Source organism: Apodemus sylvaticus, chromosome 12 (genome assembly GCF_947179515.1).
Source record: "Apodemus sylvaticus chromosome 12, mApoSyl1.1, whole genome shotgun sequence".
Classification (NCBI taxonomy): Eukaryota; Metazoa; Chordata; class Mammalia; order Rodentia; family Muridae; genus Apodemus; species Apodemus sylvaticus.
Genome location: NC_067483.1, coordinates 92,451,180 through 92,973,783, shown reverse-complemented (window position 1 = coordinate 92,973,783; position 522,604 = coordinate 92,451,180). Strand labels below are relative to the sequence as shown.

The 522,604-nt window shown below is 43.8% G+C and overlaps 6 protein-coding genes, 1 non-coding gene and 2 pseudogenes across 10 annotated transcripts in view; 3 read left to right on the top strand and 6 right to left on the bottom strand.

Annotated features, from left to right (window-relative positions):
- Positions 1-40,436: 40,436 nt before the first annotated feature.
- On the bottom strand, positions 40,437-75,189 carry Slc30a10 (solute carrier family 30 member 10). 2 transcript variants are annotated; one of them, XM_052200548.1, is made up of 4 exons: positions 74,076-75,189; positions 50,920-50,997; positions 46,156-46,395; positions 40,437-45,031 (listed from the first exon to the last, which is right to left on the bottom strand). In XM_052200548.1, exons 1-4 carry the CDS (start codon positions 74,524-74,526, stop codon positions 44,547-44,549), a joined length of 1,254 nt encoding a protein of 417 aa, XP_052056508.1. In that variant the 5' UTR covers positions 74,527-75,189; the 3' UTR covers positions 40,437-44,546. The 2 variants fall into 2 exon arrangements, with proteins under 2 accessions (XP_052056508.1, XP_052056507.1); XM_052200547.1 differs by lacking the exon at positions 74,076-75,189 and adding an exon at positions 51,718-52,660.
- A 3,674-nt stretch (positions 75,190-78,863) lies between these two features.
- Eprs1 (glutamyl-prolyl-tRNA synthetase 1) lies at positions 78,864-144,292 on the bottom strand. Its single transcript, XM_052199948.1, has 32 exons — positions 144,089-144,292; positions 139,396-139,480; positions 137,266-137,365; positions 135,791-135,947; positions 134,198-134,337; positions 131,957-132,051; positions 126,720-126,846; positions 125,853-126,045; positions 123,391-123,562; positions 121,680-121,913; positions 120,080-120,164; positions 119,252-119,311; positions 114,469-114,579; positions 112,873-113,009; positions 111,561-111,768; positions 110,545-110,657; positions 109,689-109,806; positions 105,125-105,484; positions 100,136-100,369; positions 99,665-99,927; positions 96,979-97,030; positions 95,599-95,808; positions 95,218-95,290; positions 93,750-93,829; positions 93,455-93,556; positions 92,646-92,801; positions 91,225-91,422; positions 88,716-88,889; positions 86,828-86,988; positions 82,961-83,039; positions 79,295-79,359; positions 78,864-79,212 (listed from the first exon to the last, which is right to left on the bottom strand). Exons 1-32 carry the CDS (start codon positions 144,132-144,134, stop codon positions 79,062-79,064), a joined length of 4,539 nt encoding a protein of 1,512 aa, XP_052055908.1. The 5' UTR covers positions 144,135-144,292; the 3' UTR covers positions 78,864-79,061.
- Positions 144,293-149,776: 5,484 nt separating this feature from the next.
- On the top strand, positions 149,777-150,343 carry LOC127697593 (60S ribosomal protein L30-like; annotated as a pseudogene).
- A 3,392-nt stretch (positions 150,344-153,735) lies between these two features.
- Positions 153,736-179,278, bottom strand: Bpnt1 (3'(2'), 5'-bisphosphate nucleotidase 1). 2 transcript variants are annotated; one of them, XM_052200534.1, is made up of 10 exons: positions 179,169-179,278; positions 173,339-173,465; positions 170,191-170,295; positions 165,494-165,601; positions 164,085-164,133; positions 162,525-162,616; positions 161,463-161,507; positions 158,914-159,111; positions 157,212-157,317; positions 153,736-154,360 (listed from the first exon to the last, which is right to left on the bottom strand). In XM_052200534.1, exons 2-10 carry the CDS (start codon positions 173,456-173,458, stop codon positions 154,212-154,214), a joined length of 972 nt encoding a protein of 323 aa, XP_052056494.1. In that variant the 5' UTR covers positions 173,459-173,465; positions 179,169-179,278; the 3' UTR covers positions 153,736-154,211. The 2 variants fall into 2 exon arrangements, with proteins under 2 accessions (XP_052056494.1, XP_052056495.1); XM_052200535.1 differs by lacking the exon at positions 161,463-161,507 and having other exon boundaries at positions 153,737-154,360.
- Positions 179,279-181,886: 2,608 nt separating this feature from the next.
- On the top strand, positions 181,887-222,819 carry Iars2 (isoleucyl-tRNA synthetase 2, mitochondrial). Its single transcript, XM_052201135.1, has 23 exons — positions 181,887-182,269; positions 183,530-183,652; positions 185,642-185,801; positions 187,850-187,998; positions 188,361-188,410; positions 188,671-188,780; positions 188,862-188,952; positions 189,232-189,347; positions 190,700-190,869; positions 193,937-194,027; positions 194,612-194,763; positions 196,294-196,454; positions 205,482-205,584; positions 206,203-206,296; positions 209,499-209,607; positions 210,846-210,948; positions 211,704-211,829; positions 212,486-212,617; positions 216,353-216,459; positions 217,111-217,256; positions 219,369-219,559; positions 221,444-221,588; positions 222,306-222,819. The coding sequence occupies exons 1-23, from the start codon at positions 182,003-182,005 to the stop codon at positions 222,446-222,448; spliced, it is 3,039 nt and encodes a 1,012-aa protein (XP_052057095.1). The 5' UTR covers positions 181,887-182,002; the 3' UTR covers positions 222,449-222,819.
- Positions 222,760-301,800, bottom strand: Rab3gap2 (RAB3 GTPase activating non-catalytic protein subunit 2). Of its 2 annotated transcripts, none has more exons than XM_052201133.1 (35): positions 301,545-301,800; positions 286,355-286,419; positions 274,398-274,521; positions 273,260-273,341; positions 272,156-272,203; positions 272,005-272,080; positions 271,461-271,562; positions 268,994-269,093; positions 267,209-267,307; positions 260,408-260,556; positions 258,764-258,843; positions 258,580-258,669; positions 256,855-256,994; positions 255,689-255,905; positions 255,017-255,160; positions 254,692-254,774; positions 254,336-254,400; positions 251,059-251,149; positions 247,907-248,034; positions 246,991-247,204; positions 245,972-246,069; positions 245,018-245,123; positions 243,070-243,230; positions 242,077-242,296; positions 239,162-239,335; positions 238,957-239,063; positions 236,472-236,538; positions 235,208-235,278; positions 231,965-232,000; positions 230,545-230,619; positions 229,938-230,156; positions 227,539-227,628; positions 226,823-227,035; positions 225,812-225,970; positions 222,760-225,652 (listed from the first exon to the last, which is right to left on the bottom strand). In XM_052201133.1, exons 1-35 carry the CDS (start codon positions 301,654-301,656, stop codon positions 225,503-225,505), a joined length of 4,155 nt encoding a protein of 1,384 aa, XP_052057093.1. In that variant the 5' UTR covers positions 301,657-301,800; the 3' UTR covers positions 222,760-225,502. The 2 variants fall into 2 exon arrangements, with proteins under 2 accessions (XP_052057093.1, XP_052057094.1); XM_052201134.1 differs by having other exon boundaries at positions 239,222-239,335.
- LOC127697942 (small nucleolar RNA SNORA36 family) lies at positions 264,720-264,848 on the bottom strand. The gene has a single exon (XR_007980610.1). It is a non-coding gene; the product is annotated as a small nucleolar RNA SNORA36 family (small nucleolar RNA).
- Positions 301,801-371,689: 69,889 nt separating the features above from the next.
- LOC127697520 (40S ribosomal protein S15-like) lies at positions 371,690-372,125 on the bottom strand (annotated as a pseudogene).
- Positions 372,126-500,614: 128,489 nt separating this feature from the next.
- Mark1 (microtubule affinity regulating kinase 1) overlaps positions 500,615-522,604 on the top strand; it is a 105,946-nt gene continuing 83,956 nt past the window's right edge. The window contains exon 1 of the mRNA XM_052200707.1: positions 500,615-500,923. Within this exon, the coding sequence (XP_052056667.1) occupies positions 500,873-500,923 (51 nt within the window). The 5' untranslated portion in view covers positions 500,615-500,872. The remainder of the gene's footprint in view (positions 500,924-522,604) is intronic.

Here is a 522,604-nt window from a genome sequence, read left to right as displayed (position 1 = left end):
CTACACTCACAGGAAGGAGCTGCTTGGTTCCCAGGGAAGAGAAACAAAGACCCTCCTTATTCTCAAAAGAATAGACTTTAAAAAAAAAAAATCACCATCCTTTGCCAGAGCCAAGTCCACTGGCCACAAAGTGTGCACGGCTCTGACGCTACAGTGGAGAGATTCCTGGATCAGCCTATACACTGCTCAGAATGTGCATAGTGCTGTCCCTTTCTGTAAACAGTTGTAAAGCCCTGGGATTCCAGAATCAGCCGGCCTTTGCTCAAGACCCTAGGCCACCACTTCCTAAGTTTTTAGTCTATAACCACAGGCAAGGTGTTTATCTCCGTTCCTCAGTTTTCACTTCTATAAAATGGTCACAATAGCAACACCTAATTTTTCTAGGGTTCTTGGAGTTAGGTGTGAGGTATCTGTTAGACAGTAAGCACTAAACAAACATGAATGATTGCCTTTCATTATCTGGAACCTAAATAGTGTTTCTAAATCATATCCTTCAGCTAGTTTGCACAAAAGATAATGATGGTGCTGGTTGTGATGGCACAAGCCAGTAAGCAAATGCCAAAGAGGATAAGGCAGGAGTATTAAGTTCGAGACCACTATTGAGCTACATCTGAAGAGAAAGATTAGGAAAAAGAAGAGAAGGGGAGGAGGAAAAGGTAGCAGTGGTATTTTTTAAAGGCTGCTTCTGAGGAAGCTCCATTCCACCAAATTCATTCAATTCTCCACTCAGGTCTGGCCGAGTGCCCCTGCAATAATCGCTAACCCTGGCCCAATTCAGAACTGTGGACTTTGACTTTCTTACAGACCTAGACAACTATCTCAAGGGAGATGGCAAGAGAGCTGCTCTTCCCTGCAGTACTCTGCCTCTCTCTGTGATTCCTGCACCTCTTTCTTCAGTTCCTGCTCAGCTCACATACTCTTCACAGTGCTAGAAATGGACATCATAGAACAAAAACCCGGAACATCCTCTGAAAACCCACTCCACTTCCAAAATCAATTCACCCAGATAACTCCAACCTATGGCTTCACTGCCAAGATATGCATTAAACACTGACCTCTACCCTCACCCAGGATGAAAAGGACCTGATCTGGAAGGCAGCCTGGGGCCATGCTGATAAACTCCATCAGCATGACACCATCCCCTCACAGGAGGACATAGTTCCCTTAAGGGACCTAATTCTAATTACCAGTATGCTGGCACTGAGCAGAAAGACCTACAGTTAATGGCAACTTTCTTACCTTACCGCATGCAACAAAGTGTGTACTCCAGAGTCAACATGCAACAAAATGTGTATCCAGAGTCAACATGGATAAACTGGAAAAGGTCAATCAGGGTCCATTGAAAACCCTGCTCTTGTTGGGCAGTGGTGGCGCACACCTTTAATCCCACACTTCGGAGGCAGAGGCAGGTGGATTTCTGAGTTCAAGGCAAGCATGGTCTACAGAGTGAGTTCCAGGACAGCCAGGGCTACACAGAGAAACCCTGTCTCAGAAAAAAAACAAAAAACAACAACAACAACAACAAAACACAACTGCTCTTTACTTACCTCACCTTACTGAGGCAGTAACAAGGTGCACACAGCATGTGGACACATTAACTCTCCTGGGTAACTTTGCTATTCCATGCCTTGTTTCTTGGATCAGTCTGACGCAGATATTAGACATAAGCTCCAAAGACTAGAAAAGAGACCCAAAGGTCTCACGGTGAGCCTCTAAACATGGCCTTCAGGGTTTTCAACAACAGAGAGGGTGGGGCCGAAAAGGAAAAGACCAAGATTGAGGAGAGGAGAGGAGAGGAGAGGAGAGGAGAGAATTCCATGCCAGCTTCCACCCAACCTGTCTCTCACTGTCCCAAGAGGCAGAGCCATTCCCAACCCCCTGTCCTTGCCTTTAATACAATCAAATTAGCCTTTGGGCTAAGGAGAGCTCTAGCCCACAACCACCCTCCAAGATTTGTCCAAGTTGCAAACAATGGGACCCTGGTGCCCTCAACAACACCTCCATTGATTGTCCTTTTTATAAAACACAACACATCACAACTTCCACTGTCCCTGTCTCAGAGTCCCCTGTCCTGTCCCAGCATAGAGCTTTGAAATCACACTGACCCTGTCCCACCCTTTTCCCCTACCTGATACCCTCTTCCCTAATCTCTAAAAAGGGGGCACAATATGCATCTCAGATCCATCTCATTGGTAACACCTAACTGGCAGGACCCCCACAAAGTCATCTTACTCCACACTGCTACAAAATTAAATAAAATTAACTCTTCACTCCACACCTTTAGGGCCCACCAAGCCTCAAAATACCCAAGGATCTTCTTTTCAGATCCTACCAATCACTGAGGAGCAATCACCAACCTCTTTGTATCCCTCCCTTCCAGATACCCCAGATTCCCCTTAATCCCAATTTCTGCTCTTCCTGGATATGAGGAAGGCCTGTAGTTGGTCCCAGACCCTATAGGATCTTGACATTCCTAGAAACTCTTGATATCCTTTGGATATAAGGAACGTTTCAGTCCTTTACCCTGGACCAGATGGGCATATTCTCTGTAACACTATGCAGCCTGCTTACCTGCCTCACAGGCCCAGATCCTTCCCCAGTGCCAGAAAACCTGCTGGCCCACCTGGTCTAGACACTTCCACTTCTTTCCTCTTCTGACCAGATTAACCTGGACAGCCTTACTCTCCTGTGGGCCACCCAGATCTTGGGCCCCTACCAGTAACCCTAACTGACCTTACGGAGATCCCTGTAAAATTTCATTATGGTGACATTGGGACATTAGACAAGGGTCCTGCCTCCTACCTGCAACAAGCCCATGTTGTGATAACACCCCACAACATGGACTCCAATATTACTTCGGGGCCAGAAGAGACCCACACAAAGTGGTAACCTGTAGACACGCCTGATGAAACCATCACAATGGATGTGAGGCACCGACTGGGCCTTCCTCAAACACTGGACTTGTATTGATTTTGTTAGCCCAGGGACACTCACAAAGTGACAAGGAGTCGAGATCCTTAAAGGACAAGGGGGAAGGGGATATCAGGGTGGCATAATTTGGCAGGTGACCATAAAATCACCCTCCATATGAGGTACCCACAACGTTGGGCTGGGGTTATACATCTCTGGGGCAAAGGGCTCTTTCCAAAGTTTATGATTGTCTCTAGGAACAAAAACCATTTATGTTTCCGTGAGTTAAGCAACCCAGACCTCTGGGCACCTCACAGTGCTGACCCATCACTGGGTCAGGATACCATGGCAATGATAGTCACCTGCTCTTTAATCGCAACGCCCCTCTCATAAAAATGCTACAGCTTGCAAATTCCAGCCATGCCATAGCTGGCCCAGAGCTGGGGAGGGATTTTCCTGAGGGCCAGATGAATGCCATGTACACCGTAAATGTATAGCCTTACACAAAGCAACCAGGAAGACGGGACCAGAAGGAAGGTTTACTCTCCTATAATGCTTTCTGTGTATCTCATGACTTTTTTATGTCACATAATAATAAATGGTCAACTGGCTAGGAAGATAAAATAATTACAAAATATATATCTACCTGACATCACACAACCTAAATATACAGTTGACAGGAGAGAGGGAGACAGTGACACAATAATCATCAGAGACTCAAATCTCAATGGATGAAATATTGAGGCAGAAAAATAACAAGGAAATAATGGTCTTGAGAAAGAATATGGGCAAAATGGTCCTAACAGACAAATAAAAGACAAATTTAAGAAAATTAAAATAGCATCTTGTCTTTTCCAGCTACAATGGAATGAAGCTTAAAAAAATAGCAGAAAGAATTCTGGTAAACTCAGAAGTATGTGGGAATTCACAGCAATCATTCTAAATAAGCAATCGGTCAAAACCTCCCGAGGAAACCAGAATATCTTCAAACAAATGAAAACAAAACCCTGCACAGCTGACTAGATGCAGCAAAGGCAACAGGAAGAGAAGGAAGCTTAAAGCCTCCAACGCCTACATCATTAGAGGAGGATGTCAAAGCCAGAGCTGGCTGACCACTCAGAAAACCAGAAAAAGAACAAGTCCGAAACAGCAGAAGGAAAAAAACAGTAACAGTAACAGTAACAGTAACAGAGGTGTGAACAAAAATAGATGAGAGACTGGAGGACAGCCCGGTACAACTGAGGTTTTGGAAAAGAATAAAGTTGATGAACTTTTGTCTAACTAGAAGAAAGACAAAGTAACGAATGCCCCTCAGTTTGCAGGGATCATAAGGAGCCTGCAAGATAAAAAGCAAAAAAGTCAGATCCCCTGGAGAGCGAGCCCAGGATCTCTGCAAGAGCAGCGCACGCTCTTAACCACCAAGTCATCCGTCTCCAGACCACTGCTCCATTTTTTTTAGAAAACAATCCTTCAATTAAAATGTAAATTACAGGGGTTGAAGAGGGTAACTGCTCTTCTGAAGGTCCTGAGTTCAAATCCCAGCACCTACATGGTGGCTCACAACCATCTGTAAAGAGATCTGACATCCTCTTCTGGTGTCTGAAGACAGCTATAGTGTACTTACATATAATAAATAAATAAATCTTTCAAAAATATAAATTACAAGTAATAAGACATGGGCCACTGAGAAATCAGGATAGGGAGAGCTACTTTTTACAATGCAAACCCCTGATGCAAATATCTACTAAGTCAGGAGACTACTTATTTCTAACTTGGGAACTTTTCTTAAAAGAAAGGAATTTTGAGGGGGCTGGAGAGATTGTTCTGTCGTTACACGGGCAGTTAGTGCCCTTGCAGAGGACCCAGAGGTCTAGCCTCCTCTTCCAGCTTCACAGGCAGACACTCACATAGATGCATAATGATAAATAAATTAAATAAATATAAGCAAATAAAATAAAATATTTTTAAAAAGAAAGAAATTGATGCTCATACTATAAGTATGTTTCATTTTCTTAAATTGTTTAAATTACATATTTGGGAGCCAAATTCTAGGGCGTGGGACTAGAGTTTCAAGTTAAATACCCTGAGAGCCTCCTGAAACTTTGAAGAAAATTCGTATATAAGAGGCCAGGTTGGAAACAAAGAATATAGAAAATTAAAAATTTTTAAAAATTAAAAAAAAAAGTCCAGGTTGGGAGCATTCCATGTACCTTACAAGGAAATCCAGAGGCTCCAGGTAGTCAAAGAAAAAAAACCTTTAACCCCAAATATAAAATTCATAGACACAGTTCTCAGAAACAAACAAAGGCTTCCTTTCATGAAGTCATAAGAACAACATTCAACATAAGTTCAAATATCTAATAAAGTGTTACACTAAAACCACAGGCTTTTTTTTTTGTTGTTGACTTGTCCCATGTAAAATTTCACCTGGTAATAAAATTGGCAAGGAAGGAAAATCAAAGTATTCTAAATACTTGGAAAGCAGAGAGAACACCTGTTCTAAGGGGGGGGGGGGGAAGTCCTTTATTATATACCATTTGTGTATGTATGTTGTCAAAGGATTCACTAGTTCAGTTACTCAATAGTTGTCTGAGCACCTCCATTTGTGTCCCGGTTTTTCTTAAAAATAAATAAATAAAAAGAATATTTTCTGAGCAAAGTTCATCTCTCTGGCCTCTGTTTTCTCAACCAGTGTTGGAGGAGGAAGTAACAAGAGTATCAACTTCATAAGCAGTGACCAGTGATATTCTCATAATGCTCTTGGAACAGGAATGCTCATTAAGTTATCAAAACCAGGGCTGGAGAGATGGCTCAAGGGTTAAGAGCAAACACTGATCTTTTGGAGAACCAGGGTTCAGCTCTCTGCACCCCCATGGCAGCTCACAAACATCTATAAGTCCAATCACACACACACACACACACACAAATGAATAAATAAATAAATAAATAAATAAGCAAATCTAAACAAAATATCCAATTATCAATGTTACCATAAGCATCCCAAAGAAGAAGAGAAAGTCTCACTAAGACCAGCATAAAACAGAACTTCAGAGCAGAAGCCTGGCTATGAGACCCTCCCAAGTGAGTTCAACATCCAGCCTGCAGCTAAAGCAAGGTGGCCACACATGGACACGCACACGGGTCTGCACACACAGGGCCTACGAGGATTCCTAAAGAAAGCCCGTGTCAGCCAGGAAGTCTCACCAACTTCCTTCACGCTGCAGTGCGTAGGTGGAAGTAAGCAAGCCCTGACAGGCACAGAGACCTCGTCAGAAGATGTGCCAAGCAGTCCTGGAAGGGGGGTTTATAGGAAGGGGAGAGCAGAGAGCCCCTTCCAATGACACAAGAGATGGAAGAGAACTGTGATAAGAACTTTTACTATAGAAAGAAAAGGTGTAGAGTGATGACCTGAATTATATAACCTTGAACCTGGACCCTCTCCTGCAGGCAGGAGGAACCACTTGAAGAGTTCTACCTAGTGTGGTCAAGGCTTTGCGGAGGTGACTATGGGAACTTTGAAACAGAGATGCAAGAAGCAGTGGGGTGCTCCTCACTGACGTCACCTTTTAGTAGTCCCTGTTCCTGTCTAATGCAGGACTCCCGTTCATTTCTCTTCCCTAGAACTTTTAAAAAGATTCTGCTATAACTTCAGCACACTATTGTTATTTTTGATATTCCTTTATTTAGGGGAGGCAGCATGCCCTCGTGCCTCAGGAGCACGGGGAGACTGGAGGACAACCTGTAGGAGACATTTAACTCTTTCCTCCCGCCATTGTGAGTTCTAGAGATTGAACTCAAGCATTCAGGCTTCAGGTTTGGAAGGGGCTTCTCCACTGAGACATCTCGTTAATCCTCATCATCATTTAGCTTGCCATGATCTTAAAACATTACACTGCCCAAGTGTATGACCGTCCCTTAGCCCATACGCTAGTTCCTGGGTTCCAACGACACTCTCCTCTATTCCACTGCACCCACCCACTTATCACCAACAACCCTTTCACCTCATGACCCCACCTATCACAAAGAACCCTTTCACCCCTGTGACCCCACCTATCGCCAAGAACCCTTTCACCTCATGACCCCACCTATCGCCGAGAACCCTTTCACCTCCACGGTCCTAAACTTTGATTTCCTACTCTCGGGCGTTCTTTCCTCATTCCAGCCCCCACATCTGCTCTCTGACCTCATTCCGTCTCCCCTCCCAGCTGGCTTCCCTCCCCACAAGCTTTTGGTTTTCAACACACCTCTAGTTTCATCTGGATCTACCTCCTGATTGGAAATGTGTTTACTTCTTGGTGAGATAGAGACCATTAGCTGAAGCCTCTCAACCTGCCTTCCTTAGCTACCAACTCACTCGCCCATCTACTGCTGTTACTCACACCTCTGGTTAAAGATGCTTCTCCTACTGAACAAATGGATACTCTCACCCATTTTTGCACAGTAGGAAGACTGAAATAAAGCTACATTTGTTCTCCAGGTTGCTACAACTAATCTATTGGTGCCAAATCTGATTCTGCTCAGCCAGGGATAAGGAAAACTGGGACCAAAATAGAAAGCCCTAGTTCTCGGGTTCTTCTAAGCTTTGAGAAGCAAAACCAAGTGAAGCAGCATGGGGGGCCTGAGATCACGAGTTTGCGTTACTTTAGAGGAAGGCTGGTGGTGCTCTCTGTCTCCTGGTTCCCCAGTTGGACACCCACAAGGAACCCGGCCACTGACATTTAAATTCTTCATATGGTACCCTGATTAGCTCTCACTCTCAAGCGGACACAGACTAGAGTCACGTGAGGAATGCCTATATTGAGGGATTGCCTACATCAGATTGGCCTGTGGGCATGTCTGGGGGGGGGGGGGGTAGCTTGTCAGCTGATGGGGCGGGGCATTGCTCAGGCTGCATCCCCTAGCCAGGTAGGCCTGGGCTCATGAGACTGGGAGTGATCAACCCAGAAGCATTCCTCCATGATTTCTTCTTCAAGCACCTGCTTTAGTTCCTGCCTTGGTGTCCTCAATGATGGGCTGGAAGATGAAATAAACTCTTTACTCCCCTAAGTCACCTTTCATCAGGGCAATAAATTATCGCAGAAATAGAAAAGATACCAGAACATACAGGCAGAACAGGGACTGAACAAATGATGCTTCCTGAGGAAACGGCTGTGCTTGCTGATGCAGTAAGTAGCGGGGAAGAGGGAGAGAAAGTCACTGGTGCAAACACCACGTTCACACCATCGGTTTCTCAGAAGTTACGTAGGTTCACTGGAACTCCTCGTCGTCGTGTTCAGAAAACCTTCTAAATGTGGTAGAATTAAAGTGATGTTACTGGAGTCACCAGTTGGGTCATTTGCAATATTTGGTGAGTTGGTGCTGTCTATCCATTTAAGCTCTCTCTCACACAGAGAGATGTTTCTTTATTAAATCCACTGCATAATCACCTATGCACCATTTGTTCTGCCTGTGCATATACCATATCCGCATGTGCATATACCATATCGGCATGTTCTCTGACCCAGTTCAGCTCTGAAGTGGTTGGCCTTTGTTTTTTCAGTTATGCTTCCTTTCAGAATCAAATGTAAGCTCCTGCTTCCTTCTGCAGAAATCACACACACACACACACACACAGGAGAGAGAGAGAGAGACAGAGAACGCTAAAACTCCACTGAATATCGGAAAACACACAGTGGGAAAACTGTTGACATAATGGGCAGAGCCGAGGAGAAAGTTCCTAACAACATCACGGATGGCTCCTTGGTTCTTCACTCTGTGCTTTCTATAGGACTTCCACAGGTGAAGGAGGTTCATCCTGTGTTTGGGAGTCAAAAGATTTAAGCAAAGACATTGTCCTTCAGTAACCAAGGAGGCTTCCGCTGCCCCAGAACCAGCTCCTGCAGCATTTTAAAGTTAAGCTTTATAGAGAAGCTAAGTAAAGCCTCATGACACTTAGAAGGATCCTGGTGTCCACTTAGGAGGTGTGGACAATAGGGATACCATGTGTCCTGACACGGCTCAGCTCTCAAAACAGTGACACACATTACCTCATAAGACAACCCACCCTAATGTGTGAGGCAGGCAGGAGGTTCTCATTATATTCATTTATTGATGAGACTCTTGAGTCCTACCTGAGTGTGTTCACGGTGGTCTCAAGTGGGAGCACAGACTGGGGCATGAGGGGCCAGCTTTGTCCTCAGCTCCACTCTTCCCCGCAATGCCAAAGAAATGAAGGGAAACATGGGAGGGCCTTTTCAGTCCGGCAGTACATCTGTGAACAAGGTTATAAAAAGCCCCTTCAGTCAAGATGTACAAAATCTCATCTTCACTCACTACACCAAAGTACATGGCTGTTTCCAAAATCCCTAGTAAGTCAATACTTTTCTCTAAAGGGCAATTGCCTCTGTGTCAGCCTAGGCTGTTTAATAATTTGTGGAGAATGAAATGGCCCTATCTTTACCAGACCTCGCTGCAATCACTTGGGTAAACAGTCCACAGCCATTTGTGTTATTCCTTGTGGGATAATGGGTTCAAAGTTATAAAATCTGGAAATATTTTACTAGAATGCTGTTATAGGCATTTCTCATTTTGAATCTCAGTTGTCTCCACCCACTACCATGTTTTGCAGGGGAAGAACATTTTATGACAACCCATGAAGTGAACAAGCCAACTATTTGCATCGCTAGAACATAAATGATCCTGTGGGCTCATTTCTCTACCCCACTTCCTGCTCGCTTAATGAAATACAACCACCTTCCCCTTAGCCTGACTACATTCACACAAAATAAGCCCTTCCTGTCTGAGACCACCCTCAACTGTGTGAGGGAGGCTGACAGTAACAGGCTGATCATGGGTTGGTCAGTGGAGAACAAGAAGGAGAAACCTTTCTTTGAGGCAGATGCAGATCTTCTGAGGCTAAGGCTACGAAAGACTGAAAATAGAATCCAAGCGCATACACTTGCATATATAGGTGTCTATGTGTACAAATGTGTGTATGTAGATGTGCATATATATTCATGTAGAGGTCAGAGGTCAACCTTCAGAGTTAATTGCTCTTCCTTTGACTTAATTTTTTTTTTTAAAGATGGGATCTAACTATGTAGTCCCGGTTATCCTGAAACTAAGTAGACCAGGCTGGCCTCAAACTCAGAGATCTTCCTGCTTCTGTCTCCCAAGGGCTGGGATTAATGGGGTGTGCCACCACACCCAGAAACACCTCATTTTTTGAGACAGGGTCTCTCACTGAGTCTAAGACTGCTAATTCAGAAAGCCTGGCTACCCAGCAAGGCCTAGAAATGCCCTCCCATCTCTGTCTCCCCAGTGTTGGGATTACAGACTGTCTTAGGCTAGCCCTCAGGCTACAGCCCACATGCTCACTCTTATGTGGCTGGCACATTATTGAGTAATATCCCCATTTTTAATGTGTGTGAGTGTTTGCCTGTATGTATATGCACCATATGTGTGCCTGATATACAGGGAGGCCAGACGAGGGTTTCAGACCCCTTGGATATGAAGTTTTAGGTGTTTATGAGCCACCATGTGGGTTTTAGGAACCAAACTCAGGCTTTCTGTAAGAACAGCATGTGCTTCTAACCATTGAGCCCACTCTCCGGGACCTCCCCTGCCTGCCCTGTGCCAACGATTTTGTTTGTTTGTTTGTCTGTCCCTTTTTTTAATGTGTACTGAGTGCTTTGCCTGGATGTATGTTGGTGCACTGTGCACAGGCCTGGTGGATGAGGTAAGAGGAGGGCACCAGATCCCCTGGAAGCGGGAGTTACAGGCAGTTGTGAGCTGCTGGGCGATTCCTGCATCCCCTGGAAGAGCAGCCGATGCTCTTGACTGCTGAGCCAGCTCTCCAGTCCAGCGTGCACTTTCGTAGCATCCTACCATGCACTGTGCACATTGGTGGCCGTTGTAAGTCACCAACCCTGAGAATAACAGAGAGGGCGAGAAACTCACAGGCGCTAAAACCAAGAGGGAGTCCTTTGTATTTTGTCTGTAATTTGAACTTAACTAATATCCAAAAAAATCCCTCATAACTCAACAGATCTGAGTGTCCGAGATTTGTCTCCAAATCTACATGTCTCCCACTTCTCAAGCTCCTCCTGGGATTCAGTCATTTAAATGCTACCCCCTGTGCCAGTCTCTATGGACAGAGAATGCTTGAGTGGACAGCACATATTTCTGAAGCCAACCTATTAATTTAATCTTGCCCCTCTGGATTCATCTTTGGGAAACCCACTGGACTTACACGCCTACTTCTGACTGCTTAAAACGCATGTGTGAAATGTTCATAGCTCTCACGGTTTTGAGAATGAGTCAAGTTGATGTATGCAAAACACCACAGGAAATGCTCCACATTAACTAACATAATAAATCTGTGGAGGGTTGGGGGCTGGGGAGATGGCTCAGCGTGCAAGCCTGAGGTAGAATCCAAGTGCAAAGCAAGACACAGGAGTGTCCATTTATGAGCGATACATGGGCAAAGGCAGCGAGGGGACAGCTGAGACCCCCCAGGAATGGTTCTTTAACTCCTACACACAGACTCTGGTGCTTGCTACCATACACGCAGGGGAAAACTTTTAAAACATCTGTTTTCACTGAAGCTTTTTTTTTCTATGTAAGTAAATGTGCTAAACGCAGAGGGTTCAGAGAGCACAACTGTGAATACACACCTTTGAGATATCGCATATATTTGAATGGACATTAAGGTAAAGGGCACAGAGCCAGTGACATGGCTGCGTGGAGAATGTGCCTGTCAGTAAGCATGACAATCCGTGTTCAATCCACCAGACCCACACGGTAGAAGAAAGAACCAACTCCTGTATGTGTCCTCTGACCCCCACATGCGCACTGTGGCACCTCTGCACCCCACCCCACCACACACACACACACACACACACACACACACACACACACGTTTACGATAGCGGGGAATTCCCAGTGTCAGCCTCTAGCCTCTATTTGTGCACCAGCAGCCGCAGGCAGATCCAGGTTTTTGCCAGGAGACAGGTGGGATCCTTAAGAAGCCCCAAGTGTGACAGGTTTGTGACTCCATTGCTCAGACAACTGAGAGAAGAGGACCTTAAATCCAAGCCCAGCCCTGGAAACATCAAAAACCTGTTTTTAGTCAAAAAATAAATAAATAAAAAATAAAAAGACACCAGTGATCTTTAGAACAGACCATAACACTCCCAGTGCAAAAGATGAAGGAGAAACAAACAGAGAGAAGCTACAGGGAATACAGTTGTAAGAATAGAACCAAAAGCTCTCCACAAGCCACAGCTGTACAAACAGAGGCCACGGGGCAGAGAAACACAAAATAGTCAAGGAGAAAAAGACCAAGAAATGCTCTGTACAGATCCCTAGGAGGGAAGGAAAGAGGGGGAGGAAAGGAGGGAGGGAAGGAAAGAGGGAAGAGAGTACAGCAGGAGGCTAGGAGCATAATTCTGTGGTAGACATCTTCCCTCAAATGCACAAGGTCCTGGGTTCAATCTTCAGCTCTAAAAAGAAATTAAACCCAGAGTAATTGCAGTTCAAGGTCAACCTGAGTTATATGACAGGGCCCCATCTCTCTCTCTCTCTCTCTCTCTCTCTCTCTCTCTCTCTCTCACACACACACACACACACACACACACACAGGGGTAAGGTGGGGGGAGACTACAGACTGAGAGAGATATTAAATGGGCAAAATAAATCTAGGGCTTTTCACTTGTTAAAGGATTATAAAAGGGCTGGAGAGATGGCTCAGTGGTTAAGAACACTGACTGCTCTTCTGAAGGTCCTGAGTTCAAATCCCAACAACCACATGGTGGCTCACAACCATCTATACTGAGATCTGATGCCCTCTTCTGGGCTCTCTGAAGACAGCTACAGTGTACTTACATATAATAAATGAATAAATAAAATCTTTTTAAAAAAGATTATAGAAACACATGAACATCCTCATAGAATGCTCATTTTCTACTATCCTAATGTCGATATGTTGTAGAATTTTATGTAAAAGTTCATATCTGAGTCCAGTTTTTCCTATAAAATGCCACTCTTGCCTGCCTCCTGGTGTCAGAGTTTGAAATGAGTCCCTGCCTTCTCCCTCCCACCAACTCTCACAAAAATTACATTTGCTCATTCTCATGTGATTGTATATGGAACATATATGAATACCAGCTGGAACACTGAGACTGTTGAAAATGTCACTTGAAAAGGCATGAAGAATAGAAGACAAGCCAAAATAATGCCCTCCCCACGGTCAGTATCAGTTGTTATGATTCCATAAACAGGCTACTGTTTGTCAATGAAGAAGAAAAATCAGAACTCCTTGGACAATTAGAAACTGCTTTGGCTTCAAATAACTTAAAACATTCCTAGAGATATCTTTAAAATAACACAGTCTGACTTGTAGTTTTAAAAATCTAGCTGCCAACCCTCAAGGAAGAGTTAGCTTTGTCATCTTTCTGTTGGTAACAAAATAACGGAACCATTTAAGTCATCGCAGGAGAAGGCTGGCTTTAACTTCACACTCTGAAGTTCCAGGAGAGACAGAGAGACCACATGGCGTTGGGTCTTTGGCATACGACATGAGAGTGACAGAAAACCGAGTGCACCTCATAAGCCAGGGATCAGAAAGAGGAAGAGACCAGGTCCCCTCAAGGGCAGTCTCCCAAGACCTCACATTAGGCTTCTGCACTTGAAGTTCCCATCGAGTCTCTGTAAGATCTCCATGAAGACTGATCTGCAGACGCTGGAGCCCACCTTCTACCACAGCTGAAGCCTGATGAGGTCAAGGCTTGCAGACCGACGTAGGGCTCTTTTATTTATTTATCACAAGATGGCTGTCACAGCCAATGTGCATCAAAGTGAGAAGGGGAGAAAGGAGAAACCTCCTTCCCTCCTGCCTCGCTCGGGCACATGTGTAGAGGATTGGTCTGGTTCCATTTGTATTCAGATGTTAAACTCTGTACCCCAAGAGCTAGCTGCTCTAAGACAGGGATATCATCACATACCCCAGCTTTTGTTGTGTAAACCTTGCCCCAAAGTTATCCCTGATAGGTTAATAAAGATGCCTACATCCTGGGCTGGGCGGAAGAGAGGGAGCCGAGTGAAGGTTCCTGGCTTAGAGTCTGAGGTGGGATCACGAGGAGAGCAGAGGAGGATTGAGGAAGAAGTCACCCTGAGGCAGGTGGACGTGAACACGTGGCCATGAGGCTGGTCTGTTGGAGTAGGAGCAGCCCAGGCAGAACATGGCGAGTGATATCGCGGGGTTACTGGCAGAGAAGTTGACAAAATAGCACAGAGGGTTATCTGCCCAGCTCTAGTGCTATAAGGCTTGTTATAAATATAAAGATTTTTACATATATTTTATTTGGGAACTATATGGTCTAAGTGGGAAGAAAACCCAAAATAACATCTACCACAACATTTTGGTGAACCAACATGGGGCAAGAATTTACTTATAACCCAAATTGAAATTTCAGATTCCCGGATAAAAGACGCACCACCCCTTTAAGATAGAAGCCATGATAATGGCTAGGAAGGCAGGAAAAATGATTCCTTAATAATTTTTTCCAAGCTTTGCCAAGTTCGGGTAGGGTCAGAGCACACCCTAGTTTGGCATTCATGATTCCAAAAGGGTCAGAGCTCAAAGTAAGTACAGCTGTGCCCATCCACATGCCAAACCTTACTACTTTTCCACCCAGAGGTGGCAAACACAAAACCTGTAAGACAGGTAAGGTCATGGAGACTGCCACTAGGAAAACAGGTTGCGCGCCTCCCAAAGCTAAAATTACAGAGAGTTAACATAAGGCAAGATATGCTATTCTGCTAAAATTACAGAGAGTTAACATAAGGTAAGATATGCCAACCAGTCTCCTTAGTTGTGGGGCTCCCACAGGAGAACTGATAACAGCTCAGCCTAGCACATGATCCACAAGCCAGGACGAGACCTGTGAACAAGTACAATGTGCTTAAAGTCTGCTCCTGCACAGAGGGAAAGGCGTTTAAATAAAGTTGGATACAGAGGAAGATATTAAGTTAAGAGAGAAAAGAGAAGGATAAAGAAATCCACATAGATAGCAATCTCCAAAGAAGGGAGAAAGATAAATATTGATATGCTTTCAAGGGTACATAGATACTAAGTAAATAAACCTATGCCTTTGATCCCAATACTTGGGAGACAAAAGCAGAGATAGATTGGTTCCATGTGAGTTCGAGGCCAGTCTAATCTGTAGAGCAAATCTAAACCAGCCTGGGCTACACAGAGAAACTCTGTCTCAAATAATAACAATAATAATAATAATAATAATAACAATAACAATAATATCACTGTAAAATAGAGGATATTTGAACTTTGTACAATCTTGTTTCAATTTATAAAGATGGAAATGATGGTATGTTCAGTGATAATGATTATATTGTACATCTTCTTTAAGGTCAAAATGGAGCAGACCTGGAGAAAAATGGGGTTGCTAGATTGGCTCAGTCTATACTTGCAATAAATTCAAACAGCTGGACAAAAGGTACGTAATGCTGGGAGAGATGCTCTGTATTTATTTCAACAGGAAAAGAGAAAAGGCTTTGGATTCAACCCAAAATAATAAGGATCAGATTTGATGGAGGGAGGCCTCCTGAAGATCTTGGCTGTAGAAAGGAAGAAAAAAAACAAAAAGAATCTTCTACCCTTTCCTCTGCTGCCACCTGCCCCATTCGTTCTGCCGTGGTAGACCCCTGCCAGTTCTGCTACAGGGAAGACCCCATCTCCTGATACTTTCTAAAGAACCAGCAGCACACAGGGCATTCGGTAAGAACCACCCACACCTCTGGAGGCCCAGAGCCGCTGGCTGGGACTCACTACCCAGCAACCACCAAAACTCTGCCCTCCCTCTAGAATTCCACTCCCCTTCCACTCCTTCTACCCCTCTTCCATGGCCACCTGCCCCTTCCCAGTTCGTTCTGCTGTGGTAGACCCCTGCCAATTCTGCCACAGGAAAAACCCCATCTCTTGATACTTTCTAGAGAACTAGCAGCATGCAGGACATTCGACCCTTACCAGGTCTGCCACAGGAAGACCCCCATCTCCTGGTACTTCCTGGAGAACCAGCTGTATGCAGGGCATTTGAAAGAAGGGGAATCCCAGGAGTACAGATACACAGGCTTGCAGGACATAGAAGCTACAGTCAGAGACAGCAAGACCAGCTAACACCAGAGATAACTAGATAGCCAAAGGCAAATGCAAGATCATTACCAAAAGAAACCAGGACAACATGTCACCATCAGAACCCATTTCTCCCACAACAGCAAATACTGAATACCCCATCACATTGGAAAAGCAAGATCTGGATTTAAAATCACATCTTATGATGCTGAAAGAGGACTTCAAGCAGGACATAAATGGCTCCCTTAAAGAAATGCAGGAGAACATAGATCAACAGGTAGAAGCCCTTAAAGACGAAACACAAAAATCCCTTAAAGAAATATGGGAGGACATGGGTCAATAGGTAGAAGCTCGTAAAGGGGCAACACCAAAATCCCTTAAAGAATTACAGGAAAACACAAACAAATAAGTGAAGGAACTGAACAAAACTATCCAGGATCTAAAAATGGAAGTAAAAACAATAAAGAATATGCAAAGTAAGACATCCCTAGAGATAGAAAACCTTGGAAAGGATTCAGGAGTCATAGATGCAAGCATCAACAACAGAATACAAGAGATAGAAAAAAGACTCTCAGATGTTGAAGATTCCATAGAAAACATTGACTTAACAGTCAAAGAAAATGCAAAATGCAAAAAACTTGTAACCCAAAATATCTAGGAAATCCAGGACACAATGAGAAAACCAAACCTAAGGGTTATAGGTGTAGAAGAAAATGAGGATTTACATCTTAAAGGGCCAGTAAATATCTTCAGCAAAATTATAGAAGAAAACTTCCCTAACCTAAAGAGAGAGATGCCCATGAACATACAAGAAACCTACAGAACTCCAAACAGACTGGACCAGAACAGAAATTCTTCCCATCACATAATAATCAAAACACCAAATGCACTAAACAAAGAAAGAATATTAAAAGCAGTAAGGGGAAAGGTCAAGTAACTTATAAAGGCAGACCTATCAGAATTACACCAGACTTCTCACCAGAAACTATGAATGCTAGAAAATCCTGGGCAGATGTCATACAGACCCTAAGAGAACATAAGTGTCAGCCCAGACTACTATACCCAGCAAAACTCTCAATTACCATAGATGGAGAAAACAAGACATTCCATGACAAAAGCAAATTTACACAATATCTTTCCACAAATCCAGCTCTACAAAGGATAATGGGTAGAAAATACCAACACAAGGCAGAAAACCAGACCCTAGAAAAAGCAATAAAATAATCTTCTTTCAACAAACCCAAAAGAAGATAGCCACACAAACAGAATTTCACCTTTAACAAAAAAGATAACAGTAAGAAACAATCACAGTTCCTTTTTTTTTTTTTTACTTTTTTTTAAAATATTTTTATTTTCTATATTCTTTGTTTACATTCCAAATGATTTCCCCTTTCCCGGATCCCCCCTCCCCATATGTCCCATAAACAATCACATTTCCTTAATATCTCTTAACATCAATGGACTCAATTCCTCAATATAAAAACATAGACTAACAGACTGGATACATAAACAGGACCCAACATTTTGCTGCATACAAGAAACTCACCTCAGTGACAAAACCAGTCACTACATTAGAGTCAAAGGTTGAAAAACAATTTTCCAAGCAAATGGTTCCAAGAAACAAGCTGGAGTGACCATTCTTATATCGGATAAAATTGACTTTCAACCAAAAGTTGTCAAATAAGATAAGGAGGGACACTTCATTCTGGTCAAAGGAAATGTCTACCAAGATGAACTCCCAATTCTGAACATTTATACTCCAAATGCAAGGACACCCACATTCATAAAAGAAACCTTACTAAAGCTCAAAGCATGCATTGCACCCCACACAATAATAGTGTGAGACTTCAACACCCCACTCTCAACTATGGACAAATTATGGAAACAGAAACAAAACAAAGACACAGCGAACTAACTGAAGTTATGGACCAGGTGGATCTAACAGATATTTATAGAATATTCCATCCTAAAGCAAAAGAATATACCTTTTTCTCAGCACCTCATGGTATCTTCTCCGAAATTGATCATATAATTGCTCACAAAACAGGCTTCAATGGATATAGAAAGAATGAAATTATTTCATGCACCTTATCAGAGCACCATGACTTAAGGCTGTTCTTTTTTTTTTTGCGTTTATTTTTTTTAATTCAATATATTTTTATTTACATTTCAAATGATTTCCCCTTTTCTGGTCCTCCACTCTCCAAAAGTCACATAAGCCTCCTTACCTCCCCCGTTCTCCCACCCACCCCTTCCCACTTCCCTTTTCTGGTTTTGCCCTATACTGCTACACTGAGTCTTTCCAGAACAAGGGGCCACTCCTCCGTTCTTCTTGTACCTCATTTGATGTGTGGATTATGTTTTGGGTATTCCAGGTTTCTAGGTTAATATCCACCTATTAGTGAGTGCATACCATGATTGATCTTTTGAGACTGGGTTACCTCACTTAGTATGATGTTTTCTAGCTCCATCCATTTGCCTAAGAATTTCATGAATTCATTGTTTCTAATGGCTGAATAGTACTCCATTGTGTATATATACCACAGTTTTTGCATCCACTCTTCTGTTGAGGGATAACTGGGTTCTTTCCAGCTTCTGGCTATTATAAATAAGGCTGCTATGAACATAGTGGAGCATGTATCCTTATTACATGCTGGGGAATCCTCTGGGTATATGCCCAGGAGTAGTATAGCAGGATCTTCTGGAAGTGAAGTGCCCAGTTTTCTGAGGAACCGCCAGACTGATTTCCAAAGTGGTTGTACCAATTTGCAACCCCACCAGCAGTGGAGGAGTGTTCCTCTTTCTCCACATCCTCGCCAACACCTGCTGTCTCCTGAATTTTCAATCTTAGCCATTCTGACTGGTGTAAGGTAAAATCTCAGGGTTGTTTTGATTTGCATTTCCCTGATGACTAATGAAGTTGAGCATTTTTTAAGATGCTTCTCCGCCATCCGAAGTTCTTCAGGTGAAAATTCTTTGTTTAACTCTGTACCCCATTTTTAATAGGGTTATTTGGTTTTCTGGGGTCTAACCTCTTGAGTTCTTTGTATATATTGGATATTAGCCCTCTATCTAATGTAGGGTTGGTGAAGATCTTTTCCCAATTTGCTGGTTGCCGATTTGTCCTTGTGATGGTATCCTTTGCCTTACAGAAAATTTGTAATTTTATGAGTCCCATTTGTCAATTCTTGATTTTAGAGCATATGCTATTGGTGATCCCCTGTACCAATGTCCTCAAGGGTCTTCCCCAGTTTCTTTTCTATTAGCTGCAGTGTCTGGCTTTATGTGTAGGTCCTTGATCCATTTGGAGTTGAACTTAGTACAAGGAGACAAGGATGGATCAATTTGCATTCTTCTGCATGCTGACCTCCAGTTGAACCAGCACCATTTGTTGAAAAGGCTATCTTTTTTCCATTGGATGTTTTCAGCCCCTTTGTCAAGGATCAAGTTGCCATATGTGTGTGGGTTCATTTCTGGATCTTCAATCCTGTTCCATTGATCCACCTGCCTGTCACTGTACCAATACTATGCAGTTTTTAACACTATTGCTCTGTAGTATTGCTTGAGGTCAGGGATACTGATTTCCCCAGAATTTCTTTTGTTGTTGAGAATAGTTTTAGCTATCCTGGATTTTTGTTATTCCAGATGAATTTGAGAACTGCTCTTTCTAACTCTATGAAGAATTGAGTTGGGATTTTGGTGGGTATTGCGTTGAATCTGTATATTGCTTTTGGCAAAATGGCCATTTTAACTATATTAATCCTGCCGATCCATGAGCATGGGAGTTTTCTCCATTTTTTTGAGGTCTTCTTCCATTTCCTTCTTCAGAATCTTGAAGTTCTTGTCATACAGATCTTTCACTTGTTTGGTAAGAGTCACCCCAAGGTACTTTATACTGTTTGTGGCTATTGTGAAGGGTGTCATTTCCCTGATTTCTTTCTCAGCCTGCTTATCCTTTGAGTATAGGAAGGCTACTGATTTGCTTGAGTTGATTTTATAACCTGCCACTTTGCTGAAGTTGTTCATCAGCTGTAGGAGTTCTCTAGTGGAGTTTTTTTGGGGGGGTCACTTAGGTAGACTATCATGTCATCTGCAAATAATGATAGTTTGACTTCTTCCTTTCCAATTTGTATCCCTTTGACCTCCTTATGTTGTCTAATTGCCCGAGCTAGTACCTCTAGTACAATATTGAAAAGATAAGGAGAAAGGGGGCAGCCCTGTCTAGTCCCTGATTTTAGTGGGATTGCTCCAAGTTTCTCTCCATTTAGTTTGATGCTGGCTACCAGTTTGCTGTATATTGCTTTTACTATGTTTAGGTATGAGCCTTGAATTCCTGTTCTTTCCAAGACTTTAACCATGAAAGGATGCTAAATTTTGTCAAATGCTTTTTCAGCATCCAATGAAATGACCATGTCGTTTTATTCTTTGAGTTTGTTTATGTAGTGGATTGCATTGATGGATTTCCATATATTGAACCAACCCTGCATCCCTGGGATGAAGCCTACTTGATCATGGTGGATGATCATTTTGATGTGTTCTTGGATTCGGTTGGCAAGACTTTTATTGAGTATTTTCACATTGATGTTCATAAGGGAAATTAGCCTGAAGTTCTCTTTCTTTGTTGGATCTTTGTGTGGTTTTGGTATCAGCGTAATTGTGGCCTCGTAGAAGGAATTGGGTAGTGTTCCTTCTGTTTCTATTTTGTGGAATAGTTTGAAGAATATTGGTGTTAGGTCTTCTTTGAAGGTCTGATAGAATTCTGCACTGAAACCATCTGGTCCTGTGCTTTTTTTGGTTGGAAGACTTTCTATGACCCCTTCTATTTCTTTAGGGGTTATGGGACTGTTTAGAAGATCTATTTGGTTCTGATTTAATTTTGGCATTTGGTATCTGTCTAGGAAATTGTCCATTTCCTCCAGATTCTCCAGTTGTGTTGATTATAGGCTTTTGTAGTAGGATCTGATGTTTTTTGGATTTCCTCAGTTTCTGTTGCTATATCCCCCTTTTCATTTCTAATTTTGATAATTTGGATACTTTCTCTGTGCCCTTTGGTCAGTCTGGCTAAGGGTTTATCTATCTTGTTGATTTTCTCAAAGAACCAGCTCCTGGACTCGTTGATTCTTTGTATGGTTCTCTTTGTTTCCACTTGATTGATTTCAGCCCTGAGTTTGATAATTTCCTGTCTTCTACTCTTCCTGGGTGAATTGGCTTCTTTTTGTTCCAGGGCTTAAGGTGTGTCCTTAAGCTGCTAGTGTATGCTCTCTCCATTTTCTTTTTGGAGGCACTCAGGGCTATGAGTTTTCCTCTTAGCACTGCTTTCATTGTGTCCCAAAGATTTGGGTATGCTGTGCCTTCATTTTCATTAAATTCTAAAAAGTCTCTGATTTCTTTCTTTATTTCTTCTTTGGCCAAGGTGTCATTGAGTAGAGTATTGTTCATGTGTATGTGGGCTTTCTGTTGTTTTTGTTGCTATTGAAAACCACTCTTACTCCATAGTGATCTGATAGGAGGCATGGGATTAGTTCGATCTTCTTATATTTGTTGAGGTCTGTCTTGTGACCAATTATATAGTCAATTTTGAAGAAGGTACCATGAGGTGCTGAGAAAAAGGTATATTCTTTTGCTTTAGGGTGAAATGTTCTATAAATATCAGTCAAATCCAATTGGTCCAAGGCTTCAATTAGTTTTACTCTGTCCCTGTTTAGTTTCTGTTTTCCTGATCGGTCCATTGAGGAGAGTGGAGTGTTGAAGTCACCCACAATTATTGTGTTAGATGCAATGTGTGCTTTGAGCTTTAGTAAAATTTCTTTTAAGAATGAGGGTGCCCTTGCATTTGGTGCATAGATGTTCAGAATTGAAAGTTCTTCTTGGTGGATTTTTCCTTTGACCAGCAAGAAGTGTCCTTCTGTGTCTCTTTTGATGACTTTAGGTTGAAAGTCAATTTTATCTGATATTAGAATGGCTACTCTGGCTCGTTTCCCAAGACTGTTGGCTTATAAAATTGTCTTCAAGCCTTTTACTCTAAGGTAAAGCACATATACACATGGACTTTGAACAATGCTCTTCTCAATGATAGCTTGGTCAAGGAAGAAATAAAGAAATTAAAGACTTTTTAAAATTTAACGAAAATGAAGCTACATCATACCAAAACTTATGGGACACAATGAAAACAGTTCTAAGAGGAAAACTGATAGCTCTAAGTGCCTCCAAAAAGAAAAGTAGAGAAAGCTTACACTAGCAGCTTGACAGTGCACCTGAAAGCTCTAGAACAAAAAGAAGCAAATATACCCAGGAGGAGTAGAAGACAGGAAATCATCAAACTCAGGGCTGAAATCAATCAAGCAAAACAAAGAGAACCATACAAAGAATCAACAAAACCAGGAGCTGTTTCTTTGAGAAAATCAACAAGATAGAGAAACCCTTAGCCAGACTAACCATAGAACACAAAGACAGTATCCAAATTAATAAAATCAAAAATGAAAAGGGAGATCTAACAATAGAAACTGTGGAAATTCAAAAAATTATTAGATCCTACTACAACAGCTTATACTCACCAAAATTTGAAAATCTGGACAAAATGGAAAACTTTCTAGATACATAGCAGGTGCCAAAGTTAAAATGGGATCAGAAAAACCATCTAAATAGTCCCATAAGTCCTGAGGAAAGAGAAGCAGTTGTTAATAGTCTCCCATCAAAAAAAAAAAAAGCCCAGGACTTAGTAGAGAATTATATCAGATCTTCAAAGAAGAGCTAATACTGATACTCTTCAAACTGTTCAATGAAATAGAAACTCAAGGAACACTACCCAACTCATTCTATGAAGCCACGATAACACTTATACCTAAACCAAAGAAAGACCAAACAAAGAAAGAGAAATTCAGACCAATTTCCCTTTTGAACACTGATGCAAAAATACTCAACAAAATTCAGGTGAACCAAATCCAAGAATGCATCAAAACAATAATTCAACACAATCAAGTAGGCTTCATCCCAGGGATGCAGGGATGGTTCAATATAATCCACTCACTCAATCAATGTAATCCACTACATAAACAAACTCATGGGAAAAAACCACATGGTCATTTCATTAGATGCTGAAAAGACCTTGGACAAAATCCAGCATCCCTTCATGATAAAAGTCTTAGAGAGATCAGGAATCCAAGGCCCATTCCTAAACATAGTGAAAGCAATATACTGCAAACCAGTAGCCAATATCAAACTAAATGGAGAGAAACTTGAAGCAATCCCACTAAAATTGGGACCAGACAAGGCTACCTACTCTCTATATATCTATTCAATATAGTACTTGAAGTTCTAGACAGAGCAATTAGACAACAAAGGAGGTCAAAGAGATACAAATTGGAATGTTAGAAGTCAAAATATCACTATTTGCAGATGATATGATCGTATACTTAAGTGACCCCAAAACTTCCACCAGAGAACTCCTAAAGCTGATAAAGAACTTCAGCAAAGTGGCTGGATATAAAATTAACTCAAGCAAATCAGTAGCCTTCCTATACTTAAAGGATAAACAAGCTGAAAAAGGAATTAGGGAAATGACATGCTTCACAATAGTCACAAATAATATTACATACCTTGGTGTGACTCTAACCAAGTGAGTGAAAGATCTGTATGACAAGAACTTCAAGCCTCTGAAGAAAGAAATCGAAGAAGATCTTGGAAGATGGAGAGATCTCCCATGCTCATGGATTGGCAGGATTAATACAGTAAAAATGGCCATGTTGCCAAAAGCAATCTACAGATTCAATGCAATCCCCATCAAAATTCCAAATCAATTATTCATAGATCTAGAAAGAGCAATTCTCAAATTCATGTGGAATAACAAAAAACCCAGGATAGCAAAAACTATTCTCCACAACAAAAGATCTACTGGGGGAATCACCATCCCTGACCTCAAGCTCTACTACAGAGCAATAGTGATAAAAAACTGTTTGGTATTGTACAGAAACAGGCAGGAAAATCAGTGGAATAGAATTGAAGACCCAGAAAAGAATCTGCACACGTACAATCACTTGATATTTGACAAAGGAGTGAAAACCATCCAGTGGAAAAAAAGACAGCATTTTTAACAAATGGTGCTGGATCAACTGGAGGTCAGCATCCAGAAAAATGCAAATCAACCCATTCTTATCTCCTTGTACAAAGCTCAAGTCTAAGTGGATCAAGGACCTACATATAAAACCAGACACACTGAAACTTATAGAGGAGAAAGTGGGTAAGAATCTAGAACACATGGGCACAGGGGGAAAGTTCCTGAATAGAACACCAATGGCTTATGCTCCAAGAACAAGAATCAACAAATGGGACCTCATAAAACTGCAAAGCTTCTATAAGACAAAGGACACTGTCAAGAAGACAAAATGGCAACCAACAAATTGGGAAAAGATCTTTACTAATCCTACATATGCTAGAGGGCTAACATCGGATGTATACAAAGAACTCAAGAAGTTAGACTCCAGAAAGTCAAATAACCCTATTAAAAATGGGGTACAGAGCTAGACAGGGAATTCTCAACTGAGGAAACTTGAATGGCTCTGAAGCACCTAAAGAAATGTTGAGCATCCTTAGTTATCAGGGAAATGCAAATCAAAAAAACACTGAGATTCCACCTCACACCAGTCAGAATGGCTAAGAGCAAAAACTCAGGGGACAGCAGATGCTGGAGAGGATGTGGGGGTAAAGGAGCATTTCTCCATTGTTGGTGGGATTGCAAGCTGGTAAAACCACCATGGAAATCAGTTTGGTGGTTCTTCAGAAAATAAGACATAGTACTACCTGAGGACCCAGCTATACCACACCTGGGCATATACCCAAAGATGTTCCAACATGTAATAAGGACACATGCTCCACTATGTTCATAATGGCCTTATTTATAATAGCCAGAAGCTGGAAAGAACCCAGATGTCTGTCCTTCAGTGGAGGAGTGGATACAGAAATTGTGGTATAGGCTGGGCAGTGGTGGCACACACCTTTAATCCCAGCACTTGAGAGGCACAGGCAGGTGGATTGCTGAGTTCAAGGACAGCCTGGTCTACAGAGTGAGTTCCAGGACAGCAAGGGATATACAGAGAAATCCTGTCTCAAAAAAATGTGTCAAAAAAAAGAAATTGTGAGATATATATATATATATATATATATATATATATATATATCCCAATGGAGTACTATTCAGCTATTAAAAACAATGAATTCATGAAATTCTTAGGCCAATGGATGGAACTAGAAAGTGTCATCCTGAGTGAGGTAACCCAATCACAAAAGAACACACATGGTATGCACTCACTGATAAGTGCATGTTAGCCCAGAAGTTCAAAATAAACAAGTTACAATTCACAGACCACAGGAAGCTCAAGAAGAAGGAGGACTGAAGTGGGGGTGCTTTGGTTCCTCTGAGAAAGGGAACAAAATACGCACAGGAGCAATAATGGAGACAAAGAGTGGAGCAGAGACTGAAGGAAAGGCCACCCAGAGACTGCCCTAGCTGGGGATTCATCCTATAAACAGTCACCAAACCCTGACAATATATTATGGACAACAAGAAGTGCATACCAAAAGGAGACTGTTATGGTTGTCTCCAGAGGGGCACTGCCAGAGCCTTACAGATACAGAAGCAGATACTAGCAGACACCCATTGGACTGAGGGTAGGGTCACCAGTAGAGGAGTTGGAGGGTAGACTGGAGGAGCTGAAGGGGTTTGCAGCCCCATGGGAAGAACAATGATGTTGGCCACCCAGATGCCCTAGGACTCCCAGGGACTAAACCATCAACCAAGGGGTACACATGGTTCCAGCCAAAAGTGTGGCAGAGTAATGCCTTGTCAGGCATTAGTGGGAAGAGAGGTCCTTGGTCCTGTGAGGGCTCAATAGATGCCCAAACGAAGGGAAATTGAGGGAGGAGGGAGGTAGGAGTGGGTTGGGTGGAGGCAGGGCATGGGAGGAGGGGTTGGAAGTTTTCGGGAGGGGGAAGGCAGGGAAAGCATTTTAGCATTTGAAATGTAAATGAATATTATAGTCAATAAAAATTATCTTTGAAAAAAACAAAAAAAACTAAAAGACCAGCTGAAATAGATAATGTATAGTGCTAAACTCTCTATTGAAACAACTCTGAAATTGTCTGGGTCATGTCTATGTCCAGCCAGAACTTCATCTACTCATAGCCAATAGATCCTGTTGTCTACAGAGTCCTTGGGCTCATCATGGCATCCTTCCCTATAATGTGGATGGAGACCTCCCTGAAGCCTTTCTGGACGTAAGTCTCTGGTGGAAACAGCATTGAGGCAGTCTGAGGCAGGAGCAGGCATCCCAGCATCCTCAAGGGTGGACCCTGTTAAGGCTGCTTCCTTAGCTGTCATTTTCTGTGAACATATAAGCTCTAGTAAGTAATGTACAGTTTTGTACCAACAGTCTTTTGGAATGTGTGAGGTGTACAACTCAGTTAAAGAAGATGTTTTGTTCTTTGAACAGGTAAAAGACATCTGTCTTTCTTAAGCCAGTTTGTAACCAAATGTTACAATGTTTTAGAAATATTTGTGGACTGTCCAGGTGGTCATCTGTCAGTCATTTCTCTAATTTTGGAAGTGCTTGCCTGCACTTCCTGAATACTCAGGTAGTATTTATTTCCTTATCAAGTCTCTGATGGGATCTAGATATCATATATATCTAGATAGTCATATAGTCTTACAACTAAACTTAAATTATAAGGATCTAAGAAAAAGTTTTAGGGTCTAAGGAAATGTTTTAAGGTTGGTAACTGTAGTTATAAAGGTTGAAGAAAATTGTAAATGTATCTTTTAAGGTTGGTAACTAGTTATGAAAACTAGAGAATGTAGATGCTTAAGATGTAATGAGAAAATTATTTAGATACAGAACTCTGAACAGGATAGATGGTAGACTACTTTATCCAAAGTTGCCAAATACAGATGGACTGGACTTTATTAATGTAACTCTCACCTAATAGTTTTCTTGATTGTTTTATAATTATTCCCACTGTATGCTGTTTATCATTAGAAGAGAAAAAGCCTTTTTATTAGACAAAAAAGGGAGAAATGTTAGGGGTTGGTCTGGTGCTGCTTGTATTTGAATGCTAAATTATGTACCCCAAGATCTAGTTGTTCCAAATGGAAGAGATCCTCACATACACCAGTTTTTGTTGTGTAAACCTTCCTTGCTCCCCAAGTAATCCCTGATTGGTTAATAAAGATGCCTACAGCCTGTGCTCACAGGAGAGGGAGAAGAGTGAAGGTTCCCTGGCTTAGAGTCTGAGTCAGGGACAATGAGGAAAAGGCAGGAGGAAGGAGGAGCATCATGGTTGACGGAGAGCACATGGCCATGAGGGCTGGTCTGTTGGAGTAGAAGCCGCCGAGGCAGAACATGGCAAGAGATATCTCAGGGTTATTGACAGGGAGGTAGACAAAATGGTATAGAGGGTTGATATCTGCCCAGCTCTAGTGCTATAAGGTTTGTTATAAGGACAAAGGTTTCTAGGTATATTTTATTTGAGAACTATATGGTCTATGTGGGTAAAAGAATATTTATCACAACACACACATGCAAGTGTATGTGTATGTGTACATGCGTGTGTGTGTGTGTGTGTGTGTGTGTACGTGTGTGTGGTGTGTGATCTGAATGTGTCTGTTTGTGTCAGTCTGTCTGTCTGCCTGTGTAAACAAAAGCCTTCCCCAAACTTCCTCTCCCAACCTAGAAAATTCCCAAGTGCTGCTGGAAAAGCCAGCATCTGTGTTTCCCACGGGAGCCAGGTTTGAAGAGGCGTCTGGGGGCAATCTGTGGTTAGCCCGACAGCAAATATTAATGCAGCTCCTATTTCTGCTATTCTCCTTTTCATTTAGCCAAGAGCTGTCCTTTTAAACACATTTTAAAATTAGGTTCACGTGGTAAATGTCATAATTGTGTTTATTCTGTAGAAGCACATTCCATTTTTCATCTTTTTTTTTTATGTTGTTCATTCATAAAACAGTTGCTCTCCCCAAATTCTAGAGTTGGATTTCTAAAAGCTCCTACTTACAACTTCATGGTGGAGGGAGAGGTCTTAAAAATCTTACTTATAAAATCTGAGTTGGGACAGGCAGGTGATTGCTGCCAACAGTGATAGCAGGAGTAAACACACACACACACACACACACATACATACATGCATGCACACAAAATAATAATAAATTTAATAATTTTAACTAAAATTTTTACCTACATTTAAGGAGAGGTAAGACAGAAAGTACCTGACTAATATCATATATCACCTAAATAAACCTGAAGGCAAAGTGCAGACAGCCGTAAGAAGAGCCAAGGTTGACCCCACGTCCTGAAGGTGCCAGTGCTCAGCACAGGATGCCATGGCACCCCAGCTGGCAAATGTCCCTCCCAGGCTTCTGCAAGCATGTTCTCCTCTCCATGCTCCCTTCCCCCTTCCCCTGATACAAACATGGTTTTCCCACATTACAATTTTGGAGAGGGTCCAATTGTAATGGCACAAGCTTGTCCTCCCAACAGTTGGGACGCTGAGGCAGGAGGATTTTACCTTCGTGACCACCCTGGGCTACACAAGAAGATTATCTAAAAAACAGACTTGAAGTATTTAGTATTGACTGAGTGTCACCCCAGCTGTCTCCTCTGACTCTGCCCTAGAGCCTTCAGCGTGGCTCCTGTCAGGTCAACCAGCATTCACAAAGTCCCAAGGACAGAGGACAACTAAATTCCCTCATTGCTTTCTTTTCCCAAAGTTGGCCTTGCAAAAGTCCTGGCCTGTTTTGACCTCCTCTGTGTGTAATACCTGGGCTCCTTTCCATATCACACTGGGGCGCTGGGGGACTCTCATGCAATAGCACATTCAAAAATCTAAAGTCTCCCGAGTATCAATAAGTCAATCTTTTAAAGATTATACTGTATGAACTTGCAGTTCAGGACAGATTGACAAACTGACAGATGTCCAAATGCTTAGAGATGCTAGCAGGAAGAAGAAAGATGCTGTCTCTTCCCCAGCCATGCCCTATAGCACATCTCACTTGCCAAAATCAGGCTGAAGTTACCCCAAAATGCCTTTCTTTCCTTAAGGAATAGATTGCTCTGTGTCTTTTAAAGTCATGGGGGTTTGCTTGCCTGGCAGTTCACAATGCAAGACCTCATTTATGACAGGCAATTATGGATTCTAATGAACACTATTTTGATAAGGATAATTAATAGCCTCTCATACTTAAATACCAATTACCGACCCATGGTTCTGCAAAGTCATTCTCTCTGATTTCCTGAGCTTTAGCCTTTGTCTTCTAGCTTAACATTTCCACGTCACAAGCCTCTTCACATTTCCCGGTTCATACATAAACACAACTCTCGTATCTAAGAAAATAAAAAGGAGTTTATTCTGAAGCCAAAAATAAGTGACCCATGGCCCCAGAATGTGGGATTCAGGTGTGCTGGCTGGTATTCTGTCAGTTTCACACAAGCTAGCTAGAGCCACCTAGGAAGAGGGACTTTCAATTAAGAAAATGTTCCCACCAGATTGGCCTATGGGCAAACCTGTGATGTATTGTCTTGATTGATGATTAATGTATGTGGGCCCAAACAATTGTAGGTATGCCATCCATGGGCTAGTGGTCCTGGGTTCTATTAGAAAACAGGCTGGGCAATCCAGCATGCAAGGACATATCCAGCATAAGGACACATGCTCCACTATGTTCATAGCAGCCCTATCTATAATAGCCAGAAGCTGGAAAGAACTCAGATGTCCTTTAACAGAGGAATGGATACAGAAAGTGTGGTATATATACACAATTCATCTATTAAAAACAATGAATTCATGAAATTCTTAGGCGAATGGATGGAACTAGAAAGTGTCATTCTGAGTGAGGTAACCCAATCACAGAAGAACACACATGGTATATACTCACTAATAAGCGGATGTTAGCCCAGAAGCTTGGAATAACCAAGATACAATTCACATATTAAATGATGTCCAAGAAGAAGGAAGGAGATGCCCTTGGTCCTAGAAAGGCTTGATGCAGCAGTGTAGGGGAATACCAGGACAGGGAAATAGGAAGGGATTGATTGGGGAACAAGGGGGGGGGGAGAGGGCTTATGGACTTCACGGAGGGGGGAGCCAGGAAAGGGGAAATCATTTGAAATGTAAATAAAGAATATATCTAATAAAAAAGAAAGAAAGCAGGCTGACTTCCAGTTTTCGTCTCCAGCTTGGCACTATCCTCTGTCACAGCAAGCCATATTCAAGTGGCACAGGGAGGTAGCTAAGCACCCATGAGCGCAGAGAGGCCAGACCACACAGGTAGAACCACCCCTGCTGCTCAGAGGAAGCAACCAGAAACCCTGAGGACACAAGAGCCTAGGAGCAGCCTGGGACAGGAGTCTCCTGATTTCTGTCTGCACCCAGGGCTGATTGGGGCCACAGAGCTACATACTCAAATACAACCACTAGAGAGCTGGTCTCACAGGAGTGCTTGCATACCTGTGTACACAGAAAGGGCCTCCCAGGAGCCCAGATACAGAAGCTTACAGTACAGGTAAGCCACAGTCAGAGACAGCAACACCAGCTAACACCAGAGATAACCAGATGGCAAAAGGCAAACGCAACAACATTGCCAACAGAAACCAAGGCAGCATGGCACCATTTGAACCAAGTTGTCCCACAACAGCAAGTCCTGGATACCCCAACACACTGGAAAAGCAAGATATGAATTTAAAATCACATTTTGTGATGCTAATAGAGGACTTCAAAAAGGACATAAATAACTCCCTTAAAGAAATACAGGAGAACATGAGTCAACAGGTAGAAGCCCTTAAAGTGGGAACACAAAAATCCCTTAAAGAATTACAGGAAAACACAAACAAAGTCAAAGAAAATGCAAAATGCAAAAAGCTTGTAACCCAAAATATCCAGGAAATCCAGGACACAATGAGAAAACCAAACCTAAGGATTATAGGTATAGAAGAGAGTGAAGATTTCCAACTTAAAGGGCCAGTAAATATCTTCAACAAAAGTATAGAAGAAAATGTCCCTAAAATTAAAGAGTTCTGATATCAGAAATATTTTCCACATAAATCTTCAATTCTATCATAAAATGTTTCAACTTCCTTTTTCAATTAATTTAGCAATGTTTTTATGTCTACCATTTTACTCTTTAATTTTCTATGAAAATTTTCAATTTTAACGTGTTTTTCTATATATTTCTTCAATTTTGTCAGAAATATTTTCCATATAAATCTTTGATTTTATCATAAAATGTTTTTACTTCCTTTTTCAGTAAAAAAAAAAATGGGAAAAAAAGAAAATGCTGACCCTCAAAAAGAAAGAAAGAAAGAAAGAATTGAAAATGGGACCTCATAAAATTGCAAAGTTTCTGTAAGACAAAGGACACTGTAAAGAGGACAAAATGGCAACCAGCAAATTAGGAAAAGATCTTTACCAACCCTATATCCGACAGAGGACTAATATCCAATATATATAAAGAATTCAAGATGTTAGGTTCCAGAGAACCAAATAACCCTATTTAAAAATGGGATAGAGAGGCCAGGCAGTGGTGGTGCATGCCTTTAATCCCAGCACTTTGGGAGGCAGAGGCAGGCGGATTTCTGAGTTTGAGGCCAGCCTGGTCTACAAAGTGAGTTCCAGGACAGCCAGGGCTACACAGAGAAACCCTGTCTAGAAAAACAACAACAAAAAACCCAAAAACAAAAAAATGGGGGCCAGAGCTAAACAAAGAATTTTCAACTGAGGAATATCAAATAGTGGAGAAGCACCTAAAGAAATGTTCGACATCCTTAGTCTTCAGTGAAATGCAAATCAAACCAACCCTGAGATTCCACCTCACACCAGTCAGAATGGCTAAGATCAAAAACTCAGGAGACAGCAGGTGATGGCAAGGATGTGGAGAAAGGAACACTCTTCCACTGCTGGTGGGATTGCAAGCTGGTACAACTTCAAATCAGTTTGAAGGTTTCTCAGAAAATTGGGTATAATACTACCGGAGGACTCTGCTATTCCACTCCTGGGCATATACCTAGAAGATTCCCTGGCATGCAATAAGGACACATGCTTCACTATGTTCATAGCAGCCCTATTTATAATAACCAGAAGCTGGAAAGAACCCAGATGTCCCTCAACAGAGGAATTGATACAGAAAATGTGGTGTATTTATGCAATGGAATACTACTCAGCTATTAAAAACAATGAATTCATGAAATTCTTAGGCAAATGGGTGGAACTGGAAAATATCCTGATTGAGGTACCCCAATCACAAAAGAACACATGTGGTATGCATTCACTGATAAGTGGATATTAACCCAGAAGCTTGGAATACCCAAGTCACAATTCACAGATCAAATGAAGCTCAAGAAGAAGGAAGAACTATGTTTGATACTCTCGTCCTTCTTAGAAGTGGGAACAAAATACCCACAGATGGAGATACAGAGACAAAGTGCAGAGCAGAATCTAAAGGAAAAACCATCCAGAGACTGCCCCACCTAGGGATCCATCCCATATACAGTTACAAAACCCAGACACTATTGTGGATGCCCACAAGTGCTTGCTGACCAGAGCCTGATATAGCTAGTTGTCACCTGAGAGTTTCTGCTAGTGTACAACAAACACAGAGGGGGATACTCTCAGCCAGCCATTGAACTGAGCACAGGGTCCCCAATGGAGGAGCTAGAGAAAGGACCCAAGGAGATGAAGGGGTTTACAGAGCCATAGGAGAAACAACAATATGAGCCCTACCCCAGTACCCCCCAGAGCTCCCAGGGACTAAACCACCAACCAAAGAGTACACATGGAGGGACCCATGGCTCCAGGCACATAGGCAGCAGAGGATGGCCTTGATGGACATCAAAAGAAGGAGAGACCCTTGGTCCTGGGAAGGCTCAGTTCCACAGTGTGGGGGAACACCAGGACAGGGAAGCGGGAGTGGCTTGATTGGGGAACGGGGGAGAGGAGATGGGTTATGGGATTTTCGGGGGGAAACCAGGAAAGGGGACAACATTTAAAATGTAAATAAAGAATATATCTAATAAAAAATTTTTAAAAAGAGAGAAAGCAGGCTGAGCGAGCGTGAGGAACAAGCCGATAAGCAGCACCCTCCATGGCCTCTGCATCAGCTCCTGCCTGCAAGTTTCTGCCCTGAGTTCCCTCAGTGATGGAGAGTTATCTGGAAGGGTAAGAGAGAATAAACACATTTCTCCTCAAGGTTCTTCTGGTCACAGTATTTTTATTATAGCAATATGTGGGACCGTGAAAGGCAGCCTGGTTTCTGATTGAGCTAGGTTTGAAACCCCAGTGACCCTGCAGGTGACCCTGCAAGGGAAGTTAGGCTTTTTGCCACGCTCCTGGACACCAGGCCTCTAACACTAACACAAGGTAGCAGCAGTTCTCCATATCTCTGTGGCCATCAGTCACATAAGGGCAACGCCCCAAGCCCCTCCAGAGGTAGAAAAACTTGACCACAGGTCTCCATTTTAATGAGGTGCCTAAAGGTCTAAAGGGCTTAGCCAATAAACTCCCCTTCCCAGACACTCCTCCCTGTATAAGGTATTTAACCCCTGCACACACACACACACACACACACACACACACACACGAGAAGTGGGGTACAGTTTCACTCATCACAACTCTCCGCCATGACAATAAATGCTTTAAAACCATGGACTCTCTTCACTGGAATCCGCCATGGGGAACAATGGAGCAGGCCTTCGTCTATAGAGTTGTGTCTAGACTTTCACAGAAGGCCGCTCAGCGCTCCCAACCATGGCCTCCACCAAGCCTGCCAGACAAGCCAAGAGTCTCCACCCCGCAGGACCCAGCCGGAGCTCCCCTCTTTTCCTCTTTGGCCCCAGGCAAGATCCAGCCCGTGGGCCCCCACTCCATTCTCCACTCTTCCACAGCATCCAGAGGCATCTGGGGTGTCCAGGAGTCTGAGAATCTGACGGCCCCAGCCTCTATGCATGCGCACAGGCCTGGGGACCCCCCAAGCCGGCTCTGGCGTTCCCCAGGGCCTCAGACTGGGCTCCACCACCTCTGGAGCAGTGTCTATCCGCTTCACATAGCCTAACATGCGACCAGCGCGCCATACTGGGGTAAGCGCAGTCAAAATTCCTGCTTCCTGCCTCCCCAGAGGCCAGAGCCCTAAGACTCACACACACCCAAAGACAACTGGTTACCCCCAAATACCACGGCCATTGTGGGAACAGTTTGATGCCATTCTCAGAGTGACAGGAGGAAAAAAGTTGCAAAGGCAACTGTGCTTTCTAGCACAGTGGTAAAGGCAGCCGTGATTTCAAGCTCAGTGGTAAAGGCGGTGTGGTTTCAAGCACACTGGTAGACTCAGCAGGTACATGTGTTACAACGGAACAAGAACCTCTCCCCTATATGAGCCTCAGATGCTCTGATGGGCTGGTAGAAGCTAGGAGACCCATTTGCAAATTCCAAAAAATGTTTTACGTCAGGGTCATGAGGATGTTAGAGGAAGCAGGTGCTCAATCGATGGCTCTTTTTTTTTTTTAATTAGATATATCCTTTATTTACATTTCAAATGATTTCCCCTTTCCTGCCCCCTCCCCGAAAATCTAAAATGCTTCGAAGATGCCTGCTTTATTTTGTTCTATTGCCATTTAGTTAAGGTATAAAAATGTTGTTGGTGGTGGTGTTATTGTTATTATTATTATGTAATATTTGTGCTCAAAACATGCTGCCTACCTGAAGAGATAAAATAGCCCAGTGGCCCAGGTGGAGCAGTCAGCGCCCTCGGCATGGAAACAAGGGAAGTGGAGGATGAGCACTGTTGCTATTAACTTTTTCTGAGCTCACATACAAGCACAGACTTGAATTTAGAAACAAAGGGAGGAAAGAGCATAAAGAAAAGAATACTTCAGTGGGCATTAAAAAAAATCCACAATGCACAACAGCCACAGGTAAGCCAGGACATTTAAAATCCACATAACCGCTAAAGGAGATAAACTACCTCAACAGAAGGGCAGACACTCAATTTGATATTTCTGGAAAGTGGAATATTATGTAGGTGTCAACAAAGACCCAGAATGCACTGCTAATTTTTTTTTTTTTGAAAGCTTAAAAACAACAAACACATCCATGATGATTTTGGTAAGATGTTTCCCTCTGCTGTTTAGAAATTTCTGAAATGCTTCGCAGATGCCTGCTTTATTTTGTTCTATTGACATTTAGTTAAGACATAAAAAATGTTTTAAGAAAGGTTCTGAAAAGAACACTAAAAAGAATGAAGTGCGGAAAGACAGCAGGAAATAGCACCGGCCTCCACAAAACAAAGGAGCTCTTATCAAGTGAGCACCAAACAGGGAGGGGGGGAACATCTGCTTCAAATTTGCTGCCTTGAAATGGATGGGGGTGTGGCAGCACGTGCCCAGAGCAGTGCACAGAGGAGATAGGACGCTTAATCCCCGACACACTTAGTCCCCGGCACACTGTTGACTCGAGGGAGCCTCAGATATCTCACTGGTCCTTCTCTCCATTAGAGTGTGGAGCATGACTCGGGAGGTAAATGGGACCCCCTTATGCATGACCATGTCAAAAGACAAAATATCAGCATGATGCAGTCTGCGCCCATGCTATCTATGATCAGTGTGTGGACACCGGGGTCCCTGAGTGTTGAGTGAGTCTGGCTTCTCACAAGCTGTGTGCCTGTGTGCACCTCCACAGTGAGGGGCCCAGTGTTGACTTTCTCTGGCTTCCCCTATCTCACATAGCCAGGATGCTGACAGCAAGGAAGCCTGGGGCCCCAGGATAGGTGAGAACAAAGGAAAAAGTAACTGTTGGAGTCTGCAGGTTACAAGGTCAAAGCCCTCTTTGAGGTTTTGTTTTGGTGTTTGAAACAAGGTCTCACTCTGTAGCCCAGGCTGTCCCAAAACTCTACATCCTCCTGTCTCAGACTTATAAGTACTGGGTTTTTAATTATCCACTCCTGTGCATGACTTTGAAATTTTTTTTAATAGTTCCATAGAAGACAGAACAGGAGCATGCATTTGCCGTAAGTCTTAAAAATCAGACCACTAAAGGCAGAACCCTACAGAAGTACTCAGCAAACGCACAACACTGACCCAGCTCTGACACAGCCAGGTGTGTGCTATATCGCACTCAGTATCCTGCCAACTCACTCTTCTGGTATAGTGGACACTGACATGCCCAGGTCACAAGCTTCTAAGTGGTCTTTGATCCTAGATTTAAAAGTCCATCAATTGCTTCACTAAAATATATCATTGTAAGCTGGACATTCCACCCTCTCTGAGAGTTTGGGGCCAGCCGTCCTCGTGCAGTGGGCATAAACAGTCTACCCCCTTTCTGAGACCCTGAGAACAAACTGAGGTGTTTTTTGCCAATCTTCCTACAGGCGACTAATGAGTAGTTACTGGGCTTCCTTACAGAGGTTACTTACAGGAGCATGGGGCGCCATCGAAAAGGATGAATTTGAAAGTCCTCACTGGGCAGAGTGATGGCATTCCCTCTTTCCCATAGCAGCAGAGAAGCCCCCTCCCCTAGTCAGCACCCACCCACGTCTCTAGCCCCTCCCCAAGGCTCCCGAGGAGAGCATGTGCAATTAGGGTAGAACTGCATACAGCTGGGTGTCAGAGTGGCCGGATACTCAGGTGCAGGTTCCAAGGCCCTCTCTCGAGCTCCTTCTATGACGCAAGCAGTCCACAGGTCCAGCCATGATGACCCTAACCCAGCAGAACTCCTGAAGATGAAGTCAGTTTGACTCTGAAGATCCTCCCCTACAGTAGCCTGATCTGCATAGAGTTCCAGGCCAGCCAGGGGCACATAGTGAGACTGTGTCTAAAATATACAGACAGACAAACACATGCATTCGTAACTACCACGGAAGATAGAACAGTGACCATGACAACTTAAGGCAAGAAGCAAGTTCAGAGTACAGTCCTGTGGAAACACAGAGAGCATCAGAGCCCACGTAACCACAGGACCACAGACCCAATCCTGAATAACCCGAGTCGCCACCACCTACAGCTGAGGCTGAAGCCTTTCCTTTGCCACCCCACCCCACCCCAACCCCGAGCTTTTCAGATTTATTGATGCCCAGCCATCCAAATGGTCCCACTTGCTGACAGCATCCAAGCCAGAGCTGCTATCAAGAATCCTAGCTCCCACTGCCTGGCAGTAGCCTGAACCTCGACATTTATCCTTTGGGCACCCCTTCTTATCAAGCTGCCACACAGTAAGGGTTGAACTCTCAACCCCACTGGTTTAACCCAGGCATGTTCCTCGAGGTGTCTGGATGTAGGGACTTGTCAGAGTGGAGTTCTGACCAGGTTCAGATGAAGTATTTGGTGCCTCTGACTTGGAAGCCTGGGCTCAGTAACTCTGCATCAGAAAACAGAATGTTCAAGGTGCCCTGTGTCTTCCTGGAACGGAAGGGCAGCTGAGCTTGAGCCCCGGTGTCTCCTGGAAGCCCTCAGCACAGGAAGGGCTTTGATTTCTTAGCATTAGGCTCCCTTGAGTGTCTTTGAATACATTCTGCCTCCAGGGAATTTAAACTCCAATTGCAGGCCTGGTGTGTAACACAGCCCATGCCTGTAAATCCCAGCACTCGGTGAGCAGAGGCAGGAGGATCAGGAATTTAAGGTCATTTGGGACTCCATATGAGTTTGAAGTCAGCCTAAGACACTTGAGATTTGTCTCCTAAATAGATAAATAAATAAACACATGAACAGACAAATATCTAATCGAACACTGGTCTATGCTAAACACGTTGGCAGTGCCACAGTAAGATGTGCATTTAAAACAGGAATCATTATGTCTGCAATGTAGCTCACTAACGTTAGCCCAGGGCTCCACAAACGTGTTCTCCCTCCATGGCCTTTTTCAGTCACGTGCTCCCTGGGGAAGGGTGATGCTTTTCTCCATTACACAGAAGGCACAAGTGAGGCCTGCAACTTTTATATGTTCTCTGATGATGTCCTTCTGATGCTCAGAGAACTAGCCTGCCAGCCCTGGGATTTGAACCTGGATGGAATGCCCACGCCCTCTACTTCATAGCATATCCTTCAAGAGTACATGTTAATTGTTTCAATATTACTTCTTCTACATGGTCTTTTACAAGCCAAGTTCAGAGGCCAGTCAGGCCTCCCCGCCTAAGTCATACTAGTGAGTGCAAATTTCCATGCTAAAAGCAAAAGCCACACCACAATTATTAAATAAGTATCACTCCTCCCAAAAACTTGGTGCCACTTTCTTCCTGAATGACTTCGACGATGCTATTACTGTGGTCATGAGCTCGCAACCCTGCGATAGCACTGGCTACGAGCCAGTTTTCTGACAGCGATAAGAGACTTGCTTGTTATCATGACCCTCACCAGCCTGTACTGAGGCCCCACTCTGAAGGTCCTCGCCTCCCAGCTCCAGCTCCCTCTCTAGAAAGACGGCAAAAGATTCTGAGTCCCATGCAAATTTACTTTTTGTAGAGCCAATGCAAGGTGTGAAGTCTTTTGGCTCTAAGTTGGTGATCCTTCCTCTGCCCCTGCCACATGTGACTTTGTGGAGGAAACAGAAGAAGAGAAGGATCTCTCTTCTTGCCTCACACCAGACAAGATATGGCTTGGCTCTGCTTCCACACACAGAGCAGGGCAGGGCAGGATCTGATTAGACTCTAAGGCAGGAGTGTTAGGGGTGAAGTCTGTAGTCCACAGCAGAGCCAAGGTAACAGCTGACACAGAAAAGAAAGAGATGGACAAAAGGGAAATGCAGAGAGCAAACGACACGGGGAATGGAACTGGGGTGTTATTTTTACTGGGCGTGTGTTTGCCTGCATGTATGCACAGCACCATGCTTGTGCAGTGCATGTGGAGGCCAGAGGAATGTGTCAGGTCTCTAGAACTGGAGTTACAGGAAGTGCTGAGTCTCCTCATGGGTGCTGGCAACCAAACCCTGGTATGTCTTCGAGAGCAGCAGCAAGTGATCTTAGCTGCTGAGTTGTCTCTCCAGCCCTGGTAAACGTAACTGTAAAGGTGAAAGGTCTTTTTGGCATGTAGGCAGCAGGTCACAGTCTCTACTCCCTAACCTGCCTTCCACTCCCCGTTAAACACACTCCTAACTAGTCACCGTCCCACTTGACGGAGCTCTTTGCGTGTCCCTGTGTGATGCTTATCAGCTGAAGGGAAAGAGGAGGCTCAGCACTGAGAAAGGAAAGCCAAATTTGTGTGTGTGTGTGTGTGTGTGTGTGTGTGTGAGTGTGTGTGTGTGTGAGTGTGTGAGTGTGTGTGAATGTGTGAGTGTGTGTGTGTGTGAGTGTGTATGTGTGTGTGAGTGTGTGTGAGTGTGTATGTGTGAGTGTGTGTGTGTATGTGTGAATGTGTGTGAGTGTGTGTGTATGAGTGTGTGTGTGTGTGAGTGTATGTGTGTGTCAGTGTGTGTGTATGTGTGTGTGAGTGTGTATGTGTGAATATGTGTGTGAGTATGTGTGTATGAGTGTGTGTGAGTGTGTGTGAGTGTATGTGTATGTCAGTGTGTGTGTATGTGTGAGTGTGTGTGAGTGCGTGTGTGAGTGTGTGAGTGTGAGTGTGTGAGTGTGTGTGTGAATGTATGTGAGTGTGTGTATGTGTTTGTGTGTGTGTGTGTGTGTGATGGGGTGGGGAGGGAGATGCATAGTGGCTTCAGAGTGACTTTGCCCTCTGGGAGCAACTGAAGGGCAGTCCTCAGTCACCTTGAACTCAAAGTATCAGGAATGTGCAGGGTTGGTTCATATCAGGCAAGAAGAATGCAGACCTTTGTGTATTCAAGTACCTGTTTGAGGAGAGAGAGAGAGAGAGAGAGAGAGAGAGAGAGAGAGAGAGAGAGAGAGAGAGATCAGTCGGTGTCAAGGTTCCTCAATAATTCTCAGTTGAGACATAGTCTCCCACTTGGGAGAATGCCCCCCCCCGCCCCCACCAAGCCCACATGTCAATGCATAGCCTGGTACCAACTGGAAGGTGCTAGAAATATCAAGAGGTGGGACCTACATGGAGACCTCCCAGCTCTGGGGTAAGAGTGAAGAAAGTGAGAGCAGGGCTCTCTCCCCTTCTTTTTCACTTCCCAGCTATGAGGCGAGAAGTTGCTTGGCTCCATCACAGGCTCCTGCTGTGATACACTACCTCATGCACAGGCTCTCAGACAACAGGGCTGATGGGTCATGGTCTAGAACCTCCAAAACTCTGAGCAGAGATGAGAGCCGAGGTCTAGAAGTTGGTTTTCTCAGGTACTAGTCACTAACAGATGAGGCCCGTGATATTGCAGGAGGTGGCAGAGAGTTACAATGTCAATCACCCTGTGAGGCAGAGATTATGAAAGGCAGAACCAGATGGTTTTAAGTAACAAAGTAGCCACAAATGACAGAGTCCAGGAATCCATCTGTTTTGAGCTGTCTGTTTAATTTCCACAAACATCTGATTGGCACATCTAGTTTTCAAAACATTTCATTTACAGCACCATTGAATGCTCTTCACCCGAGAAGGTTTGTGTGTACACATCCACTGTGGGGGGTTCCCACGCAATTAGCAAGAAGTTATTGAAACGCTAAAGTTTTAACAACCCCCTGGCCCCCAAATGCGATGCTATACTTTGGCAATCTTGCCCTTGAGAAGAGAAGGATTTTTAAGCAACAAAACTCCACAATACTGTAACATAACTTCAAGCCTCCAGGAAGGGATGGCTCTCCACTGTCAGTCCTTTCTGGAAGGTGCTCACTCCAATTCAGAGTCTCTGGCCTGAAGGAGCCAGTCCCACCTAGCTAAGAAAAGCCCATGTAAATAAGAAAAGTCTTGAGCTAGGGTAGGGTAGTTAGAAAGACAGGAAATGCCAGAAAATAACATATTTTCCAAATTCTAAGAACATTTTACACACTGAAGATTTGGATCTGATACAGGTTCTGCTTAACTGTTTTCCTGGTTTGACCACCTTGTTCCCACTCACGGTCACTTGAGTGGAAATAAACTCAGAAGCACAAAAGGGGAAAGAACATAAGGCAATGACAGAGCCATAGGGGAGGTACACTGTCAGTGATTACTAACCAGATTCAAAATCCATATAAAAAGCATAACCTAGCTCAAGTCTCACGTAGAAAGGCTAGTCTCACGGACCCACTGTGTGGTCAACAGCTGCCTCAGGCTACTAAGAGCTTCACTCCAAGTGCGTGTCCGTGTAGCAAGGGTGGCTCTAAGCCTCAGTGCAACAAATGAAAGACCTTTCAAAATACTGCCTGTAAACAGTAAATCCTGATCTAAGTGTGGAGGCAGATGCCTATAAACCTTAAATGCAGGAGGTCAGTCTGGGAGAGGAAGGATATGAATCCTGCAGAATAGAGGACACTTGCGGGGTGAGGGAGGGGGGTGTCTATCAATAATGTTTAAACATGGTTATAGCTAATGGTTTAGAAGTAGAAAGGGGTACCAAACATCCCCCCAGGGAATACATGACAATGTCTAGAGGAACTTTTGGTTGTCGTAGTTTGGGGAGATGATTTGTGATTAGAAGCCAATAATGCTACTAAATAATACATAATATAACCTAGACATACCCAGTTTAGAATGCCAACATGTCAAGCTGGAAACTCCCTGACTAACACCCATTCCATTTACTCTGTGTGTGTGTGTGTGTGTGTGTGTGTGTGTGTGTATACAATGGTTCAAAGGAGATTGGTATCCCTGTCTGTGTTCACAATAACCAAATGTCAAGAAATACCCCAAGTTTCAAAACTAAGACTAGAAGACATGAGGGAAGGGAAGGGAAGTAATCCTTTCCAATAACTGGTGCTGATACTCTAGAAGGAAGTGCTGTGTTCCACAAAGAAACAAATACGGGAAGGCATGAAAAACCCTAGCAGGGTGGAGACCAAGTCATCACGCAGGACACCCAATACTGGCCTGTCCCATAGAGGGTGTGATGCATGCTACAAAAAAAAAAATAGTCTTTGGGGTTGGGGATTGTACCTCACCAGAAGAACATATGCCTCACAGTCTTGAAGGCCCTGGGCTTGAGCACCAGCCCTTCCGGGGCAATCAGGAAGGTAAGCAGGAAGGAGGAAGGCAGGAGGGGCTCTAGAATGAACCTAAGCATAAGGACATGAACTGAGGGTCAGTGTCTACCCGGGATCAAAGATACTATGTTGTCTTGTCCACCGGGTGCACAGCTGATTCAGGGAGGAGAAAACATCATGCTCTTCCTTCAGAGAAATAAAAAAAGAGAGAAAAAAACAAGACAAGCAATGATCCAGGAAAGCCCAAACAAAAACATTAGACAGCCAGTGCTGGAGGTATCAAAACCAACCCTGTAGCAAAAGCATCTCTCCCTTTCAACTTGTCTGTACATTAGTAAATGCACACTGCAAAAAAGCCAGATTTCATTCTGTCCCCTGTCTATAATTTGCTATGCAAGTGTCAATTAAGATGGTTTTCTAAGGTTTCTGAATGTTACTTACATGCAAACTAAAATACATTTCTTTAGCTAGTAGGAGAAAACTGTAAAATTATAATTTTTTTCTTTAAGAATAAGGCACAGTAATTTGAATTGAGATTTGAACATTACAGACAAATTTCTACTTTGGCTTCAACTAAGGCATGAAACAGGGTTGGTGTGGCAGAGTGCACACACATCGCCATGTTGGGCCTCCTGGGGAATCCTCTGGTCTCCGGGAGTCTACTTCATGCCCAAAGTAGGAACTGGGTCTTTGTTCCTCCCCCAGTTTATAAAGTGCAAACATAATCCAATACAATAAATTTCTGTGAATTAGAGAGGCTTTTGGATATTCTTCTTTTCACTTATGGATGGTTGGTTTAGATCTAACCAACTTCTAAGGAACAAAGATTTTCCAATATTCCCAATCACAGCTGCCCATCAGCCTCCAAATTTAAGACTAATATTAACAAAGCAAAACAAAACACACCCTGAATCTCACTATTTTTCCTGGGCTAGTTTTGAACTCCTAGGCCCTGGTGACTCTTCTCTCTCAGCCTGCTGTGCAGCTGAGACTATGGGCATGTGACACCACGCCCAATAAAGGCATTTTCTTTAAAAACGATGCTTGCATTGACAAATGTGGCTGCCTTTTCTGTGACCATCCACCACTTCTGATGAATCCTGTGTAGTTTCTCAGTACAATCGAAGTCTAGGGCAAGACCACTTTCAGTGTGCCTTGAAACTTGTCTAGCAAGATGCTGGCTCTGTCAGGCACCCCCATGTCATACCTCTGAGGATTTGATTTAAACATGGATGCCCAAACAAGGTATAAAAACACGTGACAGACATTTCTGCACTTTCTTCTACCAATACAGTTCAGTTATGTGCCTGAATCAGATCTTAATTCATTTGAACTTCATAAATGGGTCACAGACATAAAACTCTAAGAGCCTCCAGACACATTAAAGTCAGCAACCAAATCATATTTCACTTCTCACTTGGATATCAACTCTTCCACCCAGTTACTAGTTGGCAACTGCAATAAATGCTTTAAAATATGCCCAATTAAAGCAAAGGCAGGCTAGCTTGTTTGTTTAACAAGAAAGAGTATTCTCCTGTGCCCAGAAGATTCATCTCCCCCTGGTCAATGCTACATAGATCAATGTGATCATCAAAGAAGGCTGTGAGGAATTCTCGACAAGAAAATCATGATCAGAACTAGATGTGGCAACAGTCCCACCTGGAAACTTGCAGAGATGATAAAAAGGTGAATAAGAAAAGGAGAGGGAACACGCCACAGCTACAGTTTAGTTCCAGCAGGAAGTAAAAGATTAGCCACCTCACAAAACAAAGAGACAGTCCAGAGCCCACCTTTCCCTCCACCCCAGCCAAGCCTACACCATCTAACGTTTTGAGAGTACTTCCTGCCTTAAGAGACAGTCTGTATTTCCGTCTTAATAACTATGCATTTTGCATTTATTAGGTGTCTACTTCTCATGGTCCAAGAATGGACTTAAGAACATATACTTCTACAGTGCCATAAATGGCTGGCGTCCATCTTTGATGATCTTTGAGGGGAAGAGAGGAAAACATAATTAAGGTGCTTAGCTTCTTTTCTACCCACTTAAGCTTTGAGCTCACTTGTGAGTCAGCTAGAAGTTCTGATGGGTTTAAAAGCAAAGGCTACAGGGCTCATCTCGGTAACAGAGCAGTTTCTTAGCATGCACAAGCCCTGTATGCAATTCCCCAGCACCACAAGGCAGACAAGACCGACTTCGAATCCCATGTCATAGTTACTGAGTCCTTCAACACTCCTGATACATTCACTAGGGCAGTCTGCTTTAGGAAATTCATGTCCATACAAAGACTGTCACAGAGAACCATGAGATACCCAAGGTACCGGGAAGGGGTTCATCCACCACATGAAAATCAGCAGCTTGTTCCGCTAACATCTCAAACGGCTGACCCCTACTGACAGGATATACCCGCAAAGCTCTTCCCACAAGCAGAGCTGGTGACACCAAAGTGTCTGTTCAGACAGTTTGATTTGTGTGGGAACCCACTAAAAATGAGTACTGTTTTCATAGTGCTGTCTCTCTTGAGTCTTGCTGAGAGTCTGTCCCTGCTCCCTTGGACAGCCATCCAAAGTCATATCAATGGCCACTTCTGGAGCTTCTATGCTTCGGTAAGACTCCAGAGGGGGCCCACCGTTGTGCTCTGCACAACCATTGACGAGAGCCAGAGGCAATGTCCCCGGGGGACAGCACAGCTTCTTAGCACAACTCTGGGAGATGCAGGGGGCACTGCAGGTCAGCAAGAAGTCCTTCTGCTCCAGGGTTTCCTTCAAGTCCAACGTTTCGAACTGAATGGTCACGTTGTGGATTCCAGCACGGTGGAAGATCTCTCGGATTTTTCTACTGGCATCCTGATAGTCTGTGCCCTTCTGATGCTTGATGTGCAAGGTGGCAATGATCTTCCCACTTATCAGTTCCCAGATGTGTACTTCATGCACACTGCTAATCCCAGGCACGGTAGACAGCTGGTTCACTACAACAGACAGGAATAAACAACAGCCAATAGTGAGTGCTGGAATAGAAACTTGGAACTAAGCAGCAAGGGGGGAGGGAGAGACCCTGTGTCTAGTCATGTCCCCCAAGGCTGAGTGTTTACCAAGGCCAACAGGAAGAAGAGCTGTTCCTCAAGACTCCATATTCCCATAACTAGCCTTCCCTCTGATTTCCTAGCCTACATGGTGTTAGCCTAAAACAAGTAACTCAATAGCCTGAGGAAAAAAGATTACAAGTTCAAGACCAGTTCAAGAAACTTCTAAATAAGCATAGACTACAGATGGACAGTCAGTTCCAGACCGGCCTGCTCTACTTAGAGAGGTTCATGCCAGTCAGGACAAGATGGGGAGAGCCAATCTCAGAGGGTGGGGGATGAAGGGAGAGGGAGAGGGGGAGAGAGAGGGAGGGGGAGAGAGAGAGATGATCAATAGATGATAGGGAAATAGATGGATGATTTATAAATCAATAGATAAAAAGATGGATGAAAGACACAGACATGACGGGCTAATTTAGCAACGTGGATCAAAAGCACTTACCAGAAACGCTACTTCTAGGGATCTATTCAAAGTCTCTAAGATGCTTAGCCTCTAAGGCACAGAACTAAGGTGAGAATTGAGCCTTCCTATGAGCAAAGCAAACTAGAAGGAGTCTCTCCAGATAGGGCAGGAGCCATTTAACCCTGCCTTTCTACAGTTACCTAGTAACTTTCTGGCTCATGAATTTCAACTAACTAGAAGGCATTATCTAGACCTAGACCGCAAATGAGTGACTTATCTTTATAGGGAGGAAAAGGGATTTTAGAATTCAAGGTCTCGCAGAGCGGCCTCAGGAAAACTAAAACACATCTTTGTCGTGAGGTCACACAGCCCCAAAGTGGGTTTTGCCCAAGCTTCACACTCTCAAAGTTATTCAAATGAGTTAGAGAACTGACCCATAAAGGACCTTGGGTCTTGGAGCTGGGAATTATCATGCTAGAAGCTTGCCTGCATCTCGTGGTACTCTAGGGTGCTCAGGGGAACACCCACTCAAATGACGCTCTGTGATCCCAACCCTCTGAGCAATGTACAAGCATCAGTAGTCCTTGTCCATACTCGGGCCACTTACTCAGGTCTTCCATGTTAACTCCCTTCGGGACCATCTGCAGCAGGATGACAGCGGTCTCCTTGATCAGTGGGAAAGCTGACGATAAGATAATGACGACCATGACAACAGTCAAACTGGGGTCAATGTAGCATTGCCAGTTACACGGGTCTTCACTTCTCAGGGGCCGAACATAGAATATGATGGCCGTGATGACCACAACCACGGACCCCAAGGCATCTCCCATCACATGCAAAAGAACACCTGCCGGGAAGAAAGACAGACAGTCAACCTCAGAGCTGAGTGTCAGAGCCACACAAGGACTGGGGATCCGGACTTCCAAGGTCATAAATGTTCTCTGCTGCTTTCTGTTAGAAAACTGAGTAGGTCAGAATTTTTAAACACAAGCCCAGGATGTATGTGATGTATACCTATAACCTCAGCATTTGAGAGGCTGAGACGCGAGGACATGGTGAGACCATCTTAAAACAGACAAAATAACAATAGCAACTGCTCAGAAAACAAAATCTCAGATGACAGCAATTTGGTGGCTCAAATGGGAGCACCTATCGTCAAACCCAGGTGGATTCTCAGAGCCCACATGATACAGGAAAATAACTGCCTCCTGCTATGTGGCCTCTCTCCTCTACCTTCCACATGCATACCCATGCATACACACACACACACACACCTGCTAGCACACACACACACACAGACACAGACACATATTAAACCAAAATGTAATGTAAACTGTATCAATAATTATATTTTACTTCCAATTTTTTAACTGAAAAGAAGGAAAGGAAAAAACTTAAACAAAACCCCAGGTCAGCAACCCAGGACCTAGAGAGCCCAGGAAGAGGAATGGTCTAGAAAGACCGGGGCTGGTTGTCACCTGCCATGTCACCGTCTGACACTGATGCATCACTATCACCATCAAAGGGCATCATGGGAAACAGAGCTGAGCAAATGACACGTTACTCTTTCAGACTAGCATCTGTACATTACATTATTTTAAACTTTTGCTTCATTTTGTGTGTATATAGTCTAGGCTGGCTTCAAACTCCAAATCTTGCAGCTTCAGCTGTGCTGGGGGTTCAGACAGTGCACCACCACACCTGGCTTCAAAGTTTGTGTCTTTATTATACTTCATGAGTCAGGTGTGGGGTGGGTCTCCCCTTCAGAGTTCCTGATTGGCTCAGCATAATGGAGCCCCCTTCATCTTTTATTGCTATTTTTAGGGTTGCAGTACCAGGGGAGGAGCCCAGCATCTCACGCATGCCAAGCAAGCATTCTGCCGCTGCCACAGCGTCAGACAGGATGTGGTTCTTCCGGTTCTCCACTCCCCCTTTCCCTTTTCCATATCTATTTCTCAATGGCCTGCCATTATTTCTGAGACAATATCAGAAGGCCTGAAGAGCAGGGATAATGGTGAAGTCTCCTCTGCAGAAAAAACCATTTGCCACAATCCTATAAAATTAAAAATCTACATGAAAGGATTAACACTGTAGGTCCTAAAGGTCTGAGTCAATTAACTGCAGAAAATTGCAAAGATCTGGGTGCTGGGCTATAGGTGTACATTACATTAGAATTTAGTAAATTCAGTGAAATCTGGTCAGAAGTATTAAAAATGTAGACACAAGGTATTTGCATTTCAGAAAGGAATACCAGAATCTTGCTCCTTAGAACCAGAGCAGTGCAGCAGCAGCAGCAGCAGCAGCAACAGTAACAGCAGCCTCAGCAACAGTAACATCAGCCTCAGTAACAGTAACATCAGCCTCAGTAACAGCAACACAGCATCACTAACTGCATCATCAGTAACAACAACAGCAACAGAAGCAACAGAATCAACAACAGCAACAGAATCTGCAGCAGCAGCAACAACAACACTTCTTAGAAACTGTCTCACACTCATGTGGGTCCTGTCTTGATCTGACCCAGCACACCTCATAAAATCACACCAGTCAAGAGGCTAAAGTCATCAGGTTTACGTTAAGGATGCCTGTCAACAGCCTTTGGTGATGGTTCAGAAGCAAAGGCCCATAACTGCCTAGCCTGATGACTGGAGATTGATCCCCAAATCTCCTGTGGTAGAAAGAAGTAAAGACCTGACTCCTGCAAGCTGCCCTCTGATTTTATACATGCACACATGCACATGCAATAAGTAAATATGTTTTTAAAATGATTTCCTATGACTGGCCATGGTGGTAGCCACCTACAATCCAACTACTCAGAAGGCTGAGTGAATAGAAAACTCAGGGTTAGACTGGGTCACATGGAGATTTTCAGGCCAGCCTGGGATAGAGACTTCTAGGCCTCCTTTGGCTGGATACTGTCTCAGGAAAACAGAACAGAACAAAACAAAATACCCAGAAACACAAACAAGCAAAAATTTTAAAAACTATGAAACCATAAAGTCTGAGTACCCAAAAAGCCACCCAGGGAAGAAGTAGTGGGTGGCATCCCAGCAGGACAGTGTTGGAGGCAGACGGCGTGTCAAGCCAAACTCTGGTGCTGGGCACAGGGTATTTGACCCCAAAGTAGTGTACAATGGAGCATGCCTTCAATTCCAGCAATTTGGAGGCAGAGGCAGAGAGAGCTCTGTGAGTTATAGGCCATCCAGGGTTTCATAATAATAAGACCTAGTCTTAAACAAAATACAATAATGGAGTGTTGGGTTTCTGTTACGTGGGCTTAGAAATTCGAAGAGCAAAAGCAATCAACAATGCCACAGAAAGCCAGAAAGCCTGGCTGAGGGCGAGCCTTTGATGGGGACTCTGGTCAGGAAGCAGGAATCTCCAGAGCTCATGGTGGGATTAAGTCACACTCAAGCACACCCACTCCATCTCCACCTCCAGCAGCTGCACGTTCTAGAGGCAGGCCATGGAGGCTCAAAGACCCGGCTAGAGGGAAAGCCAGAGCAGTGGCTTGGGCCTATAATCCCCACACTTGGGAGTCTAAGGGCCTCGGCTAGCTACAGGCTAACCTGGGCTACATAGTGCGAGCCTCTTGGGTACAACAGCCCAGTGTTAGAGGAGGATGGATGCTAGGTCTGAACAGAGTGCCATTGCATCCTGCCCTACAGAAGCTCCTGCTCCCACCTCAGGCTTCCCAAACGTGATCCCTAAGAATCCCACAGAATAACGGTCATCACAACTTCTGTTTCCCATGGTGTACACTAAAATATAGTACAGACTTGTACTATATAGTAGAGAGGAGAGAGGGAAGGAAGGAGAAAGGGAGGAAGGAAGGGAAAGAGGGAGGGAGGGAGGGAGAGAGGGAGGGAAAGAGAGGGGGGAAAAGGTGAGCAGGCAGGTAGCAGGCTCTGTGAGTGATTAGCTGTATGTTATATTGCTTGGATCTAAGTCTTATCCAAGAATTCTCCTAAATCATACAAAGGTAAAAGTTCACTTCATCTTTGTCAAACCTCTCAAAGTCAAGATTAGGGATTATCTGGGCAGAGTGGCCCACACCTGTAACCCCAGCCCCTGGGAGGCTCAGAAGAGAAAGCTACAAATTCAAGACCAGAATACATAAAGAGCAAGACACTGTTCATTGTTTATCCCCCAACACACACATACACACACACACACACATGCATACACACACACAAAATTTTCATAAAATAGATACATTGTATGTTAGTAATATTCAAGAAAGTAGACAGCTAAGAGTAGCAGTACCGGACACTACTAAATGGAGATCAGATCAAGCTGGCACTGAGTTGGAGAATTCATGAGAACACGACACAGATGTGTGGGAGTCAGGAGAACATGATATATACATGTGTGAATATGAGGATAGCATGACATATATATGTGGAGATCAGGAGAACATGACACAGATGTATGGGAGTCAGGAGAACATAATACATATGAATATGAGGATAACATGACACATATATGTGGAGATCATGAGAACATGATACACATGTGTGGGATTCAGAAGAACATGATAGATACATGTGTGAATATGAAGATAACATGACACATATATGTCAGAAGAACATGACACTAAGGTGTGGAGACAGACAAACCTAGCACTGATATGTAGAGTTCATGAGAACCTGATACATAAGTGAATTGAGGAGAATATGACACATATGTGGAGGTCAGGGGAACATGGTACTGATATGTAGGGATCGGGAGAACATGGCATTCATATGTGTAGCTCAAGAAAACATTTCACTAATAATGTGGTGGCCAGGAGAATATGACACTGATATGTGGCCTTCAGGAGGACATGACACATCTGTGGATAAGAGAATAACGTGACACACATGTAGGAGTCAGGAAAACATGGCAGTGATATGTGGGGTTCTGGGGAACATGATACATATGTGGAGATGAGAACATGGCACATGTGGAGGTCAGGAGAACATGGCATTATTATTTGGTACTCAGTGGAATGCAACATGTAGTGGAATTTAGAACATGACAGGGACATCTAGGGATCAGTGGGATATGATACACATGTAGCAATCAAGGGATTATGGCACTGAAATGTGAAGCTCAGGAGAAAATGACACGTGTGTAACTCAGAGAACATGGTGTTGATCTGTTCAGCCCAGGAACAGGCAGCTGTAGTGTGGCTTAATTAGAGCAAAGATAAATCATTAGCAACCAGCTTCTCCCTCAGAATCAATGCAATGATTAGGCAAGAGGGTCATAGTCTGCAGGTAACTGACCCACTTCCCAGCACACTGTTGCTCTCCTAAAAGCAGAAGTACTCAGGCACAGACCTGTGAGTCAGGGAAAGGAGACAAGGCTAGCCCACAGACAAGCCTACCTCTGATATTCAATGCTTCAGACTTCTTCTCTTTTTTCGTCATCTCTTCTGGTTCATTCTGGGTGTTCAGGGAATCACCTGCATTCAAAGAAGAAACCTTGTGTTGTGTATGAGTTCTACAAACAAAAAAAACCAATGAACTCAAAATGCGGTTTTGTTATTTTCAATTCCTCTTAGTATACAGGAGTCCCCGCCTCTCCTACACTCAGCCCAATAGGTACCTTTTAACCCAAAGGAAGCCCGAGGTGCACCCTTGGACTTTATACACACAGCTTTCAAATTTAAAACGGGACAAGGATAAGCCTACAAATATCTTCCAGATCCTCAATACCCAAGGGTCAGGGGACAGCCCTGACACACACACAATATCTGTCAGGGGAGGAAACACATCCAGATAGCACCAGAGAAGGGGTAGGATAGGAAATGCTCTGTTGCCCAATAGTTAAGAATTGATTTCCAAGATCAATACTGCCACAGGAGAGGGGAGGATAAGGACTGCAGGGTCACGGAGGAAAAGAGGGAAGGGAAATGGAGAGGGGAAGGGAGGGAGAGAGAGAAGGCAGGCAAGGAAGGAGAATGAGGAAGGAGGAAAAGATGGAGAATTAAGTTAGAAGAGAAGCAGAACAGGCTGAAAAGGGGCTTTTTGATAAATCAGTCAGGAAAGCAGGCCAAAAACGAGGCAGAGGATGAATAAAGGGATCCAGATGCCAGGAGGAGGGAGGAGGGAGGAGAGAGGAGGGAGGAGAATTGAGGAAGAACAAAGTGGTCCCAGTCCGGAAGGATGCAACCGAAAGGCACCTGCTACATTCGAGAACACGGTCGCGCCCTCCTGCTGCTTTCTTCCGGCCGAGGCCCCCCGGAGAGTCACTGCTGTGCCCGAGCCGGGAGCTGTGGCTGTCGCAGCATCTTGTGGACACCCCAAAGCGCCACAAGGATCCCCCTGGAGAGGCGGCTGCGAAGGGCGGGTCTGGCGCTGCCGCGTGCAGCGGGAGAAGCAGGCGCCGCAGTCCTGGAAGATGAGCAGCCCCACCACGTTGACGGCCAGCCCTAAGGCGCCCACGATGAGCACCAGCTCCGGGTCGTCGATGCGCTCGGGCCGCGCGAGGCGCAACACGGCCTCCACGAAGATGGTGAAGCAGAGAGCGGTGAGGAAGACCGCGTTGCTGAGCGCGCCCACCACCTCGGCTCGCACGTAGCCGTAGGTCGCGCCGGAGCCGCGGGAACCGCGCCGCGCGATGTAGCCGGAGCCCAAGCCCACGCACAGCGAGATCAGGTCGGACAGCATGTTGAACGAGTCTGAGAGCAGCGCGATGGAGTTGCCCAGGTAACCCGACACCAGCTCAGCCACGAAGAAGGCCGCGGTGAGCACCAGCATGAACAGCAGCCTGCACGTCTTGCCGGAGTAACGGCCCATCTCTACAGCCCGCCGCGGCCCGCAACAGGTTGGGGGGTTCTGGAGCCCACCTCCCACCGCAGGCCCGCCCCTACCCACCGAGGCCTTTTATGCCTCCAGCTTGCGCTCGCGGGACCAGAGTCTGCAGGAGTGGCCCCAGAGTCGCAAAGGCCACCTCCTGGGTCCCCTGCCCCTCCTCCCTCGCCGCCCAAGCTTGATTTGGCTGGTAGCCACCAGCCTGTGTCTCCTTCTAGGTCTGGGCTGAAGACTGGAGCTGCTGGGAGGAGGGGCGCACCGGAATGTCAATCTTCTTAAGTCCCCACCTCCTCCACCCTCTTGGAGAAAGAGAGATGCACTGGATGGTCCCGCTCCTACAACTCCACCCCACCCCCAACCCCACCCCAGGGCTACTACAGATCTGTGTATGCCGCTGATAAGGACCTGGGCTGTAGTGGGTGTGCGCACCGCTGCCTACGTGCCCAGATTCGAGTTGCAGGGCAGATTCCATATGAGCTGGTGGAGTCTAGTGCCCTTAAAGGTGGTGCCTGCTTTTCCATTGGTTGAATAGTATCTCATTCCTCACTTTAACCCCTATCCCCGAACCCACAGTCAAAAGCCTTTTATCCTCTCTTGCTCACATTAGTCGCTTATAGCACATTATCACTATCTCCCTTTTGGGGGTCTCTGAGTGGAGCTGTCTACAGAGGAGAGGAAGGCAGGCAGCCCAGGGTGCATATGCATGGCTGTCACACCGCTGCCACGCTGCTGTCAGCATTAGTGTGGAGCACAGGTACAGCACCCCAAGGCTGGGATTCTTTGTGTCCCTTGGCCATGAAGAAGCCAGGTTTGGTCTCCTTTCCTACTCTGTCGGAAAGAATTTCTACTGCCCCATAGGTGACCCTGTACTCAGTTCAACTGACCCAAATCGTTTTTTTTTTTCCCAAATAGGCCCAATTCCAAGTGACAGTCACTGAAAGGGAACAGTGTAGACTCAAGACAGTCTACACTGCAGCTCCTTCAGAAACAGAAGTTGGTACCATTGACTTGGGTATGGATGCGATAGGCCTGACCACGCTTTGGTTTGGAAGAATGTGGATTTGGGGACTTTGGATTTGGAAATCCATGGATGCTTTAAGTGGGCTTAATCGGCTATCCTAGTAGGGATACGGAAGACTTTGTTGCTGAGGGTGATTTGAACTGTGGAAGTCTGGCTCTAGAGATTTCAGAGAAGAAGAATTTTATTATGTGGTGACCTTGGGGCAAGAACCCACCCAGCTAAGTTTAGGTCCAGGCATGGTAGTACATGCCTTTAATCCCAGCAAGCAAAGCCAAGCAGATCTCTGAGTTCACTCAGTCTACAGAGCAAGTTCCAGGACAGCCAAGCTTAGGCAGTGAAGGAGTTGGAAAACAGAAAGCTGGTGGTAATGTAACAGAACAAGGGAGCCGTGTTCCAGCCCCACAAGCAGCAGAACTCGGCCATTTCCCCCATGTGGCTCTGGCTTTAGAGTCAAGAACAAAAGGGACTACTGGGACAATGACACTGGTTGGCTGGAGCTAAGAAATTAGCGGTTATTAAAAAGAGAGCAGCATCACTGAGGGGAAATCTGGGAAGTGTTTTCTGAGAGCACAAAGAAGCTGAGTTCCAGAGATAGCTAAGGTTGTCTATGAGTCACGTTGGTCATGGTGTCTGTTCATAGCAGTAAAACGCTAAGACAAGTGGGGTGGGGATGGGGACGCCCTGTGCCTCACTCATTTTATGAAGGGTCTGAAGGCAAAGCACAGTAACCTCTATTTATATCTCCCCACAAGATTTAACCGCCCGCATGGAGAAAACGCATGGGTTTAGAGCTTGGAAACACATTCAACACCTTCCTCAAAAGAAAGCCACCAGCAAAGCACAGTGCTGCAGGCATTTACTCTCAAGTGATCTAGAGGATTAGCTTGAGACTGGGATCCATTAACAAAACATGCAGTCTAAAAAATAATAATAATAATAATTTGGATTGAATTTATTCTTGCCATCCCCACACATGCATATAATGTTTTGGGCTTATTTGAAGTCCCCACCCTCTGTCTACATCTTATGCCCCTAGAAGCTCCCTCTCCCTTCCAAGTCTTCTCCAGAACACATGTTCATTTGTTCAGTCTCTATCACATCTTAGTTATCGTGTGTGTGTCAGGGAAGAGGGTGTGCTATGTGTGTTCACGGCATGCTCTCGAAGGCTTATGAGAGGTCAGAGGTCAACTCTGGGGAGTTGATTCTCTTGTTCCAACATGACAATCTCTGGGATTGGATTCTGGTCATCAGGCTTGGTGCCAAACACTTTTATCTGTTGACCCACCTTTCCAAACCACCCGCCCCTTTTTGGTTTTATTTTGTGGCCTACTGTGTTTGACCAGGGTAGCCTGTGTAACCGTCTACCTTCTAGCCCCATCCTTGTCTGAATCTTGAAGCATGCCTCCATTTTTTCATAGCCTATGAAAGTCCTCAGAAACAGTATTAAAATATCCCTAATCAAAAGGTCCTATCTTGTTATTAGATAAATCCCCAAATGCAAGGAACTTAATAATACTCCTCTTTCAGCCAGGATGATAACTCATGACTGTAATCCCAAACCCATTGGCTGGCCTACAGATAGAGACAGCTTGTCTTAAACAAACAAACAAACAAACAAACAAATAAATAAATATTTCCAGGAGAAATATCCATACACTGAGAACCTGAGGAAATTCTTCTTAAAAACTAAAAAATTATAAATGATATAGAAGAACTATTAAGATAAAGATGATGGCCGTTGTAAGCTACAGAGGTTTGGACAAGTCCCTTACTTGTCTGGAATTGTCCAGGGGGATTGATGACCAGTAATAGTAAGGATTAAACACAATGTGTAAAGTGCTTCAAACAGTACTTAGTATACAGTAAGCACTCAATAAATGCTGTAGTTATGGTGTGATTAGCAATAGTCCAGCACACATGTAGTAGAATCACTACTAGTTAGCAGAGAAATGCTAATATACACTAGAGATGTATCAAGTACCCTTCTCAGGATATAGCTTATTTCATCTTCAAACATGGAACCTCTAAAAAATGTGACATATGACAGCAATAGTGGGGCCGAGAGTGTAGCTCAGTCGCCTATCACATGCAGGGACCTGGGACATCCAGACACTGCAAGAAAGGAAAAAAAAAACTAACAGAGCTAAAACGTTCCTTCCCTACTAATTGTATTTCTCAGTCATTCACAGCTGGAAAAAAAAAAGAAAGAAAGAAAGAAAGAAACCCAGAAATCAGCAGAAACCTATCACCTGTGCCTCCTGCTTAGTCATTCTCCCAGCCAAGAGCAGATAAGAATTGGATCACTGGTCCAGGAGCAAGACAGTAAGAACCAGAAAGCCAGAGACTGAGGACCAGGAGTTGTCACAGGTGTCTGATGCCCCTGTCCTCAGCCAGTTCCTGAGCGTAAAGAAAGGTAAGTGTTCCAGACATTGCCAATAAAATGCACTGTAGAAAAGTGGGGTGGGATGTGTATGTGGCTGTGTGTATGTGTGTGTGTGTGTGTGATGTATGTGCATGTAACATTTGTACAGATGTGGGTGCACATGTACACTCATGTAGTTAAGACTGTCTTCCTCAATCAGTCCTGTTTTAGGGGTTGGGGGGCTGTGGGTAGGAAGAGAGCACGGTAAGTGCCTCACTGAACCCGAAACATCATGATTAGCTAAGTTGGCAGGCCAGGAGCTGCAGAGAGCCACCTGTCTACAGCTCTCCAACGCTGAGATCACAGGGGAGAACCTGCTGAGCTTTTCACGCAACTTCTGGGGATCGAACTCAGGCCCTCAGCCTTGCACAGCAAGCACATTACTGCCCGGGTCATCACCGCAGCCCCACACACATGATTTGGTTAATTTACACTATGTGGCCCATTGAGCTACTTGACGGACACACAGGCCGTCTTTGCAGTTCTATTCCCACAGCTTTATGTTTACTGAGCTCCTACTTGGAGCCCTGGATGGAGCACTCACAGGCATTGTTAGCTCATTTCACCTCCCAGCATCTTCCTGCAGTATTCCGAACTTGTTAAATATTGTTTTATTATAAGCTACTTTATTGCTGAAGTTGAAGCCTGCAGATCTTAACCCACCAAGGCAAGATCATACAATCTGAAAACAGCCGGTGTGAGCCCTGACCTGGACGTAGAATGCACGAAGCTGGTTTTCTTCACTTATACCAGATTGATATTTTTTTTAAATACTTGTGTTCCAAACAAGCAGCATTTCATTCATTTGTTTTGGCTCTGAGATAGGGTCTTGCTGTGTGGCCCAGGCTGGCTTCAAACTCAATCTTCCTGTCTTAACCTCCCAGTGCTTGATTATAAATTCCCATTTTAATGGCCCAAAATTTGATGTAGTGCAGATCATAAAATCAGGGATTATTATACTCAAGATTCTCTCTAAATTGATATTTTGTTTTTATATGTCAGTTTTTAAAATGTGTCTTTAAAAGTAAGTCAGCTAATAGAGTTCAGCAGGTACAGGAACTTGGCACCAAGCCTGATGACCTGAGTTCAATCCTGGAAACCTACAAGGTGAAAGGAGAGAACTGACTCCCATAAGCTGCCCTCTGACCTCCCCTGAACACCAAAGCCTACACCCATTCGTGTACACAGGCAGACACACTTGATACACACACACACACACACACCACATACACAGATACACAGACACATAGAGAAACAAACACACACCACACACATACACACAGAGACATAGACACACACACACCGCACACACATATACACAGAGGCATAGACACACAGACACACACACAGAGATACATAGACACACAGAGACACAGACATACACACATCACACACAGATACACAGACACAAAGAGACACAGACACACTATACACACAGATACACAGACACACAGAGACATAGACACACAGACACACACACACAGATACACAGACACACAGAGACACAGACCTCCCACACACAGAGAGACACACAGAGACACAGACCCACACACAGAGACATAGATACACACACAGAGAGATACACAGATACACAGACACACAGAAACAGACATACGCACACATACACACCACACATACAGAAAGAGACACACACAGATACACAGACACACATACTTGATACACACACACACACACACACACAGAGACACAGACACACACATCACGCACACATACAGAAATAGACACACAGATACACAGACACACACTTGATACACACACAGAGAGACACAGACACACAGAGACACACCACACATGCACATACAGAAATAGACACACAGACATAAATATGCACACGCATAAATAAATAAATAAATAAATAAATAAATAAATAAATGTGAAAATTAAATTAAAAACTAAGTCACCCAACCATGGTCTTCGAAGTTGGGCTGACTTGGAACTAAATCTGAGCTCTGCTATTCGTTACAAGTCATGTGACCTGGGCAGGGTCCTCACAGCTTCTTCCTGTTAGAGCTACACAGTAACAGCATCTAACCCATAGGCTGTCGTGAGACTCACATAGGGCAATGCTGACCCATAAAGAAGACTCAGTGAGTGTGTACAGGTGACTCCTCCTGAGTTCTGCAGTCCAGTGGGGGAGGAGGTGACAGTTCTTTCATCAAAGGACTCAGAGCTTTGATCTGTCTGATGCACTTGAGGGCTGTCTGATGCACTCAGCCTGAGGGCTGAGAGGCCAAGCTAGCTGGGATCCTCTGTGTTACAAACATTGTAACTCTGGTCTGTGGTGACTTCTAGAGAAACTTTAAAGATTTGCTAAGAGCTTCGTTTAAGAAGCAGAGACATTTATATAAACATTAAGTAAACAATGTCAGGACTGGTGGGGTGGCTCAGCAGGTAAAGGCTCTCCACAAGCAAGAGTGGGGACCTGAGCTAAATCTTTGGAGCAAAGGTAAGTATGGATGGAAAGAGATGATTCCAGCAAACTGTCCTCTGACAGCCACATGCATATACACACTTGCACACAGACACACACACACATGCATGCACACACAGACACACACAAACATAGACAGACATAGACATACAGACACACACACACAAATAAGACGTTTTGAAATTCCTGCAACTCTAGGGAACAAGTCATTGAAATGACAATACTTCCACAGATACAAAACATGGAGGCCCCAGTCATTGGCTGTTTAGAGTCCTTTCTTTTCTCCCTCCCCCCACCTTTCTTGGTTTTTGAATATATGATTGTTTTGTGTAGCCCTGCTTGTCCTAGACATCACTTCATAGACCAGACCAGACTGGTCTTGAACTCAGAGACTTGACTGCCTCTGCCTTCTGAGTTCTGGGATTAAAGTCATTCACCACCACTGCTGAGCTGAGGTGCTTGTTTTTTGGGCTTTGTTGTTGGTGTTGTTGGTTTTTTTTGGTTTGGTTTGGTTACAGATTTGTACAGAGCTCTGAGGACAATGAAGGTTTTCCCTCAGAGTGTTTCAGAACACACCACGTCTGAGAGCTTCTTGAGTTGATGTGATGACTCCTTTTTTTTATGACAGCTGTGTGAGAAGGGAACAGCATGAAGCCAGCCAGCAGCTGATGTCACTTTGAACAGGGCAGTGATAAAGTTGAATGAGTCCTTCCGAGAGCAGAGGCCATCTGGAACTCACCTGTGGTTGTGGACACTGACTTTGGACTGCAGGTCTCGCCCCTTCTCCAAGTAACAAGGGCAGCCCAGAGAGCCATTAGGATAGTGACTGTTGCTTGTGAACTCAGAAGGATCTAGAATCACTTAGGAAACATGAGAAAGGATCTAGATGGAGTTAGCTGCAGTGGGAAGTTAGGCAGCACTATTCCACCATCTGGGGTCCCTGGCTGTTTGAAAAGGAGAACAGGGGTTGAGCAGGGCGTGGTGTTCTCAGCAATTCCTGAGGGCTCAGAAACAAGTTACCTTGCTTCCTGCTCCATGACTTCTGCACTGGGATACACTGCATCCTCAAAGTCTCAGCTCAAACCAACCCTTCCTTCCCTAAATGGCGTGTGTCAGGTGTTCCTCACAGCAACGAGAAGAAAAACTAATAGGGGAACTCTTGTGCTCAAGGCCTGTGGAGGTATGGGCATGATTTGTGACTGGGGGAAGAAGAGGAGAGCATTAGAGGCCAAACCAGGAAGTGAGGAAGCACTTCCCATTCAGAGTTCAACACTACATACTGCTGTCATGTGAAGTCTGATGGGCGCTGGGGAGGTAGTCAGCTGTGAGACTTCTGATTCAAAGAAAGGAGAAAGAATCCTCAAAGTTTAAAAGAAAATAGAAAATACTGCCTTGGTGTTTATTCAAAACCATAGTCTTAATGGCAAGTAAAATTCTGTATTGTTTCATAATTTACAAAAAGATTGTATGTGCTATTAGAGGACATCAGAAATAACTCAGACAAGCAGCTTTCTCCACTGCTGGACTTACCTTAAACTTTAGACTACATGAAAATGAAAATGTCCATTGCCCAAGAAATTACGAGAAATAGCTGTTCTAATAATCCCTGTTGGCTGAGTGTGGCGGTGAATGCCTGTACACCCCAGCACCCAGGAGGCAAAGATAGAAGGGCTACAAGCTCCAGGTCAGCCTATGCTACATGGAGAGGCAACATGGGGAAATGCTGTTTCAAAAACTGTAGTTAGCTAAAACCTCCTGACAAATGCCTTCACATACCCAATGCACTGGTTACATATCCGTGGGAATGCACAGGGACACGTGTGAAGATCTCAGATCCAGTTCCAGCTCTGTCAGATGTGAACCCGTCACCTGTATCCCCATTATGAGCTTGACATAGGGTATCATCCTCTTCCATGGGAATCAAATAAAATAGCACGTGTGCTCAGCTGACAGGCCTCCGCAGATAAATTACAGGCACCCCCTCCCCATTAGCATCTCACCACCAACCTACCCCAGAACTCGACTTCCATCAACTAAGTAGCACAGTAGAGTGTCTTTGAGAGGTATTTAGAATGTTACATTTTTCATAAAATTGTCTACTTTCCCTTGGCCCAATTAATCTAATTAGTTTAATTGGCTTAGAACTAACTAGTTCCTGGTTAGAGGAGTATTTTATAAAACTAAACATATTTAAAGGGTTAGGGAATGTAGCTTGGTGGTGTAGGGCCTGCCTGGCATATGTAAGACCCTATGTTCAATTCCTGAACCACCACTGCAGACACTATCAACAGCAACAATAGCAATAGCAACAACATCAAAAGCAGAAGGTTGACTGACGTTGGAAAGATAGTTCAGTGAAGACCATGCACTGCTCTTGAAGAAGATCTTAGCACCCATATGAGAAAGCTTGTGATTTAGTTATAAGTAACCATATTGGGTAGCTCTAGGCAATTGGATGCCTTATCCTGGGCTCTGAGGGCAACAGTGCCCAAAGGTAAACACATCCAGATACCCATATGTATAGTGTATTCGCTAAAACATGAATTTAAAATAAACGTGTTACAAATCTTCACTCTAACTTTCTCAGTTACGACTGCTGGTCTTTGTGTATCTTTGTCACCTGTTGGTCAATCATCATGAGAGAAAATGCAGAGGGGGAGACAAGACTCCCTGGGATCACAAACCTGCTTAATTTTCAGATGAGGTCTGGAGACGAATGTGATCCTTACTCTCTGACACAAAGATGCTATACAGCCCAGGAAAGCCCCAGATTCCCGAGCCTTGGCTTTCTAATCCATAAAATACAAATAAAAACCTTGTTCCACTTTCTCTACGTGGTTGCTCCAAACATCGGGTAATGAAAGTACAAAGAAACAGACGTGTGAAAGGCTCTGCTGCAGGCGTAGTCATTAAACCACAGACCCTTCGCCCACACTGCTGTAGAAAGGAAGCCCTGCACTTTAAATGGATCGGTGAAGAGTTCAGGTTGTATAGAAAGTCCTCCCTGCCTCCTCATGGGAATATCCTGTCACCTTGGACAAAGAGACCAATACTGTAGTTATACACAGTATTCCCCAAACCCCACTGGGTCTTAGGAGATGAAAGACACCAGAGCCTTTCTCTTTTTGGGTCCCTGATGTCATATGCTAAGCCACTACAGAGGCAAAGCCATGGGGCCCAGCAAGCGTGGACTGATACTTTTGAAATCATGAGGCAAAAGCAAACCTTTTCCACCTTGTACAATGCTGATCTCTGGTAACAGAAAATTAACATGGCCACGTAAACCACAGTGAGCTAATCAGGCTTCTTGACCCCAGGCCACAGGGCTTCGTTAAGGGTTGGGCACATAATTCCAGACAGACAGTTCTTCCCTGTAGAGGTCACTCAGGGCCAAGGCCCTTCTAAACGAATTTGGAGAATGAGGAGCTCCTGTACTTGTCTGGAGAAAGTAAAGATGTGACCAGGAGTTCCTGGTAAGCAGGCCTTCCCATCATCCTTCAGGTCACGGTGGGAAAGGAAGCAGGGTGGCAAATGACTAGAGAACGGCAACGTGGAATTCAGTCATGTGTTAGGATGGAGCCTCCCAGAGTGCTATCTTTTTTCTCCTCCTCTTTCTCTGTTTCTCCCTCTTCGCTGTTCTTCTAACGCTCACCCCCACTCCGTTGTGATTCAGGTGAATTTCCAGATAAGTCTCCCGGAGCTGGCCCTTGTCAGGTCCCAAACCTCACACTTCTGCCTATTTCCTCGTGGCTCTTCAACACAGATTGCAGAGATAGCCTCTTGTCTGTGCAGCACCCGGCACCAGCGTCACTCCAGAGGACCCCAGTTTGATTCCCAGCACCCACGTGGCAGCTCACAACCATTTGTGACTCCAGTTCAAGGGGATCTGATGCCCTCTTCTTGCCTCCACAGGCACCAAACACACACGTGGTACACATTTGTACAGACAGGCAAAACACTCATGCACATTAAGTAAAATTATAATAAGTTTTTAAAAAACTAGAAATGCATTCAGTGGGCTCCTTGAGGTAGAGCCTTGCAGTAGAGCATCTGTCTAGCACGTAAAGCCCTGGGTTATAGTGAATGAAAAGGAGATGGGGAGAGAAGAGAGAAGGAAGGAAAAGAGGAATGAGAAAGACATAATTTTATTCATGACTTTGCTGCCTGGGTGGATTCCATTTAACCAGTATTTGTGGAAGCCTGTCTTCTGTGCTCTGCATTAGATTATTTATAGACTTTTTGAAAGGAAGATAATTCTACTCAGCTTATTGTTTCATTGTGTTCCTAAAACATTTGAATGATATTGTATATAAGTACATGTATGCCTGTGCACCACGGGAGTGCTTAGTGCCCATAAAGTCAGAAGAGAGAATAGGATCCCTTGGAATTGGAGTTGCAGATAAGTTGTGAGCTGGTATGTGGGTACTGGGAATTGAACTCATGTCCTCTGGAAGAGCAGTGGTCAATGCACTTGACCACTGAGCCATGTCAATCCTCTGGGTTTATTTTTGAGGCATGGTTTCTCTGTGCAGTCCAGGCTAGCTTCCAACATCAGTCTTCCTGCCTTTACCTCCTTAGTACTGGGATTACTGGCATGTAGCATAACATCCAGCAGGCTGTTTTCTCTAATACTTTAATAACTAAGACATGAAAATGAGGGTACATATGTTGGGATGTGTATGATGATTATGAGGAAGTGTGGCCTTGCTGGAGGAAGTATGTCACTGTGGGGGTGGATTTTGAGGGTCCTGTGCTCAGACTTTGCCCAATGTGGAAGAGAGTGTCTTTCAGATCAAGTTGTAGAACTCTCAACTCTACCAGCACCATATCTGCCTGCACGCTGCCATGCTTCCCACCGTGATGATAATGGACTGAACCTCTGAAACTGTAAGCCAGCCCCAGTTAAATTTTATAAGAGCTCCTTGGTCATGGTGTCTCTTCACCACAGTGAGACCCTAACTAAGACAGCCCTAAGGATATGGATGCTATCTAAATAAATACAACTGGGACATGGCTCCAGTATCCTGTGCCTGTTGCCCCTCACTTCTCGGATGCTTGTGTGTATAGAAGGCAGTCTGTTTGCTCCTTTAGTTCAGAGATCTTCCAGACATAGGAAAACACTTAAGGAGTCTAAATCTGTGGAATCTGCATCCCAGGGTCATTTAGGACTTGGAGCTTTTGAGGCGTCCAAAGGGCTTTCAGGAATCTGTAGGAGAGGCGAGTGCCTTGTGCACACGGGCACGATGTACACTGTGTGCAGAGGGCAGGCTGTGCACGAGGGTTCTGAAGATGTCCTCCTTTCCCCTTTGCTTCCACAGTGACTTTCATGTTCCTTCCCCCCAGATGTGGGGTCTGGAGATGCAACACTCCTTTTGTTTTGTCACCACAGTCTCAGAGTTGAGGAGACAACGATGCTTCAGTGTTGATTGTCTAAGCACTCGCTCGTGCTTGGGATCCTGTGACTCTCCCAGCTGTGTCCTGAGGCTGCTCGAGCATGAGGAAGCCACACAGAGAGGCTGTCTATGGTAGGCTGGTCAGCTGTCCTGAACATTGGGACCTACCAGACCAGATGCCTGATGTAAAGTGACTATACCTCCAGGCACAAAGTATCTATTATCCACCAGCACCCCCAGGGGAGACCTCAGACACGGGGTCCAGGGCAGGCTGTTCACACTGTGTTCTTTCTGGACCCCAAGCTGCAGAATGCCTGCATGTAAATCTGAGGTGTTTTGTTAGACAGTAACTGGGAGTCATGTATCCACCCAACAGGATCATCTAAACAAGACAAACGTAGCAAACTAAACAAGAGGACTATTGGAACACATACAGGAAATACTGATTAGGATTCAGAAAGGACAATGATCATTTGAATTGAGCCTAGGAGATATTATAGGTTTAACCAGAAAATAGATGCCTTCTGAGTGAGAATATGCAGCTCAGGGGTGAGAGCTGACAGGATTTGTTTGGACAGCAGTTGCTTTTGGCCGACCCGTAAGACATCGGCTTCATTCCTCCCCTGTGATTAGAAAACAAAACAAAACAAATCTATGCTTGAAAACAAACGTCTGACCCAGAAAACAACAAAGAAGAGAGATAGTCCAATCAAAGCACCAGCCTTCCATATGGTGGGGCAGGAAGGAGGCCAAGTGCAGAGCTTAATTAAACCGTTGAACCACTAGTACCCAGCTGAGCCTTTGCGGGAGCACGGAGCAGAACACTGGAGGCCTGTCTCCAGCCTCAGAACTGACTCGATGCAGCACTGAAGCTATGGAGAGGCAGCCTGGAGAAGCATGCAACCAAGGTGACCAAGGTTCCAGACAGCTTTGCTCTTGAACTGATGCTGAGTCTAACACTCAAAACAAATGTGTGTATAGGTGTGGGGGGAGTGTATAGAAGGAGAGGAAGAGAGAGAGAGAGAGAGAGAGAGAGAGAGAGAGAGAGAGAGAGAGAGAGAGAGAGAGAGAGATGCATATAAATAGAGGTCAGGGAAGATGACATTTTCCTGACCTTATTCCCCTGAGACAAGGCTTCTCTGAATCTGGGGCTAGGCTAGCAGCCAACACCCCAGTGTTCCCCCAGTGTTCTCCCAGTGGTCCCCGTCTCTACCCATCCCCACAGGTCTGAGGTAACAGGTGCTGGTCTTTTCCTACAATTGTTGGAGATTCTAAGGTCTTCCTGCCTCCACTCTCTACGTCCCTTAGAAGTATTCCTGAGTCGTCTGACATTGCCAAGTTTCTAAAATGATCCTTGTCAGAGGCCATGGGCATCCAGATCGCAGGAAATGCTGAGTTGTGAGAAATTAAATTTACCTGTAATAAATGGTCTCCCTTTAGGTCGTTTTGTCAAATCTTTGACCTCATTTAAAAAAAAAATGTGGGGGGAAATCAATCAAGCAAGCAAACAACAACAGAATCCCTCTGAAGCCAGGACTGGTGAGATGCTTCAGTGGTTAAGAGCACCTGCTGCTCTTGCAGAGAACCCAGGGTTAATTCCCAACATTCACAAGGTGACTCTGAACCATCTATAACTCCAATTCAGTGGGACCCAATGCCCTCTTCTAGTTTTGGAGGGTACCAGGCAAGCACACAATGCAGACATACATGCAAAACACCCATATACATAATAAAAATTGAAAAGCCAAGACCAGAAATCTAAAATGGTAAGCTGATGCTAGAGTCTGATGTCAAAACACCTGTATATCAGTCCAATAAAGACAAACACCTCACCTCTTAGTTTTGACAGCTACATGAGTGTGTGCAGCTTAAAAGATTGAATATTGCTGGGGGGAAGGGGGAGACTTGCTAGATCCCTCAGTGGGACATTCAAACTTAAACACAACAATTAAATACAGAGAACTCCACTTTTCCAATGGGCACAGCAAGGAGATTTGTATATATTATTAGCCTTGGTTGTTGGCAGAGAGAAATACCTCTGCACGGGAGGTGAAGGTGCTATGAGACTGTGGACAAAATCTCTACTGGCCTACAAAATGTTAAGAAGCAATATTGGGAAAATAGTCTTCAAATGTAGGCAAGCTACACTTTTTTTTCTTTTTGTTATTTTGGGATCAAACCTAAGGCTTCACATGTGCAAGATTTTTTTCTTTCTAATAAGCACATATATTTTATACCTGGCTCCTGGAAGTCTCAGCACCTTTGATTCTTTCTGATGTATTGTGATGTACCAAAGAGCCTGTGGATTTTTGGTCTAGGTTTTTTGAAGCAGGGTCTCCCTACATGGCCTGGAACTTGCTACATAGACCAGGCTGTCTCTGTCTCTGTCTCTGTCTCTGCCTCTGCCTCCCAAGTGCTAGGACTAAATGTGTGTTTGGAAACATCCCCACATAGATCTGGAGAGATGGCTCAGCAGTTAAAGGGAGCGGGCTGTTCTCTCACAGGACCCCAGTTCAATTCCCATCGCAACAGAGCCTCACACAAGTGTCTGTAATTCCAGTCCCAACCAATCTAATGCTTTCTTCTAGCCTCTGTGAACACTAGACATGCAAGTGGGTACAGATACACACACAGGCAAAACCTTTATGTGTAATTTTTAAAAATCAAGTAAAAATATGTAAAAGCTTTTAAAAATTGTTTAAGAATATGCTTATATTCTACACTTCAACAAAAACAAAGTCTCAGGGAAGAACTTCATTGACCATTAATTCACAGTGAAAACAAATTACAAAGCGCACAAGCCGCCTGTGCTGGCACACACCTCTAGTTCTCTCAGAAAGCACAGAAAGGAAGGTCACAAGTTCAAAGTCAACCTGGGCTGCATCGGCAAACACTGCCTCAAAAACAGAAAGTCAGAAAACAAGGCATTTAGAGAGAAACAGCAAACTCAGTGAACAGCACATCAGGTATTTAAGAATCAAAGGTGCTGAGACTTCCAGGAGCCAGGTATAAAATATATGTGCATATTAGAAAGAAAAAAAAAATCTTGCATATGTGAAGCCTTAGGTTTGATCCCAAAATAACAAAAATAAAGAAGAAAAGATTAAAAATTAAATGGTTAAGACTTGGGGGAGGGCAGAAATTGAGATGCAAAGTAAATAAATAAATTAAAAAAAAAAAAAAAAAAAAAGACTGACGCTACTCCCAGCCAGGTGTCAGTGCTGCGGCCCTAGTGAGGGGCTGGAACCACGCCTGCCCTGGACTCAGAAGCCCAGGGACAACCTTGGACTTCTGCCACCAACTGGCGGCAGCAAGCATTACAGTCACCTGCCTCTTCGGGAAGACAGCCAGATTCACTGTTCCTCGATGTCCAGGATCCACCAGAAAAATCTTTCTTCCCACTCAACACTGGGAAAATGGCAACTTCAGTGTAAATGACGCTAGCTCTGAAGAGGCAGACATGTCAGAATTATCTGGTAAGGAAGGATGTTTAGAGTTGTCAGTCAGTCAGCCAGCAATGTGTTGGCAGATAATTATGGACTTGCTTGAAATAAATGAAAGAAAAAATCCTCAGCAAAAAAAAAAAAAGAAGGTATAAAAAGAAGCAGAGGCCAAAGAGGGCTTTCCTAACAAGCACGGGGACTGGGGGTCATCTGCAGATCCCATGTAAACAGTCAGATGTGCTGGAACACTTGGATTCCAGAGCTGGGGAAGCAGGGACAGGAGTCCTGGGCTGTCTGCCGGGGCAGACGACTTGGTGAACTCCAGGCCAGTGAGAGAGCCTGACTCAAACACGAGATGGAGAAAGCCTGGCAAACAACACTGGAGGCTGACCCCTGCCAGCACACACACGTGTGTGAGCACACACAGCACACATACAAATTAAAACAAAACCAAAAACCAGAAACCTTAGCACAGACTCCAAACCAAAACAACAGCAAAGACCAAATAACAGCTCAATGGATGGGATCAACACAAGAATTTAGAGTGAGGAATCACTGGATTTGAAGATAAAATAATAGAAAGTATTCTAGCTGAGCAATGGAAATAGAAATAGAAGAGGGAGGGAAGGAGGGAGGAAGAAGGGAGGCAGAGAGTAAACTAAAGATGCTTTTAGCTTCACCCACGTGGGAAGTTTACAGTAATTTAGCCAGGTCCACAGTGGCACTTACAGCGACTACTGGCAGGACCGCATACCAAGGTGTCCTCGAAAGTACAACACAAAACTAAAGAACAAAACTCTGAAAGCATTCAAGAAAAGTAAAAAAGGAAAATAGAGAAAAACAATTTAAAAGCCCAGAGAGGAAATGGAGAACAGCCGACGAGAGCCCTCGCCTCTAACAACCGTGTGAAATATAAGCGGTTTAATACACTGTGAAAACTATCTGAGGCCGGGCGATGGCGGCCCACACCTATAATCCCAGCACTCTGGGAGGAAGAGGCAGGCGGATTTCTGAGTTCGAGGCCAGCCTGGTCTACAGAGTGAGTTCCAGGACAGCCAGGGCTATATAGAGAAACCCTGTCTCGGAAAAAAAAAAAAAAAGAAAGAAAAGAAAGAAGAAAAAGAAGAAAACTAGCTGAGAGGCTCAGCCGGGGCTTATGCAGAGGACAGCAGCCACTGAGGTACGATGGATCTTACATACAGCATTGTCCTGAACGAGGACAGCCACTTCCGTAGGTTCTGAGGAATACCTAGAGGGTTAATACAGCGTGCACAGATTTATGCTGTCCATGGCACAGAGGTGGGAGTGTTGGGTGTGACTGCAGAACAGCAGCAGGAGGCTGTCGGGGGCTGTAACAGTCCCAAACCTTGGCTTGGGTGGTCAATACAGGTCCACATGTGATATGTTCACGAAATGTACAAATGTTGGTTTCTTTGCTTTGATTCTGTGCTTTGGTTTCACTGGTGCAGACTAGACAAAATGTCTGTGAAGACTCTTGGTATTGTATTTGCAATTTTCTAATCTTGGAAAGATAGTAGTTTTCGTTTACTCTTTGAGATTTTCATACATAATAATATATTCGCCCCCACCTCTCCCTTCAACTCCCGCCCTCACAGCACATTCCTTCCCAACTTCATGTCCTCAATCTAAAAATCTAGTGAGTCCAAGCTCATGCTGTTCTTATAGCAACATGGAACTCTGACTCTAAAGTCCTTTGATCTAAAGGGCAAGTTAATAATACAGGGGGAGGAGGGGGGAGGGAGAGAGACAGGGAGGGAAAGATGGGGAGGGAGAGAGAGGGAGGGGGAAGGAAAGAGGGAGGGAGAAAGGGAGAGAGAGGGAAAGGGAAAGGGAGAGGGAGAGGGAGAGGGAGAGAGAAAGGGAGAAAGGAAGAGGGAAAGGGAGAGAGGGAGAGGGAAAGGGAGAGGGAGAAAGAGGGGGCGGGAGGGGGGAGGAAGAGAGAGGGGGAGGGAGAGAGGGAAAGGGAAAGGGGGAGAGAGAGAGAGAGGGAGAGGGAGAGGAATCTGAAGACTGATTAAGAGGGTCACAGTTTTACCACTGCTTTTAAAAGACCCAGTGTGCTGCCCAGGCTATCCTCAGCTTCAGGCTGAAATGATACTCCTACTACCTTAACCCACTGTGACAGATATGCGTGCTCCCATGCCAAGCTCACAAAAGCATTTTGCAAAGGGGAATTATCTGTAGTTTAAGCTGTTAAAGATCTCTCTCTGTCTCTTTGTCTCTCTCTCTGATACACACACACTTTCTGTCTCTGTCTCTCTCATAGACACAAACACTCACACACTGTCCCATACACATAACACACACACACACACACAGAGAGAGAGAGAGAGAGAGAGAGAGAGAGTAGGATGGCTTGGTGGGTAAGGCACTTTCTACCAAGCCAGTCTACCTGAGTTTACCCTGTAGCCCCCTTTACTGAGCGCTCTATAAATGTTTTGCTGAGCACTTTGCCTCTGTAATACAGCTCGTCTTTGCAGCATCCATGAGGTGGGGATTTCCCGCCTTATACATGAAAGAATTGAGATCTAAAGAACTCTCAGGCGGACACTCAGCTTGGACCTAGGATCCGATTCACCGGCGTTCCCCGTGACCATCACACATAGCTTTGCATGTCACAGTTCTTTTCCTTTGTTTCGGCTTTTCCTTTGAACCCTGCATGAAAAATGAGAATAGGAACTGTCCTCTCTGGCTAATTATGTTGTGGAACCCAGATTTCTCCAGCTGTGCATATCTGAGCTGTCAGTACATTCTCACACTGTCAGCAGACACTAACCCTGCATTAACAGTTCACTCAGGTAGCAGTCAGGGAACGGCCCACACACTAGGCTAGAATGTCTGAGAATGTGGAGCCCAACTCTTGTTTCCTCCTCTGGAATCTGATTAACATTTGAAGGGGCTCCAACTTCCCAATCTTTCCTAAGTCTTTCCCAGTCACTCCCGGAACTGCTCCAGAACCCTCTAATGGGCAGAAGAGATGATAGGTTAGCCAAGCATCACAAACATAGAGAAAGGGATGCCGGAATCTCACCAGCATCCAGAATGAGAGAAGGAGGGAGCTACAGCATGTGCTCACACCTGCTGCTTCTCCAAACGTGTGAACATAAGCAGGCAAGCAAGAGCAGCTGCCTCTGGGGCCTTACACTGCATGTCCCCTAAAATGGCCGTGAACGCCCAGCACAGCTGCCTGTGAGTCTGCCCATTTCCAGTTTGAAGTACCAGGTTCTACTAGTATGCACTTTTTTCTCTTCCCTTTCATTTTTTTTTTTGTTTCTGTTTTTTATGTTTATAACATAGCTCAGGGTGGCCTTGAAACCATGATCCTCCTGCCTCAGCTTTCCAAGGGCTGGGGTACAGGGTGACCCACCGCATGTAGCTGGTAAAGGTTCTTACATGTAACTCACTCCATAGTATTCACCACAAGGGAAAAGCAACACGTTCTTCCTTGCCTCTCTTAAACCCAGAGCCTGACCTCCTTCTCGAGAAAGGACTCCTGTTTGCTTCCACCATGCACAGCACTGCCTGTGAGAAAGTCATGGGGTTCATCTACAAGGTGTACAGAGCCGCATTCGAACCTCCTGCCAAGACCAAGACCACCTGTAGTGTAACCACATTACATGTTATATATAAGTTATATATAAGTTATTTTAGGTGTAAGTAATTTAGTGTGGGGTATACACCTGTACCACAGCCTCTGGGGGACATGGAAGCAGAGCAGCTGAGAGGTACAGGCCAGCTTGAGCTGCAGAGCAAGGTCCCCTGAAGAGGAAAGAAGAGGTGAAGGGAGCAGACCGGAAGGAGAAGAAAGGAGATGGAGGCTTGGGAAGCTTTGGCCAAGAAGGCATCACTTGAGGCCAGGGCTGACATAAACCAGCATGGTGGGGGTGGATAGAGAGTATTTTTAGCTAAAATGAAAGGCAGAGTGAAAATACAAACCTAAGGGAAAGACTAAGAAAATAATCTTAGAGCCCAAAATGTTGATGGGTTTATGGGTGAGGGTGGTTGGGAACAGATCAAAGGGTAAAGAGGTGGAAACAGACCCAAGGGGACTCAGAGTCACCAGCCAGTCCCCTCCTCGTTTCTCCCTCCTTCTCCACCTCCCCCCTTCTCTTTTCCTTCCCCACTTCCCTTTCTTCTTCTCACACGGGGATTATAGCTGTGTGCCACTATTCCTGGTTTGCAAGTTGCCTTTTTAAAGAATTAAATTTTAAGTATGAATTTATTCATCATTGTCTCTGGGCCAGGATTTCCCACTGAGGCGTGGGCTTTGCACATTTAATATTGCCACCTCATCCTCTTGAATGTGTGGGATCCTCAGCCTCACAGTTCTCATCCCTGAGTTTTCTGCTGAAAGGTGTACCTGCTGAAGCTCTCTGTGCCCTTGACTGGGACTGACCATGTGGCGCTGGTACATGTGGGGCAGGGCTTACTTTTCAGTACCAGGATCATGCTTCATTCTACATCCTTTTTAGGACAGGTCAGACTGGCCACTCGGGTGCCCTATGTAGTCTAAGATATCCTGAAACCTATGCAACTTAGGCTCGTCTCCAAAGTTATTATCCTCCTGTCTCCACGTCCCACCTCCTGCTGTGTTTGCAGGCATGTACTTCCAGATATTATTCTTTAAAAAAAAAATGTTTTCTCCCAGGTTAAAAATAATTGGTGCCTGTTTACAGCAGATTGTCCAGCACAAATTTCTCCTCAAATCCAGGGATGTGTGTGATTTTAACAAATTATCTGATAGCATGTCATTTAACTTAAAGGTACTGGTCCTCTTGTTTTTCCCTTTTCTGTTATCTCAAACATCAAGTATATCTGGCATCAGTGTCTAAACTAGTCAAAGAAACAAGAGGCTTGCTAAGTAAAAACTCTCACTGGCTTCAGACTCCACAAAGTGATGGATTCCTGGATTCTGTTCAAGTTTGTCTTTTCATTTCAGAAGCACCTCTAAAGCACATCTAAAGTAAATTACATCTGAAAATCCAAACTTGAGGAGGATCACAAGTTCAAGGCTAACCTGGGTTATATACCAAATTCCTATCTAAAACACAAATGAAAGACGTTTTCCCCTTAGTTTATAACTCTTGTTTTGTTAATATGTAAGAATTAATCATAGATCTTCTTAAAATATGAGTCAACTGATAATGGGCTAATGTTAGTTTATAAAATTTAATTTATATAAATATTTATTCTTTAAATTCATTGGTAATAAGGGCATCAAAATGTGGCTTCAAAACACTGATAAATGCAAATTTTAGTATGTCAGTGGTGATAAACCCAGTAGCTACCCTAAAGCAAACTGGAAGGTTCAAACACTGAAACTTATAATAGAAGATTAAGTAACACCAAAAGCTAATAGAATAAGAATGATCACAATGTCTACAGACCTTCTACCAGCACCGGGCTTATGTTTTAGCATAGCATATGGTCAAAAGACAAGACACCAGGGAACTAAGGCCACAGAAACTCCAGGTGAAGTACCGTGTTAAGCCTCTGACTAGTACCTTATGTCAAACATAACACACTGAAACCATTTCCCAAGTGAGAGCTAAGAGTTAATTAAAAACAGTTGTTAGTAAAGTAGAACTGCATCTCTGTGTTTTCATGTATGTCTGAATCTCCTGAGTGCTTCTGCTATGTTGTATTCCAGAATAAAAGCAAACTTAGAATTTCAAGGAGCACCTGAAGACATACGTGTAAGGTTAAGTAAGCCCTTGCCTGCCAACACTAGTGTCTTCGAGCTTTACATGACAATTACATGTACACACTAGACCCTCAAGCGTCAGCTTCCATTTGATATTTAAGCCAAGACATAAGGTCTCGAGTTCACAAATAACTGTCCTTTAAAAGAGATGGGCCCCGACTAATTTTAAACATTAAGCTGAATACAGATCAAGATTATGTGTTCACCTCTACAGTTAGCAACGACACAGGTGCTCTCAAACAGGTCCTCTGCCAGCAGAGATGGTGGAGGACTTGGCAGCTCTAGTTAGCAAAGACAGTAAGATTTCAATGAAGAATGCAGTTACACAGAGAGGCTCCAGATAAACTCCCAGTGAGAAGGAAGCCAGCCAGCATTAAAGAAGTCTCTTACACAGCAACTGATACTAGATTCCATGTTGTGATTAAAAAGTAAAATTAGCCTTTATTAAGTTTCTGCCCAATGCTAAAACAAGTAATGTTTTATGTGGAACCTACTATCTCCATATGGCAGGTGGAGAAAGAGGCAGTGAAGACTCTTCCCACTGCCCTGTGCTTATGGCCGTGGTTGGACTCTGCTGATCCGCTCTGCTCACAATACAGAACTCCAAGAACAATCACTAGATATTTCTCTAAAAGTCTGTCTCATACACATATGTCTACACACATACACACCCTCTCATGGGAATAAAAAACAAACAAACATGGTTCCACTTTACTAAAGAAGCACTTGTTCTCTTGGTTCCAAGATTCAGTTTGATCTTCTAACAGGTAACCCAGTTAACTTGTTTCTCAAGATTTCAAAGTATTTTCCAAGAACAAATGCTCATAACCACACATGAATGTTTCTACCCATAAATGAGATTTTCTACATCATCCTACTCCCCTCCTCACTTTTTGTGGCATCCCCCTAACATACTCCTGCTAGCTGTCTGATACACTGGTTTCTCTGAGTGGCTTGGTAACCCAGGATTTTTTAAACATGTTTTATGGAGACATGACATTCAAACCTAGCCATGACACAGCTAGATAAACCAAAGTGAGCCACATAGGGAGACTTTCAGTTGTTCTGTAGTCCCTCTCCACCAGTCTAAACACACTTTTATTCACAAAGAACTTCAGACTGAAAGCAATCTTACTGTAAAGTCACGGGAACAAGAAGCCTACATAAAGAACATATCCACTGCTAATAGAACCTTTGGAGGCCCCTCAAATGGGAAGAGCACCTGCCAGACTCAACAAATTTGCCACTGCCCCCTGGAGGGAGGTATTTACCTGCTTCCGTGTCTGTCTGGGGCCTGGGCCCTGAGCAGTAACAGCATTCTAAGAAGATGACATAGTTAAGAACATTGAAAAACAGTCCGATGACTCCAGCACTGAGAACCAGGAGGGGCTCTTCTGTCTTCTGGGGACTGATGTACCTTTTGATGGCTTCTACCAGGATGCTGAACATCAGGGCCACAGCAAACACGGAATTGCCAAATGCTCCTAGGACATCTGCCCGGAGAAAGCCGTATGTGCTCTTCCTGTGCTGCCTGACATTGCTGGCCCTGACGCCAAACAGTCCGATGATCATGGACAACAAGTGGGAGAGGACAGCGAAGGCATCGGAGGCCAGGGAGAGGGAGTTGCCTATGTGTGCCACCGCTAGCTCCAGCACAAAGAGGACCACGCTGACTACGCACATGAGGATCAGACGGAAGCTTCGGCCTGAGTATCGCCCCATAGCTGTGGCAGCTCCTCTTTCTCAGGAAGGCAAGAACTCCTAGCAGACTTAGAGATTACAACTCCTGGATAACTCTCCCGTTCAGCTCTTCAGCGCCTGTCATATTTGAAAATCACCTTTTATAGGCTGCTATAAAGCCATAAAGCAGTTTAAAGGGCAATTAAGCAAGACATGTCACGTGAGCCTGGGTTTGTGGAAATGGAAGTCACTGGCTTCAGGTGTAGACTTGAGAATTGTTTGGATGTTTAATTACAGGGCTTCATGGCTTTCTTCCTGTAGGAGCTTACCCATAGGCAGAGCCCTTCCAGCTTCTGACAGTGTGCAGTAATGGCTCTGATAAAGCAAGCTGTTTGGCATCAATGGCCAAGTCTTGTCCCCTAGGTGTGTAGTTTTGAATGCAATCTGTGTGAGATAAACGTCCTAGAGTTACCAAGGCAGAGCTGTACCAAGCGTACAGCCATTCTGTTTTGCCCGCTGACTCTAAGCTGGGACAAATGGTTGAGGTGCCTACTTAACACATTGAAGTGGACCTGGCTGCCAGGTTCTCCCCGCACCCCTCAGTCCCTACCTGTGATGGGGTCCTCCTGGCTGGCATACCCTGCCCACTACCCTCAACTCTCCAGTTTAGGGGCCTGGGCTCCTCTTCACTACATAATGCAGCCATTTTGGCTAACTGCTCTTTTCTGTACCTGTGGGCCTCCTGGCTGGTGCACCTGGCTCCTTCTCTCCCGTCTACACATGGTCCAGCTCTGTCTGAATGTCCACTCTGGACTCTGTCTCCCAGATGTCTCTGCCTCTGGCTATGCTCTCCTACATATCTACAAGTAATCTTCTCCACCATACCTAGAACAGTCAGTCATCTTTCCTTTTACTTTTCATTCAGCCCCCAGTAAGCTACCCCACTTTCAGTCTTAAGAAAGGCAAGAAAATCATCCCCAATGGTCAGAAAAGGTTCACTCCTTCAAACTGGAGAAGCTAGTGACACAATATTTTAGAAAGAAAGCCAGATAATGACTTAACTGATGGAACAAATTTGGATTCTACTTCAAAAAAAACAAAAAACAAAAACAAAAACAAAAAAAAAAAAAACCCCACCTTATCCTGTAGGCACTTACAGCTTTTAAAGCTTAGTAGCTGTCAAGTGGCCTACATTGTTTGGAATTGCCACCTACTAACTTTCCTGAATTAAAAAGGTTTTAATTACATTTACTGAATGGAGGTTAGCATGCATCACCTGGTCTGTTGGAGGTCAGAGAATACTTGAAGTCTGTTCTCTCCTGTTACTGAGTGGGTTCTGGTGATAATCTTCTACATAGTAGGAGTGACAAGCTACGAGCAAAGGCTGTCAGGAGCAAAGGCTGTCAGGAGCAAAGGCTGTCAGTAGCAGTGTCTCCCTAGTCGTTCTCGAACAAGCTACTATGCTGGGTACTATGTGACAGATAACTAATAACTATAATAGGGGTGATTCTTTTCACAGGTGATCAAAATACCTTCTCTTTGGTTATTTTACGAAACACTCTGCACTCAATTCAAGACTCAGAGCTGTGCAACTAGCAGCCCAATGAATTGCTCTTGCTGTCTAATTCCTATGAAGCTTTCCTGTATGTGATCTACTAGCATAAAGAAATTATTTTAAAGTTCTTTCATGAGGGACTAGAAATTGCTAAGGTGTATAACACAGGTGCCCTAGTGGACTTGGACCGGAGCCAACAACATATCTGCCTTGTTGTCTTTTGCAGCAGTGAGCACTGAGTAAGTAACCACTTTTGTGACTCATGTAGACTGCCTCTAAATTTATGGGTTGCACATCTGAAGATTTGACTGACTTTAGGTTAAAAACTACTGAAAGCTGGGTAGTGGTGGCACACACCTTTAATCCCAGAACGCAGGAGGCAGAGGCAGACGCAGAGGCAGATGGATCTCTGTAAATTTGAGGACAGCCTGGTCTACAAAGCTAGCTAGTTCCAGGACAACCAGTGTTACACAGAGAAACCCTGTCTCAACAAAAACAACAACAAACAAACAAAGATTGGAAATTGTATTTGTACTTACATGGAAACTTAAACAGCGTAGCAACCATTTACATAGCACTGGATGTTGTAGATGACCTGAGGATAATTTTAAAGTGCATGCTGGGAGTTTAGACTACATGAGAATACTCTACCATCTATTTCTGTGGTAGGGTCCTAGACTACAACCTCCATAGATCCCCAAAGATGTTTGGCTTCTGGCTGTCAATTTAAAGCAAATAGTTCCTGTTCCCTCTTAAAAAGCACCCACACTTCTCACATTGGTCAGTTCATGATAGGATCACAATATAAAATGTGTGATCTGTGTTTTATGATTTAGCCATGAATTAGAAAAACAAATCAAAATAAACAATTTCATCTCTTTAGTTTCTACTAGTTTTCTCCAAGCCAACATATATACTTTTTAGAGGACAAACTTCACTGACTAAAGCCACATATCAACAACGACTTCCAGTTGGCCCTGTGAAGTGAAGTCAACTATGTACGATGTGCTAGGTAGGCGCTGTTCTAATGATCTCATTGTACAAGTAGAGGAACCTGAAGTAGGTATTTGACTTTTCCCCATGTTCCAAAAACCAGTTTCCATTGGTCTAAGGATGGAGAGTAAGACAGAACAGTCATAGCAGTAAGAAACAGATTCAGAGCACAAACATGTGGCTCAGGTCTGCACTGTGCTTCCTGCCTTCCAGTGAGTGTGCAGGCCAGAGTCAACACCAGGTATCTTTCTTTAGTGTTGTTTTAGAGACCGACAGACAGGGTCACACTGACACCGCAGCTTACTAATGAGCTACATTAGTGACCCAGTGAATTCTAGGATCTTCCTTTCTCTGCCTTCAAAGCTGGGATTACAGGAATGCCAGCGGGGTCTGAGACTCAGGTCTGCAAATTTGCCCTAGAAGAACTTTACTTCCCGAGATGCCTGCTCAGGTAGTGATGCATTTAATCTGTAGCTTCCTGGGACACTTCTGTTGCTACAGGAAGTATAGCCTGCTTTTATATCACATTCCTTCCCTCCTCTGTTAATACTGAAATCATACTCACTCTTCAAATCAATGCACAGAATTCTAATCTCTTTAAAAGGCTTTTTTGTTCTGACCTGAAAGGGAAGTGCTGAAACAAGGATTTACCGAGCTGTTGGAGGAGGATGGGGGGAAGATCAGCCTGGCTACACAGTGAGGCAATCTCAGCAGACAGGCGCATGCTACATAGCCTGTCTCAATCCCCACAACCCACTCTGCAGAGATAACCAAAACTCCATCAAATTATCCTCTGACCTCCACATGTGCCACGGCGAGCACATACTCCCCCTACCAAGTAAATAAATAAATGTTTAAAGAACAAAAAAAGAAGTTACTAAGTAGGCTCCAAATGAGGTACAAAATGTATTTGCAGGCAAACAGTCAGACAGGAAACACAGTTTGCAAGAAAAATGCAGAGGTCTTCATTACACTAAAGAACATGAACAGATAGTGAGTCAGATTAGGCTAGAGTTTTCACAATTTAGCCCATAAATGGTGAGAACTATAAAGTGATTTCAGGGGGAAGAAAAACTGTCTTAATAAACTGTATACTGGGGAAACCAAACTGCCCTTGAAATCATGGAGTTCACACACATATGAGGGTCTAAGACTGAAAGACAATCAAAGAGACAGCAAGCTACTTTGCCAGCCTAACAGTCTGAATAGCAAGCACTGTGCTTGCAGGCGGAGGCTGCCTGGGATAACTCAAATTCTGGGTTAGTGACAGAGCATATTTTATCAGGATTAATCTTCCAAGTAGGAGAAAATAGGCTAGGGATGGAGGGGTGAAATATTTGGGGGACATACTGATGGAACACAAATCACAGGAGAGCTTCGAGCTACTAATAAAATGGGACTCATTAGTCTCTCAATGCTTCTGATACTGTGGGAAGAGCAGACAAGACATTGTGAGGAGGCCAAGAATGGACATTTGACACACTGATGCCTAAGGAGGTAGCCAGGAAGAAAAAAACCAATGAAAGGCATTACTAAGAAAAGGGTTAGGGTGGGGTATACAGCAGGCAGAGGTCCTTAGCATCAGTGTGGCACGACGACGACGACACAGCATGAGATGTGCACGCTGGGCTTGCAGCTGGTCCTTTGTGACCTCTGAGAGAGGTGTCATAGTGGGGCAGATGGGAAAGGGAAACATGAAGAGGATAGCACTCTTTCTGAGGTGAGGACGGCTTCTTGAGAATCACATAGCTTACCCTGCATTTAGTAGACTTCCGAAGACCATCCTTGTTTGTATAATTCTGCTATTGCAGGATGAACCAAATACATAAAATATAATTAGTTCATGGTTTTTATTACCCTGGCTGTTTACAGAAAAGTATTTTCCACTGTTAATTTAGGCATAAGAATAGCTGTTTATCTTGTGACCTTTTTAGAAGTTTTAAAAAATGAAAAAGAAAAACTGCATCTGAGAAGATCCTGGTACCACTGGTTTTAAAAACGGACGGGAGAGAGGCTTCGGTCTCATCCATCAGTAACTCCGACCAAACAAGGTATAGAACTTGGCGGGATTCTTGCCACAGATACACATGGCTCCTGGCTTCAGCTCACACAGGGGGTTGAAAGGAATGCAAAGACTCTTGGCTCCCATGGACGGAGCACCAGGTTCCACATCCTGATCCCTGGAATTAAAGAGACAGAAGTAAGTTCGCTCCTGCTGTGCACTGCGCCGTTCTCTGTGCAGGGAATCAGGGTTACACTTACCTGGCAGTCGTCTTTTTGATCCAGTCCTCACAGTCAATTTCCCCACAGAATGGAATCTGTGCAACCTAGTAAGAAAAGGAAAAGCATTCTGCCGTTATAGCTCCTGGAGAAGTACCTCAGTTCTCTTTTCACCTTTCAAGAAAAAGGGCTGGGTGTCCCAGGGTTTTGGGGGGGGGGGGGGCAAGGTACCTTTACAAACACACTGGGAACTTGGCTCAGAAGTACACAAAAGAGCAAAGAATGGTATTTTACACCATCCAAAATCTACATTCATAAAACTAGACACAGGTCATGTGCAACACACTAAAGTGTCTGGGTAACTGGCTGTGGCATGGTGTGTACTGCTGTAGTCCCCACAGGTCTACAGGCCTGGCTGTGAGGAGGAGGAAAGGAATAATTAAGAGTTAAGTGATTTCAAGGTAATGTACCCACAACAGCTAACAGACAGGGAAGCCACAGTTGATTCCACATGCTTCTACCATGGCAGGAGTAAGTGAATAACTTTTAAAGTATAAAGGCTTATTAAAAGACAAAAATCATTTTTAATCAGGAAAAACCAACCTTTCAATTTTCCTTGGACTGGTTAATAATGGACAGAATCAAGTCTTGGTATTTTTACTTGAATTCTGAAATTCACTTCCTATTTGAAAATGGGTTGTCCTATAATCCCAGCGACTTAAGGCAGAGGCATAAGGATGGTGAGTTCAAAGTCTGACAAGGTCTATACAAAGGAAGTACAAGCGTGCCTATCTCTAAATAAAATAAAATAAAAGTTAAACACAAAGGAACAGGATATGAGTTCAGTGGTAGAGTGTTTACCCAGCATGCACACAGACACTGCTCAGTCCACAGTAGGCCCCAGAAAGGAGGGTGAGAAGAAGAAAGGGACAGAGGGAGAAAAGCCCTAGCCTGATGTTTAACAGGCCAGCTATTCTTCATATCCAAACGAGAACTGCTTACAACAGCAATTATGTGGTCTCTAGAGGCACTGCTAATGCCAATGCTGGGAAGACACCTAGACAAGGAACAGAGAAGACAGAGAAGAGCAGAGGGATGGAGACCTGGCCTCCAGGGGAGAGCGTCTGCCACCGAGCCAGACAATGTAAGTTCAATCTTACATTGTCTGAGGAGAGGAGAACACAGTGGGTGGAGGGAAGGCACTGTTGCCAGGCTGTTCTTTGCCCTCTGTGTCTCTGGCATGCATGCTCACATGCAATAGACGTGACAGGGAAGGGCAGGCTTGTGAGAGCAGAGGCAGCAGCACTGCTGCTCATCGACTTTTCATGAATTATCAGTGTTCTACATTCTGAAAATGAAGAGCTCGCCTGCAATAAAGAGTTCTAAGTCCTGAGCTATACAGTGGTGTCTCAAAGACAAAATAACAAGTTCCTCTGCGAAGCCTTCCCATGAACCTGGGACCTAGTAAACATGATCAAGTCTCTCATGCTTACTCAGTGACTGCGCTAGTCTAACTTCTGAAATGTATCAATGGCTATTCTGATCAACTGCCTCTAAGACTACAGAAGTAATACATTTCTAGGTGTGTCCTGAAGGCCTGGGAACAGATGGAAAGGGCAGAGGTCAGGGGCGTATATATACATACTAGCTCTAATATAAACATTCTTTGTGCCATGAAAATGAAGACAAAAGTCCCAAGACCTAAGCTAAAGAAGCAGTCACTTCCCTGTATGGGAGCTGCAAGCCTTTACTGTTATTAAACAAAACGTAGAAGAAAGTACATTTATAAAATTGTGTAATATATAAAATGATACTTACTTGTAGTACATGAAACAAACTGATATTCTAGCAAAGCCTGGTGGTATAGGGAGATAATTCTAGCAACTTAGGGGCTGAGGCAAGAACATCCAGAGTTCAAAGACAGCCTAGCCCACCAGTGACCTCAAGCCTAGCCTGTCTCTTTACTGTGAATACCAAGTAGTTCAAGTGGTAAGGCTCTTGCTTAGCACGCCTGAAACCCGAGATTCAGCCCCCAGCACCATAATCCCAGCAAGTAAACTAAAGTCAAAGTAGGAAGAGCGTGCTTGAAAGTCAGTGAGCTGACTAGCCTCGCTAACCCTTTACCATGCAGAGAGGAAGCAAGCGGAGTTTTACCTAACTTGAACTTCCTAAGATCCTTTCAAAGGTTGTTTGATGGTCAGTCAGCACACCTGAGATAATCCTAATGGAGCAAGGGAAGAGAAGGCACTGACTGCTGAATATAACAGTCTATTTATTGTCCGGTGTATTCTTTAAACATGAAACTACAATACCCCTGCTCCACTTTAAAATGTGAAATCCCCACAGTAATTTATCTAATATTAGAATAAAGAAATCCCCACTAATACCTTGTTATATTATCTTGTTTGTTTATATATCATATATATGGTACATTAATGCCTACGTAATTTCTCTAATAAACTGTTCTACAAAAGTGACTGATTCTACCATTATAATAAATGGAACTTGTAATTTGAATATTAATGGAGGCTGGTGGCATCAGGCTGTTGCCCAAGCTCTTCAGGAGAGAGAAGCAGGAAGATTACAAGTTCAAGGGCTGCCTGGGCTATACAGTGGGTTCAAGGGTCACCCTAGGCAATTTACGGAGACCTTTACTCAAAATAAAAAGAATGCGCTGGAGCGACAGCTTAGTAATAAACTGCCTGCCCAGCATTATCATGCCAAAGCCTTAGATCCAACCCTCAATGTTCACGGAAAACTCGAGAAAGCAAAGAGAAAGCAATGCATAAACACCCTGCACAGGAGGAGAGGAAATGGCATGCGGCCTCTCGTCTTCTATTACAAGCATGCAGCATGACTCAAGGGAACATTATAGAATACAGAAAGGAAAAAGGTCAGAAAAACATAAACCAAAGCCAAAGGCTGAAGAGGTAGGGATCAGATAGGATTTCTGAGATCATCTATTTAATGTTTATTTTCAAAGCAGCAGAGTGAGAGGGATCATCTCCTCAGCACCCGGAACAAGGTATATTCTAGGTTATCACTGTAAAAATCTCCGTCTTTTACTCTCAACAAGAAATCTTTAAAAATCTGAAGAGGAAGTACATTAAGCTGTGTTAGAGAAGTCTAACTTCTAGCTCTAATTCTATGGGCTAATTTATTTAGACTCTGGCCCGTGGTTTTCTCATTTGTAATCTGTATATTTAACACGTATACCAGAATACTAAAGTCCATAAGTGATTCACTCTAATAATATATGAAGCTGAATAATGTACAATTGTTTGAATTGACTGGCTTAAGAGATTAATACTGCCGGGCGGTGGTGGTGTAAGCCTTTAATCCCAGCACTTGGGAGGCAGAGGCAGAGGCAGAGGCAGAGGCAGAGGCAGAGGCAGAGGCAGGCGGATTTCTGAGTTCGAGGCCAGCCTGGACTATAGAGTGAGTTCCAGGACAGCCAGGGCTACACAGAGAAACCCTGTCTTGAAAACAAACAAACAAACAAACAAACAAACAAAAAAAAAAACAAAAAAAAGGAGAGATTACTACAGAGTGTGAGTCCAGAGAGTTCTCAGATAGGACTTACTAGAGTAGGAGAAGCATACTCATACAATGGTGCAGCACTGCCAACACGGGTCAGACCCTAGGGGTCAATCCCTAACCCCGAAGAAAACAGACAAAACCAAGAAAACTTTTTTGGAAGTCTCTTACCTTTCCAGAATCTAGTGCCTTCTGAAAGTCTTCCAATGTATTAGATACAACCATGTGAGTTTTAAGGTCTTCAGAAGCCCTAACAAAATAAATCACAAAATATGTAACTTTTCTTATAAATATGACAGTTTCTTTTAAATCTCAAGATAAACAAGATTTAATGAAACAGTAACTGAAAATTACTTCCTTACTAGCAGCAGCCACAGATAAGCCAGCGCCTTTTGCAGCACACTTGAGCCTGGAGTGAGGGAAGCTTGTCACGTATACAACATGACTCCCCTTGCACCACCTGAAGAAGTTTGTTATTTTCCAAACCCTTCTCATCTACTTTTCCCTACTACAAAATTGGATAGATAGTAACACTGTAGCAGTGATATAGAAACATGAAGGTATGAATATATCACAACAAAGAAAAGCACAGAAACACATGCAGACACACAGACACAAATTAAAAGATATTTTTACACCATTCAACACTCCTGTCACCTCAGGTCTTACTATGTAGCCCAGGTTGGCCTGAACATAGTCCTCTTGCTTCAGCTAGTATTACTGGGTGTAAATTGCCATGCCTGGCTCCAATTAAGAGTCTCAGATATTTGTTAAGATTTCCATCTACATCAAAAATCACACATGTAGTAATGAAGGAAAAAAAGACAGTTGTTCTTTTCTGAATCTCAGGTCTAAGACCCTGTGAACTCTTAGTGATGGCTAGCTGTCAGTCAAACCTGTTTCCTCTTTGCCCCGTTCTGTCATATTTTTGTAGGAAAAAAATTCCCGCCCTAAGCTTGAAGACAGTATTCATGTTCCTGCATCCTCACCCACCAGCACTGCCTTGACATGGCTGTGATCTGGTCTGTCCTAAGTTTCAGGTGACGACAGAACCAATAAAATGAATTGATATAAGTTCCTGAAAAGTACAGCACTAGACTTGTAGGCCAACTTCAGTTTCATGTAAGAACAGGCAAGCTGTTCACAGGCCTGTGTCTTTTCTTGGCCATAACAGGTTAGTCTACTTCATATAGGACTTCTTTAACTACAGATGATATTAAGGAAGCTGGGATGTACCACAGTGCAAGGAACATCATGAACCCTAACACAGAATCTAGCAAATAACCAGGAGGATTCATGTCTTTCAGTCTAGGCTACACAGGAGCGCCTGTGCTGTGGAAGGAGGGAAAACCTCAAGAATACAAATCTACACTGCTATGTCCTCAATTCAGTAAAATTAATCAGTGTATTATTTTCTTTATGCTTGGTACAATAAAGCATCAAATGTGAACCAGTGTGCATTGCTATTTTATTTTTAACAATGAGTTGTTATCCTAGTCCAGCTTTTCCTTAGTAATATTATATATAGAATTGAGACTTATTCAAAGGCCCTATATTTATAAGCAAGTATTATAATGCATATTGAAAATTGTACAAGACAAAAATGAAACCAAAAGTGAAATATATGCATACTGACCATTACAATCTTAATTCACACAACCAGAATGAGTCATATTCCCATATTCATATAGAAAAATTAAAAAAAAAACCCACACAGAATATTCCTGGTAGTTCTACCTGGATATGGCTTCCACAAGAAATTTTGCTCTCATATGTCCCATTTTTATAATGAGCATGCACATCAGTGAAAAATTATAGAAACAAAGCCAAAAACATTGTCAAGAAAAAAATAAGTATGGATTATTCAATATGGACCTTATGTGCAAAATTGAGAGAAAGCAAATGAAAAAGTTGCTGACTGAACTTTTCTGCTAAGTCAGGAGTGATAGTGCTAGGGAGGCTAAAGCTGGGGAATCAGGAATCCAAGGCCAGCCTGAAGTTTGAAGCCAATCCAAACTACAGGAGACCCTATCTCCTACAAAACAAAATACACAACAATAATTTACAAAATTATCCCTGTGGAGCTTGGAGAGATAGGTCAGTCCCTTTCTAAGCATGAGGACCTGGTCAGCTCATAGAACCTATAACAAAACCAGCCTCATGTATGGTACATGCTGTATCCCAGGATGCCTGGGACTTGCTAGGCTCCAATCCAGTGAGAGACCTCAGCCCCAAGAAATATAAAGTGGATGGCACCTCAAGAAAGGTATTGAAGGTGGACCCCTGGCCTCCATGTGAATAACATGCACCCACGTGAACACACACACACACACAGTCACCTTTTACTTCAAGTCTTCTATCAAGTATATACTATGTACTTCTATGCCTATAATGCCTCTGATTCTATTACTACAGATGACCAATCGGAGGGGAAGAAAAATAAACAAAACAAAACAAAAACAAGAGAAAACTGCTTTTCTGTCACTAATGATGCTGGTTTTCCAACCTGAGGCACGACATGAATCACAGGAGAGAAACCTCAGTCAAACGGAAATTTATCTTAAAACTACATAGTCAGGATTTCTAGGTATGAAGTTCAGCAGTCTCTGCACCTCAAATTCCAGGAGCCTGATCACAGAGAGCTACCGGAGAGCAGCGAGGGCAGGCAGCTTTCCAACACCTCACTCACAACACTCCCATTCCCAGTGCAGAGACTTTAAACATATCCTGCTATCTAGACCAAGCAAATCCTAAAGTAATTAACTGTTCAAGACACTTTTATAAATAAGTCCAGAGAAAGCAGCAAACTGCTGCATAGAAACATTCAATCAAGCAAATGTACTGCTAAAATAAGTTTATTCTCTCCCAGTCAGATTTACTGAGACCCATGTGGCCAGGAATGGGGGTGTATGCCTTTAGTCCCAGTCCTCAGGCAGCAGAGACAACAGGTGGATCTCTATGAATTTGAGATCCTAGCCTGGTCTACATAGTGAGACCCTGTCTCAATAAATAAACCCACTATGTATTAGGCACAGAGTAGTATAAAGCAAAGAACAAACATAACATGGGCTACCTTCCCCAACTTTAGAGCAAGCTTCTATCCCTAGTGATAGTAGCCTTCCTCTCACTGTTTCAGGTAGGCAGAGGGGGGAAAATCCTCTTGTAAGTTAGGCCAGCCCAATGTCTCAACTATCTCATTCTCCCAAAACAACCCAGAGCTGCTGCTAGCTTTGGCTACTCATATCCCCGGAGGAGCTTTACTTTTTTCTTTTTGATTGATTTTTACTTTTGTGCATTTGTGAATGGCTGATTGCTCTGTGTCTGGTTCCTACAGAGGCTGTAAGAAGAAATCAGATTCCCTGGAACTGGTGTCGCAGGCAGTTGTGAGGCCTCTGACACAGGATGTGGGTAAGTGCTCTTAGCTGTCTGAGGCATCAATCCCACTTATTTTATTTTTATGATGTGTGTGTGTGTGTGTGTGTGTGTGTGTGTGTATGTGTATGTCCAAGAGGTCCAGAAGCATCTTTGGATTTCCTTGGAGCTGGAAGTTACAGCAAGCTGTGAGTTGCCTGTTGTGGCTGCTGGAACCACACTCAGGTCCTCTGCAGGAACAGTACCCACTGAGCCCTGAACCAGGGAGTCAGCTCTCCCACCATCTCAAGGAGCTTGTCACTATGGCTGCTGGCTTCTCTGTAGACCACTGTAAGTAGTATCTCAGGGAAAGTGCTGCTGTTTACTAAAGCTTCCTGGGTTCCATCAATCTGTACCGGCACTTAGGAACCAATGACTTAAACCCTCATTTATGCTACAAAAGCCTGGGTTTGGAGTAAACCCATTGGTCCACAGACAGCATAGCTTCTCAGGGAACACACACTTAGGGAAGCCTGCTGCAGTGCAGCGCACAGATGGAATAAGACATTAAGTGGCCCGGGAACTGGAGGCAGGGCTACTTTCAGTTGTAGTAATTCCCAGACCCACTGTGTCTCAAACATTGGATGAAAACTGAGGAAAGGAGACACAGTGAACCTACAGAGCTACCTTGTGAAAAGGTTAAGTTGGATGTCTTCCAAAACCTCTTTCAGTTTAGCCTCGGCCTCCTTTTCAGCAATTGTCAGCTTCTCTCCAGTATCTCGTCTGACTGCTACAAATTGACAGCTCTTCATATCACGTGGCCCTACCTCAAGTCTGACTGGAACTCCCTGTAAAACAAAACAAACAGTTAAAATTGCACGTGTGTATCTCAAGTTGCATACAGACTATATCATGGCTTCATCTACTATAAATCCCACTTCCTCACAAATGACACATAGTACATGGAGCAGTAGAGCCATGTTGAAACCAAAGACATGCCACAGACACTGAGGGGCTTCATCACTGGTACATCCCAGACTCATTCCTAGTAAACCTGTACTCTGGCTGGAACTATAGAATGCATCAGAATCACTTGCAGGGCTTGGTAAAGCCCTGCTTACCAGGCCTCACCTCAGATTCTTGTTACTGTAGGTTAAGGATAGCTGACAGAGTTACTAAGTGCTGCTTAGATTGCTGGCTTTGGGATAAAGTTTGAGATTTCCATCAGGGAACTTAAGAAATAGCTACATGACAGTGTAAGACTCCTACATATTCAAGTCTTACGCACTTTGATCTATCTCTGAGGGGGTCCAAGGAGACCTTGCATTTGTAGATTTGTAGGGTCTGGAACCCTATCTGAAAACAGTAGGTCTTAAACTTGAAAGAACCTTTAAAACTACTTAAGGACTCTGACACTGCAAATCAAGGGAGGTGTGTGTGTGTGTGTGTGTGTGTGTGTGTGTGTCTATTTTACAGCTGCTCAGCAGTACTCAAGTCAAAGCCAAAGGAAAACTGAGGAGAATGCTAGCAAGCCTACTTGACTCTCACAGAACAGAAGAGAAGAAAAAAGGAAAGGGAAGTGGGGGGATTCAGAAATAGATGACATTTTAAATTAATTTTGATTATGCTAACAGCAACAGTTTCTCCTTTAACATTCTGTAACCACACATAAACTGGCTTAAAGAAGTAGCTGCTGGTTCTTTCCTGAAGGTACGGGAACATGTGAAGAAGGATGACACACAAGAGAAACAGGGTCAGCACTGGGACTAACTCCAGCACAGGGTGACCTTAGTAGCCATTTTAGAGTAAGATGATAAACACTGGTGCTTGGTAATGTGAGATGGTTGATTATGAAAACCCCAACAAATCAAGCACCCACTCTTAAGATCCCAGCGACCATCTGAGGGCATGGCCCACACTGCTCCTATAATGTAAGCTGGTATACATTTATTTGACTCCTAACTTCCAGACTGAGGTAAAAGCCCTATCATAGCCATTGGGGGAAAAAAAAAGGTAAATGTTAAAGGTTTATAAAATGAAACTAAGGGTATATATTACCTAATAATGAAGCTATGCAGTAAGTGAAAATATATCAAAAACATGAAGCCAGAATTCTATAGGCTTTGTCTGCAGAGGTGAAAACGAGTGGATGTGCGCCCAGGTGGACTAGACACTGAGGACTCCATCCTCACAGACACCTCACTCCACCAATGACTGAACTCCAGACAAGCACTGCAACATGCCCACATGAGGCTTACTTACTATAAACACACACCTCAAGATCATTTTATTCTAACATAAGAACCAGTTTCCACAAAACTTTAGGGAGACAAGGCACAGTGCTGTGTATCAAAGACAGGCCAAGCACACACTAGGTATTCTCCCACCAGGCTATTCTCTGTGAACCACTACAGAAATTAGTTTAACAAACACAGACTCTAGAAACCTGTTACACAGTATGAACTGTATTCAGACTTAGTTTAAGTGAAGAACTTATAACTATAAATAAGGGAAGGCAACAAATATTGCTTACATTTGCAGAAATCTAGATTTATCCAACAGGATTCCGGCATACCTTGAGTTCCCAGTGATTGAACTTCCAGCCTGGGGAGTAGTTGTCTCGTAGATCGACTCGGACTCGGATGTTAGCGCCAAGCAGCCTCCTTCTGTACTCATTGCATTTTGCCATCAATGCCTCTCTGTCTTCTTCAGACAGGGCATTTGTGATTCCACAGGGAATGACTACCACCTAGAGTCCAGCCAAAGACACACCACATACACATAATGACATCGACAATAATGAATCATCTAGATCCTACAATAATGAACCTTACTTAAGTTAAATCTGCAATGATCTTTTAAATACATGTGGTTTTACTACAATTAAAAACATGGTACTGGAGAGATGGCTCAGTAGTTAAGAACATTTATTGCTCTTGCAGTAACTGGCTTGGTTCCCAGGACCCACACTGTGGCTTACAACCCTAAGTTAATAACTCCAGGGGTGTGAAGGGGGAATGTCCAACTCCTCTTCTGACCTTAGAGTGTTCCAATATACATGTGATGCATGGACATACACTTAGGCATGCATGTACGCACACACATTTAGTTATATAAATAAATCTTTAAATAGAACAGAACAAAACAAAACAAAATTCTACAAGAGGTGGCATCCTAAATATATCCAAAGCATTCTACCAACAGGAATTCCTAAAGAGTTTACTGCTGGGACACTATATTAAAAACAAAACTATGCCAACAAAAGCTATTAAATATTAAATAATATCCAACATCAAAGGGCTTAAAAAATCTAACTGTACCTAGTAACTTCTTGAAATGCTACACCGTATGTTGTTGTTTTTGTTTTGTTTTTTGAGATAGGGTTTCTCTGTATAGTCCTGGCTGTCCTGGAACTCACTCTGTAGACCAGGCTGGCCTCGAACTCAGAAATTCAGAAATCCGCCTGCCCCTGCCTCCCAAGTGCTGGGATTACAGGCGTGCGACACCACCGCCCAGCCCTTATGTTGTTTTAAAAGCACTTTTTCTACAAAGACTTTCATGAGCTGTGTGGAAACCTGCAGTATTATAGTGATATCAGTGTTGAGCTGCACATTAATGTCGTACTTGCAGTACAATTGCCTGAGTGCACAGTATAAGACAGTCATATTTCCTCTCCACTTCCATCCTCTTTCTTATCATCCTCCTCTGGCCCACTCTTCCAAGTCTGTGGCCTACTAGGCCCTTCTTAATCTCCCAGTGTGCAGTAAGTCACGCCCTTCCTTCTCCTTTAGGGTAGCTGCTTTCTGTCACTGTTTGTTTGTGATGACAGCTGAGGTCACCTGACCTGGTGTTTTGTGCACCTCCAGTGGCGTCTGAGAAGCACTGGAATCTCCTTACTCTTCTTTTTATCACCCCTGGGAAGACTAGTTCTTCATCTCTCTGTCATTTTGGCTACATCTCCAAATTTCTACTTTCCTTTGAAACATGGTCTTCCATCTCTCCACATATTTCTTGGTAAAAAGAGTTTAGGTATTTAAGTCTATATTAAGAGAACAAGGGCATATTTTCCTATAGCTTACTAGGGTCTCTCTCTCTGAGACAGAATCTCACTATGCAGCCTTGACTGGTCTCTCAAAACTCAGCATATAGACCAGGCTGGCCTAGAATTCAGAGATCTTCCTGCCCCTACTCTAATGTTTTAGAATTAAAGATGTGTCTACCATATACCATGTACTCAGTGTGGCTAAAAGCACTGGACCGCCCCTGAAGCTAGCATCAAAGGAGGCTATAAACTGCGGGATGTGGGCACAGAAAACCACACCTGGGTCCTCTGTGAGAGCAGTAGTAGCTATCTTACTCACTGAGCCATCTCTCCAGCCCCAGATCTTTTACTGGTGACCACAGAAAGCTGGTACTAACAGCTTTCCAGTCTGGTTTAGAGGTTTGTTGCAGACATTTCCTTCTCAGGGATCCTGCACAAACTGTTTTATTGCTAACACATTCCTCAGTCTGCTTTTCAATAACTGAATCTTATCACAAATAAATCTATGTGAATTTTTCTGTCTCCAACATGTATTAAATAGTTAAATATCACTTATTAATACTTTTAACTTTTACTTTTAACTTTCCTTTAACAAAACTTTTAATGTTTTGTTTAAGGAATTCTAAATAATATCCAAAAATTATTTCTAAAAAAAGTTTTAGTGCTAGAGAGATGGTTCTGCAATTAAGAACATCTGCATGGTAGTTCACAACCATGTCTAACTCCAGTTCTATGGGATTCAACACCCTCTGATGCATGTGGTCCTTAGACATACAAGCAGACAAAACACTCACACAGAAAATAAAATGAATAAATCTAATGAAAAATTTAAAAGTTTTCAACGAAGTAATTTTTAAAAAATTCTTCAGGCAATTTTTCAGAGAATAAATGCGTACAAATGTACACATATTTTCACAATTTAGTTGCCTAGGCTAAATTTTCTATTATTTCAGTATCAGAGAACTCTACCCGTTCAAGCTTCCTTTGTAAACGTGGTCTATAACCTTACAGAAGAAAGAAAGAGCAGGAACCCTTCCCTTACCTGGACAGACGCTACGCGGGGTGGCAGCACTAGGCCCATATTGTCCCCGTGGACCATGACCATCACGCCGATCGTCCGAGTTGTCAGGCCCCAGGAGCACTGATATGCAAACTGCTTTTCTCCTGGTGTCTTGGGATCTTCAAAAACTATTTCACACATTTTGGAGAAATTCTGGCCTAAATGATGTGATGTTGCTCCCTAAAATAAAGAAACACGGACTTTAATTTTAAACTATTATGCCTTTGAAGATAATTACTACAAGAACACATACTTTAGAATGTCACTACATGTACTGTTTTACCTAGTTTTCTGACATTAATGCTTAAAATACAAGTAGGACTGACATGACAAGAGAGCAGGAATAGTTAAAAACCAACACACGGTTTTGCCCCAGGAACTCAAAAGCCAGCCGCTGATGTCCCAGAGGACACGCATACTGCTCTCCTCCGCTGCTGTCTTCTCTCCTCCTCCCTTCCCCGGGGTTTGGGGAAGGCCTCAGAGTCATACGGATGCAGAGCTCACTATGGAGCTGAGAGGAGCCTCAAATACTTGATCCTCTTGCCTGCACTTGTGAGTTACACGTACCACCATGATGCCCAGTTTAATGGAGTATTGGTGATTAAACCTAGGGCTCCATGCACACTAGAAAAGCACTGTACTGCATCCCCAGAAATTATTTTTTTATTCCCTTTAAAGTCAACATAATGAGGCAACACACACATTTTATAATGTTTAAATCAGGTTAACTTATCTCAAGAATCCTTCATTTCTTTCTGTTAAAAAAAAAAAAACCTTCAAAATCCTTTCTTTGACCATTTTGAAAAACACACACTGCATTACTCTTGATAGTTACCCTCCTGTACACCAACAGGGCAGATGCCCCCAATCCCCAAAAGGCAGTGTTCTTACTATGTAGCTCCCACTGGCTACAGTGTCAAGATCCTCAGAGAGCTGGGATTGCAGGTGTCTGCCAGGACATTAGCCAGAGTAACACTCTGCTTCCATGGAACTGAAACGTAATGCCTACTGGGCAACTCACAGCTCTCCAACATCTAACTAAACACAAGTCTATTATCACGTTATATACAGTCACTTGCATAGAGTTAATATACAATTAGAATCATGCAACAGTACCTGGTTTATTTCACCTAACACAAGCATTTCTAATTTCATCTATGGTTCTGCAAATGACAAAATTAATTCCTTTTATGGCTAAATATTCTGTGGATTGTGGATTGATTTTTACCAAGTGATGTCGCCACTGGGAGAGGCATTACTAGATCACACACTGGTGATTTTATTTTTAAAACCTTAGTACTGTTTTCTATATTGGTTGGCCAAATACTAATAAAGTGGCAGAACTGCTATAACTGCTGTAACTGCCATGGGCTGTGCTCACAGTCACCATGTAGCCAGAGTACCTGGATAGCACGTCCGCTGGCGGATATGAAGGCTTCTAGTGTGGTTGTATAGTCTCCTCCTGCAAACTTCTCCTTTTCAGTCTTTCTTCCTCTCACAACAGGGATGGCCAAGAGCTCTTCATATACTCGAGCATATAATTCAAGGATCTGTAAAACCTACAACAACATTTACAGCATGTTTATTCATGTAGGCTTGCCAATCTATACTATCTCAAATTGTATGTGAAAAAGTACTTCAAACAATAACCTTATGGGAAGGCTAAAGAAGCCAATGTGAGACTTAAGAAAAATATTCAACAAAAAAGTAATCAGCTGAGTAACATTTAAGTGTATATAAATTTGGAATGTAGAAAAAAATTCTTGAGCAATATACAGTAATCAGAATAAAAAACATTAGAAAATAATCATATAACTATAATTTTGCTACAAACTAAAGTCTTAACTGTTTATCATACAAAAATTTGAAATACTAAATTTACTAGTAAAATTTCAATAAGCAGTTTTTTGTTGGTATTTTTGTTTGTCTGGTTTGGGTTGTTTTGTTTTTTGAGCCAGGGTTTCTCAGTGTAACAAGCCCTGACCGTCCTGGATTTGTAGGCCACACTGTAGAACTCAAAGAGATCCTCCTGCCTCTACCTCCTTAGTGCTAGGATTAAATGAGTGCACCATCACACCTGGCCCAATAAACACCTTTTTAAATTTGTTTACTCTTGAATTAGCTTTCTATTTCCAAACAGGTTTTACACAGCATAAGCCACACAATAAAAAGCTGGGCCTAAAACAGGAGCATAGTAGAGGACCGTTCCTACCTCGTCAGCTGCCTCCTCAAAGGTGGCAAAGGCACTGTGCCCCTCCTGCCACAGGAACTCCCGAGTGCGAAGGAAAGGCTGTGGGTGTTTGAACTCCCAGCGCTGCAAGATGAGCGGACAAAGCTGGTCAGCACAGGAAATACAGTGATTTTTATTAGCAACTTTACATGATATATAATCGAAACTAATTATTGTGATCCAAAATACTTTCTTTCACGTTCAAAGGAAAGAAAGTGTGTTCTACAAAGCCACAGAACCTGAGAAACAATGGCAAACCAAAGCACTGTGCACCTACCACCACATTGCACCACTGGTTGAGCCTGATGGGCAGGTCTCTGTGGGACTGCACCCATTTTGCATATGCAGGATACATTACTGAAATTGAAGAAAATAGAGACATCTATGACTTGATTTCCTGAAGGCTGATAAGAGTTAAATTCACAATGTAATTAATATGGATTAAAGTGTGTCTGATCCATTATCTGTGATGGCTCACTGAATAACATTGCTTACTTCATAAATCACATAACCCTGAAGATACACAAATCTACCTAATGTGATCATACTTGGTGTGTTTCACCTATTTGTATGCAAGTGTTGATTGATTACCTCCACAATCTATCTGGGTGAATACTAGTAATGCTGTGGTCTATGTAAAACCATTTTCATTCTTCATACTGTTTAATTCTCTCTTGTGACTCACAAATATCATATTGAAAGATGTTATTACTGAATTCAGCTATGTATCAGAATCAGAATTTTAGTTAGATCCATCCAACTATATATGACTTGTCTACAATGTATAATCAATCAGTAAAACAAAATTGCTAATTTGGTATAAGAAAAAAACAACAACAAAACTAGAGTCAAAAAAAAACCAAAACCAGCAGAAGTATGAGCAAAGAAGCACACTAACCAAAGTGGGTCACACCACCAAATTTAAAGCCTCAGACCCCAGAGACACTCCATCTGACAGCTGTCCCACAGCAGGAGATAACACAACAGATTCCTAGGAAAGCGCTTTGAAAACCCCAGGGAAGCTGCGAGTGCTGGTGTACACCTTTAATCCTAGTACTTGGGAATCAGACATCTGTGAGTTCAAGGTTAGCCTGATCTAAATACCTAGTTCCAGTCAGCTAGAGTTGGATGTGAGATCCTGCCTCAAAAACAACACTCTACAATTACAACTCTGTAACTCAAAAACAAAGCAACCAAAAAAAAAAAAAAAAAAACTACAGACATATAAAGCTAAATGATCAACAACATTATTTGCAATTTTATAATCAATCCCAATAGTAATTTCAATACATTTCCCTCTGAAAAGTTATAACACTGAACAAAAACAGATGTTTAAAACAGAAAAACCCCCTTTAGCCATGACAGCCATCTTCTAGTAATTTGTCAAAATGGCAAAGTCACAGAGAAAGAGGAGAGGAACTCTGTGAGCTCGCTTTAGGAAACAGCATTGTCCCTTTGGCCACAGACATTCGAAGCTGGAGCCCAATCCCTATGAACTCATGGCTTAATGTATAAAAAGAAATAAACCTAAAATATAAGGTTCCTTTAAAAAGACAGACAGACTTACATCCTACTGATAACTCTGTGATGGCACAGCTTAACATACAACATATCTATGATGGAGCCTTCATTCTATCTTCACCATCCTTCAGTAAATTCTGTTTTGCCAGAAAGGAATCAGAAAGAGACTCAACTCTACCTAAAAGCCGGGTGAGCTCTCTCCTGAGTTCCAGGCCTGCTCTCACCTGTTTCACTAGTAGGACGAATGGCAATGGGCTCTGCCAACTCTGTTTTTCCAGATCTTGTAACCCAAGCAACCTAGAAAGTTAAAACCATTGTGACACAGTTTTAATGTTGTTTTTGAAGTGTGTAAGTACGTATCAACTTTTAGGTTTTTCTCAGTATCAACTGAAGAAAGTTCCAATTCTTGTTGCTGTTACTATAAGGAAATGGGCAAGTCATCCAGTCAGAGGACATGAATAGCAACCAAACTTACTATAAGGGTAGGAGAAATAGGACTTTCTTTTAAGGAAAAAAAAAAAAAGGAATACCCTTGCATTTCTCTTAGTTGGTTGTTAAACTACTGAATTATACTTTTGAGTTTGTAAGAGAGAACTGCAATTTACCTCAGGAGCAAAGTCATCGATGTGATTCTTCTCTTTTTCTAATGCACCCTGAGACACAAATATGGGGAAGTAGCAGTTCTCAACACCAAGCTTCTTGATCTCAGCATCAAAGAAGTCCTTAATGTATTCCCAGATGGAGTATGACCAGGGACGAAGAATGTAGCAGCCACTCACATCATAGTATTCAATCATCTCGGACTTTGTGATGACCTTTTAAAGATAAAGGTTTGTATACTCAACCCGTACTCTAGTGCAAAGGCAAGAGCATGTGGTAATCAAATTCCTATCTAGAAATGGCACACACCTCACTTATTTGTTTGCTTGTTTGGGTCTTTCTCTGGTGGCCCTGGTTGTCCCGGAACTCACTCTTAGACTAGGATAGTGTCTTACAGGCTACATCATTATGCTCAGCTTGGAAACACTCTCCTTAATGTGGAAGGAAACCAGACTTTCTACATGGACAGACAACACATAACAGGACTCTGAGTCTTTAGACTTATCACTGAGCTACAACCTCAGCCTATTTTTATTTTTATATTTTAAGACAGTTTCACAGGCTGGAGAGATGGCTCAGTGGTCAAGAGCACTGACTGCTTTTCTGTCCCAAGTTCAAATCCCAGTAACCACATGGTGGTTTACAACCATCCATAAAGAGATCTGACACCCTCTCCTCTTCTGGTGCATCGGAGAACAGCTACAGTGTACTTAGATATAATAATAAATAAAAATCTTAAAAAAGAAAGAAAGAAAGAAAGAAAGAAAGAAAGAAAGAAAGAAAGAAAGAAAGAAAGAAAGAAAGACAGTTTCACTATGTAGGCCAGCTAATCTGGAACTCAAATTCTCTTGCCATCATCTTCTAAGTGTTGGGGTTATATGAGTGTGCCACCACACCTGATAAATGATAGTTATTATAATAGTATCATAGGAGATGCACAGGAATAGTTATTATAATAGTATCATAGGAGATGCACAGGAACAGATAAAGTCTGTTTTGCACACGTGAAGATTGAGACCCCTAAAATGTCAGGCGTGGTGGAGAGGTGCACTTGTGCTTTCAAGACTGGGGAAGGAGGAAGAGCAGGGACAAAAGGGTCTCTGGGGTACACAGGCCAGATGGCCTAGCCTGCTTGGTGAGCCCAGGCCAAAGACAGATATGTTTTTAAGGAGGTGAATGGCTTTTCTGAAGGTAACCCACGGCTGTCTTCAGCCTCCACATGTGCACATACACACATAAATGCATATTCTTGAACACAAACACACAGGCTCAGGAGGGATCACATAGTCAATGAATCTTTTTCCCTAGACTTTAGAATCTAAACACAAAGCCAAACCTGAGAATTGAAAAATGCTAACATAAAAGTCAACTGAAGGTATACTCACTTGGGAGTACCATTCGGCAAGATTTTCTTCTTTTTTTGCTTCTAGTCCCAATCTGCAGACATGAAAAAGGAAACATGAATCCTTTATTTGGCAATTGCTTTTATGCTGTGTCTTAGTCTGTTTTCTACTTTCATAAAATACTGAGACCAAGTAATCTGAAGAACAGAACTTATTTATTTGGTCTTGGTGCTGCCTGGAGCTAGCATCAGTCCTGTGGGGAGGGAGCGCCCTCTAGAGGCGTATCTTGGGTTGGGCATGACAGAACACAGCAAGACACTAAGAAGCTACTAATGGTGACTGTTCTAAAGCCATTAACACCATCACAAAATCCCATTCTTTCAACTTTAGCTTACTTAATTCCTCACTGAAAGGTTCTGCCATCAGATGCTATTATCTCTAGGAACTGGGGGACCAAGTTCCTAGCATATGGACTTTAGGGATACATTCCAAACCACAGTAGGCTGAACTGAAAATAAGACTGTAAGCTCAAAATAGGAGAGTTTTCTTAATTTTTAGTCATTTATTTGCATATTTTATATTTAATTCCATAATAATGTTTTTAATCTAGAAACAAATTAATCTTTCTTTTTTAACACAAGGAGGGTTTCACTATTTAGTTACTGCTTGGCTATAACTTGATGTGCACATCAGACTGGCCCAAACTTGTAGCAGTCTTCCTGCCTCTGTCTCAGAAGTACTGAGATCATGGGCCTGTGTGAGCATTAAAAGAGCTCTTCAGAAGTTGGTCAGATGTTGTCCATGAAAACTGCCAAGGCCAACCTGTTTAGAACTATGATTTTTAAAGAAGGCTTTCATTTATTTATTTATTTTTAAAGCAAATTCTATTTCAGTTAAAATATATTTGGTAAAGACAAAGTCTATTCATGTATATTCGCTATGAAAAAACTTTTGCCAATCTTAACACAGGTGATACTAGCAGCTAAAAAGATCAGTGTCTCACTGAAATTAAATGTAAAAAGTTATAAGAACAGCAGCCACCCACTAAACACACATAAATAAATATCCACATATCAGTGAATATGTACTTGTATTTTATACCATACAGAAGATGCAGAGGTGGGTGCTTGTAAAAATAAGTGACATTAAACAAACAAAACAAACAAACACATGAAAACCCCAACTAACCCAGCACGAGAACTGGGATTTGGCAGTAGAATGCTTGTCTAGAAGTTAAAGGCCCGCCCTTCTGCCCTTTATTTATTCCTTCCTTCCTTCCTTCCTTCCTTCTTTTTTTTTCTTTCTGTGGCCCTAGATTTCCTACCCACCCCTCAATTCCTATTCCAGACAGAACTTCTTTCCACAAAGCCTCAACCTCAGTTAGGCATGGGGATTTGCTCATCTATAATCTCAAAAGCAATGCTGAGGCAAAAAGACCGAGTTCAGGGCAGGCCTGAGCTACACAGGAAGCTTGGTTCCAGAAAATCAAAAACATCTTTTCCAGTTTGCAAGCAAGGCTGTATGGCCCTAAGGTTTTAGTGTATTTACATTTTCATTCTCTTTTCTCTATGTCAAACTTGGGAGTCTACACAGGCAGTCAGAAGGTGAAAGGAAGAAAGAAGCTCTAACCTCTTGCCAACTATCTTTTACTGAGCTGAGTCAATACATGAACCAGGCGTAACTTCTGTGTTCAAGGAGATGGTACAAAAACATGGGAGGTAGCTAAATTTGATATATAGCTAAAAAAAAAACCAAAAAAACAAAAAACTAAAATCCAAACCACCTCAGTAATATCATTAAACTATTTTCTAAGAAACCATGACAGGAAGGAAACCTGTCACACTGTTCAAACAGACAGAAAAACACTGAAAAGGACATACATTTCACTCTCTGGTTTTTAAACCAACTGTTTTATATTTAAACTGCCAACTTCAAAATCGTCTGGGGAACAAAATTCTTATTTCTTATGAAAAACGTCCAGTTGAAGAAAAACCACACAAAGCAATGTGTCTTTAAGCTGCTGCTGAGAGGAACATTTATACTTCTTTATAGCTATTGTCTCAATAGAAACATAACACACTAGTATTAGTTTAGTACCCTTCACCCAGTGTATCTGGGAATGTGATGGCTCTGCACGGTTTGTCTAGGCTTCAAAGGCTGAGCACCCCACAGGCTCAAATATTTGAAAGTTTGGTTCTCAGTTGGTAAACTGTTTAGGAAGGACTACAAGGTGTGGCCTTGCTGGAAGAAGTGTGTCACTGGGGTTGGGCTCTTAGATTTTAAAAGCCCAAGGTAGGCAGTCTGTTTCTCATTCTGCCTGCAGATCAGGAAGTAAACTCTCAGCTGCTGCACCTCTGCTCCAGTGCCTGCCTGCCTGCCAAGATGGTCATGAACTCTAATGCTCTGAAACCATAAGTCCCCAACTAACTCCTTCTTCTGTAAGCTGCTCTGGTCATGGTATTTCTTCACAACAACAGAACAGTAAGACAGATACTCAACCTGTGACAGTGGTGACCAATTCATTTCTCTGGTGGGAAACAGGTGGAAAACTATAGTGACTTCTGAAAGTCTGTGAGCGGATGATGTGCTACCTATTTTTAACATTAAATAAAAGTTATCTGCTGACACTGGAATATGAGCATTCTGTCTTGATGATAATAAACCAATTGCAATTTTTAAAAACAAAATCTCTTTAGAACTGAATTCATTCAGAAACGTGGTTTAGCACCTGGTCTGTTTCTTAGGCCCCTGCCCTTCCCCTGCTCCACTTGACGACAGTCCACCGCCTTGGCTTTTAGAAGAGTCTTTCCCTTGGCCATCATTTTGTTTCTGAGGCTTATTCTGCTTTTCAGATTTATTTTCTTTTTCCTTCTTCTTCTTATCTTTGTCTTCTGCTCCAGTAGCAGACACAGGCTTATACTCCACTCCTGTCAGTGACTTGTATTGTGCCTTCAGTTGAAGAAGTTCTTGTACAGCTGAATCCACTTGATCCTTCAGTGTAACAAAAAGGGACAACAGTTTGTAGATACGAAAGGTTAAAATACACTTTGAAAATAAATGAAAGGTTATAAAGGAGACACAATGAGCCTAGGGGACAGGAAAACAGATGATCTAAGCAGTGTACTCACTGTCTTAACAGTAGTCACTAGATACACATGGCTATGTATAAACAAGACCACAAAGGAAGCCCCACACTGACCTTAGAGGCCTTTTCAGCTTTAAGTTTTCGAACTACTTCTCCTTGACAAGCCACTCTGTCAAACAGCACTTTGGCTTCTGGTTTCTCAGATGCAGCAGGCTCGGCACTGCTGACTGGATTTGAATGTGAGTTCTGAGGTGCCGGGGGTTGGCCAGGTACATACTCCTTCCCGGTTTTTTCTTTATACTCGGCTTTCAGGGACAGTAAACATTCTACAGCTTCAGTTATTTTAACCTGATAATAAAGAGGAAGAGAAGTATCTCAGAACATCTATGAATATTTCAATGTCATTTCAAAGAATTTAATCATTATCAAAATATATTTATACCATCTATGCCCAGAGATCAAGTTCTCAAAGATCAAAAATATTTGAAAACAAACAACTGCCGGGCGGTGGTGGCGCAAGCCTGTAATCCCAGCACTTGGGAGGCAGAGGCAGGCGGATTTCTGAGTTCAAGGCCAGCCTGGTCTACAGAGTGAGTTCCAGGACAGCCAGAGCTACACAGAGAAACCCTGTTTTGAAAAAACAGGAAAGAAAAGAAAAGAAGAGAAGAGAAGAGAAGAGAAGAGAAGAGAAGAGAAGAGAAGAGAAGAGAAGAGAAGAGAAGAGAAAAGAAACAACTGCATCATAATACAAATTCAAACCAAAAAGAAAGTGGGTAGGGAAAGTCCAAGAACAACTTGGACTAAGAGCTTATTTATAAAAGTCCTTCAAAGGTTTAGTTGAGCAAACTATATCTTCTGTAATAAAAGATACATGTGACAAAACACTGCTCTATTTTGAAAATGTACAGATGCCTCATTATTTCCTAAACAGGACAACATATTAGGTACTGTAAATAATCCAGAGAGGATTCTTAGCACACAAATACATAGAAGGATATGAGCAGACAACACGGAAATACCACGCTACTTTATTTAAGAGCTCTATGCACTCTGGTTTTGTTATCTGATAGAGGTCTGAAATCAGTTTCAACAGCCCACTTTCAAAAATTAAAAAGAAATGACAAAATAAATGCATACTTGCAAATTTCAATATCTGATAATTCAACATAACATCCTCATCAAGGAGACACTTGACACTCTACCACAGAAGACAACACAGGGAAAGGACAAAGCTAGATGTTGATCTCAAGCTACCACCCACCACAAATTAACATCTGATGGAGAACCTCAACACATCAATGAAGCAGTGAAGAAAGAGTGCCTCTCTGTTAGCATTCTGCCTCTCGGCTTTCACTGATACACCGCAGCGTACACTTAAGACCAGTTCACAGCCCAGCCATGCAGAAACAGCTCTGCAGCAGCCGCAAAGACCCCGCATCCCAAGAGATGGCAACACACATCTTGGGCTACTTTGTTTTTCTCCCTATAGACTGCATTTTGTGATCCCAGGAACAACAAAGTGGGAGTAAATGCAAAGAAAGCATGTAGGAGTGCTGGTGGTGAGAGTCATAATTCCAGTCTGTGGAAACTGAGGCAGAGCAATCCTGAGCCCAAGACTAGCCTTGGGCTATACAGTGTAACCAAGGAAAAAGGGAGTTAGGGGTTGGGGTGAACAGAGATCAGGGAAGGCTGCGTGTACTTCCAACCTGACCCATATTGCCATTACGCCAGAATTAGAATTATTTCCTAAAAGAATTCTTTTCTTAAGAAAAACGTCACAGTTAAATAAAGGAAATAGAATAGGAGGGGAATCCATGGTTGGAGAAACAAAGAAGGAAATGGAAGGCAGGGAAAGGAAGGCAAGGTTACACCGTCAGCTAAAAGATGGAAATGTGGAGAAGAAAAAAAGGACAGTCTTGTAAATATGTCTACAAAATAAGATACTTTCTGAAAGAAGTTTCAATCACATGAGCTGACCCGAGAGAACTGACTCCCACAACTATGTCTGATCACTTATCACACACATACACTCATACTTACACACTTACTCACACACTCACACTCACACACACACACACATTCTTTCTCTAATACTCTTTAGTAATAACATCAAAATAAAGTTTAAACATTCATTTGAGTCTGAAGTCAAATGGTACAGTTTCTTAAGGAAAAATTTCTGTTTGACAATAATTAGAAATATTATAGAAGAGAAAATTAAGGTAAATAATCCATTACATTATTGAATGAGATACTCTACCAAGATTATATGTTCTTTTGGAACTCTATTCATTAAGAGCAAAACTCTACCAATCACCATGCAAATTTCCCTGATGACTTAGAAAGTAGCTATAAAGGTTCCTGAGGAAAACTAGAATTACTAACAGAAAGATTTATCACTTCAAGTCATATTTGGCCTATGCCAGGTGCCATGATAAGTGTCTTACAAGGACTGTCTTACTTAAGTCTCAAAATAATCCTCATTGTCACCTACACTTTACAGGAGCAGCAAACCTTAGCTACGCAGACAGCAATCACGCCTTGTAATTCTGGCTGTAGAGTTCACAGCACCTTCAGTGCATGAGCACTGGTGTGAGTGAGTGTGCACAGGGCTTACTAGCCAGACATTCCAGCCACAGTAAGCTCCAGCTCTGCAAAGTCCCTGTCTCAAAAAATGAGGTAAACACAGACATAGGAGGCTTCTTCAAGTCCACATCTGGCAAGCACATCTTTACACACATAAACACTATATATGAACACACACTATATATATAAATAATACATATGCATTATTGATTGTCCCTGGCAGTATATAATGTACACTAAAGAATGTGGAAAGTAGCGCCGGGCGGTGGTGGCGCACGCCTGTAATCCCAGCACTTGGGAGGCAGAGGCAGGCGGATTTCTGAGTTCGAGACCAGCCTGGTCTACAGAGTGAGTTCCAGGACAGCCAGGGCTACACAGAGAAACCCTATCTCGAAAAACAAACAAACAAACAAAAAAAGAATGTGGAAAGTAATCTTTTAATATTTTCTAGATTAAAAAGAATTTGCTAAGTGAAACTGTATGATGTACTTACTTTCAGAGCTACTAGATAGACAGTTCCTAATGGACAGAGATTGTTTTGAGCTTATGAAATATAACTACACAAATAAAATTTTAGATAGTCATCGATGATGATGTAAACAACCCACACTAAATTTCTCTAAATGTTTCAGGCTGAATCTAGGCTATTCAAAATGATCTTAAAATTTTAATTCAAGACTGGGAGAAAACAGAAGTGCTCATCTCTGCTCATTTAGAATTTAAATATATGAAATGCTATTTCTGCAGCAGCCACTAGGTGGAAAGGGAAGCATTTCAACGTTGACAATGGTGAGACCATTAAAAAGAAAAATCTAGTTCCCCTAGCTATTTAAATGCTGAGTGTTTTTCAAAACAGCTAAGACATGTCAATTTTTTTTCTAAAAAACTTCACCTTTTCTCTTTAGCACACATAAGCAAGCAATAACTGCACTGCACACGTTAATAATAAACAACTCCCCAGAGCAGGTTTGAACCTGGTGGGTAGGAGGTGATGCGAATCACAGCCAGCATGTTTCCAGCTGAAGGAGTGGGAATATTAAAGCCTGTGGCCATGTTTAGAAGATACTGAGATTAGCAAATTAAAAGATCACAGAATTTTAAAAAACAGTATCTTCTAATTAGAAATCTGTGTTTATTTGAATTAGTAAACCAAGTAAGAATTATATCCAAATAAGTCATGACTCCAATAGTACAGCAGACACAAAGCCCAGTTAGTTTGCAAAACCCTCTGCTCTTGGACAGGGGTGAGGCTCTGTGAGTCTCAACTTCAACTTCCTAACTCCTCAGCATGGAATAGAAGAGACAACACAGACTGGGCTGTAGAATCTAAAGTTTAGTGCTTCATAATGCCTTTGCATTTTATGGTTATTGTCTTTTAAAAATCATTCAGAAAATACATAATGAATGGATGTAATTTTTTTTTCACCCTTTCCCATTCTGTTCCCCAAACCATGACTCCCCTCAGCTCTTCCAGCAACCACACCACTGGTGCCAAGAACCACACATCCAGGCTGATAAGGTCTCATAGACAAGTTTAGTGGCCAGTTCAATAACTTATGCTATCTTTAGGGCCATTCAATGATTCTGTTCTGTGATTGGCTTTTAGTGGCTGATGGCAGTCTCAAAAAACTTTTGACCAGAAGAAATCAGAATATTTGTCATATAAACAAACAACAAAACAAAACCCAGCGCCAGACACGGAGGCTCTCTTCAATCCCTGGGCCGGCAGCAACACAACCTGAACAACTATTTGGGTACAACTAAAATATTGTGAGGATTACTCTTCATTGCTAACCTAGCTACATTTAAAATCACCTAGTAGACCCCTGTGGATGTGTGAAGGGTGTTTGCAGAGAGGATTAACTGAAGGAAATGAATGCTGAAATGGTGCTACATGCCAGCAGCTGAGGGCCCAGAAGAAATGAAGGGGGACAGAATGCCAGGACAGTGCCTCTATCTCCTTTCCATGAAGAATGTGACTAAATTCAGTCACCAGATCTGTGACACCCTTGCCTCCATCCTGATCTATGACAGACTGCATATCTGACTTGTGAGTTAGGACAGCCTTTCTTTCATGTATTACCTGTAAGGTTATTTGGTCAGAGATAAGAAATATAGTAAAAAAATATGTTTGTATGTTTATATGTATATATGCATGCATGTATGTATATGTGGATAGGTCTGTGCACAAGTGCAGGTGCACACTGAGACCAGGGACACAGTAGATCTTCCTGGAGCTGGAAAGAGGAAGAGTTCTGAAAGGCCTGACATGGGTATTGGAAGCCAAATTCAGCTCTTCTGTAAAAGCAGTATGCATACTTAATCACGGAGTCATTCCTCCAGCCTCAACTCAGAGTTTATTTTCAGTCTTGGCACACAGCAGGCAGTAATAAATGATTTCTAGCTCAGAAATATTTCAATGGGGAGCCTAGAGCCTGCTTCATGGGAGAAGTGACAATGTTCAAACAGTCAAAACTCACAGCCGTACTTATGCTGCACTATAGACTCCTGCATACTGACCTTGGGAGCCTTTTCTGCTTTTAGCTTTCGGACCACTTCCCCTTGTGCAGCAACTTTATTGTATAAAGATGCATTTTCCACAGTGTTTGATGATGACTTCGTAGAAACATTCTGTACTGTTGGAGTAGGGGGGTTCCCAGGTTTATACTCCTGCCCAGTTTTCTCTTTGTATTCAGCTTTCAGAGTCAAAAGCTGTTTCACAGCGGCGTCTATATCTTCCTTTGGTGCTTTCATGGCTTTCAATTCACGAACCACATCCCCCTGAGCCGCCACTCTGCTGTAGAGGGTGGATGGATCCTCAGCTGCAGCACAAGCAGCACTCACGGCAGGTGTTGGGCTTTTCTTAGGAGCAGAGCCTGTCTACAGATGCAGAAAGCCAAAAGTAAAGTAGTAATTGGTATTACATCTTCACAAGCTTATGTAAAACTTACAATTTCATCATATTTCATAAAAACTTTTAATTTCAATTTCTTCAAAAGCTCAGATGAATCAGCTTACACCCAAAAACCTTATTCCACAGCTATGGCAGCAGCAGACAAAGGGAGAAGAAAGCAGATTGTCATTGCAGTCTCACCTGATCAGAAAACAGAGATTCCATGGAAATCTGTCTGTATCTTTAGGAGACCAAAGTATAATACATCCATTCAGGTCAAGAATAAACCACCATTACAACACATAACAGAGATGCAACACAAAATAATCATGTATGCTATTATAAAGGTTAAGAATATTTAACCCATTTAAGTTGATGAAAAATACAACTCTTTGAGACTACACACACACACACACACCAAAAAGCCTAGATCAGATTTCAATTTTGATACTAACAGTTTCTACTGGAGGCAAATAACTCTACATCAAAAGGAAACTATTGAGACTGCAGAAATCTCTCACTACAATACTGACGGGCAGCTATACTTGAATTTGTCTTAGGGTTTGTAGTTTCTAATCATATCCACATAAACATTCTTTAAAATCCCTTCCATCTAGAAGTGGTCTCTGTTGCCCTGAGTCTGGGAAGCTTTTAAGTGTCTTCCCAATAGAGTATAGCAGACTGGCCTCTGAGATCTTCCAGGCTCAACATAAAGGCAGTGCTGCTTCTCCTTTGCCCATTGAGCACACACTTCTGATTTTTTTGTTGTCTTGCTTCTTTTCTTCCAGACCATCACTTCTGTAGATCTGAGCTGTTAACACAAGTGGCCTCCACACTCTGGAGGCAGTATCTATCACAGAGCCATCATCAATTGGTACCCAGGTGAATGAATTACTTTAGATGTTCAGCTCAGTTCAGCCTTTCGTGGTTACAGCTATGATCTAAATGACACCAAGTAAGATCTTCAGTGTTTTGTATTCAGTCTATACTCTTTAATATCAGCCCCATTACTTTCAGTATGAGAGACATTCAAGAGCACTTATTATAACATCAGTATCTCTCAGAGACTATAGGTAAGAGGGTAGGTACACCATGTACACAAATCTCAGAGTTTCTGCAGGCCCTTAAAAGAGGGTCTAGAAGGTCACAGAAATTCATTGTATTATGCTAAGGTGTAATTTGCCTTTTGTGATCTCATTCTCTTAATAGGTGTTGGTTCAAGTTTTCAGAGGTGCTTAAGACACTAAAGGGATCTGCAAGTTGGGTGTGGGGACATAGGCCTATAACTCCAGCAGGAAGATCACTCTGAGTTCAAGGCCAGCCTGATTTACATGGTAAGTTCTAGACCAGCCAAGACTACAGTTACAAGCTATCTCAAAACAAACTGCACCCCACTGCAGCTCCAGAAAACAATAACAACAAAAAGATTTGCAAACATTCAGATGATACTGCTCCTCTAACTACAACGTTGCTCTGGAAAAGTTAGTTTTCATAAAAAATCCTGTTTTCTGAAACCTGGCGAGGTGATATATATCCCTGTAATCCTAGCACTCAGGAAGCTGGGGCAGGATTACAAATTCAAGATAAATCATGAGATTATGCCATTGACGCTTCCCCTCGACAAACCAAAAAGTTATTCATATTAACACCAACTGGATTTTAATTTTAGTTGGATTGTTATTTTAAGTGAATTAGCAATTCAAGAACTTTCTCACTTCACCAAACCAGGTGTGGTCACATACTCTCATAAACATAGCATTAGGAAAAAGGGATGGCTAGTTTAGACAATCCAGGTAACATGTCCAGATCCTGTCTCAAAAAAAAAAAAAAAAAAAAAAACTTAAGTAAACAAATACTTTTAATCTTAAGTTTGATAACTGATAAATGCATACTTATAGGGCTGGAGAGAGGACTTGGAGGTTAAAAACACCGACTGCTTCTTCAGAGGACTTGGGTCCCACCTAGGAGCCCACATAGCTGCTGACAACCGCTTGTAAGTTCCAGGAAATCTCATACTATTTCTGGCCTCTATGGGCACCAGACAGACAAGTGATACAGACTTATGAGAGGGTGAAACAACCATATAAAATAAAGATATAAGCAATATAAACAAATCATTTGTAAACATCCCAGGGACCTTAGGCTCAGGATACACAGCTCAGTGGTAGACCACTTACCTAGCATTATGAAACCTCAATTTGATCCCAAGTGTCTTAGTCAGGGTTTCTATTCCTGTACAAACATTGTGACCAAGAAGCAAGTTGGGGAGGAGAGGGTTTATTCAGCTTAAGCTTTCTCCACTGCTGTTCATCACTAAAGCAAGTCAGGACTGGAACTCAAGCAGGTCAGGAAGCAGGAGCTGATGCAGAGGCCATGGAGGGATGTTCCTTACCGGCTTGCTTCCCCTGGCTTGCTCAGCTTGCTTTCTTATAGAACCCAGAACCACCAGCCCAGGGATGGCACCACCCACAAGGGAACCTGCCCCCTTGATCACTAAATGAGAAAATGCCTTACAGCTGAATCTCATGGAGGCCTTTCTTCACCTGAAGTTCCTTTCTCTGTGAAAACTCCAGCTTGTGTCAAGTTGACACACAAAACCAGCCAGTACACTCACCAAGTATGGAGAAAGAGAAAGTGGGTGAGAATGGAGGAAGCCAAAGTTTGAAGTTAGTGGTGTATGATCAGTTACATAAGAACAGACACAGGGATGTGGCCATTGAAACACTTTCTTTCTCTTTCCTTCTGGTCTGTTCAAATGAGCTCAAAGAGTAAAGTGTGCCTTTCTCACTATAGAGTTCCAAGATTTCCTCTAATGAATTATGTTCTGTCTTCCCTGCCTCTGGTTATTTACCCAGTCAACCAAAACAAATCTAGAAGTTTAGGACTTATCTGTTTTATCCAAATTACACATTCTTAATCTCCCTCCTGTTGTCTTCTCCTAGCTCTTGTAGGACCAAGCCTGATTATACCACCAATATAACCTTATATCATCACCTCACTGTCTTCAATGGATCCTGCCTGTATTACGATATCCAAAGGTCCACAAGTTCACAGCAGCACTATGGGATATTTTAAATAACCAAGGAAAACAAAACAGCATGCCTGACATCTGTCAAACTCTGTGCTACTAGCTCACAGCAGCTCAGTTATATGACCCATCTCAGGAAAACACTCTGCTGTGCTCGGCTGCTATGTCTGAAGAGCAAATACTTGTGAAAAATCATCAAGGTCAGGAAGTGAGCACAGCATGTGCAAACAGGCTGTAAGCATCGTGTGCAATCTGAGTCTGAGGTTCAAGAAAAGAAGTACTATTTTAGTGCTATTTTTCCTTTCAGTTAGTATATCATTTTAAGAATAAATAATATTTAAAAACATTTTTAGAATGACACTTTAAATCGTCAATTTATATGCATATTTTTTTCAAATAGCTTCTAAATTATTAAAACATAAGTACTTTATTGGGAATTCATTTGGCTGAGGATGACACTAGAAATCCTCTGAGACATTAAGGAGCCATGATCAAGGACACCTGACAACCTCTGGGCTATAAGAGACCCCTACCCCCAACCCCCACTCCCATCTGTCACCATCTCCAAATCCACACTCTATGGAGAGAACAAGACATGCATCTCCATCTACAATGAGCCTTTTAGACCAGACAGTAGGTAGGTGTCCTACCTCACGCCCAGATGTTATGAAACATTATCTCTAAGATAAAAACAAAACACAAAACATTCACATCCACCATTTAAAGGCAAAGGGACTCTTGCCACTGATTAACACTACAGTACTTCCTTTCCTCTTTTCAGAACTTTAATGGCAAGAGAGAGTTCTTCTATACAAAGTAGTAGGGATAGAAAAGTACAACCAACAAGAATCCTGTTAAAAAAATAGAATAAAAGAAGAAAGACAGAAAAGGTGGGAGAAGAGATATACTGTGGGATGGGGAAGCCCCCAAATGTTGTTAGTCTAGACTGTCTTCATTTTTTGTATAATAAAATTATTTTAAAAAGTGTTCTCCAAAATGTTTTAAAATGTTATAGGAATGGATGATAGAAACAAACAGCAAAACAAAAACCAGCACTTAATGTCTTCTTCAATCTCAGAACCTCAAAAGCAAGGACAGCCATGTCTAAAGAGATGCACTCGAACCCCTCGGATTCCAAGCTCTCTGTAACAGTCAGTGTTTACCTCCTTTTTTGCGATTTCCACTTTGGTCTTCTCCTTTGACCCAGATGTAGGCATTTCCTTTGTGTGTCCATCAGGTATGTATATCAAGATGCATGGAGCTTCTTTGCAACTATACGGGCTACAAAGAAAATAGCCAAAAGTTTATTTGAACAAAATTATCTAAACAGTAATTAAAGTGACGGACTGACTGGATGAATTCAATGATACACAGTTAATACTTTTCAAATCACAGTGCATTCTTGTGGTAATGCCAGTTAACTAACAGTGGGTAGGATTTATTCAGTTTTGGTCTCTCCTGTAGTAATCTAAAAGGGGTCTGTTCTAAAGAGACTAATCTTATCTGAGAGTCTAACCTAACTGGTTCTGAGCAAGATCTTCCTGTGCATAGAAAAGGGTAAAGGTACTGCTGTCCCTGCTGATTCACAGCAGCACAGAGCCACATGACGTGTCACCAACCTGTACCCACAGGTCACTTCTAGCAGTTAGGGGGCTGGGGGCATTGTCTCCAACATCTGGCTGCCTCTAGCACTTGGTCTTAGGAGTTACATCCCACAGGGAACTAAAAGTTGTTTCACTTTAGAAATGAATGACCTTTAGCATCTAGTGTGCGCTACTTATTAATTACTTGTCTGAAATATTAAATGTAGAAAACCAAATTGAACAGCAGAAATTTATCAGACACAGTATTTTAGTCAGGCTCAACTTTTGAATTAATCACTGTGAGAATTTCAAACCTTTTGTTTAGAAATTATATCCATTCACCTAACAGGCAGCTGGGGCAGAGTACCTGCTTATGTGACTGCAGGATCAACCCTCAAGACCATAAAACAAACACAAAGAGGTCATAAATATTTACCTAACAGGTTCATATGGCTGGTCACATATGAAGAATCCTCTCCTCTGCAATTGTATGATGTCTCCTTTTTTCAAATCTTTAAGGCAGGGATCTCCTAGCATTAGTTCTTCGTGCTATGAAAATGATACAGGATCAAATGTACTTTTCGATGCAGAACACTAAGATAACTGTAGAACGCAGGCAGGATTCCAACAGCTGGAATATGCTCTTTTCAAACACAAGTTTTACTACTCAGGGCTGGGTAAGTGGCTCTCTCAGTAAGCACTTTGCTCTGAAAGCATGAGAACCCACGTGGGAGCAACGCTTGTGATTCAGTGCTGAGGTGGCAGACACCAGAGGATCCCTGAGCACAGTGAGTACTCTGACTAGTTGGTTTTTGTTTCGCTTTGAGTCATCTCACCATGAAGCCAAGGATAACCTGGATCTAGCAATCTTCCTGCCTCAGCCTCAATTCATCACATTCTTTAAAGGCAACATCGATGAACTGTAGCTCTAGGAAACCTATATATAATTTGACAGGCAATCTTGTAAAAGTAATCTCTTAAAAAAAGTAGGAAATGCAGTTGGAAGGTACAGTAACACCCAAAAGCTCTGTAGGCAGGATCCAAGATTTGAATCCACCTACTCTTTACTGTATCTTTAAGCAAGTTACTTAAGTTGACTGTATTTCACTAGTTATTTGGAAAATGTGAACATTATTCTTTACATCTTTTGTGTTTGTTTCCTTTTACTTTGTTTCAGTATAGAAGTTCAACCCAGGGCCTTGTACATGCTCGGCTATCTATCTGCTTTTCAAGACAATTTTACTATGTAGCCCAAGCTGGCCATGCACTCACGATTTTTCTGCTTCACCCTCCTAAATATTGGAATTACTGTGAGCCACTAGGCCCAGGTACTTCTTTATATTTAAATAAATTCTACAAGCCCTTTCTATTTTACCTAGTAAAGTAAAACATTTAAAATTAGCTTTCAAAATGCTAATGTAAGAAAGGAGGCGATACAGATCTTGCAGCTACCTTACTGTCTTTGTTGACATACTGCTTGAAGTCCTCGTCTTTCCCTAGCACTGGCTTTGTAATCAAGTGCTCATAGGTGACACAGATTGCTGGGACAGGGAGAGCATGTGAGGTCTCTGCAAGCCAAGTAATCTTGGTAGTTTTCTTGTAGTCTTTGTTTTCCAAGTTCAATTTTGCATCCAGAGATATAATTTTTCCATCTGTATTTCTATAAAAGATTGAAAAGTATTAAAACTAAAAACGAAAGTAATCTGCTAGAAATGTATTATTATTCTGCAGTAAGTGAATGAAAAATTCTCTTTGGAAAAATTCCAATCAAACATCTACTTTAATTTTTAATATATGTCTGACAGACATTAGTTATATGAATGACAAATGACCTTGAGAACACTAGCAATTGACTGGAGCACAGATCTACACATATCTACTGAAGAAACAAACATACTCAGGAATTTAATGTAACCTGGACTATTAATCACTGTAAGCCTGCAATGCTTCAGTTACCAATTACTGGCAAGTATATATTAATGACTACATAATTAAGATTCCAGAACTTCTATGAATCGTAAACATACTACATTTAAATATTGTAAAAACCTGTTTACACACAATAGTAACTAGAAAGTAAAATTCATCATTGATACTGACCAATCTACTTTATTTGACTAAGGATAAAATATATGAAAATTACATATATAGGGCTGGAGAGATGGCTCAGCTGTTAAGAGCACTGACTGCTCTTCCAGAGGTCCTGAGTTCAAATCCCAGCAACCACATGCTGGCTCACAAGCATCTGTAATGAGATCTGATGCCCTCTTCTGCTGTGTCTGAAGACAACTACAGGGTACTTACATAAAATAAATAAATAAAAAAGGCTTGCTTTAAAAAAAATTACATATATAAAATATCCTATTCAAAAGATCCTTGAGTAATTATTGGATAAGATACTTATCAAAAACAAAACAAACTATTTTTCTTATGTCTAAACTAATTCTTATTTTCTTATGTCTAAACTCATAAGCAGCTCAGAACTAACTATAACTCTAGTTATAGATCATCTGATGCCCTCTGATTCTGGGGCTACTAAGCACCAACACAGCACACATACACATTCATGCAAGCAAAATACCTACACATGTAAAATAAAATGCATGAATCTAAAAAACCAAAGTGTCATTGTCGTCACCTGGGCAAATTTACTGGTCTGCTGCACCAGTGTCAAGGACTTCAGCCAGGGTCTGAATTAGAGAATGTTTAATACATAAGTAAAAATGAAAGACCTCCCTATATAGTTGAAAAATAAAACTCTTACTTGTGTATTTTAGTAATGTTGATGTTGCCCCAGTTTATAAATGTGACCATCTCACCCTCTGAGAAAGTCTCTGCATCGGCGCCTTCTATGAAAACCTTGGGACTATACCACACAGGCTTCAAACCAACATCAGGATTCTTAATGATCAAAAGAAAAACAAGACATGAATTAAGCAACATACTACTGAACCTTGAGTACAGCATGTAAATCCTTCCACCCCGCACTGTGTTCTTTAAACAAAGGTTCTGTGTTTGTACCAAACTAGGAATAGCAAGTTTTACCCGAGTTCCCAATTCTATTCTTTGAATTTAAACAGTACACACTTGTTACAAAGGCACACACTCAAAGCAGAAAACCCACATTCTGAAGCCTATCTCTGAAACTGGACGCAATCACTACAACAGAGTTACACCTGGCAGCCTGTCCAAAATGCTTCTTAGTCTAAAGCAACCAGTGATTTCAGGGCTAAAGGCATAGTACCGACCCCCACCACCAGAATGTGCCTCGCAATCTTCAGTCTCACAGCTTTTGTAGACAAGAAGAAACAGCCATTATCACAGAACCCTATCAGACAATAGATGCCAATTTGGCAGAAAAGTATGAAGCTTTGTTTTAAAAGACAAATTTTGAGCAAGTACAATGTTTTTGTAGGCAGGCAAAATATCCTGCTTCACACTGTAGATGTCATGATGAAAGATAAAGACTAAAAAGATGCCTCTCTCATTTGAGGCTCCTAGCTCCCTGTCTCTAGACATGAGTACATAACCTGGAATGGGCTGCAGAAACCAGGAGGAGAACAAAGGAGCACTGCAGGTAAGGGAACAGGAGAGGGTAAAAGCAAGCTAAAGAAAGTAGAAATGGGAAAAATGGGGAGAGGGCTCTGGGGAGAAGAAGGTAGGAAGATATCTGAAAAGGTCCTAAGGAATCATACACTAGAACTATCTACCTAACAAAAACCCAACAGCAGGCATACGAGCTGTCCAGAGACTCCTACCATTATACGCTACTGACCATTGTCCTGACTGCCCAGCCCCCAGAGGTAAATTCCTATTGCTGCAGACATTTAAGATACAGGGCCCAGTTAGAACTGACCTGGAAGGCTCCCTCCCTGAGGACAGTTTTCAAGGCACCCAAAGGTGCCATGTAAGCTTTCAGAGGAGGAAAACAACAACAGTCCTACCCTCCTACACTGCTGATGAACCACAGTAACAACCAGGATGATGGACAACCCTCAGGGTGCACTAGATCTTGGCAGTAACCAACAGTTCTCTCTCTAATTGGACTTAAGTTCCACCCAACAAGAGGGAAATCATTCTGATAGCACCTAACCTTCAGAATGACTCTAAGAAGGAAGAGAAAAGTTCTCTTTACACATTAATAATTTGACTCTAAACATCAGAAAGCAACTGCAGACTAAATCTAACAGTTCTGTCATGTGCTGGACATTACTAGTAAAATAAATTATTTCAGAACAAAATCCATACTAAGTTTGCTCCAACTAGTATTAAATCTTAACAAATAACCAAAACCAGAAAATATTTCAAAGCCATGCTTCTTTCTGACAGAAGGAAATACAGTGGTTACAATGCAGGAGACCTTGGGGTGTCTGGCTACTTCCTTCATCTCCTCCTGCGCGTCCAGGACGTTCACTGGGATCACTTCCTTCTTCAGCAATGCAACATACCTTGGAGCCACTGGGTCAATAACCTGCAACAAACATCTTCATGTACATACTGAAATATGTAGTAACATCATAAGTAACAGCACAGGAACACTAAATGGTTTTCTTTGTTACTGCATTTACTAATTTTTTAACTGTTAAGTCTTTAATATTTGTTTATCTGTTCACCTCTTTACTATGTAACTGTCATATAGTTTAAAAGGAAAAAATGAAAAAACACATTACAAACCAAGAGACACAGAAGATTTAAGATTTCTGTACTGGCTGGTTTTGAGTGTCAACTTGACACAGGCTGGAGTTATCACAGAGAAAGGAGTTTCAGTTGGGGAAGTGCCTCCATGAGATCCAATTGTGAGGCATTTTCTCAATTAGTGGTCAGGGGGGAGGGCCCCTTGTGGGTGGTACAATCTCTGGGCTGTATTCTTGGGTTCTATAAGAGAGCAGGCTGAGCAAGTCAGGGGAAGCAAGCCAGTAAGAAACATCCCTCCATGGCCTCTGCATCAGCTCCTGCTTCCTGACCTGCTTGAGTTCCAGTCCTGACTTCCTTTAGTGATGAACTGCAACGTGGAAGTGTAAGCTCAATAAACCCTTTCCTCCCCAACTTGCTTCTGGTCATGATGTTTGTGCAGGAATAGAAACCCTGACTAAGACAAATTGGTATCAGGAGTGGGGTATTCCTGTAACAACCTGACCATGTTTTGGGGAGGATTGTAGAAGGACTTTGGAACTTTGAGCTAGAAAAGCTGTGGACAGTTCTGTAGGAGCTTGGAAGACAATGTTATGAACAGTACAGAAGATGGAGGCCTGGCTTGTGAAATTTCAGAGAGAAGATTAAAAACTCTTAAAGTGGCCATGTTTTGATTGTGAAGATTCTGTGGTTTTGGTTAGCTGGGGCTGAAGAATCAGCTGTGAGTAACAAGATACCAGAACCACTAAAGCAAACCTTTGTGTTACTGGGACTATTGATGCTGGTTAGCTAGAGCTAAGAAATTAGTGATGATTAAGAAGAGACCAGCATCACTGAGATGAAATCTTCTGGCAAGTGTTTTCTGAGAGCACAGAGAGTGTGTTCCAGAGATAGCCACAGTTGTATTTTGTGCTGTGGCTGGACTTGGTACTGTGTAAGAGTCACCCAGATGGTACTGGTTTTGAAGGCATGAAGGGGTCATGAAGAGCAGCTGAGGCTCTTGGCACAGTGAGAGGCCACGGAAGGCCATTGGTGAAGGTGTAGCCTCAGTTGCAATTGATGGCCCAGGACTTGAAGGGGTCATGCATTAGGAGCAGAGGCTTGTCACCATGAAGAGAGCCGATGAGAGGCTATTGGTGAAGCCTAATTACAGTAGAAAATAGCAGCATTTTGGAGATGCCAGTACCATGTGATGACCACCAACAGCAGCAGCAGCCTTGGAGTACAGGCAGCTGGAGCCTAGAAGACAAGCTGTGTGCTACAAAGGGCAGAGCTGGAGAAGTGACACAAGCCCTTGGAGGAGCCCGGAAGATCGTGAGTTGGATCCCAGACAATGAACCATTGGAGTTTTGAGTTTTGCTTTTGGTTGTGACTGTGCCCTGATATGTTTCCCTCTTGAAGGAAGAAAGTATTTTAGTGGAGCCCACAGTTAGAGACTTGGAATTTTTAAAAGACTTTGAATTTTAAAGATATTGGACATTTTAGATTGAACTTTTAATATGCAAAGACTGTGGGACTTTTAAAATAATTTAGATCTTGGGGATGAATAAGAAAGTAAGGGTTGAAGCTTAATAGCAATGTGTTTGTGTGTCAAGTTGACAAGGGGTCAATTGTACTGGCTGGTTTTGAGTGTCAACTTGACACAGGCTGGAGTTATCACAGAGAAAGGAGTTTCAGTTGGGGAAGTGCCTCCATGAGATCCAATTGTGAGGCATTTTCTCAATTAGTGGTGGTGGTGGGGGGCCCTTGTGGGTACAATCTCTGGGCTGTATTCTTGGGTTCTATAAGAGAGCAGGCTGAGCAAGCCAGGGGAAGCAAGCCAGTAAGAAACATCCCTCCATGACCTCTGCATCAGCTCCTGCTTCCTGACCTGCTTGAGTTCCAGTCCTAACTTCCTTTAGTGATGAACAGCAATGCAAAAGTGTAAGCTCAATAAACCATTTCCTCCCCAACTTGCTTCTTGGTCATGATGTTTGTGCAGGAATAGAAACCCTGACTAAGACAATTTCCTTTCCCAAAATAACAACTGGGAGGTAAAAGAAACTGAAGAAAACAAGTCAGACATATTTTGAAGGTAATCTTTAAATCTAGCAGTTTTAGAAATGATGGGCTGGAGAGATGGCTCAGCGGTTAAGAGCACTGACTGCTCTTCTGAAGGTCCTGAGTTCAAATCCCAGCAACCGCATGGTGGCTCACAACCATCCGTAGTGAGATCTGACGCCCTCTTCTGGTGTATCTGAAGATAGCTGCAGTGTACTTACATATAACAATAAATAAATCTTTAAAAAAAAAAAAAAAAGAAATGAGGAAATATCCTGGGAGGGTTATAAATTAAGATCTAAAGATAATTGGTATTCAGTTCTGCGCTGCTGGAGATATCCATTTGAAGAAATAAAGATATTAAGAGTTTCGAGTATCATTTCTGTAATAGGCTAAGCACCACAGCACCATCTAAAGCAGAATAACATTAGATCACTATAATAAGGCAACTCTATAGTTTAAAAGAACAAACAAGGCAATCCTTTCGAGCTACATGCCACACACAAGGTGGAGCTCTGTGCTGGAAAAGTAAGAAATCTGACATACATCTGGTCTCAAGCATTTTGGAAAAAGAACACTTAATGTCTATACAGAAAAACCACCACATTCCCAAACCACTAAGTATTTCTAGATGAACTGAATAAATAATCTTTTAACTGTGCTACAACCCATTCTAGTTCCAAAATAGTAGTAGCCTCCTCTTCTGGAGCCGGTAAAAAGTATCCACTGACCAAGGACAATAGAAGTGCTTAGATACCAAATACTGGGAAAAAATGGGCACAAAAGCAAATGCAGAGCTAGGCCTGTATCTCATACTGGTGGTCCTTGTGCTGGGGAGGCTGACTGGGTTAAGGGGAAGACCCTTCTGATAGATAGATAGATAGATAGATAGATAGATAGATAGATAGATAGATAGATAGATATAGATAAGAGATGGAAAGACAAATGGATGGATAACAAATACAGTCAGATAATATTTAAGCCTCTAAGATGTCTTTGAAAAAAAACAATACAACAACAACAACAAAAAAGCCGGGCGATGATGGTGCATGCCTGTAATCCCAGTTCTCTGGGAGGCAGAGGCAGACGGATTTCTGAGTTCCAGGCCAGCCTGGTCTACAGAGTGAGTTCCAGGACAGCCAGGGCTATACAGAGAAACCCTGTCTAAAAACCAACCAGAGGATGCAGGAGCTGGACCTAGACCCTAGACGTTTGTAGCAAATGTACAGATTGGTCTTCTTGTAGGTCTCCTAACAAGTGAGGCGGGGGCTATCTCAGTCTCGGATCCCCTTCCCCACTGGACTGCCTGGTTTGGTCTCAGTGGGAGAGGATGTGCCTAGACCTGCTGAGACTAGTTGTCCCAGGGTGGGGTGGTACCCAAGAGGTACCCCTTCTCTGAGGAAAATGGGAGGGTGTAATGGGGAAGGGGACTTGTAAGATTTTAAGGGTGGGACCTGGGGAGGGGGGAAGCTGTGTTGAGGCTATAAAATGAATAAAAAAACTATTCAAAAAAATAAAATTCATCTGGAAAGGAAAAGAAGTACACAAATATTAACTTCCTTGTAAATCCTACTTGTATTTGTTATTAGTAACTGCAGCAACAGAAATAACCAATTAATGATTCCTTAATATATAAAAAAACTCACCAAAAGTAAAAAACTAAATTCAAGACACATGCGAGACAAGCAACTACTTAGGGCAAGACATCAGCACAACCAAGCAGCAACATCAGGGAAGAATTTACAGATCACAATCACAGGAACCGCACTGCAGAACGTGCATTCTAATGATTCGCCTTATTATAGTGTCCAAGCATCTGCTTCCAATAAGGGATTAACAATGTCAATATGCATGATTCCTGGTTTGATTTTCCAATTAAGAAAGCTCTTTTTTTTTCCAAGCTGAAAGCACAGCAATTATAGTTAGCAAACCTTCATTACAACTCAATACAATATGTAATTTTTAAAACTACTATGTCCTCTCAGCGTACAAGGGAACAGTGGAATGAAGTTAGTCAAGTCTCCCTTTGCCACGATGAACAGAGGACATATTTGGCAAACTAGGGATGATGCACTGTCCACGGGTTTGATTGTGCAAGTCTTTACAGAAATGTGATTGTGCTTCAAAGCTGTATAACTCCTCAGTTTGTAACATGTACTATGCTAAAAGCTATGTTTAAGGCAATACAAGTAGGAAGTGATACCTTCTTACAGAGAGCTCGCAGCTTGAAAGCAGAAAAATGAAATGCAGAGTGTTCGTAAAAGATTTAAGGAAAAACTATTACCATTTCCCATAAATTTGAGTTTGTTGCTTCTATAGTTGTTCCTTGCCGGGGTGATTAACTTGTTTAGTACCCTTATCCATTAAAGAAGGAAATCCTTTCATTCCCTATAGTCTGCACAATAGTAACATTATGCAGAGGACCTGCTCTGCAAAAGTACACCAGTGAGGCAACGGAGAAGATCATGTACCTTTTTGTTAAACGCCCAGATTTTGTCCCATTCCATGTTCACAACAGACCTTGAGGAGCCCTAGAAAAGCAATAAAAATAGTTTAAGGATGAGAAATGCTATGTAGAGGGGCTGGCAAGATGGTTCAGTGGGAAAGGTCTGTGCCTGGAACCAACATGGTAGAAGGAGAGAACATGTCCCAATAGATGCCCTCTGACCTGCATGTGAATGCTAACTATAAACTAAAAAAAACAAATACCAAGGAGGTTTTGCTTAGCTAAGCATACTTAGAATGACCAGCAGAACAAGTGCTTGCAGATGTACTTCACTGACACTGCAACCGTGGTGTGCAGCCCCGACAGTGTTCTTTGCTGGAAGTCATTCTGCGGGCTGCTCAGAGTAGACACCTGACCACCCACCACATGAAAATAGGCCACTGTTTTTATCCCACTCTTTTATTATTATAAGATGTTAATTTACTCCTTCAGAAAGTGTATTCGTAGGGAGGCACAGTGGTGTGCACACTTGGCAAACAGGCAGGAAGGCCTCTACAAGCCAACCCAGCCTACACAGCAATTTCTTTATGAGCCAGACACACAGTGAGATGCGGAAAACAACCCGTCCATGCTAGGTATGGAATTATGTATCTGCAGTCCCCACGCTCAGGAACCTAATGCAGGAAGGTCACTAGGAATTCAAGTCCACATGAGCTAAAGAGTGAAACTTTTTAAAAAGAACAAATCCCATGTTGAACTACAACATAACTCAAACATGGACTAGGAAGAACATGGATAACAACAAAAGGAACCTGGGAAATTCAGAGGAGATGGGAAAGAAACAATAACTTGCCTGAGCAGCAATGAACTGCTTCAGCCCCTCAACTGTCATCCCTCTTCTCAGAACTCCACGAACTGTAGGAAACCGAGGGTCATCCCTGGGAAACATGCACATTGTTAAACAGATTTTTTTACATCACTTAGATACAGAAAGAAGATTCCTCTGTGTCTGAATAATAAATTATATTCAGAACAAACTGAGGTAACACAGGCTTGTAATCCCAGCACCTATGAGGTTGAGGCTGGAGGAATCTGAAGTTTAAGGTCAGCCAGAGATACATACTGAGTTCAAGGCCAACCTTAGCTATAGAAATACTACTTCAAGTTAAATAAATGATATTCCCTTGGCAGAATGGGATGGCAACATGCCTTTAATTGCTGCCCTTGGGAAGCAAAGGCAGACAGATCTCTGTGAATTCAAAGCTAACCTGGTATTCATAGCAAGATCTAGGCCAGTAAGGGCTGTATACGGCAAGATAAGGAATTATGCTAATTGTTTATGAATGTATACACAAGAATATATATATGACAGTTATTGATATTTGGCTTAGATTTAAAATTTTCAGTACAGATGCAATTATATCCTTTATATAAAGATAGTGCCCCAAGATAAACCTACCTTTTATCAAACTCAGCTCTATAGTAAAACTGAAATTTGCCAGCATATACCTAATACATAGAATATCCTTATCTTAGTTATATTTGTGTCTTACTCTTTGAAAAGGCTACCTGTAAATTCAGGATCCTCCTGCCTTCACTTCTTGAGTGACAGAATTATAGATGCTTGTTCCTGGCCACCATTATGCTAATAGTATAAACCAACATACAAGTTTTTTTTTTTTTTTTAGATTTATTTATTGTTATATGTAAGTACACTGTAGCTGTTTTCAGAAGAGGGCATCAGATCTTGTTAGGATGGTTGTTAGCCACCATGTGGTTGCTGGGATTTGAACTCGGGACCTTTGGAAGAACAGTCAGTGCTCTTAACCGCTGAGCCATCTCACCAGCCCAACATACGAGTTCTTAATTCAAGCAAAATAGTGTCTTTAGATTTATAATCATGATAATCCAGATATATGGGGCACAATTTATATATGTGTGTGTGTGTGGTAAACACACACACACACACACACACACACACACAGGACTATAATGTTGATTTCCAGCTTTACACTAAAATTACAAAAATCCTGTGGACATTACTCCTATCCACAGCAATTTTCTGACTCAAATGAGGTGGGCCCTGAACTCTGACCCTCGTGTCAGTTGAGGGCCATTCGGACCTGGAGAGCAGAGCAGAGAGAAATCTCATAGCCACACAAGAGTGAAGTGTGTAGTGTGATGGAGACTACTGGAGTAAAGAGCAGGTACCACTTCTCTACATTAACACTAAGATCCTCACCCAGAGGATGTGGCAAGTGCAGTTCTCACTTCCCTATGCCATGGTCTATGGCAGGAACGCACGTTTACAGCACTTAAGTCAAGGGACAGGGGTGAACTAAGACACTGGCTGAGACAGGGGTGAACTAAGGATCTTATAAGCCTACAATACAGGCCTATCCCCCACACCACTCCTAGTCAAACCTGACAACTCCATGTGACATCAGACATACCATCCATCTACCAGTCCTTCATTGACAAACCACGTGAGCTTTCTTTTGGACAGCACCGTGTTGTTGAGATTTAAGCGACTGTATTCCCAGATGTATGGTTTCCTTATGCCTAAAGCTTCAATGATCCAATAAAATTGTTCATCTCGGTCGTGGTATTCTGTTGTCCTCAAGGCATGAGTAACACCTTCAATGCTGTCCACTATAGGGCAGGCAAAGTCGTATGTTGGATAAACACTAAGGAAAAAAAGAGAATGGTTCTCTAAATGAAATCAGACTATTTTATCTTCCCCATATTTTTTTTAAATGGCGCACACTTGTAATACAAAACCAAAATTTGGGAGGATAGAAGCAGAAAGATCACTATATACTCCAGGCCAACCTGGGATACCTAACCACACACTACACACTACACACTACACACACACACACACACACACACACACACACACAAAAAAAAAGTTAGAAGTATTTTGTATACTTTGAGTATTTTCTTGTAGAAAATAAACAATTCATTCTTTTTTTTAACTATTATTTTTATTTTATTGTTTTCACGGTTTTGCCCGCATGTATAGGTCTGTGCACTGTATTTGTGCAGGGTCTGCCGAGGCAGAGAGAATGGTAGAGCCCATGGAATTGGAGACCCAGATGTTGTAAGCTGCCACGAGCTGCTGGGAATCCAATTCCTCTAGATAAGCATTGAGTGTCTTTAACCACTAAACTACCTCCCGAGTCCCACTGGTTTATTTTCTGAGACACACGGAGTTTCACACACTATATAGACCTGACTGGCCTGGTACTCACTATACAGTCCAGGCTAGCCTTGAGCTAATGGCAATCCTCTACATCCTGAGTATTGGGCATTATAGGCATGCACTACCATACCCAGTAAGTCAGAAAATTTGCAATTTAATGTATAGTTCAGTATTAGTTTGAAAAATTCTATAGTATTTCTGTAATCGTCAATATATATTGCAACAGTAGACAACACACTATACATAGAATTTACATGAAAGCCAGCCTTTAAATGTCCTTAGTAATCCCTAAAAGTCTTACAGCATTATAGCTCATGGCAATCAAGGACTACATGATGGCTCATGGTATAAAGGCATCTTTACCTGAGGACCTGAATTTAATCTCTGGAGCCCACACAGCAGGTGAAAACTGACTCTATCAGGTTGTCTTCTGATTGCCACATGTGTGCTGTGTGGCACATAAACTCACTTATATAAATGTTAACAATGATCTGACGCCCTTTTCTGGTGTCTGAAGACAGCTATAGTGTACTTACATATAAATAAACCTTTAAAAAAAAGATTTATTTATTTTATGTATTTGAGTACACTGTAGCTGTGTTCAGACACAGCAGAAGAGGACATCAGAGCACATTACAGGTTGTGAGCCATTGAGTGGTTGCTAGGAATTGAACTCAGGATCTCTGAAAGGTCAGTCATTGATTGCTCTTAACTGCTGAGCCATCTCTCCAGTCCCCCTGCCCCCTGTACCAAGGACTTTTATAGATGGAAATGTTCTTGAATAGCTGAGTCAGAAAGCCATTCCTGAAAGGCTACACTGCACACCTTCAGAAAAGGTCACATGGCCAACTTACCTATGAGGAACAAAGGCACTAACTTCCCAACTGTGTTGCATCCCCTACCCGTTCTCACACAGGAGCAAAGCAAGGCTACCCAACATGGTAAAGGGGTACACTTACTTGTATTTATTCCCAGTTCTTGGGTGGGGCTGGATTTTGCATCGGTAAAGGGTTGGGTCCCTCATACACCCATTGTTACTACTCATGTCAATTTTTGCTCGCAGGCAACAGGACTGACCAAATTGGCTTCCTCTTTTCATTTCCTCCCACATCTGTAGATTCTTCTCAACAGCTGTAATGTAACAGGTATACTCTTATTTATCTGACGGATACAAATTTTCTTTTTGTATTGCAGTCACATCCCATTAATCTAAAACTACATTAATAGATGGATATGTTAGAACATGGTGGTGGTAATCCCCAGCACTCAAGAGGCTGAGAAATGAGGAAGGAACATGAGGCTAGGAAAAGCTACTCAGTGAAACGCTGAAAAACAGACAGAAGACAAACCTCAACATATTTGGGAAATACACTCTATGAACGGTACAGGAAAGGTAAAAACAATACATTTCACTAGACAGAATGAAGGGAAGGCATCTCATCTGCTATCCCCCACTTCCCATCAAGGCGCAACTAACTGGTCAGCCCTTCTACTCCACCAAGTTAGACACTAGGTTTAAAATAGAATCATTCTTTTCTTTGCTGCATCATAGCCAGGGGACAGAGCAATTTGTCCTGGCCTTTGGGTTCCCTGAAAGTCCCTACAAGCACCCCAGTATGGCACAGGAAATGCTTGGCTCCGAGAAAATGAAAGATCACAGAAAATAGTGGTATAAGACATAAAGGGATTTGGCTACAAAAAGATCTCTACACACTGAGTGGCTCCAACGCTACCTATGTCAGAATACCAAAAGCTTGTTCCACCAGAACAAGAAAGAGATGCTGAACAGTACCTTCCTGTGGAATCTTCTGAAGTTACAATGCATGTTTCTCTTATACTCAAATAAACACTCTCAAAGTCCAGTTAACTCTCTTTGAGAATATAATTTTTAGAAAAAGTTTACTGTGCCGGGCGGTGGTGGCGCACACCTGTAATCCCAGCACTCTGGGAGGCAGAGGCAGGCGGATTTCTGAGTTCGAGGCCAGCCTGGCCTACAGAGTGAGTTCCAGGACAGCCAGGGCTATACGGAGAAACCCTGTCTCAGAAAAAAAAACAAAAAAACAAAAAAACAAAAACCAAAATCCAGAAAAAGTTTACTGTAACAATTTAAATTTACTGTGCTTCCCAAATGAGATGCTTTAGATTTAAATATAGTGAGGAAGTTCTGGCAACATATCACAATGAATAAAAATTGCTTGATTTGTACTTGGTGGTGCACACTTTTAGTCCCACTGCTCAGGAAACAGAGACAGGCACGTCTCTGTGCTCCATGCCAGCCTGGTCTATGGTCTACAAAGTGAGTTCCAGGACAGCCAGGGATACACAGAAAAGCCCTGTCTCTAAAAAAAAAAAAAAAAAAAAAAAAAAAAGCTTGATTCATAAGCTTAGGGACAAGGAGGACGTCTCCTAGACTGAATATAGTGATGCATATAATCTATATAACCTGTAACCTCAGCACAGGGAAGCTAAAGGACATTTAATATCAGACTGGGCTATAAAATACCTCTTCTATTTGCTGTCTAAAAAAAATTTTTTTTGACTGTTGAGATATGTAATGCCTCCCATGGGTAAATACCTGGTCCCTAGCTGATGGCAGTTTTGGAAGGTTATGAGAACTCTGGTGCAAGACTAGGATTATGCCTTTGAATATAGTAGCTCAGCATCAATTCAAGCTTCCAAAGTCATCAGCACATAAATAAGCCATATTGTCATATCCCAGCAATAATGACAGAGCTGCTGGTCTCTAACAGTGGACTGCACTATCTTATGCCTCTTGTCCCTCATGGCCCTAAGATGCTTCTGTCAGGGCAGTGTAGAAGTAACTGAAATATGTAGACTTTATTCAAGTGACATTGCACCAATATGGGGTGATAATGAACTTACACAGTAATCACACACACACACATACACACCTACATGTTGGTGCTCACAGCATTTTCAAACACTTTAGGGCTGGTAAGCATTTAAAATAACTTTAAATGTTACAGAAAGAATATCTCAAATGAAATAAATGCAAAAAACTGCACCCAAGAAGTCAAGTGTTAGAGATAGGACACTGAACATAGGTTGGTGCAGAAACAGCTATAAGAAGCTATACCAGGATCTGGGGGGGGGAGGGGGGGGAGAGAGACTCAGTGGCCAAACATGTGCAGACCTAGACTAGATTATGAGGCAAAAAAAGAGGAACGCAAGCAGGACCTAATGGCACAGCTTATAATCCTAACACTTAAGAAGCTGAGGCAGGGAAGTATCAAGTTTGAACCTAGCTAGGCTATAGGCAACAGGACTGCCTCAGACAAACACAGAAAGGCATAAGAATCAGAGGAAGAAATAGCCTTAAATGTGTCTTAAACTATATCTTTCACTTAAATAAAAAGAAAGCAAGTTTCTCCATCAGACTCTGACACAAACTGTGCCGTACAGTTCTTCCTGTGCTTGGACTCCATCCTCTGCTCACGCTCCACCTTCATCTGTTCTGCAGGAGTGTCATCCACATAAGCCTTCCCTTCTTGAATTAATTTCTCTGCATACTTCATTATAGTTTCAAAATGATCTGAAGTATAAGTAAACTGATCTGGTTTAATATGCAGCATTGCAACATCTTCCAAGATGACCTGCAGTTAAAATAAAACAAAACAAAACAAAAAAACAACAGTAACCAGCATTATATCTGTCATTTTCTTATACATATTCAACCAATGATAGATATTTTGGGCACATGTAATGAAACACTATCAGTTTTAAATAGCCTGAAAAGACTGTAGATGATACACAATGTTAGGTCAGAAAAGAAGAAAGCTACTCAGTGCCCTGGCTTCCAGATGTCCAGCTGTGAAACCAGATCTCAAGGTGGAGCTCTGTTTACTCTTGAGAGCTGTTATGCTGTGACACCAAGGCCACCAGCACCTCAGTGACTGTATTACAAGTCCTCCAAATACAGATACTACGAGGCTAGAAAACCACACCTTACAATACCTGTGCAGTTTTTATTTCATTCATAAACTTAAGAGTATGACAATAAGGAACTCTGCTTCCAGTTAAATTGGTATTCAAATAAAAACGAGGTGTTTAAATAAATTCAACAATAAGTGGAGAAAAGAAAAAAAATTAACTTAAGTTTTTGGAATGGGAGCTCAATTACGTTTGGCTTAGGTCTCAGGTATGAAACAGACGAGGGGGGAAAGGCAGCAATGGAACTAAATTTATTCTCGTACCGTGAAGGCATCAGATCACACTCTGATTTTAACCCACTTTTCTGAGAAAAGGTCATCACTACACTTTTAATTACCTTCTCAAAATCTTCCTTTTCCTTTTCTGGGTTTGTGTCATCAAATCTCATGATCAGTTTCCCTTTAAAGTTAACCTGGTAGTGCTGGTTCAGAAGAGCAGCTTTTGCATGCCCAATGTGTAAGTAACTAAAACAAAAACATTTTACAGAGAAACTCATTAACATGCTTCAACGGGATTCTTACCCTTAACTCTCTGAGGAGCCAAAGACTAAACAGAACGTCAACACTCCCCAGTCATTTTACTGTCTACCAACAGGCACTGTAATAGGAAATGTGACTGACAGAGACAACAGACTAGAACATGGACAGTGTAATCATGATTATAACCCCCTACGTAAACTCTCAGAGGGCAAGGTATTATAAATATTACAATCCTAAGAACAGTCTTTTTTTTTTCCTTCCAAGAAGAATGGTCATTTAAAGGAAAACTTCTGAAACCATTACCGACGTAGGCCAGCAGTGTACCTCTGACCTCGCTGCTGCTGCTGGGACCAACCATCTAACATTAGGAGAGAAGCACCCAAGACAGCTGCTGTCACTTTTATGGCTAACTCAAGAGACTAGGAGAGTTAATATGACAGAGAAAAAGCTATGAGTTTTGACCACTTTCCTTGGTTTCAGTTGTCTCAGATGCTAGTGAAAATATTTAAACTAAATGATCTCAAAGGTTCAATCTAGCACCAAACTCCACAAATCGGAATCTAAGAAAATATTGTTTGTTCCCATGGGCAGCTGATAATAATGACAATAAAAAAATAACACTACTGTACAGCGATGACCTCCTCCATCAAAGCAGTAGTAAAATGCAACACACAAAGCCAAGTGGGGTAAGGCCTGGCAGGCAGTCATGAGAATCACATGTTTCAAGGGAACCTGAGCTATATAACTCTAAGCTAAGAATATGCATCTGAGATCTTATTGCTAAAGATATTGCCAACCAAGCAGAAAAATAGGCATGAGGCAAGGTTAAACACTTTTGAAGCAAGTTTAAATAGCTCTCACCAATGTTTATTAGTTTCCGTGGTAACTGTAGTAAATGTTTTAAAATAGTCACCTAGTTGGAAAGCACATCTTTGACCTCAACTAATATAGTAACATGGGAGGAGAAAATGCAAACCCTTAATATGTCTTTGCTTTTTACATCAAAACCAAACATCAAGCCTTTCTGTAGTAGTAGAGATTGAACCTGTGTCAAAGAGATACCCTCTCACTGAACTGTATCCCAGGTCTAAATCAGTGTTCTTTAAACACTCAAACAGCAGTCCAGATTGATGATTCAACTTTCTACATAAACCAAAAACCTGTTTGGGTATATACATATTCTCTTTGTCTCTGTCTCTGTCTCTCTTTCACACACACACACACACACACACACACACACACTCTCTCTCTCTCTCTCTCTCTCTCTCTCTCACACACTCACATACGTGCGCGCACAAGCTTCTACTGTATTTTTGCAACTTTCTACAAATCTAAAACTATTATTAAAAATAAGTTTGTTTAATATAAGGGGCTATTTTTTTTCCAGGCTGAAGAGATGGCTCAGTAGTTAAGAGCATTGTTTGCTCTTCCACAGGAGCCAGGCTTGTTCCCAGCATCCACATGGCAGCTTACAATCTATCTCCGGTTCCAGAGAATCTGACACACTCTTAGTAGCATCTACAGGCACCTGGGAAATACATATGGTGCACAAAAGCACCCATACACATAAAATAAAAAAATAAAACAAAATAAAGGGATGTGAGTTCCCAGAAAGAACCTGAGACGCTATGGAAGATGTTATGTGTGCTACATCTAGTAACACCACTGTAACTACTGTCAGCAGAGAAACACAGGGCCACAGAGATGGCTCAGTGGGTAAGCATCTGCTACCAAGCCTGACAATCTCAGTTCGATTTCTGGGCTTCCCATGGTAGGAGAGAATCAACTCTTCCACATGTGACACGTGTGTCTATATATATGTACACATATGACAAACCAAATAAATGCAATTATTTTAAATTTTTTCACCAATCATCACTGATCACCTGTTATTAATGTGCTCAGTTTTATTCATAATGTTTGAGGACCATCTTCAGCTTAAGGGGGCAAACAGAAAAAACCCTCTTATGCTTTGAAGACATGTCTGAATCTGAAAGTGAATACAGCCCTAAGAACACAAATCTCAAGAAAACAACCAGGACTCTTAAAACAGTCACAAAAATAGCCTTCTCAAGAGACAACCTATATCACATCAGGTCTAAAAGATGAACAGTGCATACTTTGCAGTGATCTGTATTAGATTCTGCCACACCTCCTCCTTCCCCCTCTCTCCCTCTCTTTCTGTCACAAGCACACACAAGGAATTACTAGGACTTCAGAAACAGATGGCAGAAATCTAAGCCTGGCATATTATTAGCACATGGTGTGAGTTAGTTTCTGAAACCACCAGTAAAACAAATAGTAAAAGTGCATTTGCTCACAGAGTTGCAGATTCATGGGCTACTGCACATGACACACAGGATAGTGTCTGCACATAAAAGCTATCACATAAGGAGCACACACAAAATCACAACACTTGAGAGGCTGAAGCAGGAGGGCAGCTCTGAGTTCAAGACTAGCTCTGTCCAGTGAGTACCAACTCAGCCAGGACACAGAGGAAAGGGCTACGGGTATAGCTCAATTGGTACAGTGAATGCCTAGCATGCATGAGGTCCTGAGTTCAATTCCAGCACTGCACAAAGTGAGTATAGGACACATTTCCATTCCCCCACTTCTATGGAAGTAGAGGGTCTGAGGGCACCCTCAGCAATGCAATCTGTTTAAGAGCAGTCTAAGGGTGGCCTCGGACACACGAGATCTTTTCTCAAAAACAAAATAAAACATTAGGAACAATGCAAGAGGCAAGGAGGCAATGTCAACTCCTCTGACATCATGCTCAGAGAAAAGAGATTCAACAGCATCTGAAGATGTGAACAAAAGGAAGACCACTCAGCAAGATGGGATGCTGGGTTATGCTCCAACTCCCACACAGCATTAGAGCACCTCTCCAAGTCTGTTACTCTAAAATTCAGTTGTAAGAGACTACTTTAATGAATGACAGTGGTTAAAACAGGATGAATGGTACCACTACACATTCTATTTTAAAAATACCTTTTGCAGCCTAGAAAGATGGCTCAGCAGTTAAGAGCACTGAGGTCCTGAGTTCAATCCCCAGCAACCGCATAGTGGCTCACAACCATGACAATCAGATAATGGTATCTGATGTCCTCTTCTGGTGTCTAAATAGCTACAGTGTACACACATACATAAAATAAATAAATAAATCTTAAAATAGAGTACCTTTTGCCAAGGCATTAAGGTCACTACTCAAAAGGACAACTGTGACCTGTCACAGTAGATAGAAACAAAATACCAAGAACTAAAATATAGTAGAAAGTGAACCATGTAAGGTGTTTTTCATGACAAATCTCACTTTGCCAACTATCAATCAATCCCTCACTGATCAAGTCTGTAGCTATTTATTGTTTCTCTTTTCTTTCTTTAAAGAATTATTTTTAGCTGGTCTGTGGTGACGCACACCTGTAATCCCAGCACTCTGGGAGGCAAAGGCAGGCGGATTTCTGAGTTTGAGGCCAGCTTGGTCTACAGAGTGAGTTCCAGGACAACCAGGGCTATACAAAGAAACCCTGTCTTGAAAAAAACAAATCCAAAAAAAAAATATTTTTAGGAGATAGAGAGATGGGTCAGTGGTTAAGAATACTAGCTGCTCTTACATATGATCTAAGTTCAATTCCCAGTACCCACAATGCCTTGGGAACCTGGCTGCAAAATGTGAACATACAAACACACACTTACATACACATATAATAAAAAAAAATTAGTGAAATAAAATTTATGTATATAGGTGTTTTGAGAGTATGTATGTCTATGTGCCTGGTGCCTACAGAGGCCAGATGAGGACATTAGATGTCCTGGAACTTGAGTTACAGTCAGCTGTGAGCTGTCATGTAGGTGCTGGGAACTGAACCTCGGTCCCCTGGAAAAACCATCTCTCCAGGCCTTTTCATTTCCTTCTATCTGGCATTCAGTTCAAAATCTGAATTGATGAACTTAGAAATGTCAAAACAAAACGTGGAGTTCTAACTGGGATAGTCTGTTATTCTAGCACTCAGAAGGTGGAAGCAAGATTAGGAGTTCAAAGCCAGCCTTGCTGCATAATGAGTTCAAGGCAAGCTTCAGCTATAAACTTGGTCTCATCTTCACCCCACCGCCCAAAATGAAGAATTTCAAAATGCTATTAGTAACAAAATTGTGAATAAAGAAGTATTAAATGGAAAATGAGGAGTTACTATCTGCCATTAAAACAAGATCTGATTATAAAAATGCAAGATCTGAATTATATTTAGGAAGCATCATCACCTCACGTACAGAATGACAGTGTGATGGTCTCCTAAGGCTAAAAAGCCTAAGGATGGCTGCTACAGGGAGATCTGCTTTTGTATTAGTGCCTTTGGGAGGATTCTATTACAAACTTCACTAGGGTATGTTAGAGAGAATGCAATGACTGACACACACAGGCAGAGACTCCACTCAGGCTGAGGAAATGCAGGGCAGGGCCTGTGGGCTCTCATGAGTTAGTCAAATTACTATTTTCTGTATGTGTCAAGAGTTAGTAGGTTTGGGAGACCTGAAAATTAATGGAAAGAACTATACATGTTTTTCAAAGTTTCCTTTCCTTTATTTTAAAAAAATAAATACTACTGTAATGTCTACTATAAAGGAGTAGGTATAAAATGCCTGAAAATTAATGAAAAGAACTATATGTTTTTCAAATTTCCCTTTCCTTTATTTTAGAAAAATAAATACTACTGTAATGTCTACTATAAAGGAGTAGGTATATAAATATAAATCCTTACTAAATAAAGGCTGCAAAAACCTCAAGGTTCAAGCAAAATCCAAGCTTTCCTATATATGGACACTTTAAATTTAAATATTATATTTGAATTTTTCTATTTATGGATATTTTCTTATTTGTTTTTAAAATTCTATAATGAAATTTAGATATTGTCTCTAATGCTTAATGAACTAAAACTACATATTAACATAAGCTGTAAATAATTAAACTGAGTCTTTTTAGATTTATTCCCACCTTTAAAGCTGTATCCTTCTACACAAACTCAGCAACAGTAAGTAATTAGAACTGCAGAGCACATTCACTAAGTGTGTTTGGCTATGAGAGGTGGCGTTTCCTTACCCACTGGCCTCTGGGGGGAATCTGACCGTCACCTTTCCCATCTCTGCACCCGGAAGCTCGACGAACTTCCCAACATCTTGTTTTTTGTCGGGTGCCTAAAAACAAAGCAGACACAGGAAAAATAAGCATGGCTAAATGTTTATGTGTACACTCATTTACCAAATACTGGTCACAAGCAGAAAGACAACTAGATCATCTGTACTCTGTATAGAATCCAGATATACTGAGAACATGAACAAAACCAAAACTCAGGTAGTAGAGACATTTAAAGTGTGTTCAGTTAAAGTTAAGAAGCAGGATCTATGTCACCAGGAAAAATCATAACAGAATGTAAGACCCAAAATGGATCTTGAAAAATAAGTAGAAATATGCCAGACTAGAGGGAAAAGGAACCACTTGAGAGAGAGAGAGAGAGACACAAGCTGGGTGGTGGTGGCACACGCCTGTAATCCCAGCACTCTGGGAGGCAGAGGCAGGTGGATTTCTGAGTTCGAGGCCAGACTGGTCCACAGAGTGAGTTCTAGGACAGCCAGGGCTACACAGAGAAACCCTGTCTCAAAACAAACAAACAAACAAAACAACAACAACAAAAAAGAGAGACACACAAAGATGTGCAAGAGAAAAGTAGTGTCAAGTCAATGGGTGCTGGGTGCATGGATACAGAGGCTAAAATGGACTGGATCCAAAACACAGTTGAGTGTCTAAGGACTTGGAAGTCCCTGGTGGCAATGACATGACCACTTTCTGTTTAAAAGTTTGATCCCTAGAACCCACACAGAGGATCACACCATGTGTAACTCCAGTTCCAGCAAACTCTTCATCTCCACAAGCACCAGACATGCTATACAAACAGAACACCCACACACCAATACATTTTTTTATAAAAAGATTATAGTATTGCCTCAATAAAAAAAAACAATAGTAAGAAAATCTCTCAATAAAACTTGTCGACGGATTAGATGGAAAAAATGCTGAAAGACGGAGTAAAGGGTGCTAGTGACAGCAACTGAGTAGACTATGATTTCCACGTCCATACTAGCAGTGTTTACAACTTTTATTATGCCAGAAAACCTTCACAGTCGAATGTCACTGTGCATACTTAGTATCTCAGTTTGGTTGCTATACTGTGATATAGACCATGATCAAAAGTAACTTGGGGAAAAAAGTTCATTTGGTTTATATATCCTGGGTAATGGCCCACTGAGGGAAGTCAAGACAGAAACTCGAAACTCAAAATAAGAGCCTGGAGGCAGAAACTGAAGCAAAAGCCCTGGAGGAGTGCGGCTGCTTCCAGGCTAAGCTGCTTCAGCCTGGGGCTGTCAGCCCAAGAGTGGCACCTGCAGGTGGACTGGGCTCTCCCATAGCAACCCTCATTAAGAAAATGCCCCAGAGGAGTGTCTACAGGCCAATCCCATGGAAGCATTTTCTCAACTAAGGTGCCCACTTATTGATGACTCCAGCTTGTGTCAGGTTGGCAAAATATGTGCCAGTAAAACAGATCAAAAGAGAATACTTGTCACCTGGAAGGAGGACCTCTGCTACTGAACTGTATGTGACATCCTCCTACAGAACTTACCGAGATACAACTTAATGGCTCAAAATCAGTGAAGATTCAGGATAAAGAAGGAAGTCCAGTCACAAAACAGATGACTGGGGTATCACTTGGTAGCAGGACACATCCCCAGCACCAAAAACAACAAAAATAATATGTAAAATTTAATTTTCATTATATGGAGTTTGGAAGAACATGCATTGGGGACATAATCTTGCAGCCATAAAATTCAGGGATTTTATGTAATTGAACAGTTAAAGGCATACTAAAACTTAACAAAGATAAGATCTAAGTTTTTTTTTTAATGGAAATAACCTTTTTTGAAACTTTTTATTTTAAAGCAGTGCCACAGATCCAATACCAAGCCCTGACCATGCCAAGCAAACATCCCTGCTGTATTTCATCCCAACCCCAAAATAATCTTTCAGATCTAGAATCTCAACATCAACTAAAATATCAGAATTACAAACAAAAACTACAACAAACAGGGACAGTGAGGCACTCAGCAAATAAACACACTTGTTACTAAGTTTGAAGATATGCAGTAAGCCCCTGGCTCACAAGGTGGAAGGACAGACCTGACTCCTATTAACCCCATCTCTGACCTCAACATGGATACCATAGCTTGTGTGCACCTACAGACACACAAAGTTACAATGCAAAAAAATGTAAACGGTTTAAAAGCTCACCACTGTAGCTTTGTTTGCTGAAACATTCCACTTGGTACCAACTGAGCGGAAGGTCTGCTGGGCGTCAAGGAATTCAAACCAGCGTTTAACATGGACTAGAGTTTTGTTCTGTTTCAAGTGTTCCTGCCATGCAGCATTTCCTGTAAGTGAACATAATGTTTTTAAATTTACCAAATCAGCAAATCTAAAGCAAAGTTCCAATCACAGTTAATAATTTATGTGAATGAAATTAAGCTTCTGCAATAAAACCCTAATAGTTTAGTGTATTTTGTAGACATCACAAAAGACATTCTTTTAGCTGGAGGCCAGGTGTGGTGGTGCTCAGCCATTCTCCCAGCACACGCCAGGGGAAGACCAGTGCTTCATTTCAGTAGACCAACTAGAGAAAACAACACAAGCTAAGGTAACCAGTTAATCACAGGGTCACAGACTCTATTCCCCCCCGAACACACACACACTTTGCAACTTTGCTAGTACACAGGGGAGACACTGTTTAGCTCCATTTCAACTACACACAGATGATGATGTTCAAAGTACCTCATAGACTTCCAATTCTGCCAATTGCAACTTAAGCTTTTTACAGGTCCAAAGTTTCCATAAAACAGGTCATCTGTCATATCAAGTAATCTTCAATGATCTATGCTTTCTCATATATTGTACTCTTTTAAAAAAATTACAGCTCTCTATATAGAGACCAATCAGATAGAAGCTACACAGTCAAAATTACATTTTTAAAGGCTGCCTCTCTTTTGGCCTTGTCACTTCGGTGATTGCATGTCATAAAAACCTATGTAACTTTACTCGAAGTTACTAACTTGTAATATTTGCTTCCATAAAATCTAAAGTATACGGCTAATTCCTGCCTCACCATCAAATTGTTAGACTGCTGAAATCTGTAGATTTCTGCACATTTTGAGCGTGTTGTGTAAATTCAAGCTTGCCTGTAGTGAAAATACTACAACTATAAATTATATCAAAACATTTCAAACTATACATTTTAAATACAGATTTTACATATCCACCATATCTCATGAAGTAATTCTTGTTTTTTTTTCCCAAGCTAAGTGTTCCCCATGTTGTTAAGAACATTATCACATCTGTTGTAAATTAATTGTACAGGAGAAAAAAAGGGACCTACCAACCAAAATCACTCCAAGTACCTCCCTAATCTGTCCCCCACACTCCCAAGCTGGGGTTGGGAGTAAGACCGTCACTTAGGTAGAAGTGCTAAATAGAATGAGGCTCTCTTCAGCAGGAATGACAACACCAAAGACAAGAAGAGTTGGAGAGAGACGACTTCCAGGCCAATAGAGACCACAGAATGCCTGTGACCACGAATACATGTGCACACATGTAATGGCAGAAGTCTGCTTACTTTTCACCTAGCACAGTAGTGTATGACCAAAAAATGGGCACCACTATGCATCTGTATAGTCCCAACTGCCTGGGAGGTTGAGGCAGAAGGGCTGCTGGAGCCTGAGAGTTTGAGACCGGCCCAATCCCAAAAATATAACCCCTGCCCCAACTCCCATCCCAAACAATAAACCTCTCTAAACACTAAAACACCAGTATTTTAAGATGAGCTGTTGATACCTTTTAGGGTGGCCCAAACACATAAATCTGCTAAGGTCAAGGAGTTCCCAACTAGGTACGTTCTCAAAGACAGGCAATGATTAAGCTCATTGATGGCAGAAGTCAGCACATCACATGAAGACAACTTTGTAGCACTAAACTCCAACCAATGATCAATCTGTGAACAAAAGATAGAAAAAGAATGAACCCCAGAGCTCAGGTTTCCAAATAAAATGGTCACACAAAGAGTTAACGATGGCACAAAGTACTCTTGGCTTCCTCAGCTAGAACAAAAGTGTTCTGACCTGAAATTATACAATCTGCCATTACATGGGTTTAATTCTGCAAATCTGGATCTAATATGCCACTTACATCAATGCTGTCTATGTTTATGATTTCTTTTTTGCTTTGTTTTTTTTTTTTTTTTAAAACCAGGTACATGAAAGGTCCCATCAGAGTAAACACAAGAAAAGTGCTTGATAGCTGACAGTGCAAGGACTAAGCTGTCTAGACAGACAGGTTAATCCACTGGAAGATATTTAAAAGTCAATAATTAAAATCCATTTTCTGGCCGAGCAGTAGTGGCACATGCCTTTCATACCAGCACTTGGGAAGCAGAGGCAGGCAGAGGCCAGCCTGGTGTACAGAGTGAGTTTCAGGACAGCCAGGGCTATACAGAGGAACCCTGTCTTGAAAAATTGAAAAAAAAAAATCCATTTTCTGCCCAGTGTATTGGTACATGGCTGTAACCTGGCAGGGCAAGAAGATCAAGTGTAGACACCTGCCTGGGCTATATATACAGGAGACCTTACCACCTTCCCACCCAAAACAACAACAAAAAAGAAAAACCATTGTTTATTTTTTGAACTGTGTAAGACTTACAAAAATTAGGGTAGAATATAATTAGGTAGAATAGTAGCACTGAAAGTTGACCTATTACTGTTGTAATTAATCATTAACTTAAAATGAGTTCTGAAACGTGTGTGCGAGCCTGCACAATCTCTGTTTCTAGGCCTACTGTCCTCTCTGTGAAAGATGAGCGGCATGGGCTGACGACACAGGCTGATGGTACAACCCGACTGTGAAATGTTCACAAACCAGGGAGGTGACAGCAGCACTAACTGAGACAGCAGACTTGGCTGTACGGAGACCATGAACCCTACGAGCTGAAGTTTGTTCCTTTGCAGTGCTGGGTATCCCACTCAAGTCCCATGCATGCCAACATAAAAAGTCTACTTGAGCTACTCTTCCAGCTTATCTTTCTGAAAATAAACATGCATCAAACCAGCAGCACAGGACACAAGTTGACAGACTAGCCTGGGCCATATAAAAAAAAAGCAAACCAAACACAAACATTCCTTCTCCTGAGCTTATGATTAAACTCTGTTCATATTCTTCTAAGGACTAATATCACATGCCAATGCACAGTAGGACAACAGTGTCCCAAACAGAGAAAGCAAAGACAACACACAGGAAAATACATACTCCCTGCTTACCTCAGTGTGCTCCAGCAGGTTAGACCCATACAGCCCAGATGTAGTTGCAATTCTAGCCAAGTAGCGCAGGATTGAATTTACATCAGTGAACACCACACTCCTGGAATTTAAGCACTATGTAAATTATAGTTGTTTCAGCAAAAGTCTTAAGAGTCACAAATGCAGAAATGGAAACCTTAACATTTACCAATTTTCTACCATAGTAAAAAAAAATGTGTTAATTTAATTGTACTCTGTTTCAAATTCCGATGTTCTAAAATATCCACCTAAATTTAATTTACTTCAGAGTAGATTTTCTATGATACTTCATCCTTTAGGCTTTTGTTTCTTTAGCATTTTTAATTATATTTATCTTCTATTTTATATGTTTATAGAGAGTGCAAGATTATTTAGTTTAATTATTTTTATTTTGAGTACAAGCATACGACAGCTTGCATGTGGAGTCAGAGGACAACTTGTCAAAGGGCAGGTTGGGGCTCTCCTTCTAACATGTGGATACTGAGAACTGATCTCAGTACATCAGGCTTGGAAACAGACTTTTAGCCATTGAGCTAACTCACAGGCTGTTCTATTTTTTGAGATAGGGTCGCACATATCCTGGACTAGCCTTGAACTCAAGACCCTCCTGCCTCAGTCTAGAGAGAACTGAGCCTATAAATCTTCACACCAAACTGCTCTCCTAACTTTCAGTTTCTATGTCTCATCAATGGTGATAAAAATGTAACTGGGATTTAGAATAATTTTAAACTAAATTAACTAAGTTATTAAATTTAATAATTAAAAACAAATGCAACTTTCAAGGGAAGAAAGCATGTCAAATCCTAACAAAATGCTAACAAACCCAGACAATGGCAAGTCCCTGCAGACTCAAAAAGTTAAGGCAGGAGGACTCCTTGAATTCAAGATCAGCCTGGACAACACAGCCAGGTTGGGGTTGGGGGTCGGGAGAGAGGGAAGATCACTAGCATAAAAAACAAGGGAGAAGAGAATAAGCACATGAGCAAGCCATACCACAACTGTTTGGCAAAAATAATTTACAAGATACAAAACCATAAACAGAACGTAATAGCAAGAAAATTTCAGAAGGTAGAAATCAAAAAACTTTACAAGACCTGGAAAAACAGAATCTTCAGTGGACAAAATTGAACAGGACATAAATTTAAATTTTTAAACATCAAGAGAAAATCTGGCTGAATGCAGGTTTAAGAATCATTTAGAACCAAGCGGTGGTGGCTCATGCCTGTAATCCTAGCACTTGGGAGGTAGAGGCAGGCAGATTTCTGAGTTCGAGGCCAACCTGGTCTACAGAATGAGTTCCAGGACAGCCAGGGCTATACAGAGAAACCCTGTCTTGGGGAAAAAAAAACAACAAATTCCCCCTCCACAAAAAGAATCATTTAGAAACAGCTACCCACAAAGCTTCCCCTGTTAGGTCGCCCTGTTACCTATCTTACTAAAACATTATGTGGAGGCTCAAGCTCATCACCTCGGCATCTGGCAGGCTGTGGCAGTGACTGCACTGCTGAAAGTGCAAGGCCAGCCTGGGTTACTGAGGGAGAGTCTGCCTTACCCCTGCCCACACTATCCCCATTACCAAATAAATGGAAATTTCTTCTCTAATAAATAAAATCTAAAGTCTTCTTTGAACAGTCTCATCAACCCAAGAACTGTAGGTTCTGATATTACATTCACCAAATGAACAGCTGACAGAGCATTGCTGATACAGCTCACAGCTGACAGGACCAACCCTAGACTTTAAGTGTCTCATTCAAATTCACAACATGTGAGGGCCTCAGGGTCTAACCTGATATTTGAAAAAAAAGAAAGCCATTCATTCATTCACGGTAGTGGGCTCAAACAAAATATGAAAATACTCTTACCAGCCTTAGCTATATCCCAGCCCCAATTTTCCCCTTTAACTTTAAGGCCAGTTATCAGCCTGGCATGGTAGTGCAGAACTGTAATTCTAGCACACAGGATGCTGAGGTAGGAAGACTTCTAGTCTCCACGCACACACGCACACACAAAAATGAAACATCTTTCTATGAATAATCCACCTAATTAGCAGGTAAATACACCCAGAAAACTCAGTGCTATGTATTTTTAAATGCTGTTCAGAATGGAACTTACTCAGAAACCCGAAGAAGATTCTCTTTCCCTTCTTCCACAGAAATGCTGACATCACCTTTCACATGTTCCACTGCCAGCAGAGCTTCTAAAAATGACAGCATGAAAGATTTATTTCTCTTCAAAAAGAAGATAACATTTATAATATAACCTGAGTTACTGAGCAACAAGGATGAATCAACAATCCAATGTAAAGTCCTGTTAATATGTGACACCTCACACACACTGCTGCCCACCATAAAGTCTAATCTTGGGTCTTAGAGAAGTAACAACTCAGAATCTGTGTACAGTTAAATTGCTTGTAATTATGTTCAGATTCCAGTTAGTGACACTAAATTCCTTTCCTCCCTGAGAAGAGGGTAAGAAATTAGAATAGTGGCTTTTATATTTCAATATAATACTATGCTGATAGTCACACAACTTTTAATCTCTCTAGCAACAAGAGGTAGCTCCATTACAGAAAGGAAGCTGAGGCTTAGAGGTTAAGCAGCAAGCTTAGTCACCTTGGCTAAACACACAGCAGTCAGCTTGTGAATGCAGGTCAAATAGTTCAGATCTCAAATTCTAAAACACCTTGTAATGCTGTTTTTTGGTACCTAACACAGTGAGTAAATTCATCCGTCCTGTGTCCCTTAATCTGGTTAAGGTAGAAAACTAGCAGACACTCATTTCTATGTAAATACTATGCTCTACTGGGAACAAGGCCCTATCAAAGAAAGCATAATAATCTTGCAAAGCTTATTATAATAGAAAACAAGTGCTGATTTGAGTGTTTGTAACACTCTCTAAGTTATGTTGACTATGGTTGCAGGTCTGCCCCCTGTTAAAATGTATTGAAGTTTAGTTGCCCTGGTCAGTATTAAGAAAGGGTCCTGTAGAGTCAAGCATGATGCCTATCTTCCCAGCACCCTGGAAGCTAAGGCAGGAGCATCAGGAGTTCAGGGCCAACCTGGGATATACAAGATCAGTTCTGAAACCTACAGAACAAGGCTTGCCTAGCATGCCTGAGGCCCTAGGTTCAATAACCAGCAAAGGGTGAAGGGGAACTGCGCCTTCAGGAAAGGACTAGTAGTACAGTGAGGGCGTTCTGTCTTCCATTACTCCAGGATCATGGCATAGCAAGACTACCACTACAACTGGCTTGTTGGTCTTGGACTTTTCAGCCTCCAGAGCTGTGAGCCAGAAAATGTGATTTCTGTCCATTACAAATCACCCTGTCTGTGGTGCTGTCTTAAAGTTGCACAAAGCAGACTAAGACAAGGGGTTTCTCACAGGTAACATGTTTTTAAAAAACAGACAAAAATTTGGAGGGACAAACCAGGACAATCCAAGTAAATGAGATACATTTTGGCATGTATCCTGGGAGTCCTATCTAGCATATAAAAAGAATGAATTATTGTCACAGGCAACCAGATGTGATTATATCTTGTGTATATAAAGGCATCCTAAAAGCAAAAACAAAACAAAATCAGGGAACTGGCTATCAGATGCCAGGGACAATGAGAATTTTCTGTAATGGGAATATTTGGCATTATTGTAATGGAGGTTTACCTATCACATGTCTGTACATATATGCCATTGGATTATTAAAGCATACACTTACTATTGGTGATATATAAATACATACAAGTTCCAAGTCAACTAATTCTCAAAATTAATTTTAAATGGGATATATTTCACATATATTTTCTTATGAATATAACATGAGAAAACCACTGATACACATAAAAGGAAATGTCAAATCAGAAGATCACACACTTTAATAACCAAGATAGGCAGGATACAACAATGGATGCCGAAACCAATGAGGTGTTCATGAAGAGAAATGTTTGTAGGGCTCTGAGTTCTTTCACTTTATTTTATTTTGGTTTTTTGGATTTGGTTCTTCGAGACAGGGTTTCTCTGTATAGCCCTGGCAGTCCTGAAACTCACTGGGTAGACTGGGCTGACCTTGAACTCAGAAATCTGTCTGTCTCTGCCTCCCAGAGGGCTGGAATTACAGGCTTGCGCCACCACTGCCTGGCTGAGTTCTTTCACTTCAAACATCTTTGGCTGCCCTCTACACATATGCAGATGAGCAGTTTGGTCTTCAGGATCTCCTAACTGGAGCAGGGACTGTCTCGACTCTATCGCCTCCCTTTCCCCTACCTTGGAGTCTTGTCTGGCCTCAGTGGCCCAGAACCACAGTGGGCTTTTTCCCTTCTCTGAAAGAAGGGAAGAGAGGAATGGGGAGGGCAGTGTGAGGGTGGGACTGGAAGGAGAGGAGGGAGGGGGACTTCCATTGGGATGTAAAGTGAAAATAAATAAATAAATAAATAAATAAGTGAAAAAATAAAATACCTTTGGTTGAAAGAGAAAGCACTATCTCTGGGGGCAGTGGCAAGGGCGACAGCACAATGACAGGCAGGTGGCACTTTAATAAGTGTTCAAAACCAGAAGGGACAAATTAAATTCACACACCAACTGATGGGCTGCAATCTACAGCAGGAATAATTCCACAATCCCTGCCCAGATGGACAGCCTGAATCCAACTGGGAAACATTTACAACCCAATTAAGGGATACATAAGTAAGAGGCTTGGCATCTTCAGGAGACAAAGCTATTAAAGCCAAGCTAATAAATCATTCCACATTGAAAGAAGCCATGCAAATAGTACAGTAAAAGGCAAATAAAGCATGGTCCTCCTAGTTCCTGGGACTACTGGGCAGTCAGCCTCAGAACAACAAAGGAGAGTGTACATTAGGCAGAATTCTATCAACCTATGCTTCCTGTATGAAGTATTCTAGATACAGATGCATCAAATAAGCTCTTATGTTCTTATGTAGGATGGGGGAAAGTTCTGTGTGTGAGTTTGAAAGTATTTTAACACACGCGCACACACACAAAATGACATGTTAAAGACATAAAATCCGGTCTTCAGCGTTGGATATACTGACTGTCCTAGCCTTTTTTAATAAAGCACAGTGGGTTTCCACAAAAAAAAAAAAAAAAAAAAAAAAAAAAAAGACATAAAATCCTCACAATGTAATTTTTTTCTAAATATTTAATCCAATTTTATTACTTAAAGAGAATATATATATATATATATATGATTTAAATAGGCAGTAAGAAATAAAAATAAGAGAAAGAGGTGCAAGCAGAAAAATTATACACATTCTCTAACTGGCTTGAGTTCAAAATGCAAACAAAATTTAAGACTATCTTCTGGAATGCCAGCAGAATTTGGTTCTGAGTTCTAAGGGTACATACAGATCTAGTGGTCCCCTGCAGCGATTTTCAAGGCAATATTTACAAAAACAAAAACAAACTAGCCCCACCACCAGGGGCCAAAACCCTATAGTTTAGCTATGGACTGAACACCTAAAATGTGAAAGAACTTTTCCTGTAGTCTCACTGAATTCTGGCAACCAGCACTGGAGAGGTTTCCTCAAGGAACCTTGAGTGCAATCAGCAGCCAGGACTGAACTCAGGCCTCCAGGATTAGCCACGGGTCAACATCATCTAGTGCCATTTCAAACCAAGAATCACATCTACTTCTTTTAGGACTTATGGATTTGTTGTGAGCTTAGTATACAGAGACTGAAACTAACAGGCTAAAATGTTATCATTTAAAAACATTTCAAGGGGGCTGGAGAGATGGCTCAGGGGTTAAGAGCACCGACTGCTCTTCCAGAGGTCCTGAGTTCAAGTCCCAGCAACCACATGGTGGCTCCCAACCATCTGTAATGGGTTCTAATGCCCTCTCCTGGTGTGTGTGAAGACAGTGACAGTGTACTCACATATATAAAATAAATATATCTAAAAAGAAAAAAAAAGCAAAACATTTCAAATGATAAATACATTCTCTTTTTAGGGCTCAACAGTCAAGTGCTTGCCTACAACGCCAAGCTGTATCCCAGCGCATTGATGCATGAATGTCATTTCATCCCAATAGGCGCAGACTGCTGTCAAAGTTGAGATTGCCAAGAAATTTCATCAGCCCCACATGACCAATTGTATTCAAAGGGCTGACTTTTTGAATGTTAGGAAGTACTTCCAGGTCTACATGGTAAAATGACTTTGTGTTGTTTCCCAGAGTCTTAAACTATCTAGTAAAAACGTAAGCCACTTTGAAAACTCAATTCCGAATGGACCGTAAGATGACGTTTACTCGGGCCTTTACTACGTCCCAGGGTGTGTAGTAAAAGCCGGCAGTATCAGTCCGCAGCGTTCCTACGGCTTCCCGTAATCACAGCCTTCGGCCACAAGTAAGTGCGGCCTCAGTTAAAATTCCAAGTGCTGACAGGAAAGTCTGCCTTGTTCCCTTTAACTCAACAACCTAAGGGAAAGTGGGGCAAGTGAATTCCGATCTCTGAGAGTTGGGGAAGGATGGGAGGCTCCTGAGGAGAACCGGGAGACAGCATTAAAAGGACGCGTCAGGAGACAGTTGGGTTTTTACTTCCACCCCAAAAGCCGCCTGGGACCCTGGCAGAGTCGCGTCTGAGAGAAGTCTCGCATCGCGCCGCCAGGGCGCTCGTGCTGTCCCCTCTCTCCCGGGACGGCGGGCCTCGCGACACAGAGGCCGGGGCCACGCGGGGCTGGGCTCCCCGCAGAGCAGGCCTGTCCCGGGACGTGAGGCTCCCTCAGCGTGACCGCCGCGGCACCCGCCCCGCACCCTCAGGCTGATGCAACTCGCGCAGGTCGGCGGTGCCCTTACCCAGCGGAGGGTTTCCAGCGTTCACCGTGAGGCACAGCGCCGCCATCTCCCAGGAGCTGCGGTCTATTCGTCAGACTGCCTTTCCCGCGGCGAACCTAACGCGGGGTTCAGGTGGAAGCAAGGAGATGCAACGTGTGCGCGCGACCGAAGGCTCCGCAGCCTTGACTCCACCCCACAGGCCGCGACCGCTGGTGTCATTGCGCACGCTACGAAACGTCATAAATGTGCGTCCGCCAAGGCAGCCTTTCGCTCCGCCCCACTCCACGCGCCACGACTGCAGAGGTCAAGGCAGGCTGCCTTGTGCGTCATCACAGAGCGCTCACGACGCTTAAGTCTTTCTTCGGTCCCGGGCCCGTGGACGCTGACGTCTGGCAAACGCTAATGATCGTAATCACGGTGCGCCCGCTCCTCCTTCAAGCGCACGCTCCAATCGCCTCTTGGCTGCAGGTCAGGGTACACACTTGAGGCACCACTCCGCTGTGGGAAAATAACAGACTTTAAAGACACATCAGCAAGTGAGGGAAGCAGTCTATTCTGAGGCAGTAGCAGCACATAAAAGTACAAAGTCGACGAGTTAGGTTGGGAATAGGGGAACTTCCGTTTCTTCATTTTTCTCTAAAAGGAAATATTCTCAAGATTATTTGGTGTGGTGCATGTCCAATCCCAGCATCTAGGAGGCAGGATAGAAATACAGAAAATTATGAGGGAAAAGGGAGGGAAAAAAGGGGGATTCCAGATGTTAATATCTGTACTGAAACCTGCCAATATTGACAATGTTTGGTTTTGGTTTGTTTCATATATAGAGAGAAGCATCTTCAGATGAGAAGGTTAATAATAATTCAGGTTCGAGTCCTACGCGTATGTGAGCTTAAGGATGGTTTGCGACCCTCACAATCCTATTAACTTGTGTTTACAATGGAAACAAAAACAACTCAGGAATAGCCCATGACCAAATTCCTTAATAACCTTTAAAAATAATAACATCAGTGTTCTTCCTAAGACCGTTAAGTGTGACTCGGGTGTTGCTTCCTCTTTGGAGCACCTGTCAACTCCCATGCTTAAAAATAATATATATATAAAATAAACTCCAAGCCTGACTCATAATTGGCTTCCTCTGAGGAGGTCTTCAGACTGTCAGCAACAGTTACAGACTTTGTCACCTGGTGATAACAGGATTAAGATCATCTTTGGTCTTGTCTCAAAGAATTTAAAAAAGGTTAAAGATTATAAAAAGTAATTGGTGCTAGGAATACATTCCAACGGTAGAGCACCTCCCATTCACTGAAACGAACAAACTCCAAAGAGTCGTTTGTAAACCAGGAGTGATAACCTGTAATCCTAGCACTTGGTGTCTGAGGCAAAAAGAGTTCAGTTCAAGGCCATTTTGAGCTACTCAGTAAACACTATATTAAAGAATCTTTTTTAATAGAGTTCTTTAGATATTTCAGATCAATCTTCATAATAGATAGATATGGAGATTCTGCCTCAGATAATCAAACAAAAAAAAAAAAAGGAAAAGTAATGGTTAAAAGACGTAAAAAGGGCTTCAAGAAATACTTCAGGACTGAGAGTGTTCAGTATCTCAAGAGCAGAACACTTGCAGAGCCTTGACCAGATTGCTCAGATGCAAAGCCAAAAGCACACTGCTGCCCTAATTTGTCCAGTTTCTGGGTGTATTAAGTAAGCCTCTTTCAGAGGGCTTTCTAATCCAAATTCTCTGTGGTGCATGTGTTTGCCCAGGGCATGTTCCAAAGGTTCAAGTCCAAGGTGCAGGAGTGATTTCAGAAGCAGTACATATTTACCCTTACCTTCTAATAGCCTCAGGAATGTGTCGGTGTTTTCATGAAACTATACAGTAGAGATTTCTTTGGGTCCCTGCCTCTGAAACAGCTACAAAAGATGGCTACATTTATATGCAGCCATTCTGCAGAGTCATCAAGGTACTTCTTACTACAAAGGGATGAAAGAAGGTACTAGCCAGTACACTTAGTACCATTTTTTTCCTCTCTGATTCGATCCCCTGCCGTACTCTTCCATGATTACCTTGGATTCCAGAAATGATAAGACCAATCTATAAACATCTTTATGACAAAGGACCAAACTACACCCAAACACAAGTGAGCCTCAATTCACCCCACCCATTCCTGTAGAGAGTACAGCCTGGAGCAAAAGCAGTCATCACATAGCAACAATAGTATATCCCCCAGGTGACAACAATGACTTTAGGAATTCCTCACAGAGCCAGACTTGAGCTCATGATCAGTGTGAGCACTGGTGTGACCTGGGTGGCTGCTCCATCAGCTATTCACACCCCGTCCTCTCTGTTGTTTCCCTAATCCATGAAATCTCAGCATTCCTTTCAGCCCTTTAAAGACTTTAGAAATTCTGGCCAAAGATGGAGACTTATGAAATAAAATTACAGGATTCCATTATTTTGGACTGAGTTCCAGTACTAGACCTCAGTAGATCTGGCTGGAAGTACAAAGTCGCTTCTGCTAAAGTCCCCTGTTAAGATGTTCAAGGAACCAGTTTATCTGACCTAAGAGATCAGGAGTGGCTAACTGCCAAATTTCCCAAACAGGCTAGTTTGGATTTGTCTGGTCTTGAAGTTCTACATTTAATACTTACGAAAAGACATTTGAAATAACTGGATGTTAATTCGTTACTTATCTTTCTCCTGCTCATGCTCTCACTTTACAAACTGCTAGGATATCACACATGTGTAACACATGCCTCCACAGAGAGCCCAGGCTCACCTGGGACTTGAGCTGCCACCGCCTTGGCCTGAGTTTCAGCTTCATTTTAATTTTAAACCGTAAAGAAGTACTTAGCCCACCCCGACCGACGGTGTTTGACAACACTTCTCATATTCACTTTACTATACCTATAGTGGCTTGCTTTGTGTTTTCTCTCTCTTAAGAGATGTGCCTGAAATTCCCACATGAAACCTTAGTGCAAAGTGTGGCTGAACTCCCGTCTTCTCTAGACATCCCTCCCTTGGGGGAGGGATGCTTCCTAGAGGAAACTCCCTTCTAGCCTTCCCACTTTACTTGCTTTCTAGAACTTTCCGAATCAATTCATTGTACAAAACACAACACAATTTGAAATAGCTTGCAAAGGAACAGACTTCCGTTCAGTGCTATGCCCACTGTTGATAATGGACAGCATCTGGTATCTGTACAGAGTGGTTAACCTACAGTGAATGCTACGTTAATATTTGTTGGGTACACGTAGTCTTCTGGGGGCATGAAATGGTTGAGCATGGATGTGGTCTATGAGCAGAGTTCATGTGGGGCAAGGAAGATTCCAGGATATTAAGAGCTTCACACACCATTATTAGGAACCTCAAGATTATTCTAAAGCAAAGCCAAGCAGACTTTGAATATGGGAGAACTTAATTTTTTTAAATTGATTTTTATGTGTATGAGTGTTCTGCCTGACCTATGTCTGAGTGCCACGTGTGTGCCTGGTACCTGCAGAAGCCAGAAGAAGCATTTGATACCCTGGGGATGGAGCTACACACAGCTGTAAGCTGCCATGGTCGTGCTTGGAATCAAACCCTGGTCCTCTGGAAGCACAGGCCGTGCTCTTTGCCACTGAGACATTACTCCAGCTCCCAGACTTGATTTTAAACAAAGTCTCTGGAGGTGATGTGATAGATAGGTTACAGCTGACTTACAGCCAGGCAGGGCTCAGTCAGCACGCTGCTGCTGAGACTTAAATACACAATGACAGGAAAAGATGTCCAAGTAAGGGAAGAGGCCAGAAAAATGGAGCCCCTCCCCCAGCAAGTACAGCCCCAGACTTTAAAATGTTTACTTGTGAGGTAGGGATGTAGAATGGCGCAGCACTCAAGAACAGTGGCTACTCTCACAGAGGATTCTGGTTTGATTCCTAAAAACTACATGGTAGCTCACAAACAATATAATTCAGATGGCAGGGTGTCTTAGTTAGAAGTTTTGTTGCTATAATAAAACACTATGATCAAAAGCAACGTTGGGGGTGGGAGAGGCTTATTTTATCTCACACTTCCAGGAAACAGTCCATCACTGAAGGAGAGGAGGAGCAGGAACTCAAGCAGGAACCTGGAGGCAGGAACCTGATGTAGGCAGGGAGGGGTGCTGCTTACTGGCTCACTCCTGGGTCTTGCTTAGCCTGTTTTCTTATAGTACCCAGGACCACCATCTCAGGAGTGGCACCAAACACAGAGCTGGACCCTCCCACATCAATCATCAGTCAAGAAAATGCACCACAGGCCAATCTGGTGGGAGCAATTTCTCAGTTGAAGGTCCCTTTTCCAAAATGATTCTAGCTTCTGTAAAGTTGACATAAAACTAGGAAGCACATAGAGTGAACCCCACACCTTCTTCTGGTCCCTGCAGACACTCGATATACATACATGTGCACAGATATACATGCAGGAAAAATGCCAACAGACATAACATTTTCAAAAGAGCACTTGCTCTTACCAGGGCACCTCAGGTACTCACTGCCACCTTGAACTCTGGCACCAGGGGCTCCACCCCCTCCTCAGGCTCCAGGGCATTGCCCTCACACATACAAACCACACATATATACACAATTTAAAATAAAAAACTTCTAAATTTATGTTTATTTCTCTGTGTATAACTCTAGAGGGGTAAGAGGGCATCCAGTCTCCTGGAGCTGGAGTTATAGGCGGATCTGAATCACCTAGTGTGTGCTGGGAAGTGAACTCCAGATCTCAGCAAGACCAGCAAAGATTTATCACTGGGCCATCTCCACAGCCCCCAGATTTTTAATAATAAAACATGTTTATTTCATTGTTCATAGAATTGTATTCCAGCAAGAAAGAAAATGAAAGCAAACTAGACTGAAGCGGTGATGTTCAGATGTGGCAGTGTATGAGAACATGTGGTTCAGTCAGATAAAAGTGGGAGTAAGGAGAGGGCACTGATCCTGGAAAGGCCCGATCCAGCATGGTAGGGGAGAAACAGGACAGACAAAAAGGTGGGAGGTGATTGGAGTATGGGTGTAGAGAAGGCTTATGGGACATATGGGGAGGGGGAGCTGGGAAAGGGGAAAGCGTTTGGACTGTAAACAAAGAATTTAGGAAAAAAAAAAGTCTAGGGTAAAAAGATTCCACAGAAAAGGAACCAGTTTTTTCTTGATGAAAAGTCTTTGAGACAGTCTTGTTTTTGGGAGAGGTTAGGGGTGTCAGAAGTGTGTAAGCCAAAAGTGTCTGTGGTACAGCCATGGTCAGAGGCTGGGGATAATAGAAAAGGGGGCTGTTTTTCTTTTCTCCTTTCTCCCTAAAACAATATCCACTTTCTGGAAACCATTCTGAGGACATGATTGAAACACGGAGAATCTCCACACCTGTGTTGAAAACTGGTCTGACCAGTCCATCTCCACCATGCTCCTTTCATCCACCCACTAACTTAGAAACTTCAAGGTAGTGAATGAAGTTCAATAGTTTCCCTCTCTCCGTAACCCCCCTCCTGCTATCTGAGACTTCTGCTTTCTTCCTCTCCTGTAAACTCCTATAATAAAAATTCTTTCACAAAAAAAAAAAAAAAAAAAAGTGGGAGCAAGACTGAAGGACTATAAGACATCAAAGTAAGAATGGAGGCCTAGCTTCCTTCCTCGATCCCCAGCCATCTTGGCGGCTGATCTTGGTTAGGTGCCTTGTGCACCTAAGGCAGGAAGATGGTGGCTGCAAAGAAGACCAAAAAAGTCTCTGGAGTTGATCAACTCTAGGCTCCACCTTTTTTTTTTTTTTTTTTTTTTTTTTTTTTTTTTTTTTTTTTGGTTTTTCGAGACAGGGTTTCTCTGTGTAGCCCTGGCTGTCCTGGAACTCACTCTGTAGACCAGGCTGGCCTTGAACTCAGAAATCCACCTGCCTCTGCCTCCCAAGTGCTGGGATTACAGGCGTGTGCCACCACTGCCCGGCATTAGGCTCCAGCTTGTTATGAAAAGTGCAAAGTATGTGCTGGAGTACAAACAGACTCTGAAAATGATCAGACAAGGCAAAGCGAAGTTGGTTATCCTGGCTAACAACGGCCCAGCTTGGAAGAAATCTGAAATAGAGCACTATGCTATGTTGGCTAAAGCTGGTGTCCATCACTACAGTGGCAATACCATTGAACTGGGCACAGCGAATAGAAACTACTACAGAGTATGCACACTGGCTATCACTGACCCAGGTAATTCTGATATTACTAGAAGCACGCCAGAATGGACTGGTGAGAAGTAAACAAGAACGTTGTCCTTTAATAAAGCTTTGCCAGAGTTCCTTTTGGGAAAAAATAAAAAGAATGGAAGTCTAGTTTTCAGAGTTTTGTTGTATGTTTGAGACAGGTTCTTACAAAATAGCAAAAGTGGGCCTCAAGATCAGGATCCTCCTGCCTCAGCCTCTGGTGTGCCATGATTACAATATGTACTACTGGGTGGACTAGCGGAGCTGAAGGGGTTTGCAGCCCCATGGGAAGAACGACGATGTCAGCCAACCAGGCCCCCAGCGCTCCCAGGGACTAAGCTAGCAACCAAGCGGTACACATGATTCCAGCCAAAAGTGTGGCAGAGGAATGCCTTGCTGGGCATCAGTGGGAGGAGAGGTCTTTGGTCCTATAACGGATCAATAGATGCCCCAGCATGGGGAAATGGGGTGGGGGAATGTAGGTGGGAGTGGGTTGGGTGGAGAGGCATATTCTTGGAGATGGGGTGGGAGGATGGGTAGGGGGTTTTCAGGGAGGTGGAAAACCGGGAAAGGGTATAACATTTGAAATGTAAATGAAGAATATATTCAATAAAAATGTAAAACAAAACAAATGTGTACTATCATACTAGGCTTAGAGTTTGAATTTTAATATAAATACCTATTTTGTGTTGATTATTGTTAGTTTCAGACAGGATTTTATTGTTGCCAGAGTTGGTCTCACAGAATCCTCAGCACCCTACGTCAAACATAAGCCACTGAGATTCCGTTGAGATCTACACTGTATGTCTGGCCAAAGACCTTATGGGAAGTCACTTGGAGGCATTAGGTAATTTACTGAGAAAGTGGAGAGCCTGAGTACAGCCTCCGCAACAGCGACATCTGAGGGAACGGAGACCAGGAGAGAGGAAAATGGCTGAGGGCAAGCAGCTGGAAGGGAGAGAAAGAAAGCCAGGAGGATCACAGGAGTTACAAGAGGGAGTGGTCAGATCCATCAGATCCACAGGCATGCCTTCCTGTTACTAGATCCTGACAGTCCTGTAAAAAAGCCATGGACATATCCCAGTGAGCCCTACAATACGGTAATTATCAAAGTCCCAAGAAGAGCATAACATTTATGTACTTTTATTTTTTGTATATGTATGCATGCCTGCATAAGTTATGTGCACCAAGTGTGCAGGTGCCAGAAGGAATGGGGTCAGGGGTCAACCCCCTAGACCTGGAGTCACAGGAGACAGTGAGCAGCCTGTTAATGTGTGCTGGGAACTACATCCAGATCCTCTCAAATACACAGCAACTCTTAATCACTGACCCGTCTGCCTGGCCCTTCCCATTTTCTTTAAAGCACAGTGTCTCCCTGTATTACTTAGGCTAGTCTTGAACCCTTGATCCTGCAACCACAGGCGTGTCCACATGCCCAACATAGACTTCGTTTCTTTTTTTTTTTAAAGATTTATTTACTTTATGTATATGAGCACACTGTCACCCTCTTCAGACACACCAGAAGAGGCCATCGGATCCTATTACAGACGGTTGTGAGCCACCATGTGGTTGTTGGAAATTGAACTCAGGACCTGTGGAAGAGCAGTCAGTGCTCTTAAACCTCTGAGACATCTCTCCAGCTCCCAAAGCAGCCTTCTTAAAGTAAAATCAACCAACCAATCAATCAATCAATCAACCAATCAATCTAGTACATTGAAAAAAATTCTCAGGCAATTCTGTCATGCAGTTGTTTAGGGAACTTTTGCTCTAGTAATTAAACCCAGGGCCTTAAACATTCTGAGTTCTACTTGCATTCTACTTGCTTTGTCCAAAGAAACAGAAACAAAACCAGTTTTTTTTAAAAAAAAAGCCATGGGGGGGGGGGTTGGATATAGCTTAGTTGGTAGAGCACTGGACTGGTATGTACAAAAGCCTGGGTTCAATATAAAAACAAAAATAAAATAAAACGTCAGACTAGGAAAGTGTCTTAGGGCTTTTCTTAAAAATTGGAACAGTCAGAGGTCAGGGAGAACCAGGGTCAAACAGGACCTCCATACTCATGAGCTTACAGCAGCTGAGGTTGCCTAAGACCCCACCAAGAACAAGATCAAGCCTGTTAACTTTCCAGTTTGGCAACGGAAGGAGCTCGTGAGCACCCACCACTCTCCCAGGGGCTATGGACATTGATGGCTTCTGGGTAAGAGCTGGCTTCCTTTAAGGGTGCAGCTTCCAGTGGGTCGACTGCACTCCAGTGGATGGCCACTTACCCGAGCACATGGGCAGCATAAACTGGACTTGGTAGTTACCGTAAGAAAAGGACAAGAGGTTGGGAAGTGGAGAGAGGAGGGCTGATCTGGGAGGAGTTCCAGGAAGAGTGTGAATGTGGTTGTGGGAGGGAGTGGATTACATTTTTTTTTTGTTTTTTTTTTTTTTTGTTTTTTGGATTTGGTTTTTCCAAGTCAGGGTTTCTCTGTATAGCCCTGGCTGTCCTGGAACTCACTCTGTAGACCAGGCTGGCCTCAAACTCAGAAATCTGCCTGCCTCTGCCTCCCAGAGTGCTGGGATTACAGGTGTGTGCCCACTACCGCCCGACTCGAGTGGATTACATTTAAAGAAGACTCTTGTGTAGCTGTGACAAGTGTCAAGGGGCTAGGGGGAGGAGCTGCCAGGAGGGACGGCAGACAGAGCAGCTCACCTAAGGCAACCAGACAGCAGAATTGAACCCAAGCCACTCGGCTCTGTCCACGCCCTTTCCTTCCACCCAGGCTCCAGCATAGAGGATGGAGCCGCCCATGCTTCCAGCTTAGCTCTCCTTCCTGCAACCCTGTGTCCTGAGGTAGGGGAGGTGACAACCAAGCTGACTGTGCATTCTCTCAGGGGAAGGAATAAAGCAATTACCCAACTTTCCAATGATAGAGTTTAATGACAAGAGAATAAATTAATCCCCACAGTATTTATAATTTTCAAATACTTTTGAAAAAATCTGATATGTAATATGAAGAGATAGGACTATGTATTTTAGAGAAACTTTCCCCATAAATCTATCAACATAAATAAAATCATTATATGCATTCTCACTTAGAATCAGAAATTTAAAAATTACTGTGAAAAAAACCCCTGAAATTCAGGAGTAACTTAAGAATCAGTGCCCTGAAGTAATCTGGTTTATCAGCAGGAATGTTGATTGTACACATGACCTGGACAGTCATTTGGAACTAATCCTTTTTCGTGCCTTCACTTAAAAACAGTAACATTTGAGCCAGGTGTGGTGGGGCAAGTCCTTAATATACCCCCCCACACACACACACTCAGGAGGCGGAGGCAGAGGAATCACTGAGTTCAAGGCCAGCTTTGTATACAGAGTAAATTCCAGGACAGCTAGGACTGCACAGAGAAACCCTGTCACAAAAACAAACCAAAAAAAAAAAAAAAAAAAAAACCAAAAAAAAAACAAAAACAAAAACAAACAAAAAAAAACGGGGGGGGGGGGGGAACCAAACAAAAAGAACGGGAAAAACCCCCGAGCAAACAACAATAACAAAAGCAGAACGATGGGCCTGGTTGGCTAATTATTAAAAGTAAATTCTGGTTTTTTTCTCTTCTTTGTTTTTAGGCTGTGTCTTGCTATGTAAAGGAGGCTAGTCTCAAGGCCCTGGCCTCAAGCAATCTTCCTAGTTCAACCACTGGGATAGGAATGACTTCCGTAAGTGCCACCACACCTGACTAATCCTTTTTAGGCAGGAGAAATGACAATTGTATTATATACCTAAGTCTTCAGAGTATTAGACAATATGAAGACAATTCTTTAATTCCATCTCTACCCCTAACTACTAATAAATCACTGATCAATGATGAATGCAGGCAGATCTCTAATTGTGCAATCAATTAATCAGTTCTAAAATGTGCTCCTTTGAACCAAGGCCCCTGGGTAAGTGACAGACCCCTTCAGGGAACAAGTGCACTTTTGACCGACTCTGGAACTCGGCTTGCATAGTACTCATAGTTCCGCAGTGCGGCCAGGACTCCGGCAGAGTTCATGTGTTTCACGTCCTTGTCGTACTGCAGGGCATTCCCGTGGATGTCTGTCAACTTCCCTGCAAAAAAACATCACACAAAGTCAGTGGACAGCTGGGTCAGGATGTTTCAAGGGCTTTTCTTTGGGGGACAGGATGGGAGAACTGAACCCCAGGGTTCACACTAAACACATGTTTTGCTACTGAACTATGTCCTAAGCCACTCTGTTCTTAAATGAGTTTGTAGAATGTAGGAGGATTGAACTTATTTCGTGCATACCAGGCAAGCACTCTATCATGGAGCGATGTTCTCAGCCCTCTTGTTTTGTTTTGGTTTTTAAGAAAAAGTCTAAGTTGTGCAGGCTTGACTTAAGCTCTCACTATTCATGACACATCCCTGGCTGGCTTGGAGCTTACTCGGTAGGCTCCTCCTGAATTTGCAGTGATCTTGCCTGCATCTCAAGAGTTCTAGGATTACAGGCCTACTCCACCCCAGCATCCTATGCTTTCCCAGTCTTTGGAACTAGAGACTGAAGCCAGTTACTCAGGTGAGCCAAGTGAGCTCTACTACTGAGCCCCGTGCTCTCAAGCCTGTGTGTCTTTCTTATTTGTTTATAAGATTAATTTATTATTAGTGGTAGTGGTACAGGCCTTTAATCCATTATGTGGAAGGAAGAGGCAGGAGGATCTCTGAGTTCAAGGCCAAGCTGGTCTACAGAGTGATTTCCAGGACAGCTAGGACTACACAGAGAAGTCCTGTCTTGAAGAAACAACATAAACCAACCAACCAAGAAAACCCAAAAAGCAAACAAACAAAAAAACATTTATTTATTAGGGTTAGAGATAAGAAAAAAATGAGGATTTATTTTATATATATAGGGTTTTGCCTGCACGTGTGTACTGTGGAACACACGAGTGCCTAGGGACCTTAGAAGTCAGGTGAGGACACCAGATCCACTGGAACTGGAATTATAGATGGTTGTGAGCCACTATGTGTATGCTGGGGTCCAAACCTGAGTTCTCTGTAGGAACAGTCATTCTCTTAACCACTGAGCCATCTCTCCAACCACCACACAGTGGAAGTTCTTGGTATCAACTTCTCTTATTATAAAGGTGTACTTTCCAAAATGTTTTCTGTCTGTCTGCCCATTCGTCCTAGTCAGGGTTACTAGTGTTAATGACAAAATATGAAGACCAAATTCAACTTGGGGAGGAAAGGGTTTGTTTGGCGTATGTATCCTCTATCACAGTTCACTGAGAAAAGCCAAGGTGGGAACTCAAGCAGAGCAGGAATCTCTGGAAGCAGGAGCTGATGTGATGCAGAGGCCATGAAGGGATACTGCTTGTTAGCTTGCTCAGCCTGCTTTTTCATAGAACCCAGAACCAATAGCAAGGGTTACACTACCCACAAAGGACTGGGCCCTCTCCCATTGCTAATTACAATGTCCCACGGGCTTGCTTATAGCCCCATCTCATAGAGGCATTTTCAACATTGAGGTTCCCTTCTCTCAGATAACTCTAGCTTTTGTCAAGATAACAAAGAACTCGGGCCTCACACATACTGGCTAAGAGCTCTACCTTGGAGCTATAAACCTAAATCATCATCTGTTTTCTAAATTTTTTTTTGTTTTATTTTGTTTTTTGGATTTGGTTTTTTCAAGACAGGGTTTCTCTGTATAGCCCTAGCTGTCCTGGAGCTCACTCTGTAGACCATGCTGGCTGGCCTGGAACTCGGAAATCCGCCTGCCTCTGCCTCCCAAGTGCTGGGATTAAAGGTGTGCACCACCACCACCCGGCTGTTTTCTAATTTTTAAAGTCTTTTTAAAATCAATCAATCTCTCTCTCTCCCTCCCTCCCCCCTCTCTCTCTCCCACCCCTCTCTCTCTTCCTCCCTCTCTCTTTCTCCCTTCCTCCTTCCCTCTCTCTCTCCCTCTGTCTCTCTCCCTCCCTTCCTCCTTCTCTCTCTCTCTCTCTCCCTCTCTCTCTCTCTCTCTCTCTCTCTCTCTCTCTCTCTCTCTCTCTCTCTCTCTCTCTCTCTCTCATATGTATGTACACACATCTGTGCCAGCAAAAGTCAGAAGAGAAGAGGGAAATTATAAACCACCAGACAGGAGACAGCTGGGAACTGAATTCATGTTCTCTGGAAAATGCTCTGAATTTTTGAGCTTGGATTTGACAATGAGCTCCAGGTCAGCTAGGGATTCAGTGAGGCCTTGTCTTAATAAAACAAACAGCAAAAACAACAAAATAAGAGTTAAAATAACTGTGTGAATATGAAAATCCACTCTTCTTAAACAATATAAACTAAAGAAACAATATAAACTAAAGTTAGTTGAAAATGTTCTACCATGTAGGGGTGGCGCATGCCTGTAATCCCAGCACTTGGGAGGCAGAGGCAGGTGGATTTCTGAGTTCGAGGCCAGCCTGGTCTACAAAGTGAGTTCCAGGACAGCCAGGGCTATACAGAGAAACCTTGTCTCAAAAAAAAAACAAAAAAAAAAGAAAAGAAAAGAAAATGTTCCTTGCTGAGATAAGAATGGTGGTTTGAACAGGATCATAGCTGGGCTTCCCCCAACATCTGCACCCTAGGAGTCTAGGTGAAGAATGCTAACTGAGGGCTGAAGAGATGGTTCAGCAACTAAACGCATTCATGGGCTACTCTCTCAGAGCATGTGGGTTTGATTCTTAGTAACCACATGGAGGCTTACAACTCTCTGTCTGTCTGTCTAACACCCTCTGCTAGGCAAGAGCCAGTCATGCACTTGGTACACATACATGTGCATGTACAGGCATGCATGCAGAGAAAACACTCATACACATAAAATGGCAAACAAACAAAACAAAACAAAACAACAACAACCAAAAAAACCAGTGCTGAAACAGTGCCAGAGTTCAAACAAAAGCCACACTCTCCAAGGTCAAACAGACTAACCTCCCACAGCATGCAAGATAACTTCTGGGGCACAAGTGTCCCATTTCTTACATCCAGGACTTGCAAATACATAGGCAGAGGCTTTGCCTTCAATCAGCTGGATAATCTGTAAGGTTAAAAAAACCAATTATCACTTACTATGTAAGGGGTGAGCAGCCTGAAAGAAAAACTGCTTGTGTCAATTAAAGGCATTTCATCAATTCCTGTCAGACTTAGATCAAAGCCCTAAACAGGTTAAATGGTACCAGTATTATAAAGAAATAAAAAACAGGTACATAGCAGTACATGGTATCTCCAGGGGAGGAAATACAATCAAATAAGCCACAATCCATGGCCCAAGTGAGATTAAGCTTTCTTATGCACATGGGTTTTCTTCAGAACACAAATACTGTTGGACAAGTACTTCTTTTAAATTTCTAAAAACAACTGGCCAATCCGCAGTAACAGTGGACACGCCCAGCAGCTGGGCGGCACTGACCCAGTCAGTCCCACAAGTCCTTCCAGGGGCTTTGGACACTTATCTACTGCTTTGCTCATGCTCAATTATGAACCATTACTAGTGATTGGTATTATTTGCTTCCTTTGAGATAGAGGCTCCTGTAGCTCACGATGGGCCTCGAACTTGATTTTTAGCCAAGGATAACCTAGCGTTCCTGTTCCTCCGCCCCATCTCTCCAGGGTTAGGGCTGCATGCAGCGCCACACTTGGCTGCTGTTTGTATCTAAGGGCCTTCCTGGGATCTGGGAAGAGCTGGACCATTTTGGAGGAGGCTATACTAGTACTCTGAGGGACGATGGATGACAAGTCTCAATGGGCTACTTAGGTAAAAGGAGAGGTACTGGAAAGATTAAGCTTATGTTTGCAGGAAGGGCCAGGGTGGGAGGTACAGAAGGAAGGAGACTCAGTATCCGGCAGGTACAATTATGAAAATGGAGGTGTCACTCAAGCAGCATGTGGAAGAAGGGTAGTGAGCTCCACTGGATGTGATGAGTTTGAGGGGCTGGGCGTCTTCCCAGGATGACATCATGACACCAGGGTACAATGAGAGAAGGAGATCAAGGGTGTAGTAGGTCTAATTATATTCCATTTCATGATACTCTGAGGAGGCTTAAAGAATGGGGGAGGAGCAGACAGGGCAGAGGCAGGCCCATGCTCAGAGTCTATAGAAGGAGGGTCTAGAAAGAATCCAGGAGGGCTCTTGGGAGCTAAGCACATTGGCAAGTAACACGGTGTTATATCATCTAAGAAACTGAACCTTAACTTTTCCTTTTTCATGTTGGGTTTCAACTCAGTGTCTTGTTCATGCTAAATTCGTGTTGTACAACTGAGACATAACTTCAACCCCTTGACCTTATATTTCTGTAATTTTAAATGTGATACCAGTAGCAAACTATGTAATACGTAACCTCTCTTCCACTTTTATTTTACTTCCTCTGTGTGTGCTGGAGATTAAACTCAGGGACTCAAACCTGCGAGGCACGTGCCCTGGCACGAAGCTTCGTTCCCAGCTCCTTTCTAGTTCCTATCTAGTCTCACTAAGCCCCCCCCCCCCCAGGCTCTAACGTGTGGTCCTCCTGCTTCAGCTTCCTGAGCTGCGGTGACAGTCTGCTCCACCAGGCTCACTTTACTTCACATTTTTATAAGCTCAGCACTTCCTTCAGTGACAGTATACTTCAGAGTCAATGGCACATCTTCTCCATACCTTGTTTCCTGCTCCTCCCACCCGCAGCACGGTGTCGGGGTTCATGGCCGACACGCAGTCTGTGACCAGCTTGTTGCTGTGGGATCTGGTGGTCGTGATAATGTGCTTCCCAGCAGGTGCTTCTTTCAGCTGAAACCCAAAAGCACCCAGACCCAGAACTCCCCAGATGGTCCTGCCCAGCACAGCGTCAGGTCCCGCCTGTGTGAGATGACAACAAGGCTCAGTGTCATTGGGGAAAGATGGCAGCCACAACGGGACCAGTCAGCCAGACAGACTTAGCAGAAGGTACCAAGTTTGCAATATAGGGCATATTTTTTTAGTTTTAAAAGTAAAAACACACAACTGTATACAATATAAGGGCAATAAATAGACAAGTAATTTGTCCTGACAATACTTTGATTTTCCTCATTACTGCTTTGGTCAACAGTTTTAAAGAAATCCTCAGGAAAGTGACCTTCAGAATTCAATTGCTGCTTCTTTTGGAATCATCCACTGATTTGTCTGTTAAACTGGAAATGGCCACTTCTAAAAGACACCAAAGTTCCAGGAAGTGGAGCTATGTATTGATCCTACTTTCACTATTCAAGGGTCAATAGGAACCGTGTTACCTAAGGGAGGCTGCACTCTGCTGAAGGCCATGGACAATGGAGACTGGCTAAGGCTTTAATGATAACTGCTCTGATAGACTAGCAGTGACAATACAATCTTAGAATCCGTGTTCTCCTCTGTGCACCTCAAAGACCTTTCAACCATAATGTAAATAAATATTTCATGTAGAAAACATATTCTACTGTTTTGTAAAATTGATGCTAACACAACAAACTTAACCCAGAACCATCTTAGCTGGGTGATGCACAGTGAGGACAGGCTTGGGACCCACCTGACATGGATGTGTTAGAACCACACTAAGTTCAAGTTCCTTATGCACGCATTAGTTCATCTGATCCTCAAAGCAACCTCAGAAGTAGACGCCATCATCCTGAACACTGAGACTTGGAGTCAGTTAATAACTCACCGAGGAGCCTAGGAAGTGCCTGTCAAAGTCCAGCCCATTGGCTCCGTTTTATTTCTGGAGTCACGGTCTCACTGTGCAGCCATGACTAACCTGGAACCTCGAAGACTTATCTTTAATTTCTGTGCATGAGTGTTTGACTACATGTACTTTTGTGCACCATATGTGCCTTGAACTCAAGTTCCAGATGGCTGTGGGCAGCCACGTGCGTGCTCGTAACCCAGCCTGTGTCCTCTGCGAGAGCAGCAAGTGCTCCCGAGGGCCGGACCATCTCTGCAGTTCTGAAAAGCTGTTCTGCTTTTGCCCTGCATTGGTTTTGAGATGAAGTTCTCTCTACATTGCCCTGGATGGCCTTGAAATGATTCTCCTGCCTCTGCCTCCCAAGTAGGTGGAGCCACACGTTAGTGCCACTGTGTTAATCAAAGCAGACACGGGGCACTTGGAACTGACTTGTCCAAATGTTTTCAAAGTCAACACTCCTTTGTCCTAGGGAAGTACACTGGTGCTACAGGCTGTGTGGGGCAGGAGGATGGCTGGCAAGGAATGTGTATGGGATCAGCATCTATAGAAGGCAACAGTGTGGGCAGAGGGACATGGGCTGTAGGGAGCTAGGTAACAGCTCCTGCTGTGACCGTGAGGACACTAGAGCTCAAGGAGCTCTCTGTGTGACCCCAAGTCAGGAGGAAATGCCAGGCCTTTATACATCTGCACTTCTAGTTACGGGAAAGACTGGAGTGGGAAGGCTCCTCGTGGGGAGGCATTCTCCGAGAAGGCCGACGACTGACTGTGCTGCGTGCCTCCTGCCATGGGGCAACAGAGGAGCCAAAGGCAACGGTTGGCTGCCTGGAATGTCCGTGTGCTTCCTCTCTTTTCTCCAGACTATACCGCAAACCTCGAGTCTGCAGAGTTCCCATGGGCTGCACGGTAGCGCCAGACGCTCATGAGGCCTTAATTCAACTCGTAGGAGGTAGAAGCAGAGAATTGTGAGTTGAAGACAGCCTGGGGGCAGGCACACCCCAGCCTTCTTTCACATTTACTTTGTGAGGTCTCACTTAGCTGCAGGCTGGTCTTGAGCTCTTCTGTCGGCCAGGATGCCCCTGAACTTACAAAGCTCTGGCCCCAGCTTCACGAGTGTTGAGATGACAGCCTGCACCAGCAGGTCACTTAGTATCCTTTTCTTTAACACGTAGAGCTATGTGGTGAGTATTACAGGAGCTGACACGAGTGGATCACTGGGAGCGCCTGATAAACGTCAGCTACGTGGATGGCCATGCATTGCCAGCCTGACACTGGCAGCAGGCAACGTTCCGCTACCACTTGTTGCAAAACACGAGAAGGCAGACAGAGGACAAAGAGGAGGAGCGAATACAGCACTTCAGGAAGGAAGAAGAGGCCCAGAGCAGGAGGAAATGAGCCGGTCGGTTCCCAGGACAGACCACGGCCACAGTGCCTGCGTCTTCCCTCCCTGGACCTGGAACCAGGGCTAGCTGTGCCTCACCTTTGCTTAGACCTGGAAGCAGCACTAGCTGTGCCTCACCTTTGCCTCATTCCTGTGTTCCCTGAGCTTCTCCTTTTCATTGTTCTGTGGAAAATGAATACAAGTTATCTAGTCTCAGACATAAGGGATGAAAGTCATTAACAATGCCTAAGTCCTTACATCTCTAGTTTAGATGAAGGGGACCATGCATACCTTTCCCTATGAATTAAATACCCTTCTTTTAAGGACTACTGTTAAAATGACAAACCTGTGCCCAAGTGTACTACTGTGCAGAAAGCAAAGCCACCTGTAAGAATTAACACCTGAGCACTTCAGTCTGACTCACCTAACAATGCAAAGCTACTCTGGAAAACCCCAAGGAATAAATCAAATTCCTAATCATATAAGCAGCAGATAACTAAATAAATTTAGTTACAACTAAACAACTATGAATCAGACATCCAGAAGTGATAGCCCCCACTCTGTTTAGTTTTGCAAAGTTCATCAACCTCCACACTAATATGAAAACTCTAAATATTTTATTCAATGATTTCCTTAAAATTCAATGATAAATTCTTGCTCTGAAAGTCTATTACTGTCTTGGTTCTGAAGGAGACAGTGTCTCTGAAGCACAGGAGGAAGTCAAAGCAGGCTGGAAGAGACACAGGAAGGAGGGCGACCAGCATTGCTAGCTGGCTGACTAGCCTGGCAGAGCTTCAGGCACAGCCTGGTGTGACTTGGGAGGCCACACGGCTAGAGCAGCTCCTCTTTGTTGACGTGTTTGCTTCTTCAAATGTGATTCAAGAACTGCCTGTGACCCAGGTGTCTTGGTAACCATGCCACTCAAGAAGCAAGTGGGCAACTTCAGAGCTACTGCAACCGAATTCTAACTAGATAACCGTTCAGTACACACAGTCTAGTTACCCACATCTATATTCCTGGCCCCAATACCTTCACAAAGTTCAATAGGTGAACAGCAGCCTGGGAGCCTGTACTCCGAGAAGCCGGTCCCCAAGTGGCTGCTTATGCAAATGGGTGAGATGACAATGGGACTGGATGGCATCTGGCCTCAGCGGACCCTGTAATTAGGCATCTAACATTCTGTGTCATTGGTAGCAATACCTGGTAGTTGTAATACGGCTGGTTGATGATGCCTGCAATGGCCTTCCCTTCATAAGCAATCCCAATGAGAACTGTCACATTGTCAAGAAGACCTAGGAAGGACAGAAAGAAGTCACTCTCCCAGGTTCTTGTTTACCACCAGTACATCAAACAACAGCTGCTAATCTCCTGCTCCTCCCCGTTCTCCCCCTCTTCCTCCTCTTCCTTAGCATCATCATCGTTTTTGGTTTTTCCAGGCAGTTTCCCTGTGTAGCCCTGGCTGTGCTGGAACTCACTCTGTAAACCAGGCTGACCTCAAACTCAGAGATCCGCCTGCCTCTGCCTCTGCCTCCCTAGTGCTGAGATGAAAGGCGTGCGCCCCACCTCATACTAGTCATTTCTGCAGTAAAGGTGAGGGATGTGCAATGATCTACCCATGGACAACTCTACTTGAGGCAAGCGCACCAGCTTTAAGAAAACTGGACAGGGACAGAAGTGGGGACTGAGGTCACTAAACTGAATGGATAACCATGACCACTCTCCTTAGTAGTTTGCAATCCCATTAAAGCCACAGCGGCAAAGCCGGTACTAGACTCCTCTTGCTCCTCTGTCCCATCCAGGGTGCTCTGACCTGCAGGACCAGGTTACTAACTACTACTGGGTTCCTCCCCAAACTTAAGTTTTCAGCCTCGGAACTAGAGATTATCACATGGCACTGGATCACCCAGTGGTGATCTGTAGCATGTGACAGTGGTGACCTGTGACATGTGACACTGGTGATCTGTAACATGCAGGATTCCCCTTCCCCAAGCCAGTGGTTAATCAAAGCTCTAGGGTAGATTTCTTGTTTCCCAATGGGCTTCAGAGATGTTTTCAGCACACACAAAATGCTGTGGCGGTCTTTCTGGCCTCACACTGCCCTGTGCCTCAGGCTGGCCTGGAACTCACTATGATGGCCAGGCTAACCTCTCAGTCTTCCTGCCTCAGCCTCACAAGTTCTTGATGCAGATCTTTATTTGAAAACTACAACTCTAGGCTTTAAAAACCCATCCGACTCTTGAGACTGGGGTTCTTCTGACTAACGTTTTGTCTTGCCAAGAAAAGGTCTTGCTCTAACCCAGGCTGACCCAGGACTTACCATGTACATCACTCAAGATGGCCTCAAACTCAAAGCAGTCCCTCTGCCTCAGTGTGCTGATATTATAGTGTGAGCTATCACACAACTCCTCCTGACTTTTATGCCTCTGGTGTTAATGCAATGCTGTCTGGCTTTCTTACCCCGACAACCTCAGTGAGGGATACTGTGGACCAAGATGTGGTGGAGCATTTCTGTAGCCCAGTAACACAGGCTTAGCACAGTCCCTCAGGAAAGAAAGTTTACAACCATGGTTTTCCCACGAGGGGACCTCAGCCCTGGAGCTGGGAGAGTATGTGAGGGGTATCTGAAGATGACCTCTTCTAGTTACTGTTCATGTATGACCACAGACAGAATCACAGCGACTTTTTATCTGACACAGGAACAGCACATTTGTGCGTCACAGCCTTGCCTCCGTGTAGCGCGTGTGGATGAGAGACACTGACCTTCAGTGTATTCCTTGGTGCCATCTAAGGGGTCAACCCAAACCACAAGCTGCAAGACAAAAATGGAGGAAAAGAGGCCACGTCCATATTAAGTATGTAAAATTCAGAGAGAATTAAATAGACTGAAAACACCCCTTTAAGACGTTTAAGACGTTCTTATGGGTGAATTAAGTCAACATCTTCAGCTTTGTAATTGTCATAAAGAGCTTCATCATCATGGAGTAAGTCCTTTTAATTTTTTATTTTACTTTTTTAAAGATTTATTTATTTTATGTATATGAGTACACTGTAGCTGTACAGATGGTTGTGAGCCACCATGTGGTTGCTGGGATTTGAACTCATGACCTTTGGAAGAGCTGTTCTCACCCACTGAGCCATCTCTCCAGCCCTAAGTCCTTTTAAAGTAAACAAATGACTGACTGAAAAACCCTTGGTAATTTTATAATACTTAGCTGGTAAACGTCCACGGTAAGCTGTAATTTGACCACTAAGCACAAAGCCATGATCTAACTTAGCTGTAGATGGCGTTATAGGGAAAAAGTTTCACAAGGTGCTGAGACTAGCTGGAACAAAGTTGTTACTCATTTATATGTAAATATGTACATGCCGATTGTGTGTGTGTGTGTATGTGTGTGTGTGTGTGTGTGTGTGTGAGAGAGAGTGTGTGTGTGTTTAAGACAGGATCTCTCTACATATCCCTGACTGTCCTGGAACTCACTTACAGATCCACCTGCCCCTGTCTCTCAAGTGCTAGGACTGTAGGTACGGGCCACAATGCTTGGCCTGTATACACTGACTAAGGACACAAGCCACAGTAACCTAGGAAATGGGATGGCTTATAAACTGGGTGCTAGACTAAAGGAGAAATCCCTCTGGCTTAGGACTTAACAAATTCAGAATACCCTACTGTATGCTCTCAGTGCAGTGGGGGGCTTCTGATGTCATGTCTTGTTATCCTTTATCCTTCTTCCCACAGAACAGAATTTATCCCTCACAGTAATTATTCTGTAAGTGCAATGTTGAGTAATTTAAAACCAGGATCCCTGGAGCTAGAGGAACAAGCAGCTGTTAGCCACCCAATGTAGTTGCTGAGAGTCCCAACTGACAAAATGTCTATGGTTTTCAGAAACGACCAGCCCCAACGCCCACACAAAGCTTTCTTACCAAATCTACCCCAGAGCGAAGACTCTTACTAAAACTACTTTTAAGAATGGTTTCAGAAGACAGAGGAGACCCACAGAAGACAATGAGCTGAGGGATGGTCACACATCCATGTGGTCCCTGCTGCTTCTGCTGGCTCTGCACACTCAGTGACTATAACCACACGCGTTCTATCTGTGGACAAGTGGTATCTCCTCCCCAGTGGCAGCAGCCCCAGACAGAGTACAGAGCATGCAGATGGACCTTACGTCTTCTTCCTTGATAGCGCAGTACTGCGATGGGCACGGCTGCTTCAGGATCTCCTCCCACTGCCCGTCTTCAATCAGCTCTTGATCCACTTCCCCAGGAGGCAGGTCCTGGAGCAGAGGCAAGGTGACACTCCTGAAGCTGTTTGTTCCCACAATGCATCGTGTTCCTGACAGGATACACAGCAGCTGGGTATCTAACCACTGTTGTCTGCCTCTTCTGGTTAGAGCTTTTTCGGCCAACCTAGTATAAGCCTAGCAGGAGCTGGAGATGACGTGAGCAGGTGGGACTCGCCCAGCAGCTTCCCTCCTGAGTTGGAGGTATGGGCACCAGGACTGGCATCGAGTCACACAACTATAATGGCAGACTCACAGCTGGGTCCTGGCCACATTTAAACCCCGTTTCAGGAACATCTAGACAGAACCCCAAACCTTTTTCTTTGTCCCTGTTTACCTAAAGTTGTAAATAAATCCATTTTTTTTTTTTACATATTTCTGTTTCCCCAATTTCCTTTGGAATGCTGGGAGGCTGAGGCAGTGGGCAGGAACCTGGTGTTGAGTTACACAAGGGGCTCGGGATGCAGCTCAGCGATCAGTGACTAACCAGGACACATGAGACTCTGGGTAAGATCTTCAGCACCATAGAGGGGCAATGTGAGTACAGAGAAGAAAAGAACAAAAAACAGAAACAAAAACAAAAACAAAAACAAAAGACCTTTTTATAGAGCCCAGTGTACCAGTAATCCTAGCACTTGGTTGGATGAAGCAGGAAGAATTGAAGGCCAACCTAGGCTAAATAATGAGACCCTGCCAAACAAATATGTAGTGGCTATTCCTGGTTGTCAACTTGACTATATCTGGAATGAACTACAATCCAGAATTGGAAGGCTCACCTATGATCCTAATCTGGAGACTCAGACATATAAGTTTTTGACTTGGATCTTGGCATGGAGACCTTGAAGCATAGTGGCTATGAATCCCAGAAGATTAAGACAGGGAGATCTTTGAGTTCAAGGTCATCTGGGATTAAAGGCATGGGGGCACACCTTTAATCTGGGCCATACCCTCTTCTAGAGACCTACATAAGGACAATGGAAAAAGGAAGACTGACTCATTTTTCTTCACCTGCTTGCCTTGTGGGACTGAGCAATGGCTAGATCCTTGGACTTCCATCCACAGCTGCTGCTGACCATGGTTGGGGAGTTGGACTACAGACTGTAAGTCATCGACAAATTCCCTTACTATATAGAGACTACCCATACGTTCTGTGACTCTAGAGAACCCTGACTAATACAAAATACCAACATTAAAACTAGAAATGAGACAGGGCCATCAATTTGGTGTTTCAGTCTTAGATAAAATAATAAGAACAAGACGAGAAAGGAATATAGCTAGGAAATGAAGTAGCTGGCATGTTCTTATCTACAGAGAACATAATACTCTACACAGGAGACCCTCACGTCTCCACTGGGAAGCTCCTGAAATCACTAACACTTTCTGCAGTGTCAGGATACACACATGACATGCTTTTTAAACCAATGGCAAATAAGATAAAGAAGAAATCAGAGAAACAATCCCATTTATAGCAGCCTCAAAAAACAAAACACCTCAGAGGAAACCCAAGCAAAAGATGAAGAACCTCTACAATGAAAACTTTAAATCAGAGAAAATCCCAGGCCTGGTGTCACAGCCTAAACCCCAGCACTGAGGAGACAGAGGCAAGCAGACCTCTGTGAGTTTGAGGTCATGAGGTCAGCCTGATCTACACACTGAGTTCCTGGCCAGCCAAGACTATATAGTGAGACCCTGTCTCAAAAGAGTAAATAAATAAATAAATAAATAACAAAAAACCCCCAAAACTCTAAAGAAAGAAATCAAGGCAAAAACTAGTAGATGAAAGATCTCCCTTGCTCATAGATTGGTATAATGAATAATGTACAACACAGAAGGCCCAGACAGACATAGAAATCCTGAGTCAAAATAACAATGCTGGAGGCATCGCCATATTTGGTGTCAAATTATACTACAGAACCAGGGTAACAAAGGGCATGGTGCTGGCCCAGAAACCAATGTGTAGATTAGTGCAACAGAATGGAAACCCCGGACCAATGCCATACAACTACAGCAACCTGATTTTTGAAAGACACCAAAAATATACACAGGAAGAAAGAGCATCTCTAAAATGGTGCTGGGGAAAGTGGGTGCTATGTAGAAGAATGAAACTCGACCCTTCTCTCTTGGCTTGAACAAGAATCAACTCCAGAAGTTGGAGAGCTGGCTATGGAGCTAAGAACAATGGCTGCTCTTCCAGAGGATCAGACTTGCTGGCCAGCACCCAGGAGGCAGCACAGCACACAGCCATCTGTAACTTCAGTTCCAGGGGATCTGACGCCCTCTTCTGGCCACTGCAGGTAAATGGCTCACATGTGAAGCAGAGATATCCAGGCAAGACCTTTCATCTACAGACACACAAACACACACACATAAATAATAACTTTAAAAACCTGCATGCCTTTAATCCCAGCACCTTGGAGGTGAAAGTAGACGGATTTCTGTGAGCTTTGAGGTAACTCTGATCTACAAAGCCAGGAATACACAGAGAGACCCTTTGTCAACAAATAACAGCAAAAATGGGCTATAGATCTGAACAGAGAATTCTCAAAAGTAATAGGATTGAAAAATAAACATTTAAAAAAGTGTTCAACATAACTAACACAAAGGGAAGTACAAATTAAAGCTGCTTTGAGATTTCCTCTTGCCCTGTCAGAATGGCAATCCTTAAGAAATTAAAGACAGTCAATGTGGTGAGGATGTGGAAAAGGAGGAGCTTATTCATTGTTGGTGGGAAACCAGTGCAGCCAATATGGAAACTGGTGTGGAGATTCCTTAAAACACTAAGAACAGCAGCACTACTGTAGCCCATCTATTCCGGCACATGGCCCAGCTACTGCAGTTTTGTCCATGCCCAGAGGCCTGACATCTCACTGTTGGGAACTAACTTGTCTGTTTATTGTCACTTTATTCACAATAGCTAGGATGCTTTTTTTTTTTTTTTTAAAGTTGGAAGGGAGACACCTAGAAACTGCTCCCCTTTGAAATTATGCTTCATTAAAAACCCCAAGTGCTAAGTGTGTGGTAACTCCTTATTATATATTTGGTCAGGGAGGTCCTAGTGGCCCCTAAGACAGTATAGGCACTTGCCATATTCTGGTATTAGATGGCAAGACCTTACTGCTAAGGACACCACTCATTTTGGTTACATGAGACAGAGAAGTCAGACCTGGACACATTCCCCCTACTGGCCACATTCATAGTGCTAGAAGGTGTTCTTCAGGCTGGTGGGGAAGAAAATACTACACACCAACGACAGCACCATCTTCAGGAAAGCTGTGCCCATTGGCACAACAGTGGCACTGCTGTTAGCGGGGTAACTACCTGCTCCTGATTGAATTTCAAGTCTACTCCACCACAGGAATCCATGCTTAGTACTTTAAATACATTCCATGTCTGGAAACCACTCAATGTATAGAAGGGGAGGTCGTGAGTCCTATCAAGGAATTAAATCCTATGGCTTTACTAAATTCACAGTGTTAAACAGCTTTCTAAATATACATATTTATTCCCATAGCAAATTCCCACTCTTAGCCTGAATCAGAGAAGATTCTCTTTCTAGTGAACTATGATGAAGGGAGAGACATATAAGCCTAATAAGACAGACTTACAGTTGTCTGCTCAGCTCTAAATAAGACATTATACCATCCCCTCTTGGGCTCACCAGGCGTTGTAGGAGAGGGGGCAGAAAGATGGTAAGAGCCAGAAAGGGAGGGAACGGGCTGCACAATGTCATCACTGGGGTGAGAGCCAGTGCGACCAGGACCTTAACGACCACAGATGGCTGCTCTGGGTCCGAGGAAGGGGGAGTCCCCCGACAGTTAAGCAGAGATGGAGGAGGGATGCAGACGAGCCCTCTCCTTCGCCGTGGACTATTTCCTACAGACTGACTCAGGGAAAGCGGAAGCCACTGCTTTCAGTTGTGCACCACTGATGACCACTGGATGGTCCCAGTGAAATGGTCACACAGATGATCCTGGTTAAACTAAGTGGGGAGGGAAATAAAGCAAAGGCCATGAATTTGGGGCAGGGGCAGGGTTGGGGTGTAGGAGGGCACAGGAGGAGAATCCAAAGTAATCAGAATGTATTAGTATAGACGTGCACTAAATTGTCAAAGAACTAACCTTTTTAATAAAAAACACAACCAAAACATATTCTATTGTTTCAGCTATAGGTATACAAGTCTCATTTCTGAAATGAAGGACAAGTAGACAAGCAAACCAAGCCCAGTATCTCAGAGTTCCAGAGCCTGGCTGACACTTCACATGTAACTGCTGATGCAGGGGCTCAAACCCAGGGCCTCACAGACGAGAGCCACATGGCCTTATGCCTGAGATGCCTCCCACCTTACGGCCTCATGTACAGTAGGCGATGGAGCCCATCTTATGGTTTCAAAGCTACATATTCATTACGACGGTGACCACAGCTCCCATCACTAGGAATGGAGACTTCACCTACAAGTGGACCAAAGTATTATAAAGTCAGGTTATTTCCTCTAAGGAACAGGATCACTTTGTGTTCAATGGTAGCACAGTGCTAAGACTCAATGGCAGGCCGGCTCTGAATCCTCACGGCGTGCTGTCTCTCACCTCTTCCCCTATAATTGTCAGCCTCGGGAATTTCCGTGCCAGGGAAGTGCATATGCTCATCTGTACCAAGCGGTCTGCTTTGGTCTGCAGGTCAGTGGCTGAGGTCTGTAACAAAGAATGCAAATCTCAGTAGAAATACAATTAGGGATAATTAGTCTTCTGACTCCCAAGTATAATGTAGCCATATAATTTACACTATATTTTCAGACTTTAGATTCACAGAGCTTAATTCCAAATGAATCAACTAGTAATGTCCTTGCTGCTTCTCAGAGAATTAAGAATGAGAACTGAAGCCCGGCAGTGGAGGTGCACACTGAAGCCCGGCAGTGGAGGTGAGGTGCACACCTTTAATCCCAGCACTTGGGAGGCTCGAAAAACCAAAAAAAAAAAAAAAAAAGGAATGAGAAGTGAAGCTGGATGGTATTGCATGACTATAATATCAGGACATGGAAGGCTGAGGCAGGAGGACAACCATGAATCTGAGATCAGCTTGCACTACTGTGTGAAACTATACCAATAAACATAGTTTAGAAATGGGGTGTGAGTATGTGTGTGTGTGTGTGTGTGAGCATATGTGTGTGTGTGAATGTGAGTGTGTGTGTGTGTGAGCATGTGTGTGTGAGTGTGTGTGAGCATGTGTGTGTGAGTGTGTGAGTATGTGTGAGTGTGTGTGTGTGTGTGTGTGTGTGTGTGTGTGTGTGTGTGTGTGTATGTGCTGACGGAGATCAAGCACATGGTACCTGACACATATGAGCAGGCATTACCACTGAACTACATTCCCAGCTCCACAACAGTTTAAGTTTGCAAAGGTGTTTTTAAATTATTTGGAATATTTTCTTCTCAAATTGAGAAACTCTTAAGATTCTAGATACCAATGTGCTTTAAATGGGCTACAAGACAGGAACCACCAGTGTGGTGCCATATGCTTTTTATAATCCCATACTTGGAAAGCAGAAAAAGCAAGTTCACCAGAAGTCCTAGGCCAGCCTGGGCTACAGTGAGTCTATAACAAAAACTCTGTCTCAAAACCAAAACCAACCAAACAAAAAGAAATAGAAGCCGGGCAGTGGTGGCCCACACCTGTAATCCCAGCACTCTAGGAAGCAGAGGCAGGCGGATTTCTGAGTTGGAGACTAGCCTGGTCTAAAGAGTGAGTTCCAGGACAGCCAGGGCTACACAGAGAAACCCTGTATAGCTCTTTCTAACCTATTGTTGTGTGAAGATTCTTAGAGGCGCCCAGCCCCCACTGGGAAAGATCACTGGCTCTCTCAATCTGAGCGCTTCATCTCACAGGCACTGCTGCTGGAGCAGATTAAAGATCCAATCACCGCCCTTGGAAAGACCTTGGAGATGCAGATAGGAAGCGTTGGCCAACACCCTCAGAAAGCATTTGGAGAAGTAGACTGTTAGTAAAGTGAGGTTAAGATGTTTTTGCCAGTGGCTCTGATGTAGAAAATCTTAGAAAACAATTTGAAGTTTAGAAAGGCACACTATTAGTAGCTGAAGGAGGTCTTTTGGTTGGTTTGGTCAGAGAGCAATAGCGGCCTGACTGACACTAACTGATGTGACCCTCTTGCTAAGGCTGGGCTGATGAACTTGTACCCATTTTTGCCTTCAGCTTTCTGATATAATTAAATAAAAAATTGATAATGAGGGCTGGAGAAATTGCTCAGTGGTTAAGAGCACTGTCTGGGATCTGGTGCCCTCTTCTGGCCTGCAGGATACATGCTACATAATAAATCTTAAAAAAAAAAATTGATAATGAATAGATATTAATGCTGCCTAAGGATTTAAAGCAGAAATGAATGATTGTTTTTATATAAAGGTTTATATTTGTGATTCTTTTAAGATTTATGTAAGATTACTTTTTAAGATGAATAATAAAATAATTGATCCTTTCTTTGTAACTGCAAATTGCAGCCTGCCAATAAAGAGAAACAGGCTGAAAAAAATCACCTTGCTTGCTTATACCTTGCTAATCTATAACAAGTTACTTAGTTACTAATGTATGTAGGCTCTTGGGAATGACTTGTTTTTTTTTTAAATCTAAACATTTCTTAAAACATTTGATCATGTGAGGGTATAGAGCGTGCTTTTCTTATGTATACTCACTGTAATCATTCATTAGAATAAAACAGCATGTAACCACATTGCAAATTTTATACAGCTGGAAAGACGTTTGCTGGGATATATAAACTGTGGGGGAAAATAAAGTTTTTGGAGTTTGCTTGCTGGAGCTTTGCCCCACCCACCAAACATGTGTATGCATGCACACATACATGTATATATGTAACACTGGATGGAGCTTTGCCCCACCCACCAAACATGTATATGCATGCAGGCATACATGTATATATGTAACACTGGTTGGAGCTTTGCTCTATCAACCCAATTCGTGGACGTGTATGTGTGTGTGTGTGTGTGTGTGTGTGAAGTTGTTGGAGTTTGTCTTGCTTCATCCATCAAGTGTGTGTTTATGTGTGCAATTCTTTCCCCTCTTTTGTCTTTGTTCCTACTCCCCAGCCCCCTAAGAGTTTAAAGAGTCTCTCTCGCTGGTCACAGGGAATGCCAGTCCTAGAGAATCAAGCTTTGCTCCCTTAGAGAAAAGTTTGTTGAGTGATAAATCGCTGATTTATGCCCCACTCAGTTTATCCTGGATGTTGACGCTGCTCTTTGACATCCTGATTTTAAGGGTGAGGAGAGTGAGAAGGGAGGTGGGCTTGAAGTAGAGTCTCACAGAGCTCAGGCTGGTCTTGAACTCATTTCATAGCCAAGGCTGGCCTTGAACTCACTACATAGCCAAGGCTGGCCTTGAACTTCTGAACCTCTTGCTTTCATCTCCCAAATGCTGGGATGAAATAAGAAATACATATCTAAACATGGATTTTCGCAAACATGTCACGTGTTCTAAGGTTGCATGGTTTTGTATGAAATAGATTAGGATCTGTTCTGGAAGTAAACTTCAGTCAAAAGATCCAATCATATATACAAAGATCTTGGATAGAGTCTGGAGTTATTTTTAAAGCAGATTTCCAAACTAAGGATCTTGTGATTTCCATTAACTGTTAGTTGGTCTACAATATGACAATCTTTACCTACTATGAAAAACAAACATCATGACTACAGAAACAGACGGGCTTTGCAGTACCTTCTGTACGATGCCCAGGTCTCCTTCAGCAATGACACACCTGACTATGGTTCCTGCCTTCTGAGCAATAGAATATGCCGAAGCTACCAGCCTCATCAACACGGCGTGGCTGGAAGCCATGATAAACCTTCAAGGAAAAAAGAAAAAATGTTTTGTTACTTTAGAGACCAGCTCCTAGTTTCCATTAATTGAATTCAAGCCAATACATATTAACTGAATGCTTGGGGCTGCCTCAGTTAACTGCACAGGTTCTTTAATAAATACATACTAAAAAGACTTGGAAAAGGTACGGTTTCGGAATTAACTCTCTTAAACCCTGTCACACTCTTTCATAGTCAACAAAGCCTTTCAAAGCCTGGAGAAATGAACTCAGCGGGTAAAGTTTTGAGTGTGAGGTGTGTATCATGCAAAGTGGAAGTCTTAGGAGCTAAAACTAAAATATCTCTAGCCTTGAGCTGATGCTTTGAACACTAGAGCTGGTAAGTGCCCGGGAGGGGTGAGCCAGGGAAGGGGCTCTCAGGAAAAGAACGCTTACTTTCTGTCCAGCACACTAAAGGTCCTGTGTGCAAACCGTTTAAAAACAACCAAAGGAAAACCACACCAGCCAACCAAAACCCCAACTGCATGTGAGTGCCACTCTGCAGCCCTGGCAGACGAGAGCTCCTGGTGTAGACCAGGTGGCTTTGAATTTAGAGATCCCACTGCCCCTGCCTCCTGAGTGCTGGGCCTCTCCACTCTGTTTATGTGACAGTCTCATTATTTAGCCTAGGCTGGCCTCCTCAGCACTGGTATGACAAGTTTGTGTCACCATGCCTGGCTTCAACAGAAAATATAAAGGACACCGAAGGGTCTTAATGTAAAGACCACTAAGCTGAGGTCTAGTAGACATCTTTTCCTTTCTTTTTTCTCCCCTCCCCTCCCCTCCCCTCTGTCCCCTCTCTCCTCTGTCTCCTCTCATCTCCTCTGTTTCCTCCCCTCCCCTCCCTTCCCCTCTCCTCCCCTCCTTTCTTTTCATTTCTTTCTTTTTTTTTTTTTTTTAAGACAGGTTTCCTCTGTGGAGCCCTGGCTGTCCTGGAACTCACTCTATAGACCAGACAGGCCTCAAACTCAAGAGATTTTCCTGCCCTGCTCCTGCCTCCAGAGTGTTGGGATTAAAGTCGTATGCCACCACCGCCTGGCTCATAAATCTTTTTTTTTTAAGGGAGAGGAACAATGTTACTGAAACTAATGTGCATTATTGAAAACCATCTTGAGACAAATAGCTGTCCAGAATTAAGATGAAAATAAAATGGGTATTTAGGGTATTTTCTTATATTGTAATCAAGCTATACTGATTTTCTTTACATACTGGGTATTACAGGTAGAATAAAGTGATCATTACTGACTTAGGAACACCACAAATAAAATCCAGAATAATTAAAAAAATATTTCATTGGCCTTACCCCAATTTTTCTATCTGTGAACAGTCCTATATCTAATGGACTTTGTACTGGTAAAGTAGTTCCGGGTTACAAACCCCACCCAGCACCTTTTGGGGTGGGGAATACTGGGAAATCACACCAGAGACCTTCCCAGACAAGTTCTTTCTCACTGAGCCGCACTCAGTGAATGCTGAGAGTTGAACTTGTGGGAGTGGTGATGGAGAAGTCTGCATGTCGGTATCACGTCTGTATGTACGTATCCCCTGCCACGTCCGTATCGTTCACTCTTGAGCCTATTCAGTAACCATCTGAGCCTCGTCGGGCTTCAGGCGAGATTAATCCACTTCCTCTTAAGATTGCCAGATGTACAAAGCATTTCCTTCTTCTAACAGAAAATTTCCAGGCTGTCTGCTCACTATTTTCCTTAATAAATGCACTATGTTTATGAACAACAATTTAAAGAGAACATCAAATTATAAGATATAAGAATAGAAATATTACTACCCCCTGGCCCTAATAGTTTTCTTACCACAGTTTTTAAAGAAATATATATAATTTTGATTCTTGGTATAAAGAAGAAAAATATGACATAAAATGTATCAAAGCGATTCTTACTAGCCTTTCTCTTCTGTCTCGTCTTCCCCGGGAATTTGCGTAGGAATTGCCTTGGCTGTGACCAGTGGCTTAAGAACAAGGCACTGAGTTAGCTCCTCCCTCACAGCAGCTCACATTACACACCTCCTCCATCTTCCCTTCTTCTCTGAGTCTTACCTGAAGCACTACTTCTTCATGACCTTTCAAAAGCTTAGACATTAGAGGCACAACTCTCTATGGCCACACCCTTGCATACATTAGCTGTAGACTTTTAGGAGAGCCACTTCACTTATAAATGGAAAAACCATGTATCAGTCCAGGGTTGCTGTGATAACTAAGCACTGCACAGAAGGAACTGACCACAGATACAAGTATCCAACATGCTGGCTAAGCATATTTAATGTTTCCTTCAGTCTGGCTATTCAGTATGGATACCCAGGAGTGTTAAAAAACAAGAGGAGAGGGGCTGGAGAGATGGCTCAAGGGTTAAGATGCTCTTATAGGAGACTAGAGGTCATATCCCAGAACCCACATGGGGCTGCTCACTAATACTCCAGCTCCAGGGAGCGATGTCCTCTTCTGACTTCCTGCACTCATGAGTGGGCTTCTGCACTCATGAATACCTATCTAAATACAAACAGAGATTTGCCTGTTCCTGCCTCCATCTAGAGTGCTGGGATTAAAGTCCTGTGCCCCCACTGCCTGGCTCATAAATCTTTTTTTAAAAGGGAAAGAAACAATGTAACTGAAACTAACTCGCAGTACTGAAAACCATCTTGTGACCAATAGCTAGCTGTTTAGAATTAAGACTCAGGCACATTGCTACATATAGAAACACAGGAACATACACAGAATCGAAAACATAATTTATGATACTTTTTCAAAAGGCTGCCATAGCCTTTAGAAGAGTGCCATGGTTTGTGTGTGACTATTTCCCACAGGCTCACGTGTCTGAATGAATCCTTGCTCACCACGTGCTGGTGCTGTTTGCGGACACTGCTTCATTTCTCTGCTTTCTGCTCAGGCTTGCTGTTTCCAGATCCACCAAGACGCAACAAGCCACATGCAAGCGTTCACAAGAATGGAGTCCCAGCCACCATGATGCCAGTAAACCACGAGACAAGATAATAAATACCTTCACCCTGTTTTGTTTTTCAAACTCATTGGTGAGGAAAGCAAATTCTGGCCCCAGGAAGGGACACAGTAACTGACGGGAAAGAGCATCTTCTGCGCTGCATTTTACGTTTAAGCAATGAGCTTTAAGAAGAAATATGAAAAATACCAAATAAAAAGGCAATGAACTTAACTTCCATGTTCATGAGACATCTTTATAATACCTGTCAGCCACTCTAGAAGGAGAGAAAATGCTACAATCAAAAATGGTGGTGTGTGCCTGTGACCTGACCACTTAGGAGGCTGCCGAGGACTGCGAAGGGCTGAGAACAGCCTGGGCCAGAAACCAAGAGCAGGCCAGCCTGGTGTCCACAGTAAGACCCTGTCTCACAACAAAACAAGCAAATGAACAAAAACAAAGAAAAGCAACAAAAGAAAAACAGCAAAGCTCAAATGACCAGAGTTTCTTCTCATAGTAGAAGGAGGAAGTGGGGGTGAAGAGGAGGAGGAGGGAGAGGAGGAGATGGGGAGGAGGAAGCGGGAGGAGAACAGGAGGAGGAGGGGGGAGGGGGAAGAGGAAGAGGAGGAGGAAGAGACCACCACCATCACCATCAACAACAACAAAACCTTTTTCTTGTCCTTTATCTTTAATTCATATAAGGATGGTGAACATGCAGATTGGGATTCAAAAGTGTCCAATGTGTTCCCAGGAAAAGCATAAAATAACTTATCTTTGGAACCTGGTTCAATAGTATGAAGTTCAAGGTATTAGGAAAGATAGAAATGAGCATGATGGTGCAAATTCTGAACAATTAATAGAGATCCCCTTATTACCAGTTATCAAAACGTAATACTCAGCTAATCAGCTGGGTGTGGTGACCTCGCTTCTGGTTCCTGCACTTGGGAAGCTGAGTCAGGAGGGCTGGGAGTAAATACATCAACCTTCGTTACATAGTAAGTTCTAAGCTAGCTTTGGCTACTGAGAGGGGTACTTTCTCCAAGCAACCATGTATGTACACAGATACCCTAAATTCCAAAACGTCATATATGACGAATATATATGTGTGTGTGTGTATACATACATACGTACATGGAGATAGAACAACCCTGGGCCTCATACATGCTAGGCAAACACTACCAACTGAACAATCTCTCTAAGTAAAATTCTAGAAATGAATCCAAACATACTACTAAGGGTGGCGTTTCAAATCCAAGAAAGCAGCAGATGATTGTAGTGACACATGCCTAGCCCTTGGGAAGGGAGGCAGGAAGATCCTAGGGGGGCTACACAGCAAGATCTTGTCTCAAAAGAAAAAAGGATAGAGGAAAAAGAGAAGAAAGAAAAAGGAGAAAAGCCACTCATTTGCAAACAGCAACTGCATATAGAGCTTCAAAAACACTTGGCTCTTTCTTGCATTCTTATTAAAATACGTTCCAGGGAAACTGGTAAAAGGTTCTGTTGGTAAAGGTGCTTGCCACCAAACCTGAGAACCTGAGTTCAAATCCACACAGTGAAAGGAGAGACCTGACTCCTGCAAATAACCCCCCCCCCCCATTTGCCACCCAAACACCTGTGGCACACATGTACACACACACACACACACACACACACACACCTCTGCTGGGTTTTGTTGTTGTTGTTTAATGTTCCAGAAAGTCCTGGCTAGAAGCACACCCCTATGATCTCCAAACTCTGAGGGCTGAGGTAGGAGTACTTTAGTTTTGAAACCCAGCCTAACAGTTTTTCTCTCCAAGTCTAGCAGATTTAAACTATGATAGAAACTAAGAGGAGTATAGAAATGGCTTTATAAACTTGAAAGGGGCCTTTAAAATATAAAACTAGCTGGGCAGTGGTAGTGCACGCCTTTACTTCCTGCACTTGGGAGGCAGAGGCAGGCGGATTTCTGAGTTCGAGGCCAGCCTGGTCTACATAGTGAGTTCCAGGACAGCCAGGGCTATACAGAGAAACCCTGTCTCGAAAAACAAAACAAAGCAAAGCAAAACAAAAACTATAAAACTAAGTGTATTAACACATTTACACATAAAACTTCTGAATGTCTAAAATGCCACCAGCATAGCCGGTTCATACCAGATAACAGGGGAGGGAAAGTTCTGTATCATCCACTGATTATTGAGTTGCTTTGTTTGGGACAAGAACAGTTGACAAGCAGTTCCCAGAAAAAGAAAGGCGTTCATCACTAAATACACGAAATGCCCAATTTACTGAATTTAAAAGATATGTAAACTTAGAACCCCAGAAGTGATTAAGGTTGGCACAAGATGGGGTTTGCCCAGTCTGCAAGGATCGAGGAAACGTGTTCCTATTGGAGCCCTCCAACAAAAACAAAACCTTTACATCGTTCGCCGCAGCTACTATATTCCTGGTGAAATAAATCACAACAGCCTACTAATGTGCAGAAATGACAGCTGAAAGGATCTTTGCTATTATGAAGTTTCCAAATTCGGGTGCGAAAGTCAAGTTTAACTCTAGTTTACTTCAGCATGAAAGAAAAGGTCCAGATAGACAACCACATGCGGCCACGCAAGCTTCTAGACGCGTCGGAACTAGAAGCAGTGTAGCCAAAGGGTGCTTGGGAGTATAACCCCTGACTCTCCTCTAATCTGTACCAGGGCGGGCAGTTACCTGAACAACAAGAAACTAGGGTCGCCTGAGGCTCTGCCCTGCCGCCGGAGACACTTACACTTAGCCTGGCGTCCCCACAGCGCTGTCCTGCCTGGTGGCTTGCTGTCCCAGAATCCGCTGCCTCCAAGTCCACCGGTCCAGTGGGCAGAGAACGACGACGGGTGCGCGTGCGCGACGTCGACGCAGGCGCACAGGGCTCCCCGCGCGCTCCCGGCCGTAGGGGAAACCGGTTTCTGAGCCTTTTTCGCCGGTTTACGCCGCTTGTCGTCAAAGCCTTGAGTTCCCGGGAGCTGGTTCCTGGCATCTTGGCTTCACTGAGACGTCAGGTTTTGTTTGTTTTCTTACCTGACTCAAGGTTTAGGTAGCCCAGGCTAACCTTGAGCCACACATCTTCCTAAGAGCTGTGACTGCACAGGTGCCACCACGCTGGCTTGCCACCACGCTGGCTTGCCACCACGCTGGCTTCACTTTGGTTTTTAGTGACTTGCCTTTTTGTGGGATTCTTTTCATAAAAGTAACACTCTTAAAAAATCTCATGCCGTTATTTTATGAGGATGATAATGAACAGATTTTGTTTCTATGTGTTTTCTGCGACTCTCAAACCTTAGTTATTAGAAGCAAACCATAACTTATTGTTCATATAAATATATATGTACACTTATACATGCATATAGATACGTACATAAACACACACACACACACACACATTTAGCCACTCAGGCTGGCCTCAAATTCTTGGCCACCCCCCTACCTCAGTTTTATATGTACTGGGATTCCAAGCATAAACAAACCCTCACACACTCCTATTTTCACCAGTGAGAAATGTCCACACAAGCCATTTACATACAGCTATGGCTGGGAAAGAGACTTCTTTAGTTTATTTCATTTACTCTGAGTTTAGACATGACTTTCATGTGTGGTAAAAATGTCCGCAACACCCCCCCCCCCCCTTTAAAGCCATACACTGGATGCTGGTGAGACAGCGCAGCCAGCAGGCAGTTTGAAGAACTTGTTCTTCCAGAGGACTGGAGTGGGGTTTGGTTAGCAGTAGGGGCTCACAACTATCCAAACCTCTAGTTCCATGGTGCCCACAGCCTCTGCCGACCTCCTCCAGCACCAGACACACACGGTGCACATAAATACATGCAAAGACTCATACACATAAAATAAGTAAATCTAAAGAAGCTTTTTAAAAAATACGTACATTGGTTTTTGTAATTACATTGTAACGGTATAACAATTGCCATAAATAAGGACAGATACAATCTCTCTCATGGATTTAGCTTAGCCACGGTCCATAGGCACTCTGGGGAGCATGCCTCTTTCGTCATCTTTGTAGTGAGATTATTTTTTTTTTTGAAAAACAATATGTATTTGCTTAATCCCAGGTGGAGGAATGTGGGGCTGCTTCAGACTGTCCGAAGTGGTTGACTATGATTTGCCTCTTGCCCTAGAAAAAGCATGGTTTTGCCAGCTGCAGATGATTTCTGTGATTGTGTGAGATATGGAATTCTGAGAAATTTTCAGATGGTATATAAATGCTAAAGGCTCACGAGTGGGGGTGGGGTGGCATAGTCGTCCTCAAAGAAGATATAAGATGGGGGGGGGGTCCTCAATTTATTTTTCTCCCCTCTATCCTTGTTTTTCTCCTATCTAGTGATAGGGGGAGAAACTGGGAGAATAAAGAAGAACCCTACATATCTTCACATAGGGGTTCCCAGAAAACAACGAAGTTGATTGAATGCAGACAGTTGTTCTGAAGAGTTTGGGTGTAGGGTTTCCTTCTGTGTTGCTGTGAGACAGCAGCTGTCAAGCTCCCTGACTGGAAAGTGCAGTTCAGAGAATGACATTCTAAATGTTGTCATTCACTATAGAGCAGGGGAGATGGCAGTACAAACCTGAGAACTCGCAAAACACTTAAACACCGTGTACAATTTCAGGTGCAGAAGACCCGGATGCCTAGAGCCTGCTGCTTAGAGACACTAACCACGTGAGCCAGCTCTTCGTTTCCTTGAGAGAAAGAAACCCTTACCCAACTCCTTGAATGAGGTGGAAGAGGTATGGAAGATGATTCCCACCATCAGTGTAGGACTTCCACATGCACATGCACACACACACACGAGTGTCCACAGATGCAAATACGCATACACACATTCAAACACACACACACACACACACACACACACACAGCATGGAAGAAAGGCATTACTCGCTGTATACTATCTCTGGCAGTCCACGTTTCCACTCTCCAAATACTTATTACCGAACTACTTGTTTGTTCCAATCTATTAGACGTCTCTGTGCCATCCTGGCATCCAAAGTTGAGCATATTTTTGCTTTCATTGGCTTTATTCTTTATGAACTGCCTGGGCTTACCTTTTGCCTCCCGCCTCCTATTATCTTGTTTGTAATCACTTTTTGTACATTTTTGTTAGAGCGTAGCATAGGAATGGCACAATTACATTTGTAAGCCCGTGTAGCCCTGGCTGTCCTGTGGAACTCACTCTATAGCTAGCCTCGAATTTGGAGATCCGACTGGCTCTGCCACCATGGGCTGAGATTAATCCCCTGCACCACCACTGCACGGCTTTAGCTTTGCTACTTATGCTTATGACCTTGAACGAGTTAATTAAATGTATCTGATTGGGGAGAGCCGAGTGATACCAAACACCTCTCTCTACTCCTGCATCTGCGTAGTAAGACCTCAAGGAAGACCTGTAGAGGGACAGACATCCAAGCCGGAAGGCCCCGCCCTTGCTCTTGCCCCGCCCCTTCCGCCCCTGAGCGCGTGCGCAGTTCCTGTCCGCCGAGACCCTTCAAGGGGTCTCTACATTTAGATCCCGGGCAGCTGCAGCGGGCCGTGTGTTGAGGGGTCCGTCCGGGTCATCCACCATGCGTTGGGTGCTGCGCCCTCGCGGGCCCGGGGCGGCGGCCTTCGCCGCGGCTGGGAGCTTATGGGGGCCAGCCCGTTTCCCCAGCCGCCTGGGGTGTCTGGGAATGACGAGGAGGCTCGTGGTACGCTCAGTGGCCGGAGCGGACAGCCCCCAGAGCAGCCCGAAAAGCGGCAAATACCGTGACACTGTGCTGCTGCCGCAGACCAGCTTCCCAATGAAGCTGCTGGGCCGCCAGCAGTCCGACATGGAGCTGGAGATCCAGCAGGTACCGGACGCGGCCACCCGAGCAGGGCGGGGTGGGCCGGCTCTGCGGGAACCCTCCGGGCCGCTGGGGTTCCCAAGCGGGCTCCTAGGAGGGCGGGTTCCAAAGTGAAGCCCAGATCCGCACAGAGCACCTTCCGCCTTCCGCGCCACGCCAGTCGGCTTTGCACACTTTTCCAGTCACTTGTCAGAAAGTAGTCAGCGTGAGCATGTGTAAATAAAAACTCGAGTGTGGGCTGGCGAGGTAGCTCAGCGCTTAAGAGCGCTTGCCGCCCTTGCGGAGGATCCGAGTTCGGTTCCCAGCACACAAGTCTGGCAGTCACAACAACCAGAAACTCCCAACTCCGGGCGATCCAATGCCTCTGACCTCTGCAGGCACCTGCGCTCACACACAAATAATGAAACATAAAAGCTAAACTTAAAAAATAATAATAAAAGTATTACCGAAGAAGGGAAGTTGAACCTCACCTTAGTCACATGTTTGGGGTTTTCACAGGAATCATGATTCCTTTGAAGGACAAAGTAGCCGCCCTTTTCTGGGTCCCCTATGTAGTCTGTCTCCTTTATCATACTGAGTTTGCTAACGTTCGAGATTCACTCGTTAGTGTCCATACAATAGAGTGTTTAAAATATTCCTGATAATCAGGAATCTGCTTAAGTGAATAGTGTTAGCCCGAATATTCCTTGGATTTAGGGAAGTAATGAGGCCAAAGAATAGCAAGAATAAATTACCAGTGTGTTTTGGGTGGTAGCGTAGGCTGGGAATGGACAGGCCTTTCAGTAGGGCTAGAATGAGGCAGTGAATACTGAGAGACTTGCCAAGAATTTAGTGCCCCCATGCAGCATAAAAGTTTATACTTTAATCTGAAGTATTGTTGGGGAATTTGAAGACTACTGAAGGGCTGGAGAGATAGCTCAGTGATTAAGAGAGCTGACTGCTCTCCAGAGGTCCTCAGTTCAATTCCCAGCAACCACATGGTGGCTCACAACCATCTGTAATATGATCCAGCTCCTTCTTGCAGTGTGTCTGAAGACAGCTACAGTGTACTCATATAAATAAAATAAAGAAAATCTTAAAAATAAATAAATAAGTAAATGAAGACTACTAAAAATGTTAAGACTATTCTAGTTCATTCCAGAAAGTTTTTCAGTTATATTTCTGGGCTAAATGGATTAGATTGGGATAGTGATGACCATGTATTGATGAATCTACAGCACACATTTATGTAATATGTAAACAATGGCTTTTTTTTTCTTTAAACAGAAATGTGGCTTTTCAGAGCTTTATTCCTGGCAAAGAGAAAGAAAAGTAAAGACGGAATTTTGCCTTCACGATGGACCTCCTTATGCAAATGGTGACCCTCATGTCGGGCATGCCTTAAACAAGGTGATGAGAATTTAGGTTGTAAAACGTGGAAGTAAATACTCTGCAAGAGAGTATATATTGTTTGTGTATGATAATTATGTAAACGTATATTGGCATATGTATATACGTGAATTATTAGTGAGTTTATGTATTTACTATGGTGCTTGGGAATCAAACCCAGGGCCTTGTTTGTGCTAGGCAAGTGTTCGTCCAGTGAACTGCATGTGTGTGGTAGGGTCTGTGGATGGAGGCCAGGATGTAACACGTGGGAGACCAGCCCCTGCTCCCGCATCTCATCTCTGTATCCGCAACTCTCACTCCATTAGTAGCCACACACAGGTTTGCTACTGCATGAACACTAACGTCGATGCTTCCGTCCTTTTGTGAGTTTACACTTAAATCTTACTTGATGCTTCCTGTTTGTGTGTCAGGCATTCTCCTGAATTCCAGGTAGTGAAAGACAAAGTCGTATTCCCTTCTTCCTCTCTGCCTGAAAAGATGGATGGGTAAAACAGGTAACACAGTAGATAGCAATGATAGCTGTGGAGAAAACTACACTGGGAAGAAGAGACCAGGAGAATCATTGTGAATCCTTTCTAACAAAGGCTTAGTTTACTTTATGTGTACGGGTGCTTTGCCTGTGTGTGTGTACATCTGTGCACCACTGGCATGTTTAATGCCTGCAGAGGCCAGAAGAAAGCCTGCAGATGCCCTGTAACTGGAGTTAAAGACAATTGTGAACTGCCATGGGTACCTAGCTTCTCTGGAAGAGCAGTCAATGCTGTTAACCACTGAGGCACATCTCTCCAGCCCCTGGTAACAGTTTTATATATGTACACACACACACACACACACACACACACACACACACACACACAAACTTTCCCCCTTATCCTTTTTTTAGTGTAGAATAGAGTTTAGGGCATGGGGAGGGGAGTTAAAGGGTGAATGGAGGCAAAGGCAGAGAGGAGAGGGGAGAGAAGTAGAGGCTGGCTATGACCACGTGGAGAGAGGGGGAAGGGAAGAGCCCAAGATGGCAAGAGAACAAAAGGATAGGAGCTTTTCGCCTTCTCCTTATTGGAATTGAACAGTGGGGCTGCGTGCATGTAGGGAAGTGTTCTACTGCTGAGCCACATGCCCAGTCCTCTTTTTCATTTTATTTTTTGTTTGTTTGTTTTGAATCAAGGTCTCAGTTGTCTAGGCTGACCTTGATGTTACTGTGGTTCAGACAGGCCTTACACTTCAGCCTGTGTCTGTATAGACACTGTGGTTGATCATAGACCCGCGTTTTTGGGCCTGGCTAGTAGTACATTTTTAAGTCTTTCTGCCTGCTCTTTTCTAAAATGGTGTAAGCAGGGTGACTTGGGTATTGATGTGCCTGCTGGTGACTGAGGGTCGTCTTAGTACAAAACAGTGAGCATAAGTTTCCACCCGCCGGGCACAGTGCTCCTCTGTAGGTCTGAGCAACTCATGTTGCTTTATTTATGTTAATTTTTCCATAAGCATAATAAAAATTTCTAACTGACATATTTATTGTCTAGAATTTAGAAAGTGAGAAAGTGTTTCTCTAAAAGGTAGAATGGAAGCTGGTGTGGTGGCACATGCCTTTAATCCCAGCACTCGAGAGGCAGGGGCAGGTGGCAGGTGGATCTCTGAGTTTGAGGCCAGCATGCTCTATAAAGTGTGTTCCAGACAGCTGAAGCTATTATAAAAATAAAACAAACAACCAAAAAAAGTAGAGTGGGCTGAGACTTTCCCCCAACATGACAAATAATGAACTTGGGCATAAAGGTTTTCATGTATAATTTTCTTGTTTGATTTTTCCCCCTTCATAGCATTAATATTATGAAACTCAAATATTTGTTATTTCTATGTGAATGTTGCATCTTAATTGGTAGATTTAATGGTTTATTTTATGGAAATACTTTATGCTTTAAAATAGTATTTCTAGAAAGAGTAAGATTAAGAGCTGTGTGTTTTCTGTTGCTGACTGCACTTTTATCCCTGCAGATTTTGAAAGACATTGCCAATCGATTCCATATGATGAGAGGTTCCAAGGTGCACTTTGTGCCTGGCTGGGATTGCCATGGCTTGCCCATTGAGACGAAAGTGTTATCAGAACTTGGTGTAAACTCGCAGACTCTTTCAGCCATGGAGATCAGGGAGAAAGGTAGGCTCTTTGCGTTTTCACAGCCTTCCTGTCAAACCAGGCTCCATCATAGGGACTTTGTGTGTGTGTGTGGGGGGTGGATTTTTGGATTTTGTTTTTTTTTTTTCAAGACAAGGTTTCTCTGTGTAGTCCTGGCTGTCCTGGAACTCACTCTGTAGACCAGGCTGGCCTCTAACTCAGAAATCCACCTGCCTCTGCCTCCCAGAGTGCTGGGATAACAGGCGTGTGCCACCACCGCCCGGCTGGGACTCTTGTTTATAGTGAGACCTGATGGGTGATAGTTGTTTATCCCAGGTTGGCCTCACAGTCTTAATCCCATCCTCCTGCCTTGGCCTTCTGAATGGTAGCATCATTGGCATGGGTCTCCATATAATAACAGATTTTTTTTTTAAAAAATGACTTTCTTGAGACTTGGTATTTGGAGGTTGAAAGGACAGTGTTGGGAATGTCCCAGCCGTGCCTTCTGTTTTGAATCTTACTGTTACTGAGTTGCTGTTTCTGATCTTGTTAGGTTAGGTGGAGCTCACTGCCTAAAATTGGGTATAGAACTAGAAGTTAGCTCCAAAATGCGTATATCTTAAATCTGGGTCGTGTTTGCCTGAAAACTGAGCGTGAGGAGCCTGAGTCAGCAGTGTCCTGAGCCTGCAGTCAGCCTGAGTTACAGCCCCACACTGTCTCTAAGTGAAAGCTGGGGGGCCAGGCAGAGCCCACAGATAAGTCCCCGATTTGATCTGTCTTATCAGATGCCTGAGCCATCAGACAAGTGAAGGTGATTTTCCTCCTGAAACAGTCACATTCTCTTAGATCTGTTATCTGAGGAATGCTAGTTGTTTGCTGCGCCATGAGTATTGTGCTCTGGCCATTTCTTGAATGAATAAATAATGAGGAAGACTAGTGAGATGGTGAAGCAGGGGAGGGGAGGGGAGGGGAGGGGAACATGAGTCAGCCTGAGTCCCTGAGATTGATCTCCATGGTGAGGGAGAAAACCTGGCCAGGAAGGAGAAAGTTGTCCTCCAGCGTCCCTACATGCACTGTGTTATGTGCATAGCACACATGCACACACACATACTACATTATTACTACTATTAATATAAAGAATGATAGCCACTTGGGAGGCAGATGCCGGCCGATTTCTGAGTTCGAGACCAGCCTGGTCTACAGAGTGAGTTCCAGGACAGCCAGGGCTACACAGAGAAACCCTGTCTCGAAAAAAAACAAAAAAAACAAAAAAAATGATGTGGGATATTTTCTAGTATATTTGTTTATTTATTTTAAATATGAGATGCATAGTCTGGAAGGTACTAAAGACAGTATATGGTTCAGGTTTTTGTTGTTTTGTTTGTTTTTCCAGACAGGATTTCTTTCTCTGTTTGGCCCCGGCTGTCCTGAAACTCACTTTGTAGAGTGAGTTTGAACTCAGATCTGCCCACCTCTCCCAGAGTGTTGGGATTAAAATCATGTACCACCACTGCCCATTGAAATTCCAGTTAATTAAAAAACAAAAACAAACAAACAAACAAAAAAAACCAAAAACAAACCCTTGTTCTGTGTTTCAAATGTTTTCAAATAATGTCCTTGTTGAGAATTTCCTTGGGCCTGGGAACACACACAGCTCAGCAGGTGGAGAGCTGCCGGCTGGCCTGAGGTCCTGCTTCGGTGCCAGCTCTTCACGTTCCAGGAGTGATGGCTCTCTCCGGGCTCCAACAGTCAGGATGAGAAATCACACAGAGTGTGCTGGAGGCCAGCGCCAGCCTGGGTCAGCAAGGATTGTCTAGTCCAAGGTGCACAGCACCTACTTAGAGAAGCTCGTAGCAATCATGTTTCAGACTACAAAAAGTCGGGCTGGTGGCTTACACTCCTAATCCTGTTACTGGGTACTCTGAGACAGGAGGAGGATTGTTTGAGTTTGAGGCCACTTTTAGGCTATATAGTGAATTTAGGTCAGGCTGGGTCAAAGGGTGAGACCTTTCAAAAAAAAGGAAAAAAGAAAAATTTACCAGTTCCTCAGAGGCCTTTGCTTCTCCCCCCTCCCCCCTTACCCTTTCTAGCCAGGTCATTCGCTCAGGCAGCCATTGAGAAGCAGAAGGCTGCATTTGCCCGCTGGGGAGTCATGGCGGACTGGAATAACTGTTATTACACATTTGATCCGAAGTACGAAGCCAAGCAGCTCAGAGTGTTTTACCAGATGTATGAAAAGGTAACGGAATAATTTCCTTCTTCCTAGCACACTAAAGTACATGTCTCAGAAATCCCAGCCTCAGCATTGCCCTGGGCTGCTTCTGCTGTGATTGGGGGTGGGGGGAGGCAGCCCTGGAAGCAAAGGGTTTCTGTGGCTTACGTGTCCCCATCGCAGTGGGTCACTGAGGGAGGTCAAGGCAGAACTCGAGCAGGGCAGGAGCTTTGTGGCCGCCACCGCACGAAGCAAAGGCCATGGAGTGCTGCTCACAGTTGGTCCCCGAAGGAGGCGTGTTCCCAATTAGGATTCCCTCTTCCCAAGTATGTATAGGTTTGTATCAAGTTGACAAAAAACAACAAATATCCTGTCTTTGTCTTTTACAGGGCTTGGTTTATCGCTCTTACAAGCCAGTGTATTGGTCTCCCTCATCAAGGTATGTATGCTTTGTGGGGGTTTTTTTTGTCTTTTTTTTTTTCAAGACAGGGTTTCTCTGTGTAGCCCTGGCTGTCCAGGAACTCACTTGGTAGACCAGGCTGGCCTTGAACTCAGAAATCCACCTGCCTCTGCCTCCCAAGTGCTGGGATTAAAGGCGTGCGCCCTCACTGCCTGGCTGTGTGTATGCTTTGTTAATTAAAAGGTTGGAAACCTTTGTGAAGCTTCCACATGTGTATGTATGACATCTCAAAATTCTAGGACTGCGTTGGCTGAAGCAGAACTTGAGTACAACACTGAGCATGTCAGTCGGTCCATATATGTGAGATTCCCTCTGCTGAAACCTCCTCCAAAGTTGGAATCTCTTACAGGTAGGTTTAGCTGGAGCTCGGTTTTGGTGATGTTCTGGAGTTATGGTCCTTGCTAATATAGTCACAACTTTATTTCCACAGATGCCTCATCCTCTGTTAGCGTCTTAGTCTGGACCACCCAGCCTTGGACAATTCCTGCCAATCAGGCAGTTTGCTACATGCCAGAGGCAAAGTACGTAGTGCGTCATGCCGTTTTATGTTATCCATAAATAGGATTCATGTTAAATTTATTCCACTCTCATGACCCTGTTAAAATGTGGTGCATTGTCATTTAGTGGCATTGCTGTGGCTTTCCCTACACTCTAGAGACAGCCTCAGCAGGCCTTCAGCTGCTTCTGAAAGTGAAACACATATGAAGCACTTGGTAAACTTGTCTCTGACCAAAGTAATGTCATTTAACTGTGCCTTGTCTCTTTCCATCATGGATGGCTTGCCCTGACGTCATCTTCAGGTATGTCGTGGTGAAATGTTCTGCTTCTGGGCACTTCTACCTCCTGGCTGAAGATAAAATATCACCTGTTGCATCTGCCTTGGATACAACATTTGATGTTATTGCAACATTTTCAGGTGAGAATTTATAGACACTGTCCAGCTGTCAGTTATTAAAATATTGGGTTGATTGGCATTTAGGGGTTTCTTGGATATTATCCCTTGTGAATTAAAACAGATATGGCATCTGTGTTTCTAGGAGGAGAAATAATGAAGTATATGTTGTTTGTTTGTCTGTGACAGAGTCTTACCATATAGACCAGGCTGGCCTCAAACTAACTCATAAAATCTGCCTGCCTCTGCTTCTCAAGTGCTGGGATTAAAGGTATGGGCTACCATGCCTGGTGTCAAAGATAATGCTTTTATCGGAAGTTATGAGTAATAATTTGGTGACTAGTTTTACATAACTGTGGAAGTCTGGGGATATTTAAAATTAATCGTGATTCGGAGAGATGATAATGTCTTTCAAATTGTTGAAAAGCAACCTTATAGTAAATATAGTTTAAAAAATAGACTGACCCTGGAACTAAAGAAGCAAGCCCTCTTCCATGCACGAGTTCAGGTGAGATAAACTTGCAGCCCTGTAAGAACAAAAAGGGGTTATGTAAGAGGCACGAGGGGAGCTGGGGTTTCCATGGACAACAGGGAAGCTAGAGACCTGCTCTGGGCTTTTTTTTTTTATTATTTTTGAAAGTTTGGATGCATGCCTTATTCATGCTAAGCAGTGAGTTTGCCCCCAGCTCCTTTTTATCTTTGTTTGGAGACAGGACCTTGTTAAGTTTTCTCGGACTCAGTCTGATTATGAATTTGCTATAATAGGCAACATGGCAATATTTTAAATTATTTATAGTGAGGCAGTATTACGCCTAACTGCTCCAAGATCGTCCCAGTGCTGTCCTAACAGTGGTGCTCTCAGCTGAGTTGTAACTGCCTGCGTTCTATAGATTACCAGGCCTCGTAACTCAGGGAGGCCAGTTCTGAGTCCAGCCAGTCTCCTACTGTGTTTCATTCTGTTAGCGATCTGAGCTCAGGGGCAGAGCACTTGCCTCAAGTGCCAGGCCTGGGGTTTCATCCCCAGACCAAGGAAATAAAGGTGCTGGCTGCCTGTATGTGTGCACAGCGGTTACCATAGCGACCGAGAGATGGAAGCAGTGGATTAGGTATTTAAGGTCGTCTCCAGCTGCCTGGTGAGTTTGAGATGAACCTGAGCTCTGCAAGATTTTATCTCACTGAAAGAAAAAGAAAGAAAAAAAAAAAAAGGATGTGACTTACATTGCCAAGCTTAAGAAGATAGAACTATCAAATAGAACAACTCCGTAAAATAACTGGGGATTGCTCCCAGGCAGGAGACATGAGAGGGAAGCTCTGCAGTCAGCCGAGGCCCCAGCCCTTCACAGAGAACACTTGGTAATGGCTTCCTTGACTCGCAGGTGTGGATCTGGAAGGTGGCACTTGCAGTCACCCTTTACGTCCTGATAAAGTGGCTCCTCTTTTGCCTGCCACTCATGTGACTATGGCCAAAGGAACAGGGCTGGTCCACACAGCCCCAGCTCACGGTATGGAAGATTACAGCGTAGCATCTCAGCACAGCCTCCCTATGGTACTGGTCTTCTTTCTTCCTTTTAATTATTCTCCTTGCAAAATGAAAACGAATGCTCCTAACTAACATCTTTATGTCTTGGTAATAACAACTTTTGTCATCATAGTTAAGTTGTGAAATGATTACATTTATACAACATCTTAAAACGTTATTAGGGGCTAGAGAGATGGCTCTGTGGTTAAGAGCACTGACTGCTCTCCCAGAGGTCCTGAGTTCAAATCCCAGCAACCACATGGTGTCTCACAACCATCTGTAGTGAGATCTGATGCCCTCTTCGGGTGTGTCTGAAGATAGTGATAGTGTACTCATATATGTAAAATAAATAAATCTTGAAAAAAAAAACGTTATTAATCCATACTAAATTAGGAAAGATTTCCCAGAACTAGCCCTGAAGTGTATCCACTGACATGAAGGCACTTTTTAAACACACAGTGTTGTATCGTGCGCCCCTTACTGTACTTTGCAGATGTGCATTTACTAGTCAGAGGTTTGGGGCAAACCGGTGTTGAGCAAGTCCAGCACTGTGTTTTTTAAATTATTTTTACTTATTATATGTGTGTGGATTTTTTGCCTGAGTGTATGCTTATGTACCACATGTGTGCCTGGTACCCATGTGTAGCCTGTGTTGGATCTCCTAGAACTGCAGTTTCAGATGACTGTGACCCAGCACCATTTCTCCAACAGCTCAGATGATCCTTAACAGTTTTTAGAAAAAAGCGTATTTTTGTAATTGAGGTAGATAGATTTTTCAGAACCCACTGCTCATGCACACTTAGTAGCCTATAGTGGCTGAGGCCCAATTGTCGTTTGCACCAGGAAGCAGAATAATTGATGTGACTGCTCTGCTTGCCTGTTGATTTCCTGCCATTCACATTTTTTCACAGCAGTCTCAAACCAAACTAGTATAATTGTCCTCATGCTGAGTCACCTAACACGTTATCGCTGTATACACAGCACAGCTGTCCTCATACTGAGTCACAGAACACATTATAGCTGTGTACACAGCACAGCTGTCCTCACACTGAGTCACATAACACGTTATAGCTGTGTACACAGCACAGCTGTCCTCACGCTGAGTTACAGAACACGTTATAGCTGTGTACACAGCACAGCTGTCCTCACGCTGAGTTACAGAACACGTTATAGCTGTGTACACAGCACAGCTGTCCTCACGCTGAGTTACAGAACACGTTATAGCTGTGTACACAGCACAGCTGTCCTCACACTGAGTTACAGAACACGTTATAGCTGTGTACACAGCACAGCTGTCCTCACGCTGAGTCACCTAACATGTTATAGCTGTGTGCACAGCACAGCTGTCCTCACGCTGAGGCACCTAACACGGTATAGCTGTGTACACAGCACAGCTGTCCTCACGCTGAGTCACCTAACATGTTATAGCTGTGTACACAGCACAGCTGTCCTCACTCTGAGTCACCTAACACGTTATAGCTGTGTTCACAGCACAGCTGTCCTCACGCTGAGTTACAGAACACATTATAGCTGTGTACACAGCACAGCTGTCCTCACGCTGAGGCACCTAACATGGTATAGCTGTGTACACAGCACAGCTGTCCTCACGCTGAGTCACCTAACACGTTATAGCTGTGTTCACAGCACAGCTGTCCTCACGCTGAGTTACAGAACACATTATAGCTGTGTACACAGCACAGCTGTCCTCATGCTGAGTCACAGAACACATTATAGCTGTGTACACAGCACAGCTGTCCTCACACTGAGTCACAGAACATGTTATAGCTGTGTACACAGCACAGCTGTCCTCATGCTGAGTCATGGAACACATTATAGCTGTGTACACAGCACAGCTGTCCTCACGCCGAGTCACGGAACACGTTATAGCTGTGTACACAGCACAGCTGTCCTCACACTGAGTCACAGAACATGCTATAGCTGTGTACACAGCACAGCTGTCCTCACGCTGAGTTACAGAACACATTATAGCTGCGTACACAGCACAGTTGTCCTCATGCTGAGTCACAGAACATATTATAGCTGTGTACACAGCACAGCTGTCCTCACACTGAGTCACAGAACATGTTATAGCTGTGTACACAGCACAGCTGTCCTTACACTGAGTCACAGAGCACATTATAGCTGTGTACACAGCACAGCTGTCCTTACACTGAGTCACAGAGCACATTATAGCTGTGTATACAGCACAGCTGTCCTCATGCTGAGTCACAGAACATGTTATAGCTGTGTACACAGCACATCTGTCCTCACACTGAGTCACAGAACGTGTTATAGCTGTGTACACAGCACATCTGTCCTCACACTGAGTCACAGAACGTGTTATAGCTGTGTACACAGCACATCTGTCCTCACACTGAGTCACAGAACGTGTTATAGCTGTGTACACAGCACATCTGTCCTCACGCTGAGTCACAGAACGTGTTATAGCTGTGTACACAGCACAGCTGTTCTCACGCTGAGTCACGGAACACATTGCTTTCACCCTCCAAATAATGGCAAGTGGTTTTCATTGAGCTATCGGAGGGACGGCTAAGCTTTGCCTTTTATAAACTCCTGAGCTCCTTTTCCACACTGCCCTTAGCAACTTTAACCATTTGGTTAAGGGGGATGCAAGAAAAGAGGGGTGTGCGGCCAGTGATCTCTAGAGGACAGAGACCACTTTAAGAGTGTTTTTAAATAAACTTGTATTTCCCAGTGTTAAACTGTACATATGTGCTTTAATGACACATTTTGTCTATGGTGCTTTCAATATAAAAAATTTAGGAATTTTTTTTTTATTGGTTTTTTGAGACAGGGTTTTTCTGTGTAGCCCTGACTATCCTGGAACTCACTCTGTAGACCAGGCTGGCCTCGAACTCAGAAATCCACTTGCTTCTGCCTCCCAAGTGCTGGGATTAAAGGCATGCGCCACCACCTCCAGGCAGGACTTTTTATTGACAGGAAGAACTATCCAAGTTTTTAAAGTAGAGAAAAGGTAGACTATATTGAGATGCTTTAAATAAGTTGTTTTACTGTGGATTGCTATAAGATAACTTGTCTCTATGCTTTAAATGTTCAAAATGGTGCACTGTAGGACTGTTTAGTGGATGAAGGTGGAATGTTCACCGATGCTGCAGGCCCTGAACTTCAGAACAAGGCTGTACTTAAAGAAGGAACAGATGTGGGTAGGTGTCACCTGTTGATAAGGGGCCAGTAAACCACCTCAGTAACCCAGGATGTTTCTGCTAGAAATCAACAGCAGGACCCCTGGTTGCTTTATCCTTCCAGTCAGAACAAACCTCATTTGGTTAGTCATGGTTCAAAATGAAGCTTTGATCTACCATATTTTGTTTCAAAGCTGTTCTAAGTGTTTATGCAAATCAAGCTAGTCGTGGGAAGAGTGTTTCTTGGTTGGGAGGTGTTACAGAGATAATCAGCATATTGCTTTTGTCAGGATAGAGGCCAAGCTTGGGTAGGTACTGCCTGTGACTTGTACCTTCCCACTTGTTCAGTGAGCTTTGTAAACAGCTCATGAAGCAGAGCCTGTGCTTGGCCTGCTTTTCTGTCTGCATGGAGTGAGGCATGGAGCAGTTGGAGTCTGTTCAGGTCTCATGGAGTTGGTGCCTCTGCCCCCTTCACATTAGGCCTGGCATGGTGCGCCTCTCACTGGCACCTCTGCCCAGGTCCAGTTCTTCCCAGAAGCCTCAAGTGCCGTGAATTTGTTAAGAATACCTTTAAATTATTTTTAATGGGAATTTTTTTTTTTAAGTTATAAAGATGCTTCAGGCTACCAAGAATGTGTTGAAAGAAGAGAACATTGTGCACAGCTATCCCTATGACTGGAGAACTAAGAAACCGGTGCTGATTCGAGCCAGCAAGCAGTGGTTTGTGAATATCACAGATATCAAGGCTACAGCTAAGGTAGGGCTGGTTATTACCACCATAAGGTGTGTGTGTGTTTGTGTGGTGTGTCAGTTTGTGTGTGTGTATCTGTGTGTGTGTATCTCTCTGTGTGTGTCTGTGTGCATCTCTGTGTGTATGTGTGTGTGTGTGTGTGTGTGTGTGTGTGTGTGTATGTGTCTGTGTCTGTGTCTGTGTGGGGGCTGAAGGAGTGAATATTTATAATTTTTTATTAGGATTTATTTTCCAAAAATTGTATGCTCTTAGGCCTGAAAAGGTCTCGTACTTGATTCTTCCATGTATGCATGTGTAGAAAGAAGGCTGCAGGAGGCTGAGTAGGTCCCCAGGCCACTCTGTGTCCAGTGTTGTAGATGTAGCCCAGGCTGGAGCATCTGCAGTGGAGCTGTGTGACCTCCTAGGACCTCAGCTCTGTACCCCTCCATCCAGTCCAAGGCAGTGACGTCTGCCAAAGGGAGCAAGTTGGCTTCCACATCAGTGGCTGCCACCACACAATACGTATTTAGTGGAATGTTTTATATCCCCTGTTGCCTTGAAATTAAGACTGCCAAAAAGAAGGAAGCAAAACAGAATTCTGGTCCATTTAAAAATTGTTTTGGGGCTGAAGAAATGGCTCAGTGGTTTAGAGCTGTTCTTGTTTAGTTCTCAGCACCCTCTCCAGGCTTCTCATATAACGTATATGTATATGCCTATATATGCCTATAACCCTAGCTGTGGGGGTTCTGATACCTCCTTCTGTCCTCTCCAGGCTTTGTATGCACATGCGCGCACACACACACACACACACACACACACACACATTTTTTAAAAATGTTGTCATGAGTTAACTAATTTTATAGTTGGTGTTGCAAACATTTAGCATGTTTTCAAGCTCTTTCGTTTAATTCAGTTGACAATGTATATATTTTTACATGCATCAATGGATATTTTGAAAATAGCTTTATTCTATTGAATGACAGAGTTCAAACACATTTATTAGTCAGGCTGAATACACAGATGTTTTGCTCACAGCTCGTATCTGAAGTAGTAATGTAACTAGCCTGCTTGATAACTAGGGTCCTTGTCAGAGCTCTGCAGAAGTCTGTGTTTCTGCACATGTGTAAAGTGGGAGTGCCGCATGTAGTATTTTTGGTTTGTTTGTTTGTTTTTCATTCCAATGCAAGATATGTCATATTTTTTGATGTTTGCATATATTTGGGGGGATAAGACCTCATTATATACCACTTGCTGGCAGGAACTCACTTTGTAGAGCAGGCTAGCCTCAAAAGTTTGGCAGGCCCCCTCTCTTAGCCTGCCTAGCTAGCCTAACTAGTGTGTCAGAGTGTGTATGCCCATCTGTCTGCTCTTGACAGAGGTGAAATCTGGTTTTTTGGCCACACTTGGAAGTCTTCCTTTTTGGGTATTTGCCTGTGGTGGAGGAGGAGCTATGAACGGTACAGGCACTCTCGGAATGGAGACCAGGATTAGGGAATGTTAGCATGGCTCTTTAAAATGCGTCTGCTTCTCCCGCTTGACCTGATAAATGAATTGCAGGAGTTGCTAAAGACAGTAAAGTTCATTCCTGGAGCGGCGCTGAATGGCATGACCGACATGCTGGACCGACGGCCGTACTGGTGCATATCGCGGCAGAGGGTCTGGGGTGTTCCAATTCCTGTGTTTTACCATAAGACAAAGGATGAGCATTTGATCAACAGGTAATCCTTTTCTGATTTTTATTGTTTAAGATAGCGTTATGTTTCCTTGAAAGAATGGTGTTTACCATTAAGAATCCCTTGTTACTGTGCATTTGCTCCCTGGCTTTGAGATGGCCTTTCATGATGAAGTCATCGCCACTCTTTCTGTCTCACCATGGAGAACTGGCCACTCTGGTACAGTCTCACACTCACAGCAGTCCTCCTGCCTCAGCCTCCCTAGTGCTGGGGTTCCAGCTCTCCTGGAAAGTCTTACTGTTGCTGGGCTGGGTGATCCAGTCGAGAGCTAGACTGAGACAGGAACATGAATCTAAGGCTAAGTCAGCAGCATGGGGGAGAACGAGGCATTCAGGAGGCTGATGTGCCCTCTGCCTCGTGATGATCTATCTGATCACGCTGTTGGGGTTTGCAGTTTCTGGGTTGTTGTTGCTGGTTTTGTTGTGCTCTCTCTGTCTCTCTCTTTCTCTGTTTCTGTCTCTCTCTCTCTTTCTCTGTCTCTGTTTCTGTCTCTCTCTCTCTCTCTCTCTCTCTCTCTCTCTCTCTCTCTTTTTCACATGTGCATGCACTGAGATTAAAGCCTGTGCTACCACACCCAGCCCCTAGTTGCTGTTTTGATAGAGGTGGCAAGGGGACTGCTAATCATCATTTCTGTTAGAATTCACTCTAGATTTTCATTTCCTAAGACTGCTTTGACTTATTTTGGTTAATGAGATTTTACTAAATTATGCTCTAGCATCAGTGACATTGGCTGAGTGTTGATTTTGCTAGTCGAGGATCTAGTCAGCAGTTTCCAGGGGCAGAGGCAATAAGCGATAGGTTGTTTAAGAGACTGTAGGCCAGGCTAGGCAGCTCTTCCTGGGGATTCCTTGGCATTGCTGAGATGGTTTGGTTTTCACTGTTGCCATGATTGTGTGCTCTTAATAGTCTCTTACTGAGTGTATGGATTTTAAAAGTTTTAGGAAATGTTGATTTAAGTTGTGTTTTTTTTTTAAGTCATGTATGATCACATAAGGGATAGGCTTGTTGTTATTTTTAATAAATTTGTGCTGGGAATTATATCAAGGCCCTGTACATTCCTGACCACTGACCTGCATTCTAAGCTGAGGGCAGGGAAGAGTGCTCTGCAGGAATCAGGGTGGCTGTCTGTATATACAGGGCATGTGCGTGCGTAGGTGTATGTGTGCGTGGGAACCACACGGCTAGTTTCAGGGCTGTGAGAGGGATAGAAAGGCAGTCACTAAGAACTGGCTGGGACAGCCTGAGGGAATCTAGAGTGCCACACTGAGCACTTTAAGAAGTCTGTTTCAGGATAAACATGTACAGGCTACATTTGTAAGACTATTTGAGTATTGTTACAGTTTAGAGTTGACTCTGCTCCAGTATGTGTGGTTCTTATAGAACTCAAGAGTTTTTTCAGTTATATTCCAGTACTATCTTAATACATCTGTTGAGAATGAAATGATTATAGTTGAGATAAATTCACACAAGTAAACTTAAAAGCCAGTAGTTTCTCAGTCCTCAGTTGTCAGAATACAAAAGTCTCTGAGGGCATTGCCTTGATGTGATTGAGCTAGGATGAGTATATGTTATTAAAGTTAAAAAGTGAAACAAATTTTGCTTTTATTTGTTTCATGTGTAGGGAATGATTGAATCTAGACCCTCTCAGATGTTAATACACTGTATCACTGGGCTGCAGCCCAGACTTCAGCAGCTCACGTTCCACTGAGCTGCCCCCCCAGACTTCAGCAACACACACTTTGCCACTGAGCTGCACCCCCAGACTCCAACAGACTGGTGGAACTGACAATTACTTTAAAAGTAAAAAACGTATACAGATTGAGCAGTCGGTGAGAGGAAATAGATGTCAGCTTTGTCACACACACAGAGACACACATCTGCTCAGCATTATCTCATTTTATTTTGTCAACACGTTTTGCTGCTATGCTACAGACTCTCCTGGGATCTGCTGCACATTGCTCAAAGGGTGTTAGTCGATGCCTGGCTTTTTGGTAGCAGTGGCATACAGAATATTGGCCTACAGAATGACAGACATAGGCAGCCACACGGTCTGTCAAATCATAGGTCATTTTCCTGTAAACCGTTCATGACGAGAGCTCCAGAGCCTTCCAGGGTTGGGTCCTTCTGGTGACATAGCACTTGAATTCTTTCCGAATCAAATGACAATCAAGTATCCACTCAGAAATGTGTGTCCTTCCTCTCCCGTGTTTGTAGCAGGGTGGAGGCCCTCAAAAGTAACAGTAGCTCCACTGGAATCCTGCACAGTCCACATGGAGTTGCTGTTACACCTGATGGCTCCGTCAGTCTGCCGGATGGCTCCTTCTGCTTTAGAACACTAGTCACTCAGTGTGTATGTGTCTGAGGATTGAGCCTGGAGTTTGGGGCATCCCAGGCAAGTACTCTACAATAGACTCCGGAGCTAGCCCCAGCCCTCTGGCTCCTCCTGGTGTGTGAGTAGGTGGTGGGAATGGTGGCAGTTTAGGACAAGCCCCAGCCTGGACCTTGCAGTCCTGCCTCAGGCTCCTGGGAGCTGGGTTCCGGGTGAGCACCACCGGCCTGGATCTTCTGCTTCCTGGATGAAAGTCTGTGAGTTGCCTCTAAACATACTTACTTGTTTTCCAAAGAAAACCTTGGGTTACTCATGTCCTAGATGAGTTTAAAGACTGAAAGAATTTAAACTCTGAACTCAAAATTCTGACATGTTAATTTCATTTATAGTTTATATTTGCTTCTTTTCCTTAAGAACCTTTAATGTTTAATATCATTGTTCATTTTCTCAATCTGTAATATAATCCCCGTATAATTTAGGTGAAAATCTAATCCCTGGTTAATAAAAACAAGTAGTTTTTAACATAAAATGCATAAACTTTAGACACATCGGCCACCTAGAGAAGACAGGAAGGTGTCAATGGCGTTTCTTTCCTTATCATAGACGGATGTTGTTGCCGGCGGTGTTGATTTACACGCTGCAGCTCGGAGCCAGCTTCTGGAAACCTGTAGACTTTATGTCCGCTAAGTAAAGAAAGCATCCTAAATCCTTACCTGCTGCCTTTACAGCCTGGTACCGGCCTGCGTGGAGAGCAGGCTCTTCCTTCTGGAGCGCCACTGTGTTCTTTGTCACATTTAGTGAACAGACAGGAACACCTAGCCTCTCACCTCGTCCTTTCCCCGTCGCCTCCAGCAGAGGTCTGTCCTGTGCCTTTGCTTATAAAGAGAGAAGAGAGGCCGAGGGGACAGCAGGCTGCTCTTACCTGGAAGTCCTGACTGCTTCCTGCTTCCCAGCTAAATAGCGCATGCTGCTGATAGCAGCGCACGGTGATTGGCTGCTGTTGGAGCTGCCCCACCGTGGGTTTTCCCTCATGGATACCGAAGCAGGAACATGGAATGCGTGATAGATAAGCCTCTGAGTTGAGGTCAAAGTTCTATTATGGTCTGACTTATTGCTCTATGAAATACAGCATTAAAATGGAAACAGACTACAGGGTGATAAGTGGTTTCACTCACTTTTATCAACAGTAATTTATACTGGTCTTTAGGTCATAAGTCAACTGTGTGCTGAAGTATAGGATATTACTAATAAAGAGAATTCTTGAATTTGCAAGGACAGACCTTGAGAAATTCTTTTACAGTATTTGAAAGCATGACCTCAGTTTGATTATAAAAATTCCACTTGTAAGTATTTATTGGAATGAAAAAGACTAATGAATTCGTACACAGGTATGCATATAAGGTGTCCAGTTTAGCCGTGTGTCCAGGAACTTATTGATACACAAAAGAAGATAGAGCTAGGAATAGAGCTCAGTGGAAAGCACTTGCTTAGCATGCACGAAGCCATAGGTTCAAAGCCCAACATCATAACACACACAGTTGGGGTTTAAATCATGTACCAAGGAATGGTCACACAGACATTTAAGGCCATAGCTTTGCTCATAGTGGCTGCCTTGTTTCCACACTGTGAAAATCCACTGACCAGAACATGTCCAACATTTGGCTCTTTTGAGGTGGTTGATTTTGTTTTTTTGTTTTGTTTTGGTGGGAAACCAGTCTCCTTACTGAGCTGTGTTCCTACCCCTGAATTTTCCTGAGACACAGACCCTTGTCTGTGACAAGACTCTTGTCTGTGGACAGCTCTACTTTCCACAAGGTTGGTGACCCTCCAGTTTGTCTCCTGAGTATGGGACTCTGGTTCACGCAAAGTGCAGACAGCAAGACGAATCGGCTCTTCTGTGATAGCCGTGCTGTGCACTTGAGCTTCAATGAGAAGGCTTTTGTAATCTACCTTTAAAAAGTAAATTTCAGTTTTAAAATTCAATTAATCAAATTTTTACTGAAAAGGTTGCATATATTTGGTACATACACCATGTCCTCTCACAACACAGGTGTGCTGTAGTGGGGTGCACTTGCTTGGTTCCCTTAACTCTCTAACGCTCCAGATGATTGGGTTTCCTCTTAAAATGTGAGCATTTTGTCTGTATAGAATCTCAGGATAGACCTGGCTGCAGCGCAGGAGGCTTAGCAAGGAACAGTTGGTGTTCTTCCCAGGGGGTGGGAGGTGGGAGGGAGGGCCGTCCCAGTCCGTGCAGCTCCTTTGGGTGCACTGAAAACATTTCTCTCTCTCTCTCTCTCTCTCTCTCTCTCTCTCTCTCTCTCTCTCTCTCTCTCTCTCTCTTTGGAAAACATTTTTTTCTTTAGATTCTTAAGAACAAATCTGGGCTATTTTCTTGGTATCATATATATAGTTTAATTTGCCAATTTTTTTGAAACAAGTATGTCATATAAGTGTGCATGTGTATATGTACGCATGTATGCATGTGGTTGCGGTCCTAGGCCATGCTCATGCTATCAGTGTTCTCCGCTGATCTCCACACACACCTGCCTGGTCAGGCTTTGTAGCTCACTGTGCTCTCCGTCCTCCTGCTGCCTCTTCCTGACTCGCTGAGGTGACAGTCACACCGTGGTGCTTGAAGCAGGCTTGGTTGTTTGTTGGCCTTATTTTTTGAGACAGCGTTTCCCCTTCCCTGGCTGACCTGGAACTTCCTCTGTAGACCAGGCTGGCCTCAAAGGTGTACACCCCCATTCCCCACCCTACTCCATCCCTCCCATCCCCCATCCCCGCCCCACCCCAGCTTTGAGGCTGGGTTTTTTTTTTTTTTTTTAAGAATTACTGCATGTTGTTTTTCATTTGTTGATATTACAGTTGCAGTTCTGAGATTCATAAAAATATTACTAAAGTAAAAAAAAAAAAAGAACCAAACAAGCTCTCTTTCTCATTGATTGCTAGACCTTAGATATTTAAAATAAGGATTTCATCATCTTAAATGAACTGCTGTAAAAATGTAAGATTACTTAGTAGTAGGGCGGTAGAGGCAGGAGGAAGCAGGACAGGCCTACTCTATAGAGTTACATTGCAAAAAAGGGGGCACTGGAAAAAATTAAATAAAGCATGATTGTATTTCTTCTGTTAAGACATTGTTATATGTGTAAGTGAATTATTAATATTTTTTATAAAGAAATGTTGCAGTTAAAGGGAACTTTATTCAGATACGTAACGTATTTAGCTCAGGGTTTCATAGTTACTTAATAACATAGATATTTAAAACCAAACATCTTCCTTTGATTTATAGACTTAGCAAGGTACTTTTATATAGCTAAATAAACACTAAGTTATAATTTTAAAGTATTGTTGAGTTATCTGATACTTATTTAAAGATAAGGAAAATAGTTCATTGAAGTTGAATTTGTTGTTGTGGGATAGATGTGGACTATGTCATGTAAGGCTTCCCATTTTTCTTTAGTTATTAAGATGCAGAAAAATAAAATGTCTGTAATCTTCTTTTTATACCCTTTCTAAAATACCATATTTTCCTCTTGCTGTTAGCCAGTAAGCCAGATAGAGTCTGCTCTTTGAACTCTGTGCCTGCTCTGCCAACACACTAATCTCCCGAGACGCCCTTCTTTGCGGCCTCCAACCTTGGTTCACGCCCGTCCTCTCTCTGCCTGTGCACTCAGGGCCCGTTACCACTGCTTGGCAACTCTAGGAAAGAGGGTGTAAGTTCATCGTGGTGTATGTGAGCAAGGGGACACACAACAAGGAAAACAACTCTCGCCTGAGAGGGTGACCTACCTCCAAGGCCTAGTTCCAGACTTGTCATTAATTTAGACTGAGTTCAGAAATCTTGAGACACAAATCAGCCAGCTCCTGAGAGTTCCTATTCCCAGAACTTCTGAGTGTACAGTGCTGTTCTTTTATTGATAATGCTAATATGAAATTCAAACAGTTTATTTTTACTTCTGTATTATGTTTACCTGTTTATTCTGAACACATTGAAAACTTTTAATTTCTTGCCTAAATTTGACAATCTAATGGTAACATAAAAGGCTGATGCTTATCTCCTGATGCTTCTCTTTTTAAGGGAAAAGTAGGTGCGTAATTGGTGTGAACAGCATATCTGCTGTCTATAATGTGTATATCTGAATGTATTCTGCTGGGGTTTCTGTTGTTGTTCTTTGGGATATTAGGTTTCTTCAGATTTTTCTATTACCGCATGTTCATATTTTCTTAACTGATAAAGTGTTCTGTGCACACTATATAAAAACTAATGTATAACCAAGAATTATTGTCTTACAACTAGTTACCTATTGCGTAAAGTTTTTATGGTCACCTAGGGAAAGCTTATCTTCACTGTTAAAGTCCATCTAAAGTGAATGTCCTAGCAGTTGGGACTTGTGCCAATTTTATATTTTTATATTCATGTTATATGTAAATTCTTGGACATTTTGGTAGCATTATGCATTCAGTCAATCTTTTATAAAGTATCACTTTAATATATACATATATGTATGTATGTATATATGTATATATATTTGAACTAGCCTCACTTGGTAGACTAGACTGTCCTTGAATTCACAGAAACCTGCCTCCATTTGCCTCCTTAGTCCTGGAATTAAAGGTGTGTGCCGTTATGCCTCTGCTTCCTTTCTAAGGGTGATTTTGCTCTCTGTGGGTGCATGTATACATGTGTGTCACAGGCATGCCTGGTGCTCACAGGAGAGGGCATTGCACCTCCTAGAACTGGAATTTGGTTGTGAACTAACTGCCTTGAGCAGCAAGCGCTCTTCGCCACAGAGTCAGCTCTCCCGTTCCCACTTTAGTCTTTAGTGAGGTGTCTCAGATTCCAGGTCATAGCGGTGTTAATTTATATTACCTACTTGATTTGCATGCCTTTGCAGTTTTTACAAACAGCTTCATTGATCCGTGACATAGCAGAGCTGGAAAATTGGAATATTTGATTCTGCAGTGTGATTAACATCTGCTGGTACAGATCTGCACCTCGACTTCTCCCTGTTCACTGCTCGCCCATTCCCAGTCACTCTGGTGGATCTGCAGCCACTTGTGCTGGTAATGGAGTATAGAGAGGCGACTGTTTGAAAGCTAGGCTTTGCTGTGTATTTTAATCTTTAAGTAATACTATGGACGACGCTGAAGAGCTGGTTCACTGAGAGTGCTTGCTGCTCCTCCAAGGACAGAACTTGATTCGCACATAGCACCTTCATCAGGTGGCTCTCAACTGCTTGCAACGCCAGCTCCAGGGGCCCAGTGGCAGCCAGTCTCCAAGAATATCCACACAAATACAGTAGACAACACACATGAACACATAAAAATACAAGTAGAAATAAATAAATCCTAAATCTTAAATCCTAATGTAGGCATATGACTTCAGAACCAACACAGAACCATTCAAATTTATCTCAAAGACTCAGGCTGAATTCTTCTGGTTTTTAGAGTCAGGGTTTTTCTGTGTAGCCCTGGATGTCCTGGAACTCACAATGTAGACCAGGCTGGCCTGGAACTCAGTTGGATTAATATACCACTAGTGCCCAGCCTGACTTCTCACATACATATTAGTTATATGTTAAAATGGCAGGTGCTACCGTGGGCACTTCATTTCCTACATCAGTATTTGTCAAGTCTCTTGGTGATGTGCTGCTGCTTGTGTTTTCCATATGAGAACCCAGAAGTGCAGAGAGGCCCAGGGCCTTGCCTGGAGTCACTTGGTGAGTCAGTAATTAAGTTACCACTTGTTGCACCGAAAACTGTGGGGTCTATGCTGCTCATGTTGTGTGTGCTAAACAGGACACAGCTCCAGGAGGCCCCGGTATCAGCAGCAGAATAAGTATTACTACTGGACAACACTGGACAGGAGGATGGTGAGCCACAGGCCAGCCTCAGCTACATAGCTAGACAGCCTCACAAAAAACAAGGGCTGGATTGTAACTCAGTGCTAGAAGTGTCTAGAGCACGTGTGGGCCCTGAGTTTGATCCGTAGCACTACCGAATAGTAAATACCTAGTTCCATTAGGGTCTTGTCTATCTTGTCACCTGCTCTAGTACATCGAGCACCTGGGGATTGTGTTTTAGACACTGGAGCTGCTGATTGGTGTTTGAGCAGGTTGGTTGGGTTGATTCTCAAGTCTTGGCCTTGTGAGGGGGTCAGGTGTGAGCCTCCCTGTGTGCTTTCAGTGTCTTGTGGAGTGTGGGCTGTCTCTTGTACCAGGGGATCGACTAAGTCATGGCCAGAGAGGAGGGGGCCTTGAAAGTTTCTGAGAGAGATGTTGAATGACAGCAGTTACAGGAATGCTTCTGCTGGAGTGGGGGTCGTCGGCTTCTCTGTGAGAATGGGGTGTGGGTCTTCTCAGTGGGGTGGGGTCGGTGTTGAGTAGCTGGTGCTGAGACAGTGAGGTACACTGAGAGCCAGGTAGAACCGACAGGATGTGTCAGCTTGATTTGGCAGGAAATGAGGACAGAGTTCCTGGATAGGAGCCGACACGGGAGGTGAGGAGAGCACTGTTTCCTGTTAGGGACAAATATGATCAAGACGATCTTGTTTGTACTGAATTTACAATGATGGCATCAGTCAAGTAAGCCATTTCCGATTCTGCTGAAGTTGGAGAACTAATAACTGACAAATGTTTGTCACCTAATGCATTGCTGATCCTACCTCTATCCAACAGCCAAACCACCGAGCACATTATTAAACTCGTAGAGCAGCATGGCAGCGATGTGTGGTGGACCCTCCCCGCGGAGCAGCTTCTCCCAGCGGAAGCTGTAGCTCAGGTCAGTGTGAGCGACTCTTGGAGATAAAGCTGACTCTTTAAAGCAATTGAACTGGGAGAATTAGAGGCAGATGCAGTTTAGAAGAATGTTTTGTCTTGCAGTCAAAACATAATTTGTAACCCAGCAGTGGAAAGGGGGCATTTGTAACCTCACCGGTGGGGCCAACGCTGTTTGGGCTCTTATGTGACTAAGCAGATGGTACCATGAGAAAAGTCCCTCCTGTTGGAACAGCAGGGCTGTGTGGGTCTGACACAGTGATCCCTGTTGGTGTTTCTGTCACCATCTTACTGATTGTTGTTACATGAAGGGCCATGCCACACGTGTGCCCGTTCACCTTCAGTGCTATGGGGGGGGGGGGGGGTTGTTCAACTGTGTTTCTCTGTGTAGCTTCAGCTGTCCTGGAACTCACTCTGTAGACCAGGCTGGCCTCGAACTCAGAAATCTGCCTGCCTCTGCCTCCCAAGTGCTGGGATTACAGGCATGCACCACTACCACCGGGCTAGTGTTTATTTTTTAAATGTGTATTTAATGACTGTATTTCGCCTTCTTTAAACTTCTGAAAATTTGCTGTGTATGGTGTGGCCTCTGTGGGTCAACTCTCTTCTGCTTTCCTCTTAGGCTGGTGGTCCTGATGCTTTGGAATACGTGCCAGGGCAGGATATTTTGGACATCTGGTTTGACAGTGGAACTTCATGGTCTTGTGTTCTTCAAGGTAATTATTTTATCTTTTTCTTTTCTTTTCATTTTGTTTGGTTTTCAAATCAGGATCTCTGTGTAACAGCCCTGACTACCTGGAACTCACTTTGTAGACCAGGCTAGCCTTGAATTCAGAGATCTGCCTGCCTCCTGCCTCCTGCTTCCTGGGTGCTGGGTGCTGGGATTAAATGCATATACCACCACACCCAGCTCAATTTCCTTTTTTTTTTTAATTTTTCTTTTTGGTTTTTCGAGACAAGGTTTCTCTGTGTAGCCCTGGCTGTACTGGAACTCACTCTGTAGACCAGGCTGGCCTGTAACTCAGAAATCCACCTGCCTCTGCTTCCCAAGTGCTGGGATTACAGGTGTGCACCACCACGCCTGGCTTCAATTTCTTTTTTTAAGATACATTTTTAGTGAGTGTGTCTGTGTGTGTGTGTGTGTGTGTGTGTGTGTGTGTGTATGTATGTATGTATGTTGGTATGTGCATGTGAGTGTAAGTGCCCATGCAAGTGAGAGGGTACTGACTCTCCTGGAGCTGGAGTGACAGGCAGTTACCCGATATAGGTGTTAGAAACTGGCTTCTGGTCATCTGGAAAAGCAGCAAGAGTTGTAAGCATTGAGCCGCGTAGCTAGCTGCTCTTTCAGGTGGTCTCTGACATTAGATTATAAGCCAGTTATGTCTGCGGGCTGCCAAGATGGCTTAGCGGGGAGAGGCGCTTGTCAGACAAGCCTGGTTACCTTAGCTTGCTCTCCTGGAGCTCACACAGAGGCAGAAGGAGACTGCTGTCTCTGGAGACTTGTCCTCTGAGGGACACATGCACAACACCAGTAATAGTTATGAAAACATAGAGCTGTTAACTTAGCTGTTAACTTGTTATCGGGTCCACTTAGACCCAACATAATGCAAACACCAGGACAATGCAGATGACAGATAATTTATTGTAATCAAGCCAGTGCTGTTCAATCAGGGTTCAGAACAAACTTGGGAGCTGAACTGCAACCTCGAGTCACAATGTTACAGAGCTTTTAAACTTGTATACCACAAGCATCTGTGCCAAGTTATATTTTTTTCACCAGTCGGGATTTAGGGATAGGGGATTTCCTCATGTGGTTGAGGTACGTCAGTTAGTACGGAATATAAATTTACCATCCAGTTGGACCCCGTTTGTTCTTTTTGGTTGGGAGCAGTCATTGTTCTTTGGGGAGCAAAAGATGAATATCAGAAACTGGTCAGCTCCCCTAGGGCCTGGGATCTAGGACTTAGTCCCCCCGTGATTAAAATGGAGTCTAGAAACAAAATGGCAGCACTTAGGACAAGTTTCTTTTGCTTGTGCCCGACAGGTTGTTTTTTGTTTCTTTGGAACAGTGTCTTAGTTAGGGTTTCTGGTGTGAAGAAATGCTATGACTATGGTGACACTTAGAAAAGGAAGCATTTAACTGGGCTGGCTTACAGTCTCAGAGTTCGGTCCCTTATCAGCACGCAGGCAGACATGGTGCTGGAGAGGTAGCTGAGAACTACATCCTGATTATTGACTGAGAGAGAATCTGCCTGGCATGTGCTTTGGAACCCTCAACGTCCCCCTCCTCCCCAGTTATACACTTTCTCCAATGTGGCCACACCTCCTAATCCTTCTAATCCCAGCAAGAGTTCTACTGGTGACTGTGAAGGCCGTTCTTACTCAGTCCACCACAGGCTGCTACAGGTCAGTTCTGGAAAGGCCTGGGATTTCTCAACATGCTTTTTTTTTTTTTTTTGAGGTAAAATTTTATTTAGAACTATACTACTTAAGATTAGAGTAGGAACCTTTAACCAACTGCTGGTCTGTGCCTGTGATTCCAGCACTTGGTAGGCTGAGGCAGGAGAATCGTGACGTTGAGGATTGCCTGGGCTACCTAGGACACCTTGTCTCTAAAATCCCAACAAAAAGGTAGTTTTGTTTTTGTTTTTGTTTCTTCCCTCTTTGTCAGCAGTGCCTTCTCTTTGGCCTGTTTGGCAGCCCCGAGCTGAGCCGCAGCTTGGAAGCCATGGACTTAACCTGACCCCCTCACTTCTCACAAGAGGCCGAGCTAGAGCCAGGACAGTGGTCCCGTGGTTACTAGTGTCAGAGTGCACGTGCGGCCCTCTGCTTTCCTGTGCCTTTCCCTCTGCCCGAGTGTGCCTTCTTAACTCCAGCTCTGCAGACATTCCTTACTTTTCCATTAGCCAAGTTTTTGACTCGTTGCTGAAGAGACAGGGAGAGTCAGAAGGGAGCAGGAGAGGCAGCTGCACAGGAGCTTGTGCAGACGTGTGCAGAGGAGCCGTCCTAGAGGATGCCGAAGAAAGAGGTAGATGAGCTGAGAGACGAGTGAGGAATCAGGAGTGGGCCGCAGACAGCCCTCGCATCCCACCACGTCGGCTGGGAACTCTGAAAGGAGAGCTGGGGCAGCCGCTCCTCTGCAGCCAGCCAGCTCTGCACCAGGACTTCAGGCTTCGTGTGGGATAGGGTGTGTGTGACCCGGGGCCTGAAGTGGGGGCTGTGGTGGGAGGGCCATAGCAGGTAGATGGGTTCTTCATTTGGACCTTTCCGTGTAGGCAGTTTGAAAGTCAAATGTATATATTCATGCTTCCAGATGAAGATGTATACTGGCTAAATGTTCATTTAAATTAACCTTTGTAATTTGTTTTTTATATTATTTTCTAATTCCATTTCCTGGCATTATTAAGGTTTAGGCACTTTGTTCTCCTACATTCATTCAGTATAGGCGAGCAGCCCTGCTTATTGAAGAAGCAGGAAGAAGCATTTTGTGCTGGCACATTGTGGACAGAGGCCTCGGTCTCAAGAGTGAGTGTGCTGTGCAGGAGGTGGCACCTCGGTGGCACCTCGGTGTAGGACAGGTTCACTCACTGCCAGCCCCAGCAGTGAAGCTCCTGACTCACAGTGGCTCCTGGGGCTGCACCAGGCACAGTACAGGCGAGAGGCAAGCCAGGCCTTGGGTAGATGAAACTGCATGGACTATACCCACGCCAGCCTGTCAGTCACATGACTTCCTGCGTGCTTTCCACCACCCCTGTGCTAGCCTTCAGTGTCATCAGATGTTTGTGATCACGTGGTTAACTGCTGCAGAACATGGTCACATTGGAACCCAGTCACATTGGTTGCCCTGATGCTGTGGCACAAATAAAATTGGTTTTATTTTCTGGTCTAATTGACTTCATTTGTGTTAATATATTTCAGGCACCGAGCAGAGGGCGGACTTGTACCTGGAGGGGAAGGACCAGCTTGGGGGCTGGTTCCAGTCTTCCTTACTAACAAGTGTGGCTACAAGGTCAAAAGCACCTTTCAGGTAAGCACGCACTGTGCACGAAGTGAGCCCATTTTGATGGCCCTCTGAGTGCCTGCCCGTGTGCCACATATGCTCGCGGACATCGGTGTGGAAGCCGGCCGTTGGCAAGCTGAAGCAAGGTTCTTCTTGTCTCTGGGAGGAGAGAGCCACAGAGTCAGTGTATCCAGAAGAAGAGGTGCGTTTTGTGGGTGCAGCAAGACCGAGCGACACTGGGTTCACCTTTTGTGTTAGGTACCGTTTGTAAGAAAGTTGCATGGTCTCCTTTTGTATAGTTGTGGTGGTACATCCTGCAAATCCAAGCACTCTGGAGGCAGAGATAGGAGGATCTCAGGATCAGGGTCTGCCTGGGCCATGTGCGGACCCTGTCCCAAAAAGAACAACAAAAATCAAATAAAATCGACACAGGGAAAAGAAAAGGGGAGAGGCACAGCCATGGGTGGCACCTGTCACTTGGTAGATTGTACCTCCCGGAAGATGAGGTAGCATTGAGTGGAGTTGGCTGGCAAACTGTGGGGCAGCATCGTTAGCTATGTGGAGATCCACCAGAAGTGCAGGGGACAGCGTGGGTGGGCGAGAGCAGGCTGCCTGAGATCGGCTCCGCTGTGGGGACCCACAGTGACTGAGGGACTGACCCTGCTGGGGTGGAGTATAGGCAGCTGCTGCGGTAAGACAGTTAAATGGTAGCATTAGGGTTTGCCCGGCTGCAGTTGTCCACCACCAGAGACAGATCACTGCCCATTTCTGTGTCACTTTTTTTTAAAAAAGATTTATTTATTATCATATGTGAGTACACTGTCACTGTCTTCAGACACACTAGAAGAGGGCATCAGATCTCATTATGGATGGTTGTGAACTAACATGTGGTTGCTGGGATTCGAACTCAGACCTCTGGAAGAGAAACCAGTGTTCTTAACCACTAAACCATCTCTCCAGCCCCTCTGTGTCACTTTTAAAAGCCAGCCGCAGTAGATGGTGCTTTTTTCCTAAGTTGTCTTTTTGAAGTTAGCATTAAGGAGGTGGTCTGTGCTGTTGTTTATTTTGTTGGTTTTGGTAATCATAGGGCGGGAAATGCTCTGATGTACAGGAAATGGAACACCTGCTTTGTTGTGTTCAAGCCCAGGGCTCCCTGCTTACACCCTAGAACGTGATGCTGGGAAATAAGAAGTGTTCACCCACTGTCCGTCAGGACATCCTCCGTGAGTAAAATGGCCTCTCATGCTGGTCCTCATCTTTCTTAGAACAGTGATGGTTCATGGATTTGCGCTTGGAGAAAAAGGAGAAAAGATGTCCAAGTCCCTCGGTAATGTCATTGATCCTGACACTATCATCAGTGGAGGAAAAGTAGGTGTCTGACCGAAATTCATTTTCATTTTGTTGTCAGGTTCTTAAATTAGCATCTAAGTCTTTAGTAGTTACCACAGTGACTAAACACAAGATCAACAAGATTAGAACTGTCTCTGACAGGATATACTAGGGATGGCGGCACAGCCGCTCAGGAGGCAGAGGCACAAGGGTTGCTTGAGCCCAGAAATTGAGGACCAAGAATAGTGAATGGGCTACCGTAATGTGTAAAGATAAACTTGTGTGTACGTGTGCGTGCGTGTGTGTGTGTGTGTGTGTGTAGGCCTCAAGGCATCAGGTTTTATTATGTGAAACTACAGATTTATTATTAAATGGAAACAGGAGAAAAATGAGATTATAAATTCTGAGTGTATGTAATAATCTTAGGACATACACACTTTAAATTCAGAATGTTCAGAATGGCCATCAGATCTGGGGTGACTGGAAATCGGGGGCAGATTGGAGGTGCTTCACAAGAGGTCGTCCATAATGTGTGCTACCTTGCCTCTGTGGCTGTCACATCTTACAGTCACTGGGACAGGCCTGGGCTCTCCTGTCTGTCTCAGACAGTTGTCCTGCTAGCCTTCATGGTTTCGGATACAGCCTACTTTATTGTGGGTCTTTCAGTATTGTGCTCACAGAGCCTGCGTTTACAGACTCCAGTTTCTAAAGGGGAACTTTAGCTAAAGCCTTTGTTCATCTAATGGGGACACATGGAAAGCTTTTTGATTCACATGTTGTTTTTCAATGAAAAGGACCACAGCCAAGAGCCTCCCTACGGGGCTGACATCCTACGCTGGTGGATAGCCGAATCCAACGTCTTCACGGAGGTGACCATTGGCCCCTCTGTACTCGGTGCTGCCAGAGATGACATCAGCAAGGTCAGACCTGCTCAGTGACATTTAGGAGACATGCATGAAAATGAGCTACATGTGGCTGTCTCAAATACTCATGTTAATTTGTTTAAAATGGTAACACTAAGAAGTGTATGTGTCAGCCGGATGGTGGTGCATGCCTTTAATCTCAGCACTAGGGAGAAAGAAGTAGGTGGATCTCTGTGAGTTTGAGGCCAGCCTGGTCTACAAAGAGAGTTCCAGGACAGCCAGGACTATACAAAAATTAAGTGTACATGTATTTATATTTGATTAATGTATGGACTATACAATAAGCTGATATAATATTATACTTTATATATACTTTCCATGTACTCAGTGACTTTGCAAGCTAGATTCATTTATTTTTCTTTTCATATGTGAATCAGATGAAATAGCATATAGCCGTCTATGAATGAATACACATATGGGCTAAACAGGCTAGGGAAGAGAGTTAATGAAAACCACAGCCAGTGGTTGTCTCTATAAAATTGGGTATTAGAATGAGAGTCTCCTTGTGCCTTTGCAGAATTATTTAGGAATAATAGGATTTTAAAATCCTAATAAGAAGATAGCAGAAAAAATTAATGGTTATAAAGTAACTGGTGAAATGAAGAAGCCTTGTGATTTGTCTTTAACTGTGTGCTTTCTCTCCCTCTGAACAGCTTAGAAACACACTCCGCTTTCTCTTGGGAAATTTGACCAGTTTTAACCCAGAGACTGATTCTGTTCCTGTGAAGAATATGTACGTCATAGACCAGTATATGCTGCACTTAATTCAGGATTTTGCGACAAAGGTCAGTGCACAGCAGCAGGCTTTGGCAAGCAACAACATCAGCCCTGTCCCATAACTTCTAGCGAACAGACCTTGCTAACTAGAAATCATCCCTATTGTGCCCCGGAAAGCACACCCTACATTCCACACAGTTTGTGATGACCATGGCATGAAGTATTTCATGTCTTTGCTGGATTCTTGTTTTTTGTTTTCAACATTTAATTTGTGGGTGTGCGTACACATGCATGCACATGTGCATGCATATATTCACATGAGCATGTATGTGTGCGCACACACCAGAATTGATATGTGGAAGTCAGAGGACTACTTGTGGGACTGGGCTCTCTCCTTCCACCCTGTGAGTCCCAGAGATCTAACTTAGGTTGTCAGGCTTGAGAGCAGGCATGCTTACCTTCTCAGTGTCCCTTCCCTCCTCTACGACTGCCTGCCCCGCGGGACCAGCTTCCCTCACAGCAGGCTTCTCTCTCAAGACCACTGTGCCCCTTAGAGTGTGGGTGACTCCTGCCTCCTCACTGGTCTGTGTGCTGTGTGTGGTGGGGTTTCACAGCTTCGCGCCTCCCGGGCTCCTGGTGGCATCTGATCCTGTCATCCATTGCCTGCCTGGCCTCAGTGTCTGGAGCCTCTGTGGCTCTGTAACTCTTGTGGGTTTTGTGCCTGGGAAACCAGCATGTGAAGAAGAGCCGCACCGCCACGTTCTACTGTCAGTTCACAGTGTGACCCGCCCTCGCCGGCCACCCCTGCAGCTGCTTTTGTGTGTTTTCTTGGTAGAACCTAAGAAGCACTTGGTTGGCTTTGAACAGGGAACCTTTCAGCAGGATTCTACATTCAGCTTTTCTCCTTTCAAGTGAAATTGGGCATTCATAAACCAGAGCTGCTGCGGCTGGGTTGTGGTTCGGCACCTTTCTTCCTGGCCCCGATGGCTGTGATGTCACAGTTCCATCTGCTGCTGTCTCCGTACCGTGGAGCTTGCTCAGGTGTCTCCCTACCAGCTGCACATCTGTGTACCTTTGTGCTCTGTCTAGGGTAGCTGACAACAGCGAACAGTGACCGTGCACAGCATGGCACGGCACAGCACAGCACAGCACAGCACGGATACTGCATTCTCACATCTCCTCTGGCAGACAACGGAGTTCGTTACTTTTGAGTTTAGCCTCACTCAAGGTACCAGGCCAGGGGCTAGAGAGGTGGCTTCGCAGTTATTGGCACTGGCTGCTTTTCCAGAGAACCTGGATTTGATTCCCAGCACCCATGTTAGCTCATAACCCTCTGTAACTGCACTTCCAGGGATCCATTTCCCTCTTCTGGCCTCTGCAACCACCAGGCACACAAGTGGCACCAGACATACATGCAGGCAAAACACCAATATAGAAAATAAAGCGAGTTTGAAAAAGTCACTAAGACAAGAACAGTGTGAATCTGGGTTCTCCACCAGAATGCGGCACGAGTGACCTCTAGCCAGGGTCCAATCGTCCTTCTCCTGGTCCTCGGGTTTCCGGCCGTCCTGCCGTTCCAGACTCCCAACCAAGGCCTACTGAGTACTCTTAAGGCATCCCAAGCTCTCTGTCTTCCTTTCCCACTCTTCCACATGCCCGTGAGCCAGAACAGCTCTGTCACAGCAGCTGCCCTGCCCATCCTGGGGCCGACTGCAGGATCAGTTACTTCTTCTTTCTGACAAGTACGAGGCAGCACCAACTTAAGGAAAAGTTTACTTTGCATCTGTTTATTTGGTATGTCGGGGCTGCGCCATAGTGCACATGCAGCTGTCAAGATCATGAGCGTCCCAGGGGTCAGAATCGGGTGGTGGTCAGGCCTGCTGGCAGCCACCTTCACTGCTTTGCCACCTCAGCAGTCTGGGAAGACATGCTGACAGGGACATAAGGTAGTCAGTCACATTGTATCTGTAGTCAGGAAGCCGGGAGATTGATGCTGGTTATCACCTATTCCTCCTGTTTACTCAGCCCGGAACCCCACCCGCCATGCGGCTACTCATGTTCAGAGTGAGTCTTCCCTCCAGTTAAACCTCTCTGAGAACACAGCCTCAGACATGCCCACGTGTATGTTAGGTGGCTCTAATTCCCGTTTACAGTCAAGGTGAACTGTCACATGTATGTAGACGGTCTGTTCCCAGAACTGGGCATGAATTGCTTGAGTGTGCCCTGTGTGAGGCATACGTGCGCATTTTCACTGTTAGAACATGGATGGGGTCATGTGCGAGGGACGTTAGTGACTTGCTGCCACCTGCCACTCTTCGCACTTTAGAAAAGGATTTGATTTGGGCTGCTGAGATGGCTCAGCCGATCAAGGCCTGATGACTTAGGTTTGAACTCCAGGACTTACGGTGGAGAGAGCCCCAGCTCTCAGGAGTTGTCCTCCGACCTCTGTGCACATGCCCGCACACATATACAAACACTAGTAAATTAAATTAATACATCTCTTTTGAGACAGAGTGACACTGTGTAGTCCTGGCTGGCCTGTAACTTGCTGTGTAGGCCATCCTGGCTTCAAACTCAGATCCATTTTCCACTGCCCCCTGAGTACTAGGATTAAAAACATGGCCTTAAAAAGCTGAAAAACTTAACAGTGGTATGAGTCCATCGCTCAGGACTTCCAGGCGGGAGAGTGGCTTACGGCAAAGAGCTTCCTAGCAAGCACAAAGGGCCTCTGCAGCATTGCAGTTTAAAAACCAGAGCACCCCGGGGCTGCGAGAGCAGCATGGTGGGTAAAGAGGTTGCTGCTGAGGTCGGAGCCCCAGAGTGGTTTCTAGACCCATATCACATTGAGAAGGCCAGGTGTGGCATGAGCTGTGATTCTAGTGTTGGGAGGTTGAAGACAACAGCCAGAGGAGCATACCCTCTGTAGGTCCAGACCAGGGAGAGCCCTATTTAAAAAGCAAGGTACATGGTTCCTGGCTCGAGTTTGACCTCTGGCATCCACACACATGTGCACTTACACATACATGAACATGTTCTTACACAAAACAAGCAATTAAACATGGACCTTTCTTTTCTTGGAACGTGCTCTGTTGTCCTTCCCAGCGTAGGGTGGTGGTTACTGTGAGCAGCTGTGCCTTGAGAATGACGTTCTCTAACATCCTTGCCGACTTGCCTGTCTGTCTTTGAAACACTTTTTCCTTTTTCATGCATGTGTATGTGGTTTGCGTACATGTGTATGTGCCTGTGTAGGTGTGTGTATGCATAGGAATGCATACACAGAAGTACAAGGCTGACACAGTTCTTCCACCTTACCCTCTGAGGCAGGTTCTTACAATCAGATGGAATCAGATCCAATCAGGGTGCTGCCTGACAACCTGAACTGAGTCCCCGGGACTCACACAGTGAAAGAAAAGAACCATCTGCTGATCGTCCTTTGACCTCCACATGTGATCTGTGGCATATGCCTTCTCCTCGTGCCCCAAATAAGTGTAATAGCAAATTTGTAAAAGTAACAAGAAAAGTGAACCAATAAACAGGCCTCAGAATTTCAAGGGAAAGTGTTATTAAAGGAAAGGAAAAGCCAGAGCTCACCCTATGATGGCCTTTGCAGCCAGTCTGCCTCAGAGATCCCGGCTCAGCAGTGAGCCGTGTCTACCTAGGTCCACACGAGCTCGTGCCTGTGCAGCAGGCGTGGCATCTGAGCCATCTCTGTGATGCTGGTGAGAGGTGCTTGCCTCGCTCGTAATGCACTGCTGTGCTTGTTGCTGGCCACAGCCTTCCCATTCTCCATCTTTGCTCTCTAGATCACTGACTCCTACAAACAGTATGACTTTGGAAAAGCCGTCAGGCTGTTGAAAGCATTCTACACCAGGGAACTGTCTGGCTTTTACTTCAGCATAGTCAAGGACAGGTAAGTGTAACCGCACACAGTCCTCAGCAGGTTCACTGGAGTCAGCAGTGTCGGGTGCAGTGGCCACGGGAAGCAGCTGGGCAGAAGTGTAGCTGGGAGCTGGGGCCAACTTATGCCTGTTATGCCTGCCACTTACTAGCTTTGTGTTCGGGGTAACTTAGAGGTAATCTCAGTTTGTCTGAAAGTGAAGAGGATAATACCCATCCTTCTGATCTCAGCACTTGTGAGGCAGAAGCAAGGGCTCTCTAAATTTAAAACTAGCCTAGTCTACAAAGTTCTCTACTAGGCCAGCTAGGGCTGTCAAAACGTTCAGCCACTCATGCGCGTGGTGCCTGGTTGCCTGAGTTCTAGAACACCACGCTGTCCTGAGAGTAGGCCCAGCACAGGCCAGGCAGATCTCTAGTGACACTGGCTTCCAGTCACCCCTGTCACCACTGGGGATGGCAGCCACTCAAATGTGCTCAGGTTCCTTATTATGTGCAGTGTCAGTGATCTAGACTCATCCACCTTAAACATCCACAGTTGGGCAAAATATGAGAAACCGGATGCATCCCGAGAGAGTAAAGTAGGATAGACGGTAGGTGTCCCCAGGCAGGGTGGGTGTGCAGAGGTCAGGGCAGCTGTTGGCTGCAGAGCCCACCCTTCTTCCAGGCTCTACTGCGAAAGCGAGAAGGATCCCAAGCGCCGCTCCTGTCAGACAGCATTGGCGGAAATTCTGGATGTGTTGGTCCGTGCTTTTGCCCCCATTCTTCCTCACTTGGCAGAAGAGGTGTTCCAGCACATTCCCTATGTTAAAGGTAAGGAGAACTGTTCTCTGCATGAGAAGGATCATGCAGGGGTTTGACCGTGCCATTATAAGCTTCACACAGGTACACTGGCAGTGTCTCTGTGATGAAGGTCACTCAGTACAGTCTGCTCTGTCCCTTCATATAGAGTAAGGCCGCCTCTAGTGCCTTCTGAAATGTACAGAGCCGACAATATTGGGAAATCACTTTTGCTTAAATGTGTTTATAAGGGCCTGGAGAGATGGCCCTTTAATTAAGAGCACTGACTGCTCTTCCAGAGGACCCAGGTTCAATTCTGAGCACCCACATAGCAACTCATACCTTTCTGTAACTCCAGTTCTAGGGGATCCATCATAGACATCTATGCTAGCAAAACACTAATGAACATAAAATAAAAATTAATTTAAAAAAATCTTTGGACTGGAGAAATGGCTCAGTGTTTAAGATCACTGATTGTTCTTCCAGAGGTCCTGAGTTCAATTTCCAGCAACCACATGGTGGCTCACAACCATCTGTAATGGGATCTAATGCCCTCTTCTGGTGTGTCTGAAAAGAGCAATGGTATACTCATATACTTAAAAAAAATCTTTAAACATGTTTATAATGTTTCAAAATGTATTTTAAGCTTTAGTCAAAATCATTGCTTTATAGTAAATGCTTTTTTAAAAAATTTGATATATTTTTTATTTACATTTCAAATGATTTCCCCTTTTCTAGCCCCCTACTCCCCGAAAGTCCCATAAGCCCCTTTCTCTCCCCCTGTCCTCCCACCCACCCCTTCCCACTTCCCCGTTCTGGTTTTGCCGAATACTGCTTCACTGAGTCTTTCCAGAACAAGGGGCCACTCCTCCGTTCTTCTTGTACCTCATTTGATGTGTGGATTATGTTTTGGGTATTCCAGTTTTCTAGGTTAATATCCACTTATTAGTGAGTGCATACCATGATTCACCTTTTGAGTCTGGGTTACCTCACTTAGTATGATGTTCTCCAGCTCCATCCATTTGCCTAAGAATTTCATGAATTCATTGTTTCTAATGGCTTAATAGTACTCCATTGTGTAGATATACCACATTTTTTGCATCCACTCTTCTGTTGAGGGATACCTGGGTTCTTTCCAGCTTCTGGCAATTATAAATAGGGCTGCTATGAACATAGTGGAACATGTATCCTTATTACATGGTGGGGAATCCTCTGGGTATATGCCCAGGAGTGGTATAGCAGGATCTTCTGGAAGTGAGGTGCCTAGTTTTCGGAGGAACCGCCAGACTGATTTCCAGAGTGGTTGTACCAGTTTGCAACCCCACCAGCAGTGGAGGAGTGTTCCTCTTTCTCCACACCCTCTCCAACACCTACTGTCTCCTGAATTTTTAATCTTAGCCATTCTGACTGGTGTAAGATGAAATCTTAGGGTTGTTTTGATTTGCATTTCCCTAATGACTAATGAAGTTGAGCATTTTTTAAGCTGCTTCTCCGCCATCCGAAGTTCTTCAGGTGAGAATTCTTTGTTTAACTCTGTACCCCAGTTTTTAATAGGGTTGTTTGGTTTTCTGGAGTCTAACTTCTTGAGTTCTTTATATATGTTGGATATTAGCCCTCTATCTGATGTAGGATTGGTGAAGATCTTTTCCCAATTTGTTGGTTGCCGATTTGTCCTTTTGATGGTGTCCTTTACTTTACAGAAACTTTGTAATTTTATGAGGTCCCATTTGTCAATTCTTGATCTTAGAGCATACGCTATTGGTGTTCTGTTCAGAAACTTTCTCCCTGTACCGATGTCCTCAAGGGTCTTCCCCAGTTTCTTTTCTATTAGCTTCAGTGTGTCTGGCTTTATGTGGAGGTCCTTGATCCATTTGGATTTGAGCTTCTTTTATGTTAGTTATTTTCTCTCCTGATTTTATTTTCATAGAAAACCAGAACTGTTGTGTCGTCACTATGAGGTGTTTATGTCTGTGTGTTTATAATGTGTAAGGGAAAGGGAGCCTTTGACTTGCGGCCCCTGACAACATCAGACCGGTTCACCGAACTTCACATCCTAGATGACAACCCTGTCTCTCCTTAGTGGTTGGCTAGAGCTTATATGCTGTCTAAACTATATGTAACTCTGTCCCCACTTATTTTTTTAAGAACCCAAGAGTGTTTTTCGCACTGGCTGGATTAATACAAGCTCTATTTGGAAGAAGCCAGGACTGGAGGAGGCAGTGGAGAGTGCGTGCGCCATGAGGGATTCCTTTCTTGGCAGCATCCCTGGCAAAAATGCTGCCGAATATGAGGTCATCATAGTGATCGAGCCAGGGCTACTGTTTGAGATCATGGAGGTATGTGTAGAGGGTGGAGGCTGTGTGTAGTGGGTGGAGGTGGTATGTAGTGGGTGGAGGCATGTGTAGTATGTGGAGGCTGTGTGTAGTGGGTAGAGGCATGTGCAGTGTGTGGAGGCTGTGTGTAGTGGGTGGAGGCTGTGTGTAGTGGGTGGAGGCATGTGTAGTGGGTGGAGGCTATGTGTAGTGGGTGGAGGCTGTGTGTAGTGGGTGGAGGCTGTGTGTAGTGGGTGGAGGCTGTGTGTAGTGGGTGGAGGCATGTGCAGTGGGTGGAGGCTATGTGTAGTGGGTGGAGGCTGTGTGTAGTGGGTGGAGGCTGTATGTAGTGGGTAGAGGCATGTATAGTGGGTAGATGCATGTGTAGTGGGTGGAGGCATGTGTAGTGGGTGGAGGCATGTGTAGTGGGTGGAGGCTGTGTGTAGTGGGTGGAGGCTGTATGTAGTGGGTAGAGGCCTGTATAGTGGGTAGATGCATGTGTAGTGGGTGGAGGCATGTGTAGTGGGTGGAGGCTGTGTGTAGTGGGTGGAGGCATGTGTAGTGGGTGGAGGCTGTGTGTAGTGGGTGGAGGCTGTGTGTAGTGGGTGGAGGTTGTATGCGTGGGTGGAGTGGTGGATTTAAGATCTTGGATTAATTTAGAAACTAAGATTTCAGTCTTGCAGTACTGATCCTCTTGCTGATTGTTTGAACTTGTGACATATGCAGGGGCCTGTTTTGGTCAGTACAGAAGTGTGAGATTACATAAAAAAATGAAAGTTTTATTTACTGAAGGCCTGGGTTTGGCTCATCTGTATCATATTCCAAAAACCAGTTCTCTTTCATTTCATGAGAACACACACACACACACACACACACACACAGAGTTTTATTAGTATCACTCATTTTGGGGCTGAAGATAGGAGTCAGCAGTTAAAGAACTTGCTAATCTAGTGGAGGACCTGGGTTCAGTTCCCAGCACCTACCTGACTGCCCACAACTACCTGTCACTATAGTTTCAGGGGATCTAACTCACTCTTCTGGCCTCTTACAGCCCTGGGACTATATGTAGTACATACACAGCAAACGTTCATGCTCATAAAATACCTAAATCTGTAAAAATAAACCATCTCATTTTGGTTGGTAAACCCAATCTAAACATTTAAAGATTTGAGACTTGAAGTCGCCTGAATACATGGCATTGTTAGCAACAGTAAGATCAGGGCAGACACACTGGCCTTTGTGGTATTTACGGATTGTCAGCCATTGGTAGAAACTGAGGACAGTCAAGTCATTGCTCTGCCCAGGCTCCACAGCTTCGTCCTGGTTTGCTCGCCACATTTGCAACTGAGCTTTCCACCTCAGTTAACTGCTCTGTGGGTAGGTGACTCCACAGCTTCCTGAGTTGACAGCCAGTATTAACTGGTACCACCATAAATGTGACTTCCTTAGGAATCCTAACTAGATGTCAGATGGGAGACTTTACTACCTATTACTAAGTGAGTGAACTTGTTGAAACCAAATCAATCTTAGTCTAATAATTTTTTGAAGGAATGTTTATATAAATTCACAAACTTATCTTGAAGATCAAATTACAATGAGAAAATCTCAAAGGTCTTATCAGATGGCCTTCCCACAACTGTGGAAAAGTTGTACTACTGTTTGCTACCAGTGCACCACACTAAAAGCAGGTCTCTATTTAACAGTGTCTTGACCACTCTCTAGTAGAGGAACCATGATAGAAAAGGAGGCTCTAAAAAGTTGGCAGTTTCAGCTTAACAGACAAGGGTAACGGAAGCACTTTTCTCATTGCAAAGTCAATAGTAAGTGAAGCACAATGCATACTCCACTCAACAACTAAAATTGACTGTCAAGTTTTAACTGCAACAGTAACTTTCACATGCATTCCAGATGCTCCAAGCTGAAGAGACCTCCAGCACCTCGCAGCTGAATGAGCTGATGATGGCCTCCCAGACAACACTGCTGGCTCAGGAGCCACGGGAAAGAACTGCAGATGACATTGAGCTCACGGGGACATTTGTCATCAATCTAGAAGGTGAGAAGAGTGATTGGGGACTGAATAGCTGATGTCACACCCCCCCCCCCCCAGTTTTCCATGGGACTGGGTTACCTCAAGGCTGTCTGAACCAGCTCTCAGGGCCCTGGGAACGGAAGCTGAGGCTGGGACAGTTTCTTCTTTCTTACACCTGAGTAACTGTCTGTTTCCCCTCGTGTTCTGATACATAGTGCCTATTCCTGCCCAGCCCCACTAACCCTTCCTATGTAAATTTTAACATTTGCTTTTATGCACATCCTAATTAAAATACCATTAGCCATTCTTATAAAGGGTTGAGTAGACTTTTTACTACAGGATTCCTGTGCACTGTTCACAGGGCTGTCACCTTGATTCATCTTATCGTGAGTAGTGGAGAAAGTTGTGGCTCCTTTTGTGTGACTGAAGTTTTGAGTAGTGGCATTGCCTCTGTCTCTAGAACTTGGCATTTTGAAATCCTGAGTTTAGTCCCAGCACTGAGGATGCAGAGACAGATGAATCTCTGTCTTTAAAAAAGCCCAAGTTAGCTGTGTAGCAGGGTCAGGAACGACAGAGCCAGCTCTAAGCATGGCAGAGAAGCGGTTGGTCCGAGCCGGCAAGCCGGCTGCTCTTCGGTAGGTAGTTTGTATGATCTTCGTGGGAGGGAGTAAAGCCTTGGGAAGGAGCGTCCACTGAACCACTGAACTTAGTGACTGGACTTGCACTGTGTGTTCTTTCAAGGTGGTGACATTCGTGAGGAGTCTTCATATAAAGTCATTGTCGTACCAACTGCCAGAGAAAAGTGCCCTCGCTGTTGGAAGCATACTGCTGAGACTGCAGATGCTCTCTGTCCTCGGTGTGCAGAGGTCATTGGTGCAAAGTAGCAACCTGATGTCAACAATTCTGAACAAGACACTCCCCACAGTCCTGGCTGGCCAAGGGAAGGGACTGTTAGAAAGTTCCCTAGGAAAAAAAGAACCCTAGCAAGAAATCCAAGGCTTAGGGAGGGAGTAGAGGAGTGGATGGTAACAGATGGGATAAGAATCAGAAAATTAAAAGAGTATTGTAACTACAGAAAGAATAATGTATATACATATATATATATATTCACACATGGATATACATGTATACAGGGCAGACACGCGTGCACGCGCACATACACTCTTATGGACTTCTTCAGAGACAAGACACTGAATATGGTTACTTTGAATGTGGCAAATGTTTTATATTTTATTAAAACTTTTTTGACTCAGTATTCAAGTTCTGTGATGTCTGAAAATAAAGGCATTCTGGGAAACTCCCAGCTGATGATAGTATGGAAGCTGTGGACAATGACACGTGTTATTTGGCAGGCAGTGGTAGAGTCGTGTGCTCCTACGAGGTGAAGGGCCAGTTCCTTCTGCCCACTAGCAAACATCATTTCTAAAGCAGCAGGATTTTGGGTGTACTGCACAGAATATCACCAAATTGTTATTCAAGAGGAGAAGTCTTTGTTCTTACGTGTGCTGAGGAAATAACATGAAGCGTTAATTTATTTCACTAATATACATAAGTTCACAATAATGAATAGACAGAAAATAACAGTATATACAGAATTCACTACTTAGAATACATTGGCAGTAGATAAATAGAGCATTTTTTTTTAAACAATCCAATACTGGATTGATCTTCCAAGGATGTTTAATCTACTAAGTAGAATCTAGCTGCCCAGCAACCCATCCCCATGAGGTGCAAGAGTTTTCTCTGTTGCTATTGTGCACTGTAAGATACTGTTTCTTAATGGATTATAGCAACTTCTAAGTGAATGAATGCTATAATCAGTGTAAGCTCACTGTTACTAAGTCTTAGTTTTCCATGATTTTAAATAACACGTAATCGTATTTTAAGAAGCTATTTAAATGTAGCAGGCATTACACTGGCCTTAGATGAACTGTTCTAATGGGTAAATCTTTGCACAAGTATGAAGCGTTAGGAAGCATACTGCTGATCCTACATTTATCATGGCCCTTCCACTTCTACATCTAACAGAGCCTGGAACAAAGAAGCTAGATTCTTTAAACACCTTCATTAGTAAGGTAAACATATGTAATTGTAAGAAGAAAGGGGAGAGTCTAGGGAAACACATTTACTGCATGTGCCATGCCCTTGTGTAGAAGCTGGCCATGTGTTAGAACCTCATTCCTTTGACATTTTGTTGTTAGGGAACAGATATATGTTAATTTTCCTTTCTTACCAGATTTATTTTAAAGCCCTTAGTCAAGTAGTAGACTATGTCACTGCTTTTGTTAAACTCAGGATTTAGTTTTAAAATCCTATGCATTTTATAAACTTTTTGGATGATAGATCTAACTAAAGACTTAATAATCTGTGTTCTGGTTCTCTTATGTGACTTACCAGAGTAAATTTAGCCAATTTTACTCCTCCCAAAATACAAGCCACCCCCCCCCCCAAAGATGTAATGGGATTAGAGTAAAAAGACCATCACCATCAGCAATCAGCAGTGCTTGCAGCATGAGGCTTTCCTGGCATACTGCCCATATCCTGCACCTTCAGAGTGCTGCAGAAGGTCCCAGGGTAGTGGACCTCCTTAGAACTGTGTCAAGGATGGTATGTGTGCCAATCAAGCTGTGACTGCAGGGGTCCCAGCACAGGCTGGATGCTCCTCACAGCCACCTGAGCAACATCTGAAATATTTTTCTCTTAAGATTTGAAATCTGACAGTTTTAGCCAGTCACAACCTTATTTAGATCTAACTTTTTAATGAAAAAGAATTCATATTCGTGTGTGCCTGGGTGTCACTTTGCCGTGGAGTCCTTCAAGAGTATTGTCAACCTTTACTGGAGCTGGCTTCTTGCCTTGATTAGAATGAGTACTGAGAACCACCATGACCACGGCCGACAGCATAACTGCACTATATGGCTGCATTCCAGAGACGCTTGAACTACAGCGAGGTCCTGCTCATCTGCAGAACGCAGTGTGCTGCTGACTGGCAGCCAGGTGGGTCTCCTCACACGTGCTCTGTCCTTGGACTGCTCTAGGCACTACAGGGTTCAAAACTAGCCGAGGCTCATCCTCTCCACCCAGCTGAGGTAGGTTTGCTAAGGCTGTGACAGCACAAAGTGCCCTGTCCTGCTCCCAGGACAGGCAACATGACCAAGTCCCAGAAATAGACAGTTTTGAACACTTGGAAGAAAAATAAAGTTGGATTTTAAATATTTTAGTTTCTTTGCTTTTTTTTTTTTTTTTTTTTACATGTCTTACAAGATAATACATTTTTACAATTACCTGATGTGGATACAATTTTGGAATTTGACAAAATAGAGTAAATCTTAATTTACATAATAATTGATCTTGCTGCTTTGCTCACACCTCTGATTCCGAAGTCTGGCAAGCACAGCAGATTTGAGGTCCTTCCCCAAGTTCCTCTGCTGATCCCAAGCCATTTCTCCTCTGACAGCAGCAGCACCCTGGACAGGAAGTGGCCAGCACCCAAAGCTCCCTGCCAGGTGGCATCCCGGTACATGACCAACCATGAGGACATCTCTGCATGGTTTAAAGGGACATGGGCCGTATCTCTGGCATGCTCATGGAAGCAGCGTGGACACACTTAATCCCCACAGGAATCATTGGATATGAACTAGACTACTACAATAAGAACAAAAGCTGCAAATTATAACCAGTAACAATACCAAAGTTTAACAATGAAGCTGCTCATTTAAATAAGAAAATAAAGAATAAAGGATCTGCATTAGTCACAGGACATGTGTTTATCTTCAGTCTTTGCTGAAGATGTGGAATTTAGCCAGGATTGCACTTTTTAAAGTAATATATTTATTTATTATACAAAAAAAGAAAAAAAAAGAACCTTCCAAAGTTCCAGATGTTACTATGTAAAATGACATGCAGTGGTTCATGTAGCCAAGGACTGCAGGCTACTGTCATAAAGTAGCCATGGCTTCCACAGCATCGATGAGGTGTAAGGCGAGGCTGTACTGCCCGTGCTTCTCTGGCAGGAGCTCCATCACTTTATGCACTAGCTTAGCTGTTGCTGCAATTGGCACGCCAGTGTTCTGAAGATCCTGGGGGTTCTGGGAATGGGACACAAGAGCCATTAGTTTCATGTAGTCAAACAATACCTTACTGACTTAAGCTTTACTGTGGAAGCTCTCCCAATAAAACGGTTCTTTGGGATGAAGCTCACTGAAGAGGCCACTGTGGACCTTCCACTCACGCTGCCCTCCCCTCACCATTGCCTTCAGCCAGGTGCAGAGTGTGGGCGGGAGTCTGGCCAGCAGCTCCATGCCTTCCTTCGTCTGCGTGTGGAAAAGTGCGTGGGCCAGCCTTTGCCCTGTCAGCACTAGCAGCTGAGATGCCAGAACTTCTTTGTCTTGAACTTGAAAAATGGCCTGAGGGTGAACATGGAGAGCAATTCAGCAAGAGCTACTGTCCCAGGAAGGCTGCCAGTGAAGAGATGACTTAAGCTCTCTCAACATGACCATGTGAATGGATAAAGGAAGAACGGAAACCCAACTCTTGCTTGTCAGCTAATTGTTGCTACCTAAGTTTTCAATTCATTCGACAATATACCTCATTTTCAAGTAGGGGGACAATGTCAGATTCCACCATCTGATGGCTGCTGAGTACATGAAGGGACCTCAGGCTTGGAGAGCAGCCAGCTTCCTCTCCTTACTGCTGCCGGGGCCACTCCTGGCTTGAGTGGACACCTACCCACCCCGACTCATTGTTTACGAGGTCTGGCAGCCACACTGGCTTTCTGGCCCTGGGCCTTGCCACGCTAGTCCCATCTCTGGACCTTTGGACTCCTCTGTCCCTCAGCTCTGAGTGGCTAGTTGCTTCTCCCTGAGAGGTCAGTTTAGTTACCACTTTCTTTTACCCACTGACACTCCTGTGACCGATTTACTTTCTTGTCTCTTGGTACAGAACTCCATGCTTCTCTGCTCCAGCAGATGATCAGACCTCGGGGCCTTACCTGTGTACCGCTCTGTGCCTTTATGAACCTGGCAGCAGGTACACACCTGGATACAGCTCTCTGTTCTTTTGCTGTTGATTTCATTGGACTTGGTCTCATGTCCAAGCTGGCCTATATAGATGAGGCTGACCTTAACAGTTCTTATCCTCCTGCCTCCACATCCCAAATGCCCACACCATGATATCCAACTATTTTACTATTCATTTGCTGCGTCCTCCAGCCGGCTGCTAGTCACCCGCATCCTGTGCGCACCCCGGGCCATTCATACCTCCTCTCCCAAGAGGTCAGCTCCATGGCTGTACAGCTCTCCCACATAGTGCCTTCGGATGACGTCTTCGCTCACTTGAAGGTGGTGGGCTAAGTCCACAGCCAGCACTGGCCAGTTAAGGTCTTTCCAGTGAGTATTTGCTGCTTCTGCAGAGGGGTCTTTGTCCTTGGAATGCTGAGCCTGGACAGCTGCACTGACGACTTTCAGTAAGAACTTGAAGACAGGAAGGCACAGCATTGCCTCGTCAGTATTTCTCATTTAAACGAATCCCAGTGCTTGCTGTGTAAGCTGGTGGCCTGTGGAGAACTGAGCCCACAGAGCAGCTCTCGCCCTCCACACTCAGTGCCACAGGACAAGCACCCCACCACCACATGAACGACATAATTAAAAGTGCCTCAAGTCAACTTTGTCAAAAGACTACATTAAAATTTTTAATTTTTAAAATGTGTGTGCATGCATTCATGTGTACACATGCCACAGCATGAATGTGGAGGAATCAGTTCTCTCCTCTACGCTGAGATGGAATTAAGGTCACTATGTGTCTTTAGCTGGGGAGCCGTCCCACTGGTTTGAAAATGGTTTTGCTATCAATATAAAGGAACACACACTAGGGAAACTAGCTTCACTTGAAGAAGTGGCCATCCTTTTAAAAGACTATATTTCTGCTTTGCTATTTCCTCCTAAGAAAGAAGAACAAAATCTAGTAACTAACTTACCTGTTGTCTTACAGAAATAAAATTTGGATCCATCTCCCCACTAGGTAATAACTGAATTGAAGTTAAATCCTTAAAAAATGCATTCTTTCCCTAAAGAGAAAGATGGAAAAACAAAAAGGCCCTGGTGAGTATGAATCAGGGAAGAACTCGGGGGACTTTTGGCTGGTGACTTCATGAGTAGCCTGTGGGTGACTTTTGCTTTTTCCTTAAACAGAAAGCTGTCAGCATTGTCTCCGTCCAGAGTGGTAAGTGCAGCCTGGTGTGTGAGCAGCAGCCTTTAAGACGGCCCCGCTCATACTTGAGTGTTACGTTATTCTTCCCCTGGATTGAGGACTGCAGGCTGCTAGCAAGTGTAATTAGACAGGTGACGTTCCAGACTGCATTCCAAAGAACTGTGGTTCTGCTTTGGGCGCTCTTGTTTACCCTGTCTGAGAGAACCCAGTGGTCAGGTGAGCAACCCTACAGACAGTTACACGGACTAGATCACATTCCCATTCTCCACCAGTCTCAAGAGATCCTTTATGCCAAAGGCAGTTAGGTAAGAAAGTCAGATTCATGACCCATAAGGCCTGAAAAAGTGAACGCGGCATGGTGGATTGTGTCTGTAATCCCTGGGGAGGTAAGAGGATCTTGAGTTCAAAGGCTATTTAAGTGACACTGAAAATTACCAAGGTCTGTGGATCTAGCTCGATGACAGGAATTGCTATCTTCTGCAAGGCTAAAATCTAAAATAGTGTTGGCTGTTTGCAGACACTAAGACTTTTGGGATAATTGGCTAAGCAGTAGGAGATCACGGGAACAGCTAGCATGTATTCTGAATCTTTAAACCTTTTATGTGTTTAAAGAGTCATACAGAACGGGGCAGGCTGGGTAGCTGCTCACTGAGTAAGCACTTGCTGAACAAGCATACGCACTTGAATTCAAATCCTCAACATTAACAGAAAAAGCTGGAATGGCCGTCTCAGGCAGTAAGGAGAAGAGACACACTGAGGAAGACACCCATTTTCCTCTGGCCTGCACACTCTTCCCAACACAAAAGCCAATCAAACAGTAGGGTGTCAGGTTTCCCTCAGCAGGAAATGGAGTGAGAGCACCCAGGCCTGCCACTCAGCTACACTTTACCTTCCATTACCTTTAGTCTGAACAAGCCATTCCAGATAGAGAGTATCTGCTGCACAGTGACTGTCCGTGATCTAAGTCCTGCCTAGCATCACGGAGGTTAACACTGCACGCCACTGGCTGCAGATATAGTCAGTCTTCGCCCAGGTTGCAGGTAGTTGTGAGTGGCAAGGATCCATGGGTGGTGTCTTATCTCCAGGATGCTGGAAGTAAAGGCACGCACCGCCGGGCCAACTCTACTATTTCTTAAGTATCTTTTATAATTTCAAATGAACTAACTCAGACTCAATATTTATTATATATAATGTTGTCTCACTGAGAACGTTTGTCATCGGCCCCCATTGTTGCCTTTCTTTCGAAGGTTAACTGCCATCTACGTTTTCCTTTTTGTCCTCTGTAGGTTAGACACTGTCTCTACCACTATGCTGCACATAAACAACTGTAATCTAAATGAGAAATATTGATTAAAAATCTCTCAGCTGGGCAGTGGTGATGCACACCTTTGATCCCACCAGATTGGCAGAGGCAGGTCAATCTGTGAGTTCCAGGACAGCTAGGGATATCCTGTCTTGAAAAACCAGACAAACCCAAAAATAACAAGACAAAATAAAATGCACACTAACAACGACTACAATGTCCCCTCCCCAGCTCTGTCACTCTCTGGTTAGGGAGAGCGAGAACCCAGGGCATCCTGCTTACTAAGCAAGTGCTCTACCACTAAACTGTATCCCCAGTCCCCAAATTTCTCTCTTAAAATATGTATTTCTCCTGCTTACGTAGACTACCAAACTAAGTATGTCCAAGATCATCCTAAATAAGCTTTCTATAGATGGCTTGCCCAGTCCCAAGCTTGAGAACAGATTTGCTGTAACCCCTTCAGGCTCCGTTGGCTCTGCAGTTGATGCTCTGAGGTAGATTCCTCAGAGCCTTTAGAATGCATTATCCTCTAGGCCATAGCATCTCAAGCTCCGTAGGTCATTCATTGAAGCATGCTCATCAACCTGCACAAGTAAGTCCTGCCTTCACACACAGGAGGAAGCACGCGGGTCTGTCTAGGAAGAACATGCAGAATGAAAAGGACTGACAGCAGAGGGCATGGCCCTGGAGCACACTGTGAGGAAAGTAAGAGAACAGAGCTAGGTAAGGGGATAAGGGACCTGGAACCTTTCAGTGATCACCCTACAAATCACTAAAAACCAAACACATACAATTGAGTAAGAAACCCATGTGCCTATTAGCCAGAACTCCCAGGCAGCTCCAGAGCCCTCTGGGGAGCTCACCTTGCTGTCAAAAAGGGCAAGTGGCTTCACACTCTTCAGGGAAAAGCGCATGGATGCAAACAGGATGGAGCACAGGATGGAGTGATGCGCCACCAGTGGGTAGTGGATAGGCTTCTGCTCCAGCGCCAGCTCCACGATAGAGATGGGACCTTCCACGGACAGCCAGGCATCCTCGGTGTCCAGGACTGGCACCTGGACTTCATCCCTGCTAATGTCAGCCTGTGAGTGGGAGAATGAAAGTCTGTGTCAGGAGTCAGAGACAAAGGCTGCAACACTCCACAGTGCAAACCTGAAGTTCTGCATCCCCATTTACAGCAGAGGAACCACAAAGTATGATTCAGAAAGAGACAAAGAAAAATGAATACACCTTTTAGGCTAAAGCTAAAACCTACAGATAAATATGATATATAATCCACCAAATGTCATTCCTTAAACTGACTGAATGGTTTTCAGCATATCTAATATCTAAAGACACATTGAGACTAAGGAAGAGGTGTGTGTGTGTTCCACTGCATAGCTCTGGGTGGCCTTCAGTCCTTCTGTCCCAGTTTCCCAGGAGGGGATTACAGGCATGGCCCACCACATGGCTACTGTACCCCTCCTTTACCTCTAATGACGTCTGAAGAAGATCCAGGCAGGAGCCGAGGAAGGATGTCAGTGCCGTGTCACTCATCCCTACATCCTGTTTTCAAAAAGGAACACAACATCCCTGCATCAGCACTGCTGTGCTACAGAAAGAGGGATCAGCATGTTCATTGACTTTCTACACTGACTACAATCTGAAGTCATTATATGTTAAAATTTCTGCTAGTGGGTTTGGTAGGATCAGTTTGATATCAGTGTTTAGTGTGAGATCAGTATTATTACTATCAATCTTAAAAGTCAATGTTCTGGGGTGAGAGTGTGATTCAGTGGGTGGGGTATACTCAATATATATAAGACTCCTGAATTCCATCTCTAGCACCAGGGCAAGTGGGTAGACAGTAACATTTCGTGTCTGTGCGCTGTAAAGATGGATTCTTCAACTTGCCAGAGCATTTGCCAGCCAGCTAACCAGGAAATGCAGTAAGGTATACAGTTACCAGCCTGGGCTGCTGGTTTTATGGTATCTTGAAGGCACTGAACTGGATTCTCTGAATAAAACTAGAATATCCCACTTGACAACCAAATAATAGAATCAAATTTTTGGCAAGAAACAGTTCCCAATGACCCCTCAACAGACCAATGTGAGGGCCACTGCATCTCTGCATAGTCTTTTTTCTTTTCTTTTTTTTTTTTTTTGTTTGTTTGTTTTTTGTTTTTTGGATTTGGTTTTTTTTGTTTTTTCGAGACAGGGTTTCTCTGTGTATCCCTGGCTGTCCTGGAACTCACTCTGTAGACCAGGCTGCCTCTGCCTCCCAGAGTGCTGGGATTACAGGCATGCGCCACCACCGCCCGGCCTGCATAGTCTTTTTAAAGCCAACAAGCAAGCAATTTTTCACATCCTCAAAGTACATAATACAAAGTGTGAAGTGTGTGTGAAGTGTGTGTGTGTGTGGCATGCACACTCCTGAGTACTCAAGTCATAGTGGTTGGTTGGGGGAAATAAGGTCTTTAACAGTTATATTTATGTGTCTCACTTCTTGAGACATTTCAGAAGAACAAGTCCCATTTCTGAACAGACACTACTGAGCAGCAGCCTCAGTGTCTGTGGGTCAGTCTCAGTCGAGGGGCTGCGATGAGACAGGGGTGGTTGGGCATCTCTACTGTGAAGGGCTGGAGCTGAGCGGACCGAGGCAGAAACGACAATGCTGCTTCCCATCCAGAGTTCAAAGCTAACAGAGCTGGAGGAATCTCACAGGCTAGCTGCTATCTAGTCAGGGAAACTTGAGAGTGGCCAGAGACCACGACTATTTCCTTAATGTGGCGCTCTCTTTCTGTTCTCTGTTATCTCCAGCTAGATCACCTCAGCAATAAGAACCAAAGTTCACTCCCACAGGAAGACACTGTGCAGACAGAATGCAGGTTTGACAATGAGACTCACTCACCCGTCGGCACAACCTATCCTTTGGAGATTTCCCAACCTGAAACAGACAGGAAATGTAATATTTAGCAATTTAAACTAAAAGGCATTAGAATGGAACAGGAAATAAAAAGCAACCAGAATTGCAGCTGTAAACACACATGCCAGGAATTAACTAGTGACTGACTACCAGTAAGAAGAGCAATGTTTTGTGGAAGCATTCAAATATTCTATCACAAAAAAATATCACACTGAGCTCTTGAGTAATAATTTTCCATAAATAATTCTTGGGCTGGAGAGACACCCTAGCAGTTAAGAGTGCTGTTGCTTTTGCAGAGACCCAGGTTCAATTCCCTGTACCAACACCATAGCTCACAACCATCTAGGGCTTCTACAGGCTTACACATGGTACACATACATGCACATAGGCAAAATATTCAGGAACATAAAGTGAAATAAATACATCTAATAAAAAAATCCCCCCTCCCAAATAAATTGTGTGTTTTGAACCAATAAGAAAAGTCCCCGCAGGCACGGTAGAGCCGCACATTGCTGGACTCCCAGCGCACAAGAGCAGAGGAGAGAAGATCTTGAAATTTAAAGTTCAAGGCTATCCAGGGAGACCCTGTCAGATAGAAAGAAAGGGGAGGGGGAGCTGGAGGATAACAAGACAGGCGGACAGAAGAGCAGAAGGAAGGAAGGAAGGAAGGAAGGGAGGGAGGGAGGGAGGAAGGGAGGAAGGGAGGCAGGGGAGGAAGGAAGGAAGGAAGGAAGGAAGGAAGGAAGGAAGGAAGGAAGGAAGGAAGGAAGGAAGGAAGGAAGGAAGACAGGCAACAGAGGCTTGGTAAAACCCAGCTCTCTCAGGTTTGTACAGGCAAGTAGCTGTGTTGTCTAAAAATCCCTAGTACAGAACACACCTAAGAACTCATTTGTTGATAAAAATAGTTTTAAATGGTTATAAAAGAAAACACCAAAACAGATAAGAATTATACGCCAAGCTAAAAAAAAAAACCAAAATAAAACAAAACAAAAAGCCCTTGATTCAGTAAGTACTCCCTCCAGCATGACTATTTATGTCTACAGGCCAAATAGGAGGTGGGAGCTCTACCTTCAGGAAAATTACCTCATAGTTCAAGAGGATAGTGGAGCTGAGACTGAAAACTGTTACCTCATTTCCTGGGATTAATTCCTATAACAGACTTAGGGCAGCAGGCTCAGTCCAGGCCAACTGATATTCCATGATGCTGCCAGAAATCCCGAGGATGCAATTTCTCTACTAAAAACTGCCCAATGTCTTCAAATATTGAGTAGCAGATTCTACTGACTGAACCTTTACCACACAAGCTAAGAAAACTCTGTGGGGTTACATAAAAACCCCAAACCACTGCCTGCAAAAGTATTTTCTTCATGCCAGACTTCTTTTCCTTAGAGCCATGTCCCTGTCACGTGAAAGGATTTTTAAGTCTCTAAATCCAGAAAGTTATCAGTCTAGAGAGGGAAATGGAAAGTGGCCATTCTCTTAATGCAGGGTTTGTTCACTTCTGCCTTCTTATCTCCTGACAGGTTACCTTATATATAAGGGGGGAAAGCAAACATCGTGTAGAATGTCTTAGATCAGTACAACAGAATAAACGCCTCCTAGGCCTGTCAAGGATAGAACCATAGTGCTTATGGGGTAAAGGATGAGTGCGATAAGATTTTATAGTCAGGCATGGTGATGTGCACCTGTAACAAATCACATGGGAGCCTGAGACAGGAGAACTGTTTTTTGTTTTTTGTTTTTTTTTTTTTTGTTCCCCCGAGACAGGGTTTCTCTGTATAGCCCTGGCTGTCCTGGAACTCACTCTGTAGTCCAGGCTGGCCTTGCACTCAGAAATCCACCTGCCTCTGCCTCCCAAGTGCTGGGATTAAAGGTGTGCGCCACCACCACCCGGCTAGGAGAATTGTTAAGAGTTCAAAAACTAAAAATAAAAAAGGGACTGCCCAGCCCGCAGAGGTAAATTCCTATTGCTGTAGACACTTAAGATACAGGGCCCAGTTAGAACTGACCTGGAAGGCTCCCTCCCTGAGGACAGTTTTCAAGGCACCCAAAGGTGCCATGTAAGCTTTCAGAGGAGGAAAACAACAATAGTCCTACCCTCCTACACTGCTGATGAACCACAGTAACAACCAGGATGGTGGACAACCCTCAGGGACCTGCCCATGCCCCTGGCCCCAAAGTCCACTAGTGAACACAGACCTTAGCAGTAACCAACAACTCTCTTTCTAATTGGACTTAAGTCCCACCCAACAGGAGGGAAGTCATTCTGATACCTGGATACTCCAACTACCCGGAGAACCTACAACTGATACATCACTACTCTAGCACAGTCCCTAGGTACATTCTAAATATGTATTCTTGTACTCAAAGCTAAGTGACTCTGCATCCAGGAACCTTCTCTTACAGAGAACACTACAGAAAACCACACTGAATCAACATGCAGAGCCCAGTCCCAACTGATACATCTACAGCACAACTCAGTCACCCAAAGGTCAGAGATCACTGCAGAAGAGAAGCCGGTAAGATGCTAAGAGCCAGGGAAGCAGGGAGAGCGATTGTTTCTCCGGTACCCACCAAGTGTCACCAGCACTACTGTCTAAGCAGGAGCTGAACAAGGATGGCGCAATAGATGTGCTGATGGGGAAGAGGCAAAGCTTATGGGCCCCCAACCAGAGACAAGGCACTAAGGGCGGCTAAGGCACGCTGAGTGGGAGAAACAGTCTTCCCCAGGAAAGATCACACTAACTGGTTATCCAATACCAGCTGATCAGTCCTGAAAACATAGACCTATAATAACAACATTATATGGACTGTGCAGATTGTATTTATAAGTTTAGGAGTATGTGTATATATGTAATAACAATCACAGAAAAAAAGGTCATGAATTTTAAAAAGAACAAGGTGGAGGTGTACATAGGAGAAGCTGGAGGGAAGAAAGGGAAGGGAATTAATGATGTAATTATACTCTCATATATATGCATGTACATGTAATTATATATATACATATACACATATATTTTTAATTATATATTGTAATGATATACATATGTAATTTTAAAATGTTACTCCTGGGAAGTATATTTAACTGAGCAGGAGGAAAATACAGTATCAACTGACAACCAGAAACAGAATCTACTAACACACCCCAGTGTAAGCAATCTTTCTAATATCAAGAAATGAAGAGAACTAAATTAAGAAATCAGTATGTGAAAATTAAAACCATCTCACCTTATCCATTAAGTAGGTAGCAGCAGAAAACCTTTTCACCAAGAACGTATTCCACATCATCAGCGCGATACCTACACAGCAAGTGAAATGAGCCGTGAGCGGAGCACTACTGAGGCAGCTTCACACACAGAACTCTGCCTGGGTAGAGAACTATGAGGGAACTAGTGTCCACTAGTGGGCTTTGGGGGCAGGGGCAGGTCCCTGAGGGTTGTCCACCATCCTGGTTGTTACTGTGGTTCATCAGCAGTGTAGGAGGGTAGGACTGTTGTTGTTTTCCTCCGCTGAAAGCTTACATGGCACCTTCTGATGCCTTGAAAACTGTCCTCAGGGAGGGGCCTTCCAGGTCAGTTCTAACTGGGCCCTGTATCTTAAGAGAGAACTAGAGTAGGGAACTATGTGGACTCTACATTATTTCTTGCATCTTATGTGGAATTTTCATTTTAAATAAAAGGGTAAGGGAATAGAAATGTACACCTATAAACAGTTAGTATAAAACCCATACCACAAGTGACAAGGAAAAAGTCACCCTCATGACATCATACAGCCTCCAGAAAGGCTTAATTAAGATGCTGTGTGCTCGGTGGCTGTGCTCGGTGGGTGGGGCACAGGACTCCCAAGGCTCTGCTGCTCACTAGCACTCCTGGCTCTCCAGCTCTGGTGAGGGTACGGGGCAGATGAAGCACATACTGACTGGGACAGTGATTGGGGAAACGTCTGGGAAAGTGTCTGTTGACACTGGTCCCCCAGCACATCTCAGAAATTCACAACAAAAGACATGCATGAACTGTGGAGAACAGCTGAATTCTTATGCAAAGTATTAAAATAACACATTAAAAATACGTTAGGGTAGCCAGATGTGCTGGCTCATGCCTGTAATACGAGCCTTTGGGAAGGCAAGGCAGAAGAACTGTGAGTTTAAGAGTGGCCTGGGCCACAGGAGACTGCAGGAAAACAAAAGCAATCCAAACCAAACAACCAAAAAACAAAACAAAAAAACCCACCTGCCCCTGCCCCCAAAGCACTTTAAAACATTCAAAATACGTGAAGAAAAAACCTCAACTAAGCAAATAACAATGGCCACGCTTTTACCCCACAGCAGAGCAGCTGGCCAGCAGCAGTCCAGCAGCACAGTCCCAGAAGGAGGCAATGACGAGGGGCACTTTGCACACAGTAATGCACAGTGAGATGTAGGGAGAGGATGGGCGTTCACAGCTCCCATCCTTTTACGGCTGGGGTTCCTGAGGACTCAACACCTGCTACTCACCATTTTGAATATGTGGATTAAGAATGTGCTTCAAGTGTTCTATGGATCTAACCAAAAAGCGAGCTTCCTTAGAAGAAGAGAGAGAGAGAGAGGACAAAGGTCATTTCACATCCGTGGAAACCCTTTTCTCTAGGATGGACTTTACTTAGGTGTCTGTGGCAAGGGCATGCTGTGTGGAGGCTGCCTGTGGAGGGCAGAGGAGCACACCAAGGGCCCTGAATGGCTTGTGAACATCCAGGCTAGTGCTGGATGCAAGTCCTTGGAAGAGCAAGCACCCAGTAACCTTAACCACTGAGCCATCTCTCTAGCCCCACTGGAGACTTCTTAGTAAATTTCTGCATATGCCTATTTAAGAATTTGGCAAAGGGACTGGAGAGACGGTTCAGTGGTTAAGAGCACTTGTTGCTCTTCAGATGACCCACATGGTAACTTATCGTTATCCATACCCCAAGTTCTAGGGGACCCAACACCCTCTTTTATTCTCCAAGGGCACTAGGCATGTATACAATCCACATACATACATAGAGGCAACACGCACATATATGAAGGAGGAAGAGGAGAGGAAGAGAGGAGGAGTTGGAGGAAGAGGAAGAGTTAGAGGAATGGGAGCTGCTGTGGCTGCTGTTGGGTGGCGGTGGTACACACCTTTAATCCCAGCATTTGGGAGACAGAGGCAGGCGGATCTCTGTGAGTTTGAGGCCAGCCTGTCTACACAGTGAGTTCCATGGTAATGAGTGCTGCATAGTGAGACCCTGCCTCAAAGACAAGCAATAAGCAAATCAGAAGAGACTGAGAGAAGCAGAAGGACCATGAACTCCAGACCACGTGGGTTACATATGGAGTCCCAGGCTAAGCTATAAAGCTAAACCCTGACTCAAACAAATAAGAAGAGGGAGAGGGGGAAACAAACGAAAGAAACTCTGTGAATCTAACTTTTGATAAGATAACTTCAATCATCTCATTATCTAATTAATGATTAATTTTTTGACACACCCAGATCATGCTGACAGGGCTTCAAGCTCCCGAGGTCTATCTACTATACAATTCTTCTCTTCAGGCAATACTTGAATCTCACAGGTATGAAAACTGAGTTCCCTTTTGCAAACAGTCATCATGCAGCAGATTGGAGTATCTCCCACGCACTGAACCACCTTAAGGCCCCAGTAATACTGCATTGAACAAAAGAGACCCAGACTCTTGTCTACACTGAACAGAGTCTAGTGAGGGGGCCAGACAGTAAATATGAAAGCTAGCATATCAGACAGGGTCAGGAGTGAATGGTAAGAAGAACTGAACTAGAGCGAGGGAACAGGAAACACCAGAGGGAAGCCTTAGTTGTTATCTGTGTGACCACAAAGGCTGACAGTCTCAAATCCAAATAGCACGTCATGCTTGCAGATTCATCTAGATATTTGCTAAAACCTTTGAAACCTCCCTAGCACTACTGTCACCACACATGTTGAGAGCACTGACTGCTCTTCCACAGGTTCCGAGTTCAATTCCCAGCAACCACATGGTGGCTCATGACCAACTGCAATGAGATCTAGTGCCCTCTTCTGGACTGCAGGCAGAATGCTGTATATATAATAAATAAATCTTTAAAAAAAATTAAATTAAAGGTAGGAGTGTGTGTGTGTGTGGGGGGGTGTATGTGTAGTGAAGTTGAGATAGAGTGTGATGTATGAAGTAGATGAATAGTTAGAAAACTACACAAGTAAGACAGACAATATTCAAGGAATTCCACTCCGACAGAGGCCAACGGTTGCACTAACATTGCCTTTGCTGCCTCCTTTACTTAAACCTCTTCACAAGCATTATTGTAAATGGCTCCCCTCAAACCCACATTCTTTCTTTGAGGTCCTTATCTCAGGCTGCATTCTCGTATAAAAATCTAATATCCTTCCTCCCTCCTCATAGAGACTCTTTAATATGTAACAATACTGTGCACTAAAAGAATACACTAACAGAGTGATCTGACAATAGACTCACCTTTGTTAAACCAAACAATGGAACCATGGACAAGAATGCTGCCCAGGTCCCCATCACCATCTGAGTCCTACATGCAGAGTGCTAGTCACGGTCAGTATCATGGGGAAAGCAATGGCAGAGCTGGGACGAGGATATACCTCCTAAAGTCTGAATGAAGTATCGACTGGGGTGTTAGAGAGCCACACTTAGTTACACAGCTGCCCACAGTGCTTCACACCACCTACAGCTCTGGAAGGCCTCCGTTCAAGGTCAGTAAGGGCAACTTAACTAGATCCTGTCTCCAGGGAGTAAATATGAAAGGGCTGGGGACATTGTTCAGTGTTGGGAATCCTTACCTAGCAAACACGAAGCCATCTATAGATTCAATACTGAGTGTACACACGTACATACACACACACACACACACACACACACATGAGCGCAGAGCAGTGTGCTCCAGGACAAGCCTGTTGTGTGCACACACGTGCAGACATAATCAGCAGACAGAGACTTTTACCTCTGGGTCTTTGTTCCACTGAACTACATACTCCCAGCAGCAGTGCGCGTGCAGCACGTCAAGCTCCAGGCTACAAGGGAACTGCTCATAGGCTAAGTGGAGCAAGTCTGGAAGACACAAGAGGGTAATAGCATCCTTTTGGTAACAAGAACTCAGCCATGTCACTCCACCCTGGATCCCACAGTGCTCATCATTCGGGTGTCACCTGGTACGGCTCCTAGGTCTATCTCCACCTCTGACACCTCGGGGAAACTTCGGGCAATACCTTCTCTGGGTTCATCTGGATTTTCTACATCTCTTTCTTTCTTGGCACATTTCAACAATTCAGGGCTGAGGTCCTGTTTAAATATCCACTTGGCTACACTGTCTGCAATACCACCTACAGGTTTGAGACAAGAAAGAAAATGAAATCTGGTAAATTATGAGCAGCAACATGTTAAATGGAGCCAAATGCAGAGCACGGGTACAGACATTCCCTTAGTGCACATATACATAACATGTTCACTTCAGAACCTGAACCCGGTGAAGCCGAGAAGCCATGACTCTTAAAGTGCATTAATAGCTATCATTCAACTTAGGAGGGCAAGCAAGACAGCTGATATTGGGGGCATACTTTGACACTGAGAAACTCTCAATCACCCATAGGCATGTATTAACCCTGTATACTACACACTTGCCAGGTCCATAAATTCAAAATACACTACACCAGACACAGATGGAGGAATTACTACTATTTTAAAGGTTTCTTTTATGGTTTGTTTGAGAACAGGTCTTGCGTCAGGCTGGCCTTAAACAAATCATCCAACTGAGGATGAGTGACCTTGAACTTGTGCTGCTGCTGCTGCTGCTCATGAGGTGCTAGTGAATCAGCCCATGACTGCAAGCCACACAATCATTCTATCATGGAACTAAGACCCGCCTGTTACTTTATTCTAATTTAAAATACTGTATGTATCTGTCTGTGTGTACTGCACATGCATACATCAGAGGAGGTGCTGGGTGTCCTGTTTTGTAACTCTGCCTGACTCACTTGACACATGGTCTCACTGAACCTGGAGCGAAGATGGCGGCACTCTTGTCTGTCACTATCTCCCACAGCTGTGGGTAGAGTGTGCCGAGCCACACTTAGCTTTTATGTGGTTCAAAGATCTGAACTCAGGACCTCGCCTTAGCAGCAAGCACTCTTATCCACTGAGACACTGCCCCCATGACCCCCACCCACCCCACATTACATTGATATACAACTAACTTCACCGTGTTAGAAAATATCTATGAGTAAAATTTAGTCATAATTTACATATCTTACTCATCAAGAGGATAAAAACATTTGTGTGAACTGAAAATATTCAAGATATTTAAAAAAATTCTGCTTATTACCAAAACAAACAATGCATTTAAAAATAATGAACACTAACTTTCCCCCAAATCTTCCTGTCTTTGGGGGGTGAAGTAGGGGCAGGAATTAAGTATCACCATGTTGCCCACTGTGGCTCATCTGAAGCTATTAGTTCAAATGTTCATTCCCATATGCTTCCAGAATAGTTGAGACTAACGTGTGCCGTCAAGCCTGGCTTACCTCTTATTTTGACTCAAATAAAGAGTCCCCCATAAAAATAATGCTTCCTAGTAAACTCAGCTCACCTGTAAAAACACCATGGACAGGATGCTGGGAGAACAAACTTCACATCTGTCTTCTAAATGCCCATGTACCTGCTGCTCTACAGCTACGCCCCTGACTATACTCTTTGGTGAATAGTAAAAAGTGTCCCCCCAACCTTCTTTAGGTGACAATATGGGATGCTGTCAATTTACCACATGGAAAATTGTTACCAACCTTATAAAAACTGAGAAAGCGAGTTAAATCTCAGCTCAGTGTCTGAGAATCAGTGCTACCCAACCACAAGGCCTGGAGTACAGAGCTCGTTCCCTTGTGAGGAGCGAGGCATCCTATCCACCCTTGTAAGCCCATCTCTGAGATGGTGGATACAGAAGGATTCCTGGGTCTTGCTGGCTTCAAACCTAGGCTAGAAAGTTTGAATCCTAGGCTTGGAAAGAGACCCTGCTGCAAAGGAACAGAAAGAGATTGACTAAGGACACGTGACACCCTCTTTTGCCCTTCATGTATGTGCACAAAGTCAGTGTACCTGCATGCACATGCCCACATACATAACAGTAAATCATAAAAAGAAGCTACATGCACTTGAATATATAAATCTAGAAATATCATTCTAGATAAATCTAGCACTTGAATATATAAATCTAGAAATATCATATCAAGTGCTTCCTAGAGCCTCTGGTAAGAATAATGAACTCTCAGGGAAAACTGAAAACAAAGGCTCTTATGCCCCTGAACCATAATGCTGTGGGCCAGCAGAAAGTCATCTGTTGGGGAAGGGGACAACGGTTTGTGCTCTCAATTATGTGTGAGAAGCACACAGCTGCTCCCACAGGGAATGGCTGTGGGAGAGCCAGGGGCAGAGCCTGGAGAGAGTGTGACCAGCAAGAAAGGTGAAGAGATGACAGTCCCGGGCACTAGGGTGCATCTGGTCTGTAGCACAGAAGAGAATCTATACAACTAACTAGACATTCAAAATAGGCAGCACAGAGGACTCTGAGTGCCCCTGACACAGAACTATAATAAACATCTATATAATAGATCTGCACAGAGGAAAATGTTACTCTATGGCTCATAATGTATATAACTACTATGTAGCAATGAAACATAAAACATACTTAAGGAAAATTTAAAAACATAAAACGGGGAAGAGGGGATGAAGTTATTAGCTCTCTGGAGACCATGAGGGAAGAGAGAATGCTGGTCAGGAATGGTTTCTTGGAGGGATATTTGGATAGATTTTGAAACAGGAGTAACACTCAAGTGTCCAGGAGTGGGTGAGACAGGACAAGGACAAACTCAGGTCCAAGGATGGAGTCTCTGTAAACATTTCACTTACTGAAAGGTTTGGTCTAATATCAATTAAACACCACACCTATGTTCCTAGTTTGGCTCAGGTGGGAGGGATGAGTTCACAGACAGCCCCAGTTAGAAGGGAATGGCAAAGCGCTATTCAGAATACCATATGTGCACATGCGCTCACACTCGGGTGAGACTCAGCTCACCTTTCCCCCCTTCTAACAGTTTTTTAACAGAAAGCCTTGGGAGTGGCTCTGACTGTGGAGATGATGCTTTGGCGTCTGGAGGGCTTGCTTTGCTGTGCAGCAGAGTCTGTAGTATGAGGCAGTCCTCCAGCTGTCTTAGCAGGAGCTTCCAGTACTCAGTGTCCAGAGAAAGGGCTTCCCAGGAGTCCGTGAGGGCTTCTGCATCAGCATCCAAAACCATCTGGGAAAACGGAGAGAAGATATCCTGCTCTCACCCTTGGCAGCAGGTTTGGTTTCACTGTGGGGCTGGAGATTAAAGCCATGGCCTTATGTATGTTGTGCAAGTGCTCTTCTGAGTCACACCCCCAGCCACCTGTCAGACTCTGGATCAGTATCAACTTAAAGCAACAGAGAAGCAACTGTATAGATTTAATACTTGACTGGATGAGACTGCAGACTCAAGACAGTTACTAGAGGTCTGTCCTATGACCATCAGTCAGGCTCAACCAGTGTACACCTTAGAGTCTCTGGCCTTGCGCTAATGTACCAGCTAATGTTATCACTGCAAACATCTCAATCTGGTAGTGTCACATTTCTCCCATGACCTCCAGGACTGGCCATGCTTAGAGTAAACCACTAGAGACTCACCCAGGTGTCACCTAACAGTCCACTAGGAGAAACTATTTGACCTAACATGAAATGTAAGAAAAGCAAACTTCTTAATGTAAATGAACCCTTGAGAGAAGACCCAACAAATTTGGCAGAAAGTGCTGGTCTGTCTGCCTGAGTGCTGGGCCAAGAGGATGGAGGCAAGGCCAATCACTGGCTGCAGAGCGGAGGTCCAGGCTGATCCTGACCCCTTTTGAGGGAAGCATCACTCCCTGTTTCCAGCTCCATTAGACTCCGCACACATTCCACGCCCCATGACACTGCAAGTCACCCACCCAAGAGTGGGAAACCAGACACCAGGCAGCAGGACTGCCACTGAGCAAGGCTGCACGGCTGCCCACTTACTTTCTTATCTGTTGCACTGCTGGACATCTGTGCAGCAACAGAATGCCCAACGTGTGCAGACAGCAGGGCAGCTCCATTGTTCTCTGACTGAATGCAGGCCATGCGCATTTGCTGCCACCACGGGGACACAGACTGAGAATCCCAGGTCTCATCCATGGCCACTACAGAGACAAGAGAAATGCAAACAGTAACATCTTACTCTGTCAGTATGGGTGTGTCCTACGTGTTCCATCCTCTAGGCTTAAACTACATCTCTCAAAGATGTCCTGCACATGTCTAAGTGCACTAGAGAAGTAATACTGTGTGCTAGCTAGGGGTTTGTCTACCTGACACAAACTCCAGTCATCTGTTAGAAAGGAACCTCCATTAACGAAACACCTCCATAAGCTCAGCCAGTAGGCAATCCTGTGCATTTCCTTGATGGATGACTGATGTGAGAGGGCCCAGCACACTGTAGGTGGTGCTATCCCCCCGCCCCAGTATGGTGACCTGGAGTGTATAAGAAAGCAGGTTGATCATGGAGAACAAGGAACCAAGCCAGACTGCTTCAGTCTCTGCTTCACCTTCTGCCTCTAGGTTCATCAACCTCCTCAGTGACAGACTGTTACCTGGAAGTTAATAAGCCCTTTCCTTCCCTGTTGCTTTTGGTCTTTAGCATGGCAGTAAAACCTCTAGGACACTGCAACTGATTTTATTCAGAACATTTCTCTTCTATTTCTTTACACTATTAGTCATGCTATTTCTGAGTCAATACCAAATTTTCATTTCAAGTATCTTCATCATTATGAAAAAGGAATGTTGGGAATGGAGATATTTAACTTCTAAAAAAATTCTACTACTTAATGTGTATAGGTCTTTGTCTGCATGTATGTCTGTGTACACATGAATCTGGGGTCTGTAGAGGCCTCGAAAGGGCAATAGATCCCCTGGAACTGGAGTTACAGTCAGTTGTAAGCCACCATGTGGGTGATAGAAATTGAACCTGGCTTTTCTAGCAAAGCAATGAACGTTCTTAATCTCTGAGCCATTTCTCCTACCAAAATGGGCAAAATATTATTTCTACCAAAGACTGTTTTCTGATGACATTATACCTTCTGACAGCTGAATTTCAGTGTCTCATATTAAAGCACATTGCAAATGCACAGCAAGCTTCTGACAAGTGCAGTTGCTCATGTGCAGTTGCTCATGTGCAGGTGCTCATGTGCAGATGCTCATGTGCAGGTGCTCATGTGCAGGTATTCGTGTGCAGGTGCTCATGTGCAGGTGCTCATGTGCAGGTGTTCGTGTGCAGGTATTCATGTGCAGGTGTTCGTGTGCAGGTGCTCATGTGCAGGTGCTCGTGTACAGGTGTTCGTGTGCAGGTATTCATGTGCAGGTGCTCGTGTGCAGGTATTCATGTGCAGGTATTCATGTGCAGGTGTTTGTGTGCAGGTGCTCATGTGCAGGTGCTCGTGTGCAGGTGTTCGTGTGCAGGTATTCATGTGCAGGTGCTCATGTGCAGGTGTTCGTGTGCAGGTGTTCGTGTGCAGGTGTTCGTGTGCAGGTGTTCGTGTGCAGGTGCAGGTGCTCATGTGCAGGTGCTCAAGTGCAGGTGTTCATGTGCAGGTGCTCATGTGCAGGTGCTCATGTGCAGGTATTCATGTGCAGGTGCAGGTGCTCATGTGCAGTTGCTCATGTGCAGGTATTCATGTGCAGGTATTCATGTGCAGGTCATGTGCAGGTTTTTATGTGCAGGTGTTTAAATGACCAAGGATACAAACCAGGGCCTGTTATTCAAAGGATCTACCTCCTAGCTACATACCCCATTGAAGTGTTTTCCACATTATAGTCTCCTTTTGTTGACAGAAATTCCTGTCTTTGTGTGGTATTTCTAACATTACATTCTGTTTCTGTGCATCAGAGCGGAAACCCTGAGGACACTGGCCCATGACATGCACCAGTCTCCTACCTTTCATCTTGCTCAGCAGGGACAGCATAGTATGAAGACAGCAGACAGACTGTGGTTTGTCCAAAATATCTTTTTCCTTCGAAAGCCAAACACTTAGGAGCAGAGACTGAAATAAAATCAAATCTTTTTCAGTCTGAGTGGTATTTAACATAGGGGAGATTTCATACTTTCCCACAGTGTGCATATGCACAGGCTGATGCAGCCGTCTAGCTGGTGCTTAATCTATCATGTAATGTGGGGATTATCGTACAGTACAGTGTCTAAGAGCTTCTGTTCTCAACACCCGCTGGGTGCCTGAATCCCACTCCGTCTATCTCTTAGGCTGCACACAGTCTTCAATCTAAGCCACAGTTGGGAAAACATTGCCAGGAAGGACACCACTGAGACATTTGCTGGTGAGTAAAGCAGCGGCTGCAGGCTCTGACAGGAGACAGCTATCTTGGTCTTGCTTTTGCCAAAGATGCAGGGACACAGCAATGGGGAAATAGTATGAACTATCAGATTCCTATTCTAAAATCCCTAGCAGTCTATGAAAATGTATTTTAAACAAAACCATGTAGGGGCATGGAAGCCTTTCTAGGACATCTCTAAGATTTGTAAAATATAATAGGTGATTCTGAGATGCTGAGACTTGAAGAGCACAGGTGTGTAAAGATTGTATCCTTGAATATTTAAGTTTGAAAATGTTGGCATTTTTTTTTAAGAGCTCTTTTCATTCTAATATAACAACTGATGATCAGAACCTACTGTAAATGTATTTACCTGCTAGAGTCCATATTTATCTGAGCCCAGAAATTTATAAGAAAATAAAACAATCTTGATATAGTAACTGCAATTTCCTTAGATCATTTCAGAATTTTAAATGTATGCTCCTGACATGCTAAAGACAATGATTTAAGACGTAACACTTTTATGCAACATTTGCAAAGGAAGGATTCAGTGACAAAGCCTCACCAGTAACTGCTGAGGGCTAAGCCCAGCAGACTCCAGGGTGCGACACATATCCTCAGTGGAGCTCTCTCCATGCAAACACTTCCAAAAAAAGAAACTGCCTAGCAAAACAAACAGATGAACAAACAAACAAACAGACATGTTACTGAGGACCAATGTTCAGATTAACAAATCTCACTGACTATAAACAGGAATTCCAGAGGCGCAGGACAGGATGAATGGAGAGAATCTCTGTGGCTGTTGTTTGAAAGGACTCTGTGTATAGCCCTGGCTGTCCTGGAACTCACTACATAGACCATGTCAGCCTCAGCCTCACAAAGACCCACCTGCCTCTGCCTCCTGAATGCTGGGATTAAAGGTTTCCACACCCAAAAGAAAAGAACTAAATATCTAAATTTGATATTTGATTTAGAAGACTAGAAGGCAAACCATTATGCCTTAAAACACTCTCTCTCTCTCTCTCTCTCTCTCTCTCTCTCTCTCATATGTGTGTGTGTGTGTGTGTGTGTGTGTGTGTGTAGTATATGTATATGCACAAGTGGAGGTCACAGGTCAATGTAGGATGTCCTCCTCAAATGTTCCCATCTCATTTTTAAAAACAGATCAATCACTGAATCTGAAGTTCCCCAGTTAGGCAAAGACTAGCTACCAGAGAGCCCCAGGGATCCCCATATCTCTGTCTACCCAGTGCTAAGATTAGAGACAGATGCCACCATGCCTGGGTTTTTGCATGGATGCTGTGATTTCAGACTATGGTCCCCATGTTTGCATGGCAAGCACTTTACTGAATGAGCTATTCCTCCAGCCCCAACACTTTCATATTAGAAGGCTTATTAATACAATTAAACTAGTATGACATGGTATGTGGACACCCAGAATGCATCACTGACCAAAAACATATGTACACTGAAGTTTTGGTTATTGAACTTCCAAACGAAAGCAGGCACTGAATTGCTGTATGCTTCTGTGGACTCCTGTGGTCAAGGGAGGGCGCATGACACAGACTGCAGGGCTTTACCTACCTAGAGCCACAAACTCCTCTTCGTTGATCTTTCTTATGCTCAGTGCATCCTTCTCATATTCTAGATATTCGAGGAAGGTCTTAACAGGGAGCACTCCGTCTGCATCCTCAGAAAACCGGACAGTGGCTTTGGTGTTTTCTTGTTTGTATTTCTCTAATAAGGCCCGGAGTTTCAGGAGTTCCTTATCATCCAGCCTTAGCAAGACAGCCAAATCCTGTGAGTGAGAAGGAAAGCCTCATCTCTCTGAACTGCCACAAATGCTAGCTGCACATTAATAGAACTGAGACTCCAGGCTGATGAGCAACTGTGGCTTTTAAAACTAGTGTGAAATATGACGGATAATATCCTGTTTTAAATAACATTTCATAAATATGATGCTATGTAAGTAAACTAAGTTTGAAAAAACTATACTAGCAGTGCCATTTTAGGAAGTCTCATTAGAGTACTATATACTTTTCTAAAAGTTGGGCCCTAATAAATACATATTATATAACAGAAGAAGAATCATAAGGGATGTCAGTAAAACCCTCTGAAACTGTAAGCAGGCCCCAGGTAAATCTTTCCTTTGTAAGAGTTGCCTTGGTAATGGTGTCTCTTCACAGCAATAGGACAGTGAATGATGTCACCTTTAAAACTGTCGAGAAAAATCAAAGGAGTCTAAAACAGTAAAGATGAATTGGCAATGAGATTTAATATCTTTGTATTCTTACAAAATATATAGTAATATACATAAAGTAATATACATAAAGCAGCAAGGGGCAGAAAGGAGGCCTGACAGAGAAAATCACCTTTAAGTGATTAAAAACAAGACACCCACCCCAAACCTTTAATTTTCTGTTGTTTACTTAAAAAGTTTAAAAGTTAAAAATACTCATGGGGAAAACTGTGCATAATATTAACATTTGTGGTTACTCACATTATCAGAGAATGGTGTATCCGAGTGAAAATCAAGAGTATTTAATTGACAGACAGATTCATAAAGATGTAGTAATTTTAATTTATTGGCACAAAACTGTAGCAGTCCTTCATCAACAGACTCAAGCTCTAAAAGGTGAAGGAAAAACATATTAGACATACTTAACAGACTCATAAAAAGACTTTCATAATATCTTAAATATGCAATTTCTGAATAGGTTAAATAGTAATATGCTTAACCTATCATAGATTTTTGAAAGCAAAGATAATTTTTCTGATACAGTAAAATGGCTACCTTTTTAAGTGAAATAACATTTTCTAATAAAGGGAGAAGAGGTACAGAGCAAGAGTAAGAGAGTCCTGTCCACGTGGTACTTCTACTTAAAGAGTCATCCTAACCAGCCTGTCAGCCCCAGCACTAGACACCTGCTGTGCTCACCTGAGGATGTGCACACGTACGGCTGCCTGGCTCTGAGGCTGTGCACATGTATGGCTGCCTGGCTCTGAGGCTGTGCACACGTACGGCTGCCTGGCTCTGAGGCTGTGCACACATATGGCTGCCTGTTTCTGACTGTTATCATGGGGTCAAAGACAATGAGGCTTACACAGGAACTATGGACTATGGCGAATGTACCCTCAGGACAGCCTAGGAAAGACTAAATAGACTTCCACTAACATCCCCCTCATTAGGGTTTATTTTGCTCAAGAGTAATGCTGAGGAAAGATTTCCTACAGCGCACATAATTTTAAAGTATTTAATGCATAATAATTTAAGTATTTCTTGCTAATGTAAAACAAACATATATTCTCTGCAAGGGCAGCTATGAAAAACTTGAAAAACTCTTATTTAAAAATGAATAACAAGAAGCGTTACCCATGTAATCTTAGCTATTATAAAACTGTATAAGAAACTCTGAAAAATTTCAGGACTCTGATTTAGCAACAGAACTTGAAACTATGATTTGTTTTTTAGTTTTGTGATCTGGCTTATTCTCTACATAATATCAGATCTTTTGTTAATGCTTTCAAGGGATGTGAAACTTTGTAAGTATAGTATGCCTTTTCAGTGAGCTGTCTCCACTAAGACATGGGCACTAAAGACACCCACTGTTTACCATGAGTGGCTTTCTATATCTACTCAAAGTCTCAAGAATGAAAACTATCTCAGAATTAGGTGCATTATGTCCTGCAGAAACAAAGTGACCTCTCTTTTACGCCATGTAGCCTGGCTCAAACATGATTAAGTGTAAATGTAATTAAATATATGAAAAAGACTCTATGTTGGGAAAAAAGTCCAAGTAGATGGACTCAGTCCACTGCACACCACAATTCAATTGATATTAGGAATTTGGAGCCAGTTAACTTTGCAAGCTTAGCTGAATAGAATATGGAGTTACAAGCCACAGGTTCAAATGTAATTCTTTTCAGACCAGTTTAAACAAATAAAAGTCAGCACCAAAGCTCAGCTCTGTTAATGTAATGATAGGCTATGAGTTCTGGAACTCCTCCCTCTGTCCCTCAAAGGAAAAGAGAGTGCAGATCTCTACACTAACAAAACATCACATCAAAGAATAAATATTCTCAACCATTAGCCCCGTCAGAAAAAGTATTACTTAAGAATGCCCCATTAAAAAGCTCTCTTCTCCTAGCAGGCAAAGCAAAGGCCAAAGAGAGAAAAAAAAAATGTGTTTGGGTTTTGTTGTTGTTTTGAAGACTGGGTCTCCTATGTAAAGCTGGCTGGCCTGTAACCAGGCTGGCCTTTGAACTCTGAGCCACACCCATTTCTGCCTCCCAAGGACTGAGACTGAAGGCTTGTGCCATGAACCCAGTCCTGTTTGGTTCTTGCATACCATTAGCTCACTACCCTCATCCCAATGGCTTTCACAATGTTCTGCAACTCTGTCAATATTCTCTTAAAATTTTATATTGTTAATTAATTACTTTCTTGGTGCACAATTTAATTAAGTTAATTAATTAATTAATTTTTTTTTGTTTTTTTTTTTTGGATTTGGTTTTTTTCGAGACAGGGTTTCTCTGTATAGCACTGGCTGTCCTAGAACTCACTCTGTAGACCAAGCTGGCCTCAAACTCAGAAATCGACCTGCTTCTCCCTCCCAGAGTGCTGGGATTACAGGCATGCACCACCACTGCCTGGCTACAATTTTATTTTTTAATATTCAAAATAATACTAATTATTTAAGAATTTGATATATGCACATAATACATTTTGAGTATATTCACCTCCATCCCTTCCCAACTTCATCTCTACTTTTTTTAAAATTCTAGAAATTTTATTATAAAAAAATTACAAATAAACAAAAATATTACACACCAAAATTAGCAGACACAAAGTCAATAGGAGACATTTGAATAGAAGCTATGGAATGTCACATTAAACTTTAACATTTTATTAACACTTTTGAGGATGGGAGCTTTCTAAGTATGGTGTGCCCCTTTCCCCCCTTAGTAACCCACTGAGTCCAATTTCTGCTTCTCATATACTCATCACAGGTGTGAGGCCACCCACTGGAGTGTGTGTGAGCTAACAGGAGCCCACAGTCCTAAAGAAAACTGACTCTCCCACCTCCAGAAGGCATCAACTGTCAATAGCTCCTCGGGCAGGGGTGGGGACTTATGAGCCCTGCCATGCTCAATGCAGGGACATGCATGGCTTCATGCTGACAGGTTTAGGGCAGGGAGCCCCAGTAGTGGCTTTGTGAGTGCAGTGGCTCTGTTGTAACCAGACAACTTTCCTCTAACTGCCCACCCACCTTTGCCTCCTGCAAACTTCCTGTCCCCCTTTTCCAAATATTCCCTACACCTGGGGTGGAGTGGACACAACACAGATAGCCTCTCTGTGGCTGCTTCTCACCTTCTGAACTGACATCTTCCCTCACAACAGTGAGGCAGGGGCAAAGACTGTTCCTAGTAACAGTTAACACACTCAGAGTCAGTTCAGACAAAGAGCCAATGCATGTCAGATGGACAATCTTTAAATCTAAGAGTATAGAGTAAGTACCCAATTCCATGTCTGTCTGCTGATTCCCTCTAGCTAGCTGTCCATCAGTCACCTCTACATTAATATAACGTGATGGCGTCATATGTCCCAAAATGAGATATATAATCTGAGACAACCATAACAGTATCTATTACCTTGGTTTTTTAAAGTGTCCATTAAAGTCTGTGTAACATTTCTAAGGCAGGAAAATGATAATCGGTCACTGGCCAGAATGCTTTCCAGAGCCTAGAAGAAACAGCGAGTAGTTCAATTATGATTATGCAGCAGCAATTTAGCCTTAGCTTTATACACATACCTGCATCTTTGCTATCCCCACTTCCAATTCACGCGGCTGAAAGTTCAAGTTACATTAACAATATTATGTGACAGAGCCTATGTCCAGACAGAGAGTGAGTAACTAGAGGGCGGTTGCTAGGCCGCAGAATGGCCGCCTGCCATAACCGGCCACAGTTATTCTCCAGCACAGTCTCACGTGGCCTCTACCTGGAATGACTGACAAGCACAGGTCCCTGGCATGCTGGTCACAGGCTGCCACCGCATCAGCACTTGCTGCACATGCACATGGCAGGCTGCTGCCCGCCGTGCTAGCTAGACACGCACATGTTGACCGTCCCAGTCACAAGCTTCCAGCGCTTGAGCCTCTTCCGTCACAGGCTCTGAACTACTTCATCACACCCAAGGCAGCAAACAGTCAGGAACTGTGAAAGTTTGTATCTACCCTCTCATATCAGCATATTAAAGTGGATTTTTCTGGTGAGACAAGCAGCTTAAAGCCCTAAGCCTGCGCTGCCTGCAGGAGGACTGGGGACTCACAGTGCTTGGGAGGGAGAGGCAGGTACGTCTATGAGTCCTACGTACCCAGAGGCTCACAGAAAAACCCTGTCTACAGACAAATAAAAGATAAGTATCAGTCTCAGAACGCAATGACCTTTATATCTGAGAGGTTAAAATGAGCAAAGATGGTGACTCACAAGACTAGCAGTCCTATAATGAGGCAACTATCTACGGCACAGAAGGGAAGTGACTAAACAGACCAAAACCCAGGACAAGGGCAATCTTCCTCCGTCCTTCCAACCCGGCAGGCTGCCCACTTCTCCCCTCACTGGACTCAGTCTCTCAAGGTCTTCACCTCTGCCTTTCCTCTGTGTTATGAGGCAACAGGCAACTTTGACCTTTCTAGCGTGTTAAGTAAGCCCCATGCGTCCATGCATGCTGGAGGTACGGTGAGGAGAGGAGGAAGAGAATCCCTGTCAGACACTAGTGCACGGCGTCACCCCAGCTCGGCTGGCCTGTGTGCATGGTGAGGGTCGTGACAGCTTTCTCTCCTTGGCTCAATAAACTCTCTCAGATGGTTAGTTACATGGTTGGCACAAAGCCTGGTCAATGACTGACATTTTTGTCCTGAGGAAAAGCCAATTACCATTCATTGGAATGAAAAATCAGAGCAAAAAACAGAGACATTTTGCTCTATAATAAAATACTAAAGGGTTTCTCTGTGTAGCCCTGGCTGTCTTGGAACTCACTGTGTAGACCAGGCTGGTCTTGAACTCACAGAGATCTGCCTGACTCTGCCTCCTGAGGGCTAAGATTAAAGCATGTGCCATTGCTGCCCAGCTAATAAGGCACTCTTTAAAAGTGGCTCCAACACAAACTGTTCCTCCCCAGCGTCTCCCACACACACAGTGAAGTAATAGTATTCACACTGCTCTTTGCCCTTGGTCCCTTGCTTACAGCTCCTATGGTTTCAAACAATAATTTCCTGAGTGATAGGTGCTAAAGAATCTTTTGTTCTATTTACTGGTCTTGGCCCAGCTCCTGGAACAAGGGTGCTAAAATCCCTGTGGGAAGCCGGGCGGTGGTGGCGCACGCCTGTAATCCCAGCACTCTGGGAGGCAGAGGCAGGCAGATTTCTGAGTTCGAGGCCAGCCTGGTCTACAGAGTGAGTTCCAGGACAGCCAGGGCTATACAGAGAAACCCTGTCTTGGAAAAAACCAAATCCAAAAACCAAAAACCAAAAACCAAAAAAAAAAAAATAAAAAAAAAAAAAATTCCCCGTGGGAAGAGAAACTGTTCCATTGTAACATTTCATGTGTGCCCCCAGATTCCCGATAGGAAACTCCTGAGACCTCTGCAGCTTCATTGGAGAGAACACAAAGATCTTCAGTTTCAGAGAGGCAGTCCCTGGCACAGTCACAAGTTGGAGCTGGTTACCACGGCAACCAGCCAAGAGCTTAGAGAATTCTGATTTTTAGCTTCCAGGGAGGAACACTGAAGGGTAAGTTGACCAATAACAGTAAATGGTGCAATTGATCATCCCACGTAATGAGACCTCCATAAACTCTTGCAGGGATAGAGAGGCCTTGGAATTGCAGATAGCTGATGCTTTGTAGCGTGCAGAGAGAGACTTGTGGAGAGACAGGGAGGTGGCGCAGCCGTGTGCAGAAGCACTGCCCTGTGTACCTACCGGCTGTCAGTAATCTTTAGTATCCGTTTCAATTTGTAAATAACAAGAACTCCCCTGAGTCTGTAAGCCACCTACCAAATAAAAGCAAAGACCAGGCACAACTCGTAGCTGGTCAGAAGCGTAACAGTCACTGGTTGTGGCTGGCATTTAAAAGTGATGGGAAGTTTCATGGGGCTGAGCTCTTCAGGTCAGTAAAGCCAAGTCTGATCTGAATCTCAACAGGAGCCTGGCAATACTGTGGACTGTGGTCATGGCCCGGGGACTCTCGTCAGGACAAGCGCAGCTGGGAGAAGCAATGCACCATCTACCAACACAGCTGCAGAACTCAGGCCCAGCAAGTCCACCCTCGGGTGTAAGTTCAATAGAAGCTTACATCGTGTACCGGGAAACACAAGGAAAACCATGAATTGCGGATTGACTCAAAAACTGAAAGCCACATAGATGGTTCGACGACAGGAGAGTGACCTTGAGCTGCAGCACGTATGAACACCAAAGGGCTCCCGCTGAAGCTCCACTCAGCATGGGCACTCACAGAAACACTAAAAACGAGTCACAGGGCACGACAGATGGCACGTCTCCAACTATAAAAAACTGAAAACACATGAAGCTGCTTCAGAGCAGCTACACAGAAGTGAAGTGTTCGCAAGAACAGAGTTCATCAGGGGTGGGACAGGGATGGGGACTCAAGAGGGGCAGCTGGCCTCTTCAGAGATCATGGAAGCTTCTGTACCTATATCATTATTACTATGCTTCCATTATTTTGGATTTATGTGTGTGTGTGTATAAAGCACATATAGTTATATATATAGCAATATTACCTAAGCTTCTTAAAAAAGAAAGACTACTACAGGTATTCACTCCTACATTGGACTATGAAAACAAAATTTTTCTCAGGATTGAGTGACATCGGTTTCTCATCAGGAAAATTCACTACTACACACACTTACTTGTTTCTTGGTTGCAGGGTACTTAATATCAAGAATCAACTCCTTTATTTCTGCTTCAAATGAATCTAAAATGAGAAAATCAGACTGGAATGTTCAGTTTATTCTAGAAAGATGCTTCTAAGGAAGACAAGCTGTTTGCGCTCTCTGTCATCCTGAAGGAGTCACAGCCTCCCTACCCCCACATCGTCATTTCTTGAGCAGTTTACTCCCCACTAGATGCACACATCCACACACCTTCCTCACTGAGCACTGACAGGGCTCATCCTGCAAAGGCCTGGGATGGCTCAGGACAGGCTGATTCCCTGAGGCACTCACAGCGCGACAAGCTAGCCCTTTGTTTGATTAGAGGCACCTACCCAGCCTGGGAGACTTTGCTCTCAGCAGGGCTGCCAGTTTCTTCACTAAGTGCAGGTCCTTGGCTCTTTCACTCTTCTTATCACTGAAATAATAAACACAACTTATTATACAATGTGGGTCTGTTCCTTCTAATCCTGATGCAATCCAACTCATCTTCTGTCTGTTTATTGTTTTCTATTTAACTTTAAATGAATCATCTAGCAGTCAAACAAACCACCAAATGCTAAATACAAAGCAAAGAAACAAAAAAGTCAAAGGAGCGGAGGTATCGGACCAGGCAAACCATGCACAACAGAGTTGCAACACGCATGTGTTAGCTCTTACCTCAGCGCTAAATGGAAAGGCACGTTCACCGCCTTCACACTTGCAGACACCGGGTCAACAAGACAGATCTGGTAAGTCTGAGGCTGCCAAGTCTGACTTGTCACATTGTTTAAGCCCATGATTTTGTAGCCAGGATACAGCAGCCTACGGCAATCACACGCCAGTGGGTAAGGTTATCAGCAGGAGGAGAAATCCCACATGGTACTCCAACCACAGCTATACCTTCATCAACTCAGGGGTACCCACCAGCCAAATAAGCACTGATACCAGGGAGCTAAGTAGGCAGACCTAACTCAGACAGGGGAGGGCTACTTCAAAGGCTCTAGGAAATGGTATGAACACAATCAAACCCATAGTCCAACAGCAAATAAGGTGCATGCCTTGCTGTTCACCATCCTTTGGGGATCTTCACGATGTAAGAAAAAATGGCTTGCAAATGGCTACAGCAAGCTCACTTAAGTTAGTGGCCGACCGTGGCAGTCTCAGTAATACTTCCTTGTCATGTAACACATAATCCTAATTTCCATGTCAGGCACTCACAGGACAACATGCCGGACAGAGCATTCTGCAGTTCTCTAAGCCTTGTCATCTACTGCTGCTTTAAGGAGTGCTCCCTCCCCTGCGTTCCTCTGGGGGGAGGAGGGACCGGCAGTGCCAGGCCTCGCAGTTCACCTGCAGTGTTTGCCCACGTTGAAAGCTCCCACTCGAGGCCCTTGCTGTGTGTTCCACACTTCCAAAATCCCCCTTCGTGGTGCGTAGATCACAAGGAACTGAGCGACTCGGCTGGGCCCTTGAGTACTTCCAAAGGGGGAGAAGTCCCCCTTCTCTGGTACTCGTTCATGGAGGTCCTCTACGATCTGAATCCACCCGACCTGTGCATCCCGATACCCTGGCCGAGAGAAAGGGAGCTGTCAGTTTATTCACCAGTAACAGTAGGTACTCAGCTCAACAGTAGGTACTCAGGCGCTACTGACTATTTAGGGGAAGTGAAGACAGAGGAGTACATTATCTTCTTCTTATTAGAAACCTTAAACAGAAAAGATAAGAATGTAACAACCTGTCACCAAAACATCACATTTTAATATTTTACCATGTATATTTGCTTCAGATTCCTCTTTTCTTTAAAAAGAAAATATTGCAGACATCATCTAAACTTCCTGGGTCTACCTCTGCCTTTGCTCCCATTCCCTTCCTACCCTTGCTTTGAAAATTCCTTCCTTAAAGGGAAAAACAGATCAGAGGTGAGTACTAGCTTGGCTACTTAAAACAATCAAGAGATAAAGTGGCTGTGCTGCTAGTCAAGCTCCTCTGTGGTACAGGAGAGGAAGGCGGGTGGCCCAGGGAAAATAAGAAGAGCTGGTTTGGGGTGGTCCTCTTATGACTAATACCTGTGGAAACTACAAGTGACTGCAGCAGTCGGAGAACACAGGCAGCAGTGCCAGCAGCAACAGTGGCTTCATATTGGGAAAGGCATGTGACAGGGTCAAGAACCCAATGATGACAGAACTGACCGGAAGTGCAAGAAGAGGTGGAAGGGGAGGCTGAGTGTGCCTGCGATGAGTTGGAGATAGTCCAGTGGGAGCATGCCCAAGGCCCTGTGTGCAAACCCAGCAGCACAAACAACAAATGCAAGCTAGCCAAACAAAAAACCAGTGCTTTGAAATTGATGATGTACCAACTAACTGCTAGTCAGATGTGACTGACTCGAGTTGATATTAGAAAGAAAAGTCATAGAGGACTGAACGCTGTCACCAACCAAAAGCTGGAGGATGATGAAGTCACACAGCTACTGAGGTAAAAGGTAAGGCAACCTTTTCTCCATTTTTATAGGGATGTACCTTTCCACATCCGTATTGCAATTCCTCGGGCTACGTCCAACAAGATAACTCTGCCGAAGTCGTCTGTGACAGCTGCCAGGGTGTTACAAGGGGACAAGCATATGCTTTCTCCGTGGCGTCTGGAATCCGGAAGTCCAAATCTATCATTAAAAAAATAAACAAATAAAAGCTAAAATTACATTGAAAGATACATATGTAGAATAATAAAATGCATACATAAAATAGACTATGTCTATTTCTAAATAAAAAAATATAAAATATACAGACACACTGCATATATAAGCTTAAAACATAAAATACAGAAACATTCCCCCAGCACTACCCTGTCTTGTGTCAGAAAACACCACAACCAACTGCACTGCAGGACACTGTCCAGCACAGGCGTCCTCTGCTTCTGTCCTCCAGTGTGTGCTCTGTCTTAGGGAGCACACCTTGCTGACACTAACACGTCCATCTGTGAGGGTTCGCTCTCATGTCTGCAATGGTAAGGAACTGTGAGAAATGCCTGGGACAGTCACAAGGAACACTCCTAGAGTGTGTCTGTAGTGTGTCTCCAGATTAGATGAGGGCTCTGACCTTGAACCCATGAATCCTTTGACAGATCTATAATATGATGGCATTATTAGGAGGTTGTGAACATCAGAAAAGGACACCTAAACAAATGCTGTAGGTCACTGAGGAGTATTGCTGGAAGCCTTATGGAGCCTCTGGGCTTTTCCTGGACTTGAGTAAGAAGTTATCGGCTCTTGTCTGCCGTGTGTTCCCACCACCATGACAGTCTGTTCAAGAACACTGGACCAATTGACAACAGACCGAACCCTTTTGGAACTGTGAACCAAAAGAAAAACTTCCTGCTTTAAGTTGTTTGTCAAATATTTTGACTTCAATAACACAAAAACAACTAATCTGCTGCCTAAAGCAAGCACTTTCTTTGTCTAAAGAGTTTCTGCGAATGTGCTATTGGCCTGTAACCAACTTATGTGAGTTATCAGTGCAGTGGAGGCAAACAGGAAATGAAAAGGAAGGAGTAGCGCAGAAGAGGGCCTTGAGCTCAAGTGCTCAAACCCTGTCATGTGGATGTGACACACGAAAGGACATCTGCACAATTTCTGATTGCTGCGTGAATTCAGAATGCAGACGTGTTCTAGCATGAAGTAAGAGGAGAGGCTATGATACAGTTCAGCGGTGCAGTGCTGGGCCACATGAAGGAGGTCCTAGAACTGCCAAGAAACAAGTGACTGGAACCTCTATTTACAGAATAATGAATCCAAGCCTGCAAACCACAGAAAACAGATTTTACTAACAGTTCATTAGTCTGCTTTCTCCAGATGAAGAGCATCTTTAGAAAGAGGATTTGGAATATTACTTCCTTTACGATGGTATTTTATATCAGGTAATGAGCAACAATTAAAAAGAAAGCCAAGCAAAAAATCAAGCTGTCTCTTCCAAAAAAAAAATAAATAAATAAAGTAACAACAACAAAAAGCTGCACTTTTCAGACATACTGATACATTCTACAGTCAACGGGAAGGACATCCAAGCTGGCGTGCTGAAGACTCACCCTCCTCAGGGGACTCATGTTCTAGTTGAGAACAGACCCTCACATGAGGAGAAAGTCTCAGAAGCCTGGAGTCACAGAATCAGAAAATCCGCTGAGGGGCCCCAAGTGAGTGTAACCGTAAGCGGCTACTCAAAGCACCCGGGAGAAAAGCACGGCTGACTTGCCTCACAGCTAGTGGGGTAGCTGGCTCCATCTTGGGCTTCTGCTTCTGGACACTTTCTTCCTCATGCTTGCTTTTCCAACCAAGCCAACCGCTGAGGAGACAGACATAGGTAAATACCAGCTTCTGATTGATTGTCTGGGCACAATCAAGCCAGATCCGGCTCAGATCAAGCTAAAAGGCATTACCTGGCGGCACTGAAGAGGGCAGAAGTCAGCTTACTTGCAACAGCGAGTGCAACGTGAGACAACAGAGGCTGCGTGCTTCCCTGCAAAACAGACATGCAGAGAAAGCATAGATGAGACCTGTTTCTACAGGAGCCTTACATAAAAATGCAGGTTACAAAGTCTGCACCAAGAGCTCTTTCTAGAGGTGTCAACTCAGTAGCAACAATGTACAATTAATGCTGGGATTTAAAATAAGGCATTTTTTCTAGAGGTAGGAGTTGCCCCTATCAGTATTTTGGCCTCAGCAATGCAAACTAACACACTGGGAAGCAAGAACTTCCCAGTGTGCTCTGCAGCTGCAGGACTATAACCAATCTTTAAGGTTTCTCTCTTTAAACTGTAGCTTAGTGAAAACCAAGGTCAATAAAACTACGGCATTGTCTAGCTGTGCTGTGGATTTCCCAGCTGTACAAAACTGCCTCTTCCCTTACTTTTTATAAAAGTTAATATATATTTGTATAAAAGAAAAAGATAATTCAGCCCATCTAGAGAGGCTACTTTTTAAGTAAGAAGTGCTTCTGAATGTATCACCTAACTCTTCTCTATTTTAGGAAACAGTTTTCAAAGCCTGTATCAACTACAATGGTCAGCTTATTCTATCTCACAGTTCCTCATTTATTCTAATCCCTGGAGGGTTGACATAGTTAAAAACTAGCAGCTGCACCAATATTTAAACAAAGCTCAGCTGTCAAAGAACTCAGGGCTTCAGAGACCAAAATTTATTGGCTTTACCTTGTATGTGCGCACAAACACACACAAACACACACACACACACACACACACACACCATGGGGAGCAATGAACAATGCCTCATGTAGCCCAGGCTAGCTTCAAATTTGCTAAGTAGTAGAGAATGACCTTGAACTTCTGATCTTTCTGTCTCCATCTCTACCAATGCCAGCATTACAGGTATACACCACCACATCTCTTATATGTTGCTGGAAATCAAACTCAGTTTCAGATGTGCTAAGCAAGTGGTCTACCAAAGTGAAGTACACCCTCAATGCTTTGCCCTGATTTTGAGAGCTTTTTGACTAATCTAAATAATTTAGAAGAAGCCTGGACTGGTGACATGGCACAGTGAATAAAAGTACATGCAGCGTAGGCCTGGTAACCTGACATCACCAGACCCACACGGAGAAGCCAGATGTGGTTGTGTGCATTGGTAATGCGTACGAACACAGGCAAATGTGAGCTGGACCTGGAAGGCCAGCTACACGGTAGAAGGAAAGAGCAAGCCTCCAAAGTTATCCTTCAACTCATACACATAGAACACATGCCTACACACACACACTCTCTCTCTCTCTCTCACACACACACACACACTCACACATACTCTCATACACACACACACACTCACATACACACATACTCTGTCACACACATACTCTTTCACACACACACACTCTCACACTCGAGAGCACACTCCATACAAACACTTCTATACACAATAATTTCTTTAATTATAAAAAGAAAAAAATTGTGATTAATTTTAGCTTCAGGTGAAATTTAGAAATTTAATCTTTCTAAGGCTATGTTGCTATATCTAATTTTTTAGGCAAATTAAACAGTTCGGAGTGGCTCTACTGATGATGAAGCCCATACCTCTAGTGCATAGAAGAAGCCAGTGAATGGACTGGAGCCCACAGTGATGTATTGAGACATGGCAGGTGGACTGTTTTTAATTGCTGCATTAAATCCACCTATATTAGATGCAGTCTTCATCTGATCAAATGGGGACAGAGTCATAATACCTTATAATTAAAAGAAAAAAGGAAAACCAGTTTGAATGCATTAAAATGACTTCATTTAAACTATCATTTTACTTGTGTTTTAAGATGCTACTTAGTTTTAAGTCAAAAGTAATTTCCAAAACTACGAATATCCACATTAGAAAGTGCTGATAAATGTTAAAAGCGCCCACCTGACTGCAGGCGCAGCTGTTTTGACCTCTATTACTTTCCCCACTCCCTGCAGCGATGTCACTTTTTTACTGTTTCAACTCACCACCTCTGCTATTTCTCCTCTACTTATCAAGCACCATTTGGAGTCCTATCCCTCTCTTCCAGCTCAGATCCACATTCCATTCCAGCCCCTCCAGAAGTGCTGGCACCAATCTTACTCCACAGACTCCCCAGAGGAAACCTTAACCTTGGAGCGCCTCAAGTGTCTGCTCTTGAAAGACACAGCTGCTCACACACGGCCCACCCCACTGAGTGCCCCCCCCCAACTCCCGGTCCTTTGCACCCTGTATGCTAAACAGTCTACAGCAGTACTAACTTCTTCTGATCTACACACACTGTTTTATGTGGTTGGCTGCTAAATCTTGGGGAGTGCTATCATTTGTAACAAGCTGTAGAGCTGCGCTTTAGGTATATAAGGTAAGAGCTTACTGAGGGCCCTCGTTCTCTCTCATCCCACCAAGACTCATCTCATATTCACTCTTCTCATTAAGAATAATGTAAGTCCACCAGTCAAAATGGCTAGGATGAAAAACTCAGGGGACAGCAGATGCTGGAGAGGATGTGGAGAAAAAAGGAACACTTATCCATTGTCGGTAGGACTGCAAGCTGGTAAAACCACTCTGGAAATCAGTTTGGTGATTCCTCAGAAAATTAGACATAGTACTACCTGAGGACCCAGCTATACCATTCCTGGGCATATACTCAGAAGATGCTCCTACATGTAACAAGGACACATGCTCCACTATGTTCATAGCTGCCGTATTTATAACAGCCAGAAGATGGAAAGAGCCTAGATATCCCTCAACAGAGGAATGGATACAAAAACTGTGGAATATATACACAATGGAGTACTATTCAGCTATTAAAAACAATGAATTCATGAAATTCTTAGGCAAATGGGTGGAACTAGAAAGTGTCATCCTGATCGAGGCAACCCAATCACAAAAGAACACACATGGCATGCACTCACTAATTAGTGGATGTTAGCCCAAAAGCTCAAAATAAACAAGTTACAATTCAAGCTCAAGAAGGAGGACTTAAGTGAGGGTGCTTCAGTTCCTCTAAGAAAGGGAACAAAATAGTCACAGGAGCAATAAGGGAGACAATGTGTGGAGCAGAGACTGAAGTAAAGGCCACTCAGAGACTGCCCTACCTGGGGATTCATCCTATAAACAGTCACCAAAGCCCAATACTTTTATGAATGACAAGAAGTACATACCAAAAGGAGCATACCATGGTTGTCTCCAGAGGGGCCCTGCCAGAGCCTTACAAATACTGAGGCAGATGCTAACAGCCAACTATTGGACTGGGCATGGGGTCCCCAACAGAGGATCTAGAGGATGGTCCAGAGGAGGTGAAGGGGTTTACAGTACCATGGGAAGAACAATGATTTCAGCCACCCAGACACCCCAAGACTCCCAGGGACTGAGCCATCAACCAAGGGGCACACATGGTTCCAGCCAAAAATGTGGCAGAGGAAAGCCTTGTTGGGCATCAGTGGGAGGAATGGTCCTTGGCCAGGTAAAGGCTCAACAGAGGCCCCAACAAAGGGAAACCGAGGGGAGGAGGTGGGAGTATGTTGAGTGGAGGGGCATATACATGGAGGCAAGGGGAAAGAGGAGAGGGAGGGGCTGGGGGGTCTTAGGGGAGGGGGGATATGGAGAAAGGTTTTACCATTGGCAATGTAAATGAAGACGATAGTCAATAAAAAAAGAAAATAAATAAATATTTTTTTAAAAAAGAATGCTGTAAGTCTTACTCGTGGCTGAGAGCATGTTCAGCTATAAGTCTATTTCCTTAGCTGAGATTTTCTCACTGGAGTTATAATCTTGCTGACGGTTTTCCCTCACACCAGTCCTTTCCGTCCTATGAAGCACACTGGATCCCCTCTGCATGTAAACCTCCACAAAGCCAAGCTCACTGGCTAACTTCCACAGCTCCATCCGTATCTATGAGGACCTCCTTGACAGTGTGCCACATGAACAGGACCTGCACTGAGAGAGGGGAACTGAGTGGTTGGGCGCGGGGGGGGGGGGGTAGTGTTCCGGGCAGGGGAGCAGCAACCCCAGTGTTTGTAGAAGCTCCAGGGACTCTGAGGAGGCCAGATCAGCACCACAGGATGCAATACAAGGGGCTCAGGGGCTCGGAGCAAGGCCCAGAGCCGAGAGCATGCGGCCGTGTCAGGAGAGGGCGCGTACAGCTGAACATGGGAGGTCAAGCTTAAACATCCAGCAAATGTGTCCAGACGCACAGCTTACAGAAGAAAGGACCGTGCAGCTCACAGAAGTGCCAGGACTGGCTGGGGAGGAAGAGTAGACCTACTGTGATTTTATTTCTTGTTATTTGTTACTTTTGAAAAGAGGACATGGAAACATTTATTGTGAGACAAACCCACCACAGCCTGGCCCCTGTGCTCACCTGTCTCCCACAACTGCAGGGAATAAGGTGAGAAGGACGTCCTCGCTGCCAGGTCCAGAGACACACCCCCCCCCCCCCGCCCCTTGAATGCTGCTGTTTCCAGTTCCTACCCAAGACATCTGTATGTGCGGTTGTCCCACTGCCTCCAAGCCTCAGACCCTCTCTCTCTGTGCAAAGTCTAACTTGTGATGTGCAAGATATGCCCCCCCCCCAAGAATCTTCCTTATTCCTCTTTCAGTGAACAATCTGCTTCTCCACAACAGTGAAGTGAAGTGCCGCCTGTGATTCTGCCACTTAGGGGAAGAGTGCGGTGAGTGGCAAAGGTCAGACTGTGTCCGCTCTAAGTCCACCCTCTCACGTGCAGGAGCTCTGCTCTGCGACTTCCCTTCCTTTCCCACGCCTCCTCCCCCCCTCCCCCCCCCCCCCCCCCCCCGTCTCTCTTTCTTTCCTTCCTTTCCTTCCCTCCCTCCTTCCCTCCCTTCCCTTCCTTCCCTTCCCTTCCCTTCCTTCCCTTCCCTCCCTCCCTCCCTCCCTCCCTTCCTTCCTTTCTTTTTGGAACTTGGTTTTTTAGAGACAGGGTTTCTCTGTGGAGTCCTGTCTGTCCTGGAACTCACTCTGTAGACCAGGCTGGCCTTGAACTCAGAAATCCGCCTGCCTCTGCCTCCCAGAGTGCTGGGATCACAGGCGTACGCCACCACCGCCTGGCTCCCACGCCTCTTTCTAAACAGCAACTGTGCAAGGGGTGTTTTTTTGGTCTTGATTGTTTGAGACTAGCTGCCTTAGAAATCACAAATTCAAAATGAAATTCACCTTCCTTATCTTCAGGTAGGTCCGACCCCTCTGTACATGGTCAACCTGGCTTCCTTTCTCACACCACTCTGTCAGCCACACTGACCTCCCTTGTTTCCAAGTCCTCTGAGGTCTTTGGGGGGATCCCCAGGCTGATGGTTTGACCTCTGCTGAGGATGCTCTGACTAGAAAGCTTCCCCCAGCTGGCTGCTCCTCCTAGCCCTTCCTGCCTCACTCATGTGTTCTCTGGAGAGGCCTATCCTGAGCATCTATGTGCACACTTCCTTTACTCTAGAGCAGCAGTTCTCAACCTCCCTAACATGTGACCCTTTAATACAGTTCCTCATGCTGTGCTGACCACAAATGTAAAATTATTTTCATTGTTACTTCATAACTGCCATTTTGCTACTGTTATGAATTGCAATTTAAATATCGCATGTGCAAGATATCTGCTATGTGACCTCTGTGAAAGGCTTGTTCGACCCCACGTTAGAATTGATGCTCTGGACCAGTTGCCTACTGGTGTTTTGGCAGTACCACATCTACTCATTTAGTTCCTATTTATCTCTATCAGCAGAATACAAACTTTCTCAGGGAAGCGTCTGGACTGCCGTGTTTCCAGCACCAGCACTAGTCCCTAGGGAATAATAGGTGTTTGTTTGTTTGTTTGTTTGTTGAATGAGTTAATTAAGACCTTCATGTAAAGATGTAGATAAAATAAAGTTTATTGTACCGTTATTGTTTTCATGTGTAGGCTGGGGAGTAAATGAATAGAATGTTTTCTATCCAATCATTTTCCCCAGCCGGCTTCAATGTTCCAAAGTCTAATTAGCAGAGCAGGGAGGAGACCCTGGACTGAACTCAACACTTTGGAAATGTATGTTAACATTTCTCTTAGCAGAAAACTGAAGACACACTGAAGTGTTTACTGATAGAGTATTTCACACATTACAAAGACACACATTACATAACCATACTTAGAGTATTCCACAGCATTTGTTAGAGTATTCCACACAAGAATGGTATCCAGGACTATGCAGACAGAATCAGCAGGCCTGTGTGCCAGACACCTTCTGCCGGCCCTCCACATGACTCCTGCCTTCCCTAGAGCAGGCGTTTTGACAGTTCCTGCCGACTTCTGGCTGAATTCAGACAACAGGAGTTCCATCAGGAGACCAGAGAGAAAGGGCTCCTTCCCTGAAAGCTGGCTGTACCCTGAGGAAAAGTCATCTTGCTCTCAGGCACCTGTTCCATCATGATCTGTGAATGACGATGGCTCCCTGCCTGTAACTCTTCAGCCAGGCTTAGCTGTGCTTAACAGCCTGGCTGCTAAGAAGTCTCAGTGTATGGACATCGCTGGTGCTTACACAATAGCAAGTCCATATAGCATCTTCGTAAACAAACCTTTCAAGCATCCTACGTCATCTGTCTTTTGTCCTCCGTTAGGACAAGGCTGACAAATGTCTCCTTAGTAAACCTGATGTGAAAGGAGTTGGTATTATAGTGCTATCTATGAGAACATGCCTTCCCACATGACATGTGCACGTAACTTATACACTTACACACAGACAGGGAGATAAATGCCAATGATGAGGACCTCTGATAGAAGGAAAGTTTTTGTTGTTCTTTTTTTCTATGTATAAAAAACATATTTTCAGAGTATAAATACATATACTCTGTTCTGTTTGTTTGTATTGTTTTGTTTTTCTGAGACAGGGTTTCTCTGTGTAGCCTTGGCTGCCCTGGAACTCACTTGTAGACCAGGCTGGCTTCCAACTTAAAGAGATCCACCTGCCTCTGCATACCAAGTGCTGGGACAACAGGCGTGCATGTACCACTAGTGTCCAGCCATTGTTCAAATTTTAACATATATTACAACAATGGAAGATATTTTAAGATAGTATTTCTCTTTCTGTTTTCACTTTTCTTTTCTTTTCTTCTTTTTTTTTCAAGATAGGGTTTCTCTCTGTAGCCCTGGCTGTCCTGGAACTCACTCTGTAGACCAGGCTGGTCTTGAACTCAGAAATCCGCCTGACTCTGCCTCCCAAGTGCTGGGATTAAAGGTGTGCACCACTACCACCGGCCTGTTTTCACTTTTAACGCCTTAATTCAGAAGCCTAATTCTTCTCACCAAGATTAGAAGTCTCCTTATTAATGCTTTCTTTCTTTCTTTGTTTAAAATTTAAGATGGAGTATGGCCACACTGCCCATGCTGGCCTTGAATTTGTTATACTCCTGTAAGCGCTGGAGTTATAAACATGTACAAATATATCCAGCATCTCTTAATGGTGGCCATTAGACTGACAGACACTATTCCCAGTCTCTAAACTGTCTGCAGAGTGGTTTTTCTGACAGGCAATGTGAGGGGCACTACTGCTGAGAACTCGGTGGTTCTTGACGCGACTGAGACGGCCTGTTCCTGTGTAAGTGCACAAGGCCTTTCAAGGCTAGGTCCCTGCCTGTGGTCCTGGCCTCACTCTCACCAGCTCCCCTGGCACTCACCCCATGCCAGTGTGTGTGTTGGTTAGAGAGCTTGTTCTCTTCCTGTCAGATTCAGTCAGGCTGCTCGAGGCCGCCTACAGCTGCTCTACTCTCCCATGTACCTTCAGCTAGCCTCGTACCTCTGCACAAGCCAGGGCTTCTCATCCCTGTGTTTCTGCTTTAGTATTTTTCTTTTCTTTCTTTCCTTTATATAAAATATATAATTATATATAATATAGAATATTGAGATAGGTAGGTAGGTAGGTAGATAGATAGATAGATAGGAATATATATATAATGAGAAATAGACAGACAGACAGTCAGACAGACAGTTATAATGCATCTTGTTCTATAATGCAGTTTGGCTTCCCAAGTCCTGAGAAGACAGGTGTGTATCACTATGCCCAGTCTTTGATATCTATATTCCTGAACTAACACAATAATCCCTCAAATATTTTTCATGGGAAGAAACCTGCTTTATATATTTTCTGTTGGTCCACAAGTAACATGTTAAAAGACTGTTGTGTAAATTCATTACAAGAATCAGAATGTCATAGACAAATGACATCAAAACTGGTATTCTATCTTAAAAGACACAAGCTTTGCCGAGAAAAGCCAGAACTGACTTCCTGGTATCTCACTAAAGTCAGTGAATTTCTTTTTCACATAAGAATTAATGTCAATTTCTAATAAATTAGATGCTCCAATAAAAAAGTATGAGAATAAAAATAAAAATAGAGTTAGCAATGCTTACCAATACTAGCATGATCGATAATGGTGTCAACATCTTGAAGACCCCATTTCTTATAAGCTAACGGTGGTGGCTGTATGTTCTCATTGCCTGATGCTGCAGCTGTCGAAAAGACCAGACAATTCAATTACAATGGATAGAATGGCATTTTATAAAAAAGACATCTAATTTATAGTTTATTGCCCTAAAATGTCAACTAAAAATGAAGCACAGTAATAAAAGAGGCATGAGATGAGATTTGCTCACGCCATGACAACGCCCACAAAAGCACAATGTCAAAGGCCCTTAGCTGGTCCTGAGTGAGCACAGTCTTCGACTGTGGCAGACAAGCTCGCATAAGCCTGTAAGCCTTCAGCTGTCCAAGCAAGGACAGAGTTCAAGACCATAAAAGAAGCAACGTCTCTAAGCAGCAAACTCCAGCACTGATGAGAGTGTTAGCTTCAAGCTCGTTTTGTAAACCAATGTGTTTAGAGAGGCCTGAGGTACCTACTGATCCACCTAGCCTACATGACATGGCAAATAGGTCAGACTTTGTTATACTCTTATACAAATAAGAATACACATTTTATTCTTATTGTCTCAATTTCCTCTTCCTAGTTTATTATTAGAAATCTTATCAACAAAAAATAGTCATTCTCTTTTGGTAAATATATAAATGGTTATTTATTTATTTGGAATAGCACAGAGTCACATACCACGGTCTATCCTCTTCCTTGGCCCCCCAAAATGGTGATTATCTCACCAATCTGAAAATAAATGAAGCCATAATGGGCTAAATTTAAACAGTTTAAAAGATAATGAAATTAGGTATAAAGATTTAAAGTGTGTTGATATAAGAAAAAAAGTATGGATTACTGAAAAGAACCATAAAACTAAGACTTGAGAATTTTCTCATCACAACCTGCTAAGAGACAACCTGTCCCCTGAGGAGACACTAGAGCTATATGAAGGCATGCTTCCCTCCAGGAGGAATGGCTTGTTTTGCACTTTATGTAAATTTAGACTTAGAATTTCGTCCTTATTGTGGCTAAGCAGCAAACATATCCTATGGAAGCTGTTGTCAAGATGGCTCCATCAGTATCCCACACATCGAGAGGACTGAGTCTAGAACTCCAGCAGCCATGTAACAACCACAGTGTGTTTCCTACAATGAGCCCGATGGCCCCACATGTGGGAGATGAAGGCGGGCAGATCCCTGAGCTCAGTGGCCAGCAAATCATGCTGGACCAGGGAGCTCCAGGCTCAGTGATGGACCTGTCTTGCAAGAATGGATGGATGGATGGATGGATGAATGAATGAATGAATGAAGCAGGTGAAGAGTACTGAGGGAACACCCTTGCTGCTGACTGTAGCCTCTGCACGCACTCCACCATCACCACAATGAGGCTTCTTGATTGTCCACGCACTTTTCTCCTCTAATAATGGAGTCCTCATTCATGCAGCTCAGACCTCCAGCATCTCTTCCCTGACAAGTGTTTCCAATAAAGAGGCCAGGCTGAGCCGCCGGACTCCCCCCCCCTCCCCTCCCCCTCCCCCCTTCCCCCCTCCCCCCCCAGAAGGAGTGTGCTAGTGGGAGGTGACGCGCCAGAAGGCCCAAGTGCACCGATCCCATAGCTTCTCTCCTAGGGAGAGGCTCACTGGCAGCATCCAATCCTACCCACCTACAATACCTCAGCAGCAGAGGCTCCGCCCTTGCTTATGAACAGTCCACCTTTCAGTGTGAGGAGGAGGCCACAATGAATAAAACCATCATCACCAGAACTTGCACACTTCTTGCCAAAAAATTACCTTTTGCAACCTGGTTTCGACAAGCTCGAAGAGACTGAAAAAGACTAAATCCATCGATAGTCACAATGGCAGCTGGATATAAGATGCTTAGTTCTTCATTCTGGGAGAAATAAAGGAAAAAACCGTTTCCTAAACAGATACAACAAGCATCTTCCTTTTTAAAAACACTGAGCATCATATTTAGTTAAACGCTATGACTAAACGGTAAACTCTGAAACAGAACAATCTGGAAAAAAATCAGCAAAAGGAAGTAGGTGCTAACTTCAGAACACTTTCCAGTCAAAGACCTGACATGCTCTCAAATATAGCTTTTATATGTAGTGGGAAATGGTTCCAGGGTAATAGTGAAAATGATAAAAATGTTGTTTTAGCTCATAAGACATATCCATTATAAAGATGTAAGTCAAGTGTTAAAAACAGAAGCTGACCAAATGTGGTGGCACATGCCCAGGATTCTAGCACTCAGGAGACAGACAGGCAAATCTCTGAGTTCAAGGCCAGTTTGATTTTAAGACAGCCAGGACCACATAAAGAGACTCAGTGTCAAAACAAAACAAAACAAAACAAAACAGAACAACAACAAAAAAACAAATAAAACGCCTCAACACCCCAGAGAGAGACATTCACTTGAAACCAGAGGCCTGTCCCAATACTCATTTTCAAATAAATTCATATACCTTTGCATAAATCTATCATATATGGTATTACATATATATGATGTCTCTAGTAACCAGTGCCACAGCCACATTTCATCCATCCATCCATCCATCTATCCATCCATCCATCCATCCATCTATCTATCTAAGTATAAATGTACACACTTTAGGCCTATATCACAGTATTAAGTGTGATACCTCTAATCAATGCTACATTAATTAATTAACCAGCTAATTAATACTGTTACAATGCTGAGGATTCAACTCAAACCTTGTACACTAGGCAGGCATTTTGTCAATTGAGCTTCATCTCAATCCTATTTTTTCCATTTTAATAAGCACAGAGATAAGATTTAATTTTGTTTTTTTGTCACAATCTCCTGCCTCAGTAATTTTTAAAACTACAACTTCAAGCAGGCAAGATGAGATACACCTATAATCACAATACTAGGGGGAGGATTGTGGATTCCAGATCAGCATGAGCCACACAAAGAAGTACTGAACCCCAAACAACAAACAGAGCCCACAGCCCCCCTCCCTGAGCACAGCCCCTCCTAGCTCTGGCCTGCGGCTGAAGCACCTCCTTCTCTCGGAGCTTCTCTAGCCTGCTGCATCACTTCTGATGTTTGCTTCATCTTTAGTTCATGAAAACTTGGCTTGTTCTGATTATCAGCCAGCCTCTCTGTTTTCTAATGTGTCTCTCTGTTGCCAAGTACAAAATCCTACACTTGATCTTCCCTCACTTTCCTTCTAACTACCAGAGAGTTAGCCTTTTTTCCCACTGACCAGTAATTGCATGCCCATTATCCAAGGCTCACAGCAAACCTCACCCCATGGGGTCTTCCTCTTCAGCAGAGTCATAGCACCCCCTTTCTCTTAACAGGTAGCTTATTTTGACTGCATGATTGATTAGTTATGTTATTAATTCATTTTTAGATGCTGACAGTCAAATCTAGTTTCTTGTACTACATTGCTTTTTCTATAACTCCTGTAATCTACTATGCAATTTAAGTCCATGTATTCATACGGTATAGATCTGTATATATCTATAACCTCTTTAGGCTCATAGATCTGAATGCATGGTCACCAGGGAGTGGCGCTATTAGGAGGTGTGGACTTGGAGTAGTGTGGCCTTGCTGGAGAAACTGTGTCACTTGGGGTGTGGGTGTTGTTTTCAATGCTCAAGCCAGGCTCCATGTCTCTCGGCCATGCTGCTGAATCAGACGTCGAAGTCTCAGCTCCCCTCCAGCACCCTGGCTCCCTGTGTGTCACCACGCTTCCTCTATGGCAATGATGGACTCAGACTCGGGAACAGTAGCCAGCCCCAAGAGCTGCCGTGGTGTTGGTGTCTCTACATAGTGACAGACCGCCAACTAAGATGATCATCTTAATACAATATTGCACTTATAAAACACGGAGACTGGTATTCAATTTAGCTACCAATTATCTCTTGAGAATATGCCAACTCAGCTGACTGTGCTGTAAGGCACATCTCTTAATTTTCTAACAAAAGAGCACAGGAAATTGCTTCAAAACAATGATAGTGTTACTTTCTCCCTAATTGATTTTATATGGATATTTTATCTGCATGAATATCTGTGTATCACAAGTGCCTTGTGCCTGTGGAGGGCAGAAGAGGGTGTCAGATGCCCTGGAACAGAAGCCACAGATGGTTTTGAGCCACCATGTGTGTTCTGGGAACTGAATCTGGGTTCTCTACAAGAGCATCCAGTGCTCTTAACTGCTGAGCCCCCTCTCCAGCCCTGCCACTTCACACTGTTACACGGTAAAGAGCATAATTTTTACATTACCTGCTCAGTCACTCCAGGGTGTCTTGGGATTTCATAGGTCCTGCATTTAAGCTGAAGCACTTTGTCCTCATTCAAAAGTTGGGCAAGCAAAAGCACTCCACTCTAGAAACAAGCACAGAGGGCCTTGCTGGTTTTCTCTACAGTGTCACTCCCTAATGGTCTCCCAAGAATACCAGGTCCTCTCTTTTCACAGCATACAGCTCCTCTTGTTTCTTCTACAGACAGTTCCTCACTTGTCCTGTCCCTGCCCCATAAGGCAGTTGCTCTCAACCCGTGGGTCCCAACCTCTTTGGGGGTTGGATGCCCTTTCACAGGGGCAGCCTAAGACCATTGGAAAACATATTGACATGGATTCATAGCAACTGCACTAGGAAAGTTGAGAAGCACTTCTAAAGAGTCAGGTATATATCTCTTGGCATGCATATGAAGACTACTTTCTTAGATTCCCACCTGCATTCTTGGTAATGAAGTCATAAGACTTATGATGGGATGGATGCACAGCACTGCAGTTAGCTAGCTGTCTGCTCCTGGAAACCCAACTCACCTCAGTGTAGAACCGCACATAACCAGATGTAAAGCCCACCACAATGCAGGTCCAGTCAGGGCGCCCAGTGGAACTCCTGTCACAAATAAAATGATTATAATGTCTCAGCCATCAAAGCAGAAGAGACAGAAGAAGCCTATCTCATTCTTACCTCTTCTGACTTGCCAGTGGGATGCACAGAGCACTGGTCACATACTCCCTACAGACAGAAACAAAAGCAAAATCATGAGCTTAGTCACTGTGCTTAGCAATAAAGTGGAGAGGGAGGAGGAAGAAAGACAGAGGGGAGAGACAGTCTCACTACACAGCACTGGCTGGCCTGACATTCATGACATAGACCAGACTGGCCAGGAACTCAGGAGAAATTCATCTACCTTTGTTTTCTGAGTGTTGGGGATTATAGATGTGCACCACCACACCTAGATTAATTACTAATTTCTATATAATTTAATGTTAAGAGGCAGTAGATACAAAATGAAATCCTGTGTGTAGTGGCTGGTTTTGTGTGTCAACTTGACACAAACTGGAGTTATTATAAACAAAGGAGCCTCCCTTGACGAAATGCCTCCATGAGATCCAGCTGTAAGGCATTTTTTCAATTAGTGATGAAAGTGGGGAGGGCCCAGCCCATTGTGGTGGTGCCATCCCTGGGCTGGTAGTCCTGGGTTCTATAAGAAAGCAAGCTGAGCAAACCAGGGGAAGCAATCCAGTAAGCAGCACCCTCCATGGCCTCTGCCTCAGCTCCTGCCTCCAAGTATAAGTATACTCCTGTATAAGTTCCTGTCCTGACTTCCTTTGGTGATGAACAGCAATGTGGAAGTGTAAGTTGAATTAACCCTTTCCTCCCTAGCTTGCTTCTTGGTCATGGTGTTTCATCGCAGCAGTAGAAACCTTGACTAACACACTGTGGACCATTTTTATTTGACTTCTCCTTGTTCTCAGGTGATCTGACATCCTTATTGGACCTCTAAGAGTACTAGACACATACTTGTGCTCAAACACACATACAGGCAAACCATTAACACACAAACAAATAAATAAATATTTAAAAATATTTTTCTTATTAGTTTATAAAAAACCATAAGAACAATAAAACAAAATCTGCTAACCAAATAGTTCTCTACAACCAATAAAGTATACACTCCCTCTCACACACACACTTATACACAGTTTATAAGCAATGAAATAGATACATTTACAAACATATCCAGTTCATACATTTCACACACAAAGAAACAAATGAGCTCACACCTACCCTTCCTCTGCACTTACGGAGCCACTCCAACCAACAGCGAACTGCATTTCTTCCTTCCCTTTATCACTGTGCTTCCATTTTGCTGGAAAAAAATAATAAAAGATAAAATAAAACCAGTAATGTACTTATAGATTTTCGTCTTCCCACTTTGAAAAGTTGGATATAAAACTGTGGATATAAAATTCTGTAGGACTGATTTGGACATTTATTATAGGCAATACATATGTTTTGATTTGCAAAAGCATTTTATAAGATTGTCTGGTCTCCCCACCTGTAGTCTGTCCTTCCTCAAGTTTAACTCACAATGTACAACTCTAGTCAGAGTTTCTGCAGGATAAAGTTATGAATGCTTGTGGACAATCTTACCACTATACTTATAAGACTACTTTTATTTTCAAATGGCAGGGTAAGGTTTTATATTAGATTTATGCCATGGGAATGAATTTTCTCTGTAAGACTACCCACAAAAATTTTATATATAATCTTATTTTGTTTTTGGAGGTTTTTCATAATCTATGGATCTCCAGGTCTTAATATTTAATCTTCAACAAAAAATAGATGAGTTAAAAACTTAAGAACCAAATGAAACTTTACAGTACTGTGAGTTTTCAAGCTGCAGCCAAGTCTCTTTCCCACTGTTGTAAGGGGCCAGCTCCAGTCTTGCAAGAATTAGGTAATGGTCAGCACTGTCTCGCAAGTGTCACAAGACAGCTAAAAAAGTGGCAACACAGAAGAAACACCAAGTACTCTGGGTCTAAGGAGCTGGCTCAGACCATAAATTAAAGGCCAGGCCTTCAATGCCACAGAGGCAGAGACAGAGGATGCCAGGGTCCACTGGGCAGCCAGTTTTAGCTCCAGGCTCAGCAGGAGACCCTGTCTCAAAAGCTAGAGTGGAGAGCAACAGAAGAAGACACCTCACATTAACCTTTGGCCTCCACACACATGCTCAGGCACCTGCACATACATGTGCACACACAACACACACATACCCCAAAAGGGAAATATTCCATTTATATATTAAATGTAGTATGTAAATTATAGAACCACATGTAATATAGAACTATTTCCGAGTCAGCTTTCTGTTTTCAACTCTGCCTTAAGACGGATGGACAAAGGCCAGAAAATAGAGGGTACTTACGCACTAGGAACGCGGCCTTCTGCTCCCGAGCTATGACCATAAGGTCACTGGTTGGAGATAAGGATAAAACACATTCTTGAAGCCAGGAATTTTTTTGTGTTTTAGAAGTATTTCCTTCTTCTTCCTATGCATAAAAGCACAATTACTATAAATGCACAAACTTTAAAGAGCACTGCAACTGTGCCTGCCTGTTTTGAGTTAAAGGGAGAGGAAAAAATACTCCCAATTCTTCCACACCAAAATATATCGATGGCAGCCACCAAACAAACTACTAGTGTCAACTTATCTGTTCTGAAAACTAACAGGAAACCTTCACACACAAAAACACAGCATTGGTGGAATGCCACTCAAAAATCACTCCCCAGTAGTAACTCAGTATTAGGAACTTCACAAGGCATTAAAAAGGTCATCAGAAAAATCTCCCAGGTCAGTAAGATAGCTAGCTGGGCAAGCAAAGGTGCCTTAGATCTGAGTTCACTCTCCAGAACGGACATGTTAGAAGGAGAAAACAGACTCCTCCAGGTTGTCCTTTGACCTTCACGCATGTACTGTGGCATGAAAATCACAACACACACACACACACACACACACACACACAGAGAGAGAGAGAGAGAGAGAGAGAGAGAGAGAGAGAGAGAGAGAGATCTTTCAGCTACCTGACTCTAGCTACCCAGTGGTCTACTCTGAAGACAACCAGTGAAATATATTAATATCTGTTACTTCCTGTGATACTCTACACAACAAGCAAATATATTCACTGTCCTTCCCTCCCTTTCTCCTTGTGAGATGCACATATAAGAGATGCATACTTTCTTCATGCTACAAGAAATTTCTTTATTTTTTTTGATGGCTTCACAGTATTCTGTCAAAGGGACACTTACAATATGGGATACAGAAAATGTTTGGATTATCTAAGGCCTGCAGCCTCTGGTGTAGTTACACACACTTCCCTTCATGTTAGGAATAAGAACAGATTTGGAGCCTGAGCTAAGAAGGCTGCACTTGAAAACAGGAAGACATTATGCCTGGCAAAATTCATATTTTAGTCAAGCTCTTTTTAAATGGAGTTCTCTATCTACCTTACTCTCTTAAAAACATTTTTATACAGATAAAACAGAAAGTTATCTCCACAGATAAAAGTCAGCTGTGACTACAATTCCCCCGGGATGCAATGTCACCAAGAGCATGGGCCTTTACTCCATACAGTATGTGTGGCTCCTCAAAGTGGCCCTGTGAGCTGAGGGTATCACACCCTATAGCCTTCCCACTAGTGACGGAGACCCAAGATACTAAATCTGACTTTTCAAGAACGTGAAACCCCATCTTCAGGCAATAGCCTGGAAAGAGAGCAAACCATAGAGAAATATTAAATATTTGATTAAAATACAGTGATAGTTTAGGGATTACAGGCACACACCACCACACCCAGCAAAGCCAGTGCATTCTCTTGAGGTATTTTTTAACCACACCTTTAAAAGATTTTTTCCTTTTCTCCTCTGTGGTGGTTTTAATGATAATCCCCAAAATGACTCACAGGGAGTGGCATTATTGGCCAGGTAGCCTTGCTGAGGTAGGTGTTACCTTGCTGAGGTTTCAGAAGATCAAGCCAGACCCAGATCCACACTCTTGTCCTGCTCCTGTGGCTCCAGATAGGAAACTCTGAACTACCTCTCCAGCACCATGTCTGCCTGCTTGCTGCCACGCTTCCCACCATGGCGATATGGACTAAACCCACTGCATGATAGGCCAGCCCCGTTACATGCTTTCCTTTACAAGAGCAGCCATGGCCATGGTGTCTTCCCAGCAACGAATCCCCACGACACACTCTATGCACGATGCCAGCTCAGTGGTAACGGCCCCATGCTCTCATTTTTCCCTTCTGTGCCAGCTGATGGAAAGGAAGAAGGGTTCTTAAGAAACCAGCTCAAGGCACAGGCAGTAGAAACAGGAGCCACGCATGAACAACAGAGAGATGTCTGCAGGAGTTCCTGGGTCAGAACTTTCAAAGACACTTCAAAGCAGATATAATTTGACAAAAACTACCAGGATAGGAGCAATAAGAAAGCCAAACCCCAGGCTGGACCACAGTGGACTAGCACTAGCTTCACCACAAAGCTGCACTTCCAGTTTATAACAGGCAACGAGCTGTACAGAACAAGCCACAAAGCCCAACCAAGCTTTGGGACATATTTGGTAACTGGCAAGATGCAGGCTCACTGTTCATTTTGTACCTTGTGGACCTTTGCCTACCAATTAAGTTTCTGTAAAAACCTATTCACAATAAGGGACCACAGACACTAATATCACCCCCTTGAAGCCAGTGATCCTAAAATAACACCACCAACAGAAAAGGTGCTTAATTTCCCAAGCGAGGTGGGAAATTAAAAAGAAAGAAAACAAAGTACCCCACAGTTAAATAGGAAGTTTCCTATAAAACCAGACACCAATATCAGCAGTGCATCCATCACTCTAAATGTGAGCCTACGGAGAGGGGAGAAAGCCATTTCAGTGCAGCCTGAACACCGAGGCTTTTCTCCTAAGACCAGGGAGAATGTCTTCACCTGAACAAAGCAGGGAGCCGCCAAGGAGCCCCTGCCTCAGCTCTAACCCAGGCTGCTTCATAGACTTAACATTCTCCTTTCTTTGGTAGTCAAATGACTCATTCTTCTGAGGAATCTAACAATAAACCAATAAGCACTGGGACCAGCCTTCAGCTGCAGGCAGCTGCCCCACACTGATGGGTCATCACTTGCCTGGTGTCTGCTGGGGTCCCCACTGCCATGTGAAATAGCTACCACACAGCTAGCAGCAGCCTCGCAGTGTGCACGTTTCACTGGGTTAACTCTCAAAGCTGTTTATACATTCTACGGGTGCCAGTAACAGCCAGTGTTCTCAGGGCCGTTGGCACTCTGACTGTCCGTCTAGCAGATGGCTACCCAAACTCAGAGATACCCACTTATACCTTCTGAAAGCAAGAGAGGTTACACAAAGCAAGGTCTCCGTGCTGTATCTCCTGGTAGTCTGCCTCTAATTTATGTTATGCCTAATGCTTTTCAAATTTCTATTCCCTTCCTTCCTTGGGAGGAAGGTATAATGGGACTTGTCTCTAAACAAAACTCTACAGAACAGTTCAAAATACAACAGGAAGAGCAGAGATGGCAAAGCTGTGTAGTCCCTCAGTCAAACCTACAGCTTCTCACTCAGTGTGGAAAGAGCAGAGTCTGAACAGCTCAAGTTGCCGGGTGGTGGTGGCGCAAGCCTGAAATCTCAGCACTTTGGGAGGCAGAGGCAGGTGAATTTCTGAGCTCGAGGCCAGCCTGGTCTACAGAGTGAGTTCCAGGACAGCCAGGGCCATTCAGAGAAACCCTGTCTCGAAGAAAACAAATCCAAAATTCAAGTTAAAGATCTTACAGCCTTTTCAAAATCAAAATGGGGCAAAGCATGAACTCTCTCTAATTTGGTTATATTTTGAAAAAATCTCTCTTACAAGTAAAATAAGTGAAAAAAAAATTTACATTGTGAATCTCAATTTTTAAAATTTGAGAAAGTAATTTTATAGTTTATTTTATAATCAATTAATTTAGGATTATTTGTTATTACTTTCCCTTTATTTTTATTTATTTTTATTTTTTGGTGCTAAGGATTGAGCCCAGGGTCTTGGGTCCCACAGGCCAGTGTATTCCAATTTTATTGTTATTTATGTCTAAACTACTTACAGAGCAAGTGTCCACTCACCTGCCTGCTCATTAGGCAATGATAATGATTATTAGTGTTATTGAGTGAAATGCTTACATTTTTATGTAACACCTGAGTTTTCTGCAATGAGCATGGAAGTAATAACAATGCAGTTGTAAAGCTAACATGCATGTGCCTCCATTTCCTGAATAAATATTTAACACTAGATAGTAAATCTCTTTGTTTCACCAGGTTCCATGTGATCAAAAAAGTACCAAATAATATTTACCAAATAATAGAGACTCTGTCATTTGGTTCTTAGACTAACATGGCCACTAAATCGTAACAATTAGTATTCAGTTTAAGTGGAATAGATCTTATAGCTAAATCAAATGCCAAGGGCTTTAAGTTGCTATCAGATTTTAGAAAAAACATAGTTAGTAGCATGTACTCACCAAAGTATTTATAAATGGAAAACATAAAGAGATGTCCAATGTCAACCACAAATGAAATAAAAAATTAAAATGTTAATGAGCATTTACACTAGCCTAAGATTAACGTTTGCTAACATACTAGGGGTCCAACAATTCAGAACATACTTACAAAGAATAGAATCCCATCTAAAAAAAAATCAACAACACACATGCATTCATTTCTTAGTTTTCTGTCTCTCAGTCTTTGGTTTTTTTAATGAATGCAAACTAAACACTAGCACACAACTAATGGGAAGTGGTTGGGGGCTGGAAGTGGTGTAGTGGCTAACGTGCTTGCTATGCAAGCATGAAGATCAGAGTGCACCGGTCCTCGGACTGCTTGTAACCATCAGGTGGGTAAGCCTGCCTTTAAGTGCAGCACTCCGAAGGTGGAGGCAGCACCCTGGCGTGAGCTGACTTGCCAGGCTGGCCAGAGAAGCTCTAACAGTGAGCACTGGGTTTAACTCAGACCCTGCCTCACAAACAGAGTGGAGAGCAGCTGAGGAAGACACCTGATGCCAACCCAGGCCTTCATGAGCACTCCTGTGCACACACACAGATATGCCCAAACATGGGACATATGTTTACACACTCAGGCGTACCACATGTGTACACACACACACACACACACACACATTCAAGAGCATGAATTTAACCATGTGAATTTTACCTTTATCCTCTCTGATACAAAAACCCAATTTAAAGCAGCCTATTCTGGGGTTAGGGGAAGACTAGGGATCAAATCTGGGGCCCTGTGCATGCTAAGCCTTCGTCTACTCCTGAGCTTCATTAATTCACCGCAGCAGGAAAACCTTTTTCTCTGTCCCTCTTTGTAGTGCTGAGGACAGACCTTGGAAAATTAAGTGCTCAACTGACAGGACAGGAAGCTGAAAAGCAGTCTTTGTTGCACTGTGAAGTCACCACCAGGGCCCTCTGAAAAGGAAGTCAAGAATGAGGTGGCTTGCTTGGAAACCATGTTTAGCCAGTCCAGTCCCTACATCCTTTTCCCCTGCACAGGTGGCAGAAGAGGCCTCACCATCAAGTGCAGATTCACAGGGTAGAAGGTTCCTCCAGGGAGTTCCTGAGGAAAGCGGGGGAGAACAACAACTAACCATCACAGGTAAAGAAGGAGAAGCTGCAGCTGATAAGCAGGGACTAAGGTAAGTCTCTTCAGCATGTCGGCCTCCACAGTGCCATCCACACTGGACCCGACTGCTTGTTACTCTGAGGACAAGACTCCAGAACAACCCAAAGCCAGCTATGCTGGCCAGCAACCAAAGTAACTAGCAAATCATTTCACCAGAATCTACTGAAAATAAACCAATGTCTGACAGACTAATACTTTGAAGCCCACCACTCCAAAAGGCCAAGAAATAATGGAGAATAAAAAGACAGTAAGACAGAGAGTGGAGAGTAAGAGAAAAAGCTCTGCACCAAGCCATGTTTCTGAACCTCGGTACTCCTGACAGTTAGAGAGGAATCATGCTTTGCTGTGAGCAACTATCCTCTGTGTTCCAACTGCCTGGCAAGACCGTGAGCTTCTGCCCACAGGACATACCCTTGCCTCAAAACAAAAACCTAGTCCACAGATACCTGGTCATTGCTGGTGTTCAGAAGGGATAAAAGCACTCCCCACTGAGAATGACTAGGCTACACCTGGCTCATATATGTGTTGAAAGAAAGGACATTGAAGAAATAAGTCAATATCACAGTCAAAAGTCCACACTCCTAGTAAGAACCAGCCTTGAGAAGGAGACCCTCTGTGGTTGCCTCTCAGGAGGGTCTGAAGCAGACAGCATGGCTTGAAAGCCCCTTTCTGCCTTTTACAAAGCTGGCTGTGTCTCCTGTGCAGCAGGTGGCACCAAAGTCTACCAGAGGAATGCTATGAGGCTAGAGATCCTCCAGAATCATATCAAGAACATGTAATCACCACGAGTTATATTCCAATTTTTGGCCTAAAACATGAGCCCTTTAAATCAGCATGCTCTGATGTCCTATTAGTCTGGTAAATCATGACTCCCCTTGACAGACATGTTATGTTCCCCTCTGTAAAACATATGAAGCGTACTTCAAAGTAGTTTGATTAGAAATCCTCCAAGCTGACCACTGAAGCTGGACCTTGAGTAGAACTGCCCTGTGTCCACTTCCTGCCCTGTCTACTACCTGGTTACAACAGAGCCAGCCAATTCTATCCTTCCCACCACTTGCTCTAATGCACCAGTGAAAAGATGCCTTTCCAATGTAGGTTAGTGCAAGAAAGACAAGACAGACTTTAGAAACAAGCCCAGGAAATACAACTAGGTTTCTACTGTGTCCCAGAGCAATTCGAAGTGTGAGAGGGAAGGAACCTCGCTAACAACAAACAGAAGTGGATAAAGCCTAGTGGAGAGCTGAGGCTAGCCCTCTCCACAAGCCAGCTGCCCAGAGTGGGGCTAGTTCTGCCTGGCTCAGGGGACATGCCTCTCACACACTCTTACTGCACTTGATGCTATCAGATGAGTTTTGTATCACACAGGGGCGTTAAGAGGTAGGTTACACACATGTGGAAGTGTATTCCAACTCAGGCTATGGTTGCTTGGTCACTGGAGGTTTTAGTCCACACTAACAACTGGACTCTTGAAGGTGGACAGAGCCCACAGCTGCAGGCCTCCGCAACTATGAACTGTTTTCTCAGTATGGCTAAAATAATTCTCTAGGAGGAAGCAAACCCCTCTGTAGTGAAGGAACCTCTTGCTACCATGTGGGTGCAATGTCTTCTTTGAAGAGAGAACTCACTGAGACCAGAAGTTCCTGGGACACAATAGTGTTCAGAGTGGCCCCACGGAGGTGACAGTGCCAACCTCTTTGATGTTCTACTCTACTCTCTATGAGCTGGATGGTGAGCATGGGTCCTCACGGAATACCAGAAGTACAGGGGTGCTCTATCAGAAACAGACACAAGCACCTCCATGCTGACAGTCCCACTCTCTGAGCAGTTTTCCTCCTCACCATCCTTGCCATATGCCACATTCTTCATTTCGATCACGTTCTTCCTATCACCATCTTTCTTGTCTGTTTTTCTGGCTGCTGTCAGTTCCTCATGGGTGAATGGGTGACTTCCACTCCATTGAGTCCTGAGTATTCACTAAGCCTGTGTTACAGCTGACAGCTCAGAACCAGAAGAGCAAACAGGCTTCTTTCTTAAAAAGGCTCCTTGGACTTCTGGTACCAAGTCTCTCAACTACAAACACCTTTCATTCTCTCAAGTCAACAAACTGACAAATAACTTGCAGAGCAGTGCTGGCAAGTATAGAAACACAAAGCCCCTGAGTTCAGGAGACAGGCTGGCCTCTGGGCACAGAACTCAGCTATGGTAGCTGCTGCCTCACTAATTCTTTGAAATATCTCTGTAGGTTCTCTTCATGCCCCTGCATCATCACAGACTAGTTCTCCAATGATGGACCAACTAGAGAGCAAAAGCTCACCTTCCTCCAGCACTCAGCCTTTGTCCAGTGGCAGCCGACTGAGAACATCCTCAGTGCTTACAGTTGCAGTGCCTTGACAGCGCTGAATAGGAAGGAGACAGCAAAACACTCTGTTCCCACCGATGGTGTCATCTTTAATGTAGGCAAAATCCAGTTATGTTCTGGGGAAGTCTGAGGTCCATTCCTAGCAGGAACCTTCAAGGCCTCCTTTCTACTCTACTTTCCTGTGGGTGACGATAGCTCGTACCTTAGCCAGGGCGTGGATGTCTGAATTTCAAGTATCTGACAAGCCTTTCATTTTGCTACTTGCTGTGCCTCTGGATGTAAACCATTAGGGTTGCTCATAATCACAGAAAGTAGTTGACGTAAGAGTCTTACCCCTGCTGAGTGACATGCCTGGTACAGCTATGAGGAGAAACGGAGGACGTAAAAACCATGACGGGGTCTGAACTGAGAGTGAGTAGGAGCTAGTGAGTCAGAATAGGTAAATCCATACACAGAAAGGCAGTCAGCTGCTACTGGAGGGCAGGATCAGGAAAGGCTAGAAAGTGACCAGTAATGGATTATGGGGGTTCTCTTAGGGTAATTAAATATCATTAACTTTGATGGTGACAGTAGTTAGAGAGCTGTGAGAATACTAAGAAAACTGAGTTGTATACTGTAAGAGTGAATTACATAGTATGCGAGTCATCAATAGAAGATACACGTAACCTAACAATATTAACACAAATCAGAGTGATTGAAATGATACTGTAAATATTTGTTTAACACAGAGAATGAGGTTAAGAGTTAGACACTGTGATGGCCAATTCTGGTTATCACCAACTGGAACTAGGAAGAACATCATGGCTGAGCACTGGGCACTGAGCACTGAGCACTGAGCACTGAGCAGGAGACTGACTTCCATTTCGTTATCTGAAGTGGCAAGACCCATCTTAAAACATGGTCAGCACTTGCCAATGGCAGCCCACACCAAGAGGTCCTAGAACAGGCTTTTACTTTTGCTGTTTGCCTCTGCTCCTGCTGGCAAGTTCATCTACACCGATGCTGAAAGCCTTCACTGATACAGAAGCCTGCTTCTTCAGGCTTCCAACACTGACTGGAGACGGGGGGCTCTCCAGGAACTTTGCAGGCCTTCAGCACCACACCACTGCTGACACTGCCAGAGGCATGGACTAAGAAGCTACAGGCTCTGAGTTTCCAGGATTTTGTCTGCTCATAGCAGACCAACACAGTGATTATTGGGCACTTGAGCTATGTTATGGCCCTCCTTAATAGGTCCCTTCTAACAACAGTCATTCTTTTGATTTTCTTCCCCTAGGGAACAGTGACTAATACAGGAACTAAAAAGTGACAAGGTACATACAAAATAGCCAAATGGCAGATGGAAATTTAACTACAACAATCACAAAATCATAAAATAAAATTATTTAATGAAAGCCCCATGTATCGGGCTGACAAAAATGCAAAATCCAACTACCTATTAAAAACACAAATTAGCCTCAAAGCCGTAAGTCAGCTAAAATGGAAAGGCTTGGAAAGAGACATGCCATGGAGGAACAGCACCTGTGTAAGGAGCAGACAGGACAGACATTACTACACATCAGCAGGAACACTGCACACTTCCAAGCAGGAGCTGCAGAGACGTATGACAAGCACACACAGAGACACTACAGGAGAACTGCTCAGTGCATGATGCAACTCTGGCGAAGCTCAAAGGAAGAGGCAATTCCACAAGAACACACGGAAATTTCCACTTTCTTCCCTCACTGATACAAGGAACGGAAATCAGGAAATCAGGAAGAACAGAGAAGACATGAATGGACCAACCTAACTGAAATGTAGAGAACCCTCCCCTGTCAAGAGCAGCATTCTTCCCAGAGATGAACATCCCTTAGAACAGACCGTATGTTAAGCTATAAAATGGGCTCTATAAACAGTTTGGAAGTACACAACAGCCCTCCGATAGCAGGGTAAAGTCAGAACTACTCAGCAGAAAGAAATCTGGCAAATCCCTAATAACAGTTTCCTTATCTGCAGTTCTCCTTCTGTGACTGAGTCATCTGAAGCCAGTCATGGTCTACACTAACTGGAAAATGCCAGCAGTGAGCCATCACAGGTTCTAAATGATGTGCTCTTCTGACTTGCACAGTGAGACCTTGCACTGTCCCTCCCCTGCTCTGGGAGAAGCTGTGGATACCACCTCTGTCCAGGACACCGCCACTCACCCTCAGGGTCTTCGTAGTCATTTGTTTATTAAAGCAGCAGTCTGAACATTGCAGAGCAGACAGCTCTTATTCTATTTAATATCGACCCCCAAGTACAAAGGTAATGATGCTGGCAATTTTATTACAGCATACCATTAAAATGTTTCACTTCATTATTGATTACTGTTGTTAATATCTTACTGCATCTAATTTATATATTAAATTTTAAAACTTATGCAATGTACATATTGGATAAGTAGTACGATTTGTGGCTCTCCTAAAGGCTTCAGGCACCTACAGGGGTCTCATGAAGAGCCCCCCTCATCCTTAAGGGAAGACTACTGCATCTACAAATTAAGGAACATACTTCTAGCTAACAAAGAAAGAAGCCAAAAGAAATCAGAAAACATTTTGAACTAAATGAAATTGAAAACACACAACAAAACCTGTGAGTGCTCAGAAGAACACATAGATCTGTATTATAAGAGAAAATAGATTTAAAATTAATAATCTATAATGCTATCTTAAGAAGCTAGAAAACAAAGACAATGAAAGACAATAATTAAAGAAAATGAAACAGAAAAAAAACCAATGAAGTTATTGAAACTCAAGTTTTGAAAATAGCTGCTATGGTAGAACAAAAAAAGAAAGAAAGAATGAAAGAAAGAAAGAAAGAAAGAAAGAAAGAAAGAAAGAAAGAAAGAAAGAAAGAAAGAAAGAAAGAAAGAAAGAAAGAAGAAAAAGAAAAGGTAAAATAATCAAGGGATTCCAGGACAGCCAGGGCTACCACAGAGAAACCCTGTCTCAGAAAACCAAAAAACAAGGGAAAAAGTGAAAAAAGAAAAATACCATAAGCATGGCATGAAATGAGAAAGTACCCAAATTATAGAATGGAAGAGAAGGTCTCTCCACACATAAAAGTCAACGCTTTCAGAAATAAGCTACTTCTGGATGTCATATGGTCAAGAAATGATGTGGCAGAGTTGTAAACGGCTTTTAAGTAAAGCTATTTCCCCAGAAGAGCATGCGAAGATCCAAGTATTTTCCTCCCTCTGGTCACACCAATGCTGCCACACTCCCCGTGACTGAAACAAGACAGATAGAGCCTGATGACACACACAGCTCAACCACTTGACCAAATAACATAGAAGCTCGCCTAGCTCTGGATTTCCTCTGTGTGAAGGAATGAGGTTTCCTGTTGCTTAAAGCAGTTTATGTTAGATCTTCCATGACTCACAGATGAAGGCATACTAAGATGACAGGGGCTTGGTCTGCTTTGGTCACTGCTATATTCTCAGCACCTAAATGGGCCTGAGATGTGACAGGCACAGCAAACGCTCCGATTGAGCAGGCAAAAGCATGTACAATAGCTGAGGGAGAGATCATCGCAAACAGCTAACATTCTCCATCGTCCTGTGCCATGGATCTACTGAGTCCCTAGTGCCATGTTAGGCGCCTAACCCCCAACGTGAAATGAGGAGTTGAAGACCAAAGAGAAGCAAAGGCAGAGTTACAAAGGCAGAGTGAGCAAGTGAATGCTACTCTCAGGGGATGGCACTGTTACAACAGGAGCAGGTCTGTCATGAGGGCAGGCGAGTTTGGGTTTCTTTTACACACACACACTCTTGCCTCCCCTTTTCTTTTTCCCTCAGCCATCTTCTATCATGTTATGATGCAGCAAGAAGGGCGCTGTCAGATGCTAAGCCCTTGGATTTGATGTGTCCCCCCAGGACTACAGCCAATGACACGTTCATCATGAATTACAAAGTCTAACATCTTTTGTTGTAGCTTAGGCTACAGTACCCAACTACTTGTAACGTCATTGAGATCCTTAAAGCAAGTATCGAGTTAGTTACTACTAAGTAAACACAAAAATGTTTGTGAGAGATTTTTTTTAAATGTCGGCCTAATGTGGAAATATGCCACAATCATTCCAAAAGGAAAATGTCACTCTCAAAAACCATGCAGAGCACCAGCAAGATGGCTCCATGGGTAGAGGCTTTGTTTTGTAAACCTGACAACCTGAGGTCAACACCTGGAACTCACTAAAGGAGGAAGGAGAGAACTGACTCCTCTGACTCCACAACACTCCATCCACACACAAAATAAAAACAAAACATGCTTTTAGAAAGACTTACAGGTTCTTGGGGCTCTGTTTCTTCCCATGCTCCCCAACTATCATCTTCCCAGTTTGATGTTTTACCTAGAGAGAGGAAATACATGAAATTAAAATTAAAAGCCTTAACATATTTTTAAATTTTCTCTAAATACAACAGAAACAAAATTTTTGTTTGTTTGGTTTTTGTTGGTTTTGAGCCAGTCTCACTGTGTAACTCTGGCTGGTTTGACATTTGTTACATAGACCAAGCTGGCCTTGAACTCAGAAATCCATTGCCTTTCCTCCTAAGCACTGGGATCACAGATGCTTGCCACTGCATCTGGCAGAAGCCATAATGTCAATGCTAAGAAAGTATGTGACTGCGTAAACTGTTACCTCAGGATTGTGACTGCATGAACTGTTACCTCAGGATTTGGCCATATACAGTATTACTTGATTTCCAAGTCTATGTCTAGCAAAGCTGTATATAAGTGACTTAAATCATAAAATACTAGACATTGAGTAGATTCACATTTAATCAAATGTAAAGTGAGTTTAAAAATTAATCTGGTCATGGTGACACATACCTATAATTATAGCTCTTGGGCAATAGAGGCAGAAGAATCAGAAGCTCAGAAATTCAAGGCCAGCCTTGACTACATAGCCAAGTTTGAGGACATCCTAGGCTACCCGAGGCCCGTCTCAAAAACAAAAACAAAAAAACTATACAAACCCAAATTTTTTTAAAGATTTATTTATTTATTGTTATATGTAAGTACACTGTAGCTATCTTCAGACACACCAGAAGAGGGCATCTGATTTCATTACGGATGGTTGTGAGCCACCATGTGGTTGCTGGGATTTGAACTCAGGACCTTCGGAAGAGCAGTTAGTATTCTTACTCGCTGAGCCATCTCTCCAGCCCATAAACCCAAATTTTAACAAATACTTGTTACTTAAGATAAATAAACACACAGCAACAAACATGAAATTTCATACAGATAGTTTCAAAGTAAATTGTTTTTCTTTTCTCCTCCTCTTCCTCCTCCTCCTTTTTTTTTCTTTTTTTCTTTTTCTTGTTGTTTGAAACAGGTTTTTCCTGTGTAGCCCTAGCTAACCTGGAACTCATTCTGCAGACCATGCTGGCCTCCAACTCAGAGATCTACCTATCTCTACCTCCCAGAGTGCTGGAAAGGCATGTACCACCACTGCCTGACTGAATGTTGTGTCTTGCTAGGACAAGGTATCTATGGAGACAACCTGAATTCTAAACAAGACAAGTCCCCATCCCACCCTTTTCTAAAGTTCGTATTTCTTACACTTGGGATAATTTTTTTAGATTAAAACATATTCACTAAAATACACAAGAAGTTAAAAACCTCAGGAAAGTTTGAAGAGCACCATCCCTTTGGATCGCTCATATTGATTTTATGTAATTTGCTCAGAATTTACTCAAAGCAATAAAATTATCATTCTCAAGCAATCAGAGACAAGAAGGAGATACTCTTATCATCCCAAATTAAGTTAAAAACCAATGAAGTTCCAGGAAGCCTGAGATTCACACTGCAGATGTTTTACTTGAATTTTATCAATTTTTTTATTTATGAAATGCATTATGAGGTACCCAATGCTTGTTCAAATCCCAGATGCAGCACTTCCTACCTCCAAGGATGCAAATTACCTCCTCGGTAAGCTTTAGTTTCCCTGAACAGTACCTCTGAGAGCTGTGGGGCTGCAGAAGGACTTAACAGCATCCCAAGGACTTCTCTATCTGATGCGTAAGTTTTCACTGCTAACCATCAAGATTTAGCCATCAAATAGAACAGCTATGAAGTAGAAATAGAATATACTTGAGCAATCAGCTTTCTAACCCCGAGAGAAAGTTAGCATGGGAGATGAGCAGGGTCCTGGAGATTTACAGAGAAAGAGGCAATGAGAACATTCGCTGTATGCTCAGCTTTGAGATTGAGACAGAGGAGGCAGGCCTGGCTTCCAACTGCTAAGTCTGGTACGTGGAGTCACTGCTCAATTAGCTTGTACTAACAACAGTCTAATCTCCAGCACTTAAGTGCCAAATAGTTACTTCCTAAACTCCAAATTTCACTGCTAGGCATATATTAAGTCCTAAAATAGAACCATTCTTTGATTAAAATCACATGGCCTACAGATTCCCAGATACAAGTCAATTAAGTCAATTAACAAATCATGTTAATTGACTGTTAAATACCATGTACCCAACCTTGTGGTAGGAGCTAAGGAAAGTACAAACGGACTCCCTGCTCTTACAGAATCTGTCTTATGTAGGAGAGGAACACTTGACTATAGTGCACAGTAAGTGCTGTGACTGCTCCATACCCTGGACAAGAGAGACACTTCATAGGTATGCACTTGTGCATGCACACACACACATACACACACACAGTGAATAATCACCATCATTATTCATTTTTATTTTTATTCATTTGCATGTGAGAGTATATGTGCACATGTGTGTGAGTGCCCATGGGGGCTAGAAGAAGGCATTGGATCCTGGATGGCATTTGTCCTGAATGGACAAAGACAAGGGAAACATTTGGCCTATAGAGAAAGCCAAACAATAACAGTCTGTCTCTGTCTCTGTCTCTGTCTCTGTCTCTCTCTCTCTGAGACAGGGTCTCATTTATCCCAGGCTAGTTTAGATCTGCTACAGAGCCAAGGATGACTCTCAAACTTCTGATCCTCCTGCCTCCTCTACCTCATGAGTGTTAGACATGCAGGTGTGCACCACCACACCAGGGTTGGCAGTTGTGTGAATCATACCCAGGTCTCCATGCACACTCCACCAACTGAGCAAGCGCCCTGATCCATATTTATTTTTGAGGTGTTTTTGTTTATTTGTTTCTTTTAAATTATTTTTTAAATAGAAATATCTCCTTGATACTGAGACCTTAAGAGAGGTTTTAAAAACTTGAACAATTTCCCAGGAGTGGTGATACAAACCTTTGAATACCAGTACTCTAAAGGCAAGTCAAGTAGATCTGTGAGTTCAAGGCCAGCCTGATCTACATACTGAGTTGAAGGCCAGCCAATCCTATCTATACAATGAACAATGTCTTCAAACTCTTTTGGACAACTAAGTTTTGTTCTTTCTCAATATCATTCATTAAACACTGTCTTCATTCATCTTACTACATCACCAAACAAACGATCTCATTGTGAGTTGACTGTGACAACTAAGTCAATTTAATCATCAGAAGCCAGGCAAAGGTGGCACAAGTCTTTAATCCCAGCACTTGGAAGACAGAGGCAGGTAGATTTCTGAGTTTGTGGCCAGCCTGGTCTACAAGGTAAGTTTCCAGGAGTCAAGGACACACAGAGAAACCCTGACCTGAAAATGCAAAAATCACAAAAACAGTTTTAGAAAACGCATTGTCTTTTAAACAAGAAATTAAAGTCCATGGTTCACATTTAAAATTGCTATAAAATTATGCATATATCAAATTACCAGAACACCAGAACATTTTATTGCAGAATAAAAGCCCCTCCAGGAAGCCACTCACTCATTCATTCATTCATCATTCAAAAAGTAGCATCTTTTTCATGCTAGATACCAGATACAAAAGAAAGTAAGTTTCCAAAGAGCTCAGTTAAAGAACATAATCTCTGCTGAATGTACAACACTATAAAAGGGATTTTATATTTCCTTTATATCGTTATAAAAAGAACCTGACTCAATTCACAAATGACTCACACAGTCAAACGGAAGACAGCAGTTGTTTAGACTTCCTGCCCCTACAGAGATCCGATATCTCTTCATGTTACAATTTAAAGCATGCCAAAGAGAACAGCCCTGAGAAATACATTAAGAAATTTGTGTCAGTGAAGGTTTACCCACTTTTCAATGCCTGACTAGAAAGTCACTTTCAACAGAAGGAAAAGAAAAATAACCTAGAGAGCTCCTGCTGCCATGGGAATATTTTCTCCACGTCATCAGACTATCGACAGACAGCTGGCCAGCAACATGTTCACTGAGCAAGTGTGGGGGCCTGAGCACTCCCCAAGACCCAGGTTTTAAAAAGAATGCCATCCATGTTATAGTGGTGTTTCCTTACTGATTAATCATTAATCAAGATTATAGATAAGCAAAGCATGTGCTTAATATTAAATTATGAACTATTTAATTTTGTTAATATGGACCATTTCTGTAAAATGTGAGGTCTAGAAATAGAAAGTTCATGTAATCATGAGGAAATGATATTAATTTGTTTAGTGTGTTATCTATTACTACAAAGAAAACCTAGAAATAGTCTACAGTGACTGTCTCTTAGGCAAGTAACTAGATCTGTATCTTCTGTAAACTTAAAATAATTTTCAAGTCCTAAGCCCTGATCTGAATTAAAATGCAGGTGTATGGTAGAATGAGGACCTTGAGTCGAAACTTCTGAGGTGATCTGGGTGCAGCACAGTGAGCCATCACACCACACAACCACTGTAACTACCCAGTTTGCACAGAGGCAACAAGACACATTATAGGGTAATTGTAATTGATTTTCTGCCCCTTAAAAAGGCAGTAGCCACTCAATATCCAAAAGTGATTGGATGTGTCTCTTGTTTTAATGAAGCAGAACCGAACAAAACTGGTCAGAAAAAAATAAAACAGCAATCACACTCTTTGCCTTCAAAAGGCAAGAATTACAGGCCTGCCAGTTTCCCTCTGGGGGAAAAACAACAAAAGAATGAGAAAGATACTAAAGTAACAAGTCAGGCTGACCAGCAGCTTGGAGCTCTCCCCATCCCCCCACCCCCCATCCCCTCCCAGCCCCTTACCCCCTTCTCCAGACTACAGTGGCTTGCGTGGGTCTAGGGCTTGGTCCTTGACTCACCCCCATCCCCCGTAACCCAATTCCATCTGCCTGGTGGCCCAGGGATCAGTGTCTTAGGAACACTAACTTCAACATAAATCGAACTGCCTGATAGTATTTTCTCCTCCCTGCCATCAGTCACTGCCCACTCACTGTCAGGCAGGGCTAACAGCAGCCAGATGTTATCATTCTGATACATCCTGAGCACATCTTGTCTGTACTAGCCACATTCCAAATGCTCACTAGCACATGTGGCCAGTGGGTGCGGTGCGGTGCTAAGACATCACAAGTCTAGAATAAGGAATGATGTGGTATTAGGTTGCCTGGGGTGGATACTAAATTTTACCCTGGAGAGTTGTAGGAGCTTGGGCAGTTTAATTAACCCCTTGCTGCCTGATGTTCATCTTCAACAGCTGATAGCTGCATCTGCCTCATTGCTGTAGTCACCAACCTACAGTCACCAACTTTCACCTGCATTCTATCTTTGTCATACCTTCCTATATAGCTATCTTTCCAGGTAATCATGGAAGAGTAGTCATTCATAAAGGCCATTGTGCTTTCTGTTTACTTTGGTTTTTAAATGGGTCAGCACTAAAGACAAATAATATATTTTATATATTAAAAGAACTTACCATTAATTCTGTTTAATGCTCTCTACCCCTAGTATCCTCTTTGCTTTCAAACATATTTTACTGTCTTCCTTGAAAGGGGCCCCTACATCTCTCTTCATTTCTTCCTTGCTGCCTGGCCTCTAGAGGAATCACTCCATCTTAAATACAGAAATCTAAAAATCCAAATCTCAGATCCACATCAAAGGAGGGCATGCAGTATTTGCTTTTCTGAGCCTTTGTTATTTCACTCCATATATTTTCCACTTTCATCCATCTTTCTGAAAATGCCTTAATTTCATTTCCCTTCTGTGCTGAATGATAATTTCATTATACATATGTACCATAATTCCATTAGCCACAAGTTGCTGGGGTCCTGACTGCTTCTATTTTCTCTCATTGCTTGAGCAGCAGTGGAGTGGATATGCACATACGTCCTGGTATACAGCCCTTTCACTACAGCCAGGAAGTGCTATAGCCGGGTCATGTGAGAGTTCTAGTGTTAGTTTTCTAAAAGCCCTCACACTGACTCCATAGTGGCTGTGCCAGTTTCTGCCCACTGAACCAACAATGAATGTGGGTCTCTCTTTCTCCTCACCCTCACAAACAGTGGTTGTCTTGATAATAGCTATCTAATTGTAGTGAGATGAAATCTCGAAGTGAGCTGAATTTTAATTTCCCTGATGACCAATGATGATAAACACTTGGCCACTTATACGGCTTCTCTTGAGGACTCTGTTCAGAACAATTCTGCCTGTTTTCATGTGGTTAGTTTTAAGATCTCTGTATAGTTTAGATATTGGTCTTCTGTGAGATGTGTAGCTAAGAGAAGATTTCTTTCCTGCTCTGTAAGCTGCCTGTTTATTGGCAGTTTCAGTTACTTGCGTTTAACAGAAATTTTTAATTTCATGGGTTCCTATTTGCCAAACATTAGCCTTGTTTCCTGGGCAACCAGAGTCCTTTTAGAAAGCCCTAGCTCTGCACTCATCTTAGAGTACTGTCGACATTTTCTCCTGAACATTGCAGTTTTGGGTTGTAGGTGAGGTTGTTGATCCATCTGAGTTAATGTTGTCTGTGGTGGGAGTTAAGGATCTAGTTTTGTTCTTCCACATGCTGGCACTACGCTTTCCCAGTATCACGGGATGAAAATGTGGTCGCTCCTCCAGTGTGTATTTTTGGCATCTTTGTGAAAAATCAGGTAACTGAAAGCTGCTCAGACCTCTCCCCCATTGCTTTGATCTGTGTTTTTCTCTGTGTCAACACAATGCTGCTTTCATTACTATGACCCTGTGGTACCTTTGAATCCAGTATGGTGGCACCTCCATCTTTATATCCTGTGGTACCTTTGAATCCAGTATGGTGGCACCTCCATCTTTATATCCTGTGGTAACTTGGAATCCAGTATGGTGGCACCTCCATCTTTATATCCTGTGGTAACTTGGAATCCAGTATGGTGGCACCTCCATCTTTATATCCTGTGGTAACTTGGAATCCAGTATGGTGGCACCTCCATCTTTATATCCTGTGGTAACTTGGAATCCAGTATGGTGGCACCTCCATCTTTATATCCTGTTGTAACTTGGAATCCAGTATGATGGCTCCTCCATCTTTATATCCTCTGGCAACTTTGAATGCAGTATGGTGGCTCCTCAGCTCCTCCATCATTATTCTTTTATTCAGGGATATATCAGCTAGCCAGGGTGCTTTGTGCTTTCATCTGAATTATGACTTTTAGATTTTTATTTCTGCAAAGAATGATGCTAGAGTTGTGATGAGGGGTAAGATGAAGCTGCAGGTTCTTTGTTAAGATGGCCACTTTAACAATCCATGAACATAGAGGGTTTTCCACTTACCAGTGCCTTCCTTAGCTTCTCTCTTCAGTATTTTCAAGTTCCCCAGAGAGGTAGTTCACTTCATTGGTTACATTTATTTTAAGGTTAACAACCTTGTTTTGTTTTGTTGTTGTTCTTGTTCTTGTTCTTGTTGTTGTTTGAGACTATGGTGAATAGAAGTGTTTCCCTATTTTTTCTCAGTATGTCTATATAAAGAAAAGCTATTTTTTAAATAGTAATGTTGTATCTTGTTTCCTTTGCTCAGTATTTCTCAACTCTGAGAGTTTTCTGGTAGTATCTTAGAAGATTCTTAGGTACAAGGCACATGCACAGCACAGAAGAGGGAACCCTGTCGACCAAGGCTGAGGAACACTTGCCAGTGTGAAATGTGACAAAACTAATCTCAACATAGTCTAGAGACTGCAGTTCTATATCTTCATTCCTTAACCTTTTCTAATACTCAACTGCTTTCCTTGTGGAAATCGCTTTTTTATATTTAAATTGAATCTTTTGAATACTAGCTGAACCTTGTATCATAGTTATTGGGAGGGGGGGGTTGTTCCAAGTACACATAAAGAAAACCCAAGAATCTTAACAATATCATTTGTGCACCTGTAAAAGTTTAGCCGCACAGTAAAGAAAGATATAAAGATGCCTGTTTATTATCGTGTTTTGCTCCATAGCTGGCATTTCTGAAATAAGGCCAACATATAGCTTGGTATATATACTACACTGTCCACTTGAAATTGCTAAAAGTAAAGTGTTATGCCCTCCATGTCCTTCAGTGATAGGATGTGAGGTGACAAATGTGCTAAGTTGATTGTAATAATCATTTTACATGTAAGTCATATGTCACATCTCACACTATATGTCTTTACTATAGATATTCTCTGCCTATTACACTCAATAAATTTAGCAGAAAAGAAGAATATCATATCATGGGGAATGCCAACCCTCTCCAAATGAATATATGTTCATCAAAATCCCAATATAGAGCTGGCTTTTAAAATCTATTAAATTCTAAAGCTCAATTGAGAGAAAAATATGTAAGACCATTCCTGTCACGTTCCTGAAAGATGAGTAACTTGGCAGAGACAATCTATGGCATTAAAATGGACAACAATCAATAAGTACATCAATGAAACAGAGGAGAGTTCAAAATAAAAGCAAGCAGCAACTGTGGCTGCCTACACAAGGCCTGCATAAGATCAAGACAGTCAGCACTCCAGCATGGGTGAGAGAGAGGCACAGGGCCTCCCTCACCCCAGAGACAGTGGCAGGGAGCTGGTGGCTGCAGAGAGAGGAAGAGTCAGTTTCCTTCAGAGTGCAGCTCCTACGGTTTCACATGATCCAGTGGGTGGCCCTAACCTATGTGCATATGGGTAGCTCTAACTGGACTCAGTGGGTTATAAAGAAAAAATAGGACATGAATTTGGAGGAGCGACATGGGGAGATCTGGGATCTTAAATTCTTTTCCATTAACAAAGCTAAAGACAAATGACAAACTAATATTAATATGTTCAAAATATAAGCATAGTCAATTACAAGCTTTTGTAAAACAGCCCTATATACAGTCACATAAAATCAAATAAAAAATAAATCAGGCATGTGTGTAACAGTTGAAACTATGAATATACTAGAAAACCTAGGTGAGACACTTCAGAACATGACTGTAGGTAAAGAAAGATATTATGGGGGTAGAATCAAAAAATAACAACAAAACTAAAAACTAATCCAAGGGGTAACAGCCAGGAAATGACAGAACTCAAGCAACTCAGCAGCAAAATAATACCTATGATTCAATTAAAGATCGGCAAATGGCACAGACAAAATGCCCAGGAAGTATATAGAAAACTATTCAACATCAGTAATTGCCAAATCAAAACTACAGTAAGAGGAGTTGTCAAAACAGTCAAGATACAGAATTAAGCCTGGAGATCTACCAATGGATCAGTGAAGAGAATATAGTATACACAGGCACAATGGAATGCTATCTGATCATTAAAAATGAGCTTTCATTTGGAAGGGGAAGTTTAAGTAGCCATAGTGGCTCATGTCTGTAATCTCAGCTCGTGGGAGGCTGAAATGGATCTTGTTGAATTTAAAGGCAACTTGGTCTACATAGTGAGCTCCAGGCCAGTCTACACCAAACAACCAGTCCCTGTCTCAAAACAAATCAATGACAGCAACTTTTACTGTCATAAAAACAGAGGGTAGCAGAGTGGCTGGCAGAGGTGGTAAAGATGTGAGAACAGTGACAGGGGCAGGGGCTGAGAGAGGGCTGGCACAGATGTGACAGTGGTGATGGGTTACGGAGAGAGACAGGAGGAGTGAATGGACGGAAGGAGTTGACTGGTGTTCTATAATGACAGGTGACATGACTAGCTGTATATTTCAAGGTTGCCAGGAGAGAAGATGTTAAGTGACCCAACAGGAAGAACTTGTGACCGTTTGAGGTGATGGGCATGCTGATTATCCCAGTCTGATCATGACGCATTCATACATGAACTGAAATACCAGGCTGTAATATATTCATGTTTCACTAGGTATCAGTAAAACATACATATCTTAAATTTTAAAATTATAATGGGCTGGAATTGTTATGCAGTTGGTAGAGCAGTTGTCTAGCATGTTAATGCCCTGGGTTAAACCTCAAATACCAAAAAAAAAAAAGCTTAAAAATCCAATGAAAATTTAATTTCCAGAACTCATGGAGATGGAAGGAGAGACCAACTCCACATGCCTTCTGTCCTACACGCACCATGGCACGTATGTCTGTGCACACATACACAGTAATGACAATTTCTAACAAGTATGCATATTCATAGGTGCTTTGTTTACCATAGCCAGAGTGAATCTGAAAACCAATTTTAAGAATGAATTCGAAACTGTGACCATGATGAGTAAGGCTGCTTGGAGCATTATTCACACAGCAAAAATATGAAAAACAACCTTAATATTCATTGATGGGAATCTGGTAGGGTCTTGGTTTGAGTACTGGACAGTAAGAAAGTGTCGTAGAGCTTTATTGAGGTTTGGAAAAACACCATCATGACTAAGTTGGCCAAAGATGGGAACAGATATGCATTATATAAAAGTTAAGTAACATGTAATTTTAAAAGAGGATTCCCAAGCAGCTTCTGAGTGTGTGCTGAAGGACTAATGAGGCACAAGAGTCTGGGCAGATTCTCACTAGGGCAGCACATTCCATGTGGCTTTTATCCACAGTGAAGGAAGGCAGTGGTCTACATCTGTACTACTCAACAGCCAGGGGCTCCATCTGGAGACTGCTTTCCAGTATGACTCGGGATCTGAATTGCTTGCTTGATTCTATTTGATTAAAGTTAACTATAACTGCATGTGGTTAGAAGCTACTACACAGTGTAGCAGAGTCCTGAAACTTTATCATCTAAGGGTGGGGCAGAAGTAGCCAGCTGTCAAGGCAGGTCTTGATGGGCTTATGAAGCAGGGTACATTATATTTATTTTCTTAAGCTGACAAGATTCTCTCTTCTGGGGAATTTATATGCCAGGTGTACAGAGGGAAATGATCCGTGTTGAAAAGACACTTCTGATTTCCTTTTTTCTAGAGAAATGTGGGGATGTCAGGCACCTAGGAGCTTTAATATTGTCTCTCAGACTGACAACACCACACTGTTTTGGTTACTCTAACCTTGTAGTATGTTCTGAAAATCTGAACTACTGAGGCTTTTTGCTCTGTTTCAAAACTTTGTTTTAGCCATTTGGAGTTGGTCTGTTTCTTTTGTCTATCTCTCTGTCACTTTCTCTCTGGCTCTGTTCTGTGAACTGAGCAATTGCCACAACCCCCAGGCTGGCCTCTAACTCCCAAGTCTGTTGAATCAAGTCTGGGGGATCAGCAGTGGAAGGCCTGCCTGGCCTACAGAATGTGTTCAAGTCCCACCTGGACAATTTAACAAGACATGATCTTGCTGTGGTTTTTAATGTAAAGAGAACTTGCAGTGTGATTCAGAGGTAGCTGCAGGCTCAGCAGACTTGCCTGCTACCCCTCAAATAGTGTGTAATTCACAGGAGGTGTTCAATATATTATTAACCAGATGAAGAGGCTAAAGAGCACTCAAGTGTCCATTTCCTTTTGATAAGAACTTCTCTGTAACTTCTTCTTCTTTTAAGAATATTTGGTAACTGTTGAAATTTTTACTAATGGCCTGCTTCTCTCTACAACAGGACTACATAAAATAATGTTTACTGTGTATAAAAAATTGATATTCAATATGCTTTGTTATATCCCATGATGCAAAGTAAACGCACTAAAGGTTACCATAAAAAGTCACCTTGTCTTTAATTCTGGTGGCTACAGCAGTTACCCGATGCTTCCTTCTCTCTTCTAAAAGCATGCCAACAGGAAACAACTATTAGCTAAACTAAGAGCCACACGGAGGTACTCGGATCATCCTCACATATTCTGACGCATACTCTCTGCATGTATGCATAATCTGTTTTTCTTTTGCCTATACACTTTTGTACGTGTTTATTTACTTTTCCCCAGCTCAAGCATAAGCTTTCTGGACACTTGTCCAGAAAGCAGCCTCGCTCACAATGACCCCTGAGGACGACACAGTAGTAAAGCCAGGTCTCATGTCTGAAATGGCTATCTGCTTTCTAACTACTGTGAACGGTTACTGTTAATTGCAAACACTGGTGTCTTAGTTATGGTTTCTATTACTGCAATGAAGCACTATGACCAAAAGCAAGCTGGGGAGGAAAGGGTTTATTTGGCTTACACTTCCACATCATGGTCCATCTTTGAAGGAAGCCAGAACTCAAACATGGCAGGATCCTGGAGGCAGGAGCTGACTCAGAGGCTATGAAGGGATGCTGCTTACTAGTTTGCTCAGCCTGATTTCTCACAGAACCCAGGAGCACCAGCCCAGAGATGGCACGGCACCACCCACAATGGGCTGGTCCTCCCATATCAATCACTAATTAAGAAAATGCTTGACAGCTGGATCTTGAGGAAGCATTTTTCTCAACTGAGGCTTCTTCCTCTCTGATGACTCTAGCTGCTGTGTCAAGCTGACAGAAGACCAGCCAGTACACCTGGGAAACCAGAGAGTTCAAGATCTTTCATTATTTACTTATATTTTCTTTTATGTATGAGTATGTTTTGCCTGCTTTTATGTATGTATACCACTTGTGTGCCTAGTGCCCCCAAGGGCCAGAAGAGGGTGATGGATCCCCTGGAACTGGAGTTATAGGTGGTTGTGAACCGCCACACGGATGCTGGGTCACACCTGGGTCGTCTGGAAGAGCAGTAAGTATTCTTAACCTTTAGCCATCTCTCCGTGCCAGAGTTCAAGATATTTTAAAACTACAAACTATAGTCTTATAATTAATGATGCAAAATAACAAAAAGCCATTTGAGTTTTGGGTGTCCAGGTACCAGTTGTTTTCTATAGCTGGTATACACACTGAAAGTGCTATTAAAGTATTGTTAAGTGATAAGCCTCCACAATTAACCAGTAACTAGATCTTTGTTTTACATATCCTCTTGACATGAATTGTGTAAACAAATTAATACCGTATCTGATAGAAAATTTAAAATGCCCACAGGAATGTTGCTTCCCAGTAAAATAACCACTTAAAACAGCAAAGAACAGAAAAGTCATGGGCCAAACAGCAGTTTGTCAGGTCCTACTTACCAGGGCTGCTAAATTCACTCTGCTTTCAGTTGGTACTGAGAACTGAACCCAGGACCTTGCTGCATATGCACTCTGCCTCTGGAACACACCTGTAGCTCCTAACTTCACCATTACATTATACAATTTTCACTGTAACAAAAGTTTAAGTCGACTTTTTTTGTAATGCAAAACTGGACACTTTGTAAAGATGGCTCCGAGGCCAGAGAGTCATTCTAAGAATGCCAAGTATGCTATCTGTAGAACAAGTTATACTTCCAACTTTTATCTGTAAACTAAAGCTGCACTTAATACAAGTTAAATATAATTTCTAAAGGGGGTTGCTAGTTGTTTATTTTCCAAATGAGTGGATTTCAGCCATAATAATGACAATATGCACAAACCAAAGAATCCAATTTAAAAGTGTGATAGCCTATAGACAGAGTCCAGGTTCACCTAAATGCAAGGTGACTACATTCCGAGCTGGCTAGACTGGCCCTACTCTTCACTATATGTCCTTAGACAAGTCCTGTATGGTCTTGGTCAAAGACAAGTTCACTTTGTGCCCTTAATCTATATTGTTCTGGTTTTTACCTTCTATCCCTGTATCAAGAAAACTATTACAGCCATAATCCACATTTGTCTTTTAAGTTAAATTAAAACTGTATTTCTCAGTTGCATGGCCATATTTTAAAGCCTCAAAAGTCATATTAAGTCCCGAGGCACCACACAGACAGTTCAGAGATAGTGACAAAACACGATGCTATGTTTGAGAGTAAGAAGCTGGAGCAGGGGGGTTAGTGGGTGATCAGAAGAGGCTGCTGTGAGGAGCTGACATTTAAAGATGTGACCAGCACGCAGAAATCTGCAAAGAACATCCTGGGCTCAGTCAACAGCAAGAGCAAAGGCTTCAGGCACAAATAAGTGTGGCTGGACCTGCACACCAGCCTTCAAGAGTCTGGGCAAAAGAACAGTGTCGAGGACAGCCTGGGCTTATACTAAGTCCCAGGCTACCCTGTGCTTAAGTGTGACTCCATCACAAAACCAATGGGCAGGGAGGCAGCAAAGGAAGGGTCTTAGAACCCACACAGGGATTTTAGATTTTTAAAAACATTTAGGGTGTGTGTGTGTGTCTCTTCCATCTTCCTAAAAACCTTTACAAGACTCCCCAACTTCAGTCTCTCCCTAAGGTTCAAACTTCTGTAGCAAGTTCACAAAACAATATTTAGCAATCCTATAGACTGAAACCACACTTCACAATTAATTAACTAATTAAGACCCTGACTCCGGATGCTATATCAAGTGTCAGACGCCTCTCTACCGTGCAAACTTCAAGCATTTCACATACGGCCTTCTTTCTCTCTCAACACACATGCCTGCCAAGCATGTTAGCAATCACGTGCGCTATTACCAGTGAATCATATGTCCTACTGGACGGAAACTACAAAATTTAAATGGCATGTAGCAGCAATGACTGGTGCAGACTATTCATTTCTAATCTGATATTTTCAAACATTATTTTTCAGACAGACCCAATCTGACCTTGAGTGTGAGGCCGAATTTTCCTAGTGCCCTGTGATAGTTTCTAAATATTGATGTTATTATTATTACTGGGCTACAGAGCAAAATGGTCTTCATATTTAAAAAGCAGCACAAGATACCCTCTTTCAAAAGGAGAGACAAGGGAGCATATAATAAATCCTCAGGTAATACGCAGCATTTAATAACCCAGCCTTGGGATTTATACTCCTGAAGAAGGGCTTGTTAACATTGTTTGATGGTAATAACAGGTGCTGTTTCTCACCTCAATAAACGCCAATTAACTTTTCTAGACCATGTGGCTGTAATTTTAGTTTCTACCCTGGATTCTCCTCACTTCCTGAGAGGTTATACTTTTCTTATTTGGGAGTTTACTCACCACCTTAAAAGCCCTTCACTTGCCAATCAGCCATTTATCTCCGTAAATGTGAATGGCAGAAAAGAGATGGAAGAGGGTGGGGATGCTAAGCACCTCTGGAAGGAGCAGAGTAAAGGCCACCAGTGCCAGGAATGGAGACGGATGGGAGTTGGGGACAGGCACAGGGTGGAGGACTGACATTAGACAGGGACTGGGGCGGAGGATGCGATCCCTGAGACGGTGGTGTGAAGAGGGAGAAGACTGGAACTGGGAAGGAGGGGGTGGGAGCGGTGACAGACAGGCGACAGGACGCGAGACGCACAAGGCTGAGGCTGAGAGAGACACGGGACACCGACGGGAGGCTTTCAGCTGCGTCCCGGATGCCGGGACACTTACTCGGGTCCCTCCTCAGGGCGCCGGGGGTCTCCTCCCGCAGCTGAGGAAACAGGAAGTCGCGCGCGGACTGCAGGTCCTGGAAAGAGCAGAACTGGACGATGGAGCAGGCCATGGCTGCAGGGACCCCGCCTCGCGGGGCTCGTGGTCCCTAGCCACGCCCGGCCCACTCTACCCTACGGCTGACAGCACAGAGCCCCGAAAGCTTTTGCCACTCGGGGGGCGGGGACGCCAGACCGGAAACTGTCAGCGCTCCTCGAGAGGCGAGGGTGCCGCGCATGCGCAGGCCGTCCCGAAGCTGCGCGTGCGCAGGCCGAGCGGAGCTCAGGAAGGGCGGGGCCTAGGGCACGTGACTCGCGGTCTTGTGGCCGAGAGTTAGACGTGGCATCTGGATGCACTCTCAGGTCCCCGCCTTGCGCGAGCTTATCCCGTCATTCTGGCTTTCCTCCAAAGGTGATCTAATTTGACTTTGCTGGGGCCATTGAGTCACTCAAACAATCTTGTTGGTGTGCTTCTGCGGACACGACCTAGATAGTTCACAGATAAGGCGGTTTAAACTGCGTGGGGGCAGGTGCCTGAGAAAATATAGCTGCTTTGAGAATTTTGTAATTTAAAAAAAAAATATGGAAGACTGTCCTCAGAACGCAATATTCACCTTTACCCCAAACCCCAAAAAAGTCTGCCGAGCCCATGACTGTAATCCTTCCTACCTCAGAAGTCTGAGGCAGGTGGATTTCTGGCTGTTGAAGCCACTACCCTGGACTGCAGTGTGAAACAGTGTCTCAAGCAACCAAACTCTAGAAAGCAGCTCCACAAGGGCTTGTATTAAACACTCCTTTATATTGCCACGCTACTGTGGAAGCCCGATGTATTCATACGACCTGCGCTGCACTGGATCGTGCGTTTTAAGCATCCATTTGCATTTCCATCCATTTGTTCATCCAACCGCTCAACAAATATTTGTTAGTGCTTTCCGTGCCAGCCACTCTGTAGGCACAGAGCTTCAGAACAAAAAAGGGACACGTTCCCACGGAACTAAAAAGCTAGTGACTAACACAGGCCAAGTGGAGCAATTACTCAGTTGACTAAAATTGAGAGAATGCTCGGCAGGAAAGAAGAATAAAACAGTATGGCAGAACGTAACCGGGAGACTGACCCGATACTTTTCCGGGTTTTGGATAAGGAAAGCACCATCCTTTTTTTTTTTTTTTTTTTTTTTTTTTTCCTATATTCTTTGTTTACATTCCAAATGATTTCCCCTTTCCCGGTTCACCCCTCCCCATAAGTCCCTTAAGCCCTTTTCCCTCCACCCATTCCTCAATCACTCCCTTCCACTTCTCTGTTCTGATAATGCCCTACATTGCTGCATCAAGCCTTTCCAGGACCTGGACCTTCTTCCTTCTTCTTGGGAATCATTTGATATGTGAATTGTGTCTTGGGTATTCAGAGCTTCTGGGCAAATATCCACTCATCAGTGACTGCATTCCATGTGTGTTCTTTTGTGATTGGGTTACCTCACTTAGGATGATATTTTCCAGTTCCAACCATTTGCCTAAGAATTCCATAAATTCATTGTTCTTAACTGCCGAGTAGTATTCCATTGTGTAAATATACCACATTTTCTGTATCCATTCCTCCATTGAGGGACATCTGGGTTCTTTCCAGTTTCTGACTATTATAAATAAGGGTGCTATGAACATAGTGGAGCATGTGTTCTTATTGCATGCCGGGGAATCCTCTGGGTATATGCCCAGGAGTGGTATAGCAGGGTCCTCCAGAAGTGTCATGACCAGTTTTCTGAGGAACTGCCAGACTGATTTCCAGAGTGGTTGTACCCGTTTGCATTCCCACCAGCAGTGGAGGAGTGTTCCTCGGAAAGCAACATCCTTATAGACTCCTGGAGGACTGAGGATCTGTTTAACCCCTTATATACCTCGTCTCTAGCATGGGACCTGGCACTCAGTTGGGTCCTTGATACATATTTGATGAAGTATATACACAGAAATTAAAAACTAACCTGAGTCCTTCACTTGGATTCGGAAGTACATTTCCATATCTTGCCTAATTAGACTTGTCACAAATGTCTTCAAAGAGTCTTGTTTCTTTGATTGTTTAAGGTCGAACTATGTAGCCCAGGTTAGCCTCAAACCTTCAGTTCCTCTCAATGTCCAAGCACTGGGATTATGTGTGCATACTACATCATGGCTGATTTCAAAAGAATGTATTATCCTAATTTGGTAAATGAAAAACATTGCTCTAACGTCTCCGATGTGGCTCTTGAAGCCCATTTAACTTACCTTCTAAGGTATATAAGAGCAAAAAGGTGGGCGGGAGAGATGGCTCAGTGCTCACTGGCAGTCATTCCAGAGGTCCTGAGTTCAAGTCCCAGCAACCACATGGTGGCTCACAACCATCTGTAACGGGATCCGATGCCCTCTTCTGGTGTGTCTGAAGAAAGCATATTCATATATAAAATAAATTTTTTAAAAAGCAAAAAGGAAATTATTTCAGAGTTTATACTAAAGCCTGTAGGTGCTCATTTTCTAAAGGAAACTGAGGTGCAATCCCGTTTTTGTTAGGCAGAGAATATTACAGGAATAATTTTAAGACCAACAGATGGGGCATGGGGCTTTGGCTTCTGTCGGGCCTGTTGAACACTTGAGCCCAACCATGTCACCAATTGTATCTGAGTGCCCTGCTTCTTATTTCTAATTCCTGTTCTAAACTGGAACAACTTTTACAAAATAAGATGATTTTTATATTACATTGGCTCACCCGTAAGGTACATGTTGGATTCGACTTACTGTAAGGTCATTTCAAGTATCAGGGACCTATAACTCTATAATCACAAACTGTAGAAAAGGCCTGCCATAGAAGTCCTTTCGGGGACCATTTTTTAAGAGGATGTTGGGCTGGAGGGATGGCTTGGCAATCAGGATGCAGAGGACTCAGGATTCTCCAGCAGTGCTGTTGTGGTTCACAGTTATCTGCAGTTCCAGTTCCAGGGGATCCTGTACCCTGCACTAAGCTCTTTGGAGAACAGGCAGGTATGTGGTATGCATACATACATGAAGATAAAACACTCATACACATAGGATAAAAATAAACACACCTTCCTTTTTGAAAGCCTGCAATGCTTCCTCAGAACATCACTCAGTCCATGTTCTGATATAATCCAGATCTGATAAGGTTTTCCCTAAAATCCAGCAACTGTGCCAAACTAAAATAAAATTAGGTCTGTAGCTTTACTGATGAATACAGAGAATTTGACACTTCATGGAAAAGCACAATGCTGTGGTTTAAAAAGCATTGAAGTTCCTCTTCGGGTAAATGCATTTAGTGGAAGTGGCTGCGCTCGCCTGGTTCCGCAGGCTTTTGTTCTGTCCCCAGGCATTCATATATCTCTCTGTGCACTCACTGAATCTCATTTCCGCGTTGGCTGAGCCTCAGACGTGAAGTTCTCTGACTGCCTTCCAAGCGGTGTTGAAAAGCTTCATTCATGACTGTTTTGAGGAACTTCAGTTACCCTTCCCAGGAGTTACAACAGGCTCAGGCGCTAAGCTCTTCTCTCCTTGCAGTTCTGCTGTGGTTTATGTGGAGTGGCGGGGGACTGGGACTGTGTCAGACAATGTCACTAAGTGCAGTGTCATGAAAGTGTACTGCAGGGGGTGGGAGGAAGGGTTGGGAGTTTTCAGGGAGGGGGAACCCAGAAAGGTTTTAGCATATGAAATGTAAATGAAGAATATATTCAATAAAATAAAATAAAAATTTAAGAATAATTAAAAAAGAAAGTGTACTGTGGGAAATGGGAAGCTCTTAGATATCTCCAGAGGGACAAATCTGAGATTGACAGGTAAATAGCAACAACAACGAAGACTCACATCACAGCAAGCTAGTGGCAGGGACTCCCCAAACCCAGTGTCTACCTCCAGGAGCTACAGCACCAACGGCTGTAGTTAGTACAGGAATGGTTAAAGAAGCTGGTTAACAGCATGCCTTCACCAGTCCTTAATGGCAACCCGAGGACAAAGGGTCCGAGCTGGAGGATTTAAAACACTGTGAATCACAAAGCTACCGACTTAGAGTAGGAACACCTGGGGTCTGTGTCAGTTCTGTTGCCAGTCAGCTTTATGAACATAGGCAATGCATGCCGCCTTTCGGGCCCTCGGTTCTCCTAGTCTCTTTAATTCTATGCGTGGGAGTATCTTGTCTGCATGTCCGTGAGTTCATCACGCGCATGCAGCGCTCAGCGAGGTCTACGGAAGGCGTCAGAGCTCCTGGAACAGAAGTTACAGGTGTTGTTAGCCACCCAGTGGGTCCTGGGAACTGAACCCGGGTCCTCCACAAGAGTCGGAGAGTGCTCTCAAACACTGAGCCATCTCTCCAGCCTCACAGGGGCTAATTTTACCGATCTATGAGATCAGGGGGCTGAGATCTCACGGCAATCCCAGGGATGTGCAGGTTTTGAGAAGAGACAAGGAAGGGACTTGAAGCTAAGCTAGAGCTACCCCAAAGAGAAGCGTAGTGGAACCTGGAGGACAGGGGGACACAGGAAAGGCACGGGGAGGGCACGAGGATGACACGGGGAGGACACGAGGTGGACGCAAGAACACGGCAGGAGGACAATTGTATTCTTTACCCTTCTGTTGTTGTGATACAATCCCACAACCAGAAGCAACGTAAGTATGTTTTGCTGAGGGACAGTCCATCATGGTAGGGGAGGCCCAGCAACTGAGTAGAAAGCTGGAGATCACATCTTCCACCACAAAAGTGAAGCAGCGCTTGAACTACAAGTGGCATGCGGCTACAAATCCTCAAAGCCCACCCCTGCGACACACTTCTTCCACGGAGGCTCCACCTCCTAAGTTTCCCATCACCTCTCCCAACCAGCGTGACCAACTGGGAAGTAAGTGTTCAAATACCGGAGACTATCCGGGACATTTTAATCCAAAACACCAAAGGTAAAAGAGAGATGCAGAAGCCTCCCCATCCCCCACCCCACTCCACCCCATCCCCTACCCCCAATAGTCAAGGACTGCTTTTGATTCAGCTAATGTCTGTGGATGGCTGATTACCCTGTAGGTGCTACAGTGGCCACAGAGGGAAGAAAAACAAGCCTTCAGGTTTGCAGAGATTCCAAGCCTGAAGGCAGATGTGCACAGATAACCCTAACAGGAACCGGGGTGTGATGGGGGCCCCCAGGGGTAGCCAAGCTTGGTTGTCAGCTTGTCATATCTAGGAAGAAGGAATCACTATGGAGATGTTGCCTCAGATGGACTGGCTTGTGGGCGTGTCTGCGGGGCATCTTCTTGGTTGCTAACTGATGTAGGAGTGCCCAGTCCACTGTGGGCGGTACCATGCCTAGGCGGGTGGGACCAGGCTGCTTAACTTACTTAACTGGGCAAGCCAGAGGAAGCAGACCAGGAAGCGTTCTTTCTCCACGGTTTCTGCTTTAGTTTTTGCCTCCCCTCCAAGTTCCTGCCTTGGCTTCCTCTCAATGATGGATTATAATTTGTAAGATGAGATACCCCTCCCCAAGTTGAATTTATTTATTTATTAATTATTATTATTATTATTATTATTTTGGTCACGGCATTCATCACAATAGGAGAAAGCAACCTGGAGTTCTTGGGCACCTTGGATAAAGGGCAGTAAGAAGAATGGACGACAGCTTACAAGGCTTATTTCATAGAAAAGGAATAGTGGAGAAGAGGTGGGGGAGGGGAAAGAGGGACGTCAATTTAATTCCTGCCTATTCAGAACTTTAAAATACAAATCCTGTAATCTATTTCTCTAATGCATGCAGATACAGTTCACCTCTACCTGTAACACTAGCTCCAGGAGGATCTGACGTTGTCTTCTGCTATCCTCAAGCACTAACACTATCACGTACATGCACGTCCCCACACACAGGTAAAAATAAAACAAAACTGTTTTTAAAAGGAAAAAAAGCAAGTGACTGGAAAGATGGCTCAGCAGATAAGAGCACAGATTGCTCTTGCAGAGGACCTGGGTTCAGTTCCCAGTACCCACCTGGCGGCTCACAAGCATCTGTAACTCCAGTTCCAGAAGTTCTGACGCCCTCTTCTGGCCTCCATGGCCAGTACACACATGTGGTGCACAGACACATATGTGGGCAAAACATCCATACACACAAAATAAAAAATAAATACTTTTAAAAGGGAAGACAGATATTAGCACGGCTGGCTGACAGGTAGTGTTGTGTGGGACTCTTAGTTACTGTCTTTATTCCTTTAGTGCCTTTGGTCAAGCAATGAGAATTGACATTTATGGAACAGATGACAAGCCACCTACCTACCCGTTCACCCTTGCCCTTATTTCAAATCTTTTATTATTATTATTACTATTATTATTTCTTTATTTCATGTATGTGAGTATGTATGTGTCGCTGTCTTCAGACATACCAGAAAAGGACATCGGATCCCCATTAAAGATGGTTGTGAGCCACCATATGGTTGCTGGGAACTGAACTCAGGACCTCTGGAAGAGCAGTCAGTGCTCTTAACCACTGAGCCATCTCTCCAGCCCTTAAACCTTTCTTTTTAACAAGATAAGCATTATGTTGTCAAGGTAGTTATGATCCTACATTTGAAAACAAACCCATTTCCCAACTTCTGTTGATTGTTTGCAGCCACATGACTAAAATCTGGCACAGAGCTGTTAAGCTGCTGGCTGGGATCTCCAGGAAGCTCACTTAGAAGAACAGATAGATCTGAAAAACTGCTCTCTCCTTCACCTGTCCTGTGTTCTATCTAGTATTTGACATCGCTAAAACATCGGTATTCTTCCACGTGCTCATTAGCATATATTAATTATATAATAATGTATTGCATTAATGAATTTGCATATAATACATTTTGATCATATGGGTCCCTATTATGCTCTCTCATCTCCTTCCCACCTCAGCTTTTCCCAAGTAATACCCCTTCCACTGTGTGTATGTGTATGTGTGTCTGTGTGTGAGTATGTGTATATGAGTGTATGTGAGTGTGTGTGTGAGTGTGTGTGTGTAAGTGTGTGTCTCTGTGTGAGTGTGTGTCTGTGAGTGTGTGTGTGTGAGTGAGTGTGTATGTGTGTGAGTGAGTATGTGTGTCTCTGTGTGAGTGTGTGTGTGTGTAAGTGTGTGTCTCTGTGTGAGTGTGTGTATGAGTGAGTGTGTGTGAATGTGTGTCTCTGTGTGTGTGTGTCTGTGAGTGTGTGTGTGTGAGTGAGTATGTGAATGTGTGTCTCTGTGTGTGTGAGTGTGTATGTGTGTGAGTGAGTGTGTGTGTCTCTGTGTGTCTCTGTGTGTGTGTCTCTGTGTGTGTGTATGTGTGTGAGTGAGTGAGTGTGTGTCTCTGTGTGAGTGTGTATGTGTCTCTGTGTGTGTGTGTGAGTGTGTATGTGTGTGAGTGAGTGTGTGTCTCTGTGTGAGTGTGTGTGTGAGTGTGTGTGTCTCTGTGTGTCTCTGTGTGTCTCTCTGTGTGTGTGTGTATGTGTGTGTGTGAGTGTGTATGTGTGAGTATGTGTGTATACCTGTGAGTTGCTTTCAGGAGTGTGGATGACAGAGATTAACAGTGAAGCTCCTGGAACTAGGATGAGTCATAACACAAGGAACAGAATCTGCTCTGCAAGGTGGAGATGACATCGCACGCTTGGATGACCACATCTAGATTTCTTACAGGTGACAAATAGATCTCCACATGTTTCAGCCTCTATTTCCTGTTTCTGTGGCAGAATCTAATCTTGACATGATATGACCTAATTAATGAGAAAATATTTCCATAAATCATAACTAAAGCAAAGCATTTTTATTACACGGATTTTTTTTCTCTAGTGCAATTCAGAAAAGGTTAGGTGAATTATTTGGATGTTTTCAACTGTTTAAGTAATTTTGGTTTCACTGGAACATAAAAATAAGTCCCAGATAGCCAAGTGTAGCCAAGAAAGCCAGGTAGTCCCAAAAAGCCAGGTGCTTTTTGGATTAAGCAAAAATAAGATCCATAAAAGATTCTGTGAATTAAAGGAAGTGCCCAGTGTTTGGTGTCTGGATGGTAAGTTCTCTCTAACAATTTTCACAATGAGAAATGAAGGGTAGGCTAGAGGGAGAAAATTCAGGAAGGACTTTAAGTCTGAAAATAACCATTGGGTTGTGGCTTGTGACTGAAGGCAGCTGAGCAGGACACATGGACTTGTGTTACGTGACGTGTGTATTTGTGCCACATTTTCATCATCCATTCCTCTGTTAAAGGACATTAGGTTGTGTCCATTTCCTGGCTACTGTGAATGGGGCACAATGAACATTACCGAGCAAGCATCAGTGGGGCAGGTTGTCCAGTTGTTTGGACACAGGTAAGGAGTTGTATAGCTGGCTCATATGACAGGTTTAGCTTTTAGGGTTTTGGGTTTTTTTTTCTTTTGTGTGTGTGGGGATTCTCCATACCGATTTGCACTGAGGCTGTACCGATTTGCATCCCTGCAACATCAGATGGAAGTTTTTCTTTCTCTATGGCCTCACCCGAGCTTTTGTTGTCTATTTATTTACTTATTTTTTATCTTATTTATTTTTATTTTATCTTAGCTATCTGATTGGGGTGAGACGAAATCTCAGTTATTTTAATTTACATTTCCTTAATTAATAGCACCATTCTTGTGAGGGATGATGAACACTTTCTGAGGTATTTCTTAGCTTTTTTTTCTTCTACAGAGAACTCTGTTTAGATCCCTAACTCATTTACGACTGGGTTATTTGTTTCCTAAATCCTTTGGGCTTTTTGTTGTTCTTTTTCTTTGTATATTCTGGATATTAATCCACTGTTAGATGTATATCTGCAAATGTCCTCTCCCATTCTGTGAGTTTCTTCTTCTCTTGATTGATTGTTTCCTTAGCTGTACAGAAATGTTTTAGTTGTGTGAGGTCCCAGTTATCAGTTGTTGGACTTAATTCCTTGGCAAGTGGAATCCTGCTCAGGGAGGCCTTTCTATGCATGTGTCCCACAGGTACTAACCATGTTTCCTTCCTACACATATGTTCTACAGCTGCCGCCCATGTTTTCTTCTAGTGGTTTTAGCGTTTTGAGTTCCAGATTGAGGCCTTTATCCACTTGGACCTAACCTTTGTACAGAGTGAGGGATGTGGCTCTAATTTCAATCTTCTGACATTCATTTCCCAAGCAACTTTTGTTGAAGACACTGTTTTGCTTGGCATGGCTTTTGACTTTGTCAGTTGTCAGAGGGCTGTAATCATGAGTACTCATGTTTGGGTCTTCTAGTGTATTCCATTGGTCTACATATTTGTGCCGTACCATATTGTTTTTATTACCGTAGCTCTCTAATAAATCTTGAAGTCAGAAACAGCAATCTCTTCAGTATTATTCTTTTTGCTCAAGATTGGGCATCTGGGGTATTTTCTGGGCACCCAGACTAATATGTATATTTGCACACACAGACAAAAACATGTAACTAAAATAAAATAGAATAAATCTTTAAAAGCAACTTTTTCTTTAAAGAAATCCAAGCATAGTAGTGTACACCCTTAATTCCTGCATTCATCAGGCAGAGGCGAGTGGATTGCTGTGAGTTCTGGGCTAGCCTGGTCTACATAGCAAGTTCCAAGCTAGCCAGGGCTAAAATACAATGAGATCCTGTCAAAACAAAAACAAACAAAAAATCAAGGGTAGCTATCAGAGCAGGAAAATTTTGTCAAATTAAGAGAGAGAGAGAGAGAGAGAGAGAGAGAGAGAGAGAGAGAGCTGCATCTTGTCAGCTGATCTTAGTTTGTGGGACAGAATGGTACAGAGGACACATCATGGCCTAAAGCTAGGGAGACAGCAGCAACTTGTGTGAACAAGAAGCAGCAGCTATTTTCGAATGTGAGGTGTGATGCTGTGGTGGGGGATGGCCCAGAACAGTGGCCTCACCTCCTTTAGGAATTTAGGACTAATTAAGATTGCTCAGTCTGCTTAAAGGTGAGAAATGTCTCCTTTCATATATTTTCCTCATTTCCTTCATTAAAGCTGCTATCCACATCTCGACTGCAGTCTGCCCATGTGAGGGAACCAGGGTTTGCAGCCCAAAGCAGGCATGCCCCCCTCTGCCCTAGGGTCCTCTGACCTGTTCATGATCTAGATTCATGTTGAGCTTTGATATCGGTCCTTACTGCAACTTTCACAGTTCATTAATCCCAAAGACGAGAACGTTGCCCTTGGTGTAGTCTTCTAAGTGTCCCAACCTAGCCTTCTAATTTCTCCTCGCATTGACTGACATCCGGTGAGCTAGTGTTTTCGCCCTCCTAGATTCAGTCTCTTCCCAACGGTGGAGTCGGGGACAACTATCCTGCTAGTAGCCACTAAGGTGATGTGACTTTGCATTTGAAACTGTTGACTGTTGACTACTGAACTACACTCCCCGACTCACTTTCCCATTTTGTTGTGCCCAAATCAAAAAAGCCCCACCAGAAAACGTAAACCATCAGGTTTCAGATCAGCACAAAACAAGAATGTTCTAAAGTGATTTCTGACCATCTGTTAAGTCTTTGTTTTCTCACTCAGATTATCACAAATCTTTTAAAAGCCAGATAAAATATTTTTGAATTTTTCTTTTTTTAATTTTCAAATTCACTTTTTGAGAAGTCTGATTTCCCGAGCAAAATGTGTCAGCCAGGCTCTCTTAACTTTAAAATGTAACTTGTCTTTTGGTTTGGCTGCATTTCTGTCTCTCCCACTAGATGGCGATATTCTCAAGGGCAGAGAGGACGATCCGTTTGCCTCTATGAAATTCATTTATTTTACACATTTAAACAAACAAAACAAAATAAAAACCAAGACAAAACAAAACCTACTAGGCACTAGGACCTTATGGCTAACCATATGACTCATTCCCAACACACACACACACAGACACACACACAGAGAAACACATTTGGGTGTGGGAAGTACAGACAGACAGACAGAAAGAGAATACCCTTATCTTAGTTGCTTCTCAGGCCTGGGGGTTGTAGCTCAATTGGTAGAGTGCTCTACAGAATGTATAAAACCCCAAGCCGGGTGGTGGCGGCACATGCCTGTAATCCCAGCACTCTGGGAGGCAGAGGCAAGTGGATTTCTGAGTTCGAGGCCAGCCTGGTCTACAGGGTGAGTTCCAGGACAGCCAGGGCTATACAGAGAAACTGTCTCAAAAAAACCAAATCCAAAAAAATCAAAACAAAAAACAACCCCAAAATCCAAAAAGCAACAACAACAACAACAACAACAAAAACCGAGCTCTTCCCCCTGGAACCACAAAAAACTGGCATGGTTAGAACATACCTGTCTCAGCACTCTGGACTTGGAGTCAAGAAGATCAGAAGTTCAAGACCACCTTGACTACATCTTGGATTTGAGATCAACATAGAATGCATTTTTATTTTCTTCCCGAAAGCAACCAACATCTTACAAATTTCAGGGAAGATTTAGTTAAAGATGATTCTAGGTGCCGGTGAGATGAATCAGTCCGCGAGTAAGGATGGTTGCCGCCAACCCGACATGAATTGAATCCCCGGTACCCCGCATGCTGGAAGGAGAAAGGAGGGGGAGGACGAAGGAGAGAGGTTGGAGGAGAAGGCCAGGGAGCAAATCACATCCTTCAAAGCCACCGTGCCCCACATGGCACCCTATTTCCTGCTTGCTTCCTACAGTTAGCATTACCTCCAGGCGCCCCTATGGCCCCCATCGGCTGGGGACCGAGCTTTCTTCCCAGGAGATTTTGGGTGCACTGCAGGTGCAAACTATAACTGGCTCCTTACGGTCGGTCGGTCGGTTGGGAGTTTAAGCTTAAATTCAGCACATTGTTGTTGCTAGTTGCTGTGACTTATATCCTAACTGTCCCCAACACAACAGTGTCCAGCGGCTGGTCTTTGGGAGGCGATTGTGCCCTGAGGGTTCCGACATCATAAATAGACTAATCCATTGGTGGATTAATAACTTAATAGTCAATGGGGGGTAGGGTGAAAACAACGGGAGGCGTGGTCTAGTTGAAGGAGTGGGTCTGTGAAACAAGGCCTCCAATAGGGTTTGTCTCCAGCCCCTTTCCAGGCGCCATGAGCTGTACACTACTCTACCTGGCTTTATATAGTTTCTTTTCTTTCTTTCTACATCATATCCCCATCCCCCACCCCCAGATTTTCAAGACAGAGTTTGTCTGTGTGTAGACCTGGCTGTCCCGGAACTCGCCGCTGCCTGCCTCTGTCTCCCGAGTGCACTGCCTGTCACCGGCTGTGTTTTCTTAATAATAGCTTTCAATAGTGTCTTCAATGACTTTTAGCTGCACCTGACATTTTATTTGAATGTCAAACAGATCTTGTTCAGAACAGTATTTAATTCCTGGTCTCCTCACTAAGCTTTATTCTTAGCACAAAATAGCCGTGAATGACGACACCTACATGCTGTTTGAAAGGGAAAAGGTTAGCTGTTGTGCTTAAAGAATCGGTGCTGAGGGATTCTGTGTATAACAGCTATTAATGTTTAAAGTTACTTCCATTTATGATAACACAGAATGCATATGGATTTTATGTGCAGAAAAGAACCATCGGCATTTCGCTTTTTGAAATCTTACAGTGCTAGTAACTAAATAGATCACACCCTGGCAGTGGTTGCCACTGTTTTGCTCTGTTCTGTCTGGTCTGTTCCTTCTCTTCCACCTCATCTTCGAACACTAATTATATACTTTATGTTTACCTGACTTTATGCAATATGTAGTCTTAGCAGAACTTAGCCATTCTAGGTAAGCCAAATTCCCTAGAATAAACTTTCCCCCTTGGAGAAAAATATTTTTGTAAGTTATGATAACTGGCCCCATAAACCGGCAAAAAATCTATTTTGAGATTTTTATTTCAAAGAAATTAAATTTCAAAAGTGCTGAGATGTTAAGTAATGAATAAAATAAAGGGATTAATAATTCATTCATGTATTAATAAATATTTCAGTACTAAATGGAGCCCTGGTAAATGCACATGAATATCTTAGTAAGTGAAAATCTTTGAACGTTTTCTATATTTTAATTTAATGTATTTAGTATTGACCATGGATCTATAGATGAGAGGTTTAACAAAAGTCACTAATAAATGTGAAGAGAAAACTTTGAGAAGTTTTAATAATGGACATACTCATAGTGTAATATATTTAAAGGCAAAGATAGCTATCGATCACACCCTAAATATGAGTGCTTTTTGCTAATTAGGATTCTTCTTCCTTGAGATTTGCTAAGAAGCATTCATACGCTCATTAAGAGAATCAGTACACAACGATACGAACCGTCCAGTACTCCCAGAGCTCCCAGGGACAAAAACATCAACCAAATCTCACACATGGTGTTACCCATGGCTCCAGACACATAGGCAGCAGAGGATGACCTTGTTGGACATCAAAGGGAGGAGAGGCCCCTGGTCCTGGAAAGGCTCCATGCAGCAGTGTAGGGGAATACCAGGACAGGGAAGCCAGAGGGGGTTGATTGGGGAATGGGGGAGGGGAGATGGCTTATAGGACTTTGGGGGGGCAGGAAAGGGGAAATCATTTGAAATGTAAATAAAGAATTATATCTAATTAAAAAAAAGAGAGAATCAGTGCAGTTTCAATGAAGTTGTAGCTTCTAATTTTAAATCCCTGAAACGTCCTCAAATGTATGCTTTCAACTCATTTTAATTTTATTATTTCAATATTAGCCATGAAGTTTGGGACTATGCACATGAGTGTGTGTATTTGTAGTTCCGTATGTATGTGTGCACCTTTTTATATGTTTAGTTTTTGTTTATTGTTGCTTTGAATTTTTTAAAACATTTGCTCATTGTGCGGATGTGTGTACAAGCATGTGCCAGGGTTTGCACGGGGGTCAGAGGACAGACACCCTGTGGGATTTGTTTCTCTTCTACCACCACATGGATCCAGAGGTGACTTTGTCTCAAGCACCCTTACTCTTTGGGCTATCTTGCTGGCTACTTAGTTTTCTTTGACAAAGGATCTCTCCTCGCAGCCCAGGCTTACCTTGAACTCAGAAACCTCCAGCTCAAGTCTCCGGAATGTTAGTGTAACAGGTGTGCACTGGCACCTGGCCTGGGTACATCTTGCCTTTCTTGTACAAAATAGAGAACGTCCTAGAACAGAGGCCCAAGGGCACACCTGCTCAGTTGTTGCACTAGTGACATCGCAGAGATGCTCACAGGCACCAAGGACCTGGAACCACCTGCTTTATATGTACCCTGCAGATGACCTCAGAAGACACCGTGCTGTGTAGCAATTTTGGCATTTTGGTGCCAATAATGCTGTCCTTTCCTCACACTGTGCATGTCAGTGTCACTCAGGCCAGTTGTGGGGACCAGAAATACCTCTGAACACTGCTGAATGTCTCTCCAGAGCACAAGGTCACTTCCTAAAGGCCACCAGCTCTATAGTAATCTTTTCTAGAAAGATCTTGAACTTAAGAGACCTAAAGTAGGAAAGTCTCAAGAATCCATAATTCATTCATTCATTCATTTACTTACTAACTCATCCATCCATTGTCTTATTCATTCATTCCATTATGAAGCACCAGTCCCATCTCATTCCCTCATTCACCGTACCTTCAAAATACTCTTTGGGCCAGGTGTGGTTGTGCACACCTATAATACTAGCACTTGGGAGGCAGAGCAGGCAGATCTCTGTGATCTACACCACCTCATCTACATAGGGAGTTTCAAGAGAGCCAAGATTTTTTTGGAGAGATGTAATTTCAAAAAAGAAAAAAAAGCTCTAGGATCTCATGGACTTATTCATCCAAACACAAGTATTCACATACACCCATCCAGACAGACACATGTACTCACACAGACCCACACAGATGCACACAGATGCACCCACACACACATACACACATAGACACACCCACCCCCTCACCCCCCACACACATACACACATAGACACACCCCCCCACCCCGGCCCCCCCCCACACAAATAAATAAAGACACATTTTGTCCTGCTTTTTTTCTTTTATGTTCTTTTTGGTTTTGTCACCTTAACAGAAGCTACCTATCTGGAAAAAAGGAGCCACAGTTGAGAAAAAGCCTCCATCCACAGGCAAGTCTGTCTGTTGTGCATTTTCTTCATTAACAATTGCTGTGACTGGGTCTAGCCTGTGGTTGTGTGAGAAAGCAGGCTGGAGAAGGGAAGCCAGCAAGCAGCACAGCTGCAGGGTCTCAGCCCTGAGTTCCTGCCCTGACTCTCTCGGTGATGAGCAGATATCTGGAACCATAAGATGAAACAAACCCTTTCCTCCTCAAAGTTCCTCTGGTCACAGTGTCTTCTCGCAGCAATAGAAACCCTAACTAAGACAATCTTCAGAAGAAATTGTGCAGTGAAATTTGTATTGTGATTAAAACAGCATTTCTAATATTTGACATGGCCCTGAACATATTTGCATTCTGTACTGAGTACTTATGCAAAGCAGCGTTATCACCACTGTTGATTATAAAACCAATTCCAGACCACACAGAAGAGTGTTGACTGCGGCTGAGGAGAGTCTGGCTGGTAAAGTGCTTGTTGTGTAAACAGAAGGACCGGAGTTCAATACTCAGAACCCATGTTAGAAAGTTGGGCACAGTAACATGTATTTACAATCTCAGTGCCAGGGAGGCAGAGGTAGGCAGATGCCAGGGCTCCTTGGCCAGTCAGTCTTCCTACTTAGTGAGTTCCCAGCTAGCGAGAGACCCTATGTGGTGGCTGGAATGAGAAATGTTCCTCCTGGGCTTGGGCTTTCGAACACTGGGTCCCCAGTTGCTGGTGCTGTTTGAGAAGGATGTAGGGAAATGTACCCTTGCTGGAGGTAGTTTGCCGTCACTGGGGAAGGCTTTGAGAGTCCATAGCCTTGCTCTCCTTCCAGTGAAGTAGAAAATAAACACATTCCTCTCATTAGTATGCAAATTGGCGTTAATCTTTAATAAACAATAAAATTACGTGTCTATCAAAGAGTTGTCTCAAAGCAAAGTTTTAAATTTATTTTTTTTGAAAATTCTATACACAAGTACTGTGTTTGCGTTATATCTGCCCTCATCTCCAACCCCCATGCCCACTCCTTCTGCTTCCTACTTGAGGATATGTGTGATTTCTAAGCTTCCTGCTCCTGCTGCCACACCTTCCGTTTGCTGCCGTGTCTCCCTGATAAAAGAGTCTCTTCTTTCTTCCTTAAGTTGCTTTGGTCATGATGTGTTACCACAGTAACAGAAAAGTCACTGCTATATTCTATATCACAAAACCTGTGGACAGCATCTAAGGACAGACACAAAGAACTGTCTTCTGGTCTGTGTGCGTGCACACCATGTACATAGATGCACATCAGCACACACATAAACATGCACACACATACACACAACACATCGAATGCACGTGTTCTGAGTCCTTCAATACCAAATATTCAGCCAAGCTTTCATTCTTCATGTGAAAAATAAATAAACATGTCATGTCATGGGTGTGCAAATTTGCTTTAGTCTTTACTAAATGTTAAAACTACATGCCTATCAAAGAGTTGTTTCTAATTAAAGTTTTTAATTTATTTTTTCGAGAATTTTGTACATGACTACTGTGCTTACATTATTCTGGCCTGTATCTCCAACTCCTTCTGTATCTACTCCCGAGTTCTACTCCCGAGATCTACTCCCATCAAGATTCATGGGTGTAACATCCCTGCCACTTCTAGAAGACACTATCTCACAGCAGACATTCTGGTCTTCTGTCTTTACAAAAGTTCCATGTTGTTGTCCACACTGTTCCCAAAGCCAAGCTGTAGTCATTGGGGTTGCATTGTTCAAGTACTGATCAGGGCTGAGTATCCCATGCTCACATGTGTTCTCCACATTTTGGCCAGTTAGGTAACTCTGCAGTGGCATTAGATAAATTTCTTTGTGTATCATTATCAGTAGATGTTTGATCAGTCTGCCTATTTTATATACTGCACACCAGGATTAGGCATACTTTTTTTTTAAAGACAAAATGGGATTGTAAGAGTAAAAAGTTAATGAGCTCTGGTCTGGACACAGGCTGTCTTACTCAGAAGAGCACACACTACCAAATGCATACTGAGAAAGGCTCAGCTCCCTAAGGTGTGCTGGCTAGTAACTTGTCTGTTATATCCTGCACATGTCCATCAACATCATAACTATACTTGATTTGCAACCACAGCCTTCCGGGAATACAGCAATGATGGGCTCCAAGCTTCCTTTGTCCTCTCTAGATCACTGTGAGGGTAATAATGTCTTATCCCCCCACCCCTCTGTGCATCCCCAGATCAGGGCCTGTGTAAATGTAAAAGACATTTTAAGGTGGCCTTTTAAGGGATACAACTGTTGAGCAGTCAAGGCAAATGAGTGTTACTCATTGGTTCACTGAAGTTGGACTTCATTGGGCCTGGCATTGTTTCCCTACCTGGGGTGAAGAGACATTTGTCCATGTGTCCCTAGGAAAGTCCTATACCACATCAGTTTAAGGATCATTTTCCAGATACAGTCACTGTTAACATGCTAGTCCAGGGAAACCTTAGGTCTCTACTTTAAGGCGATATTTACTCCTTTATTTATTCAATCTCTGAGTCCCCCATAGTAGCCAATAAGCACCAAGAGGTTCAGACATAAAGATCTCATCTTTGGTATGGAACTTCAGCACAAGCCCAACAAATGTTTCAGGAATAAACAAATTTCGATTAATAACATTGGCGAGCCTGATCTTTCCTTTCCTCTAATCCTTCACAGTTAGTTAAACCATGCAAACTGCTGGCATATTTTTGTTCCCGAATACAACTGTTTTGAAAGGTTGCCAGCACGGTGTGCTTCTGTCAACTACTGTATGGACTTGGCGTCTCGGCGAATAGTGGTCAGGATGCTTGGTGCATGCGCATGCAACAGAGCGCTCTCTCGCTCTCTGCCCTTTAACTCCAGTAGGAATGGATGTTCCAGGCTCTCTGAAGAGATGCTCTGACTTCTTTTCCTAATTTGGAGGAACCACTAGAGGGGGCAGTGACACTCTCTGTTGCACCTGGATTGTAGGGTAATGGGGTCAAATGGGTCTGACTTCTTCCACAAAAGAGAGGGAACAGGAAAGGGTTTTCCAAAGGTTACAGAGTTAGACAAAACCAAGACTAGAGCATTGACTCTTGCTTCCCCGCTCCGGTTTCCACAAGTAGCACACTCCTGCTTCCAGACCGTGGAGGAGTCCTGTAGATTATCTGGCTGTGGCTTATGTGGGACAAAGCTGATTAACGCATCCAGAATTCCCTGGGCCACCAATGTTCCCCTCCATGTTTATTTATTAGTGGTCCGGACGTGAGCACGTGTGCTGGAAAGAGGAAAAACACGCGGTAACAGAAGGAGCACAGAGCCCCTAGCACTTCCGGTAAATGAGAGGTAGCTGCTGACAAAGGCTACTGCTCTGATGTTGTTGGTGCTACTTTCTGTTACCCCTTGGCCAGTAACTACCCCCTCCCTACCACTTACAGAGGCACGGGCCAGTGGCTAACCACAGCTCCCTGATTCCTCTCTGACAGAGTGATGGTTTAGCGGAGGGTATGAACTTCAGGCGGGTGTGTGAGGCGCCTCCCGTAGAGTCTTAGAACTTAGAATCTTCCTGCCTCCATCTCCCAAGTGCTAGAATTACAGGTGTGTGCCATCATGCCCAGATGGAAAGTCTTGCTTAAAAGGCAGATAAGAGAGCTCTGGAAAGACCCAGAGAGAAGGTCCAGGCAGAGGACAGAGCTGCAGGTCCAATCCTCTCGCCCTGGTGCCTGCAGCGGCTCTCACAGTCTCTGAGTTGCTCGGACTTGTACCACCTAATAGCGGGTTTATCAAGTTCCTCTTTTTCCTCAAAAATCATTTAACTTGGATCTTTGTCACTCACAATGAAGACTTTTAGTGCAATTCTACAGTTTGTTAGACCATACCAGAACTAGCTCCAAAACCGAGTGGCTGGGCTGTTTGGAGTCACTGGGAATAGGGTACCACTTCCCTTCTGGATATGGCCATTAGGATGAGGGCAAGACTCGATCTTTCAGGAACAGCAGCCGAAGATGCAGACCAATAGCGCTCTGCATTTCCCGTCTGTTGTCTGTCTTTGCTCAGCCTGGATCAGCTGAATCAGCATTACCAGTGAGGCCAAGGGCGCAGTCGAGTGACTCGGCGACTTCTGCTCTGCCTGTAACACAGGCTTCACTCTCAAACGCTGAGCTGTTGTCTTGCTCCTCCCTTGAGTGGTGCACCAGTGTGGCTCATCTATATGGGCAGCACTGGGAGTTAGAAGGGCTGTGCTGACCTCAGGGAACAGCGTCCACACCTCAGTGCTGACCGTCTCTGAACCATCTACTGGGCCTCTACTTACCAGCTTAAAACTACAGTATTTGAACAACATGATTCTAAGACACCTTCTGGCCTTAAAGTTATCTCATCATCAAAGAACAGGTCAGTACATAGTTTGAGACCAGCATGTTGATCTAACTGACCTTGTATGTTCCACTCCCAAACTGTGCTTAACTTCCCCGTTCTTCTCACCAGTGCCCAAGGCAAGCAGATGCAGAATCTTTCACTATCTTTCAAACAATCTTTGATTCTGGCCCAGAAATGCAGCCCTGCCCTCCTGAACACAACGTTTGTTACCCTGAGGCTTGAACGCAACACAGCCTGGCTCGGAGGAGCACGAATGCCTTTTTCAGTGATATTAATTACTGTGAAGTAGCAATTCTGTACCTCGGGGGCCTAGGAGGAAAGAGCTTTCCTCACATTCTCACCTCTGCCTCCCAGATTCCCTCAACACATCCACCTCCCAGGCTGTGAAGAGCCAGGGTTGCTAGGAGACCTGTTTGACTGTGGAATAAAAAGGGAAGCAGATACTTCCTGGATCCCCCCCCCCTCTAGTTTTAAAAGACTGAGTTAAAGTACAAGTGGAGGTGGTTAGAGCAGGGAAGTGGGGGAAGGAAAGGGAAGATACACGTGAGAATCTGAAGTCATCCTTGCCAGGCCTAAGCCTGTCTTCAGAAAGCATGAGCTAAATCCGTGTACCCTGGGTGGCAGTGTGGTGTGGTGGAACTCAGCATAACTGGGTGGGGGATGATCAATCAGACCCTGACAGACCCATTTAGGATGCAAAGCTAAGGGTATTCTAGGGGATGCTTGGGAATGCAGCTCAGTTGGTAGCGTGGATGTAGCCCTGGGTTCGAGCCCTAGCACTCCATAAAAGCTGAACATGGTGGTACTCAAATGTAGGCCAGCACTCAGTAGGTGGAGGCAGGAGGATCCAGAGTTCAAGGTCACCCTCAGGTCCACACTCAGTTAAAGGCCACCAGGGCTACATAGCACCTCTACCCCTTTGTCGACAAGGTGAGGTCTACCCTATGCTCTTAGTTACTGTTCTGTTGTGGAGATAAGACATCCTGACAAAGGATGAAGTCTGAAGAAAGAGCAGGGACAGTTATGAAGAATGAGCTAGGCATAGGTGACAGAAGGAAGAAATTCCCGTCCTAGAAAATGGCTTTGGGATAAGACCTGGAGACTCTCATTGGAGAACTCTCTTAACAAGTCAGGCAGCAAGCCAATGCGGGAGAGATGAATGCCTGTCTCCCTCTTCTGAGGAGCCTACCTTTAATATAGCCTTAGTATTAATAAGTTTTTATAACTGTGTCACAACACCCAAGAGAGACAGTTGGAGAGGAGGAAAGATTTACTTTGCTCTGAGATTTCAATCTATTGGTCCTTTGACCTGTGTTTAGGCAGAGCATCACAGCAGAGGGTGTGTGGTGGAGTAAAGTGCTTCATCTTGGCCTCCAGGAAGCAGGGAGGAGAGAGAAGGGGAGAGAAAGGGGCTGGGGGAATGGAGAGGAAGAAGGGAAAGGAGAGGAGAGGGGAGGAGTGGAGGACTCTTAATCCCTTCAAGGGTGCACCTTCAGTGACCTAACTTCCTCTTCTGCTGGTTATCCCTTCCCACCACAGCCAAGCCTTCAGCTGTGGACATCCCAGATCTAAACTACATCTCTTCTTCTCAGCCCAGACACCACTTCTAGAAAACAGTAGCTCATTAGTGCTAGCAGCTTGGTGTGCAGAAGCAGTTGTCGATGCTTTCATCTCCCTTACATACAAGGGACTGAGATTCAGAGGGGAATCTGACAAGACCACAAGCAAATTAGTTTGACTCAGCTTTCCTACACTGAGAGATGATCAATACTTGAGAAAGACAAAAGCAAGATCTGTGTGAGAGCAAGGAGTATTAGAGCCTAGATCATAGAGGAGACACATTGAACTCTGCAACTGCAGAAATAGGGTCCAGCTACTGTTTCTTTTCTTTGTGTGTGTGTGTGCATGTTCACATGCAAGCAAGTGTGTGTGTGTGTGTGTGTGTACATGTTCATTTCATGTTCATGAGCAAGCAGATATGTGTGCATGTTCATGTGCAAGCATTTGGGTGTGTGTTCACATGCAAGCCAATATGTGTGTATGTGTGTGAATGTTCATATGCAAGCAGGTATATGTGAATGAGCATGCATGTGTGTGCATGTTTCATATGCAGGCCTATGTGTGTGCACAAGTGTGTGCATGTGCATGTGAAGGCAGGAGGATGACACTGGATCCTCCACTTTATTTTTTGAGACAGGGTCTCTTACTGAAACTGGAGCTCACCAAATCTGCTAGACAGGCTGGCCAGTATGTCCCCAGCCCTAGAATTATAGGTGTGCACTACAGTGCCTGGCTTTTTACAGGGGCGCTTCAGTCTTGTGAAGCCAGCACAGTACTTACTGACTGAGCCATTTTCCCCAGAGTCTCCAGTTGCTGTTTCCAGCGATTGCACATATTAGAGTCTGAATAAATTATTTTTTCTCTCCAACATGGTTTTTAATTATCTACTGAAGCTTTTGGGGCTTAATGAATTGTTTCACTTAGCTAAGTGCTGGGATTACTATAGAAAACACTTACCATGACCGTAATGTGTGCCTGCTCTGGCAGAGTCTTCTCTCCTTTCCTAAGTTGGAAATCAATTGGGGGGGGGGGCAGGGGAGCTAATGTTTGATGTCTGGGCACCCATTCAAGGTGGGAATGACAATCTGTTCTGGATTAATCTAAGGATAAAACACTTTTAGCTTCATTTTAGAGTGAAAATTCAACCTTACTAGCATTTATGCCATGTTTACATAATCCACTCTATGTTAAAACCCTTTGGTTCCCCCCACTCCCCCTACCCCCCCACATCATCACAAGCTACGGGCAGTCACAGGTGTAGAGTCAATAACACTATAAAATTTCCCCCTTTCAAGTATTGAATTAAATTCTGTAATAGATAGGCTGAAAATATATTCCATGTCTGTAAAATTCAGATTTCCAGTCCTAGCTATAATAAAATAGAGGACAGTTCTATCATCTGTGATCATTAATCTTCATTGTCATCTTCAGTAAATTAGTATCACCAGCAGACACATATCTTTGCTTTGGATACTTAGTGTCTTAACTATGATATGCTGTAGGGGTGTTTCTCTTTAGGTCTGGTTTAGTTAGAGTTCTGTGTGTTTCTTTTATTTGTATGTGAATGTCTTTCTTTAGTCTGGGGAAGTTTTCTTCTAGGATCTTGTTGAATGTGGTTTATGTCACTGAGTAGGAATTCTTCTTCCTCATTGATGCCTGTAATTTAAAAACTTGCTCTTTTCATAGTGTCCCACTTTCCTGTGCACTCCTTTCCTTGGTTAATTTGTTCATATTCTTTGCTATCACATCTCCGTCATCTACTTTGTCTTGATATTCTGTCTGCAGCTTGGTTCATCCTATTTGTAAGACTTCCCCTAGAGTTTTCTGGTGGGGTAATTGGGTTTTCAGTTCCATCTTTCAATATTTCAATCTCTTTAGTGAACCCCATTTTCAAATCCTGAATTGTTTCCAGCATCCTTATATCTGTGTTTCTCTGGACATCACTCAGGTATTTATTCTCTTTAAATTTTTTCTCTTTAAGTCCATTAAGTTGTGTACGTGTGCATGTGCATGTGTGCTTGTGTGTGTGTGTGCATGTGTGTGTGTTTGTTCTTAAAAAATATTTGAATTTTCTGATGAAGTTTTAAATTATGTGTCTTGGGATTCATCAAAGTAATTCTCATTGCCAGACATTTCTATAAGACATTTGTGTGGGTTGGGGGCAGACACTGCCTTAATTATTCATGTCGTTTCTATTTTTGCAACAAGCATGTGAACATCTCTTGTTCTGTGTCAGATACAGGCAGGGCAGGTTGAGGCAGAATAAAGGATGTGTGTGTTGGGTCTAGATGCTGGCTATGTCTTAGATGTAAGGACATGGTGGGCTGGCTGATTCACGGGAGTTGCATTTTGGTCCAAGCTTGGAATTTGTGGGTAGATGGTAGGGGTACAAGATCCTTAGTGTGTGGCTTTCTCTCTGATGGGCTCAAGATGCCTTTTCCATATTCTTCAGATTGCATATCCTCATTCTAGGCAGGAGAAAGGAGTGGGAACCATAATGTGACTGTCAGTCAGTCTTTGACATCCTCCCTGACACTGAAAAACAATTGTTTTTCTATCAATTCTACCCAGTAGACGTCAGCTCACATCTCATTGGCTGGAACTGAGTTACTCAGTCATTCCTAACTGCAAAGGTTGCTGGGAAATCCTTCTTATCCAATGTTTTTCCTATGGAGATGGATTTTCTCCCCTGGTGCCATCCCCGGTTTGTTCTGTCACCTCCTACATTGAGTATGCTTTGGGCTTGGTGCTGAGCCAGAACCTCAGCATGCTTCTGTTTCCTTCCCGCCTCAGAGCCACAGCCTCTGCTTTACTTCAGCATCACTCCCTTGCCAGGCAATACACATTCGTCAATAGCTTTCAGAATGGGAAAGTAAGAAATCAAGGTGTTGCATGGCTGGAAATATCTTCTATGTCGTGTCACACTTGAATGGTAGCTGGACTATTGAATCGACAATCATTTCGCTTTGCCTTTGGCAAAGATTGAGGAGCCTGATGTCACTCTTATCCTAGAACATATATATATTCTCTGAGCAGTTTTAGTATGCTCAATCACCGGTATTTTGAAGGAGATTTTAAAGAATTTTTATTTTGTTGGGCACAGTTGGGTTTTTTTCAATCTGGAGGCATATATGTGTCCTTCAAATCTAGGAAACATTTCATAGTACTTTTTTGACCCTTTCCTTAGATCTACTTTGTTTTAAAAGATTTATTTATTTTATGTGTATGAGCACACTGTAGCTGCCTTCACACACACCAGAAGAGGGCATCAGATCCCATTACAGATGCTTGTGAACCACCACGTGGTTGCTGGGAATTGAACTCAGGACCTCTGGAAGAGCAGTTGGTGCTCTTAACCACTGAGCCATCTTTCCAGCCCTCCATCTACTTTCTATAGTGACTAACACTGTTGCACTTCTTGTATTATCTTTTGTGCTGTCCTATTTTTGTCTTCTAGTGCCTTGTACTTGCTAGACCAGTGCTCTCTACTATGGAGCTAAGTCCCCAAGTCCACCTCTTACATTTTATTTCACTTTCTTATGATTTATATTTGCATGATACATCTTCTTTTTATCATTTTACTTGTAACCTACCTGTATTGTTCATGTCATGCACATCCTTTGTAAATACACAGTGTAAATACACACAGTGGAATTTTTCCTTTTATTTAATCTGACAACCATTGCCTTTTAATAGACCTAGTTAGTCTGTTCATGTTTAATGTAATTATTGATTTGGTTTGGATTCAAGCCACACTATTTTCTTGTATTTGATGTTTGTGGTCTGTTTTTCCTTTGGTACCTCTATTTCTGAAATCTATTAGCTTAATTGAATACTTACTCTAGTGTTCTTCTAGTGTTCTTTCTATTGTTTTGATGAAAGACTATGACTAAAAGGAACTTAGGGGAGGAAATGGTTTATTTAGCTTACATTTTTAGACATCCTTCTCCAGGGTCTAATCTGTTTGATCATCTCCTTCACTCACTCACCCCAAAACCACCTAGATCTAACCTGAATCCCTCAACAAGTGCCCTAGCCTAGTCTGGCTAGCACTGCCTGTGCCACCACCAATCCCCAGGCTTTGGCCAATACCCGTCTTTCCTATCCCCAACATACAGTTTCCCCACGCACCACAACCAATCTCTGCATCCTATGGTATCCTGCATATCTGTCTCCAGGGTATAGCAAGACGAGTACCAATTCTCCCATCCTCTCACCTGAAAATTTTTATTCAATAATGTATTGATGTCTCAACATCTCTCAGAAAGGATATGAGTACCTGTAGGCTTATGTTTTTCAAGACCTACTTTAATAAGGGTACTTAAATGCTTGAATCTCTCTCTTCTAGCCCACCACCCACCAGAGGTAATATAAAGAAAAGTTTAATAGGGCAAAGAAGAATGTGGACCTGTTTAGAAATCCAATCTGCATTTCAGGATATCAGCAGTTCAGTTCACACGAATCAGCAGCAGTAGCTCAGTCCACTTGAAAACACCTTTATGAATCAGCCATGACAGTTTGATTTAGAAGAAACCATGAGGCTCAGCCAATTGGTCCAAGTCCACAGAAGTGGCAAGAAGCTGCCAGAACACCACCAGAAGTTCATTTCTCTCTACAAAGTCATGACAAACGATAATCAGTGAAGAAGGCAAGGCAAACCAATGCCAGTGTCCTCGTCGAAGACCAGTGTCACCAACGAAGACCACCAAAGAGTGGCAAGGCAAACCAATGCCACACAGTGTCATTCACTGTCTGTTGTCTGCTGGGTTATATTTATACCATTCCCAAATATCACATGTTGTCTCAAGCATTCATTCTGGCAAAACATCATACATCCCTTTCCCCAGTCAGCTTCCAGAAAAATACCTCATGTCTGTTCTCAGCAAAACATTTCCCCATGTGTCTGCTTCAGCAAAAACATCCTCTCATAAGACAGTTTCCTGAAAAACATCACATGATACAACTGAGTATCTTCAAAGTAAACCAGAAATTTCCACTTCAAGCACCCTGCCAAGATAACCAGGTACACCAATTTGACAAGGTTGGTCCCTACCATGGCCGCATCTTCTTTCCCTCCTCTGACCATGTCCTACCAACATTCTGCAGGGTGATGAAATCTCACCCTGACAACTTTGTTAAGAAGTGATTCTCTTTTGCTTGGTCAACAGTTACATATCTTTCCAAGTTGTCAAAACAATGCAATAGCATTTCTTTTACCTGTGTTAACCATTTGTTACTGTTTGACCTATTTGTTACTCATCTGTTGCTTGTATGTTCCCCAATAAAAGAAGTTTCCTAGGGGACTGCTCCCTTGGTTGTTTACCTGTTTGGTTGTTTATCTGCTTGGTTGTTTACCTGCTTGGGTGAGCCCCTTCCTGTGTACTTCTTTCCTAGGTGCAGTACTTCCAGTATGGTTGACAGACTTCCTCTCTAAGATCTGCGATTATAATAAATTCTTTAATGCCATTAGTGTTCTGAGTATGATTTCCATCACAGTGCCACAGTGGTCCTTAAAGACCCTACAAGAGGACCTTGCTCCTTCATTTACAACACAGATAGGATTGTAACGATCTAATTTTTCTAGACCTAAATGAAATCATCGGGACTGGGACGATGGCTTCAGTCTACAAAGTATTTGTTGCTCATGCATGAAGATCTGAGTTCAATCTCCAGAACCCATGTGATGGGGCCAGGTGAGGCAGTGTGCACCTGCTGTCCCAGTGCTGGGAGGCAGAGGCACAAGGGTGACTGGAATTTGCTGGCTAGACATACTGAGAGATCTGGTCTCACATTCACAGACACCTAATTGTGCACACACCCAACTCTTACCTATGCACACATAGGTAAGAGAAATACTATAGAATTGTTTTGACAAGGTGGAAAGATATGTAACTGTTGACTAAGCAAAAGAGAACCACTTCTTAACAAAGTTGTCAGAACACAAGGGAGAGATAGAGAGAAGTATGATATTGTGGAAAATAAATAAATTTTCATGACCCTTGGTAGTCAGCTCTCAGTCACTGTAACAAATACTTTAGACGACCAACGTATATGAAACAAGGGTTACTTCAGGTTTCAGTTTTGAAGCTTCTAGCCCATGGCCAATTGGTCTGATTGTTTGAGACCTAGGGTAGGGAGTCCATGGTAGAGCAAGACCAGTCTCTTCTTAGAGGAGATATGAAAGGGAGGAGGAAGAGCCCAGGGTACCCTAGTCTCCTTCAAGTGCACATTCTCCATGATGGAAATACTTCCCACTAGGTCACACCTCCTAAAGGTTCCACCGCCTTCCAATTGTACAGAGTTAGGGACTAGTCCATTAAAATGTGTGACTTTGGGCATTTTAGACACAACCATAGGACATCGTCTTCCTCCACCATCATGCCCAAGAGCAATATTGGACTTCCAGCCCTAAGGTAAGTCTATCAAAGGCAGCCTCACTTCCCAGGAGAAAATGATTTTATTTTTGCCTCACAACAGGATCACTTTTTAGAATTCTTTCTCCTCTTTCCTCCTGCTTCAAAATGCTTTTGAAAATAAACGTTCTGAGATATAACACCCATCCATCCTGGTCTCCATATGACTCTCACATCTAATGTTTAACCCTGAGCCCTGAGAACTCAGGTGTCCCATTCAAACAGGTCTGATGCAACAGCTTGAGTGGTTTTAGAGGTTTTTTTTTTTTTTTTTTTAATCTAATTGCCAGCAGCAAGAGCAAAGATTCAACCTTCAGCTTTTTCAAATGTAGGTGGATTCTGTCCACACAGGTACCTTTTAAATTTTAATTTGAAATCCTTTTGACTCTTCAAAAGAAAATACTAGGCGAACTGTGAGGACGGATGGCAAGCTTTGTCATTTGGAGAATTCTATTCTTAGTAAATTAGGCATGCTTCAAAACAGGAAGGGGACAATGCCAGAAAAATGTCAGGTATGTATCTTTATAGTTCTTGTGACCATGATGAGGACTGGTACTGTTGGTGTTCAACATGGGGGTCATAGAGGACAGTCACATGGTCCCTGGGTACAGCTAACTCGGCCATCCTGTTATGAACTTGGGTTGGTACCCTGATTGTTTGCTCTCTCTCCTCTCTTTTCCTCTACTCTGGGAGTTTTGTCACCTTATCCAGAGAATCATGGGTCACTTGGATGACAGACTGATCTCAAATTTCTGCCCACATCTCTGTTTTACAACTTAGGATTCAATCATACATAGGTTAATTGAGAATGAATTCCTGGAGACCCCTATTGCACACTGAGGAGATATGAAATGGATATTCCCAAGCAGAACTAGAATACTGTGTCAGGTACCTGTGCGCTAGTTGATGTACCATGTTAAGTTTCCGATTCCCTTTCCAACTAGCTTGAGACCTTTGGGCAATATAGAGAGACCCTGTCTCAAAAATCAGAGCAAATCAGAGCAAGCAAACAACAACGATGCGGGCCCACTAAAAATCTCGTACACAACTACGTTTCAGCTATGTGTACAGCTGTGTATGAAACACATTTGATTTCATGTTTAATTGAGTGTGTGTGTGTGTGTGTGTACCATATAGCACATGCTTGAATCCTGAGGAGAACGCTTTGGAGTTTGTTTCTTCTTCCATCTTTATGTAGGTTATAGAGATTAAACTAGGATCCTTTGGTTTGCATGTCAAGTGTTTTTGCCTACTGAGCCATCTCTCTGTGATGGCTTAAATTTATGTTTATGCATGATGCAATAATCACCATTTTATTATGGATATACATACATGTATACATATATGTATGTATATACATGACAACATCTTAAAATCTGAAAAGAATCTAAGCTACTTCTGGTCCTGGTTCTCTTGTGATCTCCATAGATCACGGTCTTCAAGTTGAAATAAATCCCCATGAGAATTAGGGGTAGGCAAGTATGTGTGTGTTGTGGTGAGGTGCAACCATGGCCTGTGAGAAGGGAGAGGGGAGATGGAACCTCATATATGTTAAAGCTACCATAGAAGCTCTGAGCTTCTCATCTAGATCAGGTTGTACTATCAATCTGTCTGTCTGTCTGTCTGTATATCTATCTATCTATCCTTCTATCTATCCAATTACCTATCTACATATAATCTGTCTGTCTGTCTGCTTGTCTGCCTGTCTGCCTGTCTGCCTGTCTGCCTGTCTGCCTGCCTTTCTGTCTATTTGCAGATGGGAGATTACAGTGGGGATGGCACTAATGGGACTACTTGGCCATCTCCCTCTACTATGCTTAGGTATCTGCTATTGGTTTATCTCACAGCCCAGAAGCCTCAACTCAGTTTGACCTACTGATCAGTATCCCACCCCTTCCTAATGCTCTTGCTGGTGTGTGTGTGTGTGTGTGTGTGTGTGTGTGTGTAGGTCCAGTTCCAGGTGGATGGCCTTTACATTTTATGATACCCATGAATGTTAAAGAGCATCTGCAGCAGCCTGGGCAAAGGAGCTTGTTCTAAGTTATAACTGCAGTACAGTAAGCAGGCACTCTACCCACAGAGCACACTGCCCTTCTGCTGGCCTCTTCCTCTGCCTTTATTGAGAACCACAAAGCTAGAGAACCTGGCAGGCAGCCAAAGAGATGGCAATGACCTGTGCAGTTCCTCTATTTGACAGTTTAGGGACAGAGTCCTTAGCAAGGCTTCCAGAGGTGCTGGCCACACACGTGCTGATAACCAGGGCTGCAAGCAGTCACGGTTTCACTGTGGTTTGTATTCCTACTTTGCTGTCGTTTGAGATAGGGCCTTGCTATGGCGCTTAGGTTGGTCTCAGACTCGCTATGAAACCTCAGCTAGCCTTGAACTCATGGGAATTCTTCTGCCTCAGCCATCTAAGTGCTGGGATCTCAAGCATGTGCCTCTATGCCTGGTTCAGTTTCTAGTCGTTAAGTAATCGCCTTCCATAGCCATCATCTCCATTACTCTGTCTCCATGGCGCTGCATCCTTTGTGCAGATAATGAAATAAACACAGTGTATCCCTTGCCCACTGAGACCTGGACACATCCATTCATCTGCAGGTCAGACTGGGATTTCAAGAGATTTGAGAAAAATGATCCTGTGAAGACTGAAGCCCAGGTGTGCAGTAATCTTTCAACTATGACGCCTTGCCAGAGAAATGGCATTGAGGGATGCATGCTTGTCCTTAGACCCGTGGACTGTAAGAGTCTTTACACATCAACACTGTGGACTGATGACCTGTGAGACAGAAGAAGCTGTGCTATGGGCTCTTTGAACAGTCCAGAAGCAGTGCACTGTTATTCTTTCCAGTGAAAATGGTTTTAAAATGTGAGATTGAAAGGTTAATGTGTTGCTATAAGAGATTTTGAACAGCAAACACTATATATGTTAAAAAATACAACTTTATGTCAGACTCAGAGAAATATCCTGTTTTCTCTTATATGTGGACTCGAGATGTGAGGGATGTGTGTATATGTGTATCCACCTGTCTCCTCTTCCTCGGCACTGGAATTAGGAATATACACACTTTCACTCCAAACTTTTTTTTTAATGTGACTGCTAAGGATCAAAGGTAGGTCCCCACGTGTAGTGGCTGTTCCTGGTTGTCAACCTGAATACATCTGGAATGAACTACAATCTGGAATTGGAAGGCTCACCTGTGGTCCAGATCTTGAGGCTGGAAGATACTAGTCTGACCTGGATCTTGGTTGGCCTGGAGATCTTGAGGCATGGTGGCTATGAAAAGCTTAGGCCCAGGCAAGGTAGTACAGACCTGCAATCCCAGGAGACTAAGGCAAGGAGACCTCTGAGTTCAAGGTCAGTCTGGGACAAAGCAAGTCCCAGATCTAGCTGTGGTGTGGTACACACCTTTAATCTGGGCCACACTTTCTTCTGGAGACCTATTTAAGAACCTTGGAAGAAGGAAGATTCATTCTTCTTCATGCTTGCACTTACTCGCCAGCACATCTCTTGAACCTCCGTCTACAGAAGACCAGCTGAAACCACTAGCCTCATGGGACCGAGCAACTACTAGATTCTTGCACTTCCAATTCACAGCTGATCCTTGTTGGGGAGTTGGACTACAGACTGTAAGTCATCACAATAAATTCCCTCAATATAGAGAGACATTCCATAAGTTCTGTGACTCTAGACAACCACGCTTACAAGGCAAGCACTTTATAAAGGAGCTCCTTTGCTAGACCATTATTTTGTGGAAGTAGACATTAGTGCCTCTTATTTATTAGGTTCTAATTATACTTTCCTATATTATCATTATCACCATCAGGGCGAGAGACATTGGGAGATAAATATGTTGAGATCCAGGGGAAGTGGGGTTTGGGATGGGCTGCTGTGAAACCATAGACAGGGCAAATACTAGGGCTGAACCTCCGTTTTAGAAGTCGTTAATTTTTCCAGACAATCTCAGGACCAGGCAAAATGGAATAAAAGACTCCGACTCTTTCCATACGCCTGTGCCCATGTAGACACAGACTCCCCGATGGCCAACACACCCAAGAAGGTGGCTCCTCTATTAGAATTGAAGATCCTGCACTCGCTCATCTTTATAGATCCAAAACCCATCCTTCCTAGTGAAGTTCACTCCAGTTCTAAGGCTGGATATGCAGGCTTAATGCCACTGTGCAGCAGGCTGGCTGGAGGTGATGGAGTCTGCGCTGCCTTTATACTTCCCCTTTCAAAGCTCTTGCATGTCCCAATTGTCCCTTGAGACCTGTGCTCTAATGCAGAGGGTCACCCCATGCTGGCCCTGCAATGCGAAGGCACATCTGATGGATGTTTTGTGGCTGCCCAGCTTCTCTCCACACTGGGACTTTTGAGTATGTCTCTTCTTGGCAAGCCTGGTGCTTTTCAAGGTCCCAGCTAGGTATTTATGTAACAATTGAAGAAACCAGTAATAGAAGCAGGAAGAAGCTCCGAGAGGACCCAAGGGCAGGACACGTATGGTCCATGAATTTAAGATCAGGCTTGGACCAGCTAAAGGGGTAGATACTGCTGAGCTGGCTGACTTCGGAGTGCTTCTAAAATAACATCAGGAGGCCTTCTTCTCTGCCCCTGTAAGACTAGGGTAAATCCAGAGATGTGCATCCTGGATCCCCTGGGGTTTCTTAACCTAATCAGTTTGGCACTCAACCTTAACCAGCCCTTTTTCCCTCCCTTCTCCCTCTTTCTCCTCCTCCTCCTCCTCCTCCTTCTCCTCCTCCTTCTCCTCCTCCTCCTCCTCTTCTTTTTCTTCTCCTTCTCCTTCTCCTCCTCCGTCTCCTTCTCCTTCTCCTTCTCCTTCTCTTTCTCCTTCTTCTTCTTCTTCACTAGCTTCTTGTCTTCGGCACTGAGAAGATGAACAATCTGCTCAGTTCAGGCGTCCTGGGCTACAAGCTTTGGGCCATGGCGGGCTAATGAAGTCAAATGACTGGCTTTCTGAGGAAAAATGGTTTGTTGCTTCATTGACCTAAACAATGGGTAACATCCTATGTATGACTAGTAATAAAAATGTATACTATAATTAATTGCAAATTCTTTGCTTTCAATACATACTTGCAAAAGGTTTCTGTTGGTTTTCCTGGGGTTATATATCCAAGGTCAGTGCTTGAGCAATTCAACCACAGCAGGGGACACAGAGCTGATCCCAGTCTGTTAAACCCTCTCATAATCAGTTTATCCTAATATCTGTCCTGTGGTCAACTGCTGGTTTACCACTGCATGGGGGTTATGACTTTGATACCGAGAGAACCAGTAATGTTTGTACTGCAATTTTTCAAATAATGGTTTTCCTTAAGACCACCTTACAAATTCCTGAGCGGCTCACTCTTGGCTCTTGTCACTGTCCCAGACTGCCCCTGTCTCTGGGAATGCCAGTTACCTGGTGGGATTCTTTTCACATCTTTCTAATCACCAAATTATGTTTGATCTATGCCATGTTCCACATGGCCAATCTGCATCTGATACACCTGATAACACTCCATCCTTGATGCCTGGAAACCAGCCAGCAGAACAGCCTGGGGCTTCTGAGCAGAGCTCTGGCCTCCTTTTGTGGTGACAGCACCGCTAAGAACTACTCTCCCAGCTCAGGCAGAGGTGCTGGTGTCTAGGGGAGCAAGCTGAGGCACAGAGAGAAGGGAAGGCCGGACGCAGCGAGGGCTTTTCAGCCCGTTTTCCTCAGGCTTTGTGTCTTTCTGTCTGCTTCACACAGTGCCCATGACACGTGTGTCCAGGGTCAACATGACAATCACCAGCCAATCTCAGCCCTCCTCTGTGCCTTGACCACTTTCTTTCCTTACTCTACATATCTGGTTTGTCCCAAAAGCCAATTCTGAGAGGTTAAGAAGAATTTTGAAAAGCGAACCTATAAAAAGCATTGGCAACAACATCAATATATATATTTAAGAAGGAAAAAGGACCTCAGTGTGTTTCTTTATTCTTTGTGTGTTGTCTTCCCTCCTGCCCAGGAACCTGCAATTCTGAGTAGCTGTGCTGAGTCGGAGTAGCAGGCCGGGCTCCCCCTGGACAGGACTAGAGAGCACACGTGTCCCCCTTTCAGATTGTCTATTAACTGGGCAGTCAATTGCCCTAAAATTGAGTTTTGCATTTTTTTGCCAGATGGCTGCAGAGAGTTGTATTTAATTTCCACTGTGATTAATGCAAACATTACTAATTCTGCAGCTTCAGGAAGAATAAGTAAGAGACCGAATTAATTACTTTTCTCATGAATGTGAATGCAACAAGAAGCAACTTAAAGGAAGGAAGGCTTATTTGGAATTCAGGTTTTGGCAACGGAGACTTCTGGCTTACTGGTAGAGCAGAAATCAAGGGCATTGGTGGTGGGGCTGGCCTTTCAGGGGTGGGTTTCCCAGTGTTTCTAGTGACTCACTAGAGGGGCCAGCCAGTCTCCAGTGACACACTTCCCCCACATCACATCTGGTAGGGTGGTATCATATAACTTACTTTTTTATTCTCTCTCTCTCTTTCTCTGTGTGTGTGTTTTTATGTGTGCAAGCATGCATATATATTATATGCATATTATCATATATATTATGTTTGGAGTATATGCACACGTTGGGGGAGGGACATGAACACACATATGCACATATGCTCAGAGGCTGGACACAATATCAGCCCTCCTGCCCAGCCACTCTCTGCCATATTCCCTTGAGAAAGGGTCTCTCACTAAACTTGGAGCTAGGCTGTCGCCAGCAAGCCCCAGGGATTGTCGTGTCTCCACCCTCGTGACTCTGGGGTTGTAGGTGTGCATGTGACCAGACCTGACTTTTTGACCTGAGTTCTGAGTGTTTGACTTCAGTTTTGTGTTTGCTCAGCAAGTGCTCTTATGTGATGAGATGTCTCCAAGCCTCCCTAAATGATTCTTTTCAATTAGAATTCTTTAGAAGTTGAGAAGAAATTCATGTGACATAAAATCATTTTAGTTATTTGAGAGTTTACTATCCAGTAACCTTCACTAGACATGGCTCAGGCATTATCGCCGTCTGGTCCCAGAACGGTTTGTCAGCTCCAGGACACCCTGGGACCATCACTCCATCTCTCCCTCCCATTCCAGCCTCTGGGACTACTAATCCGCCAGGGTATTTCACAGATACAGATGCTATCACGCATAGTCCCTTTATTCACTTAGCATGCTTTCAAGGCCTCTCCAAGACCATGAATTTCTTTTGAACTTCAGAGAAAGATAAGCCAGCCGCTTCTGCTGTTAGATTTCTCCATCTGCCCCATTTCACTTGGGTGGTCTTGGTCTATGAAACAATGGTCAACGCAAACTCAAACACGGTGCCTCGTCCAGATTCCTGGAAAACGGGCACAGGAGACTAAAAGAAACAAAGAGCATTATCCATCTCAGATGAACAATTCTCTCTCCAGACAGAGCCAACTATTTTTGTAAGTCTTGGTTATGTTTTAATCTAGAGCCGCTGTGAATGGCTCTGGGCTGGCCAGGCCGTGGATGAGAGAGAGCTGACGTCATATTGCCTCTTTAATGGGTCTTACTTTCCAGTAGACCCTGGGGAGCAAAAGGCAAAGCTATAACAATGCAGAAATAAAGGGCATCAGCAGAAACCCATGTGCTCACCAGAGGGAACAGAGCTCCATTTAGTGTGCAGGAGGATCTCCGTGACCCAACTTGTAAAAAACATGTTCCTCCCAGGAGCCCTGTACAGGGAACAGCTCTGTGGCAATCCCCCCTGAAGGGCCCGCTGGCGGCTCTGCGCCTCATCACTAATATTTACAAGGGGAAAACAAACCATTCACGAAGTTTCTGGTTTTTTCCCCTCTTCTTGCCATCTTTTCTCTAAGCTTCTTATGAGAAAGGACAAACTCATAATCTCTGTTTAAGTTTGTGCAAACTCAAGTCTCTGATGGTTTAAAGGCTCTTGTCTGTGTAATAACAGGACTCCAGACATCATTTTATGTTGCTGTGTTAGTCAGAGTAATTTGATGTCAACAAAACAACCTAAAAGGTCCTGATGGCTTAATATAGTAACTGTTTACTCCATCACCATTCAAAATAGGCCTGGAAGCGCTCTTCTAATGGCCCAGGGATGCAGTCTCTCTTTGTTTCTACAAGATCTCAGGAGTTTAATACAGTAACTGTTTACTCCATCATGATTCTGTCCCCGAAGCTCTCTTCTAACGGCTCAGGGTCTCAGGCTCTCTCTGCTTTGAGCTTGCTGTCAGTGCAGTCCTCCTGGTATCCTCCGTGTAGTCACTAAATTAAATAAGAGTGGTTGGGTAGATGATGTGGGAAATATTAAGGAAAGATCCCGCCAACTCTCTTGCCCACCAGGCCTCAGCACCCTGTTGACTCAGCGCTCTTGTCAACGCTGCCTGATGAGCTATTCTCTCCCAGCTCGCTCCCACCACATCCCAGCTGTGTTCCCTCTCCGCCATCAGTGGCCCCACACTCCAGTAACCAAGTAAAGCAAAAACTCTTAAAGCTTAATTAACCAATCAGATTTATGTATCAGTCATATCACAATTTACAAGATGCCAATACAATAATTTAAGAGCCAATTGATAATGATAAGAAAGCTTTATCACAATACTTCTAACCTTATAAAAACTTAGCTAATATGGCTAGTAGATGTCACACAGGTCCACATCATGTCGGTTCTCTCCCTCTCCTCCTGAGACCTCTGTGTCTCCCCAACTCCTAGCTCTGCCTCCCCTTTCCTGTCCACTCACAGGCCTTCTACTGCCCTAATGTGATTGGACATGGAAAATCCTGCAACAGGCAGAGATGACTATGGAATTTTAGATTCTAGGTTTGCGTGGCTTCCCGTTACATCCCCGTGAAGATCCGTCTCGAATGCCAACTTGTTGGGATTCAGAAGTAGCAAGCAAACAAACATCTGGTGGGCACATCTGTGAAGGGATGATCGAGATGATGATGATTGAGATGGGGAAAGCCATCCTGAATGTGGGTACCTTCCGTGGGCTTGGATCCTGAAGTGTACAAAAGGGAGTAAAAGAGCTTGCTGGCCAGGCATGCCAACTTGAATGTGAATCCCCAGAACACAAGAAAATGTGGAAATATACAGTGAGCATCTGTAATACCAGGAGTCCTGACTGTGGATCCAATGTAACCAGCTGCCTTAAGCTTCGGCCTCCTGGACCACGACAGACTGTATCTTCAAACTGTGAGCTAAAGTGAGCCGGTGCTTCTTTCCTTAAGCTGCTTTCGTCATGTACGTGATCATGGCATCAAGAAAAGTTAACTAATACAGTCCCCTCGGCTAGTGCACAGAGTCTGGGAGGTGTCTTATATGTCCTCAGGAGAAAGAAATGGTATCGAGCATCTATCCATACTGCTGTAATTGTTACTTTCTCTCTTGAGTGCTTCAGAAGGTGAGGGTATGGGGGAGGGGAGGTTGCCTCCTGGGCCTCCAAGGTCAATCTTGCCACTCCTATGTTGCTGCATTGCTGTATTCTGGCCTGGAAGGTGGGTGTGGGAGTGGGTGTGGGGATGCGGGTGTGGGGGTATAGGGGATGGGGTGGGGTTTGGGGTTCTAACCACAGACCCTCCTTACTCTCCCGTTGACCATTTCCTGCAGTTCCAGAACCCTCTATCTCCCTTCTCTGGAACATTCTATCACACAGCTGATCTCAAGAGAGGGGAAAGTCTATGCCTCTCTCTGTCCCAACACACAGGTCATTCTTGTCTTTACAGTCCAGCCAAGACCAGACTGTAATAATAGCTTTACTGAAGATTTTAATATCACAGGAGGTAATTACAAGGCAAGAAAATGTAAAATAAGCTGACTCACCAGCCAGGCGTCTGTCCTCAGAGTGCACTAGATGAGGCCTGTATATCTCCTCTGGCCGCCTCGCTGTGGTAAGTCAGTGCTCTCTGTGGGGCGGTCTCTGTGGATGTCCACTCTGTGTTTTCAGTGAGTCATGGCCCTTATGTTCCCAAATCCCCCAAAGGTAAAAAAGTTAAAATTACCTTGTCTCTGCGTCATTTATTCATGCTCCATATCTACCAGTCCCAGTATGACAGGCTATGAAAATTTCTGTTCTTTTTTTATGAAAAAAAAAAAAAAGTCATCTCCAATCATAAAGGTGCTGTCCATGCTCAACTGAAGAGCTCTTTAAATGCGAAATTTAGCTGAACCTTCTTCCACCCGAGTTACAAATCACAGCTCCTGGATAAGACCTCTTCTTCTTCTTCTTCTTCTTCTTCTTCTTCTTCTTCTTCTTCTTCTTCTTCTTCTTCTTCTTCTTCTTCTTCCTTCTTCCTCCTCCTCCTTTTTCTTCTTTTTTTCTTATTTATTTTAAAGACTAGAGTCATCAAGATAATTTAAAAAAGAAAAGAGAATGTATAAATTTATTAGAAGCAACAGGACCACAAGTAGAAGGTGAAGGGGGCTTTAAAAGAGAGAGGGGAGGTTTAGGGAATGTGGCACAGTGGTGTGGGGAAGGGGGTGCTCATACCCAGGCACCTCTTTCCCCTGAGGGACCACACACACACAGACATGATGATGTGCTCCGGCTTGGGGATGGGGCAGGGAGTGGGTGTGGGATTGGTGTGTGAGGACTACAGATATTGACGTGAGTGGCCTGTATAGCCATCTAAGACCAGGTTGAGGGTCAGTGGTCCTGATGTGGCCCCTTCGCGACGGTGTTATCACTTAAGATCTTATGGTTATCTGTGGTCTGTGCTGCATCCTGAAGCCACGTTGATGTCTGTGGTTCAGACAGCCTCCTAGGGCCCTATAGCGGGTCTTTACTACTTTGTGGGTTCTTTTTCCATCCTTTATCTTCCCAGTTTCACCCCCATCACTAGATAGGAGAGAAAGAAAGGCAGGGATGGAGTGGAGAGAGAAATCTTTTTGTTGTTGTTGTTGTTTGTTTTTGTCCTTTTTGTTTTTCAAGACAGGGTTTCTCTGTGTAGCCCTGGCTATCCTGGAACTCACTCTGTAGATCAGGGTGGCCTCGAACTCAGAAATCTGCCTGTCTCTGCTGCCCAAGTGCTGGGATTAAAGGCCTGCCCACCACTGCCCTGAGAGAGAAATCTTTGAATCTAATTTCTTTCTTCTGTTTCCTCTTTGAGCAGGACTACTAACAAACCATAACCAACCCCTCTGAAGGACAACCAACTACCAACCTCCTCCCCACACCCAGCATTTATGTACCTTCTGAAAAGTTCCCAGAATTCCAAACATCACAGGAATTGTCTGCAGCTGGCAAAAACACACCTCTGCTAGAGCACGAGGCTAATCAGACAGTCCAAAACAGCCTCACATCCATACACCTGGGATTAAAACCAAAGCAAATTCTTTTTTATTTTATTTTTTTTAAGATTTATTTACTTATATGTGAGTACACTGTAGCTGTCTTCAGACACTTTTTCTTCTCTCTCCAGCCTGCTTGCTCTGGCCCAAAGATTTCTTTATTTTTTATTATATTTGAGTACAATGTAGCTGTCTACAGACAGACACACCAGAAGAGGGCGTCAGATCTCATTACAGATGGTTGTGAGCCACCATGGGATTTGAACTCATTTGGAAGAGCAGCTGGTGCTCTTAACCGCTGAGGTATCTCTCCAGCCTGAAAGCACATTCTTATAACATGTCTGTGTGTATGGTTTTGTTCGTTTGTTTTAAGAAACCAAAATTCCCAAATTGTCACTCCAGGGCTCTCTCTGGATCGGTGGGGGTTGGTGTTCATGGCCTGTGCTGTCAACAGAAACCATGTAGAAGCCCGGGATCTGAGCTCCCGCTGACTGTAAAAAGCAAGGAGGCCACTTTTTCAGTGATATTGATGCACAGTTGAGAAAGAGGGACATGGAAGGCTTCCGTGATAACCCTTAGCCCCGCCTCTCATAGCCTACACAGGAAACCATGACCATCAACGAGAGAGCTCTTAAAAACTGTGATAAGGATGCTGGAGTGTAGCACTCTGTGGGACTGTAATGGCCCAGGGTTACAGAGGAAGGAATGAGGAAACTTCAACCTTAGATACCACAAATATGAGGATGGTAGGAGTCGGCTCCCTCCTCCCTCCTAACCTGGTGCCGTGAAGCCAGCTGCCCCCACCCCCACCCCCTTGTCAACTCTAGCAGGAATTAACCTGACTTGTCAGGCCTCATTTCTGGTTTGACATTATAAAGTCCCCCACTCCCACCCTGACCCTGCATCCCCTAAGTGTGCAGATGAATTATCTTTCAACACCCCTGCCTTGGCCAATGGTACCCAGCCACACAAACCTTGTCCCAGAGACCCTGGCCACCTCCCCAAGGACTTAAATACCCCTTTCTCTCTACCCCCAATAAATGAACCAGTTCTCTGAAGCTATTTCCTGATGTGTTAATTGCCCGGGAACTCATCGACAGCTAAGATCCTGCGTAGACAGCATCCACCAGCACCTGGTTAAGCTTCCCTCCCTCCAGCCCCGGCTCCATACACAGAGGGCCTGGCTACCCCAAGGGGGAAGCTGGGGGTAGGGGGGGGCAGCAGCTCTCTACAGTTGATGGCTTCCCGCAGGGTGCAGAAGGGAGGGGACTCAGCTCTGTTTAAGTGGCAGACTACCAGTGAGTATACAGATAACTCAAACTGGACATTTAAAACTTTATTTATTTATTTAATTTATATTTTAGGGTGATCATAAGGATGGGGGTGGACATAGAAGAACTGGGAAGTAAGTGTGATCAGCATGCATGATGTGAAATTCCCAAAGAATCAATAAAAATACTATGCTGGAAAAAGAGGAGGTGAGCTAAGCACAAGCACACATGACCCGCTGCCTTAGGCTAAGCGCAAGCACACACACACACACACACACACACACACGACCAGCTGCCTCAGGCTAAGCGCAAACACACACACACACACACACACACACACGACCCGCTGCCTCAGGCTAAGCGCAAGCACACACACCACATATATACACACACACACACATGACCCGCTGCCTCAGGCTAAGCACAAGCACACACACACACACACACACACACACCACACACACACACACACACACACACACACGACCAGCTGCCTTAGGCTAAGTGCAAGCACACACACACACACACACACACACACGACCAGCTGCCTCAGGCTAAGCACAAGCACACACACACACACACACACACACACACACATGACCAGCTGCCTCAGGCTAAGCACAAGCACACACACAACACACACGGCCCGCTGCCTCAGGCTAAGCGCAAGCACACACACACACACCACACACACACACACACACACACACACACACACGACCAGCTGCCTCAGGCTAAGCGCAAGCACACACACACACACACACACACATGACCAGCTGCCTCAGGCTAAGCACAAGCACACACACACACACCACACACACACACACACACACACACACACACACACACACGACCCGCTGCCTCAGGCTAAGCGCAAGCACACACACACCACACACACACACACACACACACACACACACACACACACACACACACACACGACCCGCTGCCTCAGGCTCTCTCCACCCCGGACTCACTCCAGCTGGACTGTGCTCTTGAACTGTGAGCCCAAATAAACCATTTCTTCTTAAGTCACTTTTGTCAGGGTATTTTACCACAGTAGCCACGTTTCTTCCTTTGGGTTCTTTGTAGCTTGAGGACATCGGTCACTGCTGTGACCCTGTGCTTCCCAGAGCAGAAATGTTCTTGTTATTTCATGATCTGCTGTTGCTAAGAGACGATTCTGGACTCCATTTTCTTTGTTAAATGTTGACGATTATGGGTCCAAGTACGGGTCAAAATATCCTGCAGAAAGGAAACCTTTCCAAGTGTTGAGTTTTGGAGGATGCTCAGTCCTGAGATGTCAGCCAGTGGTGTGGCCCTTTCAGCTCTGCCGACAGATGGCTGGCTCTCCGCGTGCCCCTTAACCTGTTGTCTTTCGAGGTGTGGTGGTTTGTATATGCTCAGCCCAGGAGGTGGCACTATTAGAAGGTGTGGCCTTGTTGGAGTAGGTGTGTCACTGTGGGCATGGGCTTTGAGACCCTCATCCTAGCCAGGCTGTGGTGGTGCACACCTGTAATCCCAGCTCTCTGGGAGGCAGAGGCAGGCAGATTTCTGAGTTTGAGGCCAGCCTGGTCTACAGAGTGACTTCCAGAACAGCCAGGGCTATACAGAGAAACCCTGTCTCGAAAAAACCAAATCCAAAAAGCCAATAAAATAAAATAAAATAAAATAAAATAAAATAAAATAAATAAAATAAAATAAAATAAAATAAAATAAAATAAAATAAAAAAAGACCCTCATCCTAGCTGCCTGAAGTCAGTATTCTGTTAACAGCCTTCAGATGAAGATGTAGAACTCTCAGCTCCTCCTGAGCCTGCCTGCCTGGATGCTGCCATGTCCCCACCTTGATGATAATGGACTGAATGTCTGAACCTGTAAGCCAGCCCCAATTAAATCTCATCCTTTAAGACTTACCTTGGTCTTGGTGTCTGTTCCCAGCAGTGAAACCCAACCTAAGACACAAGGTGACTGACTTCAGTTGTTTTATTTATTTTTTTTAAAAAAAAAAAACTTTCCCAACCCTCTTGACTAGCAGAATTAATTTTCACCTCCTTCTACCACACTAGTAACTGCTTTGAATTGTTGGTAAATCATGTCATACTGAACTTCTGATATTCACACTGAGACTACCTGCCCAGATAGAGTGAGAACTGATTAAACCAGGGGCGGTTTCTACACACCGATTTCATGTTAGATGAGCAAATAATGTGTCTTCAAAGCATATACATCAATAAGTGAATGAGGACCACCCACCTTCAATTAAAAATTCAGCTAATGTAGCAATCGTTAATCCAGTGTTTTAGATATGGCTTTTTAGTTTTATCCTCATCTACCCAAATTTCTATCAAATATTTGTTATTACCCAGGGTCAAGTATTATATACATTCTCACTTATTATTTTAAATATATTTTAATTAACTAGTTTGTTTGTTTCACGGACATGTATGTGAGAACATGTGTCAGGGCCAGAGGACAACGTGGGGGAGTCAGTTGTCTTTTCCCACCATGTGGGCTCCAGGGATTGAACTCAGGTTGTTGGGCTTGGCTGCACGGATTCTTTGGAGTAAACTCTATGTTCTGTCCTCACTGTTTTAGCCTGGGTACTATGCCTTCGCCTGCTAATCCATCTCTCCAGCCCACATTAAGTCTATTTTTAGGCACCTTTGAGGACCAAATAATATACCAGATCCTGGGGGAGATAACAATTGATGGTGATGATGATGGTGATAGTGATGGTTTCTGTGAGATTTCTCCTTTCCAAGTTATGAACTAAATAAAATAAAAGAATTTTAAAAAAAAGTGCTTGTGTCTAAAGCAAAGTTACACCACGTAAATCTTCCCAATAAAGTTTGTTCTGGGACAATGTTCCTCATGTTGCTGAATAAGTGGGCTGCTTTTAAATATTTAACTGTGTGCATGTCTATATGTGTGGGGGTTTGTGTGAGTGAGTGCCTGTGCCCTCAGAGGTCAAAGGCAAATCCCTCTAGAACTGGATTCACAAGTACATAGAAGCTGTCAGACATGGGTGTGGGGAATTACACTCAGGTCTCCTCCCACCCCCCAAGAGCAGCGCATACTCTTACTAGCTGTGCCTTCCCTCCAACCCCGATTGGGCTTCTTGGTACTAAACTGGAGAATTAAAGGGACTCACCCACTCAGCGACTCCTGGTGAGTCTCAGCGAGGTCAGCTTCTATAGAATAAACCAATCCTGGAGGAACTAACTGTGTGGGGGAAGCTCGGCCACCCAGGAAGGGGGCAGGGAAGTTGATGGAGACAACAAACCTGGTTATCCGTGGGCTAGCTGGCTCCTCCCATCGCCCTGACTCTCACTAGTGACCTGTCTTGAAGCCAACAGTGAGCGATTGTTCCACTGACAATCTGGAAGGTGCATTTGGAAGGTGTAGCCAGTGCTGGAGCCATGCAGAGGCACTGCGAAGGCCAGTGTTGCTGACAGCTGGTCAAGATGAGAATGTCTGTGCGGGTGCTTGTGTCTTGCTACAGTCACCAGAGCTGCTGAAGACGTTGTTGGTACCAGGTCTGCATGCTTGGTGTGTTTGTGAATGCCTGCTGCTTGCTGTTTTCCTGACACCACTGGGCCTGACATCAGGCTGGGGTGGTGAGGTTGGATCAAAGGGATGACTCGAGAGGGGTCCTGGCCAGGGAGATGTCAGCAGACCTGAAGGAAGACAGCATGTCTTTTTTGGGAGGAGCCCGACGGGTCACATCACCTACTCTGAACACTGAAGCATGAATTTGTAAGACTTACAAAATCCATTAATATCTTGCGAATAACACCAGTTATTTGCAATGTCTTTTATTTTGGTGTCAAAAACTAAACATGTTAGCATGCTAAATGAAAATGTGTAAAATATGCCTGCTTTTTTTTTATTATTACCTAGTGTTGATATCCCTTACTGTGAGATTCTAGAAGTTTCAAGAACAGTGTTTGAAACTCCATCAGCCTCTGAGAGCCACCCCACCCCCCACTCTCTTTAACCTTCCGCCTCTCCCACTCTGGACCACTGTCCTGGCACAGATTTGTTTGCTCCAGTGCTTTCTTGAGGAATTCTTTGCCTCTGTTTCTCATCTAAGAACATTCCCGGTGGCTCCCCCACATGCAGAAAGTCCTTGCGGCATGCCTTGACATGTCTAAGCTGTGGGCCAGAATTGCCTTAAGTGAGGACTGGAGTGAACAGGATGTGGGGGGTGGGCGTTGTTTACCTAAATTAATTCAGGAATTTATTTCAATGAATAAAATCAACCTTCACAGAACAGGTATAAGGAGGCTGGTGTTTTTCGGATTTGTTTCTCATCTTCCTTTGCTTATCTTGAATTCTACATCTGGCCCTGACTCAGTCCCCACATTTCAATAGTCACCTACAAATCTTAAGGGTTCATAACTTAAGGACTGGTTCTAAGCCACCTTTGTGGGGACTCAGATAAACAAATCTTGCTGTGGGGGGGAGGGTGTTCTAGAGCTTTCCACATTTTGTTTCTTCCTTCTATTTCTGTTTAGGACTCTAATGTATTCATGATTTCTGCTGATTCCCTAGGGAAGGTGTTTGTAGAAATGCCTCTGGGAGACTGGGAGCAGCAAAAAGGAATAAAATAAAATGTGCACAGATCTTTTTAAAGGCATGTAACTCCTCGTGGACATAGTGCCTTAACACAAGTGGTTTGCCCCTTCACTAACCACTAGCTAATCCAGCTACTTCTTTGATCATTCCTCAATTCCTACTGATGTTCGAATTCTCTGGGTGCTTACAGTCAGTGCAGATTCTCTGGCCATTTTGGTTAACAGCATCACCAGGATCTCACTGTAGTCTCCCCAGACTTTGTGATCTCTCTGAAGAAATTTTATTTTCAGAAAGCAAACACATGCATGCACACACACACACACATACACACATACACAAAGCACAGTGTAGAAGATGCATACAGTTTGTCATGGAGCAAAGAGAACAAAGAGAAATACTCTTAAGGGGCAAAAATAGGGCTGGAGAGATGGCTCAGAAGTTAAGAGCACTGACTGCTCTTCCTAAGGTCCCAAGTTCAATTCCAACCACATGATGACTCACAACCATCTGTAATAGGATCCAAATGCTCTCTTCTGGTATGTTTGAAGACAGCTACAGTGTACTCATATACATGAAATAAATAAATAAACTTTAAAAAAAAGAATTGTTAAAAGAAAATGGGGGGGGGGGTGGTTGGCCTGATGGACCATTGTGCGGGTCTACATTGTAGGTTAACCTTATGCTATAGTCTAGCAGACAGTTTTCCAGAGAAGCATTTTCCTGGCTAGGTGATTGACAGGCCCATTTGAATTGACTCTCACCTGAGACCAAGGTGAGCTCTCTGTTTTATCAGAAAATACCACAATAGTAATCTAGCATGGTTAAGGGCTCATAGCATCAGCTAGGAGTTAGTTATCAGCTAGTAAATATTCTCATAGCAGTTTAAGATGCCACAGCCCTTCCTAGGACCAGAGGTCTGAGTTGGTCTGTTCCTTGGGCTGGTAGTTCTGATACTGTACTTCCAGCCTCAGCTTTACAAGTTATTGGTTAGAGGGTTGGGGGAGGGAGTCCAACACCAATAGTCGCTGCCAGCTAGTAACCTAACAATATCACCATCTGTCTGGAACACACACACAAATGCTGCTGTGGGCACGTTATCTTAGGTGACCAGAGCGTTGCTTCTGGAAGTTTGATGCTGCTGCCTTTAAATTATTCAGTGACCCTCTCTCCAGTTCATAGGCCTGTAACAGCAGGGAAAACAATGGGAAAGAGCCAAGATTTAACAGGCAGAGAAACAGAAAGAGGGAGAGGTCGCAAACAGGAAGGGGACTAACAGGGACCTGCCTACCAGGGCCACTCAGAGCCTGGACCTACTCATCTGGTCTCCAGTGGGAACTGAGAGACGAGTGTGAAGTGTTGGCGTGGTCCTCAATCAGCGTCATCATTACCACCTTCGAGGCACTCATTAACATGTGGTCCTGTGACATTGCTCCTGGGTTTGTTTCTTCCTAGACTGCTGTTTGAGGACAATAACTTCATTTTGTGTCACTTTAATGTTATTTACCCAGATGTGGGTCTTCGTGGCTCTTGATAAAAATCTGAAAGGTGGGACCTGTTCAGTTTGGTTCCCTTCCCTTTAGCTCTACGCTATGTGCCCTGCACGGCCCTCCCAAAAGAAACCCATTCTCTTGTCGATTTAGCTCTCAGTGACTCATGCACGTGAAGCTGGCCTCTCTGGGTTGAACAGGAGTAGTTCCAAAGGGATTAATTGTTTAGTGGAGAAGAAGCTTGATACTTTAAAAATAATAGAGCTTATAGCACCCTCAAATTTGACTTGCCACTCTGCCTCGTGTTTCTTAGCACGGCAGATCGGTGACTCTCTACCGTTCCTAGGGTCAATGGTTTGGGCCTGTGAGTAAAAACCAATACAAGACAGATGAGCAACAGGAAACCGAAATCAATTTGAGTCACGTGTATCTACCTATATTGTCCCCCACAGAGGAAGATGTAGCTCAGGAAGCAGCCAGAACCAGGAGTTTACATACCATTTTAGGCTTGGGGAGGAAAGGGGGATTTTAATCCTGGTAGGGAAAGGGATTTACAAGACAATGCCCGAGAACAGTCTGTTTAGCCACAGTTTGCAGATTTTACTCGGTGCTTTCTCTCCTGGTGAGTTACAGCTCTCATCCCTTCCTCTGGGTCCAGGAGAACGTACCACCTTTACAAGTGGGATCTGCTTTTCTAAGTGTAGATGTCCTTAAAAAGGAAAGCTTACATCTATTTCCAGAGCTTTCCCTGGGTCTGCTATTCCTCAACTGCCTTCAGCACAGAACAGTCCATATGCCGAGGAGTCTATTTTGGGGTGGTGTATTCCTGTCTCCATCACCATCATCCTTCTTTCTACATCGCAATAGACTATTAAAATCATCTGTGCTTCAGTTTACATGGTCAGTACATTTCAGAACCATAATACTTGTTTCTTTCAGTCCCCAGTGTTGCCAGGATGCTCCGCTTAATGGAATCTGTTGACCGAGTATGTATATCTTACATTGTGTCTTAAAGGAAGAACGTTTATGTTCTTTCATGACATTGGGTGAGACCGGAACCCACTGAACACGTGTCAGCGTCAGCCAACACAAGGATGAAAGGGAAGAAGGGATGGTAGTGGGTTGCACTGGGCTCAGTGGGACTGCTGTGTCGAGTGCCATCTGGGCAGAGGAAGCACTAATGGCCAACGCTGGATATTTGCTGATTGCCTCCCTGGTACCCAATCCTGCTTCTGTCAAGGGCCCCTGTTCTCCTTTGGGATCCATTTCTTTTCCATCTTATCACGTATGGTCCAGATGGGTCTCTCGCTGTGGGGGTGGGAGCTAGCTTAAGGCCCAAACCAATTGTCACGGCTTATTTTGTTGGTACGGGGTAGGGCAGAAATCTATAACAGTTGAATCGCCATGAATCTCTGGACATTTCTTACTAGTTCCGGATAAGAAATGTTCACTGTGTTCTCCAGATACGGATTTACAAGGAGTGACAAAGGAGATAAAAACTGTCAAGGAAGGGCAGGAAGCCAAGCTGACAGTACTGAGAACACCCATGCTAGAGGCCACACACGCCAGAAGAGAGCTCGGGTTCGTATTCCTCCCCTTAGGTCCTAGACAAGCACCTCTGCCCAGAGGTTTGAGGGAAATAGAGAGAAATGCCTAGAGTAGCGAGTTCACCTGCTCTACAACTTTATTCCAGTCTCTTCCATAAGCCAGTGCTTTACAAAGCACCCAGACTGACCCTCCTGCTACAGCGGGAGCTCTGTATGCTCCCTCCTCCCTCCCTCCCTCCCTCCTTCCCTCCCTTCCCTCTCCCTTTTCCCTTCTCCCCTCCCCCCTTCTCTCTCTCCCTTCCTCCCTCTCTCCCTCCTTCCCTTCTCCGTTTAGAGAGATATGTCTTTATGTCCATAATAAACCTCTTTCTAAAACTCACCCTCTGTGATCTGCGAATTTCATTCTTTAAATTTGCAAGACTAGATCCTGAAGGCTTCTGTGGCCTTCAAGCGATTTTTCTTTCCAGGCCCCTAGCTGTTTAAGTGGAGAAAGTTTCCATTGTTCTCAAAGACAAGCAATATTCCTGCATCACAAGGAAGATGTTTCCAGAGGAGGTAGCCCTATTTTAGAGAGAGAACCAGAGAAAGGAATCAGCATTGAAGCTGACTCAGAACACAGAGAAAGTCAGACCCAGAAACCAGTTGAACGATCGTGTCTGAACTTTTGAACTTCCCAAGGAAACGAGCTGATAAAATTTCTTTTTGATTCAGATTGGTTTGAGTCAAATATGGTATTATTTGCAGATGTGGAAAAAAATTGCATTGTTAGTTCAGTTTCTAAAGGGTAGACACAGACTGAAGGCAAAGAAAAGTCCCAACACATTATAAGAGGGTCCAGGATGGTCTACAGAGTAGGAGCAATGGCTTCTGGGAAGTAAAGGCAACACGTGGTGACAGGCTGTGTCACCAGGGTATGCAAATTATCTATCTCCCGATTCAGTTTTTAAGGTTTAATTTTTGGCTAACTCCCCAACATTTTCTGTTTAAAACATAATTTTGACCATCTAAATTTAGGCTATAAACCTTCCCAAGGCCTACTGACCTTCTGAGAAATATGTGAACTATAAGAACTAAAAATAAAGCCAAGTCCCTTTCTAAAACCTTCAACTATCCGAAAGCCAAAAGGGGCTACGGATTCCTACAGTTCAGTTCCCTGAGACTTGGTTACCAATAGCAACAGATAGTTATTTTGAACACAAGCTCTAACATCACTCACTTTCTCCATGTTCTTATTGGCAACTGGGCAGAAAATCTATGGTAACCTCCCACGGCAAAACTATGAGATGATTTTAGAGAGCCCCAGAGAGATGTCACCTTTGCCCTTCTACCCCTAATACATGCTCAGGACCTATGGCTTCAGCTCCATTATCATTTGTGTCCTTACTGATCAGAACACAAGGTTCCCTCATGGTAAGGGGTTCCCTTTAAATAAAAAAAAAAAAAGTACTGTACTGGCTGGTTTTGTGTGTCAACTTGACACAGGCTAGAGTTATCACAGAGAAAGGAGCGTGAGGAAATGCCTTCATGAGATCCAGCTGTAAGGCATTTTCTTAATTAGTGATCAAGGGACAGGGGAGGGCCAAGCCCATTGTGTGTAGTACCATCTCTGGGCTGGTAGTCCTGGGTTCTATAAGAAAGCAAGCTGAGCAAGCCAGGGGAAGCAAGACAACAAGCAGCATCCCTCCATAGCCTCTGCATCAGCTCCTGCCTTCAAGTTCCTGCCCTGTCCTGACTTCCTTTGGTGATGAACAGCAATGTGGAAGTGTAAGCTGAAGAAACCCTTTCCTCCCCAACTTGCTTCTTGGTCATGATGTTTTGTGCAGAAATAGAAACCCTGACTAAGACAAGTACCGTGCTGATGGTGGAGTGAGTTGATCGTGAAGAAAAGAGAGTGCACGTGGAAGGCACTGTGGTTCTCAGTGCTCACAGATGAACACTAGGGGACTAGGAGTAGTAAACACCCAAGGATGGCTCTTCAAAGAGAAACCTGTGTTCTGCTCAGAAGGCTGGGAGCACAAGTGGTTCACAGACTGGTTACCTTTGCCCTATCTGTGTGGCCAAGACCACACTAGATCCTTCCCCAGACTTATGAGCCTGACAATCAATAGATTCCATCTTTATGGAAGATGTCACATGTACTTTACAAGGAGCTTTCATGTAGTCATGTCTTAAGTTTTATTGTGCTCAAGAGATTGAGTTAATTATCACCAAAAAAAAAAAAAAAAAAAAATCACCAAACTGTGTTGTGCTTAAATACACCTAAAATGAAGCACTCAAGCTCAGACTCAGTTAGAATCAACACCAACTCGTAGTGCATCCAGCCTCCCACAGATCTTTACTCTGCTGGCCATGGTGGCTTCAGAGACACCTCCCACAAGTATAGAATATTTTCACACAGATAACTGCTGTGAGGAAAGATGAGGCACTGAGGCTAGTTGGGGAGAGTTCACCATCGCATGAGAAGTATTACAGAAGTTCAGTCTTTCACCTTTGGAAGAGTGGTCATTAATCCTCACAAATCGTTTTCTTTCATATGTAGGAAATTCTAAGCCTTGAGTCCTACCGGTCTTTGGTACAGTTGTTGGTATCTAAAGCCAGGCCAGTTGGTGATGAGGGCATTGGAGTAGGTCCTGAAGTGTTTCACATTCTGACACACTGTAACTTTCAAACCTCGTGCTCACTGTCCATAGAGAGCTGGAGTGCCAATGAGCTAGCTGTGCAGCATTCTAGAACACAACTGTGAGTTCCTTTACCCATCCCTCATAACATGGTGGGGTTGGGTTCCCTTCTCTTTGAATACTGAATTGGTCCTAGTTACATGCTTTTAAAGAATACAATGTAAGAAGTGTTCCCATGTGACTTCTGGTGTTACATTAGGTAAAGTAATACAATGTCTCCTAGGCTGATTTTCTAGGACACATATCTCAGGAGCCTGACAAAACAAATGAGAAGCAGTCTTCTCTCTCTCTCTCTCTCTCTCTCTCTCTCTCTCTCTCTCTCTCTCTCTCTCTCTCTCTCCCTTCCTTAAGTTTTTCTTTATTTTTTATTGAATATATTCTTCATTTACATTTCAAATGTTATACCCTTTCCTGGTCCCCCCTCCTAGAAAATCCCCAAACTATCCTCCCTCCCCCTGCCTCCAAGAAGATGCTCCTCTGCCCAACCCACTCCCACCTGCGCCCTTTCGATTTCCCCACACTGGGGCATCTATCAAGCCTTCATAGGACAAAGGCATTCCTCTGCCACAATTGCGGCTGGAACCATGTGTACCCCCTGGTTGATGGTCCAGTCCCTGGGAGCCGACATCAACGTTCTTCCCACGAGGAGCTGAAGGAGTTTAAAAGTTGTGTCTCAGACCCTGACTCCTCCCCTCCAGTCTTACAGAAGAATATCATCACACTTCCCACGGGTACACTCTGCCTTAAAGCCCCCGAGCTTCCGAGAGTTCAAACCCATTCTCCTCCCTGTCTTAAACACTCAGCTAAGATGGGCTTCACTGGGACATTCATCACGTTTTTTCGGTGGGCTTCAACTGTCCTTGAAGAGACAGTTGTTGACCTCAGCCTAGGGTTGGACTTTGGATAAATCACCAGTTTTTCTTAAACATCCCATGCACACGATGGGAAGAAATGATTTTACATTTCCATCTACTTTCTTCAGCATGAGTTTTACAAACTCTTATTGATTTCTTTTTGTGAATTTCACATTATGCACCCTAATCCCACTCATCTCTCCAACCCCCCCACCCTCCACTGTCTTTGCACCCTTATTCCAAAAGAAAACAAAAATTAAAAACAGAAAACAAAACTTGCTGTGGAAGCTGCTGTGTGGCACGGTGTGCCAGTTATATAGCACACCCTTTGCCCAAACAGCTTTCCTTAGAAATGGGCATTGCCGCGGGTCTGGTCCAATGCCTCTGGCTTCTGCTACACCATCAATACTGGATCCTCACTGGGACCCTGCTGGGATATCCTATAGTTGCCCTGTGTCATAGAGATCCTGCAGCATTGGTTCTAAAGGACCAGGCCCTTCATGTACCCCAGCAGTTCATAGATGGAGTAGAGGTTGCGGTGGGAAAACTCAAAGCCCCAGATCTGGGCCTGGGTAGTAGTTGATTGGTCTGCCTGCCAGCTCTCCTGTGCCCATGCCACCAGGGCCAGCTTTCCCGCTTTGGCCAGGCTTGGGGTAGGGCCAGCTCTCCTGGCTGTGGTGGCCAGCAAAGGGTGAATTTCTTTTTGTGAATTTCACATTATGCACCCTAATCCCACTCATCTCCCCACCCCACCCCCGACCCTCCACTGCCTTTGCACCCTTATTCCAAAAGAAAACAAAAATTAAAAACAGAAAACAAAACTTGCTGTGGAAGCTGCTGTGTGTTCACCACACAGCCAGCTCTCGTGTTCACCACACATGCTTGGTACCCACGGAAGTCAGAAGACGGTACTGGATCTTCTGGAATTGGGGTTATGATGGTTGTGAACTGCCTGGGAATGTTGACAACTGAACCTGAGTCCTCTGATGATTAATAAGGAGAACCAGTCATCTTCTAGTGGACACATTGTTTTGTTTTTAAGAATTTATTTATTATATGTTTATTATATGTAAGTACACTGTAGCTGTCTTCAGACACACCAGAAGAGGGGGTCAGATCTCATTAGGGATGGTTGTGAGCCACCATGTGGTTGCTGGGATTTGAACTCAGGACCTTCGAAAGAGCAGTCAGTGCTCTTAACCGCTGAGTCATCTCTCCAGCCCTAGTGGACACATTGTTTAGGATATGAATAGGGCTACAAGTAGCTTGAGTGTGTCAGCCTGGTAATTTCATGAGGGACTAAAAGGACCAGAAAGGACTGGTCTCTTCTGTTTGTGCAGTCCGCTCATTTATACAATAAATGCTATGCCAGAGGGCACTAAACACGCTTAGTGTGGCGTTCCAAGGCTGAGGCTGAAATACAAGGCAGAAATCTTGCCCAAGCACCTGTTCCCATAGGATCAAATTTCACACATTCTCTGTGCATTTTTCTGACCAAAGTTTTGATCCATTTGGAGATTTGAAAGTAAAATGAGCCCTACTTTCTGCTTTGGGAGAGACTTAAGGAAACCTACATTTAATTCCTCCTGTGAAGTGTGTTCAAAGACACCACAGGTTCCCAGGGGCGATGGGTTCAGATCTTGCGTGGGCCGCTAAGACATCAAGAGGCTTGGGAGCAAAAGCTCTTCTATCTTGAGTTTGCTTCATGAGGAGGAACATGGCTTGGAATTGAGCCACAAACGCCGCGGTTGTGTTAATGGTGGCAGCACTGAGGAAACGCCAGCTCAACCCACCAGAGTCCTGCTGCTCTTTACAGGCGTCTGGTCATCGTCTTTCAAATCCAGCTGCTGCCTTGCCTATGGGAAAGCGCTTGCTAGGCAAGCATTTGTCTCGCCTTTCATTCCCATTGGGCAAAGCTAAGGAGAAAGCTAAGAGCAGGCACTGCGCATGCGGGGTTAGAGGGCGGGGGAGGGGCAGCGAAGGGAAGGAGCGGCTAACACTTGGGTTTGGTTTTTGCTTTTGTTCACTGGAAGATACCGTCATGGGGACGGAGACATAGTTGCAATTCCACACCAACAAGGCAGAATTCTGTGAATGTGGGATTAAATACAAAATAGGGAGAATTAAAATGTCATGTTTTCAAAACTGGTCCTTCATAATATGTGTATTGCAATGACATCGTAGAAGGACCAAAAGCAAAGGATAAGGAGATCCTGTTTTAGGAGGATGAGCAAATGCGCTGAGGCCTGTGGGTAATTGAGAAGCATGTTAGCACAGTCAGCTCCATGGATAGAGGTGCTCCAGATAGCAAACTGTCGTTGGGGCTCTTGTCAGGGAGGCTCACTGCTTTGCTGCTGGGCACCTGTACCTATCAGACTCTAGGCCCCTTTTGTTCCTGACCCCTCTCTGTCACTCACTCTAGCCAAGAGCCCTACAGTTGTCCTCCCTTCCTTTCCTTACTGTGACCATTGCAACTTGACTCCTTGACACAGCCCAACCCTCTGTGTTGCTGACTTCAGGGCCAGCACGGCACCGCTGCACTTTTCTCAGCCCTCTCTACGGACCCTGAAGTATCCTCACATCCGTGCAGCTGCTCCTGATCTCAGACGGCATGGAGATTTTTAATCGGTCACGAAGCCTTGCCACCAGAACTCTAGCATTTTTCCTTTGGCACAAATTCCAGCTGCTTTGAGGTTGCGGGAAGAAGAGTCTCTTCATCCGTGCTTTTAGCTCTCCTAGTTGACTCGACCCAATTCAGAAACAGTCACGATTCTTAACTGGAATGGGCATAGAAGGACAGATAAACAGGCTCCGGAAAGCCGCCTCCGCTGCCACACATACCTGATGGAGCAAGCTATCATTTCACATCTCCTTCTCCACAGCTCATTCGCAAACAAGGCTAAGGAAAGATGGTCCCACTGGTGAGCAGGTCAGCATTTTGTGTTTCTGCAATAGGAGCCAGACTTGAGAGAAACCAGTTGAGAGCTTAGCTGGGGTCTCCCTCGCCCAGCACCAGGCATTCACAGGTGGAAGAGCCGGTGTTCTTTCCCCTCTGCTCACAATGAGGAGAAACCAGTGAGATCGCGCTAGGATAAACCCCACAATGGCTTCTTTGACTGCTGTGAGCACATCTCCCCCCACATTCTCCAAGCAGAGGACACGATCTGGAAAGAAGACACTGCTCAAGAGAGCCTGGTTCTGACCACAGCACAGAGAACTAGAAAAGAGGCAGAGGAGGAGAGAGCCTACTTCCGGGCAGCCGTGTTCTAGAGCTGTCACGTGTCCCTGAGCAGGTCTCCTATTATTTCTGCCTTACCCAGCATAGAATTTTCACAAGGGCACTCTCGAGTTACGGTTGCAGCCATCACTTCCTTTTACACTCACCCAGCCTCCAACTCCCTGGCTGTGAAGCATCCTTCTGGCTGCCATTTATATTTTATTAATATTGACATTAGCTCTGAGGGGTGTGTTGTGGGGGGTAATTATTCTTAGGCACCAACGATCCCTCTGTTTAGAGTGAACGTGCATTGCCCACAGCATTGCTGTTTCTTAAGAGTCAAAACGAATCTTGGGATATAATACACAGCCCCATAGGATAGAGGGGAAACACGTAAGGCTGTGTTGGTTTGTGGACAGAAGTTTAATACACGTGAAAGGAAACATCCTCAGATTTTTTTTTTTTTTGTCTTAGCAAAACACTACAAAAAGGAGTTGGGGAGGGAGATTCTTTTTCATTTTCGTTTGTTTTGTCCTAACTGGCCTGGAACTCACCATGTAGACCACCAGACTAGTTTCAAATGTGTTTAATGCTCCCATCTTTGGGAGGTGGGAGAACATCTTTGATGTTCTAGGACTGTAGGTGTGCACCACTGTGCCTGGCTCCGTTTAGGGCCTTCTAAAGCCAGTGGCTGATCATAGGTGTTAAGAGAAAGTCAAACTGCAATAGGGCAGGATAATATCAGCAAATGAGACAGACTGACTCTAATGAAGACGGCCTGTTTTGAGGTATGCTCCTTTCTAGACTGCCCAGTCTATGAGCCAAACATTTGTTTGCAATAAGGCAATGAAGCCTATTGTTCAAAACATGTTCCAACATACTTATTTAATGGGATTATTTAATTCTAGACTTTATACCTCAAATTCCTCCACAGTAGGACTTATTAAAATACTTTTCCTAGTTGTCTAGGAGACTTGTCTTGGTCTTGACATACTTCAACTCTTCTGGTCCAGTTTGGATGGCTTACACTGATGTTTTGCTGAGCATTCTGTGTTTATACCCAGGGTCTTGCCTCTTGGGAGAGTTTATTGTCTCTGTAACCTGCAGTGGCTCAAAGGGTGGATGCGGAAAATGCATCGACTACCATTTAGGAAAGCTCTCTTCTGTGGTGGCTAAGTTTGATTGTCAACTGGATCAGATTAAGGAACACCAGGGAGCTGGTGACATGACTCAGTGAGTAAAGGCTCTGGCACTTGTGCCGAGTGTGATGACCTGAGTTGGTTCCTCCAGGATTCACACAACAAAAGGAAAGAACTGCCTCCCAGCAATTGTCTGATAGACACACACACACACACATGCACACAGAAACACACATACACATGCACACAGGCTCACACACATACACACATATGTACATAGACACACACACATGCACACAGACCCACAACACACACACACATGCACACATGCACACATGCACACATACACACATACACACATGCACACAGACACACACAGACACACATGCACACAGACTCACACACATACACACATACACACATATGTACATAGACACACACACACATGCACACAGACCCACATACACACATGTACAGAGAGAGAGAGAGAGAGAGAGAGAGAGGGAGGGAGAGGGAGGGAGGGAGGGAGAGAGAGGAGCAATTTAAAAATTAAAAGAGAAAAGCTTGGGGATTCAGAAGCTACACCTCTCCGTGTGTCAGTGACGTTTCCTGACATAACTGTATCTCAAAGCTCTGACATAATCGATGGTTTAATCCCTTAATGCTTAGAATCTGGAGACATTACTGAGAGGTGGTGACAGACAGGAAGTGGGGCCTTGCAGCAGAAGTGGGTTGTTGAATACATGTCTTTGGGGCCTGGATTCTATCGATGACTTATTCCATTTCCTTTGCTTTGTGTCCCCACAAACTGAATAACAGCCTTCATACTCCTGCAGCCTTGACGGAGCTAAGCATGTGGCTAACATGCTCGACAACCACGAACTAGGCCCTCTGAAACCAGGAGCCAAAATTAACCATCCCTCTCAGGCGCTGGTTCTGTCACATGTTTGGTTACAACAAGAATCATAACCAGCACAGCTTACAGTACTATTTAAAATGTGATCATCTTTTCTTACATTTTGCTCAAAAGAATTGCCTCTATATCTCAGTCTTTTGACCTTTTGCTTATTTTTATTTTGTTTTGTTTTGTTTTTTTGAGACCTTGTCTCATGTAGCCAAAGTTCTCTTGAAACACACTATGTTACCAAGGCTGGCTTCCTCCCAAGTGTGAGGAGGACCACAGGTGTGTGCTACCTCTTCCAGCTCTTTTGCAGTGTGTGTGTGTGTGTCCACATGACTAGTAAGAGTAGAACAATACAGACTGGTTGGGTCTGAGAAAACCTGGTTTATTAGCCCTGTAATGTTCAAAGGGAAGAGTTATGTTCAAATCTAAATTGAGAACTACTCCATTGTTGGGAAGAAGTCAAGATACCAGAAGCAGCACTATTAAGAAGAGCTCATGTGGAACCATTTCACAGCCAACATTGCTATAGCATCATCTTCCAAAACAGGCAGAGAGCAGTTTGAAATTCTGCCTCTTACAAGAGCTGGCAATGAGAATCTGAAGAGTTAAAGACTTCAAAGGATTCAAGTTTAAAGAAAAAAGCTTCTGGCACTCTTGCCAAATTTCCGGGTGGTCACACTCTTTTATCTGCTTTTAAATTTTTTCTATAGTGAAGCTAGGCTCCAGGACTGTGGGGTCAGCCAGCTTGGATTCTCACACCAAGCGCAAAGCCCTTTACAACCCTGAGCATCCCCACCCATTTCTTCCTGTTCTCTGCAAGCCCCCAGCCAAACCATAATTCAGTTGCCTGTGGAGGTCTTGCCAAAGACACATTTCCCAAACTGGGCTGCGCAGATCCCTGCTCCACAGGCTTGTAAAGAAGTGTGCTGTAAAGCTAGTGTGCTGTGCTGAAAATATGAGAAACTCCAAATGATGCTAAAAGGTTCATTTGTCTTGGGACATACTAGGATTCCAGTGTGTTAGTGTACACTGTCACTTGCAAAACAGTATTTGCGTTTCCCAAGTGTGTACTGTCGTGGTAGACTACCTTGCGGTATGTGTGCGTTAACTTTAAGAGTTTCCAGTGAAGCCAAAACGGTCGAGGAAATGTTCGCCTAGGACCACTCTCTAATTTTATCTCGAAATACATCCTTACACAATCCAACTCTGGCACAAGGAGGAAGGTAGAAGGAACAGAAACCCAGTCTTTCTCCCAGCTCCGCACCCAGCCTCAGACCTTGGAAATGGTTCTCACTCCAGTGGCCTCCCCCCTCCCTACTGAGTCCAGCATTTAGGGAATCTCTGGCCTGGCTCCACCCTGCCTTCCCAATTTCACCACCTGAGGTGGGAGGTGGGAGGGGCACAGACAAGACAGGTGACAGGTGTCTGTGTCACCGGTACTCAGCGCCTGTATTTATTGTGCAGGTGTCTGTGTCACCGGTGCTCAGTGCCTGTATTTATTGTGCAGGTGTCTGTGTCACCGGTACTCAGCGCCTTTATTTATTGCGCAGCCCTTGGATCTGCCTTGACTCTCTCATCCTGACCTTTCCATTCCTTTCTCTTTTTAAATAATTAAAAAATTATTCTTTGACGCTTTCAAATACATACGTAATGAAGCATGCTAGTAGCGTCCTTTCTTCCCTCCAGCTTACTCCGGATCCCTCTAGATACACCCACTTTGAACCTTCACATCTTCCTCCTCTTCTTCCTCCTCTTCTCCCTCCTCCTCCCCCTCCTCTTTATATATGCCACTAGGTCTAATTAATGCTGCCCATGCATGCATGGGTACAGGACCTCCAGTGGGGCACGGACAATCTACTAGTGGCCTTTCCTCCAGGATGAGTGATCCTCCCTCCCTTCATGTGTCGGTGAGCTAAGGGGTTCAGCTCTTCACGTACAGATGGTCTCTGACCTAACAGTGGTATGATTCATGATTTTAGACTTTCTACCGCACAAAGTGATATCTCTTTAGTAGAAAATGTACTTCAAATTTTGATCTTTCCCAACCCAGTAACATACCCACCCAACAATAGTCTTTTGCCATATTTGGCAGCAGCATCGGTTCTGAGTTTTGGGTCAGCCTCACGATCACGAGGGCTAACTACCAACAGTCCGCGGTCGCTATGTTGACAGCAGTTTTCCTCAACGCTGTGCTTTCTGTTTTTCCAGCTTACCATGTCCATAAAATGCCCAGCGGTGTGTGGACATGGACACTGGACACATATGTTAGTAATACGATTTGTCTTAGATGCCTCTTTCCAAGGTCTGTGCTCTGAGTATATATTTACAGTAGGCTAGGCTATAGGCGATGTTCTGTATGCGTTGAATATGTTAAATATATCATCATCTAAGCAATTTTTATTTGTGGGTGGTGTGGGGTGTGTGTGTGTGTGTGTGTGTGTGTGTGTGTATTACATGTGTTCTGGTATCCCCAGAGGCATACGACAGAAGAGAGAACTAGTCCTGTGGAGCTGGAGTAACAGGAGACTGTGTGGATACTGGGAACTGAAGGTGGGTCTTCCGCAAGAGCAGCAAGGGTTCCTAACACAGGCCTCTGTGGCCTATGAATAGCTTTTTAATATACATCTAGTTGATGATAGATTTATCAGGGTGTGATTCTGTCCTTAGCCAAGGGGTGTCTGTATCATCTTGTGTGACTCCCACTATAGCTTTGGGGATGCATTCTAGCATCCCAGGCTGTAAGGAGACTACACAGCTTGCATACAGTCATACTGCTGGTGACAGCGTCTCTGGGCCTGCATCTGTGTGCCACCCATCACTTAGCTGTGCTCTCCTGTCACCCTCAGGTGACACAAAACTGTCTTAAAGGACATAATGATGAAGTTTAAGGAAGTAAATTTCCAGATTGTCAACCTTCTTCATTGAGGTTCCTCGCTGGTGTGTGGGCCTGGAGCACTATGTCCCTCTCCCATTTTAGATGTTATTCGGAGCACATGTGAAATCCTCAAACGCTGGCTGGACAGGCCATGGAGGTACCATAAACCCTGCAGCTTCCTGTCTTTCTGACCTTCTCTACTGCTTCTTAAAACTATAGAATGATACTCTATAACACTGCCCCCAATGGAGGTTATGATTCAGTTATGTGACGGGTGGGCCCCCTTAACATTTTTGTGGAAAAATCTTGTTTAATAATCTTGCCTCACGACTGAAAAGTCTCTAAAAACAAAGCAGAGACTACACTAAGAAACACAGAATGCTAAAATTAGATTTCTTAAGAAATTTAAATTTATATGTTTTCTTAGCTATTTTTGAAGTATTGCTTTCCAATGACTCCAGTTCCTTTAAATGTAACAGGGACCCTTCCAAGAAACATTAGCAGAAAAATACACAGATAAAAGTTTTATGTGGCTAATTTTTTTCTGAACTGATAGTTAAAACCTGTATTATAAATCATATTAGGAAGAATTCATTGTAGTTGCAACCAATGTTTATGCCATCTTAAAAATTTTTAAATTAGTTTTAACTCATTAACAAAAAAGTTATGTGCAAGTATCTGTATAATAAATTGATATAAATATTTATTATGATTCTTGCATACAATGATCATAATCAATGATGCACTCTAATATATTTTTAAAAAACTGACATCTTAGGTTACAGAAAATTTAAAAATTCGATTTAAAAATTTTTGACTGACACACATACACACACACATACATATATATATATATATATATATATATATATATATATATATATTAGATTTATTTATTTATTTTATGTATATGGGTCTGTAGCTAGCTGTTTTCAGACATATCAGACGAGGGCATCAGATCCCATTGCAGATGTTTGTGAGCCACCATGTGTTTGCTGGGAATTGAACTCAGGACCTCTGGGAGGGCAGTCTGTGTTCTTAATCGCTGAGCCATCTCTCCAGCCCAACTAATATGTTTTTTATTGAAGATATAATGAGATGATTCAAGAAGTTCAGTCATTAAATATACTAAGACAGATTTTATTTCTGGTGGCTGGGGCACTGGGGGAGCAGAGTGGATTCACAAATTCAGATGGAAGGAAGAAATATGTGAGATCCATATATTTAGAAAGTGAGTTTTTAAGCACATATTAGTATCAAATGGTTTTGATAATACTATATTTCAGTAGAGAATGTAATGGTCTTTAGAAAGCCATTATTGGGCTGGAGAGATGGCTCAGTGGTTAAGAGCACTGATTGCTCTTGCAGAGGTCCTGAGTTCAATTCCCAGCAACCTCATGGTGGCTCACAACTATCTGTAATGGGATCCAATGCCATCTTCTGGTGGTGTGTCTTAAAATAGCTATATATATATGTGTGTGTGTGTGTACATATACACACATGCATATATATACATACATATATATAAAACAAATCTTTAAAAAAAGATTTTTCAGAAAATTGGGAATCTAAACAAAACAAAGCAGAAAGTCACTATTAACTGAATGGGGGGGGGGGGCATGGCTGTAATGCCAGCATTCAGAAGAGAAAGTGCAGGAGGAGCAGGAGGCTGAGGCCTCAGTTATGTAGACAGGAAGGGTGAAGGGAGGAGTGAGAGGGAGGAAAGTCCAAGATAGAGGGGCCAAACGATAGATCAGAGAAGACAAAAGGACGGTTGTCCCTTATTAAGGACCCGTTCCCTGAAACATTCATTTTGCATAACATATTAAAAACAAGGCTTGATATCCAAATCTAAACTAGACCTTCTCCCCCAAACGCACATGTGCACATACATACATGTATTTGAGGGCCCTGCAGTGATAAAATTTGACAATTTCACTTAGTCCATGATTTTTCATCAAAAGAGAAGAAAAGTTGGGGGGAGGAATAAAATTTGATTTCCATCCTTGGTAGAAGGAAGGCTTGTCATTTGGGAAAATGTCAAAGGCAAGAAGGGAGGAAAGGGTTAAATGAAACAGAAAATTTGGTCTTCACAAGCTACAGGCCATCCCAGAAGGAACCCTTGAAGTCTGGAAAGACAAGGGAAGGAACCCTTGAAGTCTGGAAAGACAGTGCACAGGCCCAGTGTCTATATAGTGGTGGTTAAAAACTTGTGCAGTTAACAAGGGAAGAGGAAGAGAGGGAGGAGGAGGGAGGAGGAGAGAGGAGGCGAAGGAGGAGGAGTGAACTGACATTGGATGAAATCAAACTGCTTCAGAACTAAAAAGGAAAAATAATAACAGTAAATGGTGGCCAGGTTAAACAGAACTTCCTAATGTTTTAATTAAAACTATCACTTAGTGGGAATTTCACTCTGATTTTACAAGTTCAAACTACCTCTCTGTCTTCACACCATTCGAGAAAACATTTGCCTTAGGGGGACATTTAGAGTATTTTAGACTGCCAAGCACAATGGCCATTTCAGATGTGGACAGCCTAAATTACAAATCATAGATTCAAAGAGCCTGATTAACAAGCAACTGGTCTACCACAATTGCTTGTGAATGTCAAGTTGGGGGCACTGGGGGTGGGGGATGAGCTGGAAATGGATGCCTGTGAGTTGAAAAGTCTATGTTAATAAGTAAAACCCTAAGAACTCCAAGCTCAGATGCATTGGTTCTGAGTATAGTCAACTTGCTCTTGCCATTTTGGATTTAAGTTTGGAGTGAGTTTTATGTGGACTCAGTAAAGACAGAGCTGGAGCTGTGGATCAAAGTGAGTTGGATTTATTATTACTTAAAAAAAAAAAAGAGGAGAAACGAAGGTGGCAGGGATCTTGGAGAAGTGATTCTGTAACCAGAGGGAAATATGTGATAGGCTATGACACAGAGAGCCAGGTCAGCGACTGGGTTTTGGTTTTGTTTGTTTTTGTTGTTAAATATCGATGATTTCAACTTAACTAGTTGTACCGGCTGGTTTTGTGTCAACTTGACACAGGTTGGAGTTATCACAGAGAAAGGAGCTTCAGGTGAGGAAGTGACTCCATGAGATCCAGCTGTGGGGCATTTTCTCAATTAGTGATCAAGGGGAGAGGGCCCATGGTGGGTGGTGCTGTCCCTGGGCTGGTATTCTTGGGTTCTATAAGAATGCAAGCTGAGCAAGCCAGGGGAAGCAAGCCAGTAACATCCCTCCATGGCCTCTGCATCAACTCCTGCTTCCAGACCTGCTTGAGTTCCAGTCCTGACTTCCTTTGGTGATCAACAGCAATGTGTAGGTGTAAGCTCAATAAACCCTTCCCTTCTGGGAGTTGCTTCTTGGTCACTATGTTTGTGCAGGAATAGAGAGCCCGACTGAGACACTAGCCCTCTTGTATCCATTACATCTCCTTAAAAATATTACACAGTTATGGGTTTTTTTCAGGTTCAGGATCTCAGTACGCCACCCATGCTATCCTGGAATTCTCGGTGTAACCCATAGGAGACTTGAATGAGTAATTCTCCTGCCTCAGCCTTCTGAGTGCTTCCATTCTGAGCATGCACCACTATGCCTAGCTACATGTATGGGCCTTTAAAACAACAACATAGCTTATAAAATATAAGTATCAGGGTTGGGGAAATGGCCTGAGAGCCTGGGTTCAGATCCCTGTCACCCCTATAAAAGCCAAAGTATCAGTGTGCCTATGTAAGTCTAGTACTGGAGTGGGAGGCAGGCCTAGAAACAGGTGATGAATCCCTAGAACCCACTGGCCAGCCTAATCTTATGCAATGGATTAGCTCCAGGTTCAATGAGATAATGCATCTCCAAAAATAGGAAGAAGCCTAACTGAGAAAGACTCCCAGCGCCAACCTCTGACCTTCACATATACATGTGTGCACACATGAACATGTACGCATCCTGTACACGGACATGTAAAATTTAAATATTATGAAAATTTTAAATAAATTGCTGTATGGAAAAAACAACATAGAAATATATTTCTTTATTATCACTACTAATTTGCCATCTTATCTAGTGTTATTAAGAGAAGCCTATGAGAGTTAGTTTAGGTAGGTCCCAGATAGAAGGACCAAGATCAGACTGAACACCTCACCATGATTAACAAGTGACCATGTGACCTAAGCTGTCCATCAAAAAGTGGTGTCATCCAATGGCTGAGCTAGCCAGAGCAATGCTGGGGAGCTCGCCCTGGTGCAGGCAAGGGAGAACCAGCGGCTGACTAGCTCAGCTATCATGCAGGCCCAGATCCAGGACTCTGAATTGACTCATCCCCAAAATCTATAACATCTTGGAATGGCTGAGACGTGTGAAAGGGCCAGTCCTGCTGTTCCAAAGCAATAGGATCTGCATGACACCGGACAACAGATAACTGAGAGGACTCCCCATGAGGATCCAGTATTGATGATGTCACAGAAGCCAGAGACCAGCTCAAACCAGACCAATGAACATTTGCAATGGACATTTGCAAGAGAGCTATGTGGACAGAAGTGTATACTGTGGGACACACTATGACATACTACTGCTTTCATGATGAGATGTTTTCTATGCTTTGGTTTAGATTTGTTGTTGTTGTTGTTGGTGGTGGTGGTGGTGGTGGTGGTGGTGGTAGTGTGTGTGTGCGTGTGCGTGTGCGTGTGTGTGTGTGTGTGTGTGTATGTGTGTGTGTGATTTCTGGAGGAGGTTGCCAAGGCAAAGGGTGGATATGAGGGTGTAGCAATAAATTGTTTAACCACTCTGAGCTCGTTGTAGGTGTGCACACTGCCTCTACACTCGCCCATTTGTTTTGGGATCCCCGAATGAAACACACAGACATTGACTTATTTTAAATAGCCTTAACTAGCTCAATGGCTGGGCCACTCCTGGACCTCCATGTAGCTAACACACTCCCCTCCGATGTTTCTGAGTTAATATTTGCTAAATCTATATTTCATCTCTGCTACCTGGACCCAATCGAGGGAGTGGCCCCTGGGGCCACATTCCCTGATTCTTACTTGTTGGCAATCTCTCCCCACCTTCACCTCTTCCCTCCAGTGGTCCATCTCCTACCCCTCCTAACAGTGGAATCTCTCTCTCCCTCTGTGTTTTTGCCTGGGAATCCTAAAAGTTCCACTTGTATACCCCTGTCCAGCCATTGTCTGTTGGTTCTTTATTGACCAGTCAAAAAACCAACTGATGGCAGGGACCCATAGCGAATGTGCAAATTCCCATGTAAGCACAAATTAAATCCCCAACCTGAGGGGATGGGGAGATGAGGGGCCTGGGGTGCATGATGTGAAACTCACAAAGTTCAATGAAAAAGGCTGTCCAGTGACCAGTCCAACTTGGGATCCATCCCATGGGCAGACACCAAACCCTGACACTGTTCCTGATGCCATGTTGTGCTTGCAGATGGGAGTCTAGCATGGGCTGTGCTCTGAGAGGCTGTATCAGCAGCTGACTGGACAGATGCAAATGCAGCCAACCATTTCACTGAGGTTGGGGACCCCTATGGAAGAGTTAGGAGAAAGACTGAAGGAGCTGAAGGGGGTTGAAACCCTGGAGGAAAACCAACAGTGTCAACTAACCCAGAACCCACAGAGCTCCAGAGACTGAGCCACTAACCAAAGAGCATACTCTTTGCTCTCTGTTGCTGGTCCATGGTCCCTGAAACGTATGGAGAAAAGGACTGTCTTGTCTGACCTCAGTGGGCGAGGATGTGCCTAATCCTATAGAGACTTGATGTCCCAGGGAAGGGGAATGCTGATGGGGGGGTGAGATCGGGTAGGTGGGTGAGGGGGTAGGGGTCGGTGGGGGAGCATCATTTTAGAGGCAAAGGGGAGGGTAGATGGGGTGAAGAACTCTGGGAGAAGGGACCAGAAAGGAGGGCAACATTTGGAACATAAATAAACAAAATAATTTAATTTCATTAAAAGGCCAAAAAAGAGAGAGAGAAAATAAACATTAATAATTATAATAATAATAACAACAATAATAATAATAAAGAACAATGAAAAGTTAAAATAAGTGACACCATCGGATTCACCAAGTCATGTGTTGCAGTACAAATAATGACAGCCTCTCCCCAAGTATTAGTGATCAACTTGGAGCCTGCGTAGAGGCATGAGTAAGTTCCATGACTGAACGGCCAGATGCTCCTAACTCCTCCTACAGACAGGGTGCTCGGCATGCTGGTCCAGCCTGAGCGGACTGTCACAGCGTAGCTACCCACTTCATGGCATCCCTGAGTGACAGTGAGGGAAGAGACCCTCCCAGGACATAGGAACCTTGTCAGTCCACCCAACTGTGCTCTCAACCACATGTGTGTAACAAGGTCGACTCAGGTCCCAGCCACACTAAGTGTCTAAGTGTTCAGCAGACAGCGATCCTGAGTCTGAATGTGCTCACACAGCCGGGGGACATAGGGAAACTGCCATCCTGTCATAGGACTGACCTGTGGCTGCCTCCCCTAGTATTTGTATGTTGAAGTCATTTCTCTGTCAGAAAGTGATTGGTTTGGGAGGTGTGTCTTTAAGAGGACGTTAGGGTTAAAGATCCACATTAGAGCAGATCAGAATCCTACATTACCAACACCCTGGTGTCCATCAGAGAAGGCTACACTAGGTCAGGAACTCAAACCAGTGTCAACCCTGGGTGTTTGAGACCCCACCGCAGTCCAGAGCCTTTCTAAGGGTGGGATTTTTAAGCACCAAAACCACATCCTAGGTTGACATGGTTCAATTAGCAAGAACAGTTAGCGAGAATTGAAACTACAGAAGCCAACATACAAGGTTAGTATAGCTGTGGACTTCCCCAGGATGCTGGGCTTTAATGGGTTCGGTCTTTGCTTTCGTTTTGGCAGGGGGTGCTATTTCTGTGCTGGGTTCCAAGGTTTGAATGGTGACTCTTATCATAGCAATAGTTATGCTAAAGTCTAAGCACCTGTTACACTAGTTTTAGATTAGTTTAAATGTCCTGATTGGCTCTGTCCTCCTGTTTGACCTTGACTCACAAGGGTCCCTTCAAGGCTACGATAATCTGTACCCTGCCCACCTGCCTGCCTGCCTGCCTGCCTGCCTGCACAGAGTCACACCACAGCCCTGGGATCACCGTGCTCCACTTGCTTTCCATGTTTATTTGTCTTTCATTTTCTTGGATGCATTAGTGTCCATCTTGGCCGAGGTCTGGCTCAGGACCTTTTTGCATGCTGTTAGTTAGGAAGCAGGCAAGTCCTCTCTTCTCCCTGTCAGCTGACTCCACTCAATCTTAAAATCTCTCTGTTGTAACAGTAACGTTTATTCCCCTGATGTCCTCTCAGAGGTTTAGGCCTAGAAGCTTCCAGCCTCCACACAATCTCATCTAGGCCTAGAATGTTTTCAGCCTCTGAGACTGATTGCTGAACAAGCTCACCCTACTTGTTCTTTCTGAGCTCTTGCTGGCTTGACTCAGCCGTTCTGCCTCAAACCTCCTCTCCATGCTGACTGATTCTATCTGGCTTCATTCAGCTTTTCCTGAATTGCTCTACTTGACCTCAAACTAATTCTGGCAATCTGTCCTGATCCTCTGGCTCCTTCTCTGTCTTCTCTGGCTCATTCTGTCTTCACCTGTGTCTTGTTCTCTTCAACCTGTCTCTGTACAACTCTCCAGGTAAAAGCTGCCTCCTCCCCTTCTTCCTCCTCTGTTCGCACTGCCCCTCAAGTAGCTTCTCTTTCCTTTCTGGTGTCATGAGAGTTGGATGTATCCTATTCTGTCAAATCTTTCTCTGATTCATCCCTCTGTCTGCCACTCAATTAGACATCACTTTCAAACACAGTGCTACCTTCTACAAATTAACTTTACCTTCGTTATTTGGGATTAAAGGTGTATATGTACTTAGGTGTGTCTGTATTTCAGAGGAATTAAAGGTGTGTGCTAAGGGCTGAGCCGCACTACAACTAGAAAAAGGATTTTCAGCAACTAGCACAATCTTGGGGTTCACATTGTGATCAGATATCCTGCAACAGTTTGCAAATGCTACTCTCTCCAGAAGATGTGCCTGACCTGATGTGACCTGATGTGCCTTGTGGCATCTACTCACAGAACTACAGTTTGGGGCAGAACACTCGACATGGTCATGGTGTAATGAACTGATTTCCTCATTTTGAGTTGAACAGTAATGAAATCCAAGGTCACATTTATTTTTAAGTCATCATTTTATTTCCAGCATACATAGTGGATGTCTGATACATATAAAAATCTATGTATTTGTTGAACAAATAAGGGAAGAGGTGAATAAATGCTCCCTGATTCCTGTTTTTCCATGGAGCATAAGTTCTTAGTCTTGGTTACACAGTCTAAGCAGTGAGGAATTTTAAAAAGAGCTGACAGTTGAGTCACAACCCAAAGATTTTTCACTGAAGAGTGAACTGACTTTTGAAAGCTCTTGTGATAACTCTAACAAGGAGAAGGCTTGAAGATACAATATCAGAACATAGCCCACGAAGTGTCTCTGTGTGACATTTATAGATCTACACACTGGGCTGGGATATGTTCAGCAAACGGTTTTATTCTGCCAGTATTTAGAAGGATTGGTCTTTCTTTTATTCAAAGTCAGTCACTCTGAGAGATGTAGAAGGCTGCCTCTTGCTTGCTTAGATGAAATGACTTCTGAGGTACTTTACAAGTTTGGCAACTAATTTTTTAATTAAAAAACAAAACAAAAACCCTCTTCTGTTGCAGCCAAGCTAAAGACACCTTTATGCTCTAGATGAGAGTAATATATTTGGCCTTGGAATCAATGGTCTGACTCTGACCCAACAACTCTCAACATTCCACAGTGCTTGTAGAGAAATCTCAGTGTAATACAGTTCCAAGCACATGACGCTGCAGCTGCCTCTCCATCAGGTTGCCACCTATTGGAGCTTCCACAGGTCCCCTCCAATGGCATCTTCCTGATGTTTCCAGGCAGTGCACTGCCTGCCACCAGGGATGACTCATTCAGTCACCGAGGTAAATCTTCTGCTCTATTAGCCTCCCAGAGAGCTCAGGCTTCAGTCGGTGAAATTGTATTATTGCATTGAATCGATCGGGGCAAGTCTGCCAGGCACCCAGCTGGTTAATGCAAGCTGACTTTTCCTCCTGTGGGTTCAATTGCTAGGAGGTCAGCTTGATTATTATTATTTTTTCTTTCTAAACACTATGGTACACGATTGAGGACCTTGAAGTACCCCTGGCTTGCTCTGTCTGTCTCTAATGTTCCTAGCAAGGCCAAGCACGGGCCCCTCAAGGGCACAGATTTTCAGCAACTTTTTTAAGGCCCAAAGTGTCTTTGCTCACCATGTGATCTGCAATCACATACCAAAAGGAACATTAATTTATGCTAATGAGCAAGGGTACATTGATTACACTTTTAAATCCCATAACTTGCTTTGGGAGATCTTATTACTGCCTTGTCATTTGAAAGCATCATTGGTTTATTGCAGTGGATGCGTGTATGTGTGTGTGTGTACACATGCACACATGCATGTGCATGTATACATGTGTCTATATGCATGCATATGTGTATATATGTGTGCATGTGACATTTTGTAGAGTGTATGTATGTGTGCATAAGTGTATGTTTAAGTATGTGCAAATGTGGGTGTGTGACACCCTATTATATGTTTATGCATTTGAATATGCATACATGCATGTGCATGTATCTATGTATGTGTGTGTTTGTATATGTGTGTATACTATTATGTACATATATTTTTGTGGATGCCTATATGTTTATGTATGTGTTTGTATGTATGTGTGTGCATGTGGTGCTCCTTAGGGTTTGTAAATGCACACATATGTACGTGTACATGAGTGAACATGATATTCTACAACATGCATGATTCTGTGTGAAGGGTGACAAGTGACACCATGCCATTCAGGCCCAGTGATTCTAGACCACTGTAGAAGCAAATGATTCCAGTGTCCCTGCAAGGTCATGCATGCACCGTGGCCCCCGAATGAGTCAGACCCACACTTGTGGCTCCCACTCCTGGAGTGTCCAGGATGAGGTGGAGGAGATGGTTAAGAAGCACAAGTGCTTGCTCTGTGGTCCTTTATATTTCTCTAGTCCCTCTCTTAACTTCCATGGGGGGGGGGGTCAGGAAGCTCCCTTCTGCTGACCTCTGCATGGCTGCTGTCTCCTTTACAGAAGCTCATTAGCTTTCTTTGAAGGGCACAGAAACACCATTTTCCTCTCTAGGGTGACCCAGTGGCACAGCCCTCTCTAATGGAGTGTGGTTTTAAATGCACTGCTGTAAAGAAGCTAACTTAGAGCATGGGCAGTCTTTCCTGCTTCCTCTATTGATTGGGGAGTCATAGCTTGGCCTTTGGAGTCTAGCTCCTTTTACTTCTCTCTGTCTGAGACATTCATTTTCACTCAGCTGTCTTCTGATCAACGGCTTCCTCTGCCTTTCTCGCAAGAGCATTGAGACGGGCATTTGACTCCATCTCTAAGCTCCTCTACACTCTTGTCTGGTTTTCTAAAGTTATGCAGGTACTTTGTGTAGGCTGAGGAAGAGCTCAGAACAACTTGGACATCCTGCAGAAGAGTTACACTGAGAGCCAGCATGAGCCGTTGTGGAGGGCAGATGTCAGAACAGACACAACAGGCTCAAAGTCACAGACTGACAGCAAGTTTGGAGGTCAAGACAGAGGGAGGGGAACTGTCTGGAGGAAGGGGTTTGTGATTGTCTCCACAGGAGGCTTCATAGGATTTGGAGATTATCATTGGAGAAGGATCCCAGACCAGGTATTTGTAAATGTCAAGTCAGAACAGTACTTCTCCCTGTTTTCTGGCCTTGGGGGACCCCAGGTGATGATGGCTTTTTGAGGGGGGGGGGAACAAAAACCCAAGTCTTTATTGGTCTTGGCTACTTGAGGGAGATGAATCCAGAGGAGTGGGTGGCACCAATACCAGGCCAGCCATGCTTCACAGGCTTGTAGGTGATGGAGAACTCGCCCAGGAGGTGGCCAATCATCTCTGGCTTGATCTCCACCTGGTTGAAGGTCTTGCCATTGTACACACCCACCATGCTACTGACCATCTCGGGCAGAATGATCATATCCCTCAGGTGCATCTTCACCACCTCAGGCTCCTCCATGGGCGGCGCCTCCTTCTTGGCCTTTTCTCAAGCACTTGAGCAGATGCTGCTTCTGCTGCAGGCCACGGTTCAAGTGCCTCCTCTATCGGGCGCTGTACAACTGCTTCAGCTGCTCATAGGACCTGTCGAGCAGTTGGTCGAGGTCTGTGCCATGGTAGGTGAACTTGCTGAAGGTCTGCTTCTTCTTCTGCGCCACTTCAACCATCTTGGCGGGAAGGAAGAGTTGGCAGCGTCTGCACAGTTATCGTGAGCCCTCTCTGATGGCTTTTTAATGAATTGGATGGCCAGTGCACAATCGCTTCTTTGCCAGTCTTGTGAGTTTGTATGTCCTCTGGGCATCTGCTGGGTGTGCAGAAGGCTGCCGACCATGCCTGTCTACCAGGGACAGTTCACAGAGAAGCTCCTTAGCCACTCGGGCACCTGTCAGCAAGCCTGGCTGGATATAAGTCCTGTGCTTAGCCTCTATGTCCCAGGATTGTCACAGTCCCAAGATTGTCACAGTCCCAGGATTGTCACATTCCTGGAAGAGGAGAGGGAAGAGGCTTGAGCCAAGCCACAGCTGGCCAGGTTTGCAGAAGTCTCCAGGATAGCTCCTAGAAATTGAAAAAAACGGTATTGCCGTTTGGAATTACAGGCAGGCTCCAGGGATACTCAGTCAGAACGTGGGTCCTAGGCATCTGAGCTCTGCCCTAATGCTTAAGGGCAAGCACTTGACCACTGAACAATCTCCACAGTCTTTGTCATGGTTCTTTCTAAGGATGATAACCACCAGCGATGCTTCATCCCCTGTTGCTGGCTCGACCCACCTCTGTATCTTAGAATAATCTTGATATTAGGTAGCAGCTCTCAATTTGTGGGTCACCATCATCAGAAAACATATACTTCAGATGGTCTTAGAAACTGAGATGCCACTCAGTAGTGAAATTATAGCTAGGAGGCATCAGTGAAAATAAGTTTTTGGTTGGACTGTCACTATGATCTGAGGTACTGTATTAAAGGGTCATAGCATTAGGAAGGCTGAGGATCTCCGTTATATAGCACAATGCTGGTATATATTAAGAGTTCAGACTCAGTGAAACAGTATTCGGCAAAACCAGAACGGGGAAGTAGGAAGGGGTGGGTAGGAGGACAGGGGAAGAGAAGGGGGCTTACGGGACTTTCGGGGAGTGGGGGGCTAGAAAAGGGGAAATCATTTGAAATGTAAATAAATTATATCGAATAAAAAAAAAGAAAAAAAAGAGTTCAATAAACTTTTTTTAAACACATACAGACAACTTTTTAAAGTGACTTAAGCCATCACTGGAATTGTTTGAGGTCATGTTGTTGGCATGATCTCCAAGTTACTTTGGGAACTCTCGCCTTCTGTAGGAAAACAGTCCCCTGCAGAATCTCTGGTCACAGCACTCTGCTGCTCACTCAGTGCCTGACTTGCACTTTCCATGCCATATTCTTTCTAGCATTCCCTCCCCTAAGACTCTAAGATGCCAGAGGTGCTAGGCCCCCAAGGTATCCTCTGGTGAGTCAGCAACCTATTAACTGTGTTTGACTCTCATAGCCTGCTCAGGCAATCACCCTAAAGGAGATCCCTCTGATTCCTGAGACCGATGCCCATGAAATACAAACGGCCTATTACTCTCAGGCCCAAAGACTCTGGGTCCCAAACATCACATGGGAACAAAGCTTAAGGCACTTTTTTGTGGAGCGAAGGAGCCAAATGTTGCACATGGAGTCAGTTTAGAAGGAGTGGGTGGCAAGTGCTGGGAACTGCATTCTCCAGAGCTGGCTGACTCCCTCTGTGGAGATTATTTGCAGAGGTCTGGACACTTCCAATCAAAGGTCACATCAAATGCACTCACTGAGAGCAAATGAAAGGGATCACATCCCCTGGAGGAGGCTGCAGAAGGCCGGAGTCAGCAGTTGTGGAAAGGCCAAAAAGCTTCGAGTATACTTCACTACAGTTTATGATGCCTGGTCCCCTCTTAACTCTTTCTCTCTCCCTCCAACCCCCCTCTCCCTCTCTCTCTCTCACACACACACACACAAACACTCACACACACACACACAGTCACACACACATACACACACACTCACACACACATACACACACAATTGTTCTCATCTCCAATTCTAATAGGTTAGGATAAAAATAATTTTAAGTGATTATTTATTTAGTGTGTGTGTGTGTGTGTGTGTGTGTGTATGCATATGAGTGGAGGTGCCTGTAGAGACCAGAAGCATCACATGTCCCTCAAGCTAGAGTTACAGGCAGTTGTGAGCTACCCCACATGAATGCTGGGAACTGGACTTGGGTCTTCTGCAAAAGCAGTATGTGTTTTTAACCTCTCGCTATCTCTCCTGACCCAAGATGAAAATCATGAAACAAAGAACACTTGATTATCAAGGATCCTGGTCATTCTGTCAAGAGTGTCAAGGAGACACACGCTGGCACTGCCACCAGTAGCCTGAGGAGTCTCTCCTAGGGTTCTCTACTCAAGTCAGATCAGACCTTTGTCAATGATGCCACTACAGAACAGAATTTCATTATAAGCCCAAGTCCTGAATGAGTTCTGAATTCAGAAAGACATTTAGCATTATGTCTTGTATACACTAAGAATTCAAAACATTAAGGGACCTAAGGAGATGGCTCAGTAGGTAAAGTGCTTGCCTCACAAGCACAAAGACATGAGTTTGAATCCCAGAGCCCACACCAGCCAAGTGCAGATGCATGCATCTGTAATCCCAGGGATTCCACAGTGAGATGGGAGATGGAGACAGGAGAGGCCTGGGGAAGTTAAAGAACCAGCAAGCCTTGTGTGTGCACAGAAAACAACAAAGAGACCTTGCCTCAGGCAAATTGGAAGTCCAGGCTGACACAGGAAGTTGTCTCTGGTCTTTATAGGTGCACCCTGTCATGTCCCAGCAGTCCCACACAGACATGCATGCAAAAAGATTAAAAAAAAAATAAAAAGAATTCAGTAAACATCATTCCCATATTAACAGTGAAGTCATCACTGGAATCGTTTGAGACTACATAATTAGGGCTGGAGAGATGGCTCAGACATTAAAGGCTAGGCTCACAACCAAAAAGACGTAAGTCTGCATTATTAACACAAAGTTTATTTACTTATTTGTTTTTAATATGCTTTTAATTGTAATAGAATTACATCACTTCCCCCTCCATTTACCTCCTGCAGTCCCTCCCAGCTACTCCTCCTCCCACCCCTCCTATGTCCTCCCACTCTCAACCTGACAGCTTCTTTTCTTTGATTATTTTTTGTTGCATACATAATGTGTGTGAGTATGTGTGTGTATGCACAAACTACATATATACACACACACAGTACACACACATACACACATGCATATACACATACCCATGCATATACATACATACATACATACACATATACACACATACAAACACATATACACACATAAATATACATATTCACACACACATATACACACACAACCTGTTGAGTTCAGTTTTGTTGGTGGTGTGTATATGGTTTCAAGGCTGACCACTCTGCATTGAACAACCAAGAAGGGTCTCTTCCCTGGGGGTGGGGGGTGGGGAAGGGGGGAACCTGCTTCTCCCAGCAAGTCATTAGTCAACCGTACCCCTTGATCTAAGGGTGGGGCCCCGAGAAACTTTCCCTTTCCATGTTAACATGCTGATTGATTTGCCATTGTTCCAGACCTGTTTAGTTAGCACAATATTTAAATAGAAATAAGCTTAATGGAAATTTAAGCAGGGACATTGCAGGAGAGAGATGCTTAGGAAAAGGACAGCGCCCACCAATCAATGACCTTAAGGTTCACACTCATGTGTCTTTAAACATGAGTGTGTGTGAGAGAGAGTGTGCATGTGTATATATATATGTGTGTGCGCCTGTGCATGTGAGAGAGATTCTGTGTTTTTCTAAGTTACACTGTTTAAAGAGTATAATTTTCAACAAGGTTTAGAGATTAATCAAAGTTTTAATCTCAAGCAAAGTTTATAAACAAAGTAAAAAGTATATCAGTGGTTTTACTTCTTTCTCTTTGAGACTTTTCCTTCGGTCATGAGGCTGTGAGGTGAGCGCTGTGAGAAGTGTGGTTTAGATTTAGAGCACTAACAAGTTAAACTCAAGGCCATGGAAATTTTGGGCTTGAGTCAGCAAACTCATTTTTAATATCCTTACTGGAGATGCTGGTAGGAAAGTGAGCACTCGCTCTGCAGGCAATCTTGGTTTTATCAGTTGTGCTGAAATTTCTTGACTCCAAGCCAGCTGAAAATACAAAGGAGAAACATCGGGGTGAGGATGTTTCTGCTTTCCCATGCCCCCTTAATTCTTGCTGCCTCTCAGCCTTGCCTCGATTCCAAGTCCTAAGATGGAGAGTGGCTGACTTACCCAGAATGATGTGGTGTAGGCAGAGATGATCCACAGACTACAGTGACCAGGAGTCAGAAACAGTACCCACAGATGGAAATCACTTCACGGAAACAAGATAAAACGTTGTCCCTTCTGTCGGGACAAGAGTGGCTGACTCCACGGCTGTGGTTTGTAGCACCCACAGGGAGGGCATTAGATACTCAATGAAAACAGCACAGAGAGGAAAGATTTGTGTTTGCTCATGCTCAAGGGTCTTCAGTCTATCACATCAGGGAAGAGCTGGTGAATCTGGTAGATCAGATCCACTCATGGCAGGGGGCATGAATGAGGAGGCTGTTCTCTTAGAGTCTTACACACAGTAGGCAAGAGCTCTATCATTACGTGTGTTTCTGGCGCTAACTGTTCATCTTTTACACTCCCTTCCAGACATCGGTGGCCTTCTGTCTTTGAGTGAGCTATTGAAAGATGCCTTAGGGTTTGTCTGCTTCAGAAAAAAATAGAGACAAAGGTTCCAGGACAACCAGGAGTGACTTCCATAGTTAATGTGACAAAAGAATGAAGTCATAAAGGAATCTCCTTGCCCTAGAAATTACCATAGGATAGCAGTCTAGTCACCTGAGCCTGAGGCTTTGTTTATATTTGTAAGAAGTTGTTGGGTGGGCTAGGGATGTAGTCAGCTGGTACAGTGCTTGCCTAGCGTGCATGAAACCCTGGGTTCAATCCCCAGTACTGGGAACTTACTCACAGGTGGGAAAGCTAGCACTTATACTGAAATGCCTCCCTAGCCTGTATCTTCAGGGCTTTTGTGCAGCCCTGGTACTTGAAAGTTTCAGTGACTAGGTCAAGTTCTGTTCCACTATTTCCCTGGTTTTAGTTATTAGGTAGAGTTTCTTTTCTTTTAAAATATTCATTCATTTATTTATTTAATGTGTATGAGTACACTATAGCTGTACTATATGTTACATGTGGCTGATGATTATGAGCCATGGTTGCTGGGAATTTTGAATTCAGGACTGCTTATTTATTATTATATCTAAGTACCTGTAACTGTCTTCAGTTAGCCCCGCTCACTATATATTATATATAAGTACACTGTTACTGTCCTCAGACACACCAGAAGAGGGTGTCAGATCTTGTTACAGATGGTTGTGAGCCACCATGTGGTTGCTAGGGTTTGAACTCAGGACCTTCAAAAGAGTAGTCAGTGCTCTTAACCTCTGAGCCATCTCTCCAGCCCCTGGAATTTATTTTCATTGTGAATCTCCAAGAATGCAATACTGATGAATGACAAGTCCCACATGGCTCCAAACACTGCTTCTGCTTTTAGTCAATCACATTAGACCAAGCCTTCCACTTGAAGACTTCTTACCAAGTGTGTTTGTAGAGACCCTGGACTATGGCCTTGCAAGGGTCTGATGCTGCTAACAGTTCAGGGTTATGACACCTGGAATTTAAGCTTAGTTTTAACAATCACCTCTTAGGTTTGAGTAGTGACTGAGGTAAGGTTATTATCCTCATGGAGCTGAAGACCTGGCCGCTGTTGATATCATCTTTGGCTCAGAACACAAGTATACATTTTCTGGTTCAGTCTCTGATCTATACGTGATCACAGCAGCCTTTGCTGGCTCCCCTGGGTTCAGAGATGTCATCATGGAAACTTTCTGTCGACACACCCTCATTAGTGAGGGCCCTGCAGGTCCTAGACTGACTTCCCTATCTTCTAAAGTTAAAGCTTTTCCATATTTAGCCAAGGACTCAGCTTCTGAGTGGCCCATGTGGGAAGTTCCCATTTGTGTCAGCCAAGGGGGTCCCTTCACTTGGGGAGGATCTTGGCAGAGGAAACATTTGAAAAACAAGAAGGAACCTCTTTCATGTCACTGTGTCCATGGTGTACCTTGAAACTTGAATCCAGAGTGTTATACAGAAGGCCTGGGTAGTGGCTCTGAACCCTACTTAAGCCTTAATAAAGTACTGAGGGGGCCCCAGGGACCCCAGGTAGATTGAAAGCAGTGCCATGCAGGCACCACCTGCTGTCTCTGTCCATCTATCTAATCTCCACTTTGATCTCAGTTCTGGGAGGGGTGGGGGAGGAGGGTTCCTGGGACATTTCCATTTCCCCCTCCTCTGACCCAGGGACTGATGAGACAGCTGTAATCAGTTATTGATCATGGATATGCCTTAAAACCATAGCACTGTTTATATTAATAGATTATAAAATCTATTTAGATTGAAAATCTATAAAGTAAAACAAGATGCAGCCATTTAAAAGAAGGAAGCCAGTAGAGATGATAAGGGAAAGTGCATGGTAGGATATTTATTCATAATATACATTGAGCTGTGTCTGTGGTCTCTCTCTCTCTCTCTCTCTCTCTGTATATATATATGAGAAAAGGATATACAAGAGAGGCACGGTTAATCTGTGTGGCATAACGCTGCATTGATCTAATATGTAAAAAAAAGCCATAAATACCTTTCTGATTAAAATACACTGCACATCTTAAGTTATATCCAGTTCTGGGGCGTGTGTGCCTTATTGGGAATACAGCTCCGTGTCTCCACTCTTGTATAGCTCTAGACTACCTGCTAGGGGATGGCACTGCCCATAGCGGACTCCATCTTCCTATATCGATTAACTTAATTAAAATGCCCCCCCCAGACATGTCCACAGGCCAACTCAAGGAAGATAATTCCTCACTAAGACTCTCTTCCTAGGGTATTCTAGGTTGTGTCAAGTTGACAATAAAAGCTATCCATCACAATCATCTAAAAGTTCTTTGGTAACCCAGGTCCTTGGTTTAGTGTTTTGCTATTTGAAATAACCCAAATGTTTCAGGTCAAAGTCATATGAAAGGAACAGAGGTTCTCTGGGCTTGAGAATAAAATGTTCTGGAAGAAGTGGAGTCACTGCCACCTACGAAGCACATTAAGAACCGATTTACTCATTGTTGTTTGATAAGCCTGGATCAACTTAGTGAAGAAAACCCAGCCTCAGTCTGAGGTCTAAGTGTTGACCTGGCCACTCTGCTCTAGGTCACTGTCCTTTTCACTTAGATGTCATGACTACAGCTTTTTTGCTGTGTGGGTTTTATCAGTCAGAAGTTCCTGGGTGGGACAGCTTGCCCGAGTCAGTCCTTACCACTCTCCCTCTGACTTAACCCTCTCACCATGACTCACACTGCATTCAAGTTACAGAATCAATCTCTTACCTTCAGCACAACTGAAGACTGAGTGAAGACTGATCCACTGAGACAGGGCCCTTCCCCACTTCTCACTCCCTATATTATGAGTCTAGAAACTTTCCCACGTTGCTTTCTTCACTTCTGTGATGAGGTCTCTGCTACTTGCTCCTATGCAGGGCTCTCTGAGAACACCACAGCTAACAGAGCAGCTGAGCAACAATCTGAAGGAGGCAAGAAGGCAAATAAATAAATAAATAAATAAATAAATAAATAAATAAATAAATAAAATAGGTTCAACATGATTCAGTAGGTGGCGTTGGCATTGGTTCAAACTCGGAGTCTGACCCTGAGTAATTTAGTTTAGGCACATTTAAGAACAGCACAATTTGGTGAAATGTTTCCAGTTGATAATGAGTTCAATCCTGTGTGCACAATAGAGCTTCAGGCATGACTACATCAAAACACTTCGTAAAATACATGTGATATCTTCCATAAAGATGGAGACTGTAGATTGACAGGCTCTTGATAAGTGTCTGGGAGTGGTCTGGAGGATCCGATGTGGTCTCAGTCACACAGATGGTGTGTAACCACACAGGCTACAAGCAAAGGTCAGCAAGTTATTAATGTCTGCTTCCAGCCTTCTGGGCAGAAAGCAGGTTAGGCGTCTTTCCTTATGAAGGGGCAGCCCTGTGTGTTAACATTCCTGGTTCCCCTAGTGTTTATCTGTGAGTACAGGATCTCCGCGCCTCCCACACACCTAGATTTCTCCATGGTGACCTGTGCCTACCCAGATATCTCCACCCCTCTTGCCACTCTTGGAGTTTGGATTGCCTGAATGTGAGCTATCTTTCTGCCAGCTTGGTTAAGATAACATCTTTGTCTGCTGAGCAGCTCTTTGCTGGGTTTGCTGGGGGGTGTGTGGGGGGGTGAGACTACGAAAAAGAAAGATGTGGGAATAGAAAGGAGGGAGGAAATAGCTTGTAAATAGAGTTTTTCTCACTTCCGTCAGATGGGTAACAGGAAATGGACCAGCTGAGACAAGTGTGAGAACAGATGTGGTGTCATGATGACCTCAGAAACACTGGTCTGCTTTTCTTGCACAAGATCATATGCATCTGTGATCTGGGTTAAGATCCACTTCTGGAAACTGACTTTTTGTGGGGAAATCTCAGTGTCTTCAGTCTGGACGCAAGAACTACGCATCCAACCCTTAGTCTATTAGGAAACCTGTTGTGTTTTACAGTCTCTTTTTTGTTGGGTTGGTTGTTTTTGAGATGGAGCCTTGTGTAGTCCAGGATGTCCTAGAACTTGCTATGTAACCAAGGATGTCCTTGAACTTTTAACCCTTCAGCTTTCTGCTAGGGTTACAGGTGTATGCTACCATGCCTCGTGGTTTGTGGTTCTGGGGATGGAATCCATGGCTTCTACCAGCTGAGCCACATCCCTAGTTCCTAGTAAAAATTACCTCAAGGTGGAAAGTGGAAGCGTTTTCTTTAGTGACAGGAGTCAAACTTCTGCCATGTGAGTCCTCATTAATCTTCTAAGTCATCCATTCATGGGCAAGAAAGGCTTAGTTGTGAGCAACTTTCTCTTCCTCCTCCCATCTCCTCCTCTTTCTCCTCCTCCTTTTTCTCCTCCTCCTTCTCTTTTTCCTCTTCCTTCTCTTTTTCTTCCCCTTCTTCCTCCTCCTCCTTCTTTAAGATGGGGGTCTCAATATGTATTCCTAGCTGACCTGGAGCTCACAAAGATCTGCATGCTTCTGTCTCCCAAATGCTGGGACAAAAAGCATGTGCCACTATACCTGGCCTACTGTCTGCTGACCAAACACAAACTTTCTTCAGATTTTGTATGTGATTATTGAAAGTTTTAGTGAAGTCACCATCCTAAATCTGTTTACATTTGCTTTGTTGTCTGTGGTTAATGTTGAGCCTAGAAACACAATGGACTGTCATCAGTTACTACACGATGTTGACTGTTGACCAAAAAGACCATACTGTGAGGTAGGACGGGACGTGCTCATCAGCAGCCCCAGAGAGACTAAAAAGAAAACTCTGATCTGTACTGATTCATAAACACTCTCCCTATGGTCACACTACAGAAGTACTGAGAATCAAAATTAAAGAAGAAGGAGAAGGAGAATGAGAAGAACAAGAAGAACAACAAGAATAAGAACAACAAGAAGAACAAGAAGAACAAGAACAAGAAGAACAAGAACAAGAACAAAAGAAGAATAACAAGAAGAGCGCGCAATGCTGAAGCCTTCCCCTCACCTGTCCCAGCACTCAGTAGACATTTCACAGCTGTCTTTTTCAGTTCCCACTGCATCCCACCTTGGATTGTTTGACACTTCCTGGTGAATAAACATCTGTTCACTGCAGATTGGGCACCAACAACAGACCAAAGAAGCAGTTCTTTTGAGTGTAGTTGGGTAAATCGTGATCTTACTGGAGTTACTTACAACAACACTGTGGGCAGCCTTATCACCACAAAGCCCTATGGCATCAAAGTTCCCCGTACAACTTGTAGGCAGCTCCATTCAAGATCCCCTCTGCCCTCTAAGTGGTTATCACTTCTACACCTCGGGGAGGGGCTTTGTGAGTCTTCTAACTTGAGAAGTTCTTGTAACTCTTGAGTCTCTCTGTCTTCCCTCTACAGAGAAGGTTTCAATTCAGGAGAAATATCTACATAACCAGTTGGTAACATTCTGAGCTGTAGATTACAGATCAGAAAACAGAGGTTCAGGGAGACTGCATTCTCCAAAAGCCTTACATGACTACCAAAGGAATATCAGAAGTTAGAACTTAAGCTCCTGCATTTCAAATACATTCTCACCAAGGGTGGGAAAGATTTATAGATCTATGCATTTCTTTTCTTTATTTGGAAACCCCAAAAGGGTCTTGAACCTATAACTTCTCATTTCTCAGAATTCAAAATATTCACACACAACAAATTTTGCCTTTCTATAGCCTGGTGAGAGTCTAACATAGTAAGACACCTCCCACCCTCCAAAAAAAAAAAAAAAAACCCAAACTAAAACCAAAACAACAATAATTACCATAGTTATCAGACCACCCATGTATGCAGAGGGTGTCTCTGTTATTATATAAAATTGTAGCCCCTCATTCACAGAGGGGACTGTCATCTCTGAGTTGTGTCTTCCTATCAAAGTCAAATATTTTATGTACAAACAGCCTGAAACAAACACATATATTTGGAAGACGAATTCACCAAACGGCAAAAAGCCCGGTGGACTCCCACAAGTTTCCACATGTACCGAGCACAGGGCACAGGCAGCCTGGGGCATGACACCCCTTGCATGTGTCTGCCATGCAGTTCAGAGGGCATCTGAACAAGCCTGGTATGTTTTGGAAAACACTACCAGGTGATTCCTAAGAAGTTTATATCCAAAAGGGAAGTCAGAGCTCCCTCCCTCCTCTCATCTGGATTCGCATTTCTCATCTACCCCGTGACTTCTGCTTGGAATTCTCTGAGCTGGTGGTAAAGGTGGCGCTTAGGTGCTGAAGAAGAGTGAGGGTTTGTGGACTTATCTGTAATCCCCCAAGACCTCACTTTACCCTGCCGCTCTTCTGGACTGTAACCAGAGCTGGTGCTCACAACAGTTCATTCATTTCACCCTGTTGCCCTAGTCTTCAGTAGTTGCTTCTGATGATCAGTTTCCTTGACAATCAGAGCAGCATCTCCAATCTGCTACCTCTTAACTGAAGGGATGAAAAGGAGGAAGGAAATATAAGGTAAGGGATGATCACCTCAATGTACAAGTTTAAAAGAAATTTCAAGAAAAACATTGAGAGTAAATGACCAATGCATACCTCATTTCTGATGATGAGTAGTAGCATCTTTTTTGGCACCTGTCTGAGAATCTCTCTTCTTTTTCTTAATTGATTTGAATTTCTAGAAGCCAACAGTCTATGTGAAAAATCATTTCTCAGCCTGGGAGTTAGTGTTATATAAAAGGCCAGATGAGCAAGGTAACAAATTACGTGGAGGAGGTGTGGCTAGGGAGACGGTTTTAGACAACGATTTAGATTTATTACTGCTTTTCTGAACATACCTAGTCGCTGAAAGACCTAGACTGAGCCTTTCAAAAGCTCTGATCCCAGAGCACCATGACCTCATCAGTGTCTGATTTCTGTTCCTTCATTCGACCAATATCTGTTCACACTCTACCTGCCAGTTCTGTAGCAAGGAGTAACACACAATCTTGGAGAGAGTATGTAAGCATTTTAATCCTTGCCACACACCTTTGGTTGCTTAGGGGACTAATACAGTCTCTACTAAACCAAATACAAAAGTAGTCAAGCTTGCCAAAATGAACCAAGGTTGGGCATCTATCTGAAAATTAGAATATGATAGAGTCAATTCAGAAAAGCATGCTGTCCCAACCAAAGATGTCTTCTGAGAAGTGAATCAGGCACATCCCACAGGGTTAGAGAGGACATGGTGGTTAAACAGTGGTGTTGGTAAGCTTGGGTCCTATCAATGAGGCTCTCTGTCCTGTTCCTGATTCTGAGTGGCCTTAACTGCACAGAGTACTACTCCTGGAAGGACACCCAGACTAACCTGATCTCCGCAGGGATTAGGAAAGCATCTTAGTGTCTTAGGATTTTCCCTGACCAATTATATTAGTGCAGAGGAGGTCTGTGATCCTCAGGGAAAGGGGGCGGAGCTAAGAGAGGGGAGAGAAGGAGCGTGCCAGAGGGTAAGGAGGGAAACCCAAGATGGCTTCGGACATGCATCTGCATGACATTTACCAGCCACAAGTAGCTGTGTTCTCACAAGGTTAGAAATATTGGGATAAAGCTTTTATCATTATCAATTGACTCTAAAATTATTGTATTGACATCTTGTAAATTGTGTTATTATTTATACATAAGTCTAATAGGTTAATTAAACCTTAAGAGTCTTGATTCTACCAGGTAATTAGGTATTGAGGTAATTAGGTACCCCAGATCGTGGGGTATGTGGGGCATTGCATGGAAGGGAAAGGTATTCAGGACCCCCGCTGAAGAGATGGCCCAGTGGGGGCTGGAGAGTTAGCAGGCTAGCAGGACTGCTGAGGTGGGGGGCAGGAGAGCTGGTGAGTTGATTTTTAATATTTCCCTGCAACATCTTAGTTTTATTTCCTGTTGTGATTTAAAACTCTGACAAAAGCTAAACAAAGAATTCTCAACTGAGAAATACCGAATGGCTGAGAAGCATCTAAAGAAATGTTCAACATCCTTAGTTATCAGGGAAATGCAAATCAAAACAACCTGAGATTCTACCTCACACCAGTCAGAATGGCTAAGATGAAAAACTCAGGGAACAGCAGATGCTGGCAAGGATGTGGAGAAAGAAGAACACTCCTCCATTGTTGGTGGGATTACAAGCTGGTACAACCATTCTGGAAATCATTCTGGTGGTTCCTCAGAAAACTGGACATAGTATTACCTGAGGACCCAGCTCATGAGGATCATGCCTGGGGATATACCCAGAAGATTCTCAAACATGTATTAAAGACGCATGCCCCACTATGCTCATAGCAGCTGTGTTTATTATAATAGTCAGAAGCTAGAAAGAACCCAGATGTCCCTCAACAGAGGAATGGATACAGAAAATGTGGTACATTTACACAATGGAATACTACTCAGCTATTAAAAACAATGAATTCATATAATTCTTAGGCAAATGGATGGAACTAGAAAATATCATCCTGAGTAAGGTAACCCACTCATAAAACACACATGGTATGCACTCACTGATAAGTTCATATTAGCCCAGAAGCTTGGAATACCCAAAATACAATTCACAGACCAAATGAAGCTCAAACAGAGAATGGCCTTGTTGGTCATCAAAGGGCCAGGGGAGGCTCTTGGTCCTGAGAAGGCTGGATGCCCCAGGATAGGAGAATGCCAGGACAGGGTAGAGGGAGTGGGTGGGTTGGTGAGTAGGGGTAGGGATAGGGTGTTTTTGGAAGGGAAACCAGGAAAAGGGATAACATTTGAAATATAAATAAATAAATACCTAATAAAAAAGAAAAAAAGAATATACATGGATGTATCATAAATCAGAAAACAATGGTGTATGTGTTCCTATAAATTTAATGTTTTTACTATTTATAAAGTTGTGAAAATAAAATTTGCATAAAAGTTAAAAAAAAAAACACCCTCTGACAGCGCTGCAAGAGAGAAAGTGTTTGGCTCACAATTCCATCTCACATTCCATCACTTGGGGGAAATCTAGGCGACAGGAACTAAACAGCTGGTCACATCATGTCTATAGTCAATAGCTGAGAGCTGTGAAGCGTACATTTTCGTGCCAACTCACTCACTCCACTCCTACATAATTCAGAATCCCCTTCCTCGGGAATGACGCCACCCTCAGTGGACAGGTCTTCCCATTTAACTAATCAAGATAATTCCCCACAGAAAAACCTAATGCAGATAGCTCCTCACTGAGATCCCCCTTCTCAGAGGATTCTAGATTCTGTCAAGTTTCACAATTAAAACTAAGTACCACAGAAGAAGGATCTCTGTAACCCTCTTCTTGGGTTGTTATGGAGACAGGGTCTTGCATATCCAAGACTGGCCTCAAACTTGCTATATTGCTGAGAATGATCTCAAACCTCAGATCTTTCTGCATCTATTCCCAAAGTGCTAGAGTTACAGGTATGAACCAATATATTTGGTGTTGGGTACCAAGCTTAGGGCTTTAGAAACACTAAGCTACATTTTTGGACCTTCTTTTTATTTTTTTTTTCCAGTTGTATTTTGAAAGTATTAGGAGAGTAAAAAGGCTTCTATTTTCTGACAAAGTAACTGATACTACTTCTTTTATTTCTATATGTGACTTCTGGGTACCATCTGAGGCCATGTGTTTCCAACCTTTGGTATTTCTTATGCTCTGGTCTTCTGATCTTCCTTTGACTATATTTTTCTCCATATAGCATATTTCCCCACTGATGTGCATTTTTTTCTTTCCTTCCTTCCTTCTTTCCTCCTTTCTTTCTTTCTTTCCTTCTTTCTTTCTTTCTTTCTTTCTTTCTTTCTTTCTTTCTTTCTTTCTTTCTTTCTTTCTTTCTTTCTTTCTTTCTTTCTTTTTTAGACAGGGTTTCTCTGTGTAGCCCTGGGTGTCCTGAAACTCACTCTGTAGACCAGGCTGGCCTCGAACTCAGAAATCCGCCTGCCTCTGCCTCCCAAGTGCTGGGATTAAAGGCATGTGCCACCACCGCCTGGCGCTGATGTGTATTTCTAGTCATTTAAAACAACAGCAACACAAACAACTGCACATTTGACGAACTATGTGTGGCAAATCTAAGTCTTTACCCTCACAAGAGGTTGTTATTTTTACAGTTTGTTTGTATTTCTCTGCTCAGGTTTTAAAGTCCTTCAATTATTATTTTGTTTTCAAAGCAGGCTTCCTTCTAGTTACTGCTGGTTCTCTGTAGCTAGATGGTTAAAGACAAGACAGAAATTTACCTTAAAGGTTGTGAGGTGAGCCAACAACGGCTCTACTATTGCAAGTGGTCAATGTGCACATTTGAAGCTCAGACAATGTGTTTTTAAGAGTTTTTTTTTTTTTAGCTATTTAGACCAAGTTAGCTCAAACCCATGATCCTCCTGTTTCATCCTTCTGGGTGCTAGGGATTATAGGCGTTTACTTCTGTGTGTAGCTCCAGGCAGTGTTTAAACTGTGTAGTTACTTTTTAGCATATATTTAGTATACAAACTAATGGGTTTCATAACCACATTTCTGTGTATCTCCTGCATAATATAATAAAGTACTTCAGTAAGTTTCACTTCTGTTACTGTCTCTTGTTCCCAATCAACTGGTTCCCCTTCTGAAGGGACTCTGGCCAGCTCAAGCATGGTAGGCATAGCTCAGGCAAACCTTCCCTTCTCTCCCGTTCCCTCTGCTTTGCTGAAAACTGTTAGATCACATTCCTAAATCTAGTGCCAAGGTCTATTCCCTTATTTGGCCATTTCTTCCACCTGAGGTTGACCACCAGGATCACCAGGTATTAAAGTATTCAAGTCCAGTAATCAAATGCCCCCTTTGGCTCGTCTAATTAACATGCCCAATTAAAATCAAACACCTCATCCTAACATAGGGTTTCCCCTTGTACCTTTATTTATTTATTTTTATTTTTATTTGTTTATTTATTTATTTAGTTAGTTTTTTCGAGACAGGGTTTCTCTGTATAGCCCTGACTGTCCTGGAACTCACTCTGTAGACCAGGCTGGCCTCGAACTCAGAAATCTGCCTGCCTCTGCCTCCCAGAGTGCTGGGATTACAGGCTTGTGCCACCACCGCCAGGCTCCCTTGTCCCTTTATAAACTGTCATTTGCATATGGGTCACATCTGACATCTAACTCTTCTCTATCCAAAGGTAGTCCTGTGTACCCACTCTGGGACAAAGACCCTTTCTCCCTATCCCTTCCCTACTTCCTTGTTCCTTTCCCCTTCTCCCTCATCCTCTGTCTTCTGTTTTGTGCCTTATCCCTGTCTTCTCCTTCTGGGCACATAGGTCTCCTTTGTGCTGAGAACTTGGCCTTGCATGTCTTGAGCTGACTCAAGGTCCCCTGTACTTTCTCGTCTCAGTCTTCTTTTCCACTTTTCTGCCTTGTTCTTCAAGTCTAGACCCTACATATAAGAGAAGACAGGTAATATTTATCTAGAAAACTTTACATTTTGACCTCAGCTTCCATTTTTAGTTAGCACAGGGCCTTGTAATCAGTTTGATCTGGGATTCGTGTGGCAAGGGCTTTACATGCTCAGCCGTTCTGACAGTCGCCAATGTCCCTTAATAACCGACTTGGTGTCAACTTCTTTGACACATCCACCCAACAGAGTATGATCTAGCCTCGTGATGCTTAGTGGAAGCTGCAAACAGTTTCTACCTACTGACTTATCTTTCAAAGCCTGGCTCCGTTGGCCTGAAACAAAAGCAGTTATTGATATAGATTTTGTCTTGGTCTTTTTGCATTAAATATTCATTTATAGCCAGGCGGTGGTGGCGCATGCCTGTAATCCCAGCACTCTGGGAGGCAGAGGCAGGTGGATTTCTGAGTTCGAGGCCAGCGGATTTCTGAGTTCGAGGCCAGCCTGGTCTACAGAGTGAGTTCCAGGACAGCCAGGGCTATACAGAGAAACCCTGTCTTGAAAAAAGCCAAATATATATATATATATATATATATATATATATATATTCATTTATACCGTCAGTCATGTTATCACATGCTAGGCTAGGCAATTTTTCTAGGTACCATGTTAGGTCATGGACTCCTTTAAAACATATCTATATATTTGTTGATAACTGACAATTTGCAACTATAAGGCAAAATTCCAAGATCACTTATAGAGATAAATAGGGGATTGCCAAAGAGGTGTGGATTGAGGAGCCTTGTGGGGTTTTGCTTGCTTCTGCCAGACTGATGTTTCCCACATCCCTGGCAAATTAATACAAACAAGATACTGCGTTGGTAAAATCAGAGGCCCTGGTCAGTGGATTTTCCATGTCAAATGAACAGAAACATCCGCTAAGACTCCTCAAATGTGCCATTTCATGCAGCGGTCAGTGCTGAGTATCGGATTTAAGTGGGAGTTTCTTCTGGGGACATTCCCGGGAGTCTTGTTCAAGGACTTCACAGTGAGGCAAGCGGCCAGAAGCAGGTCCAGGCTTTGCAAGAGTTGCGGGCTTTACTGAGTAGGCAGCGCTGATACTCCTAGGGTATCACTCCTGTGCCTCAACCTTTGCTTTTCTTTACCCAGTCCCTGCACTTCCATCAGCGGCCACACCTACAGCAGATGTAATCATTGCTCAGAAAAGCTGGACAATCAAAGAAGAAGGGAGCATAGGAAATGCATCCTGTTCTTGTCTGCTCCCACTGTGAGTCTGTCCTCCATGTGGTGTGAGGCAGCCTGTGAGGGAGGAGTGAGTGGTATCGCGACATTTTATGACCAATAGAAACTTAGCTTTACAGCTCTGAAGGTTGGAAAGTCCGAAATCAAGGTTCTGGCCCCTTGACAGTTGACAGAGGCACAAGAGGAGCAAACCCCTGGGTCCTCACATATCAAAAGGCAGGTGACTAAAGGGGCAAGTACTACATAGTAACAGACAAAAGGGAATAACTGCTCCAGCCATTATACAAGGGCCCTAGCCCCATTCATGGGACAATGTCTTGTGCCATCTTCCTGAAATCTCTACCTCTTGATGCTATCACAGTGCGTTTGTGTTCCCATAGTGGAACTCTCATTCAGACCTCAGCAAGTAGATGTTGTGGCTGGTGATACGCTATGGATCAAATGCCTGTGTCAGTCTCCAAAGACACATGTTGAAGCCTTAGTCTCTGAGGTATCTGCAGGCAGAGCCTTTGGAAACTACTTAGGTGTAGATGAGAGTGTGAGAGCAGAGTCTCCTCAAGGACATCAATATCACTTCAGGAAGAGGAAAAGAGAGGACCTCCTCCCCTTCCCTCTCATGCCCACCCCTACCCTCCTCCACCTTCCTTCTCCTTCTTTCCCCACTCCTTTGCATCTACTCTCAGGAAAAGTTCGTGTGAGGACACACCCATCGAACACACTGCCTCAGAGCCTATCCATGCTGGCTCCCTGGTTGCCACCTCAAGCTTCTAGAACCAGGAGAAACAAAAGCCCCTTTACTGTCCAGTCCTGATACACGAGCAGTCTAAACTGTGAAGACACAATCTATTTTGAGATTCAGGAAATAGTGTAAGGGCTTGATTGACAAGTAGTTAGATGATTTTATTTTTTTTCAAGATTTCTAGATTTCTCTAGAAATCAGGTAGCCCTGGCTGACCTGGAACTTACCATGTAGTCCAGGCTGGCCTTGAACTCAGAGATCCACCTGCCTCTGCCTCCAGAGTTCTGGGATTAAAGGTGTGCGTCATCCCTACCACCACCATACAAGCCAGACAAAGGTTTGAAATTTTATACATCTTGATTACCTATGCAATCACAGAGGAGAGTTTTAATTAGAGCCAGTAATCTAGATGGCGTCAAAGGAGGACTAGATTAGAAGGACTGAGGGAAGCCGGCCTGAACTCCACAGCCCCTGGCCAGGAGTGCAAACTGGAACTGGGAATTTCGGCCCAGAACACTGCAAAAGGCTGCTCTGGCACTGTTCCCCTCCCGGCTCTGCCTTTCATGTTGCCTTCCTGTGTCAATCTCAGATAGACAGAAAAAAAAGAGCCCTAACCTCCAAGAGTCTGGGTTGAAAATATCAAGACTGTTTGGACTGAAAGATTTCCTCCTCTCTCCGTTTTCCCCAAACACACCAGCTCCTCCGGTTGACCCTGGAACCAGCAAGCCTCACTACCTCTCCTCACATCACATGGGACTTCAGGACAGGGAAAGCATGCTCTTGTCGCACCTCTGTCCCCCACTCACAGGGTTCAGTCAAGAGCTCCCTTCCTTCCCACATCTCGGAACACTTTGGATGTATTTCAGCAATCCTGTCTTGAGCAAAGGGCGGGCTGCCAGGTGGTGATGAACACCGCAACCTCTTCCTTGAGTTTTCTTTGAAACTCGTCTCTGGTAGGGAGCCAAGCCCGTTTCGTGGGGATGGCAGGGAACGCAGATGGGACATGGAAATAAACCACTGCCCTGGGCCAACTCTGCAGACAAATGATGAGCTAATCTACGCTCGAGTGTTAAGTATTTGCTGGTCAGGATCTGCCAAAAAGTTGGAGTCCACAGGCTTCAAGCTGTAGCTTCCCTTATGTCTGTCTGGCTCTGTTTGATGTTTAAATAGCTCATTTCTTTGAGCCTTAGGCTGAAGAGTGTGGGGCCAGAGATTCCTAGAGGAGATGGTAACCAAACTAAGGAAGGATGGAAGACAGAGGCACGAGAGTCAGCTACAGGCAGGAATAGAGCGCTGGGAGGTGTGGGGTGGCTGTGGGCATGTGCTTGATGGTTTGTTCTCCCAGCGTGCTCTTCTTCTCTGGAGATCACTAGACCCACATTTTAACTTCAGGTGACTTTCTGTTAGAATGTGTAACTGTATTTTTTTTCAAACCTTATCTTTAATGATGGTTCTTAAACACTTTAACCTCCCTTGTAGCCCTCTACCCTCCAGAGGTAGTGGGGAAGAAAGGAGGTAGGGAAGTAGATCTGTTTAGAAAGGTTCTTTGGAACAACTCCTGTCTGTGTTGTCTGGAAATCGGCAGTTCAGTTCACAGGTTAGCAGGCAGTGGCAGCTCAATCCACTCAAAAATGCTTCACGGATACACCAGCAGTCCAGTTCAATGGATTGAGTTAGCAACAGCAGTGACATGACCTAGCAGAGACAGTCAAGCCCTGGCCTTGGTCAGCCACTGCTCCAGTCAGCAGGAGGGATGCGGAGGGACACCAGAAGTTCTCAGCTGTGCCTCTCCAGGGAAGTGAAGATCAGTGAAGGCTGAGACCCACAAGCATTGTACAGCTAGCTGTGCCAGTAAGCCAAGCTCTCTCTGTCACTCCGTGGAGTTCTATTTACACCCTCCTAACATCACGTGTCCTCCATGTGCCTTGCCTCAGCACAGGTCTTGCCTCAGCTCATGCATCCAATCAGCCTGAGCCCCCATGGCATCCCAACAAATGCAGCTCACCTATGCAATGTGAGGTGGACCAATACATGCATGTCATTAACAAAGAATCCTTCATCACATGCCCTTTCTTTAATATGCTTGCTTTAGCAGAACATCCTCTCTCCTGTGTCTGCTTCAGTGAAATGTTCCTTCACGAGTCTGCCTCAGCCTCTCACCTGTATCCATTTCAGGAAAACATCCTTTCACGTGTTTGCCCCAGCAAAACACCATCCAACACAACTGACTCTCCAAAGAACTTTCCACTTCAAGAGTGTTTCATGTCCTTCTTTCCCTGTTACATCTCTTTTTGTGGACCCAACAGAGGTGTATTTATATTGTCAGCAAGGCACAACCTAGTAAGAAAGCACACAGAAGCACTGTACTCACTTCTAGACCACGTGTGAATGTCTCGCTGTGGTCACCCAGTGTGTTGGAACAATGCATACCTCGATCATTCCCACACCAAGTAAACCAGGCATCTAAAGCAGTGTCCAACCAGCTCCACCTTAGTCTGAGAAAGACAGAATTGTATTTCTAGGTTTACGTGATGCTTCAAGACAGATGTTCTTAAGCTTCCTAATGTGTGACTCTTTAAAACAGTTCCTCATGTTGCAGTCACCTCTACCCCCAACCATAAAATTACTTTTGTTGCTACTTTGTATTTCTAATTTTCCTATTGTTGTGAATCATAATGTAACTATCTGTGTTTTCTGATGGTCTTAGGCCATCAGATGACCCTTAAAAGGGCTATTTGACCCCCAAAGGAGTCATGACCCGCAAGTTAAGAAGTGCTGCTTTAAGACTTTTTTGACATATAATTTATGCAACATATGATTTGCTCATTTAAGTGAATAATTCACATATTTTTATTAAATTTACTAAGATGTACAACTGTCTTTACACTCTTAGGAAATTTTCTTAATTTTTTGAAAGAAATGCTATACCTTTTAACTATCATTTCTATAGTCCCCAACTCTAAATAACCACCGAAGAGTCCCTCATTTCCAATTTCACACAAGACGGGATCTGTTTTCTGTTCAGTGAATGGCCTTCTTGTGAAGCTTTTGTGTAGATATTTGACTCATGGTTCATCTATATGTTATTATATAGTGCTTTGGAGGTGTCATAGAACACACACATATATACCTCTACCTATACCTCTATTTATATACTTATTCCTTTCATGGTTAAATAATATTTCATTGAAAAGACATACCACAATTTGTGTGCAAGTATATATATATTCATTATATATATTTGTATAGGCATATATGTACATACATATGTATATGTATTTGTCAGTTGATGTTCCTTCACATTTTGCTATTCCCACTCTTGAGCTATTATGAATAATTCTGCTATGAACATTTTCATGCCGGTTTTTTGTGGGCACAAATGCTTATTGCTATCTTCTATTGTCAACTGTAATAGAGCATTCACTCACACACATCATTCATCAATCTTTGTGTATCAGATATAAATTGGTATTGTTAGTACCTTTCTTAATCCATATTAATATAAATAAGCTATTGAACAAACAAATAACATGTGTATAGGGAATAAACAACCCAATTTGAAGATATATTCCATTCTCAAGGAGGTACAACTAATGACTTTTGTCCAAAGAATATAGTATAGGAAAGGAAAAGAGAAACATTATTTTCAGTATAATAATTGGTGAGCACTTGGTTATTAAAGAAGCCTAATGTCCATAGGGACAATGTCCATGGTGACAATGTCTATGGTCCATGGTGACATTGTCCACGATGACAATGTTTATGGTTCATACTGATGATTGTGCTCCTATGATGTCAGAGAACAGCAGCATATGTACATGTTGACATAAGTCAACAAGATCAACATCACACATGTTCTGGCCAAGGGATACTTGACTGAACCTCTCCAAAACCTTTGAGATGAAAAACAGCCTGAAAACTTGTGTCCCCCAAGCTTGGTGTGACATGGGGTCTTACAATAGGATAGTGACATCTGAGAAAAAAATAAGACATCAACTCTAGCTGACAAAAGTGTAGGCTCGTGGGTTCCTGACTGTCACAGAGATACCATAGCAGGTGTGTAAGTACAGGCCTCTGTATGTTTCAATGAATCTAAGCATTTATTTTACAATGCTTTCATTTCATTGAGGATTTCAATGAGGATTTCATTTTACAAAACAGACCCCTTGCTTCCCTGACCCTCTCTCCTTTTCAGGCACGTGCTCCTCTTCAGCCAGTGCTTCAGTAAGTACAGCCCACGACACCTCCACAGCACTGGAATCGAGTCTGTGGAGAAAAAGAAGACAGAGAATGGTGGACCTAGCTTAGGGAGCCTCCCTTTGGGCTCCATTCCTCTGTGACTTATCTAGAGGACCTCAGTTTTCTCACAGGACAGAGAATGGGAGGGTTGGGGTGAATGAACAGTAAGAATTCAGTTTGCCTGAAGTCCTGGCTAACCCTTGATCAGGCGACAACTCAGAAAGAGATAACCCATGTCTGGCACCCATGTGTGTTGATAGTCTATGGTGTCTGCAGAGTCGATCCCTCATTATGGGGAAACTCCATTTAAACACCATATATATATATATATATATATATATATATATATATATATATATATATACACACACACACAGATATGTGAAGAAGCTTCTAGGTTTCCATGTGCACTTTCAGGGGTGGCTCATGTTATTTGTCCTCCCTGTGCTCATCCTTCTACTCCGCCACCCCATTTAACCCTTCCTGTCCTGTTATTCCCTTTCTGCTTCTATACCACCACATTCTATACCCCTTCCCTGACGTTTTCCCACCCCATGGCCCTCCCATAGGCACTCCAATTTAAACACACATATTTAAATGTAGATTCAAATGTATCATCCATCTATGGAAGAGCTCAACATGGTGCTGAATGAAGAAAAACTCAAAACATTAAAATCAGGAACAAGACAAGGATACCTCTACTCTTTCCTCCTGGTCAACACAGCACTTGAAGTCTTAGCTAGAGAATTAGGCAGAAGAAGAAAATAAAGGAGCTACAAACAGGGAAGGGAAAAGCCAAAGTATCCTTATTTACAGAGGATATGATTTCATACATTAAGGAACATAATGGTTATACAGGCAAGATGAGGTTTTCCTATTAGGACATTCCAACTAGATACAAACATGACTGAAAAGACCCAGCCATGACCAATAGTTTCTTTATAAGAAGAGACACAGAAAGGCAGCTCTTTGGGTACTTAAAACCATCCAGTAGTTTGTTAAAGTCTTGCACAATTTACTTGTTTCCCTATCTCCCAGTTACCTGATTGACAAATACATTGCCTTCGAGTCACACAGTGAGGAGCTGAGCTGAGTGAGATTCAAACCCAGGTAGGCAATGCAGGTTCCAGAGACGACTATTGCAGCCTCACGTCATACTGAGCACTGTGTTGTAAAGGACTCAAGTACCGAATTTTATAGCCAGGGCAAGACTTCAGAAGGCACAGCATCAGTAGAACATTTAGAAACCTCCCATGGGTGCCACAGGCTTGTCTGAAAGGACAGAGGAAGAGTTCACAGCAAGATGGGTATACAGGAGAGTCCCCAAGAGATGGTCATCATCTCCATCAGAAGCCATTTTGGAGGCTATTTTGAGCCTTTGTCTCTGTGACCAGCCTGACTGACTGTGTAAGGCCCTCCTTCTGAAAAGCAAGTCTTTATAAATACCCTGAGCTTGCCAAGAAGTGGGTGGGTGGTGAATGCCTTTAATCCCAGCACTCTGGAGACAGAGGGAGAGGCAGGTAGATGAGTTCGAGGCCAGCATGGTCTACAGAGTGAGTTCCAGGACAGCCAAGGATACACAGGGAAACTGCATCTGGAAAACACCAAGACAGAACAAATCAAAAGCAAATGACCTGAGCTGTGTCAGGTGAGGAAGGAAGAGAGACTCGAAGTGAACAGAAAAGAAACCTGGGCAGATCAAGGAGCTGGAACAGAGTTCACCTGCAAGGCCACATGGTCCAGTTTGGTTCATGCTCATTATGAAACACTGGACATTAGAACAGGCTGAGCTCCTGAGACTTCTTAGACCCTTCCTCCACGCCCAGCAACTGGGCTTCACACCCTCCTCTATTACATGGGAGGGGCAGGGACTCGGAGTGCTAAGACAATGTGCTTTCAGGTCAAACTAACTGAGGATGGAATTCCTTTTTTTGCCTTGCTCTAAACTCCATGATATTTAGGAATCAGGATAATACCAGCTACATTGGAGTGTGTGTGTCTGTGTGTGTGTGTGTGCTTGTACATGTGAAAAATAAACACCAAGAACAACTGTAATATTGTAATAATATTTGGCACACTGGTATTTGATAATTATAATTATTTTCTTTGTCTTGAGGCTGGTTTTTCTTTGTATACTTTATCGATGTCCCTCTAAAAGGAATGCTTTGATACTGTTTCAATTATTGATATACACAACACACATACACATACCCACACTCTCACACACATATTCATACATACACATCACACGCATATACACATACACACTCACAAACACCATACGCACACATACACACACACACATGTACACACACTCCCACAGCACAATGCTTCATATTTCACAAGCTTCTGAAGAGGCATGACATACTAAATAAAGCTAAGAGTCAGTGTAAGCAAGCCATTTGCTTAAGGTCACATGTGGTCAGGATGTAGGTCAGGTGCCTGGATCCCAGTGTCAGCATCTGTGGGGCAAAGCTGTGGAGGTAAAGTCCTTTCTGGAGCAGTCCTAAGGGTTAAGGAGGAGGCAAGGTGACAGAAAGCATGGAAGGCAAACCCAGCCAGTTGCATTTGAAATCCAAGAGCCACATGTAAGACCAAACTGCATTGGCCTTAAACACTGACAAGCTGAGCTTGTGGATGGGGGTTGGGGGAGACAGAAGTTCTGGGCCAATTTGTGAATGCAAGTGAATTTCCTGTCCCTCTACAGGCTAGTGGGTGTGTGAGTGAGTAGGTGTGAACTAAAGAACTCACACTGAGAGTAACATTGATGGTGGCTTCCATACACTGGATATACTGGCTGGTTATGTGTGTCAACTTGACACAGGCTGGAGTTATCACAGAGAAAGGAGCTTCAGTTGAGGGTGCCTCCATGAGATCCAACTGTGGGGCATTTCCTCACTTGGTGATCAAGGTGGGAGGGCCCCTTGTGGGTGGTGCCAGCCCTGGGCTGTGGGTCTTGGGTTCTATAAGAAAGCAAGCTGAGTAAGACAGGGGAAGCAAGCCAGTAAGAAACATCCTTCCATGGCCTCTGCTTCCTGACCTGCTTGAATTCCAGTACTGACTTCCTTTACTGAAGAGCAACAGTGTGGAAGTGTAATCTGAATAAACCCTTTCCTCTCCAACTTGCTTCTTGGTTATGATGTTTGTGCAAGAATAGAAACCCTGACTAGGACACTAGATCTTCCTCATTCTGCAGGGCCTGTGTGAAGTTAGACCTGAAACTGACGAGGCCCAAGAGAGGATCCAGCTGTGGGAAGTCTAAGGCCCTGAGCTCTCAAGCGCTCCTTACATGGATGGCTACAAAGCTTCTGTGGCTATGGGCAGAGATGGCAGTGTGCCCACTCCTGGGAACTACATTTCTGTGTTCTCATTCCCTTCCAGGGCAGAGCCTTGTCAAGGGAGGACAGAAGTCTCACACTGCTCTCCAAGGCGATGCTGCTAGCTCAAGACACCTACATTCAGTCTTGGTAGCTTCTTCTCTTTGTTTGCTTCTTCTCCGAGGTCATGCCCCTCACTGGGGTGACACAGACACTCTACCACACCCCGCCACACCCATTGCCCCTCAGTACTGGGTAACACAAAAACTAGGTCTGGGATGTGGAACTTAAGAGCTCAGATAGTTCATTCCAGTGAATGGTTAACCCAGATACATTTAACTAGAACTCTGTTAGTAAATCCAGGCTCTTTACTATAAGTGGGGTATTTATTTTACTATTCAATCTGCGTTTGCAGGTTCTCCACGATCGCCCTAGTTAGCGTTAACTGTTAACTTGACACAGCCCAGAGTCACCTGAGAAGGATGTCTCGATTGAGAGATTGCCTAGATTGGCTCAGCCTGTAGGTATAACTCTGTGAGATTGTCTTGATGGCTGTAGAGGATCCAGGATTCTGTGTGTAGCACAATTCCTTGGACAGGAGTCCTGTGCTGGATAAGAAGTCTAGCTGGGGGTGGGGGAAGCAGGGGCACTGGAGAGATGTCTCTGCAGTTAAGAGCATTTGCTGCTCTTACAGAGAACCCAGTCTCACAACTGCCTGTAACTCCAGTATCAGGGATCCAATGCCCTCTGGCTTTGGCAGGCACTTGGACGCATGTGGTACATATAAACTAACACACACACACACAGCAGAGAGAGAGAGAGAGAGAGAGAGAGAGAGAGAGAGAGAGAGAGAGAGAGAGAGAGAAGCTAACCATGAGATGGAGTCAGCAAGCAGTGTTCTTCCACGGTTCCTGATTGAGCTCCTGCCCTGATTTCTGTCCGTGATGGGCCGAGACTGAAAGCTGACAGAAATCTTTTTCTCCCCTCAGTTGCGTTTACCCTGAGTGTTTTATCACAGCAACAGGATGAAACTAGGACAGTTATCAAACAGGAACTGATGAGAGGCGTATTTGCACTTTTCCCCATCTTGCTCCCATAAAGATACAAATTCTGCTTCTCTCTAAAATAAAAGGGACTTGCCATGATTTATGCACTGACTAAGGATGGATACATAGATATGCATGCATGGGTTTCCACACATACATGCACACACACACTACAGATAATTCAAATACATTCTGTAAGAGAACTTAGAGTTGCCTTTTCACTTTGCTTAGAAATACTGACATCATTTTTGTAACTTTTATCACAAAAATATGATAAGCATACTAATAATTCATAACCAAGAAAAGACTGGAAGTGATGAGTCTAAGTAGATGTTGAGACAGAGTGAAGGTCTGCAGTTAGCTGGTCTCAACTCTTTCCTGTTGTCTGTGTAGGCTCATGTGTGGAGACACAACACATACATATACTCAGCCTGTTCAGGAACTGACAACACATCACAGGAAAGATTTGGCCAAAGTAGCCAAAGCAACTTGGTGAACCAGTTTGCCTCCTGGAGTTACTTACAGGAGCAGGGACACCTCAGTTACATCACTGACAAGTTCACTCCAGCCTAGGTGACACCTCATGAAGCTGTATCACAGAGCTCTCAGCAGGAGTTGTAGGCAGTTCCACAAGTCAGAGAATCTCCTCCCAGTAGCTGGGCCTCCTGGCTTCCTCATGGCGGCTGCTCACTGCTTTCACGCCTTGTAAGTTTCTGGAACTCCTAAGACTTGTAAGTTGTATTCTGTGTTATGAACCACCTAAATGGTCATGAACCTAAGTTCCTATGTGCTATGTACCACCTCTCCTAAGTATTATGTATTATGAACCACTTCTCTCCCTCATTGAGGGACAATCACAACCTGCAGGAAACTGTGACACACCACCAATGAATCAATGAGAATTGTTCTAAATACAAACTGTTTGGATTTATTTACATATTGAGTGAAAAAACAAACAAACCACTACAATAGAGTAGTATAGACTTTGGTGATAAGAAATTGGTAAGAATTAAAATAAATAAATGAATGTATTTTATATTATTAAATAAAGATATAAACTCATGCACATGCATATGAATTTGTATTTTAAATAAGTGTCTATTTTAGAACTATCTTTGAGCTTGAAAAGAGAGACAAGAAAGATGAACTAAGAATGCATCTAGTGTTTTCCACCATATTGAATTCAGAGCCCTGGATTACATGGGCAGTATAAACGTGGGATAAAAAGGTGGAGGGAAGGCAGGCTGGATGAAGAGGGGACTGGAAAAATGACACCATGCTTTGTATATCTCAGACTTGGAGCTGGCTACCAGGTACAAACTAAACTGAATAAATAGATAAAGGCCCCAACAGAGACCTAGCATCTTTCTGAAGGACTAGAAACCTCGGTTTAGTAAGAGAAAAACTCTCAGATAGGAAATGCTCGCCCCAGCAAGACTATAGAAGACCTGGGGTTCTTCCCATCTCCACCCAGCAGAAGACTACATTCTCACTAGGCACGCTGCACTGAGGTGCTGTGCCCCTCCCCCACAAGGGAGAGTGGTTATTGTAACCTCTTTCTGAGTGGTGCTTAGGCATCCTCTGACCCCAGTGTGGCCTCAGAAGAAGTTTAGTGGACACTGGGATCTGGTTTCTACCCAGTGGAGGCCACATAGGAAGCAGTTAGCAGACATTCCAGGCCTTCCTGCCTGGGAAGCACAGGGGCTACTAAGGGAACCCTGGGAGACCCGGGACTCAAGTTTCTACCAATAGCTAGGAGTACCACCAGTCTGGCCAAAGGTTGATCCTGTAGTCTACCTCCATTTGGAAGTAACAAAGTGATTTCCCAGAGAACCCCTTGAAGCCAGGGGATAAGGAGGTCAGGCTTAGAACCCAATACCTGAAGTGTTCAGTTTCAACTGTAAATCACTTACTGCACCAGGAGCTAAGAGGTTCCCTGCTGAAAAAGACCATCGATAGATCCTCATGGAAGATGACAGAGAGGCCGGGATCGCTTAGCAAAATCTTAACTGCAGTAACAGCAAGAACCCTCCAGTGAACAATTAGGAAGACTCTCAAAGCTGAAAAGCTCTGAAAGACTGAGGGGGGAAAATCTTTACAAGTACTAAGAAAAATTACTGTCGATTTCTGCTGAAATGAAAACAAAGTCAAAGTCTTAAGAGACTTGGAAGTAGGCCCGTGCTGACAGGCAGGTAGAGAAGAAAGACAGATAGCTGTATACAGGAAGCAGGGGGTAGAAGCTGTTTCTGCTGAGAAACACAGACCCCTCACTTTGCCCCACCCCCACGCCGGAGGCAACATGACATCTCTGTCTCCATTGTATCTGTCTCCTCCATTGTGTCTGAAGCACCTAGGCAAGGCATTGTCCATAACCTTTCCTTCTGAGTCATCTTGGAGTCCCAGAAGGCAGAACCTGGCAAGACAGAGCAACGTCAGAGAAGGGTAGTTATCCACAGGGCTCAGGCTGTGACCTGGAACGGAGGTGATCCTCTTGCAGGAATCAGGTTGGGCTCTAGTGATGACAGGTCACAGCAATAAGGATTTCTTCTGACTGCCTTGTAGAGTCAGACGTGGGACAATGACGAGCCAGACCACACTAAGACCAGGACGCCCTTACCTACTTGTTCCTACTGCCCCTTGTTCCCATTCTTCCTTGGTCCCAGCCTGAAGCTCACACCAGTACTCTGGAGGCTGACCTGAGGCTGGGAGTCACTGCACACTTGTTCCTCTTGCGAGTGGTTACATTGAGTAAATCTTCTTCTTGGCTGTTTATTATCAGCTCTTCCCAGCTTGTTGGGGATGCCGGAGCCTGATCTTTGAACCTAACAACTCTGGTTACTTCCAGGCTTGACTTCTGGAAGGATGGGTGGCCAGGAGGAATGAGGCTTTATTCTGCAGGCCTAGCACCCAGTCAGAGAGTTCTTGGCAAGTCAAGAATGAGTTGTAAGGTCTAAGTACCGAAGTCCAGGGAAAACCAAGTGCCGGACCACAGAGTTCTGAGCAGGAGGAACACAAGCAGGCACTCATATATACAAAGTTCCTTTTGAAACTCAGAAATAAAATTTATATATGGAAGAAAGATAAACAAGAGAGACTCCACAAGTATGCATCATGATTATCTCTGAGTGACGGAATTTAGGGAGACCCTCTCCCTTATTTGGCCTGTCATACACACTTTTTTTCAATTAGCATACATTCTGTGGGAAAATGTTTAAGTGGTCTTTTAAAAAGTTGGCAGTCAGCAAGAGCAGATAAAGCAGGCTGCCCCTTTGTCGGCCTGTCACCCCTTCACAAAGGAGGGATGCTATTTTGCTGACAGCCCCGAAGACCTCTCAATCTCCTGTGGCAAATCTGTCCGCCGCAGCCAGAAGCTAAGCAAGCAAAAGCAGCGAACTTGAAAGCATAGCCAGGGCCCACGTCTTCTTTTCTGAGCTCAGGGGACAATGCACAAGCGGTTTCTGGGCCAAAGGGAGTAAAATGCCTGTTAACACAAAAGCGATAGCATTTGTGGGTGGGTCCATGGATTTACAAGAGTATCCAGCCCTGGAGACACGCCCCCTTGGTTTTTTGTTTTGTTTGTTTGTTTGTTTTTCTTTTGCACAGTGAATTCCTTAGGGAACTTCAGACTGGGGTGCGGGGTGAGGGGTATGGGGTGCAGGGTACAGTTCCGTTTGGATGGTTTCCCCTTGAATAGCGTGGAGGTAGAAGAAAGTCCGTAACTGACCCGCCTCTTTGGAGGGGGACATGGTATCAAGAGTTTTTCCTTTTTTGCTTTTTTCTTCCAAAGTGAAGCCGCCGTGGTGATATGGCACCGCCATGTTGCAGGGCAGTATTAGTGATCCTGCCAATTCTCTCTGGGACTCCGAAGAGAAGGAGAATTAACAACCAGATTAGCTAGGAGGGACCAACTTCACATTTGCATCTGAAAGTGCCCGCCGCAAACAGCCTGGGCAGTAGCTTTAAGCGCCAGGAGAGAGGCCTTGAATGCGTCCTTGAGATCTAGCTGTCTGAGGTCTCTGCCTCCCTGCGAGAGAATTCTGGATTTAGAGCTAACGCTCAGCCCTTCCAGAGTATCCCCATCACGGATGAAATATCCTATTCATTTGGGAATCACAATACATTTTTCAGACCTGTAATCTCTCCATTTCTGTCCCTCCTTCCTGCTGGGTTTCTTTCTGTCAGCCACCCGAGAGCGGGTGTGGTCTCCTATTCCTTTATTCCATCGTTCGAAAACGTGTGAGGGGCTCACTTAGTCCTTGAAGTAGTACATCTCTCAAGCCCTGGGAATCCTAACGACTTTTCTCTCCCAGATACCTTCACTCTGTGAGTTCTCCCTTCGTCAAGGAGACTCTTTCTTATGGGGTGGGGGTGGGAGTGGGGGTGGGGCTGGGCAAAGAATAGAATGGAATCCTACTTCCTTCGCGGGAAAGGAAAAAGGTTGAAACTGTAAAGTTTCCCAGGCTTCTCTTGGGATATCAAGGAAGACCAAATTGCATAATCTCACAAAAATGCGAGCAGCAGCCCTCGCCTCTGTCAGCCCTGATAATATACTGTCGGGGGATTAGAGAGACTCAGAACACATGTGCTATTTCCTGACCTGAGCTCAATTAAAGGTCTTCATGCACGCCTTAAGTGCCTCAAGCCCCTAGCTCTGCGGACAGGGGAAATGTGTATTCACCACAGCGGGGGTCCTCCTGCCTCAGAGTTTAGGTTTGTAAGAGCTGTGGGAGGGACTTGGAGGCTCCAGCACTGCAAACTCAGCAAGCTTACACTGCAAACCATACCCATGGCGCCAACAGAGACTGCCCTGAATGTCAACGGTGGCTTCTAAGCCATTGCTATTTGATAGATTTCCTTGAACTTAGACCCAAGGCTAATTTTTTTGATAGCCAATTCGTTGCATTTGTTTGTGCTTTTAAAATGTATTGATCAGTTGCTGGTGGTCAATAAGGCTGGATTAAGAGCAAAACTGTCAGTCTTGGTGTTAGGATTCTGTCTAAGCTCCACCCCACAATTATCTGGCAACAGCCAGGTATGCCCCTCCCCACCGTTACCTGGCAACATCCAGGTAGGCCTGGCTTACTATAAAGGGGGCTGCTCAGCCCCTTCTCTCTCTCTAACATCTCTTATTCTCTCAAGCTCAGCTTCTCTCTTACCCCCTCTTGGGCTCTCCTCCCCTCCCCCTCTCTCCACGTGGTCATGGCCGGCCTCTGCTTCTCTACTCTTTCCCTCTCTCTGCCTCCACTACCTACTAACTCCCATCCCATGCCCTAAATAAATTCTATTCTATGCTATGCCGGTGTGTGTCTGTCCCTTGGGGGAAGGGATGCCTCGGCATGGGCCTGCTGGGGCATCCCCTCCCCCACACCGCTGTATACTATATTCTCAAGCCTCTTTCTCTTTTTATGATCACAACACTTGGGATTCTCAGCCACTGCTCCCAAGGTCTTGGCTGTACTGTTCCAGTGGAGACCCAGCCTGACCAATATGAAGGATGGAGCCAGGCCTGGCCACCCAGGAAGGGAGGCTCTGTGGGAAGCAGGGCTCTACTGTAAGACTCTGTTGAGCCTTAGCTTACCGGGGAGCTCCTGAGTGAACAACTTGGAGTTGGGAATCGATGCAAAAAGCAAGAGGAATTTATTGTTCTGACATGTTGGGGGTCACCCTGCACTTGGAGAGAGAGAATGGCCATGCGCAGCCCGTCCAGTGAGACTTTATACAGTTCTTAGGGCAGCCACCGTTAGGCACAATGTGATTGGTGGGATAGTGTGACTTTTAAACTGATTGGTCTCTAGGGAATGAGGTAGTTGGTCTGGTTGACTCTGGGAAGATGGCTGGTGGTCAGTCCCTCCTCCCTGTGGTCTAAGCAATGCAATTTAGCCCCTCCCTTCTTGAGGGGAGGGGCGCCTATGTCCTTTATGACCCTTCTCTTCCAGGAGGGGAGGGGTCCGATGGAATTTTCCAAGTTTCTGAGCTGACCTCTTCACGATTAAATTGACTGATTATTGGAGCCATACATGGGACATACCAAGATAAATGAGATATAATCCTTGACCTTGAGACTGTCACAACTCAGTGCCAGGTGTAGTGGCATGTCTTTAATCCAAGCACTCTGGAGACACAGTGTATCAATTGACTTCTCCAGCATTGTGACCAGAATCGTAGCAGAAACAGCTTAAGGAAGGAAAGACTGCTTCTGATTTCATAGTTTAACCCGGCTCAGCCATCATCATAGGGAAATGGTTCTGTCTGCAATGGCAGGAACATGAAGGTCATGTATATCAGGAAGGAGTCAGGTGTGTGTGGGGGGGGGGAGTCTAGTGTTAGCATTCTGTCTAAATTCAACCCCCACAGCCAGGTAGCACCGCTATAAAGGGAGTTTCTTGCCCCCTCCTCCCTTTCTTGCTCTCTTGGGCTCTTCCCTTCTGTCTCCCTGTCCCCTCACCCTTCTCTTCTCCCTTCCCCATTCCCTTCCCCCTCTCTCCACGTGTGCATGACTGGGTCTCTACCTCTCTACACTTTCTCTCTGCCTTTCTCTGCCTCTACTACCCTCTTAACTCCCCTCCCCATGCCCTGAATAAACTCTATTCTATACTATGCTGTCGTGCAGCTGGTCCCTGGAGTAGGGGAAGGGATGTCTCAGCATGGACCCCCTGAGACATCCCCTTTGCCCATACCTGACTACACATCCATAGAACATAGTCTTCCTCTCCTTATCTTTGTATAAACACATCAGCTAGGACCAGGGGCAGATACAGCCTTTAAAGGCCTACCGCTAGTGGCATCTTTACTCCTGCCAGGAAGGCTCCACACTCTAAGGCTCTCCATCTTCAAGGCTCTGCAGTCTTTCAGTGTTCAAACCCTGAGTCTGTTTGGGACATTTCAGGCTCAAACACAGAAGAAAGGTACACAATGAACACACAGTGAGTTCAAGGCCAGTATGAACTATACAGCAAGACTTTGTCCCTCTTACTGAAGAAAGTCACCATCCTGCTGGGCAGTGGTGGCGCACGCCTTTAATCCCAGCACTCTGGGAGGCAGATGGATCTCTGAGTTTGAGGCCAGCCTGGTCTACAGAGTGAGTTCCAGGACAGCCAGGGCTACACAGAGAAACCCTGTCTTGAAAAACAAAAAGCAAAAAGCAAAAAAATAACAGCAAAAAAGTCACCATCCAATGGGAAAAACATATAAATGAACAATTGGTATTATGAAAATGATATCTATATACCAACATCAAAAATAGAGGAAGACCTTCAAAAGTCCTTCAGCAAAAACCATGTCCAATGGAACTTTATCTGGAGTCACTTCAGGGATCTCTTTCTCCTGGCACCTAATTTAATGACATCCAAAAATGGGTGTGACTGTCCCAGGACAGGCACAAAAGAATCATACATATACAAAATGAAACATTGTAAATGTTTATGTTTTTCATATATCTTCTACACGTTACTTTTTTTTATTCTTTAAAACACTTTATCCCCCTCCTAACTACACTCTGACTTTTCCACATCCCACACCTCCTCCCTTGACCCCAACTCCCCAACCCAATGTCCAAGAGGATGTCCCCACCCCACTCCCACCCTACCAGACCTCCCACTCCCTAGGGCCCCAAGTTAGGTACATCATCTGTGACTGAGTCCAGACCCTGCAGTCCTCTGCTGTGTATGTGTTGGGGGTCTCATATCAGCTGATGTATGCTGCCTGGTTGGTGACTCAGTGTCTGACAGATCCTGGGGGTCCGGGTTAGTTGAGATTCTACCTCACACCAGTCAGAATGGCTAAGATGAAAAACTCAGGGGACAGCAGATGCTGGCAAGGATGTGGAGAAAGAAGAACACTCCTCCATTGTTCGTGGGATTACAAGCTGGTACAACCACTCTGGAAATCATTCTGGTGGTTCCTCAGAAAATTGAACATAGTATTACCTGAGGACCCAGCTATACCACTCCTGGGGATATACCCAGAAGATTCTCAAACATGTAATAAAGACACATGCCCCACTATGTTCATAGCAGCCGTGTTTATAATAGCCAGAAGCTGGAAAGAATCCAGATGTCCCTCAACATAGGAATGGATACAGAAAATGTGGTATATTTACACAATGGAATACCGTGTAATGCATTTTATTACATGTAAGGATGGTTCAGCGTTCACCACTTACAAAACTACTTTATTGAGGGCATGTATGTACATATTTAAAAATTTCAGTCTAGAGTATAAACATATTCCAGTACTAAACACTTTGGGGTTCACTTCTCTACTATCTTGAGGTGCAGCATTCTGGATCATTGATGCTTAGGACTTTGAGAAGTTTAGCTGTCTCCACAGGATTACGTTCTCTTGACCACCTCATTCATCACCCAGGCTCAAAAAAGCAGGACCTCCTCTTCTGGAAGACACCCTGGATCACTAGGAGCTTTTCCTGCCCTTACACCACGGGTGCAGGAGGTGGCGGACACCTAGACTGATGACATAGCTTGCCCCATATCAGAGGGAGTGTAATATTAATATATTGATGTGCTATCAGAAACAGGCAACTAAAAGCAGGTGGGCAGTTGGAACTCAGTAGGGAAGCTACTGTGGTCAAGGTCTTGGTTTCCTTCCCTAGCTTCCCAAACAAAGAAAAGCAACCTAATTAGTGGCTATGTTGTACTGGTGAGAAACTAGCCAAAACCTTCAGCAGCAAAGCAAAACCAATGCAAAATCTATTGCTGCAGGATAACAAAAGCCCCCAAATTAATGCAAACAGGCAAATGAACCACCATTTATGACTCATGGTTACTGGTGGTGTTGGACATAACCCAACGGCCATCGATCATGTAGGGCTACGCCCCAGGTCCCTAGCATTCTGGTTGGACTCCACCTCCACAGTCACCTGGCTACAATCAGGTTTGTCCCGCCCCACAGTTACCTGGCAACAGCCAGGTAGTCCAGCCCACTATAAAAGGGGATGCTTGGGCCCTCTTCACTCTCTTGTCCTCTTCTCTTCTCTTCTCTTCTCTTCTCTTCTCTTCTCTTCTCTTCTCTTCTCTTCTCTTCTCTTCCTCTTCCTCTTCCCTTCCTCTTCCTCTTCCTCTTCCTCTTTCTCTTTCTCTATTCTCTTCCCCCCACTGTCCACATGGTCATGGCAGGCTTTTACCTCCCCTCTCTCACTTTATTTCTCTACAATAAAGCTTTAAAATCATGGGCTGTCTCTTCTTATCTAAATTGGCCATGTTGGAGCAAGGCCTCTCAGTGTTCCCAGCCGAGAGAAAGGACCAAGGACTCCCCCACCCACAGGTACAGGGGCCTGCATCAGGATGGCCTACAGGTGGGATTTTAAAATCTGAGTTAACGTCTTACCTTTTCCCTTTGAGTCTAAGCCATGACTGAACCTATTTGAGCAGCAAGGAGAACAAACTAGCTCTTGAAAACACACACTGTCCCCAGGGAGGGCTATTTTTAATAAGGGCAACAGGTCGTTCAAAGAACAAAAAGAGCTGAAAGCCGGCCTGCTCCAGAGAACTTGGCAAGGACGCTCAGTATCCGGTGTCTTTAGGACACTTAGCTCCGACAATCCTACTTTGGATGGTGTTTGAGTCTTGGGCTGCTATGTCCACTCAGAATGCAAGTTCTCAGAATAGAGTTTCTGACTGGCCTGTCTAGGAGATGTTCTTTACCTGTGCACCATGACTGGACGGAGCTGAGGTAAAAGCCCTGGTGACTTACAGACTAGGAGAAATGTCGGTCTTCCAAGGAAAGAAAGCAAAGCCGACAGAGCAAATCACATCTATTACATTATCCTTCAGTTACCTCACCAGGAAAATGGACATAAAAATACAGGTCTGGTAGGATCGTTTGGAAGGTTAACTGAACAAGGTGGTGTACTTATCAAAGTGCATCCTGTAAGGCTCAGCCCTTTCTAAGTGTTAATGGCAGCCGTTGCTAAGAGTTGCATGGGATGTACGTCATATGACTCCTTTAAAAGATCAGACTCTTAATCTTATGTAGGCACAGATTTAAGTTTGAAGCTCTCCCGTAAGACCTATTTGCTTAAATATTGATTTAAGTATTGATAGTGGAATGAATCAGCATTCGATGGAAATGCAATTGATTACTTTAACAAGAAATTTGTTACATTTATTTTTAAATTCTTTGTGTATTGAATCCTATCTCATTGTTCTTTATATTCCACATATGCTTTTGTGTGTGTGTGTGTGTGTGTGTGTGTGTGTGTGTGTGTGTGTGTATTCAGGTGTGCATAAACATGTATGCAAGAACATATGGAAGCCAGAGGACAAGGACAACCTAATGTGTCATTCTTCAGGAACTGCCCTTGACTCTCACCAAGTAGGTCAGGCTGGCCGGCCAGCACCTCCCAGGGCTCTGCCTCTTTCCACTTCCCCAGAGCTTGGATTACAAGCATATGCTAACAGAACTGGCCTTTTCTTCTTGTGTGGTTCTCAGATGCTCATGTGGCAAGCACTGGAGAGAGTTTGGTTCCCCAGACCCTACTTGGTTTTGATTATTTGTACTTTCCTCTTCTAATGATACATTTGGCACATTAGTTCTTTTGCTTGCATGTTCTACGTGCACATAGTGTTCCTGTCCGACCATTGCACCTTAAAGCCCCAGACTCCCCTAGAACCTGCTTCAGGCTATATATACTCTTATCTCAGAATAGTAATGTAGATTATACATCATTAATAGCAATCATGCTAAGACATTGTCTATTCAAGTGTATTCTCAGCATAGCTAGGTATGAAGAGTAGAAGGGCCCATCTAGCCTGAACTGGTTTTAGCGCATGTAAGATAAACTTGGTCCTTCAAGTGAACTTCTAGAGATCTTCTGTATTTACCAAGTTTTATTACCATCTGTGCATAGTTGGGCATGGATAATAGGAAGAATAAATATGTGACCTGAGGTGTCAACCAAGATTGAGAACCACTTGAGCAATATTCCTCAACACCAGCCTCTACTTCCTTCAGACTCAAGTGGTAACCTGGGACCTTAGTTGTCTTCATTCAGATTCCTGCTACCAACCTCGAATGTATCCCTCTATAATCTTACTGCTTTCCAGCCAGTGAAGCTTATCTTCCTTCTTCTGCAAATCTATAAAACATTATTTTTGACTCCTCAGATAAAAGGCCAAGAACCTGGAAATACCCAGCCCAGAAGTGAGCCACAGTAACACGGTGCAAGTCTTTACTCTGTGAGCACCTCCCCAGTTCCCTCCCCTCCATAGGTATGAGCACCATGATTTCAAATGAAGCTTCACAACACAAACTAGAAAAGACAGATACAGCCTTTCACAGGTTGCCCCCACTCCAGTTGCCCTTCTCATAGTCTCCAAATTCTCTTGGGCTCTCAGAATTCTCCAAGAGTATATTCGGTCTGGGAAGGAGTCCATCCTGCCTTTGAGGATAAGATACTTGTCCTGGCTGGTTTTGAGGGTCAACTTGACACAGGCTGGAGTTATCACAGAGAAAGGAGCTTCAGGTGGGAAAGTGCCTCCATGAGAGCCAGCTGTGGGGCATTTTGGTGATCAAGGGGTGAGGGCCCCTTGTGGGTGGTGCTAGCCCTGGGCTGCTGGTCTTGGGTTCTATAAGAAAGCAAGCTAAGCAAGCCAGGGGAAGCAAGCCAGTAAGAAACATCCCTCCATGGCCTCTATATCAGCTTCTGCTTTCTGACCTGCTTGAGTTCCAGTCCTAACCTCCTTTGGTGATAAACAGCAGTTTGGAACTGTAAGCTTGATAAACCCTTTCCTCCCCAACTTGCTTCTTGGTCATGATATTTTGTGCAGGAATAGAAACCCTGACTAAGACAATACTCAAAAGAAGCGTCAGTGTGCTTCCTAACATCCAGTCAATGCTGCAAAGAGTCAAAGCCAAACAGAGAAGTTCAGTCTTCACACTGAATTAAATGCATATTGTGCCTCATGTTTATGTAGCCTCAAACTTGACATTAGCTTGTTTCTGGATTGATAAAATAATCTCTAGCTATACAACTGTACTTATCAGAAAAACTGGGGAGTCCTGCTGGAGTCACCTCATGTTACCCAGGAAATGGGAACCCCTTCTTGGAGTTCTTGGTCTCATCAGCAAAAGAATTTGAGAGTTCTAAGGAAACTTCAAGACAGGGGTTGTTTTGTTTTGTTTTAGCATTTAAAAGTAAAACTCCAAAGTAGACAAACTATAAATCCTGGTGGCTGCCTGGGGAAGGGAGACTGAGGTAAGGAAGAGTAAAGGCCAGGTGGTTTGAGTAAAGCTACCTGGAGGAAGGTCAGACACATGGTGGACAGGCAGCTATGTGATGGAGAAAGCTTTTCTGAGTCATTTAGAGAAGTTGGCCTGACTTACAAAGTTGCATTACTTCAGCCTCAGGCTGCTGCTCAAGAGAAGGGAAACTCTGGGAAGAAAAGGAACGCTATCTCATGAAAGGAGTCATTATTCCTTTCTCTTTAACATGACTTAAGGTGGCTCTGCCTTCCATTCCTGAAGAGTGGCCAGTTAGCCTAGGCTCACCTAGAACGGTAGGTCTACATATCGGCTAGAGATTCCATTCAAACTGAAGAAGATTAATTTTTCCTATATGGTACTACTGCAGCACTGTCACCATCCAAAAGTCCCGAGCATCCTTGCACACAGGTCCCTGTTTGTGATGGATGATGAACACTCATGCAGGCGAAGGTGGGGGGGGGGGGGGGCTGAGCCTGGCGCGTGAACACGTGGACGGGATGCTCAGGGCTCCATCTCTGCTGAGGCAGAATTTGTATCTCCCTGGAAGGGTGCTAGTCAGTGCCCCAGGAAACTAAGTGCTACCACCAGAAAGTATCCTCAGAAGGAGCCCTGAGGTAGTAGCTGTTAAAGGCCTAGTTAAGTTCAAAATGACCAGAAAAGTGTTCACATGTGGTTGGACCCAGCCAACCTGCTCCAGATGCAAAATCAGCAGCTGGCTCTTGCATGCAAATTGGGCTTGGTAACCAGTGGGTAAGATTCCTGCTGATCAAGCAAAATGGGAATGCAGCCTGATGAGGTGGGTAATTAGAGCAACAGGCTCTTTTTTTGTCTGGTTTAACTGACAACTTCGGAAAGGTCTTGAAGAAAAGTTAGCTTCAGCAGAGCAGTTCTTTGATCTGCATGGCTTCTCCCAGCTGAGGCTAGCAAGGTCCCCCTCCCCCTCTCCTAGTCTCCCTTTGCCTTGAAGAGTCTGCCTCCCCTCCCTACTTCACCCACTCACTGAGTCCTTCAAAACAGACCAACAATATCCCACACAGACATTCTGGGAGAGGCCAGAGGGGTTCTTCCCCTCCTCCCTCACACTGTTAAAAATAAACCGCTTTTGCCAGATATTGTACATGTCAGAGATCTTATTGACAGTAGCTCATTGTATATATGGAGTGGCTAACAAGGAACCGGTGTCTTTCTGTCTGAGAATCAAGCAGATATTTAGGGCAGTGGCTTTTAGCCATTAAGTCATCGGAGAGAAAAGAGGAATTTTAATAAATGGTAAATATAGGAAGCAAGAAACCACAGTTGCACCCAGTTTTAAGCCAAGATAAATGCATTGTACACATACATGATGTTTGTGTATTTATGTGTGTGTATGTGTTTGACAGATAAAGTGTTTAAGGAGAAGTCCTTCAAGCAGCAAGCATCCCAAGGACGTGTAAGATATGATTTGATTTTCAGCATGTGACTTGAACACAGCCTTGGTGAACACATTCTTTGCATTAATGGTGGCAAACATACCAAGGAGATGCTTACTGGGTGTCTAAGTCAATGACTGGAGAGCATTCAGTGCCTTACAGCTCTAGTTTACAGGAGGCTAAACATCCAGATGGTTTCCAAAATGTGCTTGTAAAAGAAACAAACATTTCCTCAAACCCTCACTCTGGCCTCTCACCATGTGCAGCCAAAATCTGGCCTGGTCTTTAGCTGGTAAATCTAGTTCCTTGCTTCTTCATGAGTCTTCTATTTATGTGTCTTACAGAACAAATGGATGAAAATGTAAATGTATACAAGACATTGGTGAGGGCTGTGTGGTCAAGAGCTGCACCTAAAGATCTTCTAACCTTTCCAAGACCCTGAAGTCTGAGACACTGTACAGACCGGGAGTCCCATTGTTTCCCCTCTTAACTAAATACCCTCCCAAACATCATCCCTCCTCCCTACAGAGTTGAGAACTGTTTAATGTACTGACACGACTGGGCACTACCAACATAGGCAAGAACCCAGCCAATTAACCAGGAGCCAGACAAAGTGCCGTGAGCAGGCATCATTTTAAATGTCATTTCAAACAGGCAGATTCAAAGAGTTAGTGGTTTGAGTCTTGAGTTGAGGAGTTGAGACAGTAACAAGCCAAGTTTCCAGGTTCACAATGCAGGTTGTCTTCGTGGGAACCCAAGTTTCCATCTTCCTCAATGGTTAACACCTGAATTGTACTGCTGACCATGATGCAAACTGGCATGGGCAAGCCACCTTTCTCAGAGCACAGAAGGAGACTGCATGCAATCAACTCTGACCTACTGACCCACTTCCCATGTTCCTACTCAGAAAGAAAGTCAGCTCTACCCTTTCTCAAAATGCCTAACATTCGGCGGACTTCAGCGAATGAAGGTGCAATAAATGAAGTAAATTATGTGAGAAAAACAACACAAACATTTGTCTGTTTGTGTTGAGAGAGGATCTCACTGTGTAACTTAGGCTAACCCAGAACTAATGACTCTCTGAGGTCAGCCTCCTGAGTGCTGAGATTATTGGTGTACACCGCCATGCACAGCCTTGAGGATTTGTGTGTGTTGGTTTTTAAAATTTATTTATTTAGTGCATATCAGTGTTTTGTACATGTGAACATCTATACACTTAAGTTTGGTGCCCAAGGAGGGCAGAAAAAAGTGGCAGATCCCCTGTGACTAGAGTTACACATGGTCCTGGGACCACTAGGAGCCCAGGAAGGACTCTTAACCACTGAGGAGCCATTGCTTCAGCTCCCAGCTTGGAGTTTTTGTTTTGAGTGTGTTAAAAACACACATTAATTGGTCTGGTGATGTATGTTTGTAACCTCAGAATTTGGGAGGCTGAGGCAGGAGGATTGTAAATTTGAGGTCAGCCTGAACTATATATTGAGATATTGTTTCAGAAAACCAAAACCCCAAACTAACCACACAGACCGGTAACATGAGCTCCACCCATCTGGCTCAGGTCTTCCAGAAGTAGCTCCAGGAGATATATGACCTACTGCTTCCCAGGAAACTTGATGATCTCTCTGTGAACTCCTTCCTCTGTCTCCCTACAGAGCAAATGGGTTCCTGATTGGGGTGTCCTACACTCAGCTTAAAGAACTTCATGACCTATATCAAGTTAAATTCTACATACATCATTGTATTAAAAAATGAACCCGCCAACACTTGGGACCAGACCATGGTCCTGCGCTCTGACCGCTGTCAACACTCTCTCCAGCTAGCCCCTAACCCCAGCATCTGACTCACTTGTCCCAAGAACTGCTAGAACTTCCCCGGCCATAATTCAATGCAGTCAGCAATCCCACACTCCAGTAACTAAATGGAACCTCCAACCTCATGGTTGTATAACACAGTACCCAGTAACCTGGTAGAATCAAGACTCTTAAAGCTTAATTAACCAATCAGATTTATACATCAATAAAATCACAATTTACAAGATGCCAATGCAGTAATTTCAGAGCCAATTGCTAATGATAAAAGCTTTATCCCAATATTTCTAACCTTGTGAAATCATAGCTACTTGTGGCTGGTAAAACCATGCGGAATCAGGATCTTCTTCCTGTCCATCCGCCTCCATGTTGGCTTCTCCCTCCTCTGAGACACTCTCTGTCTCTGCGATTCTTAGCTCTGCCTCCCTGTCCAATCACAGGCCTCCTCTGTACTAATGCAATTGGACAGGGAAAATTCTACGACACATCACCCTTTCTGTTTAATTAAATTAAAAAAAAACTTTCAAAATAAAATTTGAGCACAACTATTATATCACTGTTTGCATTTGTTCAAGATAAGTGGGTTTGGAAGAGAAAATGAGATTATATGTTGTCACCATCTGAGTGGCTTTTTGAGGGCTGCTGCACAAAGAGCTTCATATATGAAGATTGGGAGGGTCAACAGGAAAATCTTCGTATGATGTCAGACGAGGCTATAAGTCTGAACAGTTTCAGACAATGGTCTTTGTGTCTAAACGGTTTCCAGAAAAGGGGAGTATGCAAAGTTCTGAGACTTCATTTTTGGATCCCGGAAGGCTCTGCATTTTAAACTGTTTATGCTACCCTTCAGTTCTTCCTTGTCTGTCAAAACATTACCAAGCAACTCCTAAAGGAAATAAGCCTCTCCATTTTCTGACCACAAGACCTCTCTTGTGGGTAACCCTGTGGGAAGAGGAACAGGCAGCATGGGGCAATAGCCTATAGATGGTCTCTATAAATGGTCTCTTCTTTATGTCAGAGTTCACAATGTAGTTCGTCCCCATGGAACGGTGACAGGAAACATCGCGTTTCCCAACATTCCCTGAGATTACTCCATATTCAAGCTCAGTGAAGACATTGGGACATTCTAAAAATAATATTTTTGAGACATTGATTCGTGCAACTTAGGTTGTCTTCAAACTGGATATGTAGAAAAGGATAACCATGACCTTCTCAACTTTCTGCCTTCATCTCTGAGCTACTGGGGATACAAGACATTCCTGGTCTAGGTGTTGCTGGGGATTGAACCCAGGGTTTCATGCATGCTAGACAATCACACTACCAACTGAGCTATAGCCCCAGCCTGAAGGGAGGCATTTTTGTCATGTTTTGTTTTGTTTTGTTTTGTTATGTTTTGTTTTGTTATGTTTTGTTTTGTTTTTGAGACAGGGTTTCATTGTAACTCTGATTATCTTGGACTGGGCTAGCCTCAAGCTCACAGAGATCTGTGCCTCTGCCTCTGCCTTTTGCCTCTGCCTCTTGCCTCTGCCTCTGCCTCTGCCTCTGCCTCTGCCTCTGCCTTTGCCTCTACCTCTGCAGGTGTTGGAATTAAAGACATGTGCCAAGAACCAAGGAGGGACATTTAAATAGATGTCTTCAGGTTGTCTTTCCTGAACATCAGGGAATGAGTAACATTGGCATCTTCCTCAGGTTATTGACTTGACTCCTCTGGATCATATAAGGATTAAGCAAGGCTTTACTGCCTGAATCTTCAAGAAGAGGCTTAGCCTAGTGCCTCCCAGGCAAGGGTATGTTGCACACATTTCTTCCTTTCTACTACCAGAATCTTCCAAAAGCCCTTTGCCTGCCAGTTCTCACATCCAGTATATCTCCCTGCCCTTAGAATTCCCTCACATAAAACCCACCATGTCCCCTCTCAAATTTGGCAAAATACACAGTCCTTCTAAATGAATGCCATTGTGAAGGTTTGGAGATTCATCCCACTCCTTTGCCCTTTCTGTCCTCAGGGTCATATAGGTAGAAAGGCCATAAGCATCTCAGGGTTGTGGGTAGTTGCCTTGAATGCACTAAAACTCAGACACTTAAGATCAACCTCTTTCCAAATTTCCCTCTTTTTCTGCTGGAATAATTGTTACTCCTACTCCCAACACAATGTCGTGTAGACTCCCTTTCTCGTGGAATACTTCCATCATCTTGTGATGCTGAGGGTGAGAATATGCTTGTCTCTGCCCATAGTTAGTTAAAAACAAACAAACAAACAAATGAACAAACAAACTCAACTTCTTGAAACTTGACCCAGAGGAGGGTAGCCTCCAGTTATCTTTAATCTTCAGAAATGGTGTTGGGTTATAAGAGTAATCTTGGTTGTCTTCCCCATAGATGTTCTCATCATACTGAGATTTAATAATCATAACTCTAAAAGCTAGCTCTTTGACTATTCTCTACGACTCAGGCCATGACTCAGGGGCCTATATGGGGTACTCCCCTGCGCCCATTCATACCCTCTGTCTGAGTTAATTTCCTATAGCTTTGAGGAAAACCACCATGACCAAGGCAACCTACAGAAGGAAGGGTTCATTTGGTTTTTGGTTCCAGAGGGATGAGAATCTGTGATCTTGGAGTAGAGGTAGCAAGTAGTGGCAGAGGATGCAGAAGCAGCAACTGAAATCTCTCATCTTCAGTGACAAACTGGAAACAGAACAAGATAACTGGAAATGGTGTGTGACTTTTGAAACCCCAAAGTCTGTTCCAAGTGGCATATTTCCTCCAGAAAAGCTACACCTAATCTTCCTCAAAAAACATCAACAACTAGGGACAAAATATATTAATGTCTAAGATCGTGGAGGAGGTAGCTCATTCAAACCCTCATCTTCTATGATAGTTACTGTTACCATCACAAAACAGGAACGAGCCCAGAGATTAATGGCTTGTGGCTATAGGCACAGGCAGCAAGAATCAGAACCTGTGTTTGGACTCATGATCAGCTGACTCTAGGTGTTTGTGTATCATTTTAAGTATAATTGGCAAGTATGATCAATTGTCTGATTCTCAAAAGAAACTTTAGATGCTGAAAATGCAAGGTGCCCTGGCACTCTATTTCCAGCAGGATGGCAGCCACACTGTTTCCAATAAAAAGATATGAGCACTGTCCGTTGATGTTTACTGTAACTAAAATGATGTTAGAAAAAAAATGAAAAAGCTTCTGACTTGCTAAATGAATTTAATTCTCTGAATAGTTGCCAAATTGGCAGGCTACAAAATAAATTCCACTATTTGAACAAGAAATGGACACAGTGGTCATGTGCTTTTACCTTACCTTGAAGGACCTCCTTTATGTAGCACACTAGGTTAATGTTCCCTTCACACTTAAATCCACCTTTGGATACCATCAGTCTTGCTGGTATAGATGCTGGCTCAACTGTTGTAGTTGTGCTAGAACCTTTCCCCAAGCCCCTGAACTTTTAGAATCTAGATCTGATCAGAAATGTATATTTTCTAAATGCTCCCAGGCTTGGCCACCACTACACTGTGGCAAACTCCTCTTCTGATTGCTACTTGGTGTTTCTTTTTGTTTGGTTTTGTTTTCCTCCACATTGTGTGGAGTTCCCTGTGTTGGGCACTCTTCTGTTCTCAAACATACACAATAAAATGAGTGTAGGGCTGGAGGAAATGTCAGGTTTGGTCAACTGGAGTCAACATTTGCTTAAGATGTCTTTGGGCACATCTGCGTAACCAGCAAATGTCTGTCCAAAACCTTAATCAGTGGTCTATATTTAAACACAGCTTTGACTTCTAAGATCTACTCATTTTTCACATATTTTCCCCATTATTTCTTTTCCATGTGTTCCTCTGTTTGCTTATTTATTTCTCAACAATCATTTCCAGAGACTTTAGGGCAAACAGAATGAAGCATGGTTAGAAACAGATAGGAAAGAAAACAAAAAATCCCAGTCCCTTTGAGAAAGACTAAAATAGCAAACATATTAACTGTTTTTTAAGGGAAATGTTATCATAGTGTGATGACCTGGCAATGATGCATATGGAGCTGGTAACACGCCAAGTCTCTGAAGATTAAAGCAAGAAGGAAGAGGTAAGGAAAATGGATCAAATTATTTTGCAGATGTTTCAGTGTGAAGGAAAGAAAATGGATAGAGAAAAAAGTATCGTCTTAATCAATGTTCTATTGCTGTGAAGAGGCACCATGATGGGGCAACCTTTTTTTTTTTAATTGAATATTTACATTCAATTACTTTGCCAATGGTAAAACCTTTCCCGATTTCCCCCTCTTCCCAAAGACTCCCAACCCCTCCTCCCACCCCCTGCCTTCACATATATGCCCTCCACCCAACCCACTCCCTCCTCGATTTCCCTTTGTTGGGACCTCTATTGAGCCTTTACCTGACCAAGGACCTCTCCTCCCACTGATATCCAACAAGTCATTCCTCTGCCACATTTTTGGCTGGAACCATGTGTACCTCTTGGTTGAAGGTTAGTCCCTGGGAGTCCTGGGGCTTCTGGGTGGCTGAGATCATTGTTCTTCCCATGGGGCTGTAAACCGATCAGGGCAACTCTTATCAAAGTATTTAGTTGGGGACTTACAGTTTCAGAGGTTTAGTCTGTTTTAACATGGCGGAGGACATGGTGGCAGGCAGGCAGGTGGGTGTTAGAGTTGTAAGCTGAGAGCTAGATCGTGATTCACAGGCCAAAAGTAAGAGCCTAGGTCTGACATGGGCTTTTGAACCCCACAGCCCAATGTCAGTGATTTCCTCCAGCAATGCCACACCCATTCTAAAAAGCCATACCTCCTAATCCTTCTAATCCTTTCATTGTGACTAAGCATTCAAATATATGAGTCTATGGGGGCCATTCTTATTCAAAGCACCTCAATGATCTTGGTCTTGGAGACTCTTCAACTTCTTTTTTTTTTAATTGTTGTGTTTGTTTTTATTTATATAATCTATACATTGGAGAATCTCCTGGCTACAGTAAGCAAGTTTCCATACTATCTCCAGCCACAGATCTGGAATATACACTCTATAGAACAATGGATGGTTTTTACTTCATTGATTTATTCACTTCATTTTCTTTATTTATACAGCCCTATTGCAACCTCCCTTCCTCCTGTCCTCCCAGTTGTACCTTTACAGATCTCTCCTCCCATTATTCCCTACCTTTCTCCTCTGTGAAGGGAAACACACCTTTGGTACCACCCCATACCTGGATATCTAGTCCCAACATAACTAAGCATTTCCTCTCCCACTGAAGCCCAACCAGGCAGTCCAATTGGGGAAAGAAGATCCAATGATAGGGAACAGAGTCAGAGATGCCTCCTCACTCCAACTATTAGGGGACTCATGAAAACCAAGCTGCGCATCTGCTACAAATGTGTAGGGGGCCTAGGCCCAGTCCCTGCATACCTGTGGTTGGTGGTTCACTATCTGTGTGCTCCCTTAGGTCCAGGTTAGTTGGCTTTGTAAGTTTTCTTGTAGTATCCTTGACCCCTCTACTAGCTCATTTCTGACTCTTCCACAAGACTCCCTTAGCTTTACCTGATGTTTGGTTGTGGGTCTTTCCATCTGCTGCTGGATGAAGCCTCTCAGGAGACAGTTACCCTAGCATATCCTGTCTGTAAGCATAGCAGAATATCATTAATAGTGTCAGAGGTTGGCTTCCTCCCATGGGATGGGTCTTAAGTTGGGCTAGTCATTGGTTGGCCATTACCTTGATCTCTGTTCCATCTTTATCCCTGTGTATCTTGTAGGCAGGACATATTTGGGTTGAGGGTTTTGTGGGTGGATTGATGTCCCCCCTCCCTCTACTGGAAGTCCTGCCTAGCTACAGGAGGTGGCTACTTCAGTCTCCATATTCCCCACAGGTAGGAGTCTCAGCTAGGGTCACCCCCATAGACTCCCCATAGCTTCCATCAGCCCAGGTCTCCAGCTAGTCCCAGAGATGTCCCCCCAATGGATTTCCGTTCTCACTTTCAGCCTTCTCCCATTCCCTCTCTCCCCACAGCAAGAACTCCTAATGTTAGAGAAAGAGGCTTAGTACATAGAAATTTGCATCCATGTACCTGGGCTCTACATGTCTCTATGAGTCACAGACTCCCTGACATCATTGATCTGGGGATTTCTTTTAAGAAGTACAAAATATGTTATTCACAGCCACGATATACAGGCCAGATCAAGACTATGCTCTTTGGGTAGAAAGTCTCTGGAAGAGTGCCCACTTTGCTTCTCCCACCTTAGGCCTGTCTTAGTTACCTTTCCTGCTATTATGGTAAAATACCCAGATGAACACAGCCTAAGGGAGAAAGGATTTATTTTAGTTCATACTTTCTCTCATGGTGGGGAAGTCCTGATGACAGGAGCTTGAGGTAGCATTACATCTATAGTTAGGAAGCAGACACAGAAGATTGTTCCTACTCAGCTAACTTTTTCTTCTTATGCAGTTCAAGGCCCAAGTGCAGGGAATGGTGACACTCATATGTAACTGGGTCTTCCCACCTTGATTAATTTAGTCAAGGTAATTCCTTATAGTTGATGTGTTTTCAATGTGATTCTACATGCTAGCAAGTTGATACTGATTTTTGGCTGTCCTGGGCACCTACTGGGCATACTAGGAACACACTGAACATGATGACTTTGAGTCATTGGACTAATGAGGGTGGTGGCTTCCTTCTTCCAGATGAATCCATAGGCTTCCTCCCTGCTCACTCAGCCAAGGTCATGCACTCTGGGTCCAATTCCGATCACTCAAGGCAAGGTGCTCCTTTCCAAGGGGCATCCCCTTTTCTCCTTAATGCCCAGCACTACACCTAAGAATGGGTACAAACTGGGCATAATGGCACATTTTTATAATGCCAGCACATGGGAAGTATAGAACTTTTCCCAGGAATCATGTCCAACAGGGACTTCTCTTCTACCTTCTGGACTTCTGGAGAATCTTAACCTGTGTGCCCAGTGTTGCAGGGAGAAGACAAAGAATTCAAGATGTACAAATGATACAGAAAAAAAGGGCAGAGTGAGATCAGGAAAGATTAATAAAGGCTGCAAAATTAGCATGTGCACACACACAAACACACACACACACACACAGAGAGACAGAAAGACAGAAAGACAGAGAGAGAGTACTCTAAGTCCTGAAGTAAACAGGAAGAAAAGCAGGTAGATGTGGTACTGAACCTTACTTCTGGTACTGCCAACAACCTTAAGCGTTCCCACTTTTGTGTCTCTCACACTGCACCAATATCAGTGAGTGTGAGCAGCAGGACCAAGCAGAAGTGACTGCATGTCATCTCTGACATTGGAGTATAAAAGAAAAGGACTCTATCTCCTAGTTTATTCTCTCTTCCTCCCTTCCTTCTCTCATCAATCATTTTGAAAAAAGCTACTTGTCTCATTGTGGTAACCCTATGAAGTGTCACGCATGGCAAGGAACCAAGACCTCTAGCCAACAGACAGTGAAGAATGATGGCCACCCAAAAACAAACACATGGGTGAGCTTGGCTGTAGACTTTCTAGGCTTAGCTAAATCCAAAAATTTGACTAAGACTTTAGGTCAGAATGCATAACTATGCCTCACATTGATGGCTTGTCTGGCTCTACTAGATAATACATTCTATTTGAAACTGGTAATTTGGGGTCCTTTACTATACAGGAATAATGACTAATACAGAAAAGCAACTTGGAACCCAAAACATTGGTTAGAACCCCAGGCAACAACCCAGAGCCTGCAGTGCCCCTTTGCTTCTTTTTTTTTTTTTTTTTTTTTTTTTTTTGGTTTTTTTGAGACAGGGTTTCTCTGTATAGCTCTGGCTGTCCTGGAACTCACTCTGTAGGCCAGGCTGGCCTCGAACTCAGAAATCCACCTGCCTCTGCCTCCCAAGTGCTAGGATTACAGAGGAGCGCCACCACGCCCGGCCCTTTGCTTCTTTTGAATTTTTACATATTGAATAAACTAGGACTTTCCTCCGTAAAGGTGACCACGTATCTGGCCAACAGTCGTTAACTGCAGCCCTCAGTGCCTTCAGAAGAATATGATTTCCATATCACCTCTCCCTCCAAAGAGTGAGCTCTCTTGTGGCTTCTACTGACTTAGAACAATAGAGGGTTGGAAACAACTCCAGTTTTATCCAGGCAAATGCAACACAAGCCTACCACATCATCATTCCATTTGATAGTATGAACTTAAGGATCTGAGCATTAAACAATTGATGGAATAATGGTGTGGTGTGCTTACCTACAAGAAAGAAAGAAAGAAAGAAAGAAAGAAAGAAAGAAAGAAAGAAAGAAAGAAAGAAAGAAAGAAAGAAAGAAAGAAAGAAAGAAAGAAAGAAAGAAAGAAAGAAAGAGAGAAAGAAAGAAAGAGAGAAAGAAAGAAAGAGAGAAAGAAAGAAAGAAAGACCATTGGTCATTTGCTATAAGCCTAAAGCTACATCATTGCATGTGTTGTGGTTTCCTTTGGTTTGCTGTGATAAAATATCCAGACAAAGGCAACTTAAGGGAGAAAGGGCTTATGTGACTCACAGAGTTCAAGGGAGGGGAGGTCAAGCTGCTTACACCCCACTCACAGTCAGGAAACAGAAATAAGTCCAGAAAGGAATGAGCAGTGATCCTTCTCCATTTGAAACAGTCCTGGACCTCCCTACCAGGATGGTCCTGCCTGCAAATGATGAGTCTTCCTACACAAATCAATGTTATGATGGCCATCCCCTACTGGCATGTCCTGAGACCCACCTCCAGGTGATTCATTCTAGATTCTGGTCAGTGGACCACACTAACTGCAGCACCGTGGAATGCTCACAGGAATACAATGAGACATTGTTCGTCCCTTTTGTAGAGCATCTCAAGATAACTTGATTAATGGTTATTTTTAAAAGCCACTTCTCTTTTCTCCACAGGAATGCAGCTTGATTATATAATATATGGTATCTTATAGGTTTCTGTCTTAGTTGTGTTCTATTTTTGCGAGGAGACACCACAACCACAGGTACACTGATCAAGGAGAGCATTTAACTGGGCCTTGTGTACAGCTTCAGAGGTTTAGCCATTGTGATCAGGGTAGGAAGCATATTGGCACAGGAGCAGACATGGTGCTGGAGAGGTAGCTGAGAGTCCCATATGCTGATCCACAGGAGACGCTGGGCTTGGAATGGCTTCTGCAACCTCAAAGCCCACCCCCTTGACACATTTCCTCCAATAAGGTCACATCTCCTAATCCTTTTAAACAGTGCCACTCCCTGGTGGTTAGGTATTCAGATCTGTGAGCCTACAGAGTTTATTCTCATTTGAACCACCATGGTTGGTAAGGCCAGGGGATTGTGGGCATACATGGTATATGCTGTGTCTGTAAAACCTCTTACTTGCCCCCTCCAACCCATCTCTCAAAAGTTGTAGCAGAAAACTCTAAGACATGAAGACATTTGTTAAAATCACTCCACAGAAGAAGGGCAGATCCCTTAAAGAAAACGCGGCAGAGAACACGTGCTGCTGCAGTATAAGCAAGAAGTGAAACTTTATTCCTGCCGTTCTCTTATATCAGACGCCTGCTTCTCCCAGAGCCTTGAAAACAAGGGGTCAGTCAGAGCCACGAATCTTCCAAGCCTGGGATATTGATTTGTCAGGCAGAATATGGGTGGTGAGGAAACTGATGTCAGAGGCCAGGAAGGTGGTGACCCACATTATGTGACAGTGAAATCCTGCAAATATTCAGTGTCTGAGTAATGCATCCAGAGTCACACAGCCCCCAGAAGGACAGCAGAAACACAACTGTCAACTCTGCTTTCCCAACTGGGGTCTGAGGAAAAACATGGTCAGAATCACATGGGAACATTCTCCAAACACAGACTCTTCAGCCCGATGCTAAACGTATTGTTGGAATAGTTTGGGGGGAATGTGGGGAAATAAAAGAGGGGCTTTGATTTATTTCTAACAAATTCCCTGAGTAACTCTACTCACTGGTCAGTGTTGAGAATCACTAAATGACACATTGTTCTGAAACACGTAAGCAGAGCTCCTAGGGAAAGATGTCAAATGAATAGGATGTTCACCAAAATTACCATCTACTCAGAGATCCTTCTGGGAGCAAAGGGGGCAGCTATTCATAACTGCCCTGGGAAGCCAAGTATAAAACAGGGCTTTTCCAGACAGAGAGCTCCTGGAGACAAGAGCAAAAGGATAACTGAGCTCCCACACATAAGTATGGCCATTAAGATCATTTAGTTTTATTACTTCTTGATATTTTTATTCTTGATTATTTTCTCTGTGTGTATGAAAGTGTGGGTACACATGTACCATGTTGTGTGAGTGTGGGAGTCAGAGAACAACTTTCTCTCCTTTCAGCTTGATTTGAGACACAGTTCCTCTTTCATTCTCTTCCACTTTGCCCATCCTAGGCTAGCAGGCCTCATGAGCTTCCAGGTGAATCGCCTGTCTCCACCTCCCATTTACCCAGAGGATGGGGTGTACTGAGTGTTCTCTGATGAGCCAAATGTCTGATTTTAGCAGATGTCCTAGGGATTCTTATTTACCTCAATCTAAAATTAACTACTTTCCATTGGGGCTCTAAGAAGCAGCTTCCTGTGATTGGGAGGCTGATCATTTAGCAAATACTGTTGCAAAGGACAAATTAATCAAGTTATCAGTACCTTGCTGAGTCCTGCATGGCCTCTTTGGAAGGAATGGAAGGGATAGCATGACACAGTTCCTGTCCCTGGAGCACATCCAACAGGGCATGGGCCTTCACAAATGTTGATGGTTGCTATAATAATGTACATAATTTACTTTTTGTTCCTCCTTTGGGAAATGTTCTCCACACCAAACTTATCAGGAAATGTTCTCCCTGCCAAGGTTAATGACTCCAAGATTCTTAGAAGCAGCATGAGTCAGGGGGTTGAGGGTGTGTCTCAGCAAAATGGTAAATGTTGTGACCTTCAGGACAGCCCTTAGGCTGTGGGGAAGAACTCTGAAAACATGAGTTCAAGAATATATAATTTTTTTGTTATGCAAAATGTAAGGATGCAAGATGGATTATATGAGTTTCCTCATAGACCTAAAAGAACAGAGGCCGCTGCCTTAGGAGCCAGTTTGTCAGAAAGATATTAAGGAAAGAGATGAAGAGATTTAAATGCAGGACAAGATCCCACCCAGCTAAATTGATTTTTTTGTGCTTACAAAGGCAGGTAGAAGTCTGAGTTCAAGGTCAGCCTAGGACAAAACTAGTTTAGGTCCAGGCCTGGTGGGAAGGGTGATCTCAGAGTGAGATTCCACTCAGTTAGCTTATTGTTTGTGATAACAAAGGCAGGCAGATCTCTGAATTTATTTGCTATGCTAAAAAAAAATGTATTTGTCTCTTTGTAAGAATCTGGGGGCTAAGGTCATAAAATGCTGATTCATGAGATAATCAAAAGGGTACCTGGGGTGGACAATTGAATTGATATGCAAATAAAAGACTGGGCTTTGTTCTGCAAGAGCTGAGCTGCCTAGAGATCTCTAGAGAGCAGAACACAGACCTATCAGCTTCTACCCAAGATTGACTTCAAGTTCTTTTTTTTTTTTTCTGCTCGCAAACACCCTTTCCTCCAAGCCAAGGCTGGTCCTTGGCAGCAATACCTCTTGTAAATTAACTAAGGTCACCAATAGGAGAACCAGATCCCCATCATGCATGATGTGATGTATTAAGTATGTTCTACAAGTTGCCATGTAAAACCCAGTTGCTGGTTATGGCATGAACTCCACTGGAGGAATAATGGCTAGTCTTTGCTGTGAGTTTGATGGGATTTACAACTCTACAAGGAGATTCAATGAAGCTCTGCTCCAGGAACTGCACTCTGAGAATGGCTGTATTGATTAAAGAGACAGCAGACAAGCGAGTGCGGCTGGCAAGGAAACGAATGGTTCCTCCTCAGGCTCACACAGGCTCTCCTTGACCTGCCCTGACAATTATTGTCTGCACAATACAGCAGGCAATTAATCACATCTTGTCTTCCACCTCTCTCTTCTTTGCCTGGATGATATTTACATCTTTTCGTTGTTGCCTTTATGCTTAAGAAGCAGACAGGAGAGAGACCAATCATGGGTAATTAGTGGGAAGTGGGAGGTTTCAGGCCCTGAGGTGGGGGCAGGAAAAGGTTATAAAGCAGACAGAGTTCCCGTGAGAAAGTGGATCTGGAGGTAGACAGGCTTCCTCATAAGAGGAGGAAGAAAAACAAAGAGGAAGGGAACTCACTTGGTTCTGCGAAGCACAGAACAGCAAAAACAGGCATAGGAAAGCTACCGTGTGACACACAAGTAAGCAGCCACTCTACCAGAGAGATGAGAGGGAGGTGCTGTGACTCAGAAAAGGAACCCAAACCTTGTTTAGCATCCTAGTTTATCATTGGCTGTAATAAAGGTAGACTATGGTGCTGTGCGTTTGAGTATAGGTATGCGACTACGTATATAAGCACATGTGAGTATGTGTGTGCATTTGAATATGTGTGTATGTGAGTACATATGTGTGATTGCATTGTGTGAATATATGTATAAGAACATATGTGTATATGCATGTTTGAGTATGTATGTATGTAAGTCTATGTGTGGGAGTTTGTGAGTATATATGTATATGTGTGAATGTATATGTATATGAGTATATATATATATAATTGTATTGTGAATGTATATATGAGAATATATATGTGAGCGTATACCTGTGAGTATATGTGTATGAGTATATGTATGTATGTGTGAATGTGTGTGTGTGAATATATGCACACGAGTATATGTGTGTGAATGTATGTATGTATGTATGTGTGAATGTGTGTGTGTTAATGTATGCACATGAGTATATGTGTGTGAGTGTATGTGTGAATGCATGCATATGGGTATATGGGTGTGGACATATGTGTGTGAGTGTATGTGTGAGAGTATATGTGTGTGACTATGTATGTATGTGAGTGTATGTGTGTGTGTATGTGTGAGTGTATGTGCGTGAGTGAAGCTGTGCAGGTATGTGTGTGAGTGTGAAGTATGTATGTGTGTGTGAGTATGTATGTGTGTGAGTATGTATGTATGTGGGTATAAATGTGTATGTATACATGTGTGTGTTTGAGTGTGAGTATGTGACTATATGTGTGTGAAAGTGTGTGTGTAATATGTGTGTGAGTGTATATGTGGAGGTGTATGTGAATGTATGTGAGTATACTTGTGTGGGTGTGTATGTTGAAGATAAGCTGTCTTGAGCGGGATTACTTACCATTAGGAGATCCAGGTCATGGACTGATTCAATATGGATGAATAAGCTCCCAGGAAATGGATCAGAGTCAAACAGTGGGAAAATAACAACTTTAAAGACTCTGGGTGAAGTCAGAAGAGCATGGCTTAATCTTAAAAAACCTGAAGGGGCTTCTGGAGATGGGTAGTCCAGGCCTTGTCTAGATTCTATACCCTTTACTTCTGTGGGCTAGCCCACACCCATGTGTGTGGCAGCCTCTCTCCACTGACTCTGACAGCTGAGTTAGTCTGGAGTGCTAAGTGCCTCTGGGAATTCCTGAGCAGTGAGGGCTGTGACTCCTTAAAGAAGAGCAGCATCCCTGGGGACCACAACTTTCCACATCTGATAAATGAAAAATATCATGGGGAAAAGCAAGCTGTGGTGCTCCTCTGTCTTCTCCCCAGCCACTGCCCCACCTCTGAGAAACAAGCTTTCTCGGGTGTTAATGCTGTTGGTTTCTGTGGTACATTGCAAGATCTAAGCAACATGAGCCTGTTATTATACATTACATGGAAACATTATGGCCAACAGTGAAAGAAAGGCCAGAGAGATGGTTCAGTGGGCGCCTTGGTTACGATTTAATTGCTACGAAGACAGCATGACCAAGGCAACTCTTAGAAACGAAAACAATTGGGCACTTGCTTACAGTTATAGAGGGCTAGTCCATAATCATCACGGTAAGAAGCACAGAGGCATGGATGACACTGGAGCAGTAGCTGAGAGCTATATATCCTGATCCATTGGCAATAGGCAGAGAGATACACACTGTACCTCATATGGGCTTTCGAAACCCCAAAGCCCACCTCCAGTAACACGCTTCCTTCAACAAAGTTACTCCCCCTAACCATTCTAGTCCTTCTCAAACAGTTCTACTTACCGGGGACCGATCATTCAAACATGTGAGCCTATGAGAACCATTCTCATTCAGACTACCACAGTGGGTAAATGCACTTCCTTGTAAACCCAGAAACCTAAGTTCAATCCCCAAAACCCACATAAAGGTGGAAAGACAACTAACTACAAATAGTGTCTGACCTTCACCTGAACCACGGCATGTCCCATTCCACCCAACAAACTAAAAATACACACAATTTTATAAACCATTATAAGGAGCCAAAAGATGTCGAGTTATGCCACAGGCTTCATGCCATCGGGAGCAGCACAGTGGACATATGTCTGTGGTGAGGCTGGCGGAGACAGCCTCATGCTTCCCACAGTATCAAAGTATGGTCTGTTTGGTCACATGCTGTATACAGGGCTTGACAATGACAGTAAAGGATGGTTGGACTGGCTTTTGTTTTTATTATATTTTTACTATGGTTTCAGGGTGTACTTCTACCTGTAGATTTAAAAAAGTTACTATAAATCAGGATGACCCAGGAGCAGCCTCATATATTTTATAGTCATCTCTCAATTGATTATTTTCACTTATTTCCAGCTCCCCTCCATTTCCCTTATTCTTATGTAACATGTTATTTTGCCTATCATATCCCTGTAAGCAACAGACTAATAAGTGTCCGTGTGTGATGCACATATGATGGTTAATCTGTGAACTTGGTGGGATTTAGAATCACCATGGGAACACATCTCTGGGTGTCTCTATGAGAGAGGTTTCAGAAACATTTAACTGAAGAGGAAAGACCATTCTGGATGTTAGAAACACCATCCCAGAGGCTGGGGTTTTAACTGAATTAAAAACAGGAACCTGAGCTGAGCACCGGTTTCCATCTCTCTCTGCTTCCTGATTGCAGATGCAATGTGACCAGAGCCGTGCTCCTGGAGCCAAATCTTCCCTGCTGTGACAGCTGACAGGTATTTGTTACAGGAATGAGAAAAGTAACTAAAATGCATTCGCGCACACACACATGCACACATGCATACACACATAAACCGTATAACCTTGGTGTGTGTATATAATATCATGTAGGCTTATGTAAGTACACTCTGTGATGTTCGCACAATGACAAAATAATCCAGTAGTGGATTTCTTAGAACAAATCCCTGTTGGAGTTTACAAGTTGGTGGTGGCAACCTGAGTTTGATCCCTGGTACCCACACACATACACACAAAGTGGGATATGGTGGAATGTGCCTACAATCCAAGCATTCTTATGGTAAAATGGAAGGTGGAGACAGGAAAATCTTCCTAAATCTTGAGGACCAGCTAGCCTGAAGTATGTAACATCATCGTGGCAGAAGTATGAGACCCTGCCCCGAAACAGGTCAGAAGAAAAGAAGGGGTTCCTAAAGAGCTGTCCTTTGTCTTGTACGCATATTCCTTGACATGTGCATACCCACACACATGTATACAGATAATAAATAAAAGGAAAAGGAAAATAAAGTTCTGCCATTAAGTGACATTAACCAAACCTTTAAACATATCTGTTGCTTCCTTGACATTAAACCCTGAGCACATAACTTACATCCCACCATTTTACACCATCTTCCTCTAAGTCTACAATGTTTAGTTCTCTAAGTTATGTAAGAAACTTTAATCTTTGGTACCCTAGCATCTCAAGTTCTTGGTATGTCCACTTTGCACAGAATCCTTTAGTGAAAGCGTGCTATCTTTTCTATTATTTCCTTTCTATTCCATAACTTGCTCTCTTATTCACGGACTATCTTTCTCGTTTCACATCATGTTGAAATGAACGGTCCCACTTTCTTCCCCAGCAGTGAGTCTTGTGTATTGAGTTAATTGTTGACTTAAAATTTAACAACAACAACAACAACAACAGAGTGAAGCAAAAGGAAACTTGTACTTTTCCGTATTCTGATTACTTCGTGTTATTCTCAAGGCTGGCACTACTTTTCTTTTCAGGGACACAGAGGAAAGACCCACAGACTAACTAAAATAAAATGTTCCTAGTTTCAAGGACAAACGGATATTCTTTTCTTTAAGTCGCCCAAGTTAATTAAAACCACAACATGGTTTTGTTTGCTTGATATTTGATCTAAGTACTTCTTGGATATCTTTCTGTTTTTCCTAGAGTTGATGACTTTCTGTTCTATATTCTCATAAAGTATCATATCTTCATATTGTTCTGATCTTGTCTCATTTGTACACTTAGTTATTTTTCCAGAGCACAGCTGCCTTCTTGAGTCCTGGTTCAGCTTTAATGTCACAGCTCACATTTGAGACTCCTTCTCTGCCTCCTCAGTCCGGTCCTCTAGTATCAGATCTTTTTTTTTCTCTCTCTCTCTCTGTCTCCCTATTTCTCTGTCTACATCTTCGTGGTTTCTGTTGAGTAAGATGTAAGAATTATAGCTTTAGATTAACTTCCTACTCTGTTCTAACTGATGAGACCAATAAAGAGTTTAATGGTAGCACGGGAGCTTCTGTTGGGTGAAGGATACCTCTGAGCCAATTAACTAAGCTATAGTAAATTGATTGGTTTTATGGACTGCACTGCAGCCAATCGGGCTGTGCTCATACTGCACTGGAGCCAATCAAGTTGCTCTCTGACTGCACTGTAGCCAATCAAGTTGTTCTATGACTGCACTGTAGCCAATCAAGTTGCTCTCCCTGCTTTAGTTCTCTGATCACAGTATTGACTGGAATCCTCAGAACCCGCCCCGCTGTTGGGAGCCTCCCTATCAAGCAAATTGTGTTTTGTGTTCCATTTTTCACTTCTCTCAAACTTTACTAATTATAACTGATCTAAAGAGTTTTCCCTTTTTGTTATTTCTTAAGAATAGACAAAGTTTTCTATTTCTCAAAATACTTTATTCTGCCCAATTGACAGTGTGTTGCACAAAGAACCCTTAAGTTAAAAATTGTTCTGAGGGACAGGGAGGTGGCCCACTGAGTAAAAGCACTTTCAGTTTTGATCCTTGAAATCCACATAAAGCACACATCTATAGTTCCAGCGCATCTTCTGTGAGCTGGGAGGCTCAGACAGGAGAACCACCGAGATGTCTGCTGTCTAGCTAGCCTGGAGTACACATGGCGGCAGAAACCAGAGAGTCTCACCCTCGAAGCAAGGAACAAAGAAAGAAACAACTCCTGAAAGTTGTCCTTTGGCTCCCACTGGCTATTGACACACATCTATAGACACACTTGTATTCAAAAGAGAGAGAAAAGAAAATTGTTTTTGTGGACAATTATTTGAACTTCCAGTGTACTGAAAAATGTAATGACAACTTAATTTTTCTTCACATCTAGATTTGTTTAATTTTTTTCTCTAAGAGTTTTAAAGAGTCTTTTATTTTTGCAGTCTCTAAATTTCTTGTGCAAGAAATATCTTGAGGCATAAGGATTTTTGCCATTTCTCTTAATTAAGGGTGATGCTGACAGGGTCCCACAGCCTGTGAAGAATCTTGCCTTTCTTCACTCTCCAAGTTTTAAACGTATTGCTCCTCTTAACACACCCTTTCTCTCACAGTGGGCTTTGTCTGTCATGGTCTAAGATTCAAACATGACAGCCCGGGATCATTAGACAGTCCTACTTATTCTGAGATTTCATTGATTTTATTGTTAGTTTTTTTTTACTTAAAAAGAAAAAAGGAAGAGAGAGAGAGAGAGAGAGAGAGAGAGAGAGAGAGAGAGAGAGAGAGAGAGAAATGCTTTCTGCAAGGAGAGGAGGAGCCCCAATTGAATGGATAAGGCTGCTATGCTTACAGCTGTGACAGAGACCCCAGTGCCTGAAACCATGGGAACCGGAGCGCCTTCCCCAGGGTCATTGAGGACATCTTTCTCTGGATTAGCTGCAGATGTTTGTTGACAATGTGGCAAAAAGTAACAACTGCAGCTTCCTCGACCTACATGCTGTAGCCTGAGACTTCCCCTACTGAGACGTCCCAAGGAGACCAGCTAACCTTGGTAACAGGCCCTTTGCTACTTTGTGGGTTCTTCTTATTTCCGCCCTCCTCCACCCTTTTTCTTCCACCCTTTCAACTCTCTAACACTAGATAGAAGAAAAAAAAGGATAGAGAGGAAGGGAAAGAGAACTCTGAATAAGTCAAGATTCAAAAAGAGGGCAACATTACTGTTAGACTACGTCCTGAGTTCCTTGGGGCAAGTTTGATCTTCACTGTCAGGATATCTCGTTTCTTCTTTGTATTTCTTCTTTTTTCATGACTATGATACCAACAACAACCAACAACCAACTAACAACCCACCCCACCACTTGGGGCCCTAGTATATATATATATATCCTTTGAAAAGTTTCAGAATTCAGTGTCACACAATCACAGAAACTATCTGCAGCTGACAAAACTTCTAGTAGAGCACAAGGCAAATCATAGTCAACTGCTCTGGACAATCTGCAACACCGCCATACCCCATACCTGGGATTAAAATGAGATCATATTCCCATAGTATTTCTGTGTTTTTCAAAGAAACCAAAACTCCAAAAATTGTCCCTACAAATTCCTTCTTCTGTGCTGTATTAGTAAGTGTGCTAAGGCTCTGGATTATTGTGTAGCAGCTAATGCATTTCCATCAGAGTGCACACAGCCCACCCAAACCCAGCTTTTCTGTACATGTGTCTGTATGTCGGTCATTTATTCTTTTGGTCATCACTCCAGTTAGAGCTGTGACGGATATAGCATTATACCATAATGCTCCATGCTGTTGTTATAATGTCTTTTCAAGTCTGGCTTGTTGCCAGTTTTTTTCTGTTCCGTGAAATGTCTAGGTTGTCACTAGCACCTGGTTGTGTTTCTTTTGTCTAAAAACATCCTGTGGTGTCTTCACACCTGAAACTGCACTAGTTGTCTTCACTGTCCCTTTCTACTTAGGAAAGATTTTGAGCTGGCACTGAGTCAGCACAAGCTCTAGACGCTTCTCACGAGAGTAAGGGGAATTCATTCAGGCAGAGCAGGGAGGAACCTCCTTGTAGGTTGCCCAGGCAATGGGGAGGTTCAGTGTCACCTGACTGATGATGACTTGTGATCAGGTTGTCTTTGAATTAGCTGTAAAGGTGGGAAGGGCAAGATTCTAGAAAAACAAGTTACCTCAGTTCTAATAACCAAGTTACTGTGGTTTGGGGCACTGCCACAGTTCAACCAAAATAGAGGAGATACACAAAAAGATGTTGCCCTGGCTAATGCTCATTTTCTTTCTTTTGGTATATTCCTCACATTGTTGTAAATATATATAACTTGAGATTTACCATTTTAGCCAGCTCAGTGTATAATTCATTTCCAGCAAATACATTCACATTGCTGGGCAACTCCCACCACTACCATTTCTAGAACATTCTCATCCTATCGACTAAGAACACCATTGCTGGTATATAGGGATTCTTGACTCTTTCTCTACTGCCCAGTGACCACTGTTGTGCACCAGAGAATTTACCTGTTTCTCACACCTCATAGAAATGACACCAAACACTTATTTGTCTGATTTACTTCAGTTACCATAATTCTCTTAAGTTACCATAATTCCTTGCCAACTTTGTTCCTTTGTAAGGCAGAACAATGTTCCATTGTACGCCTGTGGTGCATTTTGCTCACCCATCCATTTGTTGATAGACCATTAAACTGCTTCCTCAGCGTGGTCATAGTGACTGCTGCTGTGAACCCCAGTGTGCTTTCTGAGTTCCTGTTTTTGATTCGTTGGGAAGTTACCTAGAAATGGAATTGCTGTATCATGTAGAAATTCTGCATTTAACTTCAGGAAGAATGGACAAACTGTGTTCCATACAATACAACTTTACACTGTGGCAACGTATTGAGGTTTTCTTTCTTTAGAGCCTCATTAATGTCTATTCTCCCCTTTTAAGGCTGTAGTCTAATAGGTAACAAAAAAGTGGTGTCATAGTGTAGGGGCTTTTGGAGACTCTATTTCTAGGTAGTACTTATCATCCTAGAACTATGTAGTCCAGGCTTCTTGCCTCTGTTTCCTGGATGCTAAGATTCCAAGTGTGTACCACCATACCTGCTTCACTGTGTTTTGGTTTGTTTTCCCTGGTGGGCAGAGTGCAGAGCTTCTTTCCTGTACATAGGGCCCGTCTGTGCTTCTTCTTAAAGGAACTGTCTGTTTAAGTTCATTGTCTGCTGTAAATTGTGACAATTTTGGATTCTTTAAAATAAAAAAAAAGGCAGAAATAGTGTAAGTATTTTTCTTTGAATCCCAGGTGTGAGGATATGGGGCTGCTTCGAAATGGCCGCAGCTCCTGACTTGATTTGCCTTGTGCTCTAGCGGAGGCATGGGTTTGTCAGCTGCAGATAGTTTCTTTGATTGCATTATTTAGAATTCTGGGGTCTTTTCCAGGGGTATATAAGTGCTAGGGCCCCAAGAGGAGTTGTTGGTCACTTAGGGGGGGTTGGCTGTAGTTTTGTTAGTAGTCCTGCTCAAAGAAGAAACAAGAAGAAAGAAATTAGACTCAGGGATCTCTATCTCTCTTTTTCTCTACTCTGTCCTTCTTTCTCTCCTACCTAGGGATAGGGGGTGAAGCTGGAGAGATAAAGGGTGGGAAACAGAAGAACCTACAAAGTGGCAAAGAGTAGCTACAGCCTACCTTTTAATCAGGTTGGCTTTTTTATCATTGAGATGCAAGATTTGTTATATGTTTTGGATATTAATCTCATATGTGATTTGCAGACATTTTCTCCTCCGAGTTGTCTTTCAACTCTGGAATGTATCAGTTGATATGTAAAGAGTTTTATTTAATGAAAACTGTCCATCCATATAATTACTTCCAGATTTATCATCATGGAGGCTATCCTCCATTTCTGTCTAGCAGTTTTATAATGTTAGCTCTTATGTTTGAATCTTTGATTTATTTTGCAACAGTTTCCATGTTTATATAATGAACCCCAAAATTCTTTTATATGTAGATATCCATTTTTCATACACTATTTATTTGCTATGTCATTTATTTCCCTATACAGTTGTCTCAGTACCCTTCTCAAAAGTCAGTTGGTCACATCTGCCCCATTGTCTTGCTTGTTAGTTTGTCTAACGGTGCGGAGATTGAATCCAGGACCCATGTGTGCCACAGAACTGCTCTACTGCTGTGTTCTATTGCTCTGACAATGTCCCGTGACCAACACAAATTATAAAATAAAGCATCTGATTGGGCTTATGGTTTCATAGTTTTATGAAAGAATTACTTATATTGTAGGTGGATGTCATATCATATAGGCATATTAGCTAAACTTTAAAAAGTTATACTCCTGACTTTTCAAGAGCCTTTGTTGTTAGAATTTTTCCTTTTTATGACATGACATTCTTAGGAAAGCTGTGTATTATATATATATATATATATATATATATATATATATATATATATCATTTTTTTGTATTAACCTCTGTTCTTATCAGAGTTTCTGGATATTTACTTTAACTCTATCTTTTATTTATTTACTTTTTTATGTTTTGTTCATCCATTTTGGAATATTCTCTTAAATGTATGTTGATGTTGGTCCTTGGTGCTTTCAAACAAGAAATATCAAATAAGATATTAAAATATTGCCTGAAAGTCCATGTGATACAGGACTTACTTGTCTCTTGTGTCCTTCTTTGTAGGATAATAAGTGATGAGTTGGCTTTTTTTTTTTTAATTCAAGCATCAGTATGAGATAATTTCCATTTGCCCTGTCATTTAGAAGACAATCCCCTGGAGTCTAGAAACCCCATTTTATAAATATTCCATTCTCTTTGAAGCCTATCATTGTGCTTCTGTAATGGCTAATTGATGTTTATTGGTTTGATGCTGTGATACCAAAACAAGAAGTAGAAACTTCAATCAATTGCTTTTCTCTATTGAAACAAGAAGTTTGGAAATTCCCCCTCCCATCTGAACCAACTTGTCCTTTTTAAGATATAGATCTGGCTTCAAAATACATTTACTTGCTTTAGAGACCAACCCGCATACTGTATTCCTGAGTCCCATCTTCAGAAGTGTGGGCAACGGTGGACAGGCTCGGAGAGGGACTGGCGATCAGTGGTCAGTCTCACACAGAGGCATGGAAACCTGCCCTTGATGAAGGAAGTCCTTGGATTCTCAGGAGGTGGTGGAGAAGACAAAAGCCTGGGAGAAAAGGGCTTTTTCTCCCAGTGAACTGGTTAGAGATTTAGGCTGAGCGTGTGAGTCAGAACCACGGCATATCGAGCACACTCTAAGACAAGGCCCTGGAAAAGCCAAGGTTCCAGTGTGCACACCCCCTTCTTCATTCTTGCAAGTCCTTTCCCTCTAGGTGAAGAGAAGTATGATGTATCCACTACCCAGGAGAGCCTGAATGTCTACATGACAGAGGCCAAGTCCCTCCCTTCCCTGTTCTCACATGCAACGGGCCACTCCGCTGAGGACCACATGCCCCAGCTTCTCTTGAAAATGGCAGAGCGTGTGTCTGGATTCTGACCAGTAGACTATCAACAGAAGTCATTGCTCATCTATAATCTCATCCCTAGAGGATGTGAGCCTCTGCCCCTCTAGTCTACATTATATCTGCAAATGGTCTTGAGTTTATTCGAAGTGGGAGCAAGGCGGCCTGTACTTATCTCAGACTTGAGTAACTTTATGTCAAGTGTCCTCCAAAGCCCCCTGTCCTGGGTCAGACTGGCCTGGCTCTGTGAGGGGAGGAGAGAAAAGCAGATAAGAGCACTGAAAACATTGTGTCCTCGAGAGCAGCTCAGAGGTGACCTCTCAGCAACGGAGGTCAACTTGGTTCATTCAGTGATATAAACATGCTTGCAGCAGAAACAAGACCCTTCTCCACAGGGTTCAGAAACTCCAGTGTGACTGCTGTTTCCTGGCCATTTTTGCTGGGTACCCTGAGGCCCTTAGCTCGCTCCCCCAGGCTAATCCAGTAGTCGCTGCTAGGATGCCGTGAGCAGCTGCTTGGAGGATATTTTGCTATCTATCTGCCAACTGCTGCTTGTTCTCTTACTTTCGTTTGTCCTATAATAATAAACTCACTCATTTGAAACCCCAAAGCACCCCTATTGTAGATCATCCTCTGGACCATACAGAGCAGTTGCCTTGTGCCATCCTTCACGTCTGCCTTCAGGTGAGCTAATGTAGGAAACTAAGACAGAAGCTGGCCTTTGAGAAACAAGATCAGCACGGATGGCACTTCCATACCCATTCCAAACCTTCCCCTAAAACAACCAAGAGACACAAACCTCCTTATCCACGATGATTGTGTCTTTCATTCCAGCTGCTGAGCTGATAGTTGATAGAGTCTTGGGACTCGGTTTCCCATATCATTACAGAGGCACCAGGGGGAAAGTAGCCCAGGCTTCCCCACCCCCACTCCCATCTGCACGGACATCCAGGCAACACATTGTGGATACAGTGTCCGGGACACTCCTCAATCTTTGCAAATGGGAACAGAAGGATCAGGGCATTCAGAAAGATTAGCCAGCTGTGCAGAAATGGCTGTCATGGTGGCCCTCCCTCTAGATACACATTAAGCACCACAGAAGGCCAGGAGGCCGGGGGTTGGTGGGGGAGGAGGGTGGGGGAGGGGTAGATGTAACCATCTCACAGTGAGAGTGCTAAGGTTCAGTTCCCAGCATCCCCCTCGGCCAGGCTGCTGCTCTCTGCTGCGGACACCGACTGCTTCTTCTGCTTTCTCTCACCTTTGTAGCTCACCCTTGTAGAGCACCCCTCTGCGTTTCTGACTTTAGCTGACCTCTAAAGTGGTTTAGCCAACTCATCTTAGTTTTCTTCTCTCGCCCCAGCTCTTACTGGGGAAGGAAAGTGTTGGTTTGCAGAAATGGATACCTCATCTTTTAATCAGAGGCTGATCCAGGGTGCAATGTATATTCTGATTTCTGTGTTTTAAAAAAGATGAAAGAACAGTAAATCGTTAGGGAAGAAAAGAACTCAGAAAACACCATTGCTGTTAGCTAAAAAGAGAAGGAAGTCTTACTTTGCATCTAGATGTAGAATTAGATCCAAGCTAAGAAATGGAATAATACATTTTAATTATTTAGAAAGAGCCAATAAATTATTGGTTTGTAAAATAGGGTAGATTATCTGGGAAGCCAGGAGGCTGACGTCTGTTGAGTATCTGTAGGTGTGGGAACATCTACAGAGGCACAGGATGTAAAGATCCTGTTTCTCAGAAACGTGGGATTGAATCAATGAGAGAGGCTCAAAATCAAGAGACAGAGAGAGTGTAAAATGCTCAAACCATGAAGCCATTTTTCCCAAGAGGCACCCTTGCCTCCTTCTTTATGAAATACATACAACAATGTCTACATCAGGGAAAGTGATCTCTACAGAGAGCTTTATAAACCTGAGAAGATGTATTTCTATCAGAGCTGGGCAGGCACAGCCTCTAGTGGTTCTTAACCTGTGGGCCATGACCCCTTCATCTGTGCTTGGGGATCAAATGACATTTTCACAAGGGTCATCTAAGACCACTGGAAATATGAGATATTTACATTATGATTCACAACAGTAGCATAATTAAAGCTATGAAGTAGCAACAGAAATAATTTCATGGTTGGGGGTTCACCAAAATATGTTAAAGGAACACAGCACTAGGAAGGTTGAGAATCACTGCTCTATAAGAACATTTCAGAGTAGTATTCCCTAGAACAGTAAAAAACCTCTCCAAGCAGGTACACAGGAGATTTATGTGGTAGGAGAGACTCAGTCAAGAAGATGGATCTTGAACCATCTTGCCAGCCCCTTTGAGAAATCTTGGCACATCCCCATAGAAAAGTCCTTACAGAGCTTTAGAGCGTAGAATTTTTCCAGGATCTGCCTCCTGCATGTGTTTTTTTAACATAAGCATGCTGGTAACTGTAGATACTGTATTAGTGTCTGTCCCTGTACAACCTTGTAGATGGACAGATTGGCTGGATTTGATGGTGACTTCTAGGACTGTCTCTGGAACTCCCTTGGCCCTTTTTTCTGTAGCTTCCAGACAAACTCAGGTTAGTTAGAACAAGATAGTCCAAGACCCAGAGTCCAGCTTGAGTGTGTGACATCATCTCCTTCATCTGTGCTGCGGTTTAACATGGGAAGAGAATAGACAGGGAGACATGGATGGGTAGGGTGGGTTAGGGCCTGTGAGCATACCTCGGGTGCCTTATTACAGAGAGCTCAGAGTCTGCCTACACTGTCAGGTCAGAGAGCATAGCACAAGCACGGGGGTGGGGGCATGATTTTATGATGACAAGAGATCTCTGTGTCATAGAGACAAACCCCGAGGCTCAAGTCTCAGGCCAACAGACCTTTGCAACAATCCAAAGCACCCAGTTTTGTTTTTTGTTTTTTTTTCTGTCTTTGATGGGAGCTGCTATTGTGTTGCTGTTTTTCAGGGCTGAGGATCAAACCCAGGGCCTTGTACATGATATTCAAACACTGACTATTAAGCTCCAGCCCAACCCCGCTGTTCATTTTCCACTCCGAATAGTCGCCAGCCTCTTTGCCCTTAACCCGTCTTTTTGTAAACATGACAGAAAGCAGTCAGTTAGCTGTTACATTCCAGAAGTCCCTTCCTGAGGTCACATAACTTTGAGAGAGCTCATTCTAATTAGAGCCCATCTGCAGGAAAGCTGTGTCCCGCCACTTGTCTTCCTGCCTGTCCTAACCTCTCTCTCTCTCTGACTCCCCGCAAACATTATGCCTTTCAGCTGGGCTAAACTAGTAGCTGTGCCTGAACATACCCAAGGTTCGACCTGTTTTCTCTTTCTGAGCTTTTCTGCAACCAGAATGTCCTTCCTGCCATCTCTGCTTGATGAAAACCTATCAGTCCTGGAAGTCTTAGCTCATGGTCACTGCTTGTCTGAACCCTGCTGTCAATTCCTGCCCTGGTGAGGTGTTTTTCCCTATTGGGCCCATGGTCCTTACCACCCCCTTCCCTGTGCTGTTGCTGTCTATGTCTACGGACTACATCAGGCAGGGACATAAAGTTATATCACCTTGGTTTCGTTATTAGGGTCTGACCCTAGTAGACCCTCTTCTCTGGGAATCATGGATCTATACAAAGTGAGACCATTCTTCTTAGGCTGAGAAAAGTTGCACCCAGAAAAAAAGAAAGAAAGGAAGGAAGGAAGGAAGGAAGGAAGGAAGGAAGGAAGGAAGGAAGGAGGGAGGGAGGGAGGGAAGGAAGGAAAAGCTATTGAAAGTAAGTTGGCAACAGGCGCTGGAGAGGCGGCCAAGAGGTTAAGAGTGCTTACTTAATCTTGCAGAAGGCTCAGGTTCACTTCCCAGCAGCCAAGTCAGATGGCTCACAACCGCCTGTAACTCAGAGCCCGGGGATCAAATGCCCTCTGGCTTCCACAGTGGGAGCACGTGATGCACACGAAGGTGAAAAGGCACACGTGTATGTAAATAATAAATACATCTAAAAAGGAAAAAGGCTGACAATGGGCTAAGTTACTAACCACTTAGAATAAGACATTCCCAAACCAAAAAATTTGTAGGGAACCAAGACACACTGGCTGAATGGCTGGCATGGAAACTGACGCTGAATCTATAGCCATACTGTATTGTATGGACTTCCCACAGTCGTGTGATCAAGAATCCCCTTGACCTTGAGAGAGCACGAGGTAGCCATCATGTTTATGGGCAAGAGAAGCAAAGTAGCAACTGAATTAACTATTAGGTTTTCCCCCTTTGTCGGGCATCAGGCCAGAGCCTCTGTGCATGCCTGACAAGCAGTACTCTGTCACTGAGCTATGCCCCGGCCGCACTCAATCTTGACAAAGTGATGAGTCCGTGCTAGACTTTGAGGCAGAGACTGAGTCAGATTTTGATGGAAAGACTAGCAAAATCATAGAAGAATCAAATGACCCAAACAAAAGGATTGTACATTTATTTCTGTATTTTAAATGTTAGTATATATCTCACATTTTAATTATCATTCAAAATGTTCTCCACTTTCTAATTCATACCTTTAAAGTTTTTTACCTTCATTTCCATTTTACACATGTGGGTGTTTTACCTACATGCATGTGTGTGCACCATGTGTGTGCAGGGCCTGCAGAGGCCAGGAAAAAGCGTTGGATCCCTTGGAACTGAAGCCACAAATGGTTGTGAGCTGGCACATGGATGCTGGAAATCAAACCGAAGTCCTCTATAAAACCAGTGCTCTTAGGCAGTGAACCATTTTCCAGCCCCTCAGATCTGTTTTCTAATGTGCTTATGTGCATGTGTGTGTTTCCAGGCATGTGTGCCTGTGTGCATGGTCGGTAGGGGGCAGCTTCAGAGGTTATCCTAAAGAATCCATCCTTTCCCTTTGCAGCAGGATCTCTAATTCACCTAGGACTCCTAATTAGACTGGCTAGAGAGGCCAGGGGATCTTCCTGTCCCTACCTCTGCAGTAGTAGAATTACAAGTGTGTGCCTCCACTCTGCATTTTATGTGGGTCTCGGGGGATGGGGTGGGGGGTCTAACTCAGGTCTTCATCCTTGCAAGGGAAGCAAGTTTACCAACTGAACCATGTTCCCAGCACATAAGGAGCTATTTTTAATTAAATTCTGAATACCCTGGTTTGTTCAAATGTAGTTTTCAAATATCTCTTCCATTTACATTCTGTTAGCAAAGGCTCAGGGCTGCAGGTCTGGGGTGAAGCACATTACCTGAGTTTCACAGACTATTCAGGACTCTGTCACATTTGTCACAGCTCCGAATCTCTCCTTGGTTTGTTTCTATCCCTTCACTGGATCCAAAGAAAGGTCATTATCTATTGTTTGATGGCATGGTGGTAGGAGTCAAACTCAGAACCTCACGATGCTGAGTAAGGACTCTCCAAATTCCTTGCCTTTCAACACCACCCTGTGCAAATGGCATTCCTTTTTATAAAATTCCATTGTGTTTCCTTCCAAAACCTCTTCATGGGGGCTTGGGCAATGACCTGGTCACCAAGGTCCTTGTCACACAAGCATGAGGACCTGAGTTTGAGCCCCAGCACTAACATAACCCCAGGAGTGATATAGCAGGAACCTCTAATCCCAGCCATGGGGAGCAGAGATAAGAGGATCTTCAGGACTTGCTGGCCAGCCAGTCTATCTAATCTTCTCAAAACAACAACAGCAACAACAACAATAATGATGGTGACGATGATGATAATAATAAGGCAGAGAGCAGCTAAGGAAAGCACCCAATATCAACCTCTGGCCTCAAACCCATGTGACCATGTGTACAAGCACACAAATCCATACAAACACACAAAACAAGCAAGCAAACAAAAGCCTTTTCATGAACATTTCTGGTGATCTCCACTATGAAGACATATGACAGTGTGTCTGTCACATTGGAAATCACCAAGTAAGTCCAAATTGCGTGGTCATTCTTTCTCATGGTCCACTCACCAGGAGCACCAAATGTCCCAGGAAACTCCAGTCATCCTTGGTCAGTAGTGCAAAGATAGATGGTCGTGGTGGTCAGAGCAGACTTTTGCTTTAGAGGCAGACAAAGGGAAGGAGATCCGGGAGACACATGTGGAAGATCCTTCCAAGGCCAAGGTCAGTGCACCAGGTACTTTTCCTGTGACAAATTGCCTAGAAATAGTGACTCAGAGGGTGAGAGGCACCTTTTAGCTCTCCGTTCCAGAGCTCACAGAGGTGGGAACAGGTGACAGGCAGAGGTTCCTCACATTTTGGTGCATCTGCTCAACCATGGCCCCTCAGGCATGTGTTACCTTCAAGGTCTGGGCCCCATGGCTTACTACCACCAACCAGCCAGATCACTAATCGTAATTGTACCCCAAAGTGCCACCAGCTAAACCGAATGTTCAAGCACGTAAGCTCAAACCCTATGGTTGAGAAAGAGGTCATGACATGTCCTGCTCAGCAGGCAGGGACCTCATGGGGCAGCAGGCTTAGTACTGATGCCAGGCCTTCCTGCCAGCATCCTGGCATTGGAAATGAATCGATGTTGGAGAACCCTGCTATTAAAGTTGCAGTCCCCCAATGTCCGGGTGGCTCTCTGAGTTTGACGCAAAATGGAGGACTCCTTTTCTCAGCACTTTCTCTGCCTGACCTTGTCTGGAGAGTGTCCCTGAGCACAGGTACCTGATCTTGTCTGAAAAATGACCTTGTGTAGAACTCAGCACACAAGTCCCCCTCTGGCTTCTCACCTGCACGATAACTAGGTACCATATTATGACCAATCAACCCTTCCTGCCCACATGCTAATTAGGTAAAATGTTGTGACCAAAGAACCCTTTCTATCCGTACCACTAGAAGTCATTGTATACCCTATCCCTGGAACAATAAAGCAGTGTTGTCTCACTGCAGCTGTCTCTGGAAATCCTTCTGTCACACTCAAAACCACCGGAACCCCGCTCATAGATTCTGTTTCCTTTGTCCGAGCAGGTGGTGGCCAATGACCCCCAAGGAGAAGGGAGACCCACAAAGTGACTCTAATATTCATTAGTGTTGGGTCATCTTCATTTGCACAAAGGATGCTATTGATGCTCCAACTTCCCATTGACCTGTGGACCTGTGAGACTTTCTAGTGAGCATCAGTCTCAAGGATATCACCAACACTGTTCAAGGTTGTGCAAAGGATCTGCACATACTATGGGCTCAGTCATCTTCTTGTGTTTATTCACGGCAGAAAACTATCCTGTGAATAAAGTGCATCAGTAACATCTCTCTGTGCCTTATTATCATCTAGGGTCTGTGGGTGAGGTCATGTGTTTATTCTCTCTTACCAGTATAGGGAGTGACAGCAAAGTTGGTGAGCCAGAGGACTCATCATCACCCCTTGCACAGACTTTGGCTCTTTTCTGTGTCTTCCTGTGCCATTCCGCTCTTCACCCTCTTTACAAAGCTACGGTATTGTTCCTGCCTCTTCCAAGAACATTCCTAAGAATGCCAAAGAGTTTTCCCCTTCTAGAAGTTAAGGGCATTTCTTGAATGCACAGTCTGAGAGGGACATGACAACATCTCCTGTGACCTCCTCGACATTGTAAGGCAGGTGTCCAGGTCAGGAACAGGACGGATACCACCTTGGTGAGCGGATGACGACCACCATTGCTTTGCCTTGTGATCACCTCGGAGGGGAGCAGGGGAAGGAATCTGATGTCATCCCTTCGTGAGCTCGCTTCACCCGCTTTGACCTCAGCACGTCAAAACACAGGAAGGCAAGCGCGGGGTTCCAGTACTAGCGAGGAGTCAGCCTGGAACACGGAAGTGTTAGACATTGAGAGAGAGGGCCTCTCCTGCTCATGGCCGAGCCTGAGGGGCGAAGCAGACACAGACCCCGTGAGGGAAAATGCTCAAAAGCCCGAGATTAGAGCTCTAACAAGCAGTCGGCTGAAGGGTTTATACGAGACCGTCTAACTCCTTTTCAGGGCCCTTGAATCCCATCACCTCCAGCAACGGGAGGTATTCATTTGTTGGGTGTTTTCAAATTGATTTACAGTCCTGTGCCCAGTGTGAGAAACTTTCTTGATTGCTGTCAGGAAAATGCCCAACCGGCTGCAAAACAAACAAACAAAACAAAATACCCTTAAAGAAAGAAAAAGTAATTGGGCTTATGATCATTTGGTTTGAGAAAGACGTGGCGGTAAAGCCATGGCAGAGTGTGTGAGGTAGTTGGGTGTACTGCACCAGCAGTTAGGGGAAGAATTGGGTGAAAACTGGGTTCACTTTCCACAGCCTACTTCTAGCAGCTGGACTCCCACTTCCTGAATGTTCCACAACCTTCCTCCAAAATAATAATGCCCCAAGCTAGGAACCAAGCATTCAAACACACCACCCAGTAAGGGCCATTTTACATGCAAACCATTCTCAAAGCCCCTGAAGCTAGATTCCAAGAATTCAAATACTGAAGCATAGTTTCTGCCTTCGAGGTACACAGAGCAGGTTCGGGAGATGAAAAAGCAGGACCTAGGAATGAATGGTGGTCGCCAGGTTTGATGGGGACCCCAGAACATGGTAAGGGGGTAGGGTGGGAAAAGGTTTTTGCCTGCCTGTATTTGTCAACTGATTTCTGCAACAGTTGGCTCAAGGTTTTTTTGTTTGTTTGTTTGACAGAGGAACCTGGAATTTAAACTCAAGATCTAGTTAGAGATGTCTGGCTTTCATTTGAAGAGAAACAGATTTATCCACTGCCCTAAAGGGCCGTAACTGTAGTCAATGATTAAGCAATGTCCCAAGAATATTACCCAAAGGCTGCCGTCCGTGTGCAGGACTCCGAAGACTGCTGAGACAGATTGTGTGTCTCTCTCGTTCTCTCTCAATCCTCGATCAGCCTCTCTGATGTCTGCTTGTGGTGCAGCTCAGGCCTGAAGAGACTTCTTGACACTGGCACCAGGGTTCTGGTTGAAAGGTGTGTTTCTTGACTCCACGCTGTATGTGTTTTAGAGTCTGCCGCACTGTGCTTGGCTAGTCCCTCCTTTTGACCTCAAGCCAATTAGGTGGGCCCAGCTCAGTCTCTGGTGCTTGAGGACCAGTTTCGTTGGGCTGGTACCCAGTACAGCCCTCAGAGCTCACTGCTCATTTTACAGAGACCATCCTTGGAAACACAAGATCATGCTGGGTGGACCAGCAAATGCAGGACAATGTTTTTCTCAAGTGTTTTTAAAAGAACTTTCCCTGTTTCTGTGTTTGACTTAGTTAAGGTATTTCCCCCCTTTGTCCAGAAGTCCACACAGGAAGGTTGCCAGGACAGGTCATGGCGGGGAGTACTGATGCTTCTGTATGGCTCTGACATCATCATCTTAGAGTGTCCTGTGGTCTTTTCATCTTAGAGAAAACATCTTTTTTCATGTCATACACCTGATAGTATACACCTTTTTTTTTGACAGGCAGTCATCAGAGGCCTCTGAGGCCACCTTCACAGACTCTATTTCTTTTAATTCACCTGATCTTTTTATCCATATCACTCCCACATCTATCTCCCACGAAAATCCATTACCTCCCAAACGAATGAATTCATAAACATGTATCTAGGCTAGTTCCTTTCTGCATGCCGCTAAAATGGGATGGCTAGCCTCTGCCCACTTTTGTGCAGTTGGCTCTGAGACCACCCCCCCTGTCACCCGCTCCCTCGGGTCTGTGCAGGCAGCTGGAAACTGAGGTGGGGGAAGTAAGGACAGCTTGTCTGAAACCTCCTGAAGTCTCTCCATCATTAGCAGCGGCACTGGATAGTTAGAATGGTGACCCAGAAAATCTGAGAAAATGCTTATTTTTACCTTCACATCATGTTGGGAGAGTGTAAGCACTTTACACTTACAGTAGACTCAGGGACCCAGTCACAGACACTGGAGAGTTGATTGTGTGTGTGTGTGTGTGTGTGTGTATATATATGTATGCATGCATGCATGCATGCATGCATGCGCATGCGCACACGCACGTGTGTGTGTGTGTGTGTGTGTGTGTGTGTGTGTGTCTATGTGTGTCTATGCACACACACACACACACACACACTGCAGACAGGCAGAGAGGATGTAAACACATCTGCTTCTTTTTTAAACTACCTACTTTCTACTCTGGGCTCTACTACAGAGTGTCTCGCTAAAATACAGAAGTGTCTCCTGCTAGAGAAGTCACTCAGAGGGTCCTGTGCTTGCTGTACAACCAGAAGAACTGAATTTGGATCCCCAGCACCCACATAAAAGCCAGACACAGTGGCAGACAGGTTGATCTTGGGCACTCGATGACCAGCCAGTGTAGCTGAGGCATGGATCTCCAAGCTCATTCAGAGATTCTGCCTCAAAAAAAAAAAAAAAAAAAAAAAAAAAAAAAAAAAAAAAAGAAAAGAAAGAAAGAAAGAAAGAAAGAAAGAAAGAAAGAAAGAAAGAGTGAAGAGTGATTGACCACCCACCACTGACCTCTGACCTCTCATGTAGGAATACACACACACACACACACACTACACCCTCAAAAACTAAAAAAGAGACGTATATGGATATGCCCCACTTATGTCTGAGGCCTCCTCCGTGGTCTCTTGCTTTTTGTCCTCTGACCGTCTGTGAGTCTGTACTGATCACTGTCCAGTGCACACAGACTGGTCTTTAATGAGGACCGAGAGCTGCCCTAGTCTTTGGGCACAGAGAGCCACACTTAGCAGTTTGCACTGTGCTTGCTTGCTCGCTCGCTCGGGGAAGTCACCGTAGGCGGTTATCCCCCAGGGCCAACCAGCCAGCCCTGCTTGAACTGGCCGGACTCAGAGGCAGCATGACTTTTCTCCTGTGGAGCTGGCAGGAAGCCTGTTTTTATAAAATACTGTTTTATTCTTTGAAGATTTTAATCATATTTGCCTCTTGCTCCTCCATCCCACCCTTCCCAATTGCCCCTTCTGACTTTATATATGCTCTTTTTTTTTTAATAATCCAAGTTCAAGTATCTCTATACATTTACTTTAAAAATAACTTTAAGAAGAAAGGTGTTGTAAAATCATTTGTTATTTCTCTTAGTTGATAGCACTCAATAAATGTTAACTGTTATTATTGCTTCTTAAGAAGACCCAATAGCTAACACCTCATTTCCTCATCTGAGTGCTGAATTAAGAGATCCGATGTCTAGAAATGGAGGTGAACATACCACCTCTGTTGCTAATACGGTGGTGCTGTGGAGTGTACTTTCTGCCTTCGAACATGGGATTTCCTTGTGCAGAACCAGTAGATGGTCTTACCTAGTCACAGGTGACAATGGGCTGAGGCCAGTCTGTCCCTGAGTGGATACTCCATAGACAGAGAATCTATTCCCTCTCTGGCCTGCACGTGCAGCAATAGTTGCCCATAATTAAGTCAGCAGTCACATCCAACCCAGCGCCACCACAGTAGAGGTGACCAAAGGCTGTGAGCATTTTATTCCTATCTGGTTAGCAGAGACATTTTCAGACACACCGATCACAGTGAATAGATGCACTCCCAAGCCCAGGAATCAACACACACATCTCTGTTGGAAGGCTGCTCTCTACAAGTCACCGTGTGCTTCTCACCTGGCAGCACGGGTGACAAGGTGTTTAGAAATTTCTAGACGCCATCTCCTCCCCACAGCTGAGGTGTCTCCTAACCTACAAATGTAGGTGAAGGGTACACATACCACAGATCATGTCCCTGCTCAGAATATTACCTCTAAAGATCCCCTCAAAACTCAACCAAAGTGGCCCTCTATGGGAGTTCCTTCCTTGCTCCCTTCTCTATTCCCCTGAAACATTTCCACCCAAATTCTCCTCAAGGAAGCTCAATTTAATGTCAAAATATATTCTGCTCTTGTCTGGGCCTATTTACATTTTTCTCTTATTTTCAATTGTTTTCCTATGTTTGGTTGTTTGTTGTCCTAAATGTTTCCATGGCAACATGAGCTGAGTTCTGACACAGTGCAGTTCTCAGACTTGTTCCTGTTCTTCATAATATACTGTTACAAATGGAAAGGCTAGGCTGTGCACATCCACACACTCACACATGTCCATACATGCATACGTGTGTCCGCGCGCGCGCACACGCACACACACACACACACACACAGTATTGATTTTTAAAAAAACTAACATACTGAAACTATGAGAAAAACTACCTATTTATCATGCAAATGATGTGCTGCATATTCACAGAATTGTAAGGTTATTTTCTGAATACAAAACCCCATTATATACACTTATAAATACATCAGAGAAAATTTGTGCTGATGTGAATATTGTATGAAATTATTATATAGGATTGAAAAGGCACGCTCTTAGAAACATTTTATTGTTAAAGTTGCTTTTGAGAATTGTTAACTAGTGAATAATTAAAATGCTGTTGGAATAGATTCAAAGCCAATTAGTTTGGATTCAGATTTTTTTTGTTTGTAAGAAATCTATGACTGCCAACAAGGGCAATTAATACACTTTTATTTGCATGCTAAAACAGTTCACTGTGAGTCCCAAGATGTACATTTTCTAGAATATACAACTTAGCTTTCATGTTCACAGTGGAAGTGTGGTTATAACAATAAACAGATCCAGTAATGGAATACAGGGAAACTATGCATCACAACAGTAGCCTACATTATACTCAGTCACCTTCCAGATAAAGTCTACAGCTCTTTCACCCCATCACTGGACCTTGATGGATTTGTAACTACTACACAGTTTAGAGTTCTGTTCCCTTGGAAATTTATGAATTTCAAGCAATTCACTTGATTTTTTTTTTGTCAACTTAATTGGTTATCTGTTGAGAGCAACTCACCTGACCCACCAAACTGGCCACTATCAGACCTTTCTGAGGACAGCATTGGTTAGTGTCTTAGTTTTGGTATTATTGCTGTGAAGAGATCATGACCAAGGCAAACCTTATAAAGGCAAACATTTCGTTGGGACTGGCTTATAGTTTCAGAGGTTCAGACCGTTGTCGTCATGGTGGGAAGCACGGCAGGCAGCATCCAGATAGTCATGGTGCAGGAGGATCTTACATATGGAATATCTTCACATGGATCCGCAGGCAGCCCAGGAGGAGACTGGATTCCACACTGGGTGGGACTTGAGCAAATCCCACCCCACAATGACACACTTCCTCCAACAAGACCACACTTCCTATAGTGCTACTTCCTGTGGTCTGCCCAAGCATTCACATGAGTCTATTGGGGCAGGGGGAGTCAAACCTATTTAAACCACCACAGTTAGTCTAAGCCTCACTCCACCCTCTCATCCCCTTGTCTTCGCATTTAGAGGACATAGCTGTGCTAGCAGACATCCTGTCCCCTGTGTTCTGCAAAGCACTTGGGGAAGGCTGACCCCGTTCTAGGGACCCCTTCCATCCCTGACTTGACTCACATCTTTCCTTACACCCTCTCTTGGTGTCCTTTTGCTCCAGATCCCCTGTATACTACTTTTCTGGGTGACTCTCCCAGACACAGTCCTGTCAACATCTCAGTTCTCTGCAGAGGTGGCGGTGGTTGTAGTCACCTGAACCGGAGTGTTCTCCAAGGGTTCACATGGAAAACACTTGACCTGCAATACGATGCTATTGGGAGGTGGTGGCACCTTTAAGAGTTGGAGCCTTATGGGATATATCCATGGGTGGTTGATAATGTAGGCACATAGGGAATTGTGGGAACCTGTTCTTTCTTCTTCCCTCTCCTTCTCTTCTGAGTCATGAAAACATTTTGTTTCTCTGCGTCATATACCATGGTGTGCTGCTCTACCATAGGCCCAAAGTAACAGGACCAATGGATCTTGGATTGAAGCTACCAAAGCCGGAATCCAAAATAACTTCCTTTTCTTTCTAAGTTGTCCATCTGGGTACTTGTTATAGTAACACGAAAATGACTACAAGGAGGAGAACTCCATTCATGGCCTACAGTATCATGCCACTCAGGGAGAATATTGTTACTTTTTACAATTGAGATGTTACTTCTGAAAGATACATTTGACTAGATAGATATACTTTTTCTATAAATAGCATGATCAATAGTAACTATAATATAATTTTATTCATTATATCTAGAGTACTTGTATTTTAAAAGTATAGTCAAACAGTATACCATCTCATACCTAAAAACAATATCTAATTTTTGATTATTAAACTAATCCAAAGCCTCAAGAAATATTTAAATTTCTTTGTCCCAGCATCAAAGCAAACTATGAGCAAATATACAGAAGAAAATTGAAAACAGTCTATTAAGCTTTTCATACACCTTGAAGCAAGACTCTTTTGTAGATGATTGTAAATGCTAACTGGTGGTACATTGTTGGTAATACAGACCACAAACTCCTTTTGAACTGAAACATCTTCCAATAAGTCCCTCAAGAAACATATTCATTTTGCTGAAATTAAGAGGCTAATGTTTTAATCTTTAATTAATTAGCAAAGGCACGAGCGTGTACATGTCTGTATCATGGGTGTATGAGAGCATGTGTGTGTGTGGGGGGGGCATCAGAAGTCAACAGAGGTTGTCTTCCTCACCTTAGTTTTTGGGGCAGTCTCTCGCTGAACCTGGAGCTCACCGTCTTGGTTGCACTAGCTCGGGAGTGTAAGCAGGTGAGGTACTCTTCACTGAGATTACAGAAGCACGGCACTGCACTTGACTTTATAACTGGGTGCTGGGGATCTAAATTCAAGTCCTAATGCTTGTGAGACAAGCACTTTGATGCCTGAACTATCTCCCAGGTCATCTTAATTCTTAATACATATAAAAGTATATACATTGGATTTGCTATCTACTTGATTTACTGCTGGGCATTTAGTGTGCCAGTTTTCCCATAAGACACTGACTGTCATAATAACATCTAGGAAAGTCTGCTTTATTGACTAAGACACTAGCCCTTCTCTTTCCCAGTGGAGGCCACAGGACAGCTACCTCCTTCTCCTAGTGCCTCAGACTCCTCTTTTAAGTCTGCAAAAAAGCTGGTCAATCAACTAACTACCTGTCCATACAGGCTTCCAGCCGGAAAAGTCTTTCTAAGAGCCATGTGATTTGGTCCCAGAACTGAACGTTAAGGTGAGGAAGCTCAAGGGTAGTTTTCCTCTTTGGAACAGGTGAACAATATCTGGAACCCAAGCTGTGACAGGAAAGGGACAGACATTCCTTCAACATAATGCTTCCTCTTTAGCCCGGAGGGTACAAGCATTACTGCCCGGGTACCGGTGAGAAGACACAGGCAGCCTTGTAGGGCACATCTTGTCCCATTTATAATAACTCTGAAACCTCAGAGAGAGTTTGGCTTTGGGATTGTATTCCCTTTTGACAAATCACTCAGAAGGCTGCCAGAGATAATCATCTCCCCTCAGGAAACACATATTTCACATGGCTGCTTTCTTCTTACACTGAAAGGTTGAAGCGTGAGTTTGGCGCAATGTCTTTTCCTGGCTCTACCTCTGAAAGTTAGCCCAGATGTTAATGGAAACAACTCTCTAGCAGTTAGTCTCATGCTGGCTTGGCATGGTGTCAGATTTAAAAAAAAAAAAAAATAATGGCTCTCCTGTGGTGTTCAGGCTTGCCTGGAACTCACTGCTAACCCAGCGTGGCCTAAACTGTGCTTCTTCCTCTCACAGCCTCCTGAGCAGCCTGAGGGCCGAGCTCCCAGGTGCACACTGCCGCACCCAGCTCTGACTCATATTGTTTTTTTCTTGAAGAGTTTGGGATGTAGTTCCATCCAGCTTGCCTAGCATGAGCAAGGTCCTGAGTCCAATCCCCAATTTGTAAAGCAAAACAAACCAAAGTCAGCTGTTGCTGTTAAGAAACGCAAAAGCCCTTGTCAGTTAGCCATGACCTTTTAACACGGCAGGGAGTTATTTCTACACAGCCTCCATCATCTCTGTGAAAAAACAACAAGAACGCTCAAATGCTACTGAGCTATATATCAAACTGCTAATCGATTGCAGCAAAAAGTGGCGACGGCCCATGGACCTGCAATCCTAACTAGATATCCCTCATTGTAGGGTGTTTTCCTGGGATCAGATATTGATCAACTTACTGCCTTCACAGGACTAAGAGAACTCTCACAATGATCCCAAGAGGCAAGCTCCATTTTTACCCCCCTGTTAGAAGTAGAAAAACACACCTTAAATAACTTATCTAAAATGATGCAGCTACCAAGTGGTAAACACAGGCTTTGAACCATTCCTGGTGCCATTTGCTGTCAACCTTGATCTCAACAGCCATACTGAAACCTCATCAAAGCCGTATCACTCTGGGAATGTATGTGCTCTGCTAAGGTGATGTCCAAGTGATGAGCTAATGCTTCATTTCACCCACGTGCTTAAGCATGGCTTCATTATCCAAGTGCTGAGTTAGTTATGCTTCTTTCCTGTGCTGAGCCGTATGGAAATATGAGGCCGGCTCAATGTCTGGTCATCCATTCTTAGAACTATCCTTCCCTAGGGAAGCCATAGATTTAAATGGGGCAAGTCTGGAGACATCTAGGGTAAGAGGGTGTCATGTAATCATTTCCTCTAAATTGAAACATTCTGTTTCTAAGGGAAGACCCTTAAGACTCAAGAAGTTCTGAAGGAAGGCCCATTAAGACACAGGAAGTAAGCAACTCACAAGTCTCAGGAAGTTCCCGAGAGTTATCAGATGCATAGAACCCTCCCCCACCACCATCACCAAGTATATATAAGCAGTAAGGACAGCTAAGAAGAGACTCCGAAACCTGTTGAGCTGCCTACAAGTTGTCCAGGGTTCTGGCTTCCATGAGTCATGACCCATGCCAAGGTGACTCCCAGTGATGCAGCTAACTCTGAGCTATTCCTGCTTCTATGAATAACCCCTCATCCATACTCCTGTAACCCCAGTAGACGCATTGGTTCACCAAGATGACTTTGATGGTATTGTTACCAAATGGGACTGTTGTGAGTAGATATTTGTTCATGTCTCCCCAGGAAGAGTGTCACACAGGAGCAGGGCAATGAGAAGCATCCTTCTTGGGACACTGAGTGAAAAACCAAAATAACAAAAAATAGACTATGGTGGTGGCGAGGGCTGGGGGTTAGGGGTTGGGAGGAGCATTGGGAATTACAAAAGGTCACAAGATAGCTGAAAATATTAGAAAAATAGGTTATGGCCACAGCTCCAGCACCTAAGAACTGAAGTTGTTAGAAGAAAACAGCAGAACACCTGAAAATACGGGCTCAGGAAGGAACTTTCTGAAAAGAATTCTAATGCAAACCATGGAAACAGTCACAGGAATTGACCAATATAGTTGCATCAAATTAAAAAACTTCTATATATCCAGATTGTCGAATCAGCCTAGATGTCAACCAATAAACTACTGGATACAGAAAATGTGATATATATACATATATATGTATATATATATATGTATGTATATGTATATATCTATGTATGTATATATATATGATGTTTCATTCAGACAAATATTGCATGTTTTATTGAATATGTGTACTCTATATTTAAAACACATGCACACACACACATACACACAGAGAGAGAGAGAGAGAGAGAGAGAGAGAGAGAGAGAACAGATAGGAGGGGGTAAGAGGGAATGGATTGAGGCAGAGAAGCCAATATTTGATACATGTATATAAACATGACATAATGAAACACATCTATTTGTATAATAAATGCATGATAATTTAAAATTAATTACATAGTTTAACAGGAAAAAAATGACAAGCCTGACTTTGATGGATCTGCTGGCAGCTGTCACTTCTTGAAGCACAGAAAGGCACTCACACCTCTCCAGAGGGACTGTTGGGTGGTCCACTCGAGGCTCACTTAGTCGTGGTAGGACTGACCTTGAAATGACTAAGCTTCTCACCCAGAAAGTTAGTTTCCTTGTCTGTGGAGTGTGTTTAAACACAGACATTTGCCTGGTGTGTGTGTGTGTGTGCGCGTGTGCGTGTACGTGTGCGTGCGTGTTCGTGTGTGTATGTGTGTGTGTGTGTGTGAGAGAGAGAGAGAGAGAGAGAGAGAGAGAGAGAGAGAGAGAGAGAGATCAATGGACAGTCATGCAATCTCTCTAGGGCTTCAGGATCACCCGCATAGTGCTGATGCCACAGGCGCCCAGCAGCTGTGAGCATCCACTGTTGGAATGGATGTCCACTTCTCTGCTAATAGGATCTCTTGGTGGCTGAATTGCCTGACTTTCATCACCGCCATGGAGCCAACAGCATCGTGGCGTTCGCAGTCTCTGTGAAGCCCTTTCCACAGTGTGGGGTTTAAAGCACAACAAAAACTCTTAAGCTGCTGGGGTAGCTCAGTGTGCAAGGGGGCTTTCTGCCAAGACTGAAGGCCGGAGTTCAAGTCTTGGGACTCATTCTGGGAGGACGAGAGACTGATTCCTGAAAGGTGACCTCCACCCGCATGCTGTGGCACACACACACACACACACACACACATGATTTAAAACAAAAAAACCTGAAATAGCTTTTCTCTCTCTCTTCCATCAGGGTCTAAACATAATGATGCCAAGAAATTTTAATTGAAGTATCATAAACTTTGACACAAAGATACTGAAACAATCCCGTTGGGCTGGGCGCGATGGAGTGACACCTTTAATCTCAGCACTCAGGCAGAGGTGGTAGATCTCTGACTTCTAGGTCTACAGAGCAAGTTCTAGGATAGCCAGGACCACATAGAAAAACCCTGTGTCAAAAAACAGAACAAAATAATTATTGATTGATTAAATGAATTTATAAATATACATATTCAGCTTTAAAGACCACTTCAACTATTTTATCTGATAGCTTTTGGAGTCCCACGATTCCCGGGTTAGGATCCCTGCCCAAATTATGGCCTTCAACTATTTTATCTGTTAGCCTTTGGAGTCACAAGATTCCTGGGTTAGGACCCCTGGCCAGATTATGGTGTGTGTGTAACCTGAGGCAAATCCTTGGCATCTTTGGCATGTAATTTCCTTGTTGGACAGTTGGAGATGATACACAGTTACACTGCACGGATGAAGTTAGTGCCTCCTGATGCCAAAGTGCTGGTGACAGCCAGTTTGTGGGAGGACTCTGCTGTTAGCTCCGCCCACCTGTGGGCGTTCCTGCATTTCTCAGATCTTCACCTGTGAGACAGCCAGGGAAGAAGTCAGCATGGGGGAGAAAAACATTGGCTGAGGGCCCTTTGACTGACAGCTGTCTGGCCAGGATTCTAGCTTGCTTTCATCTCTCTGTAGCATGCTGAAGTGTGACTTTGGGAGGCAGGAGCCTCACCCACAGTACCTTTGCTTGGGCCTTCAGGAGCAAGAGGGGAACTTGATCATCAGCTAGGGGCTTGAGACTCTATGCTGGGGGGCAGGGCGTGGGGACACAGGGATCCAGAGAGATGGGCCATGAGTGAGCAGGCCGTGACATGCTGGATGACTTTGAGCTGTTATTTATAGCTCAGTGTGTTGGTCACAGCAGTTTCCATTGGAGCTTTCCTCTGGAATTCTCCGTGGCTGGGAACAGCAATTCGAAGTCTCCTTTCTTAAAGAAAACTGGGCCTGACCTTTCACTGAGACTGTGGTGGAGGCTGGGCTGCAGCAGTTCTGGATAAACATCCCCACGGTCCTGGCTTGAGCCTGTGTTGCCTTCTCTCCTCTCCCCGCCCCCCCTCCCCCATCCATAACCCCTCCCACCCTGCCCCGCTGTAGGGGATTCTGGAGTTAGAGGAGGCTGGAGGGGGGAGGATAACCCATATGTTTCCACAGCAGCCTTATGGGTTCCAGAGCTCAGGCCCAGACAAAGGACAATGAGCATACAAGCTGCTGGGGTGGGGCTCCTGGGGGAGGGGAAGCAGAGGGACAGATAACAGAACACCCTCCCCCACCCCCATCCCCACCCACCATACCCCCACCCACCACACACACACACACACACACACACACACACACACACACTGATGTTTCCAAGGAAAGCTGGCTCTACCTGTCAGCATCATCTCTGTCCCTGGCAACAGAGAACAAACAGAGGGGGCCTGGAAAAATGCTCCCCATCATTCAGTTTTTGTAAAACTGCTCCTCTAGGAGTTGAGAAACTCTGCTCTCACTTCCCCCGCTGGATTCACCCTGCAGCCATCTATCTGCTCTGGGGCCTCCCATTTTTAACTGTGACACATGGCAGGCATATTGCCTGAAGAGCATACCGAGTAAACATGTTCCTGACTGTGAATGACGGGCACGCAGGTGAGCCAGTTCTCTCAGTCTGTCATTATGCAATAGCAATGGACCGCACAGGACATTTCAGGAACAGCGGTGAGCTGATGGACGCCCGCCCCGCCAAGACCAAACAACCTGGAAGGAGAAGAGGTTAGCTGACCACAAAGAGATGAGAAGGCCACTGTGGGGGAGGGGGGGGATGAGAAAAGAGGGCAGTGTCGAAGGAGGGGTCGAGGGAGAAAGGGACAGGGAAAAGGAGAAGAGAGACTAGAAGAGGAGAGAGAAGGAAAAAAGAAAGGAGACAGTCCAATTCACAGGTGCTGCAGGGCGCTCTGGCCAGGAGCTTCTAGGCATTTCTTATGTATATTTTTTCTTCCCATTAGAGAGATGGATTTGGGGTAGGGTTCAAAGGTCAGATAGATGTGGGTTCTACAAGGAAGGGCTTCCTCTGCCATCGTCCTCTCTAACTGGCTCTAAAGACCTTGTGTGGTCAGAACATGCACCTGATATTTGTTGAATGAATGACTAGAAGAAAACAAAGCAAAAATCAAAGCAAGCAGGATCTGGGAAAGCAGAGTTAGGTAGACAGGCAAGCGTATCGGCTACGGGGTGGGGTCCATGTGCTACCCACGCTAACCCTACACTGCAAGGAGGAAACCTTCAGTCAGAGAAGAACATGGTGACCTCACGGAGGAAGGCTGATGGTGGCTGGCTGATACTTTAAATGCTCAAGGACTCCAGGCCAGCTTTGGAGCAGTCTTCTAGGGGATAATTCATTTGACACCACAGAGAACGCAGACACTTCTGCCACTCACAGAATAGCAGATTTCAAAAACCTGAGAATAGCGAGGAGCAGTTTGGAAGACTGTTTACTTCAACCTCTTTGTGGTCCAGACCTTGGGACAAAACGTGATGAGTGGCTGACTGGGTAGAATCCAAAGTAGTTTCTTTTATTCTGTTTGTTTGTTTGTTTTTCATCTTAATATGGTTTTATGTTTGTTTTGTGCTTTTAATAGATTGCAAGCTTCCCCAGGAAACTATTTTTGTCATCTGTTCTCTGGAATACGCAGGGCGAGATTTTACAGGAAGTTGCGAATAAGGCTGTTGGCCGACATGATGGAATGAGAGAGTAAATAAACGAAAAGAGATATTTTTAAAGGGCGAGTGAGCTGGTGTTGCAATTCTGCATCCGACACAGTGGAAAGTAACATTGTCTCTGCTCCAGGGCCTCCTAATGGGAATTTAGTGGGATTAGGGGGAGAGAGGGGGAGGGCGAATGGGGGGGGGCTGTTGTCTCTTGAAACGAGATGTTCAAGCCAGGGCAGGAAGGACCTTTCCATCTTAGCTTAAATACATCAGAATAATCACATGGTGAGTTCTGTAAAGCGGAAACTCCATGATTAGGAAGGAAAACAGACCATGGCAGCCATCTTGGCTAACTGTCTTTGGCCCAGTGGTAGGCCACCAAGAGCGCACGTCATTGGTTCCTGAGAAATTCTTTGGAACATGTGCCGGGTCCCCACGTTAACCCATCCCACAGATCCTGTGTGTATTAAGATCCTGATATACGTTCTAATAAATTGACAAATTTCATTAGAAAAGCAGCATTATACCAGGCCTAGCAGTACACACACCTCGGACCCTGGCATGAGGGAGGCGGAGGCAGGAGGATCACTGACTGCAAGTTCAAAGACAGGGATGGTCCAGTGAGTTCAAATATCTAACAAAACAAAACAGTAACTCCTGTCATAGCAAAGGTGAAGTTTCCCAATTTGGGAAGGCTTATTGTTTGTTTGTTTGTTTGGTTGGTTGGTTGGTTTGGTTTCTCCTTCCTCAGAGCTATCGCAACACCACAGGACACTGACTGTACGGTAACATGTCCCCCCAAGGAGGCCTTTCTCTGATATTTGTCCAGTTTAGAACAGTGTTGACATTCTTCTGGGAATCAATACAAAATTACCAGGCAGGGTACAGCCAGCAGCAAGGAGAGGCTCCCAATGACGGCTGTGTTGGGAGGTGTGTAAAAATGCACTGTCAACGTGCTGGCTAATTTTTAACAGCCATGATGGTGATTGCTAGATCAGAGGAACTGAGTTTCTGTAGTGTCAGCTGATATCAGGCGAGGGTGTCACCTGACAGGCATCATGTGAATAAAACCCCAGGCGCCAGCAGCACTGAGATCCTGGGACGTGCCTGCCTCAAGGCCCAGTTTTAATTATGCCAGAGCCACTGAGTCCTGTTGTTCCCGGTGACACCTTTCCTCCCAGGCACCTCTCCATTGTTCTGCCTTCTCTCAGTGGCAGGGTTCAAGTGTCTCAGGTTTCTAGTTATTCTCTTATTGCGTTGGTTTCTGTTAACGGGTGGTGATGTCAGTGGCCATGAGGACACAGCTTCCTTTGGCTGGTTACAGCCTGCCACACCTGTCTTTTCACTCTGTGACACAAATGCCTACTGTCACCAGGTTCACATGGACATGTGACTTCCAGGTGACCACGGAGATAGGACACAGAACAGAAAGACGTTCAGTTCATTATCTAGAGAGACCGTCTCAGTCACAGCCCGAGGGAACTGAAAGGAGATGGTAAATTCGTCAACTTTCAAAAGTTTTGCTATGTCACACAGGGAAAACTTTTATAAGAAAGCTAAGGGAAAAGATACAAAATCCCACTTGTAGGCTGGGGAGATAACTCTTTTTTTTAAAGCATGAGGATGTAAGCTTGGTTCCCAGAAGCCATTTAAAAAGGAGCGGAGCCTGGTGTCTGCTCACCGGCCCGTGCTGCAGAGGCCAGGTGGATTCCAGGGGCTCGCTGGCCAGAACTCCAGGCCAGTGAGAGAGCCTGTGTCAGAGAAGTAAAGATAGAAAAGGTAGCTGATGCCTGAGGAATGACTGCCCTTTGGCCTTCACACGCACATCACACACACACACACACACACACACACACACACACACACACACACACATAAACATACAAACACATACACATACAAACACCCAAACACACACACAAACATACACAGACACATACAAACACAAGAACATACACAGAAACACGCATACACACACAAATATACAAACACATACAAACACCCAAACACACACACAAACATACACAGACACATACAAACACACATACACACACAAACACACACATACACACATACACACAAACATACACAGATACATACAAACACATGAACACACACACACACATGAACACACAAGCATACACACAAACACACACACAAACACTCACACATACACAAATACATACACAAACACACATATACACAAACATACAAACACACACATACATACACACATACACAAATACACACACAAACATATATACAAACATACAAACACATACATATACAAACACATGAAGATACACACAAACATATACACAAACACACACACACAAATACACACATACATACACAAGCACACACACAAGTACACACACATACATACATACATACACACACACACACACAAACACAGACCACAACTAGTACCACCACCATCCCACTAACTAACTAAAGAATTAAATACCATTTCTTGGGACTCAGGAGACAGCTCTGCTGTGAAGAACACTTGCTCTTACAGAGGTCACAGCTCCTGTTCCCAGCACCCATGGGGCAGCTTACAGTCGTCTGCAACTCCAGTTCTGGGAGATCCAACATCTACCTCTTTATCCCTTCTGGACACCAGACACATGAGCTACACATACAGGTAAAACACTCATACATACAAATAAAAAATAAATAAATCTTTAAGAAGGAAAAGAAAACCTGCCAGGCATCTTTATCCCAACGTTTGGAAAGCAGAGAAAAGTGTATCTCTGTGAGTTTGAGGATATCCTGGTCTACACAGCAAGTTCCAGGCTATCCAGGGCTACATAGTGAGACACTTTCACAGAACAAACAAACCCAGCCATTTCTCCTTCTACGTAGAATTGAGGGGATCTCAAGATGGAGACCAGGCGTGTGGCCATCTTCCATCTTCTCACCCTTTGGCAGACATATAATTCATGTTTTGCTGCAGAAGCTCTAGAGACTGGGTGCTCTGGGAGGGGCTTTACACATGAAACTTGTAGAAATGGGACAGTAGAGAACATGGTGTGTGGTGTGTTCTGCTGTGTGACTAAAAAATGCCATGAAACAAAGTGGATTAGAAAGAGTCCGGATACAGAAAATCTAGGCTTCAGAGACTCTAAAACTTAGAGCAAAAGCAGTCTGTTTTAGTGGCCTTGGGGACAAAGAGAGACACGGAATAGAGCGGAGACCCTTCTTTCCCGAGCTCCCTGCCTCCCACCTCCACAGGCCAAGGTGAAACAGAGCAGCCTGAGGGGAGGGGGCCTCTCTCCCATCTGGCCGGGTCTCCAGGGGATGTCTCCTTACATCCAACATGTATGCATCTGGACTCGGATACTCCTCTTACCAAACTCGATCCTGTTGCTTGGTTCCCAGTGCATGAACTGTTATTACCACTAGGGACAGAAGCCACACACAGGAAGTCGTCACAGCCTTCACCCTCCTTCTCTGACGCTCGATCCCACCGCCCACCCACAGCCCGTGTGTATCCTGTGTTCATCCCATGGCCGCTCTATGAGTCAGGGACAACTCACCTCATCACCTAGATAGTTCCAGGGCTTTACTGGAGGTGTGCCAATCTGTCTCTCCTTCCCTGCTATAACCAGAATAGTTCTTGAACCTTGGAAATGGCTTCATCGCAGCTGCTGGTGTTGATGGTCATTATCATCTGTGGTGCTGACCTATGAGGTTCTCCCCATTGTACTTTACAGCGCAGCCGCCTCCACAAGTGCCCACACCCCACCTTCCCTTCCAGCTCTTATGACACCAAGTTGCCAAGCTCGCCCTGAACTTGAAGTCTCTTCTTGCCCTCCCTCTCCCTCGCCTGTACCTTCCCTACTTATCTTTTAAAAATGAACAAGTCTTTCCATTTTCTGTCTAAAGATTCTTCTCAGTTATCATCTCTGATTTGTCTTTTAATCTTGAGATTCTGGCATTTTGGTGCCACGCTTACCAATATATACTACAAACTCAGAAAATAGATTTTATCAGAAAGAATGAATCCTAACCACTAAACTTAAAATAGACCCCCCCCCCCCAAACTTGCCTCTTGTTTTAAACTCTCATGGTAGTATGGCTATTAATCATGAATATAAGAAAAATTTGCCTTGATCTTGGTACTATAGCAGGTAATAAATCATTGATCGGACACAGGAACACTGGCTTTGGAAATCTAAGCTTCTTCAGTCCACCAGAGAGCCAAGAGTCCTCAAGCATGTCAGTCTTGTTATCTAGTTTATTGAAACATGCTATGTATCTCCTGATCTGTATTTTAAAGATACAGTATTACTATGTACTTCACAGAGTTGTAGTGAAAGTGAAATGATGTAACTACACACAATGCTTAGGATAACACCAGACACACAGGCAGTGCTCCAGGAAGGACAGTTACTGTTATTCTACTGGTTTTAAGTTTCATTTCAACATGTGTCAGTCGTTAGGAGGAGACTTGTTCTTAACTTTGTGAAGATCAAATGTCCATTTCAGAGTCTACAAATGCAGGGACAACCTCAAAGCAACTGTCAGAGTATTTGAGAGCTCTCAATGCTGTTCCCTGAAGTTAATGTCGTATTCACAGCAGAATCAATGAAAATGTAGCATAGCTGTGTGTTGCATCAAAAGAAAACAACAACAACAAGAGATCTGAAGTATGGTTATAAATAAATCATCAATACTTAGGTGAAAGACTGTAGATGTATTTGAATATTTTATGCTTCTTGCAAAATATTACCAGATTAGAATTGTTTGAAGAAAACAGGCTTAGCAGGTGTGGAAAGTTCAGCAAAAAGAGCTACCCCAAATTTCCAACAATCCTATTTGGCCAGCATGTCTGCTAACAGAATTCAACATGGAGAAAAATCACTGAGAATTCTTAGGGATAGTGTTACCTAAATTGGTGCCTTCAGATAACACAACATAGCAGTGGTTTTCATCTTTCCTAATGCTTTGACCCTCTAATTGAGTTCCTCATGTTGTGGTGACACCACACCACTGCCATAAAATTATTTTACTTCTTAACTGTAATTTTGCTACTGTTATGAATTGTAATGTAAACAAATGAAAAGCAAATGGTCTTAGGCAACCCCAGGGAGCGGGTCATTTGACTCTCAAAGGGGTCACGACCCACCAGTTGAGGACCACCACAACATAGGAAGGCTTTTTAAATTAAAAATCTTTCTTAAGCTTGACTTTTTTCTTCAAACAGAAAAGGCTACACACTGCTAAGTAAGAGTATGACAGAAAGACTGAACATTCGTTAGAAACACTCAAAAATGCTGGGCACTCTTCCAGACTCTTCCTGTTGGCTGGGTTTTGCCCACTGCCACTGGCTGGAAATGCCCTTCAGACACAGACACATGATAATTGAAACCTAATCAGTACATGCCTTTCCAATATAATCTATCAGGACTCTGTTTGATGTCAGCAAGAGAATATAGAATTTTTAATAATGTAATCTCCTAAAATAAATGTACTGGAGATTAAATGGATAATAATGAAAAGTTCCTTTATCTTAGCAATTATCCAATAATCTATTTTAGAAGTTTTGTTTTCAATAATTAAGTATTTAGGCTGGTCGTGACTTTAATTCCAACACTTGAGAGGCTGAGGCAGGTAGATCTCTGAGTTCAAAGCCAGCCTGGTCTACAAATCGAGTTCCAAGGCAGTCAGGGCTACACAGAAAAACCCTGTCTTGAAAAAAAAGTATTTAATAACAGTTACATTTAAATTTTTTTTCCAGTTTGGGAAGTAAATACTACACTGGAGTGGACCCTCAAATGAGGACTAGAACATATATATCTGTTATATCATATATATAAATATATGTTTTTGATATATGATATATAAGTATGTGTGGGTGAATGTGTGTATGTGTGTGTGTGTGTGTGTGTGTGTGTGTGTGTGTGTGTGTGTGTGTTAGGACAGGCCCTCACCTAGCCAAGGATGGCCTTGAACTCATTACATAGCTGAGGTTGACCTTGCTTGGATTCCTGCTCTTAATGCCTTTACCTCTCAACTGTTAAAATTATAGACAAGTTACACCACACTTGTGTAACTCATTAATATTTTTTTTTTGGTTTGGTTTTTTGGATTTGTTTTTTTCGAGACAGGGTTTCTCTGTGTAGCCCTGGCTGTCCTGGAACTCGCTCTGTAGACCAAGCTGGCCTCGAAGTCAGAGATCCGCCTGCCTCTGCCTCCCAGAGTGCTGGGATTACAGGCGTGCACCACCACCGCCCGGCTTCATTAATATTTTAATTGATTAAATCCAATCAATTTAATTGATTGCTCAAAGTAATATTTTAATCAAGCAGAAAATTGTTACCCACCCAGTCTTCTTGTATATAACAATATTCTAGAGAATCATCACAGTCATAAAAATAATGAAGAGTAGCAGTTTCTCCCCTAGGACCTATCACACCCTTAGCCATGTGTTTGTTTGTTGGCAAGATTGACAGTAATAGGCACAAGCCTCTTTATGGGAAGAGATCCTTTAATACAATCAGAAAGTCGTTGGTTATTCCCATAACATCTGTGCCACTACTGCATGCATGACTGTACCTTGCCAGGTTGCTGATTATAACTATGGAACTCTGGGATGACCTGAAAAAAACAACTTAAACTTTCCACCCATTCCTGGCCACTGCACAGGAGCCCCCCTATCACCACCTCCTTTCTAGTCACTCCTCTTTGTTCATGAGAGACCCTGATCCTGAGTTTTGACAAGATTCATGGATGTCTGACAAAATATTTCATTTCCCAGCCCCAGTCTCCACTTAGCTCTCCATGGTCATGTGTCCAAGTTCTTACCTATGAGACATGAGGCTGGAGAAATCTGAAGACCTCCCTGGAATACGATAGCCTTGGAAGGAATTTGTCTAAAGCCCCCTTTTTTTTTCTCATTATATAGCCCCTGGTCTAGAATTCATTCTGTAGGGCCAGGTTGGCCTTGAACTTACAGAGAAGTTCCTGCCTGGAAGTGTTCAGGGAACAGTGATATGGATTTCATGACTCCTTCCTCAGTGTTGCAGCTGCCTGAGCCAATCGTGTTCCTGTATGCAACCCTCAGTCAAGCTTCATGGAGTAAACTCCAAGCTGGCCTTGGATTTCATCATTTCTTTGGTCTGATATTACCCTATCTGGAGTGATAGAAAAGGACTCCTCAGGAAAGGCTCATAAGAGGCAATCCACACAAATGTAAATATTTACAACCACTCTGTGAAAGCAGAAAGAAATCCTGGACTAGTCAAACCTTCAGACGAGTCCAGTGCAGCTGCCATCTGGACTGAAGTCTGTGAAAGACCCTGAGGTAGGAGGGCCGTGTAAGGCACGGTAGGGTCCTGATATGAGAAACCAAGCCAATAAATACAAAGGTTGGCTTGAGCGTAAGAACGGCTTATCCTGCAGTTAACAGGACAAGTGTCACCCAGCATTCTCTCATTTCTGCATCATGACACATCACAGACTCGGAATGCTGTAACCAGAAGATGAGGTTTAAAGTATTGGCGAAGAGCTAAGGCCAACCTCTCAGGGTACCTGCTCACTGTTGTGGTCGCGGGCAGGCACTGGGTTGAGCTTGGGTCCCAGGCATTGAAGTGCTATAGATTTGATTTATTATGAAGCCCAGAGTGATTAAGCCTTGTGGGGCTTAACTAGCCAAACAGCCTCCCCATAGAGGAGTTGGAATGCTAATTTATTAATTTACCTCAATGAATAAAACTGGCACATGGATCTGATAAATATCATTTTATGCTGCTTTTCTTTCCCCGTCTAGACCTGTGACTCTCAACCTTCCTAATGCACTGACCCTTTAATACAGCTCCTCATACTGTGGTGACTCCCAATCATAAAATTATTTTGTTGCTGCTTTATAACTGTAGGTTTGCTGCTGTTATGAATTGTAATGTAAATATCTGATATACAAGATAACTGGTATTTGACCCATGTGGGGGTGTTGTAGTCGCTATTCCTGGTTGTCGACTTGACTATATCTGGAATGAACTGCAATCCAGAATTGGAAGGCTCACCTATGATCCTAATCTGGAGACTCAGAGATGCAAGTTTCTGACCTGGATCTTGGCATGGAGATCTTGAAGCATAGTGGCTATGAATTTCAGAAGATTAAGACAGGGAGATCTCTGAGTTCAAGGTCATATGGGATTAAAGGCGTGGTGGCACATGCCTTTAATCTCCACCACACCCTCTGCTGGAGACCTACATAAGGACATTGGAAGAAGGAAGACTCACTCATTCTTCTTTGCCTGCTTGCCTTGCGGGACTGAGCAACTGCTAGATCCTTGGACTTCTACCCACAGCTGCTGCTGACCATTGTTGGGGAGTTGAACTATAGACTGTAAATCATGAACAAATTCCCAAACTATATAAAGAGACTACCTATACATTCTGTGGCTCTAGAAAACCCTGACTAATACAGGTGGCAACCCTCAGGTTGAAAGTCACAGTTCTGGAGTCACCCTAGAAAAACCTCAAGTGTATGCACACACATGACAATTTTGTGCCCAGATAGACTTCTTTGAGCACAGATACTGTTTCTCTTGATATGTCCATATCATTGCTTGGGCCGCAGGTTGACTCCGTGGACAGCCTTGCTGTGGTCTGGTTCCCGGATCTGGTTGAACCTGCTTGGTCTGAGATGGGCAGGAACCATCATCCCATCTAAACCTCTTCTTTGGAGTCTATTCTTAGAGCTCACTTGCCCAATGATTTTCCTTCACATTTTCTCCAAGTTCTGGGTCACAGCTGGGTCACACACACTTGGTCACTAATGCCACCCACCCAACTGGAGTAGCCTTACGTTTCACCTGCATTGCATTTCTGTTCTCTCCTACCTGTTCTTTCCTAACAGTGACTCCTGCCCTTCCTTAATTCTCTCTGCCCACAGTTTTTCTCCAAGCACTGCTATGACAAACAGCTCCAGGCAGGTGGAAACCTGGCAGCCTGTTGCCTTAGCTGTACGCACCTCAAGTTCGATGGGGAGCTTCCAAGAGCCTCAGAGGAATAGGCTTGAAGAAACTTGCCCGACGACACTGCTGACAGGGGGTTTCCACCCCTACAAAGCAACACCAATAGAGGAAGAAAGTGAGTTAATTCTGAGACTCAGTCCATGTGGCTTCTTGGACATTTCTGAAGTCAGGACAGAGATCTTATTTACTCTTAGTGATAACTACTCAAGTCTGTATCTTGCATTTCTCTCTCTCTCTCTCTCTCTCTCTCTCTCTCTCTCTCTCTCTCTGCCACTCCCTCACCATTCTCCCACTCTTTAGTCCCTGGGATCTTGTTCCAAGAATCAGCTAAGTGAGTGTAAACCAATGACTCGGTGACTCAGCCTCTGATTTCTGGGGGAATCCTGTGTAAGACTCAGCATCAGAGGAGCATCCTTTTGGGTCTCACCCTCCTGTCATGCTGTTCCTGCTACCGGCCCACCAGCCCGGTTCCAACACGGCAACGATGACACCCTCGGCACCAAAGCACAGTGGATGGCTTTGATACTCCCCACCCCCCACCCCACCCCCGGCTCTACCTCAGCAGTCCCACTGGAATTTGGAATTACCCAGCGCAGCTCCCCCTCTGTAACTGAGACAGCATCATCTTCTCTTTATATACACCAACACTGGTCCTGCTTCTCGTTGTTACCTCCTCCTCTTGTCCTTAGATACCATGGAGACCGCTGGCCTCTTGAACACTCTCCTTTATTCCCTTTGAGGTTTTTTTTTTTCTTTCTTTTTTTTTTAATCCTTCCCTGTCCACAAAATCGAAGACAAATCATTTCAATCGTTATCCATTATCTTTGCGTTCCTACTGCTCTACATATTTTGTCTTCAGAAACTTACTTTTTAAAAATCACCCAATGGTTCTTTGTCTAACAGAACAGTTGAGTGCCACTGAGAAAAATCACATCAGCCAAAATGGTGGCACTCTAACCTAGACCCCAAAGTCAGCTGTGTGTTCCTCACTCCAGACCTGTCTGATGATCTGATCTGTCCTATTTTCATGCCATCAGAGCCCAGGAAGCACCCGAAAATATGCACATTAGTTGTCACATGCTTCATGACATTTATTCACAGGTAAAGTCTTGGGTTGAGTGTTAGGAATGGAGTTTTGAAGGACAAGCATGGCCCTGCCCCCTCTATGCTGGGACAAGCATGGCCCCACCCCCTTTGTGTTAGGACCGAATTTTGAATGACAAGCATGGCCCCACCCCTTCTGTGATACTCAGCCTTTCTATTGCACTCTATTCAACTTTTCAGACAGTGCTTGGATGCTTTGCGTATTAAAGTGATCTTGTCATTAATATCTGGGATCCCAATGCACACAGAAACAAATAAGTAAGAAAGGTATCTACTACTGATAATCTACAACACACACATAGCTAGTCCGTGCTCAGACATCAGCTGTTCTCAGCGGAGGTTCCTGGGAGCCGACTACAGCATGGAAAGAAACATGCAACAAGCAATTCTACTTCACAATGCTTCCAAGTGTTTAGTGTCAACTTCCAGCTTCCACTAGGATTTCAAGTTTGCACACACACACACACACACACACACACGCACGCACACACCAACATCAGTCAGCAATCATGATACACACTTTGGCTGAAATGGGACACCTTCTGTTATGGTGCATGTGCTCTGCTCTCTGTGACTGCTCTCCCTCTCCATGGATGCAGGTCCCTTGGTCTTTGTCTCTTGTCATTCCGTGGGTCTTTTCTGTTAAATAAAAGAAAAGTTTGTTTCACGTGTGTAAGTTGTTTGCCTCAATGTCTGGATGTGTACTAGTTGAGTGCAGTGCCCATGGAGACCATAAGAGAGCATCAAATCCCCTGGAACTGTAGCTACAGACAGCTACAGTGAGTTGTCCGGGGGGGGGGGGGGTGCTGGGAACGGAACCTGTGTCCTCTGCAAGAACGGCAAGGGCTCTTCACCAGTGAGCCACCTCTCTGGCCACACGTCCCCCGTGGATCTTTCCTAATTAGTCATCTGTTTACTGACCATTCCTGCATTTGGGAGTGGGGCATGCTGGGGTATCTAGAATGTTTTGTTGCCTGCTGATGGGAGAAGACCTCTGTGGCCAGATGGGCCAACAGGTCAGGGAAAGGCGAGGCAGTAGGACAGGGCTTGAACACAGAACACTATGTCACCAAGTAAGTTCATTTCCTGCCAACCCAGGCCTTCTACCACTAGAGCACTTCTGTACAGTCTTCTCAGCTGGTTACTGCCTTGGTGTGATACTGGAAACACAGCTTAGAAAGCCTGGGTGAATGGCAGCAATCAGGCAAAAGGTGCAAAGAGGAAAAGAACAAATATAAACGTCTTCTGGAACTCATTGCTGCCTTGTAGGTGAGCTGGTCAGTCCCTTGACATTTCTACTCTTGCCTCCAGGCCTGGGTTGCAATGATACATTTATGTCTGTCAGAACCGTGAACACATTCGGTGTTTTAGCACATCCATGACCTTGTGACCTTTAGAGTGGTGCTTTCTTATGTATGTAACTCTAGTGTTTGGATATTTCTCCTCAGCTAATTAATTAATTAGTTAATTAATTAAAAATTAATGCGTTTTTTGCCATTGTCTCTGAACTACATCAGATAAAGGAAAAGGACATAAACCCCTGCTTGTAAAAGCCAGAATATTATAATGTCTTGAAGGTTAGTAAAGGTTATTTGTATCAACAAAAATTGTATTTAGTTCACTTTCCCTGATTGGTGGCTTAGCAAAGGCAGCTTGCTGGATCTCTAGCAAGACAGGGGTGTGGTCAGCAAGACAGGGGTGTGGTCAGCAAGACAGGGGTGTGGTCAGCACGCAAGCATGAACTGAGGCTCAGGCTCAGCTGAGCAGGAGGAAACAAGAGACAGGCTGAATTCATTACAAAGGGTTTAAAAACCTGAGGATGTCACATGCCTTTAATTGCAGCACTCAAGAGACAGAGGCAGGCAGATCTCTGTGAGTTCCAGGCCAGTCTCAGCTACACAGCAAGGTCTACATAGTGATTCTAAGACAGTCAGAGCTATGTAGAGAGATCCTGTGTCAAACAACAAAAAAAAGATGTGGATTCATACATCGGTGTTTCTTGTCTAGCCCCCTCTGGGGCCATTCCTGCCCTGACACTCTCCGTTTGTTGTCCCAGCCCCAGATGAGGTTTTCCTTCTCCTCCCTGTTTCCTTCCTCTATTCCTTCATCTTCCAGTTTTTGAGACAGGGTCTCTCTGTGTGGCCCAAGACAGCAGCCTCCCTCCTCTTCCTCCTCCTCTTCCTCCTCCTAAATGCTAAGATGCCAGGCATATGGGAGCATATCGGGCCTAAGCTCTCCTGACCCCACCCACTGCCTGTTTCCTTTAGTGCCTTGTGTTTCCAAACTTGCTGTTACCTCTACTCTGAAGACCTCTGTTCCCCACCCACACGCTATCTTTAGTCTCCAGTATTATCTCACTTCACCCGCAATGCACCCGCCACACAGGACATCCTGTTTGAGCTTGCATGGTGGCTGTCTCCCCATCACACCACAGATTTCTGGAGGGAGGGGGCCTCACCTGTCTTGTTTTATCTTCAATCCCAGTTTCCTGAGCTGTGTATGCCTCAGGGCAGGAGCACAACAAACACTGAATGAATTCTCAGTCTCTCTAGGTAGGAACTGACCCCACGATCTAAGCTTTGCCTGACTCTTCCTGGGTTGACTTGGGTTTGGGGATGATGCTCTCTGCCATACATCTTACCACAAAATTGCCCAAACTTTTACAACAGGAGAGCCCCTTTAAAATTAGAATATACTGACACGGCACAGACAGGCAGTCCAGAGATACAATGGGGATTTGGTTCATATTGATGCCAGAAAAATGGACTATACAACTGTAATCATAAATAATTGAAATATGATTGATTTTCCTTCTTGAATTTTATGCGCTAGTGAAAAGCACTCCTACATACTCTGGAGATGCATAATTGTCACCATCAACTTGACGGGGCTTAAGATCACCAGGGAGACCGAGGCCAAGTGCTGGCCTTCTTATTTTCCTGCTTTCTCTCTGTCTGTGACCAAACTGTTTATGGCAGACTCAACTCTGTGAAACTCTGAGTCAAAATAAATTTCCCTTCTCATATTGCTTCTGTTTTGAGATTTGGTCGTGGAGAGAAAAGTGGCCAATATACAGTCCACATGGATGTCTAGGGGGAGAGTGGGCTCAAGGATAGTCAGATCCTGGAGATCGATCATGGAGGACCGGAAGCTGAACCCAGGGGAGAAGGAAGAAATGAACGTGAAGGAACATAGAAGTGATCCACTGTGTGGAGCGATTGTCTGTGTGTCTCCACCAGGAAACTCAGAATCTACCCTGCCTACTGGTGCCCCAGGAGTGGATTTCCTATTGTAGAAATTCAAAGAGCTGCCAGAGTTAGCAAAAAACTATAAAGGGAGTTGCCGAGACAGGCAACGCCCTGAGTGGCCGCAGGAAGTCTCACCTTGTTACAGAAACACTTCCAAAAAGAGCACCGACTTCAAAAGATGACTCCTGGACGCAACAAAGGAGACCATTCACTACAAGGCAGGAGGAAAAGTTCCTTCTCTCCCTCTCATTCATGCACACTGCCTCCAGAGCCTTCCCTGCGCTGCTTCTAAACTCCAGCTGGCCTCTCAGCCTCCAAATTACTGTTGCTTTTCCTTCATGGGCATGTTCCTCTTCACAGCTCCTCCCAGTGTCTAACCATCCTCTGAGTACCGTTAGCAGATGCTCAAACCAGCAGCAGCGACGCCGTGAACCATCACTGATGGGGTGTGACTCAGGGAAAGATCTAATATTTATGGCTCGATATCTCTGTCCCCTTCATAAAGCTGTCACAGCAAGAATGACACAAATGGAATATTTTAAAGGAAAGGATGAGATGTTTTACACGATCCATACCTGTGACATGTCGGCCTGGGGCTGTTCTGAGCAGCAGAGTGCCCGCCTCACATGAACAGTGCCTTGGCTCTTTCTAAATAAGTGAAGAAATAAAGTAGGACATCAGAAATATGCAAAAATCACCAATAAAAATATTTTGGTGTGTTTTTTCCAACTCTTTTTCTTTAGATTTATGTATTTTATGTATATGAGTACATTGTAGCTTTGCAGATGGTTATGAGCCACCATGTAGTTGCTGGGATTTGAACTCAGGACCTTCAGAAGAGCAATCAGTGATCTTAACTGCTGAGCCATCTCTCCAGCCCTGTTTTTTCCAACTCTTAATTTGGATAATGATATTATAAAGTCAAACTCAAAATATTAATTGTTAAATATATCCTTTTAAAAATAGTTTTTGTGTGTGCGTGTGCGTGTGCGTGTGTGTGTGTGTGTGTGTGTGTGTGTGTGTGTGGTGTGTGTCAGAGTCAAAGGTGGTTGTGAGCTGCATGTAGGTGCCGGACACTGAGCCCAGTTTCTCTTTAAGAGCACTAAGTACTCATAATCTCTGAGCCATCTCTCCAGCCCTTTAAATATATTCTGCCTGTACATTGCATAATAATATGAAAAAATCCCACATTGACGAGATGTGCTCAGGGAAAGGAAGCACACAAATTATGTGCTTTTACAAGGTCTCCATGCTCTTGACCTCAATTATTCCAGAGTAATTCCTTCTTTAACTTTGGACAGAGAACCCCAGGGTGTTCTATGAAAAAGAGCTTCCACCTTCCTGCTCATGAAGGTTATCTGAGAGACTTTTGCTTATTTGATTGTGACATAGTTCAAGAATCTCTCATCGTCATTTTTTTCTTTTTTGGAAATGATCCCCTTTTTTTTAAGCCACAGATCTGTCGAGAATAAGTTTGCATCATATAAATATTTAATATAAAAGAAGCATTAAATTTTAATTTATGTTGAGATTGTAAGGCAGGATGCAGAACATACAGCAGTTGCTGAATAAATGACACGGATTAACCTGAAATCGATGATGACGTTGCTTTTGCAGTGCTGCAGAGGGTTGACACTGCACAGTCTTATATCAGGTAACAGCCTTCAAGGAAAGCCTCCTTCAGCAGAGGCATCCTGACACCTAATATTTGGAGCCATTATAGAAAAGCATATTTCTCGTTTTTCTTTCTATGAACATTCAGATGAAAAACATTCCTTCCTTCCTTCTGCTGCTGTGACAAATTCCAACAAAGGCAATATAGAGGAGGAAAGGGTTATTTCAGCTTACAGTTTAGAGATATATTGTCTGTCACGGAGAAGAAGCCACGGTAGAGGCAGGGAGGCACAGTAGCGGGATCAGGAGAATGGCCGGTCACGTTGCCTCTGCACTCAGGAGGCAGATGGGCCACAGTAGAGTGTCCAGCTTCCTCTGGGCGTTCGGAAGACTGAGCAGCTCCATTTCCTTTGTCCTTTTCCCAGCCCCTCCTCAAACTGGCCCCACTAAAAAGCCTCCATACACTCACCAGTTTCTACTTAAACAGCTTTACCAAACACACAGCAGTTAGCAGCAGTTAATTCTTAAGAAGAATACACAAGTCCCAGTCACTATGTTACGTAACTATTCCTCCTCCTTGCAGTGCTCAGTGCTTCAGGCACCCCAGTATCTCTAACAGATGGTCACCCACGAATGCCCCTGGGGAGATTTGTCCTGGTCCTGACTCTTAAGCAGACCTGATCATACCTTCTTGTCTTAGTTTCCTTTCCTGTTACTGTGATAAAACACCATGACAAAGCAACTTAAGGGAGAAATGGTTCGCTCCAACTCACAGTTCGGGGTACATCCCACCATAGTGGGAACGTAAAGCGGCCGGTCTCCAGACGCGTCCATCTGAAACAGAGAGGGGTGAACGCACTGAACGCAGGCTGCTATGCTGCTCCTTTCTCACTTAGCCAGGCCTGGCTAGGGAATGGTGCTGCCCACAGTGGGCAGGTCTTTAAATGTCAGTTAATACAGGCCAGTGAACACTCTCACAGGCACGTGCAGAGGCTCATCTCTTAAGTCTGGATTTTTGTTGATCTGACTACGTGGAAGGCTGTGCTTCCTAAGAGATTTGCATCTCCTAACCTGGGATGTATATCATCATCCTGAGTTTTTAACATGCTGACACAAATCTATATAGCAAAGAGGCCCAGGAAACTCTCTATAAGACCCTCCCGGTTAAATGCAAAGACTTGTGAGAACTTGAGTAAAACAAAACTGTGAGAAATGGAGACTCTAAGTACAGGTCAGTCCTTGTGCAGTAACCACCACTGCAGATCGGCTGCTCTTCACGCGGGGAGGACAGAGTACACTAACAGCTCCCTCACATCATGCCCCTGGACCACAAAAACAAACTACATTGACCTGCTGAGGGAATAGGATCACTGAGTCACTCCTGAGGCACGCTAATACCCACATGGGGCTCTCTGATTTCCGGAAGACATGCATCTGAGCACGTGAGGGCCCTCCTTCCTTTCTCTCGACATCCAGCGTGGTGGTGGGGTAATGAAAGTAGGCCACTGAAGACTGAAGGGCACTGTGGCTCAAGTGAAGTGCTTCCCAGATGTCCATCTCCTAAAGGACTGGCCCCTAGTATAGTGTCTTTGCATTTTTTTTAATTTGTTTGTTTGGTTTTTGTTTTTTTGGAGACAGGGTTTTTCTGTGTAGCCCTGACTGTCCTGGAACTCACTCTGTAGACCAAGCTGGCCTCGAACTCAGAAATCCACCTGCCTCTGCCTCCCAAGTGCTGGGATTAAAGGTATGTGCCACCACCACCTGGCTACCTAGTATATTGTCAATGGGAACAGGTAGAGCCTTTAAAAGGAGGGATCTTGTGTGTGTGTGTGGGGGGGGGGGTTCTAACTCATCTGGCATGCCTTTGAAGGGGATTGTGGGGCTCTGGGCCTTTTCTTCTCCACATTTTTGCTCTAAGGATGTCGATGTAAGCCGTTCTGGTTTGTCATGCTTTTTTTTTTTTAACCATGATGTGTAGTTTCACAACAGGTCCAAAGCTATGGGGCCAACCTATTATGCAGTAGCCAGTCATATAGCAGTCATTTGTTTTAGGGTTTCTATTACTATACAAACATCATGACCAAGAAACAAGTTGGGGAGGAAAGGGTTTTTATTCAGCGTACACTTCCACACTGCTGTTCATCACCAAAGGAAGTCAGGACTGGAACTCAACCAGGTCAGGAAGCAGGAGCTGATGCAGAGGCCATGGAGGGATGTTCCTTACTGGCTTGCTTCCCCTGGCTTACTCAGGCTGCTTTCTTATAGAACCCAAGACTACCAGCCCAGGGATGGCACCACCCACAAGGGGCCTCCACCCTTGATAACTAATTGAGAAAATGCCCACAGCTGGATCTCATGGAGGCACTTCCCCAACTGAAGCTCCTTTCTCTGTGATAACTCCTGCCTGTGTCAAGTTGACACACAAAACCAGCCAGTACAATCTCCCTAAATGAAACTTTTCTCCTTATAAGCTGATTATCTTGAGTATTTTGTCCCAGTGGCAGGAGACCACCTAACTCAATGGGAGGGGTGTGAAGGATGGGCAATTGCATTCAATTTCCTCATCAACCCAGGCCTAATGTGCATACGGCTTAAATCCCACTCTTTATGTTTCTGTCCATGATAGCTCATGCTGGATGTCAACCTGACAGAATTTAGAACCACTGTGGAAACCCACCTCTGCATATGTCTGTGAGATTATACGTAGAAATATTTAACTGAAGAGAGAAGACCCATTCTGAATATGGGCAGTGCCGTCCCATGTGCTAAAGTCCTGGGCAGACTAGGAAGGAGCTGCCATGCTCTCCCTGCCCTGATGGACTGGATCTTCCTCCCTTAAGTAGCTCATGTCAGGCATCTGCTCGTTCACAGAAACAAATTGTTTATCAGCCTAATGCTATTTTACTGTTGATGTTAAAGCTTCCTTCTTACATTATAATGAGTGTTAAGAAATAGAAATCTACAATATACAGGTGTGCAGATGGAGTGATACACAGTCTAAAAATACAACAAGAAAGATACTGACAGGGCTGGCTTGCTCCAGCCTCTCCTAATCGCTCTGAGGGAGTGCAGGATAATTTACTAAGGTGGGAAGAACATCGTCACCAAAGTAAGAGCATCGTCTGTGCACAACTTTTGTGCTCTTTGCGTATAATGTACCTTCATCTCCACGGCAAAGCTGGGTGCACAGAGCACAGTCACCCTCGTGCTGGCCCATTAAGGCAGAGGACCAGGTCGACGGCAGCACAGCGGCAGCAGATCCGTCACCAAGGCAACTGATGGATTTAGAGCTGTGCTCTTGTCTAGCTAACCTCCCCTAAGTTCTTTACTTTGAATTCTTTATAGGGCTGCATATGGTATCATGGCGTCATGGGTTTTTCTATGAGACCCTTCATCTTGTCCTGTTTCTTCTGAAGGCATATGGATTCTACCGAATACTAGAAATATAGGGTCTGGGTAGATGGCAGAGTTCATAGAGTACTTGCTTTGCTAGTGTGAGGACTTGATCCCAGCACTGAGGAGGTGAAGCCAGGCTGATCCTTCTGGCTCCTCGGTGCGTGGTCTCAGTGATAGGCCCTGCCTCAAAAAACAAGATGAGAGGCATGCGAGGAATGCCACCCAAGGTTGTCTTCTGGTCTCTACTGCATTCACACACACACACACTTGCACACATGTGAACACACACCCCAAAAAGAATGTTAGTAATCTAAAGCCTTTGTTTTGGAGAACGCATCTCTTTCCCTGTCTCCTTGAAATTTGGAGGTGAGGGTGACAGATGGGCTTTGTACCAGCTCTTCATCTGAAGCACCCTCACTGCAGCAGGAAGCTTGCCGTGGACACAAGAACTCAGAACATGATGAACATGGAAGGCCCATATGCAAAGATGCTAATGGCTACCAAGGACAAAGTGATGTTGTACAAGGATGATAAATATTAGCAGAACTCTTCTGTATCTCTGGATGCCAGCCTGCTAGTTAAAATACTTTCCCTGTGTTTGTGATGGAGCCTACATAGGCTATCTTTCTATGTGGGTTGGTTTCTTAACTCAGCACAAGCTGGAGTCATCTGTGAAGAGAGAACATCAGTTGAAGGATTGCCTCCCTCATGTGCCTGTAGGGATGCCTGTGAGGCACTTTTTTTTTTAATTGGTGTTTGCTACCAGAGGTCCCTGTCCACTGTGGACAGTGCCACCCATGGGCAGATGATCTTTGCTGGTATAAGAAAGCAAGCTGAGCAAGCCAGTGAACCAGTGTTCCTTCCCCCAGGGTCTCTGTCCAGTCCCTGCAGGCTCTCCCATCGCACCTGTTCTGAATTTCTCTTCATGATGGACTGTAGATTATAAGCCAAATTTGCCCTATGCTCCTTAGACTGCTTTTGGTCGTGGGTATTTATCACAACAATAGACACAAAGTAGAACATCTTCTGCATAAGGCTGAACATTTGACCTTTACTTTTTAGTACTGGGAATTGAACCCAAGAACTTTTGTCCCTGCCAAATGTTCTGCCACTGAGTCTCAGATTACTTCTGCCACACAGAGAAACATTTTAAACAGTCTTTAGAACTTTATGCCTGGTTCCTGGTTCACTGATGAGGAGAATGAGAACATGGTTGTCATAAGCCAGCAAAGCTGTTCGTGAGAGACACTGGGGTCCCAGGTCATTCTGACGGCTAATCCTCCTCACAAGCCTCTCTGATGTTGGTTTGCATCTGCCAGGTGGGCTGCTTTTAGCCGGTTGCACTTTGATGCAAAATGCGGTTCCATATGATCAGAAAATTGGTTTAAATGCAATTATTGCAAGACTAGTTAATGGACATTTATTATTTAGCAGTATGTTTTAATGCCATCTGCGGCCAGAAAGGACAGACAAACTTCTCTCTCCTCCCTCCCCGGTGCTGAGAAACAGGGTCATTGCTGAAAACATTCACCAATGCCATTGGCCTATTTGTTCATTTAGAAGGTTTACTTCCTGATGAGCACGGGTCTGGGTGTACCTGAGCGGAGCGGCAGAGGTTCTTTGTAAAAGAGAAATCCTTCTCTCTCACTGCTGTGCTTGCTTCTAAGAGGCCATCAGCTGCTATTTAGGGGTGGCGTTCCTAGGCTTTCTCCCCACGTGAGTTCATCTTGAAGCTCCGTCAAGGTCGTTACTTGGTTCAGGAAGAGACTCTATTATAGGAAGCCAGAGAGCTGTCCTTGCTTGCCAATGGCCTCTGAGACGTCGGCACCAATTACCATTTCCATTCCAGTCTGTAGAAAGCCACTGCTGGGAAAATCTATAATGATGGTTTCAGCATCTTCTCCCTCTGATCCTTCATCCCAGGCTAGCAGCTGGATGCACTGCTGTACTTCAGTCCTCCAAATGGTCTGGAAGTCTCAGAAGTGCTGACAATGAACTCGAGCGGCTACCCAGCACAGAAAAAAAAAAAACCAAACAAACAAAAAGCAAAAAACAAAAACATTTTCTCTCATGCTACTTGAGCAGGAAGCTGAGTTAAGGGCAGGTTTACAGGAAGGCAATAAAATAAAATTAGATTTTAGATTTCTGAAGCTGGGGCAGCTCTTGGGACTTTTCGGTCTTTGTCTTGACATGGTAACACTGTGCTGAACCCTGCCTCTCTACTGTCATGTAAAAATAAGCCTCATCCAAAATACAGACCCTTAGCGTGGGCAAGGACATCCAAAGGCATCTCCGTCACAGCTACCAGAAAGAAACGATGCAAGGGCCTGTCTGTCCTGCACAGAGCCTGGCACTGGGTAAGAGGCAATGTTCTGTCTCTCTACAGCTCCCAGCCTGGCAGAAAACAGACCAGTTCTTATCAGCTGCTCCTCTGGCCAGGGCAGGGAAGTGCAAAATGAAATGTGTGCTTAGCAGTAAAGGGGGACATTGAAACAGCTCCAGAAGTTGGTCACGATATGGCTTGGGATAATTTTGAAGGGGGAGAGCCAGGAAAACAGTTGTCAAAGCTGAGTTCTGCAGCCAGCAAAGTTTACACTTGTGACCTTGGGCTACAATCTCTGTCTGTAAGAATACACTGCACATCCAGCAAACCTCATCTGAAGGTGTAGGGAAAAACAAGGCCATGCTCCCGCCTCAACCCCGTCTGTCCTTGGAGCCCTCTGGCAGGCTGGTAGACTCAGAGAGGTCCTTCAGACTGCAGTGTCTGTCAGCAGCAGCTGCTCCTGGGGGCCCAATGACACTTTTTGTGTATCTGCAGTGACAAGTGAGAACACTTGTCCTCCAAGGTCTTCCTCTCTAAGAACCACAACACTTTGCAACCCGAGGGCTCTGCTGATGTTTCTGGCCTCTCACTCCACACCATGATTATTTGCACACCACAAATGTGTTATAAGCTGCAAGATGAAGGTCTTGCCTCAGACTTAGAGGCTCTATGCTGTCATGATTTATTTATTAATTCATTACTGGCAAACCTCAAGTGTCTTTAGCGCCATGAGCCAGACTCTAAGCTACTACACAAAGATGGCATGGTTGTTGATAATTCCTAAGACATGTGTAGTCCCAGTAGAAAAGACAGAGAAAGCCAAGGATCATGTCACAGTGCAATAACTTCTATGACAATGACATGCACTTAATGGATTCTGACCAAACCCTGCTGCAATAGTGTGTCAGAGAGATACTCCACAGGAAGACAATTTTTTCTTTCTTTCCCTCCCTCCCTCCCTCCTTCCCTCCTCTCCTTATTCCCTCCCTCCCTCTTCTCTTTCCTCCCTTCCTCTCTCCCTCTCTTCCTTCCTTCCTGGGATGAAACAGGACTTAGCCCTTGGTAGACAAGTGCTCTTCCTCTGAGCTGCATTCTCGAGTTCTTTTTCTGTTTTTAATTTTGAAATGAGGTCTTCCTAAGCTGTCCATGCTAGCCTCAAACTTTCTCTCTAGCTGACACAGGAATTAAACATTCAAATCCTCCTACCTGAGCTTCACCAGCAACTGCAATTACAAGTTTGTGCCACCAGACCCGATAAAAGGTCAAATTTGAGCATAAATTTCAAACAAAGTGAAATGAACACATGAATATGTATGAATATGCATGAATGTGTATGAACATGTATGAATATGCATGAACGTGTATGAACATGTATGAATATGCAGTTATAACAGACATCAGAATGCACTGATATGCTAGTGCTCTTTCCTCAAATATCCTAAAAACAATCTAGACTGCTTAGCACCTAATTATGAACCTCAGGTTATATCTATAGTGGTCTCAGTTTTAGAGTTAAATCCTAAAGAGACATGGTCACCTTGGACAGTAAGATTTTAGTATATCACACTGCAGGAGCATGGGTGTCATTTATCAAAGGCCTCCTCAGCACTCAGGTTTCCCAGGCAGCTCCTTGAGAGAGAACTTTTCAGCTACTCTCAAATAGTTTACTGAGCATAAAGTGAAAGTGCAGCGGTCTGTGGCCCTGTGTACCCACAATGCACCGCTGATGCTGAGAAGTAGAATCTCATGCTGGAGACCAGCACAGGCCACTGACCAAGATCTTGCCTCAAAACTGCACAGGTGAGAAGGGAGTGTTAGCCAACTTCCTGCTTCTCTAACAAATGTCCAAGCTACACTGACTTGCAGAGAGGAAAGGTTTCTTTCAGTTCATTGGTGGTGGAGGTTTCAGACTGTGATTGGCCATCTTCTCTGCTTCCGGCCCTGTGGAGACAGAGCATGTCAAAGTGGTATTGATCACAACAACATTTACCTCCTGACTAGCAAAGAGGACCAAAATCTCAGTTCCTGTAGAAGACCTGGCCTTAACAACGTAACACTAGTCATATGACTGACCTGGTAAAGGTTCCACCACCTCCACCATCACCAGGGACCAAATGTTCACGGAACAGTGCAGATGCAGCTATAGTAGTGGTTCTCAACCTTTAGGTCACGACCCCACTTCCCCCTCTCCGCGTACCCCCCCCCCGGGCAAACTGTTATCTCCAAAAATAGTTACATTATGATTCACAACAATAGCAAATTACAGTTATGAAGTAGCAATGAAAATAATTTTATAGTTGGAGTCACCACAGCATGGGGAACTGTATTAAAGGTCTGCAGCATCAGGAAGGCTGAGAGACCCTGAACTGCAGCATGCAGTGGAACTCCTTTATGTTTAGGAGAACATAAGCTTTGAGTAAAAAAAATGGCTTTTGGAGTCAGACTGTCTGACATCAAATCCTGACACTGTAACTTTCTAGGTATTGACCTAGAAATTACATAATGTCGATTATCCTCAATCTCATTTTAAAAATAGAGACTGATGCACTAGGATGCAGCTTATGGTAGAGGAGGGCTCGGTTGCCAGATCATGCCCAGAGCCCCATACTCAATAATCCTCAGCACTGTATAACCTGGTTTGGTGTCCTGGAACTATAATGTCAGCATTGGAAAGGTAGGGACAGAAAGATCAGGAGTTCAAAGTTGTCACCCACTGCATAGCAAGCTTGATGGCAGTCTGGACTCTATAGTGGATTTCCGGCCAGCTAGGGGTACATGGTGAGATGCTCTCTCCAAAGAGCAAACACAAACAAGTGAAACCACAAAGTATACCACAATAGTATAGTATCTTTTTTTTTTTTTTTGGACAGGATTTCTATGTGTCACCCTGGCTGTCCTGGAACTCACTCTGTAGACCAGGCTGGCCTTGAACTCATAAATCCTCCTGCCAAGTGCTGGGATTAAAGGCATGTGCCACCACCACCTAGCTCACAACAGTATCTTTATCCTGTGGGATAATCTTAAAAATGCTTTTAGCACAGTCCCTGGCATTAAGTCAATGCTTATAAATTATTTTTTATCTATCAGCTCCATATTTATCTATCATCTATAAGCCATCATATTTCTCTGTACATATTGAACTATCATTTATCATATCATCTGTCTATCTATCTATCTATCTATCTATCTATCTATCTACCATCTGTCTGTCTGCCTATCTCTCTATCATCTATCTACCTACTTATCTACCTACCCACCCACCCACCCTTCCATCCATCTATCTATCTATCTATCTATCTATCTATCTATCTATCTATCTAATCTGTCTACCCATCTATTATCTGCTAAAAGCTACCCTACTTGTAAATCCCTCCCTTTATCCAATCCTTACCAGGGAGCTGTACCACCTACAGTTCTACACTTGAATTGCATTTGTTTTTGCTGAAGTCCACATGAAGTCTTGAGGGAAGGATAGAAATAAATCTCATCAGGAGAAAGGCCTGGACCCTTACACGCTTTTTTGATGGTGCTACTGTGGACAATGAGACCCTCTTGGAAGAAAAGTATTGTCGATGGATTGAACTGAATCTCAGAGGCAATTGCGAAGCAGAGGTACACGGCTCTCCCTGCCTTCTCCCTAGCCATGTTCCAGTTCATGTTCTTCCTGAGGTTACCCAGGAGACACATGCTATTGACAATTCTGCTTATGAGAAGTCAGAGAGAATAGAGAAAAGGCCGGCAGGCACTGAGCATGACAATCTTGGCGTGCTCTGGCATTCACACAGACGTCGGTCGCCATGACCTGTATCACGCCTGTCTTTTCTCATCTCTCAAGATAGACTTGAGAATGGATTTACTTTCATTTCAGCCAAAAGTACAAACTTAGTGAGATGGCCAGAAATAAAGCCATGGCTACCTGAGTTCATGCTGTGCTGTCTTAAAATAATCTCCATTCTTTGCAAGAAGGAAAACAGCGAAGTTAGGAATAACAGCTAAAATAGGAATTGAGATGGAAAGTCAGGCAAAATAACGTTGGGGCTGAAGAGAGATGGAAAGCCATTAATGAAGACACTCAAAGTTTTGGTCTTCCACACCCACAAATATATGCACACACAGACTCACAAACATACAAACACGCATTCATATAAACTAGTATTTTAAGTATTAATTTATAACCTTGTAGAAACACTTAAGTTCTATATACCTGAACCCTATTCCAGGCCCCTACTTTCTCCCTTCTCTCTCCTCATGTGGTTGTTTGCATATGCTTGTCTCATGGGAAGTGGTACTCTGGGGAGGTGTGGCCCTGTTGGAAGAAGTGTATCACTGTGGGGGGGTAGCTTTTGGGGTTCTGTGCTTAAGCTTCACTCAGGGCAGAAAAGACGGCCCTGTGGCTGCCTGAACAAGACAGTCATCTCCTGGTTGCCTTTGGATCAAGATGCCAAACTCTTGGGTCCTCCAGTGCCATATCTGCCTGCACACTGCCATGCTTCCTGCCATGATGATAATGGACTGAATCTCTGAAACTATAAGCCAGTCTCAATGAAATGTTTGCCTTTGTAAGAGTTGCCTTGGTCGTGGTGTCTCTTAACAGTAAAGGAAACTCAACTAAGACACCTCCTTCACCCTCTCTCCCTACTCCTTGTCCCCTTTCTTTCTGTGCTAGAAATGAACTTCAGGGCCTCACGCATCCTAGCCAAGCAGTCATATTTATTGCAGTCTCAAGTGTCAGGGGGCATTTGCTATCATAATCACCGGATAACTGCAGCTGCCCCGAGCAGCCCAAGCATGCCTGGAGTCAGAGTGGGGAAGCTGAACTGATGGTACCACCCAGAGCGCAGTCTGTGTTGCCAGGTGAGTCTTTGTCCCATGCACTCAAAGCCTTTCTGCATCACACAGACAAGTGCTGATTCTGAGAAAGCAAGGCCTGGGAACCTGTATTTTAACTCCCTCAGGTTGTCGTAGCACACACTCAAGGCTCCGAGCTAAAGCTCAGCATTCATGGATTGAAGCCCATTTGGACCCAGCCCACGTCAGAAATCTATCTTACACAGAGACTCAGCACACACATAGGCCACCAGAAATGGTGCCTGCATTTACTACAAGGAAACATTAGTGATTGTTCTGTTCTGTTCTAATTAATTTTTAATGCCTGTGATTTATGGCGTGGGCCACAAGTGTGACTTGAAAAACTATCTGTATGAAGAGAAACTGTTAAATAAGGCTTGACTCTCATACAGTGGGAAACCAAGATTGAGGATACAGAGAGAGGGCGACATCTCCATTTTAACATAAAGGTTTTAAACTTTCTAAAAAGCGATTCTCTTCAAAGTGTGGCTAAAACTGGGCCTCTGTTTTTTCCCAGGAAAAACCACACACACACACACACACACACACACACACACAGAGTTTATTATCCATTTTCAAAGATTTTTCTGGATCTTTCTCTTTAAAAAGTTCCCTTTTTTTAGACTCTGCATAATTAGTCATTATGCTCTATGGAGAAACAAGAGTCAGGAGTGGGCCACCTCATTACCTCACGGGGTCAGGAGTATACACACTGCTGAAGGTTAAGATGTTGCTTCTCCCGGCCTTAGAGCTCCTAAGAGAATGATGAAGCAGGATGCCCACTGGCTGTTTTCTGCTTTCTCTGATATCACAGGCATGAGGTCACTGGAGAAACATCTTCCCAGACAATGAGGAAGGGTGGCTGCTTAGAGATGGTTCTTGAGGAGATGGACGTCGTTCATGGGGATAGCAGAGCTCACTTGTAACAGCAGGGGCTGGAAGGAGGAGGTTATGAGTTGAATCGGAAATGTCTCCCACAGTCTCATTCATGTGTTAAGCACATTTCCCCCCAGCTGTCAGCCATATTTTAGGAGGCTGTAAATGCTTAGGAGGTGGGACCAAGCCGGTAGAGATGGGCCACTAGAAGGGGGCCTTTGGAGCTGATGGCCCAGTGGTAGTTCTGGCTTCCCTGCCGTCCTAGGGAACAGCTCCATAACCTGCATGTTCACACTGCCATCAGTGTCCCCGTGCCATTCCTGTCAAGATGGGCTAAGGGCCTTTGCAACCGTGAGCCAATGGATCTCTCCTCCTTTAATTTGGTCTGTCAGTTAGTCCTTTACAGTGACAAGAAGGTGATGCAGAGGACAGGCACCCTCACATTGTCCCTGACTCTGTTGACCCTATTTTCTGGACCACAAATTTTAGGCATGGCATTTTACCTGGAAGTGTTGGAGACTGACCTAGAAACAGCTACAGTGGGCCTCGGGAATCTCCCCCCGGAAAGCGCGCAGGTGATGGGCATGTGGGGCTTATTTAGGCGAGCCTAGCGTCCCCGGCTTGTTACGTCATGGCATCCTAATAGGCTCATCACACCTCAGAAATCACTTTAGATTGAACATGCTGTGATCCTTGACTTAACAGACCCTGCGGCAAATGCCTGACAAGCAGCGTAAGGAAGGAAATGCTTAGTTTCGTGGTGTGAGAGGGAGCAGTCCATGGTGGTGGTGTGAGGCAGCTGGTCACATGGCACCTCCAGGCAGGAAGTGGAGAGAGATGGGTATTGGTGCTGAGTTCGATTTGTCTTTTCATTCAGTTGCAGCCTCTGGATTAGTACCTCCCACATTTAGACTAGGCCTTCCCATCTAATTAACCTAACCTAACCCCTCACAGACACGCCCAGTGCTTTGTTTCCATGGTGACTCTAATCCCATCAAGTTGACAGTCATTGCCAATCCTTACCTATACCTGACTTCCTGAATATGAGAGCTTAGCCTAGTGTACCTTACACATACCCAGAACACTTCTATCAGCCTGTAATTGTGCAAAATCTCTAATACCAAACCCAGTTTATAATAAAGCTTTGTGTATCACATGTGTGGTGGTCTGAATGAAATGCTCCCCATAGACTTAGACGTTTGGAAATATGATCCCCAGTTAGTGGCACTGTTTGGGAAGGTTTGGGAGGTGTGGCTTGCTGAAGGAAGTTATGTCATTCGGGGTAGATGTTGAAGTTTAAAAGTCACATGTAATTCCCAGTTTGTTCTCTCTGCTTGTGTCTGTGGTTCATGATGTGAGCTCTCAGCTTTCTGCTCCAGTGGTCACATCTCTCTGCTCTGCCCTCATGGACTCTCACCCTCTGCAACTGTAAGGGCAAATAAGCTCTTTCGTCAATAAGGCTCCTTGCTTGTGGTGTTTTATTGTAGCAATAGAAAAGTAACTAATGTAGTTGGATTTATTGAGCACCATAGTTGAATGAGAGAAATCAAAAAGGGCTCATTGCATGAGCATTTCCCATTAATGTCTGGTTGATGCCCACGACCACGCTGCTTCTACTACAGGTGTACCACTTTTGGTCATTCTGAAGCTTTAGCGGTTGTAGCCATGGTAAGGGAAGGGCTGTCCTTACAAGGAGGTGATGCTTATTTTGAGCCATAATTAAGGAATGACTCAGATTCATCTCTGGTGTTGAGAAATAAAGCTGAGAAAGGCTCCAAGATGTCCGAGGACGAGGAGCCATTTCTAGATCCTCAGATACCCCTGTGCAGCGTCATACAATGGTATTTTGAGGGAAGATCTAGGAAGAAAATGGCCCAGGAAGTACTATCCAAGGTATGACCAGTCCACATATCCTTTCCTGAGGGAGGTACAGAGGTCCTTGTGCTCACAGATAAGCACTAGAGGAACCAGGAATGTTAAACACACAGGTCTGTCTCTTCAAAGGGAGAGAGGTGTAACCTGTTTTCTTCCCAGAAGGTTGGGATCAGATGGGGTTAATTGCCTGGTGACTCCTCACTGTCTGTGTGGCTGAGACCACACCAGATCCTCCCCCGGGCCTTTACCATGAGCGTGTGTTCCTCAGTCTATAGAACCTATCGTTATGGAAGGTGCCACATATACTTTCCAAAGCTTCCAATGTAGTCATGTCTTAAGTTTTGTTGTGCCAGGTGGTGGTGGTGCACGCCTGTAATCCCAGCACTCTGGGAGGAAGAGACAGGCAGATTTCTGAGTTCGAGGCCAGCCTGGTTTACAGAGTGAGTTCCAGGACAGCCAGGGCTATACAGAGAAACCAAATCCAAAAAATTAAAAAAAAAAGTTTTGTTGTGCACATGAGGCTGAACTAATTATCACCAGAAAGAATTTTTCACCAAACTGTGCTGTGCTTAAATATTCCTAAAATAAACTACTTAGTCAGATTATCTTTGCACCAGAGCTGGCTACTGAAGTGGATATTTCTGGTTTCTTTAGGGGACTCAGTTATGTCTTGTGATATCTTGCTGAAGTAGACATAGATGAGAGGATGTCTGCTGAGGCAGACACATGAAAGAAAGAATAGAAATATAACCTCAGACAATGTGACAAGGCTCATTGGTTTGCCTTACTCTGATTTTGTTAGTCTTCGTTGACGATGCTCTTGCATTGGTTCACAAGGCTTTGCTGATCTTTGTTTGTTGTGACTTCTTCAAAGAGTAACCACCAAAGAACTTCCCATAACATTCTGGTTACTTCTTGCTGCTTCCTCGGGCTCAAGCTGATTTGGTGGAGCCTCCCCATTTCTTTTGGATCCAGCCACTGAAACTGGTTCATGTTTGGTGTTTTCCAGTAGACTGGACTGCTGCTACTGATTCATATTTGATGTTTCGGACTGGACTGCTGATATCCTGACAACAAAGATTGGGATCTCCCCCAGAGAACTACTTCTTATTTGGGGGAATTATTTCTTTTTCCTAGGCTAGTTCTCTCCAAAGAAATACTTCTAAACAGGTCCACAACCCCCATTCCTATTAACCTTTCTTTCTCCCTGCCTCTGGAAGGTGGACTAGAAGGGAGGTTGAGGAGTTAAAGAACTTTAATTAAAGCAGATTTTGAAAAACCTAAGTCTATACAAGCTATTGAGTCATGCTAAAACAAACCACCGGCTTATCCCCCACCCCAGATTATCACCATGATGGCCTCGGTGGTCACAGAGACCCTTGTACTTTCCAAGCCTGGATCATTTATTCATTGTTGATCAGTGATGGGCTGGGAAGAGTCTAACACTGTCTAGAAACCTAAGGGTTGAAAGTGTAAAAATTTTTTGGCTGCTATATTATTTTTTTCTTTGCTGTGATGAAGATGGTACCTAGGTCCCTGATTATGTTTGACAAACACACTACCACCAAGATAAACTGCTTTCCCTGTCTCTATCTGTTGAATATAACATATGTTATCTTGTATGTTTATATTAATTTTCTGTGAATTCACTGCTATTTTTGTATTACTAAAAATATTTGTCTTTGGCAGATTTGGAACATGGAGGGAAACAGCCAGGCTTTCAGTATACTCTGAACAGCACTGATCTAGAGCAATGGATGTCTCCACATCATGGATGAAGAAATCAAGGCACAGAGAAGACGTGTAACTGAGACACATGAGTCAGATGGACCATTCTCATCGTCTGATGTGGTTTAACATCTAGACCCTGCTTCCTCCCTAGAGGAGATGCCAGGGGCCTGGGACCATGAGAATTTATTGTTTAAAGTCTAAGTCTCACAAGCAAATGGTCTATAAAAATAGCAGGCAGCAAAGCAAACATTTCCTTGAAAATGCATCATCAGATCTTACAAAAGCAAGTTTCGACATGTCAAACTGCAAAGTATTCTTTCCCTACAAATAGTTGTGGTCTTCTCTTGGAAAGGAATGCCAGAAAAATGTACAAAATACATCTCAACTACAAATAATGATTGTATTCTGCACTTCAGGAAAGGGACAGCTGGTGGCCATTGTAATTTTTCCTGAAGCCAATAGATGCCCATGTACTATGTAAGTGGTCCCTAGAATACTAAAGCTCTCTGTGAGCAACTGCTGTTAAAATTCAGAGCACCCTGAAGTCAAGATCTGAGTGGTCCCCTTGGGAGGCAATAATGGAGGAAGTGCAAAAGGCAGGGATGATCGGAAGCATCATGTTAGCATCATCCCGGTGTCACTAGTGGTTCTACAGCCAGTGGCGACTCTCTCTACTCAGAAAAGGTGAGGTTCACACATAGACTCACACCGGTGCGTCTTTAAATGACTTTGCATGAGAGATCCTTCAGGCCTGCTTGAAACCCTTCCAGCTACTAACAAGTGCTCACCATCTCCCGCTCACAGTGTGCTCTTGCTGCCTTCCATGTCTTTACCCTTCACATTCTTTTCAGAAAACATTGGATTCACTCCACTTAAAAGACAAGTCCTTTTTTGTCTTAAACTTCAGTGAAGCTCTCAGCTGCTCCAGAAAGTCTTTTCTAATGAACCCCATGTAACTCTAAGCAGTCTCCCCATGGCTTAGCCTATACATTTCCACCATGTGTTCCTATGTAGGTATTTTGCTTATCAGTGCTTTCAATTCTGCAATATTTGTGTGCATGTGTAGTGTGGGATATATATATTGTTCATCTGTGTGTATGCAGTGTGTACTGTGTGTATATGTAATATATATATACATGTAATGTACATGTGCATGCAGGAATACCTGTGTGATGTAAATGCACATGTGTGCAAATATATTATATGATGTATGTGCACATGTATATGATGTATGTGTGTATACAGGCATGTGTCTTGGTCAAGTGATACAGCACAGATTTTGTGTGTGTGTGTGTGTGTGTGGGTGTGGGTGTGGGTGTGATTCAGGTCATGGTGGTGACATGAAGAAACATAGCTTGTGTTATGTGTATGTATGTGTATGCACATGTATGTGTGTGTGTGCATTTGTGTGTATGTATGGGGGTCAGCTCATGGTGAAGTGGCAAAGCACAGCTAATCAGAGTGCAGTCTCCCTATGCTTCGAGCTCATTGAGAGCAGAGACAATTCCCCCTGGTGACATCAGTGTGTGGTAAACACGTAAGTGTGACCTTGGGCAACTCCCATTGGACAGCTGAGGACTAAACCGCAGATAACCATGAGCGGCAAAGTTCTGATCTTTTAATATATCTTTTAAATCTTACATGGAGAGGTGTTTGGCCTGCACAGATATTAGTGCATCACTTGCATGCCTGGCTCCAGAAGAAGCCTGAAGAGGGTGTTGGATCCCTAGACCTGGAATGATAAACAGGTGTGAGCCTTCACGTGAATCCTGGGAATCCAAGCTGGATATTCTGGAAGAGCAGCCAGTGAGCTTAACTGTTGGGCCATCTCTGCAGCCTAGGAGGTTCTTACCTTCTGTGTGTGATTCTAGTGCAGTGCTTAGTAAGTGCTGGTTGTCTTTGTAGCCATGATGCCGTGGTGACTCTAGAGAAGTGCTCCACAATTATCCTTCTGAGATAGACAGGTGGCCATTAAAACCAACGCCACCCTGTTTCCTATGACCATTCTCCCTGTGCTAGAGGCAGGCACTGATGTGAGTGATGTTTGAGTGGACAGAGTCATCCGTGGGTGGAGTCATCCCATACTCCATTAGTCGTGGAGCATGACGTCATCATCATAGCAACAACAATAATAATAACAGAGTGCAACAACAGTGACGAGCAATGCAGAGAGCAATTTGTGGGACCTGGAACCATATATTCTACATTTTTTTTTTTGAGATGGGATTACACTGTATAGCCCTGGATGGCCTGGGAATCACTATGTAGGCCAGGCTAGCTTCAAACTCAGAGACCTGCCTCTGCCTCACAATTGAAGGCAAGTGAACCCATGATAATCTTACTTTTGTCTTTTAATTTTTGGAATTGCATTTGTTTAATTAATTAATTAATTTGGATGGTGGCAGTGTAGGTAGAAGTCGGAGGACAACTAGTGGGAGTTGATTCTCTCCTTCTACCATGTGAGTTCCAGAAACTAAACACAAGTCCTCGGGCTTGGCGAGAAGCAGCCTTGTCCACGAAGGCATCTTGCCTGCCCTGTGCTTAGATTTTCACTCAACATCAGAAATATTCTGCAATCAGGACAAAAAAGTTACATAAAACCAGGGGCAAAGCAAATCTCTTCCCCAAGAATTATGTAGTTTCAGACCAGCTGAAGCAACCAACCTGTTAAACTAGATCTGAATACCCGGTACTGTGTGACCAGAGGCCTCACCCCTGTGAAACCGGCTCAGTGCACGGTAAAGATCTGATCACCACTCCTTTGGTAATTTCTTTCTTTCTGACCTGTGGCAACAGGAAGTGGAGAACTGGCTCCTAAATCTTCTAGGGCTCAGCCCACCCTGCCCGCCAATTTTTTTTTCATGAACTCCCTTTCCCATTTTCTCAAACTACCAGACACTTGAATTGCAAAGCAAGTCCAGGTATGAGCTCAGACCCAGCCCAATACCTTTGCTGTGACAGCTGGCCATTCTTTAGTGTGTGGTGATTTTATACACCTTAGCGCCATTTCTAGAATGACAATTGCTTAGGCAATTGGACCTCTCCCCATCGTAAAGCCTTGAGCAGTATGATCGAGCCTCAGGCTGTATCCCAGATGTCAATCAGGAATGTTACCTCCATTTCTCCACGTAAGTACCTTCCTCTCTCTCATATACTCTCTAAGCTGTAAATTGCATATTTCACTATTTCCTTTATAACTCTTATTTGCTATTGGTTTTGATTCTAATCTGATTTCATCCACATAAAAATATCAGACAAGCTACATGATGCAGTTGGGGCTAGATCCTGCCTCTGGGGCCAGACTTGCTTTTACTTTATTTATAACAGAGTAAGTTCAGTCACTCTTGGGAACCATCCACCAGTATGTGGGCACCTGTGTGTACACCCAAGGCAAATGGAAAGAGGCCTCAGCATTCTAGATCAATCTGTCGTGATATCTGTGGTTCTGAGCAAAACACTTTACCTTTGAACTTCAGTTTCTTCTTCGTGGAATGGACTAAGAGTAAATTTCTTTGAGTCAGGCATGGCAGCACGTGCCTTTAATTTCCGCATTGGGGAGGCAGAGGTAGGTAGATCTCTGAGTGGGATGAATATTCCTCCGTAAGATCTTTCCTGGATTAGTGAAGAGACCATACTGAAAGGCTTTACAAAAGCTGCATAGACATTAACTCTCAATGAAGAAACTAGGATGTGCATTAGAGCTCCCGTGTGAAGCTCCTCCCCCGCTTGGATACTTAACAGTTAGCACCAATGCTTTCCCTTTCATTGTAGTGTCCCTAGCTGAAAGAAGCACGGGAGCATGCGCATGCGGGAGTGAGCAGTGAGCGCCTCTCTCCAAGGCGTCAAGTTTGAGGGTGTCCTACTTTGAAGGGTTTTCAACATCTTATTTTAATTCATTGAGATGATGGTTCACTCTGTAGCCCAGGCTGACCTACCTGAAAATCACAGGAGTCCTCCTGCTGCACCTTGGTGTGAGACACGTCCAGCCTTCAGCTTCTGGAATACAAGAAAATATTATTTGTACCCTTCTGTTTGTTTGAATGAATATGGAGTTATCTGATTTAAGCATTCATGCTCCTCACCACAGATGTGTCTGAATGATGCTCTATTCCAAATAAGCCATCAAAAGGTGACGTTTTTCTGCCACTTAGAAAATACAGCAGATTGTGGTACAAGCCACGAGGTACTTACAAACGGAAGGTTCCTAAGGACACACCCTCACAGGGCTAAATGCATATTTTCTATCCAGTGACCACAGGATATGGACACTTACGTGGGAAGAACCCTTAAGCTTAGCTTCTTCCACTATTTGCCAATGCCCTTCCTTTCTACTTCTAAAATGTGCCTGAAATGTTGAGCTATAAAGTTCTCTCTGTCTTTGTGGGGAAAATATCTCCTCCATACTGCTTTAACTACTCTTTTTCTATTTAACCCTTTAAAAGCATAACACCAGGTGACAATGGCCTCCCATCGAATGCCTACTATGTGTTCTGATCTATGCTAAGCAGAGCTAGATGCAAGGTGTGATTCTAACATGCTGTAATTAATCTTTCAATAAGTATCTTTAGACATAACAAAAATTGGGGTGGGTCTTTAAAAGAACAGGATAGAGAACATAGCATCTGAGAACATATGCTCAACTTCAGATCAATGATCAAGTCTTTTCTCTTTTTCTCTTTACTCTTTTCTCTGGCAAAGGAAGCAAGGATATCCCATGTGCCAAACACTGCTGGAGAACCCACCCCATACAGGTGTTCACTGTGCCTCCGTGATGATTATCATCACAATAGCTTTACAGAAAAGGTTGACTGTATCATTTTATGGTATAGTGGTTCAATAGGCTGTATGCAATCATAGGAGACTTAACTTCCACAGAGAAGACCTCTCCGAAACCATTCCTTTATCTGAGGCGGCAGGGGGAAGATCTGCTGAAGGGGTCAAAAACAAAGTTTCCTATTTAGCATACAGTTCTTGCTAAAGTACTAACATCTTAATAGTTTATCTAGGAGAAACAGAAATGTGGAGAGTACCAGCAACTGGTGATAAAGCAGTTCATAAGGAAGAAACGTGGGACGTTACTGCTGTCAGTATAATAAAGCTGGGGTAAGATTACAGATCAAGTATGAGCCACCTGCTCAGCAAGCCATCTTTATTATGGTTTTAAAGTGCCCGGGCTACTGGTGGAACCAGTTAAAGCTGTTTATACAGAAGCTTATTGGAGAACGGCCAGAATATTAAGGGAGAAAGCAATTGCAATGACATTTAGATTGGGGCAAAGATTCCTAATCTAATCCATGTAACTTGGACCTGCCACCTGGGACTAGCCTTTAGTTAAAAGAGGAAATGACAGAGGCATACCAGGCAATGGCCTTATGGGACCTCACAATTTGCACTGTCTGGATGCAGGAAGGGACAATCTAAATGCCATCTTGTATGTGGGTGAGAACTTTTGTTTGTCCTCTGTGGCTCCTTTAGAGGTGCTCAGAAGAGCACCGAGCCATAGCAGGCTCAAGATTTGTAAGTGAGTGAATGAAAGGCCACGTGACGCGTGGTGCCATGTTCATATGTGGGAAAGTACGGAAGTCACCGAAATGTGAGCAACAAAACATTCAAAGTCGAAACGAAAACTGAATTAAGCTTATGGAAGTTTACACTCACTCAAAGCTAGTGAGTATGAGTGTGTGTGTGTTTGTGTGTGTGTGTGTGTGTGTGTGTGCATACATGTGTATTTATTGGTGATTTAAACTCATGTGCTCATGCTACCAAAGGAAGTGCTCCTATCCACTTAGCCACCTCTGCAACCCCCAAAACTAATATTTGATAGTAACAAAATTAGTATAAGACACAAGGGAATGGTTCACTTAGTATGTTGTCTGTCAAATCAAGTACTGAAGTGGTAAGGCTATTAAATGGGAGATTATGTTCCATTATGTTCCATTTGCAGTCACAGATGCCAAGCGAAAGATAACCAATTCCTAACCAACGTCTTATGTTAGGGTGACTGCCATGAAATAGTCAAAGGATCATTTTCCCTTTCTTTGTGACACTACTTCAAGGTCACGGTTTGGAAGCTGTCACGAGGCAGGTGCCTCTACATCTGCGCGTGAATGAATCTATATGCAACGGTTGTCCCTTTCTTTGAGGGTCAGATACCCATGTTGAATTTCCACCTGCATTTTCCAGCACTGCCAAAAGCCACATCCATAGGCCATGTCTGCTTTTCTCTGTCCTCCTGTCCCAGGCCATGTCACGGTGCTGTGATGTTCAGGCCACGGACCACATTTTAAGAAGAGGCCACACCATCTGATTGTATTAATTTTGTCTTCAGTGCTGAGCGCAAAATCCTGAGCCTTGTGAATCTAGGCACACACTAACCACTGAGCCACTTGGGTTTTGAAGACTGTTCTCTGGGGCTGATCTCCCAGCGCCATGACTTCTAACACACCCTTATTGTATATCTCCATTTTAACTTGTACACCCCCCTTGGAAGGGCTATTTCCTGACCAGCTGCTTGGTGTCAGTATAGCTTGGTTTATGTAGGAACTTGTTTAAAGGTGTGTTCTGTTGAAAGTATTGGCGATTAGCAGTTTCTCCGTATGGATAGAAGGATTGCAGGAAGACCACAGACAGTAAAACCTCCAGCGTTATGTTAAAGCTACCTGTCTATGGAAGACAGGACAGAGTCAGTTTTCCACTCAGTCAATAGTATTTATTGGAGACATATTGTGTACAGTATGTGAAATCTTATCTGCTCCTATCTCCTGAGTATAATCTTTAATACTTGTTTTATAATATATTCTCAATTCCTTTGTGATGCCTCTTCAAAATTCAAGAAACCCTGGAAACAGGAGGAGAGTGTCCAAACACGAAGCATTTAGGGAACTGGGCATATAGCAATTTCCAGGCACCAGACTAGGCTTTGGGGGAGGGGAGAGTTTCAAAGGTGGTATTGCTTAGCTCTCAGCCGGGTAGGGATCAGGGAGAGACACAGCACAAGGGAACAACAGGGAAGGACTGTCCAGTTGGCAAAGCTATCCCAGGCACAGGCAGGGTGGTTTTCAGCTGCAGGTGTAGGGAGGAGCAGGTACCAGGGAAGGTTTCTTGGGTTGACTTGAAAGGTCAGCCCAAGACTGTCAGGTAGCAAGATGGGGAGGACATTGCAGGAAGGGAGAAGAGATGCCACAGGTATGGAGAGGTAAGCCGCATAGTGTGACTGGGGAATTCTCTGACAGCTTTGCTAATCAGAGAGTTTCTGGGGGAATTGAAGGTGAGCTCCGTCACTGAGCTATGGATTCTGGTTTTGAACGTGGATGGTGGCAATCTTAAGAGCGTAGTGGGCTGACTCTCGGGCTGGCGCCGATGGCTGTGAGGTAAACACTGCTAGAGGCAGTCCTTTAGGTTTTCATTTTTCTTTTAATCTTATATGTATGGATGTTTTGCCTGCATGCATGTATGCTGTGTGTATGTGGTGGCCAAGGGGGTCAGAAGAGCATGTCCCTACAGAAGGCTGGGAGCCACTGTGTGGGTGCCGCGAATGGAACCCAGATATTCTAAGAGCAGCAGTGCTCTTAACTGCTGAGATTTTAAAAATTAAATTAAATTTAATATCGTGTCTACATGTGCACACCTTTGGGTATAGCTACATGTGTATGTAAATATACGTGTGTGTGTGTGTGTGTGTGTGTGTGTGTAGGGCAGAGTTAGCATGGGGTATCTTCTCCAATTGCTTCTTCCCTTTATCTTTTGATATAGGCTTAAACTGAACCCAGAACTGATCAATTGATCAGGCTGGCTGGCTAGCCAACACTGGAGATCCTGCCACCACCCTGCCAGTACTGGAAACACAGGAGCACTCAGCTCTTTCTTTCCATGGCAAGAATTTTGCTGACTGAGCCATCTTCCCAATCTCAACCTTAGAGGTTTTAAATGTTAACTTGTGTGCATGTGCACATGCCTGCCTGTTGGTATGTATGAAGGCCAGAGGTAATCCTTGGGTGTCACTGCTCTGGAGCCAACCACTTTGTTCTCCCACCCCTTTTTAAAAAGCAGATTTCTCACTAGGACCTGGGGCTGGCTGACTAGGCTCAGCTGACTGGCCAGCAAGCCCCAGTGACTGGGATTATAAGCATGTACCACCATACCCCTCCTTTTATGTAGGTGCTGGGACTTGAACTCAGGCCCTCGGGTTAATAAAGCAAGCCCTTTACCAGCTGAGCTACCTCCCAAGGCCAGCCATACAGTTTTTAAAGTGCAATATATCTTTTCTTTCGAAACTCTTGTCTGTTCTGTACTGAGGGATGAGTGTCAACACAGGGAACAGCATGCCTCGCTAACCATTGGGATGCAATCAGGACCCAGATTATTTATGAAAAGAAGTGACCGTTCTTTCTCAGAGGGCACTGAGCCTGCTTTCTTAGCTGGGATCCCTCTTGGTCACCATATAGAACTGCCTGTCCTGTCATTATCTTGAGTGGTTAAAATGAAAAGGCATAAGTCTCCCATTGAATGGGAAACAAAATATGCCCTCAATAAATAACTATTTTCCAGCCATGTCTGCTGGATATTAGATATATTTTAAATTTTAATTAACTTATTTATTATTTTCCATGTGGTTGTGTTGGGGGGGGGCACATGTGCCACAGTACATGCGTGGAGATCAGAGGTAATGCTGCAGAGCCAACTCTCTCCACCTTCGTGAGCTCTGGGTGTAGAATTTAGGTTGCCCACCTTGTGCCACAATAGCCTTTCAGTGGGCATTGAGACATTCTGCAGGTCCTGACGTCAGGCCTTATTAGTACATCCGATTTAGTACATCTGTAGTTTTACAACTTTACTATTAAAGCTGCTGCCTCTGTCACATTTGACCAATTCTTTGTTTACAAACGATAATCTGTTTACGCTTCTTTGTATGTTTTCAACATGCTTCCCACTAAATTCTTTAAAAGGATGATGCTGTTTACTGCTGGAAATTATTAGGCAAAGAACAGTTTCTTTGAACAGTGTCCATTGGGCATATGCTACTCAATAAATGTGTGCCGGGTAGCACTCTCCCACAGGATAAATAATTAATAGCTTCTAATCAAGGTCTTTGACTCTTCAGCGTTTGAACCTCTTTATTCTCCATTTGAACTCACAGAGAAGGGCTATGCGCCAAACATGTGATGTAAGCCATTTATACAAGCATGCATTCCTCAGTAGCTACATCTGAAAATACAAAATGATGCTGAAATTAATTTTAATAATATATTTTAGTTAATGTAATATGCCAAAATATTTGCATTTTAATATGTAATCCATGTCAGTTGATGAGACATCTTACATAGGAAGAGAACGTGTGTGTGGTACATGCATGTGTATACTACATGTGTGTAGTGTATTTACCTTACCACTTTGAGACAGTGTCTCTCAGTGAACCTGGAGCTAAGCCAGCTAAGCATCCTCTGTCTCCACCCCCACAGTAGGTGGTTATAGTCATAGTGGCTGTACCTGGCTTTTTACATGATACTGGGGATTCCAACTCAGGGCTTTGTGTTTATCTAACAAGCACCTGTACCTGCTGAGCCACCTCTCCACTGCTTAGGTGATATAACTTCATGAGACATTCATGATTTTTGTTTAGGTTTCAGAACATCTGGAGTTTAGGGAAAAAAAGTAGATTCCAACAGTTATGTTCTTTCTAAATAACTTTTAAAATGCCCAAACATGGAATCAAACTTGTTTCTGAATTTAAATTATGATGAAATCAATAAAAATTCAAATGACTTCTGAAGTGCGAAGGAGCCCAAGTAGCTGCTAGCTGGTGCTGCAGTGGTGGCCGTGTAGCCATGCCGCAATGGTAGCTGGTGTAGCCATGCCGCAGTGGTGGCTGGTGTAGCCAGTGCAGCAGTGGTGGCTGGTGTAGCCATGCCGCAGTGGTAGCTGGTGTAGCCAGTGCTGCAGTGGTGGCTGGTGTAGCCAGTGCAGCAGTGGTGGCCGGTGTAGCCACAAAGTTTCTGTCATGGAGCACATGGCTATAGCACTCTTTAGCTGCTTCCATCTGGGTTTAGCACATTGTAGATCCCCATTTTTCTTGTTTTGGCAGAACCTCTATTTTCTTCTCAAACTTTCAAACCATGCTACCCTAGAAGCTTCTAAACTACACATGTCACATTTTTTTTAATAGCCCCAGAGAGAATTGCTAAAAGCCTTAAAACACCCTTTCTGTCATTTTCACAAAGTCACAGCCATAAAAAGCCACATAGGGAAACGTTGCTTGTGGGCATTGTCATTATTAAGGACTAAGATTAAACAGTCTCGACAACATCCAATATCCCCCCTTATGCCATTTTACAGCAGAAGAACATGCAACTTTTTTTGTTAAAATGGGGGTTTTGTTGTTGTTTGTTTGCTTGTTTGTTTACCTATAAAAAGTGCATTTTCCACTATATACCAAACCTAGGACTGTGGGTATTATCACGATTTAAATGCCAGTTTTCATTTTATTTTATTTATTTTATTTTATTTTTTTTTGAGATAGGGTTTTTCTGTATAGCCCTGGCTGTCCTGGAACTCACTCTGTAGACCAGGCTGGCCTTGAACTCAGAAATCCACCGGCCTCTGCCTCCCTAGTGCTGAGATTAAAGGCGTGTGCCACCACTGCCCAGCCTAGATGCCAGTTTTTAAAGGTAGAGTTATTTCTTGTCTCTTTTATCCAATAGAATTATAATTCTGGGTTCTTAAAAATCATTCCCTTTGAGTGTAGTCCCATTGCTAGGAAGCCTCCTCAGCAACAATATAAAAGGTGTCCTTTAAATAATAACCACTCAATTTCAGCTTCAATATTTGAGCAAGTGTAGCAGGTGCACCTAGAGCTGTCTGTGTGGACGCTCTGGGTGGGGGTCCTAGGCTCCTCTATGAGCGCTGTCTCTAATTAGCCCCCGCCCTTACAGGAATGAGCTCGTAGGTCTTGTGATTGCTACAAGATTGTACACCCCCATACATTCCAGTTATCTTCTTCTGTGCCTCATTAACCTGACACAGCTATGATCGTGAATAAGCCAATTCAGCGAAAGTTTGTGAAATGGAACTATCCCTGTCAGGGTTACCACAAGGGTGAGGACAGGGGATAAACTGTGAATAGCCTTTGAGGAATGAAATCTAAGCTGCTGATAGAAGACTTGCTGCATATCCCAGTGGGGAGAGCACCTTGTTAGCAATGCTTGCTTGTTCCTTGACAATGCAGATACAGCTGTAGCACAAGGGACTTCTGTATTAGTGGGGCTGCGGAGGGTGTCGCCTTCAGCCGATGAGAAAAGTACAGACTCTATCCTGGTGAACTCCAATTTCTGAAGGATCCTAAAAGTGTGGCAGTCTCAAGGGCGCACCATAATTCAGGCTGTGGCATTAGTCCCAAAGTCTAAGTGCTAGTTGAACAGAGTAGATGGCCACCAAAGGGGTCGTGTGATTTTCATTTGCTCTGTTAAATTGAGAAATATTTACAACATAGGATACTAGAGAAATAGATACACAGCTGATGTTCTAGAAGTGACCACACACTGAGTGAATAGAATATATATATATATATATATATATATATATATATATATATGATATAATATATATTTCCTCAAGATACGGGTTTGCTATTTTTAGGTTCTTCTGGCCCATGTTTTGAGGGTCAAATGTTAAGTTTTCAGAAACAACTTTTAATGAGTCAGGATAAAAGCCATCTGGTGCAGGAATTCTTCCTAATTCTTCCTTCAAATGGATGCATTTAGGAAAGAGGAGGAGTTTCCCATCATCCCAAGATTTCCATTTGAGGGTGAAGATAGAAAAGGAATAGGGAGAAGGTAAAGTTTTATCCTAGAGGCCAAGTATGCAAGTGTAAGAATGACAGCTTTGCATCGAGACAAATATGCCCAGGACCCGGAGTGGCAGGTGGATGGTAGGGGCGTTTTGAAAGGAAGAGTTCCGGACCGACCACAGAGGGACCGACCACAGAGACAGCCTTCTTACTCTCCCTGAATAGTAGCCTAAGTGACACTTCCTTGTCTCCCAGGAAGTGACGATCAGCCAATGTAGACATCTAGTCTCACCCACTCCAGGGATGCTGTGGGGTGCGGGGAGCCCTCTTCCACATGCTTTCTGGGCCAGCTCCTTGTTTGAGGCTTTTGTGCCTTTTGTCCACCCCAACCCCTGAATACCACCTCTGGGCACAATGATGTTGGGGAAGACTCAAGGAAAACCAGGACTTAAACCAGAGGAGACTTTAAGGATGGGCCAAGTGCAGAGTAGGATGATCCCCGATGCTCCCTCCAGTGAAACAAATAAAATACTTAAAAAGGAGGAAGGAGGGGGATCGCACGAAACCCCATGTTCCCCCAGTGCGGGTTTAAAAGCCATACAAGAATCAACATCAAATCGCAGGACTCCGGAGGTTCTGAGGGGACGGCCAGATCCGCGGGTGGGGCGAGCCACTAATGAAATCCGGCCCGGCGGGCGGAGGCGGCCCCGCATCCCTAATGAGGGAATGAATGGAGAGGCCCCTCGGCTGGCGCCCGCCCACCCGGCGGCGGCCGCCAAGAGCCTCGGGGCGCTGCGTGCCGCGCCCGCCGCTCCGCGCGCACCGGCTCGGGCCGCGGAGGGCTCCGGCTGAGCGCGGCGGGGACGGCGCGGAGCGGCGCGCGGGCTCGGGGCCGCGGGGCCCGGCGCGGATGCGGCAGCGGCGGCGGCGACGGCGGCGGCGGCGGCGCTCACCTGAGGCGGCGCGCGGGAGGCGCTGTCAGGGCCGCGCTCGCCGGGCGCCGCGCTGAGGCAGCTCCCGGGCGCCCGCCCTCCAGTCAGCCCGCCGCGGCCCTCCGCGCCCGACCGGCGTCCCAGCGGCTCCGTCCCCGCGTCCTCGCCCGCCTTCCCGCCCCGCGGCCTGCGGGAGCCGCGCGCTCCCCCGGCGCGGCCTGCTCGCGCGCGCGCGCCTGCCCTCGCCGAAGCCCTCCGCGGCCCGCGACCCGCCGGACCCCCGGCCCGACCCCGCCGCCCGCGCAAGATGTCGGCGCGGACGCCATTGCCCACGGTGAACGAGCGGGACACGGAGAACGTGAGTCCCCTGAGCCTCCGTCGCGGCCACCTGGGCGAGCCCGGCCTGACGCCCTCCCCGTCCTTCCCGTCCCTACGCGGGGAGCCGGGGGGGCGGCCCTCTGCTCCGAGGGGGTCCTGCCCGAGGGGATGCGGAAGGGGATGGAGGGCAGGGGGTGGGCGTCCGGGGTGGCTTCGTGAGGACCCCAGCATTCTAGTCGTCCCCCCCAACCCCCTACCCGAGTGAATGGATGCTTGCTTGGCGACAGCCCACGAGCCAGCCGAGCTCTTACACCTCCTCGGCTGTCCTGGGATCTTTGAGCCCTTTGCTTTCTGGATTTTTGAGTCCTTTGCAAACATACACCCCACCCCATCCCCGCATTGCCCCATGACTTTGCTTTTTGTAACATCATGTCCACACTGGGGGTGGGGGGGACGGGCACCTTAGGGATAAAGAGGGCAGTGAAGTAGAGGTGTGTGTGTGTGTGTGTGTGTGTGTGTGTGTGTGTGTGTGTGTGTGACTTTATGTCACTATCATACTCTCAGTGAAGAGTGGAAGATTTCTGTAGCCCCAAGGTGAGAAAGAAAAGGTTTAAGAACCCCAGGAAGCCAACTGACTTCTCTTCCTCAATCCAGTGTTCATGACTAAGGGACAGGTTTTAAGTACTTCTTCTCGGAGTGTCACAAGGCACATTTCTTTGAAGGCAGGATTTTTCTGTGTCTGATCAAATTGCCCTCGGGAGCTTCTTTGTTTAGTTTTGTTTGGTTTAATTTTTTTTTTTTTTTTTGAAATCAAGATTGAGATATTCACTCGCGTTATTTGAACTCCAACAAAGAGAAAGACCAATTGTAATTTTGTCTTCTGAAATGGACAGTCTTCATATGTGTGTGCAGGTTCCTTTGCAGGAAAGGTGGCTTCCTGTCACTGTTGTTTTTAAAATCTTCTGCGACCTGCAAAGGGGCCCCAGAGGCTCTAGAGGATCTGGTCTGATTGCTGACAAGTTTTAAGGAGCTAGGGGTTTCTAGGTTGTGCGTGGCTGACCAGAGCTCTTTGGCTGGCTACTAACCTCATCCCACAACCCATCAGAGCTCCAGTGACTTCATCGGGATTGTAAAGTAAAAATACTCAAGTGCTTTGGTGTTGTGAGACAAAAGATAGGGGAGGGGAGACAGGCAGGCTCACTTTTTGAAGAGGCAAATGAGGCATAAACAATGTGTTTTATCTAAAGAGTAGGGTTCATATTATATATCTATATATATCTATGTCTATATCTATCTATCTCTATCTATCTATCTATCTATCTATCTATGAAGGGAAAAGAACACAGTTCTACAGAGACCATTGTTAGAAGAACTAGGAAGTTGTTCTGTTATGCGTTGTCCTCTCCTGTGTCCTACACTTAAAATGATGAAGATACCAGGACTGTCACCACTATCATACCTTATTGCTCTATTTGTACCGTGACTGTTGTTTTAGAGATGAAATGGCTGCATAATTTTCACTGGAAGGTTAAGGGAGGGGGCTGGAGAAAAAGGTAAGGAATTTGGTGACAGTAGATTTTTAAAGGTAAAGTATTATTACTAAAAACAAAAAACACACAAAAAACCAAAAACTGTCATTTAAGAGTGACAGTGAAGAGTCAAGCAGATGACGACCTTTGTTTTAGGATCAGAATTCTGTGTGTTAACCTAGTGTGGAGAAGGCCCGTTGCTTGGTTGTGTCCTGGGTTTGGCCACTCTGCCTGTTTTTCATGTGTGGATAGGGTTCTTCATACTGACATGAGATGGCTTTATAGACCTAGGCAGCAAGGACTGCACCACTCGCAGCTTAACGTGCAAGAGCAACAGCAGCGCAAGGGCATTTTAAAGCTAAGCAGCCAGAGAGTATACAGTTCGTGGTACCTTCTGAGAAGGGTCGTGCTGCTGCGTAAACTCCTGCGCTTTGTTTCTGAGCGTGCGCCTTCAGAGTCTCTATCTGCGTGGTCTTGTTTGTACTCCGCAGCACCGTCTCTCCATTTAGCTTACTCTGTCCTCATTATCTCCTCATCGCGTGGAAAACATCCACTCTGCTGTGGCCGTTAATCAGTCAGTGAGCATGCACTTAACTCTGCTTTTGACCTGGAAGGAGATGCAGAAGGGCTTTATAGACAAGGCCTCTGCCCACTGGGAGCCAACAGGGCACGTAAATGCGATCCCAGGTAGTGTGCAGTAGAAGACGGAGGGTAGCTAGGGCTAACTTGGCTTTCTAAGTGTTCCAGGTGTGCATTGAAGAGGCCACCGCTGTAGGCGTTAAATGACCACCGGACTCTTAAATGGCATTATCCTGCTCCCTGCCTCCCATTAGTGAAACAGTAACAGGCTTGCTAGTCAGTGCATGGACGAATGCCAGCACGGCAGCCAATATGTGCATTTGTTTGTAATCACACACGACATTTTAAAGTATATCCGTACTTATTAAGAATAGCCATATAAAAATATTGACATATTTTAAAAATATCTATGAAAAAAGTTTACTTTGTATGACTTTCAGGTCCTTTTTTTGTAAAGATAGTAGCAAAAAATATTATTACTCTTAGAAATGAAAATAAATTTAGTCATTAAAAACTATTATATTATTTTCAGGTAACATAAACATTTCTTAATCATATAGATGTATACACCATATATATATGTCAACATGCCTGCTGTTGGGTCATATATATATATACCATATATACCATATATCTATATCTATCTATCTATCTATCTATCTATGCCATAAAATTCCAAGGAGGAATGTGTGACCCTGCTGTCTCATCTACCACTGTGTAGAGCAGAGAAAGAATTGTTCCTTGGGAACATTCAGTGTGATTTTCCAGGAGTGTTCGTAGATGAAGATTTGTGTGTGCCTTGTTGACAGACCTCAACTGACTAAATATAACAGGAAACAGTGATTAGCTCTTAAGGCAGTAAACACTTTGTAGTGAAGAAGAAGAGTCACGTTACAAAGAAGAGAGTCCCTGTAAAATGTGTTCGACTTTATGTTGTAAAGAGTAGGTCTAGCAAAATAAAAACTTTGAAAAACTTCTTCTTCTTCTTCTTCTTCTTCTTCTTCTTCCTCTTCCTCTTCCTCTTCCTCTTCCTCTTCCTCTTCCTCTTCCTCTTCCTCTTCCTTTTTTTTTTATTGTTAGGCCATTCTTGGATAATGCCAGTATGGATTTAGGAGCCATACTAAAATAATTACTAATTGTGTTTCTTCAATGAAACAGTTTTGTAGGTGTTTTGGAAAAACCTTTGCTGACACGCACGACTGCTGTTAGGTCAGCAATGCCCTAGCTGATTTTCTGTATTGAAAAACAAGGCTGTATTCCTTATTAGAGATCAGCATGGAGGAAGTCAATGTGATGACTTCTTGGAATGTCTTAACATTATAAATTTGGCTAGGTTCAGAAGCCTTTAATAAACCTCTTACTGGTGTATCTTTCAGTAAACTGGAAGTTCATGTGGAAACTGTGACAAGCTGTTACAGTAGCTTAGGTGGGGGGTGGGGGCAGGTTGTTCAGTGGCCGTCATTGTGTGTCGATGGAGAAACAAGTGGGTTGCATGCCTTTACCCTCCCTCCCCTTGGCTCTGCTCTTGCCCGAGTCCTAGCAGCTGTCGTGTGGTAGTGCACTTGCTGCTTGGTGCTGTCCTTGCCTGGCTTCCGGACTAGTGTTTGTAAGGATTCAGTGCTGTAAGAATCAGTACATTTATCATCAGAGCACATGTGTGACATATGCAAAGGCAGCCATTACATATACCACCCAAGGCTGAGGGCTTCAAAGAGTCAAGTGACCTGCCCAAGGTCACACTAGGTTTCTGAACTCTGTAACTGTTGCTCTGCTCTGGCTATTGCTTCTAGGAGGTGGTTTATTTGGTTTGGGCGTAGAGATTTAAAATGAACACTTAGTAGAGGGAGAACAGGACATGCTTTTATTCACTGCTTCTGGTCCCTTGCTGCTCAGTCTCCTGGAGTCCCTGCTCTTTCCTTTTATCAAACGCTTACAAATCCTTTGTGGCTCGGCTTGCTGGCATTTGACAAGACCCCTGAGATGACTGCTTTTGTAGCTGACCCCTGGTGAATGCAAGAAGTCCTGGCTCATGATCCCTAGAGTGGGTGTCCAGACAATCCACTGGGGAAGGGAATACCATTAACATTGTCATTTCTCTGATCTTGATGCTATTATTCAATCTTCTTGGTTTGGTTTGTTTGCATTTACTTGAGCGTTTGCGGGGGAGTGCCGTGGGCATGCACATGGGCGTCAGAGGACAGCTTTCAGGAGCTGCTTCTCTCTCCACTGTGAGTTCCAGGGATTAGACTGTCAGTATTGCTAGTCACTGCTGCTACCCTTTAGCTGTCTCATTAGCCTTCTTGTGATTTCTGAAAAACTCACGTGCAGAATTAGCTATTTTATAAATAATTTTCAAGTAATAATCCTTATTACTTGTGTCTGCCTGAGGCTTTCCTTTGGAGCTCACTTCCTTTTTCCTGATGAACATCCTTGGAAGTTCTTTTGGTGAGGCTGGGCATGGTGGCATATGCTTATAATCTCAGCACTCAGGATGCTGAGACAGGAGAATCCCAAGTTTGAGCCTACCCTGGACTATAGATTAAGACCCTGTCTCAAAAGGAGAAAAAAGTTCTTTTGGTTAGTGATAGCCACTTGTAGTTTTGTTTTGTCTAGACAGAGTCTTGCTGTGTAGCCCTGGCTGTCCTGAAACTCTTTATATAGACCAGGCTGGCATTGAACTAACAGAGATCCACCTGCCTCTGTCTCCTGAGTGCTGGAGTTAAAGGCATGTGCCACTAAGCCTTGCTTGTAAATTTTTTTGTTTAAATATGAACATAGTTTGCCTTTATTATTGAAAGACAGCTTTTCTCAGTCTATAACTCTAGACTGTTGGTTTAATTTCTTGAGGGGGGGATGAAATGCTAACTCTAGACTGTTGGTTTAATTTCTTGGGGGGGGGCTGAAAATAGCATTTCATTGTCTATTGATCACACTGTTTCTGGTAGAAATCATCTGATAACTGGCAAGCTATATTTTGTGTCTTTTTAAAAGTTAAAATATAGTTAGATAACAATAGGCATGTGTGTATATGTATATAACAACAGTCAAAAAGAGGTTCATAGGAGGGGTTGGGGAAGGAAAGGGAGAAATTAATCATAAAAAAAGAAAAGAGAAAAGATAGCTTTCCAGTTATAATATGATTTCTACCAGAAACAGTGTGAACAATATACAATGAGATGCTGTTTTCTGACCCCTTAAAGAAATTAAACCAATGATCTATCTATCTATCCTCCTATCTCCCACCTTCTTCCTCTCTCTTTCTATGTGTGTGTGTGTGTGCCCAAATATATAACAACAACTTTCTCAGTCCATTTTGTGGTGTTGCTTGTATCTATATGATTTCAGGACTGGCCTTTTGGTATTGAATACCAATTGGGGGACCCTTCTCTGGGGAATATGTTTCTCCCTCTCTCAGCATTCCTTAGTTGTCTGTAGTCCTTTGTTTAGGATTGGGGCCTTGTCAGATATCCCCTTCTATACTAGGATCTCTATTGGTGTCTGTCTCTTTAAGATTCTTCTTTTTGGTATTGGGGTTTCACTGTAGTGTATTTAGATGTTTGCTCTTTGTATTTATGAATTCATGTTTTAATAACTTCTGGGTGCCTCCCAACTATTTTTTTTATTGCTGTCTTCCTTGTTTATATGCAGTTGGGTCACGGTATACTTTGGCTCTCTCAGATCTTTCACATCTTCATTTTTCGTACTAGTTGGTTGTTTTTCTAAGCTGTTTAATTGTTATATTCTGCCTTCTGTAGATTCCTGACTTTCCCCTGTGGTTTCTTTGCATCTTGGCCCTTTTCCCCCTAGCCTCCCTGATACTTGGTTAGCTACGCTAAGCTCTGACTGCCCCCTATATGTCTTAACCCTGATTCATGGTTTCTTTCCTACCTCATTGCTTCTTTGTAGTACAATCTGTAGTACAATCTGCAATGCAGTTCCTCTGTGTAATGTTTAGCTATGTCTGTTTTCAATTGCATTTAAATGCCTCCCAACCCATCTGTTGACTTATTTTTTTAAATTGTATTTTAAAACACCTTTCATTGGAGAGATCTGCTTTTGTGAGTCTTTAGGTATGTAGTATTTATTGTATTGTTACCTGTAAACAATGTGTTAGAGCAAATACCTAGTAATTTTATGTGGCACAACCGAGACTTTGCACCTCCTGGCTAGTGACTGCCTTCTCTGCTTTCCTCCAGTCCCTGGCAAACATCAGTGTTGCTTTGATGATTTTAACTGCTTTACTCATACAAATGGAGTCATGTAGTAGTTATCATTTTGAGATCATATCTCATTTTTCATGATGCCCATAAGATTCATCTGTGTCTCAATATATAGCAAACTATATTTCTTTTTATGAATTAATAATATTTTGGTTGTGATTATATAGCGTATTTTATTTATCCAGTCATCTATTGATGCATATTTAGTTTGTGTCTACTACTAGGATAAAGGTTTCAACAAACATTTGAATGAAAATATCTCTTGGAGATTATAATTTCAATACCAAGAAGTGGAGTTGATTGGTTACATGTTATAGTCTTAATTTGCAAAGGAACTTCCATATTGTTTAGACACTTGGAACTTTTTTATAGACACTCCCAACTTTTTACATCTTCGACAACAGTGCACAGATTCTGGATTCTCTATTTCAACTCAGAATTCTGGCAACTCTTGTTATTTTGGTTTTGACAATAACAATCCTGGGTAGGGATGTAGTTTATTAGCATGTGAATGACCCTGGGTTCAGTTCTCAGAACTACAGACAAACAAACAAGCTAGCAAGCAAAGAAACACTGCTCAAGGGCTGGAGAGATGGCTTAGCGGTTAAGAACACTGACTGCTCTTCCACAGGTCCTGGGTTCAAATCCCAGCAACCACATGGTGGCTCACAGACATCTGTATTGGGATCTGATGCCCTCTTCTTGTGTGTCTGAAGACAGTTACTGTGTACTCATAAGTAAAATAAATTAATTAATTTTTAAAAAACAAAGCAAAACACTGCTCAATAGTAGTCTCCCTAACAAGTGGTACCTTGTTGGGATACTGGTGTTTTCTTTATGATTAGCAGTGTTGAGCATGCTTTTATATATCTGTTGGCCATTTGTTTATAGTCTTTGGGAAAATATTGATTAAGCGTGTGCATATTCTAAATTCATGTTATTTGCTATTAAAATGTAGGGACTTCCCAGTCTGATGTTTGGATAGTGTTTCCAGGTGAAGTATGTGGCTGCAGACTGGCTAGGGCCTCCTCCCTCTGCTGTCTCTGGAGTCTTTGTGCTCTTCTTATCCACTTTGACTTGGCTGCCTGAGCTGCAGTCACACCCAGTAAATCATTGCCAGCCTATGTCGTGAGCTTTTGTTTCTCACAGTTCTAGGAGTTCTCCAGCTTGAGTGTTGCAGTTAAATCTTTAATCTATTTTGAGCCTTTTATGTCTGTTGTAGGGCGATGCTGGTTCTGTTTATTTAGTGTTGATTGTTTGGGATACTCACAGAGTCCTTTATAAGCTGAGGATGGTTTTCTATTTCTACAAAATCATGCAGTTGTGTTTTGATAGGGATCACAATGAATCCGCAGATTGATTTAGGTACTATGGACATTTTGACAGTATTAATTTTTCTAATCTATGAACATAGGCTGTCTTTCCTTTTTGTTTTTTTTTGTCCTTTAATTCCTTTCAGCAATGTTGCTTCTTTGGTTGTTTATTCCAAAATATTGCATTTTTTTGGTGTTCTAAAAATTGTGTATTTTTTTCAGATAGTTTCTTGTTAGTGATAAACACAATCTGATTGTGTACGTGCATGTGTGTATATGTGTCCATGCACGTGTGTGTTTGAGTATGTGTATGTATATTGACTTTGGATCCTGGAAGGCTTTTGGATTTATATATTATATTTAACAGGTTATTTTAGGACTATGTGGGGGTTGCACATAAGGTTGTCTTATCGACAAACATATTTCTGCTTCCTCCTTCCTAGCCTGTACACCTTCTTTCTTGTTGTTTGGTTGAGAGTTCCAGGACTGTGCTGAACAGAAGCTGTGACGGTGGTCATTTGCTGCTTGCTGTTCTGATTTTAGAAAACATTGTTTGCTCTGTTCTGCTGTTAACTGTGATGTTAACCGTGGGCTTTTCATGAGTGATCCGTATTACATTGAAACAAATTCCTTTCCTCCCAATTTGTTGAGTGTTGTACTATACCTTGCCAGATGTAAATACCTGCATATACAATCTGTATATATGGAAATTATTATAGAGTTCGATTTTTCTTGCATTGCTACAGTGTATATTACACTGACTTTGGGTCTCAGGTGTGACTATGGAAGCTGATCCTTTTGGCATGCTATTGATTTGTATTTGCTTGTCTTCATTGCTTGTTTTGAGAACCTGTGTGTCTGTATTCACAGGCACGTTGGCCTGCGGCTCTCTCTCGTCTTACCATACCTTATAATACCTAATTGTTGGGGTCAGTGTATCGCTGGATTCATAAATGAGTTAGGAAGTGCTTCCTCCTCTTCAAATTTAGGGGAGCTCGGAAAGACGGAGAAAGACAGGTACTATAATTCTCGTTTAAACAGCTACTTGTCGCTGGCGTTGGCAATGAAGCATTGCGCTTGGCCTTTCTTTCCTAGAAGGTTTCTGATCGCTGATTTACTCTTTTATTACTTCTAGATCTGTTTAGGTTTTCTATGTCTCCATAATAGCGTATTTGTAGGTTCCTTTGAATCCTCCAGAGAGACATGTTTAATGCCAACAAAGTTGTGTGGTTTCCATTTTGCTTCTTTTATGTCTGTTTCACACATTTAGAGCTAGAAAAATACATGGTATGATAACGATCTTTTTTGTTTGTTTTATTTTTTTAATTTTTAAGCATTTATTTATTTTATTTATATGAGTATACTGCAGCTGTCTTCAGACACACACTAGAAGAGTGCATTGGATTCCATTACAGAAGTTTGTGAGCCACCATGTGGTTTCTGGGAATTGAACTCAGGATCTTCAGAACAGCAGTTAGTGCTCTTAACCGCTGAACCATGTCTCCAGCCCATAATATCAATTCTAAATTTGTGCTTTTGTGTGTGTGTGTGCACGCGCACATGTTATCTGTCATGAAGCGTGTTCTGTGTGTACTTAGGAAATGATGGGAATGTTTTCCTTCTCTCTCTCTCTCTCTCTCTCTCTCTCTCTCTCTCTCTCTCTCTCTCTCTCTCGACAGATTCTCACCATATAGCCCAGACTAGTCCCAAACTTGCAAGCCTCCACCTTAGCCTCCCGATTGTTAGGATTGTAGATGGGTCCCACCATATCAGGGTGGAATGCTTCTGATATATTCATTTGGTCTGTGATGTGTTCAAGTCATCATTTCCTTGTTGATCTTCTGTCTGAATGCTATATCCATTACTGCATGTAGAATATTGAAATCTGTTATTACTGTGTTGCTGTCTGTTTTGTCTCTGGCTCTGTCAGTGTTTACTTTATACACTTAGGTCTTCTACTGTTGAGCACATATATGTTTGTAATTGGTATGTCTTCTTTATGTGATCGTTCTGTCTTTATGTGATGTCCTTTCTTTGTCTTTTATGGCAGGGTTTTACATTTAAGTTCTGTCTCATCTGATATAAATATGGCTACCCCAGTTCTCTTAAGTTACTGCTGAAGTGGGATATCTTTCTTCATCCTGTGATTTCGAGCCTTCAAGTTCTTTTAAAGGTAAAGCAGGGCTCTTAGCAACAGCATTTAGTTGGATCTGTCTTTTATTGAAACGTTTGATCCTTTGCATAGCGAAATAACACTGATGCTATTTTAGATTGTTTTGTCAGACCTGTTTGTCCTTTTCTCTGTTGCTCTCTTCCTGTGTGCTTCATTAATTTCCACAGAGACATCCGCAGTATACCACATTCTGTCAGCATCTGAGCCTGGTCCCCCAGCCATCCCCGTCAGAGCACTGACCCACATCCCAGTCCTCCTTTTCCTTGTCTGCTTAATTTTAATCTCATTGCTTCTGTTTGTAATTTCTGAAAGATCTAAGATTTTCCTTAAAGTACTCTGTCTTTGAAATAATCTCTTACCATTGCTTACTTTTTATGATTTTGTCTTATCAAACATCTGATATGTAGGCATTTACATTCTGTTTCTGGAAATTCTGTCATTTGAAACTCCTGCACATTTATTTATTATTCATGCCCATGAATGTCTGTCACTCTGGTGTTTTTGATTCAATTGGCTTTTGTTTTTGATTTTGTTGTTGTTTTTCTGTCTCCTTTTGACAACAAATTCCTGTTTGCCTAATTTTATCTGTGTGAAACTTGGGGGTTGAGGAATGACTTCCTACAGAGAGATAGATGCCTTTATCTGCTCCTGTGGGAACCTGTTGACCAGGGACACTCTTGTTCAGTCAAGGAGTTTGGCCTTGTGGAGGGTGCAAGGCTTAGAGTTTGACCCCAGGGCAATTCTGTCTTCTGTGGTTGCTTTCTACTGGTCTGTCTTTGTTTCTTTTCAAAATGCTTGTTTGTTTTTTTTTTATTTTGCCTTTGGATGTTTCTTTTTCTTCCAGTTTCACAATGCATCAAAAGTATGTGTTTCCTGTTCCCCCAGGAACCTTCACATTATCTTGCCTCTTCTACAGAGAAAGAAGCCAGGAATGAGGTTTTTGGAAAAGCTTCATGTGATTTTTTTATGAACCTAAAATGTGTCATTTCTGAGACATTTCTACTGGATACTTAAAAATGTATACAATTTTTGTTTCCAAGGCCTTTATTTCAAATTTTTAGATTTAATTTGTTCTTTGACAATCTCATGCATGTGTGTACCGCATCATAATTGCTCTCATTTCCTGCCCTCTCTAATCTCCTTCTGCCCCCTGTCAACTCCCCTTCTGGTGACAAACACCTTTTCCATTTTGAAGTCGTTTTGTGTAGTAACTCAGTTTTAACTAGGGTTGTGTCTGTGACCATGAGTTTGGAACTGTACTACAGAACTTCTGGGCTTACCAGTGGGACACAACTGAAGACAGTGACTTAGCTCTTCCACACCCTGCCGATAGCTTAGCAGAGAAAGGTTGGGCCATTGAGCCCATCCCTACCCTAGCTGATGGGGGGGGGGGCAGCCTTGACCACAGTTGCACTGGTTACAGTGGCTACGTCTAGAATGTGGCATCTCACAGCTCTTCCTTCGTCTGGTTCTTCCATTGTTTCTGCTTCTTCCATCTTTCCTAAAGATTAGGAATCCTAAAGATTCCTAGTTTAGTTAACCTTAGAGAGGGCTGTTTGCCAGTTCTAGAATCATAATTGAGTTTTGGAAACATTTTGTTTAATTACTAAATGACTGACTTTCAAAAATTGCTGTTTGTCATCAGAAAGGTAGAAGTTTGTTAGCAGAACTTTTGCTGACATTTATAATTGATGGATTATTAAAATCTGAATATCATAGTGTAGTAAGTATAATTAAATAAAGTGGCCTACTAAACCCACTTCTGTGAGGTGCTTTCTCATTGAAATCAGGTATTGCCAGAAAGTAAGCTTACAGCTTTCTGCCCATCAGTTCCTGTCTCGTGTTACTAAGCCTAGACCACATCAAGAATGATTTAGTTGTGCACTGTCTCTATTGTTTGCTCAGCACAGAAAAGCTTGCCCTGTTAGAAATCAGTATACTCAGATGCGCTTGCTCTTTGTTTTAATGTACTGTTTTCTAGTGTGCATAATCTGTAAGGTACTTCATAGGTAAGTAGCTTGTGAGTAGTCGTTCTTATGAGAGTCCGTATTAAACAGTTTAGTTTAGAGACCTTGAGCTAAAATTTAGAGGTTATACTGTAACAGTTGCCTTATTCTAGACTTGCCTGTGGCCAAACCCTATTCCTAATTAAAGTGGGGCTACATACCAGTGTTGCTTCTGTATATTTTCTAAATTGATATTTTCTATAGTTTATTAATGATTTAATGAGCCAAAGTCCATTTTCATTTATTACCAGTGTGATGAGTTTATGATGGGGAGATTGTTTCTAATTCACATCCTAATCGCTCAACACCCACCACGAGCTCTTAGAGCTTTTCTAGTTTAAGGCCTAGGGATACGTCCCCCAACCCTCCTGCTGCAGGCATCCACTCAAAAGACACTGGTTCCCATGTGTGCCGATGGTCTGTCTTTCATTGTAGACATTGTGGGAGATTGTAGCTAGTGGCTTCAGTGAGGAGAGAGGCAAACATGATGACTCTTTTCTAAGCAGCGACAGCAGTAGAGAATACCAGGCGATTGTCTGGTTTGGACGTTACGCAGGAGTTGTGTGAGGCATCTGGAGCTCCCAGATGAAAGGGGTCAAGGAAGAAGCCACCCTCTTGCCTCTATTTCCCCAGCTACATGTGGCAAGCCATGGAGACTGATACCACCTGGAAATAAAAGACTAGAAACACCCACACAGTAGGCGAGCCCCACCATGCGTGCCCCACCGTGCTGCCCTTGGTGCCCTGGCTGTCTTCTCAGCTTAGTTTAAGGAGTAAACAGCTTAGGACAGGACAGAATCCTCATGACCTGCTGGTAAAGGGCATGGTGACAGGGTTGGCGTGACTGCCTTCCTCCTGGGGTCAGAGGTGCAGCTTTCACCCTGAAAGAGGTTTTCTTCCATTGCCTTTTCTATTCGCTTCATCATAATTGAAAAATGGTTAGGACAAAAGCAATGAAACCCGAGCCCTGCTCTGGAGCCTCAGCCCAGAGGGAGCAGGACAGAGGCAAACAAGTGGAGTAGAAAGTTACAGCTCCCTGTCATCTGACTGAGGAGAACAGGAGACAAAGGCTGCTGGAGAAGGCGAGGAAGGCTCCCTTGCCAAGTTGCAAGTGGACGTCACACTGGTGGGAAGGAGGGGACAGGGCCGGAGGCAGAGCCTTATGCATGTAGAGAGGGAGCGGACTGGACAGAGAGCAGAGGGGCCCAATATCCTTAGCAAGAACTAGTCCAGGGGCCTCCCGACCCTGGGGAGGCTTTAGTGGAAGGTCAGCTTGATTGACTGTAGACGTGATGTAGAGCCTCTGTGTCATGGACACCCCAGACTTGAAATCCAGCAGCCGGCGATGCCGCTGCCCACGGGAAACGTTCACTAGCACCCCCTTTTTTTTCTTACAGAGACCCTTTTGACACTGAGAAACAGGCTTGGGGGAGAGTCAGTGTCCGTGTCAGCTTGACCCCGGTAGTTGGGCTTCTCCCAGCTACCTCAGCTAGGTCTCCTGTGTCTACCCTGTGCTTGCAGGTCAGTCTGAGCACAGGACGTCACACTAGGACACTAGTGAACACGACTCAGGATCTGACCGCAGTGCGGCCTCCCCTTCACTGTCTCTGTCTGTCTCTGTCTCTGTTGTCTTCCGTCCCCTCAACCCTTCATGTCCCCACCGAGCAAAGCCTTACTTCCACATTGTAGCATTGCAGTCATCTTTGAAGAAAGGCTTCATTTTTTTCTTTTACAACATTTATTTTTGAGATTATGATACAATTGCACCATTTCCTTTTCCCTATCCCCCCCATTCAGACCCTCCCACACATCCCTCCTCCCACACACCCCTCTTCCCACACCCCTCCTCGACGTCTTTCAAATTCACGGACTCTTTCATTAATTGTAGTTATATGCATATATATGTGTACATTCTTAAATATAATCTGCATGCTGTTACTTGAATATATGTTTTCAAGGCTGACCATTTGGTATTGCATAAGCAATTGGTCTGCTATTCCCTAAGTAAGGTTATTTTCAGAAACATAAGAATTGAATACATTTTCTTTGCCATTAGTTAAAGAGATGATTCATATTTCGTAATGAAATCCCAAATAGATCTCACTATGGTGCCGTGTATTAGGAGCACCTTCAGTTACTTTGTGCTCAGAAGGTAGTTTCTGTAGACTTTAAAATGAAGTCAAGCTGATATAAAGGGGCTAGGACTGAATTTAACCTTCCTGTTGCTGTGACCTTCTACTATAGTTCCTCATTGTTATGGTGATCCCCAACCATCAAATTATTTTTGTTGCTACTTTATAACTGTAATTTTGCTATTGTTATTAGTTATAATGTAAATATTAGTGTTTTCTGGTGGTCTTAGGAGACCCCTGTGAAAGGGTTGTTTGATATCAAAGATTGGGAAACACTGGGCTAGAAAGGGTTAACAAATGCTGAAGTTGGTGATGTGCTTTCAGCCTTTCTGCTTTTAGCCAGTTGAATGCAGTCAGCCTAGAGGAAGCCTGTTTACCTCCTGCTTTTTCTCTGAGTTGGACTGTTTGTAGTACTGTCTCTTATCTTCATTGTTTAAGAGTGGTACCATTGCTTTCCAGGGCAGTTTCCAGTCTGTTCCAACAGCCTTGAAGTAGAAGTCAGAATTCTCTGATGCAGGTGAATTGTTGGCTAGTTTCTCTCCAACAAGTCATGTGACTTTTTCTCTTTAGGCTCTTAACCTCTCATTTTGGTACATACTTAGAAACTATCTTGCACACATCACAGAAATGATGTATAACTGCATAGCAGTACTAACTCATGTTATTGATCCATCCTGATCCTTTATGCATAGCAACTTGAATATCACCAATTAGAAAGAAATGTATGCACCAGTAGACACTTGTTTAACCCGAGGCTCCGTGTTGGTGATGGAACCCAGAGCCCAGGCATGCTATGTCAGTGCTTTGTACTAAGCTACACGTAGCCTCCCAGCAAATTCTGAGTCACAGGTCCTGAAGGACACCTAAGGAGGAGTATCTGGAGTACAGACAGCTGTCTCACCTTCCCCTCTTATCCAGGGGAGGAAGAAAGCAAGATGGTGAAAGAACACATCAAAGAGGAGGTGGCTCTGTTCCCAGGATCCAGTCCTCCTTGCCTTGCTGACTCTACTGTGGATGCAGTCTGTGACAGGCTTTCAAACTGGACTGTAGCTTTTGTAAGCCTGTTCCACATGGAATAATGTACTCTTTGAGACCAAAACCTCAGGATTACCACATCCGTCAAGCAGTGGTGACCACAGTTTGCAAGACTGCCCTTGCTGCTTTAGAGACAGTCATAATTTACCAGGAAAATACCTTCTCCTTTTCACACATGCACATGTTCTGTGTACAGAATAGCTATGCCAGAAATGCTTAGTAAATGCATGCAATGAATATCTACCTGTTTTCTGGAAATAACGAAGGATTTAAAAATCTAAGGTAATGTCATGTAGACACATTGACAATGTTTTTAATACAAGCAGGGATGGATGCTGTAGCAGTGTATGTGTTACAGCACACACGGAGGTCAGGGAGCAGTTGTAGGAAGTGCTTCTCTCCTCCTGCCACTCGGGTCCTTAGGGTCAAACTCAGGTCATCAGGGTTGGCAGTGGTGCCTTTACCAGCTCAACAGCCCGAGACACAATTCTTCCCTTTAAAGATCTGTTTATTATATTTCGTGAACTTCCAAGGCATGCTGGATAGAGACCTCTCTCACTGTGTCTATGTACATAGTTAAAGACACCAATTGAAATTCCAGGTCATTAAAAATGATGTCCATATTGAATAATTACTGGATTTGGTAGATTTGCTTAATGTAACTGAATTGAAGGTCCTAGAATAAAGTTTTGACTGTTATAGTGTTAACCAAATATAATGATTTAAAGAAAAAAAAAACACCTTACAATTTCTGAGGTGAATCTGCTATAACACTTTGGGTACTGTGGGAATAAAACTATGAGGAAGTTTGCAAGGGAATTTAACACCATATTTTTAGAATTAATTTTGGCAGATGTGTTCATTTATTCTCTGGAGAATCAGTTATCTAAACCTCACTGTCTCCTGGCAGGCTGTGGTGAGTGAAGACCTCCCAGAGGAGCAGTTTGGGGAGTCCGGGAGTAGCTGGGAGAGAGCCTCTAAACTGCAAACTCACCTTAGCTGCTCCCCGATGTCTGCCTGAGGGCTGGCGAGTAAGGAGGACCCGAGCGAGCGACTGGCTCTCAGTAATCCCTTGCTCCACAAAAGGCAGACTTCAGGAACCCGGAGAAGTCACTGCTTTATGCCACAGGCTTAAGGGGCCAGAGAGCCTGTCTCCTGGAGTATTGGGAGCTGTGATCAAGCACATAAAACCTCTGTAAGCTCCTGCTGCTGACTGTATTACAGTGACTCCACTGAGACAAAGGCTGGGCGTGGAAACACGTCAGCATTTCATGGTATCTGTCTCAGGTTGACAGTATACATCATCTTCATTTTTAAGGAAATTTCTGGGTTGTTTTTTTTTTTTGCATCCTAAGTTTACATTACTTTGTATTTACAATATGAACTGTAACTCTCCGGTTTGCTGATGCTTCATTGAATGTAAGAGAGTCAAAGTGGAAGTTCAGTGGCTGAAGCAGGGGAGTCAAGCCTTCTATAGAGGGGAGGTGTGGAGGGCAAGGACAGCCTTGCCGGGAATGGGTGTACCTGGGTTCTTATGTGATGCTTAAGAGCCTACACTTTATAGAGCAAACACCCCTGCATTTATTACCATCTGACCATAGGTGTGTGACTTTAGGCACATTTACTTACTGAGGGTAAGGCACATCTAACTGGATGGCTATCAGTGTGTTAGGCTCATGTAACATACTTTTCAATAGTAAGTACTCAATACAGGAAACAGAGAATTGGAAACCAGAACCAAGGTAAAGAGAATCAGTTGCTGATGAACGAACGTCCCCTCTGCCCCAAATCCTTGTTTTTCTACACCTTCCATTCCGCATATGTTCTTCATATGGACCATGTTTGTAATGGCTTGTATCTGTTTGGCCCAGGAAGTGGCCCTATTAGGAGGTGTGGCCCTACTGGATAGGTGTGTCACTGTGGGCTTTTAAGACCTTCATCCTAGTTGTCTGGAAGCCACTCTTCCACTAACAGCCTTCAGATGAAGATGTAGACCTCTCAGCTCCTCCTGCACCATGCCTGCCCAGATGCCGCCATATTCCTGCATTGATGATAATGGACTGAACCTCAGAACCTGTAAACTAGTCTCAATTAAATGCTGTCCTTATAAGAATTGCCTTGACCATAGTGTTTGTTCACAGAAGTAAAACACAAAGACAGAAGTTGGTACCAAGAACTGGGGTATTGCTGAGGTAGGCCTGTCCATGCTTTTATAGAAGAATGTAGATTTGGGGTCTCTAGATTTGGAAAGCCATGGAATGCTTTAAGTGGGGCTTAATGGACCAGCTGAGTAGGAATTTGGAAGACTTTGTTGTTATGAGTGACTTGAACTATGCAGACCTGGCCCAAGAGGTTTCAGAGAAGAGGAGTTTCTGTATGTGGTGTAGAGACTATTTTTGTGGTATTTTGGTAAAGAATGTAGCTGTTTTTGCTCTTGTCTAAAGAGTCTACTTGAGGCTAAGGTAAAGAGATTCATATTATTTGCATTGACAAAGGAAGTCTCAAAAAAGCCTACCAGAGACTCTGTTCTCTGGTTAGGTCTCATGAAGAGCATTTTGAACAAGCATCACAAGCTGAGAAAGGAAAAATATAAACTGTATGGTTGAGTATTAAAGGGGCACCCACCCGGAAGTGAAATGGAGCCGAACCCTGTGTTCTGGGAGATAGCACATTAAGGGGGTGGGACTTGGGGCAAGATCCAGGTATGGCCATACATATCTTTAATCCTACGAGATAAAGTTAAACAAATCTCTGAGTTCAAGGCCAGCTTGGGACAGAGCAAGTTCTAGGTGAAGAAAAACTTAAATCCAGGCTTGGTGGACCACACTTTTAATCCTAGTGCTTAGGAGACAGGCATGCAGATCTCTGAGTTCAAAGTCAGTCTATGAAGCAAGATCCAGGACAGCCAAGCTTAGGCAGTAAAGGAGTTGGAAAAGAGGAAGCTGGTGATAATGTAATAGAACAAGAGGACCCTGCTCCAGCTCCTGCAGGTAGTAGAACTCAGCAGGTTTGGCCACGTGGCTCTGGCTTTAGAGTCAAAATAGAAGGAACTACTGGGACAATTGATGCGGGTTAGCTGTAGCTAAGAAATTAGTGGAGATTAAGAAGAGACCAGCATCACTGAGGTGAAATCTTCTGGGAAGTGTTTTCTGAGAGCACAAAGACGCTGTGTCCCAGAGATAGCCAAGGTTGTACCTCGTGTTGCAGCTGTACTTTGTACTGTGTAAGAGTCATGCAAGTGGTATACAGGTTTTTAAGGCATGAAGGGGTCATGAAGAGCCGCTGAGGCTTGGCATTGTGAGAAGCCATGGAAAGCCATTGGTGGTGATGCAGCCTCCGTTGTAGTTGATGGCCCAGGACTGAAGGGTCATGCAAAGGAGCTTGGCCTGGCACGGTAAAGAGAGCCTGTGAGAGGCTGTGGGTGAAGCCTAGTTGAGGGAAAGACTCCAGTGCATTGGAGATGCCACTCCATGTAATGACCACCAAGAACAGCAGCATCTTGAGGTTAGTGCTACAGAGGGCAGAGCTGGAGAAGGGACGCCAGCCCTTTGGAGGAACCCAGAAGATCATGTGTGGATCTCAGACCTTGAAACAAGAAGCTATAACATTGAAGTTGCCTAGGAAACCCCAAGATGTTTGAGATGCCAGAGCCATGGGCTATCTGCTGAGGAAAGCTGCTAACAGGGAGTGGAACCAGCCCAGGAGAAAGAAGTTTGTTGCAGTCAGCAAAGATGAAAAATGAGTTGGAGATCTGAAGACCACCTTGAAGTCAGACATGGAGATGCAGAGTTTGGAGTTTGCCCAGCTGGTTTCCTGCCTTGTTTTGTGGATTACAGTTAAGTAATCAGATAAATCTCAGAAGAGACATCCTTGATTTCACTGGACCCTCATGCAAAAGCAGAGAACTTACGGGTTGAAGATAATTTTGATAGTGTCACATGTGTACTAGAATCTACGGTTTTTCTCCTGCTATGCGTTCTGAATCATCATATTTATATTTTTAATCCTTAGGAATTGTTGGTAATAGCTTGATGAACAAGGCTTAGATGCTATTGTGAGAAACTGTTTATTTGTATTCCATGTGTATCTTTCTTCTTCTTAAAGCAATATATTTCTCCTCTAGTTTCTAAAAATAATCTTTGAGGATTTTTTTGATTAGGAAAGATTAATTTCATCTTAGTCAAACTTATATAACAGCATAGTAGTGACACATGGGAGTCTGACATATATTAATGCATTAGCATTCAGAAATCAGGGAGGTGGGGCCTATGTGTGATACAGAATAAGGCTTGCACTGTGTGATTGTACATGTATGGTTGTGGGAGATAGTTAAGCATTCTGTGTATACTTGCTGCTTCACACACCAGAATTAGGTGTCTAGAGCTCAGGGCCAGGGATCAGAAAGGCAAGATGAAGGCAGAGGGACATTCAGTCCACGTGGGGATCTGCAAGGGCATACTGGAACAGGCCTGCCCACCTAAGTTAGCTCCTGTGCAAAGTGACTGAGTCACCTACAGGGGATGAGAGGGAGCTGGGGCACTGTGTGGTCTGGCCACTGCACATCTATGACAAGCCTGCACATCAGCTGTGTCAGACACTGCACTGACCTTTTGCATATGTGAATGCTGCTGTTCTCATTTCTGCCTTCCAAATCTTGTGTAAATTTCTACTGTGGCCAGTTCTAACCCAGGACTACAGGGAGGAACAAATTCTGGGAAACTGAGTTCTAGTTTTACTCAGTCAACATACTAGAAACCATAATAGCCTATCCCTTGTCAATTTGGCCATCTTTTGAAAGTATGGAATGTCTCTACATTTCTCTAAACCAGATTTAACTTGCAAATAAAGACAATAGCAAAATTATTCTTTTGCCTACCATGAAGGAGTGGTTCTAAATAACAAAAGATGTCCTAATTCTTCCCTAAAAACGAAGCTAAGGAGTACTAATGTTAACACTTTAATTTAGATGGTAGGGAAATGGGAGAGAGAATTTTAAACAAAGAAAGAAAAGAATTTGTACTCAGATACATTCATAGCAAAATAAGGAAGAAATATCCTAGAGTCCTTTTTCTGTGTCAATTGTGTGATCATAGATATATTTGCAAACCTTTTTCTACTACCAAGACCGTATTCCTTTGGCCTTAGCAGATAGTAAACTGATTATAGTTCCTTGCCTGGGGGAGTGAACAAACTCATTCTTCAGGGGTCTGTGCCGTCAGAAGTCTTGCTTATCTTGGCTTGATATAATTGTCTATTTACTTAGTTCAGGACTTGCGAGCAGGAAGAGGGGCCCATTGGAGCCCCTTCATGTAAGATGTACTCCACGTACAGGTGTTCTGTGACAGAGCTCAATTCCCCTTGACAGTCAGGATCAGTCACTCCAGCTAGTACAGTAAACCTCATTGGCTGTTGATTCCCTGTCACACAGAAATCTCAACTATAGTTCAGTGGACCATTGCTCTGATGTCTGATAGAAGCACCCTATCCAGAATTACCCGGAATTATAGTGATATGTGAGGGTTATCGTTACAGGAGTTACCCCTAATACGGTACCTTAGTTCTTGCCTGTATATGCTGGACAGGACACATGCACCATGTATCAGTTATGGATTTGGAGTACATTTTGCATCCTGGAGATGCTATTCCTGTACTGCAAGGCTTTGTCACTGAGCTGGCATTGTAACACAGTCTCCAGGAGGCCATTCCAGTGTTTTATCAAGCCAGCTGCAGCAGAGTTACAAATTGGGGGATGCAGTGAGACTGGTGATTCCTCCAAACATGAGCTCATTTTCATGCTTCATCTGCTGCAAAACACATTTCTTGCTTAAATTAAAAGCAGTGCTGTGGTGGTGAAAACACCACAGGAAGTTTCCCTCTGTATGTCTTCCAGCAGAGGATTTGTAGTAATACTGTGGAAAGAAGACAAGTCCTTATCTATAGAAAACATCTATCCAGTAAGGATGATGAGAATAGATAAAAGTCTGTCACAGCACAATGACTAGTGTGCCCCCAGGTAAGTCACTAACACCATTTCCCCATCCCCACAATGGATGGTGCTGCTTGGGGAGTCTAGTGTGTTCTGTGCCGTTGGCAGATCAGCTTTGGAGGATGTTGGTCTGTGTTGCTGGGACCACGCAACCTTCATCTCTATTAACTGGGTTACCATGTGATCAGGAATGGGTAGCTAGAGAAAGATGTAGATGGGGCATTATGTCCACATGTGCTCATTCCTGGACATTATTTATATTTGCTTTTCATTAATTTAAAAAGATTTTACCTTCTAAGTCTGTTCAACAAAGCCAGTCTCTGAATCCCTAAAGATTCATACTTCACATTCTGTTTGTTTTGTAAGAAAACAACCAAGCAAATGTAATATTCTAGGAGCGGCTTACTGGATAATTTTGGCTCCATGATTTCTCCTACAATGAGACTTTAGCATTGGCTGCAGTGTTCTACCTGTCTACATTTTGGGCAGTGGGGGCAGAGGGGCAGGTATCCATATAAAGTACGACACCAATTATAAACAAGGCTTAAATTTCTTCTTATGTTGTGACTTGGTCACAGAGAACTCCCCAAAGAAGCTGTAGATGTGGATTTTGACCCAATAAGGACCAATACAGAATAGCAGATCAGGGCATCTGTTCCTTTACAGCCTGCTCAAGCCCTTATATATACTCCATCCATTCTAATTTCTTTTTTTCTAATAGTTTTGTTTTGCAAATTTGAGGTCTTAA

Bases quoted from the DNA above. Each gene is read 5' to 3' on its own strand.
- Rab3gap2 (XM_052201133.1), bottom strand. From the start codon at position 301,656: ATGGCCTGCTCCATCGTCCAGTTCTGCTCTTTCCAGGACCTGCAGTCC. The intron at 286,420-301,544 runs GTAAGTGTCCCG...TCCTCTCTCTAG, and splicing joins CGCCCTGAGGAGGGACCCGA to GTAAAACATCAAACTGGGAA. The intron at 258,844-260,407 runs GTATGGGCTTCA...TCTGTTTTGCAG, and splicing joins GCTTCTTCTATGCACTAGAG to GGAAGCACGCAGCCTCTGTT.
- Iars2 (XM_052201135.1), top strand. From the start codon at position 182,003: ATGCGTTGGGTGCTGCGCCCTCGCGGGCCCGGGGCGGCGGCCTTCGCC. The intron at 185,802-187,849 runs GTAGGCTCTTTG...TACCCTTTCTAG, and splicing joins CATGGAGATCAGGGAGAAAG to CCAGGTCATTCGCTCAGGCA. The intron at 219,560-221,443 runs GTATGTGTAGAG...CATGCATTCCAG, and splicing joins TACTGTTTGAGATCATGGAG to ATGCTCCAAGCTGAAGAGAC.
- Eprs1 (XM_052199948.1), bottom strand. From the start codon at position 144,134: ATGGCGGCGCTGTGCCTCACGGTGAACGCTGGAAACCCTCCGCTGG. The intron at 132,052-134,197 runs GTGAGCTTTTAA...CTTTGTTTTTAG, and splicing joins CAGCAAACAAAGCTACAGTG to GCACCCGACAAAAAACAAGA. The intron at 105,485-109,688 runs GTAAACACTGAC...CTGCATCTGTAG, and splicing joins TGGAAATCGCAAAAAAGGAG to ACAGGCTCTGCTCCTAAGAA.
- Bpnt1 (XM_052200534.1), bottom strand. From the start codon at position 173,458: ATGGCTTCCAGCCACGCCGTGTTGATGAGGCTGGTAGCTTCGGCATAT. The intron at 165,602-170,190 runs GTGAGAGACAGC...CCTCTGCTCCAG, and splicing joins TGACAATTATAGGGGAAGAG to GACCTGCCTCCTGGGGAAGT. The intron at 157,318-158,913 runs GTATGGAGAAGA...TTAACCTTACAG, and splicing joins TGGGAGGAGCAGGAAACAAG to ATTATCCAGCTGATTGAAGG.
- Slc30a10 (XM_052200547.1), bottom strand. From the start codon at position 52,333: ATGGGCCGTTACTCCGGCAAGACGTGCAGGCTGCTGTTCATGCTGGTG. The intron at 46,396-50,919 runs GTAGGCTTGTCT...TCTTCCCGGCAG, and splicing joins TGAAGCATTGAATATCAGAG to GTGTTCTTTTGCATGTGATG. The intron at 45,032-46,155 runs GTAAGTGGCCCG...TGTCTGTTGTAG, and splicing joins AGTTAACATGGAAGACCTGA to TGAACCAGCTGTCTACCGTG.